The 576,495-nt window shown below is 38.5% G+C and overlaps 9 protein-coding genes, 2 long non-coding RNA genes and 3 pseudogenes across 24 annotated transcripts; 3 read left to right on the forward strand and 11 right to left on the reverse strand.

Annotated features, from left to right (window-relative positions):
• Positions 1 to 46,653: 46,653 nt before the first annotated feature.
• On the reverse strand, positions 46,654 to 57,007 carry VCPKMT (valosin containing protein lysine methyltransferase). The gene is made up of 6 exons (XM_037503292.2): positions 56,698 to 57,007; positions 56,492 to 56,602; positions 56,263 to 56,335; positions 54,516 to 54,635; positions 53,434 to 53,538; positions 46,654 to 50,164 (listed from the first exon to the last, which is right to left on the reverse strand). Exons 1-6 carry the CDS (start codon positions 56,961 to 56,963, stop codon positions 50,150 to 50,152), a joined length of 690 nt encoding a protein of 229 aa, XP_037359189.1. The 5' UTR covers positions 56,964 to 57,007; the 3' UTR covers positions 46,654 to 50,149.
• A 573-nt stretch (positions 57,008 to 57,580) lies between these two features.
• SOS2 (SOS Ras/Rho guanine nucleotide exchange factor 2) lies at positions 57,581 to 132,996 on the reverse strand. Its single transcript, XM_037503293.2, has 23 exons — positions 132,866 to 132,996; positions 110,028 to 110,153; positions 107,415 to 107,546; positions 105,886 to 106,050; positions 103,605 to 103,808; positions 100,521 to 100,664; positions 97,879 to 97,989; positions 94,469 to 94,567; positions 90,264 to 90,391; positions 88,890 to 89,545; positions 88,463 to 88,544; positions 86,233 to 86,355; positions 84,366 to 84,469; positions 82,671 to 82,893; positions 75,217 to 75,336; positions 74,911 to 75,073; positions 69,334 to 69,451; positions 67,935 to 68,107; positions 65,863 to 65,979; positions 64,043 to 64,304; positions 63,510 to 63,551; positions 60,099 to 60,208; positions 57,581 to 59,298 (listed from the first exon to the last, which is right to left on the reverse strand). The coding sequence occupies exons 1-23, from the start codon at positions 132,950 to 132,952 to the stop codon at positions 58,789 to 58,791; spliced, it is 3,999 nt and encodes a 1,332-aa protein (XP_037359190.1). The 5' UTR covers positions 132,953 to 132,996; the 3' UTR covers positions 57,581 to 58,788.
• Positions 132,997 to 137,472: 4,476 nt separating this feature from the next.
• On the reverse strand, positions 137,473 to 175,774 carry L2HGDH (L-2-hydroxyglutarate dehydrogenase). Of its 3 annotated transcripts, XM_054690290.1 has the most exons (11): positions 175,618 to 175,774; positions 171,561 to 171,676; positions 171,020 to 171,171; positions 169,396 to 169,527; positions 156,823 to 156,985; positions 155,398 to 155,432; positions 149,822 to 149,989; positions 148,120 to 148,277; positions 146,765 to 146,896; positions 140,282 to 140,494; positions 137,473 to 138,018 (listed from the first exon to the last, which is right to left on the reverse strand). In XM_054690290.1, exons 1-10 carry the CDS (start codon positions 175,752 to 175,754, stop codon positions 140,299 to 140,301), a joined length of 1,389 nt encoding a protein of 462 aa, XP_054546265.1. In that variant the 5' UTR covers positions 175,755 to 175,774; the 3' UTR covers positions 137,473 to 138,018; positions 140,282 to 140,298. The 3 variants fall into 3 exon arrangements, with proteins under 3 accessions (XP_054546265.1, XP_037359192.1, XP_037359193.1); XM_037503295.2 differs by having other exon boundaries at positions 137,473 to 140,494; XM_037503296.2 differs by having other exon boundaries at positions 137,473 to 140,494; positions 171,561 to 171,693; positions 175,618 to 175,690.
• Positions 175,775 to 175,899: 125 nt separating this feature from the next.
• On the forward strand, positions 175,900 to 187,043 carry DMAC2L (distal membrane arm assembly component 2 like). The gene is made up of 5 exons (XM_037503297.2): positions 175,900 to 175,971; positions 181,561 to 181,672; positions 182,538 to 182,746; positions 183,310 to 183,481; positions 184,233 to 187,043. Exons 2-5 carry the CDS (start codon positions 181,566 to 181,568, stop codon positions 184,345 to 184,347), a joined length of 603 nt encoding a protein of 200 aa, XP_037359194.1. The 5' UTR covers positions 175,900 to 175,971; positions 181,561 to 181,565; the 3' UTR covers positions 184,348 to 187,043.
• A 119-nt stretch (positions 187,044 to 187,162) lies between these two features.
• CDKL1 (cyclin dependent kinase like 1) lies at positions 187,163 to 241,205 on the reverse strand. Of its 2 annotated transcripts, none has more exons than XM_054690296.1 (10): positions 241,187 to 241,205; positions 238,909 to 239,193; positions 218,831 to 218,952; positions 206,999 to 207,071; positions 204,578 to 204,668; positions 203,780 to 203,980; positions 200,625 to 200,707; positions 190,937 to 190,993; positions 189,650 to 189,805; positions 187,163 to 187,776 (listed from the first exon to the last, which is right to left on the reverse strand). In XM_054690296.1, exons 2-10 carry the CDS (start codon positions 239,074 to 239,076, stop codon positions 187,669 to 187,671), a joined length of 1,059 nt encoding a protein of 352 aa, XP_054546271.1. In that variant the 5' UTR covers positions 239,077 to 239,193; positions 241,187 to 241,205; the 3' UTR covers positions 187,163 to 187,668. The 2 variants fall into 2 exon arrangements, with proteins under 2 accessions (XP_054546271.1, XP_037359195.1); XM_037503298.2 differs by lacking the exon at positions 241,187 to 241,205 and adding an exon at positions 239,751 to 239,805.
• LOC119239514 (L-lactate dehydrogenase A chain-like) lies at positions 220,233 to 233,000 on the forward strand (annotated as a pseudogene).
• Positions 241,206 to 260,268: 19,063 nt separating the features above from the next.
• MAP4K5 (mitogen-activated protein kinase kinase kinase kinase 5) lies at positions 260,269 to 355,604 on the reverse strand. Its single transcript, XM_037503300.2, has 32 exons — positions 355,556 to 355,604; positions 355,122 to 355,338; positions 334,344 to 334,401; positions 326,569 to 326,659; positions 325,798 to 325,862; positions 321,541 to 321,596; positions 316,370 to 316,417; positions 316,239 to 316,281; positions 315,279 to 315,351; positions 311,304 to 311,435; positions 309,054 to 309,116; positions 307,048 to 307,129; positions 306,039 to 306,155; positions 300,288 to 300,366; positions 291,876 to 291,934; positions 290,871 to 290,938; positions 289,744 to 289,786; positions 286,422 to 286,632; positions 285,483 to 285,580; positions 285,303 to 285,344; positions 284,377 to 284,461; positions 281,572 to 281,651; positions 281,235 to 281,295; positions 278,780 to 278,894; positions 278,390 to 278,448; positions 275,711 to 275,814; positions 274,558 to 274,735; positions 271,015 to 271,083; positions 268,362 to 268,454; positions 265,854 to 265,924; positions 263,885 to 263,940; positions 260,269 to 261,884 (listed from the first exon to the last, which is right to left on the reverse strand). Exons 2-32 carry the CDS (start codon positions 355,227 to 355,229, stop codon positions 261,797 to 261,799), a joined length of 2,595 nt encoding a protein of 864 aa, XP_037359197.1. The 5' UTR covers positions 355,230 to 355,338; positions 355,556 to 355,604; the 3' UTR covers positions 260,269 to 261,796.
• On the reverse strand, positions 335,640 to 335,769 carry LOC119239694 (U2 spliceosomal RNA; annotated as a pseudogene).
• Positions 355,605 to 355,845: 241 nt separating the features above from the next.
• ATL1 (atlastin GTPase 1) lies at positions 355,846 to 409,012 on the forward strand. 7 transcript variants are annotated; one of them, XM_054690303.1, is made up of 18 exons: positions 355,846 to 356,066; positions 356,195 to 356,440; positions 358,958 to 359,051; positions 364,279 to 364,730; positions 365,825 to 365,994; positions 375,649 to 375,896; positions 377,777 to 377,911; positions 378,342 to 378,446; positions 380,407 to 380,457; positions 382,691 to 382,747; positions 394,810 to 394,902; positions 396,651 to 396,789; positions 400,962 to 401,089; positions 402,096 to 402,152; positions 403,687 to 403,758; positions 405,040 to 405,471; positions 406,327 to 406,341; positions 408,167 to 409,003. In XM_054690303.1, exons 5-18 carry the CDS (start codon positions 365,961 to 365,963, stop codon positions 408,275 to 408,277), a joined length of 1,677 nt encoding a protein of 558 aa, XP_054546278.1. In that variant the 5' UTR covers positions 355,846 to 356,066; positions 356,195 to 356,440; positions 358,958 to 359,051; positions 364,279 to 364,730; positions 365,825 to 365,960; the 3' UTR covers positions 408,278 to 409,003. The 7 variants fall into 7 exon arrangements, with proteins under 7 accessions (XP_054546278.1, XP_037359198.1, XP_037359201.1 ...); XM_037503301.2 differs by lacking the exon at positions 364,279 to 364,730; XM_037503304.2 differs by lacking the exons at positions 356,195 to 356,440; positions 364,279 to 364,730 and having other exon boundaries at positions 358,953 to 359,051.
• Positions 372,787 to 399,616, reverse strand: LOC119239077 (uncharacterized). The gene is made up of 8 exons (XR_005123740.2): positions 399,596 to 399,616; positions 396,279 to 396,308; positions 396,148 to 396,188; positions 386,650 to 386,687; positions 383,717 to 383,875; positions 376,648 to 376,716; positions 373,042 to 373,186; positions 372,787 to 372,881 (listed from the first exon to the last, which is right to left on the reverse strand). It is a non-coding gene; the product is annotated as an uncharacterized LOC119239077 (long non-coding RNA).
• On the reverse strand, positions 408,083 to 441,880 carry SAV1 (salvador family WW domain containing protein 1). Its single transcript, XM_037503309.2, has 5 exons — positions 441,449 to 441,880; positions 437,913 to 438,356; positions 422,156 to 422,426; positions 415,585 to 415,728; positions 408,083 to 410,970 (listed from the first exon to the last, which is right to left on the reverse strand). Exons 1-5 carry the CDS (start codon positions 441,540 to 441,542, stop codon positions 410,769 to 410,771), a joined length of 1,155 nt encoding a protein of 384 aa, XP_037359206.1. The 5' UTR covers positions 441,543 to 441,880; the 3' UTR covers positions 408,083 to 410,768.
• Positions 441,881 to 454,396: 12,516 nt separating this feature from the next.
• On the reverse strand, positions 454,397 to 547,694 carry NIN (ninein). 4 transcript variants are annotated; one of them, XM_037503310.2, is made up of 30 exons: positions 547,495 to 547,694; positions 537,958 to 538,161; positions 528,303 to 528,384; positions 515,660 to 515,829; positions 503,084 to 503,123; positions 501,587 to 501,777; positions 497,594 to 497,740; positions 496,944 to 497,111; positions 496,046 to 496,182; positions 495,560 to 495,700; positions 495,179 to 495,353; positions 492,671 to 492,781; positions 491,883 to 491,972; positions 489,396 to 489,534; positions 487,993 to 488,114; positions 486,382 to 486,887; positions 483,361 to 485,505; positions 482,012 to 482,137; positions 481,836 to 481,905; positions 480,943 to 481,155; positions 479,045 to 479,158; positions 476,444 to 476,566; positions 475,334 to 475,447; positions 474,410 to 474,556; positions 473,020 to 473,196; positions 469,956 to 470,102; positions 469,080 to 469,181; positions 465,107 to 465,307; positions 460,761 to 460,871; positions 454,397 to 458,072 (listed from the first exon to the last, which is right to left on the reverse strand). In XM_037503310.2, exons 2-30 carry the CDS (start codon positions 538,138 to 538,140, stop codon positions 457,863 to 457,865), a joined length of 6,402 nt encoding a protein of 2,133 aa, XP_037359207.1. In that variant the 5' UTR covers positions 538,141 to 538,161; positions 547,495 to 547,694; the 3' UTR covers positions 454,397 to 457,862. The 4 variants fall into 4 exon arrangements, with proteins under 4 accessions (XP_037359207.1, XP_037359211.1, XP_037359208.1 ...); XM_037503311.2 differs by having other exon boundaries at positions 457,987 to 458,072; positions 460,748 to 460,871; positions 547,495 to 547,548; XM_037503314.2 differs by lacking the exon at positions 483,361 to 485,505 and having other exon boundaries at positions 547,495 to 547,548.
• A 6,057-nt stretch (positions 547,695 to 553,751) lies between these two features.
• Positions 553,752 to 555,278, reverse strand: LOC119238272 (ATP synthase F(0) complex subunit C2, mitochondrial-like; annotated as a pseudogene).
• Positions 555,279 to 555,318: 40 nt separating this feature from the next.
• LOC119239081 (uncharacterized) lies at positions 555,319 to 572,605 on the reverse strand. Of its 2 annotated transcripts, XR_005123741.2 has the most exons (4): positions 572,507 to 572,605; positions 572,300 to 572,416; positions 570,091 to 570,177; positions 555,319 to 556,850 (listed from the first exon to the last, which is right to left on the reverse strand). It is a non-coding gene; the product is annotated as an uncharacterized LOC119239081 (long non-coding RNA). The 2 variants fall into 2 exon arrangements; XR_008549965.1 differs by lacking the exon at positions 555,319 to 556,850 and having other exon boundaries at positions 568,922 to 570,177.
• Positions 572,606 to 576,495: the final 3,890 nt, after the last annotated feature.

Here is a 576,495-nt window from a genome sequence, read left to right on the forward strand (position 1 = left end):
ATGTGGGAGTTAGGGTTCTGACCCTGTGCGCTTGAAAATCCACATATAACTTTTGATTCTCCTAAAGCTACAAGCAACCTGCTGTTGTCCAGAAGTCTTACCAATAACATAAGCAGTTGGTTAGCATATATTTTGTATGTTTTATGTATTATATACTGTATTCTTACAATAAAGTGAGCTAGAGAAAAGAAAGTGTTACTACAAAAATTGTAAGTGGATCATCATGAAGGTTATCTTCATTTTGAGTAGCTAAAAGGGCAGGTGTAAAACATCTCTGCTTAGGTGGACCTGCCACTGTTTAAACCCATGTTGTTCAAGGATCAACTCTAATTCTTTTCCCATTCCTCTCCAGGATTCAGATTCTACCTGCCCTTCGAGGCCCAGCTGAGACTGTACCCACAGAGGTCTTGGCGAGCAGGTCATTGCACAGTCTTCCCTATCTCCAAATCACTTTCAAGTGCAAAGGCTGTATCACACAATATTTAACCTGGGGGCTGTGTGTTCTGATGAATACCTAGGCCGATGCATTTGGATTCCTAGCAGTGCCCAGCATAGGATAGCTTGAGGGTCTTTGCTATCCTAATATCCTCCTATCTTGCTATCCTGGGACCATATGTGCTCCCAGACCCTTGAAGAGTCTTCTTTCACAAAGTATTTAGAGCCCCACACAGAGTCATAACCAAGCATTTAGGCCTTGGAGCTGGTGTCCTATGTGATCTTGAGCAGATCACTTCTTTCTCTCAGTCTCAGTTCCTCTGTGCCTGGTTCCTCATTTGTAAAATGCTCTTAGTGGTTGTTAAGAGTCAAATGAGAAAATTCATGCAATGCATTTCACACTCAAAAAATTTAGTGTTTCCATTTTTAAAGTTATCCTCCAATTCTTTGATTCACTTCCCATCTGGAGGTGTTACTCTATGTTACCGCTCCTTGAATCTGGTCCCTAAAACTGCTTGACCACTAGAATTTAGGTAAGAGATGCTACACCAATTTCCAGCCCTAAGAGTTTAGACTAGCAGCTTCCATACTGTGACCATACTGTGAGGAAGCTTGGCCACAAAGGAGGCATGTTTTGGCAAACATCTGAGCAGAAATAGAAGACAACAGTCGGCATAAAGCAAAGAAGGTTTTGAGATGACTCCAGCAGCAGCCACCACTTGACTGTAGCCACAGAAATCAGGGATCAGGAATCTAGAGCTTGAACCACCTCACTGATCCCAGTCAACCCCCCAGAACCATGAGTAATAAGAATAAAGTGAATGTTGGGCCTCCCTGGTGGCACAGGCAGTTGAGCCCAGTGCTGTGAAGCTGTCCGCATCCTCTGCAGTGCAGGTTCGATCCTGGCCGGCCAGGGAGATACCCACATGGAAAGGCAGACCTCTCTTGCCGCACCTGCTGCTCCCCTCAGCAGTGTGTTTCTATCAGTCTCCCTGTTCTGTTCCCCGCTCTGTCTCTGGTGAATCCTCTCACCCTCCCGCCCATCTGATTCTTGTATGCATGAATAAATTAATCTTTTTTAATAAAAGAATAGAATGAATGTTGTTGTTTTAAGTCACTAAGTTTTACAGATATTCAGCAACGGATATCTGAAGCCTATGCTTAATTGCTTGAAGGAGATTCACGTTGGTCCTCGAAGGAAACTGGCTTTTCCTTGTCGCATCTGGGAACTCATTCCTGGAGTTTCTTCCTCCCCAGCTTTGTAGAGTCAGGTGTGCCCCACCTCCACCTTGCAGGGATCTCAATCTGAGTGTGGGCTGCATTCAAGTTTTCGAAGTAGAGATTTCTTAACTCCCCTGAATCATTTGGGAGGAAAGGTGTTACCTTTCAGTCTTTTATAGCCTCATTCTATTCACTTCCTTTTCCATGTATGCTTGATGATGTTTTTTTTTCCCAAAAAGAATTTAAGTTTCTTAAGGCAGGGATCTTGTTTTAATTTTATTGAGCAATCTAAATTTTACATTTTGAGAAAATTTTATACTTTTTTGAGAAAACAGCAATTACAGAAACTTAGAAGCTGTGGAATCTGTGAAAAACCTAAGTGCATAATTATACTCAAAAGGAACAAATAGTCAAAAACGAGAGAGAAAAACTGCACTACCTAAGATGAGTCTCAATTAAGGAAAAAGAGGTTATGGAGATAAATTATTCTATTGTTAAAACGGTGAAGGTTGTTCATATAAATGAAAAGTTCAGAGCTTAAAGGAATCCATTGTTTAGTTTTCTGTCACCTGTTCTTTGCTTGGTTTCATTTGCCTTGAGAATCAGGGCAAGAAACAGAATAGCCCAGAGAGACTGTAAGTAAGTTACTAAAATGAGAAATCAACAGTGGTTAAGGACGTATCACCTACTCACACTCATTTTGTGTAGACAGAGAGAAGAATGAGAAGCATGAGGTGGAAGGCTTTTTTTTTTTTTTTTTTTTTTTTGCTTTGGAGATTTAAATCAAAGTTTTTATGTTAAACATGTTTTACTTTTAAAATATGAAAAAATAATAAAATTTATTATTTTAAAGATTTGAAAAGATGGGACGCAGCCCAGTTTACCTATCGACACAGAACTAGGACACCAGCCTCCCATAATTAACACTGACCAGCCATGCCAATCCTTCAGCTAAGCCAAACTTCTGGGAGCACAGACGTAAAGGGGGGCCCTGCTATCTCCCACTCCAGAACTCCACCTGCCTTCTCCCCTCCCCCTGCTCAGTGCTCTGTGCCAAGGCCATGGGGTGTTTGCTGACTTGGGTCTAACCACACCCCCTCCTGCATCCTTTCACCAGTTTCATTGGGCATCCTGAGCCAAGGTCTCCGATTGCTGACTCTTCTGCCAACAGCAAACGTTATCTATTCTCTGGATATGTTGGCAAGAAAATGAAATTTTTATACCTTCAGGTGGGCCAAATTCTTGAGGTCAGTTAACATCCTTCATGATCTCATCCAAATCATTCTTCACTTCTGAGCAGAGTGAAAGTTCATCTGTGCTCTGTTCACTCTCCTCCCAGCCCTGCTCTCGGACCGCGCATGTCTCCCACTGCAGATGCCCCGACAACTTCCCTCAGTGATTCTTCTCGCTGAGAACCGTCTCTCCAGCCTACTTCCACAGGCTCTTTGATGAATCCCTTTGCCTTGGTTGAAACTAGATCTTTCCAAGGATACTACCTGCCCCCCTGGGCCTCTCACATTCCCAAGTGGAAACTTCTAGCACCTCTCTTCACCACTGGTCTTACCATCATCCTGGGAAAGTTTAGTGCTTTTATGGGCATCTCAGTCAATATCCTAGCCTCAAGTTTTTTTGTTTTCATTTGTTTTTTAAAGATTTATTTATTCATACTGTAACAGGGTGGTCCCCAGGAAAGGGGGAGGTTCCCTGCCCCTCCCAAGGGAGGGTGGAGCTGAGCAGGGAGAGAAGAAGCTGCAGAAGAGACTGAGGAAGGAGCAGGATGGAGCCAGGAGACCTGGAGGAGGTGCATGGAGCCTAGAGACACGTGAAGAAGCTGCGCTTGTCTTTTGGTCGTGGACTGGGTGACACAGATGTGGGTGAGACCCGTGGGGAGGTGACCATGGCAGCTTTTATCTTGATGTTGATTTTGCTCTTTTCCTTCCGGGCTTGTCCAGTTGTTTGTGACCCTTTTCTGTGGGTCCCCACTGGAAGATGCTTTAGACTTGTGGCAGGCTTTGGGGCCTTGCTCTGGGCCAATCCCATTTGGATGGACTTTTACCCACGAGGGGACGGGTAACTTTAGGTGCTTCATTTAGAAACTAGACTCTGCCTTACCTGTATTGTTTCCTAGTTTTTATTAAAGTTCCTTCCCATTAAAGTCTCCTATGTTTTGTGTTGATGCGGCGGATGGCAGAACCCATTTAGAATAGGCAGGTTTGCGGGGCTTGGGCTGCCCCTCTCCCTGTCCTATAACAGATTTGGCGTCCAACGTGATTTAGGAGAGAGCCATCCGTGGTTAGTCAGCCCCATGGGGAAATTGGGCTTCCCTATGGCACTGGCTACCATAAGCGCAAATGCGATTTTGGTTTCTCCAGTGTGTTTGTTTCATATAACATGAATTTGTTCTATTTGGCTTTTACCTAATGAAGTAAAACTGGAAGGGAAGCATTGTCACTTGGGAAAATGGTAAAAAAACTTTGGTATGTCCAATATGTTAACAGTAGTATCGGGTATGTATGTAAATTGTCAGTGGTGATTGTCACCTTGTAATATTGTATAATTCAATTGTTTCACATCTACAGAAATTGTTTCTGGAAATATAGGGAGAAAAGGTCTCAACAGATTCCTATTGATGGAACTGTTGAGAGTATAACTTTCTTACAAAGGACTCAATAGACCTGGAAATACACCTGACATTTACTAAGGTTTCTTTGACATAATACTGGAACTTTTTTTTTTTATGCATTCTGTCCTGAATCCACGAAATTTTTGTTTTGTTTTGTTTTGTTTTGACTAACCAGGATCTGCAGAAAGGTTGTAATTTTTTTCCAGCAAAGCTAACTTGTCACATTTTCTCTCCCCTTGATACCAACACAGCATACAAATAGTGGTAGTAATTTTTGCTACTTATTTCAGAGTCTGTTTTTGCATAACTTCCATAGGGATTTTGTCTGTTTTAACGAAAATTGGACGTGAGTTTGATTGTGTGGCTTTGTGTGGAGTTCTTCCAAAAAGTTGAAAAAGAGCTGAACCAAGAAGAGGAGAACCTGTTTGCCTTGTTTGTAGGGTTCCAGAGACCTCCAAAGAAGGTGAGGAAGCTTGCCTCCATTGGCAGGACTGGACAACCCGGCCAACGAAAATGCCCTGGTACCCTCGAGAAGAGGAAAGCCCAGGTGGAGTCTGATGAGACCAACTTTATACCTGAAGCCTGCATCGACCAGATGCCAACGGTTCGCTCTGATCCTGTATGGAATATTTCAACAAAGCCAGCTAAAATTGCTGTTAGTTATTTCTACCCTGTGATTTTATGCAAAAATAGGAAAAATGGTTTAAAAGTAGATTTAGTTTGCAAACTTTTGCTATGCTGTTAAAAGTTTGGGATCAAGGTTGAGAAAATTTGTGTTTTACATAAGTTGAACCATTTTAACATTTTTCCCTGTGATTTTGATATATTTGCTATCTTGTTTTAGCCAATTCTCCAAATTTTTTTCTTTTGGCTTGGATAATGGACTATTTTTAAGTAATGAAACTGTCATACTGGACATTCATGGACAATGCTGCTGACTAATTGTTGCTTCTCTTACACACATTGTAACCCTGAAAAAAGACTGTCTCCTAAGATTACACCCTGAAATTGTGCCACCATAGATATGGTGGAATAAAAATTAAAAGGGGGGATTGTAACAGGGTGGTCCCCAGGAAAGGGGGAGGTTCCCTGCCCCTCCCAAGGGAGGGTGGAGCTGAGCAGGGAGAGAAGAAGCTGCAGAAGAGACTGAGGAAGGAGCAGGATGGAGCCAGGAGACCTGGAGGAGGTGCATGGAGCCTAGAGACACGTGAAGAAGCTGCGCTTGTCTTTTGGTCGTGGACTGGGTGACACAGATGTGGGTGAGACCCGTGGGGAGGTGACCATGGCAGCTTTTATCTTGATGTTGATTTTGCTCTTTTCCTTCCGGGCTTGTCCAGTTGTTTGTGACCCTTTTCTGTGGGTCCCCACTGGAAGATGCTTTAGACTTGTGGCAGGCTTTGGGGCCTTGCTCTGGGCCAATCCCATATGGATGGACTTTTACCCACGAGGGGATGGGTAACTTTAGGTGCTTCATTTAGAAACTAGACTCTTTGCCTTACCTGTATTGTTTCCTAGTTTTTATTAAAGTTCCTTCCCATTAAAGTCTCCTATGTTTTGTGTTGATGCGGCGGATGGCAGAACCCATTTAGAATAGGCAGGTTTGCGGGGCTTGGGCTGCCCCTCTCCCTGTCCTATAACAATACAAGAGCTGAAGTACAGGCCTGAGATGCTGGAGGGGCGGGGGGTGAGAGGATTCACCAGAGACAGAGCAGGGAATAGAACAGGCAGATGGACTGAAGACACTGCTGAGGGGAGCAGTGGGCGAGTCAGGAGAGGTCTGCTGCGCCATGTGGGTTGCTCCCTGGCTGGCTGGGAATCGAACTCGTGCTGCAGAGGCTGCTGATTGCCTCAAGGTGTGGTGTTTAACCCCTTGTGCCACCAGGGAGGCCCCCTAGCCTTAAGTTTGTTTACCTCAATTTCAGTGACCTTTGTACTTTCTCCACTTCTGCCATATCCATACCCTATACAGTCTCAGAATTCAGAATTGAAATATAAACTCCATACACCTAAACTTGTTTTAAAAAACACACTCACAAAATTACCTCCAATATCTCCCTTTCTGACATCCTTGAGTTTGGGCGTTCATGTTGTCAAACATCAACATTTTTGCTTTACTGATACTTCTAGTCAGTGGTCAAGTCCATCTTCTCCAAATTCCACAGATGACGGAGACAATACATACAGAGACAAATAAACAGGAAAATATGTGATAGTGATGAGAGCTACTCAGGGAATTGAGACAGGGTGATTTGATAGAGAACCACTGAGCAGCTCATGCAGGTTGAGAGCCATCAGGAACAGCACCTCTGAAGTATATTTACATTGACAGATTGAAAGCAAGGACTTCCAGATGCATGCAGATCCAGGCAGGAGGAAGAGCTAACACCAAAGTGTAAGCGGGAATGAACTGAGCATATTTAAGGCATAGGAAGAAGGCGCGCGTGTTAGGAGTGCAGACAACCACAAAATGCAATTGGAAATGAGGTCACACAGGCAGGAAGGGCCAGGCCAAGTGTGCAGGGTGAGGAAGCTGGGTTTTATTCCAAAAGCAGTCAATAGAAAGCCTCTGAAGGTTTTTAAGTAGAGGAGGGACACGGTCCAACTTGCATTGTTAAAAGGTCACTCTGAGTCTTGCCGATTGCCTTGGGGAGGGGGACAGGTTGTGAAATGCAAGGGTGAAAGCCACAAAATTGGTCAGGAGCAAGGAGGGAAGCCCAGGACCAAGGACACAATGGCTTGACTGCTGGCAGTGGGGAGAAAAATGGAGATGTTTGGGGGTTGGACCGTCAAGAAGCAGCCAAGGGTTGAGCCTCTTCTGTCTCCATTCAAGACTCCTTCATGCCTGAGTGATCATTTAAAAAGTCTCCTGTCTGTTCCTACCAATGTACTCCACACCCACCTGTCACAGTTAGGGTCCCTCTGAGAGTTTTTAAGACTATTTTAAATTCCATATCTTTGCCTACTGTGAGGTATTCCATGATATTCCCTGGATTCTTCCCACTTAAGCTCATTTTCTGTCTCTGGCCCACAGGTGCCCTTTGTTCCAGCCACATCTAATTGCTCACTGTTCTCTGACCACTTCTAATTGATGGCCTTAGGCCTGGCACATGCTGTTCTTTCTAGAATGTTTCTTCTCCCCCACCTCATTTGTCTTCCTCCCAACTTCTATTCCTCCTTCAACAGGTATCCCCACTTCCACTGAGCCTTCCCAAAAGCCACAGTTATATTTAGACTCCTGTGCACTGAAAACAAAGCACCACAGATGTCCAACCCCTGTCTGTCTCTTCCTGTTGCTAGTGGGTCCCCTAAGGACTGGAACCTAGCACAGTGCACCAAAAGTAAAGCAGGCGAGAAATTTAAGAGAGCTGATGTTATCATGTTTGGCGCGGTTTGCCTTTAGAGTCTGAGAATGTGCATGACAAGGTCAAATCACAGCGAAAGCTGGATTTGATAAATCCCTTTATCAACTTCTTTCTTTCCCCCAGCTCGATTCCAGGAGGTTACCTAAAGGCTTGACAGCCTCTGAGGAGGAGAATTTATGTGCTCAAGATTCTCCAGGAAGGGCTCTGCCTCTGCACACACACTATATCAACATAGAATATTGACTCCTGGCAGAATTAGTGCTCAGATTACCATCCCCCACAGATGCTGTCTCTGGGAAAATCCGAAAGGTCATCTGCTGCCAATATGAAGTTTACTGTGAGGTGTCGGGGCTCAGGGGGGAGATTCCCCGCGTCTGGGTTCTCAGACCGATCAAGCAAACAAATTAACATCAGCAGATTAGTAGGAGAAAAAGAACACATTTAATTACATGTGCATGGAGAATTTATACGGCTATAAATTCCAGAGTAAATAAGACATGGGGTTTATATTCTTCAGCTAATGAATGGGATAGTGGTCTGAGGCATCAAGGCATGAAGAGAGGGTCTCACATTATGAGTTGTGACCCCTATGCAAAACCAGACGCTCTGGGTGTTTGTCCTGCCACAAGATAGTTTCTCTGGTAAATAGGTTATTTGGGGATGTGTTCACTGAATAATGTTCACTCTTTAAGATAACGGAAACCGTTTTTCTGAAGCACAGGCCTCCATTAACCTTGGTTCCACATGCCAAGGTGACACATATGTACTGGAAGACACCTGCTCTGGACATTATGGAGAGGCTTATTCTTCAGATATTTAAAGGTAAACCCATTACAAGCTACTCACTTGCAGGCCTGGTCTTGCTCCTGAACTTCAGACTCTCTTACCCAAGTGCCCAGTAGACTTCTCTACCTGAATACTTCCAGACTTCACAGATCTAAAATCAAGTTCATCATCACTCCTGCCCCCATGTTATCTGTGACTGGGAGTCTACTAGTTAGTCATGGGTGAGTTGCTTTTCTCGAGCTCACGCTCCTCTCCATTCCTATTGCTGGGATCCTCAGCTTCTCTGGCTTGCACAACCACATCAGCCCCTTCACCCTTCACCCAGCCTGTTCTCTGGATTCAGGGGAGCTACCTGAGGTGCAAATCCAACCTTGATCTTTCCCTGTCTGAAACCCTTCAACTGCCCAACTCAGATTATCAAATTTTAGTTTGCATCTGAATTGCCTTCAGAACGTCCTAAAAATGCAGATTTCTGAGACACTCTCCAGACACAATAAATCCAAGAATCTGCTAGGTGGGCCAGGGGCTTCTGACTTAGTCTTACTGGGTCCAACCTGATAAATACTGGTCCGAGGAATGAACCCAAGCTACTCTTATGCTTTACCAGGCCCTTCTCCTGTGTTTCTTGCCATTGTTTGGGCATAATGGAAATTATCCCATACCCCTCTAGGATCTCCTCGGGCTGGAGAAGTTATCAATACAGCATCAGAAGGGTTAGCAAGGAAGGGCAATCAATTTAATAACATACATATGGAGAAATGGAGAATTTACATAGTTGTAAATTCTGAAGAACAATGGGCTGGGCCAAGGATATTTATTTTGCATTTAGGGACCCTGGGGCATGAAGGAGAGAAAGACTTCACTTTGTTCCGGGCACATCTCCATGAAGTTTTTCTCCTTCGACTTCCACGCAGCTGCATCGGACTGCAAGTCCCAGCATGCATAAATCAGACTTCCTGAGTCGGGGGGACAGCTAGGAAGGAGCAAGGTGGACCTAGAAAGGGAGATGCAACAGAGAGGAGACTTGGAGGAGACATGTAGAGGAGAGACATACAGAGAAACTTGGGAGAGACATGCAGGGAGGCTGCTCCTGATCCTTGACAGAGAGAATGACAACCATTACTTGACTTCACCTTGGATTAGGAGGTTCAGTTTGAATTTTGAGTCTCCTTCTGTGCTAGCGCTCTGGGACCTGCCTAACCCCTTTCTTGTAGTTTCCTGGTAGAAAGTACCTCAGACTTAGGACAAGCTTTCAGGCTTCAGCAGCTCCACTTTGGACTGAGACTGTTCATTTGGGTAACTGCCCATGAAGAGATGGGTAAAATGTTAGTTTTATTGGGGAACTTTTATTTGAAATCTTTTCTCTCTCTCTCCTCTCTTTCTCATCCCCCACACCCATTCTATTAAAAATCTTTCATACTAGGACTATCTTTTGCCTTTGTGCACAGGGATGACTAGACCTCTTTTAGAGCATGTACCCCTCAACATTTTGGGGTCCTTGACTGCATGCAAACACTCCCAGTTTGGTTTCATTATGCTGATTACCTCAGCTTGCATCATGGATAAAAACAGATGGGAGGGAAAATCACAGTATTCTTTTTTTTCCTAGGGATTAATACATATAAATAAAATGCCTCTAGAAAAGTACACATAAATAAAATAAAATACATATAAATAAAATGGGGGAGGGGTTTGGTGGACAGAGAGCAAGGGAAAGGGAGAGAGAGAACCAAGCCCTCGATCACTGCCAGCTGCCGTCCTGCATCTCAGCCAGAGCTCTGGACGAGGAGGAACTCAATCTCTTGGCATTCACATGAGTGTGAGTGTCTAGACTTGAGATTGTCCTTCTGGGGCAGCTGGTCCTTCTCAGCTGGCACATGAGAAAGTTCTCATTGTGGAGTGTCCCAGAGCCACCAGCTGCACAGAGGGAAGCTGGTCATCCAGGGAGCTCCCCTAACAGGCCCCACAGAGATGCTTTAGCAGGAGAGTAAGGGACTGTGGGCCCTAGAGCCAGGGCGCTTGCCTAGGACATTCACGGCATCTTTATTTTATCTTTTACCTGCTGAGAAGAGGGTCAGCAGGAGCTATAAACTGGTATGAGGACAGGGAACACAAGTTTTATTTTTGGAATAGTTTGAACACAGGCAGAAGTGAGATTTTGAAATTGAACTATTCCTCTCCTCCCCTTCTCCATTTTATGAAGAATAAGGATTTAGGAGACAACTGCTACATGCCACACAGAGCACTAGGTACTGGAAGTAGATTGTGAGTCAACACACTCATTTTTTAGAGTTGAAAATGAGCCCAGGGGTTTGTGTGATTTTTGGAGACAAAAGCAGAACCCGCAGCTTCTGGTTGTGACTCCATGTTCCTCACTCCACCAAAGGCATTTTCTGAACCGTCTCAGGACAGGGCATCAGCCCAGGGAGACCTTCTGCCCGCAAATGGTTTGGGAGTGTCTGCACAGCACCTTCCCTTGGCTCCAGTGTGCTATTATTGAAAAACCCACCCAAGAAATAAACCCTAAGAGTTAATGCAACAGCTTAACATCTTCATGGGTTGAGGTGAGTTTCTCTGGAGATTCTATAGCTTTTGTCTTGTGATTCTAAGATGACTGCAGCAACTCCAACCTCATGTCCTCATGTGATAACATTCAAAGACAGGAAATGGCAAATATTCATCTTGGATCTGGTTTCAAGAATGAGGTAAACCTTTCTGGAGTTCTGAGGCCTGGTTCCCCTTGGGTCCCACAGCGAGGGCTGCACACAGCTTGCGCCTCCAGCAGTCACTTTCAAGGGAAATGGCTCAGACTAACCAACATTCCTCCCTGGGGCCAGGGAGGAGCCCCCGAAGCACACAGGTGTCATAAACAAACCAAACCAAACCCAGGCTATTTTAGCAAAGAAGTGGGGTGAGGACAGCTGAATAGAAAATCAACAGGGTCTTTTACACCCTCCTTGGAGACTCACATTAGAAAAGACTTTACATCTTAAAGAAACCATTTTACTTCTTTGAGCCCAATGCCTTTCAAACTTAGGATGTTTTTCTTGCAGTTCATATTTTTCTTTAATTTCTATATAAAGATTTTACATCATTATTCATTTTTGTGCAGTTTGCTTTCTCCTTTCAGCTGTAGGCCCCATAAAACTCCCACCACCAAGTCACTCATGAGCCATCATCACCCGTCTCTTGTGCTCTTCCTGCCCCTGTTTTAATCCCTCTCCCTCCTCCTCCCCTGCAGAATGTCTCCGATTTATAGTTGTGCTGCAGTTCATACTAACTTCCTGCAGGCAGTAGAGAAAATCCGCCTGTCTCTGGTGAGGGACCATCCTGAGCACGGCTGCGCGCAGCCTGGTAGCAGTGCTGCCTTTGCCAGCCACAAGGAGAACAGCCCAGTCATTTAAAGGAGAGCGTTTTCTTTGGCCCAATTAACAGGAAATAAAGGCAGGAGATTTTTTTTCTTCTTCTGCAAGCTCCTTTTCTTTTTGGCCATCCTAAATCAGTAAGTTTAAGGCATTACTTTTAGTTGAATTTCTTTCCACTGCCCTTGCCACCAGGGAGGGAGAAAATGAGAGTTTTCAATATTATTTTAAGAGAGACCGATGTTTAGGTCAAACCAGGACTGCGTTTCCTTCCAGGCTACGTGTGCATTAGCATTAGCAAAGCCTGTAAGAATGCTCTCCACTCATTACTTCCCTGGGGCTGCTTCTCTGAAGCCCAAGGCCTGCCAGAAGCCTGGACAGGGCTGTCAGCGCTCACAGCACTCAGCTCCACAAACCTCCCCACTAACCTTCGTGTCTTCCACCCCCACTTCTCCATGCCCCCTCCCTCAATGGAAATTTCTTACTGGTTTACAAATAAAAGAAACCTTGAGTTTTCTCTGTCTTTGATATTTAAATGAAAACAGAAATGCAGCTAGGGTCCTTTGCTTGGAACAGAGGGTGCCCTGGTCCCTGCAGCTCCTCAGAACTGCGTGTGAAGAGAAAGGGCAGGCAGGAAGGACACACTGCATTCAAGATAATTCAAGTTCAGGTTGATTTTGCAGGTGCAATCCTAGTACTCGCTCCTGTTCACCCCTGGTCCTCCTGTGGGCTCCCCTTTGTTCCCATGTGGGTTTGAAGAGGCAAAGCCATCCTAGAGGGATGGGAGGGAAGGATGGGCACCCCCAGCCTTGGCTGCTTTCCTCAGATGACTTGTTCTGCAAGCTGAGTTCTCTCGCCAGTGTCTGGCCGAAAGGATTGGCGTGTGAGGTACAGCTTACTAGATGACAGCAGAGAACTCAGTTCCCTCTGCTTTATCCAATGCAAACAACAAGCACCGCTTGCAGAACAGGGTTGCCGGGGCCCTTGGTGATCGGCAGGTCTCTGAGGGACTCTGCACAGGTTTCGTTCTCCGCCTGTGTCTTCGCTCCGCTCCACTGCAGGTGACTTCCTTCTCTGTGACTCCACATCTGCCTGGTTGAACTTCCCAACCCCTGCAGTCTCACTTCCTTGCTTTCTTTGTCCCCATTTCTCTTAGCCTTGTCCTGAAAGTGTCTCCCATCCTTCCACTTTTTTCCATCTCCCTGGACTCTGCCAGAGTTTGTAACTACCCTCCCTTGCTTAGACTGGCCAGCTACATCTAGGCTCCTCATGGCCAGTGTAACCTTAAAATGCTCTCTTGTGCTTGAAACCCTTTGGTGGTTTCCCACTGGACAAAGAACAAAATCCAAAATCTGTGACCTAAAGATCCTTGTCTCATCTGGCCTCTGCTCCCCATTAGCTTCCCACCACTGCCTGTAATGGGCCCTGCTGTCCTGTCAGTTCAAGCAAGGCAGGCTTCATGGGCCCAAGACCAGTGCAGCTTCATAGGGCCCTGCCCTCAGAAGGGGGGCCTTGCACTTGGGGTTAGATGCTCTGTGCTCAACATCTTGAATTTCTTGATTATTATATTTGACTTTGTTTTGCAAGTCTGATAATTCAAGGGAGCATGCCAGTCACACCAGGCTTGGTGCTCAGCTCACCTGTAGTCCTACCTCCTGCTGCCTCCCTGCTCCCTGGGGCCCCAGGGCCCACCTGACCTGCCATCCCCCACCCCTATTTCTACTTTCTCCTTATGACCATTGCTCCCCCCTGTCTGGAGTGACCAACTTACCTTGGCAGAGGGAGATCCATCTTTTCTTTATGTGTTTTTTTTTTTTTTTAATAGAGGCATGTTTTATTTATTTATTTTATTTGTTTGTTTGTTTTGTTTATACATGCACTGGGTACAGTCAGAAGCGCGGGAGGGTGAGAGAATTCACCAGAGCCAGAGCAGGGAGCAGAGCAGGCAGAAGGACCAAAGTACACTGCTGAGGGGAGCAGCGGGCGGCAGGAGAGGTCTGCGCGCCAGCAGCAGGGGATCGAACCAGCGCCGCAGAGGCCGCGGGCAGCTTCGCAACCCAGCGCTCAACCGCTGCGCCACCGGGGAGGCCCCTTTTCTTTATGTTAAAAATGATAACATGTAAAGAAGTTTTAGAAAGTAAACACAAAGTTGTTTGGGGGTTTTATATATAAATCCTATAGATATTATTTTCAACTTGCTATTTTCCATTCAACAAATCTGCAAGGGTCTGTCCACATCAGACCACATGATCCATTCATTATTTTAGGTTGTTAAATGGTTTTCCACACTGTGCTGTGGTGAGGACCACTTTATTTAGCTGTTTCCCTACTTGCTAGACAACTAGGTTCTTGCAATGTCTTTTTGCTGTTACTAGCAATGCTGCCCTATGCTTGTGTGGGAGCATTTCTCTAAGGCACCATATATACCAGAAGGGAGAATTGCTTTGTGCATAGGGCTTACACATTTTTAATGTACTAGATGCCCACTACATGTCCTTAAGCCACCAGTTTCCTTGGCACAGGAGGACCAGGCACAGGAGGCCAGGTAAGCGATAAGGGGTATACAGCTCTGAGACAATGACAGACCCCAGTTCCCTCCCCCCCTCCCACTCTTGTTGTTGCCTCTGCCACCCTCTCTGATCCCTCACAGTTGATATAGGGAAGTTCCTGGCAATTACTTATTTCAAGGGAAAAAAAAGTGATCCACTTTTATGTTTCTGCTCAGTGTCACTTCCTCTTCCCCATGGAGCAGGAAGGACTTCAGAAAAGATATCAGAAATCCTTAGTCTCAAGCAGCAGAGAATTGCAGCATGGTGGACAACTTGACTCTAACTCCTCTTGAGTTTGAGATGGATAAGTGGGAAAGTTTAGAGCCACCCTAGAATCCAGGTTGCAATCATTCAACAAGTATTCACGTATGGAGCACCTTGGGGGCTGATCAACCAGCAAGTCACTGACCCTGATGCAGAAGTAGAGTCCTGGAAGCCCCCAAATGTATGAGTCATTGCCTGTTTAGTTGGTGTTATGAACTGAATGTTTATGTTCTCCCAAAGTCCTAACCCCTCAACGTGATAGTATTTGAAGAGGGGATCTTTGGGAGACAAGATGAGGGTGAGATGAGGTCATGAAAGTGGGAATTAGTGCCCTTATAAAAAGGAATACCAGAGGCCCTCCCCTGGTGGCGCAGCAGTTTAGCTCTGGGCTGCAAAGCTGCCCGCAGCCTCTGCAGTGCCGGTTCATCCCTGGCTGCCGGGCAAGTGTCCCGCATGGTGCGCAGACCTCTCCTGCCGCCCGCTGCTCCCCTCAGCAGTTACTTTGGTCTGCCTGTTCTGTTCCCCGTTCTGGCTCTGGTGAATTCTCTCACCCTCCCGTGCTTCTGACTGTACCCAGTGCTTGTATAAATAAATAAATAAATCATTAAAAAAAAAAAGAAAGAAATTATGTAGGAAAATGTTCAAGTTCTTAGAAGATACACATTGAAATATTTAGGAGAGAAGCATGATGATACCAATATTTTCAAATGGTTCAAGAATAAAATGTATATGTATATACAGAGACAACATAAATGTGCCTAAATTACTAACATTGGGTCCAGGTGAAGAGCACATGGGTATCCATTGGATTACTCTACAATGTCCTTGGTAGTTTAACTTTTTAAAAAATGAAAAGTTGGGGTGGGGAACGGTACAGAATCCTTGCGGTCCTGTGGCAGGTGAACTGGAATGAGGACAGAGCAAGGTTCAGGGATGTGGACTCGGGAACACTATCCCTGCATGAATTCTCTTTCCACATTCATCAGTTTTTCCCTGCCGGCTGGCCCCTTCTCTCCTGCTGCAGACAGACTTTTTCCAGACAGCAGGGCATGGCCACTGTACTCCCTGCGTTCCCAGCTTTCCAGACAGTAACCAGAGAGAGGTGTCTTCAGCTTGAAAAACTTTGGGGAAGGGCTCTGATGAGCTCATCTTGGGTGGTCCACCTACCACTGGGTCAGAGAAGAGGAAAGGAAGCATCAGTGTGATCAGGGCCGGGGAGGTAAGGGGAGACTTGGGGACTTTGAAGGTGAGGGAGCCAGGAGGGAGAGCCAGTTAGACATTGAAATGGGGAGAGGAAAGAAGCTGAGAGGGAAGGATGAGTCAACATTTTCAAATCAGGATTACTAGAAGGTGAGGTCATTAACTGAAAGAGAGAATGTAGGAAGATAAATTTAGGATGTTCCAGTTTGAATTTTATGAATGCAGAAGCTTTGGGGGGCATCTCGGAGGAGAAATTTCATAGATTGTTAGAAACACAGCTCTGTGCTCAGAAAAACATTGGCAGTCCCAGCCACTTGAGGAAGGTGTGGGTATGCCTGCGTCCTCTCAAGGATATGGAAGGTCCCACCTGGCCAGGATGCTAGTAGCAGAGCCTTCTCCTTGTAAGTGGGCCCCTTGGTGATTAAGGGGGCGTGGAGGTTGGGCGGCATTAAAGGCATTAAAAGGCACTGCATCCACATTTCTGTTTAATGCCTCAGCGCTCGATGATTCAGGGAGGGCAGCTCCTGCTTCAGCTTCCAAAGCACACTGGGAGAGACCGGGCAAATATGTGAACAGAATTTGGGTCTTGAAGCTGCAATGGCCTGAGCCTCCCACTTTTGGAGCCTCTCCCCCAAGTTTAGGCAGCTCTTTCAGCTTCTCCATCAAACCCAGCACATCAGGGCCCATTAAGTCACTCAAAACTCAAATCTGACTTTCCAGAAAAGGCCTCCTTCTCCCCTTCGAGAAATGTCACTGGGGGAAAGATGGAAAGGGAAATATAACTAAAATCCAGGTTGCTACCACCCTTATCCTATTTTTCTCTCCAGAAAACAAAGCCCCTCCTCCTCCATTTTCAAACATATTTTTTACTACAACCTTTCACTTTCTTATTCTGTGCTCAGGAGCAGTTTTATTTGTCGTTAATTCTTGAGATCCAGAATGAGTTAGGCATGGGATTCCAGTTTCCCCAGTTCTGAATGGGAATCCAGTGTACCTTCCTCCTGGGAGTAAGTGAGAGCCGATGAGGGGACTCAGGTTAGGAGCTCAGCACAGCCCTTGAGAAGCCTTAGCTGTTCTCTTCCAGGAGAGCCTGAACAAGGTCGGAGGGCCACCTCCATGTCTGGTGCCCCTCAGGCCTCCCCTGGGAGGCTTCCATCACAGATCAGACGAGATTGGCCTCCAATCAGAGGCCCAAGGATACAGGGGTGAGGTTGGAGGAGGTGGCAGGACTTTACTTGTGTAAACTGCACACCTAAAATAAGCCCAGGCAGAAGTCTCTGGGAATTTCCTATAATCTTCACTGTAAATGTCCTATTTATAAAGCTGAGTCACTCAAGCTGCTGTTGCACAGCCACTGAGCGCGCGGAGACAGGCCGAAACAGGAAGCAGGAGCGCGCCCAGAATTGGAGGCTTCACCACAGGCGTGGGGCCCAGCCAGCCTGTGTGGCTGAGAGCGCCCAGCATCTTGACATGCTCAGGGGGTTGTGGGACTGGACAGACTTCTGTCTCTCATCCCACTAACCCTCTTTCTGCCTATTTACTCCAAATGGCTGCCTCTGTTCCGGTTTATAAATTTACAGGGAAAGTCTGGGCTCTTTAAGAGCTGCTTGCAAGCAATGCCAGGCCTGCCTCCACACCCCCACCACACACACCCTGCCCCACCCTGGCCCTCAAAAATCTGAGGGCATCTGAGGGCGTTTGTTTGCTCCCCCCACCCAAGCAGAGCTGCCTGGATGCCTCGGCTTGTTCCAATCTGTCAAAAGAAGCAAATTCTCCAGGAGAGATCTCATAGTTTCAGGGCTCTGGGTGCAGAATTCATGAAAGGCAGCAAAGGGGCAAAAGGGGAGCAGAGGTGAGCAAAGAACAGCTGCCTGTAATGTGTGTGTCAGTCCATCATGCCAGCCCTTCAGGAGGGGCAGCAGGGAACACCCTCCCGACTCCTGATTTTGGTTGCTCAGTCAGTCACTGAAAGTGGCCTCACTGATCCGGGTTGTTAAAACAAGGCCTCTCACTTTGCCTCCAGCCACCTATCAGATACTGAGCAGGGCAGAGGGCAGCCCCGTGGCACCCTCTCTCAGGCTTGCCAAGAAATTTCCAAATTAAGACAACCTTAATGCTTAGCAAGAGAGCTGCCTGGTTAAAATGTTCTCAACTCCTTCCCCTCCTCAGCAAACTTATTTTCAGGAGCAAATGTTTTGTGGATCCAGTTCTGACTTATGAGAGCTCCAGGGATGCAGACGGTTAGGACCCTGGAAGTTCCTGATCCGTGGTTTTGAACATCAGGGTCACAGTAGCACATGGTGACAGGACAGTCAAGGGCTGGGCTCTCTATGGGTTGGGTCAACTTGTGATGGGAAGGGGTGCAGGTGCCCATGCCTGCCTCCCAGGGCTGCCCCTCCCTCCAGCCCTATCCTCACATTAGGTGACCACAGGACTCCACATCTCCTTTGGGTGATACTGCTGGGTGGTGGGTCTGATCCCACTGCTCTTTTTTTTTTTTTTAAAAGATTTATTTTTATTTATTTATACAAGCACTGGGTACAGTCAGAAGCGCGGGAGGGTGAGAGAATTCACCAGAGTCAGAGCGGGGAGCAGAACAGGCAGGAGGACCGAAGTACACCACGGGCGGCAGGAGAGGTCTGCGCACCATGTGGGACCCTCCTCCGGTGGCCGGGGAGCAGCCGGGGATCGAACCGGCGCTGCAGAGGCTGCGGGCAGCTTTGCAACCCAGCACTCAACCGCTGCGCCACTGGGGAGGCCCCTGATCCCACTGCTCTTATGGAACCTGAGATTTTGTTTTCACCACCTGCTCTCCCTGATAACTCCCAGTTCCAGACTGACCTCCCACCCTCTCAAAAAGGCCTTTTTCTCTGTTTTCCTTCTCCTCCCTAAATACCTCCCTTCTCTCTTTTTGGTACCCTGCCCCACCCCAACCCTCGTCCCCCGTATCAGAGAACTTTGGTCACTATTTTACTCAGATGTTAGCAGCATTGAGGCCCAGGGTCCTTATTTCAGTAGGGGAAGGAGGAAAACATTTTTCACTCCTTCCAAGTGAGTCCTCCATCCAATCCCCACCACCCACCTGCCACAGAAATCTAAAGGGGAAGGAGTGTGACTCTTACCTCAGCAAAGGAAAAACAAAACATCAGTTTAGAAAAAACAAAGACTGGGACAAATTAGAAATAATATGCGTGCCAGATGTAAGATCAGCCTTCGCAAATCAACACTCTCCCACCCACCATAACTACTAGAAAGTATTACTAAAAAGATACCACTCACAGTAGCAACAAAAGTGACAAAATATGTAGACATTCATCAAGAGCACACAAAACATCTATCCCATTTTAAAACATGCTAGTAAAGGAAACAGAAAATGAGCTGACTAAATAGAGCACATTCCGTGCTTTGGCACTGGTGACCAAATAAGAGATGAATCTATATTGGATGATTCTATGAAGACCTCATTTAATGAAGAATTAACCTATAGGTTCAGTGCACTCCCAACCAAAATTCCACTTGGATTTCTATTTGAAGAACTCAACAAATAAGTAAGTTATCTTTTGAAAAGAAGTGTAAAGAGGGCTTCCCTGGTTGCTCAAGGGGTTAAGCACAGCACTGTGAAGTTACCCACAGACTCTGAAGTACGAGTTCGATCCCCAGCCAGCCAGGAAGCTACCCACATGACTCAGCAGACCTCTAGCCGCTCCCCTCAGCAGTGTATTTCAGTAGATCTGCCTGTTCTGCTCCCCACTCTTTCTCTAGTGAATCCTCTCACCCACCACACCTCTGGCCTGTACCCCAGATCTTGCATGCATAAATAAATAAATCTTGAAAAAAAAAAAAGAAGTGTAAAGAGAGGAGTCTGTTCAATCAAATAGCCCACAAACACTTAATAATCAAGAAGTTGTACTGGCTCAGCCAGTACAACAGTCAGGTGGGCTAGCCTGGTGGGCTAGTGGAACAGATTGGAAACCTGCATAACGCACCCATGTACGGTATGTGCAGAGACAGTGAGAGAGCGATTACCTTAAAGAGAAAAAACTTTAGTGGGTCAAGTCACACACGAAGGTTTTGTTGGGCTCTCCTACTCTCCCTGTCACAAGTAGACCTAAGGAATAAGGACCCATGCGCCCCGAGTCCCTGAATAAACTGGCTGTGGAGAGAACAGAATTTAATGTTCAACAGGCCTGATTTTCTGGAGCGACTCCTGAAGTCAGCAGCAGCACACACTGTAGAAAACCAGGACATAGACAACATGAGCCCCAGTGTTCACCATTGCTGTCCACATGAAATGCTGGGTCGCTACTGAGAAGGTGAGCTCTGCCAGGAAGAGTCAGAGGGTGAGCCCAAGGAGGTGACTTTAGGCTGAGACAAAAAGACAAGGATTCCACAAAGCTGCCATTCTGCATATCCAACAACTTTCACGTCAGCTAAACCGTACAGACGTTGAACTCTCCTGAACTAAAGGCATCGAAAACTTTTAGAAAAGTAGGGCATAAAACAAAATCTCACAAAGTCTGTTTCCACTTTTTTAACTTACTTATCACTCATCTAGTATTTCTAGAAAATGACATCCTCTCTTCCCGTGTTAAGCAGGGTTAGTGGAGGTTGTAGCAAATAAGCCCCATATCACAGAGGCTTAATCTTGATCTTTGTTGAGGCTGAGTAATTCAGTACAGCAGGTTCTGTTTTCATGTATATTTGAAAATTTCCATCATGCAGGTTTTTTTTTTTTTAAGATTTATTTATTTATGCATACAAGAACTGGGGTACGGGCCAGAGATGCGAGAATTGAGAGGATTCACCCGAGAGTAGGGAGCTGAACAGGCAGATCTACTGAAATACACTGCTGAGTGGAGCAGGGGGTGAGGCAGGAGAGGTCTGCTGCGCCATGTGGCCAGCCGGGGAAGGAGCTTGTGTTGCAGTGGCTGGTGATAGCTTGATAGTGCTGTCTTTAACCCTTGTGCTACCAGGGAGGCCCCATGCAGGTTTTTTTTTTTTTTTAAGTCTCCATGGCTTAAAACAAGTTTGTTTCTTGCTTGTACTACATGTCCATTGTAGATCAGCCAGGTCCATGCAAACCTGTCCTCACTCAGAGTCCTAGGCTAGTGAGTGGCTATCACCTGGGTATCACTGGTCCCATGACAGAGGAAAAAACAGGGGTTAGGGGGAAAGTTCTTGAGGTTTTTACCTGGAAGTAAAATATATCATGTTACTCATGTTTCACTGACAAAGTAAATCATGTGGCCATACTTAGTTTCAGTGGCTCAGGAAAATACAAATCTATTATGTGTTCTGTAGAAGAACTGAAAATATTTGGTGACAAGCACTAATGATTACCACAGGCTTGGAGAGATGTGAATCTAGAATTAAAGGCAAAGAGGTGCACCGATAGACCATATTTTCCCTATCGATTCATCCTGAAAAAAAAAAACAAAGCATTCGACTTCCTCACAAATTCTCAAAATGTATACCAATATTGGGACTTCCACAAGGCCTTTGTCTTTCCAGTACAGGGCATACCTTGTCTTGTGCTAAATTAAGATTTGCTGAACTGAAGAGACACTGGAGCTAAATTAAGATTTGCTGAACTGAAGAGACAATGAAGATGGAGACATCTTCATTCTTGCTTTTGCCAAATTCTGTCTTAGAACGTTACCAGGGTGATGCTTTTTTAGGATACTAGGTTATCTTCACCAAATTTCATAGTCTCCAAGAGGGAACCTCAGGATTGTCCAACCCCACAGCACACATATTACAAGAGAGGAAACAGAACCCAAAGTAATGACTTCTATTTAGGAGTCTACGATCTCCTAAGTGCCTTTGCCTTCGCATTCACCAACATGCTTGTGATTGAATTGACTTTGCAACCCGGCTCTGTGTGTCGCATAGTATCTAGTCATGCTGTAAATTGCTTTGTGATCAACAAAACTAAAATTAGCAGAGAGAGAGAGAGAGAGAGAGAGATTTTAAGTCTGTGTAATTCTGCCTGCTATTCCACTCAATGAAAGACTGTGAATCTGCTGTTCCCAGTATGTGAGTCTGTCTTGGTTCCTGCCTCCTCATTGTGAGAGGGAGCAGGGCTTTGTATAGCACAGCTGCTAGATGCAGGCCCATCCTTCACACCAGTCTCCACTAAAGAGAGAGCACTGGAGAGCAAGCTTGGTGAGAAACATTGTCATTGTCTTCAATATGACAACTTCTGAAGGAACTTCCAAGGCTAATTTGGACCAGCCTCACTGTCCTCGGAACTTAAGCCTGGTGTCATGTGCCTCTGCTCTACTCATCGCCAGCATGGGAGTCAGGCTGCCAGGAAAGGCCCCGTTCAGAACAGTGCCATGTGTTAAATTACCTTTTTGTGAACTCTCGCTGGAGCATCTTATGGGCAAGGGAATGTGGAGAGAGTGAGAACTTGAAAAAAAATACACATCATGGGCTATAAAAATCATTAAAATCCTGAAGAATTTAAAGATTTAATGACCCAGCAAAGATGGGAAATACGTTTAAATGCAGATCTCAGTCATTAAAAATGCATTTTACATGCTACATTTACCTCTCATGAAAATGGGGTGGCATCAATTTAGGACACAGTTGCTACCACTCCCCAAGAGGACAGGTTAGGTAAGCAGAGTGCCCGGGTTGCCTCTCTGTGGGGGCTAGTGCTGTCCCCATTGAAAGCTGCAGCTTAGGCATCCTTCCAGAGACTTCTGAAGCATGCAAGATGCAGGAAGCATTTTTCTGAGAGATGCCTTCATGAGAGTAGATGCCAGGGAGAGTCTGGCCTGGCAGAAGCATCAGGAGGAAAGGTCATTAGAGAAATGTGTGTGGCAAGAACACTGAGGGAAGCAGCTTACCAGGGAGACCAAATTTGTCTCAGACTCTAATGCCCTCCCTGCCCCCCTCACCCCATTCCTGACACAGTGCTCCTAAACCCCCTGTAATTTCCTGATGACACAAGTGTCTTTTGTTCTAATGAGGTGACTCTGGGTGGACTCCAGGATGGTGGCTTGTTATCAGTAAGACCAAGCCATGATTAGAAGCTTGAGATTTTCGGTTCCCCCCGCTATTCTCTTGAGAAGGGGGAGGGACTAAACATGGAGTTAATGATCCACCATACCTATGTGGTTAAACTTCAGTAAAATCCCAGTAGTTTGGGTTTGGAGAGCTTCTGGGAGAAAGACACATCTGCAGAGGTCGTGGAAGCTCCATGCCCCTCGCCCTATTCATTTCTTTCATCTGGATATTGAACTGTATGTATCCTTTATCATATCCTTTTATAATAAACCAATAAAAGTAAGTAAAATAGGCCCCTGATTCTGAGTTCTGTGGGTCACTCTTGCAAATTAAGCAAAACCTAGGAGGGGTTGTTAAAGCCTCCGACGCATAGCACCTTGGTCAGAAGCAAAGGTGGCCACATTGGCTTTTGAGGGTGTCTACAGGGGTGTGGTAGGTGAGGACAGTCTTACAGATCTAAGTCCCTAAGTGATGGGACTGACGCCATCTTCCGTGGGTGTTGTCAGCACGACTAGCACTACAGAACACTCAGTTGGTGACTGAGAAATCGGTTGGTGTGATGACACCACACACATCTGGTGGCCAGAAGTGGTGTGTTGTGTGCTAGTAGTAAAGGAAACTCATAGGAAGGGAAGAGTGTCCCAACACACTGCCAATCAGATCTTTTCCTTACCAGACCTTAGTTTCTATATTAGTTTGCTAGGATGACCCTGACAAGGGTGGCTTAAATAACAGCAATTTACTTTCACATTTCTGGAGACTAGACATCTGAGATCCAGGTGTCAGGAGGGCTGGTTTCTTCTGTGTTCTCTCCCCTGGGCTTGCACGGGGCTGCCTTCTCCCGGTGTCCTCATACTGCCTCCCCTCTGTGCCCACCTGTGTCCAAATCCTCTCTTCTTATAGGGACACCAGTCATTTGAATGGATGCCCAGCCTCGTGACCTTATTTTAATCAAATTATCTCCTTAAAGACCTTATCTCCAAATCAGTCTTAGATACAGGCGGTTAGGACTTCAGCACATGAATGGGGGCGGTGGCGAGAAACAATTGAACCTATCATAGTTACTAAACCATTATAATACACCCCCAAAACAGGCTTGAGGGGTGTTTTGTTTTATAGAGAAAATTAAAAGTTTGAGGTATATTGAGTGGCTTCTGCCTGACATTTCTAAGGTGTTTGCTTCAGTGAAACTCCACCTCACAAGGACCCCTACCGATAAACTGCATGGAGGTGCCGGCAAAAGCCAGGACTTGCCCCTGCTCCCTGCATCAATTTCCTCACTTCCAAAAACAGCGAGTTAGGCGGTGAGTTGGCCGCAGTGACGCTCTCCATTGCTCCTGTGTGTGTGCTCCTGGGCAGCAGGGCCATGAACGCTGACAACTACAGTTCCCAGATTCCTGCACAGCTAGAGTTCTGGATATGAATTAGATGTTTCCTGAGATTGAAGGACAAAAGTGAAACAAGGCTGAACGTCTATTGCATTTCTGTTGTCAAGGCCTGACCTAGAGCATGAAGAGCGGGTGTGGGGGCTGCAGTTAGTGTCTTCGTGTCACCTAAGCAGCTTCGGGTCTTTTTTTTTTTTTAAAAGATTTATTTATTTATGCACACAAGAGCTGGGGTATAAGCCAGAGCTGTGGGGGAGTGAGGGGGTGAGAGGATTCATCAGAGACAGAGTGGGGAACAGAACAGGCAGACTGGCTGAAATACACTGCCTGGGGGGAGCAGCGGGCGAGTCATGAGAGGTCTGCCGAGCCATGTGGGTCACCTCCCTGGCCAGCTGGGGATTGAACTTGTGCTGTAGTGCCTAGCGTAGCTTGATAGGCAGCTTAGGGTCTTAAAGAGCAGTGGTGGGAAGGGACAGCAGCAGGGAGGACCTTGGAACCTTCCAAAGATATGGTGGCAACATATGAAGAACATGCACCAACATGTTCCTTGCTGTGTGTTCCTTGTCATCCTTGTAAAGACTGACAACCCCGATATCCACCCACAGGGAACCCCAGTTGGGTAAACTGCATTATATTCTTGACAGTTCTATAAAGAAATAAGGATATTCCATATACTGCTGTGGTATAAACTTCAAGGTCTATTATTATGTAAAAAAAAAAAGCAGGGAGCTAGATATACTTAAGGAAATCTTGGAACAATTAAACAAAAAAAAAAGTAGTTCTAAAGATCTTTTTAAAAAATTATTTTCCAGTTTTATGGAGAAATAATTGACATACATCACTGTGTCTTAGTCATACAGCTTGATGGTTTGACTTAGATTTTTTTTTAAAGATTTATTTCATCTATGCATGCATACAAAAACTGGGGTGTAGGCCAGAGGTGCAGGGGGTGAGAGGATTCACCAGATACAGAGTGGGGAGCAGAACAGGCAGATCTACTGAAATACACTGCTGAGGGGAGCAGTGGGTGAGACAGGAGAGGTCTGCTGCACCATGTGGGTCACCTCCCTGGCCAGGGATCAAACTCAGGAACTCAGGCCACAGTGGGCAGTGGCTGGCGAAAGCTTGGTAGTGCTGAGACTTAACCCCTGCACCACCAGGGAGGCCCTGACATAGATATTTTATGAAATGATTAACGATCCCTTTTAATAGCAAATGTAGAGTGACTAAGATGTCGGGTCCCAAACTTTGGTAGTGAATGTACAAACGGAGGGACAAGCCTGCCTGCCCTTTTCTCCCACCCAGTTCCTACTAGAGAATGAGGAGGGACATCTAGCTGGGCAGATTCGGGAGGAAGATGAGCATTTTTCGAGCGTCTGAGACTTCCAGCACCTGGTGATTCAAATAAATACATTTTCTCCTTTAATCTACAGCTCACAGGCATTCTTATCTCCATTTTATGGATAAGAAAGGAGAGCAGAGAAGTTAAGCAAGCTGATCAAATTCATAAAACAAGTGCCAGGAACAGGACTTCCCACCAGCTTGTTAGGGCCCCACTCATGGCTGGGCCTCTGGGTCCCACTGGAACCCTTGGGCAGTGGCCACGTGAAAGGCGATGCCTCCGTAGGGTCCAGGTTTCTGTCTTCATCCTTCACCCTCTCCCACCCGGGGCACCAATCCCAGCCTGGTGGTCTCCCAGCCCCCTAGCTCCACCTAGTGGAGGGGTGGTTGGAGGTGGGATGGAAGGCGTGTCTTTCAGCCACTGACTTTCACTTTGATTGTTAATAAAAATCAACAAGCAACTATAAGCCAGAGACACACTACAGTGGGGGGAGGAGGGAGTAGGATCAAAACAAAGGGGGTGGGAATTGTATGGGGACTATAACCAAGATGAAAATGCATCCATTGTGCAAAAATGAAAAATGATGTAAAAAATGTATAAAATACGAAAAAATTTAAAAAATCCTTAACTAACAACAAATCACTTGAGTAGTTTCAAAATTACTGAGGTTCACTTCACATCCCCAGAGATTCTGGGTTGCGGCCTAGATGGGGGACTTTTGAGAAACTCCCTAATGTGCAGCAAAGTTTGAGAACCACTGCTCTGAGTTCTGGCTGTTCTCATGTGTAATCGGGTCCAAAACCATTGCCATCACCTGGGAGTTTTTAAGAAATGAGAACTCTCTGGCTGCCCCCAAACCTACTGAACCAGAAACTCAAGGAGGAGGGCTGAGGTGAAGGGAGCCAGTGAGCTGTGATTTCACCAGCCTTTCATGTGATTCTCATGCACCCTGAAAGTTGAGAACCATGGCCCCAAGCAACAAGCTCGAACCAGCTCATCAGGCACCAGGGTTTGCTTTGTCAACTATGGAACGACTGCTGTGTTTATTATTACAAAATAAGATACATGTGATGGTCACAGGGAAGGAGACTGTCTAGGATTTTCCCCCAAGAATGCAACCTTGAGGCAGGAGAGAATGTGCTTACATGTGATCTGGAGTCAACTAGAACTCACTGGAGCTTCTGAGAAGGGAGCAGCATTATTGAAATACTACGATGCTTTTCAGCAACTGTTACCAAAGCTGCCAGAGGAGAGTCGACAGCCAACAGAGAATAGGCGGCCCATCCCCAAGCTGGCTGGAGTAGCCCAGGGGTCCCCGCAGACGGCCCCCCGCTGCCAAGGGTCCTCAGCCCGAGCAATGTGCTCACTTCCTAGGGCTGCTGTAGTGAGCCACACACACAACACTTAAAGCAACAGAAATCTATTCTCTCGCAGTCTGGAAGACAGAGTGGAAATCAAAGTGTTGGCGGGCTGGATCCCCCTGGGAGCCCAAGAGCATCTGTTTCGTGCCTGTCTTGGCTTTGAGCGGCTGCTGGCAACCTCTGGCTTGTAAATAGTGTCTGATCTCTGCCTCTGTCTTCTCTGCCTCTGCCATGGCCTTCCCCTCTGGGTCTCGAATTTCCCTCTTCTCTCTTATTAGGATCCCCTAATCCAGGATCCTTCTCTTCATCACGTCTCTGAAGATTTTATTTCCAAATAAGGTCATATTCATAGGTGCTGGGTGTTAGTTAGGACTTGGACGTTTCTCTTGTGGGGTGGGGGGGGTCTGTGATCCAGTCCACACAGATGGGAAACAAATGTCACTTTCTTACCAGGGCCCCCTCTCATGCTGATTCTGGGCAGAGGAATGACCTGAGGTAAGTCCATTTCCCTCAGGCAAACACAGTGGGCTTGGAACATGGGCTAATTACTATCTGCAGAGTTCTGTATCCCACACTGTGCTTTCATGCATGCTCAGTTAAGCCTCCCCACAAAGCTGTTGCACAAAGGAGGAAATGGAGGGAGGCCTGTGACTTGCCCAAGCTCACAGAATTAGCGAAGTACAGGTCATGGGCTTGAACCCAGTTCTCCTGCTCTAAACGTACTGCCCCTTCTCTTGAGATCAGTTATTGTCAGGCCTCAGGTTCATCCCTATGGTCTTCAAGAAAGCAGTGGGGCAGGGGTGTCATCAAGACGCAGCATGGTCTGGCCAGCTTATCACCAGTGTCTCACAGGAGATGGTCCAGTCCCTTCTTTCTCCTTCTCAGCTTCCAGTGACCTTGTTCAACTCCAGTTCTGCAAAGGACACCTGTGTGCCAGGCACCTCGGCCTCCGGCAGAAATGCAATAAATGTGAACAGAATGATTCTGTTTATTTCTGGTCCTAGCTCAGCAGGAAGCCTGTTTGAGATGCAGAGTTGAATAAAATACACCTCTTCTTGGGATTTAACAATCCAGGGGCCCGCAGACACACTCGGATATAAAATGAAGGCATAAGCAAGGGGTTCTGACCCCAGTCTCCTTACCCCTTCTCAGCTCAGAAACGAGTGAAAACTGGAGCAGGCACGGCCAGGAAGGAGACTGGGTTGGGGATGTTACCTCTATGTGGCTCCATCATTTTCCATGGGCTCTTTGTGTCCTGTCAGTGCTAATGTCCGCTCATCTCAAGGGTTTCCCTCACGGCCACCTCAGCCACCCGTGTGGCTTGAACACCCCTGCCTCCCTGCACAGGACCCCTTTCTCCCTGTCTTCCGATGCCAGCTCTCAGACCTTGAGTCTCCAGCCACCGGTGTGGCTAACCTGCCATCACTTCAAGCTCCACATTTCAAAAATCAACCACATCTGCCCCATTTGAACAGTTCCCCTTTCTGCCTTTCTCCGTCTGTTTGATGGCTCATCATTGTTCTTCCACTTTCCTCCACCTGCAGTCTCTCACCACGAGTCTGGCTGGGAGGCAGGAGACAGACATGGGGAAGCAGGAAGAGGCTAACAGTTTTGCGTGCTCACCAGGTTGAGGCCGTGTGCCGTATGCAAAGACACTGATATCTTTAGTCATCCAGCATCACTGCCCGAATTTTACAGGTTAAAATGAAGGCTCAGAACCATCCAGGGCCTGAGGCACACAGCGATAAGGTAGAGATCAGAAGCCTTGTCTGCACGTTTGCAATGCATTGTAATTTTCAGTCTGATTTATTCATCCTTTGGTGACTCCCAGATTTGCTGCTTCCCTTCTGCTAGCCCTGCCCTCGTCCAGACCTTCACCAGCTCCTTCCTGAATTGCTGGGACAGCTTCTCAGCTATCCTCGCTACTCTTTTTGGCTCCATTTTGCCTATGTCCAACTGTTTTACATTTTGTCCCCATAGTGCCTGGCTCAGGACTAGGCAGAGGGAGATACTCAGCTGATTTGTTAATAGTATCACATGGGCCTGGCTCAGCACGTAATTTATTTTCTGGTATTTAAATATGATTTTTGATTTGGCCAGTTATCATCTGCTGCTCTGTGCCTTGAGAGAATGTAGTAAAATCATACCAGAGACAGGGCCTCCCCGGTGGCGCAGTGGTTGAGCACTGGGTTGCGAAGCTGCCCGTGGCCTCTGCGGCGCCAGCTCGATCCCCGGCTGCTCCCCGGCCACCGGAGGAGGGTCCCACATGGCGCACAGAGCTCTCCTGCTGCCTGCTGCTCCCCTCAGCATTGTACTTTGGTCCTTCTGCCTGCTCTGCTCCCTGCTCTGGCTCTGGTGAATTCTCTCACCCTCCCGCGCTTCTGACTGTACCCAGTGCTTGTATAAACAAATAAATAAATAAATAAATAAAAAACATGCCTCTATTTAAAAAAAAAAAAAATCATACCAGAGACAGATTAGGTTCATAATGCAATTGGCTTGTTGCCATCTGTAGTAATGAAGCCCCAGGACAGAACTTACCTGGGGAGCTTACAGCTCATCCACAGCATGTACATGCTCAGGAGCTTGGGTCATCTCCCGGCAAGCGGGTAGCCAGGCTAGTTTCTCCACCACCATACAACCTGAGGAGAGGAACAAAGTCACAGGGTGTTTATTATCTACACACCAGAGCCTCCAGCCCAGGTGGTAGTTTGTAGAAGCCACAAGTCAAAGGAATTGCTGAATTCTCAGGTGATTGGCATGAAGAAAGTCAAGAAACTTTGGCTCAACCAGATCCCAGAATGCATACCTTATGATACACATTTCAGAAGGGAAAGTAGATTTTATAGAGATGCTGATCTGATGTAATCAGGAAAATGTACAAGTTTGAATCACATATAATCCCTTTACTGGGTTTAGATCAGAAGAGCATGACGTGTGGAGATACCAGTGAAAAATGGTAACTGTCCTGCCCAGATGACCATTTATTTGCAAGTGACCAGAAGTGAAAACCACACATGATTCTTCTTCTTTGCTATAGCGCATCACCCCTGGGGGTCCATCAGTGATTTTTTTTCCCCACCATGTGACTCAAAATATTTTGAAGAATGCATTCTATTTAATATGTCCATCTTCATCTGACACACCTGCCATGCCACACAGCAAAGCTGTATTTTATATGAAAATCTAAGTCAGATAACAAGGGTGCTAGACGCAAAATACCTTCTCACTGATAACAAGTTGGTGTGACTTTTTGTAGAATAATATGAAAATAGCGATTACATTTCAAATCCAAGTGTCCTTTGACCTAGAAGTTCTACTTCTAAGGTTCCTCCCCCAAGGATAGCAATAACAACAAAACCAAGCCCAAACAAAAATGCACACCTGTGTGTATTTAACTTCAGTATGGTTTGTGAGAACACAAGACTAGACACAATTAAAATGTTATTTAACAAGTGATGGTGAAATTGTTGTAGAGCAACCCCGATACAAAACGGGGTGCTGACTGTGGGTCCTCACCCGCGCGCTTAAAAGGACTTATCAAGGCTCTACTGCAGGCACACGCGAAAGGTTAATAAAAGGTTTATTGACAAGGGAAGGGGAAATGAGGAAATGTACAGCTCAGGGAGAAAAGTGGGAGACAAAGTTTTCAATGAGTCCTACCCGATCCGCAGATCAGGAATCCCAAAATGGCACTCTGAGAGCTGGCCGCCAGCCAGGAGCCGTGAAGCCAGGAGGCAAGCGATAGCGAGCGCCCCGAGGCCCACTTGTTTTTTATATCCAACCTGGCTGCCCAACTCCACCCTCAGGTCCCAGCCACCCTCCCTTTGGTGGTGATGGGATTTGTCTTTCCCAATGTCCTGATGGCTTTAGTCTGGAGTGGGGGTGGGGTCCACAAAGCCTGTATGGGATTAGCTCAGGACATCCTTTCCCCCTAACAAAATGACTTCTGATACATGTAAAGAATTAAATTCCATGAAATCATGAGAAAGAATGGGGTAAATCTTTCTGTGATAATATTGAATATGGAATGTGTTATATGTTAAGTGGAAAAATAAAGACACGGAGCAGTAGACACAGCATGTCAGTGTCTAGTCTCTTTCTTGGGTATAAAATGATATCAGTTTTCACTGATTTGAAGTAAATTACCAATGCTGCTTCTCCATGTACCTGCTTGCTATCGAGTTTGCTGAAGTTCTGAAGAGTCATTATATCCTTGAACTGTTCTAAGAAATGGTGCTATCAATTCTGAATCAAGATGAGGAGAAAGGAAGATTAAGAAACAAGGTACTTTATTGTAATCTCAGAAAAATGCAGATTTGCAGCTGTTGCACTGCTCATTAGCCTCCTCACTGAAATACCCTGCCCCTAAAGGGTACTGGTAAATTCTTGGGGGTGAGTTTATGTAAGTATCTGTAGGGGCAGGACAGGACACAGTGCAGGTTTTCTATGATCCAGCAGACGGGGTAAAGGAGGAGTCAGAGTCCTCAATGGCTTTTGCAGGTCTCTTATTGAGATTTACCAGGCATATGGCAGGCAGGGGTGCTGGGGGGCCGGGAGGCTGGCAGGCCTCCCAGCCCCCAGCAAGTCTTCACTCTATCTAGGCTCTCCGGCCTTCTCTCATATTCTCTCTGCTTCTCTGTTCTCCTGCTTCCGTCCGTTCATTCTTGGCTTCTGCTGGTGTCCCCGTGACGCCGCCCTTAAAAGCCCAGTCTCAGCCCAGGTGAATCCCATCTACCTCTGCCCACACCCTACTCCAGGTGCCCGCCATCAGGCATGCATTCAGGACTGCAGGGTTCCGTCATCTATCCTGATGGCAGGAGGGCAGAAAAGCCTGATACTTTTTACCTTACCCTACAGTATCCTTCTTAAAAATCTACCATACTGAGCCTGGTAGTGTTATAGGACAGGGAGAGGGTCAGGGTTTCCTGGGGACCACCCTGTTGCAGTAGTGGCTCCTTAGCCAATTGGTGGATTTAAGAACACAACTGGGTCCTGATTTTCATCCAGCAGCATAAAGTAAGTGATGAATTCCAGAGATGATAAAATAAAAGATCCTATCCATGTTTCTGGGGGAATTTCCAGACCAACAGTATTGTAAGGGCAGCTAGATGAGGGCATGAGCGATCTGAACTTCATCTCTATACAATTAACCTTGGGATAATAATGTAATGAAAATCATGGGGAATGTCTATATAGTTTCTAGTGCTTTAGCTTTGCTACCTTGACTCTCTCCAGAAAGCAGAACATAGTGGATAAAAACAAGGTTCTGAAATCAAATTCTGAGATTCAGCCCATCTCTTAGTTATTTGATCTTGAATAAATGACTCTGGTCTTAGTTTTCTCATCTACAAAATGGGGATAATTCTAGCATCTATCTCCTAATGTTGTCATGAAGCTTAAAATAGTAAATACAGGTGAAAACATAATAGCACTTAACCAAAGTTACTACATCCTTAAAAGCTAATCTTTTTCAGAAGTTATATTTCCTCACAGTAAACATTGAAAGCTTTAAATCTCTTACTGCCCTTCCTCCTCTGCAAATTCCCTGAGGCCAAGAATTAAAATAACAGACATGATTTTGTCTTCTAAATCCAACAGATTTTTCTTGAGCAATGTGTCTACTGTAATGCAATTAATGTAAGCTATTCATTTTATCTCAAAATCTTTTTGGAATCCCACAGTCATTAATTTCATAACCAGACTTGCTTTTGTACTTATTAGTTTTCTCAGGAGTCGAAAATACAGCACTTTTATTCATTTACAAAAAGTTTTGTGCCGACCATGTGGTGGTGCTGGTGCTGGTCGTGGTGGTGGTGGTGTCGAAAAGGATTCAAGGCAGGGCCTGGGCTGGAGTGTTAAGAACTCTCATCACTGCTGCAGAAACAAGACACCCTCTCTAAGGTAAATAAAGTAAGGCAATTTCCCTTTGTGTAGCTGGGATTTGGGATTCCAGAAAAGGAGGTACTTATGGGCTCTTGGGCAAGCCCTGACTTGTCTGGACCTGATTTTCATCATCTCTAAAACAAAAGGTTTGAATTAAATGGCTAAGGGTACTTTCCACTCCAAAAGATTAAGTAGATATGAATCCTATCTCAGGAAGTTTGGGTTTCTTTCATTTTTATTACACTATAACACTCCTCTCAGAGCCTGACCTCAGCACCGCACACCTAACACAAAGTCGGTGAAATAATTACAGCTCTCATTTTTTTAGTACTAAGTGCCAAGAGTTTCATATACATTATTGCCCTTAATGCTCACAATAAAACTTTGAAGTAGCTATTAATTTTTCAGATACCCAGAGAAGTCAAGGAGGGAGTCAAAGAGGGAATCTAGATTCTTCTGTAAAAGAGGAACCTGACTGGATTGGATTACTAAAGCTCCTTGCAGTTCTATAAAATTATAAATCTAGATACACTATATTCTCAAGTTTTCCAAGTAAGGCATGTTTGGGGTGGGAGGCCTGGAACTGGGTGATTCCTATGGGTTTCTTCTTGATGTACAAGATGTAAAATGGCACCATCATCTTCGGATTTCTACTTTTCAAATTTGTTTTTCTTTAGCCATGCTGATTTAAATAATGGAGTTTGAGCACCCTTGAGAGCCTCCAGGGTAAACAGAGACTGAATATTTGATTCTAAGGCTCCTCCTTTCTCTCAAAGAGTCAGTGTCCACAGTTTCACTCAGGAGAGAGATTCAGCAGAATTCCCCCTTTTGTGGGTTTCCAGCTTGCATCAGCCCTGGGGGCCAAGAGTGAATCAAAGCCTCGAGGGACGTGACCTCACTTTCAGTGTCCGGTGTCAAAACACACATTTAAGTCTCCAATTTTACCACAGCTGCACATTTTGTATCTTCCACCCCTGCCTTAAGCATCTCAGACTACCCAGCCCCTCTCTTCCCCACGTGCACACACTCACATTCCCGTTCATTCTCTGTCTCTTTGAAGCTATTTCATAGTTGAAAATACACACGTCAGAATGAAGACTGTTCCCTGTGACAAGACAGCTGTACAAAAGAAGGGAAAGCCACGCTTCTTAAAAGCTCAGTCATTAAGGGATATCTTCGGAACCATTCTCCTTACAGTGCTGAGGGCTGCAATAAATAGAACTCATCAGAGATGTAGACATTCTCAGAATAAGAAGTGCACACATTTATTATGAGCAGCTGCATTTGTCTGAGTTCCTGGAGGGATGCGGGGAAGACTGGCATTCATTCCCAGCTCTGCAAAAGGCTCACGCCAGCAGCAGCCAGAAGAGAAAGTTCCCAGGGCCGCAGGCCGCATTCACCAGGGAACGGTGTCCACCCTGCTTGGCCAGCCTCTCCTGGGAGCTGGTGCACTGGGTCTCCTGGCTCCCCCACTCACTGCTTGGGGGCCTATCACCGGGGGCCTCGCCTACCCCAGATCCTTTTCTCAGGGCTCCAGTCTCTCAGAGGTGGAGCGGAGCTGAGGGAAGGATTTCTGAGGAGTTCCCAATGATGAGAAGTCCAAGGGCTGACAACTGGGAGTGGCTGCAGGGAAGGAGGAGGCAGGACCTACCACACATGTAGCTCCTTCCTCGACCCTCAACGGTGAAAGTTCTGCCAACCATGAAAGGAAGGCTCCGCTTCACTTGTGGCTGGGCCTTTCCTGTGGGTGGTGTGTAGCAAATAGATAGCAAAAGCACAGTTAAATTTGAATTTCAGGTCACTGTTTCTGTATTAAATATATTCTAAATACTGCATGGAGCATACTTATACTAAAAGATTTTTTTTTAAAGATTCATTTATTTATGCAGACAAGAGCTGGGGTATAGGCCAGAAGTACATGGGTGAGAGGATTCACCAGAGACAGAGTGGGGAGCAAACAGGCAGACTGACTGAAATACACTGCTGAGGGGAGCAGCAGGGGAGACAGGAGAGGTCTGCTGCACCATGTGGGTCACCTCCCTGCCCAGCCAGGGATCGAACTGGTGCTGCAGAGGCTGCATATTGCCTAACCCCTTGCACCACCAGGGAGGCCCTAAAAGACTCTTCCATCATCTATCTGAAGATAAACTATGACTGGGTGTTCCTTATTTTATATGACGACCATACCTTCCTTTCCTGCAGCCTTTCCTCTGCTGAGTCTTCCCAGGGAATGTTGATTCTAACTCTATGTTTTCACGTAGAAATGTGTTCAGTTCTGACTGACCAGGAGTCCTGGGAAAAAGGCACATGGGAGTGACATACAAACGCGGTGTGACCCCATAGATGCGCTTTACTGCTGACACAAAGAGCTGCTTGTAAGTGTGAATGGGGAGAGTAAAAGCTTATGCTTTGGCAGCCAAGCCTGACATTTTCTCTCTCAACTCAGCCGGGTGCGCTCACCTCTTGAAATGTAAGCAGAGCCCACAAAAGTCACATTACACACCTTTAATTTTCATTTAAATTTGGAATTTCACCCCAGATTGATTATACTGTTCCCTCAGAAAACACTAAGCCACCAAAAAGGACAGTCATCTCTATTGTAGCCTCAATGACAAGTTTCCACGAAAATTTGTGCAGTCTTTTTTTTTTTTTTTTTAAACATTTATTTATTTATTTATACAAGCACTGGGTACAGTCAGAAGCGCTGGAGGGTGAGAGAATTCACCAGAGCCAGAGCGGGGAGCAGAGCAGGCAGAAGGACCGAAGTACACTGCTGAGGGGAGCAGCGGGCGGCAGGAGAGGTCTGCGCTCCATGCGGGACCCTCCTCCGGGGGCCGGGGAGCAGCCGGGAATCGAACCGGCGCTGCAGAGGCTGCGGGCAGCTTCGCAACCCAGCGCTCAACCGCTGCACCACCAGGGGAGGCCCTGTGCAAAGTCTTGATGTAAAAGTCATGATTTATTTTTCACAGCTCTGCTGGTTTAACTCCCTCCTCTCAAGAAGAAAACTTTCACCAGCTGAGTTTCTTCCTTCCCCCTCCTCCCCTTTCATTCCTAAACGTTTGTGAGATTTTTTTTTCCGTTGTTGTGGAGAAAGGCAGTAATGTGTAAATCATGTTACAGTGCGCATCCCATGTCTTCTGCCATCACCAGTTCCGAGCAGGCCCGCACACTGATATGTTGACAATCTCCAATTCAAAGTAGACAATGCCATTTTGAGCTGAGGTTGTTTTTTTTTTTCATTTATTTTTTTGAGATGGGCCAGTTAGCAAGAGGCGTGATGTGCTTTTTGTGTATCATTCTCCACCCAAACCTGTGCCCCGGCTCTGAGTCCCAGGCACCCATTTAACAAAGATGTGGACTGACTATGAGGCAAAAGAAAGATAATCTGGGTCTGGTCTCTTCCCGGCCACTTCCAAGTCTTACAATCTTGAACCCCTGAGTCTCAATAAGAAAAATGATACCGGGCCTTCCTGCAGTGATGGGTGGTTTGTAAGGATCAAATAAACCAAATAAAATTAATGTAAGTGAGAGATCTTTTAAAATCTTAAAGTGCAATGTAATTATAAGGTGTTTAGTTTTTATTAGAGTCCTTCCTTTGACATGCTTCAGATGATCAGGCCAGTCAAATTTTCCTTTGGTATTGTTATTTGCATTGGTTACTAGGTGAGAATTTTTACTTAGTGAGCGTAACAAGCTTGCTTAATAATTATAATGACCTTAATACTTCCACAAAGCTGTTGTCTTATGATTTCTGTTTTATGGTTTAAACAGTGAAAGAGGCTGATTTTTAAAAAAGATTTATTTATGCATACAAGAGCTAGGGTCTAGGGCAGAGGTGCAGGCAGGGGTTGGGGAGAGAGGATTCACCAGAGACAGAGCGGGGAACAGAACAGGCAGACTGACTGAAATACACTGCTGAGGGGAGCAGCGGGCGAGACAGGAGAGGTCTGCCTTGCCATGTGGGTTGCTCCCTGGCCAGCCGGGGCTTGAACTCGTGCAACAGAGGCTGCAGATACTTCACAGTGCTGTGCTCAACCCCTTGCACCTCCTAAAGAAGCTGATTTTTGCCCCTACACCTAGGCACACAGACTGGTCTCTAAGGTGTGCAGGTGCACCGAACAAATATCACACCACGTCATTCCAAATTACAGATAAAGAAACAAACTCAAATGAAGGCACCTGCCCAGGGATTCACAGTCACCAACAGAGGTAGTTGTTCATCCTTATCCTCTGACCACTATCTAGTCCAGGAAGTTTCCACCAAGTGGTATTAAAAATCTTCCATCAGGAAAGGGACTTGGTGACCTGAGAGAGGAGGGGGTCTGTGTGGCTACTCTCATAATCACAACCCATACTTGGCATTGATTATTTGGGGGAAATCATGGGTGAGTTCTGGAAATCTGTGGTTGGAGAAGCATTTCTGGGGAAAGGTTAAAGATTCACAAACTGGAGCCATTTTATCTTCCTGGTTAGAGGAGCCTGACCAGACTAGAGCCCTAGGCACTTTTTTTAAATCCCACTCTCCTTGCCAGCGTTCTCGTGGAGGGATGGCGAATAATACCAATTCTTTTTGCTTCAGAATAATGGTCACATTTTCAAGGTTATCTGGAAAGTTAAACCTGTGCTTTAGAGCTTTAGAGACACTGGTAAGAAAAATAAAGCCAGTCATTCCTCTGGCCTTTTATCAATTAATCAATCACAAATCTACTTAGTCTTCACTCTTCCTTACACACACACACACACATACACACCATCCCCCCAACCCCCGCCCCCCCATTATACTCTGCTTACATTTCACAGCTCTGGACAGGGATCTTTATCTAAAGGCAAAGTTCTGAACTGCTAAGGGGCAATATTAGCTTAGGGCTTATGTGAGTTAGCCCTGATCACATTAAACAGGATCAAATAAGGCAGCACTTATTTCAGTTTTGACATTCATGCATTCACTCAAATAACCCCCCAACATTAAATGTGGTTTCCTATTGGTGGTAATTTAATTCTTCTACAGCTGCAGCCAATCACCTGTCAATCATCAAACTAGTCTTCAAAATAACACAGGACTCTGTTGCAGGAACAGTAGGTGAATGATTGTGTTTTTCACAAATCAGCTCTTGTGAGAGTCAGGGATCATTCTGGAAACTGTTGAAAATCATGGTCTTTTTTTGTTTTTTTCTCTATTGGGTTTCAGGATACTGTATTGTTACAGCATGAGGGCCTCAGACATCCATCCCGTAGTATAAATCAGTTATTTTTTAAACTACCTTACCAGCTTATTCAGAATAACCTGATATGAGTATAAATTGTATTGGCATTTTCATTTGGTGATATTAAAAATTTAAGCTCATAGTCAGCCTTTCAAAATCCCTTGGCTGCTCTGAACCATGACACGTAGTCTTGTAAAATGCGTGTGGTACCTATGATACCTGCACCTTAGGGGTCAGCTCTGTCTCCACTCCAGGGCCCCCTCTTGGTGTGTACGCGAAAGGGCAGATTTTATCTTACATCTCTGCGAGTGGAGCCCCCACTGGCCTTTCCAGCTCCGCCCTGACCACCCAGTGAGCACTGCCCGACCCATCCCCACCCAGCAGCAGACGCTGCCCCTGAGGGTGCATGTGGGGCAAGGTCTTTCTTAAACGGGGCTCTCCCTTCACTTTCTGACACCACATGTAGATTATACCCTGGATTCAGACTTTCCTGAAAGCTAGGTAATGAAAGTGAATTACAACAGAAGTGGTAGAAAATTAAAATTAAAGAAAAAAAAAAAGTGGGCTTTCCCCATAGCCTGAGATAATCAGCCATGAAGTTTAAACTTCAGTTCCTCACCTTCCCCTCTGGATCTCACACCTTACGGCCCAAGGGGAATTCTCCCTCCACTTGCGATACCTGCCTAGCCATGGGGTTAGTTCAGCTCCAGAATCCACCTCCTCTACCAGGTAATTCATCCTCTCAATCCTTGAGTTATCCCTTCTAAGTCTTAATCACATGGTGGGGACAGAGTTGGAGGCTCGAACATTTTCTGGGTGCAAAGGGGGTGGATTTGCTTTTTTGTTACACGTTTTAATCAAATCACTCCCACAGTCAGACTTCATTTCTTCCCTTTTGCTTTCTGCCTAGTTTTATATTTACTTTTACAGATTGATAGGTTGAGATTTCCACAATATAACCATAACCAACACTATTCTGGGAAGCTTGTATATCAAGCGCTAAGATGATTTGACTGGTACGATGGACATTACATGATTAAAATGCACATTACTTCCTGGGGAGAGTAGTGGTTGAGAAGGATCTTAAGATAGCAAGAGGCACTATCAGGACCTCAACCATCACTGGGTAGAGAAACCCAATCTCAAACCAGCAGAACAACTGTAAACTGGGTTATATACTAGGGAGCCGAGGGTATACCGCAGGCTTCAGGCTTGGCCAGTTTCAGAGGCTCAAACTGAATCAGGACATTGTCTCGATTTTTCTCTTTGCTTCTAGATTGGTAGATCAAGGTTTATTTTATCTTTAGTATTAGCTACCCCAGAAATGAGGAAGGCTCTTGTAAGGGCAGGACAGGCCTCTGAGCAGGTTTTCTGATCCAGCAGGCTGGGTAAAGGAGGAGAGTCCTAGGGCCCTCAGTGGCTTTTGCCGGCTTTTATTGGGATTTACACAGCAGGCAGGGGGACTGGGGGGCCGGGAGGCTGACAGGACTCCCAGCCCCCAGCAAGTTTTCACTCTTTCTGGGTTCTCCGGCCTTCTCTCGCATTCTCTCTGCTTTTCTGCTGTCCTGCTTCTCTGCTTCTTTCTCAGCTTCTGTTCATTCTTGGCTTCTGCTGGCGTCCCCGTGACGCCGCCCTTAAAAGCCCAGTCTTAGCCCAGGTGAATCCCATCTACCTAGGCCCACACCCTATGTAGGGTAAGGAAAAATGTCAGGCCCTCCCGCCATCAGGATAGATGATGGATCCTTGCGGTCCTGAATGCATGCCTGATGGCGGGCACCTGGAGTAGGGTGTGGGCCTAGGTAGATGGGATTCACCTGGGCTAAGACTAGGCTTTTAGGGGTGGCGTCACGGGGACGCCAGTAGAAGCAGAAAAAGCCGAAAGAGAAGTCGAGAGAGCAAGATCACCGGAGAGCCCAGATAGAGTGGAGACTTGTTGGGGGCTGGGAGGACTGCCAGCCTCCTGGCCCCCCAGCACCCCTGCCTGCTTTGTACCAAGTAAATCCCAATAAAAGACCTGCAAAAACCACTGAGGACTCTGACTCCTCCTTTACCCGGTCTGCTGGATCAGAAAACCTGCTCAGTGGCCATTCCTGACCTTACACAGGGCCAGAAAAAGTACCAGGTGAGCCAGAAATATCTTGCTGTGGCAGAAAGCAAGGAAGTACTCAAGAAATGATGGGGAAATGCCCAATGAACAGAGAAGCCAGCTTGAGGTGATCCCACTGGTCACATGAGACTATCTGAGCATACAAAAAAGAGTGACAGTAACACTCCATAGGGCTTTCTCTGTGCTAGGGTTGCTGAGAAGTTGAAGAATGTTTGGGTAAATATATTAAAGTGCCATGAGTTGTAAAAGTCTCAACGCTGTGGACAAAAAAGGATCCAGAAAGGACTGAAACAGGCCATAAAAATTTACCCTGACAGGCTCTGGGTTTTGATTGTGACCAGTGCAATTTCTGTGTGATCATCCCAGACCATTTCTTCAATGTGGAATTAGCTTGTTATTAGTGATACCTAATACCGTAAGGTAAGGAAAAATGTCAGGTTTTTCTGCCCCCCCGCCATCAGGATAGATGATGGATCCTTGCGGTCCTGAATGCATGCCTGATGGTGGGCACCTGGAGTAGGGTGTGGGCCTAGGTAGATGGGATTCACCTGGGCTGAGACTGGGCTTATAAGGCGGCATCATGGCAATGCCAGCAGAAGCTGAGAGAAAAGCAGAGAATGACTGAGAGCCCAGATAGAGTGAAGACTTGCTGGCACGCCTCCCAGCCCCCCAGCACACCTGCCTGCCATGTGCCTGATAAATCTAAATAAAAGACCTGCAAAAGCCACTGAGGACTCTGACTCCACCTTTACCCTCTCTGCTAGATCAGAAAACCAGCTCAGTGGCCATTCCTGACCTTACACCCTATTCCAGGTGCCAGCCATCAGGCATGCATTCAGGAGGGCAGAAAAGCCTGATACTTTTTACCTTACCCTACAGCAAAGAATCTAGTTTCTAAATCAAGCACTCAAGGTTACCCGTCCCCTCGTGGGTAAAAGTCCACCCAAGCAGGATTGGCCCAGAGGAAGGCCCCAAAGCCTGTCTAAAGCACCTTCCAGTGGGGACCCACAGAAAAGCATCAGAAACAACCAGACAAGTCTGGAGGGAAAAGAGAAAAATCAAAATCAGGACAAAAACCGCCATTGTCACCTCCCTACGGGTCTCTCACCCACATCTGTGTCACCCAGTCCACGACCAAAAGGCAAGCGCAGTTTCCTCACGTGTCTTTCGGCTCCATGTGCCTCCTCCAGCTCTTCTGGCTCCATCCTGCTTCCTTCCTTCCTCAGTCTCCTCTGCAGCTTCTCTCCCTGCTCAGCTCCACCCTCCCTTGGGTGGGACAGGGAAACTGGAACCTCCCCCTTTCCTGGGGACCACCCTGTTACATACCTATCAACGTATTTGACAACTACTTGTCCCTCAAACTAAGGGAGAAGATCAAGATTTTGCCTCTATGGTTTCTCTTTTGCTGAATTTTTCCTTGAATTTTTGCATTTCTCAGGAATCTTCTTCTTTTTAAGTGAAATAGTCAGAGTGACTGATAAGACCTCACCTTTCACTATCCACCCTCTCTCCTGCACAAAAACCCCTTGTATTAGCTACCTGCTACATCTATCTAACCAGAGCTGTGGTATATAGTTCAGACTGTTACTGTCCACCGCACCTTGACAGGGGACCACTCACAGTGTTGATATCATTACTGCTTTGAAGTTAAAGCAAAAAATTAAAATTATAACAGCTGTTTCCAACATTGTATGATTTGCATACACAACAGTTTTCTGGCAGATGGCAATAACGTCTCTAAGTCTAATAAAAATATAACACTCTGTACAGAAAGCATTTTAAAGAAAACTTTCTGATATACACAGGACTCTGTATGGGCTGTGGAGGCCTTGACTTTACACAACACTCCATGGGCACCTACGAGACTTGCTAGACCAGCCTAGCTCCCAATGGCTCCTGAGTCTATCCCTCCTTCATTCTCATTGCTACTGCCTTGAATTCAGACATCCTCTCCTTCCCAATATAGCTTGCTCGGGCCTTTGTTGATGCTTCCTTTCTAATCTCTTCGCCTCCTATGTTTTGTCCCCCTCCAGACTGCTAGCAGATGATCTTTCTAAAATGATTTCACCAAGTGACTACCCTCTTTAAAGTATTTCAATATTGCGCCTCCCTGTTGGCTCAAGGGATAAAGTGTCAGCACTATGAAGCAATCCACAGCCATTACAGCACGAGTTCGATCCCTGGCTAGGGAGGTGACCTACAGGGCGCAGCAGACCTCTCCTGACTCGCCCACTGTTCCCCTCAACAGTTTATTTCAATAGATCCGCCTGTTCTGCTCCCCACTTTTTCTCTGGTGAATCTTCTCACCCCCTTGCCCCACATCTCTGGCCTACAACCCCAGCTCTGATATGGATAAATAAATCTTAAAAAAAAAAAAAATAAAGTGTTTTCAATATTCTCTCATTTCACCCTGTCCTCCTGCCCTCCTGCCAATACCATTTCCTATACACACCCTATGTTTCAACAACACTGAAGCCACATTTGATATATGTTTACCTAGAACACCTGATAGGTCATCCAGCCGATTCCAATTCATCCTTCAGAAATCAACTCAATGGTCTTCTCATTAAATCTTCCCAGATTAACCCAGATTGACCATACCCTCCTTTATATAATCAGCATAGCTAATTATACCTTTATCATTGCACTTCTCCAGAGTTGCAATTGTTTTTGCATGCCTATCTTCTTATGGATGTGTTTAACGGCTTAAGCATATGGATTGTATTTTACCTGCAGATTACTGATATGTATCGCCCACACCTAGCCCAGTGCCTCTTTGTTGATTGAATTTAGTTAGTACATCTGTGCAAGTTTCTGAGACGTCATGGAAGGTGGATTTTATAATGGGAGAAAGGAAGAGAATTTGAATGTATTAAGGATCTTTTACATCAGGTGTTGTCCTAAATATTTTATACATAGAACCTTGGCTTTGGGGTAAATATGTAAAAACTTTAATAGCAACAAGCCAGATTTCATTTGCTGTTTCCTTTATAGTATCTTGAAGAGTCTCCAAGAACTTCTCTGCTAAGTTCTGCTTCTGCCCTTGGTGGCCTATACTAATTTGCTGCATTTAGATCTTTGTGGTTTCAAAGGGGGGCTGTAGGGTAAGGTAAAAAGTATCAGGATTTTCTGCCCTCTTGCCATCAGGATAGATGACGGATCTGTGGTCCCGAATGCATGCCTGATGGTGGGCACCTGGAATAGGGTGTGGGCATATGTAGATGGGATTCAGCTGGGCTAAGACTGGGCTTTTAAGGGTGGCGTCACGGGGACGCCAGCAGAAGCAGAGAAGCAGAACTAGAACCACGAGAGAGCCCAGACAGAATGAAGCCTTGCTGGGGGCTGGGAGACCTGCCAGCCTCCTAGCCCCCCAGTACCCCTGCCTGCTGTGTACCTGGTAAATCCCAATAAAAGCCTGAAAAGCCACTGAGGGCTCCAGGACTCTCTCCTCTATTGTCTGCTGGGATCATAGAAAACCTGCTCAGTGCCCCTTCCTACCCTTACAGGGGCTATTTCTTTGGATTTGTTTTGGCATTATGTTCTGTTGGGAAGTACCAAACCAGTAATACCCTTTATCTTGTTAATGTCTTACAGGATCTTTTTTGATAAGCTCAACCTGTTGAGTCTCCCCCTCTGTGACTTCTAAAGCCCTTCCTGGCACTATTGTACCTACATTCATAAATGTCACTGAAATCCAAGGATATTTTCTGGTTAAACATTTCTTATTCGTGGGAGTATGAAACTTGCTTTTCCTGTTCTTAAGGTTCAAGAAAGCAGGTCTACATTCTATGTGAATTATTCTGTGAGATCACTCTTTATGCTTTTCCAAAGGTAAATGTAAAGTTCCTCATTTAAGTTTTTGGGTAAAACATGCTACTTAAAAAATAGGACCACTCCAATATGCAGCTGTACTGTGTGTGCAATACAGGTTTCAGGATATAGTCCTAAAAGAACATGGTCAGGTGTAAAATGTAGATACATGGATACATGTAACTGGCAAAAATCGCCAAAGTCATGAAGATCTAACACGTGGTCCCAGTACTTCATTACAGCTAATAACCTGTAGGAAATCTAATAACTACTCAAACACTTCAGCTTATAAGAACTTCATCTAGGCCAGTTCTTTTTCAAATGTCCTATTTTTATTTTTCACAGAAGTAATTTCATTGTTCTCAACTTTATGAATATTAAGGTACAACCTGATGGACAAACTCTTCATCAAAATAAGTTGGTGTATTATTATAGGTAATAAAGGTTTTAAAAATTAAGACTAGCTGTTCAGTGTCCAAGAAAATCTCCATCAACTAAAACCAGAAAGATCTTGAAAATTTAACATAATGCAATTAAGTACTGTGCCACTTTGTACTGGTTAATGGAGAAGCAGATACAATTCAAGGTTCTGATGCTCATTCTTGCCTATTTTCAAACATGGTCATAGTCCGAGGGATTAGTTAGGCTCCTGGATCCTGCCATGTATATTTATTACCTGGTAAAAGATCATCTATTCAGAAGGCAATTGTTTCCAAAGTATTGGAGTCACCTTGCTTTTTTAATTAATACATCTAGACTCTGAAAATATTGTTTTCAGAGTACCTCAAGTCCCAGACTTCAGAGAAATGGCATTCCGCTGTACTTTAATTACCTGTTATCTAACTGGTTTCAGGTTTAACAGAGATAGGAACCATGGAAGGAATAACTGGCTCAGGGTCCAGAGCAGTGGAATGTTAATGTTGGCGCTCCAGTCAGCCCAAGCTCCTGTATTTAGAAATGAGAATTTCCTGTTTCTATTGACCCTATAATGCTCACAGCCTTTGCTTCAGAACCTTAAAAATGAAATGAAAAAATAAATGTTTTCACCCACCATATTTTCGTCTTTCTAAAACTGTTCACTTGTTCACTGATTCATGGAACAGTTTTCTCAATCTCCTCCCCTCACAGTGGCCTTCCCATCAAAATGGGGGGGAGTATCTATACGTGGGTCCTATATCTCAAAAAAAAAAAAAAAAGAAAAAGCCTGGATTTCACACTGCAACCTAGATTAAAAACTGACTTGCATTACACACATTTCCTAGCCCCGCATTGAGAAGTAGTTCCACTCCTGTTATCATCACATTTATTGAACACTTACTACATGCCAGGTACCTAAGTGTATTGCGTGTAAAAAGTTGACTTAACCCATATGGCAATCTATGAGGTAGATACTATCATGATATTCAGTTTGTATATGAAGAAACTGAGATACAGAGTTCAATTTCCTTAAGTTCACACGACCAATAAATGCCAGAATTGAAATTCAAATATTTAAAACCTGGTCTCAGGGTTTGTGCTGATAGTTCTCAGAATGCATTTAAGGAAAAAAAAAAATCATTAAGATAATTTGCTCTACCATTAAAGTCTATTATTTGAAAATATCTTACATAAAATTAGTAAGATAAAATCACACCAATCTCACAATCTATGAATTCACTAACTCTTCACAGAACCTGCCCATATGTAGTCTTAAATGATGCCCAATACTAAATAGCTTTTTTTTCAGCATCAGAGAAAATCTTGTTTATTTCACATTTCATTAATGTCCCTCTTAGTTTGAATTGTCCTACAGCAATGCTTTTTAACTTGACTGCAAATTAAAATTACCAGTGGAATTTTCAAAATTCCCACTACCCCCGCCATATCCCAAATCAATTACCAGAATCTTAGGGGCAGTACTCAGACACTAGTAGTTGTCAAAGCTCCCCAGCTGATTCCAGTATGCAGCTAAAATTGAGAACCACTAGCCTAAATGACTTCATAGCTTACAAACAAAAGTTAAGTCCAATACTAAATAGTTTTAACCTAATGGTGTGAGAATTTGCTGTTTATCCCACCCAAAATTACATAAAATGAAAACTTTGTTTTTCCATCACTTGACTAATTTTCAGTTAAATTGTTGCCACAATTTTTTTTTTCTGTATTCTTATCAGCTCGAAGGTCTCTATGGGAGAAAAATTGAACATATTATTTTTGCAATGTTTATTATCAGTGCATCGAAAGATTTCAGTCCTGGTGTCCCTTGAGAAAAAGAAAAATCGAAAGTTAAACAGCTGTTCTAAACTTACGGAATTGTGGTATAGTTAAAAACAGCTCTGTCTTTTGATGTACAAGCTACTACTCTAATGAGGAAGCGTCACTGTTTGAAAACTAAAATTCATTTGAAGTTTCAATTACCTCAGATGTAGCGATCACATACTACATAGCAGGTACTTTCAAGGTGAATTTGATTTTCTGAACTTGAACTCTCTAAAATGTCTGTCTCACAGAAGACAACAATAGCAGAGAAATGGTTTATGAATTACAATTTGTGTAGCTTTATGAATGACATTCAAAAACTCAAGACTTGTCCGAATGCAACAGACAGAAAGACTGAGCAAACACAATTTTGTAAGAAAAAAATCCAGCAGCTCCCCTCCCAGGAATGCCCATCCGTATCTATGCTGGTCTCTCCTTTCTCCCTTCCCTAGTAAACCTGTCCTTTTAAAATGTGAAAAAAAGAAAGAAAAAAAATCTAGTTTCACTTACACTGTTATGTTCTGAAAGTTTGTGTCATTCCCCAAAATCACATATCATGGCATTTGCAGGTGGAGCATCTGGGAGGTAAGTACTCTCAAATGGGATCAGTGCCCCTACAGGAGGGACCCCAGGGAGATCTTTGCCCTATCTACCACCGTGAGCTTGGTAGCTGCCTATGAGGAAGTAGGACTTCCAGCATCCAGAAATAAATTTGTAGATTATAAGCCTCCCATTCTATGTCATTTTGTTATAGCAGCATGAAAGAAGACAACCATGTAATAGTCTGAAAACACCTGAAAGGTAGGTTTATTATTTTCTATTTCAAATACAGTATTCCAACAATTTCCTTTCTACAAACTTTAAAATTGAAGTCAAGCAATGCCATCTACAGGGAACCTTTAGAACAACATCATATTTCTTTGATCCACACTACTCTCTAAATGATTACTTATAGACTGGTTAATATTACTTGGCACATTCAACAGGAAAAATTTCAAGGAAAAAGACTATGAATAATTAAAAAGCTATGCTGTGTAAAAAAATTCCACTAATTCTGGATCATTAATACTTAATTAAAAATAACCTAACTTGGGCTTCCCTAGTGGCCTAGGGGTTAATAAATCTCAGCGCTAACTAACAGGTTAAGTTTCAGACTTAAAACTAAACAACTTCAAAGACCTTTAAAGTTACGTAGAGGAGGCTACACAATACACTTGGAGAATACAATTTTTCCAGCTGTCGAATTCCTCTTCAGTAGCATCACATTTACCTTCTTGGCCAGACTCTGTATTTTCATAGTTGCAAAGGCTGAATCTTTTTATTTTTAAACATTCATAGACGATTCCACACTGGATTCAAAGTTTCTTTCTTCCTTGTGCAGTGTAGCCCACTTTAATCACAGGGTGGTTTGCTTTTATTTCTGCTCCCTTTTCCCTGCTTTCTTCCTTTTTTTGAGAATTAAATGCTATGAGATTTCCTTATTGTAATGCTTGTCAATTTAGGGTAAACATTAAAATCATCTGAGGCTCTTTAACAAAATTACCATGCCTTTGCTTAATTACTGGAATGGGGCCTAAACACGGCTTTTTGCTTGAATTTTTCAGGTAATCCTATATACAGCCTAGTTTGAGAAACACTGCCCTCCTATCCAGACTTCTTAATTGGTATAACTGCATTCTGGTAATTGGCCTATGAGTTTCATTGTGCAATGCACCAACCCCCATCCATCCAGTTTCCCCTGGCACTGGTCATGCCCTCAGATTAGCAAGCTGGTTATATTCTGGCTAATCCCTAACTAATAACCCACCTTACTTATTGGATGCACCTACCTTTTAAGCTTTCCATGTTACTACAAAAACTATGTAGTTCCAAGGTTAGCAGGATCCATCTTCAGTATGTTTCTGCATGACCGGTCCCACATTACTTGTCTAATTCCATTGCCATACTCTGGAATAAAACACTACATGTGCTGTGCTAACTGCTAGGTAAATATAAATCCAACCAGGTGGAAAAAATGCTGGTCCCCCACTTTGGAAGCATCCTGAACCTTGAATTATTCCCTCAGGCCTCCCTCCCAAGGTATCTGAGTGCATATATACCTTCTTCACGCTCTCATGGGACAGGACAAATGACAAAATGCCACCTACCAACTCTGCACCTCCCCAAATGGAGAACTTTCCCAGGCTTCTCCCGCTGCCCACTGAATGGTAGTAGGTGACAGGGCATGCTCTATAAATTGGTACCCCCTCAGGAAGCCCTGCAGTGCTCACTGGTCCTAACCACAGTGTTTTCTCATCTTAGAACATGGAAACTTGGTATCTTTGTTTTTGCCTTGTCCCAGAAAAAGAAAAAAACCCACTTGACTTACAAATTTCTCAATTCCACAGCCAGTAACTTAGTTCAATTTCCCAGAAACAGCAATGAAAGTATGCAGGTGACTAAATAAGGAGCTATTAAGTCCACTAATGGAGTGAGAATAGGGTAAGGAATGAGAGGAAACACAAACATGGATGTGAGTTTGGCAATGTTGCACATAAGGTGACCTTAGCCAGATTCCTCCAGGAAGTTCTGGAGTGTAAGGTGTACTACACGTTAGAAATACAGTGAAGGGAGAAGGAAAAGTGAAAGGATCTGAAGAATCTAGATGGACTACTATAGCTGATTAATGTTACTTCTACAAGCTCCGAAATACTATGGAACAACCTAGAAAGTGGTCATTGTCTTGGTCATCACTAATAGCCAAAGCTGTCCATAACAAAGTACCAATTAATTTAGATTACACTAACTGATTGGTAAACTGCTTAAAGAAATTCAAGGTAGCATAAACACAGGATAAGGCTGAAGGAAAGAACTATTTCATGAACTTTATTAATTTCTCTAAACGGGGTGCCTTTGCTCTTTCTGAAAAGCAGTTACCGTTAGAAATTCATTTTCTTCAAAGCTATTTCCGCAACATTCACAAAATCAGATTCTCAAAAACAATTTTTATTTTAACACATAAAATATACCACCTAGCACCAATGTCCACTTATGACTCTTTAGAACTGGTGTGACTGGAAGTCCTTGACAGATAGGTTTATGTGAGCAATTCCTATAACATAAAACACAGACTACACAGAATCAAAGTCATTTGGAAATACAGACAGAACTGTATTTGTAGTTATTAAAAAATGTTTCACATGCACAAGTTAACCTACTAGTGATTTTAGCTAGATTTTCTTGAAAAATAAACATGAAGGTCATTAGCCACACAAATGCATGAATTGGAAAGATATTTTTTCCTCACTGCATTCTCAAAAAAATTTTTTTTTCTAATGGTAACTTTTTCTCATTTCCAAGCTCCTGATTACTGACTTTTATTCTTACCAACTCACTACAGTATAATTTACTATCTAAGTCAGATAGGTATGTAAGGAGAAAATCTTTGGCCAATGTGAATATAAAAAAACAATTATTTTCAGGTGTTCTTTAAAAAAGATATTTAATTATGAAAAAAAAAAGAATATTTAATTATGGAATCAATGCAATGAAGATCCGCATGGTAAAAAAATTACTGCATAACTATGTTAAAATGAAAACTTTCTTTCAAATTTATCTATATTGAAAACAAACTAACATTTACTGGTTTATACAATACAGAGTATCTCTCTTTATAAATTGGATCAATTTATCTCTAGTTTCCTGAAAATACTCCAGTCAAACATGCTGTGTCACTGTTTAATTTATATCTGTATTTGAGGAGTGACAGAAGTTTCTTTTAAGAAGAACCTGATGCTGAGCTAAGTAAACTAAGTTGGACTTCAGGTCCACTGGTAGAGTCAGTCATTTTTCATACTGCAGACAGCCCATGGTGGTTGTCATGTATATACTGGATCTCTAGGGACATGCTGGAAAAATCTGTGAACACAATCTTCCCATGCTGAATTAACATGCTCCATTCACATCTTTTGCTTACCCAGGTTGTTAGAGGATTGGGTAAGGTAGCTCAATGATGGAAATTTCATGATGGAAATTTCTATAAGAAGAAAAAAAGAAACTTTAAAGATTACTTATCACCAATTAAGTATTTACTGAGTACTTATTTACTTAGGTAATAAGCCTAGTAATGGCTAAAGGTAATTCAAATGTACACCCATGAATAATGTTCAAAAATGGCTCTTTGTTGATATCTAAAGCATAAGAAAGCAAACAAAAAGCAGATATACTGGATAACATAAAAATCTTCGTGCTTCAAAGGTCTTACTATCAAAAAAATGAAAAGACAACCATAGAACCGGAAAAGTATTTGTCAAATATCTGGTAAGGGTCTAGTATCTAAAATATATAAGGAATTCTTTAAACAACAGTAAAAAAGATAACCCAATTTAAAAACAATGTACTTCCTCTAAAGACACAGAAATAGCCACTAGGTATACAAAAAGACACTCAACATTTTAGAGTTGTGGAAATGAAAATTAAAACCACAAAGAGATACCAATTACTAGCCACTAAGATAGCTATAATTAAATAGATGGACAATAACATGTTTTGGTGAAAATATGAAGAAATTGGAACTCTCAGACATTGCTGATGAGAATGTAAAATGGTATTAACTTTGGAATATAGTAAGGCAGTACCTCCAGAAGTTAAAAACAGAGTTCCCATAAGACCTAGCATTTTTACTCTACGTATATCTCTAAGAGGTTTGAAAAACACATTTCACACAAAAATTTTTACATGAATACAACAACAGAATTAGTCATTATAACAAATAAGTAGAAACAAACAAAATGTCCAGCAACTGCTAAGTGGATATATGCACAGAAGAATATTATGCAACTGGGCCTCCCCGGTGAACGCAGCGGTTGAGCACTGGGTTGCGAAGCTGCCCGCAGCCTCCGCAGCGCCAGTTCGATCCTTGGCCACCAGCGAGGGTCCCACATGGCGTGACAGACCTCTCCTGCTGCGCCCACTGCTCCCCTCAGCAGTGTATTTCTTTGTCCGTCTGTCTGTTCTGCTCCCCGCTCTGGCTCTGGTGAATTCTCTCACCCTCCCGCGCTTCTGACTGTACCCAGTGCTTGTATAAATAAATAAATATTTTTTTTTTTTATTTAAAGAATATTATGCAACTATACAAAGGAGTGAAATAGTGCTGTATACTACAACATGGATGAACCCTGAAAATACCTTGTGGAGTCAAAGATGCCAGACAGAGAAATCCACATAGTATGATTCTATTTCTATGAAATGTTCAAAACAGACACATGAGACAGAGTGGACTGCTGGTTGCCAGGGGTTAGGAAAAAGCTATGACTAGGTCTGCTAAGGGGTACTGAGTTTATTTTTGGGGTGATAAAAATGTCTAAAATTAGAACATGCTGATGGGTGTGCAATTCAAAATATATTAAAAACCACTGAACATGTTAAAAGCGTTAAATTTTGATATGAATTATATCAATTAAAACAATGCTTCTTTGCTCCAAAAGCTTAACTCCTTAAAAATAAACAACAAATAAATCTACTTTTAAAGCTACACAAAAGCCTCGTTAAAACTAAATCCCTTAAGGCATAAAACATTTATATTTTTATTAACTGATGCCATTTGCAGCAACATGGATGGAGTTGGAAGGGATTATGCTCACTGAAATAAGCCAAAAGAATATCGGATGGTTTTACTTATAGGAGGAAGATAGGGAACCAAATAAGGGATCAGGGAAAAAATAATAAAAAATAAAAATACAAAATTAACAGGAAACTATAAATCAGAAACACTTGGCAGGGGAAGGGGAGGGAGAGGGATCAAACCAGGAGAGGGAAGAGCACAAGGGACTATGGTGATGGTGCACAGGTGAATTGGTGGTGGGAATTTTACGGGGACTACACCTGAGAAGAGAGCATACATTGTACAAAAATGAACAATGATGTAAAATATAAATAAATAACAAACTTTTTATCTTTGAATCCTCAGCACCATGCCATATAAAATTTAGTTATCTGAATTACTAATCCCACTGCTCCTCTTTTCTTTACATTCCAAAGATCTAGTTGTGATCTCAAAAGGTTATTTGCTTTTGGCTAGAATTCACATAAGTAGTCTCACTTTATCCATGTGGATATGTTCCAAGACATCCAATGAATGCCTGAAATCATGGATAGTATCAAACCCTATATATAGGTGTTTTCCTATATCCACATTACCTATGATAAAATTTAATTTATATATCAGACACAGTAAGAGATGGATGATAACTAAGAAAACAGAACAATTGGGCCTCCCCTGGTGGCGCAGTGGTTGAGCGCTGGGTTGCAAAGCTGCCCGCAGCCTCTGCAGCGCCAGTTTGATCCCCAGCCGCCGGGCAAGGGTCCCACATGGCACAACAGACCTCTCCTGCCGCCTACTGCTCCCCTCAGCAGTGTACTTTGTCAGTCTGCCTGCTCTGTTCCCCACTCTGGCTCTGGTGAATTCTCTCACCCTCCCGCGCTTCTGACTGTACCCAGTGCTTGTATAAATGTATAAACAAACAAACAAACAAACAAACAAATAAATAGAACAATTATGACGATAAGGAATGAAAGCAATGTGAATGTATATCTTATTGTCCATATATATTTTCAGACTGGATGACTGTGGGTAACTGAACCCAAGGAAAGTGAAACAAGGGCTAAAGAAAGACTACTATAATAAAAAAACTTCATAAACAACTTCAATCAAAGCAAAGACAACAGGAAACAAGGACTTATTAAATTAGCATCCTTAACTAATAAAATGCATCATGTCCCTGCCTGATATCAGTTATATATACAAAAGGTACAGTTATATATACAAAAGTTATATATACAAAAATGGATGAAATACAACTCCCTTTTGCAGTGTCAAACTCTAGGCAACCTGCATAAAATTTAACTGTTATAAAAGGTAAAGGAAACAACAAAAATGGGGAACATATTCTATTTAACTGAATACCTTTTTTTTTTTACCAGCCAAATTTTATCCACCTGGTTATTTTTTACTTTGACTATTAAAAGAGTAATAGAAACTTAGTTACTTGAATGAGATAATGCCAAATGTAAAGCTATATAATGTTACAGTTGGAAAAAACCTTTACAAAAGAAACCAAACTTATTTTAGAGGAAAAAACAGAGGTCAGATAAATTAAGTGACCCTAATACCGAGAATTAACCCAAGTCCATTGAATCATTCTATTTTTTCCACAACAAAATCAAAATCTGCACCATACATAGGCTCAGAGACTGTCCAGATAATGAAATTTCCTCAGAGGAATGAAAAGCCAGGAATGTATTTACCGATTTTTTCTTTCTGATGTATAAAATATGAATATCTTCACTTTGATATTCTTCATCATGTTTTTCCAAAGGAATTTTTTCAAAGTCAAAGTCTAGTTGAAGGAGCTATAAATTTAAGAGAGATAATGTCAAGCTCAATAATATGAACCATTCTGTGGTAATAGAAGTCAGAATAGAGGTTTTATCTTTGTAAGAGTAGTGAATTGTGAGGGACATGTGCGAGCTTTCTGAGATCCTAAAAATGTTCTGTATCTCTGTATTGGGTAGTGGTTACGTGAGTATATTACACATGTAATAATGAGCTGACACTTGCTATATGTGCGTTTTATATACATTTTAACTCAATAGAAACTGTTTAACAATATAAAATTTTCCATTATAGTTGTGAAAGTTTATTAATATTCTCCATAGTCAAGAAAAACATGAAAATAAATATGTATTTTAGAATACATATGTGCTTTCTCATTAAACCAAAATTGTCCTTTTAGTGGATAAAACTGCAGGGCTGCATAGATATAGCTCAAGAGGAGTCACTTATAATGAATATGATGGATTTTTGCACATAAAGAGAGTCTGGGTAACAAGTGGGGGAAAATGAGTGGAATTTATATGGAACTCCATGTACTACTTTTACAATTTTGAGTAATTGTTTCAAAATAAAGTTTTTAAAAATCCTATAAATAGGATATTGTGGTCAAAGCTCTCATAAAAAAAACAGAGTATAATACAGAAGTAAAAAGATATCACATATCATGTATCTATGATGTACTTTTCAAAAGTAGTAATATATCATTAATGTGTTCCCCAAAGTGAGCAACATGTTTAATAAGCTAACATTGAATACTTTCTCAGAAAAGATAAGGATCTTTTATTATTTTATACTGCTTTACAGATACGTCAACTAATTAGAAAAAGAGATTTAGGATCAGAAAATGAAAAAGGAGGGGGGCATGGCTTAATAAATTGGTGGCCCATGAAGAATATTTTCCCCACCCAAAATCACCATAATGTGCTTGAACACAGTCTCATATAGTCTCCCTAAAAGGTAATCACTATAAAGTCAGCTCTAATAGAATACTCACCTCAAAATATTTTTTCTCAATTTCTGGATTTTTCCCCATTGTTCGCTGTTCATAGCAACATATAATACAAGTCTCAGATCCACTGAGCTCTTTTAGGGTTTTCAGCAACGGCTCCAAAGACTGTTCAAAAAAATACATAATTTTTGCTTATGACTTTAAAAATGTCTGTTTTTACTATAAAATGGGATTGGGAGGATGGAGGTGGTAATTATAACCTCTCTATAATTTTTCTTCTTTTTTAATTGTATTACTTTTTATTGTAGTAATATTGGTTCATAACACCATGTATGATTTAGGGGTATAGAAGTACTTCTTCAGAAGTACATTACAACATCCAATCTACTATCAAAGCATTAATAATCCTTGACCACAGACCATTAGGCTCCCCTTTCCCATTATTCTCTACTGCCACACTCTCCCTCTAGTAACCTCGATTCTGCAGTCATATATCTAGGGTTTGTTCTGGCCTGTATTTGTCTGTTTCTTTTTTTATTTCTCTATATTTCACATATGAAATTATACAATATTTGTCTTTCACCTGATTTCATTAGTACACTCCTCAGTTCCATTCACAGTGTTGCTAATGGCAAGATTTCATCTTTTTTTCTTTTTATAACTGAGCAATATTTTGTCACACACACACCACACCTTCTTAATCTACTCATCTGTCATTGGACATCTAGATTATTTCTATATCTTGGCTATTGCAAATAGTGTTATGATAAACACAGGTGCACATATATCCCCATCTCTGAATCACCCCAACAATGCAGTTTAAGCTCTGTAATTAATGAAGGCTAAACTCTACTTAACTTACCAACCAATATACTAATTTTAGTTTCCAGAAAAAGGTTTCTAATATCTGCACTTTTGACTTTCCATGAAAAAACAAATGAAACTGATTCACTCTCATAAGTTTAATTTTATTTAATCTAAAAATCTACCTTGGAGGGCCTCCCCGGTGGCGCAGCAGTTGAGCGCTGGGTTGCAAAGCTGCCCACAGCCTCTGCAAGGCCAGTTCGATCCCCAGCCCCTGGTGAGGGTCCTACATGGCGGGCAGACCTCTCCTGCCACCCGCTGCTCCCCTCAGCAGTGTGTTTCGTTCAGTCTGCCTGCTCTGCTCTGCACTGCTCTGACTCTGGTGAATTCTCTCACCCTCAGGTGCTTCTGACTGTACCCAGTGCTTGTATAAATAAATAAATAAATAAATCTTTAAAAAAATAAATAAAAATCTAACTTGGAATTTAAACACTTTACATACAGCAGCAAGTCTGACTAACTTGAACATAAGTTGGCTCAATGATTATTATATGAAAAATGGGTGATGCTCAGAATACCATACAAACAAGTCTTTCAAAAAATCACTGAGTCTAATAAATTTGGCCACAGAACAAATAATTCTTTACAACCCCATTTAATTCTCAACGTTGTGGTTAGCATGTTCATTAGCAACAAGTAAAAAAGAAAAATCTTACTTTTTTATAACTGATCTAATGGCAAAATTCTTTTAAATTTTTACAAAAGCATATAGTAACACATAACACATCTCAACAAGTTTCGCAGGCATGTAAACTAAACATGAGTGAAATATATAGAGTCCTCAGTGACCTTAATCTTCTCTGTGTTATCAGCTATAGGACAAACACTCTGCATTCAGAGATTTCAAAATGTAAAGAAACGTGTACTTTAGAAGCCACGAGATATGGTACCTCTTCTAAAGGAAGAGACTTCATCACTGAATGCTTACCTCTTCGTAGTATATGCAGTCAGCCATCAGGATGTAGTCTGGAGGAGAAGGAAAATCTTCTATTTCTTCTCCCCTTAAAAATGTCAACCAAATATTTAAAATGTTGCTTTAATAATCTAAAATTTCCGTTTTATGAGCAAGACCCGAAAAGTTCCCTTTGTAATAACTATGTTTTTAGTGAAACGCAATTTAAAGCAAACTACAAAATAAGCTGAAGGGCCATACAAACCATTTCAGTACCTTGGCTTGAATAGAACCGGTCACAAGATGTTTGTTCATGTTAATATTCATCTTCAATAAGTCTTGCAATTCCTCAAGATCCGTGACTACAACGTCTGCCCTATAAAATAACGTTGACTGAGGTGTAGGCAAGAGGGGGAAGCCAGAAATTGGGGTTTCCCCAGCAAAGCAGCGCGCCGTCTCGCCAGCTCTTACCCGAGGGTAGCGGCCATGAGTCCCACGGCCCCGGTACCAGAACCAAGCTCGAGCACCGACCGCCGGCTCAGTGCATGGGCCCCATCACCGGAAAACCCAGGTGTTTCCAGGTATTTAGAAAGGACAATGGCAGCGTCCCAAACAACACAACCCACGCCGCCGGAGCCATACTGCTGCAGACGTAACATTGTGCCATCTCGCTTCTCCAAAACGCGTACGAAGCTCCGCAGGGGGTCCTCCCCCGAGGACTCCAGAGTAGCCGCCATCGCTGCCCAGCAACCGGATGCAGACGGCGCACTGACGTCACATCCACGCGCAAAGCCCCGCGACGCGGCCTAGCGAGGTGCTGTGTACCACCTAGTGGCGGAGCTGGTGCCACAGCGCGTGCGCGAAGACATAAAGCTGGGCAGGCCACATTACCTGGGCGTGGCCGAGAGCGGGGCCATCGGTTTCCTTTACGCACGGCCCCGCCTTGCTCTCCGGGTTCCGGCTGAGCAAAAAGGCACTTTAAGTCAGTTTTCCAGACAAAATTAGTACTTATAAACTGTTCTTTAAAAAAAAAAGGCCACTCTCAGGGTTTTTACCCGGCTGGAGATTGATTCACAAAAGGTTACTTGTCTTAAATCGAGGAAGCTTCCGAGATCTTAACCAAGGATGCCTACAATCTTCTTAACATGAACCCAACTTCATGTAAATGCATAAAAATGGTTGCTGGATGTTTGCTTGCGTTTCAATAAACAGCGAAAGCAAAGTTATCCCTTTAAATTTCATCACTTAAATTCTTTGGGATTATGTAATTGACACTGCACAAAATAATGAAAATAATGTGTATAACTCTACTGAACTCCCCCTTTCCTTATAATGAAAACACATTTTAAACATTTTTTAAAAATTAAGATTGGGGTGATTTATTAATCTTGTTAAGAACTCTGATACAAAGCACAGTAAAAGGCCACAGACCAGTAAATAAACAATGTGGCTTTTGGCTACTTTACAACTGCTGCTACGGCACAATCAATAAAACAGGCTTTTTCATAACTTTGAACAAAGGAGTCCAAATGGCAATAAAAGTTTTACTCATTTGTCTGATTAAAGTTTAATAAAGCTTTAAGTATTTCCTGGTTTAAAAATTACCAATCTAAAAGTTTTTTTTTTAAATTTTAGTTAACACTAGATTTACAGATAAAATCACTAGGCTTTGAAGGCAAGGTAGCTGGATCCTATGCCATAAGAAATCTTTCCTCTGAATTTATGAATTAGTAAAGTAGCAGATTGTATTATAGGCCTTGAGTCACTTAAATTTATATAGGTTATTAGCATTATCTTTAAATATACAATATAAACAAAACTGTACACACATGGCATATTAACTTTGTTTTCCAAAACAATAGGCAACTCATTAGCTAAAGATACCATAGTCTGCAAAATCAAAAGGCACATCTGAATGAGATACATGCCCTTTTATCCTCCATGATTGGGTTAGGTAGTCTTTGTTTACATTTTGAAAAAATAATAAACACAGTGCATTCTAATATTTTCATTCTATTTTTCATTTTTGTCTTCAGCAGCAAGTTCTGGCATTTAAGACATGGCATTAAAGAGTTTAAGAACAGTGGGTGTTATTCACAATTCTTCTAAATGTAAAAACTAGAAAACCTCAAAGATGGTCAAAGAAGTTTAAAAATCAGTACACCACAATACCCCCTGTATTTGTGTAAATTCATTGCCTTAAAAAGGCATCTGTTACTCAAATTTGAAAAATTCCACAAATGCACTATCCCCTTTCAGTGCAAACAATATCACTTTAAACCATATTTTACCAGAGTCTACAGTGCAAATATAAATTCTTTATACTGGCCTTTTGGCAGCACTGAGGATCCAAGACAAGGCAATGCTACTGATCACCTGAGGATAATGGTAAAGGACATCTGTTATTTTCATTTTTTCCAATTTTTAAAAGTTTGATCAGTAGCATTTTTGTAAGAGCATTATTTGTAAAAAGTACTAAAATACTATGCCTTTTTTGAATAAATTAAAAAGAAAAACCTTTACAAATACCATTCCAGTGTCAATGACTACATATGGCTAAGGTCATTGAGGAGTTTCTGCATTTTCTAGCAAAGGCAGTCTGTACAATGGGGGATGCGAAAGCTCCCGTTTGTAAGTCTTTGGTGGCAGTTTTGGTAGGTGAGGGCTTGAATTCTGCCGTGGTGGAACAGGGGGAGCTTGAGGATGAGTAAGATTATTGTGACTAGAATTGTGCATATAACATCGACGTGGTACCCTTGGAGAGGGTGTGCTAGGAGGAGTGTTTGGTGAATTTGGACATGTACTAACGTCTCTGAACCAGTCTTGATCTCTATGAGGATGTCCTAGTGGAGGTGGCTGAAGGTTAAATGGATAGTTTATAAAGTGTTCTGGAGGTCGAACGGGAACTGGTGGAGGGGTGTCAGGAAGAGGATCTCTTGGAGGCGGTGGAGGTGGACTATGCAGAGATCCATCAAATGCACCAATAGAAGCAGGAACTCTGGGTTTTACTTTTGGAGGAGGAGGTTGTCTTGGTGGAATAGCAGGGGGATCACCATCAGATTTCATATTTCCCTCAAAAAAAAAAAAAACAACGCAAATTATACTTCTGCTCTCCTGAAAGATTTGTAAAAAGCATTTTTAAAAGACTTAAAAATTCTTATGTGTTAATTTAAATTGATCAAAATAGGTTAATTCATTTTAATTATCACATTTATGAGTAAACAGGTCCAGTTTAATTTTTATACATGAAATTTTTAATTGAAATCTTAGAACTCCCATGTTATCTTGCTTTAGACACTTCAAAAGCGTATGCATTTTAACTACAATAATAGGAAAGTGCGTGGAAAGAATATATAGCTTTGTAGATATGGAAAAAACATGGTGTCAAGAGAACTTAATGTTTAACTTCTGCTTTCTGGCCATTTACTTCTCCATTCCCTACTGAGGCACAGAGTAGGGGTTCTCAAAGTGTGATCTGGGAACCAGAAGCATCAGCAACACCAAGGATTTTGTTAGAAATGCATTAATCAGAATTTCTGGCAACCCATTATATTTTAACAAGTCTTCTAAGATGATTCTGATGTAGCCTAAAATTTGAGAAGCACCAGTTGAAACTCTCAAGAATGCTTTGAATACTAAAATTCTTTCTACCAGAAAGAAAACATATTTTGGAGAATCTGTCAATGTCCAGTTTTTTTAAGAAAAAAAGTACTATGAAAATTAAACCATTATTAAAAATATTTTCAAATAAAATCAAATGATTAAAAAATATAGGATAGTCAAATTATAATCAACAGACTTTCAAGATCAAGCAGTATTATGAATATTGACAACTTTGCATAAGTTGAGAAACCTAAGTCCTATATGACTACCTTGGAATTTGTAGCATCATGATCAAACTTTTTTCGAGGAGGAAGAGGTGGAGGAATCAGCGGCTCTTCACTTAGTTTATGTAAACTACCACACGAACTGAAGAAAGACTCTGGGGGAAAAAGATTAGTTTAACCACAATTTAATAGTGCAGTCATAAAGAAAATTTACAAAATAATAAAATATTAGGGGAAAAATTACCTCTAAACATGCCAAACAGAGTAAGAACTATTTTTATTTTGCTTTATTTCTTTTGTTTTTGTCATATGATTAAAAAATATCTACAATTATGGACCAATTCCTTCTTTGATATCTCAGCATATAATTACAAAGGCAGTAACCATGTCTTGTATGTCATTATTACGGAGGATTGGATTCACAAGAACCAGGTAAATAAGTTGATGTGGTTCCTTTTACACTTGATCTTAGTCAAAAGGCTGAGAAGCGATGATGTGGTTCCTTTTATTTTTTTTATTTTTTTTTTTTTTTAAAGATTTATTTATTTATTTATTTATACAAGCACTGGGTACAGTCAGAAGCACGGGAGGTTGAGAGAATTCACCAGAGCCAGAGCGGGGAGCAGAGCAGGCAGAGGGGCCGAGGTACACTGCTGAGGGGAGCAGCGGGCGGCAGGAGAGGTCTGGCACCATGTGAGACCCTTACCCGGTGGCCGGGGAGCAGCGGGCGGCAGGAGAGGTCTGGCACCATGTGGGACCCTTACCCGGTGGCCGGGGAGCAGCCAGGGATCGAACCGGCGCTGCAGAGGCTACGGGCAGCTTCGCAACCCAGCACTCAACCGCTGCGCCACCGGGAAGGCCCTGTGGTTCCTTTTAAATACAGAGTATGAACTGCTTATGGGACATCCAAGCAGAGATGTCAAACTCTTTATTTCTTATCAAAAACTTCTATTCTGATGATGTTATGCCTCAGTTACCCTGGAGCCTTTGTTGACTGAAAAATGATTGTAACTGAAGCAGTTGCTCAAAAATTAGAGATGGAAGTCACATTTTGAGAATCATGAAGTTCTCTGCTAACTTGAAAATCCCATGGAGCACTTGTCTATTTGTTCTGCCTATTATGAGAAATAACCTTCTATTTAATTTATTGTTATTTATAAGGTATTCTTTGCTGCAGCAAGTATATACGAGTTTAAGGATTGAGAATGTAGGATAATATGTGGAAGAATTTTCCTCATTTTTGTTCAGTGTCATACCTCTCCTACCTAGAATGGTGCCTGCAATTTTAAGGCAATTAAAAATTATGCACAAATAATTTATGAGTGACTGATTTGGACTTCTAAACAGCAAGAATGAAAGCTAGAAGATATTCAATATTCTGCTGATATATATATGTAAAGGTAGGAGAAATGCCTTCAAGATTCTGAGTGAACCTATAAAACTACTAACACAGTAAAACCACTAACAAATATATGATTGTATTTATACAAAAGCAAGAACTTAAAAATTTTATATTCGACTGGAGACTATAACCCTATCAAAATAAGGGAGCTTATCAAGGAAGAAGACAAGGTATCCAAAAAATAAGGATCCAACACAGGAGAGAGGGAAAGGGAATTTTTAGAATAACAATGAAAGGATAACAGCTGGATCAGAGGCTGGGACAACAACCAGCCTATACTGAAGCAGGAGGACAAAAGGACATGAGGAAGTTCCTAAGTTAAAAAGGAAAAAAAGACATCCTGATAGCTTCCCATATTGCTATGACCTTGTGGAAAGCTGTACTATGAAAGGGTGTAGGAAGACTGAGCAATACATGTTTTAAAAAAAATTAAAAGACAAAAAAAACCCCTAAGTGTCAATGAGGTTATTATTAACTTTAGAAAACAGCTGTACAAAAAAAGCATAAGTATACCCTGCTTGACTTCACAATGATAACATTATCTGTTATGTGATAAGTATATTAGACAAAGAAAGTAAAGGCCAAAATCCTCATCTACTCTAATAGGAAATCAGTAAACACTGTCTAAAAGTAATGATTCAGGGCCTCCCTGATGGCACAAGGGGTTAAGATGCAACCTATGAAGCTATCTGCAGCTACTGCAGCACAGAGTTCGATTTCTGGCCAGGGAGCAACCCAAATGGCAACCCACATGGCACGCAGCAGACCTCTCTGACTTGCTGGCTGCTCCCCTTAGCAGTGTATTTCAGTCAGTCTGCCTGCTCTGCTCACCACTCTGTCTCTGGTGAATCCTCTCACCCCCCCCCACCTCTGGCCTGTACCCCAGTCCTTGTATGCATAAATAAAAAATAAATAAAAGTAATGATTCAAAAGAGAAAACATATATAAAAATGTCATTTAAAAATGTGGACTTGTCAATGGAGAAGAAGTAAAGGAGTGGGAAGACATGAGGTAGGGAACTGCTATTAATTTCATTTTAAGTATTTCAGCACTATTTGCCTTTTAAACTCTGAATACATATCACACTGACAAAAATTAAATATTTAAGACTAAACTACCTTTTCTCATAATAAGTACTCCCCTACTAACATTTAAATGACATGCATTTTAGCATGATAAAAGAAGTCCTACCCCAATTAAGAATATTATATTTGAAGCTGCTGTGTCCTTGGGATTTTTAACTTTATTTTTTTATTTTTTTTTTTTAAAGATTTATTTATTTATTTATACAAGCACTGGGTACAGTCAGAAGCGTGGGAGGGTGAGAGAATTCACCAGAGCCAGAGCGGGGAGCAGAGCAGGCAGAAGGACCGAAGTACACTGCTGAGGGGAGCAGTGGGCGGCAGGAGGGGTCTGCGCGCCATGTGGGACCCTCTTCTGGTGGCCGGGGAGCATCCGGGGATCGAACCGGCGCCGCAGAGGTGGCGGGCAGCTTCGCAACCCAGCGCTCAACCGCTGCGCCACCGGGGAGGCCCGGGATTTTTAACTTTAAACAAATGACCATAGAAAGCTGACAGCACTTTTGTTATACATTATGGTGTTTTACTTAAATATTTTACTTAAAATATTACTTTAATGTAATGTGACAAAATAAATGATGGGAGGCTTGCCTGGGAACTTGATAAACATTTAGTATTTTATTACTATGGGAAAATAAACTGGAAGGGGCAGGAGAAGAGGAGAGGTAACTGACATGAAATTACTACTCATTCTGTGCCAAGCAATGTGCTAGGTGCTCTACATAGTTCATTTCATTCTTGACTAATTTGGGAATGATCAGTAATTTGTTCATGTCACATAGCCCCTAGAATATAGGCAAGTTATAAAATAATGAAAACTATAATAAAGTTGTAAGCAAACAATTTATTTATAAGAATTTGATTTCTTTAAATTTTTAAGTGTTGCTAAAACACAAATATTCATACACAAATTCAATCAAGTCAATTATTACCTTTACAGTCATTTCATTAGAATGAACTCAAATTCTTACTTACTTGAATGAGGCAAAAGGACTGGAGCAAATATGCTATTGCTGCCTATTGAAATGAAAAAAAAAATTTTAAAAGGAAGGTAATAACTATGAGTTTATTTTTAAAATATGTTTTTATGTAATAACACACAGAGCAAAGGATTTTATCATTTTAGTTTTAAAGAAATGAACCTAGTACTCTTTGTACTTCTAATTTTTTTTTCTTGGTTAGCATAAGTGGTTCCCACTTTATTAGTTTCTTTTTAAATTTTTTTCACAGAACTTATCTGCTTAGTTTCTTATTCATACTCTTGCTCCATTATGAAGCCAAAAGGTACCAAATAAATCTGTGGTGGATAAATTAGAAAATAATATGTATAAACCATGTACATATGATGTTTTACTACCTTGTGTTAACACTATTTTCACATTTAGAAGTCATTTTCCATACTAATATAGTTTGTAAAGGATTATCTAATTCTCTAATTAAAATCATGGGAAGACCTATCTGAAACATAAGATTTCTTTTTTACCAAATGATTTACAGCAAATACATACCACATGAGCTGTTGAGATCCACATCTAAAAACACACTAAGGTCTGAAGAAGCAGATACTGGTGGAGTAGATGGTGTATTTGGAGAGGTTGGTGCTGACACTGTTGATTCAAGCTCAGTTTCAGCAATTCGACTAAAGCTCATTTTACATGGTTCTCTTTCCAATGGTGTTGGATGACCTCGTAAAGTGCCTGAGGTAGAGCCATGCCGGCCTGTATTAGGCCTTATTCCAGGAGATTTTAAAGAGAAGGTTGATTTCCTAGGCTAGGGAAAGCAAACACAATTACCATTACTAACTGCCATGTAGTTTATTTTTATGGCTTGGAGCTTTCTTATTAATTATCAGCAATCATCTGTGAGGACGTCCTATTACATTCTAGTAGTACACTTCGGGATATGACTGGCTTGATTTTAAGATGATCTTGAACATAAGTAAACCTTTTTTCATACTACAGAAATCAAATTCTTTAAAATCAGTGTGAAAGCAACTTTTTGCTCCTAAAACAATGAATCTAAATATCTTCAAATCATCAATATCAACTTCACAAGTATTTACTGTGGACATAATATATGCAACATAGGAGTTTCAGAAAAATAAAAAATTCTTTTGTTCTTCCTAATAGTAAAGGATGAACCTCCATAATAGTACTTTAATGTGTTTGGAGAAAATTTCTCTTATTGTCTGCCACCCTCACATTTTACCCCCTTTAAAAAACTCAGTTGGAACATAGTGAAAAAACATGGAACTCAGATTCAGATACCTGGAGTTAAAAGTCTCAGTTCTGCCAATACAGCTTGAAAAAGTTATTTAAATTCATTGAATCTCAGTTTTTATGTTTGTAAAATGAGAATAGAATCATATAATTTTTGTGAATATTAGGTAAAATAAAACTACATAGCTTATTGCTTGGCCCAAAGTTGATATACAAGTACTTTTACTTCTTTCCACATCTGACTTCACTTTCAACTACTCAGACTTGATCTTTTACTACTTCTGTTGCTACTGCAAACACAAAGAATAACTGGAACTATGCCAGTAAATTCCAGTGAGAGAAGTGGGTCCCAGTGGCAACCATGGGATATGGTACCCTCATAGCAGACGGTCAAACTAGAAGAAACATCGATACATCTGCTCACTGTTCCTTTTCATTTCCTTCCATCTAGATACTTGCATTTTAGGCTCTCACTTTCACAGTTTTCCCCTTCATATTAAGAAGGATCAAAAGTGGGCAAGCACATGGTACTAACACAAAGAATAAACCTTATTTTATCAAAAAGCGAAAGATCTTCCCTGCTGCATATATACTTTTAAATATAGGGCCTCCCGGGTGGCGCAGAGGTTGAGCGCTGGGTTGCGAAGCTGCCCGCAGCCTCTGCAGCGCTGGTTCGATCCCCGGCTGCTCCCCAGCCACTGGAGGAGGGTCCCACGTGGCACGCAGACCTTTCCTGCCGCCTGCTGCTCCCCTCAGCAGTGTACTTCAGTCCTTCTGCCTGCTCTGCTCCCCGCTCTGGCTCTGGTAAATTCTCTCACCCTCCTGCGCTTCTGACTGTACCCAGTGCTTGTATGAATGAATAAAATAAATCTTTAAATAAATAAATAAACAAAAAACAAAACAAATAAATAATTAAATGAAAATCAATCAATCAATCCTCAAATCATTGAGGAAAAAAAATAAAAAAAATAAATACTGTAGTACTGTAAAACATTTAAAAACAACTATTCAATGTAAATTACAGTTTTAATGGAAATAGGCTGTAGAACACTGAGGATAATATTGTTTTAAAGAACAAAACAATTTTTCCAAAATTGTAATGGACTTACAAATCGAGGTGGCTGTTTGCAGTTTCGGGGTTCAATTTCTAGTGACTTGTTGAACAAATAATCTGTAAACTCTTTTTCAGAAGCACTTCCCATGGGGTTAAGATTTTCAAAGAATCTCTAGAATTAAAATATTCATACATACATATTTTAGAATTCATTAAGTCACTGTTCATTTCATCAGTTTAAGACAAAAAATGTTGAGATAATAATGTCTAAAAAATCCACAAAGATTGCTGATTCCAACCTCTCTATTTTTGCATAAAATTATATTATTTCTATGGAAGTTGTATATTTTAGTCTTAAAGTTCTATTAAGAAGATGAACAGATTTTCATTTATTATAATCTTAATGGTTCCGTATCCCTTAGTTAATAAACACTATTTCTACTCATTATCACAACAAAATGATCACCAGTAAGTTATCAAAAATGTTTATTAATCACACATAGCAAAACTTTGATAATCAGGGTAAAAGTGAAGATCAACTGAATCAAGATCTATTCAAAAGTAATTTCAAGAATATTTATAAACTTATCCATGCTAACTTATAGTAAAATAACCTATATGTCTTTTCAATAAAGTTTACTAAGCTGGGCCTCCCTGGTGGCGCAGCGGTTGAGCGCTGGGTTGCAAAGCTGCCCTCAGCCTCTGCAGCAGTGCCCATTCGATCCCCAGCCTGCCACCCACTGTTCCTCTCAGCAGTGTACTTCGTCAGTCTGCCTTCTCTGCTCTCCCCTCTGGCTCTGGTGAATTCTCTCATCCTCCCGTGCTTCTGACTATACCCAGTGCTTGTATAAATAAATAAATATTTTTTAATAAATAAATAAATAAATAAACTTTACTAGGCTTAAACTTAAGTTTTTAAGTAGAAAACTTAGATGGCTGGCAAAGTGCAAAAAGAACTAACCAGAGATTTCAATAATATTATTAGAATCCCCTTATCATATTTTTACTGTGTGTGAATATACAAAGAAAGCATTCTTCTTCCTTTCCTCCTCACCCCCCAAAGAATGTTTTAAACTATCACAGAAAGTCTAGACCACATCTAGAAAACATATTAGCAGTTTACTGAGATATGAATTTTGAAAGTACTATTACAAATATGCCCAACTACAATGCAACATTATTTTTACAGGAAAATATATTGAATCTGGGCTTCAAGAATATATTCCTCAGTACTGTGACACTCCACATCACAGAAGGTTGGTCAGTGGTTAACGAACAAGATAAAACAAATGACCACCAGTAGCCTATCACCATTTTCTTTAGAGTTGGTATCTATGTTTTCATAAAAATGTGCTTTATATTATTCTTTCTTAAGACTTTATTTTGTTCCAAATTGGAAACAAAGAATGGTTACCACCTACAGTTCAGGAAAGTGGGAGTGATGGGGCCATATTCCTGCAATATGGTCAACCTGTAGACTATATCTGAAAGTTAAGCACATTTTTTAATGAGATAGGTAAAGTTATTCTGATTAATAGTTATATGTTCTGAATGTAAAATAAGCATAATAAAATTTACTTAACACATAGATAATATATTTTTTTCTAATTTAGAAGGCATCTACACCTTATAGAACCACAGAATCAACATAATCAACTACTGCTCATGCGTAGTTTCAAAAATCATCTCTTGCTATGTGTGTGCATACGTGCACACACACACACACACACCCCACTCTCCCAGACTGTCTCTATTTAAACCCAGTGTTCTTATAAAAGGAATTCCTTAATGATTTTTGGCACATGTAAAATAGCTAAAATGGTTATCAATCAATGATAGTACTAGAGGTGGATGTTATTTTTACTACATGTACATCAGAAAGTTTCTCTCATCTCATCATTCTCTTTTTTGGAAGTGTTACTTGAACTAGCAGCACAAAGAAGCAAGAGAAGGTACCTAATAATATTAGTAACTATAGACTGTTAATACAGACTAGCAATACTTAACACTGATACGATTATTTAACTCGTTTTCATAGCAAAATCATAGCATAATGTGTGATTATGAAATTTTGTAGATTGAAGAGGATTTAACATGTTCTCTTTTAAAGATAAAGAAAATACTTACCCTTATTTCTGGTTCTATTCGTAAACAGTAAGGTTGATTCTGATACTGTTGAATTTCTCCAGTAATTTCAGCTACTTTTCTCCTCTTACTGAAATTGATTAGATCTTTCCCTTTCTTTTTCAAAAAATCGTTATTTCCTTCTTCAGTCTTCAGAATATTTGTTAAATATATTCCTAATCAAATAAGTATTTGAAAAAAAGTTATGAAATTGGTTATTTAACCATCAGGAAAACAGTTGATCTAGTAAAGTTGAAAGACATCCTATAATCCAACAATTCTACTCCTAAATTGTTAAGTCTCTGAAAACCTTTATCATTAATTCCACATTAAGAATCTTTCTTAACATAGGAAGAAGTTGAAATGAAATGGGCCTCCCTGGTGGTGCAAGGGTTAAAGTCTCAGTGCTATCAGGCTAGCACCAGCCACTGTGGCATAAGTTTGATCCCTGGTGGGGGAGTTAACCCACATGGTACAGCAGACCTTTCCTGTTTCTCCTGCTGCTCCCCTCAGCACTGTATTTCAGTAGATCCACCTGTTCTGCTCCCCACTTTGACTCTGGTGAATCATCTCACTCCCATACCCCTTGCCTAGACCCCAGCTCTTGTATATATAAATAAAATAACTCTTAAAAAGAAAATTAGGGTTTAGAAAATCACAATTTGCCTAAAATAAAATGGAAGATTCATTCACAAAGTCTAAATTGTGTTAAATCTATTCTAATGATTTTAACATTTGTTTATATATATCTATGCCAGTAATCTAAACTGATTCCTGCTTAATTTTAAGCTAATTTTGGTTCATAAGACTACAGATATATAAACAAATTCTGTTTTCCCAAAGTCTATAAACTTAGATAGAAAAATAATTACTCCTTCTTCTTGGACAGCAAGAAAAATTTTAAGTTTTTTCTTCATGCATAATTACTGATTCATTTAGATAAGTCGTTCTCAACTCGGCACAATTCTGTCTCCCAGGGAACATTTGGGAATGTTTGGAGACATTTTTGGTTATCACTATGGTGTGTAGTCACAAATGGTTGCACATATGACCTGGAGTTGAAATGTCTGAATGTTCAAAATTCACAGGTTGAAAACCCAATGTCCAATGTGAAGGTATTAGGAGGTGTGACTTCTGGAATATAAATCATGAGGATGGAGTCCTTATGAGAATGGGATTAGTCTTCTTATTGATACCCCCCACATAGCTCCTTACAACAACTCTCTGAGGTAATGATAATTATTTTGTAGATAAGGAAATAGAGTTCAAGTTTCATTTATCAATACAGAAAGCTGATTAAAACAAAATGAGCTCAGATATAAAATCAGGAGAATTTCCTGTACGGGTAGATCTTTTTTGGCTATTACCTACTCAAAATATAAATCCACATTTAATGACTTACCAAAAAAAGGCACACAAGGTGGATTGATTGACTTAAGTTTTACTAGGTATTTTTTAAAGTGATCTTGACTTAGTTCCACAGCTTCATCCAAAATTCTCCTTTTTCTTTCCTGCAATGCCTTTAAAATATATAAATTGGTATAATTTTTTTGTACAATTAAATCATTTTATGGATGCAGAGCTTTTGAATTTTATAAAATTCTGCAAATATCTGAAAAATGCATTTTTAATTAAAAGATTAGCAATCCATTCTACACACACCTGAAATTATTTACCTATAAAAGTTTAAAAAGCTAATTTTTTAAATATAAAGATTCAGTAATAAAATAATTATTTCTTAGGATCTTATTAGTTATAATTTGCCTGAGTTTCAAGTTATAGCTATAAGAGAGAAATGAAATTAATCCCTCAGCATTCAAATATTTTTCTACTGAAAAGGTCTTTTGGAGCTAAGGGTGAGATCTTAGTGAAGACAGACAGTAGGAATAACAGAAGAAATGAACAAAAATTTAGTAAAGCAAATAAGCAGTCATTTCTTTTATATTTCATTATTATATTTTCTTATTGAAAATTATTTTCAATACCTGATAAGTAAACACACACATAGAAATCCACAGCAAACACTATATTTGATACAGAACCATTTGATGTATTTTCTCTGAGATAATGAAAAAGGAAATGTGCATCATGACTTTTATTCAGTATTAATACAGAAATCCTAACTAGCTCAGACAGAAGAAAGGTCTAGAAAAAGAAACATATGTCAGTATTTACAGTAGATGTGATTGTACATATAAATCTACAGAGTATTCATGAAGAAATATTCATGAATATAAAACCTAATCTTTGAATACCAGAGTATTCATGAATATAAAACCAATATACAAAAATCAGTTGCATTTCTAGATATCATCAATAAAGAAAATAAGATTTTAAAGAATATTCTAATATGAATAACAAAAGAAGTGTGAAATCTTCATCAAGAAAACCATAAAACTTTATTAAATGAATAAGCTAAATGGTGAGATATACCACATTCATGGTTGGTAAAACTCAATGCTGTAAAAATATCAGTTCTTCACGAACTGATTTATGGAGTCACTGCAATTCCTATCAAAATTTCAACTTATTTAAAAATAAAGCTTGATCTGATTGTAAAATCTGTACAGAAGGGCAAGGATCACAAACAATTCTCCCTTCTATGACAGAGGACTACTGATGCTTTCATGGTGGACATGGTGTGAACATACACATTTGCAAAGGTGTGAACCTATACCCCTAAAACATATACTATGTTGTAAATCATTGTTACCTTAATAAACATATTTTTAAAAAATACTAAGTCCCCCTTGAAAAAGAGTAAGATTGGAGAAATCCTATGATATTTATCAAGAACTGGTATAAAGTTATGGCAATTAATCATGTGTTACTGGCATAGGAAAAATCAAATGCATCTAAGGAAATGCAGAGGGACCAGAAACAGGCTCACACTCAATTAACCTGCACTACAGATCAATGGGGAAGAATGAACTTTCAATAAAATGTAGGGGAGTAACTGGCTACCCATACTAGAACAAAAAAATGAAATTATTCAATTCCAAACTGATCCATTTCCAGATGAAAGATAAAACATTAATAGAGGATTTTGAAACAAGACACAAAAAGCACAAATTACAAAGGGAAAATAAACAGTAGTAAGAACTTTTGATCATCAAAAGACACCATTAAAAATGGTGAAAAGGTAAGAATCAATCTGGGAAAAGATATTTACAACACACACAACTGACAATGTACTGACATTGTATTTAAGAGAACTAATGCAATTTCTTCATAAAACCCTCAACAAAACATTGTTTAAAAATCTCCACAAGAAGAAATACAAAGAACCATTAAATATTTCAAGAGATTCATGCTCATTAGAAATTAGGAAACTCTAAACCAAATCACAAGATAGGAAAATTTAAAAGAACTGTCAGTACAGTGTTGGTCAGAATGTGAAATAACTAGAACTCATGCATTTCTGGTGGGATTTAAACTAGTACAATTACTTGGAAAACATGTGCCAGCATCTAATAAAGCTGAAGATACCCACAACTCACCACCCAGTAAATCTATTTCTAGGCATAGACCTAAAGAGTATTTGTACATACCAGGATGTTGGTAGAAAAAAAAAATTCATGACAATATTACTGGAAACAATCCAAATGACTATTAAGTAATGACTGCAATATGAAAAAGCCATCAAAAAGAATGAACTACATAGCTATCAGACACAACATGGGTAAGTCCTAGAAATACAATGTTGAATAAAAAAACTTAGAAGAATCATATTTATATATATTTAGAAAAAGCAAAATGAACATATCATTTAGAGATACAAATAGTAAACTACAGAAAAAAACCAAGAGAGTGATAAGCACAACATTCAGAATGGTAAGTTGACTCAGAAGTGGCAAGGGAGGAGATAGAATTAGAAGGCATTCTTAAACTGGATGCCATGTATACAGGTGGTGCTATTATTTTTATTCTTTATACCATATATAAATTTTTGCAAATATTATTTTGTGCCCAATATTTTTAGCAACTAAAGCTTAAATTATCAAAATAAATGCATTTCTAGTCTTTTTAAAATCAGGATTGAAATTATTAATCTATTAAGTAGACTAAAATTTAGCAATATTTATTAATCTTTAATAAAGTTCATACAAATTAATAAAATTCATACATCTAAATAGAAAAACAGATGCACGAAAGTACTCTTTATTTCTTTCTAATCACATAGTACTGAAAGAACCAATGTTAAGAAAAGAATAGGAACCCTTCCACACTCAGACCTCATGCAACTCCATTGACATGTTTAGGATTTGTTCTACTCTATTAAAATGAAATCCTATTATATTCATTATTTGAAGTTTTAAAAATAACTTTCCCTCCTAAAATACCACAATATTTTTCTAAAACGATAAACTATTTTTTTTCTATAGCTGAACAATATTTCACATTACAAGTATAGGATAAGCATTTAACTACATTTTTGTACATTAACATTATAGTTTGGTGATTTTAATTTCTTGGTTCAAGAATATGTGTTTTAACATATGTTGTCAGATTTTTTTCCCAGAAATACTGTACTGCTTCACATTCTCCAAGGTTATATATTTGTATAAGCTTAGTTCTTAATTTTTTATACTTCACTTAGTAAAAAAAAAAAAAAAAATTCTAGGAGCAAAAGCAAAGAAAGATGTCATGTTTAACTGAAAAAAAATGGTAAAACTTTCACACATAACATTATATAAATTTTTAATTTAAAATGAAGATAAAATGAAGACAATAGAAACTGAGAAAAATGTGAATGTTTGACTAAGTGTTAATATCTTTACTATATAAAAAGTTAATAGAAATCAGTAAGATGTAAATATACAAATAGAAAAGTGAGAGGATACACATTATAAAGATTATTAAAATGGCCAAGAAATACATGTTAAAACATTCAACCTTACTAGTTATTTTTCAAAAAAAAATTTAAAAAAAAGTGTTTTGTTTGTGCTTTTTTTTGCCCATAAAACCTGTAAAGAAATTTTTAATATGGCAGCATTCACTGGTATTTGAACATACCTTGTGAGAAAGCACCTTGACAAAAGTATCCCAAGTCTTAAAATGTACAAATACTCTGACTAGTTCTAGATGTTTATTTTAGGAACCAAATTCTTAGAGATTTCTGTAGATGGATGTTATATGTTAAATGATTTATCACAGCAAAAAATCAGAAATAAGTTTCTCATAAAGAGTGATGAAATAAATTATTGTTTGTTTATAGGACAAAAACCACCTACTTATTAAAAATTTGTTTTTGAGAGCCTCCCTGGTGGTGCAGGGGTTAAAGTCTCATGCTATCAAGCTATCACCAGCCACTGCTGCATGAGTTCAATCCTGGCCAGGGAGCTTAACCCACATGGTGTAGCAGACCTCTCCTGTCTTGCCCGCTGCTTCCCTCAGCAGACTATTTTAGTCAATCCACCTGTTCTTCTCCCCACTCTGTCTCTGGTGAATCCTCTCACCTCCTGCACCTCCGGCCCAGATCTTGTATATATATATAAGAAATAAATCTTTTCAAAAAATTTGTTTTTGATTGCTGAGTAATATTCCACATCTTCTTGATCCAGTCATCTATTTTTGGGCATTTGGGTTGGTTCCATAGCTTAGCTATTGTAAATAGTGCTGCTATAAACATAGGGGTGCAAGCAATTTGCAGCAACATGGATGGAGCTGGAAGGGATCATGCTCAGCGAAATAAGCCAGAAAGAAAAAGAAAAATACCAGATGGTCTCACTCATAGCAGGAATTTAAAAAACCTAAATAAGGCACAAGGAAAAAGACTAATTACAATAAAGTAAAAATCAAAATCAACAAGCAGCTATAAACCAGAGACACACTATGGGGGGGAGGGGGGTGTAGGGGAAGAGGAATTAGGGTCAAAGTAAGGGGGGTGGGAATTGTATGGGGAATATAACCAAGATGAAAATGCATAGATTGTGCAAAAATGAAAAATGATGTAAAAAATATATAAAATTTTAAAAATTACATTAAAAATTACATAAATAAATAATAAATTTTAAAAAGAGAAAAAAATTATTTTTGAAGATAAGCTAATAAAACAGGAAAATGTTTATGATAAAAAGATACAGGCCATAAAAATCTATGTATGATTTCAACTTTGTAATTAAAAATTTATTTTTATTTACAATACTTTCTATATCTACATTTAATGTATCATCCAAAAATTTTTTTCAAATTTTTATTTAAGGGTCATGATCTAGGGTGGATTTTAGATCTTGTTGAAAGTAGGCTTATCTATGGACTGCACAATTTTCTTAAACACTAAACATATGCTATTTTATAATTTAAAAAAATTTAAGTTTCAGAAAGGGTTCTTCTCCAGGTAACTCTTTTTTTTTTAATTATATACCAAACATGATTAATTTATATATTTATATTTAAAATCACTTGTCATTTATTGGAAACTATCAATATACTATAAAAAAATTCATTTGGAATGTTATTACATTTAGGTCAGCATTTTTTTTTTAAAGAATTATTTATTTATACAAACAAGAACTGGGGTACAGGCCAGATGAGAGGATTCACCAGAGAGTGAGTGAGGAACAGAACAGGCAGATGGACTGAAATACACTGCTGAGGGGAGCCCCGGGTGAGTCAGGAGAGGTCTGCTGCACCATGTGGGTCGCCTCCCTGGCCAGGGATCGAACTTGTGCTGTAGTGGCTGCACTGAGCTTCATAGATTGCATCTTAACAACCTTGCACCACTAGGGAGGCCCAATGTAATATGCTTACACTTAGGTAAGCATATTAAGCAGAGTCACAAGTCCCTATACTTTATTGAATCCTAGGATTTACTAGTATATATTGATATATTTTCTAATTTTTTAATATCACTTTACTTAAAGGAATAAGATGGATTTACAAAGGACTTACTCAAAAAGATCAGTAGTAGAAACAATCTCCTTTACATTAATATTATTACCCCCCAAAGAATGAAATACTTAAACCTTAAACTTACCTCAAAGGTATGGTCTAATCTATACACTGACACTGAATTTACTGCACTGACTATCTCCAATACACCATTGAAATTATTCAAATCTTGAAAAACTTGCAGAATTTCTATAATTCTACTTAGCACTGCCACTCGTTCCTCAAAATTTTCTGCTTCCACAATGCACCTAACCAAAAAAAAAAAAAAGTTTTCATGTATTAGAAAACAATTTCCTTAACTTATACAGAAAAGAAACATTTTCAAACATGATTATAGCTTATGTATGTCTTAATATAAAAAAGTAATAAGACAGAGTAAGTAAAAACTTACTTTTCAAACCAGAGAGTAAGATTTGTGGTATGGCGAATCATTTTTAATAAATTTGGAGAATTTATTTCTTTATCTTCTTTGGTCCATACACTCCCTACAAGTTCAGATGGTTGGACTTTCCTGAGGAACCAAAAATGAAAGCAACTCAATTTATAAAGGATTAAGGATTGAGATTATTTAAAGATCTCCTAAAATTTAGTAGGAAAATGACAATCCAAAGATAAATGGACAATCATACAAACTGGTAATTGCAATTCACAGAGGAACAGGCCCCAAGAGCTAGAAATAAAAAATTCTTGCTGAGGGAAAAGAACACTAAATCACAACGAAATCCCATTTTATTCCCATCAGACTATGGATACAAATGTAAATAATAATAATAATAATAAAACAGGAACTCTCCAACAAGATGTGCAAGTAAAAACTAATACAATCACTTTGTAAAGCAATTTGCCAATATATCATAATACTGAAGATACACATATTAGATAACCCAGCAATTCTACACTTAGGTGTATACTCTAGATATACCAGGTAATAAGAAAACATTTAGAAGACTGTTCAGTGAAATACTGTTTTTGCAAGAGTGAAACATTCCAAACAACCTAGAGGCTCATCATCAAGAGACTAGATAAATTATGGAGTATTCACACAACGGAATACCATAAATCAACTAAAATAAGCAAAGCAGAGCTACATTCATCAATTTGAAAAAAGCCTGAAACAATTTAAGCAAAAACAAATCCCAAGATGATACACAATGAAGATCAAAATCATTCCAACTATCTTCTCCGATCACAAAGGCATCAAACTAGAAATAAATCATGAAAAGAAAACAAAGAACCCTCCCACTTCATGGAGAATGAAATCCACTCTACTGGAAGACCACTGGACTAATGAGGAGATCAAAGAAGAAATTAAAAAATCCTTTGAGTTGAATGACAAGGAGGACACCACTTTCCAGAATGTATGAATACAGCAAAAGCAGTAATAAAAGGAAAATATATAGCAATACAGGCTCACATCAAGAAACAAGAAAGAACTCAAAGAAACAACCTAATCTCATATCTCAAAGAGCTAGAAAAAAACAAAAAAAAAACCCTAAAGCCAGTAGAAGAAAGGAAATAATAAAAATCAAAGCAGAAATGAACAAAATAGAAATTAAGAAAACAATCCAAAAGATCAGTGAAACCAAAAGTTGGTTCTTTGAAAAAATAAACAAAATAGACAAATCTCTAGCCAGGCTTACAGAGAAAAAAACAGGAGAATACATATATAAATAGGATTATAAATGAAAGAGGAGAAATCAAAACAGACTCAGTAGAAATCAAAAGGGTAATCAGAGATTACTATGAAGACTTAAATGGAAACAAATTCAACAACCTAGAAGAGATGGACAAATTCCTATAATGATATAATCACCCAAAGCTGGACAAAGAAGAAACAGAACGCCTAAACAGATATTACAAGCAGCGAAATTGAGGCAGTAATCAAAGCACTCCCCAAAAACAAAAGCGCAGGCCCAAACGGCTTCACAAATGAATTCCACCAAACGCTTAGCAGTGAATTAGTGCCTAATCTACACAAACTCTTTCAAAAAATTGAAAAAGAAGGAATACTACCAAATACGTTCTATGAAGCCAATATTATACTGATATCAAAACCAAACAAAGATAGCACAAAAATAAGAAAATTACAGGGCAATCTCCCTAATGAACACTGATGCAAAAATCCTCAACAAAATCCTTGCCAACAGAATCCAACAATGCATCAAAGGGATAGTACACCAGGATCAAGTGGGATTCATCCCTGGGGCACAAGGATGGTTCAACATATGAAAATCAATCAGTGTAATCCAACACATCAACAAAAACAAAAGTAAAAACCATATGATCATATCAATAGATGCTGAGAAAGCATTCGACAAAGTCTAACAACCTTGAAATTCTCGGGATAGTAGGAACATACCTTAACATGATAAAAGCCATATATGACAAACCCACCGCCAATATTATTCTCAATGGCGAAAAGCTGAAGGCCTTTCTTTTAAGATCAGGAACAAGACACTGCTCTTCAATAAAATCCTGGCGGTCCTAACCAGGGCAATAAGACAAGAGAAAGACATACAAGGAATCCAGATAGGGACAGAAGAAGTAAAACTATCACTATTTGCAGATGATATGATAACATACATAGAGAACCCTAGAAACTCCACAGAAAAACTCAGAATAATCAACCAGTTCAGGAAAGCAGCAGGATACAAAATCAACACAAAATATCAGTAGCCTTCCTATACACAATCAATCTGAAGAAGAAGAAATCAAGAAAACCATCCCTTTTATAATTGAAACAAAAAAAAAAAATCAAATACTGAGGAATAAACCTACAAAAGAGGTGAAAGACCTATACAAAGAAAATTATAAAACACTGTTAAAAGAAACAGAAGAAGACACAAAGAAATGGAAAGATATCCCCTACTCATGGATTGGAAGAATTAACTTTATTAAAATATCCATCCTACCAAAAGCAATATACAGATTCAACACTATTCCAATAAAAATCTCAATGACATTCTTCAAAGAAATAGAACAAATACTGATGAAATTCATACGGAACCACAAAAAAAACACGACTAGCCAAAGCCCTACTGATAAAAACAAAGGAGAAAGGAGGTATCACACTTTCAAACTTCAAGCTATACTACAAAGCCATAATAATTACAACAGTTTGGTACTAGAACAAAAACAGACACACAGACCAATGGAACCAAACAGAGAGACAAGAAATAAAACCACACTTACATGGACAACTGATCTTTGACAAAGGAGCTAAGAATATGCAATGGAACATGGACAGTTTGTTCAATAAATGGTGCTGGGAAAACTTGACCACCACATGCTAAAAATTAAACTAGACCGCGACCTTTCACCATGCACAAAAATCAACTCAAAATGGATAAAAGAACTGGACATAAGACCTGAAACCATAACATATATAGAAGAAAATATAGGTAAAACACTACAAGACATACATCGCAGTAACATCTTTAAAGGCTCATCACCCAAAGCAAAGAAAGTCAAGGAAAAGATAAACACCTGGGATTACAGCAAACTGAATAGCTTCTGCGCAGCAAAAGAGACATTAACCAAAACAGAGAGACACCCCACTGATTGGGAAAAAATCTTTGCGCTTCAGTCAACTGATAAGGGACTGATCACAAAGATATACACAGAACACACACAAGTCAACAAAAACAAAATAAATGATCCTCTCAAGAAATGGGCAGAAGAACTTAAAAGACTTTTTCCAAAGAGGAAATGCAAATGGCCAACAGGCATATGAAAAAATGTTGAACATCCCTTATCATCAGGTAAATGCAAATTAAACCCACATTCAGATACCACCCTACACCAGTAAGAATGGCACATATCAAAAAAACAAGCAACAACAAATGTTGGCGAGGATGTGGTGAAAAAGGAACTCTCCTACATTGCTGGTGGGAGTGCAAACTGGTCCATCCACTATGGAAAGCTGTCTGGAGGTTCCTCAGTCTACTGAAAATGGAGCTACTATACAAACCAGCAATTCCACTCCTAGGGATCTACCCAAAGGACACAAAAACATTGACTTAAAAGAATACCTGTACCCCTATGTTTATTGCAGCACTATTTACAATAGATAAAATCTGGAAGCAACCCAAATGCCCCCAAATAGATGACTGGATCAAAAAGATGTGGCATATATACACAATGGAATAGTATTCAGCAATCAAAAAAGATAAACTCATGTAATTTGCAGCAACAAGGATGAACTAGAAGGAATTATGCTCAGTGAAATAAGCCAGAAGGAAAAAGAAAAATATCGGATAGTTTCACTTACAGCAGGAATATAAGGGAACCAAATAAGACATCAGTGTAAAAAAATAATAACAATATAAAATGCAACAAAGCAAAAATGGACAATTATAAATCAGAGACATACTGCGGGGAGGAGGAAGGAGAGGCATCAGAGGGAGGGAGAGAGGGAGGAGCACAGGGGACTGAAGTGATGGTGCACAGGGGCACTGGGGATGGAAACTCTATGGGGACTACACCTGAGAGAGTGGGGGGAAGCAAATATTGTTTAAAAATGAACAATGATGTAAAAAATAAAAAAAATAATATAAAAAAGATGATACATAAGTATATCACCTTCAAAATGTGCAAAACAATGCTACATATTATTACTATCCCTGTAATGCGGATAAACTATAAAGACAAACAAAGGAATAGTTAATAACCAATGCAGGATAGTGGTTATCCTTAGGAGAAAGAAGAGGAATAAAGTTGGGAAGAATTACAGAAAGATTTTTATTTTATCTGTAATGATTTTGTTGTTTATGAGCGCTCACATTACTTTCTATATATCTCAGAACATCTCCAACATTTAATAAAAAAATCAGACACAGACAAGCAGATTAAATCACTACATAGAGTCAGGATTACATAACTTAAAAAACTGACCAGTGGCACCACCATCAGTGCATCAGTGTCCTACAGACTTGGCTATTCATTTTTTAATTCTTTTTTTTTTTTAAGATTTATTTATTGATTGATTGATACATACATGCATACAAGCACTGGGTACAGTCAGAAGCGCAGGAGGGTGAGAGAATTCACCAGAGCCAGAGCGGGGAGCAGAGCAGGCAGAAGGACCGAAGTACACTGCTGAGGGGAGCAGCGGGTGGCAGGAGAGGTCTGCGCGCCATGTGGGATCCTCCTCCGGTGGCCGGGGAGCAGCCGGGGATCGAACCGGCGCTACAGAGGCCGCGGGCAGCTTCGCAACCCAGCGCTCAACCGCTGCGCCACCAGGGAGGCCCGCTATTCATTTTTTTTTTTTTTTTTTAGAGGCATGTTTTTTTTTTATTTATTTATTATATTTGTTTGTTTGTTTTGTTTATACATGCACTGGGTACAGTCAGAAGCGCAGGAGGGTGAGAGAATTCACCAGAGCCAGAGCGGGGAGCAGAGCAGGCAGAAGGACTGAAGTACACTGCTGAGGGGAGCAGCGGGTGGCAGGAGAGGTCTGCGCACCATGTGGGATCCTCCTCCGGTGGCCGGGGAGCAGCCGGGGATCGAACCGGCGCTGCAGAGGCTGCGGGCAGCTTCGCAACCCAGCGCTTAACCGCTGCGCCACCGGGGAGGCCCCGCTATTCATTTTTTTAAAAAAGTTTTTAAACAGCTGATTTGAGTACAACAGTTTTTGAAATAGATGGTCTATTATTTCACAAGAAATGTAGTATACAAATGGTGTCAATGTTTTATGTATGTTAACCTAGCTTCCATAATACATGTATCACTCAACAAAGATATTTCTATGTTCAGAAAATAGGTTCATCTACAGCTATATGCTTTTATTTTTCTACTGTCCATTCCTTTTTTTTTTTTTTTTTTTTTAAAGATTTATTTATTTATTTATACAAGCACTGGGTACAGTCAGAAGTGCGAGAGGGTGAGAGAAACCACCAGAGCCAGAGCGGGGAACAGAGCAGACAGAGTGACGAAGTACACTGCTGAGGGGAGCAGCAGGCGACAGGAGAGGTCTACGTGCCATGTGGGACCCTCGCCCGGCGGCCGGGGATCGAACCGGCGCTGCAGAGGCTGCGGGCAGCTTCGCAACCCAGCGCTCAACCACTGCGCCACCGGGGAGGCCCAAGCACTGTATGAGAAATTTCTTAAGTATTATTTGCTTTATTATCTCAAGTAACAACTCTCTTTTTTAGTCCTACCCTATCTCAGTATAAATTAAAACTACTTGAATTCCAAATTACTTAAAGATAAGGCAACACTCTGAATCAGTTGTTGACAACTTCTAACATGTGTGCTGAATTCTGGGTGACATAGTCAGGGCAATCCAGAGGCTCAATTCCAAAAAGGCAAAGTTTTTTCTTTATTGCCTCCCCATATTCTCCATTAGCACTAAATTTTATATATTCTTGCTTTTCCCTGTGTAATCCACTAAAAAAAATTCTGCTAATTAGAATAACTTCTAATAAGTTTTGATGGAATAACAGTGGTGGAGCTTATTTTTTGAACAGGGGAGGATTAGAGGGGTAGGAGGAGGACTATTACCTGGAAGGCCTGTACTCTTCACAGGGGCCTGGGTGGTAAATGAAAGAAGAAAGCTTACATTAGGAGTGAGGAGAGGACAGAAACAGGCTATACACTGGGAAAGCACAGTGGTTAAAAAAAGATCTTAGAGGAAGAATTTGATAAAGGTGCAAGAAACTGGTTAGAATGGAATGAAATGCTTAAGTTACTGATTTCAGAATAAGAATAATTTGGAGCGATGCCAAGATTCAGAATATGACACAGGAGGTATCTGATTTGCAGTAGAGAATGACATTGGACATTGAAAGTGATAAATTCATGCATCTGAAAGCCTAGGTTATGAATGGGTGATCTACATGGACATAGGGTGGTGTCAGGAATTGCTTTATATATAAAGACAATGGGATATAAATAAAAATATGCATATTTCTACTGATTCTCTCATAAATGAAAGACAGTGGTTCTGAAGTTTTAAGTATGTTTACTTATTTCAGAAATAATTTTTCCTTAAAATTTACATTGTCTTCAAATAGTGAAAGATTTGATACTCATTAAGAGTTTCAGAAATCTTTGTTACTCTAAGAATGTTATTAATTTGCCTAGCTTAGCCCAATAAAGCCCCAAATTAAAATTTGATTGTATAGAACCTGAAAAAAAGATGAAAATTTATCTCACTCAATATTTTACTTATTAGCTGCTAAGAGCCTTTTATATATAATGACTGTTTAAGCTGAAACACCTTAAACCAAAGCAATTTGAGAAAGTACTAGGAGCTGGGTGACTTCCTTGAACTTGACTGCTAATTTACTGCATTAGTCTTCTCTGTGTTAACTTTTTTTTTTTAAATAAGAATCTTTCTTTCTTTTTTTTTTAAAGATTTATTTATATAAGCACTGGGGTACAGTCGGAAGCACGGGAGGGTAAGAGAATTCACCAGAGCCAGAGTGGGGAATAGAACAGGCATAGTGATGAAATACACTGCTGAGGGGAGCAGCGGGCGTGGCAGGAGAGGTCTGAGCACCATGTGGGACCCTCGCCAGCAGCGGGGATCGAACCGGCGCTGCAGAAGCTGCAGGCAGTTTCGCAGCCCAGCGCTCAACCGCTGCGCCACCAGGGGAGGCCCTCTGTGTTAATTCTTTTGAAAGACTGCTAGTACCTAAACTAGACCTGAACAGTAATGTATTGTAAGACTTTGCATGCAGGACAGACTGTAGTTAAAAACTGTGCTATGAAGCTTTCCTCCAAGTCCACAAGAACAGATGAAGTATTACTATGCACTTGTAAATAATTTGCAAAATGTTCTGGAAATAGAAGTATGTTCAAAGTTCTTGAAAATAAAGCAGAAAATCAATGTAAACTGCCTACCTGTAGAGATCAGATTCTAAAAGTGTTAGCTGACGTGCAATTTCTATTGGATGAAGTGTCATGAGATCAAATGTTTCAAATTGTCCTGGTCTGCTGATATGCCACTCAATTGGTGGAGGTGGGCTTTCAAAGGTAATATTATGGCTTATTCCATTTGCCTGGGCTTGTTTCTTCCTTTTGATGATCTTAGCAATTGACTCTACCCATTTCTTCATAGCTTTTCCTAGAAAAAGAACACAAACAAAAATGCCTTTTACTTAACAGACATACCTGCAAATCTTCATGTAATATTCAACCTTCACCCAGAATCAATAATTATCAATTCATAGCCAGTATTTGTTTCATCTAACCCCATTCATGTGTCCCACTCCCTATGTTATTTTGAAGCAAATCTAAAATATATTATTTTATTTATGTTTAAGTATGTATCTCTGAAAGTTAAAGATGTATAAGAATAACCTGAATACCATTATCAATTATTAATCTCATCAAATATTTAGTTAGTGTTCAAATGTCTCTGATTGTTTCATAAATGCTTTTGGATTATGAATGAGATCTACCCATTACATTGAGTTAGGTGCTAAAAAATTTCTGCTTGCAATTTATTTGTTGAAATTGAATTATTCACCCTCTGGTGTTTCTCCAGCAGAAATTTTGCCAATTCCATTCCTGTGTTGTAAATTTCCTGTTTCTCTTTTCCCTATATCTTCTGTGATTTAGACACAAAGACACTTCAGCTGATATAGGATGAATTTTTTACATGAACATAAGAATATTTCCAACAGGAAGTATTTAATATCTAATTACCTCAATTTTTATAATGTTACTAGATATTGAAAATTGGTGATATTCAATCATTTCTTTCTTTATTAGTTGAAATACTGCTATAAAAACTTTCCTTCATCAGTATGGTGTAACTTATTTAAGAAAGGCCTAGATTTTAACAAAACAATTTACTTTCTTTATTCTATCTGTATATATTAAAAGCTTCATAGAAGACACTATGTAACCTAGTGTCTTCATTCTGAATATAATTTAAAAATCAATTTTGTACTATAAGCAATTTTAAGGCACACATGATAACAATGTATCATAAACATCTCAAAGTTGAAACAAATGAATCACATTCTCTATTTTAAGGAAATTTCCCTTTAAAGAAGAAGTAAAAGATGAAATGAGCTAGGCTTAGTTACGGTACTCTTAATTAATGCCTTAAACAGTCAGATCAAATATAAATGTTCTTAATTCAATAATATACATTTGATGACACATATATTTCTTTAAATGTTCACAGCCTTGAGTTTCATTTCACAGGTTGTGTTCTGACACTTCCAGATAAGAAACTCCTATCCTTCCAGTGCTAAACATTTTTCCAGGTAAAACAAATATTTTAAAAATCTGTTAACCATTCAAAACTGAGAATAAAATTAAAAAGAGTAAGAAAACAAATGAAATTACACATATATTTAATGAGCAAAGGAATGGCAATCTTGATGTCAGATAACCTTGAAAAGGCAAGGTTCTAAGACTTTAGGTGGTTCTAAACATGTGTGAGCTCCATAAAGTCTATAAAATCACACCAAATGCTATTTTAGCTTTTTAAAAATAAAGTTCAGCTTCTTAATTTAAACGTCACACATTTAAAAGTAAACTCAAGTGTGACGTAACAGTTAATCAAACCTTTAAATAATATACCTCTTACACTTGAAATGAAGGATTCTAGTCTTTCAAGCAACTCCAAATCTCTTTCAAAGTCATAAAAATGATGTTCAACCCAGTGCCGAAAAACATTTAAGATCCTGATAAAATGGAAAGAAAAATACTTTAGTGAAACCTTAGCATTTAATTATACTTATTTTCACATCTCTGATGCCAGGATGATAGCTCTGTATACAAGGGTCAACATATCACTCAGTCTCTAATTTATATTTAATTAATACTTTAAGTGCTTCAGTGATATGACAATAAGCCTTAAGACTATGGTCTAAAATATATACTTGAAATACATGGTTTCTATACTCAATTACCCAGTTATTCTTATGTAGAAAATTCATACTCTATACAGTACAAAAGCTATTAAGTCCTTATAAATGATTTTTAATACTAAATTTTAATATTTTCCACATAAATGGAAAATCAACTTAGTTATTTGGTTCTAAATTCAAGTGCTATCATCAAATTCTATGTAAACTACAAATATGTCCACATTTTCTTATTTTCATTTCAAAAGAAAATATTGGGTATTCCTGGTGGCCTAGGCTTTAAGTCTCAGTGCTACCACAGCAACAGCCCTCCTAAGCAAAACAAAGCAGCCTGAGTATGATGCCCAGCCAGGCAGCTAACCCACATGATGCAGAACTCTCCTGTTTCACCTGCTGCTTCCCTTAGCAGTGTATTTCAGTGGATCTGCCTGTTCTGCTCCCCACTGTGTGTCTGGTGAATCTCATCCCCGGCACTTCTGGCCTATACCCCAATTCTTCTACACAAAAATAAATAAAATAAAAATCTTATAATAAAGGAATAGTTCTTTAAAAAAGAAAATCAAGGGCCTCCCTGGTGGTGCAAGGGGTCAAGATGCAACCTATGAAGCTTCTGCAGCCTCTGTAGCACGTGTTCGATTCCCCCGGCCAGCCAGGGAACAACCCACATGGCACAGCAGACCTCTCCTTACTTGCCCACTGCTCCCCTCAGCAGTGTACTTGGGTCAATCTGCCTGTTCTGTTCCCCACTCTGTTCTCTGGTGAATTCTCTCACCCCCCATACTCTGGCCTATACCCCAGCTCTTGTTTGCATAAATAAATCTTAAAAAAAAAAGAAAATCAAAAGAAAATATTTCTGAAAGAGCTATTTTGTTTTGCAGTACCACAAAAATGATTACTTACAGCTGCAAGTGGATTTAATCAATCTATGCAAATACAACAGCCTGCTCTCTACCACAGAGACTTATAAAAGTGCAAATTAATTACATTTATATTGTTTTACTCATTATTTCAACGAATGACTATTTTTTAGGTAAGCTTCCCCGCCACCTCTCCACCCCCCCTCCACCCCCCTTTTCTAATAGACAATAGTTTTTTTCCCAGGCTGAGACTATTTTAAATTCTAATCTCTGTTATGTTATCTCTGGTATTATATTACTTTACATGATTTTTGTACCTAGTTAGGTCAGTGACTTAAGAGAATACTTCAAAAGATCACAAAATTGTTAGTTTCTAGTTTACACTTAAGTCAATTCAACTAACTCTCCTTCCATTTTCCCTCTTGCTTGGCTTGGATTTCAAGGTCACTCTCAAGTTCACCCTATTTCAAGCAGTTAATCTCATCTTGATCTGCAAGCACAATATACCACATGCTGCAGTTACCTGATGCACACAACACAGCATATTTTAATTAAATTTTTCCAAGGTATTTAAGAATAGTTTCACAGAGAAAGAACTTGGGAAGTTTAACCTGTTATGAAATTAACAACAATACCTACATCTGAATTAAGAGATAAGAACTTTTATGCTAACTATGTATTAAAATTGGGTGGCACATAAAAAATATAATATTCAGGCCAAACCTAAGTTGTACTGGTTGGACGTATTCCTTGCGAAATCTTTTAAGGTCTGCACTGATAGGCTGTTCACCTTTCTCTACAGCTAGTTTATCTGCTTCCGTAGGTTCTGGCTCTGGAATTTCAAATCTAAGAAGAAAAGCAAAATGAGATACATTTTTTTTGCTGTTTATCCATAAATGAAAAAGGATTTCAAATATAAAATGAAAAATATTTTAACTAAACAACCTTCTTTTCCACCCCTTAATATTAAAGAGATAAACTTCATAAAGTGCTACATACTATAAAAAATTGCCCTTCAGCTATATAGTACTAAGGTTTCAGGCTTACTTTTATAAAAAAAAAAGTTCAATAACTAGTACTTATCAACATGAGAGAGAGTTCAGTAACTAGTATTGATCAACGTGAGAAAGGTAAATGAGAAATATCCAAGAAAAGAATCTATGAAGAATATAACCTCTTCAAAGAACATAATGGGAATGGCTTACCTAATACTTTTTCTTAATATATATTTTATTCAAATGAGAAGTAGATGTAAGTTTTCTGAAATAAATGAATATAAATACAAAGGGAAGAACCAAACTGAATTTAAAACAATATCTAAATAACATAGCTATGTGGACAAGGTAAAAATCAAAGTTAAAAACAACAATAAACTTGCCCAAGCATAGGAAACAGCTAAAATGTAAGACTAGCAACTGAGCTTTCCTAATTTTGGACATGGAAATACAACTAAATAGATCTTTACAGCATATCACACTTAGTTTGGTAAAATTAGTTTCATAGCAGACCACAGGGTTCACAGAAGTCAAATTCTGGTATTATGTATTTAAATGTAAAACAAAAACTATTTTGAAGTTCAGCTACCATAATTTAATCTATAAAGCATTCAAAATGCCACTAATATATTCAGTAAAAAAGAAAAATTCAATATAAAACTTCATTTTTTAATTTAATCATAATTAAAGAATTATTTTTTTAGGTACAATAATGATATTGTGGTATATTTAATAAAAGTACCCATCTTTATGTGGTAAATATACACAATGGAATACTGTTCAGCAATCAAAAAAGATAAAACTCATGCCATTCACGGCAACATGGATGGAGCTGGCAGGATTATGCTCAGTGAAATAAGCCAGAAAAGAAAAAGAAAAATATCAGCAACTATTAATTAAAATATCGGCAACTATTAACAGGCAACTATTAATCAGAGACACTGCAGGGGATGGGGAGGGAGAGGGATCAAAACACAAGGGACTATGGTGATGGTACACAGGTAAACTGGCGGTGGGAATTTTACAGGGCCTACAGGAGAGGAGAAAGCATGCATTGTACAAAAAGGAATAAGGATATATAATATGTATATAAAATTAAAAAAAAGGAAAATATAAAATGAAAACAAAAGAATACTGATCTTTAGAAACACAAATGGAAATATTTACAAACGGGTTGTCTGGGATTTATTTCAACATATCCTGGAATTAGGGCATTGAAGTAGATAATAAAATAAATGAACATGAATTGATAATTATTAAAGTTGAATGCTAAAGTTTATTATATTGTTTTATTTGTTCTTGCATGTTTTGAAAATTTCCATTAATAACAAGTTTATCTTAAAACAAAAATGTCTCTTAAGAAGTACTGTTTTACTACACAGAATAAAAAAAGTAGCTTTGCTATCTTCTAAAACTGGGTGTTTATTACCACTATAAATATTGCTAAAATCTAAAGAGACCTTGATTATAAACAGATTTCTGTGAGTAAAAAGTTTGAAGAGAACAGTAATACTGCTAATTTAATGCCAAATAGTGTTCAAAAACTATTTGAGTGTGTAGCAGTACCCAGCACTTTGCAAGTACCCAGCACCTTGCAAGGTTCAAAATAGTTAACTTTTGGGCCTCCCTGGTGGCTCAATGGGTTAAGCACAGCACTATGAAGCTATCCGCAGCCTCTGCAGCACAAGTTCGATCCCCAGCCTGCCAGGGAGCAACTCACATGGCGTAGCAGACCTCTCCTGTCTCATCCACTGCTCCCCTCAGCAGTGTATTTCAGTACATCTGCCTGTTGTGCTCCCCTCTCTGTCTCTGGTGAATCCTCTTCCCACCCCTCACCTCTGGCCTGTACTCCAGCTCTTGTATGCATAAATAAATAAATCTTTAAAAAAAATTAAAAAAAAAAAAACAGTTAACTTTTGACAAAATTTTAATGTGAACGAAATTAATGTTCTTCTTACCGTTCAATCAGTAGGCTTAGCAATTCCTGTGGTTTACAAAATGATCGATATGTAGTAAGAAAAGTACGAACAAAATTGGGATCTGAAAAGACAGAACATAAAACAGGCTGCATGTTTAGTTTATGCTGTTTAATTAATTCAAAGTAGCACATTTTGTAGGTCTGCCTTCCTTTTTCTTTTTATTCTGCATTTCCCATTGTGGTTCTTTCATGCTAACTGTAGTACTTCTTGATAAATGAAAAGTATTTTCAAATCCAAAATTCATTAAAGTACAATTTTTATAAATATTTAATAATGAAGTTTATTATATTTTAGAAAAATTCCTTTTGATTCTTCAGTATAATTTTTACATTTTAGATGTGATCCATTTTTTTCCAGGCCTCAAGCATTTTAACCATTCTTGAAAAGCTTAATGATTTTCACCTACCTGCATACATATGATATGTTAACCTTTCAATTAATTTCACCACAGTTCCTCCTTTAATAATGGGGATTCCACTTCTACTTTGCAAGTTGTCTTCAAAAACAATGTTTTCCTCAGAGTCTTTTACCACAAAACGATACATTTCAGGACTTGGTAATCTGAGTGGTTGCTCATTTTCCTCTTTCAATAATACTGAATCTAGCATTCGATCAAGAGTACTCCGATAATGAAGAGAAATAAGCGCTGCCATCCAATTATTTTTCTCTTCAGCAGACTTAGCAGCAAATATTATGCTACTTTCTTCTTTGGATACTAATTCAAAAGCATGTTTGTACTCACAAGTATCTTCTTTATCACATATTTGTATTTTCCTCATGACAAATTTCTCTTTTAACCTGTATTCTGCACTACTATAACCTGGAAGTCGAGACTGGCTATGATTGGCTTTACAGCTAATCATTAAACCATCAAAGAGAAAAATATGCCGTTCATGTTTAGCACCAATTCTTGTCAATGGACCTTCCATAATGAATTCATTACAACACTGTCCAATATCTTTGCCTTCCCATCCATCTATGTTTTTCTGAATTTCATTCATTTTTTTAATAGCTAGGTGCTTGCTTCTTAATTGACGATTATAAAAAGGGCAAACAGGATCCCTTAAAAAAAAAAAAGATAAATTTAGCTTACTCAATGGTTAAGCAACCCGAATTTAGGTACAAATCCAGTTACAAAACTATATAATAGCCAAACACTAGATTCTGCACATAGCATTTACTTTCTTCTACTGTGCCACAAAATTATACATGCCTCAATTTCATTATTGTGAGAAAGAAGTACAAGAAGCTGTATATTTTATTCCTAATGCCATAAGAACTCAAATGACAAAGAATCTTAAGTTTTTACTGTAGAGCATAAAGAAATACAAAATATACTTTTTAAAATTTTATTAAATATACCTTAATATGACAATGCAAATTTTAAAAGACTAGAAGACAAAGGAAAAATGTAACAATTGGGTCTGCCTGGTGGCGGGGGAAGATGTTTAAAGTCCCAGCACTATCAAGCTATTGCCAGCCACTGAGACACGAGTCCAATCCCGGGCCATGGAGCTAACCCATATGGCTCAGCAGACCTCTCCTGTCTTGCCTGCTGCTCCCCTCAGCAGCGTGTTTCAGCAGATCTACCTGTTCTGCTCCCTTCTCTGTCACTGGTGAATCCTCTCACTCCCCTCCCCCTGCACCTCTGGCCTTGTATGCATAAATAAAAACAAAAAAGAATGCAACTACCACTATAAGTATCACTTTTTTAGAAAACCAGGCATCGGATATAAATGAGATATGCAAAACAGTCATATTTTTGGTAATTTGGAATTACCCAGGTCGGCGTCTAGGGGAATACTGCTTGTAAATTCGGTCCATGCTACCTTGGAGATTCATGAGAGCAGTAATAGCTTGGTTCAAACATTCTCTGTCTTCCTGCTCTTCACTACATGCTTTCAATTGCTAAGAAAAAGCAAAAAGAAAAGTTAAACTTGCATTGTTCAATTCTTTCCCTTTTTCATGATAAGCGGAAGCAGCAACAAATATACTTAATAAAAACTATAATTTTATGCAATTATGTATGCCTCCTGATCCCTTGAACCCTCACTCTACAAATGTATATGCAATACAAACATTATTAACCACACGAATCAGAAAAATAAAGCAACTGTAAAAACCATCTGAACATTTTCTGTGTGTGTATATGTTATGCCACATAACCAAGTATCCTAACTTTAGCACTTTAAAGCATTGTAAACTTTTCGCTAACAGCATCTCACAGAGAACTCAACCAATATTTTTTACAACATAAATATCAACCATCCTAGTAAATATCAAGAAAATTAATATTCTATCCTATTAATGCTTAGAATCAGATTTTTTAAATTGCATTATTAATCCTACAACTCTGGTTTTATTTCATTTTTCCAAAAATCTTATGTATTTTTACTCTCAAAATGGAAGAAAATTTATCTTACACTAAATAATTTAGATGATGATCCAATTTGACAGAATTTAACATATTTTAAATTTGTCAAATTTGACAGAATTTAAAGTGGAGCATTATATAGTATATAGATTTATATAGATAAAATATACATTTATGCAAGAACAAATATGGAGAAGTCACAATCAAATCTTTCAGAAATTAAAGAAATTTTTTTTTAATTTAAATCTATTTCAAGATCTTAAACTTTTGTGGTAAATTTCCCTTATATTCCAAGAACAATCTGAAAAACATTCAGCAATGGTTCCCCTTTCTCAGCAAGTAACTGGATGGATGGGTTTTGAGTATGAGGTCCATTAACTATCATTTGTATGTACTAAAAATGATTCTCTATATGGGTCATAAAGTCCTATTTTTCAAGATACATGCAGAAGTCTTACTATCAAAAGATTAGCAATATAAATAATGTAAGTGATTATCATTAGAATTAAAACCTTAACCTCTGGATTAAGAAAAAATTGAAAGGATAAAGAGAAAAAAAAAAAAACAGCATAGGGAGTTTGAGAAAAAACCAGTGCTTATTCTCCAAAGAAGATATGCAAGTGGCCATTGAAAGTTGCTCATCATCACTTATGATGGGAGAGAAATGCAAATCAAAATTACAATGAATACCAGCTCATGTCCATTAGGATGGCTACTATCAAAAGACAAAACCACAAAAATACAGGATTTGGCAAGTTGGTGAGGATGTGGAGAAATTGGAATCCATGTGTGCTGTTGGTAGAGATGTAAAATGGTATAGCTGCTTATGGAATATAATAGTTTCCAAAAAAAATTAAAATTACCATATGATTCAGCCATTGTACTTCTTGGTCTATATCCAAAATAACTGAAAGTAGGGTCTTGAGGAGATATATGTACACCCATATTCATAGCAATGCTATTTACAATAGGCAAAATGTATAAGAGCAAGCTAAATGTACAACTATACTGGTTGCATAACAACATAGTTAATACCCCTTTAAAATGGTTAAGAAGGCAACTTTTATGCTATGTATATTTTGCCATAATTAAAAATATTTTTTAAAACCAACAGTATCAGAGTCAAAACTGATATAAAATGAGTTATATATATATATATATATATATATCCTTATCTACAGAGGATAAATCCACTTAGCCTGTGTCTACTATTATTCCTTATTTCAGTGTCTATAATCACTCATTTCAGTGTTTTTCAAATTGCATGTTATAATTTCTTAGAGATCACAATCATTTTTAAAAGACTCAGAATGTAACAGTATACTGCATGACTTTCAAATGGACATGAACATTGCCTAAAAAATTTTAGGAATCTAAATATACATCAGGGGCTGCCAATGTATTATTTATATTGCAATATAAAAATATTGCAATCCTTTTTTATGAGTTTTTTATGAACCATTAGTCACCATGGAGATATACACAATCAAGTTGCTCATCTATTTGTACACAAAAGCTGGTAAGCTCTAATACCTATCACTGAGTAACAAGACTCCATAAAAATGAATTCTTGAGGCAGGTATTCATTAGAAATCACCAAAATGAATTCTTTGCCTAGGTGCCTACAAAATAATTATTTTGGCTTTTATTTTATTATTACTAATGAATTAAACGGGAAAAGTTTGAACAGGTTGTCTAACCCAACAACTTGGTATAGTAAGGGGGCGATACAAAATGTTCAAGCCAAAAGACATTTGCTTCTAAAAAGCGATAAAAATTTAAAGAAGAAAATTTTACTGAGCAAGATATGTTGAAATTACAAGTGCAAAAGGAAACATTATTAAATCAGGTAAATGTCCTTAGATATTAGCTGGAGTCTATGAAGATTAGTAGCAATGATGTGGAGAATAGAGAGTGGATGATACCCAGAAATTCTCCATCTTGTCACTTTGGTAACAGTCCTAAACACCAAGGGAAAGTGCACATGGAGCCTAAACTGGAAAAAGAAAAATTCTTTGATGAATTCTGATGCCTGACCTCAGGCAACAGATAAGTCATTTTTAACGAGAGAGTAGTGCTTTAAGGCCTAAAATAATGAATAATAAAGAGAAACTCCCCCCCATATCTGATCAGTGAAACTATAACCCTGAAAATAGAATACACTCAGTTTTAACTAACATGGTTGTTACTGTATTAATATAGTATAGTTATTACACAAGAACAAACAAATGTAGAATTTAGACAAGTCAAATGTACTTTGGAAAACTGCACGATATTATTTAATTTGAAAGTATTCATACCTCATGACAAAAGCAAGTCCATTCCTGAGTCTCTATGCTAGAGAAAAAAAATGCACATACATGTGCCAAGAGATATGCACAAGAATTTCTATAGCAAATGTCAGTAATACCAAAACTGTTCATCAATCAGAAAAGGATAAATTGTGGTTCAAACAGAAGGAAACTAAACTAGAACAACATACAGTATCAATGAATTCCACAAATAAAACTTTAAGATACAATACACAAGAGTATACAGGTTGATCTAATTTATATAAAATTCAGAAATGTTATACATACATGTATTTTTTAGTGATAAATACATAAATGTTTAAATTGTAAAGAAAAGCAAAGGAGTGATTACCACAGTGGTTTACCTCAAGGGTGTTTTCACATTATGTCTATTCATCACATGTCTGTTCTAAATTTTTTTCCTACTGTTTAATATATCATAATAAGTTTATGTTGCATGTTAGAACCTTTAGAAAAGTGATGTATGTTTTTACGATTACTGATCTTTAAGAGTTCAGGTTTTACACTGATTTTTTTTAAAAAGTTGGTGGGTCCTAGATACAATAGGAAGAATAACTACGTTGTCTGGAAAAAAAATGTCAAGTTTAAAGTGCTATTCTTGGGCCTCCCCGGTGGCGCAGCGGTTGAGCGCTGGGTTGCGAAGCTGCCCGCAGCCTCCGCGGCACCGGTTCGATCCCCGGCTGCTCCCAGGCCACCGGAGGAGGGTTCCACATGGCGCGCAGACCTCTCCTGCCGCCCGCTGCTCCCCTCAGCAGTGTACTTCGGTCCTTCTGCCTGCTCTGCTCCCTGCTCTGGATCTGGTGAATTCTCTCACCCTCCCGCGCTTCTGACTGTACCCAGTGCATGTATAAACAAACAAACAAAATAAAATAAATAAATTAAATAAATAAAGCATGCCTCTATTAAAAAAAAAAAAAAAAAATAAAGTGCTATTCTTAATAAGTGAAAATGATGGAAGTTTAGAGCAACAGTAATAAAAGGTTATGAGTTAAATCACTGTTGCTGTGCATCTTCAAAAAATTAATGAAAAAGTGAGTACTTTTTTAAAAATAATATTAGTACTTTGAGATTCTGTATTTTGAAATGACGGTTGAAGACATATTTTCCTTAATCTATCACTTGGAAATGTATGAAGATAAGAAATTAAGGTTTTGTTTTCATGGTCTGTGGAAAGAAGGTAGACATTTAAGAAACTTTTTGAATGAATAAAAAGTGTTAAAAAAGTATGATGAGATGAAAAACCAGTTTTTAAGTCTCATAAATACAAGTGCTTTGGGTTTCAGTGAGCTTTCATCTTACCTTTAATAATTCAAAATAGTGCCAACAATGATATACTGGCACCAGCATAAGGCGTGGAAGGACATAACGAACTGCCTCTTTAAAACCATCAGCGATGGACTACAAAACAAAAACACATAATAGTACATCTCTGATATCAAGAAATTTCATCAGTGTTTAACATAAATAGCATTTAAAAATATAACTTAATTAGTAAAATTACAATGGAAAGCAGATTCTACATTAAAATTGAAGTGCTGTGGGCCTCCCCGGTGGCGCAGCGGTTGAGCGCTGGGTTGCGAAGCTGCCCGCGGCCTCTGCAGCGCCGGTTCGATCCCCGGCTGCTCCCCGGCCACCGGAGGAGGGTCCCACATGGCGCGCAGACCTCTCCTGCCGCCCGCTGCTCCCCTCAGCAGTGTACTTCGGTCCTTCTGCCTGCTCTGCTCCCCGCTCTGGCTCTGGTGAATTCTCTCACCCTCCCGCGCTTCTGACTGTACCCAGTGCATGTATAAACAAACAAACAAATAAATAAAAAAAAAAAAAAATTAAAAAAAATAAATAAAATTGAAGTGCTGTAAAACAAGTTTTATTTCCTTATACATCCTTCCTGGATGTACAATACATCCAGATATGAGAACTTTACAAGCCTCCTCTCTCCTATGTCCAATCATAGAGTACCTTTTTTTTAAAGTTAATAGTTAGCCTTGTAACAATCATCTTAATTTTTAGAAAACTATGATAAGACAGTGGCATGCATGAAATGACAATCAATTCCCATGAGTTTTGAACATAATCGCCCACCCCTTTCCTCTGGAAACTCTTGCTTTGCACTCAGTGAGTGTCACACCTCAGATGCAATGCTTTGTTTATTTGTTTTTTTAAACCCCTGGCTAGTGCCTTGGAGGATTTTATATCTAGGCTCAATACAAAATGGGAATGGAAACTGATTCCCTTAAAGTTATCTTTGCCCCTTCATCACCTGCAAAATCTTAGCATGTAGTTAGATTTAGGTATATCCCAGATTTGAATACTAATAGTTGCAGAATGAGTAATTTTCTAATATTTATAAGGGATTTAAAATCACAGTTTGATTTTAAATGTTATTAAGGCTGACTTATTTAAATTGGTATTTCTTCCCATTGGATAAATACAACATCAAAATACATAAAGTGAAGAAAGAATCTGATATGCTGCTTTAAAAAAAAATATCCTTGTATGTAAGTACTCCCATAATTCTTTTACACTACTACCAAAGTTAAATTGTAATTTGTTCAATAGCTATGTAACCAGGCTATAGAGAGCCAATTTAGTTTTCCAAAGATTAACTTCTTTGGGCCTCCCTGGTGCCGTAGGGTTTAAAGTCTCAGCGCTATCAAGCTATCACCAGCCACTAAGGCATGAATTGAATCCCCAGGGAGCTGGCCCACGTGGTGCAGCAGACCTCTCCTGTCTCACCCACTGCTCCCCTCAGCAGTATATTTCAGTAGATCTGCCTGTTCTGCTCCCCACTCTGTCTCTGGTGAATTCTTTCACACACACCCCACCCTGCACCTCTGGTCTACACCCTGTTCTTGTATGCATAAATAAATCTTTCAAAAAAAGATTAACTTCCTTTAGCTTTTAATTAATTTATTGATATGAACTACTCTGTACATATTTATCTCCCCTCTACCTTTTTTATATAGTGTTGTAACTGGAACCAAGATGAAACTCTAAAATGAGTCTACAAAGTTCATCTTTATTGTTAAATTAGCACTGAAATGGTCACTGCAGTACATTCTAAAATTTTAACGCAATGTGTATTTATAGTGTAAGGAGTCTTTATAATAACATGAGAGAATGTCTGAGTGTTTAGTATGTGCCACACATGCCACTTAAATTTTCATAATAATCATAAGATGTCTACATTATCATCATTTTACAAATGAACAAGCTAAGTCTCAAATATTAAATGATTTGTTCAAGGTAAAACAACTGGCCAGGGAGCTAACCTACATGGTTCAGCAGACCTCTCCTGTCTTGTCCGCTGCTCCCCTCAGCAGTGTATTTCAGTAGATCTGCCTGTTCTGCTCCCCACTCTGTCTCTGGTGAATCCTCTTATACCCCACACCTTAGGTCTACACCCAGCTCTGATATGCATAAATAAATAAATCTAAAAAAAAATTATTAAAATAAAGTTAATACGAGTGAATTTGGCATGAAAAAGGGTTTTATCAAACTCTTTCAATTTCACTGAATATCTGGGGCAACAGCTTAAATAATGAAACATTTAAATTCCAAAGTAAAAATTTCCAATGAAATAGAAATAAGAATGTGGTATGAATGCTTTTAATGAGTATGCAAAGATCTTATAGACAAACTTAGAGCACACACCTAATGTTTGCTTTAAGGTGTATATGAAGTTATAAGACTTAGCTTCAAAAAAATTATTTCTTCATTGAAATAACTTTTGAGATAGGTGTAATTTTTATCCCAAGTTGACAAGTTTTTAAGTGAAGTAGAAACAGAAGATAGTAATAGAAATCCACAGTAAAGCAAGCAGGGAAAAGATGGTAAATTTAGTTTTGACCATATTATATATTTGAAGTACCTATGGGTTATCCAAATGAATTAGTTCAAAGGGCTGTAGCTTAAGTAAAATTACACACACACACACACACACATCCCACACACACAATTAGTGCTCAAAAGAAAGTTATGGCTTGCAAATACAAATGGGAAGTCACTAACATAAAGGCAGTCACTAAAAGCAAAGGGTATGGATAAAGTCACCAAGGAAAGCATAGAGGGACAAAAAAGTAGGTGCTGATAATAGAAGTTAGATAACTTATACTCAGTATACGTGATTGTCAGTCAGTATGCGGTAGTGAATAAGATTTGCACATTAAAGGAAAGATTGCAAGGACTCAAGACACAAAACACAAGGCAATATTAAATAGATTCTAAATAGATTTTGAAGGACTGGTGAAATATTTTATCATTTGCTTTATGAAAGGATTCTAGAATTACAAATATTTGAAGAATAAGATGGTGAATTACTTCTTTAGTTGCTTTATAAAAAAAATAACACTCAGGGCCTCCCCGGTGGCGCAGCGGTTGAGCGCTGGGTTGCGAAGCTGCCGGCGACCTCTGCGGCGCCGGTTCGATCCCCGGCTGCTCCCCGGCCACCGGAGGAGGGTCCCACATGGCGCGCAGACCCCTCCTGCCGCCCGCTGCTCCCCTCAGCAGTGTGCTTCGGTCCTTCTGCCTGCTCTGCTCCCCGCTCTGGCTCTGGTGAATTCTCTCACCCTCCCGCGCTTCTGACTGTACCCAGTGCATGTATAAACAAAACAAACAAACAAATAAATAAAAAAAAAAAAAAAAAAACATGCCTATAAAAAAAAAAAATAATAAATAAAAAATAAAAAAAATAACACTCAATTTACATTTACCTGGAAATGCAGAGCCACTGCAGGTCTGGTCATCAACTTACTGAAATGTTCATTAAATTTTGGAGAAAGAATATCCTGTGATAGTGTTTCATAAGGATCAAATGCTTGCTCCTAATTTTTTTTTAAAAGGAAAATATATTAGGTGTCACAGAAAATCTTTTCTACCAATATGGTATAGACTATTTAACGGCAAATTTTTATTCAAGTGCTCAGAACTTTTTGTTCTCTACTTCTCAGGACAAACAATAATTATGGTTATAACTGGAAAATTTCTGAAAATGCAAGTAAGGACTGAGCAATACATGACAAGGAGCTACTGATAGTAAAATAGGTCACTGATTTTGTGGCCACAAGTGTCAAACTATTAAAATGCTGATGCACATTTATCCCCAGTAAAATAAAAGGTGTATTTATTAGTTAAAGAGGACGGGAATTTGAAACTTCAGTTTGGTTTACCTAACTTGAAATGAATTTACACTTAAGATACTTTCAAAGGAAGCAAAAAGCAATACCTTTATTATAGCTGTATTATACTCTTCAAAATTAAAAAAAAAGGCAAAGACTAATATGGCAAATAATGACAAAATGGAAGTTGCCAATATTTTGTGCAATATTTATATTTAAATAAATTCATTATTTAATAATATCACCAATATTTTGTCAGAAATAAAAGATTTGTTCCTTTTTATTATTATAAAAATGCAGTATGCTGTTCAAAAGGTAGCAAGTAATGGCAAGGACATGGAGAAAGTGGAACCTTTGTCCACTGCCAGTGACAATGTAAAATGGTATAACCTCTGTGACAGTGTGGTAGTTCTTCAAATAGCAAACAAAAAATTATCAAACTCCTAGGTATATACTTAAAATAACTAAAAACAGGATTCAGATATTTTTATGCCATTGTTCACTCCAGCCTATTCACAATAGCCAAAAAGTAAGAACCACCTAAGTGTCCATCAACAAATAACGGATAGGCAAAATGTGGTAGATAAATACAATGAAATATTATTCAGTCATAGAAAGGAATGAAGTTCTGATACATACTATAACATGGATAAACTTTGAAACCCTTATGCTAAGTAAGCAAAATGAGCAGACACAAAAAGATAAGTATTGTATGACTCCACGTACATCAAATAGCAAGAATCAGCAAGTACATGGACAGAAAGTATCAACAGATTTGAGGTTACTAGCGGCTTGGGGAGGGAAGACTATAGTTATTGCTTAATAGGTACAGAGTTTCTATCTAGGTGATAAAAAAGTTTTTGAGGTAGACAGACTGAATGATTATATAAATTTGAATTTAATTAAATGTCATTGAATTGTACACTTAAATATGGTTAAATGACAAATTTTATACTTTACAATAACGATAAAAATTATAAAATACATTTTTGAACCATGAAACTATTAAAAGTATAAACAGCAACCAGGCTAAAATTAATATGCTAAAGTATTATAATATTAACACATTTCTAATAAGAACCAAGGCTGAATATTTTGATTAGGCATCAATAAATAAGTTAGGAAATGTGTAAACAAGAATCTAAAGAAGCACTTTTAAAGCCCTGTTTTCTAAAAGGAATAAAAATGACTAACTGAATATGAAAAGATGTTCAATGTCATTAATTTTTAAAAAGCAAAGCCAAAAAACAATGAGGTGCTGTTTTTTTTTACCCTAAAATACTATCAAAAATGAATGGGATAAAACCCAGAGTTTTTCAAGGTACGGGGGAAGAAAAGAGGTCTTACATATACTAGAACTTACCCAGAAGTAAATCTGGCAAAGCATTTCGAAATTCTAAAACTACACCTGGTCTTTAGTACTGCAATTCCACTTCCATAAATATATTCTAACATAATTATTAGACTACGAAGGCATAGAATAATTATGTTTGTTACGGTATTATTTATAATAACAAAAAATGGAAAAACCTACTGTTGTCTTCACATAACATGGTTACTATTTGGACTTTAAAAATTGTACTGAAGTATATTTATTAATATGGAAAAATATTTATCATATAATGAGTGAAAAAAGCAGGTTATAAAAAAATAAGATCTTACTTTTTTATAAGTATACATAGGCTTATATGTATAAGTAGAAAAATAGTTGTAAGAATGAAGAACAAATAAGTTATGTTTGGGTGTTGCAAAATGGGAGTGATTTGTGTTTTATTTATATTTGAGCAATATTTGTATTTGTGTATTTGTATTTTTTTGAAAATCTGTACAATGAGCTATACATTACTTTTGTAATCATTAAAAGACAAAATGATTTTCATTTTGGGGGAAAAAATGAAAATACAAACCTCCTTTTCAATATTTAGAAATTAAAAGTAAAATCCAAAAATGCTAAACAGCTATAATCAAATTTATTTTATTTTAAATACAATTACCATTAAAATTAAATCCTACATACTATTCTAGTATATAAACTTTCACTATAAATATAATCATAAATACAATAAAGTAACTATCACCATAAATATAGGCAATATAATTTCAGTTTGCTATTGGTTGAATCTTAAGTATTTTTTTATAACAGCATGCAGTGTTTTTAATTTTCACAAAGAATATCTTAATAAATTTCTTAACACAGTACTTAGGACTTTAGTGACAACATAATTTTGTAAACTTACTTCTGCCAAATCTTCAAAACAGCTGCCTGCTAAAGGATGAGGACTGCTTTCATCAGTCATTTCAACTGTGTCTTCAATCAAACCTAAAAGTTTCACAGTCAATTCATGTATATCTGAAATGTTACTGAAAATCTTTTCAATATCCTAAAAAAGAAAAAGGTTAAGATATGTAAGGTTAGGAATCTTACCTGGATAAACAAATAAGTGGTAAGGCTGTCTTTTCACCCAATTGCATACATGAATATATTACATACTCATATAATATACTCTAAAACACAACAAAAATCAACCATGAGTAAGGAAGGGAAACAATAAATCTCTTGTGTTATACACACTAAAATACCGGAAAAAATATTTCTAGATAGCTTTGCTCAATAATTCTAAAGTCTCATATTGTGGATTATTCTAAGCAATGCTTTATATAAAGAATCCAGGCATTTAAGTATTTTAAAATTAAGACACTGAAAGAGTTAAACAAGGTCTTATACAGTTGGTTAATGGTAAGGGTTGGGATCAGAATGAAGATCTGACTTCTAATCCAAATACAATCTGGTTTCACAATTTGCAGCCTGTTTCCTGGATTTGAGGAGGAATTAAAGTTTTCATTCCAGCTCCCATGTGTAAATTATATCTGGATTAAGACAGGTTAAGTTCTTTGGACACAAACAGACCACATAATTGATTATCCAGGTGATGGCTAACTATTATTCACTCTGGTGTCTTGTAATAGAAACATCATGAGGTAGGGAAACTGACACACTTAAGCTTAGATTTTTGGCCCCACAACTTGCTAGATGAATGACCCTGAATTAGGACAATAATAACAGTGACAACTAACATTTCTTGGTATTTTATTATGTTCCAGTTATTACTGTAAGTATTTGAAATGTGACCTTATAAAATCTTTACTATCAATAAATAGGTGTTATCATCAGCCTCATTTTACAAATGAGGAAACAGGCCTGGAGTAGTTAAATAACTTGCCCAAGATAACATAGCTGGTATAGTAATAACTACATCTCAAGGTTTGTAGGAGGATTTATTAAGATGATTTCAACAAAATGTTCCGGTCATTTAGAAAAAGATTCCACAAATGTGAGCTTTTTGAGAACACAGAAGTAGGACCACAGGAGTAAATTAAGACCGATCTTTTATCATTCATTCCCTTATCAACTGTTTGCTACATAGTATACTCTAATCTCAGATGGTCTTTATCTCAAAAGTTTAGTCTAGTCCATGCTGAAAAAAGGAAAAAAAAGTAAATAAAGAGATAGAGAAAAAAAAGATTCTTTTTCTTGATTCTTCAGTATTATAATAGAAATTTTCTAATGAATAAGCATGGATTCAGTGACAAGTCCTCTAAAAATTAATTCCTAAGGAATAAAAACTGATGGAATCAGTTTTTGATAGTAAAGATTTTATATTAATTAAAAGTATCTGTTAAGTTTTTATTCTTCATACTGCTATAGACAAGACCTAATTATACTATAGTATAAAGGAACCCACGTTCAAGTTCTGTAACTTATCAAGTCATAACCATTTTGTGTCAATTTCCCACTAGTAAGAAACAGATAATACTGACTATCCTACCTATTTCACAGGATTGTTATAAGGGTCACAAAAACATGATAGTACTTAGAAAAACATAAAATGACCAATGAATGCAGCATGTCCAGTAGAATTATCAAACATCAAACTGAACATACATACAAAAGAAAAAGGATAGAAGTCAACGAAAATACTTTAAGTTATCACTTAAAATTAACTCTTTTGGAAAAGAATGAAAAAAGTTAAATCAGATCCTAATTTTAAGCACTCAGACAATGGTCTATCACTCCTATTCATTCATGTAAGTTATTTGGGGATGGAAGTGAGGAGGTTAAAGAAAGATTGAGTATTTAAAGTAAAAGACAGAGGGCCTCCCCGGTGGCGCAACGGTTGAGCGCTGGGTTACGAAGCTGCCCGCAGCCTCTGAAGCACCGGTTCCATCCCCGGCTGCTCCCCGGGTTCCATCCCCGGCTGCTCCCCGGCCACCGGAGGAGGGTCCCACATGGCGCACAGACCTCTCCTGCCGCCCGCTGCTCCCCTCAGCAGTGTACTTCGATCCTTCTGCCTGTTCTGCTCCCCTCTCTGGCTCTGGTGAATTCTCTCACCCTCCCGCGCTTCTGACTGTTCCCAGTGCTTGTATGTATAAATAAATAAATAAATCTTAAAAAAAAATAAAAATAAATAAAAATAAAAATAAAGTAAAAGACAGAAACAAGATATCTAAGGATAAAGAAAGGAAAGGAAAAGAAAATCTGTCTAGATGAATTCTGTAGAGTTGACTACAGCAGGAAGAAAAAGAACAAAGAAAGTTCCATGGATCTCCATCCTACTCACCCACTCCCACTTGTCTTCCAACACAGTGGCTCTGCCTTTGTTTATATGACATTCTACATAAATTTTTATTTTTTAAAAGTTCCACCATTAATATGTTAATTACTGCTTTAAAGTAACAAGAAAAGGAAACTTGCATCTTTCTTTTCTAGACCATCTTTCTCATCACTTTCCTATGAAGACTATAAATCTAAGATACTATATAGCAGTAAAAGATTTCATTCTAGTATAATCTCTCTAATTTTGTGTCTAATTTTTTTAAGATTTATTTATGCATACAAAAACTGGGGTACAGGCCAGATTGTGTGGGGGTTGAGAGGATTCACCAGGGACAGAGTGGGGAACAGAACAAGCGGACTGAGTGAACACACTGCTGAGGGGAGCAGTGGGCGAGCCAGGAGGTCTGCTGCGCCATGTGGGTTGCTCCCTGGGTTGGGATCGAATTTGTGCTACAGTGGCTGTGGATAGCTTCATGGGTTGTGTCTTAACCCCTTGTGCCACCAGAGAGGCCCTAATTTTTATTTTTTTTCACTAATGAACTTATTACATTAGTACAATAATTCATGTATTTTTAAAATTCACAAATACTACATAAAATACTTTTGTTTTATACACTCATAAAGTATATAAAATTATTATTTATGATGTTAAGCTGCTATTTAACTTTTGAAGTACACAAAATTTCAAACCCAAAGATGTACTTACAGAAGTCTTAAACAGATTTCTGTCAGAAAGAAAGGCTTCTCGAAAAACTTTTATGATCATATTTAGCTCCCGTAGATACTGTCTTTCTTCTGCAATTTCAGTTCTGACAAGGTCATAGTAGTTTAATTCACCTGAAGAACTAGGTTCATCTTCACAGAGAGAAACCAAACCTATGTCATCCTGATCAAACATGTCCATTAAAACCTGAGAAATATAAACCAATAATGTATAAACTTATTTTCCTTACTTTTATAAAATGGCCTCAAAGTTCTTAGAATTAAAACATTATTAAACAATGAGATTTGCATATATTACAGGCTAATTTATATGAGAAAATTCAAGGTAAAAGAAATATGAAAAGTTGAAGGGGTAAAATATCTAAATGAAACTAGATATGGAAAAATAAAATATACTTCTGGAAATAAGATAAATAGTAAAATACAAATAAATATATATATGCCCATGTACATGTATGGATATATACTATATATGTGTATAACTTATAAACATAAACACATACATAATAGCAAAAAAGGCATACCTTTGGAACCAAAAAACCAAAAATTTCATCTCAACCACCTGCTTCTGATTACAGGCAAATTATTTACTCTTTTGAAAGTCAGATTCTTTATGTGTAAAATGTAATTGATGAAATAATTCAATGAGTTAAAGTACCTAAAAAACTACTAAATCTGGCAAACGGTTGGCATTTAACATGGTTCCCTGCCCCATTACAAAAATGGCTGACTGAATCTTGGTATTATTAAATGGAAAAAAATGAAGTAATACTATCATAGAAGCACAGGAAAGACAATCCTTAATCACTTAATCAAGTGATCAAAGTGAACATTATCAATAATAGGATGCATCAAAATTATGTGCCATGTGAAAAAATGCAATTAAAGGATATACAGAATCTCTTCTCCCATATTCCTGCCAAAAATCCATAACCTGAATCTAATCAAGAGAAAACAGGAGAAAAAAAAAAAAAAACTAAAGTGAGGGATATTTAAACAATTGTGTAGTCCTCAATAGTATCAAGGTCATGAAAGAGAAGAATAAGGAACTGCTTCAGATTGAAGGAGAAAAAAGATATTTCACAACTAAATACAACACATGATTCTGGTCCAGATCATTTTGCTATAAAGGACATCACTGGAACAACTGGCAAAACCTAGACTCTGAGGGATTCCATGGTATAATGTATCAGTATTAATTTCCTCAATTTTGATTGTCATACTGCAGTTGTGTAGGAAAATGTTTTTGTTTGTAGGGTACACTAAACTGTGTGGACAACTTACTCTCAAGTGGTTCAGAGCATGGGGGAGTAATTTTTATTCTACTCGCAACTTTTCTTAAAGTTTGAGATAAAAACAAAGCAAAAAAATGTCATCATTGTTACAACTAAAAGACAATCTACTAAACTGGAGAAGACATTTGGAAATAATTTATCAGTAGAGAACCACTGGCATGTGCCAGGTTCTGGGGGATATTTCAACCCAACAGGTATGAATTTAGGCATCTTCTCTGTGAACTGCTCCTGGCTTCCCCCATTTTAACCTTGGAGTTACTTGTATAGTAGTTTTAATCACACTGTGCTGTAATTATTTGTTTTTACAGTATTTTTATTTCCCACTAAAATAAATTCCTTTTAGTATAGGAACTGGTGTCTTTTCAGTATTGTATCTTTAATGCTCAGGAGAGTGAGCGGCACATAACAGGTACATGAAAATGCTGACTTAAAAAGTAAGGGGGAAAGGGGGTAGAAGAATACAGGGGGGAAAAGGAGGCGTAAATAAGAAAAGACTCAGTTTCTTCCCTCAGCAATTCCCAGTCAGGAAGGAAGAAATAACAAAAAGAATTGTCAGAAGGAAGTAACTTTGGCATTGCAAAGTCTTTTTTGCTCTAACTGTGCCCCACTAAACCATTCTGTGAAACCAAAGTATGTTTTTCAAAATTACTTTTTTTACTTAAAAGTACCTGAATATTCTGTGCATAGTCTCTTTCTAGTAATATAAAAGCTAAAGTGCTTTTCTTAAACTATTTAGATTCTTTGGACCTTTTTTGTTATAGGTAAAAGATTTTTTGGGGGGTGGTGGGAGAAATTCCTATCCTATCATATGCTGAAAAATCTGGAAATACAGTTAGTCTGTAAGGCCAGCATTTTTCTGTCTTCCAATTCCAGGAAATATAAAAATTACCAATATGATCTTGTATTAAAAAAAGAGAGAAGTGATATAGAGTAATTATTATTGAAGTATAAATACCTTATAACACTTACCTTATCTGCACACATGGATACTTTAATGTCCTGCTGAGATATTTCATAATGTCGGATATTGAAAACATAATTACCAGCCAATTTCAAAATATCAGCTGAAATATACTCTAATACAGCCACAATATATAGGGTCACATGGTAGTCCACTTTGTACCCTAAAACTTCCTGTAGGAAAAATAATTAAGTTAATGCCCAAAAATGGCATTGCCAAGTATCAATTAAACTCTTAAATTTTTTTATTTAACCTTCCTGTTTATACAGAACTTTATTTTTATTTTTTTACATTATTCATCTTTAAACAATATTTGCTTCCCTGCCCCCTCAATTGTAGTCCCCATATAATTTCCTTCACCAATGCACCTGTGCACCGTCACTACAGTCCCCTGTGCTCCTCTCTCCCTCCCTCTGATCTCTCTCCCTTCTTCCCTGCAGGACGTCTCTGATTTATAATTGTCTGTTTTTGTTGTGTTTTATATTGTTATTATTTTTTGATACTGATGTCTTATTTGGTTCCCCTATATTCCTGCTATAACTGAAACCATCCGATATTTTTCTTTTTCCCTCTGACTTATTTTACTGAGCATAATTCCTTCTAGCTCCATCCACGTTGCTGCGAATGGCACGAATTTATCTTTTTTGATTGCTGAGTAATATTCCATTGTGTATATATACCACATCATCTTGATCCAGTCACCTATTTTTGGGCATTTGGATTGTTTCCAGGTTTCACCTATTGTAAATAGTGCTGCAATAAACATAGGGGTACAGGTGTTCTTTTGAATCAACGTTTTTGTGTCCTGTGGGTAGATTCCTAAGAGCAGAATTACTGGGCTGAACTTTCTATAAACCAAAGTCTAGTGCCACGGAATATAAAATGAACCATTAGTCCCAGTATCAGCATTTTTTTTAAAGTGACATTTAATCTAAAAAACTTACCTTTAGTACCAAACAAGAGATCATGATTCTAAATAGAAATCTTGGGCAGTACTTCACTGAAAATTTCCTAATATATGCCCCTAATATATTTCCTAATATATTACCCCTAATATATTACCCCTACAAGTATCTACTATCTTCGAGGATTTTGCTTTTATCAATATCCACAAATTACTGAGGGGACAATGTATGTATGTGAAGGGGTTTCAAATCCATTGTATAACAAGTATTTTCGATAGACTACATACAGTCTCTAGTCTACTTTCCCAATATGTATAAAAAATCTGGATAAATACAGATTAATTTAAAAGCAGTTCTGAATTCACAGTAACTTTTGATATACATTTTTTAAATCAACAAAAGGTTGAGAATTAGTCCTGTATGTAGGAATTAGAGAAAGCTGTGGTCAGCAGACACCACAAAAAAGCCTTATTGCTTATCGTTTGCTATTGTAAAATATATGTGTATGTATAAGTATATATGTGCAAGTTTCCATACTAATAGACCAGTTTTAAAAATACTACATAAATACACCAATACTGTATAAAGTACTATTTGTTCTAAAGAACTTGCTTAATGTTTAATTTTATTACCTTTAATGAAGGATGGATTTTGTCCACAGGCAGTAAAAGAGGATTCCTTCGTTTTCGTTTCTCTATGGCAGATTGGGCATCAGCAATAGCCCATTTATCAATTGGATGAGGAAAGGTCTTTTGAACTCGTTCCTATTCAGAATAAAGCAGTATTGTTGCTAATAGAAGGGTTCATAAATAGAATATTCATATACAATTAAACTTTATCACCACCCTTATGCTAGGAAATAATAGTGACATAGCATTCTGAGTTCCTTTGATTATCTTTGCTAAAAAAAAAAAAATCAACAGGATTATCAAGATTTTTCTACATAATTCCCATGGGTAAAGAAATAGGTTAAGTTTAAACAGAAAGTCTTAAGTATAAGGATAATTTAGAAAGAAAAAGCAATAATATTAGAAGAGAGTAAAGCTAACATGAAATACTTTATCAGTGATTTCACAGTAAGATTTTTAGGATTAAGTTTACTTATCAAGCATAACTTAACTTATGCTTTTTTAAAATTAACTCATTATTGATAGTTATTCTATAGTCACCCTTCTTTTGCTAATTAGAGCTTCAAATATAAAGAATTTTGAAGAGAAGGGATAGCTGTACCTCTTAAAGGATCAAATAAGTGACAAAGCTCTTAATAGCCTAAGGAAATATATCCCTTGGCAAAAACAGTTCAAGCCTTTTAAAAGTTACTGTTATGGTTCATTTAATCTCAAATTCAACCAGTGACTGGCATGAATGAGAACTAGTGTTAGCCAAATTAAATTCAAATTTAGCAGAATTTCCTATTTTTAAATTTATATTCTTAATTTTAGCATATTTACTATTGAAATGTATGTTTCTATTATATTTATTTAATGCCCAACCCTTATAGCAGAGAACAGGAAAACAAATGTTTTAATTCCCATAGTCCCTGAAAATATTAACAGCTCAATTATTTCAAATTAGGATTTTACTTTATACTGGAATTTGTTGTCTTCTTAGGTTGTTTCCATATCTTAGCTATTGTAAACAGTGCTGCAATAAATAGGAGTGCAGGTTTCCTTTCAAATCAGTGTTTTTGTGTCCTTTGGGTAGATTCTTAGTAGTGGAACTGCTGGGTCATATGTTAGACCCATTTTTAGTGTTTTGAGGAACCTCCATGCAGCTTTCCATAGTGATTGGACCAGTATGCATTCCTACCAGCAGTGGGACTGCAACCAACATTTGTTGTTGCTAGGTTTTCTTTTTATATGGGCCATTCTCACTAGCATGAGGTTACATCTCATTGTGGTTTTGATTTGCATATCCCTGATAATAAGTGATGTTGAACATTTTTTCATATGCCTGTTGGCCATTTGTATTTCTTCTTTGGAGAAGTATCTTTACAGCTTTCCTGTCTATTTTTTGATTGGGTTGTTTGCTTTGTTTTGTTGAGTTGTGAGTGTTCTTTATGGATCTTTGACATTGTCCCTTGTCTGTTCTTTGGTATGCAAATATTTTTTTGTAGGATGTCTCTTTGTTTTGGTTACTGTCTCTTGCTGTATAGAAGCTTTTTAGTTGGATGTAGTCTCAGCTGTTTTTGCCTACGTTTTCTCCTCTATGTTTTATGGTTTCAGATCTTACATACAAGTCTCTTATCCATTTCGAGTACATTTTTGTGTATGGTATGAGGTAGTAGTCTACTTTCATTCTTTTGCATGTGGCAGTCCAGTTTTCCCAGCACCATTTACTGAATAGGCTGAAATTGTGTAGAATATTTATGTACATGTGCTTTTATTGGTTGTAAGGAGGATTTGGGGTCTATATTCCTTGCTCCTTTGTCATAAATTAGTTGGCTGTAGATGTGAGGTTTTATTTCTGGGCTTCAGTTCGGTTCCATTGGTCTGTGTGTCTGTTTTTGCTCTAGCGCCATATTCTTTTTTGTCAGGAGCACTTTGGCTATCTAAGGTTTCTTTTTCTTCTTTTTAGCGATTCCATATGAATTTCAGCAACATTTGTTCCATTTCTTTGAAGAATGTTATTGAGATTATTATTGGAATTGCACTGATTTTGTAAATGGCTTTTGGTAGAATGGTCATTTTGATGATGTTAAATCTTCCTATCCATGAGGAGGGAATGTCTTTCCATTTTTTCAGGTCTTCTTTGATTTGTAAGAATTTTTAACATATTCTGGATACAAAATACATATAGCAAACATTTTCTCCTAGTCTGTGACTTACACCTTTTTAAACATTTTCTCATCAGTTTTATTCTCTAAACTTATTATATTTAGAATCCTGCTTACTTCTGGTTTATAAAGACATTCTCCTACATTTTCTTCTAGAAACTTTATAGCTTCTGTTTCTATGTTTAAGACTGATCCGTCACCAATTAATTTTTTTTGAAGATAGGTTTCAAGGATTTTTTCCCCCTCATAAATTTATCCAGTTGTTCTGCCACTTATTTTGCTGAAAAACTTCCCTTTCCTTATTGAATTGCCTTGATATCTTTGTTAAAAATGAACGGACCATATAGACACCACACATGAATTCAAAGGTTTTAGATACAACAGTCATTTAGACTTATACAGATTTTGATACAAAAGTTCATTTGTACAGTGGTCCAGTGACTTTTTGAAATAACAGAATAATTTTTACCTCCACATCTTGAACACTCCTTGGTTGGGCCATACATAATTTATTGAGCAGCTGGAAAATCAGCTCTTCAATATAATAGAGTGACTCTTCATTAGCTGAGAGATTTGGATGTACTTGCTCCTGAACCTTAAAAAAAAAAGTATTCAATTAAAGTATAGGCAAAATAACTTAATGATTGAGTTAGATAATCTTACATATAATTAATAATATTTTATTACAATGGTTACTCAAATACAGACATAAAAACACAAAAAATGAATGAGGAAAAATCCTTGTATTTGTTGATGTCTACCAACTTTTATAACCCAAAGAGTAGTAGTTCTTAAACATTTTTAGAGCCAATGAAAATCTTTTAAAAGTCACTGACCCTACTTCCTCCCTACAACCAATAAAATCACATGCACATAAATATTTTACACAATTTCAGAAGAATCACAGATATCTGAAGTTAGCTAACAGATCTATTAGAAGTCTATGAACACTAGGTCATGAATACCATCAAAAACATTATTTCTGAATAATCATAGTACTTTACAAATTATTGAGCTGCCTTGTAAAGTAGATGCTAGTCAGTTTTCTTTTACAATGACATATATTCCTTATTATACGCTAGTAGTTACGCTAAGCCTTTTGTTGCTTTTAAATTTCTTAAAGTTAGAACCAATTTTTAGTATCCTAAAAAATAACCCAGTGGGATTGGATATGAGGATTAAGATTAAAAAACAATTGTGCCTTGCCTATACTAGGTGTCATGTGAAATATTTGTTGAAGAAATGATTGAGAGAATTCTCTAACTTTTCGTTTCATAGTATTAGAAGTGCATTAGTGCCACTGACATAAAAAGTAACAAAAAATGAGTCTCAGTTATTTTGAAAAACAATTATTAATTTAAAACTTCCACAAAGACAAATGCATGAAATTATCCATTTCATCAAAATTCAGCATCAATCAGTCATCATAGCTCTTGCACTTTATAAATCCACAAGATCTATAGTAGATTTTCTTCTTTCATTTCTAATATTAGTTATTTGTGTGGCCATTCTTTTTCTTAATCATTCTCTCAGAGGTTTATCAACTTTATTACTCTGAAATATTCAAGAACCAACTTTTCTGGCTTTGTTAATCCTCACTATTTTGTTTTATACTTCATTTATTTCTGCTCCATCTTTACTTTCTCTTCTATTTTTTACTCAGTTCTTTTTTCTAACTTCTTGAGGTGGATGCTTAGCTCATTGTTTTTCACTCTTTCTTCTTTTATAGTATGTATATTTCCAAAACAAACTATTTTTGCACAAAAACCAAAGATTTTAATATGAAACATTTTAACAGCCATCCAGTTGAAACAGCTTGTAATATCCATTACAGTTTATTCTCTGCTCTTGAAAGTATAGACGTATATTTCTTTAATTTCTAACATATAGGATTCAAAAAAATTTTTATTACTTTCTAGAATAATTACATTGTGGTCAGAAAACATCCTTTGTACTATTTCAACTTTTGAAATTTGCTTTTACAGCTCATTATATGGGCCTAGATGGTATCACTACAAATTCAAATAACATTTAAGGCAGAAATCCAACAATCATAAGCAAATTTTCCCAGAAAACTAAAAAAAGGAACAAGACAGACTTCCCAAGTTATTTTGAAGCTAGACTTGATATAAAAAATCAAAAAGAAAGATGAAAATTATAGGTCATTTCACTCATGAACCTAGAAACAAAAGCCTACATAAAATGTTAGGCAACGAAATTCCATAATATATTAAAAATTTTATATATGACCAAGATGAGTTTATCACAGGAATGTAAATGTTCAGTTAATGTTGGAAAATCAGGCAAAGTAATCCACATGTTAACAGATTAAAAGAGAAAAACAATATAATTATATCAATTTATGTAGTAAAAACATCTACAAAATCAACACTCATTCATAATAAAATCTCTTAATAAATTACTTAATTTGGTAAAGAATAGCTACAATTTGGTGAAGAATAGCTACAATATCTACAAATAGTTAATGGTAAAACACTGGAAGCTTTTCTTTTGAGATGAGGAAAAAGATAAGGTAACTGCTATTATTTCTATTACACATTGTACTGGAGGTCAAGGTTAATGCAGTACAGAAAGAAAAAGAAATAGAAATGTAAGAATTAGAAAAGAGAGTTTCCTGGTGGCCAGGGTTAAGTCTCAGCGCTATCACCTTTTTTGATCCCTGGCCAGGGAGCTAACCCACATATGGTGCAGCAGACCTCTCCTATCTCCACTGCTGCTCCCCTTAGCAGTGTATTTCAATAAATTTGCCTGTTCTAATCCCCACTCTATCTCTGGTGAATCCTCCCTCCCTCTCTCTCTCTCTCTCTCTCTCTCTCTCTCTCTCTCACACACACACACACACACACACACACACACACCCTTGGCACCTCTGGCCCACACCCCAGTTCTTCTATGCAAAAAACCACAAAAAAAAAAAAAAAAAAAAAAAAAAAACCCTCTGGTTAAAAAAAAATAAGTACAAGACCCCTGGGGAGAAAATTATAATATAAATGACATTTAAAATAAAAATAAATGCAATACAATACCAGTTATGATTTATCAGACTTAATATTATAAATATATCAATTCTCAAATGGATTCATCAACTTAATAAAATCACAATCAAAGCTAAACAAGTTATTTTGCTGAAGTTGACATAATTTCAAATTTCATATGGAAATATAAAAGTCACATACTTTTAAAGAAGTATATGTACTTGCTACAGAGATGTATTACAAAGCTACAGTAATTAAGAATGTGATATTGGTATAATAATAGACACAGATGAATGGAAAAGATGAGAGAGTACAGAAACAAGTCCATACATATACGGATGCTTGACTTACAACAAAGGCAGTACTATAAAGCTTGGGGGAGGTAATCATGGGAAGGCAGGAGAAATGGTTAATAGTGTAAAACAAATGTATACCCATATGGAAAAAAATGAAAATCCCTTATCACACTTTATACAAAAATCAATCCTTGGAGTTTAGACTAATGAAGTTCTGATAATATCACTTAAGAACATTTTCATGACCACAGGATATGAAAGGATTTCTTTAACAGGACACAAAAATTACTATCCATAAAGCAAAGAACTGATAAAGAAAAATTACTACCTAGACAGGAGAGGATTGATTGCTACATTAAAATTTTAAAATTTGGGCCTCCCTGGTGGCGCAGTAAATAAAGACAGCGCTGTCAAGCTATCACCAGCCACTGCGGCACGAGATTGATTCCCCAGCCAGCCAGGGAGCAACCCACATAGCGCAGCAAACCTCTCCTGTCTCGCCTGCTGCTCCCCTCAGCAGTGTATTCCAGTGGATTTGCCTGTTCTGCTCCCCACTCTGTCTCTGGTGAATCCCCTCACCCACCAATGCCCACACCTCTGGCCTATACCCCAGCTCTTATACACATAAATAAATGTTTAAAAAATAAGGGGCCTCCCTGGTGGCACAAGGGGTTGGGATGCAGCCTATGAAGCTGTCCGCAGCCACTGCAGCACAAGTTCGATTCCCGCCCAGGGAAGTACCGACATGGTGCAGCAGACCTCTCCTGAATCACCCGCTGTTCCCTTCAGCAATGTATTTCGGTCAAGCCTGTTCTGTTCACCACTCTGTCTCTGGTGAATCCTCTCATCCTCCACACCTCTAGCCTGTACCCCAGTTCTTGTATGCATAAGTAAATAAATCTTAAAAAAAAAATAAAAATAAAAATTTTAAATTTATGTTCATCAAATGACATGTTGAACACTACAGAGTAGGAGAAGATCTATATAACATATAAAAAGGTTCATATGCAGAAATACACAATGAACTTCTGAAAATTCAATAGGTAAAAAAATACTTTAACCAGGGCCTCCCGGTGGCGCAAGGGGTTAACACGCAGCCTATGAAGCTATCAGCAGCCACTTCAGCACAAATTCTGTTCCCAACTCTGTCTCTGGTGAATCCTCTTACCCCCCCACCACCCCCCTACCTCTGGCCTGTACAACAGTTCTTGTATGCATAAATAATCTTTAAAAAATTTTTCAATATATTTATTGAAAAAATCCATAGATAAATGGACCTGTGCAATTCAAACCTGTGTTGTTCAAGGGTCAACAGTACATCCTTTAGAGCTATGCAGCCCAATATATTAAATATGAGCCACCTGTTGCTACTGGGCACCTAAAATGTAGCTCCACTGAATTGAGATGGGATATAGGTATAAAATACATACTCAAATTTCAAAGATTTAGTATAAACAATGTTAAGTAGCTCAATAATATCTATGTTGATTTCATGAAATTATTAGACTTGTTAGGTTAAATAAGCTATGAAAGTCAATTTCATCTGTTTTTTTAACACGACTGAGAAAATTTTAAATTATACATATGAGCAATATTTTTACTATACAGGACTGCCTTAGAAAAATAAGAACACACACAATGACCAGAAGGAATATACAAAAAAACTTATAGGTAACTATCATAAATACCCTCAAACTAGAAAGAAACTCAAATATCTATTTAGAGTGAATTAAACTGTTACATAATCATATATCAGAATACATAGGTAACAAAAAACAGAAACAAAAACACCTACAATTACATAAAATCTCCAAAGTAGGGGCCTCCCTGGTGGCACAAGGGTTAAGACGCAGCCTGTGAAGCTGTCCGCAGCCTCTGCAGTACAAGTTCGATCCCAGGCCTCCCTAGCAGGGCAGGGAGCAACCCACATGGCACAGCAGACCTCTCTTGACTCGCCTGCTGCTCCCCTCAGCAGTTTATCTCAGTGGATCTGCCTGTTCTCCTCCCCACTCTGTCTTTGGTGAATTCTCTCACAAAATAAGTCAAAAGGGTCCTTCTAATGCCCAACTCAATGAAGGAAATTGAAATCCCAGAAGGGTGAACACAAAGAGACTATGCTACAAGCTTATAGGACAGACAAAGAAAATGGTTCATATACAAAGAAGCAGACATTAGACAATTCCAGGCTACAATACTAAAAGCTAGAAGGTAATGAATTCCAACCTAGAATACAGCCTAACAAATTATCAGTTTTAAATGTATGGTAAAATGAAGACAGACATTAACTCAAAAATTTAATCTCCCAGGCCTCCCCTAGTGGCGCAGCGGTTGAGCTGTGAGGCTGCCCGCAGCCTCTGCTGCGCCGGTTCATTCCCCGGCGGCCAGCAACGGTCCCCCCAAAAAAAAAAAAAAAAAAAAAAAACTCCCATGCATCCTTTCTTATTAAAACTTCTTATAATAAAGCAATAATACAATTCAAGTTAGAGAAAAATAGGAGTATAGGAAGTAAAGGAATCAATAGAGAAGGTACGTTAAGGGGGGAAAAAAAAAAGCCCAGGATTGAAATAAAGGGAAATTAAAAGATGGGAGTCACATAACAGGTATAAAGGTCACCAGTCCAGACTGGAGCAGATAATAAGGCTCTGGCAGAAACTATCTCAAGAAGATAAAACTGAAAGAGTATCTGACAGATCTAAAACTCTTGAAAGACAACTGGTAGGTAGCTTGAGCTTGAATCAGTACACAGAAAACTACACAAACAAGAAAAAAGAAACAATTATTAATGCCAGTAAAAGCAAAAGGTTAATTATAAAAAAGAAAAAATTTAACTAACTAGCATTTATAGTCATAAAAATGTAAATTCTGAATATTGATTCAACAAAACTGAAATATAAATATGAGTTTAAGGGAAAGCTGGAAGTATGTATGTATGGTAAAGTGTGTGTGGTTAGAGGGGAGAATGTATATGTGCGTTTAAGAAAATAAAATCTTTACCTTCATAGTAGGAATCAACAGATAATACCAAATATAGGAAAATCAAGAAGTAGCAATATAAGCATTTTTTGTTCCTTAGCAAGAATACTGAAACAAATCTCTTTGAAAAGTTAAAAGTGATTTCTCCTAGAAAGGAGAAAATTTTGTGAATAGGAAGGAAGTATTACTATTTTTCATAAAAAGTCTTATACAGTAAATTACCTTTATTTGCATGGATACTTTTGGTAAAATACAAACTATATAGAAACATCATTTGAAGTGGAAAAGAGGAAGGACACATTAAACTTGAGATAGGCAAAGACTACTTTTTGAAGAGTAAAGAGGAGTTTAAGTAAGATAGTTAGAAAATCATAGGACAGGGTCTCCCTGGTGGTACAAGGGGTTAAGTCTCAGCACCATGGAGCTATAGAGCCACTGCAGCAGAAGTTCAATCCCCTGGCTAGAGAGTTGACCCACATCATCATGCAGCAAACCTCTCCTATCTGGCCCGCTGCTCTCCTCGGCAGTGCATTTCAGTAGATCTACCTGTTCTGCTCCTCACTCTTTCTCTGGTGAATACACACACACACACCTCTCACACACCTCTGGCCTATACCCTAGTTCTTCTACGTAAAAATAAATAAAATCTTAATAAAAAATTATAAAAGAAATTCATAGGACAAAGGGCCTCCCTGGTCGCCTAGGGGATGAGTCTCAGTGCTATCACCACTAGGCCTGAGTACAGTCACCAGTCAGGGAGCTAACCCACATATGGTGCAACAGACCTCTTTTTGTCTCGGCTACTGCTCCCCATAACAGTTTATTTCAGTAAATGTGTCTGTTCTGCTCCCCACTCTGTCTCTGGTGAATCCTCTCACCTCCCTGCACCTCTGGCCTGCACCCTAGTTCTTCTACGAAACAAATATTAAAAAAAAAAAAAAAAAAAGAATAAACTTTCTTTTTTGAAATATAAAATAAACATGTATATTGAAAATACTATAAAAGGGCATAGACTGTTTGTTACAACATTCTTCCATAAAAGCAAGGACCCTACTAAGTGAAAATGTGCATGAAAATTAAGATGTCTAGCTATAATAGGATGGATTTTTATCTATGATTATGAATTTAGCAAATAACCTACAAAGCAATTTTAACAATTAAGCATCAATATTTCTTATGCCAAACTTCCTAATGTAATTGCAAATATAAAAGTCATAAAAACAAATGTATAATGGTAAAATCCCACACATACATACTAATAGGCCATCAAAATGACAATGAAAGCTACCATAATTTGCAATTCCATATTTACTATCTCAGCACCCTACTATACAGTAAACATAGAATTACCACATCAGAACAAACTCACCTATCATATTTTTCTGAAAGACTAGTCAGAAAAAAAAGCAATTAAAATAATTTTCAGTCTTTAACAGTAGATTAACAAGTTAGACCTGTATTTTAGTTACACCATATTTTCAAATTGCCAGGAGGTATTTCCTTACACACACACAGAGTAAACAGAATAATCATAACTCTATGTATCCATGCAGACATATATAAAAGCATTAGCCTTTAAGTTACTTTTTCCTGATAAACACTAGATTTACTGAATTTCAGAAATATTATTTTCTGATTTATATTTTTAATTCTGCATATTAATAATCACATAAAAAATCTTGCGAGTGCATTTTGTTCAATCACCAAAATTTGACGTTACGGTCCCATGTAGAAATAAATCCCTTTGGCTACACACTGATATTTATTTATGCCAAATTCTTCATTCCACTGTCAAGACTTTTGCAAGAATGCAAATATCTTAAATATCAATTTAGAATACTGGAAGGTTATTTTGTTATGAAGGAGTTAAAATTCAATTTAAAAAGAAAAGGCAATAAATTTCTTTCTAAAGATATACACTAACAATTATTAAGGCATTACTGACAGAAATTTGAAGACCTAAGTAAACAGATAAACTTTATGGGTTGGAAGACTCAATATTATGAAGTCAATTCCTCTCAAATGATTTACAGATTCAGTACAATCCCAATCAAAATTTTAGATTTTTTGGTAGAAATTGATATGCTGATTTTTTAAATTCTTATGGAAATAGGTACTAGAATAATCAAAATAGCTCTGGTAAAAAAAAGTTGGTAAGCTAAAACTACCTGATTGCAAGAATATTTTTAAAGGTAAAATAATTGAAAGTGTGGAACTAATATAAGCAAAAAGATCAATAAAACAGAATAGAAAAATCTAAAAACCACATATATACAGATGACTTTTGATAAAGGTGCAAAGGCTTTTAGAAAGCAAAAAAGAGCTTTTTCAACAAATCAAGGAATAACCAGATTTCCATATGCAAAAAGCCAAACATGATAAAAAAAAGTTACCTCATCACATATAAAAAATTAACTCAAATGAATCATGGACCTAAATATACAACCTAGAACTATAAAACTTCTAGAATAAAAAACCAGTAGAAAAATTTTATAAATCAGGGTTAACCAGAAATTTCTTAGATATAACACTAAAGGCACAGGCTCTAAAAGAGCAAATGGATAAATTACACTATGAAAAACAGTATGGAGACATCTCAAATTATTAAAAATGGATCGATCATATGATCCAACAATTCCACTCTTAGGTATCTACCTGAACAATGTAAAAGCACTAATTCAAAAGGATATATGCACTCATGTGTTCATTGAAGCACTTTTTATAATAGCCAAGTGCCCAAAGGCAGAAGGGTGGATTAGGAAGATGTGGTATAGATACACAATGGAATACTACTCAGCTATCAAAAAGATAAATGCTTGCCATTTTCAATAACATGGATGGAACTGGAGGGGATTATGCTAAGCAAAATAAGTCAAGAGGTAAATGACAAATACCAGGTGGTGTCACATGTAGAATACAGAGAAACAAAACAAATGGTCAGATAAAGCCAAACTAATAACCACTCTAGAAATCTGATTGTAGAACTAAGGCTGCCAGAAGGAGAGGGGAAAAAGAAAGATTCAAGTAGGAAGAGAGCACAATGGATTATGGTTTATGGGTGTCTTGGTGGTGGGTGTGATACGGAAACAAAACTTGAAGGGTTACAAATCAATATTACTTTTTTTAAAGGGTTATATATCAATGTTACTTTTTTTAAAGTTAAAACTTTTGCTCTTCAAAAATTAATGCTTTACAGGCCTCCCTGGTGGCCCAAAGGGTTAAGTCACAGCACTATGAAGCTATCTGCAGCCACTGCGGCACAAGTTCGATCCCCAGCCTGCCAGGGAGCTACTCACATGGTGGAGCAGACCTTTCTTGTCTCGCCCACTGTTCCCTTCAGCAGTGTATTTCAGTAGATCTGCCTGTTCTGCTCCCCACTCTGTCTCTGGCAAATGCTCTCGTCCCCTGCCCCCACATCTCTGGCCTGCACCCCAGCTCTTATATGCATAAAAAATAAATCTTTAAAAATAAAAAGTTAATGCTTCAGACTGGAAGAAAATCTTTCTAGTGCATATATTTGATAAAAGGATCTGTATTCAAACATACAAAGAAACTCTCAAAACTCAACAGACAACACAGGCCTTCCTGGTGGCACAAGGGGTTAAGACACAACCTATGAAGCTATCTGCAGCCACTGCAGCACGAGTTCAATCCCCGACAAGGGAGATATACACATGGTGCAGCAGACCTCCCCTGATTGGCCCACTGCTCCCCTCAGCAATGTCTTTCAGTAGATCTGCCTGTTCTGTTCCCCACTCTGTCTCTGTTGACTCCTTTCACACACACCCCACACCTCTGGCCTGTACCCCAAGTCTTGTACACATAAATAAATGAATCTTTTTTTTAAAAAAATCAAGAGACAACAACTCAACAAAAATGATCTGAACATTTTTCCATAGATACACAGGTGGCAAATAAAAACACAAAAGATGGTCAACAACATTAATCATTAGGGAAATGTGAATTAAAATGCCCAGATGCCAGTAGGCACCTATTAGAAGTGCTAAAATTAAATACCAAATGTTGATAGGAAGAACTAGAACTCCCACATGTTGCTAGTTGAAATGTAAAATTGTACAGTGATTTGAATGGAAAAGAGTTTACCAGTTATTTAAAAAGTTAAGCGTATACCTACTCTCTGATCCAGTCCTCTTTGGTAATTACCCAAGGGAAAAATATATGTCCATATAAAGACCTGCACACAAATGTTCATAGCAGCTTTTACTTGTAATAACCAAGATCTGAAAACCAAATGTAAATCATAGGTAAATGTACAAAAAGTGGTACATCCACACGATGAATACTACTGAATAATAAAAAGAAATGAATTACTGTTATATGCAACAACATACATGAATTGCAAAATAATTATGCTGAGTAAAACATGTCACACCAAAAAAAAAAGTATATACCATGTGATTTCATTACTACAACATCTAGAAAAGACAGTATACAGTGATGGAAAGTGTATCGATTTGGAGATGGGGAGTGGGGAGGGAGGATAGAGACAAGAGGAAATTCAGGGGCTGACGGATATACTCATATTTATTGTGATGATTTCACCACAGTATGCATACATAAAACTTGTTAAACCATACACTTCAAATATGTGTATTTATTATTTGTCAATTATACTCAAAGCAAAAAACAATATTAAAAATGTAATATTCTAAGGTAGCATTTTTCTGATCAGTATGTATAGTTAAGAATCAAACAGGGCCTCCCTGGTGGCACAGTGTTTGAGCGCTGGGTTGCAAAGCTGCCTGCAGCCTCTGCAGCGCCAGTTCAATCCCTGGCCACCAGGCAAGGGTCCCACATGGCGCGCAGACCCCTCCTGCCGCCCGCTGCTCCCCTCAGCAGTGTACTTCATCAGTCTGCCTGTTCTGCTCTCCGCTCTGGCTCTGGTGAATTCTCTCACCCTCCCACGCTTCTGACTATACCCAGTGCTTGTATAAAAATAAAAAATAAAAGAATCAAACCAGGAGGCCTCCCTGGTGACCTATAGGCTAAGTCTCAGCTCTATCATAAAGATGGCCCACCTCTATGGCCTGAGTTTGATCCCCTGCCAGGGAACTAACCCACATATGGGGCAGCAGACCTCTCCTGCCTTGCCAGCTGCTCTCCTTAGCAGTGCTTTTTAGTAGATCTGCCTGTTTTGCTCCCCATGCTGTTTCTGGTGAATCCTCTCACCCCCCTGCACCTCTGCACTATACCCCAGTTCTCCTATGCAAAATAAATAAAATCTTAAAAAAAAAAACCAAACCAGAGTTATACACTATAAACTCATAAGGCCAAGAATCATTTCTTACATTTTTTTGTTTCCTCCTATTTTTCTACTCCTTATTCCTAACATACATGTAATCTAATACCATGCCTTGTCAAGAAACCACTCAGTAAATTCTTGAATAAATTCATGGCAGCAGACATTTCTTGGCCTTGCTGAAATCTGGAGATTGGGAAAAATCAAGAACTCCATAAAATTTGTTTTTATTTCATTGGACATATACCTGAAGACTTGGTTATCCCATAAAGTATTACAAATGAGGTGATTCCTACTCTTAATGTTCCTCCATTTCTACTTTCTATTAATATTAACTTCTCTCTTATATCAGTGCTCTTAAATAAGGGCTTTCTTGACAGATTTTCACCCACTGTGGATTTATTTAAAATCAGAAAGTACATACAGGTCATCTCATTCAATTTAGCATACCTTGTTTATTGTGCTTCACAAATACTGCATTTCTACAAATTGAAGATTTGTGGCAATCCAATTCTATTGGTGCCATTTTTCCAACAACTGAGATGATGGTTAAGCATTTCTGAGCAATAAAGCGCTTTTTAATTAAGATGTGTACATTGCTTTATTTTTTTAAAAAAAAGGTATAATGCTATTACACACTTAATAGACTATAGTATACTGTAAACATACCTTTTATTATGCACTGGGAAATCAAAATATTTGTTGTGATTCATTTTATTTGATACTCGCTTTATTGTGGTAGTCTGGAACTCAACTGGCAAATCCTCCAAGTATGTATGATGATGAAAACTACCATATATACTCTTTCTTTTTTTTTTTTTTTTTTTAAGATTTATTTTATTTATACAAAAACCGAGGTACAGGCCAGATGCGCGGGAGGGTGAGAGGATTCACCAGAGACAGAGCAGGGAACAGAACAGGCAGACTGATAAAATCCACTGCTGAGGGGATCAGTGGGGGAGACAGGAGAGGTCTGCTCACCATATGAGTTGCTCCGAGGCTGGCGGGGATCGAACCAGCGCTGCAGAGGCTGCAGACAGCTCCACAGCGCTGCGCTCAACTGCCCGTGCCACCAGGAGGCCCAGACACAGCCTTTCTTAAAGATCTGCCTGGCAAGGGCAAGGTACTTGCACTTAAGGAATAAAGCAGGTTTTCCTTTCCATTTCTTCCCTTTCACAACTGCTTTCCTCCCACTTTACCTTAAGAGAAAGACAGATCTCTTAACCTATCCTGTATCTCACTATGGGCTGTTCACCTGAGGTATAATTCAAAAATTAATTCTAGGACACTAAACAAAGAGACGATCATAAATATTTTTCATCACGTAACCTATAGCAAAAAAAAAAAAAAAATTCTACTGGGGAAAAATTTATGAGAACAGAGAAAAGAAAGTATTTTAAGAAATGCTAATAGCAATATTACCTTAATTTTTTCAGGAGAAAAAACTCAACACAAGTTTTCATACCTATCTTTCTATCTTACAATTAGAATTCAGAAGTTAGATGGTTAGCATGTGGCATGTATCAATACATTCATTTGAATAAAAAATTAAATCAGACTTTGTCTGAAGACAAATATGATTAGGCTAGTTGGCCTGACAAAACAGTCCTTACCAATTAGATTATATGTTGGATATTTTCTTTTTCTTTTTTTTTTAAAGATTTATTTATTCATGCATACAAGACCCAGGGAACAGGCCAGATGCACGGGAGGGTGAGCGGATTCACCAGAGACAGAGTGGGGAACAGAACAGGCAAACTGACTGAAATACACTGCTGAGGGGAGCAGCGGGCGAGACAGGAGAGGTCTGCTGCACCATGTGGGATTCTCGCCTGCCTGGCCAGGATCAAACCCGTACTTCAGAGGTTTCGGACAGCACAGCTCAACCACCTGCACCACCAGTGTTGGATATTCTCCACAAAATTAATCAGTGTGGTAGGAAGAATTCTAAGGTGGCTCCCAAGAGTCCCTCCACTTGGTATATTCACCCCATCTATTCTTCTACCTTTGAGTATGAGCAGGGCCTGTGAATATGATAGGGTATCACTCTGGGATGAGGTTACCATATAGAGCAAAGGTGACTGAGGCCCTTAATCAGCTGACCTTGAGTTGATCAAAAAGGCCTAAGTATGCCTGAGTTAAATCAAGTGCGTCCTTTAAAAGAGGGTCCAGAAGTATGAGACAAGAAATATCAAGGGTATAAATTCCTCCTTGAATAAGCAGCAAGGGTTATATGAAATCTAGATAAGAACGGTGACAGTCTCTAGAACTGCAAGAAAATGAATTCTATCAATAACCACATGAGCTTAGAAGAGGAGCCCAAGTCTCGGATGACATGGCAATCTCAGTCATAACCTTGACTTCAACCTTGCAAGACCCTAAGCAGAAAAGCTAATTGTGTTTGTACTTTTAACTTATAGAGATGGTGAGATAATATGTGTTTCATTAAGCCACTCAGTTTTTTATCATTTGTTGGGCCAAAACATAAAACTAATAAAATGAGCTAGACGTGCAGTTCCAAGGACTCAATGAAAATATATTTAAAGAATGTGATAAGGCAAAACACATTTTATCAAATAAACATTGTGATGGTTAAGATGTACTGAAATTAATGTTGTTTTAAATCTTTCCTGGATATACTGGCCTAAACAAAGTTCCTAGGTACAAAATACCTAAGTAAAAAAGCAACAGTTATAATTATTAATTGACAAGACCTGAAAAAGGTAGAAAATGAAAAAGTGACAATAAAGACCAAGTAACATATCATTTTTCAAATTAGACAGTTTCCAACTTTTTGCTTTGAACAAAATTGAAGGTGAACATACCTGAGGCGCTGGTTGACCTATTTTGACAAAGTTTTTATGACAGATGACTACATAATTTTTGACATATAATTTAAAGAAAGTTTTAAAAATGAGTTTGATTGCTTTAAATTTTTCATCTATTATGTTGACAAGGGTTTCAGCGCTTAGATCTAGAGAAGTGAAAGAGGAATAGGACTGATGCTGAACTCTGATTCATTCCAGCAAAATCTTGTCTCATTCTAACAACAAGTAATATTTACCCAAGAAACATGAATTAATTTAAAAACCATGCAAACAGCTACAAACATCACTAATACATACTCAATAAAGCTTTATGATTTTTTTAATTAACATTTATATACATATATATTTTTTTAAAGCTTTATTTATGCATACAGGCCAGAGGTGTGGGGGGTGAAAGGAGTCACCAGAAACAGTGTGTAAAACAGAACAGGCGGATTGAAATACACTGCTAAAGGGAGCAGTTGGCGAGACAGGAGAGGTTTGCTGCACCATGTGGGTCACCTCCCTGGTGGGGGATAGAACTCATGCTGCAGTGGCTGTGGATTGCTTCACAGTGCTGACGCTTAACCACTTGCGCCACCAGGGAGGCCCCATTTATGTTCTTTTGATGAACTATATTCTATTAAATAACTCAAAAGAGAGGTTTAAAACTTTATGATTATAGGAGGAATTTTTAGAAATTTCATACACAGTTTTCTTTATTGCTGCAAAGAAGTATAAGCACAAAGATCAAAAACCTTTAAATACAAAATATATAAGAATAATGTGGGAGAAGTGTAATGAAAATTTCACAGAAAAAAAATTTCCCACTGTTAATAAAGCACTTTGCTGTGTTATTTTATAAGAATGAATGACGGATATCAAATTGTTGTGATATTTAGATTTCACTGGAAATATTTAAAAGACTAAGGAGCTGTTTTAAAACATCAATACCTAGAACACAGAAAAAATTATATCCTCTGCAAGTATTTGAATTTAAGATGAGCATTTTAAGATGTCAACATAAAAATGTGTAAAATTTTCAAAATTCCCTAGAGGATACACAGCAAAAAAAAGTTAGACAATTCCTAGATTAGGAGAAAGAATCAAAAAGACTCAGTGTTGAGCAAATGTGATCCTGGTGTGACAATATAGGGAAGGATGATGACTCAGTATCTGGCTTGAAAACTGGGTGTATCATTCATACTGGAGATGTAAGTTTATGGAAAATGATAATAAACTTGGATTGGGTCATGTTGTAAATATCCTAGACAGAAAGTACAGAAAGCAGAGAAGGTAGCAGTTTTAGAGAAGCTATGGGAGCAGGTTCCCAGAGGAGAGGATGTTTGTGTGAACACTTAAATGCAGTAAAAAAGGTCAGTCATCCATGTTTTTATCTGAGAGAAGGTTGTTCTAGGCAGAAGAAATAGCAAGTATAAAAGCCTACAAATACAACAATCTATGTTTCTGCCCAGTGAGGGGAGAAATAGAGCAAAAAAGGGAGAACAGTAGGGCCTCCCCTGGTGGCGCAGGTGGTTGAGCGCCGCTCTGTGAAGCTGCCCGCAGCCTCGGCGATGCCGGTTCGATCCCAGCCTGCGGGTGAGGGTCCCACATGGCGCGGCAGACCTCTCCTGACTCACCCGCTGCTCCCCTTAGCAGTGTATTTCGTCAGTCTGCCTGTTCTGTCCCCGCTCTGTCTCTGGTGAATCCTCTCACCTTCCCGTGTATCTGGTCTGTACCCCGGTTCTTGTATAAAAATAAATAAATCTTTAAAAAAAAAAAAAAAAAAAAAAGGGAGAACAGTAAATGAGATCAGAGGTAAAGGGGCAGGGAAGGGGACAGCACCAGATTACAGAAGGCTTAGCAGGTCACTGGGAAGACAGAATGACAGAATCTCACTAACCACTACTGTGCTGACAAAAGACTAAACAGGACAAAGATAGAAGAGAGAAGACTAATTAAGGGACTACTGTAGTACTCCAAGAGACTGGTAATGCTGACTTGGTCCCAGGTAGTAAAAGTGCTGAAGAGCAAGAAATGGTGATCGAATGCAGGTATAGTTTAAAGCAGAGCTAAAATGATTTGCTCACAGATTAGACGTGTGTTATGAAAAAAGACAAGATTCGAAATAATTCAAGATTTTTATTTTGAGCAACTATCTGAACAGAGTAGCTATTTACTACTATGGAAAATACTACCAAAAGAGCAACTTTTCAAGGGAAGAGGAGGAACACTATGTTGGTTGAGATGCTTATCACATATCTATGTGGAGGTATCAAAAAGCTGGACAGCCAAGCTCAGTACAGAGATCTGAGCCAAAAATATAAACTTGGAAATCATCAGATATGGTTATGTGAAGTAATGAGGCTAGGTGGGATATTCAAGAAAGTGACTGTAAATAGAAATATAAGCCCAAATACTAAGCTCTGGAGTAGTGAGGATGATGTAGTCATGTTTGATAAGGAAGAACACACAAAAGAAAAAAACCTAGAGCGTCTAGTCAGTGAGGGGAAAAGACAGCAGTGTGGTATGCTGGAAATCAAATGAAGAAAATAGTTCAACAAAGAACAAGAGATCAACTGTCATATGCTGCTAATGGGTCCACTGAGAAAAAAATTACAAAGTGTTATGTAAGAGGATGTTTGAGTTTACAAAATGATTTAGTGAAGAAAACTAGGGTACTGAAAACTATAACTGGAAGAGACAATACTAATGCTTATATATAAATCCTGATGTTATTTTCACCATGTTGTTTTATCTCTACACATTAAAATGTGAACTGTGTAACACCTCATACATTCAAAAGCTTCCTACTTACTATCATATGTTATGTAAAAGAAGAAAAGAATTTTAGGTTGTTAATTTTTAACGTGACTACATGAGATAATGCTAAATCCATTAGTTCCATTAAATTCCTTCCTGATTCAAATATGCAGGCTAACAGAGGATATAATCAAACTACTCTTCCCTTGAAAGAGAGGCCATGGTTAATACAAAAGACATATATATGCTTGATTTATGTCAAGTGGTAACACAGGTAATGCTTTGGACACTCAGCATAAAACACTTTAATGGAATATTATTGCTCCAAATATACCATACCAAAATTAAACTGAAAATAGATGAAGACTATTAAATCATGGCTGACAGGGAGCTAAATGCAGCAAGTTAAAATGCATTCCTAAAGCTCATCCAGTTCTGACTGAACCACTTGGGTCAGTTTGGGTCATTATTAGTTTGGAACAATTCCAAATGGCTCCCTTGTAGTTCTGCTGTTTGTCTACTGTCCAGTGGCTTTAGAAAATTCAGATTAGATTTTATGTCACAAAAATAATAGGATCTCTTATTTGTTTCTAGTGTAGAGTGGTAGTGATCTTTCAAAGAAGCAATTTTGATTAATTTCATCTAATACTTTGTAACATAAATAACCCTATCGGACTTCCTATTAGATTCAACCTAGTCAACCTAATCTCCCAACTATCCAGTCTTATCTTCCTTTGGTCTTGGTCCTTTAAAACAAGTCACATTCCTAGTTTTGCCTTGAATTCAAATCCTTTCTCCTCCTTTATTTTGTTAATCTTATTGATTTTTCAGATAATTGTTCACATCTTCATTGTCTGTCTCTCCCAGTCACAGCCAGTTAGAATGGAAGCTTTATGACACCAGGGGCCTTGCTACAATCTCAGTATGAAGACTAAAGCCTGACACTCAGAAGATATTCAATAAATACATGAAAATATCCCCCAGAACACAGCACAAATGTTATTTCAGTAAAGAAGCCTTGACCCCCACATGTCAGTGATACCAATTTTATTTTCTTAAAGCACCTTCCACTTTTCTTCTGAGCCCCAGTGCAATTTTCTAAAATAACTCTAACAACTACAAAGGCAGAAATGCTAGGATCTTTCAGACTTCACAAAAGCATTTTTGAATAAAAACCTTCCAATCACGTTTCCTTGCTATAGTCTGCTATTAAATAACTCAGACATTCTCTCATACCTCCTACATCTTAGATATTTAAGAGCAAATTGTAATGACTGAGGTAAGGAATCAATATTTAACCTGAAACAAGTTAAACTCAATATTTAACCTGAAACAAGTTAAACTGTAGTTCTGCTGTTCATCTACTGTCCAGTGGCTTTAGAAAAGTCAGACTAGATTTTATGTCACAAAAATGATAGGCTCTCTTATTTGTTTCTAGTGTAGAGTGGTAGTGATCTTTCAAAGAAGCAATTTTGATTAATTTCATCTAATACCTTGTAACATAAATAACCCTACCGGACTTCCAATTAGATTCAACCTAGTCAACCTAGTCTCCCAACTATCCAGTCTTATCTTCCTTTGGTCTTGGTCCTTTAAATTTTATGTCCGGAACAAAGTAATTTAACCAATTCTTTTACCTCTCTATGACATTCGTAACTATGGATAATGACACAACCAACATTTTTCTTCCACAGTTACCCTGGTTAAGAGTACCTTACAACCTTACAGAAAAGGCACATACAAGGAAATTATCAGGGACTTAAAAACATCATGAAATGATTTTAAGGCATGTTTCCAAATACAGAATGCTTACACTGTTTTTCTAAATACATAATCAGATAGTACATGCACTAAGTACCAAAGGCATTCAAAGACACAGGTGACAGGCAACATTTACAAGTATAGCCTACATGCATTTCATTCTCTTACATACACACACACACACACACACACACACACACACACCCCATCCCACCCCACACCCCCGTAATACGATAGCTTCAGTGTTCTCCGGGAGTAGTGATATGAAGGCATTTAAGTTTCTGGCTCTTTTAGGGAAGATACGTAATTTAATAGTAATGTTAACAAGCCATGTATTATCCATTAGTAGTATGTGATTGTGCCTGCTTTGCTTTTATAGTTCTATATATTTTTTTTATTTTATATATTTTTTACTTCATTTTTCATTTTTGCATAATGTATGCATTTTCATCTTGGTTATAGTCCCCATAAATGCCGTAGATGAAGTATTGTTTTAAAAGTTACAGGAAAAACAACGTTAAAGAGCACATTTCTATTTCTAAAATTCTTTCATATATTAATTTTACAGTGTTTGTGAATATTTTGTTTATTAATGTTAGTGTAAAAAACCTCTTGCATTTTCTTTTTCTTTAAAGATTTATTATTATTTATGTATGTATGTAAGAACTGGGGTGCAGGCCAGAAGTGCGGGGGATGAGAGGATTCACCAGAGACAGTGGGGAGCAGAACAGGTGGATCTACTGAAACACACTGCTGAGGGGAGCAGCAGACAAGACAGGAGGGGTCTGCTGCACCACATGGGTTAGCTCCCTGGCCAGGAATTGAACTCATGCCTCAGTGGCTGGTGACAGCTTGATAGCTCTGAGACTTTAACCCCTGAGCCACCAGGGAGGCCCAAAAAAGAGGTCTTGCATTTTCTATGTCAAAAATGTCAGCTTTGCCAAATCTATATGGGGGGAGAGGAGGGCATAAAAATAAGCAAAAAAATGAAAATAAGTAGAAGCGATTACTAGGTGTTCTCTAGTGCACTGCACTGCTAGAACCTTTGATTGCTCTCTAGTAACCAGGAAATTTTACATATCTAGAAATTAATTTAGAGATATTTGGTACAGTTGCAAATTCTAATTAGGAGAAAAGTGAACATAAAACTTGCTGTTTATGGGGCCTCCCTGGTGACCCAGGCAGTTGAGCGCTGCACTGTGAAGTTGTCCACAGCCTCTGCAGCGCGGGTTCAATCCTGGCCGGCCGGTGAGAGATCCACATGGAGTGGCAGACCTCTCCTATCTAGCCCGCTGCTCCCCTCAGCAGTGTATTTCGTCAGTGTATTTCCCCGTGTTGTTCCCCACTCTGTCTCTGGTGAATCCTCTCACCCTCCTGGGCATCTGGCCTGTACCCTGGTTCTTGTATAAATAAATAAATCTTTTAAAAAAAAATTGATGTTTATGTTCCTGCATGATATTCACTAATTTTGTATCTAACTCAACAATCTCATCTAAATATTCCTTTACTAAACTGCCTATAAATAGCGACCTCCTCGAATTTTCATATAAAATGGCTTTACAAGCCCCTTGTAAGTAATGAGTTGACTCAAAATTATTGATACATGTTCATTTATATTTGCATGAGAGTTATGATTTTACCTTTCTGAAAGTTTCAACAGTTTTGTAGGTTCCACCAAGTTGCCCATCTGGGCTAACCTTACAGTCAATTAAACTACATTGCTCTTTTGCACACACCTACAGATACTCCTTACAGCACTCTGAGCCCCTAAATTGCTATCTCATTTATATAAACCAAAACCTCAAAGTTTGGAATTTTCAGTCTAGATGGTAAAAGGAGAGCCTTTGCTTTTATTCGTCTTTTTATCCTTATGATCCAGCATAATGCCAAGTAACTAAAAATTGTTCAATAAATGCTAAAGAGGGGCCTCCCTGGTGGTGCAAGGGGTTAAGATGTAGCACTATGAAGCTACCTGCAGCGAGTTCAATCTACCCGCCAGGGAGGTGACCCACATGCCACAGCAGACCTCTCCTGACTCACTCCCTGCTCCCCTCGGCAGTGTATTTCAGTCAGTCTGCCTGTTCTGTTCCCCACTCTGTCTCTGGTAAATCCTCTCACCTCCCCCCACACCTATGGCCTGTACCCCAGTTCTTGTATGCATAAATAAATATTTTAAATAATAAATATATGAATACTAAAGAAAGCTAGAGCACACCACATATTCAGTGGCCAAACCACTGAGGAGGAAAATTCTGGCAGTAACATATTACTGCCTCTACTACTATTAATCCCCATAGTCTTTGGGACTATCTGGTCAGTAGGAAGGATGTCAAATTTTAAATGCTTTCAATGTGAAGGCCAGTCTCCTCAGAAATGGCAGGAATTCTCCCTGTACATAGACATGGGTGGCAGTTACATACCAGAATTCAACACATCCTGCAAAGAGTGAACTTTGAGCTCCTTAAGAATTACAACTTTGCAGCAGACACTACAAACCTACATGCTGCAATACCACAAATACCACAAAACTGGTCATAATCAGAATTACTAATACAAAAAATTTTCCAAAAATATGAAAAATGTCTTCCAAAGCAATATGCCTCATTCTATAACAGTAAACTACTAAATAGAAATCACTTTTTAACCCACCTCAAAGACCAAATTTATTCAGATGTATTTATTCTATAAACAAAGGATATAAGAATGGTGGAATAAGATAACACCAATCTGCAAGGCACCTGAGTTCCAGCATAACACATAAATACAAAATAATAGTCTCACCACAACAGACTAAGAATGGGAGCTAGTCGTGGCTTTGTTTTCAGTCTAACCTGAAAAAATAAATCTGTATCTGTGGATGAAGGATGACTAGGGTCAAAGCAACCTAATGAATAAGTTATGTAACATATACTCAAAAACCATTTGCTGCCCCAAAGTACTAATAGATAGATACCTGCATCACACTGTCAACAATGCAGGCCCACCTGATAACTGCACTCACTCCTTTGTGGTGGAAGGATAAATTGCAGTCTAAGTATTTCCCCCTCTGCTTTCAACTCAGGCCAGAGTTCATTATCCACATTCAGCACACTGCATTTCCTTCCCTCTCCTTATAGTATGCCTATGGAGGGAAGGTCAATTTAATATTTTAAACACCTAATATAAAATGTCTAGTTGCCCTTCCTGGCCTCCACCAAGTTCTTTAAAAATACATAGCTTGGAATTTGGCCTAAAGGAGGCAATGTCTCCCTGTAAGAATTATGAAAATAATGAAAAATCTGAAACGCAATACACGAGAAAAAATTTTTAAAGTATAAAACTTTTTTAAATTTTGACATAATAAAATACACTACCCTCCTTAATTTGTAGAATTTTAACATAGTAAGATTTCCTTTCTAATTACTACAGGGTATTAAATTAGTGCTTTTATTATTTTAAAATTTATTCTGGGTTATTTTGCACAAAAGGCAAAAGGACTAAGTGCACCAATAACAAGGGAAGCACGTTCAGCAGGCATGCTATCTAATCTGCACCCATTTAGTCTTTAAATTTCCCTTGACTTTACAAAAGGATTTATTACAAAAATGGTAACATGATTATTACTAAATCCACAGATAAAGACTGACACCATCTACAGGAGTGTCATCCATGCTAGCGATGCGCCGAAATTTTATTAAAGATTGCTATTTAGAAGCTGCTCCGTTTTTGCACGCTTAAAATGAATCCAACTGCTAAACCACAAGCAGTGAAGACAGTGACCAAATTTTAAGGGGGAAATCTCCTGTAAACGAGTAGGACACCTTTTGCATGGCGTGAGGAGGCATTTGAAACTAACCTAAGACTTGCAAACAGAAGAAATATGTAGGTTTCACTGACATTTCGCACTTGTGAAACACATCCAAATTACAAAAAAGCACTGCCTCTTCAGCGAGTGGACAAGCAAACGGCCTAGGGGGAAACCCCCGAAGAACTAAACTAAAAGTAATTACCGGGTCTGGAAATGTGTTTTTGTTTTAGAAACCTCCCAAGTACCGGCGGGACTTTCTCCTGCCGACTCCAGCCTGAGGACAACAAATTGGTCAACGGCGGAAGTCGCCTGACGAAATGACTGCAACATGAAATCCAGTTTTATAATCACAACAAAACTTTCCTTCCGGGGCCAGGGGGAAAGCTGAGAAAATGTCCTTGTGGATGCAACAGGCAATTATGCATGCCCCCCACCCCACCCCACCCCACCCCACCCCACCCCACCCGGCCCCGTCCCCGCCTCGGAGCCCCAGCTCGGCCCCGGCCCGCGCGCCTGGAGGATGTGCAGCGCCCCGTTAGAAGGTCGGAGGGGCCGCGGGGCAGAGCACCCCGCCCGCCGGCCGCCCGGCCCAGACGCCGCAACCCGAGCCGGCCCGGCACCTCCCTCAGCCCCCGCGGTCGCCCGGGCACCCTCGGGCACTGACCTTCCGCAGGGCCGAGACCAGCAGTCCCCGCCATTTCGGGCTGTTCTCCTCGCTGAAGAACTCGTACGGTTGCGGCGCCTGCTGCATGGCCCCGGCGGCAGCTCCTCCGCATGGGGGGGCGACCCGCGGGCCGAACCGGGCCGGGCCGGTGGCCTGACAGGCCGGGCGCCAGCCGCCTCGCCTCGCCGGCGGCCGCCGCCTCCCGCCCGGGCCGCGGGGACGGCCGAGGCGGCTCGGAGGCGGCGCCGGCGAGCGGGCGGGGGCTCCGGGGGCGGCCTCCTCGGCCCGGGCGGCCTCGCCTAGCGCAGCGGCCGCAGAGGAAGCGCGGCGGCCCGAGAGCCCCGGCGGGCCCCGGCGGCGACCCCGGCGACGGCCTCCCTCCGCGGCGGCGCCGGCCCGCTCCTCGGGCGGCTCCTCCGCCTTTGTCTGGGCTCGCGGCCCGACGTCGGGACGACGGATCTCGCCCCCGGCCCGACTCCCGCTACGGCCGCGGCTGGCGCAGCGCGACGGCGGCTGCTCGTCGCCTCATCGCCTCATCCCCGCCCTCCCCGCCGACTCCGCCGCCCGGCCGGGCCCGCCCGAGTCACCTCCAGAGGGCCCCGGGGACCGACCGGGCGCGCGCGTCCGGCCAGAGAGCCGCACTCGGGAGCGCAGGGTGCTGGCCGCCGCCGCCGCCCCTTCAGCAGCCGCGCGCAGCGCCCCGGGCCCGACGCCGAGCCCCGGGTCCTGGCTGCTGCGGCTCGGCCGGCCCCCTTGGCCCGGCGCTCATTATCCCGGGTCGCCGGGGAGCCGCGCACGGAGCATGCGCGCCGCGGAGCCGGCTGAGGCGCCGGCGGGGCGCGGGGGCACCGAGGCGCGGAGGCGCGGGCCGGGAATCCTCGTCTCCTGAGGACTTGCCAGGGGCCTGCTCCAGACAGACGCCCCGACTTACTGCCTGCGGTTTACGCAGACGCTCCCTGCTCGCGGCCCTCCCGAGAGAACCCCGACTCCATGCCTCTTCTAGAGTACTGGGGTCCCGGGACTGCAGTCGTGGGGAGCAGTTTAGAGGTGTGGAGAGGCGCGCTCGGGTTGGACAGGGCGTTTAAAGTATGTGGCTGTTCCCTTTCTACAGAGACAGTCGCTGTTGCACGGGGTGCTCTCGTGGGGGACGGAGGAGGTGAGGCAAGGAATGCCTTTAGCACACAGTAGGGCCCGAAAAGGCGGATGACTCAAACTTAAAGATCCTTATTTGTGCACGCCCCCGTGTATTAACACAAAACTACATCGTTTTTGTAAAACTTTCCACAGATACTTTTGAATTGGTTGCTTAATGGTGTCCTCCAATATGTGTAGGCGCCAGGTCCCACAAAACCTGCATTCAACCCCTGGGGCCCAGCCATATTAATTAACAAGTGAAAAAGGACCCCCAGACTTTAAATTGTTCTGGGTTGAAGAACCAAAGACTCTGGAAACTTCATCATTAGCATAAACGTCATCCCACTGAAGATGCTGAGCACACCAGAATTAGAATACATTGTCTCCAGCCATCAGCGGTGAGTTAGGGAAAGGGAGAAAAGTGCAAAAAAAAAATGAGTCTGTGCCATATTTAGTTGGAGTATCAGCATCTGAGCAATTATCCTCTCCCAAAACACACACCATTTTGTCATTTGGACAAAATCGGAAGAACTGGGTAGGAAAATTTAAGAAATCAGTTATACTTCAATTGTTTCAAAAAAAAGGTCATTTTTTAAAACCCAAGTACTCACTGAATCTAGAATATCTCTTAATAAACGGCCCGTGTACTTGGAATACAAGTTACTGATTGCTAGTATTTCTCCAATTAATCTTTCAATCACTGAGGATAAAGACCTTGACTTATATAAATTGTCTTTTCTCCAAACTACTAGTCTGAGATTTTATTTCCTTATGGGAAAATAAAGTTGTTAGAAGTTTCATTCTTGGCCGAGGATACTGAAGGCTTTCTCTGGGCTAAATCTGGCCTGAAGCATTTTAGCTTAGCCAAGCTATATTTTTTTAATTGTTAACATTTTTAAATGAAAAGATTTCATATAAAAATCTGGATTTCCAGTTTCTTGACAAAGACCTGGCAACAATAGTCCCTGCTGCATTCCTGCTAGGAAGTAAGTAGGCAGTGGGTAGTGGCTGCCCTCTTTTTAAAATATGCCATCCCATTTCCAGTTGGCTATACTCTCCACCTGGCACTCTTCACCCTTTTATGTAACCTGCCTAGTCTCTACAGGCATCAGAGTTGTGATCTCTGGGCTAGGCAAACAGAAATGTGATCCCCATGCATGTGGAAGATAATCCAAGAATGACACCAATAAAGTTTCCCAACCAGACAAATGGGCCATCTAGAAAAAAAAAATGTTGGCTTCATATCCCACACTCTACAAAAGGAATAAGTTTCAAATGGGTCAAAGATTTAAGTATCAGAAATAAAACTATAAAATAATTAAACTTTGAATACAAAAGACTTTTTTACTATGATATAAATCTAGAGATTGATAATTCTGTTTTTGTAATGGATGACCAAAAAAACAAAACAAATAAAACCACCACAAACTGAAAGACAAATGACAAACTGGAAAAAATACATGCAACTCATTTCCTAAAGAGTTAATTTCCCTAATATCTAAGAGTTCCTACAAATTCTAAGACTAAATCTGAATAAGAAAAAGGGAAAAGGGTATGAAAAGTGCACACAGAAAAGGAAATATAAGTCTCAAACATAATGAATGTTCCACTTCACTCATTTTTTTAAAAGATTTATTTATTTATACATATAAGAACTGGGATGCAGGCCAGAGGTACTGGGGGTGTGTGTATACATGTGTGTGTGAGAGGATTCACCAGAGACAGAGTAGGGAACAGATCAGGCAGAGTGACTGAAATACACTGCTGAGGGGAGCACCAGGCAAGTCAGGAGAGGTGTGCTTTGCCATTTGGGTCACCTCCCTGGCTGAGGATTGAACTCATGCTGCAGTGGCTGCGGATAGCTTCACTGTGCTATGTATTAATCCCTTGCGTCACCAAGGAGGCCCACTCAAGGTGGGCTTCACTCATTTTTATGCAAATTTAAATACTTCTCATCTATTAGAATAGCACACATCAAAAAGTTTGATTATACACTACTATGATGGTGAGAGTATGGGAAATTGGTCTCTAATATTTATTGGTGACAGTGTAAATTGGTTCAACCTCAATCAAGGACAACTTGACAATATCTATCAGAGTTGCAAAATAACATATCCTCAGAGCCAACAAATTCTTGAAATATGTCCTATAGGTATACTTGATCACCTGTGAAGTGACTTAGACCCAGGTTATTCATTGTAGTGTTCTTTGAGTTTACAAAAACAAAAACCCTAGATGTAAACAATTGAAATAATCATCAGTAGTAATAGGGGACTGGTTCAACAATAGTAAATTCATAGAATGGAAACTAAATTTTTTTAAAAGAACCTGACCACTAGTTCTCCAAGACACACTACAAAGTAAAAACAGTAAGATGTATGATACAGTATACAAACCATGCTACTACTTACATTAAATGGAGGCAGTATTTTATTATATATCTAGTATCTCTGAGAAGCTATAAGATACTGACAATTTTTGTTGCCTCAGGGATAAAAACCGAAAGGCTGGGAGAGGGAGGCTTCACTGTATACCTTTTTGTGATTTGAATTTTCAAACCATTAAGAAGGTACTTATTCAAAATATTAATTCCTTTTAAAGAAATGAAAATTTACAAACTCATCATTACTTGTGTCAAGTGTTAAAAATGGAATTATTAAACTGATGCTATAGGAGAGAGGGCTTATACAACAAAAAGCTCAATTATAAACTTGAGTTATTAAGATTAATATGCTATCACACAAATAATTTGGTAGATAGTAATTTTGCTTGTCTTTTTAGATTTGGAATGGCTTTGGGGAATCTGATTGATCTTAAGTACAATTAAAATTTTAAAAGGCAGTTGAAATTTTACCACTAATATTCTCCCACTGAAAACAGGTAGGAGCAAACGAAAGCAACGTCATAGGAAATAAGAAATGGCATTGTCCCTGGCTTTCATGGTCGCTGCTGTAGCTAGTTAGCTCTTAGTCCTCTTAGTTAGACCACTTGCTGGAAAGTTGGAGCAGGCACTCAGATCATCTGCCCATTAACCATTATGGGAAACCCATGCCCAGAAACATGATCTCCTATAAGATCCCAAAAATGACTTCCCAGAAGGAACTATAATTTTTTAATGAAATTCCAGAAGATTGTGTGTTTATATGTTATAATTAATTTGCTATGGAACAGAAATACTGTTCTGGGATATGAACATACTCTGAGGTATGAAGATGACACTGAGGTCACAGATGACACTGAGCCAGATACTGCCATCAATACCAGATGGAAAGCCATTTTTATAAATGGGGAGGTGCTCTAGATTTTACCCCAAAAATAAACTACCTATTTTTGTATGACATCTAAGTACAGACATTCTTTTTTTTTTTAAAGATTGAATGCTATCTGAAGTTCATGTTTTACATACAGAAAATTTACTTGAACAGGTATTCTTATGAAATTAAAAAATCATGTTCACAACACCATGACTCATTAAAATAGTTTTAATATTTATATATACTTTTGTTTTCTCGGAAATACACAAAACTTAAATATATCAGTATTACACAATAAAATCCTACTGACAAATATGAAATGTTTTACAAACAGGTCACACATTCAAAACACTTTCAATAATTTTTTCACTTGTATTTTGGGGGTGGAGGAGAATAATACAGACCCAAATGGAATAAGGATTGCTTTAATAATTTAATAATTGTAAATTATTTTTACAATTTCAGACTTTCACAGCTTAGTGTATATGCAATCTTACAGTTAATAAAATAAAAAATTATATTATTTTACATTTCTTGATAGCCTTGTACTAGAACAGAAAAATATCCTCTGTATCACATTTCTTAGAGGAATCAGTTTTTATGAAGAGCCATTAGGGCTTCTTTGTTCTGTGAATGGTTTCAATACATTCATCCCAAGCAGATTATTACCTAGTAAATTTACCTAGGATGTGCTATGTCTTGAACATGAGCTGATGATATGCAGCCTTTCAAATTAATGGATGAGGTAGCTCATAATCACCGTGGCTGGAAGTGAAAAGAAAAGGAAGAAAACACAAAGTTTTTCCTATAAACCAAAACACGCATTCTTCAAATTTATCCATCACACAGCTTTGGAGAAATAGGGAAAGGAAAAAATGAAAAGAAGAAATGAGAAAAATGAAATCGGGAAAAGAAAAAATGAGAGTTCATGTGAGGGAATGAGTGAAAATGTATAACCTAAAAATAAATTGTAGTTCTGTAAAAAAAAAATTTTCCCAATCAGTAGGCTCCTGTTTTTCATTTAGAGTCCTATTTTTCAGCTTTCTGATTTACAAGAAGCATTCCATTAGATACCACACTCACATATACAGTATACAGTATAGCATGGGCCAACTTAAAATACTCCTGAGATGTACAGGTATGTAAGGCACTTTTGCGGTTTACAAAAGTGAATGCCTCAAAGTTAGGTATTTCCCCCAAATAAATATCCTTATAAAAATTTATAGGATCCCTGAAAAAGCAAGTAGGCAATGAATTATTAGTGATTGGGGCCAACATTTGAAAACCTTGGTATCACTGGAAAATCAAGACTTGAGGTAATTCATTTTTTTTTAAGATTCATCTATTTATGCATACAAGAACTGAGACACAGGCCAGAGGTGCAGGGGGTGAGAGGATTCACCAGAGACAGAGTGGGGAGCAGAATAGGCAGATCGACTGAAATACAGTGCTGAGGGGAGCAACGGGCCAGACAGGAGAGGTCTGCTGCACCATGTGGGTAGCTCACTGGCCGGGGTTAGAATTTGTGCTGCAGTGGCTGCAGATAGCTTCATAGTGCTAAGACTTAACCCCTTGCACAACCAGGGAGGCCCCGAGGTAATTCTTTATTTATTTATTTTTAATTATAGAGTTCTAGATATCAGTGTTGGGATTCTAAGACACCTCTTACTTATCAGTTCTAAGTTCTCTTAGTTTCTTAACCACAGAAGAGGGAACAGTAGGCAACAACTCATAGTATGTTGCTGTTTGAGGCCACATTTGGGTCAAAACCACACCCACAAGAGCCATACGCTCGGGAAAAAAAAACAGACTTTTCAAGACGTGAAACAAAGATTTTCACTGCGAGTCCTGCAGACCTAGTGCGCTTTATGGTGACTGACGCAAGGAAAATTACTTTGGGCTGGTCAACCACGGGTGTAGCTTGGAAACCACATTGGGCGCCAAACTGTTACAGAGCAGCCCCGATATAAAACGGGTTGCCTGGCTGTGGGTCCTTACCCGTGTGCTTAAAAGGGACTTATTAATATTCCGCTACAGGCACACACAAAAGGTTAATAAAAGGTTTACTTTCAAGGGAAAGGGAATTGAGGAAATGTACAACTCAGGGAGAAAATAGGGAAATAAAGTCTTTAATGTGTCCTACCTGACCCACCAACCTGGAAACCCAAAGGCACTCTCAGAGCTGGCCTCGTGCTACGAGCTGGCAGAGAGCCAAAAAGGGAATTCCCCCAAAGCCCACGTGTCTGGTTTTTATACCAAACCTGGCTGTTTAACCCCACCCTCAGGTTCCAGCAACCTTCCTTTTGGTGGTGATGGGATTTGGAGTTCCCAGTGTCTTTTGGCTTTGGTCTGGAGTGGGGGTGGAGTCTACAAAGCCTGTATGGAATTAGCTTTAGGACATCCTTTTCCCCATAACAATGACACCACACCAAGTCAATTTATAACAATACTGGGAATAATAAAAGGCTTTGAGTTTCTTTTGCAAAGTTATTTCTTACAAATACTATAGTTAAGATAAAATATTATTAATAATATTTAAAAATGTGAAATTTCATGTATTTTCTTTAAATCAAAATTTTAAATTCCCAAATACAAATATTGTTGCTCTAAGTAATACGAGTTTTTCTATGACTCTTCAAAATTAAGTCATTTACAACCTACAGTGTTCTATTTTCTTATCCAGGAAAAACAAAAAACTTAAATATTATAAAACCAAAAAGTTAAGAGAAAGATCAATTTTTTTATGCCATCGATCTCAGGAATTCTAAGATTCAATCTCTAGACCATGGATGGTAAAGATAGATTACTAACAAAGTTGGGATTCAGGACAAATATAACTTTTCATTCACAAAGTAAAAGAGCATGAACTTTTAAAAAGTCATTATTTCTATATTACATTATTTTAACAATTCAGTGATTAACTAAATGATGTACCTAAAAATGAAGTTTTCAAACAATTTCTCATATTAAAATAAAGAATGCAATTAGTACACTCTTGTTGCTGAAAGTAGAAATTAAAAATGCATACCTAATTTCTTTCATGATTTATAATTTAAATCTTTGCTGCACTTCATCTACAATCATTCCAGAAATTGCAAGAGAAGAAGTAGCAGCAGGGGAAGGTGCATTTCTCACATGAAGAATACGATTTCCAATATCCCCAACTCCTCCATCAAATACAAAGTCTTCTACCAGGTTTCCATTTCTATCCAGGGCTTGAGCTCTTACACCAGAAGGACCTCTGCAAAAACAAAATAGTCATTAACTTACTGGAAGAGAGAGGACACTTTACAAGTCAGTGGTTTTAAAGCATTTCAAAGCAGTATTTTTCTAAACGCACAATTATGTGGCAGCACAATAGGTTTGTGTTGCACTAAAGGCTGTGAACTGTGGTCTATCAGACTTATATCCTTAGTTTAGAGCATAATGTCTTCAACATAGCAGTGCAATAAATGCTCATTAAATGAACTCACAATGGATAAGGGAGTTACAAATACTTGTTCTTTTCCAAAGTAGCACCACCCTCAAGACCAAGACAGACATAATTCCTTCATGCTTCCTAGTGCCAATAGGAATATATTTTTCTAGACTTTCTTAGCCCTTCAGGAGTCCCTGGACTTACACAGGGGTCTCAGTTCCAACTTTCTACCTTTTATAGAACCAACGCCTCATTTCATAGTTCCCTATGGTGGAGGACTACTAATGCATTAGCGGAAGGCATGGTGTGAAAACATACATTTGAAGAGGTTTGAACCTATTCCCTTGTAAACTAAGGTTACCTCAATAAAAAAAGTTTTTAATTAAAACAGTCTTTAATATTGCATATCTTGTTTTGTATAGATACATGAGTTTATACAACTGCTAAAATTATTGGACACTAAGATCTTTATATTTATTGTATGTAAATTACATATTAAAAAAATAAAACTCAGTTATATTTATAAAAAAGTCAGCAAATTCTCACTGCTCTCCAGGACAGCATCACCACCAACTCCTCTTAGGACTTAGGTTTTCAATTTCCTCTTTGCTTTTGCTCCCCGGATACTCCTTATAGTCTTACATTCTCAGCAATATGTATTTCAAAGGATTTAGTTATATTTCCTCCAGTCTCCTAGTATTTTGTACTACTGTGAGAATTACTGAATTCTCTAGACTATTGATTCTCAACCGAGGGAGATTTTGCCCCTTAAAGGACATCTGGCAATGTCTGGAGACATTTTTGGTTGTCATAATTAGGGGAATACCACTGGCATCTAGTAGAGGCTGGGTATGCTGCTAAAAATCCTGGACAGTGTCTCACAACTAAGAATTAAGTGGCCCCAAATGTCAGTAGTGCCAAGGGTAAGAAATCCTGATCTAGATGCTCATTATTGCAGGAATGTTTGTCTTTAACATAACATTTGCATTTCACAATGACATAGCACAGTCTCTAGCTTTCACTCATGATGAAAACATATTGTCTAAAAAATTCTCTAGAGTCCTCAAATAAGGCATTTTTCAAAATGAACTATTAGAAAAAGAAGGAATCTTGACATACATATCTTCATCTTTCATATCCTTACAATACTAACGATACAGATTGCTATTTACCAAATAAAAATTAATTACAGAACAAATCAAAGGATTTAGAACTAAAATTAAAAATTTATATAGGGCCTCTCCTGGTGGCACAGTGGTTGAATGCTGAGCTGCGAAGCTGCCCGCAGCCTCTGCAGCACCGGTTTGATCCCTGGCCACTGGCAAGAGTCCCACTGCAACAGATCTCTCCTGCAGTGCCCACTGCTCCCGTCAGCAGTGTATTTCGTCAGTCTGCCTGTTCTGTTCCCTGCTCTGGCTCTGGTGAAATCTCTCACCCTCCCGCACTTCTGACTATACCCAGTGCTTGTATAAATAAATAAATAAATCTTTAAAAAAAAAAAAAACTATATAAAATAAAAAATAGGTAAAGTGAAAAAAATAATAAAATTAAGAATCTTAGAGGTCACCATTTAACAATGAGAAGTTTGAATACTAAATGCATATATCTGACAGATTATAAGTTTACATTTCAATCTAACATTCACTAGTACTGTATTGCCCAAAATGTTCTCGCTAGGCAATGGGAAGTCAAGCAAAGAAAAAGTCAATCAAAAAATGTTTGGTTGTGCATGACCTTCTGGTGGTTATTGCAATTTAAGATCACCATCCTGGGAAAAACATCCCACTAAAAGTGTTGCTTCAGTTTTCTTTTACTATCTAGAACTGCTTACTATGCTCTGCTTTAGTATTAATGATAGAGTATTTGTTGTTTTACTACACTGGATTATAAGATGAAGCAGACCAGACAACACTTGGGCTTCAAACTATGGGAAAGTCTACTGATATTATTTTATTATTTAATATTTCAGACATATGCCAAGGTAGAGAGAATAACATAATGAACACCCATTTTCTTTTTTTTTTTTAAGTTTTTTTTTTTTTTTTAATAGAGGCATGCTTTATTTATTTATTTATTTTGTTTGTTTGTTTTTGTTTATACATGCACTGGGTACAGTCAGAAGCACGGGAGGGTGAGAGAATTCACCAGAGCCAGAGCGGGGAGCAGAGCAGGCAGAAGGACCGAAGTACACTGCTGAGGGGAGCAGCGGACGGCAGGAGAGGTCTGCGCGCCATGTGGGACCCTCCTCTGGTGGTGGCCGGGGAGCAGCCAGGGATGGAACCAGTGCCACAGAGGCTGCGGGCAGCTTCGAAACCCAGCGCTCAACCGCTGCGCCACCGGGGAGGCCCCATTTTCTTTTTTTTTTAATTTAAATTGTATTTTTATATTCCCCATACAATTATAACCCCTTATTTTGACCCCAAGCCATCCTTTCCCCGCCCCCCAACCCCCATTGAGTGTCTCTGGTTCATAGTTGTTTGTTGATTTTGATATTTTCTTTCTTATAGTTATTGTTTTTCCTGGTCCCTTATTTAAGTTTTCTAGATTCCTGCTATGAGTGAGATCATCCGGTATTTTTCTTATTCTTTCTGGCTTATTTTGCTGAGCATTTCCCTTCCAGCTCCATCCATGTTGCTGCAAATTGCATGTGTTTATCTTTTTTGAATGCTGAGTAATATTCCATGGTGTATATGTACCACATCTTCTTGATCCTGTCATCTATTTTTGGGCATTTGGGTTGTTTCCAAAGCATAGCTATTGTAAATAGTGCTGCCATAAACATAGGGGTGCAGGTGCTCTTTGGAATTGATGTGTCTGTGTCCTTTGGGTAAATACCTAGGAGTGGAATTGCTGGATCATATGGAAGCTCTATGTTTAGTAGGTCCAGAAATCTCCACACAGCTCTCCATAGTGGCTGGACCAGTTTGCACTCCCACCAACAGTGCAGAAGAGTTCCTTTTTCTCCACAACCTCGCCAACAATTGTTGTTGCTAGTTTTTTTAGTATGTGCCATTCTCACTGGTGTAAGATGGTAATTCATTATAGTTTTGATTTGCATTTCCCTGATTACAAGTGATGTTGAACATTTTTTCATATTCCTGTTGGCCATTTGCATTTCGTCTTCAGAGAAGTTTCTTTTTAGCTCTTCTGCCCATTTTTTGACTGGATTATTTTCTTTGTTTTTGTTGAGTCTCATCAGCTCTTTGTAGATTTTTGTGATCAGTGCTTTATCATTAGTGTTGTGTGCAAAAATGTTCTCCCAGTCGGTGGGGTTTCTCTTTGTTTTGGTTATTGTCTCTTTTGCTGTGCAGAAGCTCTTTAATTTGATGTAGTCCCAGCTGTTTATCTTTGCCTTCACTATCACTGCTTTGGGTGATGTCTGTAAAGATGTCTTTGATGTGCATATCATGGAGTGTTTTGCCTATATTTCCTTCTATGCATTTTATGGTTTCAGGTCTTATGTCTAGTTCTTTAATCCATTTTGAGTTGGTTTTTGTGCACGGTGTTAGGTAGTAGTCAAGCTTCATTCTTTTGCATGTAGCGACCCAGTTTTCCCAACACCATTTATTGAACAAACTTTCTTTGCTCCAATGCATAGTCTTTGCTCCTTTGTCAAAGATTAGTTGACCATAAATCTGTGGGTTTATTTCTGGATTTTCTATTCGATTCCATTGGTCTGTGTGAACACCCATTTTCTTACCAAACAGTTTAAGAAATAAAGTAGTACAGATGTGATAGAAGCCCCTGTGGAACTTTCTGGACCCCATTCCCTTCTCTCCCCAGTAGTAACCAACTTCTAAATTTGGTGTTTATCATTCCCATGCTTCTTTTCATGTACACATTTCATGTGCAAATCATAACAACATATGGCACTATTTAAACTTAATATACCATATCATCAACAACTTTGTTTCTACTACTTTTTGGTGCTAAATACAAAAAAAATTCCTGCAATTAATAGGTATAGGAATCAAGGGAAGGAATGAATGGAATTGCTGAATGTGTTCAACTTTATCTCCAAAGAGAAACTCATCTGTGATTGGGTTGAATTTGTTTCCAAGTGCACCTGCCTACAATGCCTTGTTCCCTTTTCTATGGCAACTGGTGAAACTCGCAACTAATTTCACATCCTTATGCCCAGAGACAAGAGTGTTGACCAAAACCCACAAGGCCCAGGTCCAGGTATACTATATGAAATCCACAAGTCTAAAGAGTTTTCCTCTGGCTTTTATGAAAGGCTGGTCATTATGTCAGGATAGTGAATTTACTGCAACTGTTTATACACAGACTTCACCATGCCCCCCTAGTGTGTTTTCCAAGGACTATTAATAACAGTAACAGAAACCAGATTTAATCAATCTGTTTTCAGTTATAAAACATAATAAGCTTATAAAGCAAACCACCTAAAAAGTAAAAGCCTTTCAGGCAAGTGAAAGAAAAATGTCTGGGTATTTTCATTCCTTCCATTTCAGAAGGCGAGCAGAGGGGTGAGAGAGATAAGAGAAACATTAGCTGTGTTGAATGGTTCTTCTAAGGGTTCGAAGAGGTTGACCTGGGAATGACACATTAGAGTCAGATTCAGACCAGGATGCCCCCTAAGGGAGACAGCTGGCATGATTATTGCTTTCCTCCAGCAGTCAAGTCTACTGACATTTTACACCAGGCAAACTCAGCAGCTGTTACTGAGGAGACACTTTGTCCCTAGAGATTCATGGAAAGATGGACACATGGAGAGAGAATACCTAAGAGTACACTGCTAATCAGGCCCAAGAAATGTCTTGTTCAGGGGGAAAACAAAGTGAGCATCCTAAAAATATCACCAAAGAGAAAAGAAAAATGGTTTTGTGTGATACTTAGGATAATCTACATATCAAGTCCAGAAGTCTTTAATTGTAGGAGAAAAAAAAATTATGTTATTCTGCTTTTGCTCCAAACCTAAGCAAGGGCTTAGACTGATTATTACCATGCCAATTCCCACTCTGTCCTTCAGGTAGAGTCCCTGAGTGTGTAGGACAAGAAAGAATGAAATAGGTAGAGAAGAAGTAAGGTAAGAGTCTAGGTATTGGACAGTGTTTCTTTCTTTTCTTTTTAAAAAAGATTTATTTATTTATTTTTGCATAGAAGAACTGCAGGGGGTAAGAGGATTCATCCTGACAGAGTGAGGAGCAGAACAGGCAGATTTACTGAAATACACTGCTGAGGGAACAGCAGGTGAACAGGTGAGATCTGTTGTACCATATATGGGTTAGCTCCCTGGCCAGGGATCAAACTCAGGTGGTAGTGGTGGTAGCACTGATAATTAACCCCTAGGCCACCAGGAAGGCCCTGGATAGTGTTTCTAAAAGGTTTTGAGAGTAAATCAAAATATAATATTTTAATGTGTTTATTGCCTATTTTTAACATGGTAAGCAATAATCTTACACAAAATTAAAGTCAAAAGGCTTTTGAATTGGGCCTCCCTGGTGACACAAGGGGTTAAAGACGCAGCACTATGAAGCTATCTGCAGCCACTGCAGCACGAGTTCGATCCCCGGCCAGGGAGCTACCCACATGGCGCAGCAGACCTCTCCTGGCTCACCCACTGCTCCCCTCAGCAAGTATTTCAGTCAATCTGCCTGTTCTGTTCCCCTCTGTCTCTGGTGAATCCTCTCACCCCCCCCCCCCACACCTCTGGCCTGTACCCCAGTTCTTATATGCATAAATAAATAAATGTTTTTTAAAAAAAGGCTTTAGAATCACAAGAGTAATTGCCCAGGGAGAATTAAAACATCTCAGGCAATATGTTTTTATCATGAGCAAGATAGCTAGACACAAAGGTAAAGGTGGTATCACAATAGAGCTGCAGTTTCTTGCTTTAAGGTAGTATAGATAATTATAAATGGACTTAGTTCCCATACCATGGGTCAGGATACATTAATTTCCAATACATGCATCACAAAGCAAACTCAGCAACTTGTTGGGAAAGAGAGAGCACCCAGATTCCAGTGGATTCACTGACCAACTGAGAAAGTGTGCTTATGAATCACCAGGTCAGTACCACCTCCCAAATTTTAGGTCATGACTGGATTTACAATCAGTATAGCTTTTCCTTACCTAACTATATCACTGATAGTGATTTCAGGAATAAACTTTCGTAGGTGCTTCACTGTTTCACTGAGAAAGCAGGCTTTATACATTTCATTAACTCCATAGGAGAAATTCTGGAATATCAATTTAGTACAGCCACTGAAAGTAAAGGGAAAAAAAATTCTTTATGAGAGAAAGGAAGTCTTTAGTACTACAAAAAACCTTTACAACCATTAGATTGGTTTTGTTTGTTTGGTGGCATCCCAGAAATTTAGGCAAAGTTAGAAAAACTATGCATTAAAAGGAAATCAACTCATGGTCAAAATAAGAATAAAACTTCAGATTTCTAGGGAATATTCTTCCAAAGTGTGAATTTATAAAATATGCTAACAACAAGGCTTTTTAATGCAAATATTACATGCATCAAAAAGGCATTAACAGAGCTTTAAGTCAGATCATTAAACAAGTAGAAAATCTACCCTACTTTTATTAAGTCAATTGAAGGTAACATACTCTCAAGTAAGACACTGAAAAGCCTATGTGTGTATGTAAATATTTATAAAAATATAAATAAAAATATAAATCTTATAGAAATATAAATATGAATTTATATTTATAAAAATATAAATATGTGAATTTTATAAAATATAAACATATAAAACATATATTTATATGTTTATAAATGTTTGTGAAAATACAAATTTATGTATTTATATATAAATACATATATTTATACATAAATACATCTATTTATAAGCACACATGCTGGGAAGCTCCATCATAAACCTATTTCAGAGTCTGTGGTGGGTAAAGCTCAAACAGATCTTAAAAAGCTTTAGTGGTTTTGATGTGAAACCCTCTGGAAAGCAACACTTCTAAAAGGACCAGTGAAATACCACATTGACTTATTTCTTATATAGTAAAGAATTTACTTCCCACCTCAAAATAGTATCATTTAGTTTTCCACAAAAAATTTTGGATATCAGTGATTTCTCCAGTAGTTTCCAAATAATGGTGACTGGCTTGAAATGGTCTCATCAAGGTATCATCTACTGATTTTGAGAGAAATTTCTGCTTTTTTCCTAAACTCAACCTGAAGGCTACCAAAACAAGACTTGAATCATCAAATGTATGGCTGGCTTTTGGTCATGTTCTTTTTTAACCACGACATCACCCTGGTTTATAAGAATTTTCTTGAAGTAGTTACAACATTATGTTTATTCTACAAAGCTCTTAATTTATATTAATAAAAATATCAATACACCAATCACAAATATAAGGATTTACCCAGTAAGTAGAATATCAATAAAGATTCAATTTCCCATGAAAAAAATATAAGCAAATAAAATCATTTTTTCCTTTAAACAAGTAAAAGTTATTACCTCTTGATAATTATATCCATAACATCTCTGGCACTGAAGTCAAAGGGTTTGTAGCCCTCCCGTTTAAAGGCAAGAATTGCATTAGGCCCTAGCCAAATACTGCCATCCATCCTGGGTGTGAAGTGAATTCCTAGGAAAGGAAACCGGGTATCTGGGACCTATGGATTTTATACAGTAAAAAACTATTAGCCCTATTATATATCACTTTATTATACATGCAAACATTCAACTGGTAATATAAACAATTTCTCCTCATTGATTTAATTTGCATTACTTTTGATCTGTACTCAGTTGAGGTTTTTTTTTTTTTTTTTTTTAGAAAGTAACATTTTTTAAAAATTTATGTATGCATACAAAAACTGGGGTGTAGGCCAGAGGTAACAGGGGTGAGAGGATTCACCAGAGACAGAATGGGGAGCAGAACAGGCAGATCTACTGAAATACGCTGCTGAGGGAAGCAGCAGGTGAGACAGGAGAGGTCTGCTGTGCCATGTGGATTAGCTCCCTGGCTGGGGATCAAACTTATGCCTCAGTGGCTGGTGATAGCTTGATAGCACTGAGATTTTAACATCTGCACCACCAGGGAGGCCCATCAGTTCAATTTTTAATTGTTCTATACCGCTACCTAGAAATGACATGAGGAAACACTGCTGTTATAGGCACAATGCACATGGCCTCCCCTCTCCCTCTTTCTGGAGAAAGAAAAAAAAGGAAAGAACTATTCTAGCTCAGATTATTCCCTACCCTATCCCCACTTTCCTCTCACCCCCAACTAGGAATGTATATAGTTGGCAAGTAAAATCAGAGTCACCAGAAAAAATATACATCATCAGCACAGATTTTTTGTAAAGGTTGAAGCTGATGACACTGATGTTTTGACAAAGTCAAAAACATTAAATAGCTGGATACTGGTAGTTTTATCTGGTTTAACCTAGTAGGTTCCAGACAAAAGAATAAACTCTTCATTTAAATGGCTCTGTCTTCTATACCATGAAACTACAAAGTGGCCACATCCCCTTTTTTTCCACATAAAGATAGTGAACTGAGAAAGAGGGCCGATATCTGGGCATGCTACCAGGGAAAGTTCTCTATGAGTGGTCCCTTTACCAAAAAGGAGGAAGAATCTGGTTCTTTCTTGATTTGGCCCTCCCATGGTGCACTGATGCTTTCTGGAGACATGTACTTGTGGGCTGTTAATTATAATTTAATGACTTAATATCAGAATAAAGATTCAGGGAATTAACCACAAGAAAAATAGCAAAAAGGGTTATACAAAAACATACTCAAAATCTCTCTAGGGCCTCCCCGGTGGCGCAGCGGTTGAGCGCTGGGTTGTGAAGCTGCCCGCGGACTCTGCGGCGCCAGTTCGATCCCCGGCTGCTCCCCGGCCACTGGAGAAGGGTCCCACATGGCGCGCAGACCTCTCCTGCCGCCCGCTGCTCCCCTCAGCAGTGTACTTCGGTCCTTCTGCCTGCTCTGCTCCCCGCTCTGGCTCTGGTGAATTTTCTCACCCTCCCGTGCTTCTGACTGTACCCAGTGCATGTATAAACAAAAACAAACAAACAAAATAAATAAAAACCATGCCTCTATAAAATAAAAAAAAAAAATCTCTCTTAATTCTGACCCATGGAAAATATTTTCCTTCACTCCCCATCCACAACTATCTAGAGAAGGGTGAAAAGGCAAAGGTATTGTTACCTACCGGATAAATATTTCCTTTTACAAGATAGCATTTTTCTGGCTTCAAGAGCAGATAATCTCCCCGGAATGGTACAATACGAGGATCAGGACTGCAGCCACTCAATTCTGAAATACGGTCCGAGTAAAGTCCTGCACATGTCACGACATACTGACATCGAACTTCAGCTCCCTAGAGTAACAGAAACCAATGATATATATGAAGGAGAGAAGAATATGTCACTGAGGGCAAGTCAGATGATAGAAAAGACAATAAGGGTACAGAAGTGAATTTTTTATTTTCTTTAAAAGAGGAAATTAATGCATGCATCAGCAAAATAAATTCCTTAGTATCTAAATGGCAGCTAGAAATTCAGGGTTGTGGAACACAAGAATATGACACCTTAAATTTTGTAATTTAAGTTAGAGACATAACGGTTGACCTAGCAAGAATACTTAAACTTTTTTTTTTTTTTTTAATAGAGGCATGTTTTTCTTTATTTATTTGTTTGCTTGTTTGTTTTGTTTATACATGCACTGGGTATAGTCAGAAGTGCGGGAGGGTGAGAGAATTCACCAGAGCCAGAGCGAGGGACAGAGCAGGCAGAAGGACCGAAGTACACTGCTGAGGGGAGCAGCGGGCAGCAGGAGAGGTCTGCGCGCCATGTGGGACCCTCCTCCGGTGGCCGGGGAGCAGCCGGGGATTGAACCGGCACCGCAGAGGCCGCGGGCAGCTTCACAACCCAGCGCTCTACCGCTGCGCCACCGGGGAGGCCCAAGAATACTTAAACTTTACACACACACACACACACACACAAACACAAACACAAATATAGTTATTTTACTGAGACCTAGCATGGAACTTCTTAACTACTTGTTGCATGAAGAAGTAAGCCTCATTCAGAAGGTTCCTACCAACTTTGTTTCCTCTGTATTTCAGACAGTTTTCTATCACCTGTTGATCTCAGGTTGCTTCACACTCAATGATCTCACTCAATTCCAACTGTAACCCACCTATCAACCAATTCCTCCTTCCTGATCAATATCTAAACTTTTGCAAACTGAGGCTAATTTAGAAACCCCATTCATTCAAACCTCATTTACTGAAAGCACACACTATTGTCCAGAAAATTACAAATCTTAGGCTGTTACGTTTTCCCATACATTTTATTTTATGATTAAAATCTGCATATGTTCAGCTTCACCCTGACTAGCAGAACTCTCCAATTTGCCACATGATTTCCTAGATGGTTTCATATAACTCCCGTTCACCACTGCACTTTAAGATTTATTTATTTATTTATTTATTTATTTATTTATTTATTTATTTATACATACATACATACATACATACAAGCACTGGGTACAGTCAGAAGCACGGGAGGGCGAGAGAATTCACCAGAGCCAGAGCAGGGAGCAGAGCAGGCAGAAGGACCGAAGTACACTGCTGAGGGGAGCAGCGGGCGGCAGGAGAGGTCTGTGCGCCATGTAGGACCCTCGCCTGTGGCCGGGGATCAAACCGGCATTGCAGAGGGTGCGGGCAGCTTCGCAACCCAGCGCTCAACCGCTGCGCCACTGGGGAGGCCCCACCACTGCACTCTAATCCCCATCTCTGCTTTTTGTATCACAAACCACTAGCAATCCTAGCTCCAGGTAATTTCTTGTTCCTAAATCTCCCTCCTCCCTGACCTGTTTCTGAAGCTGCAGGGTTCTCATCTATTTCAAGGTTCTGAGTTTGCAGCCCCTCTTTGCAGCCTTATTCTACCTATGTATGCATCCTACTTTTCTTTTAATCTAATAAAAACATAAACTTGATAAGCTGACCCCAAACTTTAAATTACGTTATTTAAGATAATATGATTTTAAATTACATTGTTTAGTTATATTAAAGGAAAATGTCAAGTGAAAGGCAACAAATACAACAACTGTGGGTGACCAATATATCCCATTGGTATCTTCCATCACATGATGCCATACTCCAGAGAAAATGTCCCTTAGATGAAGGCAGGGGAAGAAATAGCTATTTAATCCTTCTTTGAAAGGAAACCTGCTTGCTCTGTCAATTAGGCCCAGTATATCTGATGGTAACCAAAATGTCTATGGCAGATAGTGACGGGTTTTTTTTTAAAGCCTTATTTATTTATTTATTTTAAGATTTATTTTACACAAGAACTGGAGTACAGGCCAGAGGCACAGGAGGGTGAGAGGATTCACCAGAGATGGGGGCGAGCAGGGGGTGCAGAACAGGCAGAAGACCAAAAACACTACTGAGGGGAGCAGCGGGCGAGATGGGAGAGGTCTGTTGTACTATGTGGGTATCTCCCTGGCTGGCTGGGAATGGAACCCACACTGCAAAGGCTGCAGTTTCACAGCGCTATGCTCAAACCTCTGCACCACCCAGGGAGGCCCCAGATAGTGATTTTTTTTTAAAGATTTATTTTATATTTATTTATACAAGCACTGGGTACAGTCAGAAGCATGGGAGGGTGACGAGAAATACACTACTAAGGGGAGCAGCGGGAGCGACGGGAGAGGTCTATGGCCCATGTGGGACCCTCGCTGGCGGCCAGGGATCTAACTGGCACTGCAGAGGCTGCGGGCAGCTTCACAGTCCAGCGCTCAACTGCTGCGCCACCAGGGGAGGCCCAGATAGTGATGTTTTATGGAGATTTTGGTAGGCAGATTCCTATAGGTGAATTACAGCACAGAATTTTAGGATTCTGGGGGGAAGTTATACTTTTGAGAAAGTGCTTCTGGCTTTGACTCAATACTTGACCATAGGTCACCAAGTTACCATGTGAACTACCCACTATTAAGTGAGGATTGTCTGACTCACCAAGCCACAAAATTGGGTGTGCAGCGCAGCACTCAGTTATCAAGAGGAAGTAGAATATACAAAATCAGGGTCGTACAGGTTCTGCTGTCACACATAAATTGTAGAAGGCAAGTAGTTCAAATTCCCATTATTCCTACTCCTGCTAAATTACCCACTCCACCTCAACCTGCTCCTATGGCCCCATGAAAAGCTATCTATTCTATCTACTCTAGTGTACTTGAAAGTGAAGTTATAGCACCGGAACCCACAAAGGAGTGACCCTGAAGGACTGTAGTGAAGATAAATCTTTCCAGAGGGAAGAACTTTGAATGTCATGCCTAGATGTTTACCTTACCCAAAAGGAAAGAGGCCAGAAGTATGGAGCTACATGCTTCATGTGCTATGATTAATGGCTTGGCTTGATAGTCAGGAAATGGAACTGTGGAGTAAAGGTATATGATTGAACTTGTGCACACAGATTCATAGAGCAAAGATACTGGGTTCTAAATGTATGCTCAATGACTAACCTCAGCAGAGGACAATTTTAATAATTCATAGACAAGATGACCTGCTCTGTGGATATTAGTTAGCCTCTTTCTTCCAGAACCCCAACCTTACTCAATGGCTTCATGAACTGAATGTTTATGGCAGCAAGAATGCAGGTAATAAATGAGTTCAGCAATATGGACTTATTCATCACAGTTGATCTCCCTTATAGCCTCTGCTGATTGCTCAAGCTGCCCATAGCAGAGACCAACAGAGTCACTGATATGGTTTCTGACCACTTTAATCATAGAAAAGACAGCAGTTAGTCAGCGTTGAAACAGACAACTGCTCTGGATATAGATTTTTCTTTCCTGCCCAAAACACTCCTGCTAAAACCACCACGTGTGAACGTACAGAATGCCTTATTCACTGTTGAAATAAATAGTCCATATATTACCTATTTCTTTATCCCCATTGTTACAGACTAAATTGTGCTCCCATTCTCCCCAGTTCATGTGTTGAAGCTTTAACTCCAAATATAACTATATTTGAAGATACAGGAATTAGGAAGGTAATTAAGGTTAAATGAGATCAGAATAGTGGGGCCCTGATCTGATAGGACTGATCATCTTATAAAAAAGAGTAAGAGAGACACCGGTGATTGCTTTTTCTCTCTCTGCACATGTACATGCAGAAATGAGAACATGCAAGAAAGCAGCCATCTACAAAGAAAAGTCTCACCAGAAACCAACCCTGTTGGCACCTGGTCTCTGACTTCTAGCCTCCAGAACGGTAAATAAATAATTTTCTGCTGTTTTTCATCTGGTTGGTGGTATTCTGTTAAGGTAGTCTGAGAAGACTAATACACTCATCTCTACCGGTTTTCCATTACCTAACATAGGGCTTCTCAACTTCAATACCACTTGGAACACATAAACTTCAATACAGATAAACTTCAATACCACTTGGAACAGATAAACTTTTGCCGGAGCCTGTCCACCTTTTTGTAGGATGTTTAACAGCATTCCTGGTGTTCCCCCTCTAAATGTCAGTAGCACGTCTCCCTCTACCAGTTATAACAACCAAAAATGTGTTCAGATACTGCCAAATGTCTCCAAAATTGCCTCTGGTTGAGAACTACTTAAATACTGGTTAGTCTTATATCTTTGATCTTAAAGGGAAGGTATAACTCAGAAAAGAAATATCATGCAAAGATGGGTAAAGTGGATTTCCAATATATTTTTTGTAGAGTTCCTAAGTCTTCAGTTGTATGAGGGGATAGCTGCATCTTGTAGGTAGGAGCATAATTTTACTATTGTCTTTATTGGATAAGTGTTGTTAAGAAGGATATTAAAAAGATGCCAAACTGAAAAGGCGTGGACTACAAGGGTTTTTACTGTGTCTATTTGGTTAAGCTGAGAATTAGGCTTGACAAAATCTCCTTCCCTGTATAGTTCCAACTTAAAGTTGACCAAAACAGGAACTGCATACAAGTTGGCAGGAAGTGAAGCAGCAGACACTATTCTTTAAAGGTCATTCCAGTCCAATGTGGTGATAAACACCCACTACCAAGTGAATTACAGCTCTATATCCAGCACTGCTTTCCAATTTCTGATCTTACTAATCAAAAGCTACTGCAGCTTACTACCTGGGTATAGACAGAAGCAAGTACTCCCTTTATGAACCTCTTGTTTGTAGCCCACTTCAGCAGCTGGACACATGTGGCTTCTCAGATTATTTGGTGATGTTAACAACTCCCCTTCTGAACCTTTGTTTCTCCAATTATGTAAGACCTAATTGCTATTACAAATCCTACAACACTCATTAATACTCTGCTCCCATGATTGAACTCAGTTGATTCAGTGAACATACAGTGAATACAATGCTTCTATGTTATTTCACAGTTCTTATTTTAGACTACGTGAAGTTGAAGGAAGGCATTCCATTTCCTCTGCATAATCTGCCCTTTCCCTAAGTTTTACTAATTGGTAGAAAGTTAGCAGTCTATGCAGATAAGTAGGCAGAACAATAAAATATCTATCAGTTTTGCCTTAAAGTTAAGCACTCTAAGTGGTTATAATCCTACCCTTCACTGGCAAATCACTTTATGAAGACACTTTCAAATTGAAACCCTTCTTAGAATGAAAGCTATTGTGATGCTCTCAAAGAATTTCTCTCAGAATAACTTTTATGTTAGCCAAATTTCATTCAATGACATAAAACAGAGCAGTATGGTTAACTCAACTTTTTAAGAAAGGAGAGGGGATGAAATTAGACAATTTTTGCTTAAGAATCTTTACCTTTGTATTCCTTATAACAATTGGATATTTCATGCCTGGAAAAAAAATAATTAAAGATATATTTTAGTAATAAAATAAGGTCTACATTATTTTAAATGTTATACTCATTAAATTAAAGATTTTCTTCGGTCATAATCATAATTGCACCCCAATTTTCATTTGAAACTTTTTACCATGTAGCAAGATTAAACTAGCTCATACTTGAAAATTATTTTTAGCTGATTTTCTCATAATTCACTTAATCTATACTTATAAACCATTCTCCACCTCAGCTCCTACATAGGAAGTCTCAATTTTTCTCTGAACTACAATCCTGAAAACCATGATACAAAATGTATCCTCATAAATTAGTATGTTATCTTTCCACAGGACTAATGCAATGATGTGAGAAACCTTCTTGTCCAGTGTTGGTTACCTGAGTCCACGTGAAATCTTAGGTGTGTGGGAAGCAAAAGTTACCACAACACAAAAACTTCCAATAATAAACCAGCAGTTTATAAAATTAGTTCCCAAGCAGACACATGGGATCTCAAAGTCTTATCAACTATATGTACAGCAAGTGAAGAATACAACTACCTATATCATAAAGTTGATTTATATTATGCTACCTACCTATCACTATCTTAACTACTTAGCATTTTTGCTCATTATTTTAGAATTTAAAGGGCACTGGGAGAATGACTCAGATGGCCCAGATCTTAAAAACTTGAGCACAACTCTTTCTCCTTCAAATATTCCAACAGCAAATAGAAAGCTTACAAGTCATTCATTTGGTTTTTTAAAAAGATGCCAAAGCAAAACAAACCAAATTTTAAGTGTCATCTATAATGTGTGTGTGTGTGTGTGTGTGTGTGTGTGTGTGGAATGGGTTGGGAGTTGGGGAGTGAGGGGTTGATGCTCAGAATGGTCAAGTTATGCCCTATTCACTAAAATTGAGTGGTGCTTGCATTTTTTTGTTTTGTTTTGTTTTGTTTTTTTGTGGGACCCTCGCCGGTGGCCAGGGATTGAACTGGCGCTGCAGAGGCTGCGGGCAACCTCGCAACCCAGCGCTTAACTGCTGCACCACCAGGGGAGGCCCGGTGCTTGCATTTTTAATAAGACTTGCCAAGGGATTCTGACTCTAACCTGCAACATAAGGAAGTATTTGGGGGTTAATTTTTCCATAAACAGTCTTGGCAGTTCAGGTCTTTAGGACCAGCCAGAAGTATCCCATCAGGAACCAGTTCTATCTGTTAAAAACCCTCCAGAAGTCTTAGTTCTCCCAGGTACAATCAATTCCTTGTTCCTTCTGCACCTGCTTCCATTTCTATGCCCTACTCTAAACTCACTCCTGGTGGCATCTACCAGCTCTATCCCACACAAAACAGTTCCAAGTTTCCGTAGAAAGCAATACAAGTATTCAAAAGAAAAACTAGGATGGCTTACCATCTTCACTTCTTGAAGGACTTTCTTTGGCCATTTCAATTCCTTTTACTTCAAAATTGGTCAAGACAGAGCCACCTGCTTCTTGGAAGTCCTGGGCAAATGACAAAGCCACCTGCTGATAGTCCACAATGCCAGTATATGGGCAGTCAATAGCCATTAGACCCTGGAATAGGATTATGAAAAAGTCAAAACAATTCAATTCAGTACTGTTAGTACTTACATACATCGAGTACATATTTCAAGATTGAGTATATGTTCAATATTTTTTTACTGATTATTTTGAGGGGTAACACACATTCTTCTCTCTTGGCAAAAGTCTGATAGTCTTACAGAAAAATAAAAAATAGTTTGGCCCATTAAGTACCTGAAGTTGATTGTGAGTACATACATAACATGTATAAGTGATAAAGGAAAAAATACTAATTAAATAAGAAAACCCCTCTAATCAGGAAACAATTCTCTTCCTTAGAGGAGTGAATCTGCCCGTCTTTTTCAGTTGTCACAGTGAGCTTTTCAGTTTCATCCCTCACCATATCTGACTCCGATTCATGTCTAATTCTGAGCCAAATTCTGTATCACCAAACAATTATGTTTCAAGTACACTCCACTAAGATTTTCCCAGTAGTATACCTTATGTTATCTACAATCAGCAATAACTCACAGATGTTCTAGTTATTCACAAAATTTGCAGAGCATTGATTTGATTTGCTGCAGATTCTATCTTTAACACTACAGATATTGAAGATTTTATGAGAAATTAAATTAATCTCTTAAGATTATATGAGAAATTAACACACTGAGTTTTCTGTTATGTTGCTACATTGTTTTATTTTTGCCACTCAAAACATATATAAATTCATATTTATTTTAATTTTTTGGAATAAATGTTGAATGTGACATTGGCATTTCCTAATTCTGAAGAAAAGGATAAAATCATATTTTCATACACTTAGTATTTACTACAGTTAGATGAATCCCTGGAAATAGCACCATTTTCTGTTGCCTTATTGTATATACAAGGATATCAGTTCTCTCAATCAATTCTCCCTTAGAGAGTAACCTATTGTAATTCCCAAGATAACTAATGCCCAGAAGTAGAAAGCAACAGCTAAATGCTTGTTTGGCCAACACAACATTGTTGTCATTATAATTTCGTCATTACAGTATCTGATAATATTATTTTAAATCTTTCTTTCTTATGTTCACTGCCTTACCTCTACCTCAATACATTTACCTGCTTAGCCTTTAAGAGCTTTTTACTTTGCCATCCATCCCTGACCAGTGCTTCCAAATGATCAGATCATATTAAGGGTAAAGGCTCAGAAAATACCCAATAATCTCTCCACAAACTGAAAGCAATATTTACCAAATGTCACCATCTTCTTGACAGTCTTGCTTTAAGAATATGAGTGCATTTACGAAGCATAGGAAATTATTTCTTCTATTTTAATACAGTAGATACATGTAAGATCCTATATTAGACCTCACATTGCCTGAAAATCCCTAATTTTACGTGTCAATAGCTATAATTCAACTTCAATCTATAAATAGAACTTATGTACAATAAACCCGGAAGCTACTTAGGATAATACTTAGAGTTTAGTCACAAAAACATCTTTTCCTAGCTAGAAGGGATCATGCTCAGCAAAATAAGTCAGAAAGAAAAAGAAAAATACCGGATGGTCTCACTCATAGCAGGAATTCAGAAAACCTAAATAAGAGACCAGGAAAAAAGACTAATCAATGCAAAATAATAATCAAAATCAATAAGCAACTATAAACCAGAGACACACTATGGAGTGGGGGGATTAGGGAGGGGCAGGGAGAGGAAGGACTAGAGTCAAAATAACGGAGGGGGGTGGTGCAATTGTATGGGGAATATAACCAAAATGAAAATGCATACATTGTACAAAGATGAAAAATGATGTAAGAATTATATAAAAATAAAATATTTAAAAAGTCTTTTTCTAGCATAAAACTATGTGATAAATCACATAGTTATTAAATGTGTTATTAAAGAAGAATAAAAACATGTTATAAAAATGTTTCATATCAGGGGCCTCCCTGATGGCGCAAGGGGTTAAGCACTGCACCATGAAGCAAACCGCAACTTCTGCAACTCCAGTTGGATCCCCAGCCAGCCAGTGGGCAACCCACATGGCAAAACTGACCTCTCCTGACTTGACTACTACTCCCCTCAGCAGTGTATTTCAGTCAGTCTGCCTGTTCTGTTCCCCACTCTGTCTCTGGTAAGAGACACCTCCCTGCATCTCTGGCCTGTGCCCCAGCTCTTGTATGCATAAATAAGTAAATCTTCAATGGTTATTTGAAATACGAAATGTTCTCATTATTCATCTCATTAACCAGAACAATGCCTGACACACAGATGGCACTCAAATATTTATTTACTGAATGAAATAGCTTTTGAGGTCTACTCTCCCCTCTAGACATTTTTTTCCCCTCTAGACTTTCCTCCTTTTTTTTTCCCTTTGTAGTCTTAGCTTTGCCCTTTCCCATGATATCTTGGCATGTCCCAACATATACATGTAAGTTGGAGGGAAGGTGGGGTGAGTCACTGCTGTCAAGCACTACAGTGCTCTAATCCAAATTGGGGTTACTGGACAGGCTGTCCATGTCTATTACCTAGAAGGCTGTGCATTCACTGTCCAGATTAAGCAGATCAGAGCTTGAGATTTGAGGTCATGGCAGTTCAGGTGGCTGGAAAAGGACCAGGCAAGCAGGAAAGGGTAAGAAGGGAATTGGAAATCACTCAGGAGGATAGGTGAAAAGGAAGACAGAAGAACAGAAGAACATCTGGCTGACCCATCGTTGAAGAGAAGGTAGATAGATCAGCCCAGCTAAGGATAGAAGAAACAGGATTTGCCCAGAAAGAGGGTTGTCCACAGCTATCTTCCAAAGCCAAAGTTTAGAGGCAGTTTAAAATTTCCCAGATGCTCCCCCTGAGGGTACTTAATCCTCTTCTTAAAGTGACCTGGTCCAAGAAGTCCATTAAAGTGGCCCTGAGAACTTTTTTACTTTCTAGAGGGCTTGGCAGAAAGAGAAGTGACTCTGTACCATGGAAATTTTGCCCATCATTCCTAGCAGTGGTGGTGAGATCAGGGGAGAAGGGAAAATTTAATCAAGACACCTTTATGAAATAATCTGACTACATGTTCCACGATATATTGCAACCCTTAAATATATCTAGGCATTGATCATTACAAGGTGACATCACATAAAGTAGATAATTTCTGTGGGAGGCTTCCAAAAAATGCTGGATACACCTCTTATTACACTACTTACTCATCTTTCAAGTGTGGCTCTCTCTGAGAAGTCTTTCCTAAACTCTCAGTCTAAGCTAAAAGTGTTCCATTACATTGGTACAATACAGAGTATTCTATGTAAATACTCATCACTGTATTAAAATTATATCTTTGGTTACACTCTAACTTCCTTTGGGTTGATGAGCAGTCCTAACACAGTGGTTGGCTCATAGTAAAGGAAAAATGTTGGTGGAAGTGAACAAAAAAAATATCAGCTCTGAGTCAGATCTGGGGGCGGGGGACTCTTTAGAAGCTGTGTGATCCAGGGAAAGTAACTTAACCAGTTTCTTCATTTATAAGACACACAAATATGTGGAGATACATAATTTGACTATCTATGTCCTTATCTACCTCATTCTCAGATCTGTGAGGCTCACATGATTACGTGTAGAGAACAGCATGCAGACTTCCAAGGTACAAAAAGTTGGTCTGTGTTTTTAAAGCATGATATAAAGAATCATGAGTTCCTATTCTTATATCTTTTTTTATAAAGATTTATTTATTTATGCATACAAGAGCTGGGGTATAGGCCAGAGGTGCGGGGGGTGGAGTGAGAGGATTCACCAGAGACAGAGTGGGGAAAAGAACAGGCAGATTGAGCTAAGTACACTGCTGAGGGGAGCAGCGGGAGAGTCAGGAGAGGTCTGCTGCACCATGTAGGCTGTTCCCTGGCTGGCTGGGGATCGAACTCATGCTGCAAAGGTTGCTGATAGCTTCATAGGTTGCATCTTAACCCCTTGTGCCACCAGGGAGGCCCTCATATCTTTTTGAAGTCCCTGAAAAAGATACTCAAGAGACTACAACTGTTCTAGTTGATTTGCCAGAATCTTTCAAATGCCCCAAATTTCAGTGCCATCACAAAACGAGTACTCCTATTTTTCAAACTTCACAATTAATATTCTTTTCACATCAAGACCAACTCTACAGTGGGGTCAGGAGTACCTATAATCTTTTCTTTTTTTTTTTGCATCAAAGTTCAAAACTAATCCAAGTTTTCATTAGTAAATAAAATTGAAACACGTGTATTGTACCAATGTAAGCACCCTTTTTAAAGGTTATAACTTGTTTTGTTTTCAAATGTCAAGGTAATACTTCATTCAATAGATCAGTGAGACTTTGAAATCTTAGTTTCACCACCAAATTCCATAAAACTACATTAAAACTATAAAACAAGCACAGGTTTAGTGCATTTTCAGTGCATTTCAGCACTCAACAATTTTTTGAAAAGCAATGTGAAGCGATGGCAAATGGAATTATTGTTTTTTAGTGGACTGGACTTTTTTTATTTTTATTTTTTTTTTTTTTTTATTTTTTTTTTTTAAAGTAACCTGTTTGTTTTTTTTTTTTTAAGATTTATTTATTTATTTATACAAGCACTGGGTATAGTCAGAAGCGCAGGAGGGTGAGAGAATTCACCAGAGCCAGAGCGGGGAGCAGAGCAGGCAGAAGGACCGAAGTACACTGCTGAGGGGAGCAGCGGGCGGCAGGAGAGGTCTGCGCGCCATGTGGGACCCTCCTCTGGGTGGCCGGGGAGCAGCCGGGGATCGAACCTGCGCTGCAGAGGCTGCGGGCAGATTCACAACCCAGCGCTCAACCACTGCGCCACTGGGGAGGCCCTATTTTTATTTTTTTTTAAAGATTTATTTATTTATTATTGATACAAACACTGGGTACAGTCAGAAGCGAGGGAGGGTGAGAGAATTCACCAGAGCCAGAGCAGGGAGCAGAGCAGGCAGAAGGACCAAAGCACACTGCTGAGGGGAGCAGCGGGCGGCAGGAGAGGTCTGCACGCCATGTGGGACCCTCCTCCGATGGCCGGGGAGCAGCCGGGGATTGAACCGGCGCTGCAGAGGCTGCGGGCAGCTTCACAACCCAGCGCTCAACCGCTGCGCCACCGGGGAGGCCCAGACTGGACTTTTTTTTGAGCAACTTTCACAGCAAAATTAAGTAGAAGGTACAGGGATTTTCCATGTATGTTCCACCCCCACATATTTATAGCCTCCTAATTTCTTTACTTTAATACTAATATTTTTTCCCTTGAAGTATGGCATTAGTCTAAACAACCAGTTCTGCTATAAACTGAATTGTCTGTGTGCCCCTAAAATTCATATGTTGAAAGATAATCCCCAGTGTAATGGCATTTGTAATGGCCTTTGAAAAATGATATGGATAGTTTTCATGGATGAGATTAGCACCCCTAAAAAGGAGACTTCAAAGAGCTCCCTCATCCCTTCTGCCATGTGGTTGTCTATGAAGAAACAAATGGACCTTCACTAGATATCGAATCTGCCAGATCTTGACCTCAGGCATCTAGCCTCCAGAAATGAGAGTAGCAAATGTTTTTCATTTATAAGTTACCTAGTTTAAGGTACTTTGTTACAGCAGTCTGAACTAAGACAGGCTCTGCATGGATTATTCACAACACTGGTTTTATGATCTCGTAGGATTTCTCTACCATATTTTTAAACAGCCAATTTTACTCTGTAGAGGAAGTGATATAGGGAATATACAGAATAAAATAATGAATTACAAGCAAAACTTTATGAAAGGAGGAAAAATAAACCAAGAGGAAAAGAACAAACATAATCAAGTATCCCTAATTATCTAAATAGATATTCTGAAAAGTCGACAAATCTTTCAAACAAAACCAATTTGAATATACAAAAATTAGTGAAATAAGTACATAATAACATCTACCACTCTTAAGGATTACTATATGTTGGATGGATATCTTACACATATTATTTCACTTAATTCTCAGAAAAACCTCAATTTTACAAAAGAGGATTCTGAGAGTTGGAAAAATTATAACATACTCAAGGTCAACAGTTGTTTAAGAGGCAGGTTGGAGAACCAAACTTATGTCTGTCTGACTTCATAGTCACGTTATATAGTTCACCTTATGTCAGTAAAATAAAGGACAATATATTAAAATTTCCTGAATTCCATGGGAATTACTAATCTATAATATAAAAATTATCAGATATTCTTAAAGCAACTATAAATAAGTGGCATTGATGGTATAATAGTGAGCATAGATGCCTTCCAAAAGTAAATATAAATGGTTATGGTCTCCATCTCAAAGCTCCCCCATGTCTCATCTCAATTGTACTCTATGTACTAGTATTTGATTAACTTTCTTGATTTAGTACATTTTTCATGTCATTATCCTTCTCAAATCCTTCAGTGATTCCCTACTGTTAAGATTAGGGGTTGGCCCACCAACTGGGAGAACATTTTTGCACCCAACACTAATGATAAAGGACTGATCACAAAAATCTGCAAAGAGCTGATGAGACTCAACAACAACAAAGAAAATAATCCAGTCAAAAAATGGGCAGAAGAGCTTAAAAGAAACTTCTCTGAAGAGGAAATTCAAATGGCCAACAGGCATATGAAAAAATGTTCAACATCACTTGTCATCAGGGAAATGCAAATCAAAACTACCATGAGATACCATCTTACACCAGTGAGAATGGCACATATTAAAAAAACTAGCAACAACAAATGTTGGCGAGGGTGTGGAGAAAAAGGAACTCTTCTGCACTGTTGGTGGGAGTGCAAACTGGTCCAACCACTGTGGAAAGCTGTATGGAGATTTCTGGACCTACTAAACATAGAGCTTCCATATGATCCAGCAATTCCACTCCTAGGTATTTACCCAAAGGACACAGAAACATCAATTCCAAAGAACACCTGCACCCCTATGTTTATAGCAGCACTGTTTACAATAGCTAAGCTTTGGAAACAACCCAAATGCCCAAAAGTAGATGACTGGATCAAGAAGATGTGGTACATATATACCATGGAATATTACTCAGCATTCAAAAAAGATAAACACATGCAATTTGCAGCAACATGGATGGCGCTGGAAGGGATCATGCTCAGCGAAATAAGCCAAAAAGAAAAAGAAAAATACCGGATGGTCTCACTCATAGCAGGAATCTAGAAAACTTAAATAAGGGACCAGGAAAATGAATAACTATAAGAAAGTGAAAATCAAAATCAACAAAAAACTATGAACCAGAGACACTTTTAGGGGGGCGGGGGTGGGAGGGGAGGGATTGGGGTCAGAATGGGGGGGCTGCAATTGTATGGGGAATATAACAATAAAATTTATTAAAAAAAAAAAAAAAGATTAGGGGTTGGAAAGCTGTTCTGTAAAAAGTCAGATAGTAAATATTTTTGTCTATTATTATCTCTGTTGCAACTACTTGTTTTGGCTGTTTGGTATAAAAGCAGCCATAAACAACATATAAGTGAATAAGCGTGGTTGTATTCCAATAAAACTGTATTATGGACAATGAAATCTGAATTCCACATAATTTTTTTTTTTTTTTTTTTTTTCCTAGAGGCATGTCTTATTTATTTATTTATTATTTGTTTGTTTGTTTGGTTTATACATGCACTGGGTACAGTCAGAAGCGTGGGAGGGTGAGAGAATTCACCAGAGCCAGAGCGGGGAGCAGAGCAGGCAGAAGGACCGAAGTACACTGCTGAGGGGAGCAGCGGGCGGCAGGAGAGGTCTGCCGCCATGTGGGACCCTCCTCCGGTGGCCGGGGAGCAGCCGGGGATCGAACCGGCTGCAGAGGCTGCAGGCAGCTTCGCAACCCAGCGCTCAACCGCTGCGCCACCGGGGAGGCCCTGAATTCCACATAATTTTTATATGTCACAAATTATTTTTGTTTTAACTTTTCATAGCCATTTAAAAAATGTAAAACCTATTCCTAGTTGATAAGCCACAAAAAACAGTTGACAGGGTGAATTCAGCCCAAAGCCTGGAGTTGGTCTATCCTGGCTTAACCAGGTAGCATTTGCCCACAGCTTGTAAGAAATAGACAGCCAAAATAAGGTATTCAATAAATGTATCTTCTTATCAAAAAATCAGTCATTCACTTACCATCTCAGAGAGACAAGAAATATGTAGGGAGAAAAAGAGGAGTAGAAAAGACTTAATGATCCTATAAGCAAAATATTCCTATTATTCTGAGTCTCAGGGAAGAGAAAGGTGAAATTTATTGGAGCTGAAGATGTTAGAACCTTCTCCACAGGAAGAACTAATTTAACACTATTTGGATTCCTATGTACTCTGACTTGTTAGGAACTTTACATAAGTAAGATCATATATTTTAACCGAATTTTTTTCTTTTTTTAAATGATTTATTTATTTATGCATACAAGAGCTGGGGTACAGGCCAGAGATGCAGGGGGTGAGAGGATCCACCTGAGATAGAGTGGGGAACAGAACAGGCAGACTGACTGAAATAAACGGCTGAGGGGAGCAGCGGGTGAGACAGGAGAGGTCTGCCACGCCATGTGGGTTGCTCCCTGGCCAGCCAGGGATCGAACTCGTGCTGCAGAGGCTGTGGCTTTCTTCATAGTGCGGTGCTTAACCCCTTGCACCACCAGGGAGGCTCTATTTTAACCTAACTTTAACTACACAACTAAAGATAACTTAAGAAGGAAAAAGCTATTTCTGTTCGGTTCTTTTCTTGCAAAAAGGATCTGAGGTAACTTACTAAAAAAAAAAAAGAACAAACCCACATAAATAACAATACATATTAGCATTAAACATTGAGCCAGCCAACCATACAAAATGGAAATGAAGAAATAAAATAGCTATTATTTGAAGACAACACGACTATACACAGAAAATCCAAGAGAATTTATAGACAAACTTCTAGAATCAAGTGAATTTAACAACAAAGACGAACATGAGGTCAAAAAAAGTCATATTTTCGGGCCTCCCCGGTGGCGCAGCGGTTGAGCGCTGGGTTGCGAAGCTGCCCACAGCCTCCGTGGCGCCGGTTCGATCCCCGGCTGCTCCCCGGCCCCGGAAGAGGATCCCACATGGTGCGCAGACCTCTCCTGCCACCCGCTGCTCCCCTCAGCAGTGTGCTTCGGTCCTTCTGCCTGCTCTGCTCCCCGCTCTGGCTCTGGTGAATTCTCTCACCCTCCCGCGCTTCTGACTGTACCCAGTGCATGTATAAACAAAAAAAAAACAAACAAATATAATAAATAAATAAATAAAAAAAAACATGCCTCTATAAAAAAAAAAAAAAAAAAAAAACTAAAAAAAAAAAAAAAAGTCATATTTTCATGTATACATGAGGAAAATAAACTTACTAAAACAAAACTATATACAAGAGCATTAAAACACATCAAATACCTAGAAACCAACCTAAGTGACATTCAGCAGTGAAAAATATAATACATTTTTGCAAAAAAATTAAAGATCCACATAAATGGAGAGATACATGATGCTCCTGAATTCGAATTTTCAAAATTGTAAAAATGTAAAATTATCTCTGAATGGACCTACAGATTTCATGCAAACACAATCAAAAATCACAACAGGTTATCTTGTGGAGTTTAGCAAATGAATTCTAAAGTATATATGAAGTTCCAAAAATAGCCAGGAAAATGAAGAAGAACAAAAATGAAGAACTTTTGCCACCAGATATCTATAGCTATGAAAAGGTTTAGTAATTAAGACATTATGACAGCGGTATAAGAAAAGTTTATAGAGGCCACCCACATACAGCCATCTGAGATCACAAAGGTAACACTGCAGGGTAGTGGGGAAATAATGATCTTTTTGATATAGTGTTGGGTCAACCGGAAATCTACATACATGGGAGAAGAGAAAATGTACCTTTACCCCTACCTCATACACAAACATAAATAAATTACAAACGGATTGCAGATCTAAACATGAAAGGTAAAACACGAGCTAAAATGAAAACAACAAAGCAAACCAAATGTTGGTGAGGGTATGGAGCAATTAGAATGCTCCTACACTGCTGAGGAGAGTATAACTTGGGACTAACACTAGATGACTCTTAGGTAGCACCTGCCAAAGCTAAATATATGTGCAAGTTATGACCTAGCAATTTCCCTCCTTGGTATATGTCTAACATTAATGTGCACATGTTTTCACAAAAATACATGTGCTATAATCTTTACAACAATATTATTTGGGATGACTCCAAGTTGGAAACTACCCAAGTGTACGTCAATAGTAGAAAGAATCATGCTACATTCAATGCTATAAACTATTACACATCAATGACAATAAGTTACAACTATATACAACCGTATGGATGAAGTTAATAAACAATACTGAATAAAAGAGGCCAGACATAAATGAGCACATACAATATGGTTTGACTGACATAAAATTCAAAAACCTATGATGTAGTAAGTCAGGACAGCAGTTACTCTTAGAGGGAAAAGTAGTGACTAGGAGCATGAGGAGAGTGCCAAGAGGCTAGTGACGTTCTGTTTGTTGATCTGGCTATCGGTCATACTTCATGAAAATATCAAAACATCTATGATTTCTGTTGTATGTTATGATTCAACAAAAAGTTCTCCCTAATTGGAGCAAATAGAAAATGAGAGTAGAAAGACAAGATGAAATGAAGAGGATAATTAGTACATAAAAATTAAAATGTTACTTAAGGGGGCCCCCCTGGTGGCGCAGGTGGTTGAGGGCAGCGCTGTGAAGCTGTCCGCAGCCTCTGGAGTACAGGTTCAGTCCTGGCCAGCCAGGGAGATACCCACATGGTGCAGGAGAACTCTCCTGACTTGCCCGACGCTCCCCTCAGCAGTGTTTTCGGTCAGTCTGCCTGTTCTGCTCCCCGCTCTGTCTCTGGTGAATCCTCTCACTCTCCCGCACCTCTGGTCTGTACCCCAGCTCTTATATGCATAAATAAATAAATCTTTAAAAAAATTTAAAAAAAAAATTTACTTAAGGCTTTGGATGCCCAATAGGAGTGGGGTACAGATGTATCTCCAGACTTCCTTAAGTGTCAAGGTAAACAGGACAAGGTCAGTTAAATGATTTGCAGTGTCCATAAGTACCATTCTCAGGAAGAACAAAATTAGTTTCAGAACTCTGTTCTTATTCTCAGAACAGGATGAGTCTCTGAAATTTCTCTGCAGGTTCTCAGAGCAAGATGTTGTGTAACAGTGAGCAACCTATGGCCCAACCACATCCTTACAACAGAGGTTGCAGTGAGTGACACTGTGAACTTCTCCACAGGCTGATGCGATAAAACCAAAGTACAATTCAGAGAGTAATTTGGGGTCAAGGAGTGAGATGGGGAGAACAAAACACTGACGTGTAGGTGTGCCACTCTGATGGTCTGCAGAGATGCAAAGGGGTGAACTGTCAGTCTATATATCCTCCAGGCTATGTCTCATAAAGAGGACTTCTCTAAACTAAACTTCTGATAAGCAACGCCTGGTAGTGAATTCAAGATCACATGCTCTAAGACAGGTACCCGGAATCCAGCTACTGCAAACCGTCCACAAAACAGTGAGGGAGGGCCTCCCTGGTGGAGCAAGGGGTTAAGCATAACACTGTGAAGCTATCCCCAGCCTCTGCAGCACGAGTTCAATCCCTGGCCAGCCAGGGAGCTACCCACATGGTGCAGCAGACCTCTCCTGTCTCTCCCGCTGCTCCCCTCAGCAGTGTATTTCAGTCTGCCTGCCTGTTCTGCTCCACACTCTCTCTGGTGAATCCTCTCACCTCCTGCACCTCTGACCTATACCCCAGTTTTTGCATACAAAAATAAATAAATCTTAAAAAAAAAACCAGTGAAGGAGTGGGAGTGGGAGATACAGTCATTCATTAGAACAGCCACTGGAACTGGGGTTGACTGATTGCCTCTGAAAGGCTATCAAAGAAAGTCAAAATGCTGAGTTAACTATTATATGATCATTCACATCACTTTCATGAAGAAAAAGCCTGTTTTAGGCAACATAATCTACAACCTACCCTTCACACTCAGACTACTTTTATCTGGCACATTTGAAATACAGACTAGACATTGTAGCTGCTTTCCCAAATAATTTTCAGTGGATAAACATCAAAATTAGACCCTCTCTGCAGGCCTAATCCTTCCTTTCTAGTCTTACCTATTATTTTTCCCCAACATGCCCTACATACCTCACCACTCACCACTCAGTGCTTTACCAAACAAGCAATATGAACTCAGATTTTCTCTTGCCTTTGCTTATGCTGCTTGGACCTGGTATGTTCATACAGGGAAAGAGGAAACCAAGTATTCATAGTGTTTGGCAATACACCCTTATACTTTACACCTCACTGTCTCTGTGACAGGATTATCTGAGTCTATGTGATGCTTATTTCCTATAAACTCACCCCCAGCCTCCATGTCACAGGCCTGAGCCCTGAATAAAAATACCCCTGTGAACATATGTATGGGGTTAGTAAATCACTTACCCTACAATACGGCTCCTTCTTTTTTATATTGTCTGACTGGATCAGCCTCAGGCCTTGGACACCATTCCGTAGGCCTCTCTCATATAGAGCCTGAAGCCTAGGAATTTCTTCTTGTTCAGTAGCTACTATAAGCTAAAAAAAAAAAAAAGAATATGGATAGAGTTAAACCTATCATCAGCTATGAAAGATTAAAAAGCTACAAAAGATTATCAACATGAAATCATAAATTATTGTACAACTCAAATTGGATTGATTTAAAAATGTGCTCTCCCTTTCTTCATGACCTAATTTTCTTTTCCTACCAAAAAAAAAGTTATCTTAAGAAAACTGCATTAAGATTAGTTTTTCCCAAAGGTGAGCTATAGTCTCAGTTTCCATTTCTGCTATCATAGTCTCTATATGTACCTTGGCCAGAAACAACCCTTATCATTATCACCCCCTCAATCCTAGTAAGGAGAGAAGCACAAGTTGCTTAGTCTTTACATGTGAAAAAGAACAAAAAATCCCATACAGAAATACCTACTTATGTCTCTAAGAATATGTGAAAGTACATTAGAAAACCAGTATTTAGTATAAAGAGACATCATTAAGAGAAAAAAAATACCCATTTTATTTTGCAGAATAAAACATATTACAAAGTATTTAGTGTGTTCTTTTGCAGAGAAAAAAAAATAGTAAAAAAATTTTTTTTACTCCAGTCTGTTTTTTCTATTTTCCAGGCAAAATATTCTGGGCAAAATGTCTGTTTGAAGCAGTTTCTTCCTTAGTACTTCACAGTTACCAGCAAAGGAAAGCACAGAAGCAGTCACAGGTAGATCAGAATTCACAGATAACTACTTCATAGCAAGAGCTAACAGAATTTAATGAGGTAATACTTTTTAAATGATAAGGTTATTTAAATTAACAAATAACCTTAAGGACAAAAGTGGACTCAAAAGACATGATCAGGAAAGTAAAACAATTTACATAAAGGAAGAAATATTTATAAATTACATACCTAATAATGATCTATTATGTAGAATATATTAAGAATTCTTATAATTCAATACCAAAAACTAAGAATATAGTTTTGTATCTTGGTTTTTTTCACTTAACGCTATGTCAAGGCCATTTTCTCACTTCATTTTAAAAAATCTTCACAGCCTCTTTAATAGTAACATGAACTTTATTCTTTAAAATTACATAGAGAAGGGGACTCCCTGGTTGCACAAGGGGTTAAGACGCAGCCTATGAAGCTATCTGCAGCCACTGCAGGGCGGGTTTGATCCCTGACCAACAAGCTAACCCGCTGGTGCAACAGACCTTTCCTGTCTCACCCACTGCTCCCCTCAGTAGTGTATTTTGGTGGATCTGCCTGTTCTGCTCTCCACTCTGTCAAGCATTTTTTTTTTTTTAATAGAGGCATGTTTATTTTTATTTATTTGTTTGTTTGTTTGTTTGTTTGTCTGTTTGTTTGTTTATACATGCACTGGGTAGGTCAGAAGCGCGGGAGGGTGAGAGAATTCACCAGAGCCAGAGCGGGGAGCAGAGCAGGCAGTGTCAAGCATTTTTTTAATTCAACGTTAAACATCATAAAAAAAATGCTAGTTACAAAATATGTCAAGGACCTAATAAAATATCATACCTTGCCACATTGCTTGTAGGAAATTCCCTTTTGGTTACAATACTCATAGATGAGGGCTGCGCCTTGTACACACAATTTAGCTTTCAGAGATTCAGGTTTATAATAAATCCCGCTATGTATGACACCACTGTTATGCCCAGTCTGGTGAACAGCTACAGAAAAAGACAACAAAGATTTTAAAAAGTACTTGATCCATCTAAAACCGAAGAAGAAAAGGAACAAATATAGCAGCCTCCCCTGGTGTCTATATCACATCTCTCCAGCCTACCTCTAATTTTACTTACAACTCTGGTGTGCAAGCTCACCCCTCACTACCAGCAAACCACTTCATTCCTTCCATGTTTATTCTCCCCACCACCTCATTCCTGCCTCAAATAACCTATCAGTAAATCAGTTGGACCCAAGTCCAAACCTAGGTTCTGCTTTCTGGAAAACACAACATAGGATACTAACATTGATATTCAGCATGAAAGATGTAGAACTGACTAAATGAGCAGGTGGTCAGGCTAAGCCCGAAGGAAAACACTGATAACATACATACCTAAGTCTTTCTCCTTTTCCAGAACACCAATGGAAAGTGATGGATGTCGCAGAATGAGTGCTCTGGCAGAGGCAAGACCCACAATTCCGCCACCAATAATGACTACATCAAATGAGCTTGAAGAGAAAATCACCTTTAAAATAACGTATATTTACAATAAACCTGATCAAAGTCACATGCATAATGTACATCATCAAAAGACAATTAAATTATTAGTTTGCAATCAATACAATCAACTATTTCTTGTAATTACACTAGTTGTTTTATATTCATGAAGAAACCTTTAAAAGTAACATGCATGGCTGGTCAGTAGTATAACAAGCTACCCCCAGCACCAGGGTGGTTAGTAGTCCAAGCTGGCTAAATCAGTGATTACTGTGTTGAGAATCACACTCACCACTAACACTTATACTTTTAAAATTCCAGTACAATATTCCTGAGGATAACCTAACATATTAAGTCTTGAATGCCTTAGCAATAATTCATAATTTTTTGTTGTTGAAAAGAAAACAGCCAGTGAGAACATTAAACCCTGTAGACAAAATAAATTCTGATATACATTCATTTCAAAAATTAGAAATTAGGTATGTACAGTGTAATTCTACAATGGGATGCTTAAAAGATTACCTTTAGCACTGACTTCATAGTCAACAAATTTATATTTTATAGGAACATGACAAATCTTGCTGTTTCTATACCCCACCTATTTTACCCCCTCCTCTATAATATTTTGATGCAAATCTTAAATGTTATCGGTAAATATTTCAATGGTATTGCTTAAAGTTTATATACAATACCATTACTTAAACCAAAAATATTAACAATACATTTTTATATCACCAAATATTTTGTATAAACTTTTTTTGCCACAAAAGTATTTATTTTTAAAACTTCTGTATAAAATTGCTAATGCAAAAGCTTTTGACATACATACATGCACATCTACAAACATAGATATACAAACAAAATACAGATAGTTAGATAATCATTGAATAAATAGGTACAGTTTGAATTTGGAGGACCTTTTTGGGATGTCACAGCTGAGAGTGCTATTCCTAATTTCACTTGTGTTTCAGCAAAAGAACATGTTTGGGGCCATTCCTAGAAAGTGTACTCACACTGACATTGTCAATGTTAGTATGTCTCTGTCAGACCTATCACCAAGTAAGACTGCCAAAATAAGAAAAACCAAAGTAACGATGCCTTCTAATCACTGCATCACATCATCCTCATCTCTTAGTATCACTTCTCATTATGTTTTCTCATGGTTTATGTATTAGCTGCCATTTGTAATAGAGAAGACACTTACGTTTTTCTCCATAATACCATATATAAGTGATTGCTAGAAAAAAAATTCATTAAACATTTGTGAGAAGAAAGGATTAACATAATCAGAGATCCTCTGTACAAAAAATTGTGTGAAGAAGAAAAGAGTAATCCTAACCAAATGTAAAGATATGGGAAAGTTTTCAAAATTGGTTCCTTCAAGGAATATTATCTCATAGACAGATAAGGCATGAACATATGTTAAAGCATGAGAAAGCTGGGAAATGCCCAAAATGTAATTTGTGAAGCAGGTCACATCCATAACTATTTCTGTAAATTTAGCATAAACTTTTGAGAAGAAAACAGGAGAAAATCTTCAGAATCTAGGACTAGGTCAAGAGTTAATACCAGGGCCTCCCCGGTGGCGCAGCGGTTGAGCGCTGGGTTGCGAAGCTGCCCGTAGCCTCTGCAGCGCCAGTTCGATCCCCGGCTGCTCCCCGGCCACTGGAGGAGGATCCCCCATGGCACGCAGACCTCTCCTGCCACCCGCTGCTCCCCTCAGCAGTGTACTTCGGTCCTTCTGCCTGCTCTGCTCCCGGCTCTGGCTCTGGTGAATTCTCTCACCCTCCCGCGCTTCTGACTGTACCCAGTGCTTGCATAAATAAATAAATAAATCTTAAAAAAAAATAAAATAAAATAAAAAGAGTTAATACCAAAGGCATAACCCATAAAAGAAAAAAAATTGATAAACTGGACTTCAAAATTTAAAACTTTTGCTCTGCTAAAGACCCCGATAAAGGATAAGAAGACAACCAACAAATTGAGAGAAAACACTCACAAACCACGTATCTGACCAAAAAAAAGCTCTTATCTATACTATATATGGAATTTCAAAACAAATAAGCCATTTAGAAAATGGGCAAAAAATATGAACAATCACTTCATCGAAGAAAACAGATATATAGTTAGCAAATAAGTACATGAAAAAATGTTCATCACCATTTGTCACCAGAGAGATGCAAATTAAAACTACACATAGATTACTACACCCCTTTAAGAATGACTAAAATTTAAAAAGTGATAATATGAAATGCTGGCGAGGATGAGGAAAAAGTGGATCACATATATTGGTGTTGGAAATGTTATGTCTTGGAAATGCATGGCAGTTTTTAAAAACACTAAGCATACCCTTACTACATGTCTTAGCGACTGCACTCTTGGGCATTTATTTCAGAGAATTGAATGTTCATACGAAAACCTGTACATATGCTCATAGCAGCTTTATTCCAGCCCTAAACTGGAAACAGTTTAGGTATCCTTCAACTGGTGAGATGTTTAAAAAAAGAAAAACAAAAAAATTCATACCATGGATGCTACTCAACAGCTGAAAGGAACCCCCAATTAATATAGCCAACATCTTGGATGGATCTCAAGGACATTATACTGCATTAAAAAAAAAGCTAATCCCAAAAGGTTACATACTATGTGACTCCACTTATATAACAATCTCACTTCTTTAAATGACAGAATTATAGAGCATGAAAACAGATTAATGGTTTCCAAAGGTTAGGGTGTATATAACTATAAAAGGGTAGATAACACATGGGGTATCTTTGCAGTGATGGATCATTTCTTTACCTTAATTGTGGAAGTGGTTACACAAATTAAACCATATGATTAGACGACATAGACACGCAAAAACCGATGAAATCTGAACAAGGTCTGTAGATCGTACCAATGTCAATTTCCTGGTTTTGATATTGTTCTATACTTATGAAAGATGTATCATTGGGTAAATAAGAGCACAGGAAATCTCTCTATACTATTTTTGCAACTTATTATAGACCTATAATTATTTCAAAATGAAAAGTACAAACAAAACCTTAACTAACCCTACTTTTCTTTCCTTAAGAAAAGCTTCCCCCAAAGAATTAACCAACCATATATCTCACAGTGAATCACAAACCTATTGCGATTCTAATTCCCCTCTGTCCACTGATACACAGCAGTGTCAGCTTTTGGAACACCAAAGTTTAATCACTCCCTCTTCCTAAAAAACCTTTAAACACCTGCCAAGACTCTGAGAATAAATAAAATGTGTAGCTAAAATAAAATAAAAACCCCGTGATGTCTGTCAGATGTCATTCCACCATCTCGGTTGAGCCACACTCATTGCCCACCTTCCAGTCCTCGAAATAGATAAAAACTTTCCAGTTTTGAAGTTTTTGCACAAACCATTCCCTCTACAGAAAACAGAGAGGGTTTTCGAATATGACCTCCAACTTTAAATTCCAGCCCCCTGAATTCGGCAGGATTTGATTAGCCACTGAACTGCTTCTCACAGGGGCAACTTTATGCTGCCTGCGCCAGGAACTGGTTGATTTAAGATCGGTTTCAGATCTTCAGCGTTACACCAGGATTGCCAGCCAATAAACAGCATATTTGATTGCTTAGCTCCTTTAATCCTCAAAACGACCACCTATGGGACAGACTAGGATCCTATGCACAAAATGAGCCTTTAAGGAGCACTGGTCCTCGGTCCAGGGGTTGAATCAAAGCTAGAAGTGCTCTTGACCTCCACTCAACATAGCCTATCTTATGAGCTCCTGCCCACAAATGCAGCCTTCTGCGGGTAGCCTCAAGCACCGGATGTTGGAGTTTGGACTTCAGAGGACGCCAACCTTCTCTCGTGCCCAGGACAGGGGAGCCGAGCAAGGACATAGGTTCAGCACCAGGAACCTCTAAGAAAAGCAGCAGCGCAGGCAGCGGAGGCGGGCCAGCGGCTACTCACCTGGTGCTGGCTCTGCGGCCACCCTGGCATAGACGCCTGGGCCTCCCCGGCGCGAGCCTATTCGCGGCAAAGCCCCCGGGGAGGCCCCCGCGGGCCCGTCCGCAGGCACCGCCCAGGTAACGCAGCACCGACAGCATCTCCTGCGCCCCCTCCCCTTCTGCAACCCCAGAGGTAGCCTCTGGAGTACCGGTCCAGTGCGCTCTAGCCCCGCCTCCCACGCAGCGACCAATAGGGCGCGCGCCGCCGCCCCACGTGGGAATGCCTGTGGCCAATGGACGCTCGCGGCGGAGGCTCAGGGCCTGCGGGCGCCGCTGTGACGCTAAAGACACGCGCTGGGTCCGGGCCTCCGACGCCGTAAGTAGAGGCGCCAGGCCCCGAGCGGGCGGGACTCTTGGGCGGTTTTGCTCTGCCCCTTTGCCTTCTCCCAAGCTGGCCCGACTGAAATCCCGGCCCACCGAGTGGCTGGTCTCCGACCTTCACGCCGGCGTGGGGCGGCGGGAGAAAGTCTGGGCGTGATCACGGGGAACTGTAGTTCGGTTGGGCCCAATGGCTGCCCATCCTCCCGGGCGGGCCCGCCCCTGTCAGCCTGTTTCCCTGCCCGGCTCCACCCTCATCTGCTCGGGCCCGGGGCTGGCACCTGCGGACTCCAGCCCGGCCCCCGCCGAGCGCGGGGCCCCCAGCAGAGCCCCCCACATCCTGCCCTTCGCTCGCTTCCGACTCAGGCCCAGTCAAGGCGACCTCGCCCGAGAGCCTGCCGTCTTGTGGACTTCTTAGAGGGCTCCTGGCTCATGGAGTCGTCTGGCGCTGAGATGAACCATCATTTAGGAATCTGTTTACTTTTTAAAAATTCTGGTCCGAGACACGGTTTTAAATAGGCTGAGCAGGCCTGGGGACAGCGAGATGTCGGTGCATATCGCTTCACCCCTGTGTCCTGATCCGTGGTCCCTAGAAGATCTAATCTTGTAAAAGCATGTGTTTATCTCCGTGCCAGTTCACTAACCACTGTTCTTTGCGTTTGACCGTGGTTTTTAATGGCTAAGATCAGGAAAAGAATAGAATGGTAAAACTCTATAGCTGGAAGGTCTTGGCTGTTTGACTTACGTTCTAGTTATTGGTAAGGGGCTTGCCTCAGATCCTGTATAAATTTGGAAGTATTATCGTGGCCGCCTCATAGGGCTTTTATGCTTTGACGTGAGCGAAGGCTCATTGAGTGAAGAACACCGTGACGGCTTTTATGTTCAAGTGGTCTTACCGCCTCTAAAGTTGCAGATATTTTGCTTAATGGGTGAACAATTTAGGATGTTATCTGCTTGTTTTATCACAATTGAAAAAATAAAATTTTTTTTTTTAATTTTGAAGAGTCCCACGTAGTTGTAAGAAACAAAGAGATCCTGTGTACCCTGTACCCAACCTCCTCCAATTATAAGATCTTGTAAAACTATCACAACAGTATCACAACACTACACTATCACAACCAGGAAATTGATATTGGCACAACCCACTGATATTATTTAGATTTCCTTAGTTCTACGTGTGTGTGATTAGCGCTATTAGTTTTTAATCATGGTGTAGATCTTATATTCACCACCAGTCGAACTGCAGCACAGGTCCATCATCGCGTGGGTCACTCTGGTTGCCCTTTTATAACTACACCTCTTTCCTACAGGGCACCCCAGTTCCCAAATCTATTTTTACTTTCTAAAATTTCATCGTTTCAAGAATGTGATACAAACACAGTTACACAGTATGTGACTTGTGGGAATTGACTTTTTTCCACTCACCATAATCCTTGAGAGCAATCCAAATTGTAGCACGTATCCAAAGTTCATTTTTTCTTATTGCTGAGTAGGGTTCCATGGTTTGGATGTACCATTGCATGTTTAACCATCCATTGAAGAGCTTCCGAGTTTCCAGTTTTTAGCGATTTTGAATAAAGCTGATTTGAACTAGTGTACACTTTTGTGTGTGAACCTGTGTTTATTATCTGGGATAAATGGTCAAGAGTCCAATTGCTTGATTATATGATAAACACATGTTTAATTTTGTAAGAAACGGCCAAACTGCTTTCCAAAGTGGCTGAACCACTTTACATTCCCACCAGCAATGTTTGAACAATTTATTTATTGTCATCAGTATTTGGTGTTAACAGTATTTTTTTAAATTTTAACCAGTATGATAGGTTTATAGTGGAGATGATTATTTTTAGCTTTCACAGGACAGAGTTGACTAATTACTAGATTGAATATTAGTTAACACAATTCTAAAGTCTTTATGGTGGCCTGTAATAGTTTTGATTATGATCTCAATTTAGTAAGGTAAAAGAATTATTCATACTTTTTTTTTTTAAATATTTATTTATTTATTTATACAAGCACTGTGTACAGTCAGAAGCACGGGAGGGTGAGAGAATTCACCAGAGCCAGAGCAGGGAGCAGAGCAGGCAGAAGGACCGAAGTACACTGCTGAGGGGAGCAGCGGGCGGCAGGAGAGGTCTGCGCGCCATGTGGGACCCTCCTCCAGTGGCCGGGGAGCAGCCGGGGATTGAACCCATGCTGCAGAGGCTGCCGGCAGCTTCACAACCCAGCACTCAACCGCTCTGCCACCAGGGAGGCCCTTATACTTTTTTTTAAGTAAAATTTTTTCTCCTTACCCTCTCCCCTGGAATTAACCATACATTAATTTATTTCAATCAGGTAATTTCAAATTAAGAGCTCACTTTATATGTATCTGGCTCCAGATACTTGTATTCCGGACACTGCCCTCCTCAGCTGAGCATTCGTTCACCTTCTTCCATCTAGGTCAGAACCTATATAACAAGTTAGTTCAATGAGTGCCATATATGATGTTGGCCTAAAAATGACTTTTGGGACCTTTGCTTCCAATTCCTAATTGCTCTGTTGTTCTGTTTCACCTCAGGAATAACAGTAGGCATCTATTGGGGATGATTTGCAGTGAAGTGAGATTGTAATTTGGGAAAAACTCCAATTCTGATGCCACCCCACCTCTCTCTCCATAATTTTACCACCCTCAAAAGTTTGAGGTTTAATCTTTTAGCTATTGCTGTGGGCAGCCCACTAAAATAATCACGTTTACTAGGTTAAAAATAGAACTTCAGCCTTAGAAAAAACTTGTTTTTATGCAAACAAGAACTTTCAGTCAACCCTACTCTGAAACACTGTATATATCCTGTTTTGAGTCACATGAGTCTGGACTGTAGGTCACAAACATAATTTCAAGTTTTAGAAGCCATAGTAATACAGTAGTGGCTGTTTTTTAACTTGGTTTTAAGTGGTTTCATTTCATTCATTAGAGCTAAATTCACTAACTCACCACTAGAGGTCTCCTTTTTCCCTATAGAAAGCATTCCCAGAGGTAGCTGCTTGAGTTTTTCTGAAATTCCTAAAATCAATTTACAAAATCACCTTTTCTTAAACTTTATTGCCAAATAAAATTTGATATATACACAATGGAATACTATTCAGCAATCAAAAAAGATAAACTTATGCCATTCACAGCAACATGGATGGAGCTGGAAGGGATTATGCTCAGTGAAATAAGCCAGAAGGAAAAAGAAAAATATCAGATGGTTTCACTTATAGGAAGAACACAGGGAAACCATAAAAAGGATCAGAAAAAAAGGACAAAACTAGCAGGCAAACTATAAATCAGAGACATTAAGCAGGGGAGGGATCAAAACAGGGAAGAGCACAAGGGTCCAGGGTGACTGTACAGGGGTGTCTTGAGGGTGGTAATTTTATGGGGACAACACCTGGGAGAAGAAATCAAACATTGTACAAAAGTGAACATCCAATTTAAAAATATATAAATAAAAATTCAAGAAATTTTAAGTGTATACAGGAATGAATGAAGATAACTTTTGGGTAAGGTCTTGGTGTTGGATAAGATTTCCACAAACAAGGTTGTGGGTGGGATGTAGAAGGGATGGAAATGGCCTGAGTTAAAGCTGGAAATTCCAGGTTTTTAAATGAGATTGGCAGCTAGTGAACTTATTAGAGGTGGGCACAGATGGAGGGAGCTTTAACAAAAAGCTGGAAGGGCTGGGTCATGAGAGAAGGTAGCAGCTGGAATGGCTTGCAGTAATGAAGATAGGGAAAGGTGATGTTGAGAAATTGTTGAAGAGGGCTGGTGATCCCAGCATCTCTCACTCTTCCACAGCCATCTTCCTCAGTGACTTCCTCATCTAAAGGATTTCCACTCAAGCTTCTTTCTAGTCTTCTTTTTTCCAAATTCTAGAATAATATAAAGACTAGAGAGCCCTGGACTGACACGAGAGAGGATAGGTTCCAGTTTCAGAGCTGCCACCAATTAGCCACAAAACACTGGGCAAGTCCTTTCAAACACATGCATTTATTAATACTCCACCCTGTTCCAGAAAGGATTTAGGCTGTCAGCAAGTTACTTAAGATCAGCACTTCTGTTTCCTCATCTTTAGATGAGAGATCTGGGTGTCTACATTTCCTCCAGCTTTAACATTTTGTGACTCTGATTCTAATGATTCATTGACCATTTCTATTTAGAAGTTCTGCCAAACTTCACTTTTACTATATGAAAAACTGGGGAGGGAGGGACTGAACCCTGCCCTCTTGACATTGATTTCTGTTAATGGCATCACCATCCTAACAGTTGACTGGGGACCAAAACTTGGTGTCATCTTCAACTCCTCAGATCTTTGCCCCAGCATCTCACTTGATGAGTCATGTGGAATCCACTCTGTGATCCTTCCCATTCTCCCCTCATGGCTGCCTTTCCTATGGCCACATGTAGTTAAAGCTCTTGTTGACTGTCTCCAGTTCTGTTGACCCTCAGTCTTGATGCTGTTTTCTCTGAGTAATACTTCTAAAGCATAACTAACAATGTCAGTGCTCTGTGCTAACAACTTAGTGACTTCCAGTCACCTAAAGAAGATAGTCCAAATGCCCTGGCTGATCATGCTAGGCCCCTTCCTGACATGACTGTGCAAGTTGAGCACCTCCTCCTGACCCTATGGGCTAACCAAACTGAACTACACCAGCCCTTAAACATCCCTGTGTCTACTAATCACCTGACAGCTTTTCCTGTCATCTTTGTTGAAATCCTGGCCTGTCCTTATTTAACTCATTTAGATATTTTTCAGTTTCCATCATGTATTTCAAATAACTTGTTTTAACTCACTCCACCCTATAATAAATGGTCAGCTCCTTACAGCCAGAGGTCGTGTATTAATTCTTTGTTTTCATCCCACGTGGCACACTACTAGAGAAACATGAATTGAGATAAATCAGATTAAGCCAGTTGAGAAATCACTTTCCCAACTCATGGTTATGGATTCTTATACCTGGACCTCACCTGAGTAAATTGCCTTATAAATGAGAAAACCAAGGGTCAGAGAAGTGAAGTTACTTGCCAAGTCTTTCCCAGCTGTGCTTGCACAGTTCTTTGTTTGCCCTGTTCTGGTGATACTACTTGCAGCGTTGTACTAGGAAGATTCGTCTTCATGTCTCCTCTCCCTTCCAGGTTATGAGGGTCTTGACCACCACACTTGCTCCCTAAGTGATTTTAGTTTGTCATTTTGATACTGAATATGTCCACTCTGAGTGGAGCTGGTTTCAGCAAATTGTAGGTGCACTGCCTGAATGGACGCTAGGTGGCAGCACAGCAGGCTGACTTGTTGCACAAAGGAACTTAATGTCAAGGCTGAAGGGAAACTTGGAGACCATCCAATCCAGCCTGCATGGTTTGGTTTGGTTTTGTTTTTGTTTTTTGCAAAAAAGTAAGCAAAAACTGCTAGCCAGTGAAGGCAGTGATTTCTTCAATAACTGTTGAGTAGCAAGTAAGGCATCAGCTTTATTAGCACACGAGCACTGGAGTGGTGAAGTTGCTAAATGCATGGGACTGTATGCTAGCTGATGATCTACTGTGAATACTGTTTTTTTGTGTGTTTAGATCAAATGATGCTGCTTAGAAAAACTTCCCAGCTGTTGGTCGCCTTAAAGAAACTCCCATGGTCATGTGACTCCCGTTACTTCTGGGGCTGGTTGAATGCAGTGTTTAATAAGTAAGTTATTCTAACTAATGTGAAGGAATATGGGGGTTGTTATAGCTAGATGAATTCACTGTAGCTAATTTGGTTATTTATTATATTTCAGAAATAGTACTTTTTGTACAGTGTGTGAATATTTTGTTTAAAAACACACTAAATATACACACAAGCATTATGTAAAGACCAGAAAATAGATTATGAAATATTAATTGCCTGTTTGAGTTGCAGGATTTCAGTACTTTTTCTTATGTCTTTTGGACTCTCTAAGATGAATATTTATTGCTTTTATAATCAGAAAATCTCAGGAAATGTCATTTTAGAAAAGTTTATTCTATAGCTTCTTAAGGAATATAATTAGCCTTTTAAAAGGCTAAAAGGAAACTCAAATACGTAAAACATTAGTGGGTACATGCTTAGAAATAATCCTTTGAAACTGATGAAACTCATCTCATTTTTTAATATAACACTAATATCACTAACTAGAATTAAAAAGGCATATATGTAGAATTAATATATATCACTTAATGAGGTTAATTTGAACATAGGTTCAAAACTTTCCTCTCATCATTAATAAAATGATAACCAAATACAGTCACTCATTCAATACATAGTTACTAAATACCTCCTGGTATCAAGCACTGTGCTACATCCAATCAGTGAAGACTTCTGTCTGCAAACACAAAAATAATGGCCTTGACAGTGGTCACTTGGAAACAAACACAAAAGCAGAAAAGGTAGAGAGCCATTGTATGTTTTTATTTTTTTTCACTAAATATATCTTCCTCCTCAGTCATTTCGAATGAAAAACTGTTGCTATTGTTTATACTTATGTTGGTGTTATATTTAAGAATCTAATGATCTTTCTTCCTCTTGCCCACAGAGTAGATTATGAACGCATCAAGGATGTAGGCCCAGACAGGGCAGCCTCCGAGTGGCTGCTACGCTGTGGGGCCATGGTGCGCTACCATGGTCAGCACAAGTGGCAGAAGGACTATAACAGCCTCCCAACAGGCCCTCTAGACAAATACAAGATTCAGGCTATCGATGCCACAGACTCATGTATCATGAGAATTGGATTTGATTACTTAGGTAACTAACTTATTTGTTTAGGGGAAATCCAGGTGATTTGCAGTGACATTTTGTTGCAGTTGACTCATTGTTGTAGTCATACCAGTGTGTGTTTGCCCTTTTCAGTACAGCCCAATTTATTTCTTCTTGTGTATATTTATTTTTAAATTAAATAGAGGTTATAAATATCTTCCTCCTCCCAGGAAGTTTGACTCTGCACTTACCTTTACTATGTGGTTTACAATTAAAATCAAGACTTTGTTTGTCCAACTATCTTTGTTATGGGAAACCCTCGGTAATGCGGGAATCATTATATTCATACAGCTTCTGCTTGTGTGGGCATTTCTTTCCTCTAGTGCATGCACATCTGACTGCAGAATGGTGCTGTCCATCAGTAGCACAACCTGTATAGTGAATACCTTGTATCGCTAACAGGGTGACTAATTTTTTCAGTGTTCCTCAGACTGAGAGGTTTCTCAGGACTTTGGACTTTCAATCCTAAAGCCAGAATAGTCCCAGACAAACTAAGACAGTTGGTGATCGTGATGGTAAAGCAGGTTCTTAAACTGCACTTTTTCTTCCAGAGGGCCTGCAGTATGTTGAAAAAATAAAGCTATGCAGGTGTCACTATATTGAGGATGATTGTTTGGAGAGACTTAGTCAATTTGAAAATTTACAGAAAAGCATGTTGGAAATGGAAATAATTTCATGTGGAAATATCACAAACAAAGGCATCATTGCTTTGTATCACTTAAGGTAGGTGGTCAGTGGCAGAGTGAAAACGATAAAATGATGTTAAAGTGAATAATCAGAATTAAACATTTGATGATGTATGTTTAAGTTCTGCAAAATATAATTTAAGAAACTAACAATTTTCATCTGTAGTACTTTAAAGCAGTTAAAATTATCAAGCTTAATATATTAAGGTTGCGCAGGGCAACTTCCTGAAAAATATACGTCGGTCACCTAGCACGATGCCTGCTGCAGCAAGTTCTCAATAAGTATTAGCTATCATGCTTCCTCTCCATCTTTTAAAGCAATTTCCCCTATGTTCTGCCAGATTCTCATTATCACAGGAAGTCTGAGAAATTTTAAACACTGGGACCAAAAGTACTGGTTTGTTTCTTACATTAGTTGAGGCTTTATCTTTTAATAGAAACAAGTTTCTTTAAGAAATTTCCCAATTGTTTTTTCCTTTTGGGGAGTAAGATTCATATTTCATATTCACATGCAAAGAAGTTCTATACCACAACATGTGAATAGTATTTGGAAAGCATAAACTAGAATTATTGATGTAATTCAGAACCACTAAACTTTATAAAATCTGGCTCAATCCCTAGTGAGTTTCATTTGAAATAGTACTCTAAGACAACTGTATAAATGTCATTTTGAAAGTATAGGGTGATATAAACACATTTCTGTGTGTAATTTCTTCTAAAAGCAAGTTTATTTTTAATGTTGTACGAGTAAAAACAAAAATTGAAGTAACTTCTTTCTCTTTTTGTAGTAACCTCAAGTGTTTGTTGTTAAGTGATCTTCCTGAAGTAAGAGACAAAGAAAACCTTGTTCAAGCCTTTAAGATAGCACTGCCTTCTTTGGAACTAAAATTGGACTTGAAGTAAAATAGTAATAATAAGTGTCTTATTTCAACTTAAAGTATCATTTGAAATTATTGATCCTAAATGGTAACAAATATAATTATCAATAGAACTGTAAGGATGTATTAGCATAATATTTCAAAGCAAAATCTATTATATGCAGAAAAGAAATATTCAGATGTGACTCACTAAAGGTACTCAATTGGAAGTGATTAAATCAATCATTAAATCATTTTAAGAGAACTGCAAATAAGGTAACATTTTTAATTCTAATATAGTTCTTATTTTATGTAAATATCTATACAGACATGTCTTGATATAGATACTTGTGACTCAGATGTACAACACAGATACTCTATTGTATTTTAACAGAAGCATGTTACTATAAATGCACAATTATGAAAAACTGAAAGCTCAATTTCAGATTGATAGGTGGAATGAATTAAGCAAAGTTGTCAGTGGTTGAGACATTCACATTACTTCCAAGCATTTGTTTGCATTTCTTATGATCTTGCATTCCTTTGTTCTTTATAATATATCCCCTTTCTGAGAATCAACAGTTTCTGGGTAATTCATCTATTTTGTAAGCCTAGTCTAGCTTTATTAAAACTAGACATAAATATGTCTGTTTAGTGGATTTAAATACTTTATCTGATTGCAAGAGAACAGAGGAAACAATCAGGGACAGTACAGCTACATTTGTTTTTTGCTTAAATTAAAAAATTGCTTGAAATAGTTCCACATGTCAGAAACATTTTTATTCCCTCATATATCTTGGATACTAAGTCTTGAAAGTTCAAGTAACATCCAAAGAAAGTATAAGCACAAAATCCAGCTTATATCTAGAAAGCAATGATAAAGAATATCATATATAGATAAAACATATCTTTATTTTTACTGCTTGAAATGGCCTTAAGTCTATTATTGTTAGTTATGTACCAACATGTTTATATATGTTTGATTTATATTTTAAACTGTTGGATATAATATTGATTGGAATTAATTTTGAAATTAATACTTTCTAAATGTGGCATTCAGGTAGAAAAATGAATTTTAGTTGTGTTTAGAAACCAACTGATGTAAATATAGCACATAATACAAATGATATACTATTTACTGATATTTGCCATTGTCATGTAAAAAATCAGAAAATAGTAAAAAAAGAGGATGTATGATAGTTTCATGTGAAACAGTGATGATTCCATGCTGCGGAATGGATTCAGATATGGTTAAATTAAGCACAAGTATACAGTTAATAGAACTCATTAAAAAATGATCCCTTCTATCTCAGGTTTATTTGATTACTGTTCAGTAAGGCAATTGATTAAACTTAGTCTGGAGCTACTTTTCTATTCTGAATGGTTTTCTATAAAACTACTGGATGAGTTATGCAGTTATATAGTCACCTGCCTCTGTTAAGTGCATTGTTTTGGGTCAAGGGAAAAAAAAACCAAAATGTTAACTATTCACAGAAGTTGGACATCCTTCCTTGTCCTTCAAATCAAGGTTGCATAACAAGAGTTAACACTGGGACTAGTATTCAGCCCACTGTCAGCTCTATGCAAGAAGTTATAAACATCAGATTGCTTTCAGATGTTATTGAGAAGATGCAGAATTTGGTGATTAGTAGCAGTCAATGAATTCAGTCAAATGCTCTCATGAAGAAAACATTTCATATATAGTGCATTAAACAGAGTGAAGAAGAAATGTTTTGAAGGTACAGTAAGATAATTCAAAAACCATGGCTGAGAACGGCTAGGAAACAGCAGTTAATCAAAAATAGTATTGAGCTATAAGAAACAGGCATGAACTTCATATTAACCTGTGTTCAGGGGACAAGGATAAAAAAAGTTTTTGAATAAACAGTAGGCCAAATCAAAGCTAATTATATGTCATTTTTAAGTATCACTGTATAATGCTAGGAATCCTCAATATCATTTTGGACTACTTTCTTATTAGTTGTTACTGATTACTTGTTAGGATAACATAGATACATATACATATGTGTGTAGATATATATGCATCTATGTGAACATATCTGCACATACATGCATACAGTATAAAAAGACATTTCAGGGAAGACATCAGTTTTACAATCTAGTATCTTTCATGACCCAAGTAAAAACTGGAGCAGTTTTCCAAAATTCACATCACTAAATATGGTCCTGCCTATAGGTCTATCTCCACGTCTGAGGCTGAGCTGAAGAGCATAAAGTGCTAATTACTTTGATGCTCACAAGCTCAGTTCCTGTGAAGCCTGTAGATCTTGTTTTACCTCTGATCACCTTGGTCAGTCACCAAGTTCCAGCCATTGTTTACAAGGGGGAATTGGGTGAGCAAGTATAATGGATTATAGTAAATCCATCTTGCCTGTAAAAATGACTAAGATATTCCCTTTCCTAAAGATAAGACGAGGGCCTCCCTGGTGGCGCAAGGGGTTAAGCACTGCACTATGAAGCAATCCGCAGCCTCTGCAGCATGAGTTTGATCCCCAGCCAGCCAGGGTGCAACCCACATGGCGCAGCCGACCTCTCCTCACTTGCCCACTGCTCCCCTCAGCAGTGTATTTCAGTCAATCTCCCTGTTCTGTCCCCCACTCTGTCTCTGGTGAATCTTCTCATCCCCCTACCCCCACCCCCACACCTCTGGCCTACACCCCAGCTCTTGTATGCATAAATAAAATCTTTAAAAAATAAAGATAAGACAGAAGTATATGTAAGAAATGTCTATAAACATATCATTATAGAATTGTATGAATTACAGTATTTTATGAAAATCCACATAATTTTAAATATTTGGAACTCAAAGATTCAAAAAAAATTCAAAGTATAAAAATCAAAAGAGAAAAGCATGAAATGGAATTTTAAACATTTTGATTTTAAGAATGGAAACGCCTTAAATAGGATGTTGAGACAATATGAAAAACAGGAGATAGGACTCAGGGCAAGTGTCTATGGAAATACATGTGGGCATTCTGTAATCCATTTTTCACTTGTTGCGTATAGTAAAATTGAAGTATTCATCTTTTGTTACTTCTCTAATTTTGCCAGAGTTATGGGCAGGAGATACAATTAATATTTAGTCCATAAGCTAAGTCACTTAGATACAACAAAAATATAAATGAAAATCCAAGTAAGTTTTCACTCTGTCTGTACACCACCATCAAGCAGGAAGACTGCATCTGGAATTTCCCTTCACATCTTGCCAAGGGGCCTCCCAGTGAGTTAGTTACTTAATGTTTTCTCCTGATGGTTTTCAACATTGTTGTTTTCAAACAACTATATATGTTTTATTTTCTTCAAATTATTGATCATTTCCCTTTCTTATCATTAGTCTCTAAGATCCTTAAATGTTTGGAAAACGATAGTGAAGTTTCTTGGTATTACCGTAGTACTTCTTGGTGTCCAAAGCTGGAAGGATGCTGCTGCTGGCCAGCTGAGGTAGATACTGCAGCTGCAAATACAAAGCACATAATTACATATGTTGCTGTCCACTTTTTTGATTATTGATAATAAATTACAAAAGAAGTCAGTAACTTTTTCAGCACAGAAATACTCTCTGTGCACATATCCAGCACTTTAGAGAGCAAAATGTTTAAATTTGGTCTTTGCTTTTCTTTTTAAAGGTTTATTTTATAATTAAAAAGCAAATGCACATTATAGAAGATATGAAAAAGAAGGAAAGATTTGTATATTAATGTTTGGGGGGGAGTATAGATTCACAGGAGTTAAGAGCCTGCTGAATCCTTAGGGATCATTTAAGTCAATGCCTTTTCTTATAGCAAAGAAAACTGGCATCCGGAGCACTTTAGTGACTTGCCCCCTTACTCTTTAGTTAAAAAAGGCAAAACTGCTCTCTTTATGCGGCCAGCAAATGCTTGGATTTATTGTCAATGTCAAATGAAAGTGAGATTACACCTATATTTTTTGTGTTCTATATGACCCTAGGTATATGAAAAGAAGTTAGTTTTTAGTTCTTTTAAACTAAACAGTTGAATCCTTTCAAGACCTATAAAAATATACACCAATTCACAGGGGTCCTCTATTCTTTCAAGTAGAAAGATTTCCATCAAGACCCTTTATTCAAAGTAACAGCAAACTAAGGGGCAACTCTGTGGGGAAAGTCTGTTTCAGCTCGTTTTGCTACCTGGGTCATAAATGACAAAGACCAGATTGAAAGCATTCTTACTTCCACAGCGCTGGCCTGTTTTAGGGCTCTGGAGTTCATGTGGTACCTGTTCCCAATGGACCTATCTACTCTCCTTTCCACAAAACCTCCAGTGTAAGTGTGGAGGCTGCAAAGGGAGACTAAGGCAAGATAACTGATAGTTTAAGTGGTACCTGACAGATCCAGAAGGAACCCAGAACAGGGGCCTCCTTGGTGGGGCAAGGGGTTAAGCATAGCACTATGAAGATTTCAGCAGCCACTGCGGCATGAGTTCAATCCCCAGCCAGGGAGCTAACCCACATGGTGCAGCAGACCTCTCCTGTCTCACCTGCTGTTCCCCTCAGCAATGTATTTCAGTAGATCAGCCTGTTCTGCTCCCTACTCTGTCTCTGGTGAATCCTTTCATTCTCTAGCCCCCCCCCCCAAACCCCACTGCCACCTCTGTCCTATACCCCAGCTCTTGTATGCATAAATAAATAAAAATTTAAAAAAAAAAAAGTAACCCAGAACAGCCAGCTCATCTTAGTTGTGGTTACAACTACAATACATTCTAAATTATTACAGCTTTTGGCTTAAGAATAGCTACTTAAGACCATTTTGCTATTTTACACTAATCATGATTCTTCACAGGCTCCACAGTGTGCAGTGTGAATGCCATTCTTTGGTCATGTGTACTGTTCTGCGATCACTGAATGCACTCATCACTGTATTTATCCTCGATAATTCTGATGAATCCCTTCTTGGATAAACCTGGAATGTCAATTAATACTTAAGGTTAAACATCATAGTTAACTGTCTGGGAAAAATCTGATTTCATTTTCTAAAGCACAGGAATATGCTCAGTTAGTCTCACACTCATAAACCTGGCTGAGACTTGTGCTTATGCACACCCAAAACTCTGGTCACTGAGTGGCAGCAGGGAACTGCAGGGCCAGGAGACCCATAGGATTCAGGGAGAAGGGGCCTTAGAAGGCAGACCTCTTTGGGGCCCTGCCAGATAGATCACGTGACCCCATCTCCTAGTGTTGGAATGAGGGTGCTGGAGCTTCAAGCCACTCCTGCAACCTGAAGTATAGATTCAGTCTGCACCAGGAGGGAAGTATGAGATCTGTTGGACCTGCAACCTTGCATGCTTTGGCAAACAGTGCTCCACTTTTACCCCAGGTAGCTGCTTTCGGCTTGGTCTCAGGGTCTTCCTTGTTGGCTTGTCATGCTCTTTTGCCAAATCCCCAATTTCTCTGATGGTGTCAAAGTATGGGTGCTGCAACAACTGTTCACAAGTCAGTCTCTCAGCAGGATTCATGTGGAGACAGCCCTAGAAGAACAGAAAGTTTCCTTTTCTTACTTCTCTAAAGTTGTATTAGCTTACTACTGTTACTCTTTTTCTCTGAAAGATTAAAGTCTTCAGTTAGAACCAAGAGGGGGAAAAGGTAAGAAAAACACAACAATCATGATTTAATTTCTTTCACAATAATTCCTAAATGTGTAATCCCATAATAAATAAATAGCTTCTAGAAACAGTAACAATCATTTTCTCCAACTTGTTCTATTCTCCAGGCAGTTGGTACTCTGCCCTGAGGAAATAGTATATGCTTTTTTAGTTCACTTCAGTGTCCAACTGGAATAATCCACTTAACCATTTTGGTCCCTTAGACATACTTTGTAAAAACTAGTTTACTGAAAAAAATAATACCTATGTATGGTAAAAGTAAAATGCATGCAGGATACAGCAAAGTCCTAATTCTTCTACTCCCTCCCCTTATACAATTAGCCACTTTGTTTTGTTTTAGGTATATTCCAAAAATAGTCTATATATTACGAGCACATGTATATGTGTAGAAAGGGGAAGCATAATAGTCATGCTTTTATATTACATCATTCTTAACTATTTGCTTTGCCATTAAGTAGGCCATAGGGCTCATACTTGGATAGATTAAATCTTACAACTACATACCCCAAGGAACATTCTCAATTTTGTAAATGTATTACATACTTTTTGAGGTAGACGTTGACTATAGCTTCCAATTAAAATATGTTCCTCATTTTACACAATGCTATATATTTCTAAAAACATAAAAATAAATTTAAAATCAAAACCTACTTCAAGAACACTAGGGAGTTGGCTACTTAAGGGGATCTTATGGCTGCACATTTTTTGAAGAAAAGAATTTTTTTTGTAAAATATCGCCCCTCTGAAATTTCTATTTTGTGTCAATTTAGATTTCAAATATAATATTAGGTTTATTTAAAATGAAAAACAGATGTTTTCACTGTAATAGAATGTGACCCATTTTAAAAACTGGAAATATTTATACTTTTCAAAGGAGAAAAAGTATACTAATGGAGCACTTTTCAATTCATGAATTGACATAAATCATTCAGATTCCCCAATGGTAACAGCGGCTGTGTACTTTACTTTCTGGTCTGTTAGAAGTCCTGGTTTTACCTTTAGGAGTCCCAAGGCAGGAAAAGAGATGTTTGGAAATTTTAATTCCAGTGGTTCCTGTTTTAAAAAAAAAGGAAAGAAAAGAAAAGGGGGTTTTATTTATAGGATATTCAAAATTAGGTTGCTTCAGATTGACTTTCTTTTGAGTAAGAGCATCATCTTCCCGGCATCCTTCTTCCCTCCTCCACCCTCTGCACACCCCACCTCCCACCTGAAACAACCTCCTATGTCAGTTTCACAAGCTCCTTCTTTCCCCACCTCCAAATTGCTTCTCAAAATTTTCTTCTTAACCACTCCCTTCACTTTCTGAAGTGCTGATGCAAGTAGCAAATTATTAGGGAACACTGATGAAAGAGAGGGGAGAACTTGTCAAGTAATTGTTATTTTTTTCTGCCTCAATTTATAGAGTGTGCCTTTTCTCAGAACAAGCTTTGGCATTTATATAAAATGTTCTTAATTATTACATTTGTTGACATTTATATAAATTCAGAATAGAATTTTTTCTACACAGATGAAGAGATGCTTCTTGGTTTTCTAGAATAAACACTGTTATCTCCTCCCACAAGAGAGTGATGTTTCCCTGATCATCACACTGTTTATAAAGAGCCTCCCTGCAGACATTCATCACTCTCCCTTTGGCCACATGGGATATTGTGCTCCAGTCACATGATGGAGACAATCAGTAATAAAAACCTATAAAGTGGGAGGAAGGCCAAAATTCTGGCAGACAGACAGGCCAGTTGAAGAGATGTACCACCGACACAAACGGTAATGGAGCAGGGAGGCCAAGGAAATGAGAGCCAGCAAGCTGACTTAAATGAGCACTGGCCGGGCCTCCCCGGTGGCGCAGCGGTTGAGCGCTGGGTTGCGAAGCTGCCCGCGGCCACCGGAGGAGGGTCCCACATGGCGCGCAGACCTCTCCTGGCGCCCGCTGCTCCCCTCAGCAGTGTACTTCGGTCCTTCTGCCTGCTCTGCTCCCCGCTCTGGCTCTGGTGAATTCTCTCACCCTCCCGCGCTTCTGACTGTACCCAGTGCTTGTATAAATAAATCTTTAAAAAAAAAAAAAATGAGCACTGGCCAAGCTGACTTAAATGAGCAAGGACACTGTGTGTAAAAAGATGGCGTGTGTGAGCTGGACGATGGAGTGGCCGGCCAGCACCTCTAATGAAACACAGTCTTGGGTGATGTGCCAAGTAAAAGAGCACCAAGTTATTTGGGACTGGAAGCCACCCCCCAATAGCCAGTTCCCCAGAGTACACTTACTAAGCTCTGATACAAGGGCCTCCGTTTCGGAGTTTCCCAAGATCAACAGGAAAAATAATCCTACAGGAGGTTTGTATTAGTCTTTGAGAGCCTTTTTCTCCATAGCTTAGATATGTCCCTGGCTATTTCTGTGCATTGAATCTGAGCCCCGCTGGGGACTGACACAGCACCGCTGACACTGGGTTCTGCTGCCTCAGCCGCGAGCCTGAGACAAGGTCCACAGGTTGGCTGCGATGGACGGGCCCATCCTGCCTGCTTAGCCGGTTTTCCAGCCCCAGGAGCAAGCCGGCCTCCTCCTGCGAGCTTTCCAAATGACCGGCAGAGGGACAAGGGCACAGATGTCCACCAACGCAGCCCCCACAAGGCTTCTTCCTGTGTTTCTGTCAACAGGAAATCCCCTGCAGGACAACCTCTGAGAAACCATAGGAAGTTTTTTACGTTTATGAAACCTGGTTGTTTCTGAGGCTTCACTGGTAGACAAGCGAACAGGAAATCTCTAAGGGAAATTTTGTGTGCAACTGGGACCTTCCAGGTCACAGGGAGCAGCTGGGTCACCTCCCATATGCCAGATGTCATTCCTGCCTCTGTGTCTCAGCCTGATCCAGCATGACCCACTTTTCCTATTGCTAGTGCTGCGGAAGGCGGGCAGTGGGGAAGCGGAAAGTGGAAGCCTTTGTTGCAGGATAAGCCAAGAGGTTGAGGGAACAGACGGCTCAGATGCAACTTCCATCTGGACACAGCCATCGGAGGACTAGTTTCTATTTGAAAATACCTTCCTTAACAGTACATTTCAGGATTTCACAAACTTAATTGTGCTCTGAAATATTTAGAAGACATTAAAAATATAAAAAAAATAAAGAAAATCCCTTGTTAATATTTCAGCATATGTCCTTGCAGCCATTTAGTTCACAAGTGTAAAAAATTTTGCATGATTTTCTAGAGGTTGTCATTATTTTGTATTTACATATGTCCATATGTGTATATTTTTATTTTTATTAAAATTATGTCATATACACACAGAAACAGTTTTTTTATTTAGCAATAATGTGTAGACTTTTTTTAAAGGTGAATATATATAAATCTAATTATTTTACTGACTATATGGTATTTCTTTTATAAGAATGTACCAAGACTTATTTAATCCCCTATTGATGGAACACTAAAGGAAATGACTTCTATTAAAGAATGCTACATCAGGGTTCTCCCTGGAGGTGCAAGGGGTTAAGTCTAAGCACTATGAAGCTATCCGCAGCCACTACAGTACGATTTCAATTCCCAGCCAGGGAGGTGATGCACATGGCACAGCAGACCTCTCCTGTCTCACCCGCTGCTCCTCTCAGCATGTATTTTTAGTCAATCCCCCTGTTCTGCTCCCCACTCTGTCTCTGGTGAATCCTCTTACCCCTCCCCACCTCTGGCCTACACCCCAGCTCTTGTATGCATAAATAAATTAATCTTTTAAAAAAAGAATGCTACATCTTTATATTCTTAGTCTAATGGTCTAATAGTCTAATGGTTTCATTGGGATAAATTCTTAAAAGTGGCTTAAGAGTATGCAATTTTTTAAATTTTTCAGTTTTTTAAGAATGAATGTTTTTTCCACATTGGCCACACAGGAGAGGCACTGGAGTGAAGCTGGCCAGTCAAGTTCACTGCCGCTTTCTCCCATGTTCTGAGCACAGTAGAGAAGGGGTTTGTACACTGCTGGATTTTCCTAGATGGTCTTTGCCTAAGACTTGAATGACTCTGAACTACTAGCTTCTGCAACTGAAAATGATATTATTTTCAGTTGCAGGTGAGGTTAGGCCAGGCAGTTCTACATTCCTGTCCAGCATGCTGGCTACACTCTGCTACTAGCAGGCTTAAATTGACACTGAAGGCCACGGTCTTACTAGCCAATTTGCTGTGATTTTCTTTTTTTTTTTTTTTTTTTTTTTTTTTTTACTTTTATTTTTTTTTTTATTTTTTTTTTTTTTTATAAAAATTTATTGTTATATTCCCCATACAATTGCAGCGCCCCATTCTGACCCCAATCCCTCCCCTCCCGCCCCCGCCCCCTAAAAGTGTCTCTGGTTCATAGTTTTTTGTTGATTTTGATTTTCACTTTCTTATAGTTATTCATTTTCCTGGTCCCTTATTTAAGTTTTCTAGATTCCTGCTATGAGTGAGACCATCCGGTATTTTTCTTTTTCTTTTTGGCTTATTTCACTGAGCATGATCCCTTCCAGCGCCATCCATGTTGCTGCAAATTGCATGTGTTTATCTTTTTTGAATGCTGAGTAATATTCCATGGTATATATGTACCACATCTTCTTGATCCAGTCATCTATTTTTGGGCATTTGGGTTGTTTCCAAAGCTTAGCTATTGTAAACAGTGCTGCTATAAACATAGGGGTGCAGGTGTTCTTTGGAATTGATGTTTCTGTGTCCTTTGGGTAAATACCTAGGAGTGGAATTGCTGGATCATATGGAAGCTCTATGTTTAGTAGGTCCAGAAATCTCCACACAGCTCTCCACAGTGGTTGGACCAGTTTGCACTCCCACCAACAGTGCAGAAGAGTTCCTTTTTCTCCACACCCTCGCCAGCATTTGTTGTTGCTAGTTTTTTTAATATGTGCCATTCTCACTGGTGTAAGATGGTATCTCATGGTAGTTTTGATTTGCATTTCCCTGATGGCAAGTGATGTTGAACATTTTTTCATATGCCTGTTGGCCATTTGCATTTCCTCTTCAGAGAAGTTTCTTTTTAGCTCTTCTGCCCATTTTTTGACTGGATTATTTTCTTTGTTGTTGCTGAGTCTCATCAGTTCTTTGCAGATTTTTGTGATCAGTCCTTTATCATTAGTGTTGGGTGCAAAAATGTTCTCCCAGTTGGTGGGGTTTCTCTTTGTTTTTGTTATTGTCTCTTTTGCTGTGCAGAAGCTCTTTAATTTGATGTAGTCCCAGCTGTTTATCTTTGCCTTCACTATCACTGCTTTGGGTGATGTGTCTGTAAAGATGTCTTTGATGTGCAGATCACGTAGTGTTTCGCCTATATTTCCTTCTATATATTTTATGGTTTCAGGTCTTATGTCTAGTTCTTTAATCCATTTTGAGTTGATTTTTGTGTATGGTGTGAGGTAGTGGTCAAGCTTCATTCTTTTGCATGTAGCGACCCAGTTTTCCCAGCACCATTTATTGAACAAACTTTCTTTGCTCCAATGCATAGTCTTTGCTCCTTTGTCAAAGATTAGTTGACCATAAATCTGTGGATTTATTTCTGGATTTTCTATTCGATTCCATTGGTCTGTATGTCTGTTCTTGTTCCAATACCATGCAGTTTTGATGATTATGGCTTTGTAGTATAGTTTGAAGTCTGGGAGTGTGATGCCTCCATTCCTTTCTTTTTTTTTCAGGAGAGCTTTGGCTATTCGGGGTTTTTTGTGATTCCATATGAATTTCATCAATAATTGTTCTATTTCTTTGAAGAATGACATTGAAATTTTGATTGGAATAGCATTGAATCTGTATATTGCTTTTGGAAGGATGGCCATTTTAATAATGTTTATTCTTCCAATCCATGAGCAGGGGATGTCTCTCCATTTCTTTGTGTCTTCTTCTATTTCTTTTAACAGTGTTTTATAGTTTTCTTTGTATAGGTCCTTTATCTCTTTTGTTAGATTTATTCCCAAATATTTGATTTTTTTTGTTTCAATAACAAAAGGGATGGTTTTTTTTATTTCTTCTTCTTCAGATTTATTGTTTGTGTATAGGAAGGCTACTGACTTTTGCATGTTGATTTTGTATCCTGCCACTTTACTGAACTGATTGATGAGTTGAATTAGCTTTTCTGTGGAGTTTTTGGGGTTCTCTATGTATAATATCATATCGTCTGCAAATAGTGATAGTTTGACTTCTTCTTTTCCTATTTGGATTCCTTGGATGTCTTTCTCTTGTCTTATTGCTCTGGCTAGGACTTCCAGTATTATATTGAAAAGCAGTGGTGAGAGTGGACATCCTTGTCTTGTTCCAGATCTTAATGGAATTGCTTTCAGCTTTTCACCATTGAGAATGATACTGGCTGTTGGCTTGTCATAGATGGCCTTTATGATGTTGAGGTATGTTCCTTGTATCCCAAGAATTTCAAGGGCTTTATCATGAATGGGTGTTGCACTTTGTCGAAAGCTTTCTCAGCATCTATTGATATTATCATATGGTTTTTATATTTCTTTTTGTTGATGTGTTGGATAACGTTGATTGATTTTCGGATGTTAAACCATCCTTGTGCCCCTGGAATGAATCCAACTTGGTCGTGGTGAATTATCTTATGGATACATTGTTGGATTCTGATAGCTAAAATTTTATTGAGGATTTTTGCATCAGTGTTCATTAGGGAGATTGGCCTATAGTTTTCCTTTTTTGTGTTGTCCTTATTCGGTTTTGGTATTAGTGTAATATTGGCTTCATAGAACGTGTTTGGTATTGTCCCTTCCTTCTCAATTTTTTGGAAGAGTTTGTGAAGGATAGGCACTAATTCGTCTCTGAATGTTTGGTAGAATTCATTTGTAAATCCATCAGGTCCTGGGCTTTTGTTTTTGGGGAGGTTTTTAATTACCATTTCAATTTCGCTGCTTGTAATTGGTCTGTTTAGGTGTTCTATTTCTTCTTTATCTAGCTTTGGGTGATTGTAGAGTTGTAGGAATTTGTCCATCTCCTCTAGATTGTTGAACTTGTTTCCATATAACTGTTCATAGTAGTTACTGATTATTCTTTTGATTTCTGCTGTGTCCGTTGTGATTTCTCCTCTTTCATTTATGATTCTGTGTATTTGTGCTTTCTCCCTTTTTTCCTTTGTGAGCCTGGCTAGGGGTTTGTCTATTTTATTGATTTTTTCAAAGAACCAGCTCTTGGTTTCATTGATCTTTTGGATTGTTTTTTTAGTTTCAATTTCATTTATTTCTGCTTTGGTTTTTATTATTTCTTTTCTTCTACTGGTTCTGGGGTTTTTTGTTGTTCTTTTTCTAGATCTTTGAGCTTCGAGATTAGGTTGTTTCTTTGAGTTCTTTCTTGTTTTTGATGTGAGCTTCTATTGCTATATATTTTCCTCTTATTACTGCTTTTGCTGCATCCCATACATTTAGGATATTGGTGTCCTCCTTGTCATTCAATTCAAAGAATTTTTTAATTTCTTCTTTGATCTCCTCGTTAGTCCAGTGGTCTTCCAGTAGTGTGCTTTTAATCTCCATGAGGTAGGATAGTTCCTTGCCTTCTTTTTATGATTTATTTCTAGTTTGATGCCTTCGTGGTCAGAAAAGATGGTTGGTATGATTTCAATCTTGGTGTATCTGTTGATGTTTGTCTTGTGCCCCAGTATGTGATCGATCCTGGAGAATGATCCGTGTGCGCTTGAGAAAAATGTGTACTCCGTTTTTTTTGGGTTTAGTGTTCTATAGATGTCTGTTAAGCCCAAATGCTCTAGGTCCTTATTTAGAGCTTTAGTTTCTTTACTTATTTTTTGTCTTGTTGATCTATCCATTGTTGATAGTGGTGTGTTGAAGTCTCCCACTACATATGTGTTTTCTCTGATGTCTGTTTTCAGAGAGGACAACAGTTGTCTGATATATTTTGGTGCTCTTTCGTTTGGTGAGTATATGTTAATGAGTGTTATTTCTTCTTGAAGTATTGTCCCCTTAATCATAATGTAGTGACCATTGGGGTCTCTTTTTATTTTTTTGAGTTTGAAGTCTGTTTTATCTGATATAAGTATAGCTGTTCCTGCTTTCTTTTTTGGCCCATTTGCTTGTAGGATTGTTTTCCATCCTTTGACTTTGAGCCTATTTTTATCTTTTGTAGCTAAATGTGTTTCCTGGAGACAGCAAAAGGTTGGGTTTTGTTTCTTAATCCAGGCTGCAACTCTGTGTCTTTTTATTGAAGAGTTTAGTCCATTTACATTTAGAGTTAATATTGATATGTTAGCATCTGTATTTGCCATTATGTTTGTCTTTCCTTTGATTTTATTTATTTATTCTTTTAATAACTTTTTTTTTTTTTGGTCTTCTTTCGTTGTTATTCGTCCCTCTGAGGTCTGGCTTTAGGATTCCTTGTAGTATTTTTTGGAGTGGGGGTTTAGTCGCAATGAAATTCCGGAGTTTCTCTTTGTCTGGGAAGGTCCATATTCTTTCTTCATGGAGGAAAGAGAGCTTTGCGGGATAGAGTATTCTTGGTTGGCATCTGTTTTCTTGGAGTCTGTTGACTATGTCCCTCCACTCTCTCCTTGCCCGTAGTGTTTCTTCAGAGAAGTCTGATGTCAGCCTGATTGGTTTTCCTTTGAATGTTATCTGTTTCTTCCCTCTTGTCAGCTTCATTATTTTTTCCTTGTCCTGGATTCTTGGGAGCTTTACTATTATGTGTCTTGCTGTGTTTTTCCTTTCGTCGTGGAAGTTTGGTGTTCTTCTTGCTTCTTGTATATCAATTTTCAGCTCCTTCTTCTCATTTGGGAAGTTCTCTTCAATTATATCCATGAATATTTTCTCTGTTCCTACATCTCTCTCCTCTCCTTCTGGAATTCCTATAACTCTTATATTTCCTTTCCTCATGGAGTCAGATAGTTCTCGAAGTCTTTCTTCATTCTTTTTCCTTCGTACTTCTCTTTCCTTTCTGTTTTGGTTCTTTTTATTTCTGTGTCTTCAAGATTACTTATTCGTTCTTCCATTTCATCTATTCTGCTTTCATTGCTTTTCCCAGAGTTCTTTAGTTCCTCCATTAATTCTTTGATCTCCTGCATTTCTCTTACTTCCCTCTTTAGGGACTCAATTTCCTTCTTCTGATCTATCACTTTTTTAATCATGGCAATTTTAAATTCTCTTTCTGGAAGGCTCAGAAGTTCTTCCAAGTTGCTGTCGTTGCAATCTGGGGAGTGGTTTTCTTTTTGTGGTGTGCTTCTTTCCTGAGGAGTTTTTAGGTTGCGTGTGGTTCTTCTACTCCCTACTGTCTGTTTTCTAATTTGTCGTATGCGTTGGGACACTGTGTTGCTCGGACTGACTGACATCTTGGGTGAACTTCTCCGCTCCCCTCTGGCTCTTCCAGGAGCCATCTCTGTCTTCTGGGGGAGATTTCTGCTGGTTTTAGGCAGTTTTTACTGAAGAAATGTCCCTGTTCTCAAATGGCGAAGCGGGATGCAGTCCCTGCGCCTCCGGTTTCAGGCACACTCTTCTGCGCACCCGGTCTGCCCCGGACGTGGGTGCCTGCTCCCTCTGTGGGCTCAGACTGCTGGTCGGAAGCGGCCTGGCGTGGAATAACTTCCCAGCTGGCCACTGGGTCCTCCAGAAACCTTCTGCCCTTTTCAAGCAGTCTTAAGAAATGTCCTGTTTTATAGGGTGTTAGTGACTTTTTTTTTCCTGGTCGCTAGGTGGCGCCAGAGATCTCTCCTATTGTCCTTGGGGGGCTGTTTTTCGCCTCCCCCCACCCCGTGGGACAGAGAACAGAGCGGGAATGGTAGGGTACACCTCAACAGCTTTGGGGTGCTGTGTCTGCCTTATGCCCCACCGTCGTGGAGAAACCACGCCCCGAATTTTCGTGCCCCGGGTCTCAGTTCAAAGCCCTCAGTTCCAGGATGCGGGCTGTAGCCCAGTTCAGTGGCGCGGGAATGGCGCCTTTTGCACCCCGCTCCCGTGCCTGGGCGCCTGGTTCCTGCTCACTCAGGGAGGGACCTTCACCTCAGTGAGGACCTCCGTGAGTCTCCCCGCAAGCCTAGGTCGTCTCCCCGCAAGCCTAGGTCGCAGGCGCGGGGACCTGGGCAGCCGCGATCCAGGTCTGCACTTGCTTTTCAAGTGTGCCGAGCGCGCCGCATTTCCGCGCCAGCTTACCGGCAGCCCGGGCTGTGTGCGCGTCTCCCGGGGTCTTTGTTCTTCTCTAATGGCGCCCGGAGCCGTTCGCTCACCGCCGCAGCTGCGGATCCTGCAGGGTTCGCCTCAGCTCCCGTTCACGGGGTGTGGTGGCTGCAATAGTTCCTTTCCACGCACAGTCCCGCTTGCTGCGTCGTTTGTTCTTGTTGGCCGTTTTGGTTTGTTGTTTCCTCCTCTCTGCCGGTCGGAGAGTGCCGCCTCTGCGGGCGGGGGAGGGGAGCAGGGTTCTGCGCTTCCCTCCCTTCTAGTCCTCTTTTATGGCCACTTTCTTCTTCGGGTAGTTTGCTGGAGTCGTCCGTTTATCTTCCGTGTCCCAGTTCTCACTGGGACCTGCCGCTTTTCCTCCCTATTAACTTTTTTTAATTTTGCTGTGATTTTCTTTACCACTCTTAGACCGACCTTCCAGTGCAAGCTGAGCTATAGCTCAGGCAGTGACTAACACCAAAACCTAGTCAGCCTGAAACTCCATGTAAACAGAAAGATCACCACTTAAAGCATCATAGTCCTGACACACAGGGCTCTTCGCCAAATAGGTTACTCACCATATCTTCAGGGTCTGGAATTTTCACCCCATTGAAGTACTGATTTGTGCTAAATACTTGCTGGTGCCTAGGAATGAGGTCTCCTTTGGACAAGAAGAAAGTGAGAGCAAGTTAGCAAGCACTAATCTATGGTTTACCCCATCTTTGGTGTCTGTACCCCTGTCTAGGTTCAAGTTTTGTCTTCCAGTCAGAGGGAGAAGCATTTGGGCAGCTCTCCACTATCTGCATGAGACCTACAGTAGACAAACTGCAAAAGCACAGGGGAGGCCCAGAAACTGAAGGCCAGATGAATCCTGAGGGTCAAGATGAAAGCATTCACCTAGCACTTAGAGCAGGGACTACCACATAGCAAGCACTCAACCAATATTTGAAGAAGGAAAGAAGAGAGGGAGGGAAGAAGAAAAGAAAAAAAGCAGGAAATAAGGAAGAAGGGAAAGAGGGAGGGAGGGAGAAAAAAAGGAAGGAGGGAGGATAGGAAATCATGAAAGATCTTCCAGCTAAAAGGAATACGTTTCAGAGTTGCAATCACCAGTTCTTGTTTTTTCAACTAGCAATCACTTGGAAATCCCACTTTATTTATTGTTTAGAAGCAATAACAAAATCATATCTATATTCTGGGGTATTTTTTTTTAATTATTTCCTTTTTTTTGTTTAAGATTATTTATTTATTTATACAAGCACTGGGTACAGTCAGAAGCGCGGGAGGGTGAGAGAATTCACCAGAGCCAGAGCGGGGAGCAGAGCAGGCAGAAGGACCGAAGTACACTGCTGAGGGGAGCAGCGGGCAGCAGGAGAGGTCTGCGAGCCATGTGGGACCCTCCTCCGGTGGCCAGGGAGCTGCCGGGGATCGAACCAGCGCTGCAGAGGCTGCAGGCAGCTTCACAACCGCTGCGCCACCGGGGAGGCCCTATATTCTTGGGTATTATATGAACTTCACCCTACATATATCTTAGCCAAATGAGTTAAAATCATCCTCACATAAAATTCTTGGGATGTTACACTTGAAGAGTAATTTTGCTGAAAGATGTATAAGGAGATACTCAGAGGGTACTTCCAGGTCTACTTCCCAGAGAAGAGTGAGAAAAACACTCCCTGCCCTCTGCCAAGGCCCCAGAAGTGCTGCCATTGGACCTGGCTGGAGTTCCTACCCCATCAGTCAAATGTGCTGATTTCTTTTGGAAATTGATCTTTCACTCAAATCTAAAAGTTGTATCCCATCCCATTTTGGATGAGCAGCCAAAATATCCTCTCTAATGCCTTACCCCAGTTTTCAGTGAGCTTCATCATGAGCACACTGCCTGTACTTTCATAACCCAGAGAGATGGAGGCAGGGCATGCAGAGGGGGTGCCCTAAAATCACCATGGGAAACACAGCAGAAGGCAGCTGAGTGCCCTGGAGGGACTCCAGGTTGTCTAATGTGTCACTCAAGAAAAGCCATTAACAAACATTTACCGCCTATAATGTGCAGGCATTAGTGGAAGATAAATGTATCTTTGGGAAGATGAAAGCACAAGATGAGGGGCCTCCCTGGTGGCACAGCGGTTGAGCGCTGGGTTGCAAGGCTGTCCTTAGCCTCTGCAGCACGGGTTCAATCCCCGGCCGCTGGGCGAGGGTCCCACATGGAGTGCAGACCTCGCCTGCTGCCCGCTGCTCCCCTCAGCAGTGTACTTCATCAGTCTGCCTGCTCTGTTCCCCGCTGTGGCTCTGGTGAATTCTCTCACCCTCCCGCGCTTCTGACTGTACCCAGTGCTTGTATAAATAAATAAATCAATCTTTAAAAAAAAAAAAAAAGCACAAGACAAGGCATTGGTGACAGGAGGTGCTATAAGAGGTTAAAGGAAAAATTGCTCACTTTAAATTGGGATACTCAGGGATCCCTGACTTTTTGGAAGAGGGCAATTCCTGCTGATAGAGCTTTTCATCTGCTTCTCTCTCTCCTTCCTTCTCCCCGCCCTCCCCTCAAGAGTAGAAAAAAAGGAAAGGGCCTCCCTGGTGGCACAAGGAGTTAAGCACCGCATTATGAAGCAATAGTAGCCTCTGCAGCAGGAGTTGGATCCCCAGCCGGCCAGGGAGCAACCCACATGGCAAAGCAGACCTCTCCTATCTCGCCCATTGCTCCTCTCAGCAGTGTATTTCGTCAGTCTGCCTGTTCTGCTCCCCACTCTGTCTCTGGTGAATCCTCTAACCCCCCGCATCTCTGGCCTGCACCCCAGCTCTTGTATGCATCAATAAATAAATCTTAAAAAGAAAAAAGGAAAGGACGTTGGGGTGGGAAAACAAAACAAGAAGAGTGATGCTACTTTCTTCCTGACTTAGAAGGTTGACAATCTTCCTTTACCAAAATGTTCTATTTGGTAGAGTGAATATGAGTTGGTAGGTTATTTTTGGGGTCCAGAAACACTATTGCCATTAATTTATATGGATTTTTTTAGGGTTTCTAGACCCTATAATAACCAAATGAATCATACCAAACATGAACACTACCTACGGATGGGAAGAACCCATACGTCTGAATAATCCAAACTAGTCTGGTAGGATGAGTCAAGGACATCCAAAGAATGAATTAGTACATCATAAGATATGAAATAAGGGGCCTCCCTTGTGGCGCAAGGGGTTAAGATACAACCTATGAAGCTGTCCACAACCACTGCAGCACGAGTTCGATCCCCAGCCAAGGAGCTACCCACATGGCACAGCAGACCTCTCCTGACTGGCCCGCTGCTCCCCTCAGCAGTGTACTTCAGTCAATCTGCCTGTTCTCTGTTCTGTTCCCCACTCTCTCTCTGGTGAATCCTCTCACCCTCCACACCTCTGACCTGTACCCCAGTTTTTGTATGCATAAATAAATCTTTTTAAAAAGGATATGAAATAAAGCATAATAGTATTTTGTGAACTGTTACGCCCTTATAGAAAAGTAAGTTTCTATTGTTTCTATGATCATTATTCAGTCTGATTTGATTCAAACTATGCTGAAGAGAAAATCTGATGTCTTTTTGGGCCATTTGTACCTACCCAAAAATGTTCATTCTTTTATTAAAATAAATGTGAACATCTTTATTGGAGTCACTTGAACATTCAGATGAGACTAGAAACTTGGCTCTGCCTTGCACTGATATGGGTAAAACTATCCAGTTTCCCCAAAAACACCACTTACCCAAAGTTTTCCTAATCAGATAGAGTTGATCCACGTCTGATTTTCCTGGCCACAAAGGCAACCCTGAGAGCAGCTCAGCAAAGACACAGCCAATTGCCCAAACATCTACCGGAGGGCCATACTGCGTGTCCCCAACCAAAAGCTCTGGGGAGCGGTACCACCTGGTAGCCACGTAGTCTGTGTAGTAGTCACTTGGGCCAGCTGGCAGAGATGGAACATGGAAAACAGAGAGAGCGCTGGAATCCTGGAATCAAAACTGGGAGGGGGCAGACCTGACACATCAAGCTTGGGCCCCATCTTGTGGCTTTTCTAAATCAGTGGTTCTCAATACTGGTTGCACATTAAAATCACTTCCAAATACTTGGAATATAGTATTTTTTAAATTACTGATGTTTCGGCCCCAACCCAGTGCAAAAAGCCAAAAACCCTGGGGGGAGGTACTTGGGGGTGTCAGTAGAGTTTTTATAGTTAGAGCTTATAGTTCCCCAGATGATTCTAATCTACAGCCAAAGTTGAAAACCACTCTTCTATAACATTATTTCTGTAAAGTATAATTTTAGCAAAAAATGGTAGAAACCAAGAGGGGAACATACTTTTTAAGAACCACTGTGGCATAATTTATATATAGCATACATTTTAAAACCACCGCATGTGTCTACATCTTTCAGTACTTACAAAACTGTAATTTATATCAAGCTTATGCCCTAAATTATAAGAGCTATCTTTCTATGGCATTTGGATCTTTATCACATAAAGAATCTTTTCATCTTTTACATTTAAGAAAATGTCAATACTCACTCAAAAGCCGAGCAAATCCAAAGTCACAAAGCTTAATCACTGAATGTTTTGTGATGAGGATATTTTCTGGCTTCACATCTCTATGTATGCACTAACCGCAAAAACCAAACACACACAGATTATTAAAGAGAAATGACAGTATATGAGATAATCAAAACACATTAATTTTTAGCAAATATTTGTTAAATAATCTGAACCTCACACAGGCCTTTTGGATAATAAGCTGCAAAACAGCAGCTTAAAATAAATCTAGTACCACACCTATCATAGCTTGAATCATCTAAATTCCAGAAGGGCCCAAAAAGACAAACAAGGGTGAATAGGAAAATGAGAGTAGGGTAGTCACATGTAACAAAAATGCAGGACACCCAGTCAAATTTGAATTTCAGGTAGACAAGGAATTTTTTGTGTATGTTCCATGACAGCAGGATTACTTATCTGACTCCACCTTTAGCTGGGTGTCTTGTATCTAACTTCGCAACCTGAAGTGACAGGGCAGCGTATAAGGCTCTGGATGAGGCTGCACCATGATTGTGGGAGCCACAAGTTGGGGCATAAGCAGAGCCACAATGCAGTTGTTTAACTGAGAACAGACACCATCCGCCTGGTAAACAGGACAAGCCCTGGGCCTGCTGAGATAAGCTGGGGTAGAGAAGGGCGGAACCACGAGCTTGCCAAGAGACCTCCCTTCCAGCTCTGACATTTGTCCTGACAAGATAAACAACAGTAGGCTATGTTCACCCTCTAGGGACAGTCGCTAGATGTCAGCTCTGTCTCACACACATCAGGTCTTCTCAGAGCTGCATCTATCCCACAGGATGCAGCCCCACACCCGAGGTTAGACTCTAACCTTCCAAACTACGGTGGACTTTGTTTAACGGGGTGATCTTAGTGAGAAGGTTTAAGAATCTTTACATGCTTTTCTCATTAAATAACCATTTTCTTGGCAAAGAACAAATCAACAACCTAATTAACAATTACATAAAAACAACAGTTGGGTCAAAGCACTGTTTAGGGTTCCTAATAATCTTACCCTCTCCCAAGCTTTTCCTCTTTCTGGAGAAGAATGTTGGATCTATCTGCAGTCTGACAGGCCCTGCTTGGCTTCAGTTAAAACCCTGGGGTATTCTAAACTTTCTGTTGAATAGAATTTGGACAGAGGACAGAGAGTCCTCTTGGGGCTGGTTGTTACTCCAATGGACCTATAGGGTGTGAAATCAGTGTGCCTGTTTCCCCATGGGTATTTATTATTCTGGAAAAATTGGGGGCAAGGAGACAATTTCTGAATTATTTTAATACAATCTATCTGGTTCTCAAAGTGAATGCCTCCGAGATCGCTTCACATATCACTATAATTAGGTACACCCGCAAATATCACCATGCCAGATGGTCAAAGAACTTTGTAAGCAAGAATGTGCCCCTATTTTGTTCTGGGAATTCTTTACGAGTTTCTATGCCCTCCCCCCACAGCACATGTGGCCAAGTAGAGTCTAGGGAGTTCTCCAGGGAACTGTGGTATGCATTATATTTGTCTTCAGCGTCTCTGATCTTTCCCAGCAGGGCTCAATTCTGACTTTCTTGCCCCAGCATTCTAAAAGCCGCTGTCAGGAAACTGACGGCCTTCACCCACAACCAACAGCAATTTCAAGTGTCCACCTCCTCCCCAACCTTCCAGCTCACATAGGTCTTGACAAGGATTAGAGCCTTCAGCTCAGGAGGGAGAAGCTCTGGCTGCTCTCATTTTGCCATTCTGAGAAGGCAACTTTTCTACAGGAAAACTCCTGTAGAACGGCTGGAGGAAGAGGCTTCAGCCCCACCAGTTAAGTGGACCCTGCCTTCTCTAGGATGACAGACCATAGTCAACCTGCCCTCGTGGCCAAAATGAAGCTCTGAAAATAGAATCTGGTTTCTATGTGCGAGGTGGGCAGTGTTGCACTGGCGGGAGCCCGGCTCCCCACCATCTGTGCAGTCACACCAGCTGGGCACAGCCCACTGAGCCTCCACTGGGCCTCCCTGTGGCCGGAAGTGTCAGAGGCTCCCACTGGGCTCCTTCCTTCCAGCCTGGGCACTCCTGGGACTGTGCCTACTGCAGCTGAATAGACACGAGTCACCAGGGGCTCCCCTCCCCAATTTCATAGCCTTTTGAGGGTATCAGACCAATATAGATGGGAATAAAAGGGGTTCTATCTTAAATCTGAGTAGTTTCTATTCAATATAAACATGACTACTTCTTAAAATCATAAAAATGCATCTTTAATGCAACCTTACAAGAAGGAATAGTTAGGTGGGTATTTTTAGCCTCTACATATTCCAACTAGGCTTCAGAAGATGTACGTGAAAAATTATATAAGCTTTGAACAAAGGCTCCAACTCAGCTCAAGGGAAGCCTTCTGATTTTTCAGGGGAGATCAAGAGACTTACGTTGTGTTTATGGCAAAAATTTACAGCTTGCAGCGTTTGCCAAGTTATGCTCTTCACAAGATGTTCTGGTACCCTAAAGAAAACAAAGAAGCGGTACAACCACATTCTTTAGAGGAGCTGTGGGATTCAGCTCAAGGAAAGGAAAAACCAAACTAAGACACACTTAAGTAGTGAAAACTCCTAAGTGACACATGAAGTCACCTAACTTGTGCAGCAGTCATTGCAGAGGTCCAAAGTGTAAAGAACACGTGATCAGCACACTGTTGAATTCCAGAGACAGCAAGCTAATAATCATGCCAGCATTGATGTCGACAGGCAGGGCCACATACAACCTCACAAGCATCTTCCTTCCCCACACTGCTCCTCACTGGTCACTAGCTGCACCCTGCTCTCGTCACCCCACCCGGCCGTCTAGCAGTGTTTAGACACAGTGTCACTGTCCCAATGCTTCTTTCCTGACTCTAAGCTTATATAACCAGGCAACCAGGAGCCCCAGCCATCTTCTGTGGGATTTAGAACTAGAAAAAGGCATCTCCTCCAGGCATTAAAAAAAAAATAGGCAATGCGTGAAATGAACTACAGTGAGAGTACATTTATTTTCAGAGACTTCCACCCACCAGCTGGACTTAACTGTTTTTATGATCAAACATTAAATAACAGCATTGTGGTATCTCAGGCAGAACAAATAAGTAAACCAGGGAGAGAACTCTTGAGTAGTGGTACAGACACCTACAAAAAGTCACTTCCAACCTCTGGGAGGGACTACGAGGCCACTGCTGTCACAGACCAGATGTTCAGGAAATCCTCTCAGGCAGGTCAGAGGGCACTTGAACAGTGGGGTGATGTGGAGGAAATGGAGAGCCACTTCCAGGAAGAATAGCTGGAACATTTCTGGGCCAGAACGATGACCCTGGGCTTGAAAGAGTTTCCTTCCAAATTCCTTATTCTAGTGGCATATAAGTACAGACGCTAACACTATCTAGAAAGAAGGCCCAGAAAATTACAACTAAGAAGGAGACATTTCAGGGGAAATGAGTTTTCCTACATCCACTTTCTGTGCAAAAAAAAAAATATATATATATATATATATATATTTACTGATAATTCCATAAATTAAGTATTCATATAAAATTATTGGTGAGGGGCAACTTTAGTCTTCAAGAACATTTCCCAAAAGAAATAATGCAAAAGGAGCATTTAAAGGTAAATTATGATAGCAAATCATTAATGCTCCTCTAAGGCTGAGCACATTAGCTCATAATTCTCAAATGAAAAACTCTGTATAAGCAACCTAGTGTTTTCTTGGGCTTTTTTATTACTCTGTTTTTTCTCTTGAATGTCAGGGCCTCCAACTGTCTCTAAGATCCTTTTCAGTTGATGACAGGAGCCAGGGTTTTCACTGTTGGAGGAGGGAGTTACAAAGATGGAAGAGAGAAAGACAGAATCGGTTCTGTGGTGTTGGACTGGACTTGGGTATTCGCATCTGGACAGAGGGTGCTGTGCTGGGAGGGGTGCTGTCTTATACAGGGTGCTCCTAGGTCTCAAGCTTCTCTGCTTAAGACACTTGAAGTAGTGGTTAAGGTAGTGAGAAGTGGGCAGACTTGGGTTATATTTTAAAAATAAATTCCTTAGGACTTCCTGAGAAGTTGCATGTGAGACATGGATAAGAATCAAGACCTAGCACCAAGGTTTTGGCTGTGTAGCTGGGTGATGGCAGAGTTCTCTCCGGAGCAGAACACTGGGGTTAGAGCTTCTGAGGAATGAGGGGCACAGACGTCGAAATGCTTATTGGACATCCAAGGGGAAGACTGTGTAGGCAATTCTGAATTCAGTGGGGAGGTCAGTCTGTAAATACAAATTTGGAAAGCATCAGCATATTTTTTTTTTAAAGATTTATTTATTTATTTATTTATTTATACAAGCACTGGGTACAGTCAGAAGCGCAGGAGGGTGAGAGAATTCACCAGAGACAGAGTGGGGAGCAGAGCAGGCAGACAGACGAAACACACTGCTGAGGGGAGCAGCGGGCACGGCAGGAGAGGTCTGCGCGCCATGCAGGACACTCGCCAGCAGCCGGAGATTGAACCGGTGCTGCAGAGGCTGCGGGCAGCCTTGCACCCCAGTGCTCAACCACTGCACCACCAGGGAAGGCCCAGCATCAGCATATTGATGGTATTTAGAGCTCTGGGACTGGATGAAGCCAGTTAAGGAGTAAATACAGTAAAAAGCAGAGGTCCTGAGGCCTGGCAACATGCAGAGCTCAGAAACAGGAGAGGAATTCTCCACAAAACTGGCACTGAGCATGGAGTAATCTAAGACAACACTCACAGTGCCAAAGGAAAGTGAAGGAAGTGTTTTAAAGGACTTCTGCAATAAAGCGGTGATTGAACAAACCCCTGTAATTTCACTCCGTCCTCAAACCTGACTAGAGCTCCCCTCAGCACTTTTGTTGTTTGTTTTAACAAAACCCTAAAATGTCAAAGAGAACAGAAGAGATAACAGCACATTTAGGAATCCAGAAAGCAGGTGGCTGAATGATAACTGACAACAGATCTTAGAAAGCTGAAAGCTAAGCCACAAGAAGGGGAAGTAGGGGACCAATTAATTACCAAAAAGAATCCTCAGAAGGCTCGGAACTAGCAGCCATGATTCCAAGGAAGTGGGAGGGGAAAAGTATAGCAAATCTGAGAAACAATGAACTAGATCTGCTTCTCTATTCTTTTCCAGTAGGGAGCACACTTCCCCCTACCTAGTGGAAGGCTGGAGTTATATTTTCTGGAGAGGATAAAGTAGAAAACATTTGGTAAGTTGAGAATGTGAACACTGCTTCAAAAACAGGGGATTAAATGATTAAAGACATACGAACAGTTGAGTGCTGAGATTCCCATGCCTTATCGCTTACCAGGTTCTGAGAAAGCTAGTGGCCGGAATTTACTCTCTGGGCAAATATAAAAGATTTTTGGGGTAAAGCTCAGGAGGAAAGATCTGAAGTTTGTAAGATTGGTGCTCCCTTAGCAAATAGCTCAGCCAGATAATTCCACAGTGAAGCTCAGAGCTTCACCAAGAAATTGCTTTACTTATTAACCATGGGCATACAACGAGAGCTAATGTAATGCCTCCAGAAAGCCTCAATAAGAAAGTTAGAGACAGGGACTGCCTGGTGGCATAGGGGGTAAAGTCTCAGCACAGTCAAGCTAGCCCCGGCCACTGTGGCATGAGTTCGATCCCTGGCAAGGGAGCTAACCCACAAATGGTACAGCAGACCTCTCCTGTCTCACCCAATGCTCCCCTCAGCAGTGTATTTAAGCAGATCTGCCTGTTCTGCTCCCCACTGTATCTCTGGTGAATTCTCTCGCCTCCCACACCTCTGGCCTACACCCCAGTTCTTGTATGCATAAATAAATAAAATAAATCTTTAAAAAATAAGAAAGACAAAAACAGACAACAACAACAAAAAAAACAACCTAAAACAATAAAAACTATAAAGTATGTAGAGAACAGTTTAAAAAAGTTTTCCTGGAGTAAAGGAAAGTTATTGCAGCTATGAAACAAGAACATGACAGTGTAAAAAATACAAAAGGATGATTCAGTCCAACATTCAAATAACAGGGGGTCCAGAAAAAGAAAATAGAAAAAAACAAAGGATGGGAAATCACTAACAAGAGTTCAAATTTTTTTTTTTCTCAAACAGAAAGGGTCCATCAAGTGCCAGCATAATGGATGAAAATCAAGACCCATATTTTCACATTTCAGAATGCTGTGAACAAAAGAGAAGATTCTACAAACTTTTGGAAATAAAAAATATGCCTTCACAAAGATCTAGAAAATAGAATGACAATAAACTTCTTAACAGCACTGGAAGACAGAAAATAGTTTTAAAATACCTTCAAAATTCTAAAGGAATAGTATTTACCACTATAGTCGCATATGTACTACAATGGAATGTTACTCACGTATGAAATAGAAGAAAATCCTGTTATTTGTGACAACATGGATGGACCTGGAGGGCATTACACTAAACAAAATAAGTCAGACAGAGAAAGACAAGTACTATATGACCTCAAAAATGGAATCTAACAAATGAAGTAAGCAGCAGTCCCTCTGCCCACCTGTGACTGTGCAGGTGCTTTCTTTTATCAACTCTCTCCCTCTGCAAGGCAGCAGCCTTCCTGCTGCTTGTGTCTATGCAAGTGTCTTTTACTTTCCTGTCCCTTTTTAAATAAACCTGTTCTTTGACTGAATAAATAAATAAATAAATAAATAAATAAATAAATGAATAAATAAATAAATAAATAAATATTTTTTAAAATTTAAAAAAAGTGAACTAATCTATACAAAGAACAGATGGGTGGTTTCCAGAGGTAGGGGATAGAGCAAAGGAGTTCAAAAGGTACATATTTCCAGTAAAAGCCCTGAGGGTGCAATATACAGAATGCTGTCTATAGTTAATATATTAACTGTATATACGATTCAGTATTGTATGTTTGGGAGTTGCTGATTGATTTTGAATGTTTTTATCACAAAAAAAATTGCAACTCTGTGGTAATGGTTTCAATTAAAATTATTCTGGGGCCTCCCTGGTGGCGCAGCGTTTGAGCGCTGGGTTGCAAAGCTGCCCCTGGCCTCCGCGGTGCTGGTTCGATCCCCGGCTGCTCCCCGGCCACCAGAGGAGGGTCCCACATGGCGCGCAGACCTCTCCTGCCTCCCGCTGCTCCCCTCAGCAGTGTACTTCGGTCCTTCTGCCTGCTCTGCTCCCCGCTCTGGTGAATTCTCTCACCCTCCCGCGCTTCTGACTGTACCCAGTGCATGTATAAACAAAACAAACAAACAAACAAACAAATAAATAAATAGAAAACATGCCTCTATAAAAAAAAATACTCTGATAATCATTTTGTAAAATATTTTATTTTTTAAAGATTTATTTATTTATGCATACAAGAACTGGGGTGTAGGTCAGAGGTGTGGGGGTGAGAGGATTCACCAGAGACAGTGGGGTGCAGAACGGCGAGTTGACTGAGGTGTACCGCTGAAGGGAACAGTGGGTGAGACAGGAAAGGTCTGCTGTACCATGTGGGTTAGCTCCCTGGCAGGGGATCAAACTCCTGCCACAGTGGCTGCCAATAGCTTGATAGTGCTGTGTCTTTAACCCCTGCACTACCAGGGAGGCCCTGTTTTGCAAAATATTTAAATAAGTGAAACTAGTTTGTTATACCCCTAAAACTGATACAATGTTATATGTCCATTATATCTCAATTAAAAAACAAACAAAATATGAACCAAGAGTGAGGATAAAAAAGACTTTTAAACATGCAGGGCAAGGTCTCAATCTTTTTCTGTTTTTAACCTCTCATACACTCTTACTCAAGAGGCCCTCATAAGGGTGCACACCACCAAAAAGAGTAAACTACAAAAGAAGGTTACCTAAGACAGAGAAAACTGGATACTCAACACAAGCGGGGAGCGATGGGAATGTCTAGGAGGACAGTGAAGAGAGATGACAAGATGATAACTACATTCCAGGCACAGAAAGCAGCCCATCCAGACTGCAACGGTGTGACTCAAGAGCCAGGAATGCTGAGGGTTGTCATCACCGTGCTCTCTGCCTTATACCATATAAAATAACTATGAAAAGATTGAATAAACTTAAAAGCTTCAGAGAGTCTGGGTGACTAGCCAGATCCTTAGGCTAAGGCAGGGTTTTTAGAGATGAAGCTTATGCTGGCAAGGGTAAGGAATCCTCCCCATTTTACAGCCTGTGTTTCCATACGAGGTAAATGGTAATCATGGCCGAGCTCAGAGTGGGGAAACACTGAAAGTGAAGGGGTCCAATTTTCATTTCCTCACTGTCTTTACGAGCCCCTCATTTCCTCACTGTCTTTACGAGCCCCCGTTGGGATTCTAAATGAAAGGCAAACCCCTTCAGAGGAATTATGAATAAGCACAACCTTAACTTGTGAGGGAAGAAGGAACTTGAGCTTTTCTCATGCACTTGGTTCCCCTCTACCATGAGATTAGGTGACTTCAGAAAAACCATGTCCCCAGTCCTCTTTGTCATAATATTTCAGAAGATGCTGGACAGGATCCAGCCAGAGTCTCTTCAATCCCCAGCCAATTGGGTAGGTTGGGAGGGATTTGTACTCCTGAAGATGTCAGCTCCCCAGAGCTAGAAATGGAGACCTAGGCACAGTTTGAGAAAACTGAGCAAGGACACTCCTTTTAGTTTCTGTTTCACACCAAGGTGGGAGGGGCTCAGGAGGGCATGCCTTCACTCCCTGTTACCAGAGGGTCTTCCTTGGGGTCTCTAGTCACCTGCTGAGAGCTGTCCTCACTCCTCTGAAGCCCACTGGACTGCCCTCAGCTCAACAGAAGCACTCCTTCTAAGGAGGGCAAGTGGAATATTTCTGCTGGGTTACAGATGGCGGGGGAACATTCCTGAATCCTCCACCTGTGTGACCTCATAGCATTCTCCCTGCTGCTTTTGAGAATTTTGTTTCATCCCCCAATACATAAAGGGTTGCCAACAGTTTGAGGTTTCATTATCATTAGAAATGTCTGTGGTCTAGGGCCTCCCTGGTGGCGCAAGGGGTTAAGTCCCAGCACTACGAAGCAGCCACTGCAGCATGAGTTTGAGCCACTGCAGGGAGCTACCCACATGGTGCAACAGACCTCTCCTATCTGGCTTGATGCTCCCCTCAGAAGTATATTTCAGTAGATCTGCCTGTTATGCTCCCGACTCTGTCTCATCGCCATGTACCTCTGGCTTACACCCCAGCTCTTGTGTGCATAAATAAATAAATCTTTTTAAAAAAAAGTTTGTAGGGCCTGCCTAGAGGCACAGGGGGTTGGGACGCAACCTATGAAGCTATCCACAGCCGCTGCAGCACGAGATCAATCCCCTGCCGGCCAGGGAGCTACCCACATGGTGCAGTGGACTTCTCCTGACTTGCCTGCTACTCCCCTCAGCAGGCTATCTTAGTCAATCTGCCTGTTCTGGTCCCCATTCTGTCTCTGGTGAATCCTCTCACCCCCCACACCTCCGGCCTGTTCCCAGCTCTTGTATGCATAAATAAATCAATCTTTAAAAAAAAAGTTTGTAGTCTAGATTTCTGCATGACTTTTTAACCAATTGGTGATGGATGTGCTTGGCCAAAATAAATAAATAGACCCAGAAAGAGGAAGAAACAGGAGTCCAATAAGTAGTGAATCAAACCACAGAGAATTGCAGCGGGAATTCCAAAATTGCGAAGAGACGTCCCAGGACAGTTGGGCAGTAGGCTCAAGCACAGCAAGCCAGAGAGACAGAGAATGGAGTGTTAAGACATGACAACACCAAGAAAAAAATGGAAGGCCTCCCTGGTGGCACAGGTAGTTGAGCACAGCACTGTGAAGCTGTCCGCAGCCTCCGCACCACGGGTTTGATCCCGGCCAGCCGGCGAGAATCCCACATGGTGCAGCAGACCTCTCCTGTCTCACCCGCTGCTCCCCTCAGCAGTGAATTTCAGTCATTCTGCCTGTTCTGTTCCCTGCTGTCTCTGGTGAATCCTCTCACTCTCCCGCACATCTGGCCTGTACCCCGGTTCTTGTATGCATGAATAAATAAATCTTTAAAAAAAATGGAACTAAACTGATGTGACTATACTGTGAGAATATATTCTAAAAAGTGAGAAAAGTTAGCAATAAGCTAAAGAATATCCAACACACTTACAAAGCAGGAAAATATTAATTTGTTGGAAAAGCACAAAAGGAAACACTAGCATGGATAAGATGTTCAGCTACAAGTAATATTTCCTTTGGTATAATTATGGGAGCAGTGAATACTGAATTAATAAAAATTTAATGTAACTGGGAGTAGAAAGATGAAGCAGAGGGAACAATGGTATGAGAAGTAAATCCTTTTTATATAACATGTAGCTAGATTTGATTTGCTACTAATTTTGTAAGAATACCCACACCACACCCCCCACCGAGTTAATGTCATTTTTCTTTTCTTGAAAAGTTCTCTTTTGGTTTTCGTATTAGGGAATGGTAGCCTCATAAAATGATGAGAAATGTTTCTCTATATTTACAATTTATACTACAATTGACTTATAGTTACAATTTATTTACAATTGATATTGTTTCTTCCTCAGAAGTTGGGTGGAATTCATTCATCAAATATCTTGATAACAGATAAAGAGAAAAATAGATACAAATCCACATCTTTGGGGGTAAGGTAAATTGGTTCAGTTTGGCAAAACCTATGACCCAATAATCCCATTTTGAGAACTTCTAAAGGAAAAGTACAAAAGAAGAAAACGCCTTTTGTGGGGAGATTCTTATAGCAGCATCATTTAGCAGATCAAATACTGAAAGCAAACTTAATACTCAGCAATGGAAGAATGATTAGATTAGATTAGGTAATGTACTTAAATGTAGTATCTCATAGTCATTAGTAATAGATCTATTACCAATATGTTGCAATATAGAAAAATGCATATGAAGGAATACTAAGTGAAGAATAGAACTGAAAGGGAAAACTCATCCTCTTATAGCAACACAGGGAATGTGGTTCCTTGTGTGAAAAAAACACTGGTTGCTTTTACCATGGTCTTTTGATTTACCGACACATTTATTTTGTCAGCATACCAAGACAGTATGTATTTCAAAGGTACAAGTAAATAGTAAACAAATTCACTGTCCTGATTTATAAACCCAGAATGCCAATATCTCCAAATTAGAAGTGTCTTGTTATATTAGGCAGATCACATGCAATCATTCAAACCTAAGAAGCCAGACAGCCATCTTCATCTATTTAATGTTGCTCTGAATAGCTCTGCCCTGATGCCTTCTGTATTGGTCTCATAAAATAAATCTCAAAAAAGCAATCATCTGACTCTCTAAGTTTGGGGGAGAGGTTGTACTGTAAACTGATGTCCTGATATCAAGATTAAAATGACAGAAACATAAACAACTGCTATATGAAAGTGAAGTAATCAAACTGATTCCTAAAATTCAATACACAGGGGCCTCCCCAGTGGCAAAGCAGCTTTGAAGGTTGAGCACAGAGCTTTGAAGCTTTTGAAGGTTGAGCACAGAGCTTTGAAGCTGCCCGCAGCCTCTGCAGCACGGGTTCAATTCCCGGCCAGCCAGGGAGATTCCCACATGGTGCAGCAGACCTCTCCTGTCACACCAGCTGCTCCCTTCAGCAGTGCTTTTGGTCCAGTCTGTCTGCCTGTTGGCTCCCCACTCTGTCTCTGGTGAACCCTCTTACCCTCCCGTACCTCTGGCCTATACCCCAGCTATTGTATAAATAAAAAATAAATCTTAAAAAAATTCATTATACATATGCATGTGAGAGAAATGATGAAGAAAGAACATGGACTTCTTTCTAGCATTTTTGATACAGAAGCTGTGCTGTCCACTACTGCTTTTCTGATATTTGTGATATTACAAGAAGCCAACACCATTCATCAAAACTTTGATCTATCTTAGAATAAATCTTATATTTTAAATTTGCTCATTTATAGTATTCCTTATGTCAGTCTTCTCTTTGACAGACCATGGTACATTGCCACTTGGAAATTAAGTTTTTTGTACTTAACCACATGTATCTATTGGCTTCTTCTCCAACCCACCTCAGGATAAAACATTTTCTTTTTCTAAGAACACATATAACATATTTTAGCCAGTAGATTTTTTTAAACAATCTTCTTTCAAAACTCTATCCACACCTTGTTGTGTCTTTTTTCTTCTTCTCAAATTGTAAACCATAAAATAACTGACTCCCAATTGCCTTCCAGGCCCCACAAATCAGTGTTCCCAAGCAACTCAATCTAACATAATTAATCAAACTCCCTGCAACATCTCCCTAGTACCACCTAACTGAGGAACTTATACTAATAAGTTTAATTGAAGTGTCATTTGCAAGCTGTCAAAAGAACAAATGTCAACATACTAAATGTTTTCTCCCTTGAACACATAATTTCCCAGTATCAATGACTTCCTGAGGGGAGGTGTCTGTTCTCTTGGCTCTCTCGGGCTGTGTAAATGAACATGAAAAGCTTGTGCCATGGTCACTGACAAACCACGAGCCTTTTTAATCCCATTTGCCTGGAGGTCATGGTGGATCATATATAACCTCTACCACATGGCAGAGCAAGCCACTGCCCAAGACTTGAAAAAGCTTTGGGAGTGCCTCAGCCCCCAGCCACTGCAGTGTGAATGTAAGCTGGGAGGGGGCACATGCCCACAGTTCTGATCTACAGCACACTCTGCATATTGTCCCCCGGCAAGTTGGGATCCCAGGAACAGAGCAAAATAAGGAGAGGAGAGTATCTCCTTCTCTGTTCACCACCTCTTAAATCTCTTCATCTTTCAACTCAGAGGCTACCTCCTCCACAAAGTTTTTTTGATCAACTCACTTTGAATCATGGCTCCCAGGGTCATCTAATTATTCTACCCTCTCCCTTTGGCACAGTGATTGGCCCAGGGATAGTTGAATAACCCGAGTTCAACCACCCAGTCTTCCACTGGACTTAAGCTGCAGATGCTACCTTCTTCTAGAATTGCCTTTCTTCTAGAATGGCTATGTAGTTGATAAAAGTGGTCATGCGTTCTCCTTTCACATTTTTCCCCTCCCTAACTCTATCCCATGCCACATACACACCCTACAAAATCCATCATAGAAGAGAGGCTCATCTTCTAGGAAGAATGAGACCAACACATAGAAAAGAGTTTAGGAGGGAAGAGAACAGCCACTGCCTATGGTGTCCTGCTTTAAGACACCCATGGGGAGCGGGTGGGAACCAAAATTCAGCCTGCATTCTGCTCACTGTGGCAAAGGGCTATCTTCAACCTGAGGAAGCACCTCCCTTTCATTTCAAACATTCTTTGTTTGAACTTTCTACTCACCAAACTTTCTACTAATGTAAAAAATGGTATTGTGTAAGTGTAGTGGGGCAACCAGAAGCAGGGCAGGCGGGCGGGCAGGCGGGCAGGCCTCCTAGCCCCCGGCAAATCTGTCCCCTTTCTCTCTGGGCTCTTCCTCTTGTGACCGTTCTCCACCATCATCCTCTGCCGTAGCTGTACTGCATGATGTTGCCCTTATAGCCTCAGCCTGAGGATCAGGTGTGCCCACTCATGCATGCCCACACCATACTCCAGGTGTCTACCATCAGGTATGCGTGTCCTGGGCCCACACTCCCAAGCGCCTCCTGCATTAGTACAATCAAGGCCACAGGTCATAGCCACAGAGGCCCGCGGCGAGAAAGCCTGACCAATCTTCATTTACCCTACAGTCAGCTAGATAATGCAGGATAAAATCAGTAGAGCCTTGCGTCACCTCCCTCCCTCCCAAGTATGGCCTCCATTGCATTCCTTTTGCATCTACGTTTGCTTCAGTTGTGTTTGTCACTAGTAACCAAAAAATGTTTGACCAAAACAGCAGACCGGACGCCTAGATTGCTTTGGATCAAACACCACATTCATTTTAGCCTTAGACTTCCTGCTAGCCATTGTCTTTGGATTCTTCCTTTCAATCTTCAAGTCCTTATATTTCCCTTATATTACTAGAGTTAATTAATACCCCCCTGCTCTTTCTTAGAGGTTAAAATAGCTTCTACAAAGAGATAATGTACCAAAGAAATCAAATTCAACCTAATAATTCTGATGGTTTCGTTCCCAAAATCTTTGGTAATTCCTCTGCCCCCAACCCCAGTAACAGATGATGCCAGTCAGTCAAACAAGCAGTGGCTGTTTTTGCCTAATGCGAAAAAAGTTCATTGATAACTCTCCCTCACATATCATGGCGTTTCGTTTTGATTTTTGTGTGTGTGTGTTTGTGTGTGTACTTACCCTCTTTGGTATCTGTCCAGCTCATGAAGAACCGTGTGGTCACAATACTCAAATACCAGGTGAAGCTTCCGCTTCCTCCTGAAGACTTCGATAAGGTTGACCAGGTTGGGATGCTTGAGTTGCTGCAAACACAAAAAGTAAGGTACTAAATGTAAGGCGTGAAAGAAAGCTTTCTATAATTTCTATCCACTAAAAAGAAAGTTGTTTGTCCTTTAAGAAATTTCATATCTTGGGCCTCCCCGGTGGCGCAGCGGTTGAGCGCTGGGTTGCGAAGCTGCCCGCGGCCTCTGTGGTGCCGGTTCGATCCCCGGCTGCTCCCCGGCCACCGGAGGAGGGTCCCACATGGCGCGCAGACCTCTCCTGCCGCCCGCTGCTCCCCTCAGCAGTGTACTTCGGTCCTTCTGCCTGCTCTGCTCCCCGCTCTGGCTCTGGTGAATTCTCTCCCCCTCCCGCGCTTCTGACTGTACCCAGTGCATGTATAAACAAAACAAACAAACAAACCAGCAAAACAAATAAATAAAGCATGCCTCTATTAAAAATAAATAAATAAATAAATAAAGAAATTTCATATCTTAAAGGAGGCCGCAAGCAGTATTAACTTATTTCTCTTTACAAGCTGTTTGTTAGTAGCTTGTAAGTGAAACATGGTTATAACACAGATCGCTGGTGAGGGCAGAGAGAGGTAAGGAAAGGCTGGAGAAGAAGGGAGAATGAAAAGGGGCAGGGGTAGTTAATACGAACTCATCCTTTAAGGCTCAGATCAAATGTTCCTTTCCAAGAATGTCTCTCCTGATCTCCTCAGTGTCCCAATATGGGTCACGGCTCCCACGAGGGATTACTTAGTAATTACTGTCCAATTAATTGTTTAATGTCCTCTGCTGTCAATGGAGACATTCAAAAGTATATAAGAATCTTGACATCAGGATCTGTGGTCTCCTGATTATTCAGCATAACGTCATTGTACCCTCAGCACAATCTGGCACCTGATAAGCATTCTATAATGACTTGTGAGTGAATGAATACATCACGTTTCCTTGGTTGATGAAACAATTTAAAACAGAAATAAGAAAGACTCTCCAATTCAATGTGCCTAAATGTATGTATCCGCAGGGAAGGGGGGGTGAGGGGAGGGAGGGAGACATCTCTACTCTGGCAGAGCTAAACCTTGCACTTAGTGTCATGTCCACTTCTGTCCATAATCCTGCCAGAAACACTACAACTAGGTAAAGTAACTGCTGTGAAGAAAGTAAGAATGGTTAACTTCTTCATGACATAAAGGCCCCTGGGAAGTAGTGAAGAGAGCAAAATGGGGTACAGAAGCAGCCGCTGCCAACCCTGGAGCCCATGCAGCCACTAGTGCCTTCCTGAAGTGCGCTCCAGTACTTTAAGTTCCAATTCCAAGATGGCAACTCTCAAGGATCAGCTGATTCAGAATCTTCATAAGGAGGAATATTCCCTGCAGAATAAGACTACTGTTGTTGGAGTCGGTGCCATTGGCATGACCTGTGACACTGGTATCTTTTTTTAAAGACTTATTTATGCACATAAGAACTGGGGTGTAGGCCAGAGGTGCGGGAGGTGGGGGGATGAGAAGATTCACAAGAGACAGAGTAGGGGACAGAACAGGGACACTGACTGAAATACACTGTTGAGGGGAGCAGCGGGAGAAATAGGAGAGGTCGGCTGCACCATGTGGGTTAGCTGCCTGGCTGGCGAGGGATTGAACTCATGATGCAGAGGCTGCAGATTGCTTCAGAGTGCTGTGCTTAACCCCTTGTGCCACCAGGGAGGCCCCAACATTGGTATCTTAATGGAGGACTTGGCAGATAAATTTGTTCTTATTGATGTCATGGAAGACCACTGAAGGAAGAGATGATGGATCTTTAAGAATAAACCAAGTTTGCAACCTTTTCCTTAGGACATTCAGAATGACCTGTGGCAAAGACTATACTGTGTCTGCAAAATCCAAACTTATCATCACAGCTGGGACACGTCAATGAGAGGGAGAAAGCCATCTTAATTTAGTCCAGTATAACGTGAATACCTTTTAAATTCATCATTGGTAATGCTATAAAATACAGCCCAACCTGCAAGTGATTTGTTTCCAATCCAGTGGATATTTTGAGCTATGTGGCTTGGAAGAAAAGTAGCTTTCTCCAAAATTGTGTTATTGGAAGTGCCTGCAATCCAGATTCAGCCTGTTTCCTTTATCCAAAGGAGGACAGACCAGGAGCTCACCTATTACGCTGTCATGGTGGGTTCTGAGGGAGCATGGAGACTGAATGTGCTTGCATGGGTGGAGTTGCTGGTGTCCCCCTAAAATGCCTGGGTTAGGCACTGATGCAGATAACAGTGGGAAGCAGTGGTCGACAGTGCTCATGAGATGATCAAACTGAAAGCCATTGACCTATCATGGGGCAGATTTGGCAGATAATATAATGGAGAATCTTAGGTGGTACCACCCAATTTCCACCATGATGAAGGGTCTCTGTGGAATAAAATATGTCTTCCTTATTGTGTCTTACAGCTTGGGGCTGAATGGAATCTCAGATGTGGTGAAGGTGACTCACACCTGAGGAAGAGGCTCATCTGAGGAAGAGCACACATTCGTGCTGGGGAATCCAAAATGAGCTGTGGTTCTATTTATTTTTTTATTTAAAAAAATTTATTTTTTTATGTATACAAGAACTGGGGTGCAGGCCAGAGATGTGGGGGGGTAAGAGGATTCACCAGAGACAGAGTGGGGAACACAACAGGCAGACTGATTGAAATACACTGCTGAGGGGAGCAGCAGACGAGACAGGAGAGGTGTACTGCTCCATATCGGTTAACTCCCTGGCCAGGGATCAATGCAATGGCTGCGAATAGCTTCACAGTGCTGAAACTTATCCCCTTGCACCACCAGGGAGGCCCGTGCTGAGGTTTTAAAGGTTCTAATGCTGTCCCACTTCACTGTCTAGGTTACAACAGGATTTTAATTGGAGATTGTGTGTTGTTCTTTTATCTGAACTGTGACTAAAACAGTAATATTAAGATGACCTAAGAAAAACATCAATCTCCCCAAGGAGAAATACCAATGGTTCCTAAAACCCTATAGCTCTATCCTGGTGCTGGATGGTAGTCCTGAACTGGTTAGTGTAAAATAGTTCTATCACCTTGAGGCTGCACTGCTGATGTTGTACAGGCTACAGTTGCCCTTCAGACCAGATGTGTTTATTGTGTCATATAACTTCTGGTTCCGTCACTCAACATCCCTGATCCAATATTTTTTCTCCTATCAGTCGAATCCTGGAATCCAACCCATAAAGCTAGCATGGCCAGGCTGTGCATACCTGTTCTAAACAATCTTATTTTGTGTACTATATGTATCAGAATAGAGTGTGGCTGTAAAATGTAAAAAAGAAAAATCTACATATAAAAGCAATGGAACCAACTAAACCAGAGCCACGCCAACTAAAACACCAAATAAACACTGAATAGTGAAAAAAGAGAGAGTTAAAGAGGAAGCCTACAGGTTTCTTAAGGCCAAGTCTCAGAAGTGAGGCAAACTTACTTCTGCCTCATTCTAGTCATCAAAGCAAATTATAGGACTCCCCCAGATTCAGCTACAAAGAAAGCCAGGAAGAAACGCTCCCTGGGGAGGGTAGCCCGGCTGTCTATCCTTGCTGAGCTCAGCCCCCTACCTCTCCAGCCGTGATTTCAGCAGCCTGAGTGAACCCAGGCTAGAAGAGCAGAAGGAGCGCTCAGTCAGCCACAGAATTATGGGAAATAATGTCCTTCTTGTTCTTATCTACTAAGTTTGGGGGGATTTCCACCCCCTCGAAGCCCTCCTTCCCTCCTGGGGGAAGTTCTTAATGAGGCAATAGATAATCCTGCATTACAATCAACAGGAGAGCTTTTTAAGACTACAGATTCCCAGAGTCTCCCCAGTGGCTCAGCGGGTTGAGTGTAGCGCTGTGAAGCTGTCCGTAGCCTCTGCAGCTTGGGTTCGATTCCTGGCCAGCCAGGGAGATACCCACATGGCGCAGCAGACCTCTCCTGTCACCCACTGCTCCCCTCAGCAGTGCTTTCCGTCAAGTCTGTCTGCCTGTTCTGCTCCCTACTCTGTCTCTGGTGAATCCTCTCACCCTCCCGTGCCTCTGGCCTGTACCCCAGCTATTGTATAAATAAAAAATAAATCTTAAAAAAATATGCTTATTTAAAAAAAAAGACCACAGATTCCCAGGCCACAACCCCAGAGATTCTGACTTGGTCTTAGGCAGGAAACGTGCATCTGATTTTTTCTCAAATTTTCCAAGTGATTTAATATGTAACCAGAGGTATTAATCATAGACAAGCAACAACTTCATAAATGATGAAAAGTGAAAGGAGAAAAATTGAAATTCTTGCACTACATGCTGCAACATTCGTTTTAGGCAGTGAGAAGAGATGTGGCCAACAGGGAAACGCTGATGAAGACAATTATTTTCTCATTTTCTTTGTAAAAATCCTTCTATATCTTCAAGATGTGAGATTCTTGCTCCAGACATGACACTTGATGACACAAATATAAAACAGCCAAAGTACTCCAAATCCTATTAGTCACTATTGGGCCGTAGAACAGAGGGTACTTTAAGCTGTAAAACTCCCTGTTTATGTTACTGTACCTGGAAACTTTTTGCCTGAACTAACATTTTCCAGACAAAGTAGGATAGAACTCACTACCGTCTTAAACCAAAGCTCTGTGTTGGCTCAGATGTATCTGAAACAAAAGGCAAACAGGCTAAACAGAGCCTTTATGACCCAGTTAGTGGAAGGCCGAGATTTTCTTTCAGGTTGAAAAAAATCATTGCACTGGCCTGGACTTTAAGATTCTCTGGATTCTCCATGTTCTGTTTGGCCTCACTTACTTCTTACCATCTTCGAGGCAAAGTAAAAATATATCAATTCTACCAAAATAAATACCTTCTATGGATGCCACGCCTGGCATCTCCAACTTCTGTCCACACTGACAGTGACAGCCACTGGGCACTGCTGCCCCAGGATAAACCCAGAGGATCTCTCAGTCTGACCTCTGCCTACCGCTCCACTCTCATTTCCTACAACTTCTCCCAAACCCAATGCATTGCTCTGACTGCCTCTCACTACAGGACTTGTGCACCCAGCTCTTTCTGAAACACTCCTATCCTCCAGCTCCCATCCCTTTTGCTGAGACTCCTGGGCCCCACCCAACACACCTGGAGTGGAACCCAGCATGGCAGGTGAAGGCACTGTCACACATACCCACCGATTACAGTGGGACTGTAAATAAATTATAACACCCATCTTTCTGTTACTGTATACTTTTTGAAAACCTGGATTCTAATAACTGCAGGATATTCTATTCAAGTAACATGTACATTCTTTCCTATCTTTGGTTGTTATAAAGACTTGATACACAATTTACTAGCTGGTGGACATTAATTTTCCATCAGTTGGTTAACTTCCCTAGATCTCAGTTTTCCACGCATAAGAGTAGGAAGCTCAAGGGTTGCGGGAACAGCTTTATTACATGTAAAGCACATGATGGTGTCAGGTACATATTAACCCCTGCATGAAGGTTAACAGTTAAAATCGCTATTTGGGCTTAATTTAGGATTGTTTTCTCTATTTCATTCAACAATTGTTCATTTACTTTAATATGCATTTTCTCTATTTTATTCAATGACTGTTTATTTAACTTTATGTGTATAAGGCATTGTACTAGTCCTAAGGATAGAGTGACAAATAAAGCAAGTACTGTCTTTACCCTTGTGAAGCTTGGATCCTAGGAAGGCAGACAGATGTCGAACAGTTACAGATATGTAAGTGTTACAAAAAGCAAGTTAAAGGGTACCTGGTTTGAGGATTGTGGGTGGTCTAGGGAAGATGTCCTTGAGGAAATCAGCTGGGAAACACCTAAATCCTCAGAAATAGAGCTTTATGGTTTTATATAGAGACTGTGTTCCAAAAAGGCATGCAAACTTGTAGCAATTCGACGAGCACAGAGTACTTTTCTCCACACCATGGTGAACTTTGCAGCACACACAGATATTTAAGGTCCGATGGCCCCCTGTGAGAGTTTGCCACCAGCAATACAGGACAATGACATATGGTTTTTAAACCACCTGTCTCTTCCAGCCGTCTCCATGAGATAATTTGTATATCATTGCAAATGGCCAGTAACTTGTTTCTCAACCTATTTTCAATTTAGAAAAATCAATCACTAAGACTAAATTCTAATTCAGACTTGCATGCATCAATTAGACATGTTTTTAAATAAATTATTAACTCTCTATAAGTTGTCAGCATAGTGGGGTGACCTCGAAGTATTCCACAGCAGTAGGTGTCTGGAAGTCACTCACTGTGTTGGCTGCATTCGTTGATTCAACAAAGATGTACAGAACACCTGCCCTGTCTCAGGTGCCATTATAGGTCCTGGAGGCACGTTGGTGGATGGGACAGAGGACTCAGGCATTAAACAAAGAAGTATCAGAAAGAGCCTTCCATACACAAAAGATCAGGTTGCCTGAGAAAAACTGTTCCTGAAGAAGTGACATTGGGCTGAGACCTGGGGCATTAGAAAGTTCTGGCCAGACTACAGGCAGAGGTGGTGGTAAAAGGACGGCAGCTGCCACCAGAGACTGGCCCTCAGTCTGAAAGAAACCCAGGCCTCTTAAGGAACTAAAAGACATTGTGGCTTAGGGTTAAGCACCTGGAATTGAGGTCAATGAGGCAATCAGAAAGCAGGCCCTACTGGGTCTTGCAGGCCTTCTTAAGACAGCTATACTTTATCCTAAATACGATAGGAAGTTATAGGCGGAATTTTAGATGTGATGGAGTACCATTTGGGTGTTTAAGAGCTTTCTTTCTTTTTTTTTAATTTAATTATGTATTTATGCATTTAAGAACTGAGGTACAGGCCAGAGGTGTGTGGGGTGAGAGGATTCACCAGAGATAGAGTGGGGAGCAGAACAGGCAGATTGACTTGAAATACACTGCTGAGGGGAGCAGCGGGCAAGTCAGGAGAGTTCTGCTGTGCCATGTGGGTAGCTCCCTGGCCGGGGATGGAACTTGTGCAGCAGTGGCTGCAGACAGCTTTATAGGTTGCGTCTTAACCCCTCGCACCACCAGGGAGACCCTAAGAGCTTTCTATGGTGGTAAAAAACAGAACTTCATGGAGGAGATGCCTTATAGATGAATGGCTCATGAGGAACCTATTGATAACAGAGAAATGTCAGCAGCTAGGAGAGGGCAGAGGTGGGGGTGGGGGGAAGAAAGGCACTGTTTAGAGACATATTTTCTTATTAGAATCATTAGGATATGGTGATAGACTGGGAGAGAGGGGTGATAGAGAGCGCGGTGCCAAGGATGACCAAAGATTTATGCAGCAGCCAGAGAATGGTGCCATCACCAAAAGAAGGACATTTTTTAGGAAAACACTACTGGTTTGGGCAGATTAAGCTGGTGGAGACTCTGAAATACCAAAGTGGATTTGTTTGGTTGGCTGGTGTTTGAACTGAAGATAAAAGCAGGGGATCAGCAGGGGTGTGAGTGCAGCCCTAGATAAACACAACTGCCCGGAAGAGAGCGTGAGAAGGGAAGAGGCCCCAGGAACCCAGCACCCCCATGTGCGGTGGATGAGGTGGATGAGGAAGTGGAGAAGGAGAAAGGGAAGAAGGCCTCCCAACATGAGAAAGAAGACAGCAGAGCATGACGCCAAGGGTGGTCACAAGAGGAGGAAGTGGTCCATGGTAAGAGATGTACTGAAAAATCAAGTGAGAGAAAGCTGGCTCAAATGGGTCTGACGTGACTGGCGGCACTGTCAGTGTGGTGGTAAGCCAGGACCAGATCTTGTGGACGAAGCATCTCAAACTACCTCAGTCGTCTCTCTCTGTTGATTCTCCTGCCCTCAGGGCCAGAACTCAGAGGGACACCTCTGGACTTGAAACCAGTTTGCAATCGGCAGCCTGGAGTTTTTAGTCATAGCCCCCATATTGTGAACGCTTGCATTCACCAGGTGTGGTTGTTCTACTTCAGTCCTTCAATCCCGTAGGGACATATAGAGGCATTAGATGAGAAGAACCAAGCAACAGGATGGATATTTACACTTTAGTTACATGTCGTCTTATCAGAAAAGATGAAATTACCATATGTACAACAAAGCTGTAGTTCAGGGTTCATTTAATTATAACTCTAGTTACCAGTTCTTCAAAAACTCTGCAGAGCTGGCAACTCTGGACCTGCAGTCTCCATGACATCTGTGAGCCAGGGCTGAAAAGTAGCTGCTCCCTTTAGATAAGGCTTTTGTACTTTAGTTCACCTCAGTCCCTACCACTCCTGTCATCACTGACACCAAAGCCAAGTGGAAGTTGCCCTTTATCATCACTCTTGCATTAATTTTCTTATACTAGGGTTAAAAGCAAGTTATTTAATTTACCCATGTTTCTAAGTGGGGAAATATAAAAGCAATAGAAATGACTGCATATTTTAAGATAAATAAGGAAGAGTCTACTTATTTGTGGAAGTGACTCCTTTCTCCCACATCTGCCTGGCTCCTATAGGAACTGGCTTTGTGACCTCTGCTTTAAGAGGTCCTCAGTGATCACACGCTTCTAGATTAGCCAGTGTCCAGACAGTTACATCTGAGATCTCTTCTATCCCACCACTGCCAAGGATATTCTGGGCTATGTTCTTTGTGGGCAGTGGGGGAATATTTATCCTGTTTGTGTTTTAGAGGAAAATCAACAGACCATTTTCTCAGTGATGATGCCCTGTTTTTCTTTCAAAAACATTCTTCTCCCACAATTATGGTCAATAACTATAGAACAGAAATTAAAGTTTAGAGAAGGGGAGCTGTCCTAGTAAAAATGTTTTGTTTTTTTTTTACATGCTTTTTACAGTTTTGAACTTCATATTAGGTCTTCGTTACACAGACATCATTGTAGGACTCTTTTGTTAATTAACATTCATGTAGAATGGAGAAAAGTAATGACCCATCTTTATAGTAATTACTCTTGGGTATTTCTCAAGGACCTCCGTGTTATTATCCCCATATTATCGGCATATTATTACACTCTCAAGAGTCTGAGATAGAACAAGTTTAGAGCTTGTCCAAACTAAGGAGCAGCAGTATCCCATTTTACTTTTGATTCAGAAACAAAGGTGTACATTTTCCCTTAACCCCATTCAAGGACTTTGGGATGATAGGTGCTAAAAAAAAAGATACATTGAAGAATTCATATGAAGAGGGCCTCCCTGGTGGTGCAAGGAGTTAAGACGCAACCTATAAAGCTGTCCGCAGCTACTGCAGCAAGAGTTTAATCCCCCAGCTGGCCAGGGAGCAACCACATGGCACACAGATCTCTCCTGACTTGCCTGCTGCTCCCCTCAGCAGTGTACTTTGGTCCTTCTGCCTGTTCTGTTCCCCGCTCTGTCTCTGGTGAATCCTCTCACTCCCCCACACACACCTCTGGTCTGTACCCCAGCTCTTGTATGCATAAATAAATAAATCTTTAAAAAAAAGAATTAATATAAAGAAAGGTCTATTATTCTAAAAATAATATGTAGGTGTAATGCAATTCAAAGGAGATTCCAAAGGGTTATTTTTGGAAGGAGATAAAACAATGCTTAAGTTCAGAAGTATAACTCTCTTAAAATTACCCAGGGGTAACTTGTTTTACCAAATGGAAAACTTTCAGTAAAGCATCCATAATCATCAACATTATCATTGTCATCACGATTATTATCAGTAGAGCAAGAGGATATTGACAAAGACATGAAAAGCAGAAGCAGTATGGAGTCTAGAATTACCTCTAGGTAGTTAAGGGACAGGATCTGAACTGCACTGATACCTGAGGACCCGAAATGCTATCATGGCCCCAAGTTAGAGTAATACCTCACAGTGGGCCTTGAGGTTATTTCCATCACTCCCAGGTACATAAATAAGATGGTTACACTTGGCAGTTGACAAACCCTAACATTTGTTTCATGACCTGTGTAGAAAGAGCTAATATGGCAGAAAGGGGCAAATAGTAGTCCATGAATTTATGCAAACACACACACACACACACACACACACACACCCACCACCACCCTGGCCAAATAATAAATCAGAAGCAAGACCACATTCTAGGAGTAAATTGCTGAGATAAGCACCACCATCAAAGACTTAAAAGATGTGGGGATAGTTGTCCCCATCACAGCTCCACTCAATTCACCTAGTAGACTGCTATAAACTTAAGTCAAATCATAATTCCAACCACAGCTTCAGGGCCAGATGTGACATCTCTCCTGGAACAAGAATACACTAGCATGAAACTGGACATGAAATTATTGATCTGATTACTGTATTCTTTCTAATCGGGATTCCTGTCAAGACCCAGCACAGGCTAAGGATGTGCACAGGGGATGCCTTATTGACTAATAAAATATTTGAAAAGTACCAGGAAATAAGTAATAGCATAGGTCTGATGGATATTAAAATTAAGAGATGTAGCCAAAAATGAATATAGCACCATGCTGATAGTTACAAAGCAAATTGTTTGTTTTGAATGTATGGACGATAGCATTAGTTGGTTTGGAAACTCTCATCTTTCATTATTATAAGCAAAAGAAAAATGGAGTTCAAAAATTTGATCCAGCCTATTTTATCCAACAGCATTTTCACGAGAGCACTTTTCACGTTAATAAATGATAAAGAAGGTTAATAACAAGCTAGAAAATGTGCTTGCTGAAAGCAAATCTGTGGCCTAAAATAGCAATCTTGCCAAATAAAAAGGTGAATTAAAACATTAAAAAATAGTAAGTGAAAGATACAAGCTTGGTGCATTAAAATTTTTTCCTTTCCATATGAAAAGTACCACTATCTAGCGTAGTTTGACTGTTTCATAGCAACTATATAAGTTGCCTACCTACACATTTTATTTGCTGGAAATAAAAATAATTTCATTGTCCAAAACAATAGTACAATAGCATTTTTGAATCAAAGCACATTATAAAGTCATTTATTCTGTTTCCTCCTGCTCTGATAATTTTATTTTCTAGAGTCTTAGGTGCTAGGCAAGTTATATGTAGGAGTACTTAGGGCTCTTCAGCTGGTGGTATGTACTTTATCTCCTTACAAACTTGGTATCTTTAAGAAGCTAACCAGCCACTTTGTTGGTTTCTGATTCTTTTGTCCTTGAAGTATTTGCCAGGCAGTTTTATAACTTAGGCGTTCACTACATAGCAGGAATATAATCTTTCTAGATAAACACATTGTAAACTAAGCCAAAAAAAAAGTCTAATAAACAAACAAAACAGTGTGTTACTATTTGCATTTAGTATGTTATCTTGTAAAATAAATTAAACAGGTCTCCACTTGTTGAACAAATAGGGAAAGAGGATGACAAGAGGATTTGTTTGGTTTCTGTCATTGTGGGCAATGAAAACCCTGCTTTGTCTTCTGGGACATCGACAACCAGTTTCTATAAACTCCCAGCATTTATCTATATGCTATGATGAACATCAAGGGGCCAGATCTGCCAGTCTCTAAATGATTATATCTGCATATAGTGACAGCAAGATAATCCAAAAGCCCAAACTGGCCTAGGGGCCAAACATTGACACAAATGTGTTTTGTCTGGCCTGAAAGGAGTTTTAAAATATTTTAGTGGGTGCTTTGGTGGTGGGCATGGGTGGGCTATAGGGTAGATCCTATAGCTCTAAAACATGAATAATGATGTAAACCAAAGTTACCTCAAAGTAAATAATTGATTTTAATTATCTGTTAACATTTTAAAGTCAAATTCACTCTTGGGCCTCCCTGTTAGTGCAAGGGATTAAGTCTCAGCACTATGAAGCTATCCACAGCCACTGCAGCAAGAGTTTGATCCCAACCAGGGAGCTAGCCCAACGGAGCTCACCCACTTGGTGCAGCAGACCCTCTCCTGCCTTGCCCACTGCTCCCCTCAGCAGTGTATTTCAGTAAGTCCTCCCATTCTGCTCCCTGCTCTGTCTCTGGTGAATCTTCTCACCCCCTGCACCTCTGGCTTATGCCCCAGCTTTTGTATACATAAATAAATAAATCTTTAAAAAAAAAATCATTCTTACTAAAAGGAACCAGAGCTCCTTGGAGCTTGCAGAGCTGGGCAGGAGGCACCTGGGCTCTTGTCATGCCCACTATGAAGGGGCACTCAAGGAATGACAAGGCATTTGTCAGGACCAAGTTGCTGGATTCAAGGAGCCACATGTGGCCAAACACTTGACAAATTGAGGCACAAGAAGAATAATGACAGTGATGGCATGTAACATAATGAATTAAAAAAATCCAGGAATTCACACTAATAGCAAAAAGCATGCTTATGAGGTAGGAAGTTTGAAGGAGAGTTCTTTTTTTTTTTTTTTAACAGAACAAGCATAACAAATGAATATGGAAAGAACTGTTCAAAATCACCGTTTTATAACAACAAAATATAATTGATCCTGCAAGGATATCAGAGAACAAGGCAGTCATAAGCTATGACCCACAGATTATTTATTAGTTGTTAAGGGGGAGATATTTCTTTAGAATTAGGAAATACAGCATCCTAACCAAGATATCACAACTGAGAGCACCAATTATGGGAAAACTGACATCATGTACTTCCTGATGAGAATAAATGTGAGGGACACAGCACCACCATGGTATGTACTTGCTGAAAATATTTATTCTGCATAAAACCATGTGGAAACAGCTAGATATTTTATATTGAGGCACATTCTGTAAAAAAAGGGACCAGCACTCTTGAATTCCTTGAGATGTCATGAAAATCATGTTGTGGTTCCACAGAAGAATGTCTTTGTTCATGATGCATGCTTAGGGAAATGATTCAGTCAACAAAGAATGTGCATGTGTGTGTGTGCACGTGAGTGTGTACATGTATGAAGGAGGGAATGAAGCCGAATTCTAACAAGTGATTAATGCATCCAGTTAAGGGTCTGCAAGCATTCATTATATTATTTTTCCACTTTTATATATTTTGAAATTGTCTTCAACACAAAAAGTTTTGGGGGAATGCTAGCAGATTTTACATAAAATTCTGATTTCTGGCTTAAAAAAACAAGAAAACTGAAATTCCATCACTTGGGGCTTGCAATCTGTGGAACTGAGCAGCCACTTCCCACTGTACATGAGACAGAGTCTCCCCCTCCCTTCTTGTCTACATTCAGCCTGTTTCACTCATTTACATTCACATTATTGTGCCATTGGGGTGACCCCCACAGACCTTTGAGTTTGTGATCTCATAGAAACCATAACAGAGAATGCTAACATACCTAAAATAATTTATACAAATGTGTTACTAATCTGTTTCAATAAACCAATTAAACAATTTGAAGAGACGGTACCTAGAAAAGCCACCAATCAGCAACAGCAGAACTAAATTCTTAAAGACATCACAGGATTTCCCATTGAGTTATTCATTGAGTTGGGAATATCACTCAATTAACACTGGGAAAATATTCCTTCAACTAATATGGGGGAAGCAGAAGCCTCTATAAATCATGAGATCTCTAGATTTGAATGCTGGCAGGGGATTTATTTGGTGCTCTGGTAGCACTTAGTGAGATGGGACCCCAGACAGGAGCACAGGCGGTTAAGAACTGAATAAATACTTTGGACAGCAGGAAAGCTGAACAGTCACACCTTCCCAGCCCAGAACCATGCCAGGATGCTAACCTTTCCAGGAGTATTTCTGGTCTGATATTTTAAAGCAGTGAACTCCTTAGGGGAGACCCTGTGAGTACTTCACCTCTAGTGTCCTGTTGGCACGAAAAGCCAAGTATAAAAGCCCCTTCCCGCCCTCCCAACTATGCATTTCTCATTCCTACCCCACTGTTGTTTCTGATGCTCCACTCTCCTGCCCTTGTATCCTTAAGGCTGTTTGACAGCTGTTAGATGTTTAGCCCAACGGGACTCTGCTCCCATCAGCAAAATCAGCGAAGCAATGCCAGAGACATAAATCATGGAGATAAGGTGGGCCCAGTGCCAGGTGGCATTAGAGCTTGCCCAAGGTCACCCAGCAACTTTGAGCTGGCTCAGAAACTGGAATTCCTAACTGTGGCTCCTGTGCCCGTGCAGCCACAGCTCCTCGGGAAGGTTATGGAAAGTGAGGAGACAGTAGGCAAAAGGGATGCTCTGAACATTCTGTAGGTTACTGCTATTCACGATTATTAAAGGCAAATGACAGCATGTTTATGGCACATAGTAGACACTCAACATCCTCACCTCCTCACACTCATGGCCCTTTCTTCTCAAATTTGTCCTCCAAAGAGTCTTTTTACACATTTTTTCCTAATCACCTTCCAATGACATTTTAACATTGCAAGCACACTCCCTGTATATCTGTCTATGTACCATATGTACATCTATATAATAAAAAAAATTGACTTTTTGCTTACTCCCAGAACCAAATTTCATCCTCGGCGGGGAGGGGGTGAGGGGGTCAGGTGACAGCTATTCTTATTAAGGATAGGTATAATAAAGTTTTAAATGGACATATTCCTCCATGCTTATCTTCATCTTTGTTGGTAGTCATATCTACCTTCTAGAATAATCTACAAGGTTATGGAATAAAAAGATGGAAAGAGCAACTATTCAGGCTTCAGCCATGAGTGTCACAGCCAGAGCCCTGCTGGAGCAGGTCAGGATAAATTCTGAGAACTAGTCATTGGGAAACTTCAGGGTGTGGTGTTTGGAGTAACGTGATGGTTCTGATGTGTGGGAGCAGCAGGGCATGGACTTGGGGACACAGAGAACTGTGTGTGCATTCAGCTTACTAACTAGGAGACCATGGCAAATCATTAACCGTCTTGAATCCATTTGTAAAATGGGATATCAACACCTACCTTTTAAAGTTGCTGTAAGTGTAATCTGTTTATTCTTCATAACTATACATGCACTTGCTCAAATCTACTGGGCCACCACATAGCAATATGTGATCCTTTCTTGCTTGTCTCTCTTATTTTTCTTATATCTGGATGGAGGGTTGCCACAGACAGTGTCCTAGTTGTTGCTTTGAACCTCGAGGTTGGTGTGATCTATTCTAAAGTCCCTGTATCATCTGCCACACTGCTGAAGGTCAGCCCGGGCACCTCTTAGTGGCACCCCCGTGTCCTTTACCTTTAATTCCTCTGGGGGGCATCCACTTTTTCCACCACTGCTGGCTGGAATTCCTTATGTCCCCTTTCAATAGTTCTACCATTTTCATTCCACAGAGAGAAGGTTCAGTATCATAGAAGCTTGGGACTTTAGTAATAAAATTCTTGCTTGGTTGGTTGGTTGGTTGGTTGGTGTTTGCTTTCAACTACACAGCCCTTTTCTTGCAGATATGTAATATTTCCCAGGGGCTAAGTTTGGTTTAACTACACTCGCCTACTTTATGCAGAATACTTGCCCACCTCCCATCAGGAGGCCCTTGATGACCCCCGCCCATCATACCAGACTTCTGGATTTAAGATGATTTTTTTTCCCCCAAAGAACTTGTCTTTCTCTGTATTCTGACTTCTGTCATGATTACCCTACTTACAACTAGGTTATGGAAAAGGGTTGAAATCATTCCTGTAGATTTCATGGGTCAAATCAGGAGTTGTTGTATATTCTGGTAGAAGTTCTATACCCACAGCTCGGAAATAGCTGTGGATCCTGTTACATAAAGTTAAGGATAGTGTATGTAAAGAACCTAGCAACATTCCAATTTTATTCTCCCTAGTCCATGAATTGGTCTTTTATTATATTATTAATTTCCAGACTATATTATTATAGTTATTTCAGGTCATGACCCATGTTAGTAACTCAAGGTTATGTCTCCAACAATCTTCTTCCTCCAAAAACATTGTTTTCTCTCTATTGGATAGATATCATTGATATACAATATGCTTACTTTCCCATTTTAAAAATAACAATGAAAAAAAAAAAAAAACCTTTCTTGGCCCCTCATCATTCCAAGTGCCTCCTACCTATTTATCAACTTCCTTCTATAAAATTCCTCAAAAGAGTTGCCTATTTCACTTTGCTCCTTTCATTCTCTCTTGAATTCTCTCTGATAAAGGTATCATTCCTATCACTCCACCAAAACGATACTTGTCAAGATGTCAAATGACCCTCCCTCATATTTTCAAGGCCAATGACTAATTCTATGTCTGTGTTAATGGTGATCTTTAACACCATTGAACAGCCCCTCCGTCTTGAAATATTTTCTTCTTCTTAATTTCTTTTTTAAATGTTATTTTATATATTTTTATATCATTTTTCATTTTTGCACAATGTATGCATCTTCTTCTTTTTTGGTATGATTCATTCTCTCTCTCTCCCTCGCTCTCTCTCTCTCTCTTCCTCTGTCATTGGTTTCTTCACTAAGCCTTTAAGCTCTTGGGAATTTCCGTTCTTGCCTCCCCTCCTCATCTTCCTGACCTCCAAATTCTGAAGCTCCAGGACAGGGTCCAGTCTTTGTATTTGCTTCTCCATTTCTCATGATGACCACGGTCATGGTTACGCTGATATTTCTCAACTTCCTGTCTCCAGCCTACAGTTTCCCCTGAATGTTAGACTTGTAAATTTCATTGGCCACTTTACATTCTCCTTGTTGATCTCTCAAACTTTATATAATCAGAACAGAACCCTTGATTCCTTTTCTCCTCAAATTTGCACCTACATCTCCCTATTGCAACAAATAATCTCTCCATTCTTCCAGTTACTGAGGTCAGGAACTTTTTAGTTGTTTTTGATTTCTCATCTAACCATCAGATACCTATGTGCTCTCCTCAGAGAGTGTAAGTCTAGGATCTGACCAGCTCCACCACCACCACTCTGACCCAAACCCCATCACCTCACACCTGAACTGCTCCAACAGTTTTCTAGGTGATATTCCTGCTCACTTCTGGAGTTGGAGCAAGCAGCAGATAGGGGAATCCTCCTCGAATGTAAGACATACAGGGCATCTCTCTGCTCAAAACCCTCTGATGGTTCCCATCTCAGCCAAAGTAAAATCCTTTCTCTGTATTGGCCCATGAGGCCCTGGATCTGACCCTTTACCACTCTAGCTTTCTCTCCTATTATCTGCATCCTCACTTACTCTGGTCCAGACACCGTGATCTCCTTGCTCCTCCTAGGACATACCAGGACCAGAACACACCTAGAAGAAACCCTTGGCCCTTCCTGAGATCTTTATATTTACTATTTCCCCTGCCTGGAACACTTCTTCTTGGATAGCTGCAGAAGTCATCCCTTACTTTTCCTTCTAGTCTTTATTTTTTCACAATGGAAAGTGAGTTTGAAAAATGGAAGGGCAGTTGCTTTGAGCTCAGGTATTACATCATAATTTTAATACTGACACTAAAATGGTACTTACTTGGTTTTTTTTTTTAAGAGGTTTTTTTTTTATGCATACAAGAACAGGGGTACAGGCAGAGGTGCAGGGGGTGAGAGGATTCACCAGAGACAGAGTGGGGAACAGAACACACTGCTGAGGGGAGCAGCAGGCAAGACAGGAGAGGTCTGCTGTGCCTTAAGGGTCAGCTCTCTGGCCAGGGGTCAAACTCGTGCTGCAGTGGCTATAGATAGCTACACAGTGCTGAGACTTAACCCCTCACACCACCAGGGAGGCCCTAAAATGGCACTTACTTTGTTCTTAAAGTAGAATATGAGCTGACTGACTTGAACTGGAGTAATTGTTATTTTTTTAAGTTTAATTATGTAACCAGAAAAAATATGATTCAAAATGAAAACATTAAAAGGAGGTTTGTGCTACAATAGAAAGCTGTGTGGAAGTTCCTCAAATTAGTAAAAATGGAGCTACCATATGACCCAGTGATGCCACTCCTAGGAATCTAACCAAAGGATGCAAAAGTATTAATTCAAAAGGAAACTAGCACTCCTATGTTTATTGTAGCACCATTTACAATAGCTAAGATATGGAAACAACCTAAATGCCCAATAGCAGACAAATGGATCAAGAAGATGTGGGATATATACACAGTGGAATACTATTCATATACACAATGGAATACTATTCAGCAATCAAAACGATAAACTCATGCCATTCACAGCAACCTGGATGGAACTAGAAGGGATTATAAGTGAAATAAGTCAGGGGCCTCCCTGGTGGCGCAGCGGTTGAGCGCTGCGTTGCGAAGCTGCCCGCAGCCTCTGCAGCGCCGGTTCGATCCCCGGCTGCTCCCCGGCCACCAGAGGAGAGTCCCGCATGGCACGCAGACCTCTCCTGCCGCCTGCTGCTCCCCTCAGCAGTGTACTTCGGTCCTTCTGCCTGCTCTGCTCCCCGCTCTGGCTCTGGTGAATTCTCTCACCCTCCCACGCTTCTGACTGTACCCAGTGCTTGAATAAATAAATAAATAAATCTTAAAAAAAAAAATAAGTGAAATAAGTCAGAAGTAAAAAGAAAAATATAAGATGTTTTCACATATAGGAGGAATATAGGTTATCTAAACAAAGGGTCAAAAAAAGATGAAACTTGCAGGCAAACTATAGATCTGAGGCGTATAGCAGGGAGGGGAAGGAGAGGAGTCAAAATAAGGGAGGGACCGTGGTGATGGTTCACAGGTGATGTGGTGGTGGGAGGTTTAGGGGACCACACATGAGCAGAGAAATCAGCTATTGTACAAAATAAACAACAATGTAATAAAATAAAAATTAATCAAGTAATTAATTTTTTAAAAAGGTGGCTTGCAGTAGGACCTCTTGGTAAAGAAAGTTTATATTTAGTGTAGGAAGCAGTTCACTAGTACAGATACTGAACTCATATCATCAAACTGTGGCAGGTTTTTCTCCCCAAATGGCACAAAAGAAGGCTATTTAAAAAGTGTTTCAAATTTCCAGAAAAAAGTATTTTCTAAAAATATTTACAAAATAGGTTTCTGGATAATTATTATCTTCAGAAGCATTTAGTAATGGACAGTTACATGTTCACATATGCCTTCACACCAAGGATGGGAAGCAGTGTAGATTATCATTAGCTTGCTCTTTCCTTCTCATATTGTCAGTTACATACATCAGAACACAGAGGTCCTCTTTAAAACAAAGCTAACTCTCACCTATTCATTACATGTCATATTCTAATGGCAACTTTGGTTTTCACCTTCAAAGAAATTCAGAAAAGAAGCCTTTTTCCATTACAGGAAAAACGTATCTCCAGCTTATCATAAACAATTGGTCCCCTCTCTGACACCATGGTCTCCTATGTGAACTTATAGACTTTTTTTTTTTTTTTTTTTAGAGGCATGCTTTATTTATTTGTTTGCTGGTTTGTTTGTTTGTTTGTTTTTGTTTATACATGCATTGGGTACAGTCAGAAGCGCGGGAGGGTGAGAGAATTCACCAGAGTCAGAGCGGGGAGCAGAGCAGGCAGAAGGACCGAGGTACACTGCTGAGGGGAGCAGCGGGTGGCAGGAGAGGTCTGTGCGCCATGCGGGACCCTCCTCTGGTGGCCGGGGAGCAGCCGGGGATTGAACCGGCGCCGCAGAGGCCGCGGGCAGCTTCACAACCCAGTGCTCAACTGCTGCGCCACCGGGGAGGCCCAACTTATAGACTTTTTAAGTGACTATTTTCAGTCTTAAAAAAAAGTCTTTCCTCTAGATAGAGTATTATGATGCCTGGCAGCAGATAAAGATGAGGTGTAATGAAAACCCTCAGTTTCCTAGGAATCTGAAAACAGGTGAATGATTAATTTTCTTAATAGACTGAGAACGTGAACAAAAGATAGCTTAGAAGTTTAAAAATCATGAATGCTAGCAAAGTTGCATTCTGTTGTGTTTGTATTGTCATAATTGATGACTCTTGAAGAACCAGATCTCCAGGTGAGGTGGGAGAAAATAAGACAGCCCACAGAATCTCTGAAAGTGAATACCACCTTTCCCTGCATTTCTGTCTGTGCCTTCTAGTTCATCAAATGACAGGTGCCTTGTGCAGGGACATCCCATTTGTGTCACTAAGGACAAAAGCCCCTGAGTGACAAAGATGTACCCACATCTCAAGGCATTTTTAAAAACATAACACAACTCACTTTAATTATTAAGTCCCTGAGAATTCACTTTAATGAATTAATTACCTTGAGCATGCGAATTTCTCGTAGTGCAATTTTCTTGATGACAGGGTCATCTTCTGACTCCAGAAACCTCTTGATGGCCACCATCTGCCCCGTGTCCCTGTTTCTGCATTTGAAAACAACTCCGTAGGATCCTTCGCCAATTTTCCCAATTTTTTCATACTTCTCCATCACAACGCGCTAAATTTTCTTAAAAGGGATCTTCACATAGCTGGAAAATGTCACTGACAAAATATTGGCGTGCACAGACTGCACGAAGACCACTCAACGCTGGGTCTCTTCAAGGACCTGCAACAGAAGAAAGGCACCTGTCAAAGCCCTGAGAGCTGACACGCGTCGGTGAAGGCTGGCCCGGGGCGCGGGCAACGCGATCCAGGAGGAGCTGCCCTCGTCACCCAATTTTAATAGTTCAAATGCAACCCGTCAGCCTCAAATGAACAGAGATGTAAGCTAATCTATCTTTTTAATGTTATAGTTCATGCGATCCAAGACACATGAGCTGGCTGGAGGACGCGGACGGCTAAGGGTTTCCCCGGTTCTAATTTCTGGTGTCGTTTCGGTGCGCAAGAGGACACGGCCCGGCTCCCCGCGGGGCGGCGCGCGGCTTGGGGCGCCGGGGACAGCTCGGCTCAGCCAGGCGCCCGCCCCGCGCCTGTGCCACCAGCTCAGGGGCGCGCACGGAGCTCGTGGGGGACCAGGCCACCTACCCCGCCCCGCTGCTGCTGCAGGCAGCGCGGCTCTAGCCCCCCAACTTCTGCCCCGCGCCCCGACCCGCGCAGCCTCGGGGCGCCACGTGTAGACCGGGCCTGCGGGGGGCCCGCGTCCCCACCCCGCCAGGGACTCACCGCCGCGGCGGCCGGGCCTGGTCTGGCTCCCGCCTCGCAGACTCTCGCCAGTCTCCGCGCGCTGCCGGCCGGGCTGGTGATCCCTATGGGAACCGGCCGGGGCTGGGGCTGCTGGGCGGAGCCGCCGCTCCCCAGCTCCGTTCCCCAACACCACCCGCTCCTTGCTGGGGGAAGGGCCTGGCCCTGCGGCCCTCCGGCCAGGGAGGGGCGGCCCTGACGGAGGACCTGGGTCCCTGCACGTCCTTCTGCCCAGGGGAGGCCTGCGAGATGCAAACTCCCGCAGACGATGAAAAACACACAGCCCAAAGCGCCTGCAGGGGGATGCCCGCTCTAGAAAGTACCCCCTCCTTCTCCTTCCTCCTCTCCCCTCAGCTTCAGCCCCACGCTTTATGGTAACTGATTACTCCCCGGTGCAGCCCCCAACCCCTAATGACAGCTTCTGTGTCCTGATCAGTGCTTGCTCGAGCGTCCAGCCGATAAGGAAGGAACGAATGAATGATAGCGCATAGAGGAAAAGAGGTAGAGGACTGTATGATGGCTGAACTGGTTAAAGGGAGCACTTGCCTCCACCAGCTGGAGCCTGGGGTGGAGACAGGAGGCTCCTTGATGGATTTCCTGTAGCAGGCCTGAGGGTGATGAGGCTTATTGACTATCCCTTGTCTTAGGTTCCTTATTCCCAGCCTTCTCCCTGTTAACTTCAGCTCACTCAGGTCTGAGCACAGTCACAGGAAGTTGACGGACCTGGGGGGCGTCATAGAATAAGGTAATTTGCCACTGGGCAGATTGCCTCAATACTTTATCATCCACCCTATTCCATATGCCCAGCACTGAGATACGCGTTTGCTCTGGAAGCAGTACCTGAGGAGAGATTAATACATTGTCTATTCGGGCCTCCCTGGTGGCGCAAGGGGTTAAGATGCAACCTATGAAGCTATCAGCAGCCACTGAAGCATGAGTTCGATCCCTGGCCAGGGAGCAATCCACATGGTGCTGCAGAGCTCTCCTGCCTCGCCCACTGCTCCCCTCAGTAGTGTACTTGGGTCAATCTGCCTGTTCTCTGTCTCTGTTTCTGGTGAATCTTCTCACCCCCACACCTCTGGCCTGTACCCCAGCTCTTGTATGCATAAATAAATAAATCTTTAAAAAATATATTGTGTATTAAACAGAGAACAATCTGCTGCCAAGCTGCGTAGCACTCAGTGTAAATGCGTAATGTTCAGGAAGGACCTGGATGAGATATTGTTACAGGGCAGCCCCAATACAAAACGGGTTGCCTGACTGTGGGTCCTCACCCGCACGCTTAAAAGGACTTACCAATACTCTACTGCAGGCACACACGAAAGGTTAATAAAAGGTTTATTTACAAGGAAGGGGCATATGAGGAAATGTACAACTCAGGCAGAAAAGTGGGAGACAAAATTATAAATGCGTCCTACCTGATCCACCGATCTAGAATCCCATGTGGCACTCTGAGAGCTGCCCGCAAGCCAGGAGCCTTGAAGCCAGGAAGTGAGCGAGGGAGCGAAAGAGCCCCCAAGGCCCACGTGTTTGGTTTTTATACCAAACCTGCCTGCTTAACTCCACCCTCAGGTCCCAACCACCTTCCCTTTGGTGGTGACGGGCTTCGTCTTTCCCAATGTCTTGATGGCTTTGGTCTGGAGTGGGGGTGGAGTCCACAAAGCCTGCATGGAATTAGCTCAGGACATCCTTTCCCCCTAACAGCATGATGGTGGCTGCCTTGAAAAGGTAGCATACAGGAAGGAGGGAAGGAAGCATACAGATGGGAGTCCAGGGATGCGCTAGAGGTGGCCACTGAACCCCCAGAAATTGTTTGCAAATGGCATTCACTACTGATGTGTCTCCTGTTCCTCTAGCTTTGCCTTTCTTAGAACATGATTGTAGTGGCAGGAATGAGCACTGCAGGTTTTCTATGATCCAGCAGACCAGGTAAAGGAGGAGAGAGTCCTGGAGACCTTGGTGGCTTTTGCAGGTCTTTTATTTAGATTCACCAGGCATATGGCGGCAGGGGTGCTGGGGGGCCAGGAGGCTGGCAGTCCTCCCAGCCCCCAGCAAATCCTCACTCTATCTGGGCTCTCTCGGACGTTCTCTCTGCTTCTCTTCTTCTCTAGGCTTCCGTTCGTTCTTGGCTTTTACTGGCGTCTCCGTGACACTGCCCTTATAAACTCAGTCTCTCATCCCAGGTGTACCCACTTCAGGTGCCCGCCATCAGGCATGCATTCAGGACCACAGGGTTCCCTCATCTATCCTAATGGCGGGAGGGCAGAAAGCCTGATACTTTTTACCTTACCCTACAATGATATAAATGGATTTATATATCAGATCACCTTTTGAAGCTAAGCTTCTTTCAGTTAACATAGACACTTGAGATTCATCTCCATTGTTGCACTTATTAACGGTTCTTTCCTTTTTTATCTGAGTAATATTGTATATGGATGTACCATAATGTTCGTACCTTCCCAGCTGACGAATGTTTGGATTGTTTTCAGTTTTTGGTGATTATAAATCAACCCACTGTCAACGTTTATGCATGGTCTTTTGTGTGAGTGTTTGCATTTCTCTTAGCAAATAACTTAGGAGTACTGCTGAGTCATATGATAAGTAAATGATACCTACCAAGTGTAAGTAAATACCAAAATGTTTTCCAAAGTAACTATACCATTTTATATTCCTGCTAGCAATGCTCTAATTGCTCTGCATCCTTGCCAGGACTTGTTATGTCAGTTTGTTACGGGGCAGCCCCGATACAAAACGGGGTGCCTGGCTGTGGGTCCTCACCCGCGCGCTTTAAAGGACTTATCAATACTCTACTGCAGGCACACATGGAAGGTTAATAAAAGGTTTATTTACAAGGGAAGGGCAAATGAGGAAGTGTACAACTCAGGGAGAAAAGTGGGAGATAAAGTCTTAAATTTGTCCTACCTGATCCGCCGATCTGGAATCCCAAATGGCACTCCGAGAGCTGGCTGCGAGCCACAAGCCATGAGGCCAGGATGCGAGCGAGAGAGCAAGAGCCCCCAAGGCCCACGTGTCTGGTTTTATACCAAACCTGGCTGCTTAACTCCACCCTCAGGTGGAGTCCACAAAGCCTGTATGGAATTAGCTCAGGACATCCTTTCCCCCTAATAAGTTCTTGATTTTAACCATTCTAATAAGTGAGTGAAAGTATCGTGTGATTTTAATTTGCATTTCCTTAAAGACTAATGTTGAGAAGTCGTCATGTGCTTTTTTACCATCTGGACTCTTTTCACTTAGAAGTTCTATTAGTGAAGAGATTTTTGTAAATTCCTTGGAATTTTCTATGTGGACAACCATGTTGTAACAGGGTGGTCCCCAGGAAAGGGGGAGGTTCCAGGTTCCCTGCCCCACCCAAGGGAGGGTGGAGCTGAGCAGAGAGAAGAAGAAGCTACAGAGGAAACTGAGGAAGGAGGGAAGCAAGGTGGAGAGCCAGAAGATGTGAATGAGGCATGTGGAGCAGAGAGACATGTGAAGAAACTGTACTTGCCTTTTGGTCGTGGACTGGGTGACACAGATGTGGGCAAGAGACCTGTGGGGGGATAACAATGGAGGTTTTTGTCTTGATTTTTATTTTGCTCTTTTCTTCCCAGACTTGTCTGGTTGTTTCTGATGCTTTTCTGTGGGTCCCCACTCAAAGGTGCTTTAGATTTGTGGCAGGCTTTGGGGCCTTGCTCTGGGCCAATCCTGCTTGGGTAGACTTTTACCCACGAGGGGACAGGTAACTTTGGGTGCTTGATTTAGAAACTATATTCTTTGCCTTTCCTGTATTGTTTACTAATTGTCCTAAAGTTCCTTTTCAGGGCCTCCCTTGTGGCGCGAGGGTTAAGACGCAACCTATGAAGCTGTCCGCAGCCACAGCAGCACGAGTTCGATTCCCTGCCAGCTAAGGAGCAGGCCACATGGCACGCAGACCTCTCCTAACTCACGCGCTGCTCCCCTCAGCAGTGTATTTCAGTCAGTCTGCCTGTTTCATTCCCTACTCTATCTCTGGTGAATCCTCTCACCACCAACCCCCTACACCTCTGGCCTGTACCCCAGCTCTTGTAAGCATAAATAAATAAATCTTTTTTTTTTTTTGTAAAAAAGATAAAGTTCCTTTTCATCAAAACCTCATATGTTTTGTGTTGATGCGGTGGATGGCAGAACCTATTTAGAGCAGGCAGGTTTGCAGGCTCTGGGGTGCCCCTCTCCCTGCCCTGTAACAATGTCATTTGCAAATAGAGACAATTTTAGTTCTTCCTTACTGGTACACCTTTTGTTTCTTTATCTTGCCTTATTGAACTCTAAGCACCAGTTTAAATCCATCCCAGAAATCTTGATATATTGTATTTTCATTTTCATGCAGCACAAAAATATTTTCTAATATGCCTCGTGACTTCCTATTTGACACTTAGGTTATTTTGTAGTGTGATGTTCAATTTCCAACTATTTGGATATTTTCCAGATACCTTTTTGTTATAGACTTCTAGTTAATGCCCTTGCTTTCCGAGGAATCCCTTTCTATGATTTAAATTATTTGAAGTGTGTTGAGGTTTGTTTTATGGCCCAGAACATGGTCTATGTTAGTGAATGTTTCTTTTTGACAATTAAAAAAATATTTTTCAACGAGGTGGGAAAGTCGATATGAATTTCTCCAGAACTACTTTGTCTGGAGTTCATACCAGGTTAAAGTTAGTCTGGAAGGTTAACGCCACAAGGTTCAGTACCCAAGGAGCTGGAACTCTGCCAAGCCCAGTGGTAGTTAAAGTAGGGAGCAAGTGCAGCAGTTATTTATGCTTAAGTGGGCAGTGAGGCAGAAAGCTAGCGTGACTTGCAGCTGTGCCAGTTGTTCTGTTTGGAGGAAGTTAGAGCAAAATTTTAGAGAACAGCTTTAAAGGGAAACAAACAGTTGATGTCACTACTGAGCATAAAACAGGGAAGATACTATGGCCTATAGACTGTCAAATTACAGGCAGTACTTTCAGTTGGCAGTACTGAAATCGGTTTTAATATCAAAGAATTCTAACTCCTGGGAAGGATAGTTGAGAAAAGGTCTAATATATGAAGGCTTTTTCTCAAATAAGTACAAAGAATAGTGAAATAATATTTTTATTTTCTACTGACAGTTCTGCATAATTGGAGAATTCTTCGGTGTCCTTAGGATAACACAAAAAGCACGGTGGTATTTTAATCACTATGGAAACAACAAATATTCACTAGAGTAACGTGTGAATGTTACATAAGAGAAAGAGCGTGGGATTTTGACGCAGAAGACCAGTATTTCTACCTTCTTACTGGGGTTTCATGTTGTGAATGAGCATTATAATTACCTAAACAACATCAACAATGATGCTTGATGAGTGTTTACTTCATGGTAGGCATGATGCTAAGTCTTTTATACATGGACCTCTCACTACAATCCTAGGAGAGGGGCGTCAAGGCTAATCCTGAGGTTCCAGATGAGGAAATTGAGTTTTAGAATGGGCAGATCAGGGACACAAAGCTAGTGAGTAGTGAAGCTGGGATTAGAACATAGGCAGTCTGACTGCAGAACCTCTGCTCCTAACCATTTTACTAATACTCCCTAGTACATAGGGGTGGTGGACAAGATTTTTGAGTTAACATATAGGACATTGGGAGTTAACCCAAATTATAACGCACAATGTAGCACCCTCCTTTAAAAAAAAAAAAAAAAAAAAAAAACTCCAGGAATGTGAGTTTGAGATAAAGTATATATTGGTCCCTGCCCCAGGGTACTGGCACAGAGCTTCTGAAATCCTTGTAAATTCCTAAGTGATAAAAGCCCTAGGCGTATCTTTTGTTCTATTCCAGTAATTCATGATGGGCTCCTGGATGGGGGCTGGTCACCAAAAAAGGCCAAGCCCTAGTTAGGAGCTGGGCATTTTCATCCCCTCCCCCATTCTCCAGAGAGAAGTGGGGGACTTGGAGTTAATAATTGGTGATGCCTACATGAGGAAGCCTCCATGAAAATTCCAGGTTGATAAACAGGTAGATTTGGGGTGCAGTGGTGTGTCTGGAGATAGCGTGGGAGATCTGTGTCCCTTCCCACATAACTTGCTCTATAAATCACTTCCATCTGAATGTTCATCTGGATCCTTTTATAATTAACCCTTTTATAATAAGCCGGTAAAGTGGTAAGTATTTCCCTGAGTTTTTGCACTGCTTTGGCAAATTAATTTGATTCAAAGGAGGAGGTATGGGAACCTCTATTAGTACCCTATCAGTACTATTAGTACCCTATTAGTACTCTATTAGTACCCTATTAGTACTAATAGAGAAATAATAAACAGAACCTCTATTTAGTAAATAGAAATAAATAGTAAATAGTAAATAGAAATAAATAGAACCTCTATTTATACCCTATTAGTCAGAAGTGTAAATAGTACCTATAGCCAGTTGATCAGAAGCATCTGGACCTGTGATTGGCATTAGAAGTGTGTGTGTGTGTGTGTCTCAGGGTGGGCAGTCTTATAAGAGTGAAGCCAATGCTATCTCTGGGAAGACAATACCTGAATTGATTTCAGTTATAGGATATACAGTTGGTGTCTAGAGAATTGCTTGGTTTAAGGAAAGACCTCCAAACATATGGTCACCAGAAATGTCAGAAGTTAAGTGTGTGAAAATACAGGAAATGCAGGAAAGAAACACACAGTAGCGTTTTTCCCAATAGAGGAACGAAAAGCTAGATTTTTCCTTTCCAATGAGTCCTGTCATTCTGTTTCTCATAGCAGCTCAGCAGTGTTATCTGTGTGCAGGCCAGCTTTTACTGTAGCACAAGCCTCCAGAATTACTGATACCTCATCTGAGTGCTATACTTGGTGGCAATGCTTGAAGCTTATTTTTCCTTCCAATTATGTTTCCTGTAAAGAAAAGGGGTTGTGTCATTGTGATCTTAAAATGACACTGTATAGCCATTTGAGGAAATACTTTAATAATTATTTTCCCCTACTTTAAGTAGATTTAGAAAGGAAATGTTTTCCAGGACACTTACAGAAAATAATTAATAACTACCAATCTGGGAACTTATGTTTCAGGCCCCAAAATCCATATTAATTTTTACCTTAGTCCTATGGTTGGACTTATTGACTGGCTGGCATTCTTAACTGCCCCATTTATAACAGAAGATGCTGAGGCCCTGAGATGTTGGTCTGAGCAGGCAAGGCCACGCTGCTCTCAGGACTGAAGGCAGGTTTCAAAATTAACTCCATGTGTTTCCAAAGACCACGATCTGGTGGACGTGGATTGAGTTATGACAACAAAGAACACCTTGAGAAACTAAGGAAAAGCCAGGTTCCTCCTCACCAGTCACTGCTGAGCATTAAAAAACAAGGTGTGTAAATGTCTTCTCTTCCCATCTTACCTGGAGGTAATCAACTATGTAAATATTGGACCATCAGCTCAAATAAAGTAACAGCTAATCATCTTTGAGTTTATATGTGGGTCTAGTCTGCAATAAAGTATTGTCATCCCTAGTTAACATAGCAATAATTTTGTGTAGATCTTTCCTATTAAACCCTTAACTACATTTATATATGGCAAGCATCCTTTTAAAGCACATTTTTCTGGGCCTCCCTGGTGGCTCAGCGGTTGAGCGCTGGGTTGCGAAGCTGCCCGCAGCCTCTGCGGAGCAGGTTCGATCCCCGGCTGTTCCCCGGCCACCGGAGGAGGTCCCACATGGCGCACAGACCTCTCCTGCCGCCCGCTGCTCCCCTCAGCAGTGTACTTCGGTCCTTCTGCCTGCTCTGCTCCCAGCTCTGGCTCTGGTGAATTCTCTCACCCTCCCGCGCTTCTGACTGTACCCAGTGCTTGTATAAACAAACAAACAAACAAACAAATAAATAAAACATGCCTCTATCAAAAAAAAAAATAAAGCACATTTTTCTTCTAAAAACTTGCTTTGTGAGTCTTCCTTTAATAACCTCAGGATTCTGTTCATCAATTTTCAACAAGTGTGTATGTGTGTGTGTGTGTGTGTGTGTGTATACCACAAACATACCACCAAGCAATTCCCACACCAGCTGGCCACCCTACAGTTCAACCTGGTTCTAGTAGATACATTGCCTACTGAGAGATACAGTGTCAGGTTCCACGGGCTAAGGGCTCTGACCCACAAGACTGTCCTCTACTTCACACACCAGTGGGCGAGACCAGATTGTTACCTGTGCTTCTAACCAATTGTCCATAAATCAGACTTTCCCACAACCCTCTCCTGTGTGGATTGACTTGCTAGAGAGGCTCACAGAACTCAGGAAACCCATTTGCTCATTAGTTATTGATTATTACAAAGGATATTAAAGGATGCAAATCAACAGCCAGATGAGGAGATCCGTATATGAAAGGAGCTCGTGTCCTCATGGAGTTTGAGGCTAGCTGGTGTGGTGGTGTGCAGAAGAGCTCTGCGCCCCTGCGTGGGAGCTCCCTAAAGGCCGTCCTTTGGGTTTCTAGAGGACTCATTACACAGCTACAAGCCATTAAATCATGGCCCTGGGGGACTGATTCAACCTCCTGCTTCTCTTTCCTGCTTGGAAATCAGGGAGTGGGACTGAAAGAAAGTTTCAATCCCTTATTCATGGTCATTTGTTCCCCTGACAACCAGCCCCCATGCTGAGGTGTTTTGCAAAAGTCACCTCATTAACATAAACCCAGTGGTGGTGGAAAGGGGCTTGTTATAAATAACAGGGCATCCACTTCACCTTCATAACTCTCAAATATTTTCAGAATCTGAGGACGGACAAGAGATCAAATATTTAACAAAAGATGTTTCTATTGCTCTGACCTGCTTAAGAAATTCTGACGATTTTGGGAATGGTGAACCACTAACCATGGAGACATATATTTTGGTCATTTAGATGTGTGTGTGTGTGTGTGTGTGTGTGTGAGTGTGTATGTGTGTGTATATATATATATATATATATCATAATATCTCACAACCTCAACATTTTTGCATTTTCAGATTTTAAAACAGCCACCTATGACTGAACAATGAACCCAAATGCCATGAGATCGCAGCAACTTCAACACAAAAACCCTAGTTCTGGGCCACCAGTGGGCGAGTCATACATGCTGCTTCTTCAGGAAATGTCCCCAGCACTCAAAGTGTCTATCTATTTGCCACTTTGGACAGTCGACTGCTAACCACACTTCATCGGAAGGCTATCTGCATACGTGTCTGTGCCTTTATGATCGTGTGCTGGGAGTGTCAGAGGTATTGCTGCAGGCTGCGGACTGTCAATGTGCAGAGCTTCTTTTCTTCTCTTGCCTGCTGACTCAGAGGACTGGTGTTTACACTGTACCTTTTGCTTTTCAAAATAACTTCACAAGGGTCTGTGAAGGGTGAGGGCACATCTGGCATTTGAGGGAACAGATTCAGAAAATTTTAATTGTAAAGAGTCAGAAAACAATGGGAACACATTGGCCTAGAAGCTGGGGTCTGAATTCTGAATTGTATTCTTTCCATTTATTTTTTGTCCAGTGACTTCAAAATAGATAGCTTTAACTATAGGGTTAAAAAAAATACAAATCTGGGCCTCCCTGGTGGCCTAGGGGTTAAATCTCGGTGCTTTCACAGCTGTGGCCTGAGTTTTATCCCCAGCCAGGGAGCTAACCCACATAGCACAGTAGACCTCTCTTGTCTCACCCCCTGCCCCCCTCAGCAGTGTATTTCAGTAGATCCACCTGTTCTACTCCCCACTCTGGTGAATCCTCTCACTCCCTGTATTCCTGGCTTATAGCCCAGTTTTTCTATGCAAAATAAGTAAATAAAATCTTTATAAAACACAAGTCTGCTTTAAGAAAACCCAATTTTAAAATAGAAATATTTGTGTGTGATCATGTGGGGAAGGAAAAGAGGAGAGGACAGGAAGTATGAATTATTTGCATTTTAAAAATAGTCTTCAGGGGCCTCCCCCGTGGCGCAGCGGTTGAGCGCTGGGTTGTGAAGCTACCCGCAGGCTCTGCAGCGCCGGTTCGATCCCCGGCTGCTCCCCGGCCACCGGAGGAGGGTCCCACATGGCGCGCAGACCTCTCCTGCTGCCCGCTGCTCCCCTCAGCAGTGTACTTCGGTCCTTCTGCCTGCTCTGCTCCCTGCTCTGGCTCTGGTGAATTCTCTCACCCTCCCGCGCTTCTGACTGTACCCAGTGCTTGTATAAATAAATAAATAAACAAATCTTTAAATAAATAAATAAATAAACAAACAAATAAATAAATAAATAAATAAAAATAGTCTTCACTTTTATGTAAAATAAAATGAGATCTCATTTCATACAGATTGTTTTACAAAGACATCCATTTCTTAAACGAGTTAATACTTTAAGGTCATTCAACTGTCCCTTCCCTTGGAAAAAGTTTGTGGCTGCTTATTCATTAGTGTCTAGATCACTTTTTGTACAAACAGTAACCTCTGGTACCTTAGATACACTTTCCATGTTAACCAGGGAATTTTTGGTAGGTGTGTATTGATCCAAAGATCTAAATAGTTTCACAAGATCATCTTTAAGCTGCATACACGCTGAGGATTGAATGAAGATCATAGTTACAACCACATGCAGAAATCTTCTTGTTGTAAATAGCTTTCACAGAAATGGCTCATCATCAAGTTAGTAGTAAAATTTTACTGTGAAGCATCTAAAATGAATCCACTTATAGATCCTTGTAAAAAAAAAGTATGCATTTAGACTATATTCCCCTCCACCCCCCACACAGATATAATGAAATCCTTCACCTTAAACAGCAACATATTTATTTTTCTGCAATATCATCTGACCTGATTTTTCCATTAAGAGTATGAACTCAGGAGTCAGACTGCCTTGGATTGAATCCAGTTTTGCTACAAACTATTTTGTGAGAACTCTGGCAAATTACTCAACCTCTTATGCTTCCCTTTTGTCATCTGCAACATAAAAATTAGCTACCTCTTAATGTTGTGAGGATTAAATCTGTGCTATATTCATATTAGCTTTTACTGTTATTATCATCATGAGAGTCATAATCTCAATATTAAATTCTGTCCAGGTGGAAATTTCATTTACTTCTCAAATGTATTGGATAGGTTACTGAATTTATAGATTCACTTTGTGCCTACAATCAAGAACAAACATCTTTTTAATCACTCGCTGTTCTGAGCAACACTTCTACGGGTCTCTCAGGAAGCCAGCGCTACCCATGCTCCTGGGGCCATGGAAAGGAGATGGCACAGGATGGGGGGTGAACCACACCCAGGTTCACATTTGGCTTCTATACTTCATTTTTGGCTGTGTGAAATTAGGAAAATTTGTGTTTTAGTCTGGATTTCTTTTTCTTTTTTTTTTTTTCAGTTTTTTTTAAAGTAACCTTTTTATTTTGATAAAAATGTAGATAAACAGAAACCCCATTAACCTTTTTCCAGTTCCTCCCATTGGTAATGTAACAGGGTGGTCTCCAGGAAAGGGGGAGTTTCCATGTTTCCTGCCCCACCCAAGGGAGGGTGGAGCTGAGCAGGGAGAGAAGAAGCTGCAGAGGAGACTGAGGAAGGAAGGATGAAGGATGGAGAGCAATGAGGAGACCTGGAGGAGGCACATGGACCTGAGAGACATGGAAGAAGCTGCGCTTGCCTTTTGGTCGTGGACTGGTTGACACAGATGTGGATAAGAGACCCGTGGGGAGGTGACAACGGTGGGTTTTGTCTTGATTTTGATCTTGCTCTTTTCCTTCAAGACATGTCTGGTTGTTTCTGATGCTTTTCTGTGGGTTCCCAACTGGAAGTTGCTTTAGACTTGCGACAGGCTTTGGGGCCTTGCTCTGGGCCAATCCTGCTTGGGTGGACTTTTACCCACGAGGGGACAGTAACTTTGGGTACTTGATTTTGGAAACTATATTCTTTGCCTTTTTCTGTATTGTTTCCTAATTGTATTAAAGTTCTTTCCCATTAAAGTCTCATATGTTTTGTGTTGATGGGGCGGATGGCAGAACCTATATAGAACAGGCAGGTTTGCGGGGTCTGGGCTGCCCCTCCCTGCCCTGTAACAGTAACACCTTGCAAACACGTTGCACAGTATCCCCACAGGGTATTCATCATGATACAGTGATGAACAGAGCAATTCTGTCAGCACAGGTTGCACTTGTTGCCCTTCCCCCATTTCGGATCCCTGATTGTGAGTAAGTTCTTCTGTGGGCATTTGTATTCAATTCTGGCAACCAGTACCCTACCTTCTGTCTGATTTTGACTATTCTGGCCATATCCCACATTTTAGCTATTGTGAATAATGTTCTTGTGAATATGCACATACAGCTAGTTCTTTGAGATGCTGCTTTCAATCTTCTGGGCATGTACCCAGATGTGGGATTGATGGATCACAGGATAGTTCTATTTTTACTTTTTCGAAGAACCACCTTAGTGCTTTCTATGGTAGCCACACCATTTTATATTCCACCAACAGCACGCAAGGGTTCCAGTTTCTCCATATCCTTGCCAATACTTATTTTCTTTTTCTTTCTCGATAGCAGTCATCCTGTTACAGGGCAGGGAGAGGGGCAGCCCAGACCCCGCAAACCTGCCTGCGCTAAATGGGTTCTGCCATCCACCGCATCGACACAAAACATATGAGACTTTAATGGGAAGGAACTTTAATACAATTAGTAAACAATACAGAAAAAGGCAAAGAATATAGTTTTTAAATTAAGCACCCAAAGTTACCCGTCCCCTTGTGGGTAAAAGTTCATCCAAACGGGATTGGCCCAGAGCAAGGCCCCAAAGCCTGCCACAAGTCTAAAGCACCTTCCAGTGGGGACCCACAGAAAAGGATCAGAAACAACCTGATAAGTCTGGAGGGAAAATAGCAAAATCAAAATCAAGACAAAAACCGCCATTGTCACCTCCCCACGGGTCTCTCACCCACATCTGTGTCACCCAGTCCACGACCAAAAGGCAAGCGCAGTTTCTTCATGTGTCTCTCGGCCCCATTTGACTCCTCCAGGTCTCCTTCTGGCTCCATCCTGCTTCTTTTCTTTCTCAGTCTCCTCTGCAGCTTCTTCTTCTTCTTGCTCAACTTTACCCTCCTTTTGGGTGAAACAAAAAAACTAAAACCTCCCCTTTTCCTGGGGACCACCCTGTTACAGTCCTAATGGATGTGAGGTGGTATCTCATTGTGGTTTTGATTTTGGCCACTGAGCTCTTAGTTGCCAACCACAGAAGGCACTTCAGCTAGTTTAAGCAGAAAGGGATTTACTAAGGGATATTAAACAGTTTGTGGCATCTCCACGAGAGTCACAGAGTCGTATCTGGAAGTTACACAGCCAGAAACTACCAGAAGCAGACCTCGGGCTTCTGCCACCAGCAAGGAGATGGCTAGACTCTATCCAGCAAGTCTCCATCTTTCCTGCCCCTGAAGATCAGATTTCTCTCTCTTCACCATCCAAGTCAGAAAAATGGCTTCAGGACAAACTCCCTTTGTCCTTTTGTGATTCTCTTTTCCATGTGGCTTGTGTAAGTCGGTTGAGAGAGTTCTCACTCCAGCTACTAAGGTGCCAGGGGTGAATCCTTTCATCCTCCCGCACATCTGGCCTGTACCCCAGTTCTTGTATAAATAAATAAATAAATAAATAAATCTTTTTTTTTTTTTTTTTTTTAAAGATTTATTTATTGATTGATTGATTGATACATACAAGCACTGGGTACAGTTAGAAGCGCGGGAGGGAGAGAGAATTCACCAGAGCCAGAGCGGGGAACAGAGCAGGCAGAAGGACTGAAGTACACTGCTGAGGGGAGCAGCGGGCGGCAGGAGAGGTCTGCGCGCCATGTGGGACCCTCCTCCCGAGGCCGGGGAGCAGCCGGGGATTGAACCGGCGCTGCAGAGACTGCCGGCAGCTTCCCAACCCAGCGCTCAACCGCTGCGCCACCGGGGAGGCCCAATAAATAAATCTTTAAAAAAAAAAAAGAAAAGAAAGTAAGTTGAGGGAGAGTGACACAGATCACATTACTGATGTTCTTGTCATTTCCATTGTTTCAGATGGCAAGTTAACCTGTCTTCAGGGGATCATATTTAAAGTGGTCCCTACATAATAATTTAGGTAAAATAGTGCCCCTAGATATTTGCCGATTTAGGGTTTTTCAGGTCCAAATTCACCCTTTTATATTCTGTTCTGTTACAGCGGTGGAGCTGGAGCTCTGCTAATCGCATTTTCCAGAAGTCATTCCTGTCATTTTGGACCAACTGGAGACATGAAGACAATGGATAGAAGGAGAAGAAAAACCTTCCCATTTCTTACCCATCTTTAACTGTGCAAGTTCTTCCTAGTTCCAGCTTCTCTTTGCTTTGCTAGAACCTGCCTTATTATACAACTCAGAGATTCCAGCAGCTGTCAAGAATCTCCTCCCTTAAAGATCTGAGCCCCAACTTCATGGGACCCTCCTTTAAGTTCCTGATGAACTCGTGACCACAGCTCCTTGTAGAGAACAGAGCACAGATTCGAGTAATACCAAACTTGACTCTTGTTTCTCCCCCACTGTTGGTGGTGATTGCCTCCCGCAGTTGTTATCGCTGAGTTTTTTTTTAAAGGATTTATTTATTTATGCATACAAGAACTGGGGTACAGGCCAGAGGTGTGGGGGGTGAGAGGATTCACCAGAGACAGATTAGGGAACAGAACAGGCGGATGGACTGAAATACACGGCTGAGGGGAGCAGTGGGCAAATCAGGAGAGGTCTGTTGCACCATGTGGATCACTTCTCTGGCCGGGAATCGAACTATCTGCAGAGGCTGCAGATAGCTTCATAGTGCAATCTTAACCGCTGTGCCACCAGTTTTAATGTACTATTTTTTGCTCTTTCTGCCTTCTAACACCCGTGTAACAATTTTCTAGTATGGTCTCTTATTACTAGACTCTGATAGACCTAGGCTCAATATTTTAAAATAATTTATTCACATTGCTTCTCTCATTTTCAGAAAATTGGCAGGTATTTTAAACATACCTGAATTTTACAGGAGTTATACTCTCAGAGTCAAATACACCTTTTCTTAGAGCTATGCCCACAATGAGTTACTTTACTGTTTTTGCAATGTGTCGGAAATCGTTAGGTGCTAGGGATATAAAATTTAGTGTCATTATTCCTTATCCTTAAGACGGGGAAGAAACTACCTATTAGACAAGGACTAGAAGCCTTAATAAAGAATGCGCAAGAAGTTGTAGCTCCTGGGGGAGAAAACACTGGAACTTGGCTTGAAGAAATTTAAGTGAGCACTGGTAGCTGCAGTAGGTTTTCATGACCACGAACTAAGAAATAATTATGTATTTGAAAGTTTGATATAGAGTCAGCGTACCTTTATATAGAATATTCACTTGCCCAGTGGCCGGGATGGATGTTCTGGCAGGTGCGCAGTAGCCAAAATCACTGCTCTCTCTGTCCTTCAGTCATCACAAGATAACCACAATGAAGTAAAAAATCTAGGAAGACTTAGATCTGAGAAACATGACCGACAGGAATCACATACCCCAAATTAAATGTCATATTTAGCGTGTGCTAAATCTTACACTTACCAAAATTACAGAGGAAAGAACTTGTGGTGAGAGATCATGATTTAATGAACCACTGCACACAGTGTGGGGAGTGGTGGGTTTTTAAGCTTTACTTGTGGCAGGTCATTCAGAGCTATGCAGGCCATCTGCTGTCGTAGCGCTCTGGCATCTCTTGATTTCTCTGCAAGAGAAGTCCAATGTCCCTTCCTTCCTCTGCTTTCGGTGTGTATCTCTGTGGGACTGTTGTTCAAGGTACCTCACCCTCCAGGGTCAAGAAATCACCAAACCTTTGCCTCACAGATTCTCTTTGCCAGGAACCAAACCTCACATGAAACGACACAGTGAGAAGGCAGGTGGCCTAGATTCTTCCTGAGGGCCTAAAGGGACGATGTCATGGCTTCTGCCCCTAGGTCTTTTCTGAGCCCAGTTCTTTCTTTTTTTAAAATTTTTTTTAAAGATTTATTTATACAAGAACTGGGGTACAGGTCAGAGGCACAGGAGGATGAGAAAATTCACCAGAGAGAGGGGGGAGCACAACAGGCAGACTGAAGACACTGCTGAGACAGGAGAGGTCTGCCACGCCATGTGGAAATCTCCCTGGCTGGCCAGGAATCGAACCCGCACTGCAGAGGCTGCGGACAGCTTCACAGAGCAGCCCTCAACCTGCTGCGCCACCAGGGAGGCCCAAACCCCGTTCTTTCTTAACCTTTTCTCTAATCATTAAAATTAAACAACAGTCCAAGAAACTAATTCAGGAATTCAACTCTCAATTATGTTGATTTCTTTCATGATTTCTTCTGCCTGGAATGTCTTTCATTTCCACCTTTGTTTCCAAATACTGTTTGTTTTTCCATTATAGTGTAGTTTGGTGGTTTTTTCAGATATTTAAGTTACACTTGATGGAGTTTTGTTCACGTGGTCATAAAGGGACGGCCCGATTTCAGACAGATGAACCTGTCTGAAACCAACTAAGTTAATGTGTGAGAGTGGCGGCTACGGATACGCATCTATCAGATCTCATCAGGAGAAAACCTGCTACAGGAAATTAACTTCACCTTCGGAATTCATCTCAGCATTGGCCAAGCTCTTAACTCCTAGTTAATAACTGGGTGCTGAGTATGAAAGCTGAATCATTCCTGTCCAACACAAGATATCCCCCCACAAAAGATAATCTTTTTGATAGTTTCCACTTCCTGGTGAAGACCTTCTCAGAGCTGCGCTGTTCCGTAGTATTTTGAATTGTTATATACCACAACGTATTTGTCCTTTCTACTATAGATGGACATGTAAATTGTTTCCATTTGAGGACAGATATGAATAATGCTGCTAGGAAGTTTCATGTGTCTTTTGGTGATAATCTTTTATGTGTAGAACTAGGTTTTGAAATGTTGAGTTATAATGTATGTGTAGGTTACTTTAGCTTTTCAAAGTGATCGTACCAATTTATACTTTTACCAACAGTGTATAAAAGTTGCATTTGCTCCAATCACTCATTTTTTTTTCATTTCAATCATCTTGGTGGATGTATAGTAGTATTGTATGTGGCTTTATTTTGTGGTGGCATTGTGGTTTTTATTTTTATCTCCCTGGTAACTAATGACATTGAATACCTCAAGTGTTTACTGACTCCTTGGATATTTAGTTTTATTGAGGTGCTACCAAATTCAGTGATTTGAAGTGTGCGATTAGCACCATAATCTAATTTTCAAATATCATTACAAAAAGAAACCGCACGCCCACTTAGTCACTCTTCGTTCTCAACCACAAATCTACTATCTTTATAGCTTTACTTTTTCTGATCATTTTATAAAGATGGAGACATTACAATGTGATCTTCTAACTAGTTTGTGTCACTTGACATTTTTGAGGTCCATCCACGTATACTTTGTTCCTTTTTATTGCTGAAAATATTCTATTGTATGGATAGGGCATATTTTGTCTATTCATTTACAGTTGCTGCTTATTTGGGTTACAGTCACTTTTTGGCCATTATGAGTAATGATGCTGCTATGGATATTTGCCTACAAGTCTTTGTGCTGACTTTTTTTTGTTGGACTTGTATGTGGGAGAATTTGGGTTACATGGCAAATCTCTTTAACATTTTTAAGAAACTGCCAAACTGTTTTCCAAAGTGTTGTACTATTTCACATTCTTACTGGCAACGGGTAAGTGCCCCGTAGTCTCTACAGCTTCTTACAATGTTTCGTCTTTTCATTTTAGCCATTTTGGTGGGTGTGTAAAATACTGCATTGTCGTTTTAATTTGCATTTTCCTGATATCCAAGGACGTTGACTATATCCCCACATACTTTCTACTTGGCTGTGACTGTGTAGTGCCATTCAAAATCTTTCGCCCATTTTTCTGTTGTCATCTGACATTTTCTTTTTTAATCAATCAATTAATTAATTATATAAGCATTGGGTACAGTCAGAAGCGCGGGAGGGTGAGATAATTCACCAGAGCCAGAGCAGGGAGCAGAGCAGGCAGAAGGACCAAAGCACACTGCTGAGGGGAGCAGTGGGCGGCAGGAGAGGTCTGCGCGCCATGTGGGACCCTCCTCCGGTGGCCGGGGAGCAGCCGGGGATCGAACCGGCGCTGCAGAGGCTGCGGGCAGCTTCACAACCCAGCGCTCAACCGCTGAGCCACCGGGGAGGCCCATCTGTCATTTTCTTACTGAATTGGAAGTGTTTATATCTTCTGGTTAGGTCACAAGCCTCTTTCCATTCTGTAGCTTTACATTCATAAAGGTGTTCTTAGATGGACATTGTTAATTTTAATTGTCTATTTTACCAACTTTTTCTTTTAGTCAAAGACTTAATGACCTGTTTAGGAAACACTTGCTTACCCCAAATTTATGAAGATAATAGTGTTTTCTTTTAAAAGCATTCTATTTTGATATATCCTAGATTATTAAAATCTATTTGGTATTTGATCTTCCATTATTGTTTTCAACATAATTATTGAAAAGGTTCTCCTTTTCTTCACTCCACTGCAGTTCATCAGTCATATACGAGGCAACTAAAAGTGGGTCTTTTCTGGAATTTGTTTTTTTTTTTTTTTTTGTGCCAGTGTCTCACTATTTTTTTTTTTTTTTTTTTAATAGAGGCATGCTTTATTTATTTGTTTGCTGGTTTGTTTGTTTGTTTTGTTTATACATGCACTGGGTACAGTCAGAAGTGCGGGAGGGCGAGAGAATTCACCAGAGCCAGAGTGGGGAGCAGAGCAGGCAGAAGGACCGAAGTACACTGCTGAGGGGAGCAGCGGGCGGCAGGAGAGGTCTGCGAGCCATGTGGGACCCTCCTCCGGTGGCCGGGGAGCAGCCGGGGATCGAACCGGCGCCGCAGAGGCCGCGCGCAGCTTCGCAACCCAGCACTCAACCGCTGCGCCACCGGGGAGGCCCTGTCTCACTATCTTTACTGCTATTACAGTTTTATCATGACAGTTGAAACCTAGAAGCCTAAGACTCCGGTGTTTGTTTTGCTTCAATATTGCTTGGACTATTCCTGGTCCTTTGCATTTTATATAATTTTGGAATCAACATGTCAACTTCCACAAAATGTCTCTAGGTTCCATGATCTTTAAATCATGTAATGTCTTTACAATACCAGATCTTCTAATTTACAAACCTGGCATAATCTACCAGGTTTTATTTTTTAAATTTCTCTCAGTGAAATTAATTTCTTTCAGTACACTAGATTTAAGTGTAGAAATCTTGCATCTTCTTTTATTTCCCCTTAGGGATTGGATGGTTTTATCATAAGTATGATTTCATTTTGTTTGTTGCAGGCATGAGTATAAAACTGCTTGTTGAAAATGTATACAGCTGCTTTTTCAAATTCACTTATAATTTATTTCAAATAATGACATATTTATTCCTTTTCAAATTTTTAATTTTTTGCTTAGTTTTCTTAGATATCCCATCACTATCATTTAGATATTTCCTTTCCCTGTCTGCTGTGCTAAACTTGCATCTTATTTATTTTGGTTTATATTCATATTTTTATGAAGCACATAAAATAAGGTGTTTGAGACCTTATACAACTAAAAATGTCTTTATCTTTACCCTTAGAGTTGATTAATGGTTTGATTCTTATTTCTTGGTACTTGACCTGCTCTTGCCAATCTTCTCTTTGTGTCTCTGAAATTTCCAAACAGCGTGCTTTAGTGTACTTTTTTGTTTGTTTGTTTCATCCTTCAATCTGGAATCTGAAGTTCTTCAGTACTGGAAACATTTCTTGAAATATCCTATTGATTTCTGTTCCTTCTTCTTGGAATGCTGAGAGATTGGGTATTGGGCCTCTTGTCTATTGTCTTCTCCAGTATTTCCATTTCTTTCTTTTATTTTCCGAGAAATTTCAACTTTATAAGCCTCCTATCCAATTACTTAGCTATGCTATCATAGTGTTTTCTAAGAGCTCTTTTTGTCTTTTGAAAGTTCCTTTGCTTAGTAGCCTCTTCTTGATTCATGGCTGCAATACCTTTCTGAAGATTTTTTTTGTCTCTTTATTTTTCTTTCTTTTTTTTTTTTGTCTCTTTATTTTTTCTTCATCCTGCACAGTCTATTTTCTATAGATGCTTTCCTTGGAACCCAACTGCTTTTTTTCTTTTATGTTAAAGGCTTTCTTTCCTCAGATGTTTTATCACACTAAGGATTTTTTTTCTCATTTTTAATAGCATAGGACAAAAAGCACTGGATGCATGGGGTGGTAGGCATATCAATTCTGACTTTCACTATAGTTATGTACCTGCGCAGTTTAATACACCTGTAATGTCAGAATTGTTCCACTTGCACTACCTAAACTGCACAGAGCTGACTCTAGCAATATTGTTAGGATGGGACGATCTGGCTACCAGGATTGAGAGAGAGAGGAGGATATTGGTCTTTGTATCCAGTTTGTAAATATTTCCTGTTTTGAGTAAGGTCCCATTTAATGTACCCCAAATAAAGTCACAAATTTAATGAAATTATATCATGTACATTTTTAAAGGACACATACTTTATATTTCATTTGTATAATATTTTATTGTTTGCATATTGCATAGTGAAAAGAACAGAGTCACAAGACTCATGGTCTGGCTCAACCACTTGCTGTGTGAATTGGGTAACACTCTCAACCTTGCTAACCCCTTATTTCCTCATGTGAAAAATGGAGATGAGAGTATTACCTATTTTAAAGAGTCGCTGAAGATTGAATGAGATAATTATACTGTTTTCTTCTCAAGTAATTGATCAGAATAAATCCAGTTTGCTACTGCTAACCCCCTGTTCATGACCTCAATGCTAACTGTTCTCACTAAATGCATTAAGATAACAGGTACCAATGCGACATTTTAAATTTGAATGTTAATAATAGCAAAACAGAAGCAAACTCAAAAATGGCCCTATCCTTTCTTATTTTTAGAATACTGGTTTTTATAATACTTATTCATACTATCCCCTCAGGAATTCAATTTCATTTAAAGATGTTTTTCCTTAAATCTACTGAAAATGAATACCTACATATGTGAAAAGCCCAAGATAAAACATGTAGTTCCTTTATAGTGTCCCCTCTGGCATAGTATAAGTAAAATATGTATCATGGGCAGATAAATACTCCCCTCTGTCATTAGGGATGATAATATATAACGATTAATTTCTTACGCATTGTCCCTAATGTAAAAAAAAAAATCACAGATGTATTATACTGCTTGTCAAGAATACATACACATGGTAGTCACATTTAGATACACACACTGCTTCTAACAATATTTCAATCATCATTAATATCTTCTGTATGAGTCCCTACAACTATTTATAGTTGAAGACACAAAACTCCCTTTTATATAGCAAGTCTGCATGATACTATATTGCTAAATACTTATGTTAGACAAAACTGCATTATGTATTGAACTTCTACACTGTCTTTAACCATCCCAAAGTACTACTCTTAAAAAGTAAACAAAACTTTCATACATTATAAACAAATTTAAGCTGCAACCACCCTTTGCCAAAAGTTAGATAGATACATTACACCACTCCAGCAAGAGATTAATAAATAAGGATTAAATATTCTATTTTACAAAAACATACAGAATGGCCCATGTAAAAGTGAAAGGCTTACTTGGTAATTTTTTTATCAAATGTTCATTACAAAAGAATAAAACATGGTATAAAATGACAAAACTTAATAAATTTGTCTATCTGAAGATAATCACATAAGTTGTAATCTAAAAATATCATGGCACCCTTGTTATAAACATAATTTTTTTAAAAAGACTGTGTTTCCTGGAACTAGAGGACATTTGTCTCATAGCTTTTATTAAGCAAACTTGATATAACCACCACACAGTGGCAAGAGATAGAATAGCTGTTTCCAGCTAGAGAAAATATTGAATTCTACCTTAAAGTACAGATCATTCAAGATATAACCCATAACAGTAAAGCAAATCATAGTGTAATTTGTACTGAATATCCTTAAAATATTTTTTGTTTTCAATGGAGCATATTCATCTTCTTGTCATTTGATATCAGTCTCTGTTGCTTAGTAACTATTTTCATGTCCAGCCAAGATGTAAAGATTGCTGTGTGCAGTAGGGTTTTCTGTTGGCCTGCTTTCCAAAACGACAACCCTGCAATCAAACCAGAACAAAAGACTAAGAGTGAAAACAGATTGCAAGATTAAAAAACTAACATTAAACCAGGAAAGACTATCATTGTTTGCATTCTCATAAAATTGCATAAAGATCATAGATGCACAGTCAAATTCAGTTTTATATTTTATAGCTTGAAAACACAACTGATTAAGAATTGATGAATATAAAAGTTGAAACCATTTCAGGATGGTTTGTAAACCAGTTTGTTTACTCATATACACCAACAAAAGGTATAATGAAGCTTTAGAATTTACATTAACAAGAAGGGGATGGAAGAAGTGCTGGAAGAATAAAACAGAATTCTAAGACACACACATTCAAATTGTTCTTCAAGATATTTGAGGACAGTTTTTTAAAGGTGTAAATGGGGCTGATCTCCCTTATTTCTGGAACAAGGGTAGAGAAAGAGTTCAATTAAAGGACCAATAGAAAAATTTAAAAAGTACCATACCACAGATATAAACTGTAAGGAAGAGAGTTTGTAGATGAAATAAAAAATAATATACCCATGAAGAAAAAAAAACTAGAAGCAGAAATGGAAGAAGGGGAAATTGCGTAAATACTTCATATTTTTCAAATGTATGAATATTCTACAACTAGCATGTTATATTGCTTTTGTAATGAAAATATATTAAAAAGTAATATATGCTTTATATAATACATTACAGAACAGTAGAAGGGGAAAATTACCATATATAATATGGCATGTAATATATAATAATCCAACTGCCTGAAGTTCAACTATTATTAATATGTTGATATACTTAGGGTTTCTTTTCTAGACAGAGATATCTACCAAACAAACTCTTAAACCACTTTAAAAGACGAAACAAGCATTTTGGTTAAGATACATATGTATATTAAGATCAAGTAGATGTACAAGTGAGAAGATAACCAGAGTAAGAGCAATGCTCTAAAATAAGTAGCTTGTTAGGACAGTGACAGAGAATGGGGAAACAAAACAAAGAAGGGGAGTGAAAGAAAATTCTGGGGGCCAGGGGTGAAAAGAAACAACTTAAGAGAAAGGTTTTTGCTATCTACCCTTTATTAAGAGCATTCTCTCATACTATGTTTCAGAAAAGTGCTATTTGCACCAGGATCACTGTGTGAGCCACAACTCTGTCAGTCCTTCTGGGAGAAGCAAAAAGTCTTCCAGTCATTTTACCAGGTGGCCCTCAAATTCTTTCTTTGTTGCAGGACTAGTTGCTAATTGCCATAATCGGGGGCTTACTTTTTCTAATCACTAGTTTTCATTTTCCAAAAATTCCTTCCTATCCTTACAAAAGTTTCTTTAAAAGTTTTGTGGAATCATAAATTCCTCCCCTACAACCTTTCCTTAAATGTATAACATTTAAGCAATGATTCTATAACTAAACTGAACCTGAAAACCAGAAGTTCTCAATGCTTGCCTAAGAATTAATATATACTATACTATAGCCAGTTTTACTGCAGTGATAACTTTGGATGGGAAAATAGGAAGGAATGGGTATTTTATTAGTTGTAGAGGTAGACAATATATACTCTAAAGAATAAAATATAATTTTTTTAATAAGATGACACAATTTCAGAACTTGTCTTTTATTTTGATGACAGAGACCACAGGATTCCTTCTAATTTTGATTGCTCTCAGAAACTGAGTTGAATATTTTCTGACATAAAAGCAAATGTCAGGGTGTGCATATGCTACTGGATTTATATAGTAATAGTTAATAGAAAATTAAACACCAGGAAATTTATGAAAACAAAGGATCCTGAAGTATGTCATGATACTAGGGACATAAATACCTATGTTAGCAAATTTTGTCTTCACTGAGTATAACTATGTCTAGATCATGATCTTCACACTTACAAAAAGAATGCTTATTTGACTAAAATATTATTCTCTTAATAAAGATTAGGAGTTCTGTTTGAAACACAGTAATGACCTGATAGTATAATTAAGAATAGAATAGTAATTAAAACAACCAAATGATTACCTGTCTGATCCTAATAAGCGGAAAACTCTTGTTTCATCTGAAATCTCCTGGGTAACCTATGAAAGAAAATACCTTTTAGTAATATCTTAGTCCCTATATATTTAAACAATAATTAAAAATAATTTAGATCAAGTAATTATTAAGCAGACTGGTAATTTTCTGGCAGACTCAATTTCTCAAATTAATTTTCAGTAAGTTTTATTATTTTTTTTTTCATTGCGGACTAGTAGAAATAAATCATCATTTATGAAACATTTAATGTGGTTTAGGTACTTTACTTAAAATAACTCTTTGTGATATGTACTACAAATTCCCATATGAGTGAGGAAAAAACTGGCTCAGAGGTTAAGTAACTTGCTTTGAAGGTCATGTAAGTGGCAGACTCAAGAGATGAAAGCAGGTTTTCTAGACTGCAGAGCCCATGCTCTTTTCTTTTTATCACAGTACGAATACTTAAGGTAGCATCCGTACTATCATCTGTTTTTAGGAGAGCAGTGGTGGGTACTCTCATGCTCTGGTGTCTTACATCAGTGTGTAAGTATGGTGTCCCTCTGCTCTGTTTTCTCTAAAGCTGTAGAAGATACTCAGCAACACACAGGCACTACTCCAAAGTGGGAAGTTATATTCCTGAGGCTACACTGAATCAACAGGAACAGCAATTGGTGTATAAATGTACCATCTCCCTCCACTTTCAAATCAAGCAGTTCTAAGATGTGTTCCACAACTGTTCCTTAGTGGTCTCTATGGGATTAAGCCCTGGTTGCTCATACTGGGAACAGTTTATTAAAGTGTTCTTTGCTTTTTGATCCTCTCCATCTTAATATTCCCTTCTCCATCATTTGTTTTCTGGAATTTACTCCCAAATAAACTACTCAAACATGAATCCTTGTGTGGCACCCAAATTAAAATTGTGAATATAAGATAAAAATAGTCAGTTATCATTTTATATACATATATATAAATAAAAATATCTGGTATCAAGGAATTTGCATTCTAGCTGGGGAGATAGAATCAATAAACTTGAATCAGAAAATAAATTAGATGTAGTATTAGTTCAAGTGGACTTTCAGAATAAGTTCAGAAATGTTTCAACTATTTGTAGACTGGGGTGACTGAGTATTAATATGGAAAATGTAAAGATTTCGGTTAGGCCCAATTGAAGGAAGAGAATAAGCAGAACGAGGCAATCAAGATGAGCAAAAAAACCCAAAAAAACAAAAAAACAATTTATACTTGATATGGTGAACAATTTTACATAGATTTCTGACCAAGAACAATTAATCTTTTGGCAGTAAGTATGACTACAAGTTTTATTGAGGGACCTGGTGATATTAGTGACATGACTGAGTCAACCAGATAAACTAACATATTCAAAGACAGCTGATTTATATAATTTTCTCTTAGAAACAGTGAAACTCCACATTCATAGAACAGATGGAAATACTACTTATTTTCTCTTAGAAACACTGAAACTCCAAATACATTTAATTTAGAATTTTAACTATATTAAAACATTTAATATTAAAATACATTAAAATTTTAAATGTATTAAAGTTATAGTAGTAATATTAAATATATAAATTAGCTATAACATTAAAATATTAAATATAATAAAATACATAGAGTATTAAAAAAGTTTACAAAATATAATTATATTTATAGGTTATCAAATAGGCTTATTCAATTTAGAAAAGTTTAGCAAATTACATATTTACAAATTACAAATCAGAGAAATAAAATTATATGAACTCATGTTTTAAAATTCATTTGTGGTCACTGAAAATTATAGAATAAATACAAAACTAAACATCATTTCAAGGGAAAATACTGGTAATTTTGTTCTACCAGTTCAGCATTAAAGGTACTAAACATATAGTAATGTGGGCTCAGAGTTAAAAGGTATAAAATGAACATTTCAACATTTAAAATCCTTAGTGAAAGTCATTGGAGGTAATTTGAAAAATGTTACCTCATCCGATTTGAAGCTTTTACCCTGCATTCCATGTTTCCAGAAGGCCAACACACTGTCTTGAAGGCATACTAAAAGATAAGGGAGAAATGAAACTAAAGTAAAGCACACAGTAATTCACTAGATATTTTCTTTAACTGTTTTTAATGAATGATAATGGAAGGTTATTTAAGAGTTTGATGCAAAATTCCACTATCTAGAGACCATTACTTCTCAGTATTTTTGTGGCTAAGTCATGCCCAAGCTTAAATAATTTATTGAGGCAGAGTCATGTAAGTTCTCAAGGATCTGGTAAGCTGGATAGCAGCACATTAATTTCTCTTTCATATAAGGTATCTTTTGTCTCAGGTGAATAAAATCATAAGGGCATTTAATTGTTCCTTGGTATAAAAGTGGTTAAGTACTGTCACATATTTAGAAGAAGTTATTAAGGAAACACCTTTTATTTATGTTCACATTTTCTCACTTACAAAATTCATTTTTAGAAATAAACCTGTCCCACAAAACTTAACCGCACATGGAGCAATTATCATCTGTGAGCCAATTCTTATCTGGAATTGCTTCCTTTTCAGGATTCACAGTTGTGGCCCACAGGTCTCTGTAACCCCTGGCCAGTCTTTCAGGCCCCACTGCTCACAGGGGTTCACAGATTTGAGCCAAGCTTCCCTGCCTTCCTATGATGATTTTGGACTCAGACATGACCATGGCCCCAAAGTGTAGACACCACATGGTGTGCCTTGGGCCCTCCTGCTTCCCACATATCTCCTATACCCCCTTGGGGTGGACTGAAGATTGTGGAGGGAAACCAGATCTCACTGGGCCTCCTCCATCTCTTTGTCTTTTCCTCCTGATCTGCCCAAGTACAGGCCTTGGTCCACCAAGGTACCCAAATAGGATCACTTAGTGATTTACAACCAGTGGGCAGGGTCCCCAATGTTGGGGGCCACAGGGTCTCTGGGTATTTCCTAGCAGGGGACTAAAATCATTAAAGCAGAGTGAGGGAAAGAGGAAGAATGAGGAAGAAAATTCCTCTGATTGTTGGAGAGTTAGCTATGTGCCCTACAGCAGTAAAGGCGGTGGGAGAAAGTAAGCAAACTTATTGTATTTCTTACTGTAATATTGACGCTGTAAAAAACTAATATAAGAATGTTCTAGAAACATAATTCAGCTCAATAAAAACAGAATTTACAATAAAAAATCATATGAGTTGCATTCATTTGACAAATAAAAGCCCATTTACTAGTTTTAATTTTAAAAGGTGAAGTAAAGGAGGTTACGTGCATTTATACCAAGATTCACTAGCAAGGAGAACTGGCAGCTTAGGAGTAACAAACTTTTGTGTAAGTTATCTGAAACATTTGGCACATATGAAAATGTTGATGTAGCAATGTGTTTCAGTTAAAATGAAGAGGAATTAAAGATATATATGTCAGAATCTGTACTGGAAACATTAAATATTGCACACTGGCATGCAATATCTAGCACATAAAATAGTAGGAAAATGTATGGTTCTAAAATTCCTTTGTCCTAGTATTTACAGAAAGTTAAGGTTTCTTAAGTCATATTTTCTAATTGTAAAGTCAATTATTTCTATTTAAGATTTTACACAGAGGGAAGAACATACTTTGTGATAGGGCAAAACTCCAGTTGAGAAACCATTAAAATATCAAAAAGTTTCTAAATAATTAGGAACATGTTTTTAAAAGTATACATATGTAATTATAAAATATTTTAAATGCCTAAATAAAAACTATCATCTTTTTAAGTATTATTGATTTATAGTAAAATTATATCATAAATCGCTCAAAATATCCAGCCAAGATATGTTTTCACAAGTTCGATCACCCAGGGGAAAACTTAATGTCATATTATAATCAATTTAGATGAAAACATAATAAAATGTAATAATTTTTATCATAAAACCAGTGAGGAGTACTCATGAGTACTAAAGAGTAAAATACTCATTGACAAGGATGCTAATTAAAATGGCATATCAAGTTTCCAAGTTCTGTGGGAAATTATTTATCTATAAATTATTTAAATACAAGTAACAACCACCAACATGAATCAGTCAGATCTTACATGGCAAATCTACCACCATTAGTCACATCATATAAAACCTTCATGATTTGGAAAGCATTAGGAGAATAATTCACTAATGCAGCAAGGGGAAAAGTGAATAGAAATTTTTAAATGATTTAAAGTTTTAAATATTAAGGAAACAAGAGATTTATTATAGCCTAGACGGTGCATTGTCCAATATATTAGCAACTAGTCACATGTGGATATTTACATTAAAATCTAAATTAAAAATTTGAAAACTAAAATTTTGCCCTAGTCATGTGTGAAGTACTTAACAGGTATGGTTAATAGCTAATGAATTTAAGAACACAGACTAAACATTTCTATAATCACAGAAACTATGAGACACTGTGTATCTAGACAATTTAAAGCACAGAATAACAAAATACAAGTATTCTAATGCATTGAGAAAAAAGGAGGACTTACCTACAGATTCAATGCGAAAATCAAAACTTAGCTCAGAGGCCAGCTTCTTACTTGATTTTAGTTTTCCTTGTAGATTTACAATTTTTACAAATTCTTAAAAAAAAAAAAGGACAAGACTAAAAATGCAAACCTGATAAAATAAATATAACTTCACATGTGTATTTTAAATGGACATTAAGCAAATCTTCTTACTAAAGTTTCAACTATTTTTATTCAAGCATGCCCAGTAAAAAACTATCATTAAAGTCTTATATAATAAACTACAAAATTACCTCCTAATGGCAATGCTGCTATGCTTTTCATTTTTATATAGTATATATTAAACATCTGCATTTCTCATTTAATTTAAAAGTGGCTACTTGGTACCCAAATAGTAAAAAGTTGCTTTTTATCCCTTAAAAATGCATAAATTTTGCCGTAATTCATAATTTTAGTATATGAGTACTATTTTACAGAAATAAATGGAGTAAAAAATAGTATTGCCAAGAAGCAACTTCTTTGTAATTAAACTCTGGGATGGGGAGTATTCATGAATAGTTCTATTTCTCTTTCATCTATTTGTTTTATAATTTCACTATCTTAACTCTGAACTGGAAGATAGTGTCTTGGCATATTATTTTCTCATATGTCTACCACGATGTGTGACAAATTCTGATTACTGATTATTTGGTGAATCAGTATTGAATTTTCTTTTTCTTAGGTTTTTAGATATTTTAATTTGTTTAGTTCTACATATTTAATAAAGTCATTAAAAATATAATTAGTACTTGTAAATTTGAACACTGAAAACTGAACTTTCTACTTGCTTAGAAAAAAAAAGAATTTATCAAGTTCGCTTAAAAGGAGGGCCTCCCTGGTGGCACAGGGGATTGAGCACAGCGCTGTGAGGCTGTCTGTGGTCTCCGAGGGCCGGCTGGGGAGCAACCCACATGGCAAGGCAGACCTCTCCTGTCTCGCCCACTGCTCCTCTCAGCAGTGTATTTCGGTGCATCCTCTGCCTGTTCTGCTCCCTGCTCTCTCTGGTGAATCTTCTTCCCCCCAACCCCACGACTCTGGCCTGTACCCCACTTCTTAAAAAAAAAGACAAAAATTCACTTAAAAGGATAATTGAAACAACAGTTCAATTTTATCTGTACTGAAAGAATCAAAAGTACTTAAAGAAGTGTTGATGTAATAAGTCAGATGGAGAAAGACAAACACCATATGATTTCACTCACATGTAGTATAAGTCAAACAAACAGATGAAGTAAATAAAACAAAAATAAACTTCTAGATGAAAAGATCAATAAGCAGTTACCAAAAAAGGAAGGGGGAAATTAGGGTGTGTAAATCAGGTATAAGGAATCATTGAATGGTGCATGATAGGACTTAACTTTTAGTGGTGAACTTAATAATATATACACACACACACACACACGTGTGTGTATGTATGTTGATTTTTAGTAACGCAGACCTGAAACACATGTTATAATGCAATGTTATTTCAATCAGAAAAAAAAAAGGAGGGGTTACATCTTTAAGAAAAAAGAATGGGGGCCTCCCCAGTGGTGCAGCGGGTTAAACGTGGCTCTGTGAAGCTGTCCTCAGCCTCTGCAGTGCTGGTTCGATTCCCAGCCGGCCAGGGAGAATCCCACATGGTGAGGCAGACCTCTCCTGCCTCGCCTGCTGCTCCTCTCAGCAGTGCTTTTGGTCTGTCTGCCTGTTCTGCTCCCTGCTCTGTCTCTGGTGAATCCTCTCACCCTCCCATGACTCTGGCCTGTACCCCAGCTCTTGTATAAATAAAAACAAATCTTTAAAAAAAAAAAAAAAAGAATGCTGGGCAAATGAAACATGGGGCAGGGGTTGTTTTACTTATCTATAATATATATATTATCTTTATGCTCCTATAAGGTATTTCCACTATGAAACCCTTCAGACAATAAAAGTTAGGACAGACACATTGACAAAATTCATAGTAGAACAATTTTTGAAATAACCCTGGACATCTATGGAAGGTCCAGTAATTTAAAAAATACTGGAATGGATATAGTAAAGTTTCCAATATAATCCCTAGTCTGGGTGATTTTTACCTTGAAGGAATCAGAGCATAAAATAAAGTGGGTTTTAAGAATCAGTATGCTTTGTTTGGAAAACTGAAATTAGATCTGCTATTAAAAAGTTTTTTTTAGCCTCTCTAGTACTTATAGTACAATATACTTCTGCCAATAACACCACTGTCCCTACACCAAAAGAATCACAACTAGCAGGTGAAGACATTGAATTTTAAGTACATTAGAATCTCACTCTGATATGATTCCAAAAGTTCATGTTATATGACTATAAGTCATATTACTATATTCTTCTATTTTTTAAATTAATTATGGGGTATGCAAAATTTCTCAGCATAATCTTATATAGAATGCTTTTATACAATATTACCCCAATGTTATGGCAGATTGTTTGATATCTTATTTCCAAGTAGGCAAACAAAATAAAGCAAAAAATCATAATGAATGTATCGACAGAAGACAATTCAGATTTTTCTTCAAATAAAACATAAGCTCACTTAAGATGGAAAAACGAAGATCTTGAATTAGTTTAATAAAATTAATTCCACAAGAAGATCTGTTATATTAAGTACTGTATATAGAATAAACTTGAAAATAGTACTTACTATCTAAACACACTAAAACGGTATCTCTCTCCAACTGCGTTACATGAATGGAATCTAACTGTTGGCTGCCTTAGGAGGGAAAAAAAGGTTACAGTTATACAACGTGTTTTAAAAAACGAGAGATTAGAAAGACATGTTCAGACTTTTACTGTGATTTAAAACTAATCATTCAAATTAATCATAAAAATTTTAATTTGTAATGATATCTCCAAAATATGTATGTTGGTCAATTTAGGAGAGCAAATAAAAGTTCTTAGCATGTTTAATGAGTTGTTAAATATTACATTTAGTTAATATCTCAGCTAGTTCTAGAAAGGTGAGTTACAAAAATAAAATGAAGCAAAAGGTAAATATTTGGGGAGGGGGGAGGAAGTTAAGATGTATGCTATACAACAACCAGATTTTGCTCTGTACTTTACAGTAGTCAACAATAAGACAGAAACAAGAATAGTTAGGTGAATCACAGCATCCCTGAGATTAAAAATAAGCCAGTAATTCAGAAAAAGTCAAAGGTTTAAAGAAACCACATAGGGAGAAATTTTACTGGTATTGGGGTGGGAGTTCCTTTATTAAGAGGACACAGAATAACATAATGAACAATATTGTTAAAAACATCTTTCATCATTTTGTTGATATTTACAGGGCTGCTGCTTTTAACATGTTAGGACATCCTTATAAATGGTCATTCTTAACTACATTTCCTGGGGATGAATTCTCCCCTAAAAAACTGCACATCTGAACATTAACACAAAATTTTTTATACAGCTAGCCCTCATGAACACTGTTTTGAAAAGCATGAGTCCATGCACATATGGAGTTTCTTGTAAAAAGATGTCATGTACTAATGGTTTCTATAAATATGGTACAGTACCATAAATGTATTTTTCTTATGATTTTCTTGATTACATTTTCTTTCCTTTAGCTTACTTTACTGTAAAATGTAATATTTGATACATATAACATGCAAAATAAGTGTTAACTGAACTTATGTTATCAGTAATTCTACAGGTCAACAGTAGTAGGCTATTATTAGTTAAATCTGGGGCGAGTCAGTGAACTGTTAATTGCACAGGGCTGGCACCACTAACCCCTACACTTCTCAAGGGTAAGCTGTGTCTTATTTCGGGGTTGCATGACCTTCCCAAGGCCATACATTGTGAAGAATCCATATCTACAGAAGTGATAAACAGTCCATCAAGCAACACTCAAAAAATAGTTTTTCCTCAGTTAATCTATAACCGTGCATTTAGTCAACAAATATTTATTTAGTGATGAAAATATGCCAAGTACCACTGTAGGAGATCAGGATATTGCAATAATAAATCAGACCAAGATTAAGAAAGTCCTGGAATTGGGGGCTCATTTTAACTGTTACAACTGTTGCCAATTCAAGACATGGCCTTAGGTTCAACAATAAACACATTCGTGGGTGAACTAAGCATCATTTGTGAGAATGGGGAACCCCAACAAAGAGAACCTCTGCTGAGGGTGATTGGAATGATTACCCTCGGGCAGAGCCCCAATCCTCTTCAAGAAGTAATTTTTGTTCTACCTTTATTTTAGCATAGATAATACACTTCCTAATATATCATACAGAAGATAACTGCAAACACGTGATCAATAATTGTATGAAATGGCTAGATCTATACTATAATTATATCATAACCATTAAAAAAAAAAGATAGAGTTGTTTGCCAAAAATGATCTTGGTTTTAGGCCTCCCTGGTGGTGCAGTGGGTTGAGCACAGCACTGTGAAGCTGTCCATAGCCTCTGCAGTGCTGGTTCAATTCCCGGCCAGCCAGGGAGATTCCTACATGGCACAGCAGACCTCTCCTGTCATGCCTGCTGCTCCCCTTAGCAGTGTATTTCAGTCCTTTTGCCTGTTTGGCTCCCTGCTCTGTGTCTGGTGAGTTCTCTCACCCTCCTGCACCTCTGGCTTGTACCCCAGTGCTTGCATAAATAAATCTTTTAAAAAAATGATTAAAAAAAAAAAGATTTATTTAATTATTTATACAAGCATTGGGTACAGTCAGAAGCACGGGAGGGTGAGAGAATTCACCAGAGCCAGAGCGGAGAGCAGAGCAGGCAGACTGACGAGGTACACTGACTGCTGAGGGGAGCAGCGAGCGGCAGGAGAGGTCTGCGCGCCATGTGGGACCCTCACTCCGTGGCTGGGGATCGAACCAGCGCTGCAGAGGCTGCATGCAGCTTCGATTTTGGTTTTTAAATAAACTGATCTATAATCCTTCTTGTAAGGAACAGCTACATAATAGGAACATGTTTCTCTATGGGCTGCATAGTTTTCCTAATGAACAATGTTATTTGCAGCTTTCTGTTAGCTAAAGTAAGAGGTCATGCATCCAAAAGCATTTAACAGTAAGTTAAACAGAAAGGCAAGTGCAGGGGGATAATTTATTCTATTGGAATTCCTATTTCATTCTACCAGAAATTATGACTTGACCCATAAACAGAGTGATCCTAGTCCAGGATTTGGTTTATACCAGGTTGTTACAATTTCAAGAATTTTATGAGCCAGAAGGCATACTTTGAAATTGGTCATGACAGGAGCATTTATACCATAGAAATAGCCAACTGCTATAAATTAGGCTTTCCCAAACTACAAGGACAATTTGTTAAATATTTACCAGGACACCAATGATTCATACTTATTCTAAAGTGGCACTAGTGTGGGCTCTACATCAACTTAAATAGCTGGGTTATACAAAGACTTCTTTATAATTTTGCCTATAAATGATCAAAAGTCAAAGACATATATAACAAGAACCATCAAACTTATAATACTTGTAACAGACTTCTTTACAAAGTGATAAAGAATACAACAGTGGTCAGTAACAAAACAGGCATAACTAAAGTTTGCTTTTATTTTTTACTTCATATGTAAAAACGGTTTGCAAACCTGAGGTTACAAATGATCAAAAATACACTAGTGCAACAAATAATAAACTGGTTAAGTAAAGACCAATTCATTTTGCATATTATGTAGATTTATAAAATGAGTGATTGATTTTTTTTCCAATTTTAAATCATAAACTTCCTAATCTTTTAAGAACACTGAGACATGCTTGGTAAAATCCTAGGCTAATAAACCATTCTTAAAAGTCCTAAATATTTCCCTGTATCTTTAAATGGTGGAGCTCAGAGGCCACACCTAAGAAGATTCTATTAAAGTCTGAAAAGTACTTGAATGCAATGATTCTAGTAAGTGTGAGGGAAAAAACTGACAGAAGAAAAAGGCATTATCTCTTTAAGAAGCTGATAAAATTTGGAAAGCTTCTTGGAAAGCTTATTTGGTAAATACAAAGATAAACTGGTAATAACTAACACCTTTAGATTTAGGAGATTGGAATCATTAAAATTTTCTTTGATAAAATAAAATGTCTCAGGCAAATAGACATAAACTATAAACACATGATCCTCCATGTCTGAATCTTTAATTAAAAGAGCCCATACAGGTTGAACCTATCCTGCTTCTTTTATATACAAAAGCATCAATATTTAAACATAAGGTAGAAAACTCTTACCTGCACCGATTTCTGTAAACCATGAAGATGCAGAGTTCAAATTGATTGTCTCAAACTGAACTACCTGGTTTGATTCAGTGCCCTTGCTAATAGCTACACAGACCATAGGGTATTCCTGTTCTGGTATTACCAGCATCTCAAAAACATTCAAAGGACTTGGTAAAGGAAAATCAAAGTGCTGCAATAAATAAACAACAAACGTTTAATTTAGAAACAATTTCCCCATTAATAGTTTTTTTTTCCCTTTCATACTGATGAATAAAATCAACAGAAAGGCTCTTATTTTCTTGATTGAGCTAATCCTAGAAAAGGACTACCTCTAAGATGATCATAAAACAGGGCCTCCCTGGTGGCGCAAGGGATTAAATCTCAGCACTATGAAGCTATTAGCAGCCACTGCAGCACAAGTCAGATTTCTGGCCAGGGAGCTGACCCACGTGGTCAGCTTTTCGGAAACTTTTTGCAAGAACAGTATTTTAAAGCACCAAAAACACCTAAATTAGTATGCAACTTAAAGAGCTGCTTCTTAAGTTAAAAGAAGAGTGAATTTGATAAGAAGGCCTGGGAGGCAAATGAAACTAGGATTCCATTTCTGGTATAGTATGCAGCTATCTACTTAAGACAAGATGAAAATAACTATCAGTATTTTACATCTTACTGAATATGTAACTTCTTGATTCAAATTTATAAAAACTCATGTTGATCTTTCTGTTTCTCCAATTTGACTCCCATCCAGGCAGAAGACCTTTCCTGCCTTGCCCACTGCTTCTCTCAGCAGTGGATTTCAGTAGATCTGCTTGTTCTGCTCCCCACTCTGTCCCTGGTGAATCCTCTTACCTGCCCCCCACCTTTGGCCTACACCCCAGTTCTTGTATGCCTAAAAAAAAGGATGATCATAAAACAAATGAGTATTCTATAAAAATATGTTTTAGAGAATTGGCCATGTTAATCTTTATGGCTGTGATCCTTCTGGAAGTTTATTAACTAAGTTAAAGAGGAGATCTCTAGAACACAAAAACCTTTAAACCAAATAAATACCTATATATAAAACTATAAATATGCTGACCCTAGATAGTAGTAATGCGATCTTACACTTCAGTTTCAGTTATACAGTAGTGTTTTCTAAAGAAGAAAAATGAAAACAGATACACACCTTTATCAGCATGAATTTCTGCATTGGCTCATACCACTGAAGTAAAACAATTCCAGACTGTAAAGCTCCACAGAGGTATTTGTGTCCTGTGTAAGGATTTCTGACTGGAAAGAATCCAAACAGACACATCCAAAACATTGAATACCTTATATGAAAACATCACTGATTTAGTTGAAAGCAAACTGAGCAATATTCATCTAAAAGCTAACTCAGCTTTCTTTATAAAGACAGTGTTGACATGAGGGGAAAAAAAACAAAGAAATGTGGCCTGCCATTGATACCAAAATATGGATGGAAGTAGAAACTATCTGAAGTGATTATTTAGCTTGTAAAGGAAAACTATTTCTGTTCACTAGAATGACTGAGTGGGTAGGAAGTAAAGAAAAATAATGTCTTCTTTTGGTTTTGTTACCGTTTCCCTTTAACTTTCTTATTTTAATTTTAAATTATATACATTTACTCCTACATATCTTTAATATACAACATTCTTAAACATAGGAACTTTTTGCAAGAACAGTATTTTAAAGCACCGAAAACGCCTAACTTAGTATGCAACCTAAAGAGCTGCTTCTTAAGTTAAAAGAAGAGTGAATTTGATAAGAAGGCCTGGGAGGCAAATGAAACTAAGATTCCATTTCTGGTATAGTATGCAGCTATCTACTTAAGACAAGATGAAAATAACTATCAGTATTTTACATCTTTTTTTTTTTTTATAGAGGCATGTTTTATTTTTATTTTATTTATTTGTTTGTTCATTTTGTTTATACATGCACTGGGTACAGTCAGAAGTGCGGGAGGGTGAGAGAATTCACCAGAGCCAGAGCAGGGAGCAGAGCAGGCAGAAGGACCGAAGTACACTGCTGAGGGGAGCAGCGGGCGGCAGGAGAGGTCTGCGCGCCATGTGGGACCATCCTCCAGTGGCCGGGGAGCAGCCGGGGATCGAACCGGCGCCGCAGAGGCTGCGGGCAGCTTCGCAACCCAGCGCTCAACCGCTGCGCCACCGGGGAGGCCCAGTATTTTACATCTTACTGAATATGTAACTTCTTGATTCAAATTTGTAAAAAGTCATGTTGATCTTTCTGTTTCTCCAATTTGACTCCCATCAACAATATGTTGATTTTAAGAGTGGTTATTTGCAGCAAATTCTTTCTTATTATATTTATGAGTTTACATTTATACTTCTGCACCTTTCTTGAGACAGATGTTGGGAATCTGATACCGAACACGGACCTGATGGTCTCTAGAAAAAAGTTTACCAAATTTGCTTATAACTAGAAAGCATATTATAGAACTATGTAGCATGAAGATCAATGTTAAACTTACTGATTAAACAAAAAAGAATAAAAAGGAAGTTGGGAGCCCAGGATCTGAAGTCATGGACCATGTCTGATCCCAGACACTGATTCCTATTAATGACATAACAAATATTATGTCGGATAATGAGGATAATGAAGTGGAATAAGGTAAATATGTGGTACAGCATTTAAGCTTGCCCAAGAGGCCTTGACTTTGTCTTCTCTTCTGGGAGGTAATCTCAAAGTCCCAGGAATGAGACGGACATGAGTGTCTTTGCCTGTAGCCTTGAGTCACTAGATAGTATAACAACATGATTTAGAAAGTGGGCTGGCAACACTGGATAGACTTTTCTATTTTTCCCCGTAACACTGGACAGTCTTAGGTTGGGGAATAATCATGTCAGAAAAACCAACAATATGATTTAGGATAAGGACTTTGGGGCATGCAGTGACACTAGAATCAGGCATGTGGACAATAATGCCCATATGATGAAGTTTTAATAAAAACAATAGATTCTGAGGTTGGAGTAAGCATCCCTAGATGGCAAGGCTCTGTGCGTACTGTCATACATCACTGTCAGAAAAGTAACTCTGTCCATTACTGCATGAGGGAAGATAACAGAAGTTCAGTTTCTTGGACTCTGCCCTTTGTACTTCTTCCCCTGGCTGATTTCTCTCTCTGTCTCTCTGTGTGTCTCTCTCTCTCTCTTTCTCTCTCTCTCATCAGAAATGAGAGTGATCTTTTGTGAACTTTTTCCTCTAACATCACAATTGGCTAAACTTCTGCAATATTAATATTCATAAAGCACTAAGTATTACCTCTAATATATAAATGAATGCTAAATAAATGAAAGGATATTAGCAGAAATAAGCCTTTATCTATGGTTTAAAAACTCTAGGACTACTAAGCTCAGAAAATTAAGGCTGTTATCTCCATGAATTTTTATGTCATGTCCCTTTCTATGACATTCTACTACAACAGTTCCTTAGCTTCTCATTAAAAAATAATACCAGATGGTGCCACTAATATGTGGGATATAAAGTAACTAAACTAAGAGCCAAATAAAGACAAGCTTAAAAAGTAGCCCTTGGGAGCTTCTGTACCAAGGTGGGGAGGGGGTGACGGCTGGGTAAGAACAAAGAAGGAAGGAAGCACAATGGACTGTGGTGGTGGACTATGAGTGATTTGGTGGTGGGTGCACTAGGGTGGTTAATACCTGATGTGGGTATCCAAATATTACCTCAATTAAAAACAAACAAATAAATACATAAGTAAATAAAGAAAGCCTACTTTCCTTCCTATTTGATTCTATAAGACTCTTCAGATAATTTTAAAGTTGTTAAAAGTCCTAATCATCCAGTTTGAGAAAAACCATTTACTTACCTATGCAACATTTGTGGCAGCCTTTTGTATCAGGAATCTTTGTTGTTAAAGCGAACTTTCTGAAAACACAGGAAAATATAAATGTACTTTACTGTAGTGGTTCCCAAACAGCCGCATAAGAACCAGTTAAGGAGCTTAAAAGAAAACTATCTTGGACTCAGACCCCAAACTACCTGATTTTATAGGACTGAGGCAGAGTCTGGGAATCTGTATTTTAAAGATTCTCAAGTAAATGAAACATTCGACTTTATCATTTCAGATGATATATACTTTATAGAGTAAACTGCCATTTGAAATTAAGACTAAGGGAGTTTCTAGTGAGCAAGGAATACTAGTTATGTTACAAAGAGATACTAATTCCAATTCTAGTACCGTAAAAATGTTTTGTACCTTGGTAGTATGCGGTCTGGGAACCTGTGAGTTTGAATATGGGCCGCTAATCCTGGCTTTTTGGCTTGTTCAAACAAAGCTATAAGATTATGAGAGTAGAGCTGAAAGGTTTTTCCTATAAAAGAGAAACATGTTACTTTTATTAGAACCATTTATAGCAAAGAAATACATATTTTAAGCAAAAGAAAACATAGTTACCTTCTAAAATGAGGAGTCCAGATGTTCAAAAAGCCAAGTAAAATAGAACATACACACAAAACAAACAAAACAAGTTAATACTATTTTGAAATACAACAGGAAAAATGATATTTAGAAAGTAGGTAGTGTATCCTAATACACAAATTGGGTATATTCTGACTCACAGGTTATCTGGGCAGAATACATGTAAATTTTAATGTCATCAGCACAGAAGGAAAAGGCTGTTAAACATGGATTGAGTGACAATGATGCACATGTGATTATATTTCTGGTACAGACCTATTTATTAATAGCTTGTTAAATTACCTTGGATTAAAACTAATAGTGAAAGAAGTCTTAAGCAGGTTAACAGATTGAAATACTAAGTAAAGCAAACTAATATAAGCTATAATATAAGTATAATAGGGAAACAATTTCCATATAATCAGAAATAGCTATATTAAGCAGGGGGAGATAGGGCAAACATCTTCTTTGGATTCCTTATTGTACATTATATGGTAATGTAACAAAACAACGAAACAGTAACTTTTTTTCCTATTAGAAAACATATGTATATATGTATTCTTACTCTCAGCAAAATTCTCTATATTTCCTAAGAATACAAATATTCTGCCTAACACTCTATTGCCCTTCCTCTTTCCATTTCCACTCTATACACAGCTAGCTAGGGAAGTAGCTAAACACATGTGTGCATGTATGTGTGCACATGCACACAAAAGCAGACCCTTAGGTAGAAAGTTCTCTCTTATTCAGCTCTGCTATCTCCCTTCATTCAGTTCCATGGGTCACTTTAACTAGATTATAGAAAGAACTAGTTTACAGGCTTCCTTTTCCCAGTTATTTTATAAATATGTAAGATGTTCCCTGTGTGGTTTTCAAGCATATTTCTAAATATGAGTAGTGATGTATTTCTAAGTATGAGTAGCAAGGAAAGCAGTAAGAGAGCTAGAGGAAACTGACTTTATATATATAACTTTGAATTGTTAAACTAACTGGGTTTAAGCTTATTTTATTATATATTAGCATTTTATTAAAGAAAAAAATGAGATTTAGTACTCTTTTGAAGATTCTGGTTTTTTAGAAGCCATTTACACAAAATCAAATAATATGTTCTTTGTAAAAACTGTTGTCAGCTCAAACATACAAATTCCTAAAGAGTATCTATTAGGCAATGGTTAATTAAAGAGTTCAAGTTATATACATACAGCTAAAATGACAGAACTGACATTTCTTGAATTAGGCTACAATTCATAATGACCTACTAGTAAGTAAGTATGTATGTCAGCACTAATGCTTTAAATCTTAAGTAGCTGGAAGGTACATTTAATAGTAGAAAGTCTGACAATATAGTAAATACTGTGCCAGGAAATAATCTTCACATATCTAATGACATAAAGAACCCAAGAGAGTATCAAACAAAGACTTGAAGAAATATTAAGAAATACCATAATAATTTAAAACTCAAAGTGGATGAAGGGATGAGTGCAATTTTGGTAGTTCTCTGCATTAGGATTGAGAGACAGAGAAATAATTATCTGTACTCTACGATTATCAGAAGGAAAGCAAGTAGCAAATCTCTAGTCACGTAAATAAAAAATGTAGGAAAATATGTTTTCTAGGTAAGAATTGAAAAAGAAAAAAAGTCTAAAACACCACCCACCTACCCTTAACAACAACTGAAAAACACACACACAAAAATTAGAATAGATTACTGCAGAACCTACTTGTTTATAAGATCTCAAAACATCAGTCCACAATTGCTAGCATGTGGTCCAGGATAACATGAATTCCACCAAGAAAGAGCTATATAAGTCTTCAGTTCAATAAGTACTCTGGATATCGTCTCAACTCACAACAACCTTGTGAGGCTGTTATTCTTAACATCATCCTAATTTTACAAAAGGAAAACTGAGCTTGAGAAAGGGAAAGTGACCAGCTCAAGATCACAGAGAAAGGAAGCAGCTCAATCCTGATTTTTCCCTTCAACTGTTAATTCTCAATGGAAGACAGGAAGATGACAGTGATGGTAAAGGAGTCTGAGTGGAAGGGGATGGCTTCAGATTGGTAATTACTGTGTATTTACTCAGGTATTTAGATGCTAGACTGGTTTGGGAAGTGCTATATTAACTGAAGAAAGGGCCCTTGTTAAAATTTCTTTTCATTCTACATTGGTAACAACTTCTAAAAATAATGTATATAAAAATTACATTTCTCTGCTTGTCTATGATTTTTCATCTAATTTTCATCATATACTTACCTGATAATGACATTAAAGTATTATTGATAACATAGAGCCAAGTACATTTCCGTGGAAACAGCTAAAGAAAAAAAAGATAATTAAAATTCTCCAATTTTATTCTTTTACCAATTAACCTCTAAATTCCAAGTCTGAAGCAGTATAAAAATTATCATTAATTTTTATCATTAATTTTTATCATTAAATTACAAAAAGTTTTCATTATGAACATGTAAAAACTACAATCTTACCCTTTTATATAAATTATAAAAATGAACCCTATAAGTTAATTTAAAATTAAGGTATTTATTTTATTCAATTTACCTAAACTAAGTTCTTGGGTAAAACACCCAATTACCTGTTCCATTGTTGCCTCATGTAGCTCATTGAGATTCAAAGTATAAATACCATCTTCAGTTCCAAAAATAATGTATTGATCTAGAATAATTGAGATAAATCACGAGAATTTACTATCATTTTTCTGAAACCATTCACAAAAATAATGGCTCTTTTTATTGGTATTATGATTTAAATAGTCATCCATCCATTCTAAGAAAAATTATTTTCTAAAATTCATGCCACTTTCTTTATCTTTCCCCAAGTGTTATTTTTAAGAGCAAATACGTTTACTCTGGCATTTATCTTACTATATAATCCTTCCTTTGAACATAATTTTCATATCTTAAATTTTTTTAATTTAAGCTATTTTTGCAAAACATATCAAATAATCTTTGAACAAGGAAACTGAATTAAATAGAAATTATAATCCATAATACACCAGAAATAATAAGCACACTTAGTATCTAGATCTTGGTTTCTAAATACCATTTTCCATTAAAAAGAACCAGGACCTCTTGGAGAGACTGATTCCAATTCTGGTACATGGAAAGTATAAGATGAGCCTTGCAATTTTGCTGTGCAAGAAACTATGGAAATGCTCAAAAACTAAGGAGGATATATCAATCAGAAGCCTCCAATGCTTAAAAATTCTGGGAAAATGTAAGTGCTAAAGTAAATAATTAATAATAGGTCATACCCAACAATTCCACACCTAGGAATCTACCCACAGGGTACAAAAACATTAATTCAAAAAGATACCTGCACCCCAATGTTTACTGCAGCACTATTTACAATAGGTAAGATATGGAAACAAACTAAATGCCGAAAAACAGATGACTGTATCAAGATGTGGAATATATACACAATGGAATACTATTCAGCAATCAAAAAAGATAAACTCATGTCACTTGCAGCAACGTAAATGGAAGCGATTATGCTTAGTGAAATAAGCCAGAAAGAAAAAGAAAAATATAGCATGGTTTCACTTACGGAGGAATAGAGGGGAACCAAGAAAGGGATCAGGAAAAAAAATATTTATAATAAATTAAAAAACAAAATTAATAGGCAACTATTAATCAAAGACTAGGGTGACAGTGCATGGGTGAATTGGTGGTGGGAATTTTATGGTGACTACATCTGAGAGGAGAAAGCATGCATTGTACAAAAAGGAAGATAATGTAAAATATATATAAAAATATATAATAAAAAATTTAAAAAATAATAGGTCATATTTCACTGAATAAAAAAATTATAAATTCAAACTGATAATTATATAAATGAATAAATGGGAAAAAAGGGGAACTGTCAACAGATGTCAATGGTTGCCAATGGGTTGTCAATGGATGTTAAAATTAGGTGGTAAAAGTAAGATGAGTAAGAAGATACTTATATAGCCTCAATACATTTCTACACGAAATACTGATTATTAATTAGAAAGGGAAATATAGTAACTTGATAGTGGACAAAGCCAGTGAACACCACCTCAACCAGCTGGTAAGTGTTAACATCATTAGCATTTGAACAAACTGATTATTGTTCGTAACCTGACATTATGCACTGAGAAGAACACAATAGAATTGATATTTTCACATGAGGATTCATGAGACAAGATCCAAATTAACGGACATTCTACAAAATGAGTAGCCATAAAAGCATCAAGATCAAGAGAGCCAAAGAAAGGTTAAGGAACTGTTCCAGACTAAAGAAAAATAAATGTTAAGTAAATGCAACATGTGATTCTGAATTGAATGTTGGAATGGAGGAAAATGGAAGGGGGGAGATGATTCAGGACATTACAGAGGAAATTAATAAAATTTATTTATTTTTAAAAGATTTATTTATTTATACAAGCACTGGGGTATAGGTCAGAGGTGCAGGAGGGTGAGAGAATTCACCTGAGACAGAGCAAGGAGCAGAACAGGCAGAAGAACCGAAATACACTATTTAGGGGAGCAGCGGGCACAATAGGAGAGGTCTGCTGCACCATGTGGGAATCTCCCTGGCTGGCTAGGAATCGAACCAGCACTGCAGAGGCTGCGGACAGCTTCACAGTGCTGCGCTCTACCCACTGCACCACCAAGGAGGCCTGAAATTAATAAAATTTAAATATGGAACTATGGATTACAAAATATTATACCAGTGATAAAGTTCCTGATCTTTATAGTGTACTGTGGTTATATAAGAGAAGGCTCTTCTTTCTAAGAAATATAAACTGAAGTATAGGAGGGAGAGAGCATCTTTCCAACTCACTTTCAAGTGATTTAGGAAAAAGTACACATATAGATAAAGAATAGTTAAATAATGGGGAAAAATAGAAACAAAGAAGGTTCTATATATAGGAGTTTCTTAACTTACTGAGATTATTATCAGTTGTCCCAGTATTGTCTTTAGACTACCTATTTAGCTTATTGCAGGTACCTATGCTATTTATCTCTAAAGTCGTAAAGATTCTTTCTCACAATAAATATTTTATTGAAAATGTAGATTAAAAAATGTAGATCAGGGCCTTCTCGGTGTCGCAGCGGTTGAGCGCTGGGTTGCGAAGCTGCCCGCAGCCTCTGCAGCGCTGGTTCGATCCCCGGCTGCTCCCCGGCCACCAGAGGAGGGTCCCACATGGCGCGCAGACCTCTCCTGCTGCCCGCTGCTCCCCTCAGCAGTGTACTTTGGTCCTTCTGCCTGCTCTGCTCCCCGCTCTGGCTCTGGTGAATTCTCTCACCCTCCCGCACTTCTGACTGTGCCCAGTGCTTGTATGTATGTATGTATAAATCAATAAATCAATCAATAAATCAATCTTTAAAAAAAAAATGTAGATCATAAATTTTACCTTTTGTTTCAGGATGTATCCAGGAAGTTGCACAATTAATTTTCAAAGGGCAGCCGTCAAAAACTTTGGAAAAACATGCTCCCATCTTATAAGGAAAGAAATGTTGACTTTATTGATTATACATAGTTAGAAAACAGCCAAGGTTATTATTAAATGCTACACTTAGTTTTATTTACATATGTTTATGGTATCATCATAAAACAAAAATCCTATTTTGATACAGTTAAACTCCTTCTACCAAGAGAGGTTTATCCTTTGGTAATCTATTTTAGAGCAAGAACATTCAGTTTTTTAAAACATTTATACACATCAATGACACATTCTAAGGATTTTAAGTCACTGCATTTCTCTAGCAACAGATAATTTTATTGAGTAACATTATAGTGTTATAGTAACATTTTACTGAGTGACTATATACTCAATTATAGTTTAATTGAGTAACATTATAGACAAAAAATTATATATTAGACTCAAAGTAAGAGAGTACAATTTATAAATTCATGACTGGCTAATCATCCTAAAAGATATGAACTATCGAAGGGCCAGAGAACAAGTGTTGAGATAGCATCTATATTTCTTTTCTGTATATATAGTGCAATGTGTATATATAGAACAAGTGTTGAGATAGCATCTATATTTCTTTTCTGTATATATAATGCAACTACTAATGACTTTAGTAGTCAAAAGATATTAATCCACACAATAAGAGGACACAGTACTATTAATATTATCATTAAAATTAAATAGGCCTTTGTAGGTTAATGTGAGAATCCAAATGCCAGCATTTATAAAAAACAAAACTCCAAATTCTAAACAATATTCATTCAAAGTAGAGTAAATGATACTTGTTAGCAAATGACCAATCTACTGCTGTTTCTAAGGATGATAAAAATATAGCAAGTGGTTCACATAAAAAGATACCTTACCAGCACTTTTGGGGTGGGTGGAAGGCCATTAATGGCAGGTTTCTGTAGGAAAAAAAAAAAATTTAATACCGTAAGATTTCTTAAGTCTCAAAGAAAACTCTTTACACATTTGGGATTATGCTCTTTACATGACAATTATAGTATTCATTACAATAGTCACCAAATGCCTGTTATACCTACAGGGAAATCTCGTTTGTCCTTTTTTCGTGGTAACTGTGGTGCCTGTGCCGATCCTTCTGTATTTTCACTAATTAGTTTTGAAATTCCATCACCATTTCCTAAAGAGAATCATGGTTAACAGCTGAATGATCATAGAAATAAGTATTTCTTGAAAAGTAATTTCCCCTTTACCCCAATCCTTGTTTTCTACTTGGGTGATCCTTTACTGGGAAATATTCTCTACAGTCAGATGAGATAATGCAATTTTGGTGCCTCTCTCTAGATTTTGTAGATAGAGCATTGCATCTTTAGTTGCACTTTTAATCCATGTAAATAACAAATGTCTTTCCATATGGTAAGTAAAATGAAATCTGATCTACTTATACTGATATTCAAGACCTTGCATAATTGAAAATCAATCTACATTTTTAATCTTATCTTCCAGTATTTATCCTTCAAAGGCTTATAGTCCTTCATTAACTGTACTTCAACTTAATTTAGATTTTAATGCTTCAGTGCATTTGTTTATCCCTTCTTGTTCTACAAGACAACCTGCCAGAACCAGTTCCACCATACCCTTTAATACTTTGCAAGAGCCCATCCTTCCCTATCCTTACCTCCTTCAGAAATTTTTCATCTTCTATTACATACAGTTAATTACTACAGGGGATACTTATAGAAAGCTGTCTTGTTGAATGTTATCTGTACTTAGGTATAACTTCTGCCACAGACTCTGAACTTCTGGAGAGCAGGAACACCCATTCATCTTTCTAAATCTTATATTTAGTAAGGGATCTGATAAAGATTGAATTGCACTGAATCTATAGCCCCATCCCTATGGAATTTTAAAGAAATTTCACAAAGTTCTAACTAGCAATAAGACTGACTGAGGAAAAAAAGATATTTTTAAAAATAGGAATAAAATGGCCTTCTGTTCAATTTTCGATTTGATTTATTTACCCAGATCACAGTATCTAGTTGTATGCACTCCAGGACTGCTGATACTGCTAGCCACACCAATACAGGAAGTCTCTGCTACAGGAACACAACTTGGGCTACTCTGTCTTCTGAGAACTTGGGGAATTCTGTTGTCTGATTCAGGGCAACGTTTTATAGTCGATGATTTTTCTTCATCTGGAAGGCTGTCTTCAGGGTAACTGTTTATTCTTGGCTAGTGATAGTAAGACAAAAAAGTACTTCTATAAATTTGGATAAAAATCTGTAACATTCCACTACCAGCAGGCATCAATGAATTAAGGGGGTAGAGAATATGCATTTTTTTCCTTCTATCTAGTCTACTTTACTGGGCTAACTAAGCAAAATAAGTAAGAGCTGAGTTACTAACACAAATATGGACTTGCCATGTGATGTTTTTATCAAACCTAACTCAAAACTGACAAAAATTTATAGCCAACAGAATTACGTAAACATCCACAAAATATTTAGTAACTAGAAACAAGCAAGAAAAATGACTTAATGAAGTATATCTCCATTGAAATGTCATATTGTAATAAGTCGTGATTATTGATGAACTCTTTATCTCCCCTCTGTGTAGTAAAGTATTTTCTTATTAAATAATACCCAATTTTTGCCTTTCCTAATACCTATTTAAATACTATGTTTCTCATGAAATATTTAACATGTATTTTAAATCTTCATACTCTCTTTTTGAAGAAAATGGTATTTATCTGACCTCTTAACAAATTAAAACAAATCTTTTTAAAAAGAAAAAATTTACCTAGTAAAGGAACATATTTCTACATAATAAAGGCCATAGATATGCCAAGGCCCCAGCGAGCATTATACTCAATAGTGAGAAACTGAAAGCTTTTCCTCTAAGATGAGGTATATGACAGGGATGTCCTCTATTACCACTACTGTTCAACACATTATGGGAGTCCTAGCAACGGCAATTTTGCAAAAAGATAGCTATAAAAGGAATTCAAATTGGAAAAGAAAAATTAAAACTATCACTATTTTTCAGATTCTCTCTCTTTCTCACACTACACGTATATATAGATATAGAAAACCCTAAAGACTTGACAAGAAAACTATTAGAGGCAATAAATCAGTAAAATGGCAACATATAAAAGTCTGTTGCATTCCTATATGCAAATAATGAACTAAAGGAGAAAGAAATCAAGAAAGCAATCACGTTACAATAGCATCAAAAAGTATTAAATACCTAGGAATAAACTAACAAAGTAGGTGAGAGACATATTTAATGAAAATTATAAGACACTGTTAAAATAAACAGAAGACAGAAGGAAATGGACAGATTTTTTTTGTTCATAGATCAGAAGAATGAACATTGTTAAAACGCCCATCTTACCCAAAACAACATATAATTTAAGTCTAATCCTATCAGTGTTTCAGTGGAATTCGTTAAAGAAATAGAGCAAACATAACTAAAATTTATATGGAATCACAAAAGGCCCCAAACAGCTAAAGTAATCTTGACAAAAAAGAGGAATGGAGGTATCACACTCCTAGACTTCAAACTACACTACAAAACATTCGTGATCAAAAACAGTATGGTATTGGACTAAAAACAGACACATAGACCAATGGAATAGAATTGAGAATCAGAAATAAACTCACAGTTATATGCACAGTTAATCTATGACACAGGAGCCAACAGTATACCCCGGAGAAAGGAGAGTTTTCAATAAATGGAGAAAATAAGGAGCAAACTGGACAGCTACATGCAGAAAAAAATCAAACTAGACCACTCCTCACACTATGCACAAAATATTAACTCAAAATGAATGAAAGACTTGTATGTTAGCTTGGAAATCATAAAACACATAGTAGAAACAGGCAAAATACTCCACAATACTGGCTTCAGTGATGTTGTGGGGAACTTGACTCCAATGCCAAGGAAAACAAAGATGAAAATGAATGGGACTTCATAAAATTAAAAAGCTTCTGTATAGTAAAGGAAACTATCCTTAAAACAAAAAGACAAAAAATATTTGTGATATCTGCTAAGGGGTCAATATCCAAGATATACAAAGAAATACAACTCAATAAAAAGAAAACAAAGAACCCACTCAAAAAATAGCCAGAAGCGGGCCTCCCCAGTGGCGCAGCGGTTGAGCCCTGGGCTGCAAGGCTGCCCGCAGCCTCTGCAGCGCCGGTTCAATCCCTGGCCATGGGGCAAGGGTCCCACATGGTGCACAGACCTTTCCTGCCGCCTGCTGCTCCCCTCAGCAGTGTATCATCGGTCTGTCTGTACTGTTTCCCACTCTGCTCTGGTGAATTCTCTCACCCTCCCGCACTTCTGACTGTACCCAGTGCTTGTATTAAATAACTAAATAAATAAATCTTTAAAAAAAAAATAGCCAGAAGAGCTAAATAGACATTTCTCCAAAGAAGACATATAGATGTTCAACAGGCACATGAAAAAATGTTCATCTACACTTATCATGAGAGAAATGTAAATGAACATCAAAATGAAATACTACTTCACTCCAAGTGACAGTCAATCATATAGAAAAACCCAGAAACAAACAACAAATGATGGTGAAGATGCGGAAAAAAAGGAACCTTGGTATACTGTTGGTAGGAATGTAGATTGGCCCACCCCCTTTGGAAACATGATAAAGATTTCTCAAAAGATTGAAAAATAGATTTACCATATGATTCAGCAATTCCACTTCCAGCCATCTACCCAAAGAATATAAAATCACTAATTTTAAGGGATGTATACAATCCTATGTTCTTTATAGCACTATCTATAGTAGCCAAATTACAGAAACAACCTAAATTGTAGGGTAGTAACAGAAGAGTGGATTTAGGAGATGTGGTGTATATATACAAGACAGAATAATGCTGAACTATAAAAAAAGATGAAATCTTGCCTCTGTGAAAACATGATGAAACTAGAGGGAATTATGTTAAGTGAAATAAGTCAGAAAGAGAAAGATAAATGTTGTATGATTTCACTCATATGTGCAATATAGAGACAAAAACCAAAGGAACTGACAAAGTTAAACCAAAACAAATCCTACAAATGACTACAGAAATGAAGCTACTAATGGGGGAGAAAGGGTGAAAGTGAGAACAAAGCAGGAAGGGGGTCAGTGGTTCAGGGTAAAGGACTATGGGTGCCTTGATGATGGGGTAGTGTGGTAACAGACATCTGAGGAGGTGTGGACCTATTCCCCTAAATCAAATACAGTGTTGTAAACCAATGTTAGTACAAGTAAAATTTTTTCCAAATGTAATTATTTTATTATTGAAACAAGGATTTATTGTTCAAAATCTTTAAGCAGCTCACCTTAGGAGGTAAGGGAGGTGGTACTGCACGTTTTGAGGTTGATCTAATACAATGAGAAAAATGAAATTTAGATGATAATAAATGGACATAACATAAAACAAAGATTTCAATGCGCATTAAAATGTATATATTCAGGAATGTAAAAGACAAAAAGATCAGAATAGAAGCATTTTTTTTTTAAACCTACTGGAAGACCTAAGAACTTATTCTATCAAATTGCAGTAGCATGACTATAATGTAAAGATCTTATAAGTGAATACAATGTCCTTTTTACTTTATGGTTATGCTTCTCTACATTTTATACGTAATAAAAACTAAATTATACTTAGCAGTAGAAATATCAAATTTTAGAGTTGGAACCCACAGTGAATCACAGATTCAAGTGGCTATATCATCAAAACCTTTGCTATTCCAAGTATGATCCACAGATCAGCAACACAGGAATTATCTGGAAACTTTCATAAATGAATAAAATCTGCATTTAAACAAGGTCTTCAGGTTATCCATGTGGTCCTCCAGGCACATTAAAGTTTTAGAATCAATGATTTAGTCCACTGATTCCATATATTTATTAACAATCACTGCAATCAATTGGAATTTTTCTAGATTCTTAGGTTCCAGTCCCAAAGATTGTATTCTTTTTCGTGAATTGGCAAACTTTTCCTATAAAGGGCCTGACAGTATTGTTGACTATGTAACCCATTCAGTGGGCATGACTAACGCAACTCTTTTGCTGTAGTGTGAATGCAACCATAGATAACATATACACTAATGAATATGGTTGTATTCCAACAAATTTTCATTTATGGACATTGACATTTTAAACTTCACATAATTTTCACATATAACAAATTATTACTCTTCTTTTGATTTTTTCCCCAACCATTAAGAAATGTAAATACCATACTAGCTCATGTGCTATACAAAAAATAGAGTAGATTAGATTTAGCACAGGCCACAGTTTGCCAATCCTAGGTTTAGAGTTAGAAGTTTTACACTGATAAATGCACAGTATAACATTGTTAAGGACGAAAATTAAAATTATTAGAATAAATCATTTCCCCCTTCTCAATACTGCTCTTATATAATCAAGTAAAATGTAGTCATTAAATTAGAAAACAACTTACTTGCCAGTATTTGCACCATCAACAAAAGGATTCCATTGTAATACAAAGTTTGGTTCTGATGACATTCCCTGTGAAAATAGAAAACAAAGTTTAAAATGTTAACATTATAGCACCTCATTTGATTCAAGAAACTATTCCATGTGATTATTGTTAATTATATTGGCTTTTACTTAACATTTTAATTTTCCAGTTAGAACTGTTGTCACTTGACATATTTGAGTCAATGATTCATTATCAGTAGACAAAATTAAAAAATTCCATAAGCATACTAAATATAGATTCAAATGTTGCAAGCCTTCTTCACTAATATGTTAGTACATTCCAAAACAAGAGACAAAAAATACTTTCATTTGCATCACAACTCTATAAGTATGGGTAATTATGTTATTAAATTCTCGTTAATTTATTGGTGCTATTTTTTTCTACTAGCATGGAAACTGAGGATTTATTACACAGCAGTATACAATAAGAAGAGCTCTATATCTAAATGTTAAGTATGAAGAGCTTCATTAACAGGAGACAATGACCCTATACTTTTACAAAAGCTTACAAATAAAATGATGCTAAGATGACTCTAGTTATGTTCTATTTATCACTTCTTAGGGTTATCTAAATAGCAATGTCAAAATAAGAGCAATGGTTAAGAAAAAATTACATAACAATAAAATACCTTTAAAAATTGCTAGGTAATGTAAAGTTTACTATGAACTTAACAGAACTGATACGAAAAAAGATCATGAGTTTAAAGCTAAGCATAAATTCCATATATTTATTAACTTCAAGGAAATTCTTCAAAAGACTCAGAAGTGAAAAATGGTTAAAATGGTAACTATATTGTATTATATTCAAAACAAACCTACCTATAAGCTTTTTAAAACTTGAATGTGTGAAATACGGTATCAGAATTAATGCTTTAAAAGCGTATATTACTCTGTTCATGAAAGTACACTGATCTTTTTTCTCAAATTTTAAACTGTAAAATACCTTAAAAGTCACAATTCCTACCATTTCATCCCGTGCTTCGGTTTCTTTTCTCAGAGGAGGTTCAAATTGTAATTTGTCAACTGCAAAATACATAAATGATATTTATAAACTTTAAAGAGTTATCTTGGAAATGTAATGAGAATCATACATACTGTGGTGAAGAGGGAAGGGAAAGAGAAGTGAAGAAAGAAAAAAAGATAAAATCTCTTATTTATTTTTCTTCCAATAATATCCCTTTATTATGCTTACCAAAAGAAAGTAACAATTTGGTACTTTCCTAACATCTCTACATAATTCTTGGACGGAGTCAGGAAATTAAACAAAAAAATATTAAAAGTAAATGACTAAGAAAACACTTTAAAAGATTTTATCTATTGAGGTTGAAGACTATGTTTTGAGCTAATTTAGGCTATAACGTTATGGCATAGATGAGCCAAAAAAGAACAAATATTTGTCAAATTAAATGATATTCAGAAATACCATATCATGTTTTGCTGAATATGTTTTTATTTAGATAGACTGATTTCTAATTGCAAATATTCGGAGTAACTTTTTTTTATATGAAATGTTCTAAAGGAGAACAGGATGGTTTAATATCTAGTCATAAAATACATAGAATTTTGAAATTCAAAAATCTAATGTGACTAAAAGACCTGAAAAAATCTCATTTTAAAATACTCTCATTTGCATCATTAGAGATGCAAGATTCTGAAATACAATCTTGGCAAGGAAGTAGTCTTTTAAAATACTAAAAAAGTATCCAGTTGTTCTTACCCCTAAAACATTTACAAAGTAAGCAAGATTTATAAATTAATACAAAGTAAGTACATAATTTATTACATTAAACAAAAATATTAAGTTATAAAATTTTCAATGAGTGGAAAGCATTCCACAAAATAATCTAAATGAAAAATAATCTAAAATAAAATTCTCGTTCATTAATGACTTATCTTTTAACATAACTCTAAAAAATCTTAATTCAAGAACCACTACTATGATTCCTGAAGAACCACTTCACACATTTGAAACAAAAACTAGTTAAAATTGGTTTTTATGGTCACAAAATAAAAATAATGACAATCAGACCCAGAGATGAATTTTAAAAGGTACAAATATAGAAAATAAAGAAGTTACCATTTTAAATAATAAGAATTATATATATTTAGCTCATTTTAGGACTTAAATTCCTAGAGAAAATTAGTATCATAAATCTGATTAAAGATATAGCAAAATATCAACTTCATCCCAAAATACTATTATCATGATTGAAAATGAGAGATTTTTATCAATAATACCATAAACATTTAAGATATTTTAACATGTAAGGTAAGTACTTCTTTAAAAAAATACTTATGACTAGTCTGAAATTACTCTATCATGACTTATAGCACAGAATTCTAGAGTCTCCAATATTGTTCTATATGGTAGACTGGACCTCAAACTGTTTGGTTTCATTTTAAAGAAATCCGGGCAGTCGTCCATTTATTCCAAAGATGATGCAGGTTCTAGTTGCAATGAAATAATGAACAGGACTTACCCTTTTGCTATAAATGACTATATATATGCAACACAAGAGTGTGTGTGTGTGTGTGTGTATATGTGTGTGTGTGTGTGTGTACAAATGATAAGAAGTATTATTTTGGAGCAATAGGTAAGGGTACCGCAGGGTCATAACCCTTGAGGTTTGGAATATAAATGGTGGTAAGATCCATATTTATCCCAGCTTTCTGTCTAATAGTGTTTTCCAAACCAGGACTCAAGAAAGGGGAGCCCAAGGAGAGAGTAACAGTCTCACTGAGTGCAGAAATAAAGGCTGGAATTCGGGGCTATGTAGACAGTGAGAATTTTATAGGCAGAGTACCAAAAATGAGAAATGTGGATAAAAAAGGAGGTCCAGAAATATATGAAGAGGTTTTCTTGAAAGTCTTCTGTTGAATACTAAGATGCTAATGAATAAAGCAAGATTATGTAAGGTATGTCAGATTATTGACAACAGAATGTTTTGATCTATATGCATATTCTTCTGATGAAGCAATACCAGGAAAACTAGATCTGAGTTTTAACTAGAGAAAAACCTTGCTAATAAAAGTACTCAGTAAAACCTAACACAAACCTTGAAAGCATCAAATTGACTTATTAACTCTTCAAATATATTTCAAAATAAAGAGGACAAAATCTAGATACTCAGTGTTACATAAGAACATCCAATATACAATAAAAAACTAGGTAAGAAGGAGAAAAATAGAAAACATAACCAGTTGAAAAAAATTAAATAGAAATACTGAGATGAACCTGATACTGAAATTAGAACACAAGGACTTTTAAAAAAGCTATTATAAATATTTTTAAGGTTTTATGAGAAAAGACAAACATAGTAAGTGAGCAGATGAAAAGTCACAGTATGGGAGTAGATACGTATATATAAAAAATATCTATATATAAAAGAAAGTCTAGGCACTAAAAATACAGTAGCAGAAAATAAAATTCTCAGATGGGCTTAAAGAGCAAACTGAACACTACAGAAGAAAAGATCTGTGACCGTGAGTCAAGGCAACAAACACTATTGCTAAATTACAAGGAACACAAAAACCTTATATGTGTATATGCGGGAAAGGGTGAACAGAGCCTCAGTGACTTGTGAAACAACTAGAGGTCTAATGTGTAACTGGAATCCAGAAGGAAAAAGAAAATCTGGGTCAGAAAATCTAAATAAACAATGATGCCAAATTGTATGAAAAAAATCATCTTATAAGAAGCTAAAATAGAACAAAGAGAAAGAAAAAAGCATCTAGGCACATGAGTTAATTGCTGAAACACAAAACAAAACAAAAAAGACCCACAAAAGTTTGCATAATGCAGTATCCATTAAGGATCCAAGTGACGTACTTCAAAAACTTCTATTTTGTGTGCTTGTCTCTTTCTCTCTTTTCAATTCTAGTTGATGTCATAGGTTGGGTTGCAACTGACTACTTAAAAAAAATATTGATGTAGAAGAACATACAGATATATTACTTCAGATGAAATTTCATCAAGTTTTTCTGTCAACAAAGGTTTTTGCTTTGGTTATAAATTAAATGTCTATTTCTAAGAAAATACCTCAACTTTAATAAATAATTGCTTAAGTTTGTATTTCCTACCTTGGAAATTTTATTAGTTCTCTCATTATATAAACATATTCTCTTCTCTACAATTGCAGGATTTGAAGACAATATATATTACTCAAAGTCTCCATTGCCCTTATCCTCCTCAATCCTCAGTAAGACAAAAAGGACATGGAATTTTCAAAGTTAATTTGGGTAAAATTTCAGAAATCCTTAGGATTTTTCACTAAAGTGCTTTTTTTGTTTGTTTTGGTCTGAATAACAGTGAGATCAACTCACTCAGGAGCACATTAACTTTCTCCTGATGAATCGAAAACTGAGCATCCCCACATCTGGGAATACTGCTCCCAAATCCAATCTCTGCAATACTACAAGCTAGTAAGAGTTGAGACTTAAATAGTACATACAGTTTTATATTCAAACATGTCCAAGATATCGCTTCTCGGCCTTTTGGCTAAGATCAAGTGCAAACATGTCCAAGAAGTGTTTCCTCTGAAATGACCTTTTCTAAATATTTAAAACTTGAGAAATGCCTTTTGGAAAACTGTTCTCTAGCCTCAATAAATAGAATTTTGCCAGGTATTCTATCACAAGTGGCAAACAGGACATTGATCCTTGTATTTATGCCTCTCAATTAAAAAGTCACTGGCCAATCTTAAATCAATGAAAGACTGTAGCAGGACATCTTAAAATGGAGAGGATAAAGAACTATCAGAAGTAAAAGACTGCAGAAAGAAGAGTTATACCCTGTTTGACCAAGCTAACAATAGCATGAAACAGAACATTTGTCTAAGATCCATGAAACAAGATGACTGGATATAATGACTGTCATATGTTAGTGTACACATTATAGTTGTTCATTTTCTTAGCTACATTTATTTCCCTCTTTACCAGTTGAAGATTTTGGATTGTTTACAAACACTTATTAACTTTTCAGTGTGATGCCTGTAGAATATCTATTTGTTTAAAATAAATTTTTATTGTGACAACACGGGTTTATGATATTACGTAAGTTTCAGGTATGCAGTATTGTAAGTCAACATCTGTAAACACTACATCATGATCACCACCAAAGTGTACCTTATATCCAGCATCATATATACATGACTACCTTTATGCCTTTCACCTGTCCTCCAAGCTCCTGCCCCTCAGATAACCACCAGAATGTTTTCTGTATCTGTTTCTGTTTTTATTTTGTTTATTCATTTGCTTTGTTTCTTTATATTTTATATATGAGAGAAGTCATATGGTATTGTATTTCTGTCAGTTATTTCACTGAACATAATACCCTCTCAGTGCATTCATGCTGTTAAAATGGATACTATCAAAACAAAAAATGTGTTAGAGAGGATATGGAGAAAAGTGAAATCCTGCACATTCTTGATGGGAATGTAAAATGGAGAGTCACTATGGAAAGTTGTGTGAAGGTTTCTCAAACAATTAAAAATTATTTATCTTAAGAACATGAATATACTAATACAAAGAGAGAAATACAGCCATATCTTCACTGCACTATTATTTACAATAGCCAAGATATGGAAACAAGGTTAAATGTCCAATGATGGATGAACTGATAATCATTATTCTTAATATTGCTCTTTGCAGCTTTAGTCCTTACCTGGCTAAATTTATTTTGAGTCAGCTAAAATCATAAAATTATTGGGGCTGTACTCACTTTCATTGTGGATATCACTTAACTTTTGGTGCCAATTTCTTATAATCAGTTGGTTACCTAAGTAACTGAATTCAATCATTAAGTGATTTTTCAGATGACAAGTTAAAAAAATAAGTAAGACTGTGTCAGACTGAGAAAGTAATCTGCCTTGTCCTTCATCACACTGAGAGAACAAACTTCAAATGCAAAGTCAGCAAGAGACAATATTTCTCCCAAGGAGGTGCTACATATATAAAGAATCACATGATGACCTGCCTCCCTCTGCATTTCTAACTCATTTTCTACTGATAAACATTATTCTCTAAAATCCTGTATGCTTAGAAACTTTGCTGTATTAAATCATAGGCATTAGAATGAAAAACTCTATTCTTGCCTGGAAGATCTAAGTGACTGATACAGAAAAGCAGCATCAATTTCCAACCCACATACTTGAAATAAAGGGTTTCTGAATACAACATTCTAGGATTCCAAGGAAACAGGTCTCTGTATACTCTTACAGTATACACTTGATGTTCACCTTTCATACATATTCCTACTTTGCTTTGAGTTGTCACTTCAGTTTCACTAAACCCTACTTTTTCTAAAACCCTTTAATTATTCTTTTTATTTGTTTAATGAGACGTTTCATATTTCCTCTGCTATGTGTTCTCCCTCAAAGCAAGGAGTCAATAAACCTATTTTTTTGGACTATATATTTGTCCCTGGTGGTCACAGAATAGGCCATATTCATAATAATTATTTATGCCCACTAAACATACATGCTAGGAATTCTTATGATGGTCTTAGTAGCCAAAAACTAGAACCAAATCAAGTGCCCATCAACAAAACAATGGCTGTAATTGTAGCATAATCATACAATGAAATATTGGGTTGTCAGAAGAAGTCATGATGTATTTTTTCTGTTTTTCAAGAAAAAAAAAATGTGTCATGACTTTTTCGATAACCCAATAGTACATTATAACGAAAACACTGAACTATTGCTACACTAACATGTATAACTTTCACAGAAATAATGCTGAGCAAAAGAAACCAGGCAAAAAGGAAGTATACTGTGTGATCCCATTTATCTGAAGTTCAAGAACAAGTAAAAACCAAACATGGTGGGCCTCCCCGGTGGTGCAGCGGTTGAGCACTGGGTTGCGAAGCTGCCTGCGGCCTCCGCAGCACCAGTTCGATCCCTAGCTGCTTCCCGGCCACCGGAGGAGGGTCCCACATGGCGCGCAGACCTCTCCTGCCGCCTGCTGCTCCCCTCAGCAGTGTACTTCGGTCCTTCTGCCTGCTCTGCTCCCTACTCTGGCTCTGGTGAATTCTCTCACCCTCCCGCGTTTCTGACTGTACCCAGTGCATGTATAAACAAAAAAACAAACAAACAAACAAATAAAAATAAATAAATAAAACATGCCTCTATAAAAAAAAAAATTAAAAAAAAAATTAAAAAAAAAAAAAAACCAAACATGGTGACAGTTTAGAACATCGATTAGACTAGGCAGTAGAAATGCAAGAGGACATAGAAAGATAGAAGTGATGGCACTTGAAGCCTTCAAAAATTCTGTTAATTTTTTATATCTTGATCTGGAGGAAGTTTTGTGTCTATTCATATTTAGAAATTCATCATGTAGTACACATAAGCATTTTATTATATGTAAATTACCAGCTAAATTTAAAAAACCAATGTAACTATGTATATTAAAAAGTCTGTTAAATAAACAAAAACAAAGCTGTAAACACTCCTGAGACACATAAAGGAAGACTTGAGAAAATTAAGACATAACACCAATAAAATGACCTTCACCTCTTATCAATTATTCTGTCTGGTAGTTGAAGCATAAGAGTTTACTCTATGAAGATACTAGTACTATAGGTACTCTCCTAAAGACCTAAAAGTATTGAACTTACTTCTGAAGTACTAGATCATGTTAAAATGACAGAATATCATAAAGATGATAGCTATACCAAAGTTAATAAAGTAATGAGTAAAACTCAGTAAAAACACTGAGGTTTTTCTAAACTGGATAAGCTCTTTCTTAAGTTTATGTGCAGAAAATGCAAAGCCAAATATCATAATAAAAGAATAGCAACTATGTATGTATATGGGTAGTGGAGGGGAATAGGGTGATTAATCTTAACAGATTTTAAGATGTACTATGAAGGTATAATAATAGAGAGTATGCTACCAACATATGAAAGGGCATATTAATGAAACAGAATAAAAGCTCCAGAAAGGGCCCTAAAATATATGTGGGCATTTAGTATATAATACAGGTAGCATATCAAATCTACTAGTGAAAAGGTTAAGTTTCCAATAAATAACTTTGAAAACAATGAGTATTCATTCAGAAAGAAACCAAAGTTGAATTCATATGTCATACTTTCTACCAAATACATATCTTATTAATAAAAAATTTAAATATTTTAAATAATGAAACTGAAAACTCAAGAAGAAACTATAGGAAAATTCTTTGATAATTTTAGAATGAGGAAGGCCTTGCTAAATATGACACAAAATCCAAAAGCTCTCTGCATAAGATAATTAACAGACTACATCAACTGAACACTATATAGCCAAATAAAATAATGAAGACAGCTTTATAATGCATTATCAACTTTGCTACTTTTTCAGGTATTTGTAGTGCAGAGAATCACTTGGGATTATATAAAAAGAAAGCATAAGGACATATTAGCAATCTGAGTACTAACAAAAAGATTATAAGCTTAAATATGAAGAGGCCTGACTGAAACAACTGATAAGGGATGCACATTCTACTTCCATATCAACTTAGATTTCCAAAGCTATAACCAGAGCTAGAAATATTTGGGTACAAGTAAATGCATACTTTAAAAAATACACATTGCAATAATTCTAATTAGCCTAAATATTTTATGAATCATCTCTCCCTATGTGGTTTATATTTTTATATCTTATTTTATTTTACTTTAAATCTTTTTTGAAACAAGTATGCATGTAAGTCAATACACCCATACCTAAAACTTCTTTCCAAATCAGTTCTTCTAAACTAATGTGGCTAAAGTCAGAAATACTGTTGATACAAAATTTTTAACTCTCAGTGATTTACTAAATAAAAATTAATTTCCCCTTTTAAATACAAATTTTAGAAATAGTGCATCATAATGTTAACCCGATTAAAACAACCAAAACCAATCCAAATATCCAGTAATAGGAAACTGTTGTATTACAACCTATCAACTCAACGAAACAGGATACAACCATTCCACAAAACATTTTGAAAGGATAGGCTAATACATGGCAAATACTTCTATGTTAGCTTTATATATAGTACAAATTCAGCCATGTGAAAATATACATGGAAAAGCAAGAAGGAAATTCAACAAAATATTATTTGTGGTTGGTATTTAGGCAATGTGATTATGGACAATGTTAATTTTCTATTTTTTTCCTCTTGCAAATTTTCTGCAATAGGTGTGTATTACTTTCATAATTAGAAAATAAAAACTGATTATATACAAAGTAAATTCCATTACAAAGCACAAAGCAACTCCTATCTTAGAGGCATTCTGATAAGTTAAAACATATAGCCTCAGTTAGTCCGATATTTTACTATTTCAAAACGCAAAGTATACGAAGACCCAGCTCAACCCACCAAAGCCACCAATTGAAAATGTATATCAAACACATACAATTTATTTCTGAAGCTGTCCGCTCAGCTCTGGCATTCCTGTTTGTAGATCTAATGGTATGACGAATGATTGCATGGGGCTGTGAATATAAGCATAATATATACACACTTTAAAAATTTCAATGATAAAAGGCGAAACGTTCTCTTTTGAATTAAATGATTATTTACTGACAAATATGATTACCTACTAATAAATAAGATAAAATAACATAAAAAAGGCAAAGAACATTAAGATACTTTAAAAGTTAATTCACTTATTCATGACACAGCTATAATCTGATCTGGGGCCTTGAAGTACCAGTAGGCACTGGATGTGCAATAATGAACTGTATTATTCTAGACAGCTTCCACTATTCTAGATAACAAAAAGAAGATGAATAAAGAAGATGAAAAAAGTGATGAAAAAAGAAAAAGGAATTGTGGGGTGTTTATGGGGATCTGAGGTTGGTTATTATTTGGCTGTAGTGAAGATTAGATGAAGAGGTGACAGTGCTAGAAGAACAGACTGGTGATGAGCCAAATCATGAAGGGCTCTGAATGTCAGCCTAGTGTTCTTAATTTTATATTTTTGTAAAGGAAAATTTTTGAGATTTCACAGAAAGGGAGTAGCAATACCAAAGTCAGCTTTAAGAATAATATGCTAAGCGTGTAAGAGTATGGAAGGAAGAAATAGGGGATGCAGGAAGACTGAGTAAGAGTATTGTAGTAATACAGTTTTAGCGTGTATATGTAAGGGGAATCTTCTGTCCTGTGAAAGACATCTTATACTTGCGATCATTAGTCTGAAATATGGTTGTTAGTGTCATTCTACAAAAAACTGGAAATGTTAAGAATTAAATTAGGGAAGTGATAGAAAAAAAAAAGAGTATTGTAGTAAACCAAGTTAAGAAGCTACTTCCACCCTTCTGTATAATCTGTTCTTATATATATAATCTGTTCTTCTGAAGCAATGCCTTCAGCTCAATTCCTATTTATGACATTTCCAACAATGGTTCACACATATATTTTTTCTCTACCTCAAGACCCCACCATCATACCAAAGGACTTCAAAAGTTCAGATGGATGTACAATTTATTGTTCTGGATTTAAGTTTTCTGACCTCATCTTCAAAGACATTCTTCATACTCAATGTACTCGCCAGTCCTAAGAGCACACCCTGAATCTTGCCATCAGTTCTGACATTTGAACTTACACTATATTTCATCTCCTTTATCTTCACTCTTTTACCTAGCTAGTTTATATCTGGTGGCCAAAATTTCAACCAATAACTTGCCAATATCCTAAATTCCCTTTGCCCTACTGTCCTTCAGTAGATGGTATTGGCAACCTGGATAAATTAAATTAGTTATTCTTTTGTTTACATATATACTAAGTACCAATTACTCCTAGAAGAAATTGTGCTGCAGAAAACCATGAAAATTCATCTCCTCTGAGTCTCTGTCCAAAAACAAATCTCTAGTCATTTCACCCAACCATTCTCCTCATTAACTACCTCACACCTCTACACTCTTCAAATTCACCCATTTTCCTTTACATCTTCAGGAGATGACCTTGCCGTTTACTTATAGAGAAAATGAAAATCATCAATAGAAAAAGACTGACCTCTAACTCAACTTCCAGCTATCCTTCTCTCTAATGTAAAGAAGAATATATTTAGTTAAAATCAAGTCCTTCATCATAACATAGATCCCAGCCTCTCCTTCCTTCTGAGGAACTTTGTCTACTCACTCGCTTCTCTGGAATCTTTTATCTATTGGATCCTTTTCCTCAGAATTTAAGTCTGTTCCTACTTCCTCCTACCCACAAAAAAAAATCATCTGCTAACTCTTCCCCCCCCATTACTAACTCTATTCTCCCCCTATTTCATAAATGAATTACTATAGTTATCTTTCAAACATTCCAATCTAGCTTCACCACTATTTGAAGTTACTTCATTAATCAAATACTACCACCGAAATACAGTCTTTTTTAAATTTTTATTTATTTTTAAATTTATTTTTATTTATTTATAGAAGCACTGGGTACAGTCAGAAGCATGGGAGGGTGAGAGAATTCACCAGAGCCAGAGCGGGGAAGAGAACAGGCAGATGGACGAAATACACTGCTGAGGGGAGCAGCGGGCATGGCAGGAGAGGTCTGTGCGCCATGTGAGACCCTCGCCCAGTGGTCGGGGATCGAACCGGCGCTGCAGAGGCTGCGGGCAGCTTCGCAGCCCAGCGCTCAACCGCTGTGCCACCAGGGGAGGCCCAGTCTTTTTTTTAAATGAAGTATCATTTGTAAATCCTTTAAAATTTTTTGACAGTATAGGACTTCAGGTGTGGTGAACAGACTTTTTAAACTTAATTTCTAGTTGGTATTCTTATTGAAACTTTCCTTCCTTCTTTTAATATTCCTTATCAACTTCCTCTGCTTGTTCCTCTTTGCCTATTTGATCCTTAAATTCTAGGAGAAATTTCAAGATTTTGGTCTAGGCCCTCTTCTTTTCTTATTCTACATGCTTCCTTTGGGTGCTCATACTACATCTAATGGCTCTCAAATTTATTACTTCCAATCCAAACTTTTATCCCTAAGTGACAAACCACGTAATATCTAACTCTTAGGAGACTTTTCCATTTGAAAGTGTTGTGTAATATGAAAATTACTAGGGCCTCCCCTGGTGGCACAGCGGTTGAGCGCTGGGCTGCGAAGCTGCCCGCAGCCTCTGCAGCGCTGGTTCAATCCCCGGCCACCGGCAAGGGTCCCACATGACGTGACAGACCTCCCTTGCCGTGCCCGCTGCTCCCCTCAGCAGTGTATTTCGGTCCATCTATCTGTTCTGTTTCCCGCTCTGGCTCTGGTGAATTCTCTCACCCTCCTGCGCTTCTGACTGTACCCAGTGCTTGTATAAATAAATAAATTTTAAAAAAATATGAAAATTACTACGTGTAGAACTGAACTCATTTTTTTTTCCCAACCTAGATTTTTACTATTGTTAGGTCCTATCTCAATATAAATGGTACTTTTATACCTACCTGGCTGTTCTAGCAGCAATCTGTTTTTAATCCTACATTTTATATTGTCTACCTTCATACAACCACCAACTCTCTCATATAATTAAGAATTAGTCTACTTTTTTCCCCAACTTGCTCTACCACAGCAACACCACTACTTCTATTTTACTAATTTTGATAGCCTCTTAACAGGGTTTAATGAATGGTATCACCATACTGAAGTCAGAGAGCTTTACAAAATTCTTATCTGATCATGTCACACCCCCACCTTTTAATGGCTCCTTCTGCCCTCAGTTGAATCTAGTTCAAAATTTTAACAAGGTTTGAAATGGCTAGCATCTGGCTCTATAACCTCATCTTCCATCACTTCCTTCCTTGTTTTCTGTTCTAAAGAGACTAACCTTTTTTCAGTTCCTCAAGGACAGGCTTTCCCTCTTGTGCAGGCTTTCAAACAAGTTATTACTGTTTCTGATCAGAATACTTCTGCCTGTTTCCTTCCTCTAGTTCTGTCTTCAGGTTAGTTTTCACCATAAATATTGCTCCTGCAGTGAGTCCTTTCCTGTCTTTATAATATGCCTTTAAACTACCCTATGTTTCCCATTGTATAATAGCTATCACAACTATAAATTACTTATTGATATTTCTGAATTTCTGTTGAGCCCATATCATATGCCCTAAGAAGAAAGAGACAGTGTCAATCTCATATACCACTGTGTCCCCAAATACCTGTTACAAGGTGTTACACTTCAAGAACTGAAGATTATGGTAGTATCACTGAACAGAAAGACAAAACTCAAAATGCAGAGTGAATTTGGGGAACCCAGCAAAATAGAATGGGAAATAAAAAGAGTTTAGTTATTTGTAACCAAGAAATTGAGGAATCGAATAATGTTCAATTCCACTAGCTTAACCATTCTTTAAAATTTTTATTAAGAAATTAAGATCCTATTTATTAATCACTACTCTGTAAATGATGGTATTAGTAGAAAAAATATGTTTGGCTCATTTATTTAATATTTTCAATCAAAGTTAATTTAACATTCAACAAGATATTTATTGGGTACCTGCTATGTAGCAGTTCTATGCTAAATACCAGGCAATGAGGAAACAAAGGTTAGTTTTCAAAGATTATTTAATGATTATTTTGTAGATACACAGAAACAATGGTTGTATTAACTGCAAGCACAGGTTCCAGAGTTAGTTTGCCTGGATTCAAATCCTAGTTCTACTACTTACTAGCCATATGACCTTGGGCAAATTACTTCTGTTCTTTACCCTTTGTTTCCTTATTTGTGAAATTTAGATAGTAACAGTACCCTATTTCAAAGGGCTGTTTCCAGTATTAAATAGTTAACAGGAAAATTATTTGGCCCAATATTTGATACACAGTGACTATCTAGCAGTTGTCATGATACTTACATTTTATAATTTAAAACTTAACATAAAATAGAAAATTTCCTTCAATAAATAATAATAAAGTTTAGCTCTCCAGTTGTAGCAGAAGATAGAGCTATAAGGGAAAGAAAGGCATAAAGAAAATGAAGAGAGATTCAGAGAAATACAGAAAAAGGAATCATCAAAGGAGAGGAAGAGACATTGATGAAAAACAGCCTTGAATTAAATATAGGTAAAAATAGGTACCTGGAACTGAGCCAGAAATCCCTCATTCCTGATAAACATATTTTTTTTAATTTTAAGAAATTAAAACCTTATTTATTAATCACAAATCTGTGAACGATGGCTGAAGTAGAAAAGTTGTATTGTTAAATATATATTCAAACAATTCTATATTATTTTCAAAAAAACCAAGCATAGTCATGAAAAGTCCTACATGTAATTATGCAAGAAATAACAATTTCGAGTAAGTATTAGAAAGCGTAAAATTTTCTATGGGAACCTCAATTTTAAAAAAAAAATTGTATTCTGTTAATGATGTTTATTATAGAGAAACTACAAAAAAAGACCAATTAGATTTCCAGGGAGTCTCTTTTATGAAAATAATAAGCAAATGTTTTATAGCTAAACTTTTGTTTTTTTAATCTAAAGCAACATCTTTAAAACTTTCATTTTCTTAGAAATAGATATTCTTTATATACACACATAAATTCTGCAGAAAAGTTTTGGGAGAAGGAAAAGCATATCCACCTCTGATTTCTGGAGGGGCAAGGGAGAAATCTGATTCTAATCTCAGCTAACTCAAAAATCTTCATGTAAACCAGTAAATTAAATAAAATAATGTTAAGAACAACAATAATCCTAGCTCTACAACTAGGTTAAGAAAAATATCAACCAGGGGCCTCCCTGGTGGCGCAGCGGTTGAGCGCTGGGTTGCGAAGCTGCCCGCAGCCTCTGCAGCCACCAGAGGAGGGTCCCACATGGCGCAGACCTCTCCTGCCGCCCGCTGCTCCCCTCAGCAGTGTGCTTCGGTTCTTCTGCCTGTTCTGTTCCCTGCTCTGGCTCTGGTGAATTCTCTCACCCTCCCAAGCTTCTGACTGTACCCAGTGCTTGTATAAATAAATAAATAAATCTTAAAATAAAAAATAAATAAATGAAATGGGATTACATATAACCCTTAAAAAAAAAAAAGAAAAATATCAGCCAATTAAATATATTATATTACAATAAAAAAGCACCAACTGGTAATTATATTCAGGATAAGTGTAATTTACATTGTCAATCTGTCATTAAAACTTAATTAATCCAACAGTCAATTAGAAAACAAAGTCTAAGACCATATTAAACATTTGCAAATACTTCCTTACCTCAAAGTCATCATCATCTCCTTCAGTGTAATGTGCATGGTTGTCTGGATTATTCACTTTGTCCAACAGTTCAACTGCCAGGGCCCTAGAGAGACCTGGCTGCCCTACAAAAGTATGCTAAGTAAAAACAAAACAAAACAAAACTTCAGGGCTTTTACAACAGTGGCTTACAGAAAAAGTTATTTGTACTTTTCCATTTAGTAACTATGACAGATAAGCATATGGGGAACCCCAACACAAACAAATGAGAAAATCTATTAGTCACAGAAATATAGTTGTATAGTTATAAAACTATATAACTGTAACAGTTATATATTACAAAACTAAAGTGCCTTTGTGGGGAAACTTTATAACGTGAATAAATTCTCTATGTAAATTTACCTAGTCTATATTAGATACAAGCTTGGTAATACCAATGACATTTATTTACCATGTTATTATACATAATCACAATTAAGAAAAAAGGATGTGTGTTCTACATTAGCATATTTAATTTGGTAAAATTATGTTAATGTAAAGACATTAGGTTTTATGACATTTAAAGTTTTCATAGATTGCTGTAATCATGTTTTTCTAATAAAAATTTATAAACATATACAAAGTATTCTATAAACTTAACATAAGAAACCAAGAAAAGCAATTAATTTTAGATTACAGCAACCTTCTGAAGTTTTCTCAAGGCAGGGATTGGAAAACTACAGTTCATGGGCAAAATCAGTAAACTGCCTCTTAGGAACAAAGTTTCACTAGGTGTTAAAGTCATACCCATTTATGTGTACTAATAATGGATGCTTTTGTGCTACAAGGGCAAAGCTGAGTAGTTGCAATGGTGACTGTATGACCCACAAAGTAAAATATTTATATCTGGCTATTTACAGAAAGTTTGTTGACCCCGCAGTAAGAGATCACTTACATTTTTGTATTAAAAACACCTACATACTTCTGTTTGAGTGATATGCCTAACTACTATATGACTACATAAAATGCCCTTATAATTTCAATGACTTACAGTCAGAAGTCTTTCAGCAGTTGGTCTTTTTTTTGGGTTTTTGGTTAGTGCAATTTTGACAAAATTATGGAATGTTGACGACCTTCAAATAAAGAGAGAGATTTACAACAATAATTCACTAATGCTTTTTTGTGTGTTACTAAAAGAGATTAACTTATAAGCAGTTAGAAAGTCTGAAACACATGGTTTTTCCTTAGGCCTCTTTTATCTAAAAACATAAACCCAAAGGTAGTGTATACTCTTGGAAGTGTGGCAGTTTCATCTCTTAAATAAAATACAATCAGTTAACAGAAAAGTATATATGACCTCAAAATACACAGTGAAAACTAGAAATGGGTAGCTTTACCATGTATTGGATATATAATTTTGTGTCGTAGGTCCACCTAGGAGTCAAAGTGACCTTTCCTCATAGTCTAATTTGTAAACTATGCAAATGTGTTGCTATACCAAAAGAGATGGGTGGCATAGAGGTTGGGTGGTAGTATGCGAGATTATTTAAACTCGAAAAAGGTCATTGAACTCCTTAGGATTGAAAGCAAAAAAGAGGGAATGAGTTTTAGCAAACAGAGGAGTTTTCCTGCCACCTGCATTGATGAAGTAGGGAAAGCAAGAAGACATAAATTAAGGAAATCATGTTTTGATTATTAATTAATGGCAGAGAGGGGTATGTATACCATTGCCAAGATTCCATTGGAGAAGGGGTTGGGCAAGAACCAAAGAGTTGAAATAACCTTAGTCATTAGCAAAGACAGCAACCAGACAGCAGTTCTCTGTAAAGAAATCAAATTGCTATGTTACATTTGGTGACTTGTGGCAAATATAACATGGAGTCACACAGTATCAGTACCTTTACTGATAGGGTAAGGACCGTTTTGGAATATGTGATTTTAACAGTTATAACTAATAGTCATTCATTTCTGAATGAATATGCAGTAATTTCAGCCTTTATAAAGCTCTTCAGTTTCAGTTACTTAGGAACTTAGGGTAACTGGGAATAGGAAGAAATTTGTGTCGATACAAAATAATACAGTTAGGAACAGGATATGAACTCCTTTATTTCTACAGTGCGGTATATGACTTTCATTCTTGGCATTCACCCCCAAAGTTGTTCCTAGTAACACTATGAACTGTCAGGATAATAAAAAATAAACCAGTGATGTAGATTCTGTTTCAGATATAGGCTTCCTAGAGTTTGAACTAAGATAAGGCCTATCTTCCCAGTAAAATGAATATACAGGCACAATTTTGGGGGCCCATGAATCCCAAGCGATTCTTGCATTGGTTTTGATTTAAAAAGAAGAAAAGGAGTCAGGGCATTCTAGAAGTTATTAAACCTTGGATTTCCTTAGGACAGCTGAGATCAGACTAGATGGCAAAACTAGCAAACAATAATGAAAACAAAGCTAGAACTTAGGGGGAAAAAGAGAGATCCTTGTAATCTAGATGAATTCCTGACTTTAAGAATTTAGAAACTTTCGTTTGCATAGTGTTTATATTTAAATGTATGGGAAGATATTACTATAAAAATAATTTTCAATTTTTATCATCTAACAGAAGATGTCCTTATGAACTACAACAGGCAAACTACTCTACTTTGGAAGAAATCAGGATGAAAACGAGTAGCTACCATTTTGATTATTACAAGAGAAAGGTAATAAAAAAAGCCAGTAAGGAATGATCATGTTATCTCAGAAACTTTCTCATATCACCTTCCAAGAAAGCAACATGGAAGTAAAGGAACACAGGGCAAAAACATGACTCTCCAAAACCTTCCTATATTTATTTCAAATGCTTTCCTCACTAAACCTTACCCTAGATGTCAAAACACTAAGAAAAGAAAATGTTCAGTTTTATGAGAGGAGATTATAAAGTAACACTGACCTAGAAAATCAACCTAGATCCTTGCCATAGTTATGAAAGGAAATTAGATGTCTAACGTCAAAGTAAACTATTGTTTCTTCTACTCAATTTCATCATCTATAAAGTCTATATATTCTTTTACTCACCATTTTGTTTTGTCCTTTAGTTTCGGAGGCTGAAAATTACTTTTTGACATTAAGAAGAGGGCCCTGGAACAAAAATTTTAGTTAAAGAGCAAATCAAAATCCTTGTATTACTACAACTAATCATTAACTAACTATAATGTGACAAATTTATATAAGATTATTGTATATGTAGATAATGATGAAAACTGGTATGGAATACAGAAATTAATTTTTTTCTTTTTTAAAAAATTTTTTTCTATTTTGGGCCTCCCCTGGTGGCGCAGCGGTTGAGCGCTGGGTTGCGAGGCTGCTTGTAGCCTCTGCAGCGCCAGTTTGATCTCTGGCCACCGGCGAGGGTCCCACAGAAAAAAAAAAAAATTCTATTTTGATAGTATATGGAAAATTTCTCCTGGTTATAGAGTTATCTTTAAATTTCAAATAAATTCTTATTTAACAGGTAAAGCTACCAAATGTTAGATTTTCATCACCATACTGTTAAATATAAAGCGAGTATTAAATCTTAACCACAAGTCTATATAACTGCATATTATTCTGTAACACAAAGAGATAAGTTATTCTACCACAAAATACTGGCCATAACAATTATTTTGGGTATTAAGGCACATTATATCCATTTCCTAACCCTGTTTCCCTTTATGGACAATGATTTTACATATTTTCTCATTATTAATGACATGTCAATCTGCAAGAATACTTTTTTTGTGTGAATTCACCTTTGACCCATTTTCCTATGGATTTTGTGAACAGAAAGATGGAGGATTTAAGAAGAAAATTCAAAATGTTTTATTTCATTATTTCCTATAAATGCCCTTCCAGGTTTCTAATCAAACTCCCTAGTCTTTTTATTTATTTTTTAAAAACTATTATTTTTTAAAAGATTTATTTATTTATACCTATCAGAACTGGGGTATAGAACAGAGATGTGAGGGGTTAGAGAATTCACCAGAAAGAGTGGGGAGCAGAACAGGCAAATCTACTGAAATAACTGCTGAGGGGAGCAGCAAGTGATACAGGAGTGGTCCACTGCACTACCTAGTCTTTTTAAATACCAAAGATATTTTCTTTTTAAAAATTAAAAAGCAAAGTCTGTATTTCTATTACCTAAGTCATTATTTTAAATTTACTGCTTTCCTTTTTTAGTCTTTATCTAAATGCTAATCAATTACTACATCATTATAACTATATTAGGTAATATTATGCTCTGCTTTTCCCATTAACCAATTTTCATGTTGTTGTGGCATGTGTGTGTGTGTGTGTGTGTGTGTGTGTAAAAGCTGTCCTTAACTGCTAAACAATTTGCTTAACAATGTTCAATAATTCACCAATTATTGAACACTTAGAATTTTTTTTTCTGTTATCCTGAAATGGATAATTCTCAGCTTCTGCTTTTCTTGGATTATTACCTAAGTGTAAGTATAATCTTCCCAGTAGTGAAATCATTGAAATATTTGCCCATAAAATAGAACATCAAATTATTTTCCTAAAGGTCTACACTATTGGCATTCTTGCTAAAAATAATAAATCTTTTAACTTGTATATCCTTGGTTACTTGTGAGGTCAATAGCTTCCCATGTTTCCTTAGTATCTGGTACTTGCTCTTTAACAATCTATCTTTTGTTTATAGTTTCTGAATGAGTTTTACTGTCTATTATATGTTAGAATGCTTTCTCCTTCTGTTGATTTTTTAGAATTTCTAATAATTACTTTTAAAGTTTAAATTTTAGCCCAATTTATCTCTTCTTTCAAAATATTAAAAATCTTTTTACAAACACCCTCAAATATTTTTTTTCTAAGAGATGGTATACTTTAAAATGTAAATAATTATACTGAGCATCGACTCCTCTCATTATCCATAGACAAAGAGAAACAAAATCAAGGGAGAAAAAGAAAATCTCATTTGCATCCAATCATTTGTTTATAATTTCACTCAGGACAAAAAAGAAAACAAATTCAACTGATGAAAGATGAAATGTAAAGACTAAAGAAAAAAATGTTTTTTTAAGTGATAACTGCTATATCCTAATATGATTATCAACGGAAATTTGTTTTATGGAAAAGCTTCAGACAGTGTAGACAATTTACTGCCATGTTGTCTTAGGAACAGCAATACAAGAAAGCAGGTTTTAGATGAGATGTCCTCCATGACCCTTATAACACACATGAAAATAAACTGGAATTCTCAAGGTGTCAGTGCTTCACTCTCCCCAAACACTAGATTAATATGTGTATAATCGTAAACAGTGAGAACACCTCATTGGATGAAGATCAAACATAGGTGGCTGAAGTTCTCCAAGCTCAATTGCTGTTATTCCTACAGCCCAGATATCACAGAGTTGGTTGTAGCCACCATTCTTCTCTACTGCTGCAACTTCTGGGGCCATCCTAGAAGGAAAGAGTGAATATAACATTTTTATTATTTAAAAACAATATGAAATCCACATTTTGCTACACTTACTAGATTTCTTGGAGGGAAAGAAATTGAGAAGCATTTACTAGAAAAGAAGAACATTATACTAGGGAAGACTTAATAAAGAACACACACACACATACACACACACACTCTCATTTAAAATTTATTATTTAAAAATCTTAAATCCTCTCCTTTGAATGCAGGTGCTTTAAGGGAAACATCATGTTTTACTTTAGTTTCTGTTTTGTGAATCTTGTATATAATACAGGAAGAGAAAAAACAAACACCTAAACCTGAGAGAAAGTTCTCAAAGTAAGACTTAAAAGAATAAACTGGCAGGGGGCCTCCCCTGGTGGCGCAGCAGCAGTTAAGCGCTGGGCTGTGAAGCTGCCGCAGCCTCTGCAGCGCTGGTTCGATCCTTGGCCATCGGGCGAGGGTCCCATATGGCGCGCAGACCTCTCCTGCCATGCCCGCTGCTCCCCTCAGCAGTGTACTTCGGTCCTTCTGCCTGTTCTCCTCCCTGCTCTGACTCTGGTGAATTCTCTCACCCTCCCGCACTTCTGACTGTACCCAGTGCTTGTATAAATAAATAAATAAATCTTAAAAAAAATATATGACACTCTTTGGCATCAGTTATTTTTTTTTAAAAAAAAAAAGAATAAACTGGCAGGGAGTTAAAAGGAATGAAGAACCTGGACATTTATTTTAGTCAGAGGATGCAAGTGCAGTGCCAGGGAGAGAGCATGGAACACCTGGAAAGGTGAGAGGACACTGCTACTTAAATGCATACTCTACAGATTGATATGGGGCCATAAACTACTTGTCAGCACTCTGTGAAAGGCACAGTAACTGAGAGTAAACAGCAACTTTCTGCCAAATACATGGTCATTTTTTGTAATTCATTTTTAATTTATTTTACAGAAGTATCAGTCTGTGATGGATAGAAAGTGAAAAAAATTAGTCTTTCACTACAGATAGTCAGAGAAGGTCTATAAAGTGTTTGGAAAATGAACTTCAGAAGTAGAGGCTAAATAATGAAAGGGAATTCACTCAAAGATTTAATTATAGGGGTAAACTTAACCTAAAACTCACAGCAGCATGAAGGATAGTGAAACCTGTCAGTTAGGTAAGGTAGAGGGCTATTTCAAAACCAGATAAAAGGAAAAAAGATAAAGAACTTTTTGAAGGCAGTGGCAGAGGGGGCAGAATGAAAAACGTTGATTAAAGAGATTGATTTGAGTATAAAATGCTTGCACATGTCAAAGTAGAGCTATTATCAAACAAATCTTAGATACAAGCAAGATTAAAGGTCATTGAATAGGTGAGTTAAAGTTATCTACTTGGTAGTCAGGGGTGTATAATGATGGCATCTGAAGTTCTAAAGCACAGATGATATTACTCAGGGGAAATACTTTTTTATTTCTTAATGTTTACTATTTTAAAATTAAATTTATATTTGTATTGAGTATTCTCAAGATAGAAGTTGCTTTTGTATGCACTCTATGTTACAAGGGGTTATATAACATACCTTTCAACTTTAATGTGGTTAAGGTTCCATAAAATTTGTATACAAAAATGCCAACATGTAGACAGATGTACATGTTTTATGCAAGTACTCTATAAGTGAGTATAGGCATACAGAGAAGAAAATGATCTCCATGGAGAACATGGAGAAAGATGAGTAAAGGCAAGTTTCATAGGGAAAAGAAGTTAAACTGATTAAAAACAATATGAGTGGAATGTAGGGGATCCAACATTCTATTACATTTCAACCATCTTGGGACTATACCCGAGATGATAATGCAAACAGTGTATAAAAATGAAGAATGATGTAAAAAATATATAAAATAATTTTTAGAAAAATAAGTTAAATTCAAACCCTGAGGAAGCATATGGGTCTTATCTCTGTCCACGGGAATGAGTTAGTGGTAGCTAACAGGAGTGCCAAGTTGACGAGGACTATTACGTATACTGACTCAGTGGAAAACAAAGTTATGATCAAAAAAAATGCAAAGTATGTGCCAATCTTAAAAAAGAGCAGGAGTTCCGATAAACACAATGAACAATATCTGGCAGAATGAGAGTACAAAAACTAACAAAGGTGACTAACAAAAGGTGACTAGAGGAAGGTTCACAAAGGAGGACGATCACAGAAAAAGACCGAGGAGGGAAACAGGCACACAATGAAGGAAATTTTATATGTAATCTAACTCCTCTGTGTTTTCCTTTAACTTTTATTTAAATGGTATTTTTGGACTTTTGTTAGAAGTGCTATGTGTTCATTAAAGATAATTTATGAAAAAATATGGAAGAAAACAGTAAACATACTCCCATCCAAACAGTTTCACATATTTTAATTCATAAATTTTACTTAAACATATATATCGTCTATAAAATAACATATTGTAAATGCACTTTTAATCTTGTTTTTTAATTAACAATGTATTAAGAACCCATCTACTGACCATTCAACTTCATCCACATTTTTAATACCAGCAATTTATTCCATTGACTTGAAAGTATGTACATAATTTTCTTAACTGTTTCCTGCTGTATATGCAAATTTCTCAATTTTTCATTACTAAAGTATTGTGATAAAGCTCTTCATATAAAAATCTAATATGCCTCCCTAATAAATAACAAGTGGAAATGAGACAAAAGCACATAAAAAACATTGCTTGAAGTTTCTGAAATATATTAGTATAGCCAATTATATTTCAAAACTATTCTACCAATTTCCACCTTCACTGTCAAATATTTAGTGACACAAATAGTTAAACCTATGATTCCAAATATTTTTCAAATTGACAGAAAAGAATGTTAGTTTATTTAATTTGCTGCTTTGGTCATCACTGGAAGAAACATTTTTCATATTTTATGCCATCTTAAATGCATCCTTTTACAGCTCTGCTTTTAATTAAACACTTATTGATTTAGTATTTAAACATTTAAAACAATAAAACCTAGTTTGTCATATTTTAGCCAATATTTCCTGATTACTTGTCTTTTAATTATGGCTAAGCTGATTGGATGTGTATGTTTCAAATTTTTACAAGTTAAATCCATCAGTTTTTCCTTTTAGCATTTTATGCTTTTATGACAATAAAGGCCTACTCAACTGTGACAGGAGTCAGTCACTAGCAGTTCTTTTGATCTCACTTTTATATTTAACTATTTTGCTATACCAATATAATTTATTTTGGTATTAGGCATAAAGTATGCAGTTGCTTTAAATTGCTTTCCAAATAATAAATTACCCAAATACTTGATAATAAAGAATTCAATCTTTCATAAAACTTAATGGGACCTTTTATAATCTTCACTAAATTATTTACATATAGGGTTTATTACTACACTTCCTATTACATTTCAACCATCTGTCTTCAATAATGACAACAGTGTTTCAGTATGACTTTGTCAATAACTGGTAGGATTCATTATGAGTAGGACAGGTAATGAAGACTAATGGTAGGGTAGGAAGCATGAGTTTTAATAACCAGAAAGTGCAAAACATAGATCAAAACAGAAACAGTACTAAGAGGAAAGAAAATGATAAGAAATTATAGTAACAGTCTTTCTGTTTAAAGTCTCACATCTATGAGATTCCAGGCATAGAAGACATTATTAGTACTTAAGCACAGGGAAAGCAGGACAATGGTTCTCTAACCCAGTCAGAAGAACTATAATACCAAAAAACATGCATATCCCCTGACTTTCAGTTAAGTATCAATTCTTTGCATTACTAAGTATCAGTGCTGATCACTATGAACCTTGAAGTGAAAAATGCACAAAATGCAATCCTAGTGATAACTTACCAGTAAGGGGTGCCAATGAAAGATTTTCTCTTTGCAATGGTAGCTGTTATTTTTGCAGCCACACCAAAATCAGCTGGTAAGGAAAAAACAAAACACAAAATTTTAGTTCTTTTCAATTAAACCATCAATTTTTCTAAATTTCTTTTTATTTCTGTTTTTGTTTTAGGTTTTTTTGAAGTACTTTTTTTCTTACATGATTGTTAGTTTTTGGATAATAAGTGATTTTTTTCCCCTAAGGGTGGTGATTGTAAAAGTATTTCTACATTTCACCCTTAAACTGGCATTATTAATAGTTCAGGTCGTAGGGAAACGGAATACCTAAATGTCCACATCTTGCTTGTTTCACAACAAACTCATTAGCAGAAAATAATTGATACTTTAGAATGAAAACATACTGTAAGAATAAAGTTAACAAAAATATTTTTATTACAAGCACATTGAAGCTAATTTGGGGAAAAAAAGGCAAAATAAAATACCCCACCTAGATTTCTTTTACACAACCAGGGTAGCATTAAATTTTATTGTTGTTGTGAAATACGTAAAACTTGTAAAAAACTCAATATACATATAGTTCATTTTTGTCATTTAGCATACCATATTTAACTGTTAGTTTTGATGACTAAATAATGTTCCATAAGTGGATTTATCAAAATTTACAAACTTTTTGTTACTAGGCTTATTTGTGTATTTTTATAATAAATAATACCATGATTAATAATGCTATGATTAAACCCATATTTTGTGAATATGGGTTTTCCATTTTTAAGATTAATTTGCTAAAACTGAGTCTTAGGAATGAAATTACTGGACCAAAAGATGAATAGTATTGAGGCTCTCGATATGAACATTAAACTTGTAAAATGACAATTCTCATTAAAATTTTTTTAATAAAAAATTTAAATTCTCATTTAAAATTAAAGAAAATTTTTTTATAAGTTTCAAGAACTTCAAATAACATACCTAATTTTACATCACCATGATCGGTCAATAAAATGTTTGCACCCTAAAACAAAAATATAAGTATTATTAAATTAGTATCACAAAATTCCTTCCAATAAAATGATCCATTTAAACAGAGTAAATGAACTTACTTTGATATCTCTATGCATTTTGCCTTTAGTATGCAAATAGGCAAGGCCCTATAGTGGGAGGAAAAAGGAGGTATTATTAAACTGTAAATCTGACTCCTAAATTTTCTACTTATATTCCTATTAAATAAGGAAGACCGAAATATCTTTTAGGGGGAAGAAAGAAAACCTGGATGAGTTTCATTTTACTAAGCAATGTTTATTGTAAAATTTCTAATTTATTTTTTGGATAAAAAGCAAATATGTTACCATACCATTACCACAGTCAAGATAATGAACATACCCATCACTCCCAAAAGCCAACAAACATAGATCTGTTAATACAGATTAGACTTGAATTTTTTAGTTTTATGTAAACAGAATCATAGATTATTTTTTACTGTCTAGCTTCTTCGAGTCACACCAATTTGCGATTCCTTGTCAACACAAACATCAATAATTCATTCATCACCAAATAGCATCCCATTGTACAGATGAGCCAGAATTTGTTTACACATTCACCTATAGATGGACATATGGGTTGTTTGGTTGCTTCCTGTTTGGGGCTATTAATAATAAAACTGACTGAAGATTCAAGTAAGAGTCCTTGTATGATTTTCTTCCTCTTTGGCTAAAATCTAGGAATGTAATAGCTGGATCATATGGTGATATAACTATAAACTTTTATACTACCAAAACAACTACCAAATTGTTTTTTCCAAAGCATCCGTACCATTTTATATTGAAACCAGCAGTGGTTCTAGTTAATCCAAATCCTTAAAAACTGAAGGTCAGTCTTTTTCATTTAGTGATTCTAATTGGAATATACTGGTATCTCATGTGGCTTTTAAACTACTTTTCTAATAAGTAATGGTGTTGGGTATCTTTACCATGTTCTTATTTGCCATCCACATATTTTCTTTGATTAAGTGTCTGTTCAAATCTTTTGCCTATTTGGTTTTGGGGTTTCCTTATCACTGAGTTTTGGAAGTTCTTCATATATTCTGGATACAAGTCCTTGATCAGATATATACTTTGCAAGTATCTTTCTCTAGCCTACAGTTTGTCTTTTTATTCTCTTCACAGAATCTCTGAAGGGAAAAAGTTTTTAATTTTGAACAAGTCTAATATAACAAGTTTTTCTTTATGGATTATGCTTTTCATTTTATGATTGAAAAGGTTTTGTTTCACTCAAGATAGCAAAAATTTTCTCCTATTAAGTTTTGACTAATTTAACATATGATATGAAGTATGGTTCATTTGATATGAAGTATGGTCCATATTTGCATATGGATGTACAATTATTTCAGTATCATTTGTTGACGTCTCTCCTTTCTCCAATGAACTGTCTTTTCATCTTTGGCAAAAAATCAGCAAATCTATGTGTAGATTTTTTCTATTTTGTTCCGCTGAACTCCTTGTCTACCCTTATGCCTATACAACTACATTTTGATTAGTATGATTTTACAAGTCATACTGCTTAGTCCTCAAATTTTTGTTCTTTTTTTCAAAGTTGTTTATATATTCCAAATCCTTGGAATTGCCATGGGAATGTCAGAATCAATGTTAGTTGTCAATTTCTACAGAAAATTAAAAAAAAGTTTGCTTAGAATTTGATTTGGCTACATTGAATCCATAGATCACTTTGGGGAGAAATGATATCTTAACAGTATTTAGTTTTCTGATCCATGAGTACAGTGTAGTTCTCCATTTACTTAGGTCTTCTCTAATTTCTCAACAGTTTTGCAGTTTTCAGTAGACAGGTGTTGAGTCTTTTGTCAAATATATCCTCAAGAATGTCATATTTTAATGTAAAGGGTATTATTTTTTAAAATTCTTTCTTATTGTGTTGTTAGTATATAGAAATCTAATCAATTTTGTATATTGATCTTGAATCCTGCAATATTTCTAGTCTCATATTAGTTCTATCTGCTACTTTGTAGATTCTATTTCATCTACATAGATGATTGGGTAGACCATAATAAATACAACTTTACTTATTTTTTAATCTGGATGCACGCCTTTTATTTCATTGCTTCTTCTTTTTACACTGTCTGAAACCTCTAGTATAATGTTGAAAAGTGGTGAGAGCTGACATCTTTGCCTTATTTGATTTTGGAAGAGAAAACATCTAGTCTTTTGCCATTAAGCTTGATTTAAGTATAGGTGCTCACTAACAGGCTGATCAAGTTCCTTTCAATTCCCAGTATACTTACAATTTTTATCATGAATGAATGTTTGATTTTGCTAAAAGCTGTTCTGTGTCTAGATGATCATGTGTGTTTTCCTTTTTGTTTGTTAATATGGTTGGTTATTTGAAATGGTATTTGAATGTTAAATCAACATTGCAATCTAAGATACATCCCACTTGTTCATGATGAATTATCTTTTTTATATATTGTTGGATTACCTTTGCTAGCCTTTCTCTTTTTCCCCCCACTTTTTAATTTTTGCATCTATATTTGAAGGATACTAGTTTGTAGTTTGTTCTCTTTCAATGTTGTCAGATTCGGGTTTCAGAACAATGCTGGTCCATAAAGTGCTTTGGGAGTTACTCCCTATCTTCAATTTTCTAAAAGAGCGTATTAGAATTGGCATTTCTCCCATAAAGAATTTATCCATGCTGTGATCTGACATGGAGTTTTCTTTGTGGGAACAGATACAGGATGATTCAGATGATTTGGTAACTTGTCTCAAGGAAATTATCTATTTCATCTAAGATATAAATTTTACTGTCATAAAGCTGTTCATATTCTTTTGGTACTAAATATCTTTTTCATTTTTTTAATATTTATGGATTGTTATAATGCCCCCTTACTCATTGCAAATTTTGGTGATGTGTTTCTTCTTTTTATTTGCCTCGATTAATATGACTTAGGGTTTAATAATTTTACTGATCTTCTCAGTTTTTGGTTTCATTGATTTTCTCACATTTTTCTGATTTTCACTGTAATCCTTTGTTTAATTTGCTCATGCTTTTCTAGTTTCTTAAGGTGGAAGTTGAATATTTGATTTCAGGCCTATCTTCCTTTCCAATATTGGTATTTAGTGCTAAAAAAGTTCTCTAAGTACTGTTTTTGTGGCATCCCAAATTTTGAAGCATTGTATTTTCACTTCATTTGGTTCAAAATACTTTTTAATTTCTCTTTTGGTTTCATCATGGTTTATGTAACTGTGCTTCATTATATTTCCACGTATTTCTCCAAATTTCTGGATATACCCAATAAATGTTCCTGTTAATTTCTTCAATTATACTGTGGTCAGAAAATATACTCTGAATGATTTAAATCCTTTTAAAGGTACTAAGACATACTTCATGGACCAGAATAAGATCTATCTTGGTAAAGGTTCTTGAAAACCTTGAAAAACATATGTATCCTGCTATTGTTGGACTAAAAAACTCAGTTAGGTCAAGTTAGTAGATTGTGTTGTTCAAGTTTTATATATCCTTGTTGATTTTCTGCCTATTTGGTCTGCAAAATTACTGTGAGAAGGGTACTGAAATCTTGCCCTAACTATGCATTTATCTATTTCTCCTTTCATTTTTCTATAGTTTTTTTTTTTTTTTAATCATGTGTATTAAAGCTGTGTTAATAGGGGCAAAATCATTTAGGGTTATTATGTCTTTCGGCAAAATAGTCTTTGCTCTAAAGTTGACTTTATCTGACATTAACATGCCATTTCAGCTTTCTTTTGAATCATTATTACAGTGCTTTTCTGTCTTTTATTTGTAACCTGTATGTGTCATTATGTAATAAAAGTCATTTTTTTTGTAGGCAGCATCTAGCTGTAACTACTATTCTCTTTGATTGTATCAGTTCAACTTTTTTAGATTCCACATTAAAGTGAGATCATGTAGTATTTCTTTCTGAGCCTTGCTTATTTCCCTCATCACAATGTTCCCCAGATTCATCCATATTGTTGCAAATGAATGCTTTCATTCTTTTTTTTTATGGCTGAACAATATTCCACTATATATGTGTACCACATATATAAAACGTATATAGATATATAGATGTGTATCATCTTTATCCATTCATCAGTCACAGGACACCAGATTTTTGCTAGCATATCAGAATTTAAAAATCTAACTAATATTGAAGGTCAACCCTACCAAAGCCTCATTTTATACTTGGGGAATAAGAACCAAAAAAGGGGTTATGGTCATATATTAGGGCCAGAATGCAAACTCAAGTTTTGTTTGTTTTCTTATCTCTATTTAGCACTCTGTCCATTTTCAAGAAATGTATATATTTGAGTTTACTTTCACATATTTAAAAATAAGATTTAAATAAGTAGAAACCATATCTTTTTCTAAATGACTCGAATTTTCCCCTAAGTCAGGTCAATCTCCCAGTTTCTAAAATATGGAAGAACAAAAAATAGAATATCAATTTCACTTTTACACAAATTGCACAATCTAGGAAATGTAGACAGAAAAGCATGAATTAACAATTATTAGCTATAAATTACCAAAATAAAAAACACAATTACTATGACTTAATTTCTTTCTGACTTAAATGCATTAAAATTTAAGAACAAACTTCCTCAACTTTAGGGCATTGAAATAAAGAAATTGGGAGAAATGCTGCTTACTCTATACCCCTATTGAAGATTTACAACCTACTTTAACAAACTACATGCTCTCATGGGCTCTAAAATGATGAAGAAACCTCTGCTTAATACAATGTGTACCAAGCATATAAAAAGAGATTCTACTACCAATGAAACATTAATATCACAGAGAACTAGGGTTTTCACTTCACTGAACGTTGTTATGCTAATTTATTTTCATTTCAAGAAAAACATAAAAGTCCTTATGTTTTATATAAGTGATTCCTTTTCCTGCCATAAAACTTGAAGAGAAAGCTTAGAAAACTTGGTACAATTGAGAGTTCTGATGATTCACTGATGAAAACCAATTCACACCTATGGCTCTCCTTAGTTTTGTAGCAATTGAGGGCTAAGCACTACAAAGTGGAACAACAGATATCAGCATTGGGTATGCTAGCACCAGCTTAAACAAATTCTGTGACTCATTCATGAAAGAAATATGCAGGCTTACAGAATTACAACATGAGACGTAACAGAAAAATCACTTGGTTTACTCATTTTCTTTTAGGCAGATCACTATTTTATCATTTACAATCACGAATCTGGAATTGCCTTCCTAGTTATACAAGCAAAAGTAGTACCTGTAAAGTTTCTCTGCATACATAGGCTATCTGTAATTCTGATAATGGTCCAGTAACTAGAAAGGAAAAAACAAACAAAAAAACCCCGTAACATATTATTATAAATTTGAATATAATAGATAAAAAATACTTTAAAAAGCACCTAAAAAAATGCTTCCAGACAAGTAGCTGGAAGATGGCTACACTCTTCCAGTTTATAATAGCCAGAAAGAATTGACCCTGCACTTAGTCCTGTGTCTGAAGGGTGGGTGTTAGTTCTTTAGTCTTGCATTCACAGTGTCCAAGCATGACATTACTAGATGCACTCTAGCCATTTGTCCCAATTTAATTTTGGAAAGTATTAGCTTCAGTAATAGCTTTTTTAAAATGTAAATAAAGGTTTCCTTGTGCAGTAATAATAAGACATAGAAAGATACCATACTCAAATGGAGGTGCAGGTTAATGGTAAACATTTTTGCCAGTGGCTTTATTGACCAATCCCCTCACTGAAAAGTATCCCCCACTTTCCTCTGCCCCAATTAGCAGAAGCATTTTGAAAACCAAAGATAATCTAATTTTACCATTTCCTCTCATCTTTTCCATAAATACCTCACTGATTCAAGCTATCTGTCAAGGTTTTCGATTATGGAAGAGATTTCACAAGTAATTATAGTGAACCATGCTAAATTAAAATCCAAGAAGCAATGGTCATACTTGATGACTGCAGAGCCAGTGTTGTGGTTGCTGTGTAGACACCATTCAATAAATGTCTGGGGAAAGAAATTGGACTTTGCCCCTTTAATACTGATGATGCCATTTTTAAAATGTTACTTATTCTGGAATTTTATGAAAGTTAAATAATGAAGTCAGCTTGAGGAGAGCATGAAAAATATAATAATCAAGTTTTATGATTTCTACTCATGAACACATTTAATCTTATAAACAGGAAACAAAAGAAGTTGAGGAGTTAAAAATGTATTTTAAAAATAAAAGATTTACTCCCTAACAACTTTAATCAGTGTAAATATAAAGCACAGAGGGCCTCCCCTGGTGGTGCAGCGGTTGAGGGCTGGGCTGCGAAGCTGCCTGCAGCCTCTGCAACACTGGTTCGATCCCCGGCCGCCGGCGAGGGTCCCGCATGGCGCGCAGACCTCTCCTGCCGCCCGCTGCTCCCCTCAGCAGTGTACTTCTGTCCTTCTGCCTGCTCTGCTCCCCGCTCTGGCTCTGGTGAATTCTCTCACCCTCCCGCACTTCTGACTGTACCCAGTGCTTGTATAAATAAATAAATAAATATTTTTTAAAAAAAATATTTATTTAAAAAATAAATAAATAAATAAATAAATAAATAAATATAAAGCACAGAACCAGGCATCACAGGATGTTCTATAGAAAGTAATGGATATGACCTCAACCCTAAACAATTTTTTCAGAACAAACTAAGAAATGCAATAAACATATATCTAATTACAGTTATATAGAGAAAGTAGAAAACCATAGAGATTGACTCTTGAATATACTAAAAGGCATCATATGCCTTTTTAAAGGTGACGATATTATTTCTTTAGTATGACTCTAACCAGGTCTATCAAACATGGAAGTTTGATGCAGCACTTAAGAATTTAAAAAAGTAACCAGGTCACTTGTGAAAAACAGATCTTTTCCAACTATGAAACATAAAATTCTCATGCAAGTACCCTAATGGAGTCTGGAAATATGCCTTACAACACCATGAGAGAGTATCTGAAATCCAGGGTGGTGTCTGCTGACAATGAAACCAAATCAGGTACTTGCGTGTAAACTTTACTTAAAGGAAATATTTTACTGCCTATTTTAATCACTGTTTCTCTACATCTACTCAGGAACATAAAATATTTATTTGTGGTACACTGCTAGAATAATAGAGTAGTAAAAAAAGGACATCTACTAACAGTTTACTGTAAGTGCAGATGTTCTTGATTACTTTGTTATCTACTGTGCTATTTACAGGGATGGAAAGTTCTTAAATACAACTTAATTCAACAAATAACAGATTTTAATAATGGAAAGTAGAAACTTTATGAAGAAATAAAATGAATGTCTCACAACAATTCCTTAAGTTTAAAAGTGGAAATGGTAAAAATGCCAGTTTTATTTATCCATATTCTTGAGTTTTAATTCTGCAGAAGTATAAATGGATAAAATCAGTTATTGTATAAAAACTCTTCATGTAAAAGAAAATTCTTCATAAAATAATAAAGAAAAATTTTAAATCAAGTGACATGAACTTTTTTCTACCAATAGTTAAGACCAACAATATAAAAGAACTAAATAAAAAAATTAGTTTTTTTTTTTTTTTTAAAATGGGATTCTTATTTTAAAAACTGCAATATTGGGGCCTCCCCAATAGCGCAGTGGGTTGAGCGCTGCACTGTGGAGCTGTCTGCAGGCTTTGTAGCACGGGTTCAATTCCCGGCTGGCCAGGAAGATTCCCACATGACATGGCAGACCTCTCCTGTCTTGTCCACTGCTCCCCTCAGCAGTGCTTTCAGCCCATCTGCTGTTCTTCTCCCTGCTTTCTATCTGGTCAATCCTCTCACCCTCCCATGCCTCTGGCCTGTACCCCAATTCTTGTATAAAAATAAATAAATCTTTGAAAAAAAAATAAAAACTGCAATATTTTGTATACTTATAGTATGCATGTGATATTAATCATCCTTTTAAGTAAAAAGAGTCAAAGACCAGAGTTTAGGTATCAATCACTACTGTTTTAGGTCACAGATTATTTATTGTGACAAAATTAGATAATTACTATATTTATTAACGTATGATTAAGTATCAACACATTTTCCTTGCAATTCAAAATATTACTATGTGCTTCATTTTACCTCCCTTAGAGGTAATGATTTATTAATTTGGTATTCATTCTTTCATTTTGTTATGCATTTACATTCATATGTATGCTTTAAAAAAATATAGTGGGCCTCCTCAGTGGCGCAGAGGTTGAGTGCTGGGTTGCGAAGCTGCCCGCAGCCTCTGCAGCGCCGGTTTGATCCCTGGCCACCGGGTGAGGGTCCCACATGGCGCGCAGACCTCTCCTGCCGCCTGCTGCTCCCCTCAGCAGTGTACTTCATCAGTCTGCCTGCTCTGTTCCCTGCTCTGACTCTGGTGAATTCTCTCGCCCTCCCGTGCTTCTGACTGTACCCAGTGCTTGTATAAATAAATAAATAAATCTAAAAAAAAGAAAGACAAGAAAATACATTTAAAAAAAGGAAAGAAAAAAAATATAGTGAAAGAAAATCCAGTGTACTTGGTTGTGCTATACATACTCTCTCATGATTGCTTTTTCCATTAAAAAAATACATATCCAGATATATATAAATGGAGATATGTCTCTTTTTAAGTTCTGCATGGTATTCTACACTACAGACCAAGAATAGTTAATAATACTACTGCTCTACTTACTAACATTTTAAAAATATGACTCTATAAGATATAAAATATTATTTAAACTGAATAGCTCTTAGTATAGTGGCATGTCTAAACTACATGAATGAAATTTAATAAGACTCCAATATAAAGATTTCACATAGCAATTTTTAAAAAAAGCTTCATATAATTCTTAATAAATCATACATGCACAATTGCAAGCAGCATTCTACTGTCCCATAATCAACTAAATAAGACAAAGAAATTATTTTATAAGGATCTATGCTTAGTGTCATAAATTAAGGAAATTTTCAACAACAAAACAAACTGGAACCTAAACTATAGAGTCAAAACAACAATTACATCTGAATAGTATTATGAGGCAAGATCAAATTCAACTCAGAAAACTGTCTAACATAATTCTAAATAAAATATTCCAAAATTTTAAGCTCTACATTTTTAATACAAAATATTACAGCATAACTGAAGTACTTTCTTAAGTCAATAGGTTAAATTATATAATAATTATTATAAGATATACAATTTTCTTTACATGAGATTACTCTTTGCAATTCAAGTCTTATTTAGAAGGAAATTTATAGTTTCATCTGTAGATAAAACCCTTTCCTAGTAATTACATCCAAAAAGCAATTTTTGATTATACAAGTACTCTTGGATTCCTCAGTTCAGGCTTCAGCAAATGTTACTAAATAGCCAGCAAAAATAAAATTTAGATTTCTCTTATGTAATACTTCATCAGAATAGAAGACTATCAAACAGTAAATCTAACACTATAATCCCTGGTTAACTATAAAGGTGAAATAACAATTGTTAAAATCAAAGTTTTAAAATGTAAAATTAAATTAACAGTACCATGGTAAATATCTTGAAGTGATCCACCACCACAGTATTCCATACAAATCCACAGTTTCTCCCGACTAAGATGAAAAGAGAGAGAAAATCATCATATTAGCTAATATTCTTTTTGTGCATGTAGAAAATCTCAGGTATAGGCCAGAGGTGCAGTGGGATGAGAGGATTCACAAGAGAAAGAGTGGGGAACAGAACAGACAGATTTACTGAAATACACTGTCAAGGGGAGTAGCAGGGAGACAACAGAGGTCTGCTGCACCATATGTGTATTAGCTTCCTGGGTGGGGATCAAACTTAGGCTACAGTTGTGCTGAGACTTAACCCATAGGCCACCAGATGGGAGGCCCATCTAGTAATTCTTAAATCCTGAAAGACTTTGAAGGATTTCACTCTTTAGTACACCAAGGTTTAAGATCGGTTGCACAGTGCAAAAGGAAACTGCCCTGTTAGTCTCTCATCAAGATACAGAAAAGCTTACTAACTTCAGTTTTGCACCCACCTTAAATGCTTTAGAATATGATCGGTTTTATAAGCTAAAACATTTAATTGTAAACATTTTGAATATTTCATTAAGGTTGCTAGATAACATCTATAACTACACAAATGGAGGTGCCACTATTAATGAGTGGAAGATTAGAAAAACTAAGATATTTTAAAAATTCAGATAATACAATTTTTAAAATTTACATATATAACAGCACTTGTATGAAAGGGAGAATGGTAACATAGAGAATATAAAATACAAAGAGAAAAGATACTTTTTTTTTTTACCTGAGATAGCTCCCAAAGTAGGCAACAATATTGCAATGCTTACATTCTTTAACCATAAATATTTCTTGTTGAATCAAAGAAAAATCATCTCCTAAAAAACAAAATAACAATTTGGTTACCATGTTATATTTTGAGCCTATATGGAAAGAAGGAAACTTTTACAATAAACATTAGAGATGAAGAATGGGAATGTAAACTGATAAATTATTTGTATAAACCCATAAGCACTATAAGTATATAAAATTGTTGAACCCATAATTTCATTTCAAAGTTTTTTCTTAAGAAGACACATGCAGAGATGGATTTTCTCTACAGTGTGACTTAATAATGAAAGAATAGTTAAATAAAGTAGGTACAGTTATACATATAATACAGGTAAATACATTTTAATACAAAAATATGTTCACACTATGCTAAGTCAAAGAGATTATACATATGTATATAGAAGGATTCACAAAAACATACACAATGCTCATGTATGAGAGGTAAAATTAAAAGTAATTTTGCTTTCTTCCTTTCTGACTTTAATCTTTCCATTTGTCTATCAAAAAACTTAAGCTGTTAATCTTGAAAAGTTATATTAAAATGAAGTACTGTTTATGGGAACTGCATGGTTAACATGGTAATATTGCCTAAAACGGTATTGTCACCATCAAACTCCATTTTGTAAAGAAATAATGGCTTTTCAGTAAAAGAGTTTATCAGTTGATAAATGACTACATATATATTGCATATGCAACAAAGCAAAAAACGGACAATTATAAATCAGAGATATCCTGCAGGGGAGGAGGAGGGAGAGGGATCAGAGGGAGAGAGGGAGGAGCACAGGGGACTGAGGTGATGGTACACGGGTGCCTTGGGGAAGGAAACTCTATGGGGACTACACCAGAGGGGGTGGGGGGAAGTAAATATTGTTTAAAAATGAAAAATGATGTAAAAAATTAATTAAAGAAAAAAACTATTGCTACATCTACTCAAGAAAAATCAAAGTTCTCTAGTTAAACTGGAGGAACAGACATGCAAAGAGAGTACCTCCAACAACAAAAGCTTTAGCAAGTACCTAGAAATCCTTCCCAAAATGTCCTTAAGATTTCATTTTCCTATATTTTGTACAAAGTTTTCATATCTAAGTTCATGAGAGATACTGATCTGTAGTTTTCATTTTTTATATGGTGTCTTTGGTTTTGGTATGAGGGCATGAAAAGGCTCCTGCACTATATTCCAATACAGCAGCATGTGGAACTTCCCCAAACCAACAGACAATTCTCTGACATCAACTGAATGGGAGTCCTAATCTCCAAATTGTGTTGTGGTAGAAGGGTAAGGTTCCTCACACCAAAAAATAAGCTATGCTCAGACCCCAACAGAATGTCAGAATTCAACTCGCCTCAGCTCAATTCTGACACTAATAAGAGAGCCTGAGAGTCCATGGGTTAAAGGTTCACTGTCTCAAGACTACATTCTACATACAATACTTTAGATGCCAATTGCAAGCCCATGTTGTGATTCTGAGCAACCTGCTATAGACTGGGGGTTCCGACAGTCTCCAAGTTACTTACTACCTGTGCTTCTGACCAACTGGCTATAAATCAATTTCGCAGGATCCCTTCCTCAGGTAAGATTAATTTGCTAGAGCAACTCATAGAACTCATGAAACAGGCTTACTTACTAGATTATCATTTAGTAGAAAGGATGTAAATCAGGAACCAGATGGAAGAGATGGATAAGGCAAGATATGGGGAAAGGGTATGGAGTTTCCATGCTCTCCAGGCACATCACATCTCACAAATCTCCATATGTTCACCACCTGGAAGTTCTCCAGTCTCCTCTTTTTTTGGTTTTGGTGGCGGCTTCATTACATAGGCATGTATGATTGCTTAAATGCTTGCAATGGCAACTGAGTTCAATCTCCAACCTTTTCCCCTCCTTGAAGGTTGGAGGTCAGGAATGGGAAATAGGGTGAGGACTTAAAGTTCCAACCCTCCAATCACAAGTTAGTTCTCCAGGCAACCAGTTCCAACCTTTAGGAGCTTCCAAAAGTTACCTCATTCATATAACAAAAGACACCTTTATCCCTCTCAATTCTTAGCAAATTCCAAGGATATTGGAAACTGTGAGCTAGAAACTATGAAGACTAAATGTATGAGAGAAATAAATCTTGGCCATCTTAATCAAATATATATTTATTATAAATCACAATATCACAGGCAATACCAGCATTATAAAATGAAGTAACATGTAACTAATATTTATTTTTTAAAGATTTCTCTCTGGCGGGTGTCAGAAAGTAAAACAAACAAAATATATATGTCAATTAGTGGTAAGTGCCAAGAATAGAAATTAACTAGAGTTGGGAATAAGAGAGTGGAGGTAACTGATATTTTACACAGAATGAGTGGTCAGGAAAACCACAGGTTATGATATTTGAGGAAAGAGATGAATGTGGTGAAGGAGGAGATCAAATGGATTTTTTATAACAGAACAACATCCGTGGTACCAGAAACAGCAAATAAAAGCTTTCAAGTAGGTGCCTGGCATATTAGAAAATAGGAAAAAAGACCAGTGTACATATTATTTAAAACCAATGAAAGAACATTTTTGGTGTGCATTTGTGCCCTCAAATTAACATTTTTCATCAACTCAGACTTGGACTTTCAAAACAATGAAGACAGTGTATCAACTTTACAGATGATTTTTAAAAGTCAAAATTATTAGATTTTAAAACAGAATCCAAAACATACCACTTAGCCAGAATAATTGACATTCATCTTATTTAGGCAAAATTCCTAAGGTGGGATTTCTTTCAACAACATTAAACAGACTGTTTAATGGCTGTTTAAATACTTGCATACTTCATTCTCTGCTTTTACTTCCAGGAAACAAGATGAGGTTATTAAACAACGAATCTAAGAAAAGTATCAAAGATCTATTCAAAGATATTTAAAGATACCTACTTATTCTGTAAACTAAACGAGTTAATACATTCAACTTGCCCTTTTATTTAAAACTCATGAGGAAAATGGACTATCTGGAGTATCACATGAATATTTCCAATTTAGCTTTTTTTAGAAACATGCAAGCAAACAAACCAAAGTATACTGCATTAATCATTCTAGGCAATGATTTTATTACATTTCATCCCTGTAAGCAAAAGTTCACAGTATTTAAAACTGGAATTTGCATGCAAAATATACCTGCAGTTTTACCATAAAAGAGGGGTAAATGGGAGGAGAAGAAAAAGGTAGAAAGTAGAAATATGATGACTAGCCTTCCTAGGAATCTTGCTCCTGTTCTGGCTGTCTGGCTGTTACTAGTACAGAAATGTTGAGAAAAATGAGCATCTGTAAAATGAGTTAGAGAGCAGGCTGAAAGTCAGACAAAGGAAAACATGATGACATGCATCATCATAATATCTCCCTGCTTTTTCTAGAGCAGTCCTGATGCTGAACACAAGAGAGAAAATACAACTAAAACGCAAAATGATATCATTGATATTATTTTCAATGTTAATCACTGGTAAGTCAAACTTTATTTGAATGTCACCATTTGTAAAACGGTATCTGCATTCACTGTCTACTATAAAAATGGTTAAATCATTCTTAAAAAATAATCACTTGCTATATATACAAAAGGCGACAAAATATAGGGACATAGGAAGGATTGCTGACTCTTTTTGTGGCTATTTGAAAAACCAATTCTTTGTGCTTATATACTTTTACTTGCCACTGTTATCTTTTACTTTTACCTTTAGAATTTTTATGAGTATTAGGAAACCTCAAAATCAATCTATTGGGAGGAGAGGAGGGGAAGGGAAAAAAAGCAATCAGTTTCAGCAAAAATTTAAATATTATAATATTAAATTACCCGAGGGACGTAGGTAAATATGCAATAAATACAATTACTGCAAATTTCAATAATCTAGCTTTAACAGTGAAAAGTATTAGGTTCATAGCTGGGATTTCATTTACTTTTTTTTTAAGTTTCATTTATGTTTTACCAGACATAAGGTTTTTTCCTAAGTCATATTGGCAAATAATTATCTTTTCATGTCTAAATAAAAGTCTAAACCTGTTCATCTGTTAAATCAATACAAGGAAACACTTCTGTATTATATTGGCATTAGTTCAATGTTTTAAAAAGCTATTGAGTAAGGTTAAGAATTCATTTCTTATAAAAAGCTATCTTCAGAATTAGTTGAAATACATGAACTGAATTTTGGAAAAATTCATCTGCATACTACATTTTTGACCTAACCATTTCCTTAAATCTGTTCAAAAAGTGTGAAAAATGCCACTTTGGCATTACTAGAAAATATTTTTTAAGGGTAAAATCAAAATAAGCCCAAATAAATTGTATTAAAACAGGGCCTCCCCGGTGGCGCAGTGGTTGAGCACTGGGCTGCGAAGCTGCCCACAGCCTTTGCAGCACCAGTTCATTCCCCGGCCGCCTGCGAGGGTCCCACATGGCGTGCAGACCTCTCCTGCCGCGCCAGCTGCTCCCCTCAGCAGTGTACTTCGTCAGTCTGCCTGTTGTGCTCCCTGCTCTGGCTCTGGTGAATTCTCTCACCCTCCCACGGTTCTGACTATACCTAGTGCTTGTATAAATAAATAAATCTTTTTAAAAAAGTATTAAAACAACCTAAATGAATGAAATCAGTCACAAAAAGACCAAGTTCTCAAATTCTAAAGCATATATGATGAAAATGATACTATTCACAAAAAAGAAAAGTATACTTAAAGATAAGAAAAATGTATTTCATTTCCCAGGTCACTAATTTTATAGTTTTTATTTACTGAAATTCGATTACTATTAACTATGAACCAAAACCTAAAGATAAAATAAATAATAAGGCTTTATTTCTTGCACATCACAGCTTTGCAATATTAGTGCAGCAAAGACCTAACTTCTAAAATGTTACCAAAACCAAACTAAAATAAAACCAAATAAACAAAAAACACCAAAGTACAACATTAATGAATTCTGATAAAAACCACAACTAGAAGAGCTATATTAGAGTTGTAATTATCTACAACACTAATTTCCCCCAATGTTAACCTCCTTACACAAATATTGGGTATTTCCAAAGAAATTTTTAAAAGTTAAACAGAAATTCTTAAAATAATTTTAGTAATTAAAAAATTTTTTTAATTTAAAAACTCAAGAAAGATAAAAAGTTTTCTTGAGGGCCTCCCCGGTGGCGCAGCGGTTGAGCGCTGGGTTGCGAAGCTGCCGGCGACCTCTGCGGCGCAGCGGTTCGATCCCCAGCTGCTCCCCGGCCACCGGAGGAGGGTCCCACATGGCGTGCAGACCTCTCCTGCCGCCCACTGCTCCCCTCAGCAGTGTACTTCGGTCCTTCTGCCTGCTCTGCTCCCCGCTCTGGCTCTGGTGAATTCTCTCACCCTCCGCGCTTCTGACTGTACCCAGTGCATGTATAAACAAAACAAACAAACAAACAAACAAATAAATAAATAAAAACATGCCTCTATAAATAAAAAAAAAAAATTAAAAAAAAAAAGTTTTCTTGAAATTAACAATCAAAATAGCAGATGGAAAAAAGTTCACCGTGTTCCAGGGGGAAAATCTGCAGAAAATGATCAAGATCAAGATACATTCTGTTGAAATTACTAACTTCAAGACAAAGAATCTCCATCTTGTGCTACAGTTAGACAGATGCAAGAAGAAGAAAACTGTCAGGCCAGTTTTACAATATTCTCAAACTGCAGGGAGAAAAAAATTTCTCATATATTTAAAAATGTCTATAGATTTTATTTTATTTTTTTTTGAGAGTGGGAGAATGTGTGATGCAATGATTCTACAGTTAGCCAAGTGGTCATTCTATTTCAAAAGCAACACTTACAATATTCATCTGTATAAAGAATTTAGTGCCCACTATGTGCCTATACATTTCCAAGTGCTAAAATGTAGCCGTGAAGACAGATCATTATTCTCAAGGATGTTATATTCTAGGAGAAAGAATGGCTATTAAAAAAATATATATGAGTAAATAAATAAGAAAAGTATCAGACAATTACAAATCCTATGCAGAGAATTAAAATAATAAGGGCCTAGGGGGCTACTTTAAAATACCAGAAGTGGGTCTGTCTGAAGACAAGACATTCAAGCTGACATGTGAAATGACCAGGAGTCTTGAGTAAAATGATGAGAAATAATAGTACTTCAGTTAGAAAATGAAGGGCTAAGTGTAATCTTAGAATACTGAAATAAAAAGAAAATGGAGAATAAAGGAAGAGTAGGGAAGACAAAGAGATACATGAGGAGTGCTCAGAAAAACACACAGGGCAGCTCATGTAGGGTCTTATAAGCAAGGCTGAAAGTCTGAATATTGTTCTAAGTGGATTTGGAAGTTGAACAAGGTTTTAAGCAGGAGAGAACTATGATCTGATTTGTGTTTAAAAAACACCCTAGAGGCTTTGTGGAAACTACATGGTGGCATAGGTTGGGAAGAGAAAAGAGCAAGACCAGGAAAGCAGAGATGAAAGAAAAGAAAGATAGATTCAGGATGTTTTGGAGGTGGACTTGAAGTAACCTGATGACATATTCTGGAGTGCAAATAAAAGAGGGAAAATAAGGACATGCCTAATTTTCAGCTTTGTTAAATTTTAGTAAATGGGGAAGACTGAGGGTAGAGAAGGTTTTAGAAAACAGATCAAAATGCGGATTCAAGTTGTATTATTCCCTACACTTAAGAAGAAATTCTCTTTAATGATATGATTCACTCTATGAATTGCTGATACAAAATAAATCAGAATGGCAAAGACAAGATCTGCAAAGACAATGGCAGGCCCCAAGTCTATTAAAATATAAAATTAAGTCTAAATAACCAGTATAATTCTTAAAAAAAAAAAAAAAAAAAAAAACTCACAGGCTAATGCACACCAATGCTTCAGTAAAAAACAAAAAACAAAAAACAAAAAAAACAAAACCTCAGGGGGTAAACCTTAAAACAAACTAGCCAATATCTGAAAATTGGGTGATGAGTGTAAAGTATGCGTGATGATGGATGTTAAATAGACTTATTGTGATGATCAATACCCTGTGCAGACAAATATGGAATCATTAGGTTGTACACCTGAAAGTAAAATGTTATCTGTTGATTATATATCAGTTTAAAGATTTATTTATTTATTTATTTATACAAGCACTGGGTACAGTCAGAAGCGCGGGAGGGTGAAAGAATTCACCAGAGCCAAAGCGGAGAGCAGAACAGGCAGACTGGCGAAGTGCACTGCTGAGGGGAGCAGCGGGCGGCAGGAGAGGTCTGCGAGCCATGTGGGACACTCTCAGGCGGCCGGGGATCGAACCAGCACCGCAGAGGCCGCGGGCAGCTTCACAGCCCAGCGCTCAACCACTGTGCCACCAGGGGAGGCCCTGATTATATATCAGTTTAAAAAAATGAATAATCTATCCCAAATACTACCAAATAACACCCCAAAAATCAACATAAACGTTCCTAATCAAATTCTCATAAAAGCTAAAAATAAAGTTCAAATATTTCACTGTAATCTTAAAACTGACGTTGTGCACATTTCCAATTTTATTTAGTAATAAACTATCACATCACACTTGTCTTTAACAAGCAACCTTCAATGAAATTTAATATAACCATCCTGGAGCTATCTTACTGCCCTAACAACATATAAAGACATCTTTGAGGAAGAAGGGAAAGAAGGAAGAAAACAGGGGAAATGCTCTTAAGTTCTACATTTAAGAACTGCATATGAAAAAATTCAAAAATTGAGTGTTTTAATACATACCAGGCTCCAATTTGATAATTTTTACTGCAGCCAACTCTCCTGTATGTATATTTCTGGCCTAAAATGAAAATAAAAAAAATTTTAAAGTTTGTTAATTATACAAAACTTACTTGGTACTATGTTAACTAAGTTGCTTATCAAGCATGCTTTTAAAAAATTAAAGAACAAAATATTTCCAATAAAATAGGTATGCTCATTTTCTCATTAAAGAAAAATACACCAAAGATACACAATTACCTGTTGCCTGATTTTCTATTGATAAGATACATAATTTAGTTAACTAATCTGCTATTACTGGACATTTAGGATTTTAATATTATTTTCCAATTATAAATAGAGGGATAACTATGTATTAATTTTACAGCTATAACTTTGTAGTCTTGATTATTTCTTTCAGATAAATCCCTACAATTTATTTATTACTTTAAAAAATATCATGGGCAGATTATAATTTGTGCAGCCATGAATAGCACTGAAAATACTTTTTTTGATTTTTTTTATATCATTGTTCATTTTTGTACAAAATTTGATTTCTCCTCTCAGATGTAATCCCCATAAATCTCCCATCACCACCTCACCCAAGAACCGTTACCACAGTCCTTTGTGCTCTTGTTCCCACCTTTCTTTTGACTCCCTCCCCTGTTGTATGCCTCAGATCTGTAATTTTCCTGCTAGTTTTGTCTTTATTTTTTTCCTCTAACCGTTAGTTCAGTTTCCCTATATTGGTCCTATAAGTGAAACCACCCAATATTTTTCTATGTCCTTCTGACTTATTTCACTGAGCATAATTCCTTTCAGCTCCATCCATGTTGCTGCAAATGACACAAATTTATCTTTTTTGACTAAGTAGTATCCCATTGTGTGTGTATGTGTACATCTTTTTGATCCATCACTGCAAATATCTTAGTATATATCAGAGTTTATCAGTAAGGCAATCCATAATTGCTAAGTCAAAGGTATATGAACTTAAAGTAGATATACTGCCATATAAAAATAATTGTAAGCATTTATACCCTCACCAAACTTTGATATTAAATCTTTACTCTGCCAAGTTCTATCATAGGTAGATAGGTAAGTAGGTAGATTATGTTCTCTTTCATGTTAGATATAATTTAAGGGTACAAAATAGTCCATATAATCATTCTCTCTTACTGCTAGACATTAAGGACATTACACATAGTCTTCATTTAAGGTTTTTTTTTTTTTCCTTTCAAATGGATTCTAAGGTATGGCATTACTAGACCAAAGGATATAAATATGAACATTTAAGGTCATCAACAGATACTGTGAAAACAGTCTAAAAGCACCATATCATTATATTGTCATTGATAATGAGTGCTCATTTTCACTGCAACCAGTGGTACACCCTATGTTGAAATGCAATTTAATACTACACTTGATCTTAGCCAAAAGGCCGAGAAGCGATGAAATGCAATTTAATAAGTTATGTCTTTCACTGCTACATTAGATTCAAATATGAACATTCATATTTGGTATTAAAATAAGAAGTGTATGGTAAAATAGGAACATAAGTTTACACTAATTTATTGGATTAAATAAGTCATATTGCCAGAGGAAAGAGAAGAGGAATAGAAGATTGACAAAGAATAAAGGGAAGAGAGCCTCAAATGGAATACTTTTTTAGAAATGACATACAGAAGATGAGAAAAACAACAGGCTAGGAGAGAGGGATACAGAATGAAAGACACAAACAGACAGCAATGAAAGGATTTTTTAACAACATAAGAGAGATTCACATGTTCCTCATCTGTCATAAACAGGGCAACAAGGGATCTCAGGAAGAGAAAACAGACATTTTTTTTTTTTTTTTAAATATTAAATTTTATTTTTATATTCCCCTATACAATTGCAAACGCCCCATTCTGACCCCAATCCTTCCCCTCCCCCCCACCCCAAAAAGTGTCTCTGGTTCATAGTTTTTGTTGATTTTGATTTTCACTTTCTTATATTCATTTTCCTGGTCCCTTATTTAAGTTTTCTAGATTCCTGCTATGAGTGAGACCATCCGGTATTTTTCTTTTTCTTTTTGGCTTATTTCGCTGAGCATGATCCCTTCCAGTGCCATCCATGTTGCTGCAAATTGCATGTGTTTGAGAAAACAGACATTTTAATTCACCCATCCACAGTTACCCTTCCTCAAACAAGAGGTCAGCCAACAGTCTTACATCATTCCTATTCCCTCCTCTTTCCTGCCCTTAAACAAAAGAATTCTGCGTGCTTCAGGTCTTGTCTCGGCTTCCTAAGACTTCAGCATTTTAATCTCCTTTTGGTTATACGAAGTGATGTGCATATAGATTTAGGCTGTTCACTGTTCAATATTTCACATGCCAGTGAGATAACGAACAGTGAACAGCCTGAATCTATATGGCCAGAGGTTACTGAATAAACAATAACTGACTTATTGGGAATCTTGTTCAGTGAATTACATAATGTATGTTTGAAGACAAATTCTGCGATAATGATGGCAATTATATTTGCAATGCTTTATAGCTTAAGGACTGTTTAAAGACATCTTTTCTTAATTATATTTATTTAAACACAAAGACAACTCAGTATTTAGTGATTTGTTCATGACCATTCTGCTGGGAGGGACAAGAATCAGAATAAGAATGCAAGAATTATATTCTGATGTTAATGTTTCACTGTTTCTTTTAATATATGAGAAGGCTCTTTTGCTTTTGTAAATATAACAGGTACTAGACAAAGATATTAAATATATAATATTTTCAACATATATTCACCAAACGAAAGAGCACCAAAATATATCAGACAACTGTTGTCCTCTCTGAAAACAGACATCAGAGAAAACACATATGTAGTGGGAGACTTCAACACACCACTATCAACAATGGATAGATCAACAAGACAAAAAATAAGTAAAGAAACTAAAGCTCTAAATAAGGACCTAGAGCATTTGGGCTTAACAGACATCTATAGAACACTAAACCCAAAAAAAACGGAGTACACATTTTTCTCAAGCGCACATGGATCATTCTCCAGGATCGATCACATACTGGGGCATAAGACAAACATCAACAGATACACCAAGATTGACATCATACCAACCATCTTTTCTGACCACGAAGGCATCAAACTAGAAATAAATCATAAAAAGAAGGCAAGGAACTATCCTACCTCATGGAGATTAAAAGCCACACTACTGGAAGACCACTGGACTAACGAGGAGATCAAAGAAGAAATTAAAAAATTCTTTGAATTGAATGACAAGGAGGACACCAATATCCTAAATGTATGGGATGCAGCAAAAGCAGTAATAAGAGGAAAATATATAGCAATAGAAGCTCACATCAAAAAACAAGAAAGAACTCAAAGAAACAACCTAATCTCGAAGCTCAAAGATCTAGAAAAAGAACAACAAAAAACCCCAGAACCAGTAGAAGAAAAGAAATAATAAAACCAAAGCAGAAATAAATGAAATTGAAACTAAAAAAACAATCCAAAAGATCAATGAAACCAAGAGCTGGTTCTTTGAAAAAATCAATAAAATAGACAAACCCCTAGCCAGGCTCACAAAGGAAAAAAGGGAGAAAGCACAAATAAACAGGATCATAAATGAAAGAGGAGAAATCACAACGGACACAGCAGAAATCAAAAGAATAATCAGTAACTGCTATGAACAGTTATATGGAAACAAGTTTAACAATCTAGAGGAGATGGACAAATTCCTACAACTCTACAATCACCCAAAGCTAGATGAAGAAGAAATAGAACACCTAAACAGACCAATTACAATTAGCGAAATTGAAATGGTAATAAAAAACCTCCCCAAAACCAAAAGCCCAGGACCTGATGGATTTACAAATGAATTCTACCAAACATTCAGAGACGAATTAGTGCCTATCCTTCACAAACTCTTCCAAAAAATTGAGAAGGAAGGGACAATACCAAACACGTTTTATGAAGCCAACATTACACTAATACCAAAACCGAACAAGGACAACACAAAAAGGAAACTACAGGCCAATCTCCCTAATGAACACTGATGCAAAAATCCTCAATAAAATTTTAGCTATCAGAATCCAACAATGTATCCATAAGATAATTCACCACGACCAAGTTGGATTCATTCCAGGGGCACAAGGATGGTTTAACATCCGAAAATCAATCAACGTTATCCAACACATCAACAAAAAGAAATATAAAAACCATATGATAATATCAATAGATGCTGAGAAAGCTTTCGACAAAGTGCAACACCCATTCATGATAAAGCCCTTGAAATTCTGGGATACAAGGAACATACCTTAACATCATAAAGGCCATCTATGACAAGCCAACAGCCAGTATCATTGTCAATGGTGAAAAGCTGAAAGCAATTCCATTAAGATCTGGAACAAGACAAGGATGTCCACTCTCACCACTGCTTTTCAATATAATACTGGAAGTCCTAGCCAGGGCAATAAGACAAGAGAAAGACATCCAAGGAATCCAAATAGGAAAAGAAGAAGTCAAACTATCACTATTTGCAGACGATATGATATTATACATAGAGAACCCCAAAAACTCCACAGAAAAGCTAATTCAACTCATCAATCAGTTCAGTAAAGTGGCAGGATACAAATCAACACGCAAAAGTCAGTAGCCTTCCTATACACAAACAATAAATCTGAAGAAGAAGAAATCGAAAAGACCATCCTTTTGTTATTGAAACAAAAAAAATCAAATATTTGGGAATAAATCTAACAAAAGAGGTAAAGGACCTATACAAAGAAAACTATAAAAACTGTTAAAAGAAATAGAAGAAGACACAAAGAAATGGAGAGACATCCCTGCTCATGGATTGGAAGAATAAACATTATTAAAATGGCCATCCTACCAAAAGCAATATACAGATTCAATGCTATTCCAATCAAAATTTCAATGTCATTCTTCAAAGAAATAGAAAATTATTGATGAAATTCATATGGAATCACCAAAAACCCGAATAGCCAAAGCTCTCCTGAAAAAAAAGAAGGGAATGGAGGCATCAGACTCCCAGACTTCAAACTATACTACAAAGCCATAATCATCAAAACTGCATGGTATTGGAACAAGAACAGACATACAGACCAATGGAATCGAATAGAAAATCCAGAAATAAACCCACAGATTTATGGTCAACTAATCTTTGACAAAGGAGCAAAGAATATGCATTGGAGCAAAGAAAGTTTGTTCAATAAATGGTGCTGGGAAAACTGGGTCGCTACATGCAAAAGAATGAAGCTTGACCACCACCTCACACCATACACAAAAATCAACTCAAAATGGATTAAAGAACTAGACATAAGACCTGAAACCATAAAATATATAGAAGGAAATATAGGCGAAACACTACGTGATATGCACATCAAAGACATCTTTACAGACACATCACCCAAAGCAGTGATAGTGAAGGCAAAGATAAACAGCTGGGACTACATCAAATTAAAGAGCTTTTGCACAGCAAAAGAGACAATAACAAAAACAAAGAGAAACCCCACCAACTGGGAGAACATTTTTGCACCCAACACTAATGATAAAGGACTGATCACAAAAATCTGCAAAGAGCTGATGAGACTCAGCAACAACAAAGAAAATAATCCAGTCAAAAAATGGGCAGAAGAGCTAAAAAGAAACTTCTCTGAAGAGGAAATGCAAATGGCCAACAGACATATGAAAAAATGTTCAACATCACTTGTAATCAGGGAAATGCAAATCAAAACTACCATGAGATACCATCTCACACCAGTGAGAATGGCACATATTAAAAAAACTAGCAACAACAAATGTTGGCGAGGATGTGGAGAAAAAGGAACTCTTGTGCACTGTTGGTGGGAGTGCAAACTGGTCCAACCACTATGGAGAGCTGTGTGGAGATTTCTGGACCTACTAAACATAGAGCTTCCATATGATCCAGCAATTCCACTCCTAGGTATTTACCCAAAGGACACAGAAACATCAATTCCAAAGAGCACCTGCACTCCTATGTTTATAGCAGCACTATTTACAATAGCTAAGCTTTGGAAACAACCCAAATGCCCAAAAATAGATGACTGGATCAAGAAGATGTGGTACATATATACCATGGAATATTACTCAGCATTCAAAAAAGATAAACACATGCAATTTGCAGCAACATGGATGGCACTGGAAGGGATCATGCTCAGTGAAATAAGCCAAAAAGAAAAAGAAAAATACCGGATGGTCTCACTCATAGCAGGAATCTAGAAAACTTAAATAAGGGACCAGGAAAATGAATATAAGAAAGTGAAAATCAAAATCAACAAAAAACTATGAACCAGAGACACTTTTTGGGGGGCGGGGGGGAAAGGATTGGGGTCAGAATTGGGCGTTTGCAATTGTATGGGGGAATATAAAAATAAAATTTAATATTTAAAAAAAAAAAAAAAATATATAATATTTTCACAGATCTTGGGGGTGATTTTTGTTGAAAATAAATTAACAAAGTAATTTATTAATCATCTTGCACATTAAATTATTTTCTATGATGACGCTCAATGTAACCATGTGAATTATTACATATTTAAAAATTTAGGGACATAATTTTTTTGAGTTAAATTTGAATAAAAAAAAATTTACTTCAAGTATTGTGAAAAAAGTTACCAAATAAAAGTCAAGTCTCCCAAAATGTTTAAATCCCATCTTACAGGATTCTAAAGATATCAAATAACAAGACTCAACTAATTCTTTTAAGCTCCTATATCATAAACTAGTGATCATACCCACTTTTATCACCAAATGTCAGTTCATTTACTGGTTTTCCCTCATTTCCCTTTTCTCAACTGATAATTAAAAAAATTTCCTGGGAATCCCATAGAAAACAGAAAAACATCTATGGACATAGAAGTTCACTTACTGAAACGATTTAAGTATAAAGAAGAAAAAAGCAACGTGAACACTCACAGATAGCAGGCAGTGAAACATCAAGGTTTTAAAATTCAGGTAAGGAATAAAATGCTTAACTCATATGACAGTGATAGATGCTGACACAACTTGAACAAAAAAGTATCTTCAGACTATTCATTACTCTAGTTTTCCAAGTAAAACAGGCATCAAGGCAAGCATTCTGTCACACCATGGAAACCAAGAGAAAACTCATCTATACTTCACAATTACACATTATCAGACAAGTGCCAACAAAATGAAAAGATCTAATACGCTTCTCTAAAAGTTTGGAACAATTAATTCTGGTTTTAGTTGGATTAGTCAGAAGCAAATGACTCAATCTCTAGTGTGAAAACACTATATTCATTCTGGTACATTCTTTTTCCCATGTCCTCTGCCTACTCTCCTCCTTAGTCTAGTTAATTCAGACTTGTCCAGAATGCAATCCAGATATCAACTCCTCCAGGAAGTCTTGCTTGATACTGCAAAAGAAACAGGAGGAACAACCCCCAAGCCAGTGTGTGGCTCTCAGAGCCAACTGATGGCAGAAGGTGGGACTTTCTAGACTCCACCCTCTGAGGTAAACTCTATAGTAGAAGATGGAGCTTTTCAAGCTCCACCCCTGAGTGGAGGTTGATGGGAAATAGGGGAGGGAGTTGAGGCTTTCGAACTGTTAAAATTACTGGGGTTTTTGGTAATTAAGCTGCTGAACTTTTAACAGTTGCAATGCCACTGTTCAACCACTGGTGAGGTGGGGTGTCTAGCAGTTAAACCACTGGTGAGGTGGGGTATCTGTGGAGAAGTTGTCAGCTTTGGTTTGGACCTCAGTTTCTGCTTAATGAATGCTATATGGGGTAGGACAGACAGAAACTGTCCATGTGACAATCTGTGAATCCTTTCTCTCTCCTTTTTTCTAACTGCCTGTTTAAACAGACTCAGGAGTTTAAAAAAAAAGAAAGAAAGAAAGTAGTATAAGCATCCACAACTGAGATGTGCCATGAAATGACAATATATTATTTTAAATGGTCTTACTTCTTTTATTGTTGATCCATTCTAATTTTTTAATCTATTAAATTTAAAGCACTTTGGAGAAAATAATTGTATTTGTAAAAAATGACTGCAAAATAACATTATTTTTAAAAGATCAAACATAAAATAAGCAAGTAAGACAACAGACTCCCTCCCTCCCAAACTCATCCCCCTTGAGGTAACTACTATTAACACTTTGCAGTTTATCTTTCCAGATTATTCATTCGGTTGATTCTTAAAAACACGTATACAGTCTGGCAGTTTCTAACAAAGCTAAATAAAGTCTTATGATCCAGTAATCTCCAACCCTAGGCATTTACTCAATTAAGTCAAAAATTTTAAGTCTAACAAAAATCTGCAAATGAAGTATGTTTATAGCTGGTTTCATTCATAATCGCCCAATACTGGAAATAATCAAGATACCCTTCAACAGGTAAATGGATAAACAAATAGTAGTATATTCATATGGCAGACTATTATTCAGTGATAAAAAGAAATGAGCTAGTAACTAATGAAAAGATCTGGAGGAACCTTAAATGAATATTGAGACGAGAAATAAGTCAGTTTGGGAAAGCTACATGCTATATAATTCCAAGTATAAGACATTCTGGAAAAAAGCAAAACTATAGAGAATAGGAAGCCTAGCAATGGTTGCCAGGGATCTGGAAGGAGATTATGAGTAGGTGAAGCATGGGAGATTTTTCGGGTGGTAAAACTATCTGTATGAAACTACACTGGTGTATATATTTTATTATGTATTGATTATAATCCACAGAGCTGTAAAATGCCATTTTACACAGTGAGCTAAAGAAGAACTACAATAACATATCAATATTGGTTCACTAGTTGCAATAAATATACTACACAAAAGCAAGATGTTAATGTCAGGGGAATCTATATGTAGAATGTAACTGTATTATCTGCTCAACTGTCAGTAAATTTCAAACTGCATTAAAAATTAGGTCTAGTAATTATTTATTTTAATATGTACAAATTATATTTTAAAGTATACAGACATGTCCAAATAATTTGAGTCAATTTTAATGACTGGAATCAATACAAATATATTGTGTCTCAATTTAGTAGAACTAAATGAAGGTACAAGGACCAAGGAGATCTTGATTTCTTTTTCTCAAGAGATTCTGAAGGGTTTAGAAAGAAATAGATCAATAGAAGATTTGACCAACAACGACAGAACCACATAAATAAAGGAAACATTTTAAAATTCAGCTACAAATAAAAAAGAGTAATACTCAGCTATATAATGCAGAAACCAAAATATATGTATAGTTATAGAAGTAAAAACTAAAGAAAATAATATAAGCAATACATGTATCCCCACATCTGAAAGTATAACATTTGTTTGGTTTAATTTGGTAGATCATTTTGGGGGTTTAGGAGCCCTATTCTTATTAATTTAGATGCAAAAATTTTTAAGCTTTACCAAACCCAAAAAATAATGTACCAAATAGGAACAGGCTATCTTCAGGTAAAGGGAAAAACCTATAAATAAATACTTAAATGATAGTATAAATACTTAATAGTTAAGTATTTATAGTATAAATACTTAAATGTTACTCTGCAAATTGAAGACTGATTTTCTGTTCTTTCCAAATAAGAACTGATGGGCAAATGTTCATACTCTGTAATTTTCCAGCTGGATTTTTAAAACAGAAAGCAGTACCAGGCTCTTTTATAATGAAAGGCAAAGAGGCTTTCAGAAAAAAAAAAAAAAAAAAAAAAAAAACTCTTCTAAACAGAGACTTTACAGATTCAACTTACTAAAAAGATCTTTGAGAAATTTATGCAATTTCATATTATAATCCAAAGGAGTTATACATAATACTAGTTTTTGAAACTTGACATGTCTTTTCAACAAATTAAATGGGATATTTTCAAGTATTCTTGTTTTTAACTTTAGTACACAAGAATCTACAGTCTATATTATGTTTATGTTTATGATACAAGGCATATACAAATATTAAATGTATATATTTACTGACATGAAAAACTGACATACTATTAAAAATACATTATCAAGTATACATGTATAACATATTGCAATATGATACATATTACATTATATATTATATGATATAGTATATGACTATGCTTTTATATAAAATATACTCTGTGTATGTCTTTAATGAGTTTTTAAAAGTCTGTAAAGATATATACAACAATGTTTATCTTTTAGCAAAGGAGATACAGGTAAATTTTCACCTATTCCGCTGTCCTAGTTTTCTAAAATTAATATAGGTTGCTTAGGATGTATTTAAAAAATTAAAGATTAAAAAAAAAAAAACCCAGCTAGCAGGCAAACTATAAACTGGACACATTCAGCAAGGGAGGAGGCCGGAGAGGGATCAACCCAGAGGAGGGAAGAGCACAAGAGACTATGGTGACTGTTGGTTCACAGGTGTCTTGGTGGCAGTAAGTTTATGGGGATTCACCTGAGAGGAGAAATCAAACTTGTATAAAAATGAACAACGATGTATAAATATATGAATAAATTTTTAAAATAAATGCATAAAATAAAAAATTAAAGATGGGAAAATCTACCCAAGCTAAGACAAGGAAGAGGTAAAGAGAAAGTAAGTACTCCCCGTGGATTTATGCAATTGCAGAAAGAATAATAGGAAATAATTTCTAGAAGAAAAAATAGCAAGGAACCCGAGCATCTCTAACATCTATTGTAATCTGGCACTAAAATGTTTAAAATGCCAAAGTTGGCAATAATTTATTGTAAGTTATGCATATTAAAATATATTAAGTCATAGATACAAAAAGAGGGACAAGAAAATATACACCACCAAAAAATGGAGGTACAAGAGTATGAAAAGTAACACATTGGTTTACAAGACAAAACTGAAGTCACATCCTTCTCAGGCAGTTCTGTTTACCTTAGACAGAGGCAACCAGAAGTAAATAGCTAGTGCTATAGAATTCTAGGAGTCTATCCTATCTGTCTAAAATAATCGGCATCAATTTATTTTAATTTATTTTTATTTTATTTTAATTTATAACTAGATTATAGAATCTAGTAAATGGGTCACAGTTAATCTAAGTTACAAAAACTCTAAGTTATATATATATATTAGGCTTATCTGTGACTGATTTAAAAAAGAACACAGTTCTGACGGTGTCTAAAGTTTCAACAAGATGATGGCAAGAAAAGGCACAGAAGAGTGGCTATGCTAAGTTATCTTAGTAAAAGCACACACATCAAGCCTGGGCTTCGATTTGGAAAATACATGGGTTAGAAAAAATAAAAGGGTGGTAACCAAAAATAAGTGTCTGAAAATTGAAGTTATGAGCTGAATCTTATATGCATATTCAAATAAGTACAAAAAAATCCCTTACCTCGCAGCAGAGAAGTGAGACTGCCAAGTCTCATCTAATCAGCTGACCAGCATTTATACAGAGCTAATTATGTGCAAGGCAATAAGTTAAGGGCTATGTATACAGCAATGAATTTAAAAATGCAGTCCTGAGGCAGCTTGGTATAGTAGAAAGAACAGAGATAGTAGAATCAGAAGATCTAAATTCAAATCCACTTACTTCCACCTACTAACAGTAAGATCTAGGGCAAAGAGTAAGCTCTACTTTGGGTAAATCAGACATAATAACACATCTGTCCCACCCACCTCTTATGTTTATGGTGAAAACAATATACATGGAAGGGCTATACAAACATTTGTAAATCACATTATTTAAATCTGATTTCATTTTTATAAAAATGTAGGAAGGTGAGGGTCAGTTTGATTCAGAGGCCCAAACACCTTCAAGGATACACCAAGATAGCTGGCTTCCCACATCACCTTAAAATCTCAGTGAGAGGTTATGATATTTAACAAAAAGCTTTACATTAAACCTAAGTTCATCTTGCCCTCTTCTAAGATTATCTAGTCTCTTTATTTTATTTATTTTTTATTTTCTTAAAGATTTATTTATTTATTTACACAAACACTGGGTACAGTCAGAAGCGCTGGAGGGTGAGAGAATTCACCAGAACCAGAGCGGGGAACAGAACAGGCAGACTGATGAAACACACTGCTGAGGGGAGCAGTGGGCACTGCAGGAGAGGTCTGCGCATCACATGGGACCCTCGCAGGCGGCCGGGGATCGAACCAGCACTGCAGAGGCTTCAGGCAGCTTCGCAGCCCAGCGCTCAACCGCTTGCCACCAGGGGAGGCCCTAGTCTCTTTAGTTTAAATACTATGTCATAGAACTGGAAAGCAACAGCCTTCTAATAATATTCTAACATGTACAAATACTTAAAATTGTCCAATACAGTCAAGTGAAAGTGCCTACTACACAGTATCTGATCTTGGACTAAGTTCTCAAACTGACAACAAAGCCCTAAAAAAAGCAGCATCATTTGTTAATGTTTCATGTTTCTCTTCCTGTGCATCTGATCTGAAACCACAATTTATAAAGTTCAGAAGTGAAACTTTTATAAATTTTGAAAGCAAAACTATAGTAAGTCTACATCAATCTGCATTCTACGCCATTTGACTTCATCAAAAATACTACAAAAAGACTAAAGCGAAAATGATGACCCAATGAATACATCTAGAATACATCTAGAATACTAGATGTATTTATTATAAATTTAAGGTTGTAACTACAAGTCAATACGTGTCTGCCTGCAGCAGTCATGGCGCTGGTCTATGTCTATCTTCACCAAGTTGAAAGTATTTTAAAGACATAGTTTGTAATTTTCACAGCATTTCTATTATCATAGAAAGGAGTTTTTAAATATTTTGCCTCTAGCAATGGCCCAGAGCATCACAATCACCATCAGAACTGTGTTCTTTTTTCAATCAGTCACAGAATAAGCCTAATATGAAAAGCAGAATATGAAAAATATTAAATTTAATCAGATGATTTACACTATAAACATTCATAAGAGTATCACTCATCTAATATTAAAAACATTTTATTTCCACGGTAACCTTACATGGAAATTTAACAAAACATCTAATTAAGTAGATTTTAACAAGCTAGATACTAGCTTAGTAAAGATGTAATTTCAAATAAGATTTTTGAAGTACAGTATTTATTTTCCATTGCTAACCTATTTTTCCAAGTTATTCACTGTTTCTTACCCCCATATGAAAATTCAGTAGTCTCTCAAGTCAGACTACTAGGCCACAGAAAGTAGAGTATACTCACCACGGTTAAAAGGAGTTAGAAAGGAATGAAAGGAGGGAGGGAGAGAAGTTTTGATCTCAAATGCATGAGAAATAACAGCATATATATTCATTCTCTAGCATTTTTAAACTTGGGATCATAATTTTATTAGCACTTCAAGGTTAGAGAAGACAGGTGGGAAAAGTCATAGTGAAAGTAGTTGCGTATCCTTCGTTTAAAAACTAATGTAGGAATGGGCAATCCACACCCAACTGTTGAACTTAAAATCACAATGACCTGTACTCCTGCATCAGGAGGCAATGATGGTAAAAGACAATTAGAGGCAATGATGATAAAGACCATGTCTTAGTTCTAATTCCTAACCCTAAACTTACAATTTATCTGTAGAGATAGGTTCAGATGATTCTGTAAGATGGATACTTTAGACTTTCCCTGATTACCCAGATATACCCTGGTTAACTCCCTCCCTTGCTTCAAGACACTACTTAAATCTAACCTTCTCATTTAGGCCACACCCTCCTTATATAATTCCCCAATCTGTCTTTCCCCACTCCACCCTGTCAACCCTGATGCTTCTTAACATGTTTCACTTTTTCTTCATTGTCTATATTTAAACACCTTCTAACATATTTTACAACTTATTACATTTATTGTTAATTGTCTCCCTCCTGCCACACTAGAATTTAAGTTCCACAAGGGCAAGAATCACTGATCTTTCCAAAGACCCTAGAACAGTAGCACATAAGACACCCACTATATACACTGGTTCAATGTGAAATACTCTTGTCCACCTGCTACCCCACTGCTCTATCCCAGCTCCCCGTTCTCCAGTTTGCCTCATTCTAACCACACTCACAGGGGAACTCAATGGAGGCTCTACTTCAGAGAGGAGGAGGACAGAGGAGAAGAGAAAGAGGGAGAAAGGGTGGGGGGGAAGGAGATTTAAATTTAATCCCTATCTTGGTGCCTAGTAGCCCACCCTTATATTTATTGTCTCTAATCTTTTAAATTCTCAAATCCTCCCAAATTCTTTGTCTTGACTCTCAGAATTTGTTTCTCTAAACTCACATTCCTCCTGTCACTTGGGTGATAAAACAAACTTAAACAACTAAATAGTGTAACCAACCAGTTTCAATAAAAAGAATATATAAATAGTAGGACAAATATTTGTATATTTCAATTTTCCTCTTTCCTTCACAGCTAAGCTGCTTCAATGAATAGTTTACATTCCCCTTACTTCCTTAGTAGGTTGCTCAATCATTCAAAACATATTTATTGAGCACATACTATGTACTAGGCACTAAGCTGGGTTAGCTGATTCAGTGGTAAACTCAGGATTCTTGCTTTAAAGCAGTTTGAGAAGAGCAATTACGAGCAATACGGAGTGACAAATGTTAAATATTATGGTAAAAAATGATACAGCACATAGATATGACCTTATCTAAGAAACAGAAAAGCCCTCCTTAAAAATGCAGTATTTAAAAGACAACTAAAGAGAAGAAAAAACAAGCAAAAATATAAAAAGAAACCCAAAGAGAAGATATATAAAAGAGAAGAGGCTGAGTGTTCTAGAAAAAGGAAATAGTACCTGCAAAAACCTAATTCAGAGAGTAGAGTACATATTATTGATAGAATTTAAAATTCATTATGGCTAGAGTGTTGGGATAGGCAGGCCCTTAAAAGGCATATTATTCTGAGATTTTTCTATGGGCAGGGAGAAAAAAAGGAATAACACAAAATACAAAATTTATATTTTTTGGTAGAGCAATACATTTTCCTTATTACAATCACAGTAGAAAGGAACATGAATGGATGCAGGAAATGGAGCTGAGCTCTCGAAACTTGATTTCTAGAAAAAAAACTTTCCCATATCTATTTATTTCTTCTCAAATACCTTCAATACAGAATTTTTTCTGCCACCACAGTGGACTACAGTCTCTCCTCCTCTCCTGGGGTGACTTCACCTATACTTCACAGGTACCACCCATAAATGATGACTCCAAAACCTGTATCCCCAGTCCAGATCCCTCAACATCAGAGGTCAGAGATGAATTTCCTACCATCTGTTAGACATATCTACCTATGCAATGTCATACATCCAAAACCAAATACAAGATCCAGATGCCACAAATTTGGTACTTCCTAATTCTGTTAATGGAAGCAATGTAGTCATTCCTGTCAGAACTAAAAATGCCGTTATGTACTTGTTTTTCCCTCTTCGATTAATAGGTAATTTTGATCACCTTCTACATATGTCTCAAATCCATCTTTTCCTTTCATATCCAGTAGTAATACCTAGATGTCAGCATGCATAAACTTATCTGGATTATTCAATAACTGGTCTCTAACTTCTTACAATTTTGTCTAATCCATTTTCAACACATTAAGAGATTCTGTTAAAATGTTTTTTTTACAGTTTATAGGAAAAAGTTCAAATCCTTGACATGACATATGAGCTCTAATATATGGTCCTTTTCTGCCAAAAAATAGCCTGCATTCTCCATCTGTGATATTTCTGCCAGGTTTAGTCGCATTGAACTTGGAATGCAGATGCAGATTCCCTCAAAACTCATCATGGTTTCTGAAGTTGCCAGGTATCTGCACCTAGTATACCTACAGCCTGAAATGTGTCTCCTATCTCATTCCCCTGGAAATCATCCTGCATTCTTCTAAATATCAGTTAATGTTACCTCCTCTATTAATTTTCCCTGGTTCACATCATGGTTCTCTTTTCTCTCTTCCCCTCCTCTATCTCCAATAAAGACAGAGTTGAGCATTTCTTCCACTTCATGTCTACTATAAAACTTACCAAATTATGACTGTTTACATGTCTGTTTTCCTCACTAAATTATATTTCCATAATGTAAGTGAACTTTCTCTTTCTTGTGTATGCAGCCCCATACCCTAACACAGGTGGTTCTCAATAAATATTTCTTGAATGCTTACATGAATAAATGAATGCTTATAGAAATGTTGCAATGTAGTAACAGGATCTTGGAATATGCTTCAAAGTACCTAAAACCATCCCATATTTGTGACCTCTGGCCTGGGGGAGAGAGAGAGAGTTCACATTATAAAAAAAGGCATTCATGGTGGACCCTGCTCACTCATATAAAGGAACCAACAGATATGATAAGACTATATGACACAGGTTTCAAAACAATTTTATACCTGCAAAAAAGTTTTAAAAATTGGAAACAATATGAAACTTATAATTAACTAGATGAGTATTTATTCAAAGAATTCTTCAACAATAGTATTTTTAAAGAATGTTTAATGACCAAGGGAAATGCTGCTCAGCCCAATCAAGTAGTATAAGAGACATATCATGATTCCAATTTTTATAAAAGTCATTTTTAGAAACATTAGTTAAAACATTGAGGGAAGGTCTGAAATAACCATATTAAATTACTAACTGTGCTTATTTCAGGGTAATTTCTACAACTAATGTCATTCAACAAATATTTACTGAGCATCTATCTCTCAAGTAAGAGATATCTGTTCCTATCCCCCGGAGCTGATATGTAACATTCAATCAGAAAAATGTAATAATCAATAATAATCAATTAGAAAAAGCAATATGGGTATAAAAAATACATGGGATTGCCCATTTTAAATTTATATCCCACAAAAGGCAAGAAAGATACCTAGAACTTGTCTAGATTCTAGGCTAGAAACAATTTTGATATAATTATTTGTATAAAGACTACCCAAATGGCTTAACCTGTTGACTATGAACTGCATCATGATATTACCATTGTCTAGAACACTGTAGACAGAAGGTAATACATTAAATCTCCATAGTTCCTCCTCTTGTTAGCAGATTAAAAAATTTACAATAAATTAACAAATAAAGTTTGTTCTGTTAAAATTTAATCTGTCATCCATCTTCCATCATATTTCCTTTTTCTTCTCTGTTTCTCCTCCCTTGCATCATTTACTGTGGTCCTCAATCATTTACACAACTTATCTAAAAGAATCTCAAGGTTCTTCTACTTTCAGCCAGGAAACAGTTTAAGATTGAGTTCTCCCCTCTTGGGGATTCTGAGGAAAGACAGGAGCTTCAGAGAGGATCTGTGATTTTGAAGAACAGAGAAATTAATTCACAAAAAATCTCCAAAGTATATGGTCCTTTTAAAACTAATGTTTCAGGGCCTCCCCGGTGGCGCAGCGGTTGAGCACTGGGTTGCAAAGCTGACCGTGGCCTCTGCAGCGCTGGTTCGATCCCCGGCTGCTCCCCGGCCACTGGAGGAGGGTCCCGCATGGCGCGCAGACCTCTCCTGCCGCCCGCTGCTCCCCTCATCAGTGTACTTCGTCCTTCTGCCTGCTCTGCTCCCCGCTCTGGCTCTGGTGGATTCTTTCACCCTCCCGTGCTTCTGACTGTACCCAGTGCTGGTATAAATAAATAAACAAATAAATCTTAAAAAACAAAAACAAAAACAAAAAAAAACTAACGTTTCATAAAAATATCTCATGTATTTTTTTTTTTAAAGTATGGCTAACATCTTACTAGGTGTAACTAAGTTATGCTCATTACTCCTCACTGTAAATATTTTATTAGTTTATATCACTGACTGAAAATACTTCTAAAAGGAGAAAGACAAGTAGCAGATGGCGTCACTTATATGTGGAATATAGAGAAACCTAAAAGGCCTGATGAAGAAAGCTGACTATAGAAATGAGGCTCCCAGAGGGATAAGGGGAGAGGGAAGGGCAAAAACAGGGTATGGGGGAAGCACGATGGACTATAGCGGTGTACTGTTGGTGTCTTGGTGGGGTGTGCAATGTGGTAATAGCACCTGAGGGTGGGAGACCCTAGATTTCTAACACACAAACAGCAATGTAAACCAAAGCTGTAGCTTATAAGAATAATAGTAAGTAAATAAGAAAGTATTTCTAATACTTCTAGGATTTTCAGCTTGTCAGAAACAGATATAAAAAGCAAAATTACTCTAACTACCCTGAGCTTAAAAATTTCACCACTAGAGTTTATAAGTCACATGTTTTTGGGCATACTAAAGAGTAGAATATAAGCTGACAAAATTCTGCAGGACTTCGAACACTGAAAATAGATGTGCATAAAATAGTTCTCCAGAAATGTTTTTCTAGGGAATTCAAATAATTGAAATGTGTAATAAAAGTAAATATGTAGGATATTGTAATAGGCATTACAAGCATACATAAAATATTAAATGCTAACATAGTGCTGAGACATAAAAAGCATAAGCCAGAGAACTAGGAGACTGAATTACTGGTAGTCAGTCACTCATTCATCAGTTTTAGAAAGCACCTACTCTCAGCCAGGCGTAATTCTAGGTGGTTAGAGATAGAGAAGTGAACAAAACAGATAGAATTCCTGCCCTCGTGGAGTATGTTAATGATAAACAAAAAAAGTAAGTAAAACATTTACGTTATCTGTGCTAAAGTGCAAAGAAAAAAAATATGTAGGAAAAAAAGATGGACTATTAAAATAGCATTGGGGGGGGGTTGGAATGATGGAAAGGTTGTAAAAGCAAGGAGGTAAGGGTGTAATGTGGCTATCTGAAGAAAGACATTCTGAGCAGAGGAAATAGCATTAACAAAAGTCCAAAGGTGGGAAGATGCGTATATTTAAGAAAGAACAAGAAGATAGCATCGCTAGAACAGAAGTAAGGAGGAGGAAGAGTAGTATGAAGTTGGAGACATCCGTGGAGGAGCATCTGAGTTAAGATTTTCATGGACAAGCAGAATAACAGGTGGAAATATAGAGGTGGAAAGTAATTCTAGGTAATCTGAACAAAGGAAAATAAAGGACAAGGAGCCCCTAATATATTAAAAATGTTTAGGAGTCAGAAGCTGGCTCAGTATGGGTGAGTACATACACAAGCAGGAGGGAGCTTGAACGTGAAGGAAGGGGGTCACGTGGGGGAGAGGAGGAAGGCGGTGCATGATATTGTCTTAGGTCTTCTGGTTAGGAGCTGTGGAAGAGAGACAGAGAGAAGCACGAAGGCTACAGGGTGAAAGGCAGTCATTAGCTGCCCCACTTATATAACCCCTTGCTTTCCCTGGCAACAACAAAAAACCCTGCTCAGGATAGTTGCTTTAGTTGCTATATCTATAAAGAAAAAGGTGGAGGTCTTGAGATTTTGGTGGGGAAAACATTCTTTTTAACTTTTCTTATACTAGGGACAAGAGAAAATATACAAGAACTGGAATTTAGACTATTGTATTAGTAAAATGATCTGTAGTGAACTGGTCTAATACATAGTGAATCATAAGACCAAAATGATTAAAAAGTGGGGCTAAGAAGGCAAAATGGAATTTCAGTTTTTTAAAAAGCACTCCATAAAATGTCCAATCCATGATAAGTTACTGAAGATAAACTACCTCTAATAGTTCATAAAGAAAAAGAAGATTCTGTTATAATTCTCCACTTTGAATTCCAACGTATTCACAAAACAAGAGCAGGGATCTTTCTCACAATACAACACTCATACCTGGAACAGTGCCTAATGCAGAAGATTCAAATGCCTGTCAAATGAATAAAATGCCTATCCATGACAGTCTATCTTAGTAGAATCAGACAGTGTAAGAACTGTAATACCATCACCTTGCGCTGTTATTTACTAATGCAGAGGATAGGCCTTATACAAAAGCAGAAAAGTAGAAAGTGGTATTTTCTTTCCTTCCATATTGCCATTTGCACAAAACAACATAACCCAGAGAAGCTTACTGATTGATTATTCATGCCTCACAAGGTCATTTCAGCTCTATGCAGTGTTGTCTGGAATAATGGGTAATGTATCATAATTAAAGTCAAACAAAGCTGTTGCAAAAATTAAAGGAAATGTCTATCAATATACCCATACGAGTCGCATTAACATTCTCTCTTTAGAACAGAGCACAAAAACTATAAGACAATCTCAAATAATCTCTTCTAGATACCTCAAGAACTCAGAGAATATAGGGAATTAGGTTAACCTCTGTGACTTTTAAAAAAAAATTCATATTAAGAGTAACTCACCCTCAAGTAATACAAAGAGCACAATTAAAAAGACTGCAGCTCTTCTCTACTCTGGGTCATGAGAGGTTATTAAATCCCAGAGAGAGGAACTGTTAAAGCAGAAAAAAAAAAAAAATCATCAAACAGAATCAAATGATGAAAATTCTGCCAGGAAAAGTATATTTCCATACAGGATAATGTTTGTGTGCATGTCTGTGACCCAGTAGCAAACCCTGTTCAGTTCAGCTTGAGATAGAATTTCATACAACTTTTAAAATCAAGTTCATTCATTAAGAAAGTTCTTTTAAAAAGCAAATGTTGGAATGCCACTATTCCTTTAAGTCTACGTCTTCCATAAAGCATTTTCCATGCTAAGACTTACAACATCCTAAAGCGCAAGTCCGTAATCAGATTCGAACTCCCTTCAAAACCCCAAGTAAGCGTTACAAGGCCTTTATACCCCCAGCGGGGGAGAGAAAAAGAAAGGGCTGCCCAGTGCAAGGGTAGCTCTGCCGGCAGGCAGCGACTAGGGCAGCAACGAACAGAAGGTGGCCTGAATGGAGTAAACGGGACCCCGGCCTCTCCACCCCCACGGCGAAGTAACAAAAGCATCCTCCACCCCGCACGCACTCCCCCGAGGCGGCCGGCCCCGAGCCACCCCGCGCGGGGCGAGGGCGACGGCGCCGGGACGCGGCCGGCCTCACCTTGTAGACGTCTCCGTAGGTGCCGCTGCCCACCCGCTGGACGAGCTCGTAGTCGTGCTGCGGGTTCCGCCGCAGGATGTCCGCGGCAGGCCGCAGCGGGGCCTCCATCTTCGCTCAGGGCCCGGCCCCCGCCGGCTCTGCCCCCGGCGCCCCGATTCCCGCTAACGAGGACGAGCGGCGCCGCTTCCCAACATGGAGCCTCGGTCCGCAGCTCCGCCTGCAAGAGGGGCGAGCAAAGGCGGGTCGGCACCGCGGGCGGCGACCCCGCGCGGCCCGGCGCCTTCCCTTCCGCGCCGGGGGCGGCGGAGAGGCGGGCCTGGCAGGGTCCCCGGCGCGCCGTCGCCCCGTTCCGGCCGCGGCCTCTCCCCGCCCCGGCCGCCGGCGACCAGCCCGCTCGGCCTGCGCGCCCGCCCGGCCCCCGGCCGGCTCCGTACCTGCGGGGGTCGGCCCCGCTCTTTGTTGCGCTCCGCTGCCGGGACCTACTTCTCCGCCGGCGCCCCCGGCCGCTCCGGATCCTGCGCCGCCGCCGGCCGCCGCGCCGCACGTCCTCTCGCAGGCGGCAGAGGCGCGTACCGCCGCCGCCGCACCACGTTCCCCACCCGGGCTGCGTCACCGGGAGACACGTTCCCGGTCAGCGTGGGTCGGCGCCCAGCGGCCCGTCCGAGAGCACCGGCCGCGCGACTAGAGTGCCGCCCTGAGGCCTGGTCGCGACACGACACCCTCCCGGCCGGGCCGCCGCGCCCCCCGACCGGCCGCGTCCTCTCAGGGCCCGGACTCCGCTGCGCACCCTGTCAGGGTAGGGACGCCCCTGGGATTGCGAGGGGGGACGGGCCTCGGCGAAACCGTCCCCAGAGTCGTCAGGTAAACTTAGAGGGTGACGGGTAGAGGGAGAAGGTGCGCACGAGGGCGATTGGAACGCAATTCGCCTAGTTCAACACGGAAAAGGTACGTTGAGGGCACAGGGCCAGAAGTAACCTGGCCGCGGGGCTGCAGGGAAGGAGGTGGGGGAGTGCCAGGTTAACTAAGCCGCGCCACACCCTACTGCACCTTCCTGTTTTGCAAACCATTCCCAGTGGTACCAGTTTGAAACTGCACGGCACACCTGCACAACCTGTCTTCTACTGAGTTTTCCAGAGATGTTTCGGAAAACCTGGATTCCCGGGAAGCCTCAGTGACCTTGTTGGGTCCACGGGGTCTCTCACCGCGGATATTGCACCTTTCATGGATCAAGACTTTTGCAGAGCCCAAAACAAGTCAGAGACCACAACCTGGTTCTGACTCTACCCCTGAGACGAGACATCGAGTTTGGCAGTATCTCGGTATCCTTGCCTGCGACTTGAAGAGGATCTACATGTGACACCCAAGAAAGTGTTTACAAAACAATTTGGGGGATTATCAAGAAGGTTATCAAACATAAGAGGCTTTAAGATAGCTCACAATGTATAGATTATTGGGCAGGACTTCAGGGAAGCAATTTGCCTGGTATTTCACAAGTTGTTTCACAGCTTCAGTTTCCTTGTTCTGAAGATAGAAATCAAGTTGCCAGATGTATGTATCCTGGCAAAGTTATTTCTAGAGCCCAACAGAGCTTTGAACAGAAAAGCCAGATAACACGCAGCCACTGCATTTAGTGACTGAAAAATCACAAAAGAGCAACTTAGAGATGGTGTATGTGACTTTGAGCATCCAATCAATTTTGTTATTGGGCAATATACTTCTTTGTTGACCACTCTACTCAATTGTATAATGTAGAAATTAAATTCACACCTTACCAGGACAGGGAATATATGTATTTTCTTGTGCTCTATGCACAAAGGGCACTTCTTTAGGGACATAAGTAAGCTCAGACTTATGGACAAAGCCTATGTGTTTGCTGCACTGAAAAAAAATGGTTGAAGAACAGTTTCTTCTTTCAAAGCTTTTTGGCACTTGGTTTGGTGGGCACATACTTTTGGCTTCAGTCACTCAAAATTTTTTCAAATGTTCTATTGGTATCTTAATACTTGTTTACTATTATAGATTCATTTTTTCATTTTGACTCAGTAATCATTCATCCTTTCTCGAGTCTGAATTTTATTCTTACCAGCAGAGAATTTAAGGCAGCAAAGTCTATATAATACAAAACAAGATAAGGATAAGTAAATGAGGAAATAAATATGTCTTAAAAAAAAAGAAAAGAGGATACTGGAACAATGCAATGAATTGGCTACAGCAGGGGCTTTATATAGAGTTGAGACCACAATGAACCAATTGATGGAGAGCAAAGTACAACTTTTCCTAATACTAAGATTTTAGAAAGATTCACCTCATGAACCTTCACAAACTGGAAACTCTGAACTCGCAGTTTGAGATGAGGATAAATGTCCTCTGATAATCCTTCAAGTGTGTTGTCTTAAACACAATGATTATGGTTGTGCTTGGCAATATGGATATAGATTCAGCAATAAAAAGTTTGATGTCATAGGCTTCAATGAGACCTTGGCGTGCAGATATTTTATGTAGCCAGTCGTGCTTTCACCATCCACACAGATGTGGACAGCATGAAAAAAGTTGAGATTCTATGTGGTGATTAAACAGTATGTCTGCTATAATCATTATTTTACTTATACAACAATACATATACAGAAAATACCACTTGCTTTATGCTAACTCCAAAAGAATCTAAAAGATTTTTTTAAATATTTTTTTAAAGATTTATTCATGCATACAAGAACCGGGGTATAGCCCAGATGTGTGGGAGGGTGAGAGGACTCACTAGAGACAGAGCAGGAAACAGAACAGGCACACTGACTGAAATATACTGCTGAGGGGAGCAGTGGGCAAGAGAGGAGAGGTCTGCCAGGCCATGTGGGTATCTCCCCAGCGGGAGGGCATCGAACCTGTGCTGCAGAGACTGTGTACAGCTTCATAGTGCTGTGCTCAACAGCCTGCGCCACCAGGGTAGTCCAAAGATTTTTTTTTTAATATTTGCTGAATTAATTTAAACAATCAGTGAAGTTATAACTGATGGGGTAAATGTTGCATAGTTGGTAAAGAAATTAAAATTCAATTTCCATAAAAATATACAGTGTATTCCACTTTAATCCACATAACCTATAATGGTTTGCTCTGTTCTTTGTAGTTCTTTCAAAGTTCTTTAGTAAAATGCCAGTTGTAATTTGTGGCCTCTGATTTCATTCTTAGCCAAGGCTAAATAAAAAAAAAATTGAGACATGTTTAACTTTTACATAGGTAAGGTTAGCAATTTACTATCCAAGACAAATGGCTAATAAAACTTTCCAGTATAGCAGAGCAGAACATGAGGGCAATAACTTTCATTTATGTTTCATATAGGCTTAAACTATGTAACCTCCTGATGAATCTTCCAACATAAATTAGTTGTAACTGCTTTACAGATCTTTAATATATAAATCAATTGAATGCAATTGAATGTTGAAAGTCACTTGTCACCATTATGATTTGGATTTCCAAATAGTTCATCTTTTTTTTTGTTGTTGGTTTATACCAGTAAATTTATATTTAAGATAGAGTAAGTCAAGTTTTTCATCTTTGTTGTTGTTGTTTATACCAGTAATTCAATATTTAATGTAGTAAGAGTAAGTCAAGCTATTTTCTTTCCAACGTTCTAAAAATTATCAGGGAAGTTCTTCATTGATGAAGAAATACAGTTATTTTAAAAAGCTGTTTGCTGATGAAATTTAAGACAGTTCAGAGATCATCCAAGAACTGAATGCATATTATAAGTAAAAAAATTCTAGGTCTGATGAGCAGAAACCTAGTTCAAGTCACTGCAATGAGATCCAAGACTTATTACCCAGTTCCTATACTTAGGTCAGTTTACAAACCTGGACTCCAGTAATCGGGAGGACATCTTCCTTCCAGGAAGGATCCTGCTGTGCAGCCAGCTATAAACAGTGAATCTTTCCTGAGGTAATTCCCAGAGCATTTTTTTACCTTTTACCTGAGTGATTCTGAATTGATGAATGGGAACTTCCCAAACCTTCTGGAAGTTAACAGACACTAATCCTTGCAGTCTCAAAATACCACCAAAATTCCAGTGATCAGAGTGGTTACAAAGTCAAGTGCAGCCTTCATTCAGATAAATACACTGTGTAGTGCTAGCAAGGCACACAGAAGGATCTCTATGATTGGGCAGATGGGTTAAGGGGAGTCCTGGAGCCCTTGGTGGCTTTTTCAGGCTTTTATTGAGCTTTTTACATCACTTGTAGTGTGGCCACCAGGTACACGGCAGGCCGGGGGGCCAAGGGGTCAGGATGCTGGCAGACCTCCGAGCCCCCAGCAAGTCTTCACTCTTTCTGGGCTCTCTGCTTTCTCTCGTGGTCTCTGTTTCTCTGCTATCACCGCTGCTCTGTTGCTGCTTCTGCTGCCGTTGCTACTACTGGCATCCCCATGATGCTGCCCTTATATACCCACTCTCTCAGCCCAGGTGTGCCCACCTATGCATGCCCACACCCTACTCCGGAAGTCCGCATCAGTCACACATGTAGGACCACAGGAGTCTATCATTAATGCTAATGGTGGGAAGGTGGAAAATCCTGACAATTGTCACTTATCCTATATTCACTCTGGGTATAGTGGGCCTGGAGAGTCCTCTGGGGTTATTTTTCCAGACCCAAAATATATATGACAATAAATTCATCTAGTAGCATAATTCTTATATTAGGTATATATGGAGCAAGGGCTATTGTGATTGGAAGGGTCAAGTGATACCTCCCTAGTTAATCCCTCCTCTCTGTCAAAGTAGAGAAATAAAAATGAAACTCAGTGGGGGAATTACAGAAGTTAGTGTTACCATTAAAGCTCTTAAAGATATGTATTTCCCTTTGAACTCATACAACAGCCAAGTTAGTTTGGGGGAATGTCTGGATTGTTAAAAGTTTAAAAATGTATTCAGATGGGCAATCATATTTGTAGTTCCACGTGTGGAATCTTTACTAGAGCAAGTCAACACAACCCTTAGCACGTGGAATATAGCTATTGACTTGAAACCTAGAATGTAACCCTCTTTTCAATTTCCATCAAACTAATCAGATGATTTCATGACTGTGGTAGCAAGGTGGGGAGGGAGCACATGGACTATGGGTGTTTTGGTGGTGGGTGCTATGTAGTAATAGTACCAGAAGAGAGAGATCCTAAACTTCTAAAACACAAACAACAATGTAAACCAATGTTCCCTGAAGAAAAAAAAAAAAAAAGAACACTAAGGACTTGGATCATATGTACGGGAGTAAAATTTGGGTCACCTCACCAGAGATGGTAATAGTATAAAAGGGAAAATGGAAGCTAGAATGGTCACTTGGGCTTTCCTCTCTCCTCTTTCTCCACTCATTATCACAACCGTAATTTTTCAAGTAATCATGTCTGTCAGAGGAGACTAATATTCTCCTCAATCCTAGAATATAAACCTTGACTTAGACTTATTCCTTTTGTTAAAGATATGGTTTAGGCTTAGTCAATTCTGGATAATGACACAGAGGGAAAGTGCACTGGAGTTCTTCCAGGAAAGCTTATTCACCTTTAACAAGATACACAAGATTTAGACATGCCTTTTTCTGTCTTTAGGCATGACTATCTCCCTCTGATGACTAGAATGGCAGAGGCCATTTAGGGTACCATGAGAGGTAGGAAATGGTAAATGGTATTTGAGTAGAGGTGATAATGTGCAACTTCTGGGTTGCGACCTTAGAATGGATTATCTGCTTCTTTCCTTCCTTCCTTTCTACCTGGCTGGAATGTGGATGTGAATACCCAAGCTAGAGCAGTCATCTTAGATGTAGTCCTCTTGTTAAAGGAAGCCCCAAGTTAAGGATGGTGTTTGGTTTCCTTGGCATTTTGAAGCCATCATATTAGCCCTGGATGGCTTATGTTGTGATTATTTCATGAAAATGAAATATTGGTCTCTTTTAAACCACTGTAAATGTTTTTTACAGCAATGAAATCTTTACCCTAGCTAATGTAGTCATGATGATGTTGAGCTGATGTTGACCATAGAAACAAACTGTCTTCAAATTGTTATATGATAGTAAATGTCCTTATATGATAGTAAATGTGGATAAGCCATTTTGAGTTACAGCCAAGAGCATTCTCACTGATAGAAGTACTTTTTTTTTTTATAGAGGCATGCTTTATTTATTTGTTTGCTGGTTTGTTTGTTTGTTTTGTTTATACATGCACTGGGTACAGTCAGAAGCGCGGAAGGGTGAGAGAATTCACCAGAGCCAGAGCGGGGAGCAGAGCAGGCAGAAGGACCGAAGTACACTGCTGAGGGGAGCAGCGGGCGGCAGGAGAGGTCTGCGCGCCATGTGGGACCCTCCTCTGGTGGCCGGGGAGCAGCCGGGGATCAAACCGGCGCTGCAGAGGCCGCAGGCAGCTTCACAACCCAGCGCTCAACCGCTGCGCCACCGGGGAGGCCCAATAGAAGCACTTTTTTAGGATTGCTAGTTATGAAAAGAGGTTTTAAGTTGACACATCAACTATTGAGAAACTCTTGACTGAGCAAACCCTTTTCTTATGATGGAGGAGATGAACATAGTAAATGATCAATGGAAAAGTATAATTGAGAGTACAGGTGAGAAGTAATAATCTATGGTATAATATCCCAGAAGAGTAAAGAAGAATAGGATCTATAGTACTAAAGTCCAATGGAAGAATGCCTTTTTATATATTTTTCTAATTTAAAATAAACATAAATTTGCTTTTTTGGAACCAAAGAAATGTTGGCCTCTTTACATAAGTTAGAAATATTTCCCTCCCATGGGGTGCAATTGTATGGGAATATAAAAATAAAATTTAAATTAAAAAAGATATTTCCCTCCTCTTCAGTGTTTTGGAAGAGTTTATAAAGGATAGGTATTAGACCTTTCTTGAAAGTTTTATAGAATTCACCAATGAAGCCATGTGTTGCTGGACTTTTGTTTTTGGAACACTTTTAATTACTGTTTCAATTTCTTTACCAATGATAGACCTTTTCAGATTTTCTATTTCTCCCTGATGCAGTCTTGGAAGGTTGTATGGTTCTAAGAATGTATGCATTTCTTCTAGGGAATCCAATTTGTTGTCATATGAATGTCCACATGTACTTCTTTGTTATGTTGTAATTTCTCTTTCATTTCTGATTTTATTTATTAGTTTTTTCTCTTTCTTTCTAGTTGAGTCTCACTAAAGCTCTGTCAATTTTGTGTATCTTTTTAAAGAAACATTCCTTGGTTTCATCGATCCAATGAATATTGTCCTTTTAACCTCTATTTCATTTGTTTCTACTCTAACATTTATTATCTCTTTCTACTGTTCTTTGGCTTTGCTTTTTCTTCTTTTTCTAACTCCTTCAGGTATAAAAGAACTTGTCTTTTTAAAAACAGCCTTATTCACCAAGTTACCAATTCACCAATAAATTGTATAATTCAGCAATTTTTAGCGTATGCACAGAGTTGTGCTCATTGATTTCACAATAAATTTTAAAACATTTCTCACTCCAGAAAGAGTCCTCAAGCTCATTAGTAAACACTCCCCAACTTTCCCCCTGCCTCCCACCCATCCTCTGCAGCCTTAGACAACCATTAATCTTATTTGTCTCTTATAGATTTGCCTGTTCTGGACATCTCATACACATGGAATTACAAAATATGTTATCTTTCTCACTGGCTTCTTTCAGTATGTTTTCTAGGCCCATCCGTGTTGTAGCATGTATCAATATTTTAGTCTTTTTATGACAAAATAATATTCTTGTGTATGTATATGTCACATTTTATTTATCATTCAGCAGTTATTTGGAATTTAGGTGTTTCCTACTCCTGGCTATTATGTATAACACTGTTTTGAATATTTCCCTGTATGTTTTATGTGTGAACATATAGTTATATTTCTTTTGGGTACATACCTATGAGTAGAATTACTAAGCCATAAGGCAGCGCTATGTTTAACTTTTTGAGTTGTTACCAGATTTTTTTTCCAAAATGACTGTACCATTTTATATTCCCACCAGCAGTATATGTGTGGGAACATCTCTGCATCCTCATAAATACTGTTTTCATCTCCCCCCACCCCAATATATTATTTTTTTCTTTAAATGTTTATTTAGGTAAAGTTGGTTACATAATTGTATTTGTTTTAGGGGTTACAGGTCGAAATATCTATAAATGTATGTTTTCACACCATGCCTACCACCAAAGTCCCAATAATCCTCCACCGTGCTTTGTCGGGCACCCTCTCCCATCCTGCTACCTTCCCCTGTCTCAGTTTTGGAGTCAGATATCAAGGGTTGTTGGTTTGGTTTTGACTATTTGTTTTCTCTATATTCCACATATGTTATTAACATGCAGGTCCTGTCTGAAAGCCATCTTGAGTTAAATAGAGAGAACAGAGTTAGAAGTTGATGAGGTATAAGCAGAGGTCGTGGATCAGGAAATTAAGATGTGAACATAATCTTCTAGGCAGAACTGATTGGTGTAGTATGGGCAACAACCAAATGTATGAGGAATGGGACGATGTATCTTGAGGGCCAAATAACATGAAGAGACAGTGTTACTGAAACAGGGGTGTACAGGGCTCGAAGGCAACAAGGCAAGAGGCCAGTTGGAAGGATGGAACAGCCATCCACCTGCCTGGGCTCTGAGACCAGAGAGCCTTCCAAAAGCCCCCAAACACCAAAAGGCCAAAAACCACAACCAAGGGCTATCGCGATACAACACCCACACAATAGGAGTCTGTGGGCAATAGCCTCACAAAGGACAGGGCCCAATAAGAGAGCAGGTCACCGTCTGTGGGTTCTCACGGCATGCACAATTGCAAGAGACCTCAGGCTTCAGGAACAACCACCATGGGGTTTATATTACAAATGGGAAACAAAGAGCTCACCATGTCCACAAGTGGCCAGCTGTCTCACCCAGGCGGTCGCCACCGGTCACCAGGCGTGCTGGACAGCACGGGGCCAGTAGTGATGGTCACTACTGGCCTCTCAGAAGCGGTGTCAGTGACACTCAGTGTTAACAGCTCTCTGTGAGTTGTCGGGTTATACCAACAACTAATAACTCTTTGAGACACCAGGACCGGGGCTGTTGGTGCTCCTCTCAGGCAATGTCAGAGACAGGACCAGAGGCCCAGTCTCTGACCGAAGTCTTTGGCTTCTTTTCCCTCCTAGGAGGTCGGCTGCCGTACGATTTTCCTTTTTCTTCAGAGGCCACGAAGGGAGTCTTCCTCTTCTTTCTTCGGAGGCTGGAACCATCTTCAGGGACTGGCATCCTCTCCCCACTTCAGGGGGCGGGCGTCTTTCCTTCAGCTCCCTCTGACCCTGGCTTATCTCCTCGCTCGGGGTGCCCCACCCACAAGCCTGATTGGGCCATTTTTCATTCCTGTGGCTGATTGGGCCTTTCAGCACCAATGAGCTCACAGCTCGCACCTGATTGGTCCATTCTGCAATCCGGGAAATTTGCTGTTACATAAAAGATTTTTGAGGAGCAACTGCCAAAACGGACAAAATGGCAGTTACTGGCCTCTGAGGAGCAACTACCACAGCTGACTTGTGGTGAAGGAGCGGGGTGAAAGAACACCACTGCTGCTGCCGGCTCCCACCACTGAGGCAGCTGGGTCCCGGTAACATTTCTAGGATACCGAAAACTAAGTTTGGAGGTGTAAAGAAACTAGTGAAAAGGGAGAAGTTGAAAATATTTTTTAAAGTACATATTGCCTTTTGCTCTCTATTCACAATCATCGACAACCTTTATGACTGTCAAATCTCACACAGACTAGGTAGTTGATTCTATGTCAAAAATTTGCCATTCTAACTAGATTTTATCTCGGCAACCCAGTGGGAAAATTTGCCTACTAGATATTTAGCTACAGATTATGACCATTCTAGTTGGCATTTATTTTGATCTTCTTGATCTAAATTTTGACATTCTAATTTTTAAAAACAGGCCTGTTCAATAAAAGGGTACAAAAACCTATGAAGCCTTCTTTACTAATATGACCATGCTTTTATTTTTTTTTTAAAAAATTTATTTATTCATGCTTACAAGAACTGAGGTACAGGCCAGAGATGCGGGGGGTGAGAAGATCCACCAGAAACAGAGTGGGGAACAGAACAGACAGACTGACTGAAATACACTGCTGAGGGGAGCAGCCCTCGCCATGTGGGTTGCTCCCTGGCCGACCGGGGATCGAACTCGTGCTGCAGAGGCTGCCGATTGCTTCATAATGCGGTGCTTAACCCTTTGCGCCATCAGGGAGACCCTGTCCATGCTTCTAATAGAGAAAATTGTAACTGGTAGATGCAGATTATTTAACTTGTTTGGCTATATAAAATGTTTACAAGTGTTCGTACTAATGCTTTAACGGTTCCAGAAAACAGGTATTTGAAATCCAGAATAATGCATATGTTGGTTTATGATTTCTGTAACTTGTAATGCTGATAAATTCTTTGCATGTAAGAGGGGGCTGTTGAGAGAGAGAGAGAGAGAGAGAGAGAGAGAGAGAGAGAGAGAGAGAGAGAGAGAGAGAGAGAGAGAGAGAGAGAGAGTTTCCCTTTGAAAATATTGCAGTATCTCGCCTGTCACTGTCTTCACACTCTGGAGGTGGGCTGAGGTAGGGAGGGTGTGACGCTGATATTTGTGTGAACTCGGTTTTGTGATGCTGAGCTTGGTTCATCTGCTTTCTCCTCCCTTCTCCTCCCCACTCCTTCCCACCAGCGCCACAGCATCATCCTCTGAGTCTGAGCGAACCGCTCCTAGCGCGGGCTCAGACCCTCCCGCCGCCCGCAGCCTACGGCCGGGGAGAAGAGCGAGCGAGTGACAGCGCTTCCCCGCCACCAGTCCCCGGACCGCCATGGCCAAGAGCCGCAAGGACAGAAACAGTTGGGGTGAGTAGCAATGGTGATTTCCGCAGCCGGCACGGGGACTGCCCTTCGGCTTTCTGCTTCTGGAGAGGCGGAAGGCCAAGGCTGCCCGGCACCAGCATCCAGGACTGGCAGCCGGGCCACGGCCGAGCTCCTGCGGGCCGAGGGAACCATGGCCGAGCCAGACCAGCTCCGCGTACCCGGAGCCGCGCTGCCGGGGTAGGGCTGCAGCCTCACCGAGGCCAGGGCCTCCAGCTTCTGGCCCCCCATCGCCACCCCTCCCCCATGCCGCCGCCTCCCAGCATTTGGACAGCACCCACTGGTGCTCTCCGGGGACGCGCCGGCTCCGCTTTAGCGAAAGGCTATCAAGTAGGCGATGGGGATGGGCAAGGGGCTGTTGTTACCCGGCTACGAGGAGCCAGAGACGGGGGTTCCCACCCCCGCGTCCGCTGGAGCTGAGTTCGCCTGCCCCGCGGGGCGCGGGCTCCCGCAAGCAGGCAGCGCGCTGGAACAATGAGGCGGTGCGTGCCTGGCCGGGACAGAGCGCTGCAGACCCGGGTAATTCGGGAGAAGGAACACCGGTTTGGGAACCCCCTAGCGCTGCAGTAACCGTGTACACTTGGGAGTTGGGGGGCAATATGGGAAGGAGGGAAGCAAAGTTGTGGTTTTCAGCCTTCTGCTCCACCCCGACCTGGTGCCCCATTCAGACCAGCCCGAGGAGTGGCTTTTGTTCTTCGATTTTACCTTTTGGGGATATTGGGCTCATGATTCAGCACCAGGCTGAGGGGAGGGGAGGGGAGGGAGAAGCTAGGCCCAGTGGGTTCACGCCGCGAGTGGGTGGGCGGCGCTCACGCAGGCGGAGAAGAAGGGCGCAGTGATGCAGGAGACAGCGCGGCCCCACCCGCGCCTCCTGCCTCGGCCCAGGAGCCTCAGCGTGGCAGGTTGGGCGTCTTTTTCCGCCTTGGTCTCCCGATTTCTACTAGTCATTGTGCTGTAAACTCACTGATGTTTAGGAACTAAAGCCCTCTAGGGAATTTAATTATCTAAACCAGAGCTGAGCTCAGGCTACAGTGGCTTGATGGTCAGAGAAATATTTTGTTCGTTAGCTTAAAATTGTTATTATTTGGAAGGTTCATAGTCACTAGGAGTTTGGAGTTGCTTGATTGTCTTCAGTGTTTCAGAGGGAACTCTTTTATAACTCTCCATCTGACTAATAGGTGTAAATTAAATTTTAATTGGTTATTTGGGTTACTTTTATCAAAGACCATATTGCTCCTGGTCTGTTTTGATTGCCACAAAACCAACTTAACCCCCAGTAGGCAAGGTGTACATTTGACAGATTATCCTAAGTTTGCAATAGATGGGAGAGTTGAACCAGGGAGGTCTGCAGTAAGTTGAGTATAAGCGAAAGCAGTTCAATTTTCTGAGATCACTAAACCCCAAATTAGTAGGTCTGTCTATTGCAGTAAGATCATTTTCTTTGCTTCTTCTGAAATTTGGAGTAAACTTTTTCAGAGCATTCCCTTTCAACCCTTCCCCTTGGCCTTTAGGATACCAGTTCTTCAACACTCACAGTTAAATTATGTCCAAGTCAATATTGGTCTTGATCTCTGAGTGTTGTCTCTTAACACAGACTGTTAAGACATAGTCATGTGAAAATTTATTCTGAGGATTAACTTTTTCTCCTTCATGAGGCTTTCAAAACCATTATTCTACATTATTTCCTTTGCTTACAGTTTTTGATGTAGTGAATAGCTTGCTCTCTTTCTATCTCTCTCTGGAATGTGCTTCCAGATGGGATTTGCATACACTAGGAACTTACCCAAAATGCATATTCCTAGATCTTCCAGCCAGACCATTTCATAGGTCTGAAATGGGGCCTAGGAATCTGTCTTTTAATTAGCACTGTAAGTGATTGAGAAACAGGTGGTCTTTGGATGTTATGAGAAACACTATGTTAGATCATTTATATTTGATAGAAACATGTTCCAGATAGTTTACACAGAAGTCATAAAGAGAGTTTTAACTCACACAGTGAGTTAGGAAAGGAAATATTAGAGACACCATGTCTTCACTGGAAATTCTCACAAAACAGGAATAGTAGAATTGTGGAGCTGAATATTGATGCATTATAGAATGTTTTACTACTCAGATTTTCCTTTGCCATAAAGTATATATGGGATATATGATTTACAAAATGTAGTATATGCATCAGAAGCTAGAGAGGGCCTCCCTAGTGGTGCAAGGGGTTAAGATGCAACCTACGAAGCTGTTCTCAGCCACTGCAGCAAAAGTTCGATCCCCGGCCAGGGAGCTACCCACATGGCTCAGCAGACCTCTCCTAACTTGCCACTGCACCCCTCAGCAGTGTATTTCAGTCGATCTGCCTGTTCTGTTCCCCACTCTGTCTCTGGTGAATCCTCTCACCTCTCCACCCTCCCAACCTCTGGCCTGTATCCCAGTTCTTGTATGCATAAATAAACAAATCTAAAAAAAAAACCCCAGAAGATAGAGATTTTTGGGAAATATGTTAATCTTATCTGTCCTGATTCCATTTTAATACCAGCATCTTGTACAATGTCTAACACATAGTAGGTATTTAATAATAATAACATTGTTGAACTAATATCATGAAATAGGTATTGTAATCCTCATTTTACATATTAAAAAGACAGAGCTCCCAAATGTTAGAGACCAGATTTGAATTCTGTTGTTTAACACCAGATTCGTTTATCTACACCACTAAGCTGTACTGCCTCTTTGTTGAATGGATAATATCTCCTGCCTTGTATAAAGCTAACTTTTCCAGAAACAGTCACATGCGTTATTGCATCTGCTCTTTAGTCTCTTAAATTTGGAGAACATGTTATTCCTATTTTGCAGATGGAAAAAGAAGTCTCCGGTAGCTTAACTACCTTAGCAAAAGTCAATATTTAGTAAGCTAGAGGACTGAGATTAGAACCTAGGGTTGTCTTCTAGTTCATTTTCTATAACATGATGTTGTGTAATATTTCTATAGGATAATGAGGTTTTGTATGAGGGTAATAAAACAGGCCCTGGGAAGTCAGAATTTTTCCTCATCATAGAAATTTAGGTACTTAAAATTATTCAGTGAGGAAAAAAACCTGGTGATCATTTATAAAGGAAGACAGAGCTAAATAATTTTTTAAAACAAGCTAGAAAGAAAAGGGCAGAGGGCAAAACTATACTATCCAGAATTGGAAAATGTGGGACTTCCCAAGAAAGAGAGATACACAAAATCTTTACAGGAGACCTAAAATTCAGATAAGGATCCTGTAGGACCATATAACAGGTATTATTTTTATTTGAGTGGTCAGAGAGACCTGTTAGGTTCTACAAGGACAAAGGGAACTAGAAAGCATCTTTGGTGACCCCCAGAATTGAGAATGGTGTTTGAGGATAATACCCAGAGATACACTGGGAAACAGGTCTGTGACTAGAAATGGTAACCTCACCACCTAATCCTAACTTTACAATGAACTGGAGTTTGAATAAATTTAAAAATTTAAAATTCTTCAAAGGTTGGCAATATCATCCTTATTTTAAGACTCAAAGAACATGAGTAATTTGTCAAAGGTTCCATAATTTATAAGTTATAGATCTAGGATCTAAACTTAGGGTTATTTGTTTCTCCAGTCCATGTAATGAGGACAAGGAAGTAAAATAGCATACCAAAAGGTGCCCCAACAAGCCTTCCTAGGCTTTAGCTTGTTTGAGAAATCAATGCTTTATAAACTTGATCACCTTGGAAAAGAAGGCAAAGAATGTGCTAGTGTGGAAATAAAGGGGACAGATGAATATCAGAAAGTAGCCCAGAAAACAGCCTTTCAGTATTGGGCTTAAAACTCCAGTATTATCAAAAATCAAACAGACGTGCACACTTTTTTATTTGTCTTTGTTAATTATGGTTGCTTAAATACTTGGGATTCCACCTGGGTATTTGATTTTTCTATAATGTCACAGAAACAGTGCAGTATTACTTTAGAAAAATAATATTTGCACTAAACTGTCATCTTTTCCTGCCATCTCCTTTTTAAATAAAGAAAAAGAATTGTCTTAGCTTTTTTGTTTGCCTCTTTTTCTAAATATCTATTCCTCTTTATTGTATCTCTGTTTAGCTCTTTTTGTCTTTCTTTTCTATTTTCTTATTTTTTTGTGCATCTCTATTATTTCTTGTATTTTTAATTTCATTTTGTATTCACTTTTTAACTTAAAAAGTTGAATACTGAGCTCATTAAATTTCAGCTTGTATTCTTTTTCTAATATGTGCATTTAGGGCCATAATTTTAATTTGCTGACTCCTTTATATGTTAATATATAGTAGGTTCATTTTTGTCAGTTTTAAGTATTTTCAATATCTACAGTGATTTTTTTCCTTTACCCATAAATATATAGAAAATATGGATTTTTCCAAATCATATTTTTGTTGAGTGATTTCATACTTAATTTTATTCTAGTCACCATATATGTTGAATAGAAGCATTACTTTCTAGATTTTGTAAGTGTTCTATATCTGTACTGGCCAATGCAGAGGACACTAGACATACATGTCTTTTGAACACTTGAATTATAACTAATGAGAATGATGACCAAACACTTAATTTTATTTAATTTAAACAGCTATAAGAGACTAGTGGCTACAATATTATGGGGCATTTCATGTTTATAGAATACCCATTCTTTGAACTTTGTTGAAACTTGCTTTATGACCTAGCTCATGTTAATCTTTATAACTATCCCATATAAACTTTGAAAAGCATTTTGCTTTCTAGATTTTTATGTAGTGTGCTCTTTATTAGCACAAGCTTGTTAATTGCATTGTTCAGATTTTCCATACTCTTGCTGATTTTTGGATCACTTAATGTATCAGACATTGAGAGTTGACAGATATTTTTAAATGCTGAGATATCTTAAAATGTGACAGTGGATTTGTCTATTTTCCCTTGATCTTCTGTCAAGCTTTCTTGTTTATAGAATTTTTAGCCATGTTGTTAGGTGCACACAAATGTGGACTTCTTATATCTTCCTGATAATTTAAATCTTTCATTTTTCTGTGGTGAGTCTCTTTATCTTGACTAATGCTTTTTGCTCCCCCCACCAGTTTGTTTTCTATGATATTAAATAGATGCTTCATATTTCTTTTTCTGATTTAGTTTGTGTAACTGCTGAGCAGGAGTGGCTGGGATACTTATGCTAACTGGTATCCACAAAATAAGTCAGTGTCCATCTGATTATTGAGAATCTTTCTGCAATGAGTGCCTTTGATGAACTTTCACTTGGGACCAAATATATTTATACTCTATGCCTATTTCAAAGATCCGTTCACATATTTCTTCAAAGTACCTCATCATTCAGCCAAAATGTTAGCTACTGTCCATGAACTGATGCAATTCTCTATCTTTGACATGTACTACAAGTCTCATGGATGTATCTATTCACTGTCTATTCTGTTAAAAGGCAATAAAGATTTCTCCTTTGCTCTCTCTTCCAAATATGTGAATACTTTTCATTGATAAAATATAAACCAAAACACTGCTAAGGGGTTATAAGAATTGTAGTACTGTAGTTTCCACATCTCCAGTCTGCAACATGAAAGAGCTTAGAATGGTGGAGACAGGGCTGAGCATTCAGCACAAAAAGCAAACTTTCTTCCCTAAATAGGTGATTCAAGAATGATTAAGGACTAAAAATTTCCTTACAAACTGAACACTTCTAAAATTGATTTTTCCCAAATATACTGTAAACACATGTATATTTGTTTGTCTTCCTTAATGGGAATTACACTCCCATCTGCTTTTTTTCTTAAATTATGTGAACATATTTTCTTATGATTAGGTATTTTTTCATTACATGATTTTCAGATGGTTCCATATTTTGCATAATATAGCTGTAACATAATTTATTTACAGTATTCTACAGTTCAGTATTTTGATTATTTCTAGGTTAGCATAAAAAAATGGTGAAATGATCCTTTATGTATATAAACAAATATGCACTGTCCTGCTAATTTTCTTAGGGTAAATTTCTGGAAACAGAATTGTTTCATTAAAGAGTATTTGTATTTTTAAATATTTTTGAATGTTTCCAACTTTGAGTGTGTGTATATATATCAATATACGTATACATTTTAACTTTCGTTACATTTGATAGCCAAAAAGTTGTCTCATTTTAATTTGCATTTTAAACTATGACTGAATTTTACCCCATATGTCTATTAACATTTAGTATTTCTTTTTTTTTATCAGTTACACTTCTCTTTCTATTGAAGTCTTTTCACACACACACACATGCACACACACACACACATTCAAACATTCATATATACATGGCCTTAATCATTATGGCATTTTTCTTCCAGAGGCATCCACTAAATAGTTTATCAAATACTTTTGTATTGAATAAAAATAGATAGCTTGTTAAAAGATTTACTTATTTGTTCTAAGACTCTGAAGTTGTAGGATCTGAATTATTTCTTTTAATCTCCCTCAAGCTTATTGTTAACACCTGAGTGACCTGAGAATCAGCATTATACCTGAGATCTGTCAGGTACAATCATTTTATTATAACTTAAATCTCTTTCCTTGCTCAGACATTCTTAAGGTTCATTTTTAGAAATTAATAGTTTGTTTCCTCAAACTTCCCTTGTCCCTTTATGTATTAACCTTCTTTTGCTATTATTTTAGAAGTCATTCTTGATTTCTCATTCAGACAACAGGTTTTTTTTTTCCTGTGATTCTTTTCAAATTCTACAATGGAAAGAGATACACTAGTTTAGAAAAAACTTACTTTTAATTATAGTCGCTGAGAGACAGTTTCCTAGGTGCTGTACTTTTTCTCTATAATGACTCCAGTGTGCTTGGAATTCATCATTGTATGGGGATTAATTTTTGCTGGAAAGATGAAGTATAGATTTTTTTTACAACGTTTATAATTAAGAAAATTAGAAATATACTCCCTCAGCATTTCCAGGATATTAAAATGATTATTCTTCACATTTAAAAATTTTGAAGATTCCCTTTTAAACATATCTAAACTATCTTCTCAGCTTACCTAGTGTCTTTAAGATGTTTCTTAGTTAGACCTGTTCTCTGCAGCCAGTGTATCGGTTCCATCTCTTCCTCCGTTTCCACCACTGACTTCTGGAATCACAGTCCAGCTGTCTCATCTCACTTTTTAGCAAATCCAGGAGAAATCACTGGAGATGAAATTAAAATAATGAAATTCTCAGAGGATGTAAGACTTGAACCATTCCTTGAAGTGTGTCAGAGATTTGATTGGCAGTGTTTGTTGCCAATGCGGCAGAGTCCATCACATGAATTGATTAAAAACAGAAGAACTGGGGTTTCTAAGTACCTCAGCATCATACATAAAACCCTTCCAGGAAAAATTTATTTCCTAAATCAAGGCAAAATATTTATTGTAGAAGTGACCTGATATTTTAAAAATTTTGGTCAGTATTCTATGGTAATATATCCTGTAGTTAGTTCATTATATATTTTGAATATTAACCCCTCATCAGAAACATAGTTTGCAAATATTTTTTCCCATTCCATAGGTTGTCTTTTCCACTTTGTTAATGGCTTCTTTTGCTGTGCAGAGATTTTTAGCTTGATGTAGTCATACTTGTTTAGTTTTTATTGTGTTGCTTGTATTTTGTGTCATATCCAAAGAATTATCACCAAGGCCCATGCCAGTGAACTTTGGTCCTATGTTTTCTTCCAGGAATTTTATGGTTTTAGGTCTTACAGTTGTCTTTAATCCATTTTGAGTTAATTATTATGATTGCTGAAATATATGGATCTGGTTTTATTCTTATACATGTGAATATTCAGTTATCCCATTATCATCCATGGAAGAAACTGTCTTTTTCTTTAGAGAATATTCTTGATTCCCTTGTCCCTGATCTGGCCCCTAATAACCATTTCAACCTGCTCCACTTATATCGTACTTTTTGCTATTCCTCAAACATAACCTCTAATATACTCTTCCCTCAGTGTTACCATGCTATACTCACTTCTGTCTACCTTATTTTTTTTTTGTAATATATGTGGCAATTGTTTAAAATGAGCTTTCTAATTCTTTAAAACTATCTTATATTTCATAGGTGTATAAGCCATAGTTTATTAATCAGTTACTTGATTGGCATTTACATTGCTTCTGGCATTTTGCATGCATGTAAGTGTCTCTGCAGGATGAATTCCTTGAAATAGCATTGCTTGGTGAAGGAGAATATGCATTTGTAATTTTGATGATTATTCATAAAATTACTGTCTGAAGATTTGGTATCTATTTTAATTCCCATCTGCAATGTCTGGGGTAGCATTACATCTCAACCTATGAAAGGAATTATCACACTTCTGATCTTTGTAAATCTGATCTATAAAAAAGACATAATTTTTTTTCATCTTTTACTTGCATGAGGATGCATGTTTTCATGTGTGTGGAAATATCTGATATTGTGGCTTTTATCAGTTGATTGTTTACATCCTTTGTTTACTTTTCCTATTTCACATTTAAGCTCTATGAGTTATTTGAAATCAATTTTTATATATAATGGAGCTGGGGAGAAAGCTCAGCTTTCTCCCATATAAATATCCAATTGATTTTAATATCTTTTGTGGAAAAGATCATCATTTATTCATTTATTGCAGTGGCACCTTTGTTGTATTTCATATGATTATATATGTGTGGGTCTGTTTCTGAAATCTTTAGTCTATGTGTCTGTCCTTGTGATAATATCACCCTGTCTTAATCACTATAAATTTTATTTTATTTTTTTTTTAACTTTTTTTTTATAGAGGCATGTTTTATTTATTTATTTGTTTGTTTGTTTGTTTGTTTTGTTTATACAAGCACTGGGTACAGTCAGAAGCACGGGAGGGTGAGAGAATTCACCAGAGCCAGAGCGGGGAGCAGAGCAGGCAGAAGTACACTGCTGAGGGGAGCAGCGGGCGGCAGGAGAGGTCTGCGCGCCATGTGGGACCCTCCTCTGGTGGCCGGGGAGCAGCCGGGGATCGAACCGGCGCCGCAGAGGCCGCGGGCAGCTTCGCAACCCAGCGCTCAACCGCTGCGCCACCGGGGAGGCCCACTATAAATTTTAAATATCTGTTGATATCTGTTAATGGCCCTACCCATTTAATTATCTGTCATTCCATCACTACAAGGTATAATTTTAGACAATTAAAAATCTAGGATTTTGTAAATGGGATGTATACATTAGAGGGAGCAGAACTATAGGTTCTTTACAGATGTATTTGAATCTCGAGAATATGTGATTCTAAGTCCCTCTATGTATTTCTTCCTATATATGTTGCAAGAATCCCTCATGTGAATACCTAAATTTATTTTAGGGGATGAAGAAAGTGTGAATTAAAGCCATATTATTTCTCTGCTCTAAAACTAGAGTCCATTGCTTTGATTTTCCTTCCCACTCAACAAATATAGATGTCTGCACTCAGAACTTTCTTGAAAATAAAATTCTGTTTAAATCACATGAACAGAAAGACCAGATGTCTTTCTAAGATATGGTGTTAATGACATTAATATATGTCACTACATCATGTTTATTTTTTAGATGTTTGAAAGTTGAGAGGTAAATATACACATCTTGATATTTTTGAGATGATTGACTGAATTAATCATTGTTTTATTCAACAGGTGGGCTTTCAGAAAAGACATATGAATGGAGCTCAGAAGAGGAAGAGCCTGTGAAAAAGGCAGGGCCAGTCCAAGTCCTTATTGTTAAAGATGACCATTCCTTTGAGTTAGATGAAACTGCACTAAATCGGATCCTTCTCTCGGAAGCTGTCAGGGATAAGGAGGTCGTTGCGGTATCTGTTGCTGGAGCATTTAGAAAAGGAAAATCATTCCTGATGGACTTCATGTTGCGATACATGTACAATCAGGTATGTGAGAGGTGCTTTAAAAAGTTTTATTGCTCCTGTGCCTCTATCACTTTTTCATTTGGCAGTACCCAATATTTCCATTTTCATTTTTATGCACCCCAAATATGAACTAGTTAAATAATGCTATGATGTAGCCATTCAATCTTCAGTTCTTTGGACTCCAAACAATAGATTACTCCAAACAGAGACTCCTTTTATCGGAAGCCACTTTGCTCCATTTCCCTTAGTAAGGCCTTATTTTTTTACTCTTTAGGAAACAGACATGGCACAGAAATATGATTATAAATTTGTTACAGGGCTTAAAATGTCAAATATTTTTATCTTAACTTTTTTATAATAATCATTTCCCCCCAAATGTTATGACATTTTTCAAGTATACATCAAGAATTTAAAAGAATTTTACATATATTCTACCATTAACATTAATATTTTTGCTTCATCATGTGTCTCTAGTTATTCTTTTTTTCTTTTCATTCATCACCCCATCTACTTTTTTGGTTAATTTTAAGGTAAATTGCTGACATCAGTATACTTCTTCATAACTGTTTCAATATACATTACTTATTCACCTAGTATTCATTTAGTTTTTTCTTTCATTATAAAATTTATAATTCAATGCTCAAATCTTAAGTGCACATTCAATTTAATTATTTTTTTAAATGTATATGCCTATTAATCTTGCAATCCTATCAAGTATATGTTGTCATTATCCCAGAAACTTCCCTCTTTACTTTTCCCACTTAGTTCTCACCTTTATTCCACTCTCAGAGGCAGTGCATTTGAGACAACAATGTGGCAAAGAAGTGAGATATTAAGGGACCTAGGATAAACGAAAAGCAGAAGGATAGATTGGAGATTAGCATGGGGGGGAAATGCTTGGGAATGGAGAGCATACCACCCCCCCCATATATATCTTTTACCCACAGAAATTATGATGCCAGTGTGGATGTTGAGACAAAATATATAACAACCCAAACAAACTTTGTGTTATATATCTTTACTATCCACTTTGGATTGATCTTTCACAGTTGGAGTATTTTTGAGCAATTTTATAATGTTAACTTTGTGTCTTCTACCTCTAGCCTTAGTTCAGACAAATTAAGACCAGAAATACCAAAATAATTCAACTTTGAAAGCAAACAAAACCCTTACTATTCCTATTTCTAGCATACCAACATTAGTGTACTACTTATAAAGGTGGGAAAATTTGATTAAAAAATTAGCATATTTTCCATACTTTGGGATTATATAGTTTTAGGTATAGTTGTTTTTAACTGTTAAGTAAACATTAGAATACAATATTCAATAGGATTTGTGTTACTTGTGTTAAATAGAATTGGCTTAAAGTATACCAAATTTGTTTTCTTTTTCTGTACCTAGTATTAGGTGTCTCTCTACCTGTTACTCACTCCCTCCTTGCTCCAAACTAAAGCATTTGTGTACATTCTGATATAATGGGCTTTCTTATATCTTCCTTTCTTTTTGAAATGCTCTCCCTAAGTTTGCTGACTTGGAAAATCCCTAAACAACCCTCCATCACACCTCCTATGAAGTCTTCTTTTCAGATCAAAAGTTAATTCTTTCTTTTCCTATCCTTTCATTTATGTGTCATATATACTCCCATTTAGCATGTGAGTTTCCTTTGGTATAGAATGATATCTATGTATCCCCAGGAACTAGGATAAAGTATGGCAGACAGCTGCTCCTAATATAATTATTTTTTAGAAGAATAAAGTGATTATGTCAATGCAATAGATTTGCACATATGGTTTCCTTTTGACTAGAGGTGGAAGGCGATACAAACCAAATAAATTAATGAATGAAAGTGAAAAAATATACCACATATATATTTCCATATCAGAGACTTTCTTAATTTATAGGAATCAGTTGATTGGGTTGGAGACTACAATGAACCGCTGACCGGTTTTTCATGGAGAGGTGGGTCTGAACGAGAAACCACAGGAATCCAGATATGGAGTGAAATCTTCCTTATTAATAAACCTGATGGTAAAAAGGTATGATGCAAACTTCTAAAAGAAAATTTTCACTTGCAACAGTTCCAACTTTTCAGAATCCATGAAAATGCTCTTTTGAAAATTAATTTTATCCACTTGGCCTGTTTTCCTAATGACCAGGGTAGACGAAATAGTAGGGACAATAAAAGGCAGATCAAGAAGCTAATATCTATACTTTGCTTCAGTCCTATATGTTGGATTTCCAGGGGAAATTAATCAATACAGTATTGAGCAGCTAATTAATTTTTATTATAATTAATATTAATATTATAATTATTTTCATCTTCTCTGGTATTCATGGCACACATAAAAATTACCTATTAACTATTCATTGCTAATAGTTTTCTTTAGTTCTTATGGTGTTGAAATTATGGTAATCTAATGCCCTATATTTTCTATAAAATGTCAATAATATACTGTTTGTCTGTAGGTTGCAGTGTTATTGATGGATACTCAGGGAACCTTTGATAGTCAGTCAACTTTAAGAGATTCAGCCACAGTATTTGCCCTTAGCACAATGATCAGCTCAATACAGGTATGGAAAAAATAAATCATTTTGATAACTGTTTCTTTAAACATTATGAATATATATGTGTTTCTACATATGTATGGTAGTGAAATAACAGAAATGGTAAATAATATGTTACTTGGTTTAACTAGCATACAAGATCTTATGATTTCCATGAATAGAATTGTTGTAACTGTAGTCTAATTTCTTTTTTTTAAGATTTATTTATACATTCAAGAACTGGGGTACAAGCCAGAGATTACATTATCTTATTGATAACTTTTTCTGTTTCCACGATAAACTCAATAATATTAAATCTTAATATGTATGCAGACACATTGGGACCACCTATTATAAGTTATATTTAATGAAACAAGATTTATAAATGCAAAATTTTATTTTGCATACAGAGCTAGTGGAAACATTTCTAAATGTGAAAACATATGGGTGTTCATGACTTCTTAAAACATCTTAATGTATACTTAGGAAAATAGTTATCTTAAAAAATTCTCCTCCTCTTCTTTCCATTTCTCTTTTACTGCCTCTTTTAAAATGCTGCTTTTTAGATTATTGTAGGTTTTATAAATTGTCCTGAATGTCCTTAGAGATTTTTACTATATAGTATATTTTAGATACTTTCTATTTACTAGAGAGAGCAAAATGAGAGAGTGGTTATGATATAAAACATTAAAGAAAGGTAAGATTTTTACCAAGTTAGATAAGGCACTGTGGATAAGGTGAAAAGTCAAGGCTGAAATTATAAGTGAACAGAGAGAATGTAGCTAGTGAACCAACAGCCAGGGCATCGTGAGTGGTTAGGACCACCACAAGACGGTGGGTAGAAGAAGACTGAATTTTAAAGAAAGGATGCTAAAATAAAAGTTATTATTATAACCTGTGATTGACTTGCTTTTAAGCATATGCTTCTTAAATCAATGGGCCTTTAAAAAGCTTAATATCTGGGCCTCCCTGGTGGCGCAGCAGTTGAGCGCTGGGTTGCAAAGCTGCCTGCAGCCTCTGCAGCGCCGGTTCGATCCCCGGCTGCTCCCCGGCCACCAGAGGAGGGTCCCACATGGCACGCAGACCTCTCCTGCCGCCCGCTGCTCCCCTCAGCAGTGTACTTAGGTCCTTCTGCCTGCTCTGCTCCCCGCTCTGGCTCTGATGAATTCTCTCACCCTCCTGCGCTTCTGACTGTACCCAGTGCTTGTATAAATGATAAATAAATAAATAAATCTTAAAAAAAAAAACTTAATATCTATTTTCTTCATAATTGAGAATATAAGCTGTTTATATAAGCCAATTAAAAACCAGAGTGAATTTGAATTTCAATATTTATTACTTTGTATTTTACCTGAGGGCACTGAATATTTTCATTGAAAAATCTAATTCCTTAATAATAATTATTTTTATTATTTCTTGATAAATAATCTGTACATAAACATATAAACATCCTTAAATTTTCTTTGACATTACTTCTTATTCCCTCTTCCCAAAAAAAGAATGTCATTTTAATGCTGTGATGTGTTGATGAAACAATGCATATACATAAGGATATAAGCATGACATTCATAACTTCCATGTGATAAAATTTTCTGCAGACATGACTAAAACAATAAATTATGGAGAAGTCAACATAGTTTTTTAAGATAAATTTTTGTATTATGTGTGACTCATATTTATAGTGCTATTATTTGGCATGCTTATTAAGAGTGATTACTTTATTGGCCATTAAACTAGGTCATAAAATAATTTTAATATTCTCTATCCAGAGCAGGTGGCTACTGTATTTCTGGAACAATTTTATGATCACTGTTTATTGTCTGTTATGCTTCATTTACTCCTTTCTTATGGTCTTATATTTATAATTATACAACAATATATGTAGCAAAGTTTGACTTTGTAATTTTTTTTAGAAAAAGAGAGCAAGGTTTTTAAGATGATGCTTTTTTTTTTTTTTTTCTCATTTTGACTTTATTTCTTTATCAAGGTATATAACTTATCCCAAAATGTCCAAGAGGATGATCTTCAACACCTCCAGGTAACAATATGTATATTATTTATCTGGTAATCTTTTACATATTTGGTAATTTGGTAGCATGTGTAATGGAGCTTGAGGGTTTTCCTTCTATCTGGAAAACTTAATGACTTATAAAGACTTAGGAATATAAGCAAAAAGGAAATTTTCCTATTCCCAGCTTTCTTGTTCCAGCTCTTTATGATTAGGTTCTCAGCTTTCAAATTCCTTCATTTCTCTAAAGCAGCTTCTTACTAGCCCTGTGTATGTGAAAATATATGACAGAATATAATAGAGAGAGTCTTTGGTTTAAAAATTACCCAAAATGTGAAGTTGAATACTTAAGGTCAGGGATTTAGTAATTATTATGGTGATATAAACTATATGCCAAAATTTTTTCCCCATGGACCACATTATAAACCTAATAACTATAGAAACCACTTTTTAGGTCACATGCCTATGCTATCTGATGACAACTCACAGAATTCTATTTTAAATCTGAAAGAGACTTCAGTGGGACCTAACTTAGCTTTTTTATTTATAGGGTGAGAAAAATTTGGCTGAAACAAGGAAATGATTTGCGTAACTCATGTGGCTAATAGTGATGTAGTAGGAGTACAAATCTGGTCTTCTGACTTAGCTCAGGCTCAGTCCTCCTTCCACTCTTTAAGAATCATTTAAATTTCAAATAAATAAAAAGTCAGATATTTCCTAAATATAGCCCACATATCTGTAACATCCTGTGCTCCATTTCAGTTCATGCTGTTCTTGGTTACATAGCAAAATTTATTGTTCTCTTATAGTTTCCCTGTGCATGTTTTATAAAAAATTTTCCTTTCAATATTTTATTTTATCTTGGCTATAGGAGCCATATAGCAAAATGTGCAAATTTAACAGATAACAAAGGGTAGTAGAACAGGGTAATCTGTGATATATGAAATATCACATGGCGTTCACATCCAGCATTGTTCTCAACTATGTTTCTGGCACATCACGTTGACCATTTATGACAAATAGGCAACAAGCTGAATAATTGTTAGATGTTTCTTATAATAAACACAATTACTTTTTCAGGCACTTGTCACACACTAGCCAGTTACTTTCCAAATTTATGATAATGGTACTGTTTAGTATCAGTTAAGGGATTTATAAAAAAAAATACTGATCTAGGATTGATATCAACTAATTTTTTTTTTAAATCATAAAAATGTTCTTGTAAATGACAACATTTCAGCCTTCCTTAAAAGAGATAATGAATTCAAATTATGTTAATAGAAGATTCTAATGAGAGTATCTAATCTCTTGGCCAAATGCCTATTCGATATATTCCACACCTTCATTTAATCATCTAATCGTATGCTTAGTAACTACCCTTGGCTTTCTAGATTCCATAAATCCTGCAGGTGAGGCAGTGTAATTCTGTTGGAGTTATTCTAAGGGGACAAGAGATTGGAGAGCTCTGTCAGTATTCTTCCCCAGCTCTGTGAAACAGCTGTGGTTTGTTAACTTGTATATGAAGTGCATATATATTTGTTACTCTTGTACATGAAGTTTCCTGGGGACACCAGGAATCCACTTAACTAGTCTCAACAAAACTCTCCCCAGAGACCCAATCACAGTCACCCACTCAGGTCTGTGTTTTCCAAAACCTTACATTTCTGGCAACACAAAAACTGATAAGGTACCTTTCAATTGAGAGCAGAAAAAAATAGGAGAAGGCAGTGTATTTGATTACCTACTTTTAAGCCAAGTGCCTATATGCCTTTGTAATAATCCATGCCATTGTGCTATCAAATTTCTGCAGTCAACAACTTTTGTAAATATATCCTACATAGCTTATGGTTCTCTGATCTAATCTATTCAAGCTTTGCTTTGTGAAATTTCTTTTAACATATTTTCTTCTCCCTTACCTTCCCTACAAAAAAATCCTCCTATATTCTAGATAAATTAGTTTTAAAATGGAAAAGTATTGGCTTTAAAGTGGAAATATTTAAAAAAACGTATTTCATACCCTTAATTTTTAAATATCTAGTTACTGTCACTCTGCTTTATCTAATTCTTAGTTTTTTATAACTAAGGATTTGAGTATTATAATATTAATAATACAGTACTATGTTATAGCTAGGGAAAAATAAATGAAAGAAAGCCAATAAATAAAACATTGCAGTTACTAAAGTTTTCTCTCTCTCTCTGTCTCTCTCTCTCTCTCTCTCTCTCTCTCTCTCTCTGTGTGTGTGTGTGTGTGTTTTTCTTGTAGCTCTTTACTGAGTATGGCAGATTGGCAATGGAGGAAACTTTCCTGAAGCCATTCCAGGTGAGTGGCTATATAATGATGCTAAGTTAGTTTTAGAGACTCTAACTAGATATATTAATTAGTTGAGAGGGTCATGTTTCATCTCTCATTATTTATTTCATTCAAGAAGCACTCTTGAATACTGATTTAATGCTGTTTGATACAAGGTAGAGGTAAAACTGAGGAAATAAAATTTTACAAAATTATTTTAAAAAAAGAAGTAGGAAAATAAAAAGATGATTTAGATATCATGGTTCTCTCAAGAGTATCAGCCTTTCTCTCCTGAACCTAGAGATGTCACAGAAACCAGAAGAAAAATTATGAATTTTCTAACATAAAAGCTAAAAAATTAAGCATGTCTCCTGGGACAATAGGAAGTAGGTGCAAGCTACAGGAAAATCTGGAGAGAAAGGGTACTGAATGGGAGCAAATATTTTGGAGGTATCCTTTTCTTTTTTTATGCGTTGACCTGTGTGAACCATTACCTGCACCACTGCACTGACTATCAGAAGAACAGCAACCAGCTCAGCCTTTGCTGGGGTCAGCAGGATAACATCAGGATCATATCTAAGCTTGAATTGGGTGGTAAAGCAGGCTATCTGCCCTTTAATGCTTCCTTCTCCCTTTACTCCTCCTCATATACCAAGAACTAAGAGATATTAACTAAGCAAACAGTCCTTGGAAATAGTAACTTGGGGAAGATACAGATTTAAAGACCACAGTCTGACACCTTCAGTCTAAGCTTACCAGAGGGGGCTCAAGTTAAGTTTTAGAATTTAGCTTCTCTCCCCAGTTTTATCCTCAGCCACTGTGAGTAATGCCTCTAGGAGAATGAGAGCACCCAGGGAAACTGAACAAATGATAAGGCTCAGATGACAAGTAATTTTAAGCGGGTTATATTAGTTATCTATTGCCATATAACAAATTATCCTAAAATCACACTTATTACCTCACACAGTTTCTGAGGGTGAGAAATCTGAAGTGACTTACCATGGGCGATATTCACCTAAGGTCTCTTGAAGTCATGCTCAAGGTGTTGACCAGGGAGACATTTTCTGATGATTTGATTGGATGGTCAATTCCAAGTTCGATCACATGACTCTTGGCAGGAGGTTTCATGTCCTTTCCACATGGAACTATTCCATAGGGCTGCTCACAGCAGGTTTTCCACAAAATAAATAACCACATTGCAAAAGAGAGTGACCAAAAGGAAAGCCACAGTCTTTTTTATAACTTAATCATGGAAGTGAAAACATCATCTATTCTGGACTAAACACCATCCTGGAGGGATACTGTTATATGGGCATATTAAATATTCTTAAATTAGGTAAATGTATTAAGCTTTCAGTAAATGAAGACTAAGTAATATGGATCAGCCTTGCTAACAACAATCAAATACAGAGAGTTAAATATTTATCTGAATATATGAGCATTAGTAACACTGTAAATTGTTGAGATCCAAGGGAAGATAGAGCCCAAGGAAAGGAATGGGTACTAACGGAGAAGAAATGGGCTATCGAGCTATGAAGAGATATTAAAGACCTTAAATGCGTATTACTATGTGAAAAAACTACATTTGAAAAGACTACATACTGTATTGTTCCAACTATATAACATTCTGGAAAAGGTGTAACTATGGAGGTGATAAGATCAGTGGCTACAGGGATCAGGGGCCTGGGGTGGAGAAACAAATAGGCAGAACACGTAAGATTTTTAGGGAACTGAAAACACTCTATGATACTATAATGATGAGTAATTATATATTTGTCTAAATCCATAGAACGTACAATACTGAGTGTGAGCCCTGTGGTAAACAGACTTTGAATGATTATGATATGTCAGTGTATGTTCATTCTTGGTAAAACTGTCTAATCCTGGTGAGTCATTTTGATATTGGGGAAAGGTATACATTTGTAGTAGGAGCAGGCAATATATGGAAAATATCTGTACCTTTCTCTCATTTTAATTTAACCTAAAACTGCTCTAAAGAATCTTTAAAGATGTGTTATATAGTCACACAGTGCAATACTTCTCAGCTATAACAGGGGGAAAAAGATGAAATCCTGCCATTTGCAACAACATGGATGGACCTAAAGGGTAGTAAGCTAAATGAAATAACTTAGACAAAAAAAGACAAACACCATATGATTTCATACATGTGTAAATAAACAAAACAATTAAGTGATCAAAGTAAGACAAATATAGACTATAAGACCAAAATTATGGTTACCAGAGAGAGTAAAGAAGTAAAAGAGATTGATTGTATGGTGATGGATGGGAACTAGACTTTTGATGGTGAGTATAATATAGTATATACAGATATTGATTTACAGTGTTATACATCTGAAGCCTATATAATATTATAAACCAGTGTTATTTTTTATGTTTATTTTTTTGCTTTATAAATTTTTTTTATTTTTAAATTTTTTTATTCTTATTTAAATTTTATTTTTATATTCCCCATACAATTACAACCCCCTTATTTTGACTCCAAGCCCTCCTTTCCCCGCCCCCCACTCCCCATAGAGTGTCTCTGGTTCATAGTTGTTTGTTGATTTTGATATTTTCTTTCTTATAGTTATTCTTTTTCCTGGTCCCTCATTTAGGTTTTCTAGATTCCTGCTATGAGTGAGACCATCCAGTATTTTTCTTTTTCTTTCTGGCTTATTTCACTGAGCATGATCCCTTCCAGCTCCATCCATGTTGCTCCAAATTGCATGTATTTATCTTTTTTGAATGCTGAGTAATATTCCATGGTGTATATGTATCATATCTTCTTGATCCAGTCATCTATTTTTGGGCATTTGGGTTGTTTCCAAAGCTTAGCTATTGTAAATAGCTGCTGCTATAAACAGTGTAAATAGCTATAAATATTTACAATATTTATAGTGCTATAAATTTATAGTGCTATAAATATTGTAAATAGCTGCTGCTATAAAAAGTGCTGCTATAAACACAGGGGTGCAGGTACTCTTTGGAATTGATTATACCAGTGTTTTTTAAATAAAAAATCAAACCATTCAGAAATGATAAACTAAACTTAATTTTTTAAAAAAGGCAGAGGATATATAGAGAATTCTCTGGAAGGAAACCCGAATTGGCTAACACATTTGTGAAGGGATGTCAAGTCTCACTAGTAATCAGATAAAATAATGGGATACCACTTTTACACTCAATAGACAGATAAAAAAGTAGAACATGGAAGAACACCAAACAATAGCTAGGATTTGAATAAATGGCAACACTCAGACCCTCTTGGTAAAAGTGCAGATTGGAATAGCTAGACCCTATGGATCAAGGGTGATGTCCAAGGATATTCATTATAGCTTTGATAGAGTGGGAGTAGAAGGAAGTTGAAGGAAACTTAGTCTATTACTAGAGGAATGGTTACATAAAATATGAAAAGCACACTCTAGAATACTTTGTAATATCCAAAGGCAATGCACCAGCAGTAATTAGATTAGCATGAATAAGGTGTTAAAATTCATACTGAATTAAGTATGGAAAAAAATGTCTATAACATACTACTTATGATTATTTAGAACATTACAGACAGACATGATATAGATTTGAGTGGGTGTGGCTGTGAACACAGCTGAGGAATGGGAGTGGGGATCTGGGAAAAACATGATAAAGCAAGAAAGAGGCCTTTGCATGGAGAGATGATGGTATGTTTTGAGTCAAGGAGTATAAATCTCTTCCTTGAGTTTGGGGATGGGGTGGGTAGAGGAGATGAGATCAAATAAAACCAGTCCTGACTTGCAATCTGCTATATTGTTTACTATGCCAACTGGATACTGTTAACATCTTTTCTCTTAAAATCATTTGTCTGATTTTTTGCTTCTGTGAATCTGTTTCTTTCAAGGACCCATTGATAGAACACGGGAACAATATAAATTCTGGACAGGGATTTTAGGGCTTACCAGCAGATGTCACTACTTCTTACACTTTGCCAGATATTCTAAAACCAAAGAGAGAACAATTAATATGATCTGGTAGTAAACAAACAAACAAACAGTTATTTACTGACTAGGTAAAAAATACCATTGAACAGAAAAAAAACTTTAAGAGACTGTCACTTGTTGGTAAATTGTTGGTATTTTGAAATGTCAGTGAAAAGATAATATTGGCTGAATGAGTCAGCAATGACTTTAAACAGGTTTGGACTTGTAAATCCAAGTATCTGAAATTGAAATTAAAATCATTAAGTAAGAAAAGTGGCTTCCAAAACCATTTAATAATATTTGAAACTAAAGCAATCAAATTCAAAACAAAAATACTACATATCATAAAATTAAAAGATAAAAATTAACTATATTTAAGTCTCAGAATGTAAGATGTCAGCAAAATAGTTCACATGTAAATTAGAAAAAGCATATGGAAAAAAATTCAAAGTAAAATAACTTTTAAATAAAAGTTCAATTTATTCAGTAAGTTTTTTCTTTCTTTCTTTTTAAAAAGCAGGTCATGCCTATGTTCTTTTTCTGAGAAGATAGTTTATTTTATTAGGATAAAATTGTAAGCTTTTTAGGAAAATTAGGAAAAATTGTAAACTTGCTTGAGAAAGTAAGGTGAGGAATAAGGAAATAAAAAGAAACTTTGTACTAAAATTAAACTAAATTTAAGAAAAATGAAATATTCTTTACTCAGAAACATTGAAGTTATTGATAATAAATAAGGTCTAACTCAGGCAGCAAAAGTCAGGACAATTAGCAAGTTAAATGAATGCTGAATTAATAGGTTAGTTTCTTTTTTTTTTTAAGATTTATTTATTTATTTATACCAGAACCGGGGTACAGGCCAGATGCGCGGGAGGGTAAGAAGATTCACCAGAGACAGAGCTGGGAACATAGCAGGCGACTGACGAAGCACACTGCTGAGGGGAGCAGTGGGCGCGACAGGAGAAGTCTGCTGCGCCATGTGGGATTTGAACTGGCGCTGCAGAGGCTGGGGACAGCTTCGCAGTGCGGCTGCTCAACTGCCTGCGTCACCAGGGGAGGCCCTAGTTTGATTTTTGAACCCAAAAGCTAGTTTATACAAAACAAACAATGCATATTATTATATTTTCAAAAGACTACTAAATAACAATAGTTAAAAACTATATTGAAGGGGGCTTCCCCGGTGGCACAGCGGTTGAGCGCTGGGTTGCGAAGCTGCCCGCGGCCTCTGCCGCACCAGTTCGATCCCCGGCTGCTCCCCGGCCACCAGAGGAGGGTCCCACCTCTCCTGCCGCCTCAGCAGTGTACTTCGGTCCTTCTGCCTGCTCTGCTCCGTCCCACCTCTCCTGCTCCCCTGAGCAGTGTACTTCAGTCGTTCTGCCTGCTCTGCTCCCTGCTCTGGCTCTGGTGAATTCTCTCACCCTCCCGCGCTTCTGACTGTACCCAGTGCATGTATAAACAAACAAACAAACAAATAAATAAAACATGCCTCTATTAAAAAAAAAAAAAAACTATATTGAAGTGTAAAGTTGAGCCAGAGGTATGTTGTTAAATGTTTACAACAAACTGGGAAAGAGGGAGGAGGTGGATCTGATTTGTAGCATTTGCTGATTTCTGTGATGTAAATATTCCAAGCTAGCAACATGCCCAATGACTTTAAATTCTTCACATTTTAACAACTGCTCTTTGCAAGTTGTTAAGAGTCAGCTCTGAACTATTTAGCACACCCAGGAAATGTAATCCCCATTAAGACATCACACAGCATTCTCTACATGACAGTACTTATTTTCTCACTTGCTTTGCCCACTATGAAACTTTGTCTTTAGTATAATAACCTAGAGCTACTTCATCATTATAACTATTATAAAATCAGTAATTTCTTTAGCGTCTCTTCCTTAGGACTTCAAAAGGTTTGAAAATGACTAAATATATTTCTATTAATTATTATTGTATGTAACACCAATGCACATTTTACAAGGACTTTGGACAATAATTTCCAGTTTGCTATAAGAACCTGGTGAAAAGATCTTGTCAGTTGTGATAGGAGACTTATCTCTATTTTGGTCTATGAATTTTTCTTCTTTGGTCATTTGGAATTTTACAGCCCAAACCTGGCCCCACATTGCCTTGCATTGGAAATACTGAAAACTTGAGTTTGGATCCTTATTACTAATTGTATGAATGTTTCAGATTGTTAAGACATTTGAATTCACTTTAAATGAACTGTTTCATTTACAGACTGGGTTTCAAGACCCTAGAAGTTTGTCTTCCTCTAATGCTCTCTCATAAATGAGTCATTAATGACTTACTACTTCAGGAATGGTTCATCATCCCTTGTGTGGTTCTACAGTTTTCCCTATGTATGTTTATCATGCATGTCCTCTCAAATATGCTGGGCTGGGCTGGCAAGTATTTCATTGTCCTATAGTGTGGTCATAACAGTAAGTTTCCTATTGGGTCTGAGCTAAAAACTATTTTCCACAGTATGTTGGAGAGTAGACTCTAGGAAGCCTCTTTGTTACACCAGCCCAGAAGTTTACTCTTTAGCTATCTCATGACCTCTAATTAATAGGCTATAAAGAATTACTAAAGTATATTCTCAAGAATCACTTGAATGAATTTTTTCAGACATACATTTACCTGTGGTTTTTCTACATGGTGTATGGTATATTTGTAGACCCGTCAAAAGAACCTATTTTATCTATAAGTAAACTTAAATATTAGCCACAAAATTGCTGAACCCTGGTCACTTTAAGCCAGAGCCCTAAATATATCCAATTATTCCTGGACCTCTCTGAGGTATTGGAGCCCTAAGATTCACGGACGGGAACTCTGAGATAGATTGATATGGCTAACAGAGAAGAGATGGGCCTTTGAGAAGTTTGCAGCCTTAGTTATATGGCAAGATATTTTAGGAACCTGAATTGGGATTACCTGGGGAGTTTATTAGACAATTTATGTTTCTGAGCTATGCCCCAGTTCTAGTGAATCAAATCCATGTTCTAAGACCTAGGAATCTGCATTAGCATGGCCATTGCTAAAAAATATTTGAGGACTGAATTAGCAACTAGGCTCATCATGGCAAAGATCATCTATGATAGGAGAGGTTCTGGTGACAGAGATATGGGGTGCCATTTCAGTGTGGTTTGTAATTAAAATTTTCTCATAATGGGAAAATAAGAAAGACCAAAAAAAAAAAACAAAACCTTTCCTGTACAGGAACTTCAATTCCCTTTTCTGAAGTGTTATTTCATTCTTGAGCATATGCCTTAGGACTGTTTACATCTATCCTCTTCTCTTTTATCTCATCTTTAAGTACTCCACCTTTTTGATAGTGAATTCATTCAAGTTTTCTCCAATAGCATTAACCATTTTCATGTATCTAAAGGCCCCTAACATTCTAGGCCTTTGACTAAGCATGTACACACACACACACACACACACACTCATACGCAAATAGTAGCTATATGAAGTGATGGATATGTTATTGTGACACAAATAGTAGCTATATGAAGTGATGGATATGTTATTGTGTAATCATTTAAAATATATATGTAATATCAAATCACATTGTACATGTTAAACTTATACAATGTTGGGCCTCCCTTGTGGTGCAGGTGGTTGAGCACAGCACTGTGAAGCTGTCCGCAGCCTCTGCAGTACTGGTTCGATCTCTGCCAGCCAGGGAGATACCCACATGGCATGACAGACCTCTCCTGTCTCACCCGCTGCTCCCCTCAGCAGTGTGTTTCCGTCGGTCTGCCTGTTCTGTTTCCCCATTCTCTCTCCGGTGAATCCGCTTACCCTCCCGCACATCTGGTTTGTACCCCCGTTTTTGTATAAAAATAAATACATCTTAAAAAGAAACTTATACAATGTTATATATAAATTATATCTCAAAGCTGGGATGGGGGAAATTTTGAATCCTCTCTGTGAGATAAAAGTGAAACTAAATTCTTCACCTTCGTTCTGGTAGAGATGCAATTATTAGTGAGCAGTTCAATACATGCCAGTTTTAAGATAAAACTGAAGACTGCTGGAAAGGAAGAAGATGCATATAATAATGTACAACTATATGAAGTTAATCCTTCATAAAATGGAATGTAGGAATTATTTTATTGTAGTTTACTTAATCACATTTAAGAACCCTTTATTCCCATGATTTAAGAATCTGCAGAATTTAATTCATCTGCAGAATAAATTCTTCGCTAGAGATTTCAACTACTTTGAAACAAATCCTAGATCAAATATCTATGAAGACTGTAACTGCTAAGTTATACCAGAGAAATGCATGACTTCACTGAAAAAATGATTGTTGTTTGCTTGCTTGCACTATAAATCAAAGGAAAAGTTATGATGGTAGGGCTGTGGAAAAGGACAGCTATCTGAGAAAGCCATCTTAATTCATGTTCTATTCAGAGAGAAATTTAGGTGATCAGAGAGTTGTATGAATTGAAATACTCATCTGGCTACACAGAATTAAAGTCAGGATTCTCCCAATTTCCACATGTAGGGACATGAAATGTTTAGAAGACCAATATAACCACAATTTATTGAACACTTATTTTGTGCCAGGTTCTATGCTGTGTGTTTCGTACATTATTCAAATGAATGTTCATTACAGTTCTACAAAATAAATAATGTTGATATGACTGATGAGGAAACACTGAGGCTTAGAGGACCTAAGAAACTTGTCCTCAGTCATACGTATCTTTAAATTGCAGAGCTAGCTTTCAATCTAGGTCACAGAGTCAGTCCTTGCACTTAATGACCATCCTTTAGTGCCTCTTCTTCCTCCTACCCTGGACACCAATCCAGCTTTATCTTGTGGCCATCTACCTAACTAAATGATAAATGCCTTAGAAGCAACAACTTTGGGTTTGCTTTTTTTTTTTTTAAGATTTATTTATTTCTGCATACAAGAGCTGGAGTACAGGCCAGAGGTGTGGGGGGTGAGTCAATTCACCAGAGAGAGTGGGGAACAGAACAGGCAGATTGACCCCAAGTACACTGCTGAGGGGAGCAGTGGGCAAGCCAGGAGAGGTCTGCTGTGTCATGTGGGTTGCTCCCTGGCTGGCCGGGGGATTGAACTGGTACAGCAGAGGCTGTGGACAGCCTCATAGGTTGTGTCTTAACCCTTGCGCCACTAGGGAGGCTCTGGGCTTGCTTTTTAAAACCTAGAGCACCTGCTTTTCATCAAGCAGATGTTCAATTAATGTTTGCTAATTATAGTATTATATACATATTTGGGATTATATATATACATAGATTACTCCTAGGATGCTTTATAGATATTTTAAATTAATTAGACAAGGATTCAACTGTTGGCGAGGAGCATAAGCCTTGACCACTGCATCAAGGGACAAAGCAAAATATATGCAACAAACTTTGCACAAGTTGTCAAAAAAAGAAAGCTGATCAAACAGGAAAAGCATAATTAGATAAATGGCAAACATATATACTGAATGGTGTGCTTCCAAACCAGAAGTTCTAATAACCTTATATTAAAAAATGTCTAATTATATATCAGATGACTATTTCCAAAACTGAAGATTGAAATACCCTATACAAAGACTTTGAACTTAAACGTTCAATGGGTTACAAAATTCTAGGATAAATTAATCAGCAACAAGAACTCATATTAATCACAAATCAGAACTCATATTTTGCTGAGACAGTTGTACATGGAAGTAAGTTTTAAGAACAAATGAAATTTGAGAACAAAGGCCAAGGCGAATTCACATGTTAGAATGAGAGTCACAGAGAGTGCTGTCACTTGAGGGTGTTCAAAACTATTTCAATGAGACTTTCAGAATTGTCAAGGATTAAACCATCACTCAAAATCATGTGCAAAACCCAAAGCTGAATTTTTGCCTTATTAAGTAAAAAAGAAGCTTTGCTGGTGAGGCATAGTCTCATAGATCACATCAAACTAATGATTACAAGTAGGATTTAGGGGCTGTTTTGGAATTGCATGATTTACAGAGGCAAGAATGGGTCAACATCAGTTTTAAAGTTTTTTGTTGTTGTTCAATATAGAAGCATATTTTGTGCTGGTTATACAGGCGAGGGATCGGTTGATAATCAACCTCAGTGAATTTTTTTGAAGTGGATCTCTACTTCTCAGCAGACTTTTAAAATATGAAGCTGTCACTGATTGGTTGACGTTCAGTGGGCTGTTAGTTAGACAGCTTTAAAACCAGTTCTGGTGTTTACTTGTTACCTGAAACTGAAATTAATAGACTAGGCAGGTTATAAGCCATCTTGGGTGAGGTTAGGGATTGCCAACGGTGGAGGGGGCTCAATGAACTGGGATGAATGAATTATTGGTTCTTTGATGATGGGCATGTATGGTACCAATTTGAACCCATCCAGACTCCTACTAAAACATAAAATATTATAAGCCAACAATACTTCAATAAAAACTAAATTTAAAAAAGAAAAAAAACAAACTGGGTATTTGGTAGCTATACAACTGTAGCTCAATTAAGTCTTTACCTAGGTGTTTGAGTATTTTCACTTTTATAGTGGAGGTAGACATAAATTTAGCATTATATTTCAAATAAAATTTAGTATAAGCTTTTTATACTGACATAATCACATTTACTGATATATTCCACATTTATATTTATAGTTATGTAATATACTATTAATATGCCATAGTCTGTACAGCCATTTCTCAATAGTTAACTATTTAGATTTCTTCCCAGTCTTAACTTTTACACATAGTACTACTAAAAGACTCCTTTTGAATAATTTCCTAAAGGTTATAATATCCAAAGGATACTTAACAAAGGTTATCATGTTTTCATGTTTAAAAATATACATATGATCATTATAGGATATGGACAGCTTAGTTCTATCATTTGCCTAGTAGTCTGGCTGATTTCATTTTCCAAAAGTATGACTTAAAATCTTTTTATCTGAGCACATTAGAGTTATCCATGTTTTTTATTGTTTCTCTACCTATATGCATGGCTAAATAAAAATTCAGCAGCGTGGAAAGATTGGATTTGAAGAACTGAGATTCACAGAATTCTGTGTACAAGCATTAACTTAGGAGAGAGTGGGTGAGCTGTAGTTTGTTCATACCAGTTCATGAGAGCTAAATATTCGAGAATTATATAAGCCAATCATTAAACTGTTAGTAGCTTCAAATCAGCCATGGTGGACATATTTGCACCACAAAAATTGGCAAATGCTACAAATTAAGGCATTTTGTTGTTGGTGTTGGGGATTCAGTTTACTAGCACTTCACTGGATGGCGGGATCAGGAAGGGAACTTGGGAATTTGAGTACTATGTAGAGATAGAATAGATTGTTGATTTGAAAAAAATAAGAGTTTAGGGCCTCCCCGGTGGCGCAGCAGTTGAGCGATGGGTTGCGAAGCTGCCCCCGGCCTCTGCAGCTCCGGTTGGATCCCCGGCCACCAGGTGAGGGTCCCACATGGCGCGACAGACCTCTCCTGCCGCCCGCTGCTCCCCTCAGCAGTGTACTTCGGTCCTTCTGCCTGCTCTGCTCCCTGCTCCGACTCTGGTGAATTCTCTCACCCTCCCACACTTCTGACTGTACCCAGTGCTTGTATAAATAAATAAATAAATCTTTAAAAAAAAAAGTTTATATTTCACACATGGTTTTCATATGTCAACTTGGGAAGATGCCTGTTAAAGACCAAGAAAATTGGGGTGCATTTAAAAATTTCTTTTCTGGGCTTTGCTATATATAGTTTGAACTTCTTATTATGAGCATGCATTTGTACCATTTCTATTAAAACAAAATAATTTGTTTTTAAAAAGGTGAACCATAGCCATCATAAAGGAAGACTCATAGGATTATATTGTACATAAAATCTGATTACACTTCATGGTGCCAGTCAGTCAGTTTGAGGCTATTTCTGTCTCTCATTTCCTGTGATGTGTGTTCATCTTAGTTTGAAGACAACTTTCTGCTCACAAGCAGTAGAAATAGGCAGGATGATCTCATAGGGGAGAGACTGCTCAGAAACTTTCAAAGGTTTCATGTGTGCTTTTTAATTCTATAATGTGGGAAAGACACTATTCAAGTAACTACAATATCGTTCAGTAAAAAGCAAGGGGAGGCAATTAAGAGTCCCTTTATCAATCCTCTTTTCTTATCATTTTTTAGAGTCTGATATTTCTTGTTCGAGACTGGAGTTTTCCATATGAATTTTCATATGGAGCTGACGGCGGCTCGAAATTCTTGGAAAAGCGCCTCAAGGTTTGTTAGTTTAAGTGCATAAAATTTTTGCCAGTAGTAATCTATAATTATTTTTGTTGAATGATTTGCTAAATACTCAGCAGCCATAATCTCATTTGACCCTCATAGTATCACTATGAACAAGTGAAGATTGATATTTTATAAAATACTTTGTTATAATTTTAAATATTATCAATAAGTATAATGCAAAAATTCTTTGGTAGAATATCTGTAAGCTAATGATTTATTCATAAATATAAAACTTTAAAATAATTAAATCAGTTCATAACTGAGAGTGAAAATATATGGAGGTTGCTCAAAAAGTGAAAAATAGAACTACCATATGATCCAGCTATTCCACTTCTGGTATTTAATCCAAATGAATCAAAAGCACTAATTAAAAAAGATGGGCACCTTTATGTTTACTGCCACATGTATTTATAATAATTAAGATATGGAAATAATTGTGTCCATCTATGGATAAATGAATGAACAAATTGTGATACACTCACACACACAATGAAATATTGTTCACCCACAAAAACGGATGAAGTCTTGTCATTTGTGACAATATGAATGAATCCTGAGGGCATTACACTAAGTGAAATAAGTCAGACAGAGAAAGGCAAATACCATATGATTTCATTTCAATGTAGACTTTAAAGAAACAAAGGCAAAAAGTAGGCTCATAGATACAGGGAGCACAGGTTGCCAGAGGTGGGGGATTTGAGGACAGGAGAGAAATGGGTGAAGAGGATGAAAAACTAAAATTTCCAGTTATAAAATAAATGTCATAGGATATAATACGTAACTGATGGCTACTGTTAAGAACACTGTATCACATATGTGAAAGTTGCTGAGAGAGTAGATCTTAGAAGTTTTCATCTAAAGAAAAAAAATTGTAACTCTGGGGACAGATGTTAACTAGGTGTATTATGTTGATCATTTTGCAATATATATAAATATTGAATCATTATTCTGTTAATACATACCTGAACTAATATAAAGTTATATGTTGGTTATACCTTAATGAAAAAGTCAATTAAACAGAAATACCTAATTTTAAAATTCTTGAAGTCAATCTTAGACCATTTTGTTAAGAATTTATAAAGTGAAATTAGAAGAGTTTCCACTTTCTAATGAAATGATGTTGAACATTGAGTTGTTTACATTGAAAAAAATCACAAAAATATCTACTAGGAAATCAGGGGTGGTGGAAATGACATTTTTAAAAATTTCTCTGATAATTGGGATCTCTGAGCTTACCTTTTTCAGGTTTATTGTTGCTTTTAGGGTAGTGTGTACTACTGTAAAGAACAAGTAAAAAAGGGCAATTTAGCTCACAAGTAAACAGTTAACTATTCAGATACATTTCTAGAATTTAAATGTACACCTACCAGGTGCCAAGAGGTTATCCTGAGTATCACCTGAAAAAAAAGTAGGAGTATACTTTTTATTCTGGTCTTTTGTGAATACTTTAAGTTAAAATACAGATTTGTAGGAACTAGAGTAAAATTCCACTCATTTGTCCTTCAAATGGAAGGCCCATCTGATTTATCATAGGAGTAGGCATTTGTTCATTGTAGTAATTATATGTATGCTATACTTAGATATGACTTGTATGGCAAATTCACCCAAGACTTTGTTATTTCTTGTCATATCATTTTTATCATTGTGGGTACAGGTAAACATAGAAAATATGTCACAGAATTCTTGTGAAGTCTGATTTATATTTAAAGTGCTTTAAACTTCAAAATAATTTACTGCAGGTCTCAGGGAATCAGCATGAAGAACTACAGAATGTTCGGAAACACATCCATTCTTGTTTCACCAAAATTTCCTGTTTTCTGCTACCTCATCCTGGCTTAAAAGTAGCTACTAATCCAAACTTTGATGGAAAATTAAAAGGTTTGTCTGTCTTTAATGAATATGTATATATCCCTTTTGTCAGGCTATAAAAGTGTGATTTTAACTAGTGGTCTTATAGCTGCTAGTTTATTTTATCTACTTATGTAAGGCTGACGATATCACAATGTCAGGAGATTGGAATCCTGGATTGGTGTGAGAGGTGAACTCTGAAATTCTGAGGATGCTGAGTATTACTGTGATTGACAAAATAGGTGAAATCCTGTGTTCACCTGGGAAACAGCAACCCTCACCCTCTCAATGAGAAATACTCCTTAAAGTCTTCCTGTTTAATTTTCCTTATTTATGTTAAAGGGGAAAAGATAGATGTCTAGATTATTGGAATATCTGCATTACTATTCAATTAGAAATTGAAAGAAATACTGCATAGTAATGAATTCAAGCTCTTTAAAACATCTACTGAAGAATTTAATTATAAATTGTTGAAATTTCACTAAAATGAAATCTCCTGAACACCAGTTTCTTAAAAAAGCTAAAACCACTATTTTTCAAATAGTAAATTCTAATAGTATATAATTATCTTTTTTTTTTAAACATTTATTTCTTTATTTATACAGCACTGGGTACAGTCAGAAGCGTGGGAGGGTGAGAGAATTCACCAGAGCCAGAGCAGGGAGCAGAACAGGCAGAAGGACCGAAGTACACTGCTGAGGGGGAGCAGTGGGTGGCAGAGGAGATCTGCATGCCATGTGGGACCCTCCTCCAGTGGTCAGAGAGCAACCAGGGATCGAACCGGCGCTGCAGAGGCTGCAGGCAGCTTCACAACCCAGCGCTCAACCGCTGCGCCACTGGGGAGACCCTATAATTATCTCTTAAACACACATGACTAATGTTTTAAGTTTCCAAAGCAACTCAATTTATAAAAAAAATAAAAGTAAGGAGTGGTGGAGGGTAAGGGTTAATCTTTCCTAATGGCTTATCACCGGTCCTAGTTAATTGTTTTGTAGTCAATTCAAAGTAGTACAAACACATTTCTGACTTTTTAACTTATAAGCCTAGCATTGAGTATACACCACTCAGTTTAGACATTTGCTTAATTTACTGTGGCCCTTCGGCTATATCCCTGGGTTAGTAAGACAGTGGCATAACAAGATGTTTAGCCCAACTGTAATTAAAGAGATTTAAAATCACTTTTTAAAAAGGACAAAGTAACTTCTATTCAGTTTTAAGGAACTGGCAGGTTTGAAAACCAAATGTGTTTTTTGTCTTTTGTATCAATAGTGTTTACTCTAATGTTCCTTATATTTAACTACAACATTAGTATTAGAGGGAGAACTCAAAATTTCTCAATCATCAGCACTGTTTTTAAGAATGTTTTAAATTATCTTTATACAACAGAACAGGTATCAGTAAGCACATATTAAATGCATGAGTTACAGATTCCTTTAAATTTTACTGTCATATACATTTTAACCCACTGGTGAGCACACAGACCTCTCAATACTGTGCAATTACCTAATGTCTTCAATGTATTTTTTTTTAAAGATTGATTTATGCATACAAGAATGGGGTACAGGCCAGAGGTGTGGGGAATGAGAGGATTCACTAGAGACAGAGTGGGGAACAGGCAGAATGATGGAAACACACTGCTGAGGAGAACGTGAGTCAGGAGAGGTCTGCTGCACCATGTGGGTATCTCTCTGACCAGGCATCAAACTCATGCTTCAGTGGCTGCAGATATCTTCATAGGTTGCATTTTAACCCCTTGCATCACCAGGGAGGCCTGTCTTCAATGTATTTTTAAATAAATTACATAAAGAGAGAGATTCTACAAGCCTTTCTTTATTCTCTGGAGTTGGAGAGCAATAAACAGGCAGAGGAGGGGCAGGCCTTCAACAACAGTCCTTTATTGGAATTAGAAAAGTATTCTGACTTGTTCCATTCCTAGCTACTGGCAGTGGTAATCACTGTTACATTACCATTTGTTCATGGTCACTTACATTATTGCAGTTATCTTACTACCTTCTGGGTTATTTAAAACTTATTATGATTGAATTTAGTTGCTATTAATAGCTTCCCTTGTAGGAAATAAAAAGGACCAAACGTGCTGAATCACATTCATTCATGCTACATTCAACCAGCTCTTACCAAGTGCCTACTAAATACTTCCCTGAACATTCAATCTTTTAATGGTTACCTTTTTTTTTTGAGGTTGCTCTGTTATATTACCAAATAAAGAGTGATTCAAGTATCCACATAAATTGTGGAGCTGCTTCTTTGCTCCAGTTAAGACTGGATTAGTACATCTCTATAAGTTGATCTGAACTGATATTCTGGGTCATGTGTTTAGTATGTTCAACTAAAATTATAAGCGCATGTTATAAATATGTTGTTCATGTTTTCTAAATCCAAAATTGAAATATCTATTATCTACTATTGCCTCCGTGAGAACAGTTACAAATTATGGCTAATGTGATCTTCAGAACACATTTTAAATCCAAATGTGTTGTTACATGCTAGTTATTCAGTGATAATTCCCACATTGCTAGTGCATTAGATACACAAGTGTATCTTATTCTATTCCAATTACATAAGGAAGTTTGGGGGAGGGGGTGATTTAAGTACATGTTTTGAAAACAATTTTAATGATTTTATAAGGAGAAGGCTTTTAGTTTTATACAGAAATTCAGGAAGAAGTAATACATTCTAGATATGGCAATTCTCTACTAATGTTCAAAAAATCATAAAATTATAAAGCAAAAAAGAAACCTCTTGGTGTAAGTGAATGCAGACACATAGCAGGCAACAAAACACAACATGGGAAGAATATAGTAAACAATACAAATACCTGCATTGTATTTCAGTGATTACTGGTAACTAAAAAGAAAAGCATAATAATAAATTTAAATAAAATCTATATAGTGTAACGAATATAAAAATTGGTATAATGCAAACAGCAAAATAAATTTGAATAAACTTCTAGACAAGTACTCATAAATGCATAAGAGCACTCGTAAGACAGGAGCACTAAAATTTCAAAGCTGTACAAACATGAGGCAAAATAATTCTGAAGGATTTCTAGCCTCATGCTCATGCTTATCTTAACGGCAACAAGAGAAATATGAATTCTTGTGTGAAGTGGTATTTCTACATATACTGGAGCTATTAGATATAAAATATTGTTATTATGTAAATGTACACAGTGCATAAATACATATAATAACACATATGCATGGAAATACATATACATGATACATACATAACAATGGAAACATTCAAACAGAATCATTAGATTTGAGTCTTTAAGATGTTGGTACTCACCAGTCCTGAAGCCTGAAAACTTGAGTTTGCTGTAATTTAGATTTTTAAAAATTATAGGAAGTTACTGAATTGACTTAGATACCACGTCTCTGGACATACCTTATTTTATATATCTATATCTACATGTGTATTCTATATGTTTAAAATATTGATTTAAGAAATTATCAGTTATCAAAAGACTTCTCTGAAAATATATTTTCTGCATTATTTTGTTAGGCCTATAATGTTAAGTTTGAACTTAACACTGTAACATGGATTATGTGTAATCAATTATACCAAACATGGTAGTCAAATACCTATGATCCTCTCTCAAGGCCTCCATGACTATTTCTTGCCATGTTATTTTGTGTTGCTGTTTCAGTACGAGAGGTAGCAGCATCATCACTACCTTTTTCAACTTGAGTCCTACTTACCACACCTTACCCATCTTTTCATAAAGTGGGTACACTAAACAGCAATTTTTGGATACATTTTCTGGAGGAAATACATCTTATTTTTCCAGTAAATAACTGGCATTTCCCCCAGATTTATGAAACTACATGTGTGTGTGTATCTGTTTGTATAACTACAAACAAGACATTAAAGACATCACAATAAATCAAAATAATGTGAATGTGTAACATTTAATATCAGGGAAGCTATTTTTTAGGTACAAGACAAGATAAATATGTAATTGGAGAGTAGATGAGAAAGACCAGCAGATTTTTGTTCAAAGAGTATCACTCAACCTAAGAAAGCAGGTTTCAGGAGTTGTTTTAGATGATGTTGGAAAGTGGACTGATGTCATTATCACACTGGGGAAAAAATCGAGGAAATCAAAGGTTGTTTTGTTATATGGTACAGAGGACTAACTAGGATTTTAAAAACAATGATGGATTTGCTTTTACTTGTAGAAATAGATGATGAATTCATCAAAAACTTGAAAATACTGATTCCTTGGCTACTTAGTCCCGAAAGCCTAGATATTAAAGAGATCAATGGGAACAAAATCACCTGCCGAGGTCTGGTGGAGTACTTCAAGGTATTATTTTCATTTCTAGAGCATTTGTGAGTATTTAGATTTGACATTTTGGAATGCAGTTCCTGTATGAACCATATAAGAATCATATACTCTGTAATAGGGGAGGGGGCAGGAAAGGTATGAGAAATCTATAAAAAAAAGTTGTAAGACTCCCAAGAAAAGCTTACTTTCTGAAATTATTTTTTGAGAAAACTCATTGAAGTAATTTATTGCCCCCTTTTAGCAGAAATATAATCTGAAAAAAGACTGTATCTGAGAGTTGGAAAAGTCTGTTTGTTGGTGTTTGAGGAAGGTGTATTCTAGAGTCCATCCATGTAGTTCTCAGTCATGACCTATACTAAATTTTACATTTGTTCTAAAGATTTTCCCAAAGGGGCTATACTTTGCCTTCCTATTAGAGCAAACTTTTACATTTCCTGCTTTCTACACCATGGGCCAATTTGAAGTAGAATGATTGTAAATGTGCAAACCTGTTTACCTCTTTTACCAACTAATATATGTGGTGGAGAATTTCAATTACTAACCTAATTGTGGACTGATGTTCTGAGGACTAAAACATCAGTTTTTTAAAATCATGTTTCGTTATTTACAATATTTTCATATTCCTCCTATATGGTTACTTACCTCCATCACTCAGCAATATATGACATGTTATTTATCTAAAATTTGAATTCTTATTCTGTATAGCACTGTGGAGGAGCTTAGAATTCATAGGAGTTAGGACCTTGCTACTGTTAGCAGAGAGATCTGAGAAAAAGTGGTACAGAGCTGGCAGTGAGTTGAGCCTTGAAAAAGTGTAGGACTGGCAAGTAAAGATTATGGAAAAAGGGCATCTCAGGAAAAGGGAACAAGAACTGAGAAAGAAATATGAGAAAGAGATAATTTCCTGACAATGTCAACAACCTTTTTTCTTTCACTGCCAAGGCATTTGACCTTAGAACAATTTAACAGAATTAGGAAAACACTGAATGGTATTATTTGACATGAGTCTTTTTTTTTTTTTTAGGCTTATATAAAGATCTATCAAGGTGAAGAATTACCACATCCCAAATCCATGTTACAGGTATTTATTAATGAGGAGGTATAACTTTTTAAAAAATACTTGTCACTGGGGGCCTCCCCTGGTGGCGCAGCGGTTTGAGTGCTGGGCTGCGAGGCTGCCCACAGCCTCTGCAGCACTGGTTCGTTCCCCGGCCGCCGGCGAGGGTCCCACAAAAAAACAAAAACAAAAAAAAAACTTGTCACTGAAGATTAAGTTTTCTTTAGCTTTATGCCATGCTAAGCTAAAGATAAGTTCCAATCTGGTTAGCAGAGAGAAATTTACTGGAAGATTATTTTTCTAACAACCCCCCATTTGTGTGTTCATTTAAACATTTTTACGAAAACATACAGCAGTCTCACCTGTGCAGAGATAAAACAGTTTAAACCGAAGTTTTCATTCTTTGTATTGAATTTGTTTACAAAACAGACTCATACTATAGTTTAGAATCACACATCTAATGAAGAAAAAAAAAACCGGTCCAGGTTTTAGGTACACTATAACATTTAAAAAAGGAGAAACTAGCTTTCCTGCTTTTTAACAATTTCATTTAAATTTCTTAATAGTTCCTTTTTGTCATCAATGCCCTAAAACATTTTTTAATTTACTTTTATTTATTTATGCATGAACTGGGGTGTAGGCCAGAGGTGCTGGTGAAAGGATTCACCAGAGACAGAGCGGGGAGCAGAACAGGTGTATCTACTGAAATACACTGCTGACGGGAGCAGCAGGCAAGACAGGAGAGGCCTGCTGTGTCATGTGGGTTAGCTCCCTGGCTGGGTCAAACTCATGTTGCAGTGGCTGGTGATAGCACTGAGACTTATTTAACCCCTGTGTCACCAGAGAGGTCCCAATGTCCTAAAATATTAAGAGGTCCCAATGTCCTTAAACAATGTCCTAAAACCTATATGTATTATTTTTTCCCATGTATTTGGAGTTACAACTTTTCTCCCTATTTGGTAGGCTAAACATTTTTAGAATCTTTTTTTTTTTTTTTTAATAGAGGCATGTTTTTATTTATTTATTTATTTGTTTGTTTGTTTTGTTTTGTTTATACATGCACTGGGCACAGTCAGAAGCGCGGGAGGGTGAGAGAATTCACCAGAGCCAGAGCGGGGAGCAGAGCAGGCAGAAAGACCGAAGTACACTGCTGAGGGGAGCAGCAGGCGGCAGGAGAGGTCTGCGCGCCATGTGGGACCCTCCTCCAGTGGCCGGGGAGCAGCCGGGGATCGAACTGGCGCTGCAGAGGCTGCGGGCAGCTTCGCAACCCAGCGCTCAACCGCTGCGCCACCAGGGAGGCCCAGGCTAAACATTTTTAATGGGAAAAAATCTTCCCCCCAAAAATCTTTTTAGAACCAGTTTATTGAGTAAAATAGTATTTTGTGCTTTTTGAAGTTGTTAATTTTACTAATTTTTGAAAATGTAGAAATGCTGAGATACTTTCAAATTATTTGATCTCCTTGGGTTCTTGCACATGATGCTGTGAAATATGAACTGCCAGTGGAAGTTTAACAAATATGAACTCCATTTTACATCATATGTTGTATTTTGTCCAAAGGCTACAGCAGAAGCTAACAATTTAGCAGCAGTGGCAACTGCCAAGGATACATACAACAAGAAAATGGAAGAGGTAAGAGTATTTTAAAAAATCAGTATTTCTTCTATTCTTTGTTCTTCCAAGGTACACTCTTTACACCTGCAAAGAGGTGGCTTTGATTTATTTTCAGCCTATATATATCACAGTTATATTTACTGTAGTCCTAAAATATATTTAAAACAATGGAAAGAACACTATATATGCACAATTTTAAATGAAAGAACACTATATGTGCACAATTTTAAATGAGTATCTCTGTAATAGAGACACATTTTTGGTCATATTTTCCCACTACTTATATGATACCGCAGCTAAAACAACATATGCTACTCTCTCGACTACATCTTCTATATTCCACAATGCCAGTATTTCTATCTTAAATATAAAAACTTTTTAGGAAATAAAAGGAAATTAAATCTCGAATCCCAGTATTTCTACATGCTCTATATTCTTTCTTAACATTCTAATCATGATGCATCTAATAATTATTGTGATGAGTTTTTCTCACTGAATGTTATAAAATTAAAATTATATCCAAAATTGGAGTCTTAGACTCAAGGAAAGTATAGGTATATGGACTGTTGTTTATGGTATAACTAAAAGGTAATTGGTATACTTTATATGGTTAAGTAGCAAATAACCAAAATGAGTTGTATGGATAACTGGGATTTCCCTTTAACTTCTCAAAAAATTTAAAATATTGTCTAAGAACATTTAATATGCTTTCACCCAGTCTCTTGAAAATACTGAGTGGGTTCCATTAAAAAGTTATCAGTGAAACTGCCAAAGAAAATGTATTTCATAATTTTACTTTAAAGCTTTATTGCATTCATTATTTTAAACTATTCATTGGTCAAAATTACTTCGGTGTAGTTGCAATAAGTTTCTTAGATCAACCTGGATATAAGTTATTTTATTGAATTTAGATTCATTTTGTGAACAAACTCAGTTTGCAGTTCACTTTGTATTATGACTTGTCATCTTAAGGAACTTTTAACTAAGTCATGGATATTTTTATGACAAAAAGAAAATAAAAATTAAAAATAACTATATATATATGTATGTGTGTGTGTGTGTGTATGTGTGTGTGTATATATATATATATATATATATCTCACCTTTTATAAAGTACCAGTCCCATTTAAAGTCAAGCATGATAGATATGGAATGCAGAAAGTTGTGGGTTGGCAAAACATATACGCAGCCTCCTTCTGATTACTAATGATCTAACAAATTCAACTAGCTAAATGAAAATTTATTTAGCTGCTAATTTTACTTTGCATTGCAAAAACAATGCTTCTTTATCTGATACAGATTTGTGGTGGTGACAAACCATTTCTAGCCCCTACTGACCTGCAGACCAAACATCTGGAGCTTAAGGAAGAATCTGTAAAGCTGTTCCGAGGGGTGAAGAAAATGGGTGGGGAGGAATTTAGTCGGCGTTACCTGCAGCAGCTGGAGAGTGAAATAGATGAACTTTACATCCAATATATCAAGCACAATGATAGCAAAAATATCTTCCATGCAGCTCGTACCCCAGCCACACTGTTTGTTGTCATCTTTATCACATATGTGATTGCTGGTGTGACTGGATTCATTGGTTTGGACATCATAGCTAGCCTATGCAATATGATAATGGGACTGACCCTTATCACCCTGTGCACCTGGGCATACATCCGGTACTCTGGAGAATACCGAGAGCTGGGAGCTGTAATAGACCAGGTGGCTGCAGCCTTGTGGGACCAGGTAGGAATGCTTTCTCTTCAACTAAATTCAGCACACATTTAAATGATCTGTGTACCAGACACTGTGAAAGATCCTGGAAAAATACAAATGAACATTACCAGTCTTCAGTGACTTTAGTAACTTTGTGTCAAGCTGGCCAGATACAATTAGACATATCATATGAAGTTTTACGCAGCTATTTTCCAGTTAACATTTCAGAGTTTTCCAAAAATACATGTATTAAACATGCTTTTACTTTTTATTCTAAAAGTTGAAGTTGTTAAGTGTGAGAAAGTAGTTTTTATTTAGCTCACTCTGACATGATTTTGCATTAACATTACTTCATACTTAAAAACTATCATTTGACTAACAGTGGTTTTGTTAGGAGCATAAACTACTAGGAGAATTTAGTGAAACTAAGATTAAGCTTCATTAACTTCTGTAGTTAAGATTTTTGAACAGTTATGGTCTGTAGGTATTAACAGAGACAATTTTCTTAGCATTGATTATATTTATAATCTTTATAATACATCTGTAATTAATGAATCTACCACAGACCTCTGAAGAATCTATTTGAGATAAACTGATGGAGAGAATGAAGTGGCCAGGAGTTCAGAGGATGCAGTTTTTACTTCATTCTTTCCCCAAAGAGTAGCTATTTGAGGTAAATCCAAAGCCCTCACAGAATATGATGCTGAAACCTATGGGGAATATAAAATTGGATTCGTTAGAATCTTCAAATAAAATAATCAAAACTGGAAAAATTTGCAGTTCTTAAATACTCGCAAATACTGTAAACAAATTTGAATATTAATGCTATTTGTGAAGCAGGATATATGCTTTTCTTTTTTCTCTTTTAAATTGCCTTTGCCACAGGGAAGTACAAATGAGGTAAGTTAATTTTTTTTAATTATGAGGTATATATTTGTAAACATTATAGTCTTATTTTTATAAACCTAACTAGTCATTAAAGTATGTCTCAATGTAAATTCGAAAATCTTTATTGACTACTGACCTTACATTCTAGGATTTACAAGTTTAATTGTGAATTTTAATGTTATTTTAAAATACTTAAAGTATTCAAGAAATCATGTGATTTGATTTGTATATGAAACACAAGACTTGCTTATCATGAATGTTTTGCTTCCTAAATGTGTAAAAAAATTTAAAAATTCTATGTTCTAACATTGTGCCTTTTACTCTGCTGCAGAGTGAAATAAGTATACTTATGAATCTTAATGAAATTTAACTCTACTGAAGTGTATTTAAATGGAGGTACAACTTTATAAGTAGTTTTTAACTTTGGCTTTTGAGTGACAGTTAATCTATACCACTTTAAGCATGCCAATATACAGTGTAACTTTCTTAGATCTTACCTATAAATTGGTGTTCATTTCTACTACTGGACATGTGCACAACTCTGTATCTGAGGAACAAATCTGAGCTTCTAGGAAGGAATCATTTGTTATACTAAGAAAAATGATCTCTATGAAGTCATTTTAACTATTATCTTCAAGAAACAAACCTAATTTTGAACAACTACAGAGACAACACAAATTCTGCTATCATACATAACTGAATTATGTCCTCTACTGAAATACTAGTGATACATTTAATAAGTCAATAAGGAATTATTTTATGTAAAACTCAGTAAAACAAAAAGTAAATCAAGATTCAACTTTGTAAATCAAACCTTAAGGAAAAAATCTAAGCTTTTAAGAGAACAGGGGTTAAATTAAATGTGTTAGAATCAAAATAACACAAAAGTAGGATAATCCCACATTGCACCAATGTGTATTCATAGAAATGAAGATGATACCATTCAGACCTAAGAACATCAAAACAAAATAGCTATATAGACTAACGAAAGAAAAAAATTAATGGAACTTCCTGGGAATCAATTACAATCTAAAGGATATTGCTTCCATTCATTTTTAAAAATAGATTTTTTACAGAGTTCAGAATTGTCTCAGATTACTTAGTTAACTGAATATTCAATGTGTAAAAGTCAGAGGAGGGAATGAATCTCAGACACTGGCTGAAGGGGAAAAAAACAAAAATATGGATCATTATATAAATGAATATGTTAAACAAAGAACAGCCACAGTGAGGAAAGGCTTTCTGAGGTATTTTTCTGAATAAGATTTTATAAGATAGGAACAATTAATGGAAACAAGGCAAGAGCATGTTTAAATAAGAGATTCCAGTACGGCAGAGGCAAGCTAACATATACGCTTTAACTCAATGACCATGTCAGGAAATAACAGAGAATAAATGTGTTCCTAGTATGGAATACCTGTAAGGAAGCACTGATTGCAAGTGGTCTATGTATAATTAGTAGCTATTGGTCGTCAGAATTATGAGAGCCTTTAATTCCTCTAAACTGATTAACATTCACAATGTGACTTCTCAACACACCCCTCGTAAATAGTGGTTAGGAAGTTTTGCTCTAAGGAGGCTTGTAAGGTAAAAGGAAATACAGTCTGAAAATAAAACATTTATCATGAAGATCAACCCACAAATGTATTAATATACACACACTGGAAAACAAAATATTCTTGCATTCTAACATATTATTAAATTATATATTACATAGATTAATGATATAGATTCCAAATTTAGCATACTAAATTTTACACAGTCTCATAAACTGCACTAAAAAAGAAAAATTTGTGTGTTTCACGAAAGGTTTCATAATCTCCGTTCTTGTTTCTAGGCTTTGTACAAACTTTACAGTGCAGCAGCCACCCACAGACATCTGTATCATCAAGCTTTTCCTGCACCAAAGTCAGAAACTACTGAACAATCAGAAAAGAAGAAAACTTAACCCAAATTTTAAAACACAGGTGCATGACCAATTGTCAGCTAAATATTCAGTTTTATGTCTCCATGCAAACATTCAAAGTGCTTCCATCAAAACAGAGTAAAATACCAAGCACCTCTGAAGACTGCAAAATGGTTTAGTTCTTTTATTTCAGTGCTTAATAAGCAAATGTATGTATGCATGGTTATATTATTTGTTAACATGTACAGGTTATGATTTTTATCTTTATGCTATTATAGTTTAAAATATTTATCTATTTATGATGACAGTACATGTGTTCTGCTTGAATTTACTAAATTCTGCTATTGGGTTACAATTAAACTGTATAGTGATACTCTACATTTGGATATGCTCATTTTATTTCTATAGAAGAATTTTTAAATTATTTCCTATAGCTATTTATTTAAATATAGCATCATAATTCAACAGTCTTGATTCACTCTATATCACCTTACATACACCATAAGCTCTTACTTATTTTTAAATACAGTTCAGAGAGCTTTTCAGTTGCTTTATCCAAAACTATATATTGCTTCTTTTATATTATAACAATATAGAATATAAACTTGATTAAAATGCATAAAAATACTTTGTATTTGTGTTTCACTGCATTGTATATTTTTTCATTTGGTACACAAAGAAATGTATTCTTCATAGGTTTATTCTTTTAACATGTGAACTATTATTAAAAGTTATTCTGGTTCCTGATTAAAAACAAATGCTTACTGGATTTGAAATATTTGGGAGGTGCTGACATAGAATGATGATGGCTTAACTTTTTTAAATTCAAAATGCAATTAATTTTAATACCATTATAAATTTAGCTTTCCATTTTAAGAAACATGCTAACCCCTTAAAGTAACTTCCAGTTCTCTTAAACCAATAATTTCATATTATAATTTTAATTTCATTTAAGTATTTTGGAGGAAAAACATGGTATAAAAAATAATGCACATTTTAAAGAAGTATGATAATGAAAAAAGGAAAGCAAATTTATCTGGGAAGTCTAAAGCAGAGTAATTTCTAACTTTCTTAGAAACGGCTAAGCTTTAGTTAAATTAATTTAATGGTACCATAAAGAGGTAACAGGAAAGAATGATTACCATAGAAGAATGTTTGAAAGTTCATTAAGTATGTCACCTTATATATTAGAAAAGTTTAATCACACGCCATACAAAATAATTTTTCCCTCTTACAAAATTCCACTCACTTATTACAGTTTTCAATAACCCTTTCATTAACTGCTTTCTCTGCCCATGGCCTTCTGAATAGAAAATCAAATATTTATAGTGCTATGTATGTATGTATGGATTCACACAACACCTTTAGTTTCCACAAAAATATATTTAATAAGCTTGTTATATAAAATCAAACATTTAAAACTTTCAACATTTTATCAATATCTCAAATTCACTGATATCTAACTGGGAGTGCTTTGTATTTTGGAAGATTACTAAATTAAAAATTTATTTACATATTTACAACACCTGTAAATACATCTGAAGAGCTACTTCAACAAATGTTGAAATTCACAGAATTCTAGAGATTTATAGGCTTAGAAGAGTCAACTTTTCTGCAATCAAATGTACTCCAGTAATTATGAACACTGTTTAACTGTTAAACTAAAGGAAAAAAATGGAATTGAAAGTTTTAAAGTTCTGTGATGCTAAAAGATACATAACAATCAATTTAATGACTGAATTTTCTTAATGAATCCCTTATTGTCAATTTTGTCAGTTCAAGCCAAACTATTAAAATGGCGGTATGCTATCCTGTTGGGAACCCTCCATGGTCTCATCAGAGCCATGCATAAGAGCCCTGGCTGAAAGTAAGGAAGTGATATTCACAACTTTGAGTGTTGCACATACTTTTCCCACAGGGTTAGTTAAAGCCTTAAGCCTTAATTATTCCTGAACTATTACAGGCCTTTTACCCTTTCACACCAAAAATATTTTCACAATACATTTTAAAAGTGTTTTTTACATTCCGGTGGCAGGAGAATGCCATACATTATATACAAACATTTATCACAGTAAAGGTCCCAAATCCATTGTATGTTTTGAACAACATAATGGTAATGTTTAAACCAACTGATTTCAGATAATTTTTCACACCAGAGCAGCAAATATCTTTTAAAATAATACTGCATAGGTTTTCTTTCTCTTTTTTAAAGAAAGGAACTACTACTTTAAAAATTTACCAAGTGATTATTTTCTATTTCATATCTGTATATAATAGTATTTCTTGCTGCATATTCTAAGCAGTTTCCTAATATACATCACTTGGAAGTGTTTGCCATGATGGCTTTGGAATGATAACCTCATTTTTTTTGCTCAATAAAAGATTATTTTTAATAACAAAATACATGTAAAATTAGCATTTTATAATTTCTAAAAAGTAAGCTGCCTTTATTAACCAAAGTACTTGTTTGCAGTTTTTTTTTTTAATCTGTGAAAATATTAAAGCCCTTATAAAACAAATTTTAAAAATTAACTTAAAAATTCTTGCCATGTTGCTGGGCATACCACTGTTGTCTCTGCTTGCGGTTTTCCAACTCTGTGAGAAGAGCCTGTCTGTAGGCTTCATACATTTTAACAATCTGTTCCAGTTCTTTCATGAAAAGCAACTTTAGCATTCCCTGGTATGTGTCCAGGTCAGCCAGCTGGAAGAGCTCCCATTTCAGAATGTGGTCATATCTGTTTTGAAAGACAATCATACATCTGTTCATAATACATAAGTATGTATTTGTAGGTCTATTTTTATAAACATCTACTTTATTATGACAAATAATAAGCTTTATTAAAACTAAGTTATTAACTGCTATATATTATATACACTATGTTTTAGAAAGAGGAGAAAACTGCTAATCTTACTTAATTTCAGTTGTTAAAAATATCCATTCTCTTAATCTTAAATGTTATTCTAATATTAACACTGGAAAACATGAACATTTTTCAAACCACTGTGGTTCTATAATTTCTGAAGAGAATACTTTAGAACACACTGCACTCAAAAACAATAATACACAAAAATGGACAAGATTATGTCACTGACGTTGATTATAGCTTTTTGAGGAATGTTGTTCATTGCAGCAGACAAGGAACTAAACAGAAAGAAGAATGGGCTAAGTTTTCCCAAAGCTGAGTGTGCAGGACAGTTGATCCTTGAACAATACTGGGGAGTCAGAGGCATGAACCCACAGAGTTGAAAGTTCACATATAACCTTTGACTCCTCCAATACTTAACCTTATCAGTCATCCCCTGATATTTGTGGGAGAATAGTTTCAGGACCACCCCATACCAAAATCCATGGATGCTTGTTTTATTATACTCAGCCATCCATAGTCATGAGTTCCACATCCACAGACTTAACCAACCAACATCTATACATGCTGGTTGGTTCAATCAGCAAATGTGGAACCTGTAGACAAAAAAAAAAAAAAAAAAAAAAAAATCTGCATATAAGTAGAACTGTGTAGTTTGAGCCTGTTTTGTCCAAAGATCAACTGTATTTAAAAACAAACCCACCAAAAACACAAACTGAAGTAGATAGTAGAATAAAAGTTCTTTTCAAAATGAGGGAATAGATGCAAAGACTCCAAAATGTGGGGAAGGAACTCCTGTATTAAATACATAACTCAGAAGGCTTTTGGTCCTTCTTCAATGGTTAAATATAAAACATTCTAAGATGAAAATAATGCAACAATTTGTACTAAAGTACAAATTTATATTTTGAATTGAAAGAGACCTAGGGCCTCCCCGGTGGCGCAGTGGTTGAGCGCTGGGTTGCGAAGCTGCCCGCGGCCTCTGCGGCGCCAGTTCGATCCCCGGCTGCTCCCCGGCCACCAGAGGAGGGTCCCACATGGCGCGCAGACCTCCTCTCCTGCCGCCCGCTGCTCCCCTCAGCAGTGTACTTCGGTCCTTCTGCCTGCTCTGCTCCCTGCTCTGGCTCTGGTGAATTCTCTCACCCTCCTGCGCTTCTGACTGTACCCAGTGCATGTATAAACAAAACAAACGAACACATAAATAAATAAATAAAAATGCCTCTATTAAAAAAAAAAAAAAAAAAGGAGAGACCTAAAGACAGCACTCTAATTCAATTTTCTCATTTTAGAAATGAAAAACTGAAACCTGAAGAGGCTATACTATCTCTTACGAAATTGTTTAATGACTAAAAGATCAGAAAGGCCAAGAACTATGCACCAAGATATTTCAGAGTAACAGTTTTGAATATTAATATCTAAGATTAGACAAAGGATTTGAATTTTATAGCAAGGTATACACCTATGTGATACTAAAGTTAAATTTCTCTCATCATAATGCAATACAAACAAAAGTTTTGACTGAAAATTTTACTAAAAGCATTTGATTCACTTTTACTTATTTATTTTTATTTTATATATTTTTTACATCATTCTTCATTTTTGTACAATGTATTCTTTCTCATCTCGGTCATAGTTCCCATGAAACTCCCACTACCAATTCACCGTGTACCATCACCCAAGGCCCTTGTGCTCTTCCCACCCCTGTTTTGATCCAACTCGCCTCATCCCTCCTGTAGAATGTCTCTGGTTTATAGCTGCCTGTTGATTTTGATATTTACTGTATTATAATTAATATTTATTTTCCTGATCCCTCATTTGGATCCTCTACATTCCTCCTAAAAGTGAGACCATTTGGTATTTTTCTTTCTGGCTTATTTCACTGAGCATGATCCCTTCTAGCTCCATCCAAGTTACTGTGAATGGCAGGAGTTTATCTTTTTTGATTGCCAAGTAATATTCCATTGTGTATCTGAATGTATTTATAAGAGTAATAGTATTCATTTATAATATTTCCTAGCCAATAATTCTTTTTGGGTAATTCATTTATCATCTTATTCCAAAAGGATCATTTGCCTAGTATAAAAAAGGGGCATTCAAAAGGGAAAACAGTAAACAAATATTGAGCCGTCGATGTACAGTGTATGCTGCCGTTTCCATACAACTTGTACTAGGAATACCAGGAGCACACTATGTGGAACTACAAGGTAAATATATTTGTTGAACTCCAAATTTTATTCATTTACCTACTTAGTAGGCACTGAAATTTACTAACGAGTATACGTGGTAGAAATATTAAATATTTTCTTTAGTGGGCAACTCTGACTACTTGTCAACATAAATTGGAGAGATGTTACAAGAAAAACTCAAAGAGCCTCCAGGAAGAAATAGTTTACAGTGTTTGCCAGAATCTCTGCTGTTCATGTAGTTTCAGATTTTATTTTTTGTTTGAAACATATCTGCAATTCCTAAGAAAAAGTCTTAATCATCTTCAATCTGAATTCCACAGCTTCAGGGCATTTCAACAATGTTTACTGAGTAAAGATATGTAATTTACACCAGGGGAACAATAAGAAAGTTAAAGCTCATGTATCATCTGTGTACTTTCTAACAAGGAAAAATTGATAAATATCTTATTTGTTTTTAACACGTGCATATCATTCTTTATAAACATTAAAGTCTAAAACTTTAAAAACTTCCTGATTTCCCAGTTAGCACCAAGAACAGGATGATGGGCAGAAGCAACAAAATCAGAGAAAATCTTTTGGGAAGGAAAAAAGTACTCCAAGAAAAGCACACAGGAAAGTATGCAATGCATTAAACTTTAACTCCAAATTCTTGCCCCTACAGCTTCTATATAGTTCTTCTTCCCTCCTGCCTAACACATCTAAGTATACCTGTTTTTCATTTTTGAAGTTTGTAAATTCCATTCTTCCCTTCTTAATTAGCCAAAAAATATGTCTTTCCAAGTTTAACTTTCAGCCACTTGTACTCTTATCTACACAGACCAATCATTCAGAAAATGGTCTGAAAACCACTCAGCCCAGGGTTAAAAGCATCTCTTATATTCTGTTTTTCCCAGGGCATTATTCTATTGAAACACTATTCATTAACAATCCATATACACAAACAGCAATTGCTGTAAGGCTGTCAAAAAATCCTGTTGACACCGTAGTGAATGCTGCCTTGAGGAGCAAAAGTGCTGTTATTTCCAGCTCCAAGAATCATAATATGTCTACATCTAACTAAACCTTGTAACAAACATTATGCTCATTCTTCTTTTTACCTATACCCACAAAATGGGAACATTGGAGAATTGCCAAGTCATATGAATAAGAATCTATGCCACAATGCTGTTGAATATGCACGTGTGTGTTTGTGTGTGTGTGTGTGTGTTAATGGAAAGTAAATACACTGCTGATGGTCATTTTTCTATTAAAAATTAAACTTCACAATTTTATCCTATACTTCAGTTTGATTGTAATTATATGACACATTACAGATTTGTGAGCAGACTTCGAAATATAACTTTACTAAAATTAATAAATATTTAGAAAAATCTGGATGTATTTGCAAATTTCTTTTCATTGTTACTATGAATGATAGAATTAAAGAATTTCAGGAGCTAGAAGGGTCCTATTGTTTTGATTGTTTAACAAAAGGAAGAAACCAGTTTTGAGGTCAAATTTCCTCTTTTTAAAGAGAGAAATAACTATTATTGAATTCATGGATAACAGCTTACCCTGTTCTGACAAAATGATATTAACCATTTCCATCCTAGTTAGAGACAAAAATTTAAGATGAATCAAAAAGCAACCATGTTTTACAGTCAGCACACAGCTAGAGTTGAAAGGGACTATCATCTCTGGAAGTCTATTTCTTTTCATAAGGAGCCAGGAATTCAATTTAAGTACTACCTTTTTACCCCTAAAAGAAATCTCATAATGCTATTTCTAACAATGACTATAGAGTAGAAATAACATACAGTAGAAGAAATAGTCCTCCTCAATCTTATCACCTTTCCAAAACAGGTAAACAGTTGGACACATATTCTTCCAAACTTAAGGAGAACCTAACACGCATATGACTTCTGATTAGCATATGAACAAAGGTTATATGCAGCAGTAGGTTACATAGTGTCAAGAATGGAAGAGGGGGAGAAAGGAAAAGTCCATCAGCTATCATTCCTTATACTAGGCTTATACTATATGGATATTATAAGATGAAGAGGCTTCTGTATCCCTAAGTAGCACAACTCTGCACACAAAGATTCACAAAGTGGAGATTCAATAAAGGTTCGCAAGACATATTTCTAAACAAGGATCTTCAAACTTAATAAGCTATAATATTCTTTCCTCAAATAAAATATTATTTAGAATCTCTGTGTTAAGAAAAAAACATGGTGCTGTGTTGGTTAAAGCAGCCCAGAGACTTCATTCAGCACTCTATGCACCTCTCAAGAAAAATTTATGCTGTAACTTCACTTACTTCACAGGGGCTCGAGCATAAACCTGAAGCCAGTCAGGAATTTCTGCAGTATGATAGGGATTTGCAGGTACCAGAAGGGACTGATTTCTTTCGGCTTGCTGTGGCTGGTATGTGACAGGAGGAGGTTGATCATATCGAGGTACACTAAGAAGAATGGACATTCATTAAGATAAAGGTTGTAAACCTAAATGAGAAATTACAAAGAACAAATAACATTTTTCAATGTGCCTTTTGCCCAAACTGAGTTCCTTCCTGCCATGTAAAAATAAAAGATCCTGCTTTTTTAAATAGGGGAAGTAAATCCACCTTTATTTACAAACAAGTAGGTTTGTCTTAGGATATAAACCTAAGACAAATTTTTACATATTTTAAAGAGATTTCTTCTGATATTGTGTTCAAGAACAACTTTAAAGGAGGATTTAAAAGAGAGCTAAGCTGTAGCCTTTATACATAGGCTTAGAACTAGAATCATAAATTTTTTTTTTTTCACGTATTGAGCACATATTGAGGGACTATTATGAGTCAGGCATTGTGCTAAATGTTGAGTATGAAATTTTTTTTAAATTTAAATATTTTATTTTATATAATTCTTACATCTTTTTTCATCTTTGCACAATGTATGCACTTTCTTTTCTTTCTTTTTTTTTTTTTTTTACAGAGGCATGCTTTATTTATTTATTTGCTTGTTTGTTTGTTTCTGTTTATACAAGCACTGGGTACAGTCAGAAGTGCGGGAGGGTGAGAGAATTCACCAGAGCCAGAGCGGGAGGGGGGGGGGGGGAACCAGGCAGAAGGACTGAAGTACACTGCTGAGGGGAGCAGTGGGCGGCAGGAGAGGTCTGCGCACCATGTGGGACCCTCCTCTGGTGGCCGGGGAGCAGCAGGGGATCGAACCGGCACCGCAGAGGCCAGGGGCAGCTTTGCAACCCAGCGCTCAACCGCTGCGCCACCGGGGAGGCCCTGTATGCATTTTCATTTTGGTTATATGCCCCATACAATTGCACCCCCCCCTTATTTTGACACTAGTCCTTCCTTTCCCTGCCCCTCCCCACCCCGTAGTGTCTCTGGTTTATAGTTGCTTGTTGATTTTTACTTTGTATTGATTAGTCTTTTTCCTGGTCTTTTATTTAGGTTTTCTAAATTCCTGCTATGAGTGAGACCATCCGGTATTTTTCTTTTTCTTTCTGACTTATTTCGCTGAGCATGATCCCTTCCAGCAACATCCATGTTGCTGCAAACTGCATGTGTTTATCTTTTTTGATTGCTGAATAATATTCCATTGTGTATATGTACCACATCTTCTTGATCCAGTCATCTATTTTGGGGCATTTGGGTTGCTTCCATAGCTTAGCTATTGTAAATAGTGCTGCTATAAACACAGGGGTGCAGGTGCCCTTTGGAATTACTGTTTCTGTGTCCTCTGAGTAAATACCTAGGAGTGGGATTGCTGGATCATATGGAAGCTCTATGTTTAGTAGTTCAAGAAATGTTCACACAGGGACTCCCCAGTGGCGCAGCGGTTGAGCGCTGGGTTGCGAAGCTGCCCACAGCCTCTGCAGTGCCGGTTCGATCCCCGGCTGCTCCCCGGCCACTGGAGCAGGGTCCCACATGGCGCGCAGACCTCTCCTGCTGCCCGCTGCACCCCTCAGCAGTGTACTTCAGTCCTTCTGCCTGCTCTGCTCCCTGCTCTGGCTCTGGTGAATTCTCTCACCTTTCCGTGCTTCTGACTATACCCAGTGCTTGTATGTATAAATACATAAATAAATCTTTAAAAAAAAAAAAAAGAAAGAAAGAAATGTCCACACAGTTCTCCATAGTGGTTGGACCAGTTGGCACTCCCACCAACAGTGCAGGAGAGTTCCTTTTTCTCCACAACCTCACCAACATTTGTTGTTGCTAGTTTTTTTTTAATATGTGCCATTCTCACTGGTGTGAGATGGTATCTCATTGTAGTTTTGATTTGCATTTCCCTGATTACAAGTGATGTTGAACATTTTTTCATATGCCCATTGGCCATTTGCATTTCCTCTTCAGAGAAGTTTCTTTTTAGCTCTTCTGCCCATTTTTTGACTGGATTATTTTCTTTGTTTTTGTTGAGTCTCATCAGCTCTTTGTAGATTTTTGTGATCAATCCTTTATTGTTAGTGTTGGGTGCAAAAATGTTCTCCCAGTCGGTGGGGTTTCTCTTTGTTTTTGTTATTGTCTCTTTTGCTGTGCAGAAGTTCTTTAATTTGATGTAGTCCCAGCTGTTTATCTTTGCCTTCACTATCAATGCTTTGGGTGATGTGTCTGTAAAGATGTCTTCTAGGTGCATGTCATGTAGTGTTTTGCCTATATTTTCTTCTATGTACTTTATGGTTTCAGGTCTTATGTCTAGTTCTTTAAGCCATTCTGAGTTGGTTTTTGTGCATGGTGTGAGGTAGTGGTCAAGCTTCATTCTTTTGTATGTAGCGACCCAGTTTTCCCAGCATCATTTATTGAACAAACTTTCTTTGCTCCAGTGCATATTCTTTGCTCCTTTGTCAAATATTAGTTGACCATAAATCTATGGGTTTATTTCTGGATTTTATATTCAATTCCATTGGTCTGTGTGTCTGTTCTTGTTCCAATACCATGCAGTTTTGATGATTAGGCTTTGTAGTATAGTTTGAAGTCTGGGAGTGTGATGCCTCCATTCCCTTCTTTTTTTTTTCAGAAGAGCTTTGGCTATTCGGGGATTTTGGTGATTCCATATGAATTTCACAATAATTGTAGAATCATAAACTTTAATAATGACTAGCTGTAATTCATATTGGTTAGACTTGCCAATTTCTCTCCAAATGAGAATGTATGTTTTTTTCCTCCGTTAGCCTGAAAAGGGGTTTGGAATCTGCAGCACAGAAGTGAATGCAATACTTGAAATATCCACACTGTGACTTCCGTTTGCTTTTACTACCTTTAGAGAGCATATGGAGTAAGGGTTGATTAGAACCTGTTTTAAAGCACAGACTTCAAGAAGAAAAATACCGTATTTATATTAGTTCTAATAGCCTAGATATATTGAGAAAAGGAAGAGAATAGGCAAGGTGGGGAAGGGGGCTGTTATATAAGAAAATGCTAAGAAAAGCACTGACCCACTTGAAGGTAAAGATTAAATTCTATGAGGCCAAAATGGTCTGATCTAGACTTTAAGACAAAATTAGAAAAATCTATTCCCAAACATAAAGATTTATGCATGTATCTAAAAGGGTGATTGCAAAAATAAATGGGATTAAAGAAATGTCAGGCTATAGTTAACAAGGTCAATGTGCAAATGGCATTGAAGTTTATCTTCAACTCTTCCTTCCAAAAGTTTCAGTGATATATTATTTGATAACACACTGTGGGGTAGGAAACAATTGTGTCTTTGAGATCAGACATATCCAAAAGATTTAACCTTGGTTTAGTCAATTATTAGTGGTATGAAGATAGGCAAAACTGTTTCACTTCACTAAGCCTCAAGCTCCCTGTTTGTACAACTGAAATGAACTCATACCAAAGATGGCTGTTTTAGGATTGAACGAGTCAAAAGTCCTGTGTAAAGACTGACATAATATTGACAATCAAATAGCTATTAACACTTCCTATGTGATTTTAAAGAAAGTGCTTATTCTCTCCTGTTTTTATGTCTGAGCTTCTGAGAGAAACAAATTAATTTTGGAAATACTGTGTAAACTATAAAAATTCTATAATACTGGAAGTTTAATTATGATGAACAGAAAAGTAAGCTCAAACAACAAGTGCTGACAAGGGTTTGGAGAAAAAGGAACCCTATTATACTGCTGCTGGGAATGTAGGCTGGTCCAGGCCCTATGGAAAGAAGTGTGGAGATTACTCAAAAGACTAAAAATTGATTTACCAGATGAGCCAGCAATTCCACTCTTAAGTATCCCTCCAAAGACACAAAAATATTAATTTGAAAGGAAACCTGTACTCCTATACACAGCAACACTATTTACAATAGCCAAGATAAGGAAACAACCTAAATGCTCCAGGATAGATGAGTGGATCAAGAAGATGTGGCATATCACAAGGGCCCACAGCAATGGCCTGAGTTTGATCCCCAGCCAGGGAGTTAATCCACATGCTGCAGCAGACCTCTTCTGTTTCATCCTTAGCAGTGTATTTCAGTAATGTGCATGTTCTACTCCCCAATCTGTCTCTGATGAATCCTCTCACATCCCTGAACTTCTGACCTACACCCCAGCAAGGGTTCTATATGGTGTGGCAGACCTCTTCTGTCGTGCCCACTGCTCCCCTCAGCAGTGTATTTCATTAGTCTGCCTGTTCTGTTCCCCACTGTCTCTGGTGAATCCTCTCACCCTCCCGTGCATCTGGCCTGTACCCTGGTTCTTGTATAAATAAATAAATCAATCTTTAAAAAAAATAAATAAATAAAATCTTAAAAAAAAAGATCTATAGGGCCTCCCTGGTGGTGCAGGGGTTGAGCGCTGGGTTGCAAAGCTGCCCGCAGTCTCTGCAGCACCAGTTCGATCCCTAGCTGCTGGGCGAGGGTCCCACATGGCGTGCAGACCTCTCCTGCCACCCGCTGCTCCCCTCAGCAGTGTACTTCATCACTCTGCCTGTTCTACTCTCCATTCTGACTCTGGTGAATTCTCTCACCCTCCCATGCCTCTGACTGTACCCAGTGCTTGTATAAATAAACAAATCTTAAAAAAAAAAAAAACTATATAAACAATGGAATACTACTTAGCAATCAAAAAAGATAAATTCATGTCATTTGCAACAATATGGGCAGAACTATAAGGGATTATTTTAAGTAAAATGAGCCAGAAGACAGATAAATATTGGATGATTCCACTTATATGTGGAATCTAGAGAAACTAAACTAAGGATCAGACAAAGACAAACTGTAAGACTGGCCCTTGAAGTCAGGCGACAGACAGATCTGAGACACTCAGGAGGGGAGGGGAAGAGAGAAGAGGGGAAGACTAGAGAACAGCAGGGGGAGGAGAGCGTGGTAAGGGACTATGGCACTTCAGTGCTGTGAAAACTATAGTGATGGTATCTGAGGGAAGAAATCCTGTATTAAGCAAAAGTAAACAAGGATGTTTAAAAACAAAAATTAAAAGAAAAGTATGCTCAATATATTCTTCAATGCTGGTTGTCTGGACAACAAAGTTCTCTGCCACCTGGTGACAGCAAACTATAATCACTTTTAATTCTTTTTTTTCCTTCATTTTCCATTGTTTAGTCATTCAACAAACATCTACTATACTCCCAATGTGTAACTATCTGTATATTAGATACTGAGGACATAGTGGGAATAAGCAAGGCCTGTCCTTGTCCTTGAATATGGAGCTCCAAATTAATCCCATGTCACAGGGCTAAAAACAGAGAGCAGGGAGAGCAGCATCTTGCCCAGGATGCTGCAGACAGTAAAGAGACTGGAGCCCAACACAGGCAGAATGGCTCTGGAGTTGGTTTGGGACACCTGAAGGATGACAACCTTAGTTGTTCAGTAAACCCTGACACTGAGTAAGAATAAATGGATCACTGAAAAAAATAATTTTTCTTTTTGAGGGAAAGACATGCAAGAAAAAACTACTTTTTGAGGTAATAAATCCAAATATGTAAAATGAAAAACAATATGATAAAGCTTAATTTTATAGTGATAATACTAAAATGTATTTTCACAATGATTTGAAAGGTTCTAAAAAATATACAAATATCTGCTACAATCAAATATCTATATTATGTTAGATGATACTAAGTAATATCCACCAATATGCTAATAACATATTACCCATTTTTAATGGCATAACTCAGTTCTTAAAGTTCAAATACAATTAATTTGAAATATTTATAACTTCCTTTACTAAACAAATACTTTTTATGTATTTTGAAATCTAGTGTGTGTTTTACAATAATCTCAATTTGGATTAATCACATTTCAAATGTTAACAGTCACAAGTGACAACTGGGTATAGTATTCACAAGATTAGAAGTTTGGCCACAAATGAGGCCTACTGATAATCCTAAAACCAATCAAAATAGCTCAAAGAAACACCCCTTTTATTTATTAAACAGATCTTCTATATTATGTATAATTCCAATTTTCACTTGCCTGGCAACGGTAAGAAATGGAACATAAAATCATGTCTGAAAGTGAATAAAGACAGCAAGATCTTGCAATTCAAATGTATCTTAACATATTAGAAGGTAGGTTTGTATTATCTGTAGGAATTTAAATGTAAAGAAACAGGCTTTTTATTTATTTCAATTTCTGGCTATCTATATTATGTTAGGTTATATTATGTTTTTACAAGAAAAAAATTCTGGTATATTAAAATAGTATATGATCACAGGAACAATGATGCTGATTTTGAGGCTGTTAAAAAGGTTTTTTTAATTTATAAAAATCATTTGTTACTAAACATAAGTCTAAAGGGGTATGTCATAAACTTTGAAGACTAAAGCTTTCAAATATGAACTTCACGATGCCTTTCTTTTTGATGAAAGTAAGAGTTTAAATTCTAACACTATATAGAAATGTCAAAACAAAAAGTTAAAAATAAAATCAATACTTTACCTAGGAGCACAGGGATGCCTATATTGAGCCTTCTTATTTGTGTGATCTACATAATAGGTTCCAAATTCTGATGATTCAACTCGCTCCCATCCTGGAGGAAGTCCTTCTCGCTCAAGAGGATGGCTCCAATGAGTTGTATTTGTGTTATGATCTATATAATATTTTCTTCCTCTCATTGTCCAGTCCACAGACCAACCAGGAGGAAGGGGTAAATCTTCAGAGCCATGACTAGTTAAATTTCCTAAAGATGTAGCAGCAATTCTTCCAATACCTAAACAGAAAGAGAAAAAGAAGTACAATTAGTCAAAGTAAAAAATATATCATCAGAAAAAGTTACAAAATTACCTATACTGAATATTTCTGTTCATATTCCTGATTACATTATTGTAAATAAAACTTTTCAGCAAATTAGACAGCACTACCATTATTTAAATACAAAAAGAAGAATTAGACTCTCTTTAAAGTTTGTCTTTTTTGGTTGATGCCTCCCCATCACCAGGTCATACAAATTTTTAACTACTAGTAAAACTACTTAAAAATGTGTGTGTGTGTGTGTGTGTGTGTGTGTGTGTATGGCTAGAGGAAAAATGGAGAATATTTCACTTCAAGATGTCAGTTTTGATAACTCAACTAAAACAGCGAAAATGAATGTAAATTTATTCTCATTTTGCAATTTCTTGTAATAACCTGGTTGTACCCTAGAACTATTAAATGAGTTTATCAAGGTAGCAGGGTACAAAGTCAACATGCAAAAATCAATTAAATAGCTATATACTAACAACAATTAGAAACAAAAATTATGCCACATATAAATGTTTAAAAAATCAAATTCTTACATGTAAATCTAATAAAATATGTCCATAATCTATATACTGAAAAATAAAACACTGATAAAAGGTATGAAGGAAGACCTACCATGTTAACAGTTGTCAATTCTTCCTAAAATGACCTTTAGTTTTAAAGTAATTTCAGTCAATACTCCAGCAGTTTTTGTAGACATAGACAAGCAGTCTCTAAAAGGTGTATGAAAAAGGCCAAAGACTAGAGAAGCCAATATAGTTTTAAAAGAAAGAATAAAGTTGGGCCTCCCCGGTGTCAGAGCAGTTGAGCGCTGGGTTGCGAAGCTGCCCGCAGCCTCTGCGGTGCCAGTTCGATCCCCAGCTGCTCCCCGGCCACCGGAGGAGGGTCCCACATGGCGCGCAGACCTCTCCTGCCGCCCTCTGCTCCCCTCAGCAGTGTACTTCGATCCTTCTGCCTGCTCTGCTCCTCGCTCTGGCTCTGGTGAATTCTCTCACCCTCCCACGCTTCTGACTGTACCCAGTGCATGTATAAGCAAACAAACAAACAAACAAATAAATAAAACATGCCTCTATAAAAAAAATGCATAAAAAAAAAGAATAAAGTTGAAGGACTCATGCCACTTGATTTTAAGACTTAATATAAAGATATAATAATCAGGACAATATGGTATTGTCAAAAGGACCAACATACCAATGAAATATAACAGAGGCCCTAGATATATATCCACATAAACATGGCCAATTGATTTTTGAAAAAGGCAAAAAAGGCGGTTCAGTGTATAAAGGACAACTTTTTCAACAAATGCTATGGGAATACCTAGACATCCAGATGCAAGAAATTAATCACAAGCTATATCTCCCATCTTATTAAAAAATGAAATCAGGATGAATCATATATCTATGTGTAAAATATAAAACTGTTAAAAGGAAAAAGCGGGACAAATTTTCATGACCTTGCATTAGGCAAAAAGTTCTTAACCATGATGATGAAAATATTGATAAAAGAAAATACTGATAAAAATCACTTTATCAAATTTTAAAATGTTTGCTATGAGAAAGACACTGTTAAGAGAAAGAAACTCAAATTATAGACTAGGAGAAAATGTTCACAAATCACATACTAGGCAAAGGATTTTAATCCAAAACACATAAAAAACTCTCAAAACTCAACAACAAGAAAACTGAATTTAAAAAAGTGGGCAAAAGATTTGAACAGATATTTCATCAAAGAGAATATATAAATGGTATATAAATGTTAACTGAGTACATAAATAATACTATTATATTAGTCATCAAGGAAATGCAAATTAAAACCACAATGAGATGACAATACACACACATCTTGAGCATGGCCAAAAAGGGGGGGAAATCCCAACACTGCTGATAGGAATGCAAAATACTACAGTCATTCTGAAAAGTTAAAATAAACTTATAAAGTTAAACATACATTTTGCTTATGACACAGCAATTCTATTCCAAAAAATTTAACCCACAGAAGAGAAACTTCATCTGCATACATAAACCCTGTACATGGATGTTTAACAGTGGCTACAAATGCCCTAAAGTGAAAACCATCCACATGTCCTTTAATGGAAAGTATAAACTAGTGCAATCAAACAGTGGAATCTACTCTAGAGTATAAAGGAACTAATAATTGATACATACAACAACAGAGATGAATCTCAAAGCCATGCTGAGTGAAAGAAGTCAGTCTCATATGTTTATAAATTCCAAAGGCAAAACTAATAGGGGAAAAAAAAAAGGCTGCTAAGAACAAAGAAGCAGCATGAGGGTGATGGGAATTTTTGGGGGTGATGGAAATATTCTATGAACTGACCATGCTGGCACTTCGTAACATTACAAGAATTAACACACATGTTAAAACTCAACTGTGTACCTTAAAAAAAAAGGTAAGTTTAAAAGCCATAATCATCAAAACTGCATGGTATTGGAACAAGAACAGACATACAGACCAATGGAATCGAATAGAAAATCCAGAGATAAACCCACAGATTTATGGTCAACTAATCTTTGACAAAGGAGCAAAGACTATCCATTGGAGCAAAGAAAGTTTGTTCAATAAATGGTGCTGGGAAAACTGGGTTGCTACATGCAAAAGAATGAAGCTTGACCACTACCTCACACCATACACAAAAATCAACTCAAAATGGATTAAAGAACTAGACATAAGACCTGAAACCATAAAATATATAGAAGGAAATATAGGCGAAACACTATGTGATTTGCACATCAAAGACATCTTTACAGATACATCACCCAAAGCAGTGATAGTGAAGGCAAAGATAAACAGCTGGGACTACATCAAATTAAAGAGCTTCTGCACAGCGAAAGAGACAATAACAAAAACAAAGAGAAACCCCACTGACTGGGAGAACATTTTTGCACCCAACACTAACAATAAAGGACTGATCACAAAAATCTGCAAAGAGCTGATGAGACTCAACAACAACAAAGAAAATAACCCAGTCAAAAAATGGGCAGAAGAGCTAAAAAGAAACTTCTCTGAAGAGGAAATGCAAATGGCCAACAGGCATATGAAAAAATGTTCAACATCACTTGTAATCAGGGAAATGCAAATCAAAACTACCATGAGATACCATCTTACACCAGTGAGAATGGCACATATTAAAAAAACTAGCAACAACAAATGTTGGTGAGGTTGTGGAGAAAAAGGAACTCTCCTGCACTGTTGGTGGGAGTGCAAACTGGTCCAACCACTATGGAGAGCTGTGTGGAGATTTCTTGACCTACTAAACATAGAGCTTCCATATGATCCAGCAATTCCACTCCTAGGTATTTACCCAAAGGACACAGAAACATCAATTCCAAAGAGCACCTGCACACCTATGTTTATAGCAGCACTGTTTACAATAGCTAAGCTTTGGAAACAGCCCAAATGCCCAAAAATAGATGACTGGATCAAGAAGATGTGGTACATATATACCATGGAATATTACTCAGCATTCAAAAAAGATAAACACATGCAATTTGCAGCAACATGGATGGCACTGGAAGGGATCATGCTCAGTGAAATAAGCCAAAAAGAAAAAGAAAAATACCGGATGGTCTCACTCATAGCAGGAATCTAGAAAACTTAAATAAGGGACCAGGAAAATGAATAACTATAAGAAAGTGAAAATCAAAATCAACAAAAAACTATGAACCAGAGACACTTTTTGGGGGGTGGGGGGCGGGAGGGGAGGGATTGGGGTCAGAATGGGGGGGTTGCAATTGTATGGGGAATATAAAAATAAAATTCATTATAAAAAAAAAAAATAAAGCCTAAGCAAAAAAAGACAAAAAAAAAAAATTTCTTTTTGTAAAAAAAAAAAAAAAAAAAAAAAAGGTAAGTTTTCCATATGTTATCTGGGGTGAAAAAAAGACCTGGTTGTGTACTTTTATTCTCACATAACAATAATAGTGTGTAACTAATTATCCCAAACTCAATAGCTTAAAATAAGAATTAGTTTACAAAGTCTGCAGGTTAGTGACATAGGCTGAGTTCAGTAAGAGTTTTTCTTTGTCACTACATCCAGAGAAAACTGACATAAGACCTTATAATGATAGGATCTCAATTCCTTCTCTGACCTAAGCTGCTATTTTTCTACCCCTAGACTTCATTCTGCTCCAGCTATGCACTGGTATCCATCATTTTCTCAAACATGGCATAATGGTTGTTCTTTCTCCCTAGAACATTCTTCTTTTAGATAACTGCTTTGCTCACTTCCCAATACTCTTCAAGTCTCTGTTCAAGTATCACAATGTTTATTCTTACTACCTATGGCAGTCTGCCTCTCCAGATTCCACTTCTCCCTGTTCTACTTTCTTTCCTCATCACTTTAACCTTCAAAATTACATAATTTTGCTTTGCTTATTGTCTTTTTTAATCCCACAAGAATAGAAGATACCCAGAACAGGAATCTTTATTTATTCACAACCATCTAGAATAATGCCTATGTACTGTAGCAGATAGTGAGTATTCAATAAATAAGCTACAGTATGAAGGCAGAGTATCAGTTAAGGAAAGATACCCAGATCAATGGACTAGAACAGAGAACCCAGAAATAGACTCATCCAAATATACCCAACAGATTTTTGATAAAGGTGCAAAATAATTCAATGAGGGTAATAGTCTTCTCAATAAATGGTTAATGATGAACTAGACATCCACAGGCCAAAAAAAGGAACTCCAACTTAAATTTTACATCTTATGTAAGAATTAACTCAAATGGATCACAATCTAAAATATAACCCTACAAAATTATTAGAAAAAATTATGTAATTATGTAGAAAATCTTCAGAATCTAGGATTGGACCAAAAGAGCTCAGTCCTGACACCAAAAGCACAATATATAAAAGGGTAATTTACAAAGTGGATCTCACGCAAAATTAAATAGTGTTGCTCTTTGAAAATCCATGTGAAAGGAATGAAGAGATAAGGCACGGACTAGAAGGAAACATTTGCAAATCACATATATACCACAAAGGACTAATATCTAGAATATATAAAGAACACTCGAAACAAAAAAAACAATCCAATTAAAAAATGAGTACAAGACATTTCATCAAAGAGGATATACATATGGTAAACAAACACATGAAAAGATGTTTAACATCATGAGCCATCATGAAAAAGCAAGTTAAAACCACAATGAAATACTATCGCACACATACCAGAATGGTTAAAATAAAAAAGTGATAATACAAATGCTAGTGAGGATGTAGAGAAGTTGCATCAGACATACACTGCTCTTAAGAAAGTAAAATGGGGGCCTCCCCAGTGGCGGAATAGGTTGAGCACTGCACTATGAAGCTGTCCACAGCCTCTGCAGTGCGGGTTTGATCCTGGCCGGCAGGGAAGAATCCCACATGGCGCAGCAGACCTCTCCTGTCCGCCCGCTGCTCCCCTCAGCAGTGTCTTTGGTCAGTCTGCCTGTTCTGTTCCCCGCTCTGTCTCTGGTGAGTCCTCTCACCCTCCCGTGTCTGACTGTACCCCAGTTCTTGTATAAATAAATAAATCTTTTAAAAAAAAAAAGTAAAATGGTACTATCACACTAGAAAACAGTTTAGCACTTTTTTGTAAAACTAAACAGGCAGTTATTATAAAACCCAGAAACCTGTTAGGCATATGTCTCAGACAAATGAAAACATACATTCCCACAAAAACCTATATACAAATGTTCGTAAAAGATTTGTTCATAACAGTCTAAAATTGGAGAAGATTGCATGGTCTTTCAACAAATAAATGAGTAAAACATATTGTAGCACATATGTACCATGGGATGCAACTCAGCAATAAAAGAGTATTGATACATAACAATTTGCATGACTCTAGAAAATTATGCTGTATGAAAAAAAATCTATCTCCAAAAATTACATAATGATTCCATTTATATAGTATTTTGAAAATAACAAAATTATTTTTTCCTCAAATTTCAATATTTTTTGGGTTATTCATATGTCTGTATAACTTTAGGGGTATATTCTACACCTCTATGCTTCATTAACCCTCCGAAAAATCTCCCATAGCAATGTCATATCCTATTCTTTCGCCTGACCCCTATACTTCCTCCCTCGTAGTCTTTCTGATAACCAATATATTTATCACAGAGCCTAAGAATTATTTTGGTGTGCTTTGCCATCCAGTCTCCCCTTCAATTTGTGACTTTTCACTTAGCATAATCACCTTAAGATCCATCCATTTTTGTCTCAAAAGGCACTATTTCACCTTTTAAAATAAATGAATACTATTCCACTGAGTAGAGAAAATGACAAGAATTTTAGAAATGGAGAACATATAAATGGTTGTTTGCTAGGGTTGGCAAGAGAACTAGGTATGGTAATTTAAGGACAAATTAAAGTATCCTGAGATGGAACTCTTCAGTGCCTGTACTAGTGGTGCATACACAACCTACTTATGAACTAAATACATACACACACACACACACACACACACACACACACACGAGTTCAAGTAAAACTAGGGAAATTTAAACTGGTGAGTAAATTGTATCAATGTCAAAATCCTAATTATGATGTATACTATACTATAGCTTTACAAAGTGCTACCAATGGGGGGAAAGTGGATAAAGAATCTGTATTCATTCTTATAACTATATTGTGAATCTACAATTATCTCAACAACAGCTTCAATTTAAAAAGGGAGAGAGGTATGATCCTTAGATCCAATATGCATACACGAAGTGTCAAAACAGCTGAGACAGAACAAGAACAGTAAAGAAATGAAAATAAGAACAAATCACAATGAAAAACTACAAATTCTCCTTTTCCCTCTATAATACCCGCCCTTTCCAGTAACCACAATGTCTATTTCAAATACATGCAACAAAATGAACGGAAATAATTTTAGAGGATTCAAGCAAACATGTTAAGGAAATCCACTGATAAATGACAAGAGTCTCCATGGAAGAAAGCCAAAACACTATTACCAAAACAAGTATTTTAAAATTAACAATAAAATTTTCCTGAAAGAAAGTAACCTGAGTATACAGAGGACACTATCTTGGCTGAAAAACCAGAATGCTAACTTTGTTTTTTAAAACACCATGAAGTCAATTCTACGAGTCAACGAAGCAATAACTCAAAGCTTTGTTATCTGTGGATTTCAATGTTCTTTTATACATATTACTTAACTTTTATAATGTATCTCTTACTAAAGCTCATGCATGTTTTGCATAAAATATATGGACTTTTTAAAATGTAGTAATAATAAAACTGCTGTAGAAAAAGTTTTTTTAAATCAGAACAGCTGTCACATGATATATAGCCGCTAAACAAAAAAGTCAAATTACTGGTGAGGGGCAAAGAGATAGGCATTAGATTTCTCCATGGCAATATTCAAACATACAAAATATTGGGCCTCCCTGGTGGTGCAAGGGGTTAAGACGCAACCTATGAAGCTATCTTCAGTCACTGTAGCACGAGTTCAATCCCCAGCCAGGGAGCTACCCCCATGGCACAGCAGACCTCTCCTGGCTCACCCGCTGCTCCCCTCAGCAGTACATTTCGCTCGGTCCACCTATTCTGTTCCCCGCTCTGCCTCTGGTGAATCCTCTCATCCACCACATCTCTGGCCTGTATCCCAGTTCTTGTATGCATAAATAAATAAATCTTTAAAAAAACAGACAAAATATTAAAGAGTACCTATAAGATCTCTGAGGAAAGAAAGTACAATCTAATGTTTTTCTATACAGACTAATTTTCCTTCAGGCAGTCTATAAGCTTTAAACATATGAGAACTCAGTGAAAATTGTTCCCATGATTCCTTTTTAAGAAAACTACTATAATGGGGTCTCCCTGGTGGCACAAGGGGTTAAGCACTTCACTATGAAGCAAAGTGCAGCCTCTGAGCACAAGTTCAATCCCTGGCCAGCCAGGGAGCAACCCACATGGCGAAGGAGACTTCTCCTGTCTTGTCTGCCCGCTGCTCCCCTCAGCAGTGTGTTTCAGTCAGTCTGCCTGTTGCTTCCCACTCTGTCCCTGATGAATCCTCTCACCCCCGCATCTCTGGCCTGTACCCCAGCTCTTGTATGCATAAATAAATCTTTTTAAAAAAAAAAAACAGGGGCCTCCCTGGTGGCGCAGGGGTTGAGACGCAACCTATGAAGCAATATGTAGTCACTGCAGCAAGAGTTTGATTCCAGGCCAGCCAGGGAGAAACCATATGGTGGGACAGACCTCTCCTGTCTTGCCCTCTGCTCCCCTCAGCAGTGTACTTCGGTCCGTCTGCCTGTTCTGTTCCCCACTCTGTCTCTGGTGAATCCTCTCACCCCCCGCATTTCTGGCCTGTACTCCAATTCTTGTATAAAAATAAATAAATCTTTAAAAATGAAAAGAAGAAAACTACTATATAGTATATATAGCTCAATGAACTAAGAGATAAGAGAAAACACTATAGGAAATTAATTGATGGTAAGCAACAAATATTTAACTATAGAACAAAGAGTAAAATGAAAATGGAGATTAATGAAACAAAAAAATAAATGTTATGTCCTGATAATATAGAAAATTAATTGGAGGAAAAATAAAAGCAGGATGTAGAGTAAATTCATTGATTAGCTCATGTAATATCTGGGACTAAAAGTACATAAAGGCTGAAAATATAGTAGAAATATGAGTATTTTTAACAGTAAGGTCAAACTGAAATTGATTAAAAACCATAGAGGAGAGAAAAGAAGAAGAAATATGTCAAAGCTTCTTATAGTGGTAGGAAAACAACAGATAACGGTCTAAATAAACAGTGCTATTGGTATATTACAACTGTAAAGGTAAGGATTAAGAACAAAAAATGCAAACCTTTGGAAATATCACAGCAACTAGGCAGGTAGAGAAATCAAAGGCTTGTTTTATTAAACAGTAGAAAATAAAATAAAAATTACATCATATATCAACAAATGTAAATAAGCAAAGGTCACCTTATTACATGAAAAAAGATTTTCACATTGGAGCTCAAAGAAAAACTATACACAAGAAACACATCTAGAACAAGTGATTAGAAAGACTAAAAGAATGGCCAAAGGCACACAAGGCAAATGCAAATAAAAATATTAAAACTGATAAAACACTGTACAGCAAAAGAAGCAATAACCAAAACAAAGAGATGCCCTACTGATGGGGAGAAAATAGTCACACGCCACACAACTGAGAAAGGTGAGAAGGGACTGATTTCAAAGATTTACAAAGAGCTCACAGTACTCAACAAAAACAAAGCAAACCCAGTCAAAAAATGGGCAGAAGAGCCAAATGGACACTTCTCCAAAGAGTGAATGTAAATGGTCAACAGGTATATGAAAAACTGCTCAAAATCACTTATAATCAGGGAAATGCAAATCAAAACCATAATGAGACACCACCTTATACCAGTGAGAATGGCACACATTAAAAAGATAAAAAGGCCAAAAAAATTAAACAATATTATAATAAAAATATATTTTATTCACTTTATAGTTGTCCGAACTTCACTTTGCAGGAAAGGAAAATTCTTCCTCTATCCTTCAAGGATATTCCAGCCATTTTAATAATTAAATTGACACATGAAAGATTACGGAGAAAAATTTAATTTCATAACCACATAAACATGAAACATCTGAGGATAGTAAGGTATAAGCAACTGATTTAAGAGTATACTATTTTCGGGCCTCCCCAGTGGTGCAGCGGTTGAGCGCTGGGTTGTGAAGCTGCCCGCAGCCTCTGCAGCGCGAGTTTGATCCCCGGCTGCTCCCTGGCCACCAGAGGAGGGTCCCACATGGTGCGCAGACCTCTCCTGCCGCCCGCTGCTCCCCTCAGCAGTGTACTTCGGTCCTTCTGCCTGCTCTGCTCCCTGCTCTGGCTCTGGTGAATCCTCTCACCCTCCCGCACTTCTGACTGTACCCAGTGCTTGTATAAATAAATATAAATAAATGTCAAATAAATAAATAAACGGGCCTTCTTTAAAAAAAAAAAAAAAAAAAGAGTATACTATTTTGAGTCAACAAATGGGACAGGAACATGAGGGCTCAGAGAAGGAGGAGGCTAATTCATGTGAAAGTAAGAATAGATATTTGGTAAATAAACATTTGCCCTTTATGACAGGTCATAAAATTTACTCCTGGTAATAACTCATTATGGGCAAGGCCCATCTAAATTCTTTAATGCACTTAAGGGAAAGAAGAGCTTTCATTGGGCCAACAGGGTCTCAATTCCTTTAGCTCAAAACAATCCACGTGCCAAGGTGGCATTTCTTGGAAAGTCCTGTTCTGATGCCTGTAACTTCAAGAACTGAAAAAAGTACCTGCAAAAGCACAAAACTAAAATACAGAGAGAAAACGGAGTTCTCCAGCCAATAATTATATTTAGTTGTAGCTATTTATAGTTATATAAATGTTTAAAAAAATTTTAAATGCTCTAAATGGGACTAAAATTTATTTAATCTAAAAGACAACTATTATACCTACAAATCTCAAACTTTTTGGGCTCAGCATTCCTTTTTATTCTTAAAAATAAGGACTCCAAGGAGGTGTTTTCAATACAGGTTATTGTGAATATTTACTGTGTTGAAAATTAAAATCATAAAATTAAAAAAATACTAAATTCATGTAAAAAATGACATGTTAACAGAAGTGTCAATCTTAAATATTTTTATAGCATTTGATTAAAATAACTTATTTTCAAAAATTGTTGGCGTACTGATACTTAACATTTATGTAAATCTTGTTAATGTCTGGCTTTATAGAAGTCTTGGCTTCTACATTCTGTCTTTTATAGTATGTCATTTTGATTGAAGTAAATGAAGAAAATCTGGCCTTACAAAAATATGTAGCTGGAAAAGATTCCGAAGTGTCTCACACAGTTCAACAGAATTTCTGATATAAAATTCTGAACCAGTTTGAGGGGAAAAAAAGAACAGATGGTTTACCCATTAAACTTCTATCAGAATTTTGTTAATATACAGTTATGCAGAGCTTCCTTAAAAAGTTAAAAAAATAGTTAAAACATCAAATGTAATAGAAGCTTTTATATTTATACCATTTCATCTAGTCTGCATAATCCATATATTTTAATCAGGCTTTGAAAATATTAATTTTCCCATTTAGCATACTTTCTTAAACTATTTCTCCATTGATCAATAACAGGAAGACAAATTTCCATTTTTGAAACTGAATTCAACCCTCATGAATTCCCTAATTTAGTATAAGTCACACTCATGAGAACATGTTCAACCTAAGACACAAACTAAGAAAATACAGTTACAAAGTTAACATAAATATTAAATTCCATGAGTCATCTTGGAGAAATAGCTGATTCTAATTCAGGGGCAGGGAAAGGAGATAATCCTGGAATAGTTCTATACTATTGGAAAGCAAGGAAGTGGTCAAAAACAGCACACAAGCATGTCAAACAACACACGAGCAACCCTGAAAGAGTTCCTAATGCCACAATTGGAACAAATTGAGCAATAAAATGATTTAATAGTAGATTCTAACCCAAAGTAAGACATTAGTCTATAATGATGTAAAATAGTAGACTGGGGGAGAAGAGATAAAGCTACCGGTTTTGAACTCTAATAGTGTGGAAAATGAGAACTTGTTCTTGAGCTACAAGTTAAAAAAAAACAAGTGTTTCATAATTTCAAATAGTCCCTAGAAAGAATAGGTGATATTCATAATTCTCAAAGTTCCATTTGCAGGAATTAATTATACAAACACCTACCATTTCAATATATGTGTGTGTATAAATTATATATATATAAAACAGTCACAAGATTTTCCAAAGACAAAGTATTATTTTGTCTCATCCAACAACCCTTTACTAGATACCCTACCAAATAACCTCATCTCATTAAACCAGGGGGATATCTATGAGCTCTTCCTTTATAGACACAGCTCAAAAATTCTAATTTCCTAATTTTGTAGTGGCTACATAGAATAAAATGGAGTCTGGAACTCTAATGTGGTTTACAAGTTTCAAGTTAATAGATGCTAAGTATCATAGCTCATGATAAAGTTTTAATAGAGAGATGTACTGAACCAAGTCAACTCTTTTCTCTTTCTCTGGCAAATAATTACAAACAAAAGTATGTCCTTAAAAAGATAATTCTGGTAAACTAAAAATGTATGCATTTCATGGGGTAAACACAAATCCAGTATTTTTTTGTAAAGTCAGACACTTTCAGTTTGAATCTTTAGTCATCTTTAAAAAGAAAAGCTTTAATTAAGGGACCTCCCTGGTGGTGCAGTGGTTGAATGATGGTGCAGTGGTTGAATGATGGGTTGCAAAGCTGCCCGCTGCCTCTGCAGCGCCGGTTCGATCCCTGGCTGCTCCCGGCCACAGGAGGAGGGTCCCACATGGCGCGCAGACCTCTCCTGCTGCCTGCTGCTCCCCTCAGCAGTGTACTTCGATCCTTCTGCCTGCTCTGCTCCCTGCTCTGGCTCTGGTGAATTCTCTCACCCTCCCGCGCTTCTGACTGTACCCAATGCTTATATGAATAAATAAATAAATCTTAAAAAAAAAAAAGAAAAGCTTTAAAAATGTATTACTTAAAACTGTATAAAACTAAGTTATTTAAGGAAAAAACAAAGATACCCAATCTGCCTTTAGTACTCTATCTAATGAAAGACTTCCTGTTAACAGCAGGATTTCTTCCTTTGGCACATACAGTAAGTGCTTGACTGGTATGTTAGTCAAAACGTTAAAGGTCAAATTTCACAGCCAACACCAAAACTTGCTACGCCTTAAAACCATTTAAGATATTTTACAACTTGTTTTTGTGTTTCTGCTAAATATAATTAAGATGAAGTTAACTCTTTAGATGAGGTGTTTCCTGAAAGTCTATGTACTAACTGCCAGGTATTAATATGCTCATTAGGCCATTATAAAACCATTTTCTTCCACACCTTTTTATGGTTATTAATTAGAAGCAGTAATCAATTTTTAAAGCTCATGAAAATAAATGTATCTATAGCACATCCTCAACCTCCCATAAGCTCTCTCTCTCCTTTCCACTCATTCAAATTTCTTGAACTCTATCCAGCATAAATCTTCAAAATATAGTGTTGAGTCTTTTCAAGATGAAGTCAAGAAACTTCCAGCTATTTAGAATTTTCCCTTCTGGAAATGAGTTAGACTTTTCTGTTTGATTAATAATTAGTTATTAATTTTCCCTGCCACTTGAACAAAGAAGTTGGAAAAGTTTGATGACTTTTTCAAAGACATATTGTTTTTTCCTAAAAGATAAATCACTTTTAGGATGTAAACTATTCAGTAAAATTTCTCAAGCAGGTAGCACTGCTGTCATAAAAGCACATTTTATTTTTTTTAAATGACATTCTTTTATTAGAAAAAGTATTCAATTAGCCTGTATTTTATTTCTAAGTCAGGAGTGGGAAGTTGTTTTATAGTCTACTGAAAGTATAACAGGCTATCAGTGATGTTATATAAATATATATGGGAAAGGTGGGTGCAAAAACTAACAAACTGTGTTAGTGGGGAATTAAGATATTATTCCTGCTACCCCTCAGCTACCAAACGCCACACTTGAAATCTCTAAACTCATTCATTTATTCAACCATTTATCTTTGGAGCCCCTTCTATGTAGCAAGGTGAAATACTAATTCTGTTTGACTCCTCTCATTCCCTCATTCCTAAAACCTCATTAAGTGGTTAAGTCCCTTCAAAACAGATGTATTCTACTTCTGCCCTTTCTGAATGTCCCCAGTCTGGGTCACAACCTCAATAACTTTTTAAAATATTGACCACTTCTAAGTAAAAATTAATTAAATACTAACCACTAAACATGCATCAAATGTAAAATTATGGAGTCAATAAAACTACTCATAGTGTCTAACATTAAAAAACTAAAGTTTTTCAGGAAAAACAAAAAACAGGAATACACAACTGTACAAATGCAAGTATAAAAGAATCTATCAAGGAAAAGGATAAAGCAAACAGTTAAAATACTAAGAATCATCAGTTAAGAAGGGTATTTTGCATTTTGCAAATTTCCTATAATAACCAGATATTACTTTAAAAGAAAATATAAATGGTCTTTATTTTAAATCAGGTTTATTTTATTTTATTTTAAAGAGGCATGTATTTTTATTTATGATTTATTTATTTGTTTGTTTGTTTTGTTTATACATGCGCTGGGTACAGTCAGAAGCGCGGGAGGGTGAGAGAATTCACCAGAGCCAGAGCAGGGAGCAGAGCAGGCAGATGGACCGAAGTACACTGCTGAGGTGAGCAGCGGGCGGCAGGAGAGGTCTGCGCGCCATGTGGGACCCTCCTCCGGTGGCCGGGGAGTAGCCGGGGATCAAACCGGCGCCGCAGAGGCCGCGGGCAGCTTCGCAACCCAGCGCACAACCGCTGCACCACCGGGGAGGCCCAAATGGTCTTTATTTTAAAAACTTCCTATTCTGGCTGGATAACAAACTATTTCTGAGATTCAAAAGTAAACAATATTAGAAATAATCAAAATCAATACTTATGCAATTGTCTGAATCCTTTAATCTATAAATTCTTTATAAACCAAAAAGGGACACTGCCATTCTCATTACAGTATTTCTATATGCCTAGAAACCTCTCCTCTTCAATGTGCCAATGAGACACCAAAGTCAGCTTTTGTAAAATAAACTACTCACCCACTATTCCCCAATTTTCAAAAAATTGTTTTTTCGTTTTTTTTTTTTGTGGGACCCTCGCCGGTGGCGGGGGATCGAACTGGTGCTGCAGAGGTTGCTGGCAGCCTCGCAAACGAGCGCTCAACCACTGCGCCACCAGGAGAGGCCTCAATTTTCAAAATTTTAATGACTTCTTTCAATTGTTCTAAAACTGATGGTTTCATTTTTTCTTCAAAAGCATCACAGATTTGTCCTTTCCTTTCCAAAACCATTAGTACCTGCACATTTTCTTTTTGTAGGAATCTATCTTGAGTATGCTCAACACACAATGAATCATTTGATAGTAAGCTTTTTTGAGCTACAAAGTTTTGTTCAGAGAAGCAGTGCAGGTTCTAGCTAAGTAATGTAGTTTGCCCATCACCACCTACCATGCCAAATTCTTGCTGTCTTTCCTTTTTCAGGTTTAAGTTGTTTCTCTGAAACCCTAACTTCCCCATACAACGAAACCTAAACCTAAATTCAATTCAACCATAGCCATTAAATTCTGCAGGTGTTCAAGGTTCATAGTTATAACAGTCTAAAGAGCCTTAAGATAAGTACCAACTTTCTATAACAGGAGTTAATAAATTAAAGGGACACAAGTTCTTTCATTCACTCTAGGTAACTATTGGAAAGTTGGCACAGCAAGACAGACAAAAGGGAAAAGTATTTCTGTTAGGAGTATTTGTTGATTTTCCAAGAAAATCAAGAAATGAACATCTTTTTAATTAAATGTTATAAACCTAAATATAAGCTAATATATTATTTATAATTTTAAATTACCTGAGGCTTGCCTCCCCTGATTTTGTGGTATTCTTTGGAAAAGATCGTGATTGTATTCAAAATATCTATAGTCTTCATGAGCACGATCTCCAAGTGGACGTCTTCTCTGACCGTCAAAATAATTATCTGAATAATAATATCGGGAACCAGAGTCTCCATTTTCAACAGCAAAATTAACTTCTGATAAAAATGACTGGGAAGAGCCATATTCCCGAGGGACATCTGTTAGACTCCTGGCAAGATAAGAAGGTGCAGATAATCTGTTGCTTTCTCTTCTCATTATTTCATGAGGTGTTCTTTGAATTGGAGTCCTAAGGAAACTCTGGTTTCTTGAACCTATTCCCTCTCCAGAAGCTGAAAAGGCATTAGGGTTTGAATCTGGAAGACAAATATCAGTTCGTCTTGGAATTGTTGGACCGTGCCGGATGAATGAAGGCATGAGATCTATAAAAGAACAAAAAGTAAAATGACCATTTCTATAAATTCTATAATACTTTTCAAAAGTTTTTCATTTACCTCCATCACAGGAACATGCAAAATTTCAACAAACTTAAGAAAGCACAATTTAAGTGTTTTAAAATAGTATTTTAAAAGTGAGGCTGGGGGCCTTCCCGGTGGCGCAGCGGTTGAGCGCTGGGTTGCGAAGCTGCGCGCGGCCTCTGCGGCGCCGGTTCGATCCCCGGCTGCTCCCCGGCCACCAGAGGAGGGTCCCACATGGCGCGCAGACCTCTCCTGCCGCCCGCTGCTCCCCTCAGCAGTGTACTTCGTTCCTTCTGCCTGCTCTGCTCCCCGCTCTGGCTCTGGTGAATTCTCTCGCCCTCCCGCGCTTCTGACTGTACCCAGTGCATGTATAAACAAAACAAAGAAACCAGCAAACAAATAAATAAAGCATGCCTCTATAAAAAAAAAATAAAAGTGAGGCTGATTAATATTTCCCCATTCAAATGCCTTTATACCTTGCATGAATGTGCTATTTGTAAGCCAGAATCAAATGTATTCTGCATATTACCAGACATTAATGTTAGGAAATGTCAATAAGCTTAATTAAGAATTACATATTAATGAATACTCAAGAGTAAATGTATAGAAATAACCATCTATCAAATGAATAGTTACCTGTATAATTGATTATAAAGAGTATAGTCTGTTTTGTTAATTTCACTCCATTTTCAAAATTGTCAAAAATCCTTTTCAAGCAAACAATTTGAAAGAAAAAACAGAATATAATACTGCTGCCAAACATGTAAAAGTAGATTCCTTTAAAAAGACTTAAAAATTACCCAGTCTTCCCACTCTTGGATTTACACAGTACTAGTAAATTAACCAAAAGTTGGAAAGCCAAAAATTTAGCTATAAAAATTAAAAAATCTTATGTCATAAGGGTACACAAATATTGACTCAAGTTCAAAAACACCAGACTTGAAACAACGGCTCCTTTAAAAACAAGTAATTATAATTCAAAACAGAAGATAACAGTAGAACAATGGCTTTCAGGATATAGTACTTCTGAAAACAGAACTTGAAAATGGTTTAAGCATTCCTCGTTAGAAAGAAAATACCTTAAAACATGAAAACTGGATTTGGAGAGTTTTATTATTTCAGGAAGTTAACAATATTAGAGGGCCCACATACTAATAAACTCCAGAAACTACAACTAGAAAGAAATATCTGATTTGATAATGCTTAACAGTAGATGAAGCTAAAAGTAATTTACTCAAAGGTGTGGCAAACATTTAATGATGTCAATGTTTAACAAACTTTATGTGCAGCAGGCCGTCATAAACTTAACACAAAACCTAAAAGCAAGCATAACTGAAAACAAACTGTTAAAAAAAAGTTTAAAAATCAAGTTTTAGGTTACAAATGTACCCATCTGATCTATTTTGTTGTCCTATGAGAAAGTCCAGCAGATACAAGGAAGGCTGATGATGTGATTGTAAGAGAAAAACATTCCCTCCACTCCTTTCTGTGTGATCCTGGGCAAAAACTAGGAACTTTTAAGAATGGTATTCCCAATTAAAATATGAGGTAATGCTTAAGTCACAAGATTACTACAAGCTTCCAAAGAAGGAAACTTACATAAAGAGCCATGCATGCAGTATCACCAAAATGTTAGCTCCTTAAAGGTACAAATGCTTTGAACACCAAGCAAAAAAATAAAAAATTCAAAAAGATTCAGCTGGAAAAATGAGTAAAACACTTAAGTTGAAGAGAAGAAAAGCAAAGGCATAGAGCGGGGGAAGAGAAATACATCCTAATAAAGTTTAAAATTTGGTGACTTCCTCTAAAATGAGACACTGTGAGTACTTTGCTATGGGGGGGGGGGATTGTTTGAAGGAATGCGCATGAATATAGCCTAATAAAAATGATCTAGACTTCTTCACTTTGAGATCGAAGAGAGATGAGGTTTTAGGCAGCGGCTACAACAGCCACAGCAAACATACACCTCAAGTTTGAGCAACAAGGCTGGGGAATTCCACAGTACAGATCGCACAACTTCCAGCCCAGGAGATCGTAACTCACAATATTTGCAAACACAAGACATACTCCCAGCGTCTCTAGAAGAGGAAAACGTGTGGCCCGATCTGATCACCTTTACTCCTATAGCATCAGGGGATCAGCAACTCAAGGGTCTCCTGAAGTCTCCTTCTTGCAGTAACCAAAACCAACAACAGATACAAGAGTCAGGCAGATGAGCAAATATCCACTTAAATCTGACAAAATTGGACCAGAAAATGTGGCTCAGACGGATGCTCATAGTCGATTTTCTTAGTACTCCCCCCCCACCCCACCCCACCTCCACAGTCTAGAACCTAGCCCTAGTCAAAACCACCTTTTCTAGGGACAAATTATGTCATCAGATTTGAGGCTTACCCAGGATCATCATCGCCCCACATACTGCTGTATTGACTCATTCACTTATCCAATAAAAATTGATTGAGCAGCTAAAAAAAAAAAAAAAAAAAAAAAAAAACACACCAGCAAAAAAACAAAACCAGCTCGGGCATGGAGAAGTATGTTATTTTTATGGGGTCCCAAGACATAAAGAGGAACTAATGCAAGTCAGTATCTTACTTTTTTATTTTTTTTTTAACCCACTCCCTGACTCTCTAATGGAATTCAAGCTTCCTGAAGACAAGGGTTTTTCACCTGTTTTATTGGCTGGTCTAGCTCCACTGCCTGGGACATATTTCAGAGAAATATCTTACTCTTTATCGGGCTTTTCATCTGTTTTATTGGCTGCCTTATCCCACCGCCTGGGACATATTTGAGAGAGCAGTATCTTACTCTTCATCGGCTTTCAAACAATGAACACCACTTCAGGCACACATGCACTCGTGGACACACACACACACGCGTGCGCACACGCGTGTGCACACACGCCACACACGCACACGCGCGTGCACACCCCCCCCCTCAAAACCGACTTCCCGAGACCAGCACTGACGCGAAGCCCCGGGGAGCCTCCCGGGGCGCCCCGTCCAGGTCCCCCGCGCCGCCCGGCCAGGTGCGGGCGCGCCCGGCGCGACACTCACTCCGCAGCAGAGGCGACGTCTCCTTCTTGACGTACTTGCCCTGCACCTCGGCCGGCTTGGACACTTCATTCTTCGTCTTCTTTCGGGACAGCATCCTGGGGACGAGGCACCAGGCCGCGCCGAGCAACTCCCTAGGGCTCCCCGCCGGGCGCCGGCCGTCCCGGCCGCCCCCTCCGCCGGCGCCGCCGCCCCCTTCCCGCCCGGGCCGCCGCCGCCGCCTCGCCGCCGCCCGCCGTCCGCAGGGACTGCCGCATGTTCGCGGCGCTAAGCGCGCCGGCCGCCGCTCAGTCGCATGTCAGTTCCTTCCCGGAAGTCGGCCCGCGCCGCGCCGCTGCCCGAGGACCCCGCGCGGACAGGCCGGGGACGCCCGGCCGGGGCCATGGTCAGCCGCGCGCCGCCTAGTAACCGCTACCGGCGCCGCCTACGTCCCGTAAACTTTCCCTGCGGCCGCGGGGGATTCTGGGAAAGTCGACGCCGCGCCGGCCGCCGCCTCCCCTCCCCCCGCCGGGCTCGGGCGCGGCTCCCGCTGCGGGACTCCCCCCGCCCCCCCCACCCCGGTACCACCAACCCCCCTCCCGGTCGCGCCGCTAGCGGGCCGGTGCCCCTGGTTGGCCCGGGGAGCCGCGGCCGCCTTCACTGCTGCGGGAGAAGCAGGTATTGTGGAAGCGAGAGGAAGAAGGACGAAGCCCTCTTCTTCCCACAGATTTTTTTCCTCAGGACCTTGAGGGAGCAGGTGACGCCCTGTCCCCCCATCTTTGGGGTGATCCTCTGAGAGCCAGGACGTGTTTCTTGGAGTATTCTTGGACTGGCAAATTCAGGTGTCTGATCCCACAGTGCGCTTGGAGTTGGAGCACCACAACCCCCGGGCTAGTGCCGCGCCAGAAACACATAAATGCCTGTTTGGGGCACTAATATTGAACACATGAATTCGTCTGATACTGACTGAACAACTCCAAGGGCATTTTTCTGATAAAGGAAGCACGGAGGAAGAAAGGAAAATGGAGATAAATTTGCTGTCAGCCTATTATTTTTATCATCATTCACATTTATAGCCACATATTTCTCTTGGAGTTAAGTATTGTAACGTTAGAATTTTGAGGATTTTGAGCACTGAAGGTCAAGACCTTTTAATCTAAAATAAGCCTTTGTATAACTTAGTAGAGCAAAGGTACAGGATAATACTTGGAAAGGACGATGGGATCCATGCCATCGTGGCCAAATTAAGGCTTTGATACTAGAGAACGCTGTCCGTGAAATTGAACACGTCGTACTATAAGAGATGTAAAACAACGGAATGCAAGGAATTTTTTACTCATAAGATTAGGAACATTGTTAAATTTTGTTTTACCATAAGCAGGCAAACACCACATTTTACCTCGCATCTATCTCCATTTTTGTATGCTTTTCTCCCTTGGTACAGATATCTCACAAATTCATTCAATAACTAACAAATATTTACCGAGTACCCACTAGGTGCTCTAGATGTGGCAATAAATAAGACAAGAGAATCCCTTCCTGCTTTTGTGAGGGAAGAGATGCAATAAAGAAGACAAATAAAACATACTGTGTTACATAGTGGTAAGTGCTCAGTGCAAATACAAGGACAGGCTTTGTAATTTTAGACTGGGATAGAATGACCAGAAAAGACTCAGGAGCAGGAGACATCCCAGTTACTTGATAAAGTGGAAAAAAGTGGCATTGTGGTTATTTGGAGGAGGAATGTTCTAGGCAGAAAGAACAAGTGCAGAGTCACAACTGGATCTGAGGACCCGTACAAAGATCTACATAGCAGAGAAGGAGAGTAATGGAAAATGAAGTTAGAGAGGTAACAATCACTAGGGCACCTAAGTCCCTGCAGGGTGTTGTAGGGAATTTCAATTTAAGCAGAGGAGAAACATGATATAATGATATTTTAATGAGATTGCTTTGGATACTTTGTTGAGAATAAATGGGAGCGGGGGCGCTCCCTGGTGGCACAAGGGGTTAAGACACAGCACTAGCAAGCTATTGGCAATCACTTTAGTACAAATTCGACCCCTGGCCAGGGAGGTGACCCACATGGTTTAGCAGACCTCTCTCTCCTGTCTGGCCCACTGCTGCTCTTAGCAAAGTATTTCAGTAGATCTGCCTGTTCTGCTCCCCACTCTGTCTCTGGTGAATCCTCTCACCGCCCACCACTCCCCATCTCTGGCCTGGCTATTGCTGCTTAGACTCTAGGTAACAGCAGTGAAGATAAGTGGTCAGATTTGAGACACATTTTAAAGACAGCCAACAGGATTTACTGACAGATTGAATATGGAATTGAAAGAGAGAAATCAAGGATCACTCCTGTGGATATATAAATCTTAATCATGGAATAGAATGGAGTGCAATAGAATAACAGTGTACTCAGAGAAAAATTAGAAAAGCAGTTACTTGTTCTTGCAGTTCGCATAAAAGGGTCACACTCAGTGGTCCACAGTGGAAATGATGAAACAAATGAAGAGACAATGGGATTTTGTCACAAATAGGGTATGAAGGTGGTAGGTGGGGGAAAGCAGTGCCCAAAAGTGCCAGGTTTCTGCCTAGAGCTTACCTCAGCAGGATAAGAGAACAAAAGGATCTTAGGATCTTGTTAATAAAGCCAGCTCTTCACCTGGTGTTTTCCCAGAGACTGAAATACAGGGTTATCTTTCACATCTGTGGTGGAGAGAATCATGGAATTTTATGTTTGAAAAAGAACTCTGAGATTATCTAGGCTAATTTCATTTTATTCATACAGAAAACAAGTGTAGCAAACAAATATTTTGCCTCAGATTACATTCCTGCTCACTATCCAGGATTGCTATCAGAATTGATTTTCCAGTCCCATTTTGGGCCCTTTTCTCAGCCCATTAGACTCCCACTAATGTGAGTCAAGACCTTTTTACAGTTGTTTTAAAAGCTGTCCATGCGCCATACAAAGTACTCTCCTTTTCAGTGCTATTTCAATTCTTTGAATTACAGCAGAGAGAAAGCCTCAATTAGGTGCTCTTTTCAAGAGCTATAATTTGACTTTTTTTTATCAAGGAAGGTACACTGTAGAATCAACATTCTATGGGCAGCATTACCAGGAAGACATAGCAAATATGCAAGCTTTGATTCCACATTCTTAAATCTAGAGACTTTAAGTTCACTTCTGTTTTCTAAAAATGTCTGGACTTCTGGCTCCTTTTTTTAAATTAAGGAACTCAAATTTTATAGCTATGATTTTCAGACATTGCTTTTGATAAAGCTAATACTGTATTACATGGAAGAGATAATTTTTTTCCCTTGCAGTTATTCTCATAGGAGAAATTCAACATTCAAGGACTTAGTTATGTGTTACCAACTATTGTTACTAATTTAGCATTAAAATTTCTTTTAAAAGTGCCAGTAATGTCTGCGCTAACCTCATCACTCTTTGGGTGTTAGTTTTATCATGAAAATGAAAAAATTGGATTAATTGATTTCCAAAGTATCTTTTTTTTTTTTCTTATTTCCTGTGTTTTTTATTTTTTTTTTAAATAATAAATTTTATTTTTATATTCCCCATACAATTGCAGCCCCCCCCATTCTGACCCCAATCCCTCCCCTCCCACCCCCGCCCCCCAAAAAGTGTCTCTAGTTCATAGTTTTTTGTTGATTTTGATTTTCACTTTCTTATAGTTATTCATTTTCCTGGTCCCTTATTTAAGTTTTCTAGATTCCTGCTATGAGTGAGACCATCCGGTATTTTTCTTTTTCTTTTTGGCTTATTTCGCTGAGCATGATCCCTTCCAGCGCCATCCATGTTGCTGCAAATTGCATGTGTTTATCTTTTTTGAATGCTGAGTAATATTCCATGGTATATATGTACCACATCTTCTTGATCCAGTCATCTATTTTTGGGCATTTGGGCTGTTTCCAAAGCTTAGCTATTGTAAACAGTGCTGCAATAAACATAGGGGTGCAGGTGTTCTTTCCAAAGTATCTTTTAGCCCTACATTTTTGTGCCATTTAGGTAGAAGGAATATATAAAAATAAAGAGTTACCCTAGACGGATAATAGGCACATAGTTGATTTCTCATCTTATAAAATTTTTATTATGTTTTTATTTTAAAAAGTTACAAAGAGGGCCTCCCCAGTGGCGCAGTGGGTTGAGCGCAGCATTGTGAAGCTGTCTGCAGCCTCTGCAGCGTGGGTTTGGTTCCTGACCGGCCAAGGAGATACCCGCATGGCAGGCCTCTCCTGCCTCACCCGCTGCTCTCCTCAGCAGTGTTCTCTGTTGTCTGCCTGTTCTGCTCCCCACTCTGTCTCTGGTGAATTCTTCCACCCTCCCATGCCTCTGGCCTGTACCCCAGTTCTTGTATAAATAAATAAATCTGTAAAAACAAGTTACAAAGAAAGTGTTAAAATACAGCACTATGTGAAACCATCATTAGCAAAAAATTAAATTTCATGGCAAATTCTACTTTCAAAGATAACCAAGTTTCTTAAACTATCTTAAGCTATCTAAGCTTTGTCTTGCTAGATGCATTTTGAGAAACCTCCATACCGTCAGTAAGAGCTAGACCATTATATTCCCACCAGCAGTATATGATGGTTCCTTTTTCTCCACAGTCATGCCAACACTGGTTATGTCTAGTCTTTTTGATGGGCCATTTTCATAGGAAGAGGTGGTATTGTGGTTTTGATTTGCATTTTCTCATGATAAGTAATATTGAACATTTTTTCATGTGCCTTTAGGTGATCTGTGTATCTTATTTGGACAAGTGTCTGTTTAGATCTTCTGCCCATTTTTTGATTGGGTTGTGTCTTTTTGTTGAATGTATGCATTTTTTGTAGATCTTGGACTTTAGCCTCTTGTCAGATATATGCTATGCAAATACCTTCACTCATTTGGGTGTCGTTTTAATGACAGTGTCTTTTGAGTGCAGAAACTTTTTAGTTTGATGTTTTCCTGTGTTGGTTTTTTTTTAAATTTTTGCTTTTGTTTCCCTTGCCATTGGAGTCAAGTACCCAAAGACATCTCTGAAACCAAATAGGAATGTTTGCCTGTGTTCCTCTATGTATTCTGTGGTTTCAGGTCTTACATATAAGTTTTTAACCCATTTTGAGTTAATGTTTGTGTATTGTATGAAATAGAGGACTATTCTTTTGCATGTGACTGTCCAGTTTTCCCAACACCATTTGTTGAAGAGACTTCCCTTTCTCTGTTGTATACTTTTGGTTCCTTTGTCATAGATTAACTGTTCATATATGTGTGGGTTTATTTCTGGGCTCTTAATTCTATTCCATTGTTCTGTAGGTCTAGTTTTATTGCAAGACCATACTGTTTTGATTACGATAGCCTTACAATATCATTTGAAGTCTGGAAGGATGATATCACCATTCTTTTCTCTCAGGATTGCTTGGGTATTCATGGTCTTTTGTGGTTCCATCAATATCTCAGTAATGTTTGAAGAATGCCATTAAAACTTTGATAGGTATTGCATTGAATCTATATTTTGCTTTGGGTAAGATGGCCATTTAAAAAATGTTAATTCTTTCAGGCCAGAAGCATATAAAATTTTAAAGGGTTAACTATCTAATATAGGATTGTGCAAGAAAAAAGCCAAGTGGAAATAAGCCCAACATGTGGAAACTCTTAATTTTTTTTTTTTTTTACAGTTGAGGAACTTCTATTCTCCAACCACTCTTCCTGCTCACAGGAAGAAGTAATTATTATGCTAGCATCTATAACTCTGCAGGCCTCCAAAATTTTGCTCTTACAGCCTGGGTGGGAAAATTCCTGAATACCCTTTTCAGGCAGAAGCTTCAGTTGTTTTCTATGAAGGATAAGCATATGCAATGTCTACACAGCTCTGAAAATATAAATGTATAATATTAGCAATTGTGTAGGGTTCCCAAACTCCTATGGAGTCTGATGAATCATCCCCTCAAATAATGTAGAGAATTGGTTTCACAAGTTTTATTAGAGGAATCAAGCTTTGAGATTTGCTGTCCCTGAATTTAGCTCTTATTAATATATATATATATATTTTTTTTTTTTTTGCCTGGTTTTAGATGTTCTCTAAAACCCTCAGCTAGCCAAAATAAATCCTTGATCCTTGACTTCATTTGTCTCTCCTTACAGGCCTTTTTGTATCTTTTTTTCTCTAGCCCTGGAAAGTTTTATCTTCCAAAACTGGGCCTTAGTTTCAGCCACTTTCAACTTTATTTTTGCCTATAATTTGAAGTATCAATTTTTATTTGGCATATAGTAATTTTTTTTTGAGAACTCAGTAAAAATTTACCCAGGGAACCCGTTACGGGAAGTCTAATTTGGAAACATCCCTTCTATACTACATGGGAAACAAGGACTATTCAGAAACACCATCTCCGTTCCATCTGTTCCATGGCCTAAAAAAAGCCACCCTACTATTGCTCTTTTTGCTATTTCACTTATGCTAATGCACAGGTCCTCAGCAAAGATGGTCTCCCAGAGTCCCAAATGGAAATTGAAACAAAATATTCTTGTTTTAAAAAGCTGTTGAGGATTTCATTGGCCATTTAATACTATCATCTCTTACTCCCACCTGTGACCTACTTTCTCTTGCCAAAAATACTGCACATCCATTTCATGTCCTGTGGGAACTTTCTCTGTACAATCTCTTCCCTATCTTGTATACTACTTTCTTGTAGTTTCTACTGACCCTTTTCTCTGGTGTAGTGATCTTTAGCCTTTAAGGTGCAAGAATGAATAATACATTTATTTAAAAGGTAGTTAAGAAATCAGTATAAGTAAAATTCATATGGATAGAGACAGGATGCAAAAAATTCAGGGAAGAAATGGAAATGTCCCGTTTCCATATGGAGACTGGTCACATAAATATATCTCCTCTCCTTTTTGGAATTCCACTTTCTTGACAATAAAAGAATAGAGGGGAATAAACTCATAATTATCATGAGAATGCAAGATGGGCCATCAGTAGACACAAAATCAGTAAATTACAACTAGAGAAAGATGGGATTGAGCTGAAGTGGAAAGAGGTAAAAAGAATAGATGAATTAGGAGAGACGATGGCATAGTTGAAATGCATGTGAAAGCACATACAGCTGACTTAGGAGAAGTTTGAGAGTCACAAGTATCTGAATTAAGGAATTTAGGAAAGAAATGTGAATCTAAAAATCAGCATTAATTGATGTTAAACTGCCACCATTTTTGCCTATAAGATTTCAACAGCTCAGTACCTATCTCTGAGAAAGGGACTGTAGAGTTCTTTCCTAGAGAAGTTGAAGGTGATAGAACAAAAACTTGGCATGCTAACATTTCTAGGTCCTACAACAAAACACCCAACTCATCTCATAGGGAAATCTGCCAGACGATAGGCACTGATGCCCAGGTGTTTGTTGGTTGGTTTTATTTTTTAATCTAATGTGTCATTCTTCAATATAAATATGCTACCAAAGATTACTAGGAATTTTAAGAAACTTGCAGCATGAGCGACAGCAAGATAAACAGAAAAATAGACCTTCAAAGAAAATCAGTAATTCAAAGACTAGGTGTATATTTTAAGCAATAATGCTTATTATACATCAACACAGAGATTTGGGGAAAGATATTGATTCTGTTAAGTCAACAGAATACTGTGAAAAAAGATACCATCAGAAAGCAATAAAGAGCTCTTCGAAATTAAAGATAAAATATTTAGAAGTTAGGAAGATAAAGTTGAGCAGACCTTCCACAAAATAAGAGACAGAGATAGGAAATATGAAAGAAAAGAAAAACAGGCTCTATACAAGAGTCCCAATATCCTGAAAATATGATTTCCAAAAAGAGTTAATAGAGAAAATAGAGAGGTCATCATTAAAAACTAACATTTTTTCAAAGATGAAGGAGTTTCCCAACTGAAGGGTATCCCAACTGCCACTCAAAATTAATTTAAAAAAATCCATATTTCTTTTTTTTTTTAAGATTTATTTATTTATTTATACAAGCACCGGGTTCAGTCAGAAGTGCGGGAGGGTGAGAGAATTCACCAGAGCCAGAGCAGGCAACAGAACAGGCAGACTGACGAAATACACTGCTGAGGAGAGCAGCGGGTGAGACAGGAGAGGTCTGGCTGTGCCATGTGGGACCCTCGCTGGTGGCCAGGGATCGAACCGGCGCTGCAGAGGCTGCAGGTAGCCTCGCAGCCCAGCGCTCAACCGCTGCGCCATGTTTCAATGTGAAATTTTAGAACATCAAGGATAAAAGGAAAGATCATAAAAGCTTCCAGAGAAAGCAGTGGTCAATTATAAAGGAATGAGAAGCAGACCAGCATTAGAGTTCATCATCAACAAGGACTGCTATAAAATAACAGTGAACTAATGCTTTCAAATAAATGAAAAGTTTCATATAAAATTCCATATGCACCCAAAATGTGAATCAAAAGGAAAGGGAGAATAAAGACATTTTTAGTATGAAGTGACTCAAAAGGTATGCTTCCTATATGGCCTATCCTAGCAAATTACTGGAATAATAAACTCTCTTTCATACATACAAAAATCATTAAAAACAAAAGCAAGAAGGGCCTCCCCGGTGGCGCAGCGGTTGAGCGCTGGGTTGCGAAGCTGCCCACAGCCTCTGCGGTGCCGGTTCGATCCCCAGCTGCTCCTCGGCCACTGGAGGAGGGTCCCACATGGCACAGCAGACCTCTCCTGCCGCCCGCTGCTCCCCTCAGCAGTGTACTTAGGTCCTTCTGCCTGCTCTGCTCCCTGCTCTGACTCTGGTGAATTCTCTCACCCTCCCGTGCTTCTGACTGTACCCAGTGCTTGTATAAATAAAATAAAAAATAAATAAATGAATGAATGAATAAATCTTTAAAAAAACAAACAAACAAAAAACAAAAGCAAGAAAATGTGGATTAAAGAAGTCAATCTAACTCAGGGGAGTTCTGCATTTAAGTTTCAGTGATATACCTGAAACTCAATCAATCCAGACTGCAGTTGGATTTAAGAATATTCAGGACAAAGTACCAAAAAAAAAAGATGGAATTTAATCTGTATACTTTGAACAAATCAAAAAGGCAATAAAGGCTGGAGAATCGAGAGCAAAAGAAAGACAATGAACAAGTAAGGGGAATACAGCATTGTAAATCTTCTGAAAAGACCTACTTGAAGAAATCCAGCAAACCAGTTGATTAGTCAAAATTTAAAACTCAGAATTGGAGGAATAACTGAAAATGAACTAGTGATAAGCATTAAATACATCTCAGTACAGGTTTGTCCCACTATCTGAAAGTAAAATGTTCCTTTTTGGTATGATTTGGTATGATTTGGGTCTGAGAATGCCATTACTACTGATTTATGTAGAGAAATATTTTAACATCCCAAGTCCTCCATAATAACCTCCCAAATGGGAACGTACTGCTTTTCAGATGGGGGGAACGCTATAGATAAGTCTCAACAATTGTGGGAATTAAGTTTTTTAAAGAAATCTGACTTTGCTTTGCATGTTCCCATGTCAATACATCTTTAAAATTTACTTTGGAGAGCTTAGTATCTTTAACAACTTAAATATGCATTTAGTCAAGTCTGAACAGGACATTAAATATTAAGATTCTTTTGCCTTTGGCTGGTGGTGCTATTTACCTCATGCTGATCAGGATTGAGGAACTCGAAATAACAATGTAGACAAAGAGCAGATTCAGTGAAGTGAGGAAATGGAAGGCATGAACAGAAAGTTGCGGTCAGAGGGGAATTTCAAGAGTTTGAAATAAGTTACCAGGTGTGACCACATTAGCCTGTAGTTTAGTAGAGGTGAAAGAAATGGAATTGAGAAAATTTAGGAACGTGAAGGCAGCATGTTAGAAGATGTGGAATATAGTCAAACTATAAGCCATTAGAAAAATGTTGATGGGAATGTTCCAGAAATCAGTGGAAGAGGAAGAGGAAAGGAGTATAAATGAAAGGCATAGAAAGAACAGATTTCTTCCTTATGATTCATGTGTTTCTCAAAGGCTTCTGATTCCTAGAATTTCTGTTGAGAATTCCTAATCACTCAGTAGTAAAACATTCAACTATTATAATTCGCAGATAGGCTTCCCTGTTAAATTCACAGTGCTATTAGGTCACATAAAAAAATTGATGTTCATCAATTCCAAAGAGCACCTGCACCCCTATGTTTATAGCAGCACTGTTTACAATAGCTAAGCTTTGGAAACAACCCAAATGCCCAAAAGTAGATGACTGGATCAAGAAGATGTGGTACATATATACCATGGAATATTACTCAGCATTCAAAAAAGATAAACACATGCAATTTGCAGCAACATGGATGGCGCTGGAAGGGATCATGCTCAGCGAAATAAGCCAAAAAGAAAAAGAAAAATACCGGATGGTCTCACTCATAGCAGGAATCTAGAAAACTTAAATAAGGGACCAGGAAAATGAATATAAGAAAGTGAAAATCAAAATCAACAAAAAACTATGAACCAGAGACACTTTTTGGGGGGTGGGGGGTGGGAGGGGAAGGATTGGGGTCAGAATGGGGCGTTTGCAATTGTATGGGGGAATATAAAAATAAAATTTAAGATTAAAAAAAAAAATTAAAAAAAAAAATTGATGTTCAGAATTCACATATTTTCCACATTTAGAGCATGTACAGACTTACTTGCTAGGGCCTGATTATCTCATATATATGATTAGTTATTAGAACTGAGTGAGCATATCTGGCAACCAAAACAATTTCCTTAATTATTATATCTTGCATCTTTCCAGTGACAACTTTGATGATAATTCTGATTTAGGATTATAATGACTTGAAAAGCAGACACACAGACCAATGGAATTGAATTGAAAGCCCAGAAATAAAATCACACATGTGGTCAACTAAACTATGACCAAGGAGCTAAGAATATACACTGGAACAAGGATAGCCTCTTCAATAAATGGTGCTAGGGAAATTGGACTGCCACATGCAAAAGAATGAAACTTGACTACTACTTCATACCATATACAAGATGAACTCAAGATGAATAAAAGATTTGGATGTAAGACTCAAAACCTAAGTATGGAGCAAACAGGTAAAACACTCCATGACATAAACCTCAGAACCATCTTTGAGGACTCATCTCCAGAAGTAAGGTAAACAAAGAGGATAAATAGCTGGGACTACATCAAACTAAAAAGCATCTGGACAGCAGAAGAGACAACGGCCAAGATAGACACCATTCTGAATGGTACTCATCATACTACTGATAAGGAACTGATAGAAAAGATCTACCGTGAGCTTACATAACTCAACAGAAATAAAGCAAAGAACCCAATCAAAAAATGGGTAGAAGAGCTAAAAAGGCACTTCTCCAAAGAAGAAATGCAGATGGCCAACAGGCATATGAAAAAATGTTCAACATCATTTATCAGGGAAATGCAAATCAAAAACACAATGAGAAACCACTTCACACCTGCTGAATGGCCCATATTAAAAAACAACAACTAGAAACAACAAATGTTGGTGAGAATGTGGTGAAAAAGAACCCTCTCACCCTGACAGTGGGAATGTAAACTGGTCCAGTCATAGTGGAAAGCTGTACAATAACTCATTCCTTTTCATTGAAATAGTAGTTCATTATGTGGCTATACCATAATTTACTTACCCATTTATCCATGGTGGACATTCGGGTTGTTTTCAGTTTTTGGCCATTATATATTTGCTATGAACGTGACTGTACATGTTGTTGTATGAACATGTGTTTTCATTTCCCTTCGCTAAATACTTTGGAAAACAAGTGGGTAACTAGTAGATAGTTTTAATTTTTGGAGAAACTATCAAACTGTTTTCCACTTCACAGTTTCACTAACAATGTGTGTGTGTGTGTGTGTGTGTGATTTCCAATGACTTCACATCCTCACATTTTGCGTAATTTAGGTAAAAATTCTGGTCTTCTAGACAAAATTTAGTATTATAGAAAAATGAATATCGAATATGTTAAAGAGAACGTATAACTTTAATGTAAAATGAATAATGGAGCGTAAAACAGGTTACATTAGTCTCAATGAAGTGCAGAATTTCATTTAATGCTTGGTTAAGAATATTCCTATTCTCTATATTAAAATACAAGGATCTTGATCTCCTTATTTAAGTATCTCAATCACTGAATCCATCAACAAAACGACTATTTTCTGTATGGATTTATTTTTTGTGTATAAAGCCTATATGTATTACCCTAATCAGGTTGTGAACAGAATACCAGCAATGTTTTATATCTTAGGGTGCAGTGGACATGGTAAATATTCTTTCAATGCTGATTAAATGTTTGCCAGAAGTAGAATATTAGTATTGGAACATAACAATATAGACAAACCTGGTCCTTAAGTTCTGGGTCCCCTATTTAGCTGACTGTGTGGCCTTAAATTCCTAAATTCATTCTCTCAGCTGTAAAGTGGGGATAATAATAGCTTCTCCCTCATAAAAGCCAAGTAAGGTTGGTATAAAGCCTTTGAAATAAAACAAGATTCATGAGATAGATGTGTCTAGTTTGGCCAACATTTTCACTCTACATTTATCATTCAGCATATTAATTTAACCTAAAAGAATATTATAGCTATAATTGTATATAGCTCACATTCATAAGCAAATCAACTAGAAAATTTATGTTAGCCTTAAAGACAGCAGTGTGGAATAAAGTCACATTTGAAACACTCAAAATCCAAAGAAGGCCTCACCTATGTTAAATCAGGGTTCCAGAAATAAATTATGAACCATTTCAGGGTACAGGAAACCCAAACTGGCTGATGTGAAAGTCATCATACTGTGAAAGGAATGGAGACCCAGTGTTCTATATACTAATCATCTGTGGGTCTTTTTATAAATGCAAAATCTGATTCAATAGGCCTGGAGTGGAGGCTGAGATTCTGCATTTGTAGATTGTTTAGTGCAATATTCTGATACTTTCACTCTAAAGCTCAATGATTAACACATTGAAACTATTTATTCCAGCTCAAGGTATACAGAAAACAAGAACCATATTTGCAAAAGTATTTATTTATATACATTTTAAGCTCACATTAAAACTTCTAGGATAGAATGGCTAAGATGAAATATACAAAGTTGACAGAAACACATATACATTGATATTTATCTGAACAGAATCCTAGAGATGGGTTTAGATGAACTCAGGTCATCCTGAAAAAACCAATGTTCCCTTAAATCATGCTGTGAAATTTCTTCCCATAAGATTAAATTTAACTTATATCATTCAAAAAAGCTAAGAAAAAGCTACCTTGGATTAATTATTAAGCAGCTATCCACATGCATTAGTCCAAAACTTTTTGTGCCTTATAATTGCACATCTCATAATTTATACTATTGCTGAGATGTTCAGAATAGGTCCAGATATGATCAAATGAACGTCTGAAATGTGAAATGCTTTGGTTATTAGGCTTTGACTTTATTTTTGGCATTACTTTTATAATTATATCATTCCAGTGAGTCATTACAAGTCAAAACAAGACTTGCTTAATAGGATTACAAAGCACTCAGTCTTGACTTGATTGGGAATACCTTTAAGATGCTGATAACAGCAACACAAAATCACAAAAATAAAAAGTCCATCCCCACATGTTAAAGTCTACCATAAAGCCTTATTCATTTTCAAACAGAAAGTTCCTCATAGTAATACCTTCCCTGGGTATTAGTACATTATTGAAATACTAGAACTGTACGTGCTCCTTTTCTACCCTGCAAGCCTAGAGCTTTGTAATCTATTTCTATAAAATATGGTTAAGATTAAAAATAAAAGCAATGCATTTGAAGCATCTGGGAAGAATTCATATTCAAGATAATTCTTAAAATTGGCTTTATTTAGACTTTTAGAAAAATATTGTGCCTGGTTCTACTCTTCTCCTTTCACAAATTTGAGCTTACGAGTTCAGGTACCTAAAAGCCAGAAGAAAGCAAAATAGTAAACAATTTCCTATTTTTAGTGTAACAAATTATCACAAAGGCCAACTTGATTCTCTAGCCTTGCAATGAAGATCCCATCTTCTAGGATTAATTTCATAACTGTTCTTAAGAAATCAAAATAAAGTTTAATGAGTGCTTTTAATAAACAGCCACATGCCTATAAACTAATATATAACTTGTGATTTTTAAAGTGTACTATTATAAAGTCTGAAAGTACATTTACATTTTAGATTTAATCTCTTTATGCTATAAACCATATTATAAATTGCCATTTAAATTCACATTCCAAACTACTCTATAAAAATAAACAGCTGCACAAATGTACAAATTTAAAATATGTATTTCTCATGTTCTTTCTTCCCCAATCTTGTAAGTATGGTAAAGCAAGAAATTAAGCACCTAAATGTTGGTTAAATTAACTCTCACTTGAGCAGCATTTTGGATTAAGAGATTCTAAATGTAGTCTAAAACTTCCCAGAAAGTCATATTTACATTCATTATACATTTTATATACATTTAAATATTATTTATAGGAAAAAGTAATCTATACTTCAAAATGTAAAAAATAAAGAAGTACAACATAGGATCACATGCTAAGCCAGCTATTTGAGAAATATGCTCGGTGTTCAGTTCTGTGGTAATAACCTTGAGTGACTTGAAGCATATCACTTAATATACCAGAGATGCTTCGTTTATTTTTAATCTTGGTCTAGGCCTAGCCACAGTTTTATGTGAAGAAAAGTCTATGTTAAAGCCAATGCCGTACAAGTACTTGAGTTTATAGAATGTTTTCAGTGGAGGAGAAAGATTATAGAAGGCATGATAAGGAAGGATTAAAATTCTTTTTCCAGTGGGAAATCAAGATTTCCTGATAAGAGTGTCCAAAGATGAAAAGGTCCATTTCATGAGTGTGAACTCCCAGTCCCACAAATGATCATATTTTGTCAGGGCTCTTGGAGGACTCCTTTGTTGGCAGGTAGGACTACGAGCAGACATTTAGGTTGTGAGGAACCCTAAAGTTCCTTCATGCAAATTATTTGTTGAGATTGAATATCTGACATTATATGGCTTCTTAGGCAGTCTGTTTTTTCTTTAGTTCCTGCTGTGGAAAGCAGCATGGATTTACTGCCTGTAAATCCATAGACTTGGCTTTCCAGAAGTACACCAACGTGAATTTTTCTCATCTAATTACTCTCCCATGAAAACAAAAAGGTGGCTGTAATAAGTTTTGTTAGTGTCCTGTACCCATGTAAATCCTCTAGTAATTACTGGTAGAAGTAGGTTAGAAGCAGAGATTTTCCTTGAGGGGTGAAAAGTTATCAATCTAAAATGTTTTCTGGTCTTCAAATGGAATGGAGAGTACTATTTCATTCTCCTTTACCTCAGCTAGCACGCCAGAGCTTATTGTAAAAAATTCCTATCAGATTTGAGTTGTAGAGAAACCTATATTAAACAAGCAAATAATAAAAACTCTCCATAAGTTAGAAGAGATTTTCTAATTCTAAAATAAGATTTTTTTTTCAGAAGATAAAACTCACTAACAATGTAAAAATAAAAATTTCATGAAAGCTGTAAATAGAAGACAAATAAATAAGGTCACATGGTTTATAATTTTAAATTCTTAAAGAGGCCCAACAGTATTTCAGGAAGACAGTTTAAAGCATTGTTCCCTGAGTTCTTGAGGCAACTCCAAATATAAGTTCATGAACTGTAAGACTTTAGCTTATCTCTCTCATCTCTCTGAGGGCAGCTATTTACCCCAAGTGGTTTATTCAGTACTTTCCCTATAGTTCAAATGCTTTAAGAATGTGGCTTTATCCATTTCCTAGAAGGCAAGCTCTCAATGAAACTTCTGAGAAGGAAAAAAAAGGCTGCTTAAAGAGAGTAAAGCTTTAACATTAGTTAACAGTTCAGTTTAGTAAATCAATTCTACATCTATAATACTGTCAAGGAAGTTAGAAGGCAGAGTTCCGTGGACTCTTCTGACCTCAGTGATTGAGGCCAACTGCCTTATCAAGCAGAAAGTCTACCAAATAACTCAGAGGATCAAAACTATTAGAATCACTTTTCAATATTTCAACATATAAGAAAACATAAATTTTGGTTTAAAATAAAGTTCAAAACAATCAGCTATTCAGATATCCAACTTGAAACAGCTGGTAAGTAGATTAAGTTAGTATATAATAGCGATTTTTAAAAACTCACTCAAAACTGGGTTTTAAGGCTCTTACTAGTTTTTATGTATCTACCTTCTTGGAAGCTATTACAATATTTTTTAAAAATTCAAAACTTAGGAATAACTCAAACTTGTAAATTTTACAACTCTAAGAGTCTATTTAGTAAAACTAATTAGAATGACTGGAGACTCCGATTCTGTTGCAGGAGGCCTTAGGTTAGACTTTAATTTTATACCATTAAAGGTTTAAAAAAAAGTTACAAGAACCTACTGAAATGTTCCATCCATTTCAGTAAAGTGCACAAATATGCATTTATCCTTTGGCTTGGTTATGACCTCAGGGGAGGCGTAGAAGTCAGTGGTGCTGGTGTCAAATTCCTAACTATGTTACTGAGGCTGGCGATCTTCTCTTCTAGGAGGTAATTTTTCTTCTCTGCTGTTTTTTGTCTCTGTTCAGTCATTTCCAGAGCTTTCAGCAACTGTGCATTTTCAACATACAAATCCTTCACCATTGCATCTGTTTTTGTATTTTTGCAGAGCTAGAAAGAGAAACAGAAACATCTTGACTTCATTTCTGAAATTCTTTAAAATTTAAGACCAGGCATGAGAATAGTTGTTATGAAGGCAAATGGCTTCTATCAATTATATATTTATTTTAAACATAACACTAACATCAGACCTGGTATCAGGGATTCAGTTAAGCAAGTCCATTATTCCATTATTCTTTTGTTAATGAACAGACTGATATTAGAGGACTCCAAAATGAAAGTTTTTCCCACCTAAGTAAATTAGGTGTCATTCATGTACTTATGCTCTAAAAATTTCAAAATACTTTTGTAAAATGTCTGATGTGTCTGGTGGGAAATGTTTAGCTCTGTTGTTAACAAGTGCTTGAGCTTCCAATTCATAATAACAACCTATTGATTATTTTGAATTAATAAATATTTATTGTACATTTACTGTTTCCATTCTTTGTATTAAGATATAAGACAAAGGAAAGTTCCTGTCTACCTCTGCATTAAGACTCTCACTTGAGATTATTCTTAGGTTTTATGTACCTAGAAAACCAGGCTGGGCTACTTCTGTGACACCCTCCTTGCATGCACTAAGATTAAGAGAATCTTAATCTTAATTAAGATTCTCTTAATCTTAGTTTTGAGAGAAGCTATATAAAATTTTCCTAGAATAAGTATTCCTTTTTGCATTCTCTTCAGTGGATACACAAATAACTTCTAAACACAGAGGCCATGACTATCACTAGCAGGGGGAATGGATAAGGCTGCTTAAAGGTCCTGGAATTCAGGGTCTGGATTACAATTCAGAGCATGGCATGTAGGGGGTCTGGCTATAGTTCCATATAGGCACTTTTATGAGCTTGTCATGGCTGTTGCAAAAAGGAAAGCTAAAGTTTCATTTATCATGCCTCATTTTTTAGCCAATATAATTTTTCCATTTATTTAAATAATGAACATTTCCTGTTTGGGGCAGAAAAAAATATATAAAAATTCAAATTTGAGTTGCTGAACTTCATTAGAAATGATTTAGGTTCATATAATTCACTGTAAGCAAATAAACATATGCCTTAGGGAAAAAGATCATTAAAATGAAGACACTCTACTGAATGGGAAAAAATATTTGTATGTCATTCATCTGAGAAGTTCCAATATCCAGATCTATAAAGAACGCATATAATTCAACAACATAAAAGTTATCAAAAAATGGGAAAAAGACCTAAAAAGACAAAGAAGACATATGTTGGCCACTTGTCTTCTACATATATGTATATGAACATAATAAAAATGTTCATCATCCCTTTTCAGGAAAATGCAAATCAAAACGATGCGACATCTCACACATGTAAGAATGGCCCAAATCGAAAACACCAGAAACAAGTGTTGGTGAGTGTGTGTATAAAAAGGAACCCTCATACACTGTTGTAAGAATATAGACTGGTCCAGCCCCTATGGAGGACAGTATGGAAATTCCTCAAAATATTAAAAATAAATCTACTGTATGGTTCAGCAATTCCACTTTACCAAAGGTTGCAAAAACACTAAATTTGAAGGGATATATGCACTTGTGTATTCATTGCAGCACTATTTATGACAGCGAAGTTATGGAAGCAACTTAAATGGACAAGAACAGATGAGTGGGTTAAGAAGACATAAGATACAGCAGGGCAGGAGGAGGGAGAGGGGTCAAAATGAGAGAGAAAAGCTCAAGGGATTATGGTGATGGCTCATGGGTGCGAGATTTATGGGGATTTATTCATTTATTGTACAAAAATGAATAACAATGTAAGAAAAAAGGATGAGATAGACACACACAAACACAACCCCCCCCCAATGGACTATTACTCAGCTATTAAAAAAAAGATGAATCCTTGCCATCTGTGACTACATGGATGGAACTTGAGGGGTTTATACTAAGTGAAATAAGCCAGAAGGAGAAAGAGAAACACTGGATGATTTCATTTGTATGTGGGATACAGGGAAGCAAAATAAAGGGTCAGACAAAAACAAACCCTAGAAATCTGGCTGTAAAATTGAGAATACATGTAGGGGAGGGGAAAGTGGAGACCAAAATGAGGAGGAGCCTAATGGTCAATGCTGGAGGATTCTGGGTGCTTTAATAGAGGCTGTGGTATGGTAATATATCTGAAGAGGTATGAACTTACATCTCTGAATCATATGCAGTGTTGTTAACCAATGTTACCTCAATTAAAAAAAAAGTCTTATGAGAGCTTTGGAAAAAATAATGTTGAATACAGAATTCATAATTTTGCAGTAGTACGGAAGAGACTGAATCCTAAATTTTCTGGTAGATTTACAGTATAGTTTGACTTTATTAAACAAGTTATTTTTAATGGCTATAGAGGAATGTAAAACTGCAGTTAAAAGTGGAATGTGAGGGGCCTCCCCTGGTGGCACAGGTGGTTGAGCGCTGGGCTGCAAAGCTGCCCACAGCCTCTGCAGTGCCTGTTCAATCCCCGGCTGCAGGGGAGGGTCCCACATGGCGTGACAGACCTCTCCTGCCACGCCTGCTGCTCCCTTCAGCAGTGTGTTTCATCGGTCTGTCTGTTCTACTCCCTGCTCTGGCTCAGGTGAATTCTCTCACCCTCCAGGGCTTCTTACTGTACCCGGTGCTTGTATAAATAAATAAATAAATCTTAAAAAAAAAAAAGTGGAATGTGAGGTGGACATGTAGAGATGACCTGGAAGGCTCACTTGTTCTTTAAGCTGATTCACTTTCTCCTGAAGAAGCATTTTCACCAGTTTCAATTTCTGTTCAACTTCTATCATTCGTTCCTCCATGACAGTTACAAGTTCCTGGTTTTCCTGAAGGAAGAAAACAGTGTATTCTCATTAGAAAATCATGCCACGGGCAAAGTTCTTTTCCCCACATGATGCCCAGAAAAAGGGCAGCAAATGTTTGTAAGCAGAGGGTGGATTTCTAATGAAATGGGGGTTCTGAACACGTCATGGCTTGCACTATTAGATAAGTAACCCTATCAAAGAATCAAAGATAAAAATAAAAAACTTACCTATGTTACCATCTTCCCCTGAGATAAAGAAAAATTCTTAAAACCCCAATTTAATACCTGTTCACACTTCTTGTAGTAACATTGGTATTCAAAGTAAATTAAAAGATGGTTGTCAACTTTCCTTCTGTAATTTGGTCTTTGCAATGGTTGGGACAATAACAAAAGAAAAACTGGGTTTATGTATGATCACCTAACAGTGCCAATCAGCCTGCAACATGAATGTCTATTTTTCCTTTGAAATGGCTCATTACTGTGATGGTATTAAGTGTTTCTTTTTTCATAGTAATTGGCCTCTGTCAGTTTTTCCAGTCATCTGTTTCCCAACATGACATATCAGTGTGAAATAAACATCTGGATTGGAGGATGGATTTCTCATAAGAAGACTTAAAATTAAGAGTCTTCTCCTGACAAACAACCCCTAGATAAAAGAGGGAAGGAAAAGAGCCTGGCTTTTTTCTTGTCTCGTAACAGTGATGAATTATTATGGTGTATGGGTGGAAAGCAGAAGTACCTAGAGAGATAATGTGTAAGTAACTGTCCCCACTCCCAAAATGGCCACATAAGGAATTTCAGATTTTAGAAGTTTCTTCAAATGTTCAAGCAAAACTCAGTTGTCCATGGTTGATGGCATAACCTGCCTCTTAAAATATTCTGAAAAAAGGCATCCTTAAAAAGCATGCAGAATGATTGAACATGAGTAGAAAGCCAGCACTTTTTGGTATATGAAATAAACGGCATTTATTCAAACAAACAAAAATCTAAACCTACTATAATTTTGTCTTCAAAAACCTAATGCAGAAAGTAAATGTGAAGGAATCAGACCTTGAGACTATCTAGTTTCAAAAGAATCTAATCCTACATTTTAAAAGATACAACAGTTTAAAAAAGTTTAACTGCAAATGGAAAATGCTGATTTCCACTTGTCTTAAAAAAACAAAGCAAAGGCCCCATAATAATTAACATGAAGACTATGAAGACGATGGAGCATGGCAAGAGTTGGGGGTGAGGAAAAACAAAGAGAGTCATATATTTAAACTTTATTTTTATTGCTTCATCAAAATTTTCCTGTCAAAAAAAGTATCATACATCTTATACAAAACAGTATAAATAACCCTGATTTTCTTCAAATTCCATATATAAAAGTAGTATCTTTTGTTAAAAATAGTTACAATATATGGAATGAGAAAATATATAGAATACATCCTTTCAAGAATCTCAAATCCACACTTTTAAAATGGCATAAATAAATTATTGGTAACAAGCTGAAATTTGTGAATTTGATTCACAAAATCTGTCATTGCTACATAAATAAGAGACATAATACTGTAAAGGTTTAACAATAATAATAATAAATAATAATAATTTAAAAGAGCACTTGATTCAAAACATTTCTCAGCTTATGTCTGTGTGTGTGTGTGTGTGTGTGTGTGTGTGTGTGTGTGTGTGTTGGGGGGTGGGGTATGGATATGGGTGTGAGTGTGGGTTTCAGTATCTGCCAGGGTAAGAAATGCCATCAATAGCAGCCCAGTTTTCACAGGTGCCCAATCCTTCTGTAGGAATCTGCATGCACTGCTCGCTGCTCCGGTAGCAAGGCCTAGAGAAAGAAGGCAAGTGGTATACTTCACCCTGATGTCAAGATTATGTTGGGGGGAGGGGGGAGGGATGTCTCAAATTGCACATTTATAATGCAAACAACTTTTAAAGCACACACAGTAACACCACATAGGCAAGCAAAGCAACACAAAAGCAGAAGAAATCACATCATTCCACTCACAGACACAACGTGCAGATTCTAAAAATGGCCTATTTTCTTAGAATTAGTGGCAGCTCAGTTAGCAGAAACGGGAGAACCTGCAGGCTAGTGAGAGCACTAAGTAGACTACCCTGCCTGGCTGGAGGAATTTTTAATGTATCAAAATCTTAACAGTTTTTGGCTGCCTAGTCATGAAGTTACTGGAGAAAAAAGATACGGTTTATTTATTTATTTTTAAATATTTATATTTGGGTAGAAGAACTAGGGTGTAGGCCAGAGGTGCAGGGGTGAGAGGATTCACCAGAGACAGTGTGGGGAGCAGAACAGGTGGATCTATTGAAATATACTTCTGAGGGGAGCAGTGGGTGAGACAGGAGTGGTCTGCTGCGCCATGTGGGTTAGTTCCCTGGCCAGGGATCAAACTCAGGCAGTAGTGGTGACAGCGCTGAGACTTAACCCCTAGCCACCAGGGAGGCCCCAGATATGGTTTATTTTTTGTAACAGTAGGTGAGTTCGGAAGAGCTAGCTTTCAAAATAGTGTGTATGAGAGAGTTATGACTAGAATGTTGCTAGCCTCATCATGTGGTGTAAAATGTCCATTAAAAAATGAGGTCAAGGGCCTCCCTGGTGGTGCAGGCAGTTGAGCGCCACACCGTGAAGCTGTCCGCAGCCTCTGCAGCGCAGGTTGGATCCTGGCCGGCCAGCGAAAATCTCACATGGTGCGGCAGACCAATCCTGTCTCGCCTGCTGCTCCCCTCAGCAGTGTATTTCTTCATTCTGCCTGTTCTGTTCCCCGCTCTGTCTCTGGTGAATCCTCACACCCTCCCACACATCTGGCCTGTACCCCGGTTCCTGTATAAAAAAAAATAAATCTTTAAAAAAAAATGAGGTCAAGCTTTTACAATTTAATTCTGAAATGAAGAATTGAAGCATTTGGCCAATACTCCACCATCACAATTTAAATTTTAATTGAAGAATTTAACATTAATATTTGGAAATTGAAGTAGAATATAGACTCTTTTAAAAATGTGGGTTTTAAGGACAAAAGGCAAAATTTTAAAGTTTGTCAGAACAGATGATAGAAGAATATCACGACAAAGCATAGCTATATAGTAGTAAGGAAATACTCTGTTCCAATGTATAATTACAGTGCTAATGTGATTTTGCAAAGTCACTATGAAGGAATTTAAAAAAAAAAAAATTGGGAAATTCCTTATTTCCCAGGAACAGGTCAACAGAAAGGCAAGGTATTTGAAAACATAAAATGAGCATCCAAGGCGAAAAGAATTAGTTAGGATGCTACACAATGAGCTAATTTAGCTAATTTTGAATAAGCTAAATATGCGGTCTAAAGACCTAAGAGACTTCAGGGAAAGAATGATTATGAATAAAGCACTGGAGAGAAATAACTATTTGAAAACTTAGGCAATGACGAGTATGTCTGGTAATGAGCTGGGTTAATGCTAATTCAAAGGGTAGGAGAAAGTGGTCTATACTTTCTTAAATGATCTATTTTTTTTAAAGATGTATTTATGCATACAAGAACTGGGGCACAGGCCAGAGGTGTAGGGGGTGAGAGGATTCACCAGAGACAGAGTGGGCAACAGAACAGGCAGACTGACTAAAGTACACTGCTGAGGGGAGCAGCAGGAGAGTCAGGAGAGATCTGCCGTGCCATGTGGGTATCTCCCTGGTCGGGGATCAAACTCGTACTGCAGTGTCTGCGGATAGCTTCATAGGTTGCATCTTAATCCCTTTCACCACCAGGGAGGCCCTAAATGATCTATTTTGAAAAACTATTTTTAAGTTAAATGAACTATGCTAACTGAAAGTCCCTGATTACTACTTTACTAGTTGTGAAAAGCTCCCACTTGTGAATTCCATGGGATTCAAAAGGCTGCATGTCTCTGGTATAAGGAACCCAGGCTACTTCCTTAGCAACACACATCCTAGAATATTTTTGGCATCAGATTAGATAGTCAGGTCAATTGTGCACTATACTCAAGGAATTCTGATAAGTATTCACCAATAACAAATGTGCAAGGGAGACCCAAAGCACTTAGTTATCCAGCTTAGTAGCCAAGTGCTTAAAAACAGCACTGCAAAAACAAACAGAAAAAAACACGGCAGTTGTGTGGATTTGTAAGACAGGTAAAGTGTAATCCTCTGACAGAAGATTTAGGTTCTTTCTCTCCAACTTTGAACTGGTTTAACTTCAAATAAACAGGTAAAATTAGGCGATATGAATTTACTCTCTGAGAAAAAGAGTCTCATACCTGTGGTGTGTTGGTTTCAGAGGTCCTATTGTCAAGTTCCTCCTGCAGGCGCTGGTTTATCCTTTCTGCCTGCAGTAGCTGGTGTTGAAGCTGCAGAAACTGCTCCCTGGGCACCATCGGGCAGGCCTGCTGCTGGAGCAGCTGCAGACCCCAAGCATGAGTGGTTGGGCTAAGCATCACAGTGGACCTCAGGTGCTGCATCTAGAGGACAAGGCAGAGCCCTGGTCACCTGCACTGTCTTTAATCACAGAGCTGCCCTGAAAGTGGCGGGCAGAGAGTAATGAAGTCTTTGATTTAATGGCCTCTCACGCTCACTGATAACTTGAAAATAAGATAGCACAAGAGCATACTAAGAAGTAAATGGGAAGAGGAATTTTGCCTTGAGATAATATAACTGATAAGCAAAACTTCTTAAAGCTTTCAAACTTAAAAACTGTATTTTCTCATTTTTAAATGATAAGGGCCTGAGGTACACAATGCGTCTGAATTTTACTTTTTTTCTTATGCTAGAATATTTCATTATACCTCTTATTTTCAGAAACAAATGGGATTCAAGTAGGCAAAGAAAAAAAATGGCTATGTTTAGGGTTTTGCCATTTACTGTTCATAGAGATTCTTAAAAGCAAATGTTCAATGACAAGATATTTCCTAGTGAGCAATCTTTTTGAAGAATCTCAACCTGCATCTAAAATTATTTTAACTTACCTTAGTTTATCAGTGCCTTTCTCTCAAATAGCACAATAAAATAGGCAACTCTGGCACATAAGGTGATATCCCAACATCTGGGAATTGAAGTACATGAGAAAAAGTATTTGTTCAAGATAACGAGGGAATGGTTGCGTATCACATGCCAATGAGAGCTGGGGAGAATACGACACTGCATTTGGCCAGTGGAACACGCGACTTTATATTCATCAATGCATGAGCAGACATGGGGCTCACCAGGGGCATGCAACAAACATGATCAAGTACTAAACTCAAGAAGCACCTCCAAGGCTTGTGAAAAGGAAAATGAGCCTCTAAGACACAACTGTAATAAATATTATCAAGAAACTTCAGAGCCAATAGCCATTTCCTTAAATCTAAATTTCTGAGGTGGACCATTACCCATTTTGAAATACTTCTAGCAGTAGATACAGAAAACCCACAACTTAACTTTCAGGAATATAGAATATGGAGAATTATCACCCCATGGTTTTATAACAGTGGGATGATTTTCTTCACACATTAATCTTTTTAAATACTGAGCACAATATTGATTTAACTGTAAACAGAAACACAATCCACAGTTGTAAAATGAAATGAATATTGGCTCTTACCATAGGTATTTATTAACTCTTATTAGTCAGTAGGAATGATTACATGAACAGGGGTTTAATGAGATGTTGCCATGCTATGAAATTCATTAAAAGAGAATGTTCTACCTTCACACACTATCTCAGGCAGAGAACTGCACCCTTCTCTGCTAGTTCCAACCACAGAGTTCTAGGTACAGGTTAGCCACAGACAAAATAAAACAGATAAAAGAAAGTTACAGGAGTTACAAAAAGAGGAAGTGGAAGTATTGAGTTATACAAAGAGAAAGAACAGCACAAATCTGCTGTATCACACATCTGAATATGTGTGCTTGAGTCAGTAAGAACTTATGAAGGATCAATTATTTACATTTCTCGCTGTATAAATTTCATAGATATTAAATGCTTTATAGGTCTAAATCTGCAACCGCTCCTCAATTACCATAATTTGGTTGGTCTATAAGCTTGCTATCTTTACCTCCACCTATGCCAATATAACAATTTGGAAGTTTCCAGGTCCAGTATGGAACGAATCTTATGTTCAATACATTGCTATTTGGATATGCATAATATAAACTATAAAACATGTTTGTGGTTCAATGATCTGAACTGTGGGTTATTAAAAGTATACAACAGACTTGAGAACTACTAACCCCTTTTATGAAGTGTTCAAAATGAACTATTTATAGAACATTGTCTTACATAGTTGAAACCTGAAGTGGAGGTCAAATTCTTCCATTTCCTAGCGTAGTGATCTGACATCTTTAATCACATTGGGGTTGATGGTGTACTATATTAATCAGTGCCTTTTAAACTGCTAAATGGGGATGAAGAGAGAACCCTTCCCCCAAGGGAGTGCACATACTATTTTAGAACCACCTGGAAAACTTTACTTAAAATTCCTCAATCCCAAAGATTCTGATGTAGGAAGATCTCTATATCTGCCCACTAGCATCATCCAAACCTGATGGGAATCCCTGCCAGAGTGAGGACGGGAATGTATCTATCCCTCAGGTGAGCTGGACACCAAAAAATGGTGTAAAAACCACGGCACATCTCAAATATTGCCTAATCTATAGATATTGTAACATTAAATTCCAATTTGTAGGATGGGGGAAGGGGAGTTTAATGGTTAGATTTTGTGTTTGGGGCAATAAAATCTTGGAAGTAGTGGTGATAGTTGTAGACATGGTGAATGCATTTAATGCCACTGAATTAATTGTATGCTTAAAATAGCAAATTGTTATATATTTACCACAGTTTAAAAATTAATAAAATGTACCAAAACTATTGAACGCTTCACTTTTAACAGGTAAATTACATAGTATATAGCAATATTTCACTTAGAGTGCTAAAGAATACAATTTGTGTATGTCTATACAGAATCAACAGCTCAGAATCAACAGGCTTATTTCTTTATCAAAGTTTTACATGCTTTTTCTTTATTGAGCTGCAGTGGCAAGAATATTCAATTTCCTTCATCCATTAGCAAAATTTACTATTAGATCAGAGAGAAAAACAATGAAGGAAATTGTTTCTGATGGCTAATAATGTAAAACAGGGTTGAGAGAGAAGGGGGCTTCCAAGGCTAGTGAGAGCAGGTGGGAGAAGGACTAGCCTATTGTCAGAGCATTTAGACAGGATTTAACAGTGTTTAAGTATACCCTGTTACTTTTCAGTTTTGTACTAGACATATCGGGCTTAACTTCAGATAACTTACTCACTAGAGTATGCAATTATTTCATCAGAAAAGAGTATCTTCATCTAAACACAGCCTGCAAATCAAAGCTTTGAACACATTTATTATATACTGTCAGAGAATGAAAAAGTGGTTTGGCTATTGCTATATATAGTTTCACTAATCTACCCATTAGGGGATAAGTCAGAAAGACAAAAAATTGCCAGAACCCTCATTGCTCATTTAAATGTCAATGTGGTATGTTTGCCCATATTTCATATTCGAAAACCAAGCATCTATTTAAATTAACCTTTGCATGTGCCCACCTTCATAAAAGAAAATATTTAAATATCTCCCTTCCTTACTATAATTCTAACTTAGAAATATCTGTATAAGTAATATTTTAAGAACACAAAAACACATTTTCTACACAATCCTCTCTACCTTACCTAGTAGACTGAAAACCTGATATCCAAACTGACAAATTTTACAAACCCATTTTTATATTTAACATAAGTACCTCTCACCAGTAGTGCTGATTTTTAAATGAATGAACAATGGTAACAACTAGAAGTAATAAACCTATAAACACTAGTGCTCTTATAAATGATTTCTTAATTGATGCATCGATTTCTTAATTGATGAGATTGTCAGAAAGAAACCACATCTGAAACACACTGAACTATGGCAGGTATTGGGAAGCTGTCAGGATCACAGCAAGGTGAGAGAGTTGTGGGCCTCTTGGTCAGCATCAGACAGAAATGTCATTGTTGAGCTACAGGTCCTTGCATCTTAGAATAATTTATCTCATTCCTTCCTCTACAAAGCAGTATGAAAGCCTGTCACTGTAGTTAAGGAAAACTGACTATCAGTTTGGCAGTTTATTTAGGTTTTAATTTTCATAATAGGAATTCGATGCTATGCTATTCTTTCCCAACAAATGGCTCATTTACGGATTAAAATATTCTTCATAGCAAAGGTCATTTGCTTAAAAATTTACCTCCATTAGCTGCTCATCCAGTTTTACTTGTTTCTTTTTCAGGCCTTCATTTTCCAAATGAATTGTTTCTAATTCTTGTTCAAGCAAATTAATCTGACTGACCTGTTAAATAAAAAAATTCTTTTAAAAACACCAAACAAAAACATCTGGGTTGCTGTACTGTTTGTATTTACAAATCTATGCTAGTCAGAACTCTTGACTCTAGAAGAAAGCCAAGTTAATTCACTGAGAGACAACAACAAATAACTCAGTGTATATATAGAAAGCACACTGAACTGTGCAGTAGAGTTAACCATGTGGTAGCTAGCCTCCAAGATGGTCCCCAAGATACCTTCTTCCTGATATTTATACCCTTGTATAGGCTGTAGTTAGCTTTCGAGTAAAATGTATCAGGATTAGTCTGTGTAACCAATGAATAGTGCAGAAACGATGGCATGTCACTTCCATGTTTAGATTATAAAAGGTAATATAGGTTCTCTCTTAGTCTTTTGGGATCTCTCTTTCTACTGAATTCTTAATGCACAGAAACTGTGACACAACAAATGTTTGTTGTTTTGATTTGTTACACAACAATGATAAATAATACAGGTCAAATCAAGCCATTCCTAATATTCAGGCTATATTTTACTAACTTATAAAGTCTTGTAATATTAATAAAGACAAGTATCTGTCTTCTTTATGAAAGTTTAACTTGCTCCTTTTTTCAACCATCACTCAAAAAGAACTATGATATTGTTTTGACAAGATTACAAGAGCATAGAAATACAGAAGAACCAAAATTCATCATTGCAACCATTTCCTTGGAAGCAAGGAAGAAACACTCATTTAAGGAAACATCAGTCACAATACAGACACAAGGTACCCTCAAAAACTCACTTTTTTATTAGTAGATCGTTCCTTCTGAAACTGTTCACAGTCTCTCTTTAAGCTCAATTTCTCTTGCTCTGTGGATTTCACACTACCTGATAGGTTTAGATGCTTTTGGTGTTTGGGGGTAGGAAGGTTGGATTCCAGTTGACGGACCTAATAAGAAATGTAAGAGGAAGACATGCTGATGTAATGATTCAACCAGGAAAAATAAATGACAAATATAAGAAACGTTTTAATTTAGTTTTTGGATTTTGCTATATCAAAAAAACCCCTTTTTGTTGTTCAGCCAGGCTTGCCAATTATTAAAGCCTACTTTCTGGGTTTCAAAATATTTCTAGGTAATTCTAATTTTAGTCTGGTTGGATCTCTACACTCAATACTATTAGGATAAGATAGCAAAGAGGGGACCTTTGGTTCTACCAAGCCTCTGAAGATCAACAGACAAGGCCTTAGGCAAGGCCTTCTGTCAGCATATACCTATCAGGAGTGAATGTGGTGTGTCCTATTGACTTTGTATTGGGCTGTTCATACATGAAACAGTTTGTTTACATCAACTAAATTTCATGTGGACAGGGACCATATTCAATTTATTCAACAGGGCAACTTCAGTGACAGCAGAGTTTATAGCACAGAGTGTTCTAAATGACAATTGTGGCATTTCAATTCTTCAAAGAAATAGAACAAATATTGCTGAAATTCATAAGGGATCACAAAAAAAACCCGACTAGCCAAAGTTCTCTTAACTAAAAAGAGGAAGAATTGAGGCATTACACTCCCAGATTTCAAGCTATACTACAAACCCATAATAGTTAAAATAGCATGGTACGGGAACAAAAACAGACCAATGGAGTCAAACTGAAACCCAGAAATAAAGCCACATGTATATGGTCAGCTAACTTACGACAAAGGAGCAAAGAACAGCATTAGAACAAGGGCAGTCTCTTCAACAAATGGAGCTGAGAAGACTGGACCACTACATGCAATATAATGAAACTAGATTATTACCTCACACCATACACAAAAGCCAACTCAAAATGGATAAAAGACTTGAATGTAAGACCGGAAGCCATAAAATTCATAGAAGAAAACACAGGCACAACACTCCATGACACACTCAAAAAACCTTTGAGGACTCCTCCCTAGAAGCAAAGAAACTAAAAGAAAAGATAAACAGCTGGGACTACATCAAACTAAAAAGCTTCTGTACAACAAAAGAGACAATAACCAAAATGAAGAGACACCCTAAGATTGGGAGAAAAAATTTATACTCCATACAACTGATAAGGAATTGATAAAAAGATCTAAAAAGATCTACAAAGATCAACAAAAACAAAGCAAACAACCCAGTCAAAAAATGGGCAGGAGATCCAAAAGGACACTTCTCCAAAGAGGGAATGCAAATGGTCAATAGGTATATGAAAAAATGCTCAACATCACATATAATCGGAAAATGCAAATCAAAACCACAATGAGATACCACCTCACAGGGGTGAGAGGCCCATATTAAAAATAAACTGGCAACAACAAATGCTGGTGAGGATGTGGAGAAAAAGGAACTCTCTTACACTGCTGGTGGGAATGCAAACTGGTTCAACCACTAAGGAAAGCTGTGTGGAGGACGCAAAAATTACTAAAAATGGATGTACCACATGACCCAGCAATCCACTCCCAGGAATCTACCCAAAGGACACAAAAACATTAATTCAAAAGGAAACCTGCATCCCTATGTTTAATGTGGCACTATTTACAATAGCTAAGCTATGGAAGCAAGCTAAATGCCCAAAAACAGATGACTAGATCAAGAAGATGTGGTATATATACACAATGGAATAGCATTCAACAATCAAAAAAGATAAATTCATGCCATCTGCAGCAACATAGATGGAGCTGGAAGGGATTATACTAAATGAAATAAATCAGAAGGAAAATGAATAATATCAGATAGTTTCACTTATGGGGGAATATAGAGAAACCGAACAAAGGGTCAAAAAAAAAAAAAAGACAAAACTTGCAGGCAATCTATAGATCTGAGACATAGAGCCCAGGATGGGGAGGGAGAGGGGTCAAGACAGGGGAGGGAAGAGCCCAAGGGATTATGGTGATGGTTCACAGGTGATGTGGTGGTGGGAGACTTATGGGGACTATACCTGAGGGGAGAAATCAAATATTGTACAAAAAAAGAACAATAATGTAAGAAAATAAAAAAGTTTAGTCAAATAAAAAAAAAAAAGAAAATTGTGGCATTTCAGACAGTTTTTCCTCCAAGGAACTGTTGAAGCATAGGTTAAGCATGGTTGGTTGATTAGTTGGTAGAGGTAAAGAATTTAAACATCAGTGTCATGGCTGAAAAAGATGATCTTTAGAATCCATTCTAGGGGCCTTCCTGGTGGTGAAGGGGTTAAATCTCAATGCTATCAAGCTATCAACACTGTAGCCTGAATTTGATCCCAGGCCAGGGAGCTGACCCACATATGGTGTAGCAGACCTCTCCTGTCGCACCTATTGCTCCCCTCAGCAGTGTATTTCAGTAAGATCTGCCTGTTCTGCTCCCCACTCTATCTTTGGTGAATCCTCTCACCTCCCATACCACCGCTGGACTACACCCCAGTTCTTCCATGCATAAATAAATAAATCTTTAAAAAGAAAATAAAAACCATTCTAACTGTGAAATGCTGAGTCTTTAAAAGGAGGCACCTTTTCTCTTACAGAGAATTAGGCCAACAAGACTTTAGCCTAGTTTTGCCATTTTTGTACTACCAGTCATGATGGCTAGTCTTTTTGAATGAGAAATATATAGTTAACATAATTTTCATGAGCCTATATTTTGGATCTGAAATAAAGATCAGATTTTAATATAGAACTGCTTATACAAAGAAAAAAATATTTTATGAACAAAAAAGGATAAAATTATATGCAAGTAAATGATACATTATACCTTCTTAAAATAAGCCTGCTATAACAGAATACTCAAATCCATAACCTAGGACCATTTCAATCAGATCAAACATTCATTTTCACACCAAACTCACTATTTTCAAACATACAGCACCATGTCATCTTTTCAAGTTACCTTCTCCCGGGAGTGTGTGAGTTCTGCTTTGGTGTTCTGCACCACAATTTGGAGTCTCTCATTCTCTTGCCAAAACAGCTGTTCATCATTCATCGGATGGTCTACCTTGTCCCAAGATGGCCTTTGCTGCTGGTTATAGAACTCCGATGGCTGGCTAGCTATTTCTGGAGCCCAGTTCTTAAGAGAAAATTACAGAGTTAAGCTTTAAAAACAAGCTGATTTCTGTTCTGAATGTCCTATTTAATGACAATACTTAGAAGGTAATACAATACTTAGAAGGTAACTTTGTACCTTCATTTTGTTTTCTAATGGGAGTTGGTGCATTATATATAGAGATAAATAAAACAATATTCTTAGTTTGATTTTCAAAAATGGCTTGGAGAACTTCTTTGTTCAAAATAGTCCTTGCAAACTAGCCCAAATGAATCTAATAGCAAAGATTATAGGGCAAGTCTCAGTTTCATATGGAACTCAGACACTGATTGGTGGGCCTCACAAACAGCCTCATTTTTAAGAAGTTATGCTTTGAACCCAGATCACTACTGTGTTGGTTAACAGAGGACCGAAAGGGAACTCTAAATGGAAGGCTTTTCACAAGTTAAAACTATCACAAGTTAAACTCTACTTTCATTTTCACTTTTGCAATCATAGCCTTTTTCAGAATCCAAAGCACATATTGTTCATGTAATTGAAGCCTGAACTCAGGAATACAGTTTAAGCTAACAAAGTGATATTTTGGATCCTGAGAAATGTCTCAAAAAGTAAAAAGTAGATAAAATGTTGTACACCATTTTTCCTTTTTCATGTTTTGGCTTACAAGGTTGATCTCATTTTGAGAAAAATATCAGTGCAGAAATATTTAAAAATAGAAAAAAAGATTTCATTTAATGAATCATAGTTTTTAAAAAGCACCAAGAGATAAAATAACCAAATAAGTGCCTACTTTCACATCAGGACAAAATCTTAATCTCTACCCCAAGGCATCTATAACATTGCTCTTGATTTACTTCAGCACAGAGGAAGCAGTATTGTGATATGTTAAAATGAGAGACACTTTCTACAAGATCAAAATGTTACAATTTTATTGCCACGAAACAACTCAGCCAGGGTCTGACTTCATCACTATCATTTCATTTATATGAAGTCCAGAAACAAGCATTCCTACCCTATGATGTCAGAGGGTAAAGAAGTGGCTTGTGTGGGGTTGGAAATTTTTATATTTCTTTCCAGGTGGAAGTTATACAAACAAACACATACAGGGATGTAAAATACATATACACACAAAATATATATACACACACGTGTGTACATAAAAATAATTCAGTTATAGATTTAAAATTTCTACATTTTATTGCATAGTTATATCTCAGTAAAAAAGAAGAGAAATTACCTTGTTACCAGCATTCTGAAGTTGCTTATGTAAAGACATTATTTCTTGTTTTAAAGCCTCATTTTCCTGCTGAGTCACTTGCAGATCAGATTTAATCTGGGACATTTGCAGGTTTACACTCTGCAGGGTGTCTTCTAGATTCTGAACCTGCATCAGGAGAATAAGCTCACACTGCTACAGAAATCCTCATGCTCTTATCTATAGCATGTCTGGGAAAGGGTGAGGAAGGACAAGAGAAACTCCAAGGATCCTCTATGTCGACTAACTGTACCCAGCTCTATTCAGTAGCTCAGTGAAAACCCAGGATATCACATATAGTTGCAGAATGTTAAATTTAGGACAATGAACCATGCTTGGAGCAAGATATTGCCAATATCATCATCTATTACCAGATGATATCTTAGACAACCAGTGAGTACCAACAGGCATGATGAAAAATGACTTTACTAAATTTTGTAAAAATTATCTTAACCTGTGGGGTTGGTTTGTAAAGGATGTCATATTGAAAATAAAAATATATACTTGTAGAGTCCTATTCCATGCTACTATTGCATAGCTCAATTAAAACAACTTTTTTAATTTGTAAAAGGAATGTTGATAGTGATTTTTAACTATAAAAGAGCATGAACCTGCCTTAGAAATTCTATTTCTAAATAGAAACAGTCATCATTAAATACCATTCTCAAGCTTCCTAAATAAGCAATCTCATGATCATGAAATAATTAGAATAATGAACTTTGAGGGAAAGAATGTCTAAATTATTGCACCATACTGTAAGCATGTGGTATATACTGGTCAAATCAAATCATACTGAGCCCTCTTAGGCCACTTCTACCTGGAACATTCTTTCTGGTAGAACTTCTACTGGATGGATGATACAGGAAAACATCAACTGTGCTGCTCAATCAAGAACTGTCCACATACCTTTTCCTGTGAAGACACCAGCTGTGACTTTAAGTTTTCACTCTGATATTCCTGAGACTGTTGTTCCTGCTTCATAGCAGCAAGTCTGTGCTCTAAAAGCCTTGATTTTGCCAACTGGCTCAGAGAGAGAAGAGAGGTTAAGAGGGCATTTTTGCAAACAAATCTAACCTTGATTTCTAGCCTCCACTTATGTAACATGACCAGGTATCATCTATTTACAGGGGAGCAGGGCAAGGCAAAAAAAAAAAAAAAAAAAAAAATTCCTGACTCTTTTCTATCTTTAGTCTTGAAGAGTCTCTTCTCTTTAGGGACTTCATTTTTCCTTCTCTCTGCCTTGTATTTTGAGGGTGGGAGAGAGTGGGCTGGAATGAAATTTTACAAAGTGCCCATTAAGGGGCCTCCCCTGGTGGTGCAGCGGTTGAGCACTGGGCTGCGAGTCTGCCTACAGTCTCTGCAGCACCGGTTTGATCCCCAGCCACTGGTGAGGGTCCCACATGGCGCGCGGACCTCTCCTGCCGTGCCAACTGCTCCCCTCAGCAGTGTATTTCGTCAGTCTGCCTGTTCTGTTCCTCACTCTGGCTCTCTCACCCTCCTGTGCTTCTGACTGTACCCAGTGCTTGTATAAATAAATTAATTAAAAAAAAAAAAGACTTAAACAAACAAACAAAAAAAAAAAAAAAACAAAGTGCCCATTAAGGTAGGTGGGAAACAGACAATGACTTTGGATTTACTAGGGAAAATAAAACCATAAAAGATCTATACAATAGATCTCAAGATTATGAAATATAATAGTATTTGTTATTTAATATATATAAATAGAATAGTGATGTGTGTGTGTGTATATATAAATATATACATATATAGAGAGAGTAGGATTGTGATATATAAAAATGAGGCAAACTTTGTATTATTGTATTTAATAACATAAATATTTAAAGATTACTTTAGACTCCTGTGACAATCTGGCTTCAATAGCTCTAAGTGACAGCTGACATGCCTTTCCAGAAGCTGGAACAATGAGGCTAATGCTGGAAGCCCAAAGCCACTGTGCATAGAGAGAAATGCTCATGACGGTACACTATGTGATGGGAAAAACCCTTTTTAAATTACCTTATCAATGCAGCTGTTTAATTCTTCACTTAGGGCTTCTTTTTCTTTCAGCAGTGTCTCATTGTAGCTTAGGACACTAGAAATTTTTTGTTGAAAATCAGAGAGATCAGGACATCTGTGCAGCTGCAAGAGATAAACAAATGGGCTGGGCCCTCCCATCACTTTATTTATAAAGAGGTATTTATAAACATGGCATTTTCATGACTGCTGCTATTTCCCTATCTGTAGATATTTCAGAGGACATATAAACTTTAGGGGACTATAATTAACTTTAACAAAATGTTCCCTGTTAAATTCTCTCTGTTCTCCAATTGGCTGCCAGAATGTTTGCTTAGATCGACTCAACCAGACATTGTTAAGTAATAGCCCAGCTTTCTGTTTTTACCTTCAGGGTAAAATAAATAATATACCACCATTCTGTCATCCATTGACCTTGTGCACACATTGCATAGTACCTTTTCTTGAGACTTTCCTCATCCACTTGGGAAATGCCTACATTGATTTGCTTAGTTATATGTTGCTGGTGTGGCTCTACTGGTCTCCTCCTCTCAACTTTAGGGAACCAGATAATTCCCTAATTCTGTCACTGTGGGATGGTTAGCAGCCTCTTTGGTTTTACCTACCAGTTGCATCTCTCCCCTCCTCACCATTTGTGACAACCAAAAATGTCTCTAGATAATATTATTAATGTCCCAGGTGTTGGGTGAGCAGTCCGCAATCACTGCTTTAAAGAGATTCATTGTTTCTGACACTTCTTCACCCTTTCCTATGGTGCATAAGTTTTAAATTTTCCTCCTCTTCACGTGACTTTCAAATTTTCAATTTTCAACATCATTATGATTCCATGGCCTTCCTTCTATTCCTATCTTAAATTCTTTTACATTAGGGATAGTACAGTAAAATACATTTTAAGAATCAATCTTGTCTTCAACTGGCAACAAATCCAGCATACCTTGCAAATTTAAACAAATCAGAAGAACAGAAAAATATACATTTTAAAATATCTGGGGACTTTCTTCTTTGCCCACCACTGGGCCTCCCTTCCCCAGGGCCCTCACAAAACTTGGTATATTTTGGGTATCTCCAGACTTAGCATGTGACTTCTGTTAAAGTGCCATTTGTATTTCTTTTCAGTGCAATGGATAATACAAGTAGAAGAAATCATTATGTCATACAGGGTAGCACATACTTCCTAGGCCTATGCTACATGGCACCAACAATGGACAGACCCTGTTCTACCTTTGTGACCCCAGAGTCCAGGTGCCATGAAACAACTTCCTAATAATGGCAGAAAGGGCTCACTGTTTTCCCATATTACTATTTACACCAACACCACTGTAAAACAATACGCAACAAAAATGTGGCAAATGATGTACCCATCCTGCAATTTTACTTCCAGCTCTGCTCGTTTTCACCTGATCTGTAGCTTAGCAAAGACAAGAATGCACCTTTTCCATACAATGGATTTGCACCCACTGCATCATCTTGAAGAGTGAGTAACAGACAGATTTTCAAAAGGTAAAGGAATAAAGTATGCCCGTGTTAATTAGGATGAACTGGGTAATAACAGCTTTGGAATTCATATATATCACAGAAGGGTCCTATGAGTTTTAACATCTGGCATGCACAGAAAGACAGCTTCTGTTGCCTATTGGTGGAACGGATATACTTTATCAAGTACATTAGACTTAAAAATGTTCTTATAAAATACCTGTATGGAGCCAGTACTATACTGGGCTTTATGAGAGACACAAATTCCCTGAGAACCTGTTAATTCTATTAGGAAATCAAGACTTATAGGAGTGAACTAGAGACCAACACAACATAACACTCAATGGTAGAGACAATATTTTAGCATTCAGAGACACACGCTTTTATGTTCACAGGCTGAACAATACAGAGAAAATTTTATAATCCAAGGATGTCATAACACTAAAGCAATCCTTTGGTGAAGTAATAATAAAATGGAACCACTAAATTCCCTTACTATAAGTCAGAATTGCTCAAACTGAATAACTCCTGTACTCACTGAAAATTCAGAATAAAGAATAAAATAGGACAACATTCAGGATCTAACTTTAAGATGAACTTTCTTTTATACTTAAAATTAAGTCTTTGTTTGAAATTTGGAAATAGGCTTCTCAAAGCCAAGTTTATAAGTGAGATCCCATCCCTGATAAAGCTTTATGCCTAAGATTGATGCCTCATACTTGCTATAAAAATAGGCATGAAACTGGCTTTTACCTATGTCTCACAAATCTGGGTGAACTGAATTATGAAAGTTAAGAGCAAGAAAGTCACCTTTTTAGACACATTTTTATTACTTTATCACCTGGCCAGAATAAAGTAGAATAATAAATTTCTTAAACTGAAGTGGTTATGATTCTTTTATAGTAATAGAATTTCAGACCACCACATGTATAAGTTACATAACTAAAGAATTAGCAATAGTAGCCCTTACAAATAGACTTGCATTTCAAGCCCTCAGCTTTACTAAGTGACAGTTGACAGGATGCAGTAAAATGGACATTTGGTGGCTACAAAAGCCAGACTCGGGAGTACACATTGTCTTGTGAACCCCCCACCCTCACATCATCTTACTTGTTTCATTTTTTCCAGTTCATCTTTGAGAAGGAGATTTTCCTGTTCCATAATATGGGTCTGCATTTTCACTTCAGAAAGTTCTGCCTCCAGAGAAGACACTAAGGTGGAGGACTAAGAGAGAAATTTAAGTCAAGTAACAGATGCATTCATTTAACCTGGAGTTAAAAAGCAGTATCAAGGTTCACAAAAAGCAACGTCAAGGAAACATTAGAACAAATTTATGACTATTTAGCCCTATCTTCAACAGAACTAATGTCATGTTTTAAAAGATTTTCCACTTAAATGGCCTGAATATGATTTCCAAAAAATTTTTGCAGGTTTCTTCGCTACAAAGTTACTGTTTTTTTCTTAGCCAAGATACTTTGAAATGATGTAAATTATGTTTCTCCTTAAATTTCTGCTTATTTTAATGTCTGTAAATGGATTTTTCTACAACAATTATTACTTTAGTGTTTGCCTAATTATTTCCTATTTTCTTCTTTCTTTCTACATTAACTAGAATTCTACTGTAAGAAAGTAGTTGATCCTGCCCCATTTATTTAATTAATTTTTCTGTCAATTTGGACCCTGAGATATTTATTTTATTTTATAATCCTTTCATAATTATTTTATGCTGTACTATGATAAATTTATATTGCTGATCAAAATGTTTCATTTTTGGTCATTTGGAGCTCTGTCATACTGAGCCCTGGGTCCTTTGACAACAGGTTTCCTCTTATATAAGTATTTTTTATTTTCTGGCACCATGCGATGTTCCAGGCTCACTTTGAATTTTGCCTGTCTGTGTCCTGGAATCAATCATTTATCCAAGGGACCTTGGTTCCTTTTATAGGAGGATGGTGTTTAGAAACCAAGATCTGTACTTATTTACTTATTTGAAAACATGGATTTATACTACCAGCTCACGTCCTAAACCCAACAATAGAGGGATCACCATATTTCCACTTGTAACTTCCTTTTTCAACAATAAGAGACTCAATTCGTATTGTCTGCAATATATTTACTAATTTTTCAATTCTAGTATACACAAACAAGTTTCAGAATCACTAATCCACACCCCCATGAGAATCACATTTGCTAACCAGGTTATTAAAATATTTATGGGTAGTCCTTTTTGTCTCTAGACCTACAACAGACAGTCAAGATACTAACTTCCAAATCACTTAATTCTTTTCTTCTCTATCATGGTTATGCCATCCATTTACAATGCAGCACATTCACTTGTTAGTGTTTGTGTTCCATTTTGGTATCCCCTGTTACCTTGATTAATTTTAATTGTGTGCTTATTTTGGGGAACTATGAAGAGTAAATGAAATGCTATGGTTTTAGAGTCACATATACTGAGAGAAGTGTCCCTTCCTCATGCTTTCTACCCCATTCCCATTATTCCCTTCCACCTCTTTCCTGCCCACCACCTAAAGGTAATCATCTTTTTAGTGTTTGGGTTACCATTTCTGTATTTCTTTTACACAAATAAATAGTAAACATGTATTTTCTAATGTCCTTTTCTTTCTAACATGGATAGGGGCATATACTATACTATACTATTTTGTGTTTCCTTTTCCAGTTAACTGTATGTCCTAGAAATTGTTTCCCCTGATAGAGATATTTTATTACTATTTTCTTCTTTATTTTACAACTGTATAGTACTACTCTGTGGTGTGGCTACACCCAACTGCTGTTTTACTGGGCCATTTCCCATGCATCCATCTTTACTCAAGTGATTTAAGAAGTCACCTTTGATAGATACTAAGTATGTATCAAATACTAAGTATGTACGGGGGCAGCACCATACTCTTTTAATTATTAAGATTTTATAAGAAACTGAATGCAAGCATTTCTCTTATTTCTTAGGATTTCCTCTGGAAAGGCTGTCAGGTGGTTATAGACCATACCTGCACTTGACAGTGTTCCAGTTCTTCTTTCAGCTTGGACTTTTCTTGTTCCCATTCCTCGAATGTACTGTGTCCAGGTTCTTCTTTCTGGCATAGCATTTCTGCCAGACGTTGATTAAGTTCTTGCAATTCTTTCTGATTTTGAGAATTCTTTTGGCTAAGTTCTATATTTTCCAAATCCAATTGCTTGTTTTTGGTTTTTAATTCTGAAATCTAATTAAAATTGCAACAACTTTTAAAAACTAGTTACCCTACTTTGGGCTAAAAGACAGATTTTAGAGACATTCTTCTTTCATTGTCTATGCAGTAAGTCACATATGTATGTGTACAGTATGGCAAAATAAGACTTTAACAACAAAAATAATACTAACCCAAATTTAATCAATTGGGAAATATATGAAGAAGTGATAGACACTCAGTTCAACCCCACTCCACAACAGTAGTAGCCATTGTTCACAGCGGGATAAGTGTCCTTCCCCACTGTTTTCTATACAGATACAAAACCCATATATACAGAGATTTTTTTTCTTCTTTATATCAAAAATTTTAGTGACAAATTTGGAAAGGGATGGATCTAAGATATTATAGGTTTACTTCCCCATCCCTACCAATTAGAAAGCTTTTGTTAAACACTCAGAGTCTACAATTATATATACTATTAATTCACACAAAAAGAAACTGTTTCTATTGACAAAACAATTCACATATTTACACACTAAACTAGTTAGTGTCTGTATGAAGTGAGTTTCCATTTTGAAACTCAGGATTTACACCCTTACCATCAATAGTTCCATACTATTCCAGTAGCTTGTTCTATAAATTTGTAAATATCAAAATAGAAAAAGGAAATTTCAAAACCAAGAAACATTGGGAAATGGTAAGTATCTTCTTACCTGTTTCTTTAAAATTTCAACCATCTTCTGAACTGCAGCTTTTTCCTGTTTCACAGTGTCTATTTTTTGCCTAAGAGGACAACAAAAATATAATTAAAGAGTTAGACCTTAAATTGAAGTAAAAGAGTTGTAGTCTTTACAAAAATGCTTCAAGAAAATTAAAGTATATGTCTTACCACATCTCTTCCTGAGATTCATTTAATTTCCCTAATTTCAGGTTAGAAATGCTATCTTCTTCATTTAAAGTAGTAATTTCATTTCTTAAAATAGAATTTTCTTCTTGAAGCTTCTCAGATTCATATCTGAAGTGCAGAGATGAAAAATAAAAGTTACAACAAAGCAGTCACCTGGCGTCTTTGGCTAATACTTTCTAGCAACTTTCAATAAAACGAGTATTCCATGCCAGTTTAAAAAAAAAGTCTAAATTTGTAGTCTCTTCTTAGAAATCAAGCTATCACATACCAACTCGTTTCTTTTGGGAAGAAAGAATTTCACTAAAGATATTAGGGAGGTGACTAAAACACCAGAGCCTGGAGAGAGGAACTGAGATTCAGTGCCCACGATGGCTGCTTATTTTCTCAGTGGCAGACATACAGCTTTGAGCAGATAAGTTTATCTCAGCCTTGAGTCCTACCAGCTCCAACTAGACATAAGTCATATACTAAGTTGTATTAACTATAGATATCTAGAGAAAATTTGCTACCTAAATAAAAGAGCCACACTGAAACATGAACACTGTTTACTTTGTGATCTTAAAAATTTCATATTCTTTTAGAACTTTTAAAAAATGGTGTAAACTTAGAAGAGGGGAAACTATATCCAGAATTAAATGATTTTATTTCATCTAATAAGTATTCCAGACATGATGTAATCTTTGATAGTTCTTTTTAAACCAAATTTGCTGGAAGACTAATGTGATCCTATTTTATTAAGTGAGCAGTATTCAAGTTAGTCTCATTTTTTGTCTTTATTCTTCAAGCACATTTATTAGAATCTAATAGCGCCTCAATAAACTTATCTTCTAAGATAAATTCCAGTGTTTACAGAATATCAGCACATAATTCAAGTGATATAAACATCGATAAGCCACAAAACACATTTTTCCTATATTAGTATAAGAAGTGAGTTAATAATACACAAATGCACTCATTCTCAAAGAACATGTTTCATCAAAATGGGAACATAACATTTAGTCAAAAGAAAACTTCTATCCATCCAAATGAACTAAGTACTAGAAAAGAGTTAAAGACTCGACATACGTTGATGATACACATAGTTAAACAGCAAACACTCACCATTTTGAACTTTCACACTCAGTGAACAACATTTATTTCCTAGAGAGGGATGGGATGCTTCCTAGGGCAAGGTTATTCTATTTGTTAATACAGAAGCAGAAGGAAATCTAGGGCACTGAGCTGTTCTTGAAGACTAACAGGTTAGTTTCTCTAGGCACAGCAAGTAGCGGAGTTAGATTTGGTGAGGTGCTCTGTGGAATTCCGTGAAGTTTAGAAGGCACATACATTACCTCAGAAGTTCAACTTTTTGCTGCATCTCACTGCACGAAATTTGCAAGTCATGCATCATTGCTTTCAGCTCTTCTTCCTTTTCTAGTTGAGAAGGCACATCTTTTTGCTTCACTAACGTAGTGACTCTCTCCCTCAACTTCCTAGTCAGCTCCTGCAGCTTTTTTTTCTCCAGTTCTAACTCTGCTAATGAGGCCTGACGTGGACAATGCTTATCTTGAGGGTCTAGGAGAGCAATATTTTCCTCCACTATGACTTGATTCTGTACTCTGGGCTTTTCTCGATGTGTTTGGATTGTTCTGTGCAACCAGGCCATTTCCCGTGCTTTTACTTTTCCTGGGATCTGTGTGTTTTCCTGCTCAAGGTATTGGTCTGCCTGATAATGTTCTTCTTTAATATGGTGGACACTTTTATCCCTTGGCACACGTTCTTCTAGTGCCTGATGGAGTTTAAGCACTGTTTCATCAGGTTTGCCTTCCAGGCTATCTGAGCAGGCTTCCCATAGGGAGGAGCAGTCACACTGGGGCACTGCTCTTTCCTGCAGCTTCTCAATCTTGCTTTGCAGCCTCAGAACTAAAATGTGCAGTTCCTCATTTTCCCTTTTGACTTCGCCATAACTCTTTTCCAGGCTAAGCAATGTTTCAGTCACTTCCTCTACTTTCTTGAGCTCATCCTGAAGCCTGAAAACTTCTGAAGTGAGTTCTTTGTTGTTTTCCAATGCTTCATCATAGCGTGTCTCCATCACTCTCAGCTCTTCCTGAAGACAGTCATTTTCCCGATTAGCATCTTCATATAACAATTTGTATTTGGGAGAAGCCTCAGGGATTCTCTCCAGCATCTTCAGTTTTTTTTTCAACACAGAAACATCAAAAAGTAGGTCCTGTTTCTTTTCAGAAGCTCGAGTGCAGTCTGCACGTAAGATCATCAACTGTTCCTGAAGCTGATAAATCTGATTCTTCAGGTCCCAGGTCTCAGTCCTGGTGTCCTCACTGTTTGCAAACTCAGAAAAACTCTCTATTGATGCTTCAGACTCCTCTATTTTGTCTTCCTGTCTCTGAACAGAACTCGTTCCTGTACTTTCCAGGTCCCGGACCTCATCACCCTGCAGGTCACTAAGGACACTCCTCACAGATACACCTTCTACTTGCTTCTTTTGGTTTTGCAGTAAAAATGATTCTGTTTGCTCAAGAGAATTTCCAAATAATCCAGCAATTGGTTCATCTAAACAAGAAGACCTTGCTGACCCTGGCTCTAATCTTTGTAGCCTCTGTTGTAATCTTGAAATTTCAGTAGCCATTTTCACATTTTCCTTTACTGCTTGCTCATGAGCTCTCTGCAGGCTTAAGAGGACATCACCGTTCTCTTCCAATAGTTGCTCTCCTTGCTGGAGCAGGGACATGGCTCCGCTACCTTCTGCCTCCTCCCTTTCCATTGCCTGGCAGCTACTCTGAAGCCTGGAGAGAGGAGATGCTACCTGCTGCATTTCCTTAATCTTATTCTGAAGTCTGGAGATTTCTGTGCTCATCTCAACCCGCTCTCGATCTGCTTTCTCACAGGTCATTCTGTGGACGCTTTCCATGGCCAGAAGCTTGACCATCATTTCTTGCCTCGCCTGGTCATGCTCCGTTTCTAGCCTCTGAAGCTGCTGGCTGGTCAGCTGCTCCAAGGCACCTGCTTGACCTGCGACCTGCTCACTGTCCTTCCACTCTCTTTCATGACTGCTCTTCAGCTCAAGTATCTGGTTGGACAGTAGGCGCTGCTGATTTTCAGACACATTTCTTAGGTCTCCCAGGTCTCTGAGTAGCTGCTCTCTCTCAACAACCATGCTATTCAAATGTTCTTTGTATGTTTTCTCCAGCATCTCTTTCTCCTGGCTCAGGGCCAGGGAAGTTGCTTTCTCTCTTTGGAGAGTCTCTTTAAGTAGCTCCTGGGCTTCTGCACACTCCTGGGTGAGCTCATCCTTCTCAAATTCCCACTGGGATCTCTCCTCTCGTTGTTGCTCCTGGAGGTCCTTCAGCTCTTGGCAGTAGCGCCCCTCCAGGCTGCGCAGGGCACTTTCATATTTCTCAGTGACCTTCTGACAATCAGCCTGAAACTGGGCTTCTATTTGAGAGGTTCTTCTATTACACTCAGTTTCCATTTTTTCCCTAAATGTGGTCAATATACAGCATTACTGAAACTGCCACCAACTCTGGACGCAAACAAAAAATAATTTTCCATGTACAGAAGCTGCCAAACAATTTAAACACTTTCTAAAAATGGTCTTCACTTAATTTCTATATGATACACTTATACTGAGAAGGGTTCTCATATCTGAGAGCCAAGACTGTCAGCCATAAATCATTTAAAAGACTTATTTATCTCTCTGTATATTCAGAGGAAAATTTTAGAAACCAAATTCACTGGCATATTCCTGGATGCATCTGCTTATGGATTTTTAACCCAAAACTTAGGCTGATATTTCACATTAAATGATCAAATGTAGGTTAACCTAAAACCTAACTTGGGAAGAATGTATTGGAGGATACTAGTAAACCACACGTATTAACAAATTCATTATTTAATAAAGTGTCACCAAGTCAATCAGAGTATGAAGCACCAAAGCCCGCAAATTATATGCACTTGAAATTTTATACAAGGAAGGTAAGCACAAACTGGTGTTTCTTAACTCTGAGAAGAAGTGTACCTTTGCCCAGAATCTAACTTACAAATAGCCACTCTCAGAAAGCAACAGGACTGAACCAGAAAGGAAGCACATTTGGGCACACTTAAAAGATACACATCTGATACAAAAAATACTTTCTTCTTTTAAAATAAAGAAAAAGTTCTGTTTGCCCCACTGCAGGCTTATGTCTCAACAATGGCAAAACAGGTTGAAATTTTTTTTTTTTATCCTGTCAGTCAATGACCTATTATGCCTCCTGATTTTTCAGTCTCCTTAATGACTAGAAGTGTTGATGCCCATGGGTGCCGGCACCCCATGTTGCTGTTACCTTCTCCCTCTCCAATCCCAGTTTTCTTACCTTCCCTCTTGAAGTTCCCTTTGGTGTTTTTCCAATAGCTCTTTTCGCAACTCCTCTTTCTCAAGAGTGTGCTTCTCCACCAGGCTTTTCAGCTGCTCCTGGTGAAACTGCTCTAATTCCTGAGTCAAGTCTCTCACCTTCTCTTCTGTCCAGGTGCCATTTTTAATGAGTCCTTCTCTTTCTTGGTTAAAGCTTTCCTCTGCTTGCTCCAGTCTAGCCTTAAGCTCCAGCTCGTGTTCCAGCTTCAGCCGCTCTTCCAGGTGAGTCTTTTCCTCATCGCACTTCACCTGCAGTTGTTTTTTCTCTTCCTCGTATCTGCAGGTAGTTGTATGTTGTGCCTCTTTGAGAACCGCTGCCTGCCCCTGAAGTTCTGCAATTTCATTTTTAAGGTCACTTATTTGTTTTTCCAAGGTGTGCGTTTCATTCTCATACTTTTGCTTGGTGTTCTCCTGCTCCTTTTCACAGGCAACCCTGGTTTCATTTAGCTGCTTTTCATAATGGTGCACCTGAAGTCAGAAAGTGAAACCCCCATAATGTTACTCAACTCAAGGCCACAGAGAGGCAATGTCCTCCAAGACATTCCTCGGTTTTCTCATTTTTTTTAAAAAAAGGTATCTTAATTCAAACCCATAATCACATGCTATCTTCTTTAAATAAGAGGTATTTAAGTCAAGTATAGCTTGCTTTCCTTTTTAAGTTGGTTGAATTTTACAAGTTTCTGAACCCAAGTCTATGAACACTGACTAGACCTTCAGATAGATGTCACTTGTCTTTCCAGGCCTTCTTTCCAACTGCAAACTCAGGCTCTTAAAATAATTAATTTCAAGTATATATTGGATACTCATCAGGCACTCTGCAGGCCCCCAGAGACACAAAGGTAGGTAAGCAGAACATACAGTCCCTGCTATCAAGGAGAAACCAGTCTAGACATGGTTATGATAAATGCAGATAAGTCTACTACTACAAGGCAGAGTAAAAATGTAAAAGGCATAGAAAAAGAGTGCAATGTAACCTAGGGATTCAAAGGAGTTGAAAAATTACATTTGGTTGGGGGAATGCAGTTAACCAAGAGACAGCAGTTGATATAAATTCTGAAGAGTAAGTAGACTTTCAGGAAGCAGAGAGAAGGAATAACACAGCATGAACAAAACAGCTTGATGGCGAACAGTGAACTATCTGGCTTGGCTGGAGGATAAGGTAACTCAAAGAAAAGTAAAAAGAAGACCAGACCATACATTGAAGCCACGTGGTAAAGGGTTTTGGTGGCAAGAATTAGAACTTGTACCTAGTTTAGGAAGTAATGTAATATATATCAAAAGGCCTTTTGGTTTTCTTAAGATTCTTCTTTAACAAGTTGAAATAACGTAATAGCTTTCAAGTCCCATGCTTGCTAGGGCTGAAGATACTATATTTTAGAGAAACTGTCTTCCAGAAGTCCCCACACTCAGCCTAAGAAGCCAATCAAGGATGCATGTTCCTGGCAGCCATCAGACACACGAGGAAAAGTATAGAAAGTGCAGCTTTATGATAAAAGAATTGCAAAAGCCCTACATGCAAAAGCTTGTAGGAGTTCAAAGAAATGAAAGGACAGGACTGACACAAAGGACTTACTTTATCTTCAAGCTCCAGTCTTAGGCGACTCAAGTCCCTGTGATGTTGTTCTTTCATCTGTTCGATGACCAGCTCTGCCTCAATGCTCATATTCAATGGGTTGCATTCTTCAGAACCAAGGCCTGGAAATACATGGGAGCCACTGACCCTGCAACAGGATCTTTCAAGAGCAGCTAGCATCTAAGGAGGGTTTCTCCAGTTTAACTAAGGAATAATTTACAGCATAAATTGCCACTAATGCAATCTACTAGGAAATAATAGAAGCTAAGAGAAGCCTCTTCTGTTTCCAAGCATTAGGGAAAAGAAGAAAAAACTGAAGGTGAACAGATTCTTTCATGAATAGGCAGTGCTCAAACCTGAACACAAAACTGAGTGACATTTAGCAGAGGGGAGATGCGGTAGGAAAATGAATGGGCAGCATACTAGCTGCTATGCCTCAAGGAGTTAACTTCATGGATCAAGATATCCAACCCATCACTCAGCACTGAGTACTATATATCTTAAATTATCTGCTAAAATTAAAAAATATATATATATGGCCTAGATTTGAAACCTAGATATAGGCAATTTGGGGGGAAATTCTCAACTCATCCATATGAAGTCCCCTTTGAAACTGTCCAATGTCACTGAAAAGGACAGAAAAAACATTAAGTTGAGCTAATATATCGATAAAATGATTAAATCTAGTACTATGTAGACATTTCTTAAGGTAGGCATCCCCGACAGTTGCTCTTTTAGAAAGGGAGGATTCAGGGCCTCCCTGGTGGCGCAGCAGTTGAGCGCTGGGTTGCGAAGCTGCCTGCAGCCTCTGCAGCGCCGGTTCGATCCCCGGCTGCTCCCCGGCCACCAGAGGAGGGTCCCACATGGCGCGCAGACCTCTCCTGCCGCCCGCTGCTCCCCTCAGCAGTGTACTTCGGTCCTTCTGCCTGCTCAGCTCCCTGCTCTGGCTCTGGTGAGTTCTCTCACCCTCCTGCGCTTCTGACTGTACCCAGTGCTTGTATAAATGATAAATAAATAAATAAATCTTTAAAAAAAAAAAAAAAAAGAAAAAAAAGAAAGGGAGGATTCAGCAATAGCCCATTGCCTGAATTCTAACACTCGCAAGGCCTGGATTCTTAGATTTGTGGCCATTTGTTGTTTTGTTTTTAAACAAAACAAATATCCTTGCGATTTGCTTTTTCCATTCTGTGGTTGATGCATATAAAAATCAGATGGAAATATTCTAAAGCTTTCAAGGACAAATGAAAACACAGATGACGAATAAAACAGCTCAAGAAGATAGCACTGCCAAAGTCTTTTTTGTTATTGTTGTTGCCAAGGTCTTGCAATTTTACATTCAACTGTAGTTCTAAAAACAAACATCCAAACAGAGAAGCTACAGAGATACTGTCTGAGTGGCTTACCCTGATCAGGCTCAGTGCAGCCACTGTTACCATCTAGTTCTTCTGACAGCGAGTTCTTTAAGGGGAGTCTGAGTACTTTGCCTTGTGTACGGTATTCTTCCAGCTCAGACTGGAGTTCATCCACTTGGTCTTGCAATACCTAGAGATTAAAAACCAACATAAGTCTTAGACATGACATCAAAAGTACAAGCAACAAAGGAAAAAACTACATAAATTGGACATCATCAAAATTTAAGACTTTTGTGCTTCAAAGGAGACCATTAAGAATGTAGAGACAACCTCTACTCCTAAACCGATAATTATATAGAGTTGAAAACCAGTGTTACCTCAATAACATAGAAAAACATTAATATAACAACAAGAAGACAAACCATAAGAGGGGAAAAATGTTTTTGCAAATCACATATCTGACAGGGACTTACAATTAGAATATATAAATAATTACAAATTGATAATAAAAAGACAAATGCCCCATATAACAATTTGTTAAAGGATCTGAGGTGACCATTCTCCAACAAAAATATACCAATAAACACATGGAAAAAACACTCAATATCATTAGCCATCAGGGAAATGCAAATTGAAATCACAAATTAGGTATCACTTCATATTCCCTAGCATGGCTGCAATCAAAAAGACATAACTACTGGCAAAGGTATGGAGAGACTGGAACTCTCAGACTGGTGAGAATGTAAAATGCGCAGTTCCTTAAAGGTTCCTATAATGCAATTCCACTCCTGATTACATACACAAGAGAAATAAAAATATATGTCCACATAAAACTTATACACAAATGTTCAAAGCAGCTTTATTCAGAGCAGTCAAACAAACCACATGCCCACCAACTAATGAATGGACAAATGTGATATAGCCATATAAGGGAATATTATTCAGCAGTTGAAAGGAAGGAGGTGCTGATACCTGCTACAAGATGGATGAAACTTGAAAATATTAATGCTAAGTGAAGGAAGCCAGTTACAAAAGACCACATATTGTATAACACCATGTACATGAAATGTAAAGAATAGGCAAATACATAGAGACAAAGTAGATTAATAGTTGCCTAGGGCTGGGAGTCACAGAAGGATTACAACTAAGTAGGGTGGGAGATTCTCTTTGGGGTGATGAAAATATTCTAAAACTGCTATAGTAATGGCTATATAATCTGTGAACTGTACACTTCAAATGGGTGAACTCTATGGCTTGTAAAGCAGTTAAAGATAAGGAAGGGAACAGATTTGAGGAATTTTTGGAGGTAGACTGATAGATTTTACTGATGAAATTATTAACTTCACAGACATTTAAGAAAACACCTCTGCTTGATCAGAGCCAAAAGACAAAAATTAATTGTAAAAATGGCATAAATATTTCTGTTCTTTTCTCAAAATATACACACACATTTTTTTAAAATGAGTTTCTTTTTTTTTTTTTTAAGATTTATTTTATTTATACAAGAGCTGGGGTACAGGTCAGAGGTGAGGGAGGGTGAGAGGATTCATCAGAGACATAGTGGGGAGCAGAACAGGCAGATGGACCGAAAGCACTGCTGAGGGGAGCAGCGGGTGAGGCAGGAGAGGTCTGCTGCGTCATGTGGGTAGCTCCCTGGCCGGCCAGGAATTGAACCGGCGCTACAGAGGCTGTGGACAGCTTCACAGCACTGTACTCAACCCACTGAGCCACCAAGGGGGACCTACACACACATTTCCTGAGAAGTCAGATTCTGAGCAACCTCACGAAGAGGTAATTGTTTCTTTACTTCACAGTTTTTCATCTAAAGCAGCAAGAACACAGTTATGGTTGCTTTGTTAAAATAAACAAATGTTTGTGGTTTAAGAAAAATATTTACATCGCTAAGCTTAGGAGAGTGACTTTTAAAAAAAATCAAAGATTTCTGTTATTTATGGAGATTGTTTTGTTTCTTCTGGTAGGAATTCGTGGTAATTTGCTACTTGAAGGCATGAGTGGTTTCTGCTTCATTTGCATTTTGTAAATAAAGTAAGGAATGTGTTCAGAAAATAAAACAAACCAAAACTCACAGGACAAAAGCAAATTACAACAGCTTGGGTCTGCAATGATCAATAAGGAAAGGCTAATTTTGGAAAATGCACATTAACGTGATCACATATTCCTTCACTTGGAATAAAACTGTATTTTCCTCTAAGCACTAGCTGTTGCTGACCTACATAAAGCAGACTTGAAGTAGTTTGCATGAGTCCCTAATATTTCAGGAGGATACCAAAGAAAAATATTAATAGCTAACATTTGTTAAGTGCTTGTTATGTCCCTGACTCTGCTCTAATATTGTACATACATTCACTCACTGAGTCCTCACAACCTCGCTGTGAGGTGGATATTCTTACTTTTATCATTATATACATGAGGAATTGAGGTCCCACACATTAGGTGACTTGCTCATGGTTACACAGTCAGTACATGGTGAAGATGCATTTGAACCCTCTACTTAACTAAGTTCTTACAATCACTTACCCTACACTGCTGTTCATATTCATTTCTCATCTGTGTCAGCCTCTCTTCTTGCAGGAAGAATTCAGCACTGTTGGGATCAAGGTCACCAAACTAGAAAAGCAAAAGGTCACAGCTGTCATTTTTTCCCAAGTGGCCTGCTTTGACCTCTAACATGCCAAGGGTCCCAGTTGCTGGTGTTCACGGTCTCTTGAGTAGGAAAGGAATGTGACATTTAAGCAGAAACATCACCAAGTGATGACATTGAGGCAGCACATGCTAGAGTGATATGTTCAACTGAGGCAGGGATCACTCAGAGATCAACCCACTAAAATTATGTCCCTATAAAAATAGAGCTTTTTTCAGCCACTGGGGATACAGGCATACCTTGTTTCATCACAGTTCACTTTACGGTACTTTGCTGATATCCTGCTTTTTATAAATTGAATGTTTGTGACAAGCCTGTGTCAAGTCTATTGGCACCATTTTTCCAACAGCACGTGCTCATTTCATGTTCCTGGGTCACATTTAATTAGGGTATGTACTTTTTTTAGACATGATGCTACTGCACACCTCCTACACCATAGTACAGTGTAAACCTAACTTTTATATGCACTGGGAAACCAAAATATTTATGCGACTCACTTTATTATGATGTTGGCTTTCCTGGAATGGTCTGGAACTGAACTTGCAACCCCTCCAAGGTGTGTCTGTAATTCCCCAATAGAAATATTCTTGGTGGCATTGCCTCTGTTCCTCTGAGTGAATACACTTTGACTGCGTATCAGAAAATCAAATTTAAACAGATATACCTTTTCTGCTAACACATTTTCCAAATTTCGCTGAAGTTTGTTTATCATATTCTCATACTCTGCCAACTTCTCTGCATTTTCCAGAAGCTCATTTTCTAGACGGCTGTTTTCCTGAAGAAATTTGTGAAAGTTAAATGTGGCTCAGATTTTTTTAAAAAGCAAACTGTTCTACCATTTTACACAAGGCATATAAATTGTGCTCTGTATTAAGAAAATGTGTTCATCTTGAAGGTTAGAGTGGACAAAGATAACTATTTTAAAAATTACATTTGTTTTCTAACCCAGAAGTTTGCTTCCTTTTCCCCCTGTAGAACTGCATTTTCCCATGTGGCAGTCACCAGCAGCCACATGAGCTATGTATGCTGCAATATGAGATGTAAAATACAAGTGTAAAATACCAGATTTCGAATAGTACAAAAATGTAAAATAGCTCAATACTACATTCTGTATGTTGATTACACATCAAAAGGATAATGTTTGGAGAAACTGGATTAAATAAACTGATTTAAAACTAATCTCACCTTTGCTTTTTACCTTTTATATGTAGCTATTTGAAAATTTGAAATAATATATATGACTTGCATTATATTTCTACTGACATCATTGTAGCAGAATATGTAATAAGATGAAAATAGTCTCATCTGACAGCAAAAAAGAACTCAGAAAAGCTACAAAAAGTAGAATAATTCCAACATCAATTTTCTTTTAGTGATACTGATGACACAGTTTGGTTTGTATTTAATTTACAATTTTATTTTGACTTAAGATATAAAAGCTAGACATATAGGTTTTCCATAATTTATATCTATTTAAATTATTGTAATAAGATACACATCAAATCAGGTCTACAAAGGGTGTTTTTCTCCCCCCACACCGAGTATATCTAGTACTCCTTAGATTTACACCCACATTGTCAAAAAATACATAAAACCACAGAGCTATGCATTTGACATATTTTCTACTCCAGTGTTAAAGGCTGATAGGAAGAACATTATTTTCAAAGTACATTTTGCCAAAAGAATATAGAGCCAGTATATTTTTAATACAGTCTAATTCACACCCTCACATAGCAATATGGAGTAAAAAAGAATGTGCTTGAAACATTTAAAAAAGAATAATACTACCTCCCCCCAAATGCCAATCCTACAACTTTAATCTTTCAAAGTAGATCAAATTCAGATGTCAGAGTGATCAGAAGCCATCTCTGTCATCAGGCCTGTGCTGGTGTTCCAGAACTGGACAAATCAGAGTCTGTCACTGACCACAGGGTACATGAAATCTGGACCATGGGCAGGGAGACAGATGTGAATACAACTATCTCTAATGCAACAGAAAAGGTACCGTCCTCTGGCAAGAAAAAAGTCAATATAGCAGGAACAAAACAGTAATTTGCCCTGTGGTATTGGAGAAAGCAATGAGGGGCATGCAAGCTCACTGAGTTGCTGAGAGAGCTGGCAGTGGCAGGTGAGGTGCAAAGGGTTTGGGGACCAGGGGCTGGGGGCTAGGAGGAGCTGAAGTTAGAAGGGATGAGGACAAGTCCCCTTTTGGACCTCCAGGTTACCATAATGTACTTTTACAAAGGGTAAGAGCATGATGTAAGTCTTCTTTAGTAAGGTGTCTTCGGAGGTCATAGGGAGAGTGGTTAAGACAGGACAGGATGCCCATAAGCCAGCTGAGAAGCTGTAATGGATTCTGGACCAATGCAGGCCTGTGCAGGTGGAGTAGATGGGGAGGGATAAGCCTGAGGAATTTCAGAGCATCAACAGTATTTAGAGACTGATGAGTGAGGATGCCTGAGGAGTCCAACCTCTGTGACGTAGAGCACATGGTGGGAATGTAGATTAGGGAGAAAATGCAGAAGCAGTTTGATGATTAGAGAGTGAGAATTAGCTCAGTTTTTGATGTGCAGTGTTTTAGGAACAATAGCGTGTAGTTCTGTGGTTGCTTATTACCTTCTAGACACTATGCATCTCATTTAATTCCCATTACCAATGCTACAAGGCAGGTATCGGGAGGTGCCCATTTTGTACATTAGGATACATATTTGGCCAACTTGGTCAAGGTTTTCTAGTAAGTGGTGAACTCAAGACTGAAACCAGTCTGAGTCCAGAGCCTCCCCGCCATCCTCCACACCCCTTAATCTCTAGACTACATGCACCCTATTATCTGGTGTCAGAGTCCAGTAAAGAGAAGGGCACTTCCTCCACTGAGGCACAGGAAAGGAGAGGAGCGGTCAAAGGAAAAGGCGTTTGTGTGGCAGGAGGGGAGGCCATCTGCTAAGAATAAGGTGGACAAGGCAGGAAGTTGCAGGACCCAGTGCAAATTCAACGGGAAGCCTGGACAGCCTGAAAGCCAGATCCTCGGGGGGGCCCTGCCATGCCATGACCCAGATGGGTGAATAGCAGAAGCATTGGACTGAGCTCTGTAGACCTGCCCCCTCATAGAGCCATGGTTTTCCATGCAGCCTCCCTGCAGGGCCACAGACCACAGAACCAGAAAGGTGATTACCTTTAACGACAGGGCAAGTCGGTCCCGGATGTAATTCTCTTCTGTTTTTGCCTTTTCAATTTCCTGCTCAAGTTCTAAACGCTGCTTGCCCACTTGTTGCAGGATCTGCTCTCTCTCCTTTCGGAGTTCATTCTTTAAGGCTGCTATACGCTCCTTAGACTCTTCGTCCAGTTTTCTGTGAGAGGAAAGATTAACGAGCTACCATGAAATTCATAAGAGGTCCCTAAGTGGATCCACCAAAAATGGGACAGCAGAGTCATAGAGTGGGAGAGCTCCTTGAGAAGGCTTCCCTTCCTGTTGGCCAGGTATGGCCAAGACAGTGGGCAGGCCCAACCCCTGGGCCAGGTGGGGGTGAGGAGGGGCTAGCCCTACCAGTCTCACCTCAGATTGTGCTCGTGCCGCCGCTCAATGGCTGCATGGTGATCATCCACCTCTGAGGCCATGAGAGACTTGAGTTTCTCTGCTTTGTCCAGATCTGAACGTAGCTTCTCTTTTTCTCTGACCACTTGATCAACTCGCTCCCTAGCATTAGAAATAAACCTAGTTAAAGAGAAGCTGTCTCTAAACAAGCAGACCCCCCAAAACAACTCTCATCTGGCTTGCTCCAATACAATACAAAACCAAGACAACCCAGGCCCTCCCCAAGCAAAACAAAACAAGAAATTCCACAGCTCCTTTCAAAAGCCTATGTACAAATCTGAGCTCTACTTCATTCTCCTACAGTTTAAAGAAGATTTGTGCCGCAGAGGGATGATGGGCGATGAGTGGTTTTGCACAGAGAAGGAGGGATGTTTGTTGCAGCAGCTGCATGATTCTCTGGACAAGGTGGAAAGGGACTGGAGCAGGTAAAGGCTGCACTCAACTCACAGCAAATGCCGGATCTCAGCCTTAAAACTGGCCAGAGCTGCCTGGTGAATGCTGTTCTTTGTGACCAAAAGTTCATTTTCAAGAGCCAATGTCAATTCTGTCAAGTTGACGTTTCCATCAAGGCCGAAGTCTAAGGCCTAGAAAACAAGTTCAAGACAATCATAAACTCTAGCCTCTGAAAGCTGAGAACAGGGGGGTTACAAAACAGAGAACTGAGTTTGTAGTCTAGATGTTAGTTGGTTACATTTCGTCAGTAATTTCTGAGGAATAATCTTCAATCTAGAGCATACTAAATGCTCCCTAAGAAAACCATGATATGGTTATTTGCTTGTTTTTGAAAAATACGATCTGGGCTTTGCTGGTGGTGCAAGGGATTAAGACACAGCCTATGTAGCTATCTGCAGCCTCTGCAGCACAAGTTCGATCCCCAGCCAGGGAGATACACACATGGCACAGCAGAACTCTCCTGACTCGCCTGCTGCTCCCCTCAGCAGTGTATTTCAGTCAATCCACTAGTCTGTTCCCCACTCTGTCTCTGGTGATTCCTCTCATCCCCCACACCTCAGGCCTGCCTATACCCCAGTTCTCGTATACATAAATAAATAAATTAAAAAAAAAGAAAAATACGATCTGTCATTGTAAGTGAACACAGCGGTATAACTCTCATCTTTACGAGACAGAGATCACTTAGCATTTCTCCTGTCAGTAACTTGGGAATAACAAACATGGGGGCTAGTTAGCAACACAACCCTGATGGAAGGGGACAGGAAAAGGTACCTCACCTGAGAGTCTGTGAATAGAAGAATCATAAAGGAGAAATCAAATAGAATTTCAGAAAACACTGGAATCACCAACCCTTCCCCAACACGTCATTTTTCTCCCCTTTCAGTGGCCCCACCTTCAGGATTTCCTGGCTGTTCTCTACACCCTCTTCCTGCCAGGTGTCCAGGAGTCTCTCCACTGTCGTGTAGCCCATCCCATCATCCAGGCAGGAGAAGACCCGGAAGCCAATGGTGCTCATCATGGCTGACGGGGTGGTGGTGCGTCGACCACTCTCATCAAATGACTAGAAGAAGAAAGAGGCTTGAGCAAGCTTGGGCGCTTCAATGAGATGTTGACCAAAACAGAAATCGGCCAGTCCTGCCCACAAGAAGCAGAAATCTTGTGTCTCTAATTTGCTGTGCTAGAAAAACAAGTCATGCAGCCCCTTTGATCTGCCTTTCCCAAGTGAGTCAAGAGTATAAAGCTTATCAAAAACAATTGATCTGAAAGAGAAGCCCTTGAGATAGTGAGATGTGTCTCTACTTAACAGTAGGTTTCTTCTGACTCACAGCTAATGTTAAGGGGCATAATTAGTGGTCTTCCTACTCTGTAATTTATGGTTATTATTTAAACCCAACTTTTCCTTCCCTATGGTTTAGCTTTTCTTATTCTTCTTTGCTCCTCTCTTTCTCCTTCGTACTTCTCTCAGACAACAGATTCATTAGAAATTCTTCAAATGTGTTTTAACTTGTATTCACAAAAACCCCATTCCTATTTATTGCTTACCTGCATGGAGAGGTGTCTTTTCAGTTGTCTATATGGAGTAGATGCTGATGGTGTAAGGGATTTCCCATTTTTGAACAAACCATAGAAAAAATCTTCAACACTCATTGTCCCATCAGGATTAAGATTATGAAAGACTTCCTCAAGCATCTAGAAAAGGGCATCCACATATTTTAAATATTTCACTCAAAATAACACAAGGCCTGAAGTATACTTCTGGCCAATAGAAATTGGCACATTACTGCTCTCAGGACTCTGAAATATGTCTCTTTGTTCTTATTTCACTGAATTTATTTTCCTTTTCAATAATATCTCCTTCTCTTTCACAGAAACCTAATAAAAGGCCATTTTTGACATCTTCACAATCTCACACAATTTAGCAATCGACTGATTTCTCTTCCTCTTTTCTCACACTCTTAACAGGTAATCCTTTATATTACTACACATTATTTTTATCAATTAGAAATTTTCTTAAATAATGCAAAGATAAAAACTTCCCAGTGCTGTAATAATAGAAATCAGTTGAGCATTCATTAAGCCATTACCCTATGGTGACTTCATGTAATATTTTGCTTATATGGAATTTTTGAGATTGGTATAGTAGCACAGCAGAATTTGGTCGGGGACATACTGCAGTGATCTAAGAGTCTGGTCTGAAACTCATGATTTGGGATTTAGAACTTTACTTGGAACAACACTGCATTTGTCGGGTTTCATTTGTTTTAATGCTTTAACACAAGAGAAACACAGATTGGGTCAGGATTGTGTGTGTCTGCAGCAGAGGGTTCTAAGTGACATAGAGAGTAGGAAATTTTGCTTGGCTATTCTGATCCTCTGACAAGCAGTGCTAGCATAGCCATATGGCAAGATGTCTCTACTCTATCTAGAGGCCTGGAGATAGTCTGTTCCTTAAAGGAACAGAAAGGCAATAAACCAGCATGAATCACTGACACCACAAACACGAGGGAAGGCAAAGAGCTCTTCCTCCTTGTAGTTGGATTCTTCATGTTGGGGGCTAAATATTTTCTATAGGGACATGTCTCCATGCTACAAAACAAAAATCACCTGAAGGTCTTGTTAAAAATGCAGACTCTGGTAGTAAGTCTGGAAGTGGGGTCTGAGATTCTGCATTTCTAGTAAGTTCTCAGGTAAGGCCCATGTTGCTGAGATGCAAGGAGACAGAATAAGCAAAAATTCACCCCCATTGCATGAACACAGACAATGGATCTATTCAAACAAAGGCCTCTGTGTAAGACATCCTCAAAATTTTCAATATTCATTTCATAAATCTGGACAATTGCTAGACTCATGTTATCCCTTGTGATTTTATTCTTTATATAAGAGCTTGAGGAATTATCTCAAATGCTTCTGTCAAATCACATCCAATAGGAAACATCTGTTTCCATTCTTGTTTTTATACCACTTCCTCTGGAGAGGACTCTGAAACAAGAAAATCAGTCTGAAGAGTAGGAATCATTGGAAGAAACGACACTTCCTAATAGGGAATTCTGCAATGAAATCAACGAAAAGGTGCCATTTTTGGCAAGATTCTTAGGTTGCCAAGACCCCTTAGTTTCTTTGTTTTAGTCTTATCAACCAAAAGAACACTTTTTTCAGAGGGTTAGGCTTTTAGGATTATCCAACCAGGAGTCACAGTAACATGCACAGTAACATTCCCTTTCCTGAAAATGGCCACAAGCAGCAATGGTAAATGAGGGGTGACTAATCTGAAATTGCTTTCAGTCACAAAATTCCAGGATTCCAAGTTGTATGCTGATGAGATCATCTTGAACTTTCAGCTCCTCTGTGGTCTAGAGTATGTAATACAAAGTTTCTACAGCATTTTCAGGTGTGCTGACTAAAGTTCACAAGCATATTTGTGCTCTTACCTTAGCACCACACTGCCTGGCCTGTGATCTTGACCAAAGCAATGCACAGTTTCCAGGTTGCCTAAAAATCCTCATTCATTTAAAGTAATGGAGCAAGTGAGTCCTGCCTGCCAGTTACTGTACATGGGGTGGGGTGCACATAAGAGATGATTAAAAGAGTGTGAATACAGGAGAGGCAGATGGGCAGGGTTGGGCTGACAAGCATGCAGATCAAATGGGCAACTGGGCACCCTCTGTAGAGTTGCATCTAAAGCCCCAAGGACATTCTTGCTCCTCATGATAAGCCAGCCAGGCTTCAGCACGACTGACTCACCCATGGGCATGTTGGAAAATAATGCACTACGAAAGGAGTCACAAGCCCAAATCCCAGCAAGGCCAGGAAAGTGATGTTAATGCGTGAGGTGGGATCGTTGCAAGACAGGAGAACATAGTGTCATTTAATGTGAACTGAACACATGAGGCTTGCCCTGTCCAGAGGAGCCAGTCACTTCTCAGTACCAGAAAAATGGAGCCAGATCTTTTGATTTTAAGAAAAATTTTCCAATTTGAAAAAGTATAGCAAAAATTCAACTTCAAGAACATTGGGCAGCCAAAATAAAATAGCATTTGGACATATATGGCATCTAGGGTGATAGCTGGCTATCCCATCCCCACAGCTTTCCTTCCTGTGGAAAGCTACTAGTGAGAGCCACAAGACAGTGAAACAAGTCCCCTTTCCTGAAAACAGCCACAAGCAGCAATGGTAAATGAGGGGTGACTAGTCTAAAATTACTTTAAGTTGCAAAATTCTAGGATTCCAAGTTGTATGCTGATGAGATCATCTTGAACTTTCAGCTCCTTTGTGGTATAGAGTATGTAATACGAAGTTCTATAGCATTTTCATGTTTTTTTTTTTTTTTTTTTTACAAAAGACAAGGCAGGGGAAAATAACTAAATGTGCTCTTTCTTCTGTGGGGTATTGGAAACTCCACCACAAAAGAAAATTCAATTTCCCTCAAATGGTTACAGTTTATTTCAAGAATTGTTTTTAGATAATAATCCAAGTTTGTGCAATATTTCTTGGCAAAACAACTCAAGGTTCTACATACTGCACTGGTTCCTAATTCAGAAGGATGAATTTAATTTTATGACTCGACAGTCACCAATGAAAAATAACCACTGAGCCATTAAAAAGGTAGTCAAAGGGTTGATTATGGTTATACATACAAGGAAGAAGGGAATGACTTTTCTGCCAGTTAGGACACTTTTGATGGTAAATCTCTTTCTGGTTTAGGAAAATATTAACACTTATCCCCTAGGCAAACAGACAGCATGGTTTCAAATATCACTGTAATCAAAGATTCCCAAGGCTAAAACTGGAGACCTAACCTCTAAATCCCTCCAATCCCACGTTTTGCTCTTTGAAAGACATACTTTGGCATCATTTGTCTTCTTGAGTTTCATGGCTATTCACGTGGCCAGTCCTGCCAGTTTCCCCTCTTAATTTTTCAGTAAATGTAAAGCTCAGAGTCCTTCCAAGCCACGAGTCTTTTGAGGATTCCAAGCTTCTTTGTATGCTCAAAACCACCAACCTATCCTTTCCTCTTTTCTCATCAGCAAAATACTGTGTTGGCTCCCGGCTAGTGTCCTAACCAAAGGTTCTCTTAACACCAATGTGCCCTGGAAAAGTAATTCAGACCATCCTCCGCAAGGAAGGATTCTCCTAGATATTAGTAGATCTGCTGACTCAGGGATGGTATTAGAATTTTCTCTTCAAAAACCTAAATACCTCACCCTGGCTTCCAGAATAGCCCCCATCTGAAGTCTTTTGGTCTCCTTTATGCTCTCCCCATTTTGCAGCATAGATGACACCTCCACAGATATGCTGGTGGCACTGCCAGCATCTGGTCGTATCGCATGGGGTAATGTGCTTAGCATAGTGACAGGATCATAAACGTCATCTATGGTCAGTTTTTCTTTCCCATAACACAACATGAGCTCCTCAAAGACAAAATCTTCACAGCTAAATTCCTAGGTGAAGAAAGCCAAGAGATGGCTGTCTTGAGTGTGAGCTAGTTGAGCTTTTGTCAAGATTATTCTTCCAAAATAAAAGCACAGTGACGCTCACCTCTCCATCCACATTCTGCAGACCATACTGCTCACAGATGGAGACCAGCTTTTTGCGGTTTAGGTGACCATCACGGGTGATCCCCAAATCTTCACAAACCTCCTGCAGTTTCTCTTCTATCCAGTCATGGGGAGGGGAAGACACACCTTGCGAGGCATTCAAATCATCTGGGTTCCAAAATCTTAACTGGCCTGAAATAAAAGGATATATTGTGTTGTTCCCAAAGTAGTTGCAAAAAGAAAGTGCTTATTCACAAATAAAAATGTGCTTTTTGAAAGCAAATGCTGTAAAAAAAAGGACTATAATGTTGATTCCATTTTTATTTGATCCTGAAGTTCAAATGAAACAGAACCATTGGTTCTTAGGCACATTTTTGTTCAATGACAGTCATACTCATGTAAGAAATATCATCTCCCGTGCAGTCATGCCAAAGTTCTAGGCTTGTTTTATTCCCACTGAAAACATGCCCAGGCGTAGGCTTTGGTGTGACTATAGAGAAGGCTGGATGGGAGCCATTCCAGAGAGCTTTATACGCCCTGCCTCAGCTACAGTGACCAGACTATGATTTTTCTTTCTAGTTGGAACACTGGAATTGCTTTTACAAAGGAAATAATTTCATGATAAATATCATAAAATCATCATCATGTCTCATGATTAGACTGCCTCCCAATCTGTACCCAAATGAACATTCTGACCTATAGAAAACAAACAGGCCAACTTGAAAGAATGGTGCTAAGTTCAAGTTTTTAATTATCTACATCTTCAGTTCTATTTGAAGACTTAAGGATTAAACTGCTAATTTAAAAATTAAAACTGCTTATTTATTCTCTATTAAAAGTCCCCACTTTCTAGTTAATATTTCCACTTACATATCAGAGATTCTATAACCTGAGATAGTTACTGGCATGCTTTTGTGCCTGGAAGAACCTTGTAGGATTGAAAGGAGCATTAACTGGCACTCTGACTATCCATCAGCAGAAACCAAGCTGACTACTGCTGTGCCTTTTCAGGTTGGAGACCTAAAGAACACGTCCTAATTACTTTTAGTACACTAGCCCAGGGAGGCTGTTAAGCTAGTTGAGGTTCTGTCAGCGTAACCACAGTGCCACCTGCTGGTGAGATCAATATGTATTGATAGTTCTTAAGTTCATCTGAAATTTTCAAGAGATGCCTTTTAGCAGGTCACTATTTAGTTCAGGGCTGTTCACAGATGCTTTTGAAAGCCTACATAAGAGGGTGATTAGCCCATAAGTGAAATTCTATGTGTTGGTTGCCTTCTCCCGCATGAGGCTAAATGCTAAGATTTAAAAACTAGAGCTATTAAATTTTTTGGTTGCTGTTGTGAAAATTGCTTCTTAGCTGGCCTGCAGCATGAAAGCATGTTAGGAAAGAGGCTAAGAGATCTAGGAAGGGGGTGTGGAGAGTGCCCTGCTGACAGCATCCAGCACTCCCTCCCTCCCCTCCTAGGCAGACCCCCAACACACACCCAGTTCCTACCTTCGGCTTCATACTCCTCACTGTGTTGTGTCTTCCAGTGCTGGAGGAAGGAAGAGAAAGTTAGTGAGCTTTAGAACTCATTCAATTTTTCCAGGACCAGAACACTCTCTAGCTCTGATGTCATCATCTGAGTTACATGATTTAGGACCCCCCAGTGTTTTTAGCAGGTGGGCTCTCCCCATTCAACCAGACAGTCAAGAGAAGATTGCTAAGAAAGATCACACCACTCCTATTGTATTAAACTAAGGATTTACCTTGCACATTTGCAAGGTGACTTATTTAACAGCAAAACCTATCCCAACTAATAAAACTAAGTCAAAGCAAATATTCAGAATCCATCAATCAACAAGGGTTTATATGCATACATTTATGAACATGTTTTTCAATAAATGTTTACTGGATGCCAAGTACTATGCTAAATCTTTGGAAGACAACTATGAACAGAAAATATTACTAGCTTCAATAAATTTATATGGTAATGAAGGTGTACAGACAAAAAAACCCAGTAGGTACAACATTGTAGTGTATTAAGTGTGATGATGGAGATGTTCAGGATGCTATGGGGATTATCTAAATGGAATTCTTCAGACTTGGACAATCAGAAGAGACTTCCTGAAAGAAGCAGTGTCCATGCTGAGATCTGAGGGGTGAGCTAGAGACAGCCAAGAAAGCTGTGATGACTCATAGAGGCAAGAGTGAGTCTAACGTTCTTGTGACATGGTGAGTTAGAGAGGTACTCACAGCAGTTAGGCTAAAAAGTTCAAGTTTAATAAAATATACACTACAGGGACAAGATGAACTGATTTTCTAGAGCCCGGAAATAAACTAAACAGGAAAATAAGCCTAATTAACTCCTGTGTCTAGAGTTTGCATTTCTCATGGCGGATGCTGTGCCACCTCAAATTCTTAAACACTGTCTTTCAGTAGCATGCACAAGTTGCTGTGAAGTTTTTCTGGCAACCTAAGCACATCGACTTTGTCTTCTCCACACTCACAAATGTTAGTCCTCTCCTCTGAGCTGAAGGACAACCATCTACAAGGATTTCACGGTTCTATATTTTACTTCAAAGGATAACTGCAGATATAGCTCTCAATTCAGAGAGCTCATCAAATTGTGCCACACTAAACTGAAACCCCAAACTGACAAAGCTGAGCAAGATTATTCTCGCCATATGTAAGACAAAAAATAAGTTCACTGCAACTCTCAGAGTACAAGTGAAAGTCACTGATATTCATGGCATCTGAAAACTGAATTAGGGCCCCAATGTGTGTTTTTTGCTTATGATTACAATTTTACCAGCTTGCACCTCTACATTTTCAGCCTGGTAGATATCTAAGGAAGGGTGGGGCTGGAGAGGGAGCCAGTGGAATAAACTGTCCTCCATGGATTTTCTGACATTGTTACTGGACAGGATTGAATTGTTTTTATATTAAAAAATTAAATTAATAAAGCCCCATTAATAAAAATCATCCTACCTGTCTGTCCCTCCACATTTATTCCCCTATCCAAATGAGCAGATGAAGCGAATGTTGATACTACTTTGGCATCAAAGTTGTGAAAATCCATTATTTAATAGCATTTAAGTGAAAATTAGTTAAAGCCACCTAAAATAAATATAAGTTTTATGATATAAGAACCATTGGTCAAAATATAAACTACCAAATTACAAGCAGAGGACAATTTTTAGCAGAAGCTGATGGGAGAAATAGCAGGAAAATACAAAGCATTGAACCCAAACTATAATGGAGTCTCAGCTGGGATGTACGGCTGCAAAAGTCAAACACACATGTTCAAAAAGCCCTTGGTAATAATTCCTAAAGCAACAGGCATGTATCTAGCTACATCATTCCTCATATTTGCTCACTTAAAACGGGGAGCAATTAGATTAGAGAAACAGAGGCTCCAATAGACTCCAATGACTCATGAATCCTCGGGACTGGGCACCTACATCCAATTCTCATTCCCTGACTCTTTCCTCTAATTAATAAGAGACCCCCATGTGGGGCTTATGCCCCCATGTGGGGCTTATTCTCTTCTTATTGGACATGTGTTTATGTAGAACATATTGAATTTACATTTGTAGGTTTTCTCATAACCATGTTTAGACTTAAAGCATTTATTTAGTGGGCCTGGAGAGATATCAGTTATTCATAAAAATTTGTAAGAAAAATGTCAAAGATTTCCAGCATATATACAAAGAACACAATTTACACAAGATGCAACATAATCAAACAAATATGGGAAAAGGTACATCTAGACAGTAATCAAAGAAGTATAAATTAAAACCAAGGAATCATTTTGTTCCCATTAAATCAGCAAAGTACTTAAGATATGACTCCTATTACCATCAAGGCTATGATTTTAAATAGGCCTGTTTACATGTTACTGGATCAATGTAAGTGGATAGCACTCTTTTAGTAAATAAAATGTTTTTTTAATGTATCACAAGTCATAAAATATTTCTTGGGCCCAATAATTTCACAAGATTTCCAATGGCAATAAAATCGAAGAAAGTGAAAAAGCATGTGCATAAACATGTACATCATAGCACTTTCTCAAGGAGTAACTGTTGAAAACAACTTAAATATTCAACAATGGGGGATAAAGTCTAATGACATACTATAATGCAGTCATTAAAAGCATAATTACACAACCGTGTAGGAACACAGAAAAACATCTTATGAAATGTTAAATGAAAGGCCATAACAAAAATGTTATCTACACTATGATTACTGCTGGCAAAATTATTTATACAATTAGACAAAGACTGGAAGGAAATAGAGATCATAAAAATGGATGCACTAGGTTGAGGGAATATGGGAGGCAATTTTCTTCTGCTTCCTTTTCTACTATAAATGTTATTTATGCAACATAAATAGGGACAACTTCACTATAACATCTTTAGCCCATCAGCCCTCAAATTCTCACTAAATGAATTTTTTTTGTGACCTGAAGATGCTCTCTGTAGGCTGCAATGCCTTCCTGCAGGGTGACTGGTGCTGGATACAGAGTTCTGATGGGAAGCCCAGGTGCCGTTCAGGAGGGTGTAGATTGCTAAGTCAATGCCCACTACGCTTGGCAGAGTGTGGAAAGCTCAGGGACATGCACGTGAGACCTGCCTTGGAGACTGTGACCATGATGAGCTAACCCACTGGTACCAGGTATAGGGTCCGGCTTCCTAAACCCCACACTGTAACCTGGCTTCACATAGACTCAGGGTGAGTGTTGATAGGGTAAGGGACATTAGGCCTCTTTTAATCAAATTTTGTTGGTTTTCCATTTGTCTACATAACTATATAATTTGGGGAGTACAGTTTCCCTACTTGAGGTGTATATATGCTTCTCTCACCCACCACTGGCAGTTCTGGAGCCACTACACCCTATGTTAGCCCCCCTTCCTCCTCCCACCCCTTCCCTTCCAGTAACCACCATATTTTTCACAGACTCCAAGAGTTATTTTTGTTCTGTCTTGCCAGTTTGTTCTCTTTGGTTATTTATGTTCCACAAATGAGTGAAACCATCCGTTAACTGTCTTTCACTTTCTGATGTATTTCACTTAGCATAATCCTCTGAAATTCCATCCATATTGTCCCAAAAGACTCAATTGCATCTTTTTTAATAGCTGGGACTAGTTTTTAAATCTCTAGGGGTAACAATTTCCCAAGCATGGGTCTTTCTATGAAACATATTCAGTTAGGACCAGCCCAGCTAAAGGGAAAAGCAAGTCTATGCTAATGGCTACGTTTTCATTCCAAGTTCACCTTAATGGGATATGGGGTTTACCACCTGACATACGTACTGTGCTGCTCCCCAGTCTCCACTGAGGCTCCGTTCCTTTAATAAGCCAGAGGTAAGCACCCTTGAACATTTGTTATTAAATTGCAATTTTGGGGGGGTGTTGGTGGGGGGAGGATTCAATTCATTCATGGCTCATTTATTTTCATTCTCACTGCCTGGAGCCAGAAGTTCCAATTAAAAAGCAGGGGGAGAGGGAGGGGAAGTCAGGTTAGAAGGTTGGGGGGATTAGATCATTCAGCTGCTGGACTAACACCAATAAAAGGAGGCATCATTCTGGAACAAGGTCATTTAATTGCTGATGGTTTATCCAGGGCAGGGAAGGCCTGACATCATCCCTGAGTGCTGGAAGGGAGGAATCACTGAAATCTTGGAAAAGTGGGGGAGGGAAGGGACAAGTGCTGAGAAGTGTAGCAATACGATTAATAGAAGGGATTTTTAATTTTTTTTTCCCTTGAAACATTATGTGTCCGCTCCCTAGGGAAAGAATGGATATTAATGCATTTCTAAAAATCATTCTGTGGAACTTCCGCTCCTTCCAACTCTGAAAGCAAAATGATAGTGTGTGTGAACCCAAGCTGGGGAGTGGGGGGACTTGAGGAGGTGCAGACCGTCTGGGTTAAGTCTGGCTCTGCCACTTTCGGAGCCTTACTTTGTCTGCAAAGTGGTGATGACCCACCTAATGGGGACCTACAGGGAAATGCCCTTCATGTTGGAAACATTACTGCTATCATTTTAGCTGCAACAATTTGGACTCCAGAACTGGACTCCTTGAGTCCAACCTCAGCTCCACACTTCTTGACTATGCGACCTTGGTGAGGTACCGAATCTCTGTGTGTCTCAGCTTCCTCATGGGCAAGTGAATATTGGAAATTACTTTGGAACAATGTCTGCAACAAATTAAGTGCTAAGTGTTAAGCAAGCAAATACTAGGATTACTATTCCTACTATCTGGGTGTTCAAAACTAGGACAAGGGCAGAGCAAGCAGACCTGTGTCAGCTTTAAGAACAAACCCAGGGCCTCCCCAGTGGCACAGCTGTTGAGTGCTGGGTTATGAAGCTGCCTGTAGCCTCTGCAGCGCTGGTTTGATCCCCAGCCACCAGGGAGGGTCCCACATGGTGAGCAGACCTCTCCTGCGGCCTGCTGCTCCCCTCAGCAGTGTACTTTGATCTTTCTGCCTGTTCTGCTCTCCGCTCTGGCTCTGGTGAATTCTTTTACCCTCCCGCGCTTCTGACTGTACCCAGTGCTTGTATAAATAAATCTTAAAAAAAAAAAAAAAAAAAAAAAAAGAACAAACCCAGAAGAAACTCTAGAGAAACTTTGAGAATAGTAACTGTGACAATACAATCAATTTTTCATTCAACTTAGGTGCAGGGCCTATCCAGTGGTCCTCCCACCTATGGACAGTGCCCCCTGGGTGGCCACAGCTGGCAGGGACTGCCTGTGTGTCCACATTACCATGCCATGCATGCTGGCCAACAGCCCCATTGAGAGCAGACAGAGGGGAGAGGGTCAGAGATTGCCTGCCCCCAAATAGCTGCCACAGAAGGCAGTCCCCACTCCCTCGGGCAGACAAAGGGAGTCCTGTGGGTTGAGCGTGTCAATGTCATGCTGGTCTTTGTGGCTGGCTCTCAGGCTGTCCTACAGCTGGACCAGAGTGTCCACACACGTGGGGCCGCATAGGCAGCACTGCTTTCAGGAATGCTTTCTTTGAAGGGACACCTGCTTTGCTGAACTGTGGAGCAGATGGCCCGGGCCTCTTGGATGCCGGGCTTCCAGCTCCGAAGCCGAGCCAGCATCTGCAGGCTGTGGGCCTGGCGCAGCCCCTGCCCACAATAGCCGAGCTGCAGCCCTCACAAGCCATCTGCTCCAGCACAGACCTTTGTGCCCTGCAGAATGTATGGCTAATTAAAACGATTATAGGGGCACACACGGGGCTATTCTTTCCCAGCAGAGGTTGCTGAGCTCATCTCAGCAGTCTTAAACAGATTTTTTTCGTCAAAGGGGAAAACCTTGCAAGCCTAGAGAGAAAAGGAAAGAAATTTACTAGGATAACAAAGCTCTCCAGACGGAGCTGCAATGTGGTGTCCATTTTACAAGAGTAGCACACTTAGCGAAGCACAGGAGTCTGAAAGAAATTAGGAGAATGCTGATGATGGAAACTTTACAACCTTTAAAAGCACAGCATTCACAGAATATTTAAGCAGTAGTCCTAAATATTTAGAAAGCTCACTGTACTGTGAGCCCAGGTTGGGGAGATAAGCGGAGCTGGCAGCGTCTGAAGGGACACACTCCCGAGACTTGGGTTCATTTCCAGTTATCAGGGCTTTGAAGGCAAAGCAGCAGCAGAGGCCTGACTGCCCAACTCCTGCTCTCCCTTTTCTGAGCACAGGACAAATCACTCAGTTGCAGGGCTGTCGAACTAGAATGCAAATCAGTTCCTTTATCTTTAGAAGCTACAAGTAAGTGCTGGAGAGAATGGGAATTAATGTATGATTTTTAAATGCACACACATTTAAATGAGTCCTTCCACATTGCCAAAAAGCCTTCAGTACCAGTGTGAAGAAATGTTCAATTCCAAGAGCTTGAGTCTTAAGTCTCTTCTACCAAGGTTGGGACTGGTTCTTAGTTCACTGGATTTTAAAGTCCTTAAAAGGGGCTTAAAAAAATACTTCTGTTGGGCCTCCCCTGGTGGCGCAGCAGTTGAGCGCTGGGCTGCGAGGCTGCCTGCAGCCTCTGCAGCACCAGTTCGTTCCCCGGCCACCAGCGAGAGTCCCACAAAAAAAAAAAAAAAAAATTCTGTTCACTGTATTCATGCTCATGCTCATCAGCATTGCTTTCAACTGATAGTGAATAGTGCTTTTCTACTTGGCAAGTACTTAATGGTATAATTGGAAAATGTTACCATTATCATTAATATTAACTTGTTAATTTTTGTTTTCTGTTATATTATCTAGTGAGTCAATAAATAGTAGAAATTGTTGACTTGGAAGGAAGTGGAGGAGAGGGCTGGAGTCCCGGGGATCAGGTCAGGAACACTTCCCAAAACAGCAAAGCCTGAAAGTCTTAAGTCTAGTTAGAACGGGGCTTCTTGTATTACTTTCAAGTGACCTACAATTGTATCTTGAATCAGTGTTTCATCTCTGGGAAGAGCAAGATGATCTAATAAGGCTTAAGAAATAGAAGGGGAGACACTGGAATTCCATTAATACAAAAATCTTTCTTAGTGATGTCATATCATTTGATGGAAATAAATTTCATCAGTAATGAACTTCTTCCTCTCTTCAAAGACTAGAACAAAAATGTAACAGGAGAGTAATGAGAAAATAGATGTGATTCTACTATAAAAGCTCTTAGCAGAACTTCTATCAGTTATTAAAAAGTTTGCTCCAGAATTAAATATTGACTTTATACAATGTAAATGAATAATTCATGAAGTTTAACTGTAAAGTTATGCGTGCATGAAAATGAACATAAGGGGACTGTAAGTCAGTTTCACACTTTTTGAAGTTTGATTTTATGCAGGGTAGTAAACTCAGTTTGGGGTTTTTTTAGGGAAGAGATTTTAAACCACCACTACTCCCATTCACTTACCCTCCCAACCCCAACACAAAGACTTCTGGTTGTCCATTCTTCAGCTAATGTAGAGACTAGCTCTACATTTTCTCTCACTTAAACTGCAAGGTTTTGGCTTACACGATTATTGTCTACAGTTGAAAAAATGATTGTTTAAACCTTTTACTCTTGATAAGAATCTTACTGGACCTGATTTATTTCCCACAGAGGAAAACAGTTCACAAGCTGTCCTCTGTTTTCAACGAGGGCAGAAAGCAAAAGTGGCCCTGTCCCGGTTGTATTAATTGTCCAACCTTTCCTTCCAGCCTGAATAAATACAGAATAGAATTGAGAATTAATTTTGTTTTAGCCCCCTTCCCCTTATCCTTAGAAGAAACCTAACAATAAAAGTCAAGGTCAGGTCAAGAGCCATTGCATGAGCACATATAAAAGGGGGGGGGGAACACTTTTGAACCTAAAAACTTCTTCTGCTTAAAAAGTAAAGCAAAAACAACCACCTGTACCTCATTCATCACACCTTGGGCTGCGATCAAGAATGTGTTCTTTGTTAGTCTGGATTAAGCCAGAATTGGATGTCCAACTGATTTGCTTTGAGTGAAAATGATCCCATGAAAATAGAAAAATCACCACTTTCCTTTCAATACCACGCAAGATGAGAGGGCAGACTCCCAAGGCATCCATTTGCTAGGGAAATGTGCTAAATTAGAAGTTGAATGCACATCTCAGCCTGATGGTGGGACCTACTTGTCCAAAAAAAAAAAATCCTGAAATATAAACCCCAGGGCTGGAAAATTTAGCACCATGACAGAGGTCTTTCCCTATGGAATAGCTTCACGGTCTTGCAAACTTGGAACGGGAGGCATGGCATTGCTTGGTTAGATATTTTCTGTTTCAGCAGAAAAGAATCAAAATGCCTGAATAAAACTGGAGGAACGGTAGGATGGAATGACTAAAATGTTTACAATTTATGTTAGGGCTATAACAGATGTGAACTGAAACATAAGTCAAATACAGTCAAAACCACCTCAGAGCAACAACATGGCTTCTCGCCCAGGCACCACACCGTGTGGCTGGATGTGAATGGCCATGAGCACAGCTCCAAGTCACTGTGAAGAATGAAGCTTCATATGGGACCTACATTAAAATAAATGTAGTTGCTTGAAAGCAATCTCTATAATAGCATTGCTCTCACCTGACTGCATTTCTAGATGTTTCCTTGGATGGGGGAGGGGGGAAAAGGAGCCATAGGTTACTGCAGATAAGTCTGACTACTGAGAATTAGCTATAATTTTTGGTAAACAGATGGGAGAAAGTCTCTCAAATAAGGATGCAGGGAAAATCACTAGCCCAGGAGCCTAGGAACAAACCAATTGGTAGTAAGCTCCCCTCCTATAATTTAACCCTAGAGGATAAAGCAGGAGGGATTATTGTTGTATCCCTTCAGAAAACCATTTGCTCATGTATCTATACAGCATGAGCCTCTGGAAGCAAGCAAGTCAGCCTGAGGACAGCTTTTACAGGTGCTGTTGATGCCATTCCATCCCATTGCCAGGCGCTCCCTAAGTCCTCAGACAAATGAAAAAATTATTTGATGTAAACTAGAGCTAAAATTAGCCTCCCCTTGGGAAGCAAGAGACAGATCCCCCCCCCCCATTTAACTTCTGACAACAGGCTTACGTCCTTTAGTCTTCATCAAAAACTCTATGTCACTTTAGGTAAAACAGGCATGTCCAAGTCCAAGAGAAGCTGTGTCCAAAGGTAAGCCAGGCATCCTGCCTTCCTTTTAAAATGCAGGAGTCAAAGGAAAACCACAGTCAAACTAAGAAGGCTCAGTTCCTGTTTCCACCTGACAATGCCTATGAAATATCTAGGGCGGGGGAGACCCAGCTCTGCTGCCTCCTTTAATATTGCCCAGTGGCACTGAGGCAAGGGTGATCAGTGACCAGACATCAGAAGTAAATTCTTAACCCCAGGGCAGGAGACAAAAGGACCTCAGGCAACCAAAAAAGAGGGAGAAGAAGTACAATACAATAAAGAACCCTGGACAAATTCTGAATACATAAATCTCATAGGTTATTGAGAAATTTTTTTCTCTCCATACTCCCTATTTGGGGGGGAGGGTGTCACTCTAGAAAAGGAAAACTACCTACTTTCCAAACTACCTACAACCAGCTTCTATAGAAGGGACTAGGGTTTCTAGAGTAAGCCCATGCTGCCCAAAAAAATGGACTAGTGTTGGCTAAATGAGAGGCCCTAAGTTCCTGAGCCTGCAAAGGACACTGGCCAGGAGGCCCACAGTGTGCAGGCCAGACCCACCCCTAGCGAGACTCTCCCTCCAGGCCATACATCAGCAAGGGCAGCACACATGACCCACAAGCACAGTGACTGCATGGAGCTGGGACTAGTCCTTATTGCCAACAAGAAAAAAGCCATCATGTTTGAGACTGTTAATTTTTTAAAGGGATAAATTGATTTGGAATCTGACAGGTTCAATTCAACCTACAAAACACTTCATTTTTAGGCAAGAAAGCAACTGGAGGGGCTTTGTGGTGAGTCTAATTTCAGCAATTAAAAAAAAAAAAACAGGACAAGAGATATTATTTGGTAGGTCTATCAGCTTTCTGATATGGGCTATAGCAGATTCACAAACTGCAGTCTGGATGAGTCCTCAAGGAGCAGAGATATAGGGAGAAATGACCATCTCCAGGCCTCTATTTGTTGTTCTATATAGATGGTGAGGTTGAAAACTGGAACTTCCATAGACAATGTCAAAAGGTCACACCCCAGAGGTTTCATGAGGAGTCTGGGGAGCGGAATAAAAAGTGGGTACAACATACCCTTTGACTAATACACAATACTAATACTTTGACTAACGCAGCAAGATTTTTGCACAGACTCAGGCCTCAACTCTTTATTTATATATGAAACCAAAGTTTTACTTCTTTAAATTTTTTTTTTTTTTTTTTTGGTGGGATCCTCGCCAGTGGCCGGGGATCGAACTGGCGCTGCAAAGGCTGTGGGCAGCCTCACAACCCAGCGCTCAACCACTGTGCCACTAGGGGAGGCCCCAAAGTTTTACTTCTTAAACAATAAATCTTCCTAGAAATCAGCAGGTAAGCTAAAACAAGGATATAAGAAATATGTTCCCAGCAACAAAGTCAGCTCTGCCTAAGAACTTTCTGGGTACCCCCAGATGGTAACTAAAACTTATTATCAAAAAATAAGTAATTATTCCATTTCTAAGCACCCAATGATAATAACACCATGTATAGCAAATAGTGGGAGAAAGGAAAGACCAGACTTTAAATTTTGTGTTTTCAAATAACAAAAGTTCCCCCTTAAATTGTCAAGACATATTTTAACCATTTTTTCCCCTAGAGAAGTGTCTTAAATACATGCCATTCTACTCAGGGATACGAAACAGACTGTACATAATAAAATGATACCCTTCCTGACAAGCAAGATAAGTATTATGAATGCTGCAATAACTAAGTATGCAAATTATTTTAAATTGCATATGGAAGATTTCTGTGCACATGAGTTATATGTTTTCCTGGGGGAAAAAGCTATATATAAATGAACAAAGGGACCCCAGAAAGGGTCTGCAATGGACTGAACACAGGGTGGGCACAGCCTCTGTGCAGACTGCCTGATCCTGGCCTGGGAGGTATGGGTGGGGTTTCCCTTCTTGCCTTTTTTTTTTTTTTTTTTTTTTAAAGATTTATTTATTTATACAAGAACTGGGTATAGTCAGAGGTGCAGGAGGGTGACAGAATTCATCAGAGACAGAGCGGGGAGCAGAACAGGCAGATGGATGGAGGACACTGCTGAGAGGAGCAGCGGGTCAGACAGGAGAGGTCTGCCACGCCATGTGAGTTTCTCCCTGGCCTGCCGGGAATTGAACCTGCATAGGAGAGGCTGCTGACAGCTTCACAGCACAGTGCTCAACCTGCTGCGCGACCAGGGAGGCCCTCCCTTCTTGCTTTTCATCACCTTTTCTGGGTTCAGCAGTCCCTTGTCACCACACTATTTTTACACCATTTTCATGGTTTCTCTCACTCTTTAGTTCCTTTTCTCCCTTCCTCTTGCTCACATTTCTGCCCCTGCTCCAGCCCTTTTGGTGTAAGGCCAGGGATGATTTGCTTTTGAAAAATGGTGCAAACTTGTGCTCAGCAGGCCAGCCCTGTGGCTTCTGACCTGCAGAATTTACGGCTGGTTTCTTCCCTGTTTAATACTTTCTCTATTTACCTTTAGGTTTGTAGGCATTCTGGAAAGTTGAAGATGCTGGCTGTGGGATGGCTGGGGACATTATTAGAACAAATTTTCCATAGATTTCACTAAACATGGACTTTAGACAGTAAGGAACATCCTCTCATATACACCCCCATCCTGAAGCGACAGTACCTTACAATGCACAGACTGAAGAAAGTCAAGGCACTTCGTCTCTTTTTTCAGTTTATATTAATATCTGAAATATTTGCATCCCCAGTCTGAGCTTGGATTTGCAAGAAATATTTAGAGCTTGCTCAGCATGGTGTTTTCGATCATGTTCTATAAATGGATGCTGGTAAATGAGCCGTGAAGAAGGAATAAAGAAAATGTTACTGCTTCTTTTTATGGTTGGATTATGGCAATGTATAAAATGAAAAGAAGGGAGATGAGGGAGGCAGGCAAATCTTTGCATGCTGGAGAGGGAGATGACCCTCTTGTGAACAGAACCAGTAGGAACAGCAGCAACTGCTATTTTAAAGCTGCTTTCTCCTTCTACAAAAGATAAGATGACCTTCCCAAAATGCCTACAGACACTGCTTTCAAATCCCACCTGTCATGGATACTGTTTTATAGGTGTTTGGGTTTGTTGAGGGGAAGGATGGTTAGCTTTTTAGATAACTGAAAATGACAGTATCCTGGAGGTGACAGTCCCAAGAACTAGAAGGGGCAGATCTCAGATAATATGAAAGTGAACAGTGTTTTCAAATTCAAAACATGCACAGAATTACTGGCTCTCCAAATGTTGGAATAGATATGAAACCATTCAATAATTAGTTGGAATATTCAAAAGGCAAGTCATAAGATCAGCAAGGAGTTGGCAAGTGAAAGAAGCCAGAATGCCCCAGTTCTTTCATTTCTGCACCATAAGATGTGGGGCTCGGACAGGACCCACACCCTTGGTTTAGAGGGAGGTGACAGTCCAATTTCTTACCTCGTTGCAGTCACTGGCTTGGATGTGTGAAGGCTGTGCTTCTTCATCTAGAGGTTCAATCACTGTCACCTCTGCAAACTCCTCCACAGATTCTTGAAACTCAGGTAAGGACCTTCGTCCGTAACGCTTCCCACCTCTAACATATTTGGGCTGAGCTTCCAGTGAGCAGTCTGGGCAGGGAGACAAGAATTGAGGCCACATGACATGACAATCTCAGCCCCGTGTTGACACCCACAGCCTCTTATACCAGCCCCAGAATAAACCACCACTGTAGGCCAGCTGTGGTGGATGTGGGCGTACGTGAGCCACCAGGTCAGATGCCAGGAGCAGCTTCTAATTCTGAATGAGTCACAGCAGCCGAGTCTATCTCTGCACAGGATGGGAGAGATAACATGACAGCAGTGAAGGATTCCACTTGAAAGTACAGAAATAGGATCAGGACAAAGCAAGGGTCATATTTGTTCTGTTTATTAGGCTGATGTTTTGCAGAAAGAGAAAAGGGCCAGGGAGCGATCATACAACCAAAGAGACATGTTGGATGAACTCTTGAAAAACGCTGATACAACAAACATCATTGCCACACTGTAGAGTCGGTATTCACACCAATTAGTCTGAAACACACCCCTGTCAAACCTCAGTGACTCCTTTGTTAACATCCCACTTTCTGATCTAGCAGACAAGCAGGATGACAGAACAAAGAAACTGACACAGTGGATCCTAATCAATTAATGACAGCTCATCACTTAATGTGAAACCTGGCATCCAGAGCTCATGATGAAATTAAAATAGCTCTCAGATGAAATTAAAACAGTAAATGCAAAACTGCATTAAGAAAAATAGTGTATTATGTTTTTTTCCTTTTCATGAGCTTCAGTGTTGTACAAAATAAAAAGGAATGTGCAAAAGGGGAAAGTTATATCTTGACCTTAAAGAAGGACTTCAGCATTCTAACATAACATGTCTTGGGTGCAACATTCACTGCCACCACCACTGCCACTGCCACCATTACTGCCACCGCCACCATCACCACCACTACACACTAATCTTTCACTACAACAGGCAGCATTAAAGCAAAATAATAAATACTTCACTCTATACCAATGTCAGTTAGATAGAGATCTTTTAGCATCTTACACAGAATTAGGAGAATACAAGGTTCCATTAAAATATAAAAGACTGTCGATGCTTTGATTTGTTTTACTGTCTACACAGATACATTATCTCTCTGGAGAACACACTGTGTATTCTGTTTGAACATGACAGTCTTAACAGGACATGTTTGAACTCAAACAAGTAGATTTTTAGATGAGGTAGGTACACATATCATCAAAATGAAGGTGGTTGATTAGATAAGAGCCAAAAGAATAAAACCCTTCCTTTATCACCACTGAAACCACATGAGGAATTAACCATTACTTTGTAGTCTCCTTGGGAGTCCTGGTGACCGTGACCCCATCTGTCCCCCAGCCTGCTCCCATGCCCTTCCTCGTATATAAGTTCAGATTTCACAACTGTGGTCAGAAACATTCTGAAAAGGCTCAGCAAAACTCAGAGTGAAGTATTTATCCTTGCTCTATAATGTTAGTGATATTTATATCCAGCTTTCTAAAGGCCCATTCAAGTCACTTTATTAGGTCGAGCGATTCTCTTACAAGAAGTGCTTAAGCATACAAAATTTATATGAAAGTCACATGCATATTTGAAAGTACCTTTTATCAGAAGAGAGTGTGTCAGCTTGTAAGTATTCAGGAGCGGCCCAGACACCCGAGCTACTTGTTGGCAGCTGACACCCACAGATGCTAGTCAGATAAGAGGCAATGCAGAACCATTCTTAATTTACTATATATTCTTGAATTTTAGTGGCAGACAGCAAGTTACACCACTAGTGGTTATGGGGGCTTTGAAAAGATTAAGATGGAAGCTTGTAACGCCAGAAAGTAGAACATAGGATTATCCCAGGGTGAGACACAAGACATCTGGGGATGAAGTTGGCAAGAGAACTCTTAATGCAGGCTGCACTTTTCCAGAGGAATGTAGTGAGACAAAGCAACGACCTTTAAAAAGTCACCATGATTATTCTAAAACCTACCTGTGTATGAAATGGCTCCCCACTTAGTATTCACCCACCCCTGTGCTGTGTAGGGAGCAGAGGTGCATTCAAAATGATTTTTTCTAAGCAATTGCTTTTTCTAAGCAATTTTTTTCTAAGCTAATGGATTGGGAACCATTAGAGGTGCTGTAAAACTTTTGTTTTTTACTTACTTATTATACATTGTCAGGAACTCAAAGTTTATGATCATTAATAATTTTGAGTAAATTTGGTATCTTTCGCTGAAGGTACAAACATCACCAAGTCAATTCCTAGAGAAATTTACTAGACTGTATAATTAATCTGCTTTGGAATAAAAAAATTAACACACCCAAAGAAAACGTGGGGTATCAAAGTTGACTCTTGCGGAAGTTCCCAAACCTCCATGTGACCAATAAAGGCTGATCACAGCAATGCAAACCAGTGACCTCCTGGAGTTATAGACACCAGTCCTCTCCTATGCGCAGCGTCAGGTCATCGTGCCATGTGGTAGGAGAAGAAAGATGCACAGGTAAGGAGGTCCAGAGACAATATTCAAGGTCAACAGCCACTGTTGTGTTAAGCTTTTGTGGACTGTAGGATTCTTGCTATGATCTGAAGCAGGGCTCTAGAAGACAGCAGCAGTCCACCCAGCAGGCGGCCTCATGGGGATTCTTCAAGACACTCATACACAGTCAAGTTAAAGCTGCCTTCCCCTTTCTCTCCTTGCCAAGGAAGACTTGCAAAAACACAGCCCTGGGGCGAAGCTTATTTACTTTATGAGCGCATCCAGATATGACTTGCATGTTTCAGGATTTCATCCTGGAAAAATTTTGTCTGTCAGATAATATGGGGTTATTTGATTTATTAAGAAATGAAATTATTTACATTGCATACCTTTAAGATACATTAAGTAACTTCTTCAATCCTGAGCCACAAGAAAGGATGTGAAACACCAGTGAAACGCAAAATGTAAAGAATCGTGGAGCCTTCAGTGTTTCATTTCCTTGACTATGTATTTATGGTTCTATTTAATTGCTACAGTTCTCAATAATTTTCCCTTCTTTCCTATTTTCCATTTCCCTTATTGGGCATTATTACATCAAAATAAAAAATGGACTTAAAAAAGCAGACCAGTCCAGCCTGCCTAGAAGAGTCTTGAAGCCCAGCCCTGACAAGCTTATTATGAGATGTACCAAACACAGTAAGGGCTTTAAGGAAGTCCTACCTGACCTAGTTTAAACTGTCTCAGCCTCATTCCATACACCAAGCCCTTGGTTATGAGCTGGGGACAACAGCTTAGCCTTGATTTAATGCCTCAAAGGCTGCTAGAGTAACATGGAGGTAACTAATGTCGCAATGGTATCCCCAAATAAGCAAACAAACAAATAAAAAGTCAATTCAGTAGGGGAATTCCAAGCTGGGAAAAAAAAATACCATTCCTTCCAACTTGAGAAATTAAACAAAATCTGGATGCTTGGATACCACGTTCTTTATTTCTGATCTCCTCTGTCTCAAGGAGACTCCAGGGCTGTCACAATGTTCACCTCCCAGAACCAGGGTAAACCCCCATGTACATGTTGGCTTGTGACCAGAAGGTCTTATAATAAAAAGAAAATTAAAATGCACTACCAGTGGTTGCAGACAGCCAAGACACTGGCTCATCTCATCCCTCTGCCAACTCCTCCTGCCCCCAGCTTCCAGCAAGCAGAGGACACACTCACTCTGTCCCAAAACGGACTCCAGCACCTGAACACTCAGCCCTCCTGATGGCCAAAGACAGTGAGGACCACTGAGGAAGCTGACATCATTACCTAAAAGCCTAACTGCTATTCATTCAAAGTTTTCTTTGCAAAACCACTAGCTTAGGACCTGGAATGGGGCACCATTCCCAGCACACTCACAGGCAGTAAGAGTGCAAAGATGCACTTAGTATAGGGCACATTCATTTAACTTCAATTTAATGAACACCTGCCAAGGACAAAGTGTTATACCAGCTGAGCAATAAGATGGGTATTTTATCAGTTTTTGACTCATACTTCTCTGTTCCCAAAGCAACTGAAGATATTTCCAGGGATAAAGAAGAAAGCCCTGCCTCCAGGGTACTGATATTCTTATTCTGGAATTGCTCCTGCAGATCCTTTCCTTCTACTTCTCTTCCTCACTCTTTTAGTTAGCCTGGGAAACCATTCCCAGAGGCACCACCCTCTTCCAAAGGACCTCAGCTCAGGAGGAAGGCAGTTCGAAGCCCTCCATACTGCGTTTCTGCTAAGCTCACAGGGTTCCTAAAAGCCACTTGGAATTAAGAGGGGTCAAAAATGAAGACTGTGGAAACTTCAGGAAAAGTACCCCCACAAAGTATCCTTGGAAAAGGCAGTCATGCAGCAAATGAGCACCCTCAGCCCCATTACATATCCCCACCTCCTCATGTCCTCTGAATGTGCCATTACTCAGGGATTACTCAGTGAAGAATTCAAACCCGAGCTGGGAATACAAAAGGGAAGAGAAAGAACCAGATGGAGACCAAGACAGAGATAGAAATAGACAGGCCAAGAGAGGGGAGGGGTAGAAAAAGAGGGAGAGGCAGACTCTAAAACCAAGAGAGAGCGAAGAGGACTGTGGGACAGATCACAGGCAGAGGCCTAGAGACTAATGGATAGAGGGGGAAGGGACAGAGGAGTCAATGGGGATGGGGCTAAGAGGTAAGGAAAGAGTAGAATGGGGGCCTAGGAGGGAGAGGTGAATTGGGAGTGGTGGAAAGAAAAAAGAGGTAAGGAAGGGGATGCCCCAAGGAGGGGAAGGGAGAAGAGGCCAAGAGAGAATAAATATCATAAAAATAAACAACAAATAAACAAAAAAATGACATCAGAAAATCTTCCAACATTCTCTGCCCTTCCTTTTGACTCTGAATATGGTTGCTGCTCCACGGGAGGTCACCTGCAAGCAGATAGTCACCCCACACTGTTGTGTATCCAAAGCAGCTGCTTCCTGGGTCACTAGCACAGGCCTCCCCAACTCCACTCTCCCAAAACAAAGGTTCAACTAGAGCTTTTGGATCTTCCTGGATGAAATGACAGAATTTGGGGAGCTATAGCCACATTTGTTCTTCCAGCCTGAATGATCAGAACACAGACTCTGGACACAAAGGGAGTGAGGGTGCCTCTGATGATCTTGCTTGGGAAGGAGACTTGCAGGGGCAAGTTAACCCCACAACAGGTGCCTGGATTGACTTAACCCCCAGGGTTGACTTCTAGTTTTATGCTCTAAGTCTTAAAGCAGTTGGAGGTCAGTTGACAGGAAAAACTCTGTTAAGTTGATAGTGATAACATGGTTGTTTGCTGCTGGGTCCTGGGAGGATCCAGCTGATCCCTGTCGTAAGACTCTGCCTCTTGAGTGATTCTGGGGAAGAGGCAGAGACTCACATTTTACTAAAAAAAAAAAAAAAAATTATTTTTCATAGTCCAAGACTCAATGCAAAACTCATTTCTTTCAAATAGTATTTTCGTACAACTTTTCCTAAGCCTGTTCTATGCATTTAGTGTAGCTCATACTCTCAGTGGCGCGCGACTTAATAATGATCAGGGTCTGAAATCACCTTATAGTTAGAACTTGCCCGCTGCACAGTATTGCTTTCTAGGGCCATGGGCTTTTTGGGAAGAGGCTGGGCTTTAGAATCAAATGCACAGGGAGGGCATCCCCGGTGGCACAGCAGTTGATCGCTGGGTTGCCAAGCTGCCCTCAGACTCTGCAACGCCAGTTGGATCCCCGGCCACTGGGCGAGGGTCCCACATGGCACGCAGACCTCTCCTGCCGCCCGCTGCTCCCCTCGGCAGTATACTTCCCCTCAGCAGTGTACTTCGTCAGTCTGCCTGCTCTGCTCCCCACTCTGGCTCTGGTGAATTCTCTCACCCTCCTGCGCTTCTGACTGTACCCAGTGCTTGTATAAATAAATAAATAAATCTTTTTTAAAAAATGCACAGGGAGCTGAATCTTCAGTTCTAACAGCAAAGAATACTTGATGTCACATAGCTCAGTCTCCACATCTGGAAGGAGGGAAGACTATAGAGGCCTGTGGAGCAGATTCTGTTCTGTCAGGTAGCTCCTGCTCTGAAGGGCCAGCCATCCCCATCCAGTCCTCCCACCCTGATTCCTGTGGGCCCACAGATGGCTCAGAGACAGGAGACCAGGCTAGGGAGGCAAAGTCGGGGAGAGTCACAGCCTCCAACCCTGCAACAAATCTCCTCAACCTCATTTTTTGTAATGAGTAATACTTGTGACAAATGCATAATGACATTATCCAGTCCACACCTCAGAAACCAGAAGTGCCTCCATCACATCTTGCCCTAATTCTCTCTTTCCTTCAGCAATTGGCTGATGTGAGAAAGAAACACTAATTCTCAAAGACTCTCTGTAGAAAACGATCATCTTCATGTTCCCAATTTGGAAATCTTACCTACCCACTGGAGTTAAAATGAACTTACAACATTAGAATGACTTCCAAGTAAACTGTTTCACTATCAAACTTCCTAGCAGCCCTATTTATTTAATTTTAAATAACATGAGTTCATTTTGGAGAAACACATATTTAAAAATTTTTTATATATATTCTTATACCACTTTATTAATTCTTTTCCTTCTATATGAATTTCTTTTTATTTAGATATATATAGATATTTATTTTGGGTGAGTGGAACATGTGCACATATGGAAGAGCACAGATGTAAGCCAAAAATTAACATAAACATATATTTTAAAAGATTGCCTTCTTATTCTGAGTAAAATCATCATAATAGTAAATGTTCTTCTATTGCAATTTAACAGCTGCTAAGTGTAACAGCTTAGTCTGATTACACAGGTAATCATAATTTGCCTAAACATACACGATCAAATGTTTATGCTTGAGATATATATACTTCACTATTTTAAAGACCATTCTTATACACCATCTTTGTGTACATTCATAATAGCATTAAATGAGAGTGTGGCATTGATTAGCCTAAGACGTTTTCATAGTTTTTTTTTAAGATTTATTCTTATCTACTTATGCATAGAAGATTTGGGGTGTAGGCCAGAGGTGTGGAGAGGGGTGGGGTGGGGGGCGGGTGAGAGGATTCAAAAAGCAGGAGACTCAGTCAGACCTCAGAGACAGAGTGGGGGGAGCTGAACAGGCAATCTACTGAAATACACTGTTGAGGGGAGCAGCAGGGGAGACAGGAGAGGTCTGCTGCGCCAGGGATCAGCTCCCCGGCGGGGGATCAAATTATGCCACAGTGATGATAGCTTGATAGTGCTAAGACTTAACTCTTAGGCCACCAGCGATGCCCTGGCATTTTCATGGTTCCTGATGCCTACTATCATATCGAATTCCAGAAGGTCCCATCACTATACATGATCCCAATGGACATCAGTGTTTCCCAGGTCCCCAGAACCTTATGAACTGACTGAAGAACCTTATGAACTGACTCATGCCCTCTTTTTGTGGTGGTGGTGCTAGTTGTTTTATTTTGTTTTGTTTTGCTCTGGTCCTCACTGGTGGCATCTTGTTGACACCGGAAGAGCAGGGCACTGAGTTCTCTTACTCAATGAAGAGGATAACAGAACAATTTTGTGGTGTCATCTGTATATAACGTCCGCTAAGACTCAGTCAGACCTCAGTGCCTTGCCCAGGGTCTCTGAACACGGTTGCAAACACAAATCTTTCATCACTGCAAATCAGGATCTAACCTGATACCTGGCTTTAGGGCCTGCTTCAACACACAGGTGCTAAGTGAATGAAAAGATATCTATTCATTATATTCACAGTTTCTTCAAAATAAGAGGGAAAAAATTCAAAGAAGGGTGGTTCCTGGAATTAGGAATGTTTTTTATTTAAAAAAAATTCATCTGCACCCAAACCATGCCTAGTCTTATTCCTTAAATGATTTGGCTTTTCCAAAGCTGAGTTTTCCCTCATCAGATAAACAAAGGAAAAATATTTCACATTAGCCATATCAGGGAGTGAAAGCGCTTCCTGCATTATGCTAAAATGTACTACAGAGCAGAAATCAAATGCAAGCAGCATCAAATGAGGACAAAGTCTCTGGGGAGCAAATCCAGACAGTATGTTGACGCCATCCTTGAGCTTAGGGCCCATGCCAGAATTTTTATGACAAAAATTCTACAATTCAAAGCTGTAGAAAATTTAATAAATAACTAATAAATTGTACCTCTCTTATACCAGGAAAATAATTTAAAAATTAAATTGGACATGCAGATTGGCCTCTGGCAATGTTAATCAGTTTGGAATGTATGAAGGATTCCCTACATCCCAAATCCAGTTTTTAGGGAAAACACCCATTCCTAAGAGTTTTAGAATCATCAATACCAGAGTTTAAAAGATGTTGAAATAACCTAATCCATACTCCTGTATTTTAAAAATAAAGAGAGGTTGTAAATGGCAGAGCCCAGGACTATGAAAATAATGACTTAATTCTACCTCCTCTCAAAACCTATTAGAGCTTTGTTTGTGTATTATTTATATCACCTTTTATTCGAGGATATGAGAGCATGAGCTACCCTGGGCATTAGTCCCGAGGAAGCAGAGCCAAACAGTAATGATTCATTAGATAAAATCTTTCAGAAACACAAAACTAGCTTTTTTCACAAAAAGAGATGTCATTCAGATATTAGGAGACAACTCAAGTGAAACTTGGAGATGAACGAATTTTAAGTATTTTCCACTACAACCACCTTACACCTGAGGTAACTAAAGCCCACGGAGGCTGTGAGGAGTCCCCCGCTCGACTAGAGAGGCCGGGCAGCATTGATCACTCCTGGTTCAAGGGTCTCTCCATCAAATCAACTGAATTTTCTGCACTGTACTCTGGTATAACATCTGATATTTTTAATGTACAAAAATCCTAGGTATTATAAAATAGCAATTCATTTTAGAAGGCTGCACTATGTCCCTCCTAGTTTTTCTGTTTCCTTCCACAGGTTAAGAAAATCTTTTCTCTCAAAGTCACTGATTTTAAAAGGCAAGACTATTCACTGATTTTAAAAGGCAAGACTAAAACACCATAGCTCTGCCCCTTATGGCTGAAGCTGATTTAAGGACTGCACAGCCAAAGAATGCTGAGGACACAGGCATCTCTGTTATTAATGATCAGGTAAAACTTGCTCTTAATTCTTAATCCTTCCTGCTCCTGTAGCCATTGTCAGGTTCTTCCCGGCCAGACTGCACTGAGCATGAGGGCTGTCCTTAGCTCATCCACCTGAGGGTAAACATCCTAAAGTCTCCTGAAGTCATGTCCCTTGGTGATAAGGGTCAGCATCCTCATCTGCCACTATCTGAGAGACTTCAATTAAGCAGCAACCCTTTTTGGACCTCTGTTTGCTCATGGATAAGATGGCAGATTTGGGGCCTCCCTGGTGGCACAGGTAGTTGGGCACAGCGCTGTGAAGCTGTTGGCAGTCCCTGCAGCATGGGTTCGATTCCTGGCCTGCCAGGGAGAAACCCACATGGTGTGGCAGACCTCTCTTGCCTTGCCTGCTGCTCCACTCAGCAGTGTCTTCGGTCCATCTGCCTATTCTGCTCCCCGCTCTGTCTCTGGTAAATTCTCTCACCCTCCCATGCCTCTGACCTGTACCCCAGTTCTTGTATAAACAAATAAAATCTTTTTTAAAATAAGAAGACCTCATATTAGGTATGACACTCTTAAGGCACAGGTTTAATCTGAGATTTTTATCCTGCAGGGCCAAATATTAGGGAACTCATATCAGTGCTGGATGAAATGCTTTCAATATGAATTTTGTTGCTTCATTACACTGATTTGGGGCAGTTTTGTAACAAAGGCTTGCTGCAGCCTACTCAAAGGAAGCAGCACAGAGAGAAACTATAAAAACCCCTTTGTGTGTTTTCCTGTAAAACTTGTCCAAATGATGGCCTGCACAGCCACAAGGCGCACACATATAACGCTGAAGCCAACATCTGGAGATGCAGATTCATCAACATTACTTTCCTGTCTGTTACCAAGCTCGCTGGCCATTGTCTACCTCATTCTATTTCGATCCCAATACTGTACAACCCTAGGGGGCACTGTTCATATTTATGATGACAATTTTCTGGTAGGTCACAATAAAGGATTTGAAGAACGCACAGTAAAAGATCACATAACTAGTGGCAGGGCTACCCAGTCCAAATTTGCATAAATGTAAACTAACGGTATACAAAAGAAACACCAAACTTATATTATTTGTGTTCATCTTAACTATAATGTCATCACCAGAGCTCTAGATCTTATACTGTTGTTATCAAGATGATAGACACCCTAAAAACGTGAAAATACCAATCAGATGTAAGACTCCACAAGAATGGAAATTCACATTCTAGCAGCAACACTTACAGAAACTCTATTGTTTGCACAGAAAATTTCAAAATCACAACCTTCTAGTTTCTAGAGAGCTCCGGCAAGCCCCAGAGTCGATGATTTCCTTTCTAGGGATGGTCACCATCAACAAAAAGGGGGAGACTCAATTAGGATCCAAAACACTGCTAAAGAGTGTTCACACATATGACACAAATCTGGAGCATTTCAGAAGGGACAATGAATTACTATTATCACCAGTGAGACTAATAAACGAGTTTCCATTTTTGCCTCATCTAAATAGGTTGCATTGAATGCTTAGTGACAAAATGTTCACAATTTCCTGTCTCAAAACTGGATACTGTTTTCAATGATCTTTTTTAAAGTTGGGTTTATTGGGGTATTATTTACATAGAGTAAATGTAACCATTTGGTGAACAATTCTATGGGTTAGGAAAATTCATAAAATCTATAACTATCACTACAATCAAGATATAAATATTTCATCATCCCTTTACAGTCACTCTCTAACTCCAGCCTACTACACCATTAAATTTTTAGAAATTTAGATTGCATAGTACAAAAATTTCAAAGTAATCTCTACTATACTTTAAATATTTTCTACATCTCACTGATTGTAAGACAAAACCCCACTCCATCCTTAGGTTTGAACACTCTGAAATTAGGATGTGTCTTATAATCAGTGGCATTTTGCCATTACAATTGGGAAAATTTTTCTTTTTAGTGATGCATAAAATAATCATATCTGTTATAATCTAGGGTACCTTGAAAAAAATCAATGAAGTGTAATACTTAGTCTTTTACTTCATAATATCCATTGAATACTTACTACATATGCTAAGAATCCCCTTAGGCATTGGGAATACTGGAAAGGGAGAGATAAACAATTATAATGTAATAATGTCTATAGCAGAAGTTTATCCACTCACTAGAACTAAGTAAAATTATCTCTAGATTGGCTATCCTTCTTCCTTCTGGCAAAATTTCTTCTATCTCAGATCCTCCCTTCCATGTACACAGGAATTAAGAAGAAGGAAACAGATCTCCCTGGTGGCACAAGGGGTTAAGTCTCGGCACTATGAAGCTACCTGCAGCATGAGTTCTATCCCCTGCCAGGGAGCTAACCCACATGGTGCAGCAGACCACTCCTGACTCATCTGCTGCCCCCCTCAGCAGTGTATTTCAGTACATCCACCTGTTCTGCAACCCACTCTGTCTCTGGTGAATCCTCTCACCCTCCTGCACCTCTGGCCTACACCCCAGCTCTTGTATGCATAAATAAATAAATCTTTCAAAAAAAGAAGAATAAAAGAAACACCATTCAGCTTCACTTGCTCATTCCAGGGAGGAGTTACAGCCATACCATCTGATCTATCGCCTAGGAATAATCCATTTATTTCTTCCATAATATGCCTTTGTGGCAGGGAAGTCTCATTTTAGTGTTCAACAGCTGCAAGGTTTTATGATGATATCAAAAGACAAGTCACTGAAAACAACTGCTCAATCTGTGAGAGGCAGAGGCCCCAAATCTTTCATAGACATGCTTCAAGGTCCCCAAATTCTTGCCTGAACAAATTTTTTTTTTTTTTTTTTTATAGAGGCATGTTTTATTTATTTGTTTGTTTGTTTGCTTATACATGCACTGGGTACAGTCAGAAGCGCGGGAGGGTGAGAGAATTCACCAGAGCCAGAGCGGGGAGCAGAGCAGGCAGAAGGATCGAATTACACTGCTGAGGGGAGCAGCGGGGCGGCAGGAGGGGTCTGCGCACCATGTGGGACCCTCCTCTGGTGGCCGGGGAGCAGCCGGGGATCGAACCAGTGCCGCAGAGGCTGCGGGCAGCTTCGCAACCCAGCGCTCAACCACTGCACCACTGCCTGAACAAATTTTGAAAGAGAATGTTGAGGGCCTCCCTGATGGTGCAGCGGTTGAGCGCTGGGTTGCGAAGCTGCCCGCAGCCTTTGCAGCATCGGTTCGATCCCCAGCCACCAGGCGAGGGTCCCACATGGTACGTAGACCTCTCCTGCCACTCTCTGCTCCCCTCAGCAGTATACTTTGGTCCTTCTGCCTGTTCTGCTCCCTGCTCTGGCTCTGGTGAATTCTCTCATCCTCCTGCACTCCTGACTGTACCCAGTGCTTGTATAAATAAATAAATAAATCTTAAAAAAAAAAGAGAGAGAGAATGTTGGGAAGAAAAGTTAGTGTCCTTACCTGGTTCTTGAAAGTGTTCTTCATTTGATAGAGTTCTAGACAAGATAAGTATCAACGCTTCCTTAAATTGGTCAAAATGCACCTGAAATAATTAAAAATACATGTAAAATAATTTTCACAGACTTAAGAAAGCATATCCATCCACAGGAACCGGAATTGTGTGCTAACATTTTGACAGCCTTGAAGTGGGTCATAACTCTGATTTCCCTTTATCTTTATTTCTCTAAAGCACTGAAGGGACAATGGGCTTATCATTTTTGACAATCCAATGTCATAAAGACTAATATCAGTGTCAATATTTATTCAACCCCAAGGGGAAAAACAATATATCAAAACCCTCTTTATAAACTCAGAAACACTTTGAATGTTTTGAATACTTAGCTTCTTTTATTTTTCCAAACAAAATCAGGAGAGAAAGATGTTAGACATTAGTAAAAATTTCCCAAGTAAATAATCCATTGTACAATGCCCTAAAGATGCCTTCATCTCTTAAGATATTCTAAAAAGAGAGCTATCTTTTGAGGATGACTTGAATGCAGACTTGCCTGGGGCTAGTATATAATATTTATCTCCCAAGACCCCCCTATGATTCCATAAACAAGCAAAAATCAATTGCAAACACAGAAGATAAAAGAACATTGGGAAGAATTTTCTTGAGTTCTTAAAAATACAATTACCTTGACTGATGCAGGAAAGAATCTGAGTTTACTTAAGCAAATACTGTTAGAATTGGGACATTACATTGGCTAAAGGGGTACAATGGTTTTCTTTATGGTCAACTATACTCTTCTGTAATGTAAATTTATATTATGTCACCATGAAGAAGGGGGAGATGGTATTTTGCCTCACCATAACTCTAATTTGAAAATGTGGTATTTATTTATGTAAGTAAATGCAAAGTTAGTAAATTTATAATTTGCCTGCTATGGGCTCTATTTGGACATTATTACAAAACACTGCCTAGAATATAGACATGGTGACAGATAAATACAACTTCTAAATTAAATTTGGAAAAGCAACAAACCTCATTATTTGCCTAAACAATGAAGGAAAGAAATCATATAATATCTTATCCATGCAAATCAATGCAAATAAGAGGAATCCACTGAGATTCATGTCATAAAATTGCACATGCCTGCAATTTACCACACTCTCCCCAAAGTATATATGATTTTTTTAACCACATTTATTTTGATTACTTGAAATTATTTTCCAAAATCATGTTTCTTTAGACTATGTAGACTTCAAAAATAAGCATAATCTGTGGAGCCAAAGCAGAAGTCTGTCACGGGAGGCAGGACATCTGTTAAAGAGCCAGGGTGGTACAATTCATGTAAGAGTCAGAAGATGATAGAAATGCAGGCTGTGTTAATTAGGTTTTACAACTGACAAAGTTCCTAGATGTTTAAGGAGGGGAAAGGGCCAGGTCCTGTTGTTGACCCCTAGCCAGAGTAGAATTCAGGCTCCCTTCATGCAGCTCCTGTTTCCAGGGCAAGGCCATCTCCCCACGCAGCCCACAAAAGGCACATACCCAAACCCCTCCCACCCCAGGGCTTTTCCAGGCAGCCATCCCTTCCTGCCAGCTGCAGTCCTCTCAGAGTGGGCTGTGGAAGGGTCAGGAGCCCATGCTCTGCTCTGGAGCTGAGTCCAGGTTCTGATCCTGGCCAAGAAACTTCCTGCTATGAATTAGTTAAATTACTAATTTTAGTAAATAGTGTGCCCCTCTGTAACAGCGAATATTTATGATTCATTCAACAACTCCTTATTGAGCAGCTGCTAGGTGCCAGGCATTACACTAGACCCTGGTGACAGAATAGTGAACAAGAGCGACAAAGACCCTAGCTGCTGGACTGCTTGTCTCAGGAAATATCTCTGGGAGTTAGGCAGATATATTTTGTTATTTCTAAACCATCTCCCTTAGGGTGGTTTTAGGGAGATATAATGAGAGCTACGTAAAGTGTCTAGAACTTCCTGGAACTTATTAGGTAGTTAAGTGGTAGATAATGCTACCAAGGATAGTAACCAGGATGACTACGCTCACCACTTTTATAGAGAAACAGGACCATGTTTTCATAAAAAGCAAGTGGCCACCAGAGAAACTGAGACAGCCATGTGGGCATGGTGAGGGTGAGCCTCCCCACATGAGCTGCGTAGTTGCATAGGATCAGAGAAACTGATGGAGCTTTCTGTGTTTAGAGAATCCCAGTCTGGACTTCAATCTCAGGATATAACAGAGAAGACCTTAATGAACCTCCTCTCTCCTGCGATGAACAGAAACATTCCTATGTCAAAAGGGAGGTGCTTGCCTCCATACTTTCAATTTCTTTACATCTGACTCTGGGTCTCTGCTGGGTCTTCTCAAGGATATTGTTTTGAAAGAAGTAATTGTAAGAGCCTTTCTAAATTCAGTCCTAACAAAGTGCAATTCAGTGAGTATTAGCCATGAAAAAGTCACCCCAAGGTCTATGTTCCCCAATCTTACCCCCTCCTCCCCGAAAAATGACAAAGATGCCTATAAGGCAGAAATTCATTCTGGACAACTCCCTAGACTTGGTCACGCCCTATTCAAGGGATATATAGGCCTCACACAAACACATCAGCTTTTGAAACAGTGTAAAAACCTCATTTATAGTGAGGCTGCTCATCTCACAACCACAATGATATAGAATACAGCTGTCAATCAGGAAACAAACAAGTGGTGTCCGCAGCTGCAGGAGGGTCATAAGCCCATGCATTGCTCTCAGAAAATCCACAGAAGCAACTCAGGAGCCATTTACTCTCACCCTAGCTGATTTATTGTAAGCTTCATTATCCTGCTGCCTAACCCACCACGGATTAGAAGCAGCAAATGAAAGACAGGAGCACTCCAAAGTAAGTATAAGAAGTAACTATTGACATACTGGGGTTGAGGAAAGATATTAATTATCCTCCCACAAAAATAGAATACAATTTTTAAACTTAAAAAATGATTCTTAAAAACTGTATACACTTAAAAAAAGATGTATGTCTGCAAAAACCTAACATGTTGGGGGTGATTTACTGTTTAGGCAAGTATCTATGTGCTGCTAAATAAATCTTGAGTGTATTGTCTGTAGTACAGAAGATGACAGACCAAGAAGATTTTAAATGATCAAGAACAACCTTATGATGTTTAATATATTCTTTGATAGGGTGGAATGGGGAGGAGAGAGGAAAGTTTCTTAGTAGCTACAAGGCAGGCAAACTCACAGGGCTTTGAGAAACAAAACAAGCTTTCAGGGTTGTCTGATAAAAGAGTACACCTTACTTGACCAGCAGGAGGGAAAATAGGAGCAGTTTTGTGACATTTGATTTTTCCAAGATAATTACAGGCAGAGCTTAAAGATTTCCAAAATGGATTTATAATGTATTAACTCTGTCACATTTAGAAGCAAAAGGGACCATAAAAGACTAAATATAATTATTAACTAAGAGGTTCTTCACCCCTTCTTCCCACACAAAAATTATCTAAAAATCCAAAAATGAAAACTTGGCAAGGTGATCAAAACAACTGGAGCAAGTTTAAGTCTTAAATTGTTCTTTATTTTCTTCTTGCAAGGGCATTTAGACACTAGACCCTCTGCTTTAAATAGCAGTAAATTCCACATCTTTCAAGAAGATTCTTCTCTAGTAGAGGCAGGTGACTGCTATTTTTCATCAATGCTCATGAATACTGATGTAGCGGAAAAGCCCCTTAGGGCACAACTCAGAACCAAAATGTTAATAAATGCCCTCTATTGTGAAGAGACGTGCATCAGCTGGCTCACTAAGTTCAGTAACTGGAATTTTAAAATACCATTATTCTCCTCCAAGGGAGCTTTACTATTGTATTATGTTAAAATTTAGAAATCTTCACAAATATATAATGCAATTAAATCTCACAAGGTAACAAGCTTCCAAGCTGTGCCTACTCTGGTTGGCACCTCCTCATTTGAATAATAATTGCTGCCATTCATTTTACAAGCATTCCTATATCTTGTATGCCTCAAAGGGCAGTTTGCAGCTATGGGAAAATTACAAGACTGACTAAAAACACACATGACATTTAAACTAAATTAACAGGGAGACCAGTCAATTCTGATAATTTTTGTCATATGTCACCACCACTTAATAGAAATTTACCTCATCACTTTCCTCTCCAAATTTTATGTGAGTGCTGTTTTAGAAACACAATTTGCCTTTCTGAAAAAAGAAATTAAGCACTATATAAGAAACAAAACCACAAAAAAACCCAGCAACCGGAAGCAGAATAAGGAATAAGGAACTAAACATTGCATAAAATCATCTCATGCAATCATGAAGATCAACTGCATAGTTTGCACATGTGTGTGGGCAGAAGAACTTCAAAGTGACCCAAGATGGGAGAGCTCACAAGGCAGTGTTCAACACAGTGAGCTTATAAAATAAGATAAAGACCCATGTGACCATCATCATACTTAGGAGGGTTGTATCTATTAATACAAAGGAAAATCGATGAAAGAACATCCAAAATATTTAGTGCTAGATGAAATGGGTATAGAAATATGGACTGATCAGAAAGCAAATGTACAGGAAAAATTATGTTTATAGCATTGTGCAAAGTGAAGTGATGTAGATGAGCAAAGAGATGTAACTACACAATAAATACATAATAAAGACATAGTTATGACAACATGTATTTTAAATAAACATTCTGGCTATGTAGTTTACTAGTCATTTCCTGCAGACAATGCAGAGGAGAAAAAGACCATTTAAAAAGTAGATTTGTAAAAACCTAAAGCAACTGTCTGATGTACTCCAAAATGGATCTAGGAGCCCTCAGATGAAAACAGATGCAAACTACTGCCACATGAGAGAGTTTCTACTAAATCCATTTTCCACTCTAATGAGCTTTCTCAAAAAATCATTACTGTGAAGTCAATATCAAAAACACCTTCTGGGTGTCTAAAGGATGGAGGAGAGGGACACACAGGGAGCTATAGAACATGATGGTTAACTGTGTGCCTGGTTCTCTGATAAACCTCTGATACAATCCAAGTCTTATAAGGAACATATTATTATAAAGAACTCATAAGGAGTGTATTTTTTCCATTACATGGATAAAGAAACTGAGATTCTGGTATTAAAATAACATGCCCATAGTACTTGAATCCAGGCCTCACTTCTAGGACTGTGGTCCAAAGCATACTGACTCATTGTGGTGGTGATGGGGGGCTTGAAGAGAATGGAGAACGAGGGTCACTTTAGCGTGTTTGGAGAAGAAGGAAGCCATAGAAACATGCATTGAAATTTAGGGGCTGGGAAATCTGGGCTCTCATCCTTATACTGTTTCAAGTGATTTCTCTGACCCTGGACAAATCATTGTTCTTTTCCAAGTTGTGGTTCCAGCTTCTCTGTCATACAGATGAACACTGAAATCTAAAATCAGTAATAGATACTGAAGAAAATTTAAGTCTCCTCAGCACTGACAAGAAGCTACTCATGAAAATATCAGTGGGATAATACAGAAATCTAGTGAACATTCTTAACCATATTTTCTCTGGTTAAAGAGGTATATAAAGTAGTTACAAATAAACAGTCACTTAGCACTTATTCCCAACTCTTATTGAGAGTAAAAGGCCTTTCTAATCGCTTACCCTCTGCCCTTGCTTTTTCTCAGACTAAATATTTCTGAGATATTTGATACAGTAAAAAAAACAAAGTTAAATTTGCAATGAGTTTGGAAAGCAAGTGTTAATATAAAATAGAAGCAAGTCTTATAGTCTTTTAATCAGAAGATCTTCTTGTCTGTAAATGGGAATCATAGAGCATTAGGGGTTTGATTTAACCCCAAATGAAACTATTGTAAAAGAAGAGAGTGATATTTTACAGAGTCAAAAGATCAACAGAAATATCAGAAAATACCCCTTACCATTTCAGGCTCAATTCTGGTGACTAAACAAGGAAGAAACAGCAAAAGTTCAGATGTTTTAGAGATGCAATGAACAATGAGAAATGTTCCCTCCCATGCATTCCTATCAAAAGCCTCAGATCAATACTATAAAAGAGGAATAGGATCACAAGGTAGTTAAAAATAGGCACTATTTGATGATCAAGCATAATTTTGCACACAAAGAACAAGTCCAAAATATCACCACTATAAAGTACTCCTGTATTTCTGACTGACTTTCAAAACGTCTAAAATATGTATAAAAATATACAACCATAAAAAGCTTTATGAACTGGAAACAAACAAGAGAACCTGCCAAATGAAGTTAACCCTGATGCTTATAAACGAGTCCCAAACACCTGAAAATGAAAGTAGACAAGCTGAGCTGAAACCACTATTTATACAGCTATCAAATATAATACCAGAATTCCAAAGTGCCTTTGATGACCAAAGGCCAGATACCTATGGGCTCTGGAAACAAGCAGTGAGTTCTGCCTCCCTATGTCTTGTTCTGATTATAGAGAATGTCAAGGACTGGAGGTAACTCAGTATCTAGATTCATATTAAAGAATATAGCAAGGAAATTCTTCAAAATCTCAGAGGGCTGTTTTGTCACAAAGTATAGTCCACAAGAAAAGGAAAATGCATTTTTAAAACTGTCTAATAAAGGCCTCAAGAAAGTCAAATTATCATCTTTGTGAGCTGAATTCTAATGAGAGAGAGGCACAGGGAAACACTTCATTTAAAAGACATACCCACACAAAACCAACCAGGTAGCACCTACGACCTGATTGTAGTATTGCTTCCAGTACTATTCATCTTCCAGGCACATCACCCAATCAGAATATAAGTTTTTCAGAATCTCAAGAAATCCCTTGTCTTGGGGTCTCACCCACCTGACAGGTACTTCACTGTTGGCAAAAGATATGAATGGAGTTATTTTCATAGCCTAGTAGGAAACATATACCAGCAATGTACTTTCTTCTTCAAGTCAGTGATCCACCATTTTCAGGCATTTCAAACACCTCTATAGTGACCAACATTGCTCAAGGCAATATGACTTCAAGTTATACAGCAAATCAGACAGATGAATTGAAACATTACTTTGAAGGGAGGCAAGAGGGAAGACTGGCGAGCATCCCATGAAAGTTACTTTCCTTGACAATTGTTACAAGAAACAATGGGCTTAAAAAAAGTTATTGAAAATGGAAAGAAAAAATTTAAAAGAAAAAATACATAACATCCACATTCTTGGGTGAGGGGGACTATGCTTTCGTTTTCTAGAAAAAAATGATTAATTCAGCCCAATTCAATGTACTCTGAAGTTGTGTTTTATTTAAAAAGTAAATCCTTAATATTTAAAACATTAAAAACATAGTCATTTAGGAAGCTGATAGATATTAATGTATCCAGAAGCAAATTTAAAGGAAAACTTTACAATAAATATAAAAAGTTGCACCCATATCACAAGGCTAGCAAACTAGCACACAGGCAAGACACACAATATGTATTTGTTGAATGCATGAATGAATGAACGAATGAATGAAGAGATGAATATATTTAGGTTTGTCATGGTACTATTTCTTCTGTTTTATTAAACCAAACTGCTAACCTTATTAATTTTTCCATCAATACCATTTAAAGAGAAAAAAGATGACTAGCATTAACAACAAATTATAATTTACAACATAAGATCTCTATTCCATCTATTAAGAAGGTGACAGCATTTAAGAGTTCCCCGGTGGCATCTAAGGAAATTCTTCTTATAATTTAAAATTACAGACCATCTAAAGTATCTTAATAGCATATGGCTAAGTTTATGCGATCATCTGAGGAGAATAATTCAGATTCATAAAAAATGCAAATTTAACAGTAGTACATTAACTCATGCCAACCCCACGCTCACGACAATCACCAGGGACCTCCCTCATGAAATCAATATGCATACATCTATTTAACTTTTATCACTGGCTCACTAAGTAAATATCACACTATAGACCACTTAGGTATTCATTATTCACAGGCAAATAGCAAATGTATAAAGCTGGTGGTAGTGTCAAGTCATTAACAAATCAATCGATAACTGTTCCCTTGTTTCAGTCTAGCAAATAAGGGCAAAGATGTGCAACATCTGGTGAGCAAACTGTTAACCTGCTGCCAAGGTGCAATCTGTTTACAGCCGAGGGTTTCATATTTACGCTGACTCTGAGACAACCTCTCAAGGAAACCCGAAGTTGTACTATGTCTTCTCAGGCTTTAATAAGATTTAAAACAGATCCTCACTTTGATACTATTCGTCAGACACCAAAAGGCTGAGATCAACCAGGACTATAATGGGATGCACTCCTTGTTGGGTTCCCTGGAGTTTCAGATCGAGGCAAAAGCAAAAAACTTTTGACAGCATTTATAAGATGAAGAGCAAAGCAAATAGGTTAATCCTCAAAGCTCCGATCTCTGCTGCTTTCAAAGCAAGATTTTTAGCATGATTTTTAGGGAACACATGTATTCACAAGCAGCTAATCCCCCAAAGTGACCAAGCATGGTTCCAGTTTTGCAAAAGACTCGCATTCTTCCCTTCCTAAGCCCTGTTAAAGGCCACATTTGTGACACTACACCCCTGAGAATGTCAGCGTCTGTGCATTAATGTCAAGTTGATTGCTAGTCCTCTCTGTCTTGTGTCACAGAGAGCTGATACATCATACTGTGTCTGAGGTCACTTACCAACTTGTCAGCTAGGAGACAGTGAAAATGAAATGAAGTAAAGGAAGTTCAGGCACTGGAAAGAAATTGAGCTTCATGACTGCTTCCTCAATTTACATCCCATAATACAAACCACTGTGCGACATGTCAGCAGTGATAGCAATGGAGCTCAAAAACGTATTGCCCATCACTTTCCCTTTCTCTAAAAATAACAGCAAGACTCAACCCAGAGTTATTTAAATAATGCTCTTAATTATAATTATGAGAATTGACAGCAATCTCAGTTTGTGAAAGATCAAACATCCTTCCCATTAACAGCAAGAGGGAAAAAAAGGACTCTCTCTTTACCTCTTACTCATTTCTGTGATGTGATCTATGGGGAAACATGACTATTTGTTGTTAAGCATTGAAGTTAACATCCGCACACATGCATACCCCTGCTGGAAGCAAGTCGTGCTGGGTTTTAAATGAACCTGCACTGTATTTACTTATCCTCCTGTCTTCTTCCCTGGGTGAAGGTTTAATTAATACTTCACCCCAGAAACAATCCACACACACACACACACACTCACACACACACAAAACAGCTTTATTGTGAATGTATAATAGCAATCTGTTCTTCCTGTGGATGGCAGTTTTCTTACTGCATTTCCCTTCTGCTGGGTGGAAATCTCAGTCCCTTGCCTACTGTACCCACGATGAACGGAGAGTCCATATAATGATCCACAAAGAACAAGAGCCAGAAAACACCCTCCTGTTACCTTTTACTCTCTTCTTCTAAGAGACTTAATATACCTCTTCATTCCAGAACACAAGTCTAGCAGACCCTCATCACCTGAGCACACTGCAGCGTTAATACCAAGCCCACTAGGTTGCCCCCCGCCCCCCCCCCCCCATTTATCAGGTTAAGGGTTAAGGGCACACACAGCCAGGATGTTAGAAACAAGTTGCAACTCCTGTGGCTTGCCCCTCCCCCAGCCCGCTAGAAACCGCACCCACTTCCCACAGTCTGCTCTTCCCCAGCCTTACCCTGCCCAAAAGGTTGTCCTGAAGCAATGTTTCTTGCAGAACTGGGGCCACCTCCTCCAAGCTCAACATGTGGCAAAGGTCGGTGAGTTCCTCCTGTCCCAGGGACCCGGTTCCCGTTGTGTCAAAACTGTCAAACAGCTCCTTGAGTCGGGCCTCATGCTGGTCCTGCTCCACCTCATCCATCCCATAGCCCACAGCGCTCACCTGTGCAGGACAGAGACAAGGACAGGTTGTGACAGCCTCTCGGGTCCTACCCCATCCCTGCCAGTCTCCTGGGGATGCTGTGTGTGTTCTGGTTCCCTTGAGATGGTGGATTGAAGACGAACAGGAGAAGTAACAGTGCCCCCCACCTCCCTCCCTCCAGCAAGAGCCCCAATCTCTCCAGGACCCAGGGATGGCCAATGGAACCCCCATATGCACTCACAGGGGCACATTCACAAGGTCAGTTCACATCAGCGCAGTGTTACCAGAATGAGGACATTCTCTCTGGTGAAGACAAAGGCACTTGCCTCTCTTGCCTGGCCTTTGGGTGGGCAGCCAGTCTGGAAAATTCCAGATTCATCTGGCCCAGATTTACAGAAGGTGAAAGTGCTCCTGATATTTAGTCCTTTCATCGAACTGTTACTGCCAATACAATACAGTTGCTAGAGTGCCAGACCTGCCCAGATGTTGCAACCTGCAGGCCTGGCTGAGCTGCTTAACTTCTTTTCCTTCACTCTAGATGCACCCCCCTACACACACACCATGATAGACAAGAGGGCGACAGCAAGAGGCATGATGAACATACCTGACATACAACCAACTTCCTGTTTATAAGCATTACCAAGTGCTTTTTACACCGCAGCTCAATTAATTTCATTAGCGTATTTACATACAACAGGTGTGACAGGAGGAGTATTCCCTGAAGCTCAAGTTAGTCCCAGGTAGTTCTAGGTAACACTTAGTTGCCTAGATATAGGGGAAACATAACTCCAACCTTTCAGGCAGTGAGACCTTACAAATCATACAGATTACAGGGAACTTCCACTATTTGGACCATCTCACCCCCTTACACCTTGTCACTCAGTCTTCCATCTCTCTGTCTCACCTAGGCACAGCTCTCCCAATTGTCACCCTCCATGCGATCAGTAAAAATGTGGAGTCATCAGTAACTCAATCATTTCTGCTTAAAATAAACATAAAATTCTAGGTACCTCATTTGAGAATCAAATTTGCTTTTTTCCCCTTGCTCACACAATAAATCACTTTTCATGTGTCAGGACTTCCAATGAAAGCCAAAAACTGTGCCACTGAAATGAGCTTTACCGTGATGCAATGGAGGCCAAACACAATATATACCCTTGAGAGGGTGACCTCAGCCTTCTGCAAGTCCCTTGACTACAGAAATCAGCACTTAAAAAAATTAAACATTTCTCTTGCCAATATAATTATATGATAAATACAACATAAAATCTACCTTGTTAGCCAATTTTTAAGTGTGCAGAACAGAACTGCTCACTATCCGTGCATTGTTGTCAAGCAGATCTCTAGATGTTTTTCATCTTGCACAGCTGAAACTCTATACCCACTGCACAGCAACTCCCCACTTGCCCCTCCCACCAGCTCCTGGCAACCACTATTCTACTTTTAAAAACAGCACCTTTTAGGTAAACCAAATTCTTTGGGGTCAGAAAACTGACGCAGAGGTGATGTTCATAGAGCAGACTGTGATAACGCGGTAAGCATGCAAGTTAAGATGGTGAACGCAGCCAGAACTGAAAATGAGAGTCTTCCACAGCAAATCAGTGTCACTCCAGGCTGTGTACCTTTCTTTCCAGAGACAAGTATCCAAAATATGACAAGCTAACACAGAGCCACGATCACTCCAAGGAGTTCAGAACAACCAGGAGGACTCAGAAGATGGATTCAAACAACCTGACGATATAGCTGGATTTTTACTTGGGTCAATCCTGAAAGCAACTGGCACCATTTTGGTTCAAGCTCCTGGTCTTTGAAGGTCTCATCTCCTAATTATCAGTTTTTCTATTACTAAGGTGCTATTGACTCTGGCTGCCTTCCCAGACTTGATCTGTTGGGTTAACTAATCACCATGTAAATGTTTTCAAAATGAGTTGAGAGTGCTACATAAACATCTAAGCATCAGAAAGGAAACACCAAGGTGTTAAGCAAAAGTTAGAAAATTAGACAAGGCCAAGGTTTGGCTAATGAGATTCATTCAGCGTCCACCCATTAATCATCAACTGAGATGTGCTGAGAATCCCCAAGATGCTGTGGGATTTTGAGGGTTGCCATAGCTCACAGACTCTCTCTCTGAGTTGTACAGTCCCCTGGGCTTCAATTTGGCCAACTTCACAAGAGCCAGACGATTCTGCTTTTGCTTGACTTTATAAACGTTTTTTTAAAACTCAAAAGTGAAACAATTCTGACACTTCCCCTTTTAAAAATTATTTTTAACGGGTGGGAATTTGTCCACCAATAAAAAAGGACCATAAGTAACGTACTGAGCAGTCCTGATCTTACCCACAGCTTTGAATTTGACAACTTGCCATGTTCTGCTCTTTAGGGGGAATCACTGAATTTTCACTAAATCAAACTTCTTTCATTTTAGAACAGCTTTCCTTTTTCATATCTTTATTTCACCTCCCTCCTTCTCAAAAATCTGTGTTTACAAAAAACTTTTTTTTAAAAAGATTTATTTATGCATACAAGAGTTGGGGTGTAGGCCAGAGGTGGGGCAGAGTTGAGAGGGTTCACCAGAGACAGAGTGGGGAGCAGAACAGGTGGATCTACTAAAATACACTGTTGAGGGGAGCAGCAGGTGAGACAGGAGAGGTCTGCTGTGCCAGGTAGGTTAGCTCCCTGGCAGAGGATAGAACTCGTGCTGCAGATAGCTTCACAGTGCTGAGTCTTAACCTCCTGCGCCAACAGGAAGGCCCCTACGAAAACATTCTGTTGACTGAAAGAGGAAAACAGCCCCACTCCTGTGGAACAAATGATCATACAGAAACATCCAAAAGATGTTACATATGGCGACAAGTTGTCAGGACTCTTTTGGCACAGAATGCATTTTTACTGGTTGATGTTATTCCCCAAATGCTCATCAGTAATTTCAAGTGCAAGAATTGTTTTCTCCCCATGCGGCAGAAATTTATTTAAGGACAAGATCCACAACTTCGACCATTTTTATAGATTCCTCCAAATGCACAGTAGAGCTTATAACAGGGACTCAGTAAACTTCAGGAACTGACTTAGTGTATGTAGATTTCTTGAGTGAAAACTTAACTTCAATGAGAACTAGAGAAATAAGCACAGGAGAACTTTGATATACCTACTTCTTTTGCAAAAGCATCTCTACTTCCCCCATTTAACTATTTTTCAAAGACATTTTCAGTCTTCGATATAAACAAGTAGAAGTAGAAAGTCAGCTCCCACTGCCAAACTGGTTAAGGAATTAGTGACTGGCGAATGGATTTCCAAACTTCAGCTGTGTTCTTTTTTTTTGGTCATAGGATGTGACTGGGGGAATAATCTGGACTAAAACACTTTCCCAAAAGTTCCCCTCATTTATACAATGAGACTAATACCCATGTAGTTGTTTTGAAGTTAGTTAAATATGTCAATCAAGACAGGATAATCCCAGAGAAAGCAGATAGAGAGGGGAATTAAGAAAACAAAACAAAAAAGACCTGTTACTTACAAAGGAGTGGTAAACTGTAGAGAGTTAATTCATATAAGTCAATCAGCTATAGATCTGCCTTTAAAGAAACAGAGTTGGAGCTGTGGAATGCCATGATATGAGCAAGAATATACAGAAGACATGTTATATTATATTAATGGTAAAAGCAGCAGGTAATGCTTGGTGTTTCCTCAACTTTAATGGCAGATTATTGATAAATATAATGTCAAACAAAAGCAGAGAGGCTGAAATATAGTTGGAGGTTCAGAAGGATTTTAAAAAGATTTATTTTTGCACAGAAGAACTGAGGTGCAGGCCAGAGGTGCACGGGGAGGGGGTGAGAGGATTGACCAGAGACAGAGTGGGGGAGTAGAATAGGCGGATGCACTGAAATACACTGCTGAGGGGAGCAGCAGGGGAATCAGGAGAGGTCTGCTGTGCCATGTGTGGGTCAGCTCCCTGGCTGGGTCAGGCCCGCTCAGATAGTGCTGACACTTAACCTCTAGGCCACCAGGGATGCCCAGAATTCTTTTTTTTTTTTTCCACTTCTAAGCATTTACTATAAGTCTTGCCTATGTTGAGACAAGAGGTAGAAATCGGGCTTGACAAAATTAAGTAACTTGTCAAAGGATACAGTGCTAATGAGTGTGGAATGAAGATCTGAGTTCTGGTCTAACTCTAAATTGTATACTGTCTCTCAATACTATCCATGCACACAGAATATATAAATGTGATCACTGAGACATCACTGGCAAATCACTTACCTCCACCTTTCTGTGTTAACCAGCTGGACAGTACCAAGTCCAGAAACCACCATGGAACATCAGATGGCCAGAAATCTTCCAAATAGGAATGGGGGTGGGGTGGGGCTCCTTCCTCCCTAGATCCATTTATTAGAGATATACACATGGAATGAGTGTTCTCTTTTTCCTAAGGTAACTTTGGGATTTAGGGCAAGAAAGAAGTTATTTTTTTATATAAAAATGATCATGAAGAGTTCCACATTTTCAATAAGAGTTTAGGAGCTCATAATTGTTAAATAACTACCCCCCCTCCCAAATACTTAAATATGTTCAATCTGTGCAATTCAATGCTTTCAGAGCATTGTTATCTGTCCCCTACAATCCTACTCAAGGGTAATAAAAACCAATAACATGAAAAGTGAAGCTCAAATATTGTAACTTAAATGAAAGCAGAAGATGCAGATAAAATGATTCTATGAATCAGAAAGAAGAGAATCAGATTGAAACATGAACATGAACACCATCATCATCTTGTCCCCACATCTTGTCCCCACATTGACACACATACTGTGTGTCAGTATCTGTACTCAGCTCATTATGACTTCTTCTATTGCCAAGGAAAAATTTTCTAAAGATAAAACTCCCATATTTACTTTTCTCTAGGATTGCATCCCAACTTTATTAAAATCTACTTTTAATTTTCCACCTCTTATTTCTTAGCTCCCTCAAAAACTTCTTTAAAACTCTTTGTCATGTATCCCATCTCAAACTGCCTTCCTACAGCTCTCCTCTATCACTGCTTTCTCTCTATTATACTTTCCTCAAGAATGTATAATGCCCTCTACTTTTGAGTTTTGCTGCCAAAATCATTCATAGCAGCAAGGTTTCAAACACTCCATCTCCAAAACTCTTATGTTGCCTAACAAAGGTCATTGGTGACTACACTATCAAATTCAATGTATACTCTCCCTATCTTTCTAGAATTGAGGAGTTCTCTATTGCATGTGATGCCATTGGCCACTCATTCTCCTTGAAACTCATTTTTTACTCCATTCTTTCATTTCCCTGACTGCTACTTGTCAGTATAATTTGCTGACTCAACTCCTCTGCCTCTGACAACCCTTATAAGTTGATACTTTCTGTACTTCTGCCATCCTAGCCTACAGTGTTAGTGATCCACTGAATTCCCTTTGCAATTTTAATACACACTCCCAATAACCTGCTCCTGCGTGACAGAGGACTGCCCCAGGGTGCTGGAGTAAAAGTTGAGTTTTGAGTGATAAGTCCTCCTTTGAATTGCAAAGAACAATTCCAGTTTTATAAACTCTGCCACATACTTAGGTCTCTCTTCACAACTGACTTTTCAATTAAATTGTCAGAAGCCTGTATAGTTCTTTTGGAAAAAAAGGATCAGTGTGGGCAATGTTTGGGAATTCTAGTTAAGGATGGTTAAATAAGAGGCAGATGTACAGATGCATTAATCAAAACATTTACCACCCAGTAACCACCCATAATAAGAACTATTTGAAGCATTTTCCTTCCAAATAATTCAAAATGAGACTGCCAAAATGTGCAGCCTCTGACAGCGATGTCCATTACTGATCTGTGTTGTGCACCACTCAGCAACCTGGCTGATGAAATCAAGTGCCAACTGGGACTGGAAAAGACAGAGGTGGAGGTGCAGCTGGAATAATGAAGTCCCCGATGTAAGGCCAGCATGAATAGGATACATGTACTTAGGAACTTTCTAGCATCCAATATATAGAAAGGAGCTTGTAAGAATGACGTCCTAGTCAAAGGGTAGGTCTATTCTGGGCCAGAGGGAGTGAAAAGGGGACAACGTCTGGCAGGGAAAACCAAATAATAAATGAGCACAACGCCACAGCCCCAAGCTCAGGCCTTTTATTTTCCCTCCAGATGGTCCAGCAGCTGAACAGCTACACGGAATGTCTGGATGCCCCTCTTGGCTCAGTCATTTTCCCTGGGTATCATAACAGATGAATTTGGATCTATGTTCAGACAGAGCTGTTGGGGATCTGCAGACCAGGCAATGACCACCAAGTGGCTAATTTCATTACTTTATTATAAATAAAGTGATGAACATGGATGGGTAAACTCTGCTTTGGCAAAGCTTTTCATTCATGCCTTTAGATTTCATGATTTAGCAAATCAGAGCCTCATAATGCCAATGATCAAATTAAAATGTTTCTTTTTTCCTGCAAATGTGTTAATTTGTTGCAAAGATTTAGAGGTTTGCCATTTTGGACTAATTTGAGTATAAAACAAAAGAGTCACAAGAATAAATTCAAAGTTAGCAAAAGCTTAATAGAAAAAGCAATTTTCCCCACTTACATGTCTATATAGAATACGTCTGCCAAAAGCTGCTGCTCAGCAAACTGACACTGTCAGATAGTCTCCTCTCTGCTCAGGTAGCACCTCACTTCCAGTTAGATACCAAATGCACAAGAGTACCAACAAGAACAAAACCATGACATAAAAATACAACACAAATACAACACAAAAGCTTAAATACCACTGCTTAGGGACATAATCACGTTAAAGAAATTTGAATGAAAATAACAACCTTTGCTTAACTACACTACAAAACTTAACCAAGCATATCCTACTAGCATTTATTCAAAATATAAATAAGCTTTAGTATTTTACTATCCTGAATGATGTAGCAAACCCAAGCTTTTGTTAAACCTAATAGCTAGGTGGATTGCCCAATCAAGTAGTCAACTCGGGGTGGCTGGGGGAACAAAATCATTAGCTTCACACATTGTGGATTCAATAACCTCTAATCAAGCTACTAAGTAAAATTACAGAAACAGAAAACAGAACTGCATCATTGTTACTTTCTTAAAAGAAACCGCTTATAATAGCATTCACTTCCTGAGCCATAGTCCTTACTCAAATTAATTTAGAATGCCTACAGCTATGAGTAGAGTTCCCTGGGGCAAAAGTGAAGAGCTTCACTTCTCACATGTATAAATAATATTTCCCCAACTTTGTTTTTTAAATGCACATTAGAATACTATATAATTTTCCATCTAAAAGCTTGAATAAATGAATGGTTACTATAAATTGCAAAAATGAAGCATCCTAATTTCAAAGTTGTTCACTTGCATAATTCCATAGTCTTTTAAAATTTTTATTTTATTTGTAAATAGGATATAAATATCTTTTTGCAAGCTTCAGTAAGTCTCTCTGTAAGCTCCTGTCCAACAGATGTAAGTTCAATAACCAGAATTCAAACCACATAATTTATTGTCTTACAAATGAATTGGCATCTATAAAAATAAACCTCCCAAAAAGGCTTTAGGCTGTTTGAAGTCCTCTAAAATGCTCTGGCTAGGTTTGCCAATCCTTTATCAATGTAAGAAAAGTGAAATGCATTTTCATTATCAACATTAGATGAAAGCATCAGTATTGGTGAAATAAAAAAAAAAGACTGGTGAAATGTTAGTTTAGAAGGTTATTTGCAGTGACATTTAAAACAATTTATTTGAACAACATTTGAGTTGTGATAAGAATATTGCCTATTAAATAAAGATGGGCTTTTCAGAATTCATCAGAACCCTATTCTCCACCTCTGTGACAGTTAACATCTTTCTATATTAAGGGTCATTACATATCTAAAATGAAAAAAGAACAGAAAAGAGAAACCCATGCCATTTTGAGCAAGTGCCTATTAAAATGACTGATCCTTGACATTTTAACACAAAGACCATGCCTATGATGGCTTTCTTTTCATTGCCCCCTGTAAAGTCTTTTCCTGACTTGGCATTATCTTTGCTAATGTTCAACCTATTTAGACATCCCTGAGTTCCACCCTTTATCTATTCTGTGGTCCAGAATGCTTTCATCTAAACAATCTCCAGAGAACAGTTGAAAATAAACAAATCTACAAACAAACTCCCTAGCAGTTCACTTCAGCTCCCTAAGGACACTCACAACAGATGAAGAGACCACAACAAACTGGCTTTTCAGTCAGCCTGCAATGTTACTTTTACACACAGTCTGGGAATTTTCACAGTCCCTTTCAACACCAGAACAAGATCCACCAATATTTCAGGTCAGCCACCAATATGCTAAGCACTAAAGACTCAAGATAAAATTAAGCTGACACAGAAAAAATACATTTCCTTGCAGATTGTCAAGTCACAGGAAACAAGCAAACAGATGTAAATTTATGTCACCATATTTAAGTGAACCCAAATGAGAACTTTTCCATGGTCTCGAGAGCTTAGCTTAAGTGTCCCAAAGGACCTAATCAGGATTTTAATTCTAAAAAGCTATCATATTAGTCGCAAAAGACAACTAACTGTACTGTTTTGTTTTCATAAATTCAAGAGTTAAGTTGTATAGAAAGTCCATCTCAGGAATTTAACAGGGGATCTGTGTCAGTTAAGTAAAGAAAGCAGAACTCACACCTTAGTTATCTAGAAACAAGATACACAGTAGAACAATCTTTCCAGTTCCCATTTTATTTGCACCTTAACCTGGGTTTGTCTAAGGCTAGGAAAACTCTTCCTATCTGGCAAATTCACAGAAAGAGCTTCATCAGTAAACTGCTTCAATCAGCTTTGCCCTTTTGTCAGGACCGGTTTGGTAGCTGAGAAGCCCTGTCCCTGGAACCTGAAAGCTCCTCCTGCAGCACCCACATGTCAGTGTCATTTTCTATTTCCTACCTAAGTGCACTGTCTAAGTCATTGAGGCCACACACTTTTAACACCCCTCCCCCAATTTTAAGGGCTCCAAACAGCTCTCCCCAACTCAAACAGCCTAGATGAACGAGCTTTCCCAGAGAGATTTCTCGTAAGTCTCCCAATCACAAGCCTGCCTGGGTGGCAATAGGCAAAGGAAATGCCACCCCTCGTGTGCGTTCTGGGACTCAAGTTCACTCCTGGACCAGCAGACAGCAGCGGCTCTAGGCGAGAGGCTGCGGGCTGGGACCACGCGAGTGGCAAAGGTCCCCAGAACAGGCTCCGTGCCACCCAGGTCCCGGGCAATCTGCGTCCCTGATCCTCCTGCCCATCGCCACCCCCAGAAACCTCAGACACCCCATTGTGTCACCCAGCAGCACGCGCTGCGGTGCCCGCGGACCTCGCCTACCTTCTGTCGGCCTCTCCGTCGCGCCCGCACCGCCGGCCGCCTGCGCCCAGCGCTCTGCAAAGCCAAGGGGGACGCTTTGTTAAGGCTCAAGCAACGGGACAATACTTGGCAGCCGGCGCCGGGGTTCCGGGCGGCCGTCCTCCAGAAGGACGCGAACAGAGACCCGCGCGATCGTCATTTCCATATGCAAGGGGCCAGCTCTTACAAAAGCGCGGCTCTTGGGGGCAGCAGGCTGCCGCGCGCCCTCCCCGCCCGCGCCGGCCCGCCCCCGGCAGCGCAGCCCGCGCCCGCAGGGCCCGCCCCTCCTCTCGCCTCCGAAGCCGCCCCCTCCCCGCCTGCTCCCCGGGAGCGCCCCGGCCGGAGCCGGCTGCCCGGCTGCCCCGCCACCGGCTTTCCAGCAGCCGCCCCCAGCGCCCAGCTCAGGGGGACAGCTCCCGCCCTGGCCAAAAGCCCCGAAAAGCAGAGCCCACAGTCCCGGCGCTGGGTGCGCAAAGGACCTCGCCGACGGCGCGGGGGCAGCGCGAGGCCTCCCTGCACCCCCAGGCCGCCGGGCTGGGGTCGCCCGGAGCAGACTCCCCGCTCACCGCGTCCCGGGGCTCACGCGCCCGGCGCCGCCGAGGAGACCATGACCGTGCGCGCGCTCAGGGATCGCAGGCAGCCGCAGCAGGACGGCCGCGCCTAGCGCGCTCTCTCCCCGCTCCGCCGCCGCCACCCGGAGCTTTGGACGCCGGGGAGGAAGGCCGGGCCCGCGCGGGGAGGAGGAGCCAGGACGACGCCGGCCGGGGCGCGGCTCCTCCTCCTCCACGGCCCGCGCGGCTGGGGCTGCCTGGGGAGGAGCGCCGAGAGCCGCCCGGGTCCGCAAGGGGTCGGTCCCCACACTCCCACCCTCTGCTGGGACTGCGCCCTGTGCCGTGGGGACTGCTCGGGTTGCCGCAGCGCAGAGGCACCCGGTCCCGGCTTGGCTGCTGCGTGACACTGGGGCGGTCGCCACGGAGATTTGAACCTCGAAATCCCAGGGCTCAAGAGCTTGCAGGTGGAGGCCAGCGCTCCGAGGTCGCCGCCGGGCAGGAGCTGATGCTTCCCCCCTGCAAGCCCTGGCTCGCTTTCCTTCCTTTCCTTCTTAATGCGCCCCCACACTCCCAGGATACTCGGCCGGCCTCTTCTCGATGTGGTGGAAAGGCCATCGCCTCCAGCCAGAGGGACCTTAAGTTGAGGATTCCGGTGCCTCACTTGCTCCCCCCGTGGCCCTGGAACTCTCAACCCTCGAGCGCCTAATAGCTGTCATTTGAAAGAGGGCTCTGGAAGGCGCAGCACTCTAGGCTTGACTCGGAACCCCCTGGAGCCAGGATGACTCTCCCGCCAGGTTTAGATTGACTTCCACGCCTGTCCACCATATCCTCATAGGCTTGCACCCCTATCCTGCCTCCTGTGGATACGTCCAACCCTTGGCCACTGGCCACACGAACAGAAACTACTTGGGGCTGGTAGTTCCTGGACAAAAGATTGCTCAGTATTTACCACCACCTTCACTTTCCCCTACTCCACAGGCTCCCCCAAAGTCTTAGCTTTCTCATTCTCCCACCCTTGCACTTTTCATCTGGATGCAAATGGGATCCCTATTCCAGGTCCGAAAGCTACTCCTAGGGCTCTCTCTTTGGGCTGCAGGGTTAAATGTGTTGTTGCTCTATTATAATGCATAAGTATCATTGTTTCAGCAAGAAACTGAGAACACTCTCTTAATACCAAGAGAACAGGGATAGACAGGACAAAAAAAAAAAACAAAAAAAAACTAGCTTTTACTGAAAATCCAGTGTGTGGGGAAACTCAACAGGAATTATTTTACCAAACTCTCACATCACCTTTGTAAAAGAGGAAACTGGACATCACAGAAGTTAAGGAGTTTGCTCAGGATCACACAACCAGTACCTGGCAGAGCTAGAATTTAAAAGCGTTTCACATATGTGACAAACTTACACAAAATGAAATACACACAAATGAGTGCATGTAAAATTGGTGACATTTAAATAAGATCCCAGGATTCTCTTAATGTCAGTTTCCTGGTTGTGATACTATAATGCGGGAGTGCAAAATGTTACCATTTGGGGAAAATTGGGTAACAGGTCTGCAAGGGAACTCTTTGTATGAAATTAACGTGAATCTACAGCTATTTCAAAATGAAAGGTTTTTTTTCCTTCAAGCAAATCAGTCTAATTTTAGAATTTCAAGCTCTCTTCTTTCAAGCAGTGTGACTAGCGAATAAGAAAAAAGAGAGGTTCATGTCCTCTCCTTAGTTAACATTTGTGGGTGAGCACATACACATGGTTGTTCAGTCCACTAGGAAGTATACAGCACACACACACAGTTTAAGTGACCAGTTAACTTGTTGCCAGCATAGTTGCACAAGTGCAATTTTATAAATAAGAGAATAATATTCACTGGGAACTGAAACAGCCAACAGCCTTAGAAGGAAACAATGAAAAGATGTTTTCCCTATTCCACCTAATCTTTGTCATGGGGGCATCACCTTACTAGTTATCTCCCCAGGTATTTCTTTTTCTCCCAAAAGAGTCCTTAAGGAGGGGGGCTGCTCCTGCTCATTAGTTGAAAACAGTGATTTCTGGGAACCATGGATGTTGGAGGCAGCATTCATTCTCCAAGGAGGAAGACCAGAATTGCTGGGGTTGTGTAATTTAAAAGACACAAATTGGAGCCTCCCTGGTGGCGCAGCAGTTGAGCGCTGGGTTGCAAAGCTGCCCGCAGCCTCTGCAGCGCCGGTTCAATCCCCAGCCGCCGGGTGAGGGTCCCATATGGCGCGCAGACCTCTCCTGCCGCCCGCTGCTTCCCTCAGCAGTGTACTTCGCCGGTCTGCCTGTTCTGTTTCCCGCTCTGGCTCTGATGAATTCTCTCACCCTCCCACGCTTCTGACTGTACCCAGTGCTTGTATAAATAAATAAATGAATCTTAAAAAAATAAATAAATAAATAAAAGACACAAATTCATTTCTGGGGAAGAATGAATGCTGGGATTAGGAACTGAAGCTTACATACTACTTCTAACCTCAAGACAATAGAGGGGAAAGTGTGGAGAACAATTGTAGCTGTGCAAGAACAATTCTACCAAAGCAGATAATTTAATACAACCTGCTTGCAAATTAGGTTGTACAGGGTGAAAGTTTAGTCTTAGTCCAGACTAGTCACTGGTAGAAAGCAGGGCTTTACCATAAACCTATCACTTAAGTTTTTTCTCTGATAAACAAAAATGAAGATAACTGCAGAAATAGTATCCAAGCTCTAATTCTACATTATGAACAAACACATAAAAAAAAGGGAAAAGAAATGTACATGTTTACCCAGTGTTAATATGTTTTACAAACCACACTTCACTCTTATCTGTTGTGGTTTATCTGCCTCTGATATTACTTCTCTCTTTGCTAAAAGAGCCTTGTTCAGGGACCCAGCATCCCTAGTATACTTGTAGATGACATCTTAGAATGACTATTTGCTATATTTTTCAGTACTGGACTGGTTTCTCAGAAGGTTAAAAGCTCTAAAATGTAACTAAAGGATAATTCAGAGAAGGAAGTTATTCTTTGTTTCTTCCTGAAGTAACTCAGTAATATAAATTTAGTCAAGACAACAGATTTTTTTTTTTAATAGAGAGAGGTGGGGACAGAGAAAATTCAGACTTTGTAAATGTCTGGGATCTGCAATTACCTTCTTTTCTGATAAAAGAAAGAGTCTAACTTTAACCAAACTCAATTTACCCTCCCCCAATGTCACGGTTGGGTAAAAGTTATTTCTCATTTATAGAATAGCCAAAAACTCTCCTGTCACTCTTGCAGTAAACTTTAACTCCTTTTATATTTCTTTAGTAAATCTTGTTCTTATTTCTCTGACCACTTGAACTAATCAGAAGAGTTTTCAGGTGAGTTGTAGAGTGGTATCAAGGAGGGCCAACGATTAAGACAGTTTATCACGCAACGTGTCCAATCTGGGACTGGGTATGAGGGACATCATTGTCTCCCCTAACACCTAAGGAAATGGATGGTGATAGGAAAAAAGGAGAGAGGGGCCCCAGATATTCACATCAAATACTAAGTGTTTCAGTGACAAAATATTGGTGAAAACCCAGGAAGATACTCGGAAAGGAGGAGAAAAATGCACAAAAAATTACACTCTTGCTTCTGAAGGAATTAGGAATTTAGGATTCCTAAATATGAAATATATAAAAGAAGAAATGGATTTGGCATAATTTAGTTTTTAAAAAAGTAAGCATTGAGCATCTACTCTATACTTAGTACTGCCCTAGAGTAAATGAGATATTCAAAGGAGACATCAATCTTGGTTCTTGTCATTATCCCCTGGGGAAGCAAAAGATAGGCACTTATGAGAGTAAGAGAAGAATAAGGTGGGACTGAATTCTAGTTAGGTTCTCCAGTTGAGGAATACACACACACACATGCACACACACAGAGAGAGAGACAGATAGAGAGAAAAAAAGGTTGAGAAGAGAGTTATGGTTTCCCTAATCCATGCTTTCCATCAGACTGTTCAGCCCTTTGCTTTCATATTAGGTCCTAGATCTCCTTCCTGATGTTCAAAGCCCTAGTTGATCTACGCAAATGTTTGTACCTCAACATCCTCAGCAACCAGTCTGCTTCCACCCTGTTCATCTTGCTACAGCTGATCTTTCTTCCCAGATGATCATTTTGAAGGCATACTTGATGCTGTCGCTGTACACTCTTTTTTAAAAAAAAAAGTTTGTTTATTGTGTAGAAGAACTGGGCTGTAATCCAGAGGTGCAGGGGGTGAGAGGATTCACCAGAGCCAGAGCAGGGAACAGAACAGGCAGACTGATGAAATACACTGCTGAAGGGAGCAGCGGGCGAGACAGGAGAGGTCTGCTGCACCATGTGGGTAGCTCCCTGGCCGGGGATCAAACTCAGGCCTTTGCAGTGATAGCACTGAGACTTAACCCCTAGGCCCCCAGGGAGGCCCACTGTCTGTTCTTTACTTGACCCAGCAGCTGATGCATATCAGGAAGTGGTTATTACCCAGGTGCCTTTTGGATCTCCTGGCTTGAACATCTAGGCTCTTTCCAAATACTTGACACTCAAAATGGTGAAAAGACATTGAATGTGTGTGCATGTGTGTGTGGGTGGGGGAACTGTTGGTCTTCACTTTTGGGACTATCCTTTTTTCATGATATTATACTCTGGAATTGTTCTTACTGTTCTAAATACTTTGAGCGCACAAATTCAAAGGAGAGAAAGTGAATTTCTAGTTTAAGAAGCACTAACATTTCTTCCTCTCATTCTCAAACATCTAGTGAACATGACATGGAATCTTTACCCTTCTTTTCACCAAAAAGACCTTTGAATGGAAAATTATGTGACATTTTCCCCCAAGCATGTTTACTTCAAGTTTCTAGAATTTGATGAACATGGAAAATAAATGGAACCCAGAAATATATGTATTAAATTTATATACATTAAAAACAGTTCTTTCAACAGAAATAAATAGAGCACAAACCACATGTGTGATCCAAGAGTTTCTGGAAGCCACATTTAAAAAGCTAACAGGAAACCAGTAAAATTAATTCTTATAATTTAGTTAACTCAGTATATCCCCAAATAGTATCATTTTGACATATAATCAATATAAAATGGGGCCTCCCTGGTGGTGCAAGGAGTTAAGAAGGCTGATCAGCCAGGGAGCTACCCACATGGCTCAGCAGACCTCTCCTGTCTCACCTGCAGCTCCCCTCAGCAGTGTATTTCAGTAGATCTGCCTGTTCTGTTCCCCACTCTATCTCTGGTGAATCCTCTCACCACCCGTACCTCTGGCCTATACTCCAGCTCTTGTATGCATAGATAAATAAATCTTTAAAAAAAAATAAAATGAAATAGTATATATTTGGTTGTTTTCTTCTAAAAAATTTTAGTATTTTTAAAGATTTATTTAATTATGCATATAAGAACTGGGGTACAGGCCAGAGGTGAAGAGGGTGAGAGGATTTACCAGAGGCAGAGTGGGGAACAGAACAGGCAGACTGACTGAAATACACTGCTGAGGGGAGCAGCGGGCGAGTCAGAAGAGGTCTGCCACGCTATCTGGATTGCTCCCTGGCTGGCCGGGGATCGACTTGTGCTGCAGAGGCTGCAGACAGCTTCATAGTGCAGTGTTTAACCTCTTGCTCCACCAGGGAGGCCCCCAAATATATGCTATTTTAAATGCTTGGAAATGACAATCCTGCAGGCCATTGTTTGTTTTTAAACATCTTTTTATACATTTTATTTTTGTCTTCCCCGTCAAACACTGAGCCAACCACATTCCTCAGGCTGCCTGGGACAGTGGGTGGGGGTACAAGAAAAGGTGCAGGGCAGATGAGATATGGAAGAAGGAACTATGGGAGGTGGAGACAGCTCCTTCACATGGTGAAAAAGAGAAAGCACACCATCAAGCAAAAGAACCCATAGCCTTGGAGAGGCTCAAGCTCTGAATGGCAGAGAAGAGCTGTTGCTCCAGAGAAGTGTTCCTGGCATAACCAATGATGAGGCTCCCAAACCCCAGACCCAATTCCAGCCCAAGAACCAGCCACCCCTACTCTGCAGCCCCAACCCCAGTGAACTTGGCTGCTGTGTCGATGTCCCTTGAAATGGCGTGGTTTTGGAAGCTGCGGCTAGGCTAGGAACAAGTGAGTTCAGTGGATGTGGGCTGCCAAGTTGCCGAGGCTCTCATCTGTCAGTGTCCCTGGTGGATTCAACACAACAGCAGACACTGATCTACTCAGCAGCTGAGAGGCACTCCCCACCAAGGAGGGGGTGGAGACCAACTTGGCACAGTCATGCATTTTCAGGGGATGAGGGGATGTAGCTGGAGAGCTGCTTCCAGTGCACAGAAGACAGAGAGGGGCATGTAGGCCATTGTTAATGCCTGCCCCACAGCCAGCCTGTTTTCTACTCAGCTGTATCTGCATCCTCAGGGAACTCAGAGGGAGAGGTCTGGAGGTCAAATGGCAGTCGCTTCTTGCAGTGCCTGCCTCCAGGGAAGGTGCTTCTCCATTTCCCAGCCTCCATTCCACCTACATCAACTCCTGCAGGCACCCGAGCACCCATGTTGCTTTCCATGATTAATCTCAAAGGCCTTGAAATAACTAAGCGACCTTTTGTCTTCCACTCTGCACATTTTGCAGTGCTTTATATTCTGAGCCAAGCCTGAGCTGAATGCAGGGAAAATGACCATTTCAAAAACTGAAAATGAGACCAAAAGGAAGAGAGTATTACTTCCAATAATGAGGACATTTGGAAGTATACTGAATAGGGCGCAGCTTTGCACCTGGATTGATGGGAAAGCAAGGAGATGTGTCATTACAAAAAGCAACATAAACCTTTGATTTGCATTTTGTTTTCAATCGGGAGAGAATAGTTATGATTCTCTAAGGATATAATTGAGACCATTTTGCATCAAAGGACTTAGGTCAAGGTGATAATAAATCTCACTGCAATGAGCGCTCTGAGTACTATTTCAATCTACATAAAATTCTACCTTAGAGGCTGAGGTTTTGGAGCTAATGCTGAGATGCCCAGTCACCATACTCAGACTTTAATAAAAATTTATTTTGTCTCCTTTTTGATCATCAAGTCCCCTCCCTTCACATCATGTAAACTGAGTTCCCTGAGATACAAATAAAGTAAAAGGAAACAAGATCAGTGGAGAGAAAAATAGTGCCTACGTACATGTGTCTGATCATAGATCAAAGTTAAAAATAGACCACACTCTATATGTGTGTGCACATGCATGTGCATGTGTGTATGTACTTTTTTGTCCTTTCAGATGCCTTCTTTGCCCTTCTCCACCTGCCCTGTGCCCTAAGAAACCAACCCAGATGTATTACACTATGGGGTTCCTTTGCCCGTGGTGGCCTGTTACGTTCAGTTGATGGGTTACTGCAAAAGACAGGAGGGAGGAAGGAGCATGAGGTTGGGGTATTTATTCACTTAGCTTGCTAGCTATAGAGTCTCTGTAGGCTGGCTGCATCCCTTAACATCACAGCTTCTGTCACACAGCCTCCTCCACACGGCTCTGTCACCAGCTCTCCCTGTGCAAATGAGGCGTAGGGTTGGTGATGGCAGCAGCTTCTAGGAGGAACAGTATTTGTTTCCCTGTACCCAGTCCACACCTTTGCAATTAATTAGTCCCTTTATTAGCTATTCTCCAAACACCTAATTTGAGTTTAATCTACTCTTTCCTTCTGAGACCTTGACAGATAAAATAGATATGTATACATTTCTTGCTCCAGAAACAATAGTCCTTATCTTTATTAGCATTAAATGCCCTGAATTTTTTCCCATTGCCCAGAATTTTAGGTCAGTTCCCTAAATCAGACCCTGAGATAAGGATTGTGCTCAAGATTTTTATTAAAGAGCTGCTCCCAGGAGAAACCTGCAGGAGAGGGTGTTGGAGGAAGAAGGGGGAGGAGTAAAACAAAGAAAGCAGAAGAGAGGAATCTAGTCAAGGGCACAATCTCTGGAAAAGCTCCTTGAGTGCAGTTCTGGAGCATGAACTAGGAACTACAGCTCACTTTGCAGACTTGAATCAGAGATGCTGGGCTTTCCACTTCCTGTACCAGCAAGTCAGGGACACAAGGGCATCCAGGCAGAGCACCATGGATTTATACTTCACATATATCCCTTGTAATTTGGTGTTTTTATGGAGAGAGGGGGCACACCGATTGTTAATTGGCTGAATAAGTCACCTCCAAATTAAAAAAAAAAAATCTCACAGCATGTGCTAAGTTTTGAAAGAGCATTGCACATAATCAAATAGCATTTGCTTTCAATGGACTCACTTACTATTCTTTAATATTAGTAAAAATAAAATCAGGGTCTGTGGTCTTGTTAAAAAGCAAAGGCATCTTTGTGGGAATCTTAGCTACCAGATACAAGTAGTAGTTTCATGGTATGTGTGCATGTGGTTGGGAGGGGGTAGCAACACTTGCCCATTTCCCTCTGAAGCTTCTAACACTTGGAAATTTGTCATAGAAGCTTTTCTCATCTGCAGTTCAAACACTTTTTCAGCAGGAATTTATCTGAAGTTGAAATCGCCATCTGGCATCTCATATTGAACGAGGTTTTTCATGTGCCAAGAACTTCTTCTCTTGGCAATGATGTTGACTGTGATCTTTTGAAAATGTTTCTTGGGTTGGCAGTCTTGACTGAACAGAGCAAGCAGCCTGTCTTGGAATTTAGGAAGAGATATGCTGAGCAAGTTTCTGCCCCAGGAAGAAAAGTGCAAGGTGAAAAGTTGAGCTTGGGTTTTGAGACCCAGGAACCATCCATATCTTTTATTATTGAGCTAAAACCAATAAAGGAGAAAATATCAGTTATTTATTAACAACAGCAAAATGTCACATAAGACCTAGGGGAGGAGTACTCCATTTAAACAAAGAAATGCTATTAAAGGCATTTTCAGGTGCAAAGTGGTATCTTCCCTGCTCTAGGGACATAAAGCTAACTAAGAAGGACTCTTTGCCTCCAAGTGATTCAGCATGCAGTGGCTGGGGAGATGCTTGGGTAGATACAACGTGCCTATCCCAAGGCATGTAACTGACACATCTGTTCCCTCCCAGATGCTTGGGGATTGCCTTTGCCATCTTTCTGTGCCCCCCACCAGCTCTGATAGGTTTTTGTTTCCAAGGATGGCCTGCACCTGTGACTCCTCTTCATCAGTTGCCCCAGGTACCATGCACTCAGGCAGAGAGCAGGAAGTGCTTAGGAGGTTAGTTCTAGCCAGTGACTCCTCAGTGCAAGAGTAAGAAAGTCCACTTCCCTCACCTTCAAGCAGGGTATGTTAATGACAGGTATTCTCTATGGAAATGGGCTGAGCTACTTCCCTGGGATTTTATCTAAATTCTCACCCTCGCTCAGTTTCTTCTTTTCCTGTCCTACTTCCCCCACTCACTTGCCAATCTCTTCTTGGAACATTTCCTTCACAAAACCCTTCCTTATGAATCTGCTCAGGATCTGCTTCTGAGAATCTGATCTAAGACAAGGGGTATATTAAGAATATAAACAAAATGTTATGAAAGCACAGGAGTGGTTAGTTCTGCTAAAAGATCAAGGAAATTTCCATAAAAGGAGAGGTATTTGAATTAGGACTTGAAGGATAATTTGGAGTTTGCCAGACAAAGGGAATTGAAGAATGTCATAAGAGGTCTGGGGAACAGCCATATATGTGCAGGAGTAGTGAAGGTGGTGGTGGGAGTGATAGATAGATGAGGCTGCTAAGGTTGGCTAAGACTGACTGAAGGAAAGTCTTGAGTGTTGTTTAAAAAGCTTGGCTTTTTAAAAACTGGCAACAGTAAGCCAATTCTGAGCAGTGGAGAAATATAACCCCTCTTTGTTTTAGAAAATAATTGGATGGAAATAAAAAAGGATAGGTTGAGGAGATCAATAACGGAAACTAGTGTTGAGGTCATCTGAATATTCTCGGGTAGGATGAAGAGGGACTGACAGGGTATTAAGGATGGATATAGAGATTGAAAATCAGAGGTGGGAAAGTAAGAGTGGTACAAAGTGGCTGAAGTGTTGGTTTGGATCAGAAAGCAAAGGATGTGACATCAACCGAAAGAGAGAATTCAGGAGGAAAGAGGCAGGTGGTATTGAAGCTAAAGGAAAAACTGAAAAAAAAAAAAAAATCCCAAATATTTCTAAGAAACTTAAATGAAATCAGAAAGTAATCTGAGAATAAAGAACAAGACAGAAAAAAAAATTAAGATATTCAGAGACTCATGAAGTTCTAGTTCAGGGTTAAACCAAAGAGACATATTTAAAATTAGGTCTTTGTAGAGGAATCAAAACAACAAAATCAGCCACAGAGACACAGATCCCTTTTAGAAATAAGATCATTTAAAATTCATATGACAATAGTGCAATGCTTCAGTTTCATTATTATTTTACTTTCTTGACTAAAACTAGAGTAGGGAGTCTATATGGTCTAAAGAGTAGATCTGATATATTAAATTTGTTTGGCTGTTCGGAACAATCTCTAGAAATAGAGTCCTATGACAATGGTGCTGAATGAAGGAAGAAAAATAGTGCTTTTAGCGTTCACAACCTATTATCTGTTTAAGTTGCTAGTGGAGGGATTGCTGAAGTAATAGTTTCATCAACTGACAGTGGCCACTTCCTGGCCCTTAATTATTGCTATTCATTTGCTTATGGCCTTGCATTGATTTTTAAAAAATAAATCAATATGTCCATGTGGGAACTGGCATCCCTGCATTGCCTTGACATTTCAAGGAGCACACTATTAGAAGGAAAAGCTCCAAGTCCAAATTACTAAAATGTTTCAGTTTGAAGAATTATCTACTTTACATAAGATACATTATTTCAAAAGTCAATTGAATTATAGACTGCAGAGAGGACTCCCTTGTTCTTAACAATGTCATATTAAACTTCCAAGTTAGAACCCTTAATATTTAGAAACTAGCACTTCTTATTCTAGGTAAGATATTGTAGGTTTCAGTAGCCACATCACCCATGGAAATGACAGTGAACAGAAAGCAGAAAATATAGGGGACCATTGAAGGAGAGCATTAATTATATTTATTTATTCCACTTCTATTCCTTCCTTCTTCTTTCCCTTATTTCCTCCACCCAGACTCTTTCTACCTCCCTGTCCCATTTTCAGGAATACTTGAGGACTCACTGTGTGCCAGGAACTGTACTAAGAGCCAGAGATACCACAATAAACAAGGGGACCACACATGATCTTAACCTTCAGAGGATTTAAGTTTATCATCTTTAATTTCAGATTCTACATGTAAAGAAAACATAACATTATTTATTGTTCACTCCTGTTCTCATTCACCTTCATATATGTTAAAAAATGTTAGGTTCACCCATTTTTTTTTGGGTAAATGTTCCAGGCATAACCCAGCTACATTGTCTGCATTTGAAATTCAACTCCCTCACTGAAGAGTGTGCATTTAGTCAAGTGATTTAACCTTTTTATACTCTGTCTCTTCATCTATTAAACATAGATAATAATAGCACATGCCTCATAGGTCAGTTGCATTATAAAAATTAATTCATTTAGAAGCACCAGTTCCATCAGCTGTCACTATTTCCTGGTCTTTAATTATTGCTGTTCATTTGCTTAGAATGGGCTATGGTGCACAGTGAATGAACAACTGATGTTACCCATTGTTATTTTTAGCATGCACAGGAATAAATAGGTGAAACAGATCATATCTTTCAAAGAACTTCCAGTCTTGCAGGTAGAGACAGATAAATAAGCAGATAAGGGCAATAAAGGGTGGATGAACTGATGAAGAAAGAATGTTTAGGCTAGAGGAGGACTCACAGAGAAGGGAGTGGCAAATTCTTTTGGTCAATTCTTTTGAGACGGATGTAATATCAATCCAGAGTAGTTTCTTATTTCCCTGACCCTTAGGTAAATGATCCTTCCCTATTAAATGCCTGTTTTGCTTGCTTTATTTGTGCATAGTTATTTCACTGTGGATAATTGCATAAGCACAAATGAAGGCTTCTCATGTAGGGACATTGTAGTCCCTCTTAATTTACACTCTGAAAAAAAAGGAGCTTACCATAATTGGTGAAATTAGGTCATATTTTCTTGATTTCTTATGTTCAGTGGCATATATATTACAGAAATCACAGTTGTTTATGCAAAGGGAAAATAGGCTTTTCCTCATTCCACAAGGAGGTCTTCCATGGGATTGAATTCTGGTCAATGGCACCTAAGGTAAGCTGGGGCTTCTGGGAAGACTTTCTAATAATATGTGGTCAATAGGAGGAAACACTGCTATTTCCCCCTAGATGCTGTAGAGCTATAAGTGATGGCTGGCACTGCTGCAGTCATTTCATGACCAAGGTGGGAGATACTGCTGATATCCTAGGGTAGAAAGGTGGAAATAAAGTGGTTCCCTGACCACTGCCTTGAGTTGCTGGATTTACTAACTTGAGCCTTGATCTTTTTTTTTTTTTTTAATATTTATTTATTTATTTATTTACACAAGAACCGGGGTATAGGTCAGATTCGCGGGAGGATGAGAGGATTCACCAGAGACAGAGTGGGGAACAGAACAGGCAGACTGATGAAATACACTGCTGAGGGGAGCAGCGGGCAAGACAGGAGAGGTCTGCCGCGCCATGTGGGACCCTCGCCGGCCAGCCGGGATTGAACTGGTGCTGCAGAGGCTGCAGACAGCTTCACAGTGTGGTGCTCAACTGCCTGAGCCACTCAGGGAGGCCCCGGGCCTTGATCTTTCTCCAGATTTCTTGTTGTGTTGGAAAATTATCCCCTAATTGTTGGGGCTGCTTTCAGATGGGTTTTCTGCTAACTTCCAGTTAACTCCCTATGGTAGCTTGTCCCCAAGTATTTGGGACAGAAAGATTGTATATGCTCTCCCTTTTAAGCCCAGATGACGGCCATGTGACTTATTTTGATCAACTGCCTATAACAGCATGATGGTCACTTGCAGGCAGAAGCTTCAAGAGCTTCCTCCACACGTGGCTAGTCATGATCCCTCCTCCATGATTGGGGAAGAATGTTGAAATGAAGCCCCCACCAGCTTGGTTCCTTTGCAAAACTAAACTAAATCAGGCTTTCTTATCTCCACCATGCTGTACTTCTAGCACAAACAAGAAACAAACATCATCATTTCAGTACCGAAATTGGTTGTTATTGTTGTTACTGCAGATAAATCTAGTCTGTTTTGACTGGTGAACATCCTAAAATCTGTGGTGACTAAAAACAATGAAGTGAAGGCAAGAGCTTCAGATGCAGAGCTCTGGGTAAACAGTTACTGGAATGAACAGGCCCCCCTCTGCCTACTTCACACACCTCCTGGCTAGTGAGGTGAGCCTTGGTAATGGTCATTTCAATGCATTATTCAGAGTAAATGAATCACAACTTATTAAGTATCTCTTTAGCACCTCTGATACCTCATCATGTTGTCCCCTATGTTTTTTTATGCAATGACCTCGGTCTGCACTCCTCGGACAACCCACCAACTGAGACACCAACCTAGGGGCTTTCGGCAATGGCTCAGTGATCACATAGCTGATGTTTATTGCACAAATATGATATGAGGGTGACATGTCAGGGATGGGACAGGGAGAATGATGATGATGACAGATCATACTCCCATAGCACTGGTTCTATACTCTGTGCCATTCTAGACACTTGATATGTAGAAACTCACGTAATTCTCACCTCATGAGCCAGGTACCATGGTTGTGATGACCATGATGTTGATGGTGATGATGAAGGAACAGGGCACAGAGAGGTTAAGTGTGTTGGTCTGAGACAAACAACTAAAATGTGGTGACCCTCAGATTTGATTCCAGACTCTTTTACTGTAGCTATGTTTAACCAAGAGTGGGGGAGGGGTTATTCTTAGGGCAGCAATTCTTGGAGAAAAAATGGAACCTGGAGTTTGAGAGACAAGTTGAGCTTCACGTGATGTAAATCCTAGCTCATTTTTTTTCTTCATAATTTGCAAAACATGTCTATGTCCTAGTTTCCTCAAGTGTAAATGGCACCACCTGTGAAGTAACTGAGGGTAGCAGAGCCTCTTGTTTTGAGCTGGGCCCTGGTAACCATTCAGTGGCTGTTATCAGGGTTGTTGTAGCATTCCAGAACAGACCCCTAGAGTGGGCAGATCTTGGGTACGTACGTAAAGAGTCAGGCATGGATATGAAATGACCATTGGGGGTTTCTCTAATTGTCCAGAGGAGGGTATGTATTGCCAGGCAATGGGGGCACCTGGTAAAGACTGTCTGGAGTTTCTTCTGGAATCTGCAGAAACAACAGCAGCAGAGACACTTAGCACATTAGAATGGATGTGGGATAAGCCAATTATGATATAAATGGTGAGAGGAATTTTTCAGAACTTAGAAGGGGTACATAGATATGCATATGAATTGATCAGGACAAGGGGTTTCAAAGCTTCAGAGAAGCTTTGAAATATAATTGAAGTGAGAGAACTTAACAATTTGAAAAAATGCAATGAACTACCAGCAAGTCCTTTAGGTTGTCTCTCTAAAATAAATCTCAGAATTGAACAATTCCACAATGGTCACATCAGCATCCTACTTAGGGCTTGCGCTGGGTCTCTCCAGGACGCCTGTGTTGGTCTAACTGGTCTCCCTGCTTCCTTTCTTATCCCTATACCATCTATTTGCTTCACAGGAGACAGACTGTTTAGAGAATGTAGTCAGATCCCATGGGTTCTTCTCATCTAGAATAAACTCCAATTCTTTACTATATAACCTGGCCCTGCCTAGCCCTTGGCTGTCATTGCTCTTTTTCCCCTCCCCCTCCCCCTCAGCCCAACTGGCCACTTTTCTGTTATAGGAACACACCAAGCTACCTTCCTGTATTAGCTGTTCCCTTTGACTTCACTATTTGCCCCCTGTACTTTGCACAGCTGGCTTCTTCCACTCCTGTGGTCTTGATTCAAATATCACCTCCTCTGGTTTCCTGGTTACGCAGGCTCCTGTGCCTCATGCCCCCTCATGGCTAACCTCTGTGCCTTTAGCAAATTTCCTTTCCTTCCTAGCATTCATCACTGTCTGAAATGATCTCATTTGTTCATTTGTTTACGGTCTCTCCTATTAGACTGAATGACTTGTTTGCCTCTTTCATGGCTGTATCCCCAGCACTTAAATCAGTTCCCAGCGCATGGAGGTTCCATAAATTAAGAAATAAGTAATTTACATTTAATTTCCATCAGTAATACATTTCAAACACTTTACTTAAATGTCCCAGTGGAAAAAAGGAGAAGAAATTAATTTTATTTACATTTAATTGAATTGTATTCTTTGGATCATGGCAATGGAGTAGTGATATTTGAACATAATTTTGTGAGGTTAATCTACTCTGAGAAAATTTGAAATTACATATGGTTCAGGATAAATTAGTTTTACATAGAAAATTAAAATCCAGGAGCCACGATTGATAAGCTCCTATATTTAAATATTATGAAAATATAAAAAATATAATTTAAATATTGTGAAAAGGTGAAATATATGCTATAATGTTTCTATAATAAAGAGGTTATGGTTAGTAAGGGTAAAGTCTATAATGGCAGAATCTAGCTAATCATATTTTCTTTACTGATTTCTTTGCATGTTTATTTGGAGTCCATTGAAATATTAATATCACACCTGAATTTTAATTGCATTTACCTATTTGTCTTATTCCAGATTTAATTCAGCATTTTTATGCTTAAAAATCCTTACTTGAGGGCCCTCCCTTGGGGATATAATCATCTTCTAGCCACACATGACTAAATTTGGTCCTATTTGCTAGTTTGGTAAAGGGTCCTTTCTGAGAAGTAAATATTAATGCTAGCTGGTTTTGAAATAGGAGCCTTGGGGCATTTCTTCTTTCCATTTTTAGACACCTCTGTTAGAGGCTTTAACACTTGGATGGAAGTGTTTTTAAAGGAACTTGTGAAGATTTGGAAAAGATTTTATTTTTAATATCCCAGATTGCATCCTCTGCATTTGGTTGGTTTTGTTACATGTGCTCCATCTGTCTTGGAGATATGGAAAACTCAGTAGGGAGAAAATGGAAAGGGCAAAAATTGTTCCCCTAGTTCTATAAAATGGCTAAAAATGACTTCATGTATAAGATGTAGCTCATGGATTCCTTTACTTCTGACTTCCACGATACTACCTGGGGCCTGTCAATTGCCTTCCACAGCAGGGAAAGGAGAAACTGCTTAGTTATTTCCTGGTGAGAAAATCTGCAAGGTCAAAAGCCTTTTCCACAACCTCTGCTTTGAAAGACTTCTGTGATTTATCATTTTAGGTGAATTTAATAAAAATCACAGATTGGTTCCCCTCTATAAATTCTTTTAAGGAGAATTTCATCAATTTAGTTGCTGGCTAAGTTGATCTGGGATTTCTGATCTTTTTCTTTAATGTCTCAGGCTAAGTACTGGATGAAAAATCTGAAAAACAAAACATTTCTTTGCCTATCCCCAGTTGCACCTCACAGTGAAAGAAGTTGAAATCTTACTCCTCACTGGACATTACATCCAATCTCAAGGTTTTATTATTCTTTTTGTAAAAGCCACTGAAGAATACCTTGTAAAGTTTTTTGTTCCTCTGAAAATCAGTCATTTATATTTGTAATTGGAACACTTCATGGATTGGGTATCTGGGAGATCTAAGTGCTTTTATCTGCCTCACCATGGGGGTAACTTCATATTTAAGTATTATTCAGTGTCTTACAGTCTTACAGTGAACTTCTAGAGACTAAAGATCTTTTTTGATGGGTGTTGCACCAAGTAAAATATGGATTCTTTGGTATAATCTCAAAAGGGATTTTAATCTGAAGCTATAAAGTAATACTCCTTTTGGTATCTGTTTATCTGAACATGAACAGAATCAAACCTTCAACAAGCAAAATTTGCAGCCCTAATTTTATGAGTCTGCTGAACTGAGATGATGCCAGTACCCTGGTTCATTAATTTGGGTAGGAAAGGTACTTTATGATTATTATAACTTATTTTCTCTCTTTTTTAAATTTATACAAGCACTGGGTACAGTCAGAAGTGCGGGAGGCTGAGAGAATTCACCAGAGCCAGAGCGGGGAGCAGAGCAGGCAGAAGGACCAAAGTACACTGCTGAGGGGAGCAGTGGGTGGCAGGAGAGGTCTGCGCGCCTTGTGGGACCCTCCTCCGGTGGCCGGGGAGCAGTTGGGGATCCAATCGGGGCTGCCTGAGGCTGCGGACAGCTTCGCAACCCAGCGCTCAACCGCTGCGCCACCGGGGAGGCCCTATTATAACTTATTTTCAATCAGAAGTAGACTACTGGAGAAGGTGATATTTAAATACATGACTTTAAAAACTGGCTTTGCAGTTTACAAATCATGGCTCAAGCTAATAAACTTATATACTAATGCCTAACCCATACAATATCAAATTTTCTTCTGTCCTATGACTCATCTGAGAGCTCTATTCACTTGCCATCAATATCGCCTATCCTGTTACAAGACCTTGTCATCACCTAGAAATGTTTCACCTCTGAAATTTTGAACTTTGAAATTCAACTCTGATCTCAATCCTCCACCCTTCCCTCCTTTACATCTTTACCCCACCCATCTTCAGTCTCACCAAGGCAGGCCTTCAATCTCCCCACCTAACAGCCCTCAACCCTCTTGGCTTTAAGGACACATTAAGGACACTCTCATCATTAGACATAACCCCCTTCCTCCCTTGACCTGCTGACACAGTCAACCAACACATCTTTACTTTTGGATTCATTTATCCATTTTCTTTGAGTCTTGAGTATTACTGGAGAAAATCACATGATCATGCAGGCAGCAGCTTGTACAAAATTTGAATTTCTAACTTCAACTGGATAATCAGGACCTGCAATTCTTTGGTCCATTCTAGTTGGTTCCCTTACATAATCTACCTGAACCACAGGGGACTGCCTAATGCAAATCACAGATACTAAGGGCAGAGCCAACTACTCAAAAGATATTTACATGTTAATCACCCCCTTGTATACAAAAATATAAAAATAAAAAAATCACCCCCTTGGATTTCAAATGAGCCAAACTTTCCCCATCCTGGGTATGTTTTTCATTTATTTTCATTTTATCTTGCAGATTTGAGTATAGACTACTTCTTGCAGTAAAGAATTACAGACACATTGGAGAATGTGAGATAATCACAAAATATTACTATGAACTACTGTGTGCCAGGGGCAGATAAACAGCAATGAACAAAATAATCAGCTCTACCCTCTGAGAATCTATATTTTAGTAGCAAGGGTCAGAAAGCAGGCAAATCAGTAAAATGTCTACTAAGTCAGAAAGTAATAGGTGGAACTACAGAGTCCTGGAAAGGTTGTGGGAGTATGGGGTGTGAGGTGTACTGTGGAGAGGCTGATCCATGTACTAGATACAAGTATGATCATGGGTTCAAATCCCAGTTTGGGCACTTATCACAGTGTGACCCCAGGCAACCTCTCTGCGACTTAGTTTCCCTATCTGAAAAATGAAGGTTTCCACAGTCCCAACTAGAATTCCTATAAGGATTAAACCACTTAATATACACATAGTGTTATATGATAGTAAGCACTACATAATTGTCAACTATTTTACTTTAAGTAGTTCTCTCATACTGCCCCTTGCATGCACAAGCATGCACACACACAGACACAGACACAGACACATTCACACGCTCTCACAGCCCATGCTCCAGAGGCAAAGAGAGATTCACCATAAAGAGAAAGCCCTCATTTGGAGGAGCCCTTCACTCCAGGCCTTGAGAGAGGCCCTAGCAATATTCCATGTGGTGCTTTTGTCAAGACTGCAAAAGTAAGATATTTTAATCACAGTTGGTTAAGATGCCATCTGCTTCCATATGCTTCCCTTGTGTCAGGTAGCATCATGGGCATTTGGAGATCTAGCTAAGAGAAGTTGATCTGGATTCATATTGAGTCTGGGCTTAGAGTGGAATAGCTATGTGGTTTTTTCATTTCCATATCGAGTTCCATATTGCTGGTCATCCTGGGGTAGCAGCAGCTCCCAGGACACTGTGCCATAGAAGTGGGGTAGGGTATTATATGGGAATGTGTCCCTTAGAGCTTGATAGCAGAGGCACGGGGTTAGAAGGAGAAAGGGGTTAAATGTATAGAACCAGACATTAGACTGTAGAAAGTTCTTATAATCCTCTAATGTATACAATTGTCAGTAGAAGATTTGGTTCTCAGGGCATAGTCAAAACAGCAGCCAGTCACTGTCAGGAACATACTAGATAGTGCAGGACTTATAATTATAAATACATTTTTATGGACTAAATGTTTGTGTTCTCCCTCCACATATTTATACATTGAAGTCCCGACACAATGTATTTGGAGGTGAAGCCTTACAGCACAAACATGCTATAAATGTCATCCTTGATTCTGGCTGCCCCACTCCCTGCCTACCTCCTTTGAAGAGGCTTCATGACTTTCCTTCTCCCTCTCTCCCCATAAAATGTTTTGAAATAGAAGACTTTATATACATACAGCTTCTCCTTCTCTATCTATCAATTTCCTGGGAACTGGTTTCTTGCAGTTTTGGGGAATGTCCCTGAGAGTCACCATTGCCTGTCTCTATTGCTTTTGCTCAGTCCTCATCTGAACTGACCTCTCTGAGGGGTAGGATAATTTAGACATAATTGTCCCCTGCACCCTTCCCTTCCTGGCTCCCCAAGGCCAATTCTCCTATCTGTCCTCTCACCACTGACCCTTGCTATCACCTCTCTTTCCCAGGCTCCCTTAGACCCCGTGTTCCCCAGGCTCCTGCCCAGACTTCTTGCCTTCCCATCTCACATGTGCTTCCTGGGTATGCTTCTAGATTCTGTAACAAGCCTATACCATTGGTCGAATGGAGATTTCTATCCTGTGGTTACTTTTTTACTATATATATTTCCAACTTTCCACTGGAAAGCTCCAATTGCTTGTCCTATGGCTCCTCACACTCAGCATCTGCACAGCTAAGGACCTTCATCACTGTTCTCTCCAAGCCTCTCCTCCCTCTGTGCTCTCCATAGTGGAAAGTGTCACCATCAACCACCTAGTCAATCCACCAGGTATTCTTGGAATTGCATTTTCCTCCTTCCCCCTTCAATCATGGACAAGCACTATTTATTTTACCTTTAAGTCAGGTGTCCTTAACTTTGCTTTATGTCACAAGACCTCTTGACAGCATGGTGAAGACTTTGGATTATTTCTTAGAATAATACTTTGTAATGCATTACATAAAACACAAAGGATTACAAAGGAAATTATTTGTTTGGAAATACAGTTTCCAAAATTATAAAAGGTTTTGATATATATAATTAATAATGCACTGATTCAGCATTAAATATTCAGTTCCAGTGCCAGGTCTAATTACCATCATTTTAACATCAGAGATATCTACAACTGAAATGTGATAACGAAAAGTTTGGTTACTCTTGGTGACAAAGTCACAGATATTGCTAATGTTACCATAGTAATTTCCTTATATCTATAATAGAAGAATATGATAACTTTTAGTAAGTGAAAAAAAGATGTAATATTTTTCCCATACAAGTTTACAGACTCCTGGGGCTCCATTCAAGCCAAGAACGCCTGCTTGAAAATGATCTCTGGCACTTACCTCCTCTTTTTCTTTTTTTTTTTTTTCTTTTTTTTTTTTTTTTAAAGGGAATAGTCTTTTTTTTTTTTTAAGATTTATTTATTTATACATGCACTGGGTACAGTCAGAAGCGCGGGAGGGTGAGAGAATTCACCAGAGCCAGAGCAAGGAGCAGAGCAGGTAGAGGAACTGAATTACACTGCTGAGGGGAGCAGCGGGCGGCAGGAGAGGTCTGCGCGCCATGTGGGACCCTCCTCAGGTGGCCGGGAAGCAGCCGGGGATCGAACCAGTGCTGCAGAGGCTGCGGGCACCTTCGCAACCCTGCGCTCAACCACTGCGCCACCGGGGAGGCCCTTGCCTCCTCTTTTTCATCCCTCGTGCCACTGACCTAATTGGAGTCTCATGTCCACATGGTCCCCTCTCCCCGCCCCAAGCCTGCTCTCTTTGCAGAGCTCCCAGCAGACCTGAGAAGAGCTGTTCTCCATGCAGTCAGCTAAGCCAGAAGCTGAGCTTCAGATCCTTTCCACACTCCACTGTGGACAAAGACTTGTGTTCACATCTGCCCTGACTCCCTCATTTCTCCAACAGATGCCTCTAATAGCCTCCTCACTGCTGCCCTAGCCTTTCCTCACCAACCCTTCTTCCAGAGGCACACATCTATCTAAAACCCTGGTCTGATTACCATGCTTCTTTGTTTTCAATCCTCTCAGCATTTTTAGGATAAAATTCTGGCTCTTTAACACCCTGTGGCTCTTCCCCGTCTTTCCAGCCCAGCTCCTGCAGCTGTGTCCCAGCTACTCCTTAAGTCTTGAGTCACCCAAACTGCAGGTTAAGCGGGGGATTAGAAAGTAGACTGCCTCAGTTCTACCACCCACTAACTTCCTGGCCCTGGAAAATCACACTCTGTGCTTCAAGGACCTGGATTTTCCAATGAAAGGAATACCTGGCCCATAGGATTGTGAGAGCTAAGTGATATGACACATGTGAAATGTTAGGAACAGGGCCATGATGTAGAGAAAAACTTAATTGCAATGCAGTCTTACTCTTACTTCATTTCTCCTTCATGGGGAATAGCTTTTCTCCTGTTCTCTGCTGGACCAACTAGTCCTTTAAGACTTGGCTGAGGCATCTCTTCTTCCTGAAGGCCTTCCTGCTCTGGATTGGAGAGGCTGGGCTCTGGGCTCTTTGATCCCTGCCCCTCTTAATAGAAAAAGCATCCTTTAGCTGTGACCCCCACAAAATATATAGTCCTTTAGGAGGATCGTGACTCACTCCCTTTGTAACTTATGAACTGCCTAGAGTTAGGCACAGAACAGTGTTTGGCAAGTGCTGGGAGGGTGAATGTATTAAAAGGAGAAAACAAAATCAAAGGACAAAATGTTACAATAAAGAGGTGCCAGTTTCCTTCCAAAGTGCCTTTTCAAAGTATTGTAAATACCTGGATTTATCTTACTGTTTTTCTGAGTGGTCCTGTCTGCACCGAGTCCTTTCCTGGCCAATTCTTGGGCCTGATAGCATCATGCTTCTGAAAAAGACAGGGATAAAGGAGAGAGGAAGCTAGGGAGGGGGGTGGGGTAGGGGGAGGCTGCTGGGAGGAGGAAGGAAGCCCTCCCTTGCTCCTCAGGAAGCAGGTACCCAAGGACTCGATAGCCTATTAATACTCTTTTAACAAAGGAGACTACAACACTAGGAGCAAAAATTCAAGTATCTTTTAAAAGGCACTACACGGTAGAGAAAAACTGCTGTGTGGAGTCCTGGCTGAGGGTACCTGGAAGACAGCACTGGCCCTGATTTTAGTGAGCGTGGTCCTCACTCCTCTTTTTTAACATTGCAAAATAAATCATTTCTCAGGAAAGGATTAAATAATACAGAGAGTGGAAAGTAAAAAGGCAAAATTGTCTCATTCCTTGTCCTACTCCTCAGGGGTCCCCTCTGTTTCCATGCAGATATTAAAACACCCATAGGGACACCCAGGTCACATGTCCAGTAGGATTCCAACTGTGCTCAAAAACACGCACAAAATTATGCCTAGATTTTCCCAGAGAGGCATACTGGGTAGATATACTACAATAAACACATTTTAAAAAAAAACTGAAGAGGGCCTCTCCTGGTGGTGCAGTGGTTGAGCTCTGGGCTGTGAAGCTGCCGGCAGCCTCTGCAGCGCCAGTTTGATCCCCGGCCACCGGTGAGGGTCCCACATGGCGAGACAGACCTCTCCTGCCATGCCCGCTGCTCCCCTCAGCAGTGTATTTCTGGCTCTGCTGAATTCTCTCACCTTCCCGCGCTTCTGACTGTGCCCAGTGCTTGTATAGATGGATGAATAAACCTTTACAAAAAAAAACAAAACTGAAGACATTATTTAAAAATGTAACAGGGGGCCTCCCTGGTGGCGCAAGGGGTTAAGTCTCAGCACTGTCAAGCTACCCGCAGCCACTGCAGCATAAGTTCCATCCCTGACAAGGAAGGTGACCCACATATAGTGCAGAAGACCTCTCCTGACTTGACTGCTGCTCCCCTCAGCAGTGTGTCACTCTTCCTGTTCTGCTCCCCACTCTGTCTCTGGTGAATCCTCTCACCCCCCACACCTCTGTCCTGTATCCCAGTTCTTGTATGCATAGATAAATAAATCTTTAAAAAAAATAAAAATAGAACAATACAAGGAACGCTTTTTATTAGAGGAGGCCTGGGGTGTAGGAGAGGAATGGACTCGGTGGGCCTTGGTGTTCAACTCCGGACTGCTTGGGACTCTGTTCTTTGAATTGGTTCCTCAACTCCGAGTTAGGCCCCGCAGGGACCAGGTGACCCAGGGCCCAACATTTCAACATGAGCAATAAAATGAGGCTGCCTTTCCTGGGTCCTGGAATTGTTTGGTTTCAAAAATGCCCATATTTGGGGTTTTGGTTGGGAAGGGGGCAGCAAGCAGCCTCAGGGTTGGGCCCTGAGGGCTTCGAACCAGCGGGGGGAGTCCAGGGGGGAGGCAACCTTCCCCACCCTGTCTTTAAAGCTGTCACCTGTCATCCAGCGCTGCTGCTGCCCAACGAAGGCCCAAGGAAGCGGTGCACCTGGAGGCCAGGGCTTTGGAAAGCAGAGGCAACAGCTGTGCGTGGGAAGGCCGAGAGCAGGAGGGCAGCCCTGGGTGAATCTAAAAATAAAACCTGGCCTGACAGCCTAACAAAGGCCACTGTGGGGCGCAGCCAGAGGGGCTGCCCTGGCTGCTCCAGGAAGGCTGTTCTGGGGCCACGTGGGGAGCGAGTGGAGACCCTCCCTCTGTCTGTCTGTCTGTCCCTCACTCTGGTGTATCATTCCCCAACACCCACTTGGGGTGAACCAGCCTGCCCTCAGTAAACAGCCCCTTCAATCGCCATCCCAACCCCCGGCACCCCATTTCACTGGCACCTCATTTTAGGGTTTAAAGAATTGGCTGCGGTACCTTTGTTCACTAAATTTGCCTGCAGTGAAAGGAAAACGGGTACCGAGCCCCATGTTCTTGAGTTTTCAGATAGGCACTGATGAGACAAATCCGTTTTGGGGAGGAAGAGGAAGTGCCGCTGTGTCCCCCGTTTAAAAAGGAGCCCTTGGAAACCAGCTCGCAGAACAAAGCTGTCAGCTCGGCCCACAGGGGGTCCCCCCACGGGGCTCCTCGTTACCTTCTGCGCCGCGCTGAGCCTGCTTTCTGTGCCCGAGGGCTGGAGTATCCGGCTGCGCTCCCCGGACTTCTACGTGGACCGATCGGAAAGTCTCTTAGCTTGAAAATGATCAAACTCCTAAATTAATGAAAAAAAAAAATTGTCAAGAGAAAAAGCAAAACCATTTGGGAAATAATATTAAGCACTAACTGGGAACAGAAAACATACGCTGGGAGGGTAATTCTTTGAGTGTTTAATTCCAAAGATTTTAAAAAGTGTTTATGTTTGGTTTAAATGACTAAACAGCCGGAAGGTCCAGATTCAAACTTTGGGGCTCAAAGACGTTATCATTGTTTATGCTCCTCGTTGGCTCATTGCTGCCCCCATGCGTCTGATCTAAAAATCACAGCATAGACCTGTCTGCCCTGCAAATAATTGGTGGAAACCACCCAGCAGTCTATTAGCTCCCGTGACAAAAACTGTACAGAATTAAAGCAGCGTTTTAGCTTGTTAGTGAGAGCTGTATATCCCCAATGATTTTTCAATAAGTCTTTCATTTTAGACGACATCATTATATGGTCCGTTTCTCTCTTTGTTGCTGTTCATTGTGCCTTTGGTTAAGGGGTGGATTTAATCCTTAGAGGAAGGAGTAAAACTTACATTTGCAAGGTAAGCCCTACTAATGGTACCCCCTTCCAGTGAAACCACATGACTTATTCATTGAGGTGCATAGATTTTATTTCATATTTTATAATAAAAAGACTACATTCAGGATGACTGAAAGTTTACACAAAGAATCTCTGAAGTGAGCTAATTTCTGATATGTGTTTCAAGTAAATTTACACATCAAAGTACAACCTCTTTTGTTCCCCTCTACCTTTGTCTTCAGCAGCAGACTGGTTCTCCATTTTAGTGTGAGACTAGGCTGTCTCTATGGATTTGTATTAAGCACTCATTCTTCCTGTTTCTTGCTCATCCATGTAGTTAGCAATCTGAGCTGCTTTTTGCTCTATAGAAATGGGACAGCACAGAATATCATGCCCCAGATGGAATTTGAAAAGTGACTTCCATTCTGAATAGATCAAGGGGCTGCCCTCTTATGCAGAAAGGTTATAGCAAGCTCTTCTTCAGCATTATGGGCACAGGGGAAATAGCCACCTCCTTCTACTCACCAGGATCTTTCTTTCCTGCAGAGGCAGCGTTGGTGTCACTGTCCAATGTCACCTGCTAGAGCCACCTTCTGTGATTCCTGAGTGCTTATCTTTGGATCTTATTGATCTGTTACTCTTCTGTCCAAAATGGCCCTGAGGGAGAGGCTTTACCTCCTCCAAAGCAAATAAACAAATTCCGTTAAATTCAATGCCCACACAGGACCCCATGGGGGGAAGATTCTCTTAAATCCAATGCCATGACTGCTTCCAAAGGACAGCTATGGAGGGCATGGTCTGGAAGGCCAATCAGTTTTACTGAAAGGAGAGAAACTGGTGGAGTGCTCGTTGTGTTTCATAATTCCTTTTGTTACCTGTCAGAGGCTCCTGCGAACTAGGTCATGACCAGCTTTATCACCCTGCAAAGTAAGGCAGATATTATGAGATATAAGCTGAATTTCTGGGTCATTTAAAATTGCTCTTGCCAAAGTTTTTCCTGTATTTCTAGTGATAATCCAGGTTTGTCACCTTTGTAGACATTTAACTCTAAGAGAGAAGATGACTTTCAATATCTGCAAAGGTATCTGAGAACCTGGGGAGCAGGAGTTCCCGAATTTCTACAAGGAAGGAACTTTGGGGTGACTGGTTGAATGCAGGGGTTGGAGGATGTTTTGAGGGTGCATTTGCATTCGTGTACACTGAAATTTCGATTGTGTGTTTGAGGTAGCTCTGGGGTCTGTGACAAAGTTGCCAATTGAACTGCCATTGAAGAGAAGCAGTTGGTCATTCCATCAGTTATTCAAATAATAGGCTCTTTCTAAATATATAAACTGGGTGTGAAGAGTATAATCCACCCAGGTTGATGCCTCTTCAAAGAGCAAAGGACCTGGGATGGTTAACAATTTTAGATGTCTCAGAGTGGGGGTGGAGGGCAATCGCACCAAGTCTGCAGGCTTGCAGTTCAGCCTGGAGGGGTTCCTGTATCTATGTGGCCTCAAGAGGAAAGAGTAGCTTCCATTCTCAGATAGCTTATGGTGCAAGATAGCTGCTGGAGAAGGAGCATTTACATTTGTATTCCAGGCAGCAGAAAAAAGGAAAGCCTGTCTCTTTAGGGACATTTTTGGGAAGTCACATATGTCACTTTGTTTGTGTTACGTGGGCACAACCACCTGAGAGGGAGACTTGAAGTGGTCTTCATCGAGATAGGTGTATGCCACCTAGGATATGATAGTCCAAGGGCTGTAAAAGAAGAGAGCAAAGATTGGGGATTATTTTCAACATTCTCTTAGGTGATACTGGTGCTGCCAGTTGATGGAGCATGCCTTGTGGCGAGGGACATGACTCTTTGCAGGACCTGGCCCAGTCTACTTCTCAGCCTTTGTCTCCTGTCTCTCCCCCCTCACCCCTCAGGCCTCAGTTATACCCGCCTTCACACTGGGTCTTGAACAGTTGCAGCATGCATTCCCACTTGGCCAGCTATGAACTTGCTGTTCCCTCTGGGTGGAATTCTGTTCTCAAAATCTTGTGATTAAGGTCTCAGATAAAATAGGTCTTCTGTGATGTGATTTAGTTTTAACAGCATTTAAACTATTTGCACTCTGCAGCATGAGATTGATCTCTGGCCACATGGTGCAGCAGACCTCTCCTGACTTGCCCACTGCTCCCCTTGTAACAGGGTGATCCCTATAACACCCTCAGCAGTGTATTTCAGTAAATCTGCCTGTTCTGTTCCCCACTCTGTCTCTGGTGAATCCCCTCAATCCCTTCCCCTGCACCTCTGGCCTGTACCCCAGTTCTTGTATGCATAAATAAATAAATCTTTTAAAAAAATAAAAGTACTTAACAAATAAGTTTAATATATTTTTGTGGAATTTAGAGTCCCTAAGTACAATATTAATTCTTGAGATCATGGGGACATATCTTATATTTCCACTTTGCATAGAGAAGGAAACTCACAAAACTCACATGGTAAAAGGTAGGGAAGGACAGGGTTCCACTTTTGCACAGGGTGTGATGACCATACTGACTTGGGAATTTGGCTTGGGGGAGATGAAAACAGGCTGGTAGACTCTGCCATAGGCCTCCATAGTAGAACTCTCAGCCCTTTTTCTTGCCCTGGGTTCTTCTTTCTCCTCATCATGCAGTCCAGAATTTTGGAGATGTGAATCAGAAGATGCTAGAGAGACCTATAGAGAATATATGTGATGAGGGATTGGAATTTTGTGGCACTGGGCAGGTTGCTGTACAAGTTTAAGTTTTCCATTACTTGTTCCTGGAGCTCCAGCTTTGTGTCAGGTATTCTGCTAGGTGTTGGGGCCACACGTGACCTGCAAGGTTTGCCATTTTGTTCCAAATGGGACAAGTGACACGGAACACAAGTATCCTGATTCATGCCGTGCTAAGTTAGACTATCACACCTTAGACGCTCTGGCCCTTTTGCTCAAAAATTCTTTAGCAGGTCACCTCACAATGTTACTCAACACTCACCTCTGGATTAATGGGTCAGTGTTTGCTAAGTAATTTGTGACTGCTGTGTTGGAGAGTTCCCTTGGGAGATTCTCTCCTCTAATGCTCAGCTGGCAGGAGAGGGAAGAGCACCCCTTGTCCCCCTCACACATTCCTTTGTCTCTCACACTGCAAGGAAGGGAGGGAGCCTGTTGATGAATCAAAATTTAATTCCTTCGGGTTGACAGTGCAACAGAAGAGGCCTCTTAATACACTTGTGTGTGTATTAGAATTTATTAGGAATTAGACTTTGATGTTAGTCTATAAGCCATGAGGCTGCTGATTGTCTTTTTGAATGGAGACAAGCACAGATGCCTAGCAACCTGACAAAGACAGCATCAAATATATTCATTAATAAATAATATCAATACTGTGCATGTGTAGCCTGAAATTTTTTGAACTTCAAAGAAGAGCCTTCATATCTATGATCTCATTTCACACTACATATTATTATTTTAAAACTCCTCTCTAGAGGCAGGTCATTTCATGTGTGTGAAGGCAGGCGGTGAGGATAATGAAAGCCTGCCTCCGGCTACCAACATCAGTCCTGGTGTGCCTGCCCAT

This window comes from Talpa occidentalis, unplaced genomic scaffold (assembly GCF_014898055.3).
Source record: "Talpa occidentalis isolate TD23 unplaced genomic scaffold, MPIMG_talOcc4v2.1 talOcc4.11, whole genome shotgun sequence".
Lineage (NCBI taxonomy): Eukaryota > Metazoa > Chordata > Mammalia > Eulipotyphla > Talpidae > Talpa > Talpa occidentalis.

What these genes read in the sequence shown, in the direction of transcription:
- CDKL1 (XM_054690296.1), bottom strand. Translation starts at nt 239,076, where the DNA reads ATGGAGAAGTATGAAAAAATTGGGAAAATTGGCGAAGGATCCTACGGA. An exon ending in GAGAAATTCGCATGCTCAAG is followed by an intron (nt 218,953 to 238,908) that starts GTAATTAATTCA and finishes TTGTGTTTGCAG; the next exon opens with CAACTCAAGCATCCCAACCT. An exon ending in ATTTTTGCCATAAACACAAC is followed by an intron (nt 204,669 to 206,998) that starts GTAAGTCTCTTG and finishes TTTTGCGGTTAG; the next exon opens with TGCATACATAGAGATGTGAA.
- L2HGDH (XM_054690290.1), bottom strand. Translation starts at nt 175,754, where the DNA reads ATGCTGTCGGTGCTGCGTTACCTGGGCGGTGCCTGCGGACGGGCCCGC. An exon ending in GGCCGCAGAGCCAGCACCAG is followed by an intron (nt 171,677 to 175,617) that starts GTGAGTAGCCGC and finishes TTTCTCTTCAAG; the next exon opens with CTCATTTGATGTAGTCATTA. An exon ending in TCCTTCAAGAAGTGAAGATG is followed by an intron (nt 155,433 to 156,822) that starts GTAAGCCATCCT and finishes TTTTTTTTCCAG; the next exon opens with GCATGAAATATCCAATTGTT.
- ATL1 (XM_054690303.1), top strand. Translation starts at nt 365,961, where the DNA reads ATGGCCAAGAGCCGCAAGGACAGAAACAGTTGGG. An exon ending in CAATGATCAGCTCAATACAG is followed by an intron (nt 378,447 to 380,406) that starts GTATGGAAAAAA and finishes TTCTTTATCAAG; the next exon opens with GTATATAACTTATCCCAAAA. An exon ending in ACAACAAGAAAATGGAAGAG is followed by an intron (nt 403,759 to 405,039) that starts GTAAGAGTATTT and finishes TATCTGATACAG; the next exon opens with ATTTGTGGTGGTGACAAACC.
- SAV1 (XM_037503309.2), bottom strand. Translation starts at nt 441,542, where the DNA reads ATGCTGTCCCGAAAGAAGACGAAGAATGAAGTGTCCAAGCCGGCCGAG. An exon ending in AGGCATCCCTGTGCTCCTAG is followed by an intron (nt 415,729 to 422,155) that starts GTAAAGTATTGA and finishes CATTCTTCTTAG; the next exon opens with TGTACCTCGATATGATCAAC. An exon ending in TATGCTCGAGCCCCTGTGAA is followed by an intron (nt 410,971 to 415,584) that starts GTAAGTGAAGTT and finishes CTTTCAAAACAG; the next exon opens with ATATGACCACATTCTGAAAT.
- NIN (XM_037503310.2), bottom strand. Translation starts at nt 538,140, where the DNA reads ATGGATGAGGTGGAGCAGGACCAGCATGAGGCCCGACTCAAGGAGCTG. An exon ending in TGCAGAATGTGGATGGAGAG is followed by an intron (nt 497,741 to 501,586) that starts GTGAGCGTCACT and finishes GCCCTTTTCTAG; the next exon opens with ATGCTTGAGGAAGTCTTTCA. An exon ending in CTGCACTGAGCCTGATCAGG is followed by an intron (nt 488,115 to 489,395) that starts GTAAGCCACTCA and finishes ATGTATTTCCAG; the next exon opens with GCCTTGGTTCTGAAGAATGC.
- SOS2 (XM_037503293.2), bottom strand. Translation starts at nt 132,952, where the DNA reads ATGCAGCAGGCGCCGCAACCGTACGAGTTCTTCAGCGAGGAGAACAGC. An exon ending in TTAGAATCTGATCTCTACAG is followed by an intron (nt 75,337 to 82,670) that starts GTAGGCAGTTTA and finishes TTGGTTCCTCAG; the next exon opens with GAAAGTCCAACCATCTGAAC. An exon ending in GGATCTCAACAGCTCATGTG is followed by an intron (nt 63,552 to 64,042) that starts GTATGTATTTGC and finishes TCATTTCAATAG; the next exon opens with GCAGCAATAGCATATTTGCT.
- MAP4K5 (XM_037503300.2), bottom strand. Translation starts at nt 355,229, where the DNA reads ATGGAGGCCCCGCTGCGGCCTGCCGCGGACATCCTGCGGCGGAACCCG. An exon ending in TTTGATCTTCATCCAATGAG is followed by an intron (nt 309,117 to 311,303) that starts GTGTTCTCACTG and finishes TTTTTGTTCCAG; the next exon opens with GGCCCTCTTCTTAATGTCAA. An exon ending in CGCTTATTAGGATCAGACAG is followed by an intron (nt 261,885 to 263,884) that starts GTAATCATTTGG and finishes GTTTGATTGCAG; the next exon opens with GGTTGTCGTTTTGGAAAGCA.
- VCPKMT (XM_037503292.2), bottom strand. Translation starts at nt 56,963, where the DNA reads ATGGCGGCTACTCTGGAGTCCTCGGGGGAGGACCCCCTGCGGAGCTTC. An exon ending in CAAGCCAAGGTACTGAAATG is followed by an intron (nt 56,336 to 56,491) that starts GTTTGTATGGCC and finishes GACATTTTTAAG; the next exon opens with GGGAGAAGAAATAGAAGATT. An exon ending in TTGAGAAAAAATATTTTGAG is followed by an intron (nt 53,539 to 54,515) that starts GTGAGTATTCTA and finishes TTAAATTTATAG; the next exon opens with CTCCTTCAACTAGACTTTGA.
- DMAC2L (XM_037503297.2), top strand. Translation starts at nt 181,566, where the DNA reads ATGATGCTGCTTAGAAAAACTTCCCAGCTGTTGGTCGCCTTAAAGAAA. An exon ending in AATTGGATTTGATTACTTAG is followed by an intron (nt 182,747 to 183,309) that starts GTAACTAACTTA and finishes TTTTTCTTCCAG; the next exon opens with AGGGCCTGCAGTATGTTGAA. An exon ending in ATTGCTTTGTATCACTTAAG is followed by an intron (nt 183,482 to 184,232) that starts GTAGGTGGTCAG and finishes CTCTTTTTGTAG; the next exon opens with TAACCTCAAGTGTTTGTTGT.